Raw genomic sequence first — 576,716 nt, forward strand, 5'->3', positions numbered from 1 at the left:
ACAGCAATGGATGTTCGATTCATCCTGGGCTCCTGCATCGACATCGACGCTCTCCAGCTCGTCGACTACAAAAGACAGCGTACCGCCCCGTGGGCTCGGTGGCTGCGCCACGATACTGTCGTCTAACCCACTGGTTTTCGCCATGCAGATGATCGCCGCTGCCCTTTCGCAGGTGCTGCTGCCCGCACTGGCAGCTGCTTGTTCTAGAACTCCCTCGGAGCATGCGCCCTTTTGCCACCGTTGTTCGGATCAGCGAGGCGTCGCACATGACTGCGCCTTTCAAGTTACCTATGTACTGCCAGCACAGCAATGGATGTTCGATTCATCGTGGCCTCCTGCATCGACATCGGCGCTCTCCAGCTCGTCGACTATAAAGACAGCCTACCGCTCCGTGGGCTCGGTGGCTGCGCCGCGATAGTGTCGTCTAACCCACTGGTTTTCGCCATGCAGATGATCGCCACTGCCCTTTCGCAGATGCTGCTGCCCGCGCTGGCGGCTGCTTGTTCTAAGACTCCCCCGGAGCATGCGCCTTTCTGCCACCGGTTTTCGGATGAGCAAGGCGTCTCGCATGACTGCGCCTCTCCGGTTACCTATGTACTGCCAGCACAGCAATGAATGTTCAATTCATCCTGGGCTCCTGCATCGACATCGACGCTCTCCAGCTCGTCGACAATAAAGACAGCCTACCGCTCCGTGGGCTCGGTGGCTGCGCCACGATACTGTCGTCTAACCCACTGGTTTTCGCCATGCAGGTGATCGCCACTGCCCTTTCGCAGGTGCTGCTGCCCGCACTGGCGGCTGCTTGTTCTAGAACTCCCTCGGAGCATGCGCCTTTTTGCCACCGGTGTTCGGATCATCGGATCATCGAGGCGTCGCACATGACTGCGCCTTTCCGGTTGCCTATGTACTGCCAGCACAGCAATGAATGTTTGATTCATCCTGGGCTACTGCATCGACATCGACGCTCTCCAGCTCGTCGACTATAAAAGACAGCGTACCGCTCCGTTGGCTCAGTGGCTGCGCCACGATGCTGTCGTCTAACCCACTGGTTTTCGCCATGCGGATGATCGCCACTGCCCTTTCGCAGGTGCTGCTGCCCGCACTGGCGGCTGCTTGTTCTAGGACTCCCTCGGAGCATGCGCCTTTTTGCCACCGGTGTTCGGATCATCGGATCATCGAGGCGTCGCACATGACTGCGCCTTTCCGGTTGCCTATGTACTGCCAGCACAGCAATGAATGTTTGATTCATCCTGGGCTACTGCATCGACATCGACGCTATCCAGCTTGACGACTATAAAAGACAGCGTACGGCCCGTGGGCTCGGTGGCTGCGCCACGATACTGTCGTCTAACCCACTGGTTTTCGCCATGCAGATGATCGCCACTGCCCTTTCGCAGGTGCTGCTGCCCGCACTGGCGGCTGCTTGTTCTAGGACTCCCTCGGAGGATGCGCCATTTTGCCAGCGGTTTTCGGATCACCGAGGCGTCGCACATGACTGCGCCTTTCCGGTTACTTATGTACTGCCAGCACAGCAATGGATGTTCGATTCATCCTGGGCTCCTGCATCGACATCGGCGGTCTCGAGCTCGTCGACTATAAAGTACAGCCTACCGATCCGTGGGCTCGGTGGCTGCGCCACGATACTGTCGTCTAACCCACTGGTTTTCGCCATGCAGATGATCGCCGCTCTCGTTTCGCAGGTGCAGCTGCCCGCACTGGCGGCTGCTTGTTCTAGGACTCCCTCGGAGCATGCGCCCTTTTGCCACCGGTGTTCGTATCAGTGGGGCTTCGCACATGACTGCGCCTTTCCAGTTACCTATGTACTGCCAGCACAGCAATGGATGTTCGAATCATCGTGGGCTCCTGCATCGACATCGACGCTCTCCAGCTCGTCGATTATAAAAAACAGCCTACCGCTGCGTGGGCTCGGTGGCTGCGCCACGATACTGTCGTCTAACCCACTGGTTTTCGCCATGCAGATGATCGCCGCTGCCCTTTCGCAGGTGCTGCTGCCCGCACTGGCGGCTGCTTGTTCTAGGACTCCCTCGGAGCATGCGCCCTTTTGCCACCGGTGTTCGGATCAGCGAGGCGTCGCACATGACTGGGCCTTTCCGGTTACCTATGTACTGCCAGCACAGCAATGGATGTTCGATTCATCCTGGGCTCCGTCATCGACATCGACGCTCTCCAGCTCGTCGATTATAAAAAACAGCCTACCGCTGCGTGGGCTCGGTGGCTGCGCCACGATACTGTCGTCTAACCCACTGGTTTTCGCCATGCAGATGATCGCCGCAGCCCTTTCGCAGGTGCTGCTGCCCGCACTGGCGGCTGCTTGTTCTAGGACTCCCTCGGAGCATGCGCCCTTTTGCCACCGGTGTTCGGATCAGCGAGGCGTCGCACATGACTGGGCCTTTCCGGTTACCTATGTACTGCCAGCACAGCAATGGATGTTCGATTCATCCTGGGCTCCTGCATCGACATCGACGCTATCCAGCTTGACGACTATAAAAGACAGCGTACGGCACCGTGGGCTCGATAGCTGCGCCACGATACTGTCGTCTAACCCACTGGTTTTCGCCATGCAGATGATCGCCACTGACCATTCGCAGGTGCTGCTGCCCGCACTGGCGGCTGCTTGTTCTAGGACTCCCCCGGAGGATGCGCCATTTTGCCAGCGGTTTCCGGATCACCGAGGCGTCGCACATGACTGCGCCTTTCAGGTTACCTATGTACTGCCAGCGCAGCAATTGATGTTCGATTCATCGTGGCCTCCTGCATCGACATCGGCGCTCTCCAGCTCGTCGACTATAAAGACAGCCTACCGCTCCGTGGGCTCGGTGGCTGCGCCGCGATAGTGTCGTCTAACCCACTGGTTTTCGCCATGCAGATGATCGCCGCTGCCCTTTCGCACGTGCTGCTGCCCGCACTGGCGGCTGCTTGTTCTAAGATTCCCTCGGAGCATGCGCCCTTTTGCCACCGGTTTTCGGATGAGCCAGGCGTCGCACATGACTGCGCCTTTCCGTTTACCTATGTACTGCCAGCACAGCAATGGATGTTCAATTCATCCTGGGCTCCTGCATCGACATTGTGGGAGATACGGGGTACACCGCCGTACTCTTGGGACAAAGGAACGACAACACAGTGGTGCAAACAATCACAAGGGCATTTATTGCACCTTTCATAGATCAATGCCTGCTAGCCGAGTTGCTATCCCCAAAACATGCCGATGGGCGCGCGACAAATCTAGAAGTCCGACTTACCGCGACCGCATTGCGAGCGAATATGTTCGCCCCATGCTGGATCCCAACGCCTGGTCGTTCGCGTGTTCGGTCACGCGAACGGAGGCGCGCTCGAAGATAGCCACGCGAGGCGGTCTCGCAGAAGCATGGTCGCAGCGCGCGCGTCGGACGTCCACGCCGTGCGCCCGACCCACCGGGAAAGAGGGTCGCTCCACGCGCGGCACGGCACGTCCGTGCTGCTTGCTGTCTCGAACCCAAGAGACCCAAACGCCTGTCCCTCGGCGCCCGAGTAACCCCGCCGCGACGGTGGCGCCATCTCTCGCACCGCGCTTGTACCACTCCGACCGCCAGGCCACGCGAGCCGTGCGGGAAAACAGCATATCAGGGGATGCGCTATGCGGGAAAAACAGCAGGGGACGCGCGAGAGTCGCGCATCCCCACATCCCCCCAACCTTAAATCACTTCTTATTCCGGCGAAACATGTCGCACGGTCTAACATTAACCCGTGCTTCGCGAACAAGGTGGTACATGCAACAGTGGCCACGCCAGGGAAATGTCCACACGCTGTCCGTAACATGCGACCCGACTGTCCTTGGGGTATACCGCTGGCGTCCGCCGGTCACAGCAGCAGCTTTGCAGACTCGACGGCATCATTCCAGGCCAGGACTCCGGAAACGACGACGCAGTAGTCGGTACGAGCAAGTGTCGCTCGCGCCGACGCGCCCTGCTGGCAAGAGCCGCCGTAGCTGTCGGTGACCGCTGGCTCCTTTGTCCGCCGCCGAGGGTTGTGAGCTGGATGCAGGAGGCCGCCGAAGTCGCTGCGCCGAACTGGCCACAGCATCACCATCGCCCGGGGTGACTCGATCGTAGTCCGGGGCAGCAGCGCAGACGATGTGCAGATGACAGCAAGCCAGGGGTGACTCCAATCACGCTGCGTAAATTCAACACACTCAGCAAACACTACAGTAGTGCAAGGGAGAGGAATTCTGCATGCGCATCGCCCACGTGGTACGATGTTCAACTCGGCTAGCAAAAGATCGGGCGGCTACTCAGTTGCTAAGTTCACGTGAACGAAGCTCGCTTCCTTGAGTCGAACGAGTAATTTCAATTCGTGCGAGGCTAAATACAATGAGGGAAGCAAATTGCAACGTCTCAACGCCACGGTCCACCAGGTTGTGTCCCTCCACGTGCGACAGGCAGCTTCGTAAAGCCTTAGGCCTAAATCGTCGCTACCCTGACAACAACCGGCATCCAAAAACAACACCCAAAATGGGCGCAAAACAGGCAGCCGCGAGGAGACGTTAGCTCTGTGAGGTGGTCCTACTCCGCTCGGTGCACACAGCATCTGAGTTGACGGCGCCCACCGTCCCAGACGGTGTCGGAGCGCCCGGTGCCAGGCCGCAATACCAGTCAGTCCGTCGTGGCACCCGTGGCCCGCGGCCACCCGGCTCCCAGAGCCGCGACTTCATCCGAGTCAAAGAGATAGAAGAAGCTATTTACATAAGGAATTCGGACCACCCACGAGGCTTCCGTACTCACTCGCTTCAGGCTTGCCACTGCTCCGCGGGCGCTCAGCCTCGCCCTCCCAGGATGCAGACCACGTGGCTCTCGTACTGACGAATGTCATTAAAAAAAACACTAGCGAAAAGGCTTAGCATGTTGACATGTTCAAACACACTACAGCCACCGCCGCCTCGCTCAAGAAAGCACGCCGCCGACGCTAGCGATCAAAATCCACGCTAGGCCTACGCTTTGGTTCAAACAAAGGTCTTGAACGAAGCAACACTTAAAATTATCGTCCGATGCCCCAAGAGGCCCCACGTTGGGCGCCAGATGTGGGAGAGACGGGGTACACCGCCGTACTCTTGGGACAAAGGAACGACAACACAGTAGAGCAAACGATCACAAGGGCATTTATTGCACCTTTCATAGATCAATGCCTGCTAGCCGAGTTGCTATCCCCAAAACATGCCGATGGGCGCGCGACAAATCTAGAAGTCCGACTTACCGCGACCGCATTGCGAGCGAATATGTTCGCCCCATGCTGGATCCCAACGCCTGGTCGTTCGCGTGTTCGGTCACGCGAACGGAGGCGCGCTCGAAGGCCGCCACGCGAGGCGGTCTCTCAGAAGCATGGTCGCAGCGCGCGCGTGGGACGTCCACGCCGTGCGCCCGACCCGCCGGGAAAGAGGGTCGCTCCACGCGCGGCACGGCACGTCCGTACTGCTTGCTGTCTCGAACCCAAGAGACCCAAGCGCCTGTCCCTCGGCGCCCGAGTAACCCCGCCGCGACGGTGGCGCCATCTCTCGCACCGCGCTTGTACCACTCCGACCGCCAGGCCACGCGAGCCGTGCGGGAAAACAGCATATCAGGGGATGCGCTATGCGGGAAAAACATCAGGGGACGCGCGAGAGTCGCGCATCCCCACAACATCGACGCTCTCCAGCTCGTCGACTACAAAAGACAGCGTACAGCCTCGTGGGCTCGGTGGCTGCGCCACGATACTGTCGTCTAACCCACTGGTTTTCGCCATGCAGATGATCGCGGCTGCCCTTTCGCAGGTGCTGCTGCCCGCACTGGCGGCTGCTTGTTCTAGGACTCCCCCGGAGCATGCGCCATTTTGCCAGCGGTTTTGGGATCAGCGAGGCGTCGCACATGACTGCGCCTTTCCGGTTACCTATGTACTGCCAGCACAGCAATGGATGTTCGATTCATCCTGGGCTCCTGCATCGACCTCGGCGCTCTCCAGCTCGTCGACTATAAAGACAACCTACCGCTCCATGGGCTCGGTGGCTGCGCCACGATACTGTCGTCTAACCCACTGGTTTTCGCCATGCGGATGATCGCCACTGCCCTTTCGCAGGTGCTCCTGCCCGCACTGGCGGCTGCTTGTTCTAGGACTCCCCCGGAGGATGCGCCATTTTGCCTGCGGTGTTCGGATCAGCGAGGCGTCGCACATGACTGGGCCTTTCCGGTTACCTATGTACTGCCAGCACAGCAATGGATGTTCGATTCATCCTGGGTTCCTGCGTCGACATCGACCCTCTCCAGCTCGTCGACTATAAAAGACAGCGTACGGCCCGTGGGCTCGGTGGCTGCGCCACGATACTGTCGTCTAACCCACTGGTTTTCGCCATGCAGATGATCGCCGCTACCATTTCGCAGGTGCTGCTGCCCGAACTGGCGGGTCCTTGTTCTAGGACTCCCCCGGAGGATGCGCCATTTTGCCAGCGGTTTTCGGATCACCGAGGCGTCGCACATGACTGCGCCTTTCCGGTTACCTATGTACTGCCAGCATAGCAATGGATGTTCGATTCATCCTGGGCTTCTGCATCGACATCGACGCTCTCCAGCTCGTTGACTATAAAAGACAGCCTACCACTCCGTGGGCTCGGCGGCTGCGCCACGATATTGTCGTCTAACCCACTGGTTTTCGCCATGCAGATGATCGCTGCTGCCCTTTCGCAGGTGCTGCTGCCCGCACTGGCAGCTGCTTGTTCTAGAACCCCCTCGGAGCATGCGCCCTTTTGCCACCGGTGTTCGGATCAGCGAGGCGTCGCACATGACTGGGCCTTTTCGGTTACCTATGTACTGCCAGCACAGCAATGAATGTTCGATTCATCCTGGGCTCCTGCATCGACATCGACGCTCTCCAGCTCGTCGACTATAAAAAACAGCCTACCGCTGCGTGGGCTCGGTGGCTGCGCCACGATACTGTCGTCTAACCCACTGGTTTTCGCCATGCGGATGATCGCCACTGCCCTTTCGCAGGTGCTGCTGCCCGCACTGGCGGCTGCTTGTTCTAGGACTCCCCCGGAGGATGCGCCATTTTGCCAGCGGTTTTCGGATCACCGAGGCGTCGCACATGACTGCGCCTTTCCGGTTACCTATGTACTGCCAGCACAGCAATGGATGTTCGATTCATCCTGGGCTCCTGCATCGACATCGACGGTCTCCAGCTCGTCGACTATAAAAGACAGCGTACGGCCCGTGGGCTCGGTGGCTGCGCCAAGATACTGTCGTCTAACCCACTGGTTTTCGCCATGCAGATGATCGCCACTGCCCTTTCGCAGGTGCTGCTGCCCGCACTGGCGGCTGCTTGTTCTAGGACTCCCCCGGAGTATGCGCCATTTTGCAAGCGGTTTTGGATCAGCGAGGCGTCACACATGACTGCGCGGTTTGGTTATCTATGTACTACCAGCACAGCAATGGATGTTCGATTCATCCTGGGCTCCTGCATCTACATCGACGCTCTCCAGCTCGTCGACTATAATGTACAGCCTACCGCTCCGTGGGCTCGGTGGCTGCGCCACGATACTGTCCTCTAACCCACTGGTTTTCGCCATGCAGATGATCGCCGCTGCCCTTTCGCACGTGCTGCAGCCCGCACTGGCGGCTGCTTGTTCTAGGACTCCCTCGGAGCATGCGCCCTGTTACCACCGGTGTTCGGATCAGCGGGGCTTCGCATATGACTGCGCCTTTCCGGTTACCTATGTACTGCCAGCACAGCAATGGATGTTCGAATCATCGTGGGCTCCTGTATCGACATCAACGCTCTCCAGCTCGTCGACTATCAGAAACAGCCGACCGCTGCGTGGGCTCGGTGGCTGCGCCACGATACTGTCGTCTAACCCACTGGTTTTCGCCATGCAGATGATCGCCGCTGCCCTTTCGCAGGTGCTGCTACCCGCACTGGCGGCTGCTTGTTCTAGGACTCCCTCGGAGCATGCGCCTTTTTGACACCGGTGTTCGGATCAGCGAGGCGTCGCACATGACTGCGCCTTTCCGTTTACCTATGTACTGCCAGCACAGCAATGGATGTTCGATTCATCCTGGGCTCCTGCATCTACATCGACGCTCTCCAGCTCGTCGACTATAAAGTACAGCCTACTGCTCCGTGGGCTCGGTGGCTGCGCCACGATACTGTCGTCTAACCCACTGGTTTTCGCCATGCAGATGATCGCCGCTGCCCTTTCGCACGTGCTGCTGCCCGCACTGGCGGCTGCTTGTTCTAGGACTCCCTCGGAGCATGCGCCCTTTTACCACGGGTGTTCGGATCAGCGGGGCTTCGCACATGACTGCGCCTTTCCGGTTACTTATGTACTGCCAGCACAGCAATGGATGTTCGAATCATCGTGGGCTCCTGTATCGACATCAACGCTCTCCAGCTCGTCGACTATCAAAAACAGCCGACCGCTGCGTGGGCGCGGTGGCTGCGCCATGATACTGTCGTCTAACCCACTGGTTTTCGCCATGCGGATGATCGCCACTGCCTTTGCGCAGGTGCTGCTGCCCGCACTGGCGGCTGCTTGTTCTAGGACTTCCCCGGAGGATGCGCCATTTTGCCAGCGGTTTTCGGATCACCGAGGCGTCGCACATGACTGCGCCTTTCCGGTTACTTATGTACTGCCAGCACATCAATGGATGTTCGATTCATCCTGGGTTCCTGCATCGACATCGACCCTTTCCAGCTAGTCGACTATAAAAGACAGCGTACCGCCCCGTTGGCTCGGTGGCTGCGCCACGATACTGTCGTCTAACCCACTGGTTTTCGCCATGCAGATGATCGCCGCTGCCCTTTCGCAGGTGCTGCTGCCCGCACTGGCGGCTGCTTGTTCTAGGACTCCCTCGGAGCATGCGCCTTTTTGACACCGGTGTTCGGATCAGCGAGGCGTCGCACATGACTGCGCCTTTCCGTTTACCTATGTACTGCCAGCACAGCAATGGATGTTCGATTCATGCTGGGCTCCTGCATCGACATCGACGCTCTCCAGCTCGTCGACTACAAAAGACAGCGTACCGCCTCGTGGGCTCGGTGGCTGCGCCACGATACTGTCGTCTAACCCACTGGTTTTCGCCATGCAGATGATCGCGGCTGCCCTTTCGCAGGTGCTGCTGCCCGCACTGGCGTCTGCTTGTTCTAGGACTCCCCCGGAGCATGCGCCATTTTGCAAGCGGTTTTGAACAGCGAGGCGTCACACATGACTGCGCCGTTTCGGTTACCTATGTACTGCCAGCACAGCAATGGATGTTCGATTCATCCTGGGCTCCTCCATTTACATCGACGCTCTCCAGCTCGTCGACTATAAAGTACAGCCTACTGCTCCGTGGGCTCGGTGGCTGCGCCACGATACTGTCGTCTAACCCACTGGTTTTCGCCATGCAGATGATCGCGGCTGCCCTTTCGCAGGTGCTGCTGCCCGCACTGGCGGCTGCTTGTTCTAGGACTCCCCCGGAGGATGCGCCATTTTGCCAGCGGTTTTCGGATCACCGAGGCGTCGCACATGACTGCGTCTTTCCGGTTACTGATGTACTGCCAGCACAGCAATGGATGTTCGATTCATCCTGGGCTCCTGCATCGACATCGACGGTCTCCAGCTCGTCGACTATAAAAGACAGCGTACGGCCCGTGGGCTCGGTGGCTGCGCCACGATACTGTCGTCTAACCCACTGGTTTTCGCCATGCAGATGATCGCCACTGCCCTTTCGCAGGTGCTGCTGCCCGCACTGGCGGCTGCTTGTTCTAGGACTCCCCCGGAGCATGCGCCATTTTGCAAGCGGTTTTGGATCAGCGAGGCGTCACACATGACTGCGCGGTTTGGTTATCTATGTACTACCAGCACAGCAATGGATGTTCGATTCATCCTGGGCTCCTGCATCTACATCGACGCTCTCCAGCTCGTCGACTATAATGTACAGCCTACCGCTCCGTCGGCTCGGTGGCTGCGCCACGATACTGTCGTCTAACCCACTGGTTTTCGCCATGCAGATGATCGCCGCTGCCCTTTCGCACGTGCTGCTGCCCGCACTGGCGGCTGCTTGTTCTAGGACTCCCTCGGAGCATGCGCCCTTTTACCACCGGTGTTCGGATCAGCGGGGCTTCGCACATGACTGCGCCTTTCCGGTTACCTATGTACTGCCAGCACAGCAATGGATGTTCGAATCATCGTGGGCTCCTGTATCGGCATCAACGCTCTCCAGCTCGTCGACTATCAAAAACAGCCGACCGCTGCGTGGGCTCGGTGTCTGCGCCACGATACTGTCGTCTAACCCACTGGTTTTCGCCATGCAGATGATCGCCGCTGCCCTTTCGCAGGTGTTGCTGCCCGCACTGGCGGCTGCTTGTCCTAGGACTCCCTCGGAGCATGCGCCTTTTTGACACCGGTGTTCGGATCAGCCAGGCGTCGCACATGACTGCGCCTTTCCGTTTACCTATGTACTGCCAGCACAGCAATGGATGTTCGATTCATCCTGGGCTCCTGCATCTACATCGACGCTCTCCAGCTCGTCGACTATAAAGTACAGCCTACCGCTCCGTGGGCTCGGTGGCTGCGCCACGATACTGTCGTCTAACCCACTGGTTTTCGCCATGCAGATGATCGCCACTGCCCTTTCGCACGTGCTGCTGCCCGCACTGGCGGCTGCTTGTTCTAGGACTCCCTCGGAGCATGCGCCCTTTTACCACCGGTGTTCGGATCAGCGGGGCTTCGCACATGACTGCGCCTTTCCGGTTACCTATGTACTGCCAGCACAGCAATGGATGTTCGAATCATCGTGGGCTCCTGTATCGACATCAACGCTCTCCAGCTCGTCGACTATCAAAAACAGCCGACCGCTGCGTGGGCTCGGTGGCTGCGCCACGATACTGTCGTCTAACCCACTGGTTTTCGCCATGCGGATGATCGCCACTGCCTTTGCGCAGGTGCTGCTGCCCGCACTGGCGGCTGCTTGTTCTAGGACTCCCCCGGAGGATGCGCCATTTTGCCAGCGGTTTTCGGATCACCGAGGCGTCGCACATGACTGCGCCTTTCCGGTTACTTATGTACTGCCAGCACAGCTATGGATGTTCGATTCATCCTGGGTTCCTGCATCGACATCGACCCTCTCCAGCTCGTCGACTATAAAAGACAGCGTACCGCACCGTTGGCTCGGTGGCTGCGCCACGATACTGTCGTCTAACCCACTGGTTTTCGCCATGCAGATGATCGCCGCTGCCCTTTCGCAGGTGCTGCTGCCCGCACTGGCGGCTGCTTGTTCTAGGACTCCCTCGGAGCATGCGCCTTTTTGACACCGGTGTTCGGATCAGCGAGGCGTCGCACATGACTGCGCCTTTCCGTTTACCTATGTACTGCCAGCACAGCAATGGATGTTCGATTCATCCTGGGCTCCTGCATCGACATCGACGCTCTCCAGCTCGTCGACTACAAAAGACAGCGTACCGCCTCGTGGGCTCGGTGGCTGCGCCACGATACTGTCGTCTAACCCACTGGTTTTCGCCATGCAGATGATCGCGGCTGCCCTTTCGCAGGTGCTGCTGCCCGCACTGGCGGCTGCTTGTTCTAGGACTCCCCCGGAGCATGCGCCATTTTGCAAGCGGTTTTGATCAGCGAGGCGTCACACATGACTGCGCCGTTTCGGTTACCTATGTACTGCCAGCACAGCAATGGATGTTCGATTCATCCTGGGCTCCTGCATTTACATCGACGCTCTCCAGCTCGTCGACTATAAAGTACAGCCTACCGCTCCATGGGCTCGGTGGCTGCGCCACGATACTGTCGTCTAACCCACTGGTTTTCGCCATGCGGATGATCGCCACTGCCTTTGCGCAGGTGCTGCTGCCCGCACTGGCGGCTGCTTGTTCTAGGACTCCCCCGGAGGATGCGCCATTTTGCCAGCGGTTTTCGGATCACCGAGGCGTCGCACATGACTGCGCCTTTCCGGTTACCTATGTACTGCCAGCACAGCAATGGATGTTCGAATCATCGTGGGCTCCTGTATCGACATCAACGCTCTCCAGCTCGTCGACTATCAAAAACAGCCGACCGCTGCGTGGGCTCGGTGGCTGCGCCACGATACTCTCGTCTAACCCACTGGTTTTCGCCATGCGGATGATCGCCACTGCCCTTTCGCAGGTGCTGCTGCCCGCACTGGCGGCTGCTTGTTCTAGGACTCCCCCGGAGGATGCGCCATTTTGCCAGCGGTTTTCGGATCACCGAGGCGTCGCACATGACTGCGCCTTTCCGGTTACTTATGTACTGCCAGCACAGCAATGGATGTTGGATTCATCCTGGGTTCCTGCATCGACATCGACCCTCTCCAGCTCGTCGACTATAAAAGACAGCGTACCGCCCCGTTGGCTCGGTGGCTGCGCCACGATACTGTCGTCTAACCCACTGGTTTTCGCCATGCGGATGATCGCCACTGCCCTTTCGCAGGTGCTGCTGCCCGCACTGGCGGCTGCTTGTTCTAGGACTCCCCCGGAGCATGCGCCATTTTGCCAGCGGTTTTCGGATCAGCGAGGCGTCACACATGACTGCGCCGTTTCGGTTACCCATGTACTGCCAGCACAGCAATGGATGTTCGATTCATCCTGGGCTCCTGCATCGACATCGGCGCTCTCGAGCTCGTCGACTATAAAGTACAGCCTACCGATCCGTGGGCTCGGTGGCTGCGCCACGATACTGTCGTCTAACCCACTGGTTTTCTCCATGCAGATGATCGCCGCTGCCGTTTCGCAGGTGCAGCTGCCCGCACTGGCGGCTGCTTGTTCTAGGACTCCCTCGGAGCATGCGCCCTTTTGCCACCGGTGTTCGGATCAGCGAGGCGTCGCACATGACTGGGCCTTTCCGGTTACCTATGTACTGCCAGCACAGCAATGGATGTTCGATTCATCCTGGGCTCCTGCATCGACATCGACGCTCTCCAGCTCGTCGACTATAAAAAACAGCCTACCGCTGCGTGGGCTCGGTGGCTGCGCCACGATACTGTCGTCTAACCCACTGGTTTTCGCCATGCAGATGATCGCCGCTGCCCTTTCGCAGGTGCTGCTGCCCGCACTGGCGGCTGCTTGTTCTAGGACTCCCTCGGAGCATGCGCCCTTTTGCCACCGGTGCTCGGATCAGCGAGGCGTCGCACATGACCGGGCCTTTCCGGTTACCTATGTACTGCCAGCATAGCAATGGATGTTCGATTCATCCTGGGCTCCTGCATCGACATCGACGCTCTCCAGCTCGTTGACTATAAAAGACAGCCTACCACTCCGTGGGCTCGGCGGCTGCGCCACGATATTGTCGTCTAACCCACTGGTTTTCGCCATGCAGATGATCGCTGCTGCCCTTTCGCAGGTGCTGCTGCCCGCACTGGCAGCTGCTTGTTCTAGAACCCCCTCGGAGCATGCGCCCTTTTGCCACCGGTGTTCGGATCAGCGAGGCGTCGCACATGACTGGGCCTTTCCGGTTACCTATGTACTGCCAGCACAGCAATGGATGTTCGATTCATCCTGGGTTCCTGCGTCGACATCGACCCTCTCCAGCTCGTCGACTATAAAAGACAGCGTACGGCCCGTGGGCTCGGTGGCTGCGCCACGATACTGTCGTCTAACCCACTGGTTTTCGCCATGCAGATGATCGCCGCTACCATTTCGCAGGTGCTGCTGCCCGAACTGGCGGGTCCTTGTTCTAGGACTCCCCCGGAGGATGCGCCCTTTTGCCACCGGTGTTCGGATCAGCGAGGCGTCGCACATGACTGGGCCTTTCCGGTTACCTATGTACTGCCAGCACAGCAATGGATGTTCGATTCATCCTGGGCTCCTGCATCGACATCGACGCTCTCCAGCTCGTTGACTATAAAAGACAGCCTACCACTCCGTGGGCTCGGCGGCTGCGCCACGATACTGTCGTCTAACCCACTGGTTTTCGCCATGCGGATGATCGCCACTGCCCTTTCGCAGGTTCTGCTGCCCGCACTGGCGGCTGCTTGTTCTAGGACTCCCCCGGAGGATGCGCCATTTTGCCAGCGGTTTTCGGATCACCGAGGCGTCGCACATGACTGCGCCTTTCCGGTTACCTATGTACTGCCAGCACAGCAATGGATGTTCGATTCATCCTGGGCTCCTGCATCGACATCGACGGTCTCCAGCTCGTCGACTATAAAAGACAGCGTACGGCCCCTGGGCTCGGTGGCTGCGCCAAGATACTGTCGTCTAACCCACTGGTTTTCGCCATGCAGATGATCGCCACTGCCCTTTCGCAGGTGCTGCTGCCCGCACTGGCGGCTGCTTGTTCTACGACTCCCCCGGAGTATGCGCCATTTTGCAAGCGGTTTTGGATCAGCCAGGCGTCACACATGACTGCGCGGTTTGGTTATCTATGTACTACCAGCACAGCAATGGATGTTCGATTCATCCTGGGCTCCTGCATCTACATCGACGCTCTCCAGCTCGTCGACTATAAAGTACAGCCTACTGCTCCGTGGGCTCGGTGGCTGCGCCACGATACTGTCGTCTAACCCACTGGTTTTCGCCATGCAGATGATCGCCGCTGCCCTTTCGCACGTGCTGCGGCCCGCACTGGCGGCTGCTTGTTCTAGGACTCCCTCGGAGCATGCGCCCTTTTACCACGGGTGTTCCGATCAGCGGGGCTTCGCACATGACTGCGCCTTTCCGGTTACTTATGTACTGCCAGCACAGCAATGGATGTTCGAATCATCGTGGGCTCCTGTATCGACATCAACGCTCTCCAGCTCGTCGACTATCAAAAACAGCCGACCGCTGCGTGGGCTCGGTGGCTGCGCCATGATACTGTCGTCTAACCCACTGGTTTTCGCCATGCGGATGATCGCCACTGCCTTTGCGCAGGTGCTGCTGCCCGCACTGGCGGCTGCTTGTTCTAGGACTTCCCCGGAGGATGCGCCATTTTGCCAGCGGTTTTCGGATCACCGAGGCGTCGCACATGACTGCGCCTTTCCGGTTACTTATGTACTGCCAGCACATCAATGGATGTTCGATTCATCCTGGGTTCCTGCATCGACATCGACCCTCTCCAGCTAGTCGACTATAAAAGACAGCGTACCGCCCCGTTGGCTCGGTGGCTGCGCCACGATACTGTCGTCTAACCCACTGGTTTTCGCCATGCAGATGATCGCCGCTGCCCTTTCGCAGGTGCTGCTGCCCGCACTGGCGGCTGCTTGTTCTAGGACTCCCTCGGAGCATGCGCCTTTTTGACACCGGTGTTCGGATCAGCGAGGCGTCGTACATGACTGCGCCTTTCCGTTTACCTATGTACTGCCAGCACAGCAATGGATGTTCGATTCATCCTGGGCTCCTGCATCGACATCGACGCTCTCCAGCTCGTCGACTACAAAAGACAGCGTACCGCCTCGTGGGCTCGGTGGCTGCGCCACGATACTGTCGTCTAACCCACTGGTTTTCGCCATGCAGATGATCGCGGCTGCCCTTTCGCAGGTGCTGCTGCCCGCACTGGCGTCTGCTTGTTCTAGGACTCCCCCGGAGCATGCGCCATTTTGCAAGCGGTTTTGAACAGCGAGGCGTCACACATGACTGCGCCGTTTCGGTTACCTATGTACTGCCAGCACAGCAATGGATGTTCGATTCATCCTGGGCTCCTCCATTTACATCGACGCTCTCCAGCTCGTCGACTATAAAGTACAGCCTACTGCTCCGTGGGCTCGGTGGCTGCGCCACGATACTGTCGTCTAACCCACTGGTTTTCGCCATGCAGATGATCGCGGCTGCCCTTTCGCAGGTGCTGCTGCCCGCACTGGCGGCTGCTTGTTCTAGGACTCCCCCGGAGGATGCGCCATTTTGCCAGCGGTTTTCGGATCACCGAGGCGTCGCACATGACTGCGTCTCTCCGGTTACTGATGTACTGCCAGCACAGCAATGGATGTTCGATTCATCCTGGGCTCCTGCATCGACATCGACGGTCTCCAGCTCGTCGACTATAAAAGACAGCGTACGGCCCGTGGGCTCGGTGGCTGCGCCACGATACTGTCGTCTAACCCACTGGTTTTCGCCATGCAGATGATCGCCACTGCCCTTTCGCAGGTGCTGCTGCCCGCACTGGCGGCTGCTTGTTCTAGGACTCCCCCGGAGCATGCGCCATTTTGCAAGCGGTTTTGGATCAGCGAGGCGTCACACATGACTGCGCGGTTTGGTTATCTATGTACTACCAGCACAGCAATGGATGTTCGATTCATCCTGGGCTCCTGCATCTACATCGACGCTCTCCAGCTCGTCGACTATAATGTACAGCCTACCGCTCCGTGGGCTCGGTGGCTGCGCCACGATACTGTCGTCTAACCCACTGGTTTTCGCCATGCAGATGATCGCCGCTGCCCTTTCGCAGGTGCTGCTGCCCGCACTGGCGGCTGCTTGTCCTAGGACTCCCTCGGAGCATGCGCCTTTTTGACACCGGTGTTCGGATCAGCCAGGCGTCGCACATGACTGCGCCTTTCCGTTTACCTATGTACTGCCAGCACAGCAATGGATGTTCGATTCATCCTGGGCTCCTGCATCTACATCGACGCTCTCCAGCTCGTCGACTATAAAGTACAGCCTACCGCTCCGTGGGCTCGGTGGCTGCGCCACGATACTGTCGTCTAACCCACTGGTTTTCGCCATGCAGATGATCGCCACTGCCCTTTCGCACGTGCTGCTGCCCGCACTGGCGGCTGCTTGTTCTAGGACTCCCTCGGAGCATGCGCCCTTTTACCACCGGTGTTTGGATCAGCGGGGCTTCGCACATGACTGCGCCTTTCCGGTTACCTATGTACTGCCAGCACAGCAATGGATGTTCGAATCATCGTGGGCTCCTGTATCGACATCAACGCTCTCCAGCTCGTCGACTATCAAAAACAGCCGACCGCTGCGTGGGCTCGGTGGCTGCGCCACGATACTGTCGTCTAACCCACTGGTTTTCGCCATGCGGATGATCGCCACTGCCTTTGCGCAGGTGCTGCTGCCCGCACTGGCGGCTGCTTGTTGTAGGACTCCCCCGGAGGATGCGCCATTTTGCCAGCGGTTTTCGGATCACCGAGGCGTCGCACATGACTGCGCCTTTCCGGTTACTTATGTACTGCCAGCACAGCAATGGATGTTCGATTCATCCTGGGTTCCTGCATCGACATCGACCCTCTCCAGCTCGTCGACTATAAAAGACAGCGTACCGCACCGTTGGCTCGGTGGCTGCGCCACGATACTGTCGTCTAACCCACTGGTTTTCGCCATGCAGATGATCGCCGCTGCCCTTTCGCAGGTGCTGCTGCCCGCACTGGCGGCTGCTTGTTCTAGGACTCCCTCGGAGCATGCGCCTTTTTGACACCGGTGTTCGGATCAGCGAGGCGTCGCACATGACTGCGCCTTTCCGTTTACCTATGTACTGCCAGCACAGCAATGGATGTTCGATTCATCCTGGGCTCCTGCATCGACATCGACGCTCTCCAGCTCGTCGACTACAAAAGACAGCGTACCGCCTCGTGGGCTCGGTGGCTGCGCCACGATACTGTCGTCTAACCCACTGGTTTTCGCCATGCAGATGATCGCGGCTGCCCTTTCGCAGGTGCTGCTGCCCGCACTGGCGGCTGCTTGTTCTAGGACTCCCCCGGAGCATGCGCCATTTTGCAAGCGGTTTTGATCAGCGAGGCGTCACACATGACTGCGCCGTTTCGGTTACCTATGTACTGCCAGCACAGCAATGGATGTTCGATTCATCCTGGGCTCCTGCATTTACATCGACGCTCTCCAGCTCGTCGACTATAAAGTACAGCCTACCGCTCCATGGGCTCGGTGGCTGCGCCACGATACTGTCGTCTAACCCACTGGTTTTCACCATGCGGATGATCGCCACTGCCTTTGCGCAGGTGCTGCTGCCCGCACTGGCGGATGCTTGTTCTAGGACTCCCCCGGAGGATGCGCCATTTTGTCAGCGGTTTTCGGATCACCGAGGCGTCGCACATGACTGCGCCTTTCCGGTTACCTATGTACTGCCAGCACAGCAATGGATGTTCGAATCATCGTGGGCTCCTGTATCGACATCAACGCTCTCCAGCTCGTCGACTATCAAAAACAGCCGACCGCTGCGTGGGCTCGGTGGCTGCGCCACGATACTGTCGTCTAACCCACTGGTTTTCGCCATGCGGATGATCGCCACTGCCTTTGCGCAGGTGCTGCTGCCCGCACTGGCGGCTGCTTGTTCTAGGACTCCCCCGGAGGATGCGCCATTTTGCCAGCGGTTTTCGGATCACCGAGGCGTCGCACATGACTGCGCCTTTCCGGTTACTTATGTACTGCCAGCACAGCTATGGATGTTCGATTAATCCTGGGTTCCTGCATCGACATCGACCCTCTCCAGCTCGTCGACTATAAAAGACAGCGTACCGCACCGTTGGCTCGGTGGCTGCGCAACGATACTGTCGTCTAACCCACTGGTTTTCGCCATGCAGATGATCGCCGCTGCCCTTTCGCAGGTGCTGCTGCCCGCACTGGCGGCTGCTTGTTCTAGGACTCCCTCGGAGCATGCGCCTTTTTGACACCGGTGTTCGGATCAGCGAGGCGTCGCACATGACTGCGCCTTTCCGTTTACCTATGTACTGCCAGCACAGCAATGGATGTTCGATTCATCCTGGGCTCCTGCATCGACATCGACGCTCTCCAGCTCGTCGACTACAAAAGACAGCGTACCGCCTCGTGGGCTCGGTGGCTGCGCCACGATACTGTCGTCTAACCCACTGGTTTTCGCCATGCAGATGATCGCGGCTGCCCTTTCGCAGGTGCTGCTGCCCGCACTGGCGTCTGCTTGTTCTAGGACTCCCCCGGAGCATGCGCCATTTTGCAAGCGGTTTTGAACAGCGAGGCGTCACACATGACTGCGCCGTTTCGGTTACCTATGTACTGCCAGCACAGCAATGGATGTTCGATTCATCCTGGGCTCCTCCATTTACATCGACGCTCTCCAGCTCGTCGACTATAAAGTACAGCCTACTGCTCCGTGGGCTCGGTGGCTGCGCCACGATACTGTCGTCTAACCCACTGGTTTTCGCCATGCAGATGATCGCGGCTGCCCTTTCGCAGGTGCTGCTGCCCGCACTGGCGGCTGCTTGTTCTAGGACTCCCCCGGAGGATGCGCCATTTTGCCAGCGGTTTTCGGATCACCGAGGCGTCGCACATGACTGCGTCTCTCCGGTTACTGATGTACTGCCAGCACAGCAATGGATGTTCGATTCATCCTGGGCTCCTGCATCGACATCGACGGTCTCCAGCTCGTCGACTATAAAAGACAGCGTACGGCCCGTGGGCTCGGTGGCTGCGCCACGATACTGTCGTCTAACCCACTGGTTTTCGCCATGCAGATGATCGCCACTGCCCTTTCGCAGGTGCTGCTGCCCGCACTGGCGGCTGCTTGTTCTAGGACTCCCCCGGAGCATGCGCCATTTTGCAAGCGGTTTTGGATCAGCGAGGCGTCACACATGACTGCGCGGTTTGGTTATCTATGTACTACCAGCACAGCAATGGATGTTCGATTCATCCTGGGCTCCTGCATCTACATCGACGCTCTCCAGCTCGTCGACTATAATGTACAGCCTACCGCTCCGTGGGCTCGGTGGCTGCGCCACGATACTGTCGTCTAACCCACTGGTTTTCGCCATGCAGATGATCGCCGCTGCCCTTTCGCAGGTGCTGCTGCCCGCACTGGCGGCTGCTTGTCCTAGGACTCCCTCGGAGCATGCGCCTTTTTGACACCGGTGTTCGGATCAGCCAGGCGTCGCACATGACTGCGCCTTTCCGTTTACCTATGTACTGCCAGCACAGCAATGGATGTTCGATTCATCCTGGGCTCCTGCATCTACATCGACGCTCTCCAGCTCGTCGACTATAAAGTACAGCCTACCGCTCCGTGGGCTCGGTGGCTGCGCCACGATACTGTCGTCTAACCCACTGGTTTTCGCCATGCAGATGATCGCCACTGCCCTTTCGCACGTGCTGCTGCCCGCACTGGCGGCTGCTTGTTCTAGGACTCCCTCGGAGCATGCGCCCTTTTACCACCGGTGTTTGGATCAGCGGGGCTTCGCACATGACTGCGCCTTTCCGGTTACCTATGTACTGCCAGCACAGCAATGGATGTTCGAATCATCGTGGGCTCCTGTATCGACATCAACGCTCTCCAGCTCGTCGACTATCAAAAACAGCCGACCGCTGCGTGGGCTCGGTGGCTGCGCCACGATACTGTCGTCTAACCCACTGGTTTTCGCCATGCGGATGATCGCCACTGCCTTTGCGCAGGTGCTGCTGCCCGCACTGGCGGCTGCTTGTTGTAGGACTCCCCCGGAGGATGCGCCATTTTGCCAGCGGTTTTCGGATCACCGAGGCGTCGCACATGACTGCGCCTTTCCGGTTACTTATGTACTGCCAGCACAGCAATGGATGTTCGATTCATCCTGGGTTCCTGCATCGACATCGACCCTCTCCAGCTCGTCGACTATAAAAGACAGCGTACCGCACCGTTGGCTCGGTGGCTGCGCCACGATACTGTCGTCTAACCCACTGGTTTTCGCCATGCAGATGATCGCCGCTGCCCTTTCGCAGGTGCTGCTGCCCGCACTGGCGGCTGCTTGTTCTAGGACTCCCTCGGAGCATGCGCCTTTTTGACACCGGTGTTCGGATCAGCGAGGCGTCGCACATGACTGCGCCTTTCCGTTTACCTATGTACTGCCAGCACAGCAATGGATGTTCGATTCATCCTGGGCTCCTGCATCGACATCGACGCTCTCCAGCTCGTCGACTACAAAAGACAGCGTACCGCCTCGTGGGCTCGGTGGCTGCGCCACGATACTGTCGTCTAACCCACTGGTTTTCGCCATGCAGATGATCGCGGCTGCCCTTTCGCAGGTGCTGCTGCCCGCACTGGCGGCTGCTTGTTCTAGGACTCCCCCGGAGCATGCGCCATTTCGCAAGCGGTTTTGATCAGCGAGGCGTCACACATGACTGCGCCGTTTCGGTTACCTATGTACTGCCAGCACAGCAATGGATGTTCGATTCATCCTGGGCTCCTGCATTTACATCGACGCTCTCCAGCTCGTCGACTATAAAGTACAGCCTACCGCTCCATGGGCTCGGTGGCTGCGCCACGATACTGTCGTCTAACCCACTGGTTTTCACCATGCGGATGATCGCCACTGCCTTTGCGCAGGTGCTGCTGCCCGCACTGGCGGATGCTTGTTCTAGGACTCCCCCGGAGGATGCGCCATTTTGTCAGCGGTTTTCGGATCACCGAGGCGTCGCACATGACTGCGCCTTTCCGGTTACCTATGTACTGCCAGCACAGCAATGGATGTTCGAATCATCGTGGGCTCCTGTATCGACATCAACGCTCTCCAGCTCGTCGACTATCAAAAACAGCCGACCGCTGCGTGGGCTCGGTGGCTGCGCCACGATACTGTCGTCTAACCCACTGGTTTTCGCCATGCGGATGATCGCCACTGCCTTTGCGCAGGTGCTGCTGCCCGCACTGGCGGCTGCTTGTTCTAGGACTCCCCCGGAGGATGCGCCATTTTGCCAGCGGTTTTCGGATCACCGAGGCGTCGCACATGACTGCGCCTTTCCGGTTACTTATGTACTGCCAGCACAGCTATGGATGTTCGATTAATCCTGGGTTCCTGCATCGACATCGACCCTCTCCAGCTCGTCGACTATAAAAGACAGCGTACCGCACCGTTGGCTCGGTGGCTGCGCAACGATACTGTCGTCTAACCCACTGGTTTTCGCCATGCAGATGATCGCCGCTGCCCTTTCGCAGGTGCTGCTGCCCGCACTGGCGGCTGCTTGTTCTAGGACTCCCTCGGAGCATGCGCCTTTTTGACACCGGTGTTCGGATCAGCGAGGCGTCGCACATGACTGCGCCTTTCCGTTTACCTATGTACTGCCAGCACAGCAATGGATGTTCGATTCATCCTGGGCTCCTGCATCGACATCGACGCTCTCCAGCTCGTCGACTACAAAAGACAGCGTACCGCCTCGTGGGCTCGGTGGCTGCGCCACGATACTGTCGTCTAACCCACTGGTTTTCGCCATGCAGATGATCGCGGCTGCCCTTTCGCAGGTGCTGCTGCCCGCACTGGCGGCTGCTTGTTCTAGGACTCCCCCGGAGCATGCGCCATTTTGCAAGCGGTTTTGATCAGCGAGGCGTCACACATGACTGCGCCGTTTCGGTTACCTATGTACTGCCAGCACAGCAATGGATGTTCGATTCATCCTGGGCTCCTGCATTTACATCGACGCTCTCCAGCTCGTCGACTATAAAGTACAGCCTACCGCTCCATGGGCTCGGTGGCTGCGCCACGATACTGTCGTCTAACCCACTGGTTTTCGCCATGCGGATGATCGCCACTGCCTTTGCGCAGGTGCTGCTGCCCGCACTGGCGGCTGCTTGTTCTAGGACTCCCCCGGAGGATGCGCCATTTTGCCAGCGGTTTTCGGATCACCGAGGCGTCGCACATGACTGCGCCTTTCCGGTTACCTATGTACTGCCAGCACAGCAATGGATGTTCGAATCATCGTGGGCTCCTGTATCGACATCAACGCTCTCCAGCTCGTCGACTATCAAAAACAGCCGACCGCTGCGTGGGCTCGGTGGCTGCGCCACGATACTCTCGTCTAACCCACTGGTTTTCGCCATGCGGATGATCGCCACTGCCCTTTCGCAGGTGCTGCTGCCCGCACTGGCGGCTGCTTGTTCTAGGACTCCCCCGGAGGATGCGCCATTTTGCCAGCGGTTTTCGGATCACCGAGGCGTCGCACATGACTGCGCCTTTCCGGTTACTTATGTACTGCCAGCACAGCAATGGATGTTCGATTCATCCTGGGTTCCTGCATCGACATCGACCCTCTCCAGCTCGTCGACTATAAAAGACAGCGTACCGCACCGTTGGCTCGGTGGCTGCGCCACGATACTGTCGTCTAACCCACTGGTTTTCGCCATGCAGATGATCGCCGCTGCCCTTTCGCAGGTGCTGCTGCCCGCACTGGCGGCTGCTTGTTCTAGGACTCCCTCGGAGCATGCGCCTTTTTGACACCGGTGTTCGGATCAGCGAGGCGTCGCACATGACTGCGCCTTTCCGTTTACCTATGTACTGCCAGCACAGCAATGGATGTTCGATTCATCCTGGGCTCCTGCATCGACATCGACGCTCTCCAGCTCGTCGACTACAAAAGACAGCGTACCGCCTCGTGGGCTCGGTGGCTGCGCCACGATACTGTCGTCTAACCCACTGGTTTTCGCCATGCAGATGATCGCGGCTGCCCTTTCGCAGGTGCTGCTGCCCGCACTGGCGGCTGCTTGTTCTAGGACTCCCCCGGAGCATGCGCCATTTTGCAAGCGGTTTTGATCAGCGAGGCGTCACACATGACTGCGCCGTTTCGGTTACCTATGTACTGCCAGCACAGCAATGGATGTTCGATTCATCCTGGGCTCCTGCATTTACATCGACGCTCTCCAGCTCGTCGACTATAAAGTACAGCCTACCGCTCCATGGGCTCGGTGGCTGCGCCACGATACTGTCGTCTAACCCACTGGTTTTCACCATGCGGATGATCGCCACTGCCTTTGCGCAGGTGCTGCTGCCCGCACTGGCGGATGCTTGTTCTAGGACTCCCCCGGAGGATGCGCCATTTTGTCAGCGGTTTTCGGATCACCGAGGCGTCGAACATGACTGCGCCTTTCCGGTTACCTATGTACTGCCAGCACAGCAATGGATGTTCGAATCATCGTGGGCTCCTGTATCGACATCAACGCTCTCCAGCTCGTCGACTATCAAAAACAGCCGACCGCTGCGTGGGCTCGGTGGCTGCGCCACGATACTGTCGTCTAACCCACTGGTTTTCGCCATGCGGATGATCGCCACTGCCTTTGCGCAGGTGCTGCTGCCCGCACTGGCGGCTGCTTGTTCTAGGACTCCCCCGGAGGATGCGCCATTTTGCCAGCGGTTTTCGGATCACCGAGGCGTCGCACATGACTGCGCCTTTCCGGTTACTTATGTACTGCCAGCACAGCTATGGATGTTCGATTAATCCTGGGTTCCTGCATCGACATCGACCCTCTCCAGCTCGTCGACTATAAAAGACAGCGTACCGCACCGTTGGCTCGGTGGCTGCGCAACGATACTGTCGTCTAACCCACTGGTTTTCGCCATGCAGATGATCGCCGCTGCCCTTTCGCAGGTGCTGCTGCCCGCACTGGCGGCTGCTTGTTCTAGGACTCCCTCGGAGCATGCGCCTTTTTGACACCGGTGTTCGGATCAGCGAGGCGTCGCACATGACTGCGCCTTTCCGTTTACCTATGTACTGCCAGCACAGCAATGGATGTTCGATTCATCCTGGGCTCCTGCATCGACATCGACGCTCTCCAGCTCGTCGACTACAAAAGACAGCGTACCGCCTCGTGGGCTCGGTGGCTGCGCCACGATACTGTCGTCTAACCCACTGGTTTTCGCCATGCAGATGATCGCGGCTGCCCTTTCGCAGGTGCTGCTGCCCGCACTGGCGGCTGCTTGTTCTAGGACTCCCCCGGAGCATGCGCCATTTTGCAAGCGGTTTTGATCAGCGAGGCGTCACACATGACTGCGCCGTTTCGGTTACCTATGTACTGCCAGCACAGCAATGGATGTTCGATTCATCCTGGGCTCCTGCATTTACATCGACGCTCTCCAGCTCGTCGACTATAAAGTACAGCCTACCGCTCCATGGGCTCGGTGGCTGCGCCACGATACTGTCGTCTAACCCACTGGTTTTCGCCATGCGGATGATCGCCACTGCCTTTGCGCAGGTGCTGCTGCCCGCACTGGCGGCTGCTTGTTCTAGGACTCCCCCGGAGGATGCGCCATTTTGCCAGCGGTTTTCGGATCACCGAGGCGTCGCACATGACTGCGCCTTTCCGGTTACCTATGTACTGCCAGCACAGCAATGGATGTTCGAATCATCGTGGGCTCCTGTATCGACATCAACGCTCTCCAGCTCGTCGACTATCAAAAACAGCCGACCGCTGCGTGGGCTCGGTGGCTGCGCCACGATACTCTCGTCTAACCCACTGGTTTTCGCCATGCGGATGATCGCCACTGCCCTTTCGCAGGTGCTGCTGCCCGCACTGGCGGCTGCTTGTTCTAGGACTCCCCCGGAGGATGCGCCATTTTGCCAGCGGTTTTCGGATCACCGAGGCGTCGCACATGACTGCGCCTTTCCGGTTACTTATGTACTGCCAGCACAGCAATGGATGTTCGATTCATCCTGGGTTCCTGCATCGACATCGACCCTCTCCAGCTCGTCGACTATAAAAGACAGCGTACCGCCCCGTTGGCTCGGTGGCTGCGCCACGATACTGTCGTCTAACCCACTGGTTTTCGCCATGCGGATGATCGCCACTGCCCTTTCGCAGGTGCTGCTGCCCGCACTGGCGGCTGCTTGTTCTAGGACTCCCCCGGAGGATGCGCCATTTTGCCAGCGGTTTTCGGATCACCGAGGCGTCGCACATGACTGCGCCTTTCCGGTTACTTATGTACTGCCAGCACAGCTATGGATGTTCGATTAATCCTGGGTTCCTGCATCGACATCGACCCTCTCCAGCTCGTCGACTATAAAAGACAGCGTACCGCACCGTTGGCTCGGTGGCTGCGCAACGATACTGTCGTCTAACCCACTGGTTTTCGCCATGCAGATGATCGGCGCTGCCCTTTCTCAGGTGCTGCTGCCCGCACTGGCGGCTGCTTGTTCTAGGACTCCCTCGGAGCATGCGCCCTTTTGCCACCGCTGTTCGGATCAGCGAGGCGTCGCACATGACTGCGCCTTTCCGGTTACCTATGTACTGCCAGCACAGTAATGGATGTTCGATTCATCCTGGGTTCCTGCATCGACATCGACGCTCTCCAGCTCGTCGACTATAAAGTACAGCCTACTGCTCCGTGGGCTCGGTGGCTGCGCCACAATACTGTCGTCTAACCCACTGGTTTTCGCCATGCAGATGATCGCCGCTGCCCTTTCGCAGGTGCTGCTGCCCGCACTGGCGGCTGCTTGTTTTAAGACTCCCTCGGAGCATGCGCCCTTTTGCCACCGGTTTTCGGATGAGCCAGGCGTCGCACATGACTGCGCCTTTCCGGTTACCTATGTACTGCCAGCACAGCAATGGATGTTCGATTTATCCTGGGCTCCTGCATCGACATCGACGCTATCCAGCTCGTCGACTATAAAAGACAGCCTACGACTCCGTGGGCTCGGCGGCTGCGCCACGATACTGTCGTCTAACCCACTGGTTTTCGCCATGCAGATGATCGCCGCTGCCCTTTCGCAGGTGCTGCTGCCCGCACTGGCGACTGCTTGTTCTAGGACTCCCTCGGAGCATGCGCCCTTTTGCCACCGGTGTTCGGATCAGCGAGGCGTCGCACATGACTGCGCCTTTCAGATTACCTATGTACTGCCAGCACAGCAATGGATGTTCGATTCATCGTGGGCTCCTGCATCGCATCGGCGCTCTCCAGCTCGTCGACTATAAAGACAACCTACCGTACCGTGGGCTCGGTGGCTGCGCCACGATACTGTCCACTAACCCACTGGTTTTCGCCATGCAGATGATCGCGGCTGCCCTTTCGCAGGTGCTGCTGCCCGCACTGGCGTCTGCTTGTTCTAGGACTCCCCCGGAGCATGCGCCATTTTGCCAGCGGTTTTCGGATCACCGAGGCGTCGCACATGACTGCGCCTTTCCGGTTACTGATGTACTGCCAGCACAGCAATGGATGTTCGATTCATCCTGGGCTCCTGCATCGACATCGACGGTCTCCAGCTCGTCGACTATAAAAGACAGCGTACGGCCCGTGGGCTCGGTGGCTGCGCCACGATACTGTCGTCTAACCCACTGGTTTTCGCCATGCAGATGATCGCCACTGCCCTTTCGCAGGTGCTGCTGCCCGCACTGGCGGTTGCTTGTTCTAGGACTCCCCCGGAGCATGCGCCATTTTGCAAGCGGTTTTGGATCAGCGAGGCGTCACACATGACTGCGCGGTTTGGTTATCTATGTACTACCAGCACAGCAATGGATGTTCAATTCATCCTGGGCTCCTGCATCTACATCGACGCTCTCCAGCTCGTCGACTATAATGTACAGCCTACCGCTCCGTGGGCTCGGTGGCTGCGCCACGATACTGTCGTCTAACCCACTGGTTTTCGCCATGCAGATGATCGCCGCTGCCCTTTCGCACGTGCTGCTGCCCGCACTGGCGGCTGCTTGTTCTAGGACTCCCTCGGAGCATGCGCCCTTTTACCACCGGTGTTCGGATCAGCGGGGCTTCGCACATGACTGCGCCTTTCCGGTCACCTATGTACTGCCAGCACAGCAATGGATGTTCGAATCATCGTGGGCTCCTGTATCGGCATCAACGCTCTCCAGCTCGTCGACTATCAAAAACAGCCGACCGCTGCGTGGGCTCGGTGTCTGCGCCACGATACTGTCGTCTAACCCACTGGTTTTCGCCATGCAGATGATCGCCGCTGCCCTTTCGCAGGTGGTGCTGCCCGCACTGGCGGCTGCTTGTCCTAGGACTCCCTCGGAGCATGCGCCTTTTTGACACCGGTGTTCGGATCAGCCAGGCGTCGCACATGACTGCGCCTTTCCGTTTACCTATGTACTGCCAGCACAGCAATAGATGTTCGAATCATCGTGGGCTCCTGTATCGACATCAACGCTCTCCAGCTCGTCGACTATCAAAAACAGCCGACCGCTGCGTGGGCTCGGTGGCTGCGCCACGATACTGTCGTCTAACCCACTGGTTTTCGCCATGCGGATGATCGCCACTGCCTTTGCGCAGCTGCTGCTGCCCGCACTGGCGGCTGCTTGTTCTAGGACTCCCCCGGAGGATGCGCCATTTTGCCAGCGGTTTTCGGATCACCGAGGCGTCGCACATGACTGCGCCTTTCCGGTTACTTATGTACTGCCAGCACAGCAATGGATGTTCGATTCATCCTGGGTTCCTGCATCGACATCGACCCTCTCCAGCTCGTCGACTATAAAAGACAGCGTACCGCACCGTTGGCTCGGTGGCTGCGCCACGATACTGTCGTCTAACCCACTGGTTTTCGCCATGCAGATGATCGCCGCTGCCCTTTCGCAGATGCTGCAGCCCGCACTGGCGGCTGCTTGTTCTAGGACTCCCTCGGAGCATGCGCCTTTTTGACACCGGTGTTCGGAGCAGCGAGGCGTCGCACATGACTGCGCCTTTCCGTTTAACTATGTACTGCCAGCACAGGAATGGATGTTCGATTCATCCTGGGCTCCTGCATCGACATCGACGCTCTCCAGCTCGTCGACTACAAAAGACAGCGTACCGCCTCGTGGGCTCGGTGGCTGCGCCACGATACTGTCGTCTAACCCACTGGTTTTCGCCATGCAGATGATTGCGGCTGCCCTTTCGCAGCTGCTGCTGCCCGCACTGGCGGCTGCTTGTTCTAGGACTCCCCCGGAGCATGCGCCATTTTGCAAGCGGTTTTGATCAGCGAGGCGTCACACATGACTGCGCCGTTTCGGTTACCTATGTACTGCCAGCACAGCAATGGATGTTCGATTCATCCTGGGCTCCTGCATTTACATCGACGCTCTCCAGCTCGTCGACTATAAAGTACAGCCTACCGCTCCATGGGCTCGGTGGCTGCGCCACGATACTCTCGTCTAACCCACTGGTTTTCGCCATGCGGATGATCGCCACTGCCTTTGCGCAGGTGCTGCTGCCCGCACTGGCGGCTGCTTGTTCTAGGACTCCCCCGGAGGATGCGCCATTTTGCCAGCGGTTTTCGGATCACCGAGGCGTCGCACATGACTGCGCCTTTCCGGTTACCTATGTACTGCCAGCACAGCAATGGATGTTCGAATCATCGTGGGCTCCTGTATCGACATCAACGCTCTCCAGCTCGTCGACTATCAAAAACAGCCGACCGCGGCGTGGGCTCGGTGGCTGCGCCACGATACTGTCGTCTAACCCACTGGTTTTCGCCATGCGGATGATCGCCACTGCCTTTGCGCAGGTGCTGCTGCCCGCACTGGCGGCTGCTTGTTCTAGGACTCCCCCGGAGGATGCGCCATTTTGCCAGCGGTTTTCGGATCACCGAGGCGTCGCACATGACTGCGCCTTTCCGGTTACTTATGTACTGCCAGCACAGCAATGGATGTTCGATTCATCCTGGGTTCCTGCATCGACATCGACCCTCTCCAGCTCGTCGACTATAAAAGACAGCGTACCGCACCGTTGGCTCGGTGGCTGCGCCACGATACTGTCGTCTAACCCACTGGTTTTCGCCATGCAGATGATCGCCGCTGCCCTTTCGCAGGTGCTGCTGCCCGCACTGGCGGCTGCTTGTTCTAGGACTCCCTCGGAGCATGCGCCTTTTCGACACCGGTGTTCGGATCAGCGAGGCGTCGCACATGACTGCGCCTTTCCGTTTACCTATGTACTGCCAGCACAGCAATGGATGTTCGATTCATCCTGGGCTCCTGCATCGACATCGACGCTCTCCAGCTCGTCGACTACAAAAGACAGCGTACCGCCTCGTGGGCTCGGTGGCTGCGCCACGATACTGTCGTCTAACCCACTGGTTTTCGCCATGCAGATGATCGTGGCTGCCCTTTCGCAGGTGCTGCTGCCCGCACTGGCGGCTGCTTGTTCTAGGACTCCCCCGGAGCATGCGCCATTTTGCAAGCGGTTTTGATCAGCGAGGCGTCACACATGACTGCGCCGTTTCGGTTACCTATGTACTGCCAGCACAGCAATGGATGTTCGATTCATCCTGGGCTCCTGCATTTACATCGACGCTCTCCAGCTCGTCGACTATAAAGTACAGCCTACCGCTCCATGGGCTCGGTGGCTGCGCCACGATACTGTCGTCTAACCCACTGGTTTTCGCCATGCGGATGATCGCCACTGCCTTTGCGCAGGTGCTGCTGCCCGCACTGGCGGCTGCTTGTTCTAGGACTCCCCCGGAGGATGCGCCATTTTGCCAGCGGTTTTCGGATCACCGAGGCGTCGCACATGACTGCGCCTTTCCGGTTACTTATGTACTGCCAGCACAGCAATGGATGTTCGATTCATCCTGGGTTCCTGCATCGACATCGACCCTCTCCAGCTTGTCGACAATAAAAGACAGCGTACCGCCCCGTGGGCTCGGTGGCTGCGCCACGATACTGTCGTCTAACCCACTGGTTTTCGCCATGCAGATGATCGGCGCTGCCCTTTCTCAGGTGCTGCTGCCCGCACTGGCGGCTGCTTGTTCTAGGACTCCCTCGGAGCATGCGCCCTTTTGCCACCGCTGTTCGGATCAGCGAGGCTTCGCACATGACTGCGCCTTTCCGGTTACCTATGTACTGCCAGCACAGCAATGGATGTTCGAATCATCGTGGGCTCCTGTATCGACATCAACGCTCTCCAGCTCGTCGGCTACAAAAACAGCCGACCGCTGCGTGGGCTGCGTGGCTGCGCCACGATACTGTCGTCTAACCCACTGGTTTTCGCCATGCAGATGATCGCCGCTGCCCTTTCGCAGCTGCTGCTGCCCGCACTGGCGGCTGCTTGTGCTAGGACTCCCTCGGAGCATGCGCTCTTTTGACACCGGTGTTCGGATCAGCCAGGCGTCGCACATGACTGCGCCTTTCCGTTTACCTATGTACTGCCAGCACAGCAATGGATGTTCGATTCATCCTGGGCTCCTGCATCGACATCGACGCTCTCCAGCTCGTCGACTACAAAAGACAGCGTACCGCCTCGTGGGCTCGGTGGCTGCGCCACGATACTGTCGTCTAACCCACTGGTTTTCGCCATGCAGATGATCGCGGCTGCCTTTTCGCAGGTGCTGCTGCCCGCACTGGCGGCTGCTTGTTCTAGGACTCCCCCGGAGCATGCGCCATTTTGCCAGCGGTTTTGGGATCAGCGAGGCGTCGCACATGACTGCGCCTTTCCGGTTACCTATGTACTGCCAGCACAGCAATGGATGTTCGATTCATCCTGGGCTCCTGCATCGACCTCGGCGCTCTCCAGCTCGTCGACTATAAAGACAACCTACCGCTCCATGGGCTCGGTGGCTGCGCCACGATACTGCCGTATAACCCACTGGTTTTCGCCATGCAGATGATCGCCGCTGCGCTTTCGCACGTGCTGCTTCCCGCACTGGCGGCTGCTTGTTCTAAGACTCCCTCGGAGCATGCGCCCTTTTGCCACCGGTTTTCGGATGAGCGAGGCGTCGCACATGACTTCGCCTTTCCGGTTACCTATGTACTGCCAGCACAGCAATGGAGGTTCGATTCATCCTGTGCTCCTGCATCGACATCGACGCTCTCCAGCTCGTCGACTACAAAAGACAGCGTACCGCCTCGTGGGCTCGGTGGCTGCGCCACGATACTGCCGTATAACCCACTGGTTTTCGCCATGCAGATGATCGTCGCTGCGCTTTCGCACGTGCTGCTTCCCGCACTGGCGGCTGCTTGTTCTAGGACTCCCTCGGAGCATGCGCCCTTTTGCCACCGGTGTTCGGATCAGCGAGGCTATGCACATGACTGCGCCTTTCCGGTTACCTATGTACTGCCAGCACAGCAATGGATGTTCGAATCATCGTGGGCTCCTGTATCGGCATCAACGCTCTCCAGCTCGTCGACTATCAAAAACAGCCGACCGCTGCGTGGGCTCGGTGTCTGCGCCACGATACTGTCGTCTAACCCACTGGTTTTCGCCATGCAGATGATCGCCGCTGCCCTTTCGCAGGTGCTGCTGCCCGCACTGGCGGCTGCTTGTCCTAGGACTCCCTCGGAGCATGAGCCTTTTTGACACCGGTGTTCGGATCAGCCAGGCGTCGCACATGACTGCGCCTTTCCGGTTACCTATGTACTGCCAGCACAGCAATGGATGTTCGAATCATCGTGGGCTCCTGTATCGACATCAACGCTCTCCAGCTCGTCGACTATCAAAAACAGCCGACCGCTGCGTGGGCTCGGTGGCTGCGCCACGATACTGTCGTCTAACCCACTGGTTTTCGCCATGCGGATGATCGCCACTGCCTTTGCGCAGCTGCTGCTGCCCGCACTGGCGGCTGCTTGTTCTAGGACTCCCCCGGAGGATGCGCCATTTTGCCAGCGGTTTTCGGATCACCGAGGCGTCGCACATGACTGCGCCTTTCCGGTTACTTATGTACTGCCAGCACAACAATGGATGTTCGATTCATCCTGGGTTCCTGCATCGACATCGACCCTCTCCAGCTCGTCGACTATAAAAGACAGCGTACCGCACCGTTGGCTCGGTGGCTGCGCCACGATACTGTCGTCTAACCCACTGGTTTTCGCCATGCAGATGATCGCCGCTGCCCTTTCGCAGGTGCTGCTGCCCGCACTGGCGGCTGCTTGTTCTAGGACTCCCTCGGAGCATGCGCCTTTTTGACACCGGTGTTCGGAGCAGCGAGGCGTCGCACATGACTGCGCCTTTCCGTTTAACTATGTACTGCCAGCACAGCAATGGATGTTCGATTCATCCTGGGCTCCTGCATCGACATCGACGCTCTCCAGCTCGTCGACTACAAAAGACAGCGTACCGCCTCGTGGGCTCGGTGGCTGCGCCACGATACTGTCGTCTAACCCACTGGTTTTCGCCATGCAGATGATCGCGGCTGCCCTTTCGCAGCTGCTGCTGCCCGCACTGGCGGCTGCTTGTTCTAGGACTCCCCCGGAGCATGCGCCATTTTGCAAGCGGTTTTGATCAGCGAGGCGTCACACATGACTGCGCCGTTTCGGTTACCTATGTACTGCCAGCACAGCAATGGATGTTCGATTCATCCTGGGCTCCTGCATTTACATCGACGCTCTCCAGCTCGTCGACTATAAAGTACAGCCTACCGCTCCATGGGCTCGGTGGCTGCGCCACGATACTGTCGTCTAACCCACTGGTTTTCGCCATGCGGATGATCGCCACTGCCTTTGCGCAGGTGCTGCTGCCCGCACTGGCGGCTGCTTGTTCTAGGACTCCCCCGGAGGATGCGCCATTTTGCCAGCGGTTTTCGGATAACCGAGGCGTCGCACATGACTGCGCCTTTCCGGTTACCTATGTACTGCCAGCACAGCAATGGATGTTCGAATCATCGTGGGCTCCTGTATCGACATCAACGCTCTCCAGCTCGTCGACTATCAAAAACAGCCGACCGCGGCGTGGGCTCGGTGGCTGCGCCACGATACTGTCGTCTAACCCACTGGTTTTCGCCATGCGGATGATCGCCACTGCCTTTGCGCAGGTGCTGCTGCCCGCACTGGCGGCTGCTTGTTCTAGGACTCCCCCGGAGGATGCGCCATTTTGCCAGCGGTTTTCGGATCACCGAGGCGTCGCACATGACTGCGCCTTTCCGGTTACTTATGTACTGCCAGCACAGCAATGGATGTTCGATTCATCCTGGGTTCCTGCATCGACATCGACCCTCTCCAGCTCGTCGACTATAAAAGACAGCGTACCGCACCGTTGGCTCGGTGGCTGCGCCACGATACTGTCGTCTAACCCACTGGTTTTCGCCATGCAGATGATCGCCGCTGCCCTTTCGCAGGTGCTGCTGCCCGCACTGGCGGCTGCTTGTTCTAGGACTCCCTCGGAGCATGCGCCTTTTTGACACCGGTGTTCGGATCAGCGAGGCGTCGCACATGACTGCGCCTTTCCGTTTACCTATGTACTGCCAGCACAGCAATGGATGTTCGATTCATCCTGGGCTCCTGCATCGACATCGACGCTCTCCAGCTCGTCGACTACAAAAGACAGCGTACCGCCTCGTGGGCTCGGTGGCTGCGCCACGATACTGTCGTCTAACCCACTGGTTTTCGCCATGCAGATGATCGCGGCTGCCCTTTCGCAGGTGCTGCTGCCCGCACTGGCGGCTGCTTGTTCTAGGACTCCCCCGGAGCATGCGCCATTTTGCAAGCGGTTTTGATCAGCGAGGCGTCACACATGACTGCGCCGTTTCGGTTACCTATGTACTGCCAGCACAGCAATGGATGTTCGATTCATCCTGGGCTCCTGCATTTACATCGACGCTCTCCAGCTCGTCGACTATAAAGTACAGCCTACCGCTCCATGGGCTCGGTGGCTGCGCCACGATACTGTCGTCTAACCCACTGGTTTTCGCCATGCGGATGATCGCCACTGCCTTTGCGCAGGTGCTGCTGCCCGCACTGGCGGCTGCTTGTTCTAGGACTCCCCCGGAGGATGCGCCATTTTGCCAGCGGTTTTCGGATCACCGAGGCGTCGCACATGACTGCGCCTTTCCGGTTACCTATGTACTGCCAGCACAGCAATGGATGTTCGAATCATCGTGGGCTCCTGTATCGACATCAACGCTCTCCAGCTCGTCGACTATCAAAAACAGCCGAACGCTGCGTGGGCTCGGTGGCTGCGCCACGATACTGTCGTCTAACCCACTGGTTTTCGCCATGCGGATGATCGCCACTGCCCTTTCGCAGGTGCTGCTGCCCGCACTGGCGGCTGCTTGTTCTAGGACTCCCCCGGAGGATGCGCCATTTTGCCAGCGGTTTTCGGATCACCGAGGCGTCGCACATGACTGCGCCTTTCCGGTTACTTATGTACTGCCAGCACAGCAATGGATGTTCGATTCATCCTGGGTTCCTGCATCGACATCGACCCTCTCCAGCTCGTCGACTATAAAAGACAGCGTACCGCCCCGTTGGCTCGGTGGCTGCGCCACGATACTGTCGTCTAACCCACTGGTTTTCGCCATGCGGATGATCGCCACTGCCCTTTCGCAGGTGCTGCTGCCCGCACTGGCGGCTGCTTGTTCTAGGACTCCCCCGGAGGATGCGCCATTTTGCCAGCGGTTTTCGGATCACCGAGGCGTCGCACATGACTGCGCCTTTCCGGTTACTTATGTACTGCCAGCACAGCAATGGATGTTCGATTCATCCTGGGTTCCTGCATCGACATCGACCCTCTCCAGCTTGTCGACAATAAAAGACAGCGTACCGCCCCGTGGGCTCGGTGGCTGCGCCACGATACTGTCGTCTAACCCACTGGTTTTCGCCATGCAGATGATCGGCGCTGCCCTTTCTCAGGTGCTGCTGCCCGCACTGGCGGCTGCTTGTTCTAGGACTCCCTCGGAGCATGCGCCCTTTTGCCACCGCTGTTCGGATCAGCGAGGCTTCGCACATGACTGCGCCTTTCCGGTTACCTATGTACTGCCAGCACAGCAATGGATGTTCGAATCATCGTGGGCTCCTGTATCGACATCAACGCTCTCCAGCTCGTCGGCTACAAAAACAGCCGACCGCTGCGTGGGCTGGGTGGCTGCGCCACGATACTGTCGTCTAACCCACTGGTTTTCGCCATGCAGATGATCGCCGCTGCCCTTTCGCAGGTGCTGCTGCCCGCACTGGCGGCTGCTTGTGCTAGGACTCCCTCGGAGCATGCGCTCTTTTGACACCGGTGTTCGGATCAGCCAGGCGTCGGACATGACTGCGCCTTTCCGTTTACCTATGTACTGCCAGCACAGCAATGGATGTTCGATTCATCCTGGGCTCCTGCATCGACATCGACGCTCTCCAGCTCGTCGACTACAAAAGACAGCGTACCGCCTCGTGGGCTCGGTGGCTGCGCCACGATACTGTCGTCTAACCCACTGGTTTTCGCCATGCAGATGATCGCGGCTGCCTTTTCGCAGGTGCTGCTGCCCGCACTGGCGGCTGCTTGTTCTAGGACTCCCCCGGAGCATGCGCCATTTTGCCAGCGGTTTTGGGATCAGCGAGGCGTCGCACATGACTGCGCCTTTCCGGTTACCTATGTACTGCCAGCACAGCAATGGTTGTTCGATTCATCCTGGGCTCCTGCATCGACCTCGGCGCTCTCCAGCTCGTCGACTATAAAGACAACCTACCGCTCCATGGGCTCGGTGGCTGCGCCACGATACTGCCGTATAACCCACTGGTTTTCGCCATGCAGATGATCGCCGCTGCGCTTTCGCACGTGCTGCTTCCCGCACTGGCGGCTGCTTGTTCTAAGACTCCCTCGGAGCATGCGCCCTTTTGCCACCGGTTTTCGGATGAGCGAGGCGTCGCACATGACTTCGCCTTTCCGGTTACCTATGTACTGCCAGCACAGCAATGGAGGTTCGATTCATCCTGTGCTCCTGCATCGACATCGACGCTCTCCAGCTCGTCGACTACAAAAGACAGCGTACCGCCTCGTGGGCTCGGTGGCTGCGCCACGATACTGCCGTATAACCCACTGGTTTTCGCCATGCAGATGATCGCCGCTGCGCTTTCGCACGTGCTGCTTCCCGCACTGGCGGCTGCTTGTTCTAGGACTCCCTCGGAGCATGCGCCCTTTTGCCACCGGTGTTCGGATCAGCGAGGCGTCGCACATGACTGCGCCTTTCCGGTTTCCTATGTACTGCCAGCACAGCAATGGACGTTCGATTCATCCTGGGCTCCTGCATCGACATCGACGCTCTCCAGCTCGTCGACTATAAAGTACAGCCTACCGCTCCGTGGGCTCGGTGGCTGCGCCACGATACTGTCGTCTAACCCACTGGTTTTCTCCATGCACATGATCGCCGCTGCCCTTTCGCAGGTGCTGCTGCCCGCACTGGCGGCTGCTTGTTCTAGGACTCCTTTGGAGCATGCGCCCTTTTGCCACCGGTGTTCGGATGAGCGAGGCGTCGCACATAACTACGCCTTTCCTGTTACCTATGTACTGCCAGTACAGCAATGGATGTTCGATTCATCGTGGGCTCCTGCATCGACATCGGCGCTCTCCAGCTCGTCGACTATAAAGACAACCTACTGCTCCGTGGGCTCGGTGGCTGCGCCACGATACTGTCGTCTAACCCACTGGTTTTCGCCATGCAGATGATCGCCGCTACCATTTCGCAGGTGCTGCTGCCCGCACTGGGGGCTGCTTGTTCTAGGACTCCCTCGGAGCATGCGCCCTTTTGCAACCGGTTTTCGTATGAGCGAGGCGTCGCACATGACTGCGCCTTTCCGGTTACCTATGTACTGCCAGCACAGCAATGGATGTTCGATTCATCCTGGGTTCCTGCATCGACATCGACGCTCTCCAGCTCGTTGACTATAAAAGACAGCCTACGACTCCGTGGGCTCGGCGGCTGCGCCACGATACTGTCGTCTAACCCACTGGTTTTCGCCATGCAGATGATCGCCGCTGCCCTTTCGCACGTGCTGCTGCCCGCACTGGCGGCTGCTTGTTCTAAGACTCCCTCGGAGCATGCGCCCTTTTGCCACCGGTTTTCGGATGAGCGAGGCGTCGCACATGACTGCGCCTTTCCGGTTATCTATGTACTGCCAGCACAGCAATGGACATTCGATTCATTCTGGGCTCCTGCATCGACATCGACGCTCTCCAGCTCGTCGACTATAAAGTACAGCCTAAAGCTCCGTGGGCTCGGTGGCTGCGCCACGATACTGTCGTCTAACCCACTGGTTTTCTCCATGCAGAGGATCGCCGCTGCCCTTTCGCACGTGCTGCTGCCCGCAATGGCGGCTGCTTGTTCTAGGACTCCCTCGGAGCATGCGCCCTTTTACCACCGGTGTTCGGATCAGCGGGGCTTCGCACATGACTGCGCCTTTCCGGTTACCTATGTACTGCCAGCACAGCAATGGATGTTCGAATCATCGTGGGCTCCTGTATCGACATCAACGCTCTCCAGCTCGTCGACTACAAAAACAGCCGACCGCTGCGTGGGCTGGGTGGCTGCGCCACGATACTGTCGTCTAACCCACTGGTTTTCGCCATGCAGATGATCGCCGCTGCCCTTTCGCAGGTGCTGCTGCCCGCACTGGCGGCTGCTTGTGCTAGGACTCCCTCGGAGCATGCGCTCTTTTGACACCGGTGTTCGGATCAGCGAGGCGTCGCACATGACTGCGCCTTTCCGTTTACCTATGTACTGCCAGCACAGCAATGGATGTTCGAGTCATCCTGGGCTCCTGCATCGACATCGACGCTCTCCAGCTCGTCGACTACAAAAGACAGCGTACCGCCTCGTGGGCTCGGTGGCTGCGCCACGATACTGTCGTCTAACCCACTGGTTTTCGCCATGCAGATGATCGCGGCTGCCCTTTCGCAGGTGCTGCTGCCCGCACTGGCGGCTGCTTGTTCTAGGACTCCCCCGGAGCATGCGCCATTTTGCCAGCGGTTTTGGGATCAGCGAGGCGTCGCACATGACTGCGCCTTTCCGGTTACCTATGTACTGCCAGCACAGCAATGGATGTTCGATTCATCCTGGGCTCCTGCATCGACCTCGGCGCTCTCCAGCTCGTCGACTATAAAGACAACCTACCGCTCCATGGGCTCGGTGGCTGCGCCACGATACTGCCGTATAACCCACGGGTTTTCGCCATGCAGATGATCGCCGCTGCGCTTTCGCACGTGCTGCTTCCCGCACTGGCGGCTGCTTGTTCTAAGACTCCCTCGGAGCATGCGCCCTTTTGCCACCGGTTTTCGGATGAGCGAGGCGTCGCACATGACTTCGCCTTTCCGGTTACCTATGTACTGCCAGCACAGCAATGGAGGTTCGATTCATCCTGTGCTCCTGCATCGACATCGACGCTCTCCAGCTCGTCGACTACAAAAGACAGCGTACCGCCTCGTGGGCTCGGTGGCTGCGCCACGATACTGCCGTATAACCCACTGGATTTCGCCATGCAGATGATCGCCGCTGCGCTTTCGCACGTGCTGCTTCCCGCACTGGCGGCTGCTTGTTCTAGGACTCCCCCGGAGCATGCGCCATTTTGCCAGCGGTTTTGGGATCAGCGAGGCGTCGCACATGACTGCGCCTTTCCGGTTACCTATGTACTGCCAGCACAGCAATGGATGTTCGATTCATCCTGGGCTCCTGCATCGACCTCGGCGCTCTCCAGCTCGTCGACTATAAAGACAACCTACCGCTCTATGGGCTCGGTGGCTGCGCCACGATACTGCCGTATAACCCACTGGTTTTCGCCATGCAGATGATCGCGGCTGCCCTTTCGCAGGTGCTGCTGCCCGCACTGGCGGCTGCTTGTTCTAGGACTCCCTCGGAGCATGCGCCCTTTTGCCACCGGTTTTCGTATGAGCCAGGCGTCGCATATGACTACGCCTTTTCGGTTACCTATGTACTGCCAGCACAGCAATGGATGTTCGATTCTTCCTAGGTTCCTGCATCGACATCGACGCTCTCCAGCTCGTCGACTATAAAGAGAACCTACCGCTCCGTGGGCTCGGTGGCTGCGCCACGATACTGTCATCTAACCCACTGGTTTTCGCCATGCAGATGATCGCCGCTACCATTTCGCAGGTGCTGCTGCCCGCACTGGGGGCTGCTTGTTCTAGGACTCCCTCGGAGCATGCGCCCTTTTGCCACCGGTGTTCGGATCAGCGGGGCTTCGCACATGACTGCGCCTTTCCGGTTACCTATGTACTGCCAGCACAGCAATGGATGTTCGAATCATCGTGCGCTCCTGCATCGATATCAACGCTCTCCAGCTCGTCGACTATCAAAACCGCCTACCGCTGCGTGGGCTCGGTGGCTCCGCCACGATACTGTCGTCTAACCCACTGGTTTTCACCATGCAGACGATCGCCGCTGCCCTTTCGCAGGTGCTGCTGCCGGCACTGGCGGCTGCTTGTTCTAGGACTCCCTCGGAGCATGCGCCCTTTTGCCACCGGTGTTCGGATCAGCGAGGCGTCGCACATGACTGCGCCTTTCAGATTACCTATGTACTGCCAGCACAGCAATGGATGTTCGATTCACGCTGGGCTCCTGCATCGACATCGACGCTCTCCAGCTCGTCGACTATAAAAGACAGCGTGCCGCCCCATGGGCTCGGTGGCTGCGCCACGATACTGTCGTCTAACCCACTGGTTTTCGCCATGCAGATGATCGCCGCTGCCCTTTCGCACGTGCTGCTGCCCGCACTGGCTGCTGCTTGTTCTAGGACTCCCCCGGAGCATGCGCCATTTTGCCAGCGGTTTTGGGATCAGCGAGGCGTCGCACATGACTGCGCCTTTTCGGTTACCTATGTACTGCGAGCACTGCAATGGATGTTCGATTCATCCTGGGCTCCTGCATCGACATCGACGCTCTCTAGCTCGTCGACTATAGAGTACAGCCTACCGCTCCGTGGGCTCGGTAGCTGCGCCACGATACTGTCCTCTAACCCACTGGTTCTCGCCATGCAGATGATCGCCGCTGCCCTTTCGCAGGTGCTGCTGCCCGCACTGGTGGCTGCTTGTTCTAGGACTCCCCCGGAGCATGCGCCATTTTGCCAGCGGCTTTCGGATCAGCGAGGCGTCGCACATGACTGCGCCTTTCCGGTTACCTATGTACTGCCAGCACAGCAATGGATGTTCGATTCATCCTGGTCTCCTGCATCGACATCGACGCTCTCCAGCTCGTCGACAATAAAAGACAGCGTACCGCCCCGTGGGCTCGGTGGCTGCGCCACGATACTGTCGTCTAACCCACTGGTTTTCGCCATGCAGATGATTGCCGCTGGCATTTCGCAGGTGCTGCTGCCCGCACTGGCGGATGTTTGTTCTAGGACTCCCCCGGAGGATGCGCCATTTTGCCACCGGTTTTCGGATCAGCGAGGCGTCGCACATGACGGCGCCTTTCCGGTTACCTATGTGCTGCCAGCACAGCAATGGATGTTCGAATCATCGTGGGCTCCTGCATCGACATCAACGCTCTACAGCTCGTCGACTATAAAAAACAGCCTATTGCTGCGTGGGCTCGGTGGCTGCGCCACGATACTGTCGTCTAACCCACTGGTTTTCGCCATGCAGATGATCGCCGCTGCCCTTTCGCACGTGCTGCTGCCCGCACTGGCTGCTGCTTGTTCTAGGACTCCCCCGGAGCATGCGCCATTTTGCCAGCGGTTTTGGGATCAGCGAGCCTTCGCACATGACTGCGCCTTTCCGGTTACCTATGTACTGCCAGCACAGCAATGGATGTTCGATTAATCCTGGGCTCCTGCATCGACATCGACGCTCTCCAGCTCGTCGACTATAAAGTACAGCCTACTGCTCCGTGGGCTCGGTGGCTGCGCCACGATACTGTCGTCTAACCCACTGGTTTTCGCCATGCAGATGATCGCCGCTGCACTTTCACACGTGCTGCTGCCCGCACTGGCGGCTGCTTGTTCTAGGACTCCCCCGGAGCATGCGCCATTTTGCCAGCGGTTTTGGGATCAGCGAGGCGTCGCACATGACTGCGCCTTTCCGGTTACCTATGTACTGCCAGCACAGCAATGGTTGTTCGATTCATCCTGGGCTCCTGCATCGACCTCGGCGCTCTCCAGCTCGTCGACTATAAAGACAACCTACCGCTCCATGGGCTCGGTGGCTGCGCCACGATACTGCCGTATAACCCACTGGTTTTCGCCATGCAGATGATCGCCGCTGCGCTTTCGCACGTGCTGCTTCCCGCACTGGCGGCTGCTTGTTCTAAGACTCCCTCGGAGCATGCGCCCTTTTGCCACCGGTTTTAGGATGAGCGAGGCGTCGCACATGACTTCGCCTTTCCGGTTACCTATGTACTGCCAGCACAGCAATGGAGGTTCGATTCATCCTGTGCTCCTGCATCGACATCGACGCTCTCCAGCTCGTCGACTACAAAAGACAGCGTACCGCCTCGTGGGCTCGGTGGCTGCGCCACGATACTGCCGTATAACCCACTGGTTTTCGCCATGCAGATGATCGCCGCTGCGCTTTCGCACGTGCTGCTTCCCGCACTGGCGGCTGCTTGTTCTAGGACTCCCTCGGAGCATGCGCCCTTTTGCCACCGGTGTTCGGATCAGCGAGGCGTCGCACATGACTGCGCCTTTCCGGTTACCTATGTACTGCCAGCACAGCAATGGACGTTCGATTCATCCTGGGCTCCTGCATCGACATCGACGCTCTCCAGCTCGTCGACTATAAAGTACAGCCTACCGCTCCGTGGGCTCGGTGGCTGCGCCACGATACTGTCGTCTAACCCACTGGTTTTCTCCATGCACATGATCGCCGCTGCCCTTTCGCAGGTGCTGCTGCCCGCACTGGCGGCTGCTTGTTCTAGGACTCCTTTGGAGCATGCGCCCTTTTGCCACCGGTGTTCGGATGAGCGAGGCGTCGCACATAACTACGCCTTTCCTGTTACCTATGTACTGCCAGTACAGCAATGGATGTTCGATTCATCGTGGGCTCCTGCATCGACATCGGCGCTCTCCAGCTCGTCGACTATAAAGACAACCTACTGCTCCGTGGGCTCGGTGGCTGCGCCACGATACTGTCGTCTAACCCACTGGTTTTCGCCATGCAGATGATCGCCGCTACCATTTCGCAGGTGCTGCTGCCCGCACTGGGGGCTGCTTGTTCTAGGACTCCCTCGGAGCATGCGCCCTTTTGCAACCGGTTTTCGTATGAGCGAGGCGTCGCACATGACTGCGCCTTTCCGGTTACCTATGTACTGCCAGCACAGCAATGGATGTTCGATTCATCCTGGGTTCCTGCATCGACATCGACGCTCTCCAGCTCGTTGACTATAAAAGACAGCCTACGACTCCGTGGGCTCGGCGGCTGCGCCACGATACTGTCGTCTAACCCACTGGTTTTCGCCATGCAGATGATCGCCGCTGCCCTTTCGCACGTGCTGCTGCCCGCACTGGCGGCTGCTTGTTCTAAGACTCCCTCGGAGCATGCGCCCTTTTGCCACCGGTTTTCGGATGAGCGAGGCGTCGCACATGACTGCGCCTTTCCGGTTATCTATGTACTGCCAGCACAGCAATGGACATTCGATTCATTCTGGGCTCCTGCATCGACATCGACGCTCTCCAGCTCGTCGACTATAAAGTACAGCCTAAAGCTCCGTGGGCTCGGTGGCTGCGCCACGATACTGTCGTCTAACCCACTGGTTTTCTCCATGCAGAGGATCGCCGCTGCCCTTTCGCACGTGCTGCTGCCCGCAATGGCGGCTGCTTGTTCTAGGACTCCCTCGGAGCATGCGCCCTTTTACCACCGGTGTTCGGATCAGCGGGGCGTCGCACATGACTGCGCCTTTCCGTTTACCTATGTACTGCCAGCACAGCAATGGATGTTCGAGTCATCCTGGGCTCCTGCATCGACATCGACGCTCTCCAGCTCGTCGACTACAAAAGACAGCGTACCGCCTCGTGGGCTCGGTGGCTGCGCCACGATACTGTCGTCTAACCCACTGGTTTTCGCCATGCAGATGATCGCGGCTGCCCTTTCGCAGGTGCTGCTGCCCGCACTGGCGGCTGCTTGTTCTAGGACTCCCCCGGAGCATGCGCCATTTTGCCAGCGGTTTTGGGATCAGCGAGGCGTCGCACATGACTGCGCCTTTCCGGTTACCTATGTACTGCCAGCACAGCAATGGATGTTCGATTCATCCTGGGCTCCTGCATCGACCTCGGCGCTTTCCAGCTCGTCGACTATAAAGACAACCTACCGCTCCATGGGCTCGGTGGCTGCGCCACGATACTGCCGTATAACCCACTGGTTTTCGCCATGCAGATGATCGCCGCTGCGCTTTCGCACGTGCTGCTTCCCGCACTGGCGGCTGCTTGTTCTAAGACTCCCTCGGAGCATGCGCCCTTTTGCCAAAGGTTTTCGGATGAGCGAGGCGTCGCACATGACTTCGCCTTTCCGGTTACCTATGTACTGCCAGCACAGCAATGGAGGTTCGATTCATCCTGTGCTCCTGCATCGACATCGACGCTCTCCAGCTCGTCGACTACAAAAGACAGCGTACCGCCTCGTGGGCTCGGTGGCTGCGCCACGATACTGCCGTATAACCCACTGGTTTTCGCCATGCAGATGATCGCCGCTGCGCTTTCGCACGTGCTGCTTCCCGCACTGGCGGCTGCTTGTTCTAGGACTCCCCCGGAGCATGCGCCATTTTGCCAGCGGTTTTGGGATCAGCGAGGCGTCGCACATGACTGCGCCTTTCCGGTTACCTATGTACTGCCAGCACAGCAATGGATGTTCGATTCATCCTGGGCTCCTGCATCGACCTCGGCGCTCTCCAGCTCGTCGACTATAAAGACAACCTACCGCTCTATGGGCTCGGTGGCTGCGCCACGATACTGCCGTATAACCCACTGGTTTTCGCCATGCAGATGATCGCGGCTGCCCTTTCGCAGGTGCTGCTGCCCGCACTGGCGGCTGCTTGTTCTAGGACTCCCTCGGAGCATGCGCCCTTTTGCCACCGGTTTTCGTATGAGCCAGGCGTCGCATATGACTACGCCTTTTCGGTTACCTATGTACTGCCAGCACAGCAATGGATGTTCGATTCTTCCTAGGTTCCTGCATCGACATCGACGCTCTCCAGCTCGTCGACTATAAAGAGAACCTACCGCTCCGTGGGCTCGGTGGCTGCGCCACGATACTGTCATCTAACCCACTGGTTTTCGCCATGCAGATGATCGCCGCTACCATTTCGCAGGTGCTGCTGCCCGCACTGGGGGCTGCTTGTTCTAGGACTCCCTCGGAGCATGCGCCCTTTTGCCACCGGTGTTCGGATCAGCGGGGCTTCGCACATGACTGCGCCTTTCCGGTTACCTATGTACTGCCAGCACAGCAATGGATGTTCGAATCATCGTGCGCTCCTGCATCGACATCAACGCTCTCCAGCTCGTCGACTATCAAAACCGCCTACCGCTGCGTGGGCTCGGTGGCTCCGCCACGATACTGTCGTCTAACCCACTGGTTTTCACCATGCAGACGATCGCCGCTGCCCTTTCGCAGGTGCTGCTGCCGGCACTGGCGGCTGCTTGTTCTAGGACTCCCTCGGAGCATGCGCCCTTTTGCCACCGGTGTTCGGATCAGCGAGGCGTCGCACATGACTGTGCCTTTCAGATTACCTATGTACTGCCAGCACAGCAATGGATGTTCGATTCACGCTGGGCTCCTGCATCGACATCGACGCTCTCCAGCTCGTCGACTATAAAAGACAGCGTGCCGCCCCATGGGCTCGGTGGCTGCGCCACGATACTGTCGTCTAACCCACTGGTTTTCGCCATGCAGATGATCGCCGCTGCCCTTTCGCACGTGCTGCTGCCCGCACTGGCTGCTGCTTGTTCTAGGACTCCCCCGGAGCATGCGCCATTTTGCCAGCGGTTTTGGGATCAGCGAGGCGTCGCACATGACTGCGCCTTTTCGGTTACCTATGTACTGCGAGCACTGCAATGGATGTTCGATTCATCCTGGGCTCCTGCATCGACATCGACGCTCTCTAGCTCGTCGACTATAGAGTACAGCCTACCGCTCCGTGGGCTCGGTAGCTGCGCCACGATACTGTCCTCTAACCCACTGGTTCTCGCCATGCAGATGATCGCCGCTGCCCTTTCGCAGGTGCTGCTGCCCGCACTGGTGGCTGCTTGTTCTAGGACTCCCCCGGAGCATGCGCCATTTTGCCAGCGGCTTTCGGATCAGCGAGGCGTCGCACATGACTGCGCCTTTCCGGTTACCTATGTACTGCCAGCACAGCAATGGATGTTCGATTCATCCTGGTCTCCTGCATCGACATCGACGCTCTCCAGCTCGTCGACAATAAAAGACAGCGTACCGCCCCGTGGGCTCGGTGGCTGCGCCACGATACTGTCGTCTAACCCACTGGTTTTCGCCATGCAGATGATTGCCGCTGGCATTTCGCAGGTGCTGCTGCCCGCACTGGCGGATGTTTGTTCTAGGACTCCCCCGGAGGATGCGCCATTTTGCCACCGGTTTTCGGATCAGCGAGGCGTCGCACATGACGGCGCCTTTCCGGTTACCTATGTGCTGCCAGCACAGCAATGGATGTTCGAATCATCGTGGGCTCCTGCATCGACATCAACGCTCTACAGCTCGTCGACTATAAAAAACAGCCTATTGCTGCGTGGGCTCGGTGGCTGCGCCACGATACTGTCGTCTAACCCACTGGTTTTCGCCATGCAGATGATCGCCGCTGCCCTTTCGCACGTGCTGCTGCCCGCACTGGCTGCTGCTTGTTCTAGGACTCCCCCGGAGCATGCGCCATTTTGCCAGCGGTTTTGGGATCAGCGAGCCTTCGCACATGACTGCGCCTTTCCGGTTACCTATGTACTGCCAGCACAGCAATGGATGTTCGATTAATCCTGGGCTCCTGCATCGACATCGACGCTCTCCAGCTCGTCGACTATAAAGTACAGCCTACCGCTCCGTGGGCTCGGTGGCTGCGCCACGATACTGTCGTCTAACCCACTGGTTTTCGCCATGCAGATGATCGCCGCTGCACTTTCACACGTGCTGCTGCCCGCACTGGCGGCTGCTTGTTCTAGGACTCCCTCGGAGCATGCGCCCTTCTGCCACCGGTTTTCGGATGAGCCAGGCGTCGCACATGACTGCGCCTTTTCGGTTACCTATGTACTGCGAGCACTGCAATGGATGTTCGATTCATCCTGGGCTCCTGCATCGACATCGACGCTCTCTAGCTCGTCGACTATAGAGTACAGCCTACCGCTCCGTGGGCTCGGTAGCTGCGCCACGATACTGTCCTCTAACCCACTGGTTCTCGCCATGCAGATGATCGCCGCTGCCCTTTCGCAGGTGCTGCTGCCCGCACTGGTGGCTGCTTGTTCTAGGACTCCCCCGGAGCATGCGCCATTTTGCCAGCGGCTTTCGGATCAGCGAGGCGTCGCACATGACTGCGCCTTTCCGGTTACCTATGTACTGCCAGCACAGCAATGGATGTTCGATTCATCCTGGTCTCCTGCATCGACATCGACGCTCTCCAGCTCGTCGACAATAAAAGACAGCGTACCGCCCCGTGGGCTCGGTGGCTGCGCCACGATACTGTCGTCTAACCCACTGGTTTTCGCCATGCAGATGATTGCCGCTGGCATTTCGCAGGTGCTGCTGCCCGCACTGGCGGATGTTTGTTCTAGGACTCCCCCGGAGGATGCGCCATTTTGCCACCGGTTTTCGGATCAGCGAGGCGTCGCACATGACGGCGCCTTTCCGGTTACCTATGTGCTGCCAGCACAGCAATGGATGTTCGAATCATCGTGGGCTCCTGCATCGACATCAACGCTCTACAGCTCGTCGACTATAAAAAACAGCCTATTGCTGCGTGGGCTCGGTGGCTGCGCCACGATACTGTCGTCTAACCCACTGGTTTTCGCCATGCAGATGATCGCCGCTGCCCTTTCGCAGGTGCTGCTGCCCGCACTGGCGGCTGCTTGTTCTAGGACTCCCTCGGAGCATGCGCCCTTTTGCCACCGGTGTTCGGATCAGCGAGGCGTCGCACATGACGGCGCCTTTCCTGTTACCTATGTACTGCGAGCACAGCAATGGATGTTGGATTCATCGTGAGCTCCTGCATCGACGTCGGCGCTCTCCAGCTCGTCGACTATAAAGTACAGCCTACCGCTCCGTGGGCTCGGTGGCTGCGCCACGATACTGTCGTCTAACCCACTGGTTTTCGCCATGCAGATGATCGCCGCTGCCCTTTCGCACGTATTGCTGCCCGCACTGGCGGCTGCTTGTTCTAGGACTCCCTCGGAGCATGCGCCCTTTTGCCACCGGTTTTCGGATGAGCGAGGCGTCGCACATGACTGCGCCTTTCCGGTTACCTATGTACTGCCAGCACAGCGATGGATGTTCGATTCATCCTGGGCTCCTGCATCGACATCGACGCTCTCCAGCTCGTCGACTATAATGTACAGCCTACCGCTCCGTCGGCTCGGTGGCTGCGCCACGACACTGTCGTCTAACCCACTGGTTTTCGCCATGCAGATGATCGCCGCTGCCCTTTCGTACGTGCTGCTGCCCGCACTGGCGGCTGCTTGTTCTAGGACTCCGTCGAACCTTCGCCCTTTTGAATGCGCCCGTGAATAAAACAGTTGAAAGTTACCGCCTGTGCTGCTTACCTGTTCTCTCCCTCTGTCCCCGCCTTTATTTGCGGTTAATATGATAGGCAGTAAACACCAACTAGGCCAAAGTGAAGTTCTTCTGAATTTGATTGCTTGTAGTCGTGAATTATCCTGTACACCAAATATTATTTCTTCCACCTTAGAAATACTATGGCTTCTTATTCCCTCTTCCCCTCGATATGTCCTTCTAGGTGTGTTCTACAGGCCACCTACCAGTAATCGAAACTTCTCACCAGAACTTAACAGTACTTTATGCCAGATTAGAGCAAGCCATCCTAAAGCTCATATACTTCTGTTCGGTGATTTCAACTTTTCCATTATTGATTGGAACAACCTATCTTTCACAATAAACAACACAGAGGCGAAGGAATTCTTCGACATATGTTTGAATTTTAACTTAACAAAACTGATCTTAGAGCCGACACGCGTAAAGCGCGACTTCGGAAATATTTTGGACCTTATACTTACTGACCATCCACAGACATCGTCGGTTACCTACCTTCGTCCTATCTGCGACCACAGTGTAAATCATGCCACATTTGGCTTTGCCGCAGCACCGCGTGTTCTTTCCAGCAAAACGATCAACCTGTATGAAAATGCAAATTTCAAAGCTATAAATGAACTGTGCTCTTTTTTGTGGAGTCTTTGAAACATCATGCAATGAAAGATCTGTTCAAGACAACTGGGAACTGTTTAGAAATAAAATGAATGAACTAGCAAACAAGTATATTCCGAAACTAACATTCCGCGCGAATCATCAGAACCCCTGGTTCAGTAACAATTTAAAGAGGTTTGAAAATAGGAAAAGACTTTTTCGTAGTTCCAAGCAGAAACCAAGCCCAACTTCATGGGATAAATATTACGCCGCTGAGAGAGAATACTTACGTGCTGTCCGCAATGCCAAATGGTCTTTTTTCAATAATGACTAACCTAAACTCTTAACAGACAGCCCCAAGAAATTTTGGAAAGTTATCAACCCAAGTAACACATGCACTGTAACTCTTGAATTAGGAAGGAACAACGCCAACTCAAGTTCAAAATTCAGGTATGCACCATCTAGCCCAAATAAATGTTGTCCGGAACTGTAGCTCTTGTTGATTATATGGGTGAAATCATGCCTGAGACTGAGTGCGCACTCATATTTAACAACGCATTTTCGTCAGTATTTTCTAATGATAATAACGTTCCATTGTCTAATGTCCTCTGCAACTTAGCTTCTAGCATGCCGAGCGTGGTGTTTTATCCTGATGGTGTTTTGCGCCTAATTGCAAACCCTAAACCTTCGTCCTCCGCAGGTATAGATGGTATAAACTCTAAAGTGCTAAAAATACAAAATATATTTCTTCATCATTTTTGTGTCTTATATTCTCGCAGTCGCTTTCTACAGGTTCCATGCCTCACGACTGGAAGGTGGATAAGGTCGTTCCCATCTACAAGTCTGGTAATAAGAACACACCGCTAAATTATCGACCCATCTCTCTAACTAGCCTTCCGTTCAAAATCATGGAACACGTCATCTACTTCCTGATCATGAATCATGTGGACACGAATAAATGTTTTCATTCGGCACAGCATGGGTTCCGTAAGGGTTTCTCCACCGAAACGCAGCTAGCTCTGTTTCTGAACGACTTGCATATAAACCTTGACTCTAACCAACAACCTGACGCTATTTTTCTGGACTATGAAAAGGCCTTTGACAAAGTTTCTCACCGCCACTTACTACTAAAGCTTTCTTCCTTGAAATTACATAGTGACGTACTCAAATAGCTCGAAGCACTCCTGACTGATCGCTACCAATTCATTTCTGTAAATGACAAATCATGCACTCTTCTCCCTGTAACTTCTGGAGTCCCTCAGGGATTAGTTCTCGGTCCTCTTCTCTTTTTAATTTATAATAATGATTTACCCCAACACGTATGCTGTACGATACGAATTTTCGCCGATGACTGCGTGATTTACCATCACGGTTCTAGTGCTACTGACGAAAACACCTTACAACAAAGTCTTAAAAACGTGCCGCCTTGGAGTGAAGATTGGCTGATGACTCTTAATCCCAACAAATGTAAACATATATCTTTTACCCGTCGCCGTGACCCTTTCCTGTCCTCTTATACAATAGTGAACGTTCCCTTAGAATCATTTAAGTACTTGGGCGTCACACTTTCTCGTGATCTCAGTTGGGGTACGCATATTTCCAATATAGTTTCATCAGCTAACCGAAGTTTTGGCTTCTTGAGATGACACTTGCGTGACGCCCCGCAGAAGTAAAACTCCTAGTTTTAAATCCCTTATCAGACCGAAAGTTGAATACGCATCACCAATCTGGAATCCATATCAAGTCTATCCAGTTAACGAGCTCGAGTCCTTTCAAAACCACGTCGTCAGATACATCCATTCATCCTACTCATATGACGTAAGCGCATCATCCTTAAGTGCAAAATCTGATCTACCACCCCTTGCACGTTGCCGCGCTACTGCTAGCATTTGCCTCCTTCATAAGTTCTTTTACAGTTCCTTATTTCAGGAGCGATATATCGCACCACCCGCACGCATATCGCTCCGAACTGGGCACCCATTACAAGTCTTATGCCCACGCTCCCACACAACTACTTCTTCCTTGTCTTTTTTTCCCCGCACAGCATCAGATTGGAACGCCCTTCCCCACCAGGTCGCTGCAATCACTTTTTTTTATTGCGGTAAAGGTTTGCCCTTAAGGCATAATTCTTGGAGCGTATATGTGTATTACATGTGTGCTGTGAGGCCTGTGTTGTGTACGAATTGAAGCAGTGTTTTGTGGAATCTGTTGTCATGTATCCAGCGGTCATAGCTGGTTGCCACTCTAACGGAGGCCGGCTTGCAGTAGGAGACGCGAGCGTTCCGATTGTAAACCCGTACATGTCCATATTAGGTGGTATGCATCTGCTTCCACCACAGAAACGGAGCAGTATGGACACGTAGCACCCAGTGGTAAATGCGACCAGTTCCACCTTGAGACAACAACCGGTGTAAAGGGCACCCCGGCCCGAAGCCTCCTAAGCACAACTTCCTCCGCCCTAGTAAGGTGAAGGGGGAGGGAGCAGACACACGGTGGGATAAGAGCGCGTGTGTCCTGCCGGAGAACATTTTTACGGGCTCGCAGCGAGTTACGGGGTTGGGGTGGGAGGGGAATAGGTGGAGGATCAGGATTAGGAGGGCAGTGTGCCTGCTGGTCAGCAGCAATGTTGTGAGGGTTCGCTGAATGGCCTTGAATCCAGTGTACCTTGACGCAAGTAGCTGTTTTACTATTCATAGTGTGTATTGTCTCACAGATTTCCATCGCCTTATCAACCTTCTTGAGTTCCTGAATAGCCGCTAAAGAATCAGTGAAGATATCTAGTTGCTTGATGGTAGGCAGCTTAGATGTCGTATCTTGCACAGCGTCGTGGATGGCTTGAAGTTCCACTACTAGAGCGCTGGCTTCCATAGATAAATAGCGCTGGTGGCCGCTGATGAAATTATGCGTAGTACTCAGGAATGATGTCCTTCCGCCGTTTGGGAGAATGGCAGCATCCGTATAGACTTTGCAGATGTTAGCGCATGATGCATCGACGATGTTGTGTTTGTCAATAATACCTGTTGTATCGCTGCGTCGTAACTTCGTTGGCTTATTAGTTGTGATGCTGGTGAATTCCCAGGGAGGCATTGGATAGGGCTGATTGTCAATCCGAGAGCCGCGGTGAAAATGAGCATGCAACGCAGCGACAGCCGGAACAAGTTGCTTTTTTATTTCACGTTCTTTTTCACGTTGCAAAATTAGCTCTGCAGTTGTGTTGAGCTGGGCATATTCCTGTAAGGTTGGTATCGGTGTGATGTGGGGCAGTGCTGTGATTGTGCGCATAGCATCGTGATTAATCGTCTCCAACTGGACCAGCTGTGCCAAAGTCAGCCGTTGAAATTGTGCCTGATATAAAATTCGTGGCTGCAAGACTGCACGCACCAACCGTCGAGCTACGTCAGTACGAGCACCAGCTGCTTTTGCTGCAATGCGACGAATAAGGTGAAGGGTTTTTGTCGAACTCTGTCTGGTTTTACGGAGCCAGTTTGCACCACTGCCGGAGTGGTGAATATCGAGACCCAGTATGCGGACCTCAGAAGCCTCAGGGATTGTCACTGCGCCGAGTCTAAATGTAAAGGGGTGCTGCGTGATTCTTGTGCGTCCTTTCTTGTTGGCCACCACAACATAGCTTGATTTTTGGGCGGAAATGTCCAACCCTGCTTTCTGAGCGTAGTTGTTCAGAACATCAAGGGCTTCTTGAAGCTGTTGAGTTTGTCTAGATATATCTTCATGCACGGACCACAAAGTGACGTCATCCGCATAGATTAAGAACCTCACGTCTGGAATCCGATGCAGTTGCCAGGCTAGAGGTATTAGAGCAACGTTGAAGAGAAGAGGAGCCAAAACCGAACCTTGTGGGACTCCTCTGTTCGATGTGAATTATCTTTCTTGCCTTCCATCTACTCTAATCGCAAATGTGCGATTCTGAAGGAATGAGTAGATGAATCTTATCACCCGCGGTGGAAGTCCCAGGTCGATGAGGGTGGCTATAATGATTTCATGGTCTATATTGTCATAAGCTTTCGTTATGTCTGTTGCTACTACCGTGCGCACAGCGTGACTGTGTGGTGAAACTTGTAAAACATCGTCTGATAAGATAGAAAGTCCGTCTTCACTTCCCAAGTAAGAACGGAATCCAATTTGAGCAGGATGATATTTGTCGTGGCGTTCAAGCCACCAGGAAACATGTGTGGCCAGCATCTTTTCAGCGAGCTTGCAGACAGTTGAGGTTAGTGAAATTGGACGTAAAGACTGCAGGCTATTTGGAGAGTTTCCTGGTTTCGGAATCGCGACAACAATTGAATGCTTCCAATCAGGTGGAACGTTTCCAGTCTCCCATACTTTGTTAATAGCCTGAAGATGTGCGTTGAGAGCTGCTCCTTCCATGTTCTTGAAAACCTCATAAGGAATACCATCGGGACCAGGTGTTGTTCGTTGCTTCGAAGTTTCAATCGCCGCTATTAGTTCGGCCATGCTGAAAGGGCTGGATATTTCGGATTTGGAAGTTGTGTCAGATTCATGAATTTCGGGGCAGTTTATAGGTGACGCGTGATCGTATTTCGGGAAAAACGCTCTAGCAGCGTGTTCTGCAAATTGATGTGGCGAACTCTGCATCGCTAACGTAACGCTCGCTGCAGGGTCAGGTTGCTTATGACCGCGTTACATTGATCGGAAAGTACGCCAAAGCGCTCTGTTTCAAATGCCCGATCCAAGATTCTCGCACCACTCATACCATCGTCGTCGAGAAAGTTGCTTTTCGTGCCGACGCGCCTTCGCCGCTATATGGTTAGCACGTGCACGGCTACCTGGTGCATCGAGATTCCTCGACGCATACACTTCTGCCTGACGTCGCTTTGCCCAAAGTTTCAAAAGGGCGAGGTCCGGTTGAGGTTGTTGCTCGTCAACTGTGGTTACAGTGGTGTTCCTCCGTAGCAGTTCTTGCAAAGTGGGAAGAATTTCTGAAGGCTCTGAGGGTACTTTATCAATCGATAATTCCCGAAACTTATCCCAATGCGTGACTGTTACTCGTCGTCGAATTTTCTTTATGCACGTTCTGTGCAAACCAATCATTATTGGCATAAAATCACTGCCCCATGTATCTGGTTCCACCCGCCACTGCGGCATTCCAGGACCCAACCACCACGTGAGGTCTGGAGCGTCTGTTCTAGATACTGCGGGTACAGCACCGGTAGCCACAGCGTGATGGTTCAACAGTGCAAAAGTGGCATCGCTCATGATGTTTTTAACTTGGTATCCTCTTCGGGAGTTGTACTTGTACCCCCATTCTGTGTGCGGGGCATTGAAGTCTCCACCCACGAGAATAGGAATTCCCGGGTACGTAGACCGGAGATGGGCTATCCACCCCAAGTTCAAACGTGTGCGCTGTGGTCTGGCGTAGAATGACACTAGAATGACAGGAGTCTTCACTGGTCGTGTCAGGACCCCGACAGCTTCCTGATTACCACTACACCATGGCTCCAGATCAGTCACTGTGTGAGCAATATGCGATGATTTATAGACTGCAGCTTTTCCCGGAGCTGAAGCCATTGTAGTAGCACGTCTATCTCTAATAGATGGGTTATGATACCCATTAAAATTGGACAGGGAGCATAGCTTATTATGCTCTTGAATAAGTAGTGCCCATACATGTAGCTTATTGTATTGAAGCTTGGTTTTTATTTATCCTAACTTGGAGCTTAGGCCCCGACAATTCCACTGTAGAATTCCATCCTGTGACAGCTGCTGCAGACGATTAGCCATGATGCAGGCAATTCTGAATCGGCAACGTTAGTTGAGCAAGTAGATCTAAAACTGCTGTCCAAACAGCTTGGTTGACCTGTTGTGCCGGACGGGATCCAGGCGTAACGGTGGCATTCGCAGTGGTTGATGCGTCACGTGTTGGTCCTGTTTTCTGACGACGCAGAATTACCAATTCTTTATGTTTGCGTAGTCGCTCAATCTCTCTGGCCAGTGCGTATATCCGAGCGTCAATGTCATCATGGTCATCATCAGACTGATACAGAGGTTCCGGTAATTTCTGTTTCTTTGTCTGGGACTGCTTGCCACGTTTAAGAACAGAAGAATACAGTTGTGTTTCTGGTGATTTTGCGTCTTCTGCCAAGAGCGTCTCTGGCTCTTCTGCAAGAACCTCATAACGATTGTGTCTTGTTACTATAGTCGTTTTTGGTATAGCCTTTCGTATCCGTACTGTGGCCTTCTGTTTAGTCGGACAATTTATGCTTGTCATATCGTGCTCATCAGATTTACATAAGCCACATCGATATCTTGGTTGGCCTTCTGGTGTGAGCTTTTCTGGATCCATAGTACGCTGTGGGCAAAATACCTGCATGTGTCCACGTTGAAAGCAGCGGTAGCAGAATATTGCCCGAGGGAGGTAGGGTTTAGGTCGCAATATGCAACCATAGTAATAAAACCGTTCTGGAATACATTGAGGGCCCTGTACCGTCACTAAGCATGTACGGCTTTTGCCAATGAATCTAGGTGCGAGTACCCTGTGTGTCGTGGAGGTCAATTCACGACATATTATCTCAGGGGTGTCTGCCGGGTCAATGCCATAGACAATACACCTCTGTATATTTGGGCCCGATGCAAAGTAGCACTGCACAGGTAGGTGGTGATCTGACAGCGGGATAGATGTTAAAGTGCACATTTTCTGCACATCACTGAGAGATGCCAAGTGCACAGTGATCGAGTTGGTACATTTATATGCTGCAAACACTTTGTATTCAGTGGTTTCAAGATATTGGTCGATGACCCTTTGGATATATTTTGTGCCTACTGAAGTTATGTCGTAGCATGAAAGGGGGCGTATATGAACTCGATAGGATTGAGAAGGGGTGGGCGTTGGGCAAGACTGAGAGGGAGCGGGCGTAGGGGAGGCCGTGGAGGAATTGTCTGGGGTGGCCTTTACCTTTTTTGCCGGTTGCTCCGATGCGATGGCGTCTTGTTCAAGCACGTTGATAGGGGTACGTCGCTTGGCTGCATTCGTCGAACCGCCAGAGGGTTGAACGTCCATAGGGTCACCATTGTCCATCGGCACGATTGCGGATAGGTTCACATTCACATCACGAAGTGGACTGTCCTTCGGTGTTGCATCTTGGATATTCGAGCTATTGGTTGCACACTTCGGCTGCATGGTTGGCATGGATGTTGTCACGCGCAGCAGTCCAGCGGAAGGTACAGATGAGGAGCTCACATCACTTGCCCGACATCGCTTTTCGAAGATGTGTCTTTGTTGGCTAATCAATAACCTGCTTTTTCACGCGCTATTCTTTCTGTTTTTATGCACTTGCGAAAATGTAGCTTTCCTGTACCAATATTTCTGTATACCGGTGTTTATGTTTGCATTATCAACTGTACCCACCCCTTTTGTAATATCCCTTGCAAAGGGGTCTTTAAGGAAATAAAACTGAGCTGAACTGAAAGTATGTTGGAAATATGCGTACCACGACTGAGATCATGAGAAAGTGTGACGACAAACTACTCAAAAGATTCTACTGATTGTATGGGAACGTTTACTATTGTATAAGAGGACAGGAAGGTGTTAAGGTGGTGGGTAAAAGATATATGTTTCCATTTGTTCGGATTGAGTCATCAGCCAATGTTCACTCCAATACTGCATATTGTTAAGATTTTGTTGTAAGGTGTTTTAGTCAGTAGCATTAGAAACTGGATCAAGCAGTCGTCGGCGGAAATTCGTATCTTGCAAGATACGTGTTCGGGTGAATGATTAATATTAATAAAAAAAAGAGGAGCGACAAATGATTCCTGAGGGACATCAGAAGTTACAGGGAGAAGACTGAACGATTTGTCATTTGCAGAAACGAATAGGTAGCGATCAGTAAGGAATGCTTCCAGCCATTTTACAACTTCTCTCTGTAATTTCAAGGAAGAAAGCTTTAGTAGTAAGTGGCGGTGAGAAACTTTGTCAAAGACCTTTTCATAGCCGAGAAAAATAGCGTCAGTTTCTTGGTTAGAGTCAAGGTTTACATGCAAGGTCGTGCAGAAACAAAGCTAGTTGCGTTTTGGTAGAGAAACCCTTACGGAACCCATGCTGTGCCGAATGAAAAAATCGATTGGCGTCCAAATTATTCATGATTTTATTTATTTATTTATTTATTTATTTATTTATTTATTTATTTATACATACTGTAGCGCTGTTTTCGCTATAGCAGGAGTGGGTTAAGAAAAGGTACAGAAAATACATCGGAGTATACAACGGTAAACACAAGTGAACACTTTTAAAGAGAACTGATGAAAGAAAATGAAAGAAAAATACACAAGAAGTTATACAGTTATATATATGATCAGGGAGTAAATGACCTGTTCCGTGACTTTGCATGGAAGGCTAGTTACAGAAATGGGTCGATAATTCAGCGGTGTGTTCTTACTACCAGGCTTGTGGATGGGGACGACCTTACCAACCTTCCAGTCGTGAGGCATGGAACCTGTACAAAATGACTGGGAGAATATGCGACTCAATATTGATGAAGAAATATATTTTGTATTTTTTAGAAGTTTAGAGTTTATGCCATCTATAAGAGTTTAAGATGAAAGTTTAAGGTTTTCAGTTATGCGCAAAACATCATCAGGATAAAACACCACGCTCAGCATGCTAGAAGCTATGTTACAGGGGACATTAGACAATGGAAAGTTATTATCATTCGAAAATAATGAGGGAAATGTGTTGTTAAATATGAGTGCGCACTCAGCTTCAGGCATGATATCCCCCATATCATTAACAAGAGTTATAGTGCGTGTGTTACCTGGGTTGACAACTTTCCCAAATTTCTTGGGGTGGTCTGTTAACATTTTGCGTAATATCTTAGCGAGAATGCACGTGTTTTGTACAGCTCTCCTGGTATGCGTAGACAGTAATGCCGGAAAAAGTAAACGCAAATGTTGGTAGTGAGCGCCTGTCCAGTTTTCGTACAGCGAGGCTATATATGGCTAGCCGATTCTTTCATCCGTCGGTCATCTGTCACCTGTACGCCGAAAACTCCTCCGGCGCAATCCAGTGCGCATGTGCCAGAATAAAGGAGAGGGGCACGATTGGCTGCGCCAAGAGTGACGTCGTCGCTGTCCATCACAGCCGAACGCGCACGCAGCGGTTTCTCTGCGGCTCCGAAATGAGTAGGCCGTGCGTCATACATATTCCCTAGGAGTAGGCAGCTTTTGATCAGCAAAACCGCGAGCAGAACCGGGAAGAGCTAGTCTACGCCATGCCGATGCTGCAGCCCGTGCACTAGAGCAGGCCCGTGCAGCCGAGCATACGCAGCAACTGCGTACCCAGGGTTCCGCAGCCTACGAAGCCGTCCTTTATTGAAACACCGGGATTAACCCAGTGATAAACACCGGAACGGTACGTTTCAGCATCGGTGGTTATAACCATCTCTACAGAGGGCTTGGGCGGGGATTTTTTTTGTCACGTTATTTTTCTTGCTGTGGCTGTAATGAGACTTCTGCCGCCTAAGAATTATGGCAAAGTAGTTATGTGGAAATACACAGGGTGGATGAAGCTTCGTGAAAGGGAAAATTGTCATTGAGACGAGTGAAGAACGAAGCGACAAGAGTTGCAGCTTCGTGCTACTTAATGCAATCCATGCGCGTTGTCATAGGTGCCTATGGCCTCCGAGATCGCAACATCGCGCTGGTGCGATTTAGGTGGTTTCGTTGTAATGCGTAGGCAGCAGAAGTTATTGTGCACTTTTCTTTATGAAGTAACACAGCAAAGTAATAGTTGATAAATGTCAGTGGGAAAGGCCGGCGACGTCTAATATGTAGATCAATCATCATCCATAAAGGGACCGTTTAGATTTGTGGCACTTGCATATTTTACGTTATGGCACTGGACGTGCACTTCTTTTTTCTAATGGCGAATTGCAGGTTGAGCGTGCCTGAGACCATGACGTCACGTGCACATAGCGAGTAGACACCACCGTACCATTGAAGGCCTCCCGGAACTTCTTTTTCTAGCACACACAGTTTCTTTTCTGTCATGGCACGATGTGTGCTTGATCACCCGCCGTGGTTGCTTAGTGACTATGGTGTTGGGCTGCTAAGCACGAGGCCGCGGGATCGAATCCCGGCCACGGCGGCCGCATTTCGATGGCAGCGAAATGCGAAAACATCCGTGTACTTAGATTTAGGTGCACGTTAAAGCACCCCAGGTAGTCGAAATTTCCGGAGTCCCCCACTAAGGTGTGCCTCATAATCAGATCGCGTGCTGTAAAGTGACATCAGTCGCAATCAGACTGCCTTGCGAGCGGAACCGAGAAATACCGTGAACAGAGGCCGCAATTAGAACCCGCATGCATTAAACTGTCCTGTTATCGTGGAGGACTTTCAGTGTTAGGGAAATTGAGTATGTCAGTGTCCTACACCGACAAGGAGGTCAAGAGTTCCTTGATGGTCCTGAACTGTTCAGGTCCGAGCCAACACGGGCGAGATTTGATTTACAAGTTCAAAGACGCAGGATCCTCGGTGTTGAACGTATTAGTGCAACAAAGCTCTGGTCCAGGAAGCAGCCATACCCCCGCCATTCATGCCATCCTTTCAGAGTTCAAAGACGTCTTCAACCCGAGCTGGGTCAAATCGACGCACACCCGGTCCATCTGAAGCTCAAGGAAGGCGCCATGCCGAAATTTTGTACGGCCCGTTCCCTTCCATTTGCTTTACGCGACAAAGTTTCGAACGAGATTGATAGGCTCGTAACGCTTGGAGTACTATGACCTGTAACGCACGCTGAGTGGACTACTCCCATTGTGCCTGTAATGAAGGAAAACTGCGTGGTTAGAATCTGTGTTGACTTTAAGGTGACCTTGAATCCCGTCTGTGAGCTGGAGCAGTACCCGTTGCCAGCTATTGATGATATTTTCGCATGCCCTTAATGGTGGGGACTGCTTCAGCACGCTGGATTTAAGAGACGCGTATAACCAAGTCCCCCTCGATGAGGACACAAGGAAAATGTGCGTAATCAATACACACCGTGGTTTGTTTTGCTACAACCGACTGCCGTTCGGCATAGTTTCACTTCCTGCCATCTTCCAGCGGAAAATAGAAACAGTTCCGCAGGACCTGACAGGTGTTCAGGCTTACCTTGACGACGTTTTGGTATCAGAAAAACTTGGTAGCACCGACAGGTTACGACAAGTACTGCAGCGTTTTCGTGAGCATGGAGTGAAGCTCAGACTTGAGAAATGCATCTTTCGCTAAGAGGCAGTGACGTATCTGGGTCATAAAATTGATCGGGAAGGTCTGCATCAAATAGAGGAGCATGTTTAAGCAATCACGCGAGGCCCCAACCCACAAAATGTTCAGAAGTTGCGGTCCTTTCTGGGCATGATTACATTTTATTCGAAATTCGCGCCCAACATGCCTTCCGTACTTGCACCGCTGTATAAGTTTAATATCAAAGAACAGCACACGTTGGTTCTGGGGGCATGCGCAAGAAGCAGCTTTTCGTGAAGGAAAAAAAAAAGCAAATGCCTTCGGGAAGCGGCTGTGCTGGATCACTATGATTCTGAGAGACGCCTCAAGGTAGAGTGTGACGCTTTAGAGGACGGAATAGGGGCATTGCTTTTCCATACATTCGGAAAGATGAACAAATCTGTCGGGTTCCGTTCTAGAACGCTAACAAGGGCTGAGTAAAATTATTCCCAGCTTGAGAGCGAAGCCCTTGCTCATGTGTTTGGAGTGTCCAAATTCCGTGATTACCTCGTAGGCCGAGAATTCATATTGGTCATCGATCAGCAGCCCCTCGTGGCCCTGCTGAAGGCGGATCGACCAACTCCAGCATTGGCAGCCGCCAGAATACAGCGCTGGGGGCTGCACTTAGGCGGATTCCGCTATCAGCTTTAATACTCTCCTGGTAAACAACTGCTCAACGCTGACGCGCTTAGTAGACTGCTACAACGGACGTCTGAGACGAAGCCACCAGAAGCAGACTCACCAGACTATCTGCTGGCCTTGACTGTGTTCGATGAGGGAACTGTGTCAGTTGAGGTACTAAGGCAGTTAACTGCTGGTGACCTAGCTCTGAGTCAAGTTATGCGATTCACTAAAAACGGTTGGCCTCCCTGCGCGAATGGCTTGAACACGAGTGTCGCACCTTTTTTTGACATGAAATTGGAGCTTTCTTTGTCCCACTGGCTGTTATATTGGGTCAGGCGAGTAGTCGTTCCGATGGAGGCGCGACGTCGCATATTATACCTTTTGCATGAGACGCACCAAGGATCGTCCGCTATGAAGGCGGTTGCTAGATCGTCATTCTGGTGGCCAGGGTTAGATCGCGAAATAGAGGCAGTGACAGCGTCATGTCAGAGCTGTGTTCAAACCTGCCCATGCCAGCTACAACAACGCCAAAAAGCTGGCCCGCTACTGTTGAAAAATGGGCAAGGGTGCATATCGATTTTGCGGGTTCTATTGCAGGGAACATGATACTCGTGGTCGTGGACGCATACAGTAAGTGGATTGAAGCTGTGCCACTCCAACAACCAGACGCTTCATGCACAATCAACTGCCTGCGCGGTATCTTCTGCAGATTTTGCGTGCAACGAACCATCGTATCCGATAATGGAACGCAGTTTACCGCTGTCGGGATCGCTACTTTTGTCAAGAGGAACAACATAACGCATCTGCGCACAGCTGTATATCACCCTCAATCGAACGGTCTAGCAGAAAGGGCTGTCAGGACAATTAAGGACGGCCTCAAGAAGATTGGTGAGGGGCGGTTGGAAGATAAGAGAAAGAGGCTGCTTTTCAATTACAGAAGGACACCTAATAGCTCTGGAAAATCACCGTCAGAGCTGCTCATCGGATATAAAATTCGATCCAGTTTAGATACATGATTCCCTCCTGTACACGTAGGGCCAGCCAACGAAGCAGACGAGTGGCCACTGCCATTGCCTGAAGCTACCGTGTACGCCCGCAACTTCGGAACGGGTGAGAAATGGACTCCAGGAATTGTAGAGTCTACAACAGGCTCTCGGATGGTGAACATTCGAACACCGCCCAGATTAGTAAGACGACATGTTGACCAGGTGCGGAACCGGGAAGATGCGATGCCACCGTTAGGTACAGACCAAGAAGCGGCGAATCGAGAATCAGGAACAGGTACTCCTAGCGACTACCCACTGTCGCCGAGAACGTCAGCTCAACAAGGGGGCATAACAGAACCTGAGCATGAAGTTCAGCCGGAACTCGCAGGGAGCAACGCTGAACCCGTCAGACCACCCCAAGCCTCGCGGCGCTGTACACATCAAAGAAAACCAGTACAGCTGCTTCAGTATTAAGGAAGAAGAGATGTTGTGAAGTGACGTCAGCCGCAGTCAGACTGCCTTGCCAGCGCTGAAGGAGCGTGCGTTTATCGTTTGGTATCTTTCCCTTGTTCTCCCTTTCCCCTTCCCCCTCTTCGTTTCGTATATATACGCTCCGAGACGGAAGCAATAAACGTTCATGTTTCAACCTTCGAACTGCGAGCTGTTGTATACAGTAAAATATTCCAAAAGGACGTCTTCTTGGGCAACTTGGTGCGTAGATTTCCTAGGCATACATTGTGGCGCAAAATACACTTCTTGAAAAGGGACAGAAGAAAGGAAGACAGTGAAGCGCTTCACTGTCTTCCTTTCTTCTGTCCCTTTTCATAAAATGTATTTTGCGCCACAAGTACACCTAGTATACAGTAAGACACCGCATGTGTGTCGTAACCATGTAACATCGTGGTTTTCGCACGTAAAACCCCATAATTTCTTTTTAATGCGTGCTTGATCTTGCACTATCCAGCACATGTACACGGCGATCGCAACAGTACATTTATTCATATTCGCGATGTATCATGCGGCGTCGTTAGTTTCTGTTGACCCACCTGTAAACGTGATTTGCTCTCCTAGTCCTACGAAAAGAAAGAAATACTTCTGAGAAGGCTTTCATCTTTAATGTCTTTGATCTTCGAGGGTTTCACTTTTAAGCCACCCGGTCTCAGCGCCAAAAGACGACAATCACGTATGCGTGCACGGTAGCTGTGTTTAGAACGTCGCCATTAGAAATTCAACTTCAGCGTACACGTTACCAGATATTGTGAACAAATATTCGGAAGAAATTAGGAGCAATATTTTTTTCGGAACTCGTTTGGGCAATAAGTTGAATGTGTAATGCGGTCCTTTACTTTGCGTTGAAGCCATAGACAGCATATTCTTAAGTTTGGACTGGTTGCCCGGATGATGTTTTTCTCTAGCAACGATGCGCGCATGTTCTGATTTTCTTCTCGCCCCATTCTCGTCCAATTCTCGTCTGGAGTGCCCGGATAACGGCTCTCGATTTCGGTTCAAGGTCTCTTCAAGCTCTCCGACAACGGGAGCTAAAAGCATTTGATGCTTAAAACAAGAGGGTTCGAAGTTGGCCATTCGATCCTCGACCAGGAAAAAATTACAACAACGGGAATATTTTTTCAATTTCAGACAACAACGCACTAAAGGACGTAGTGTTTAAGGAAGACACGGACACAAGCGCTGTGGCCCTCTCTTCTTTCCGCCCTGCGTCCTTTAGTGCATAGTTGGCTGGAATAGCTTACCAGTGAATCCCATCACACACCTTGCTTCAATGTTTTTCCCCTCCAATTTTCAGCGAACCTGACGTTCGGCAGGAGCCGCAACATCTGCTCGGTGCTCGATTCCTATTGGATTAGGCTGAAGTGCAGTGCAACACATGGACACGGGCGGAAAGAACGACAAACACAACGTAAAACACAGACACAAAGTACATTCAGCAGGACTACAGTGCACAACGCAAACTGGTGGCCGTAATGCTCGCGGAACCTTGCTGCTGCACATGTTGAAAGTGTCACATCACGGACAGCTACTGGGAAGAGATCAAACTGACGCACGTCCTCTGTCGCCAACAGTAAATCTACATTCCAATTGACGTGCCTCCACTCTACCCTGACGCCATTCGGTGATTTGTGCCACGTTTCCTATGCCGCGACAGCGAGATTCGACCACCAAGGGCATCCAGGCCTGCAGTGAGGGTCACGGCGGCGACGCTATCAACTGCGGTAGCCGCCGCGGCGGCGCATCGCTCTGCTCAGCTTCGGCCACCGAGTACTGTTCGAGGCCTCCTGGCGGTGGATCCACCACAGTGCAACGCAGACCCGCATTGAAGTACACGTAGCGGCTGCTCCACAGCAGGGTCAGGTGCCACAGGCTGCACACACCGCCAAGCAGTGACACTGCGGCCATCGTGTAGAATAAGCCCTTGACGGTGCTGTGAACCTGCGAGCGTTGAAAGGGCGAGCAAATTAGTGGTGCCGCTCGAAGTGGTCTTTTCACAGTGGTGGTCTCGCCTGAACGCTTGTTCAGGGCGCCCACAGGCTACGACAGAGAATGAATACAGCAAAGGCCTTAGCTTAAGAAGAAGCACAATTAAATGTCCGGGATAGCACGCACACCTGTTTATATGATTGCACGGGGCGTTGGGTCAGGAGGCTTTTAAGTTAAATTGACTCGTTCTATGGAAAGACAGCGTAACACCTGACACTACATAATGACAAATGGGCAGATCATATCTATCACTGGATTTATTTTTCGATCTATTCGAGATTAGATAACGCTGACAATGGCCCACTTTCATAGCTGGCTTCGCTGCACCTCTAAGGTATCAAAGTTATGTGATTAACTCACACAAAATATGATACCAAAAGGTGAATTCCGGGGTTTTACGTGCCAAAACCACGACATTACTAGAGGGCACGCCATAGTCAGGGATTCCGGTAGTGGTGGTGGTGGTGGTGCAAACATCTTTATTTTCAAGTTTCAATACTGGCAATACTGCAGCTTCGAGGCCTAGGTCACTCTGGCAGCTCCTATATCAGGGAAGTAACGCCGGAAGAAGTAGAGAAAGCCTTAGGAGCTGTGCAAAGGGGAAAGGCAGCTGAGTAGGGTCAGGTAACAGCAGATTTGTTGAAGGATCGTGGGCAGATTCTACTAGAAGAAGTGGCCACCCGGTATACGCAATGCCTCATGACCTCTAGCGTACCGGAATCTTGCAAGAATGTGAACATATTCCTAAGCCATAAGAAAGGGGACGCCAGGGACTTGAAACATTATAGACTGATCATTTTACTGTCCGTTGTCTACAAAGTATTTACCAAGGTAATCGCAAATACAATCAGGAACACCCTAGACTTCTGTCAACCAAGGATCAGGCAGGATATCGCAAAGGCTACTCAACAATAGCCCATATCCACACTATCAATCAGGTGATAGAGAAATGTGCGGAATATAACCAACACTTATATATAGCTTTCATTGATTACGAGAAAGCGTTTGATTGAGTCGAAACCTCAGCAGTTATGGAGGCATTACGGAATCAGGGTGTAGATGAGCCGTGTATAAATATACTGAAAGATATCTATAGCGGCTGCATAGCCACCGTAGTCCTTCATAAAAAAGCAACAAAATGCCAATAAAGAAGGGCGTCAGGGAGGGAGTTACGATCTGTCTAATGCTATTCACAGCATGTTTACAGGAGGTATTCAGAGACCTGGAGTGGGAAGAATTGGGGATAAGAGTTAATGGAAAATACCTTAGTAAATTGCGATTCGCTGATAATATTGCCTTGCTTAGTAACTCAGGGGACCAATTGCAATTCATGGTGACTGACCTGGATAGGCAAAGCAGAAGGGTGGGTCTAAAAATAATCTGCACAAAACTAAAGTAATGTTAACCTGTCTCGGAAGAGAACCGCAGTTTACGGTGAGTAGCGAGGCACTGGAAGTCGTAAGGGAATACATCTACTTAGGAAAGGTAGTGACCGGGGATCCGGATCATGAGACTGAAATAATCAGAAGAATAAAAATGGGCTGGGGTGCGTTTCGCAGGCATTCTCAATCATGAACAGTAGGTTGCCTTTATCCCTGAAGAGAAAAGTGTAACAGCTGTGTCTTACCAGTACTCACCTACGGGGCAGATACCTGGAGGCTTACGAAAAGGGCTCTGCTTAAATTGAGGATGACGCAACGAGCTATGGAAAGAAGAATGATGGGTGTTAGCGGATAAGAATTATGGGTGTTAAAAGATGAGAAGAGAGCAGATTGGGTGAGGGAACAAACGCGAGTTAATTACATCGCAGTTGAAATCAAGAAAAAGAAACGGGCAGGGCATGTAGTGAGGTGGGAAGATAACCGGTGGTCATTGAGGGTTATGGACCGGATTCCAAGCGAAGCGGAGCGTAGCAGGGGGCGGCAGAAAGTTAGGTGTACGGATGAGATTAAGAAGTTTGCAGGAAAAACACGGCCACAATTAGGAGATGACTGGGGTAGTTGAAGTGTGGGAAAGGCCTTTGCCCTGCAGTGGGCGTAGCCAGGCTGATGATGATGATAATGATGATGATGATGATATCAGGGAGTCGAGGCTGGAATCCATGATATAGGAGAGGAGTCAATTAAAATATGCACAATGGAGCCACGCACGGAGGCTATCCGTATCAGTCGGTGACTCCTGGAGGAAGGAGCCTTTTTTGAATGTCTTCTGTGGCAGTGCAATTCTGAAGGCGATGTGCCACATCAACCGCTTCTCTGTTGCAGCACATTTGACAGAGTAGCCTAGCCTTTTGTTCCTCGTAGTACTGCGGACGCTGCCGCCAACGTTTCATGATGCATGGTGTGCGGGAGACTCCAAGTCCGTAAAATGACTTCCCCATTTCTCGCCAGGCGCAGCGCGATGGTGACCGTTGTGTTAGTAGCGCAAAACGTAGACGGGACACGAGACGAGAAGGCGATGCTACAAGGGCTGACTTTCAGCAACATTCATTTGAAAGAAACACAGCTTCTTATACCTTTGCCCACACATGTCACAGACACGTCATTGCACATCATGTGAAAAACACAATTTTTTGCATTCAAGATAATGATTGTAAGTGCAAAAGCTCAATTTATTATTTTTTTTGTTAGTCACAAGGGCGGCGTGCTAACACATTGGTCACGAAGTCTGGCCATCTCGGCCGCCTCAATGATCTCCCGAACCAGCTGGTCATTGTGATTTTTCCGCACTTCCGAGCGTCTGAATTCTGCGGCAAAAGTTTTAGAGGGGGCAATCCCTGACGTGGCTACCTAGATTCATGTTCACCGGCTCGACCTTAAGTTTATGCTCTTTTAGTCTTTCGATGCCCGCTAGATAAGAGGTACTCCCGGCGTGTTTTAATGCGCAAGCATTTTTGGTAGAGTACCGCTGCAAGATTTCCATCACGCGAAAAGTGTAATGCCTGGTATCTGCGCAAAAATGCGTAATTTGACAAGTTAAATTTCTCGTTATAGCAGTGCAAACGTAGATGATTGGTAGCTTTATAACCGATGTGCAACAATTAAAACAAATATTTACAGAGAGAATACCCATAGGGCTACTTACAGCTCCATAGAAAATCCATCGACAAGGGGTGAATTAACTTGAAATTTGGGGTGGGGCAACTGAAATCTGGCAGTGAGTCAACTTAAGTTTGACAGTGGGCCAACATAAAGTTTGGCCATGCGCGAACTTAAATCTGGGGGTGGGCCAAGTTATATTAGGGGGTGGGCTATCTTGGAATTTGGGGTTGGGCTAGCTTGAAATATGGGGGTGGACCAATTTTAAATTGAGGGGGGCTAACTTGATATTTGAGGGTGGGTCAAGCGAAATTTCAGGATGGGCAAAGTTAAATTTGTGGACGCGCCAACTGAAATTTGGGGGTATCCTTATTCGTATGCGTATTAAGACAACTCCAGCTGAGTGTGTTCGCCTACTTTTTTTGCAGTATGCAGCTATTGCCCCTCACTTCCTTGTAAAGCGTGAATAAACGTCACCTGATTGTGTGCAGTTTCCTTAGTGGAATTTTATTGCTTTCATTATGCAGGACTACGGTGTCTGTGTAGCCGCTATAGATATATTTCAATATATTTACATACGCCTCGTCTACACCCTGATTCCGTAATGCGTCCATGACTACTGAGGTTTCGACTGAATCAAAAGCTTTCGTAATCAATGAAAGCTCTATACAAGTGTTGGTTATATTCCGCACATTTCTCTGTCACCTAATTGATAGTGTGAATATGCTCTATTGTTGAGTATCCTTTACGGAATCCTTCCTGGTCCTTTGGTTGAGAAAAGGCTATGGTGTTCCTTATTCTATTTGCGATTACCTTAGTAAATACTTTGTAGGCAATGGAGTAAGCTGATCGGTCTATAATTTTTCAAGTCTTCGGCATCCCCTTTCTTATGGATTATGATTGTGTTAGCGTTCTTGCAAGATTTCGGTACGCTCGAAGTCATGAGGCATTGCGTATACAGGGTGGCCAGATTTTCTAGAACAATGTGCTCACCATCCTTCAACAAACCTGCTGTTACCTGATCCTCCCCAGTTGCCTTCCCCCTTGGCGTAGCTCCCAAGGCTTTCTTTATTTCTTCCGGCGCTACTTGTAGGATTTCAAATTGCTCTAGATTATTCTCTGTTCCATTATCGTCATGGGCGCCACTGGCAGTGTATAAACTTCTATAGAACTCCCGAGTCACTTGAACGATCTCATCGATATTAGTAATGATATTGCCGGCTTTGTCTCGTAACGCATCCATCTGAATCTTGCCTATTCCTAGTGTCTTCTTCACTGTTTTAGGCTTCCTCCGTTCCTGAGATCATGTTCAATTCTGTCCATATTGGCACGTGCACTTGCCTATCTTTATCGGGCGACCACGTTTCGCCACCTAACAAATGTTATCGCACAGCGCGGGACGCGCCTGCAGGTATCAGCAGTTTCTGGAATGTTGTCGATGCTTCTATCCGCTGTCAGTTGTCGCCGAACCATGTGTTATCTGATTTCATCGCGTGACGCGTATGGTGTAGAACTTTGTGGAAGACACGCGGGTCGCAGCGATTAGTCTGGAACGTTCGACGACTTCTGTATAAAAGCCGACGCGCTTGACCTGCTGCTCAGATTTTCGACGATAGCCGACTGTGTTCGCCGCTATCGTTGGGCTTTAAGTGTAGCCTGTCTTTGCGGGAACAGGTTCGCCCAATAGAAACTTGTTTTATCCTTCACAGTATTGCTACTGTGTTCTTTAACGTCACTACCACGTGATATGTGGTGGAGGTGCTAGTGCGTTGATGTACCGAACGCCCCCACAAAGCCGTGAGCCAAGCACCAAGCCCGAGGACAAAACCAACATCGCCCAAGACCAGCGTGCTAACGGCAGCTTGCAAGGATTGCCCCCAGAGGACGGACTTCCACCTGAGACGACAAAGAAGGTTGTGGTCAACACAACCCGAGTGGCTGCCCCAGCGTCCACCGTTATCCTTCAAAAACCTCGGGACCCACCGACCTTCCATGTAGCAGCGACTGAAGACCCGGAATCCTGGCTGGAGACCTACGAACGAATCGCGACTTTCAACAACTGGGACCCCGACGACAAGCTGCGGCATGTATACTTTGCCTTAGAAGACGCCGCCAGAACGTGGTTTGAGAACCGGTAGTCGACTTTGACAACATCGGACTGTTCCGGAGCGGCTTCCTGCGCAGATTTACGAGCGTCGTGCGCAAGGAAAAGGCCGAAGCCATGCTGGACGCCCGAATGCAGCTACCTAACGATAACGTTGCCATATTCACGGAACAAATGAACCGTCTGTTCCGCCACGCCGACCCGGATATGCCCGGATATGCCAGAGGAGAAGAAAGTCCGCCTCCTCATGCGGGGTGTGAAGGAAGAACTTTTCGGCGCAATGATACGAAGCCCACCGAAGACCGTAGAAGAGTTCCTTCGCGAGGCCACCAGCATCGAAAAGACACTCGAAATGCGGAACCGGCAATTCAACCGCCACACGACCTCTACCAATTACGCAGCAATTCAATCACTGGCCACCGACGATCTGGGCGAGGCTATTAGAGCGGTCGTATGGGAAGAGCTGCAGAGGTTGTGCCCCCGGTCGCAGCCTGAACTAGCCTCAATCGCCGAAATCGTCAAAGATGAGCTTGAGCGATTGCGTGGAGTTCCTGAGCTGCAACAGAATCACCGCAGCCCCCGCGGGAAGCAATGACCTACGCCGCCGTCGCCCGCCGTCAAGGCCCCCCTCCACGACCACGCCAGGGCCCTATAACGCCGCATTTCCGTCGTCCACCGCTGCCGCCACCAGCCAGCCCGACCGTTGCCCAGCGCCGCTACGCGAGGAAGACGGACTTTTGGGGCGCTCCTGACCACCGCCCGCTCTGTTACCACTGCGGAGAAGTGGGCCACGTCTACCGCCGATGCCCATACCGGGAGATGGGACTGCGAGGGTTCGCCGTGAACGCGCCGTGACCTCACCTTGGTGAACTACCTCGCGATAACGCCGACTACCTTGCCACCACTCAGTGGAACACTCGACGATGGTCCCGTTCGCCGTCACCAGGCCGCTACCTGTCGCCGCAGCGCTGACCATACACTGGCCCAACCCGGGGCCGGTCTGCGAGCCCATATCCGGAAAACTAAAAGCAGCAACCGATGGAGGTGAGGTTGCTGTTCGTCGAACTGACGAAGATCCTCCGCCGACGACGAAGACGCCAAAGAAAATTCCTTGGCGACATAACGACACGCCGCCGTCGCGACAAAGTCTGGAAGCAAATAATACGCCGAAAAAAGACGACCTGACGACGCCAAGTATCAGCTACAGACCAACGTGACGCAGCCGTGATCCGACGCCAAGACCTAACTGTAAATTAAGACAAAGAACCACCGACCTCGACGTGCTTCTCGACGGCCACGCAGTCACCGCCTTAGTAGGCACAGGAGCCGATTACTGTGTCATGAGTGGACCCATCGCCACCCAGTTGAATAAAGTTAAAACTTCATGGGAAGGCCCTGAAATTCGGACCGCTGGGGGACACCTCATCCTGCCGACTGGAATCTGCACGGCAACAATTACCGTTCATGGCCGGACTTACCCTGTCACCTTCGTTATCCTCCAACAGTGTCCATGAGACGTCATTCTCGGCATGAACTTCCTGAACCAACACGGCGCAATCATCGACTTGAAGTCGAAGTCGATAACGCTGTCGGAAGATCGCGCGATAGCGCCGGTGAGCTCTCGTAGTCACCATGCCTTAAGCGCGCTAGAAAGTGAAGTCAGCATCCCGCCTCGCTCCAGCATTGTAATTTCCATCGGCACGAAAACACCTGCCGACGTAGAAGGCGTCATCGAGGGTGACCAACGTCTACTGCTAGACCGTGAAATTTGCGTCGCAAGATGGATCGCTCGACTGCAGGGAGGGACAACTGAAGTGTTGCTGACAAACCTCAGCCAGGAGTTCAAACACATCAATAAGGGCACGACAATCGCGTACATCTAGGAAATTCTGGAAACCATTAATGCGTCTGTCCTTTCGGATTCCGCCGCATCTACCCCGACGACGATGGTTCCCGCACCAGACTACGACATTAATCCAAGTCTTCCCGTGATTAAGCAACAGCAGCTCAGAAGTCTGCTCCGACGATACAAAGGCTGCTTTTCGACGTCATCGAGGATTCGACCAACACCAGTCGCCATGCATCGCATAATCACCGAGGAGTGTGCTCGACCACTCCGCCAGAGCCCTCACCGAGTTTCGCCGCGAGAACGTGAAGCTATAAGATAACAAGTCGACGAAATGCTGCGCGACGACATCATCCAGCCGTCAAAAAGCGCTTGGGCATCCCCTGTTGTCTTGGTGAAGAAAAAGGACGGAACCTTACGTTTCTGCTTCGATTATCATCGACTGAACAAGATCACAAAAAAGGATGTATACCCCTACCACGGATGGACGACGCATTAGATCGGCTCTGCAACGCAAAATACTTCTCGTCGATGGATCTCAAGTCTGGCTACTGGTAAATATTGTCGACGAGAGAGATCGCGAAGAGACCGCCTTCATCACCCCAGACGGCGTCTACGAGTTCAAGGTGATGTCATTCGGACTGTGCTCGGCGCCTGCAACGTTCTAGCGCGTCATGAACACGGTGTTAACAGGATTGAAGTGGCAGACCTGTCTTGTTAACTTGGATGACGTCGTCGTCCTCGCTGGAAATTTCGACGATCACCTTAGGCGGCTTGCGACAGTACTAGAGGCCATCAAGTCATCAGGGCTCACTCTGACGCCAGAAAAGTGCCGCTTTGCTTACGATGAGCTTCTGTTCCCAGGTCACCTCATCAGCAAGTCTGGAGTCCGCCCCAACCGGCAGAAGACAGCTGCCATCGCAAAGTTCCCGCAGCCCATCGACAAGAAGTCAGCGCGTAGATTCTTGGCATGTGTGCCTACTACAGGCGCTTTGTCAAGGACTTTTCACATGTCGCTGAGCCGCTGACACAGCTAACTAAATGTGACCTCGAGTTCAAGTGGGAGACGCCGCAGGCCGACGCATTTCAAGAACTGAAACGACGCAGGCAGTCGCCGCCCGTACTTGCGCACTTCGACGAAGGCGCCGATACCGAAATACACACTGACGCCAGTAGCCTTGGCCTCGGTGCCATCCTAGTCCAGAGAATAGATGGACATGAAGACGTGATAGCTTTCGCTAGCCGGTCGTTCTCAAAAGCGGAAGGCAATTATTCTACCACCGAAAAGGAATGCCTCGCCATGCCGAATGCCTACAGCGAAATTTCGCCCTTACCTAAATGGCAGGGAATTCAAAGTCGTCAGCGACCATCACGCCTTGTGTTGGCAGCGAATTTAAAGGATCCTTCAGGACAGCTGGCGCGGTGGAGCCTAAGACTGGAAGAATATGGTATCACTATAACCTATAAGTCCGGACGAAAATACTCTGATGCCGATTGCTTATCACGCGCCCCCATTGATCGCTGCCGCAAGATGACGAAGATGACGACGCCTTCCTTGGAATTGGAAGCGCGGAAGACTTCGCTGAACAGCAGAGAGCAGACCCGGATCTGAAAAACCTCGTCGAGTATTTGGAAGGGCGCACCGACGTTGTCCCTAGGGCATTTAAGCGAGCATTGTCTCCGTTCTCGGTTCAAAACAACCTACTCGTAAAGAACTTCTTACCAGTGCATGCCAACTACCTTCTTGTTGTCCAGTCAGGACTGCATCCAGAAGTACTGCACGGCCTGCATGACGATCCGACCGCTGGACACCTCGGATTTTCCCGGACACTATGGAGGATACAGGAAAGGTTTTATTGGCCACGCCTGACCGCCGATGTCACCCGTTATGTCAGAACATGCCGAGACTGTCAGCGACGCAACACACCACGGGCAAGGCCAGCGGCATTACTACAGCAATCGAGCCTCCTTGCCGACCATTTTAGCAGATCGGGAAGGACTTGTTGGGACCCTTTCCGATGTCAACAACCGGAAATAAGTGGATCGTCGTGGCGACGGACTAACTCACCCGCTTCGCTGCAAATAAAGCACTGCCGAAAGGTAGCGCAGTCGAAGTGGCGAAATTCTTTGTCGAGAACATTCTGCTGCGACATGGTGCCCCAGAAGTCCTCATCGCGGACATAAGAACGGCCTTTACAGCAGAGCTCACCCAAGCCATTCTGGAATAACAGCCATACAAGGGACAGGGGGACAACGGCCTGCCACTTACAGACGAATGGTCTTACGGAGCGCCTGAATAAGACCCTCGCTGACATGCTAGCAATGTACGTCGACATCGAACACAAGACCTGGGATGCCGTCCCGCCGTATACGTAACATTCGCTTACAACGCGGCGGTGCAAGAAACAACACAGATCACGCCGTTTAAGCTGGTTAACGGCACGAACCCGACGACGACGCTCGACGCCATGCTGCCGTACGTCCCTGAAGAGGAGAATTTTGACGTCGCTACCTATCTCCAGCACGCTGAAGAGGCTCGACAGCTCGCCCGCCTACGGGTCAAGAACCAGCAGCGTACCGACAGCCGACACTGCAACCTGCGTCGACGCTTCGTCGAGTACCAGCCCGGCGACCGTGTTTGGGTTTGGACACCGATACGCCGACGAGGACTGAGTAAGAAACTATTGCGACGCTATTTCGGACCCTACAAGGTCATCTGACGTATTGGCGCGCTGGACTATGAGGTAGTGCCAACTGGCATTGCGCATTCCATGCGGCGCCGCGCACGATCTGATGTGGCCCACGTGGTGCGTCTTAAACCCTTTTACGGACGCTGACGAACTTCCTTATTTTGGTTGCTTTACTACGAGTGCTTTTCTTTATTACTTTCGTTTGTTTGCAGCATCGAGTCGATGCTTTTTAAGAGGTGGGTAATGAGACGTGTACTTATCTATATCGGGCGACTACGTTTCGCCGCCTAACAAATGTTATCGCACAGCGCGGGACGCGCCTGCATGTATCAGAAGTTTCTGGAATGTTGTCGATGCTCCTATCCACTGTCTGTTGTCGCCGAACCTTGTGTTATCTGATTTCATCGCGTGACGAGCATGGTGTAGAACTTTGTGGAAGGCAGGCGGGTCCCAGCGATCAGTATTGAACATTCGACGACTGCTCTATAAAAGCCGACGCGCTTGACCCACTGCTCAGATTTTCGACTATCGCCGACCATGTTCGCCGCTATCGTTGTGCTTTAAGTGTAGCCTGTCTTTGTGGGAACAGGTTCGCCCAATAAAAGCTAGTTTTGTCTTTCACAGTATTACTACTGTGTTCTTTAACGTCACTACCACGTGACAATATTATACTTCCTAATGTCAGCTGTCTTACGCTTGTTGATTAATTTCGAAAGTTCTGTAAGTTCTATTCTAGCGGTAGGGTTAGACGCTTTCATACATTGGCATTTCTTGATCAGGTCTTTCGTCTCCTGCGATAGCTTACTGGCATGCTGGCTAACACAGTTACCACCGACTTCTATTGCACATTCCTTAATGATGCCCATAAGATTGTCGTCCATATTTTCAACACTAAGGTCCTCTTCCTTAGTAAAAGCCGAATGCCTGTTCCGTAGCTTGATCCGGAATTCCGCTATTTTCCCTCTTACCGCTAAATCATTGATTGGCTCTTATGTACCAGTTTCTTCCGTTTCCTCCTCAAGTCGACGCTAACTCGAGTTCTTACCATCCTATGGTCACTGCAGCGCACCTTGCCGAGCACGTCCACATCTTGTATGATGCCAGGGTTAGCGCAGAGTATAAGGTCTATTTCATTTCTAGTCTCGCCATTTGGGCCCCTCCACGTTCACGTTCGGCTATCCCGCTTTTGGAAGAAGGTATTCATTATCCGCACATTATTCTGTTCTGCAAACTCTACTAATAACTCTCTCTTGCTATTCCTAGAGCCTACGCCATATTCCACCACTGACTTGTCTCCAGCCTGCTTCGTGCCTACCCTGGCATTGAAGTCGCCCATCAGTATAGTGTATTTTGTTTTGACTTTACCCATCGCCGATTCCACGTCTTCATAGAAGCTTTCGACTTCCTGGTCATCATGACTAGATGTAGGCGCGTAGACCAGTACGACTTTCAATTTGTACCTCTTATTAAGTTTCACAACAAGACCTGCCACCCTCTCGTTAATGCTAGAGAATTCGTGTGTGTTGCCAGCTATATCCTTATTAATCAGGAATCTGACTCCTAGTTCTTGTCTCTGTGCTAAGCCCGGGTAGCACAAGACGTGCCCGCTTTTTAGCACTGTATATGCTTCTTTTGTCCTCCTAACTTCACTGTGCCCTATTATATCCCATTTACTGCCCTCTAGTTCCTCCAATAGCACTGCTAGACTCGCCTCTCCTGATAACGTTCAGCGTTAAACGTTGCCAGGTTCAGATTCCAACGGCGGGCTGTCCGGAACCAGAGATTTTAGCACGCTCTGCAGCGTCGCAGGTCTGACCGCTGTCGTGGTCAATTGCTTCGCAGCTGCTGAGGACTGAGGTCCGGGGTTTGATTGTTGTGTTCATATACGAGGTTGTGGCCAAGTACTGCACCAGGGTGGCCAATCCTGCTCTGGTGAGGGAGTGCGTTACCCGTTCTGGTCACCGGGATCAGGCTACACGCCAGGCCTGTTTATGCAATTTTATCAAAACGCGCATTTTTTTTTAATCCGGTGGAAAATCGCTCGGCACCGGGACTCGAGCCACGGTCCTCTTGCACGCGGGGCGGATGTTCTACCTCTACGCCACCGCTGCACCCCTTGTTTGTTGGGTTAGTAATGCCCGTTAGTTGCGTTTACGTCACCTATTCATGACAGTAATGTCCATAGCAGTGAATTATTTATATCATGTATCGGGCGGTAAAGGCATTGTTGTAGTCACATGACAGCGCTCTTCAAGAAAGCTCTTCGGTTATTCTCGGTCGGCGAAAACATTTAGTAATTAATTTGAACATCCTAGAACTGCTGCACAAATGCATCTTTGGAATAAATTATTTGGCGCTCAGATTAAATCTGTGGTAGCTGAATTAAATTCACTGGCGCTTGGACTACAATAGTTGGCGCTAGAAAATCTAGTAGATCCGAATGTGCACATATCCGGTTAAGCGGCTATTTAAAATGGGTATCCTCAAAATCTGTTTCTTAAAGTGCTGATAACCGGACAACCGGTATTTGAAACCGGATTCACTTCCCTCCGCTTTAACCGGATAGCCGGTTATCACTACTAGGCAAACATTACTAGCTACTCGTTTCTATGGCGCACAATATGCATCGCAGCATTCATTGGCTTCTACTGTTCGTCCAGAAGACTTAGTAGTCGCCTCCAACAGGCATGCAGTGGCAACTCTTTTAGAGTGTCTTACTTTTTTATGGTGTCCAAAGTGGCAAGACTAAATAATTTCTCGCTACTTGTCTTCTCCAGCAAGTGTGCTCATTGTCAAAGACACTGCTCAAGTACAGACGTTGGACGTGGTCCTGAAGCAGTAGCTCGAAGTTAAACAGTAGCCCGTGGTGCTCGTTGCTAAACTTCCTAAGCGCCTCGACCTTTTCATTGTCGGTCAATTGGGCAGGAGGTAAACAAAAAAGAAAATCAGCCACGTGCTTGAAGCATCAGACCACGCGCCATTTCCACACGGCTCCTCCGTTTTTTGCTTTCGCGTGGCCACCAAGGGCTGCAGCGATTCGTGATCAAATACCATCGTTTTTCAGAAAAGTTGTCGCAATAAAGCAGACGTAGAGGGACTGCGAATATACGATTAGGAGGTCGATCAACATTTCCGAATTAGCGCCACGTGCGTTCCCAAATTCCACAACACCTGACGAGTCAGTAGCTTCTTCAGCTGCCCCGATAGCAAGTTCTTGTGGAATGTTGTAGAACATGTCCTACAGCATCGGGTCCGTAATTTTTTTTTAGAGCGCAGTTAGCCGACCGCTCCTGCGGCGAGCGTCCTCATAACTGAGCGAGTAAGCTTAGCGAAGGATGATGGACGCGGAGCTGAGCGGGGAATGAATGACGCGGGGAGGAAAGCGGAGGAGAAGGGCATGGTGAATGCATGTGAAAGTAAGCGTAGTGCGGCATCCAGACACGCGCAGCCTAGGTGACGCGTGTCTGCGGCGACTGCCACACGTCACCCAGGCCCTGCCTCTCGCGATCTCCAGATTAGCGAGCCAGACGCGCCACACATCGCTCCATGTGCACCGTGCCGCGCGAGACAGATTGCCGGCGCAAGCAAATGTCGTTACGGGGATGTTGAGAGTATAGACAGACTGCATTTACAATATGTGTTCAAGCAGAGTCAATGTAGTTAAGATGGCTGACAAGCAGCAACACGCAGCAGCTAGCACACGATCTTAATTTTCCTTTCCCTTCTTTTATCCTTCCGTAACAAGACCCCCGGGTGCTAAAGCGCCGCCTCGGCGCATGGTAGACGAAGAATTGCGAGCGAAGTATGGCTTCGGCCGCGAAACGTACACGATGTCAACAGGCACTGGACTTGATGATGGATCAAACTGTAACGGCGAAATCTCGTAATTGACGTCGTTTGCTTGACGTAGGACTTAGTAATGTCCTGTGTAGCAAGATAGAAGCTTCTGAGAGAGGCCGACCCGACGGCATGCTGACGTAAGGAGCACCCAAGCACCTGCGGCGAACTTAACATAGCTAGGGCAGCGGTCGTAACGATCTTTTTGTGTATGCTGCGAGACTAATAAACGAGATCGGGCGACTTGACCTGCCATGTGAGCGCGATCGGTGACTTCACGAGCGTACTGAGTTGCAGCACATGGCACAGAAGGGACGATGGTGCGAAAGGGCAATGTGGGGTCGCGACCATACAAAAAATAAACGGTCAATATCGTATGGTGTCATGTTGGGACGAGTTATATGCGAATGTCACGTAGGCCAGCGTGGTGTCCCAGTCGCGGTGATTGTTGGAGACCAACTACAGCGTCTCTGTGAGTGTTCGGTTGAGACGTTCCGTAAGAAGCGTTCGTTTGCGGGTGGTAGGCGGTGGAAAGCTTGTGCTCAGGGGCACAAGAGCGGAGGAGGTTGTCAACTGGAGACAAGAACAAGTGGCCGCGGTCTGTAAGTAATTGTCAATGTCCACCGTGGCGCCGAATGACGTCGTGGAGCAGAAAATCGGTGACGTCACTTGCGCAGCTAGTCGGCAACACCTTTGCTATCGCGTAGCGTGTCGCCTAATCAGTAGCGACAGCGATCCACATTTTCCTCTAGTTCTCGTCGGAAAAGGGCCAAGCTGATCGAGGCGTACGTGAAAGTAAAGAGTGAACTTCAATCGGATGGAGTGGTCCGACAGGTGCCAGGGAAGGTTTCTTCCGGCGCTGACACAATTTGCAAGTTGCTACATAACGACGCACAGAGTGGTAGAGACCCGGCCTGAAGAACCGGTGTCGTACGCGGTCGTATGTATGCAAAACTCCAAGGTGTCCCACCGTCGGTGCAACGAGAAGTTGTTCCAGAACGACGGATCGGAGATGACGAAGAAGGACAAGGAGCAACTCAGGGCCGTCAGGGTTGATATTGCGGCGGTAGAGGATGCCGTCGTGCAGCACGAACATGCGGCCCATGCCGTCGGTGCTGCCCGATTGCACTCCGGCGATGATGGCCTGTAAGGAATCGTCGCGTTGTTGTTCAGCGCGTATGTGGGTCATGTCAGTAAAAGCTATCATGCAGGTCACCGGATCATGCGCAGCAGGATCTGAAGGATCCACGCGGTTACGAGAGAGGCAGTCAGCGTCCTTGTGCAGACGTCCAGGCTTGTAGTTGGCAATAAATGAATTCTTGCAGCCGCAAAGCCCAACGACCAAGCCGTCCTGTCATCAGGTTCCGGAGGGAAGACAGCCAGCAGTGGGCGTGGTGGTCTGTAACGACCGAAAAGGTGCGGCCCTACAAATATGAGCGGAATTTGGCGACAGCCCAAACTAAATCCAAGCAATCCCGCTCTGTGACGGAGTAATTTCTCTCGGCAGGTGACAGCAGGCGGCTGGCGTAAGCTATTACGCACTCGGTACCCATTTGCTACTGGGCGAGAAGAATGCCGATGCCGTGGTCGCTTGCGTCAGTGTGGACTTCGGTCGGTGCGGACGGATTGAAGTGGGCAAGTATAGGAGGGTTGGTCAGACACCCGATGAGAGCGGCGAATGCGTGAGCCTGCTCTGGGCCCCATGAGAATGGCGTGTGCTTTAAATGATCTGTGAAAGGCCGCGCAACATCGGTGAAGTTCTTTAGGAAACAGCAGAAGTAAGAACGCAGGCCGAAGAAGCAGCGCACGTGAGAAGCAGAATGTGGCTCATGGAAACTGCGAACAGCGAGCACTTTTTGGGGATCTTGCTGTACGCCAGATATGTCTACAAGGTGCTCCAACACGGTTATCTGACGGCGCCCTAATTGACATTTCGTGGAGTTCAGTTGGAGGCCGGCTTTTCGGAAGACCGCAAGAATGGCAGCGAGTCTGGTAAAGTGGCTGCCGAACGTGGGAGAAAAAAACAATAACGTCATGAAGGTAACAAAGACAGGTGGTCCATTCATAGCGTCGCAGAGGAGAGTCCATTATTAGTTCCAATGTCGCAGGAGCATTGCACAGGCCAAAGGCCATGACTTTCAACTGATATAAACCATCCGGCGTAATGAATCATGTCTTCTCGTAGTCCATTTCCTGAACTGAAATCTGCGAGTAGCCGAACCGAAGATCGACGTACGAGTAGTATTTAACTCCGTGCAAGCAGTAAAAGGCGTCATCGATGCGTGGTAGTGGTTAGACTTCTTTTCGAGTGATCTTGTTTATGTGGCGATAATCAACGCGGAAATGCCAGGTACCATCTTTTTTTTTAACAAGGACGATAGGCGAAGCCCATGGCTTGCTGGTGGTTCAATGACCCGTTTGCGGAGAATTTTGTCCACTTCTGATTCGGTGACTATACGATCAGCATGCGGTACACGAAAGGGACGCCGACGGATAGATTTGTGTCTCCAGTGTTTATAGGGTGGTGAACAACAGATGTTTAAATGGCCTGTCGCCGAAATCAAAGACGTCACTCTGCGATTCGAGCAGGAGACGTATGTGCGTAGTGAGGTCAGCTGCAATCATTTCGGTGAAATCATCCGTTAACGAACCAGAGGTGTGAGCTGCAATTAACGCTAATAAACCACTCTCGGCATTCGAACTCTCAATGTCAAATTCGCAAGTACTAGAAACGCTGGCCAAGAACATGCCGGCCGGAAGCACTTGAGGGCATAGGCTGAAATTCAGAAGCGGTAGAACGACGTCGTTATTAGTAACCGTGACCATCGTATGCGGAACAGCAACATTCTGGTTCAAAAGCACGTCGACGATTCACCGTCAGGAACCTGTGGCTGGGCGGTCAAAGTGACTTAAGTAACTGCCTCCGGTGACACACGTACATCGTGAAGCGAGCACAAGTGCGGTGGGGCGGTGCTCGGAGCATCGGCGAGTTGAGGCAGTTCCAACTGAAGAATGCCGGCTGCATGGCCGATGAGAGCAGAAGGATTGGATAAAAAGTTCAATCTAAAGACAACCTTGTGAGGGCAGTTGTCGATCACAGCAAAGAGAACAGAAGTAGGGTGGCCGGCTATACCTAAACGCGCAGTACACATTCCATTCAGCACGCCGCTGTCGGCCACACAAAGCACTCGCGAAGCTGCTGGAGTGATGACCTTCTTTAAACGTCTACGTAGGACAGCACTCATCCTACGTATACGTTGGCTCCAGTCTCGACGAATGCTTAAACAGTTTGATCAGAGGACAGATTTGCTGCAGCATCACCTGCGAGAGCTGCATTTCTTAGTTTTCCGAAATGGTACAGGCAAAAGCCAAAGGGGACGAAAGGCGACGTGGCTGCGGCGAACGGGAAGATGGGCGACGTGTTTCCGGTGAAGGACACTGGCGTCTGCGCGGCGATGGAGAGCGACTGTACCACGTGTTTCTAGCAGAGTTGTCGGCACTGTTAGATTCCGCGGTGGGCAAAGCATTGCGGCCACTTATATCAAAAAGGTTCAGGTCGGTCTGCGTGTGAGGTGTTGAGGGCCACAAGTTGCGACAGTGTTGGGCGAAACATATCGGCTGGTCGTCTCACGTTCTCCACTCAGTCCGGCTGCGATAACGCGGAGAGAAGTGTGGGGGTGGAGAGAAAGTTGTACAAGGGCGTTCGTTGGCTCTGGGGTTGGCGACAGTACAGACAGAATGTAGAGCAATGTTTTAACGTTCCTGGCGAATGATGGCTTGTACCAGGGGAACTGAAAAAAGGGTAGCGTCAGGGCTACGTAAACAGAAAGCTGCGGGCGCCATCGCATCCAGTTCACGTGAAACGATTCGCACCCTGTCTTCTGATTGCGATGCATGCTACTGTGCGGGTTGATCTTCACACGTCAACGTCGCGGAAGTATTGGGAACTCTGGCGAATGGTTGCAGGACGTGTCGGTTTTTGGCCTGCTCGAACTGTCACCACTCTTTGATGATAGCATCAACCGTAGAGCAGTTTTCGCACATGAGCAGATTGAAGGCGTCGTCAGCAATTCCCTTGAACACGTGCCCGAGCTTCTCAGCTTCTGCCATGTCGAGATCGGCCCGGCAGGCCACTTCCTGCTTTGCGGCAATGTTACGGCCGGCTAGTTTGCCAAACAACTCTGTCACCTTCTCTTTATATTGGTGCCAGCTGGTTAGCTTCTCTTCGTGGTTTTCGTAACGCACCATTGCCGTGCATCTTATGTTGAACAACAGGTTAGGTGGGATAAGCGTTGAGTCCCATCTGTTGATTCCACCCACGCGTTCGTATATAGCCGCCTACTCTTCAACGTCGGCGCCATCGGTCCCACAGAATATTTTAGGATCCTTGGGTTGCACAACCACCACCGAAGGCGACAGCAACGTAGCTGGTGACGGTGACGTTGGAGCCGGCAACGACGTTGATCCCGCGTGCTCACCGTCATTCATGGTGGGGACGGTGATGCGGCGTCCATTGCGGAGCCCCGTTTTGAGCAGAGCGACCTGTCATCTACCACCAATACGTTACGGGTATGTTGGGAGTTTAGACAGACTGTATTTAGAATATATATAGAAGGAGAGTCAATGTAGTTAAGATGACTGAGCAACAACAACACGCAGCAGCAAGCGTCTCGCAATCTTCTTCTTTTCCCTTCTTTTATCCTTGCGTAACAATATATCGCGAAATGAATACGCGTATAGAGCTGCGCTCACATGTCGCATTATGGACTGTCGTAACCATCGGTGAATTTTTAGGTTTTGTTTTAGATTCATATTTTCTATGCTCTAACTCTGGTCGTAGTTTCTTTTATTAAAATAAAACCTTACTTTAAATCTTATTTGTCGGTGCGCGATTATCCATAGGCCTGTTCCTCCGGAGCGCCGAATGTAAAGACTGAATAATTGACCGCTTTTTTAGCTGGAGCAAAAGTATACCGTAAACGTGGGAAATGCCAGCAGCGCAGAATACGCCCGTTACCTGCAAGCAGGTTACACTGTCGTATCGGTAGACGCGTGCGGCGTCGAGAGCGCACAGGCACTGGCGGCGCATCGGGTCGTCGCGGCACTGCGTGTACCGGTCAATGTACAGCAGCACGTGCAGCACCAAGAAGGCAGCGGCCACCAAGCACAGCACGCCGCCGAGGCTGCTCAGTGCGAAGCTCACTATCTGCGGGGAGAAAAAGAGGGAGAACTTGTATGGAATCGAATTCATCGTGGAACTTGGATTTATTCGGAACTTCTAAAGCAAAGCCACTGGTCGCTGAAATTGACCGGAAGCGCCTACAAAAACTGACGAAAGCCTTCACCCTGTTTTACGCACAAGTGTTACCTCAGAATCCGTGTCTGAAGTAATTTTCTTCAATGCACGGGAGTGCAGTGTAGTGTAATGCGATAATAGGAATTTCACATTGACACATCTAAAGAAAAAAGACACACCACAAGAACACAAAAGATTTACGTGCTCTTCAAGAGAAGTATAACAATTAAACAAATTTTTAAACAGATGGTTCTAAACAAAAGAATACGTGGGTGTGGCGGCTGTAAAGAAAAAGTTGGAAAGAAGTATTCGATTACCACATTATGCTCCTGTTTTCACTGCTGAAGTTTATGCTATATGGACTCCAGCGAGAAAGATTATCACTGACAAGCAAAATATACAGTCATCTACACTGATTCGCTAAGTACACCGAAGGCTTTACATCTGAACTCCGAGTGTGAACCAATGCTAGCGCTGTCCTGCGTGTTCCTGTCTTTGGGCCGCCCCTTGAAGGTGCTCAGCTAGGGGATATATTAAACACGGTGGCTTCTAACAAATAGGGAAGATCAATTCGCTTCTGCTCGGTCCGTAGCGACGTTGTCATACTGGAGGAGAAGATAAATGCGCATCCATGGCGGCGTCCAAGGGCCTAACGAACGTCAAAATGGCAACAGGAATGGGGCTCTTGCGCAGACAAAAAGCTACATCTCACTAAACCCGTGCTTGGCAAGTGGAGGTCACGTAATCACCAAGAACTGCTTATTGAAGTAATCCTATAGTGACTACGAATAGGGCACACGCACCTTACACGCAACTGTTTCTTAAAAAAGAAGACCTACCAACATGCGTGAAGTGCCAAAAACCGCTAACAGTTACGCACATTTTACTGATATGTGTACATATTAAAATTCACAGGCAAAATGTTTTGCAAAGTTTATATAAGTTACACAGAACTTTACACATGCCTTAGTTTGGGAACTCACCCAGTAGTGCCGATGCCTGGCGTGCCTAAATTTTAAGACAACACCGGCTTTTGCACAAGCTATAGAACAACATATCTATTGTTCTTTTTAAATTTGATTTTATAACACCTTCTTGTTGGTGCAGCATAGCTTTAGCCGCTTTCGCGCCACTGATCCCAACTTGACTACAGAACATTAGTTCGTCCAGCACTCGAGTCTGCCCTAGGTGCCGTGCAACTCACACAAAACATCTCATATCGGCAAAACTGAGTTTGTCTGGAAGATGTAATTTCATTTATCGTCGCTACAACACGTATTTTTTACCTAATTGGCATCTTCGCAATCTTCAGCTTTTCCACCTCTCTTCCCCTTGTCACGTCGAATAGTTGAAATTTTTCCATACTCTGATTAACTCACCTCGACTTCCTCTGCTCAAGAGCTAAATCCCACTCGCTAGACCTACATCCACTAGACACCAGCATAATTTAAATGTCTCTGTTTCGTCACCGCACCGATGCGTCTGAATAGTGTCCTTGTCCACACTCTGTAACTGTGGAATGCTTCTCCCGGTCCCGTTCAATAATGAAATTTCTCAAGTAAATTCATTACTAATTTCTGTTATTCCTGCACTATTTTTTATTTCTTGCTTTATGCTTATTATGCTATCTGTATTTTCTTATCCCCACTCCTCCGATAGCCCATCTAGCTGCAGTATGTTGAAATAAATGAATAAATTACGTTCCCTGCAACGCAGTATATCGTGCGAAATAAAAGAAAATGATTTATCCTTCTTTCAAAAGAAGTAGTCGTCACTTGAAATGAAAAGTGCACGTATTCTAAGAAGGAATGGCAACTTCACGTTCATAGATACCAGTTCATAAATGTTCGCAGTCGATTATAAATTAGTTTGGCTCGAAGAACAAAGGGAACTCGTTTTCTCGGAAATAATTTTGCATAGTAGCAATGCTATGTATCGCATTGCAAGCAACGTATCGCAAGCAATGCAACGTATCGGACTACAAGCTGGATTACATTTACTGCTGCCTGCGCAATGCTGCCGGGGTCGGTCGAAACACAGCGGAGGAAGACAGCATATGCATAACCAGCAAGCAAGGTATAGTGGTGCTCAGCACGCCTTCCGAGGACCGGGCCAGCAAATATGGGGCTATCAATAAACTCCGCTATGGAGAACAAGAATTTGAAGAAAGTGCTAGCAGAACAGCTCCTGATAAGACATCCAGGGGTCTCATCTGAGATATATCCAAGGAGGAGAGTCCGTAGGACCTAGTGACATGTCTGGTAACGCCGCGAAATCCTGGAGTCTTGCATGCCAAGAGAACGGGTAGAAGATAACGTGATTGTTTTATTTGAAGGTCTTCACGTCCCAAGATATGTGAGATATGAAGCGATGCTTATCAAATGCTCGTTGTGTAGAATGCACATCGACGTATGCTGTGGATGTGGAAGAACAGGGCTCAGGTCTGACGTGTGCCCCAATCCTGAAGACAAAATTTTCCGGGGGTGTGGGTGCAAGAATGCACAGCAGGATCACAGCTTCGACGCGGAGTGCGAACTCTGCAGCAAAGACGACCTCACGGGAGACAAAAAGTGCAAGGCAAATACAAGATATCGTATCTGCTCAGGAGACGCCCCTGGGAGCGACGGAGGGGGGAAGAATAAAAGGTCGAAGAGGAAGGGTACTACTACCACAACTACAAAGAAACCACAGGGAGCAACAACAATAACCATGAGACTGTAGCGAGCAACTAGCCCTCAACCGACAAAGAAACAAGCAGGGAAAACTATGGAAGAGACCACTCCCTTTCCTTCCCGAGACTGCCCGGGGAAGCCTGTCGCGGACGCTACAGGTCACTGGCGCAGGGCCAGATCATGGACGAGATCAAGGTCGAGGTCCGGTTTGAGAACTAATCGATGGGAAGACGGGGATAAAGCACAGATAAGTTGGGCAAGCATGGTCTCCAGCACTGCTACTCAATCGCCTAAAGCTAAGGGGTCCGCCGGATGATTGCCGATGATTGTGTGCTCTTTAACGATATTGTTTCTCTCCATGATCAAACCAGTTTATGTTGCAGTTTAAATAATATTCTTGCATGGTGCGGGTGCTGAGGAATGACACTAAACACAGATAAAAGCGTACTACTGCGAATGACACATAAGAACTCACCCCTGCTTTATACATATAAGTTATGTCCATCACCTCTTCATGAAGTCACCAGCTATAATTACCTAGGAGTGACCCTTAACAATACACTATCATGGAATGATCACATAACTAACACTTGCGCTTCAGCCTTCAGAAAACTATGCCTGTTGAGAGACAAACTTAAGCCCCATCTAACGTTAAAATGCTAAGCTACATCTCCCTAATTAGACCTAAGCTGGAATATGCTTGCAGAGTTTGGGATCCATACACAAAAACTAATATTAATAGTCTTGAGAGAATGCAGAGAAAAGCGGTCAGATTTATATTTAAAAAAATTTTCCAGATCTGATTCCCCCACCGAACTTATGGAAATTAACAACCTTGAACCATTCGACCTTAGAAGAAAAAAAACAGAGACTTGAATTCCTTAAACTACTTCACACTAACAATTTATCCCTTGGTCCATCTGAACATTTATCGCAGCTATCAACCAGAACTACACGCCACCGCAGACATGATGCATTAACCCCTTACTTTGCAAGAACAAACACAGGGAAGCTTTCATTTTTTCCTCGAACTGTAACCGAATGCAATTGTATAAATTGAATCCACTTCATAATTTTGTTTTTCATTGTTCTGTTTGTTTCGTCAATCTGATTTCGTCAACCATATATCGCCCTCCCTGCTTGGACCACGTCTCCGCAGTATTCAATAAATAAAAAAATAAGAGCAGGAAATGACACAGACTAGAAACATGTTACAACAAATTGCCCGAGAGAATGCAACGCTTAAAGATGAGATCAAGCAGCTTAGGGCACAAAACACGAAGCTTCAGCAACAAAAAGCAATGGCAACACACCATCCGCCAGTACAATGTCGACGCCTACTCGAGCTCCAACACCTGTTCCCACACAAGCGAATGGTGAAGCACCACCCCACAAAAGGATGGAGCAAGAAACGGATTAGGAAATGAGCCTCTTTGCAACCAGCGAGGTTATGGAAACGCTTAAAGAAATGCTCGATGGGTTACAGCAACAGATTACAAACATGTATGCAGAGATTAAACAACGATTCGATGGATTAGAAAATAGAGTAGCGATACTAGAAAGCACACAAAAGGATATTCGCCCGGCAGGCACGGGACCGTTGAAAAGCAAACCGTATAGCAGAACGAATGCGCTAGAATATAGCAAGGCTACCGGAGAAGAACAGATAAATCAACATGGAGCCGCGTAACCAGCACGCAATATGGCAATGGAACTGCTGCGGGTATCGTCGCAAGCGAAGAAACCTTCATCAGGTCCAAAAGGACTTCTTCTTGAGCATGTTGGTGCTTATATTTCCTAGGTATACATTGGGGCGCAAAATACAGTGCTTCACTGTCTTCCTTTCTTCTGTCCCTTTTCAAGAAATCTATTTTGCGCCACAAGGTATGTCTAGGAAATCTTCAGCAGTTCGTCACAAGTAAGGCGACGCCAGATCTCATTGCCGTGCAGGAAACCGGGGGGACTGAAATATTATCGGGGTATAAATCTTACAGTGCTTCCGGCGAGAAGGCAACCGTCACGACGCTGAGACACAGAAAGCTCTCGGCTCTCGAGCACGATACCGATATGCGCAGCATAGACCACGTCCTGATTGAAATAATCTCCTCCCGTAAAGATGAGGGAAGTCTATTTATTCTTAACATATGCAGTCCATCCCGACACAAGCCCAAATTCGGCCCACTCTTCCGCAAAGCTTTGGGCGTAGCGGACAAAAAGGCGCTAGTCGTGGTCGGCGATTTTAACTCGCCACAGGCGGCTTGGGGATGCAGCATAGAGAACATTAGGGCCGAAGGCTATGAGCAGACGCTCAACACGAAGGACTAACGCTCATAACTGACCCTCAAGCACCAACCAGAATAAAAAACAGCATAACCAACGACACGGCTCGATCTCACATTTACGAAGAATGTAGCAGATTCTCAGTTCACAAACATGAAGGAAAGTTTAGATAGTGACCACTACATCGTCGTCACAACGGTACAAGCAGGCATAAGAAAAAAGAGGGGTCGAGAACTAAACCTTGTGGAATGGGACTCTTTCGGCAAAATTCGACAAGATGATGCGGAAGAAACTATAACGGACATCGAGAAATGGGCAAAGAAACTACAAGAAAGCATTAAACGAGCTACCAAAACTGTCCCAGAAGAGGCAGGGATAGAGGAGATGGATAGCAGATTATTGCACATGCAGGAAGCGAAAGGTAGTACGCTGAAAAGATGGAAAAGCAAAAACAGAATCGAAAAATAAGGAAGAGAATTATGTAATTCAACAAGGAAATCGAGATATATGCAAATAAGAGAACCCAACAAAAGTGGGAAGCCACGTGCGACTTGATGAAAAGAAAGATAAGAATACCCAAGACCTGGAACGTTCTCCGATATCTCTTGGACCCCGGCAGTACAAAAACAATCATCATCATCATCATCATCATCAGCCTGGTTACGCCCACTGCAGGGCAAAGGCCTCTCCCATACTTCTCCAACTGCCCCGGTCATGTACACATTGAGGCCATGTTGTCCCTGCAAACTTCTTTATCTCATCTGCCCACCTAACTTTCTGGCGCCCTCTGCTGCGCTTCCCTTCCCTTGGAATCCAGTCCGTAACCCTTAATGACCATCGGTTATCTTCCCTCCTCATTACTTGTCCTGCCCATGCCCATTTCTTTTTCTTGATTTCAACTAAGATGTCTTTACCTCGCGTTTGTTCCCGCACCCAATCTGCTCGTTTCTTATTCCTTAACGTTACACCCATCATTCATCTTTCCATAGCCCGTTGCGTCGTCCTCAGTTTAAGTAGAACCCTTTTCGTAAGTCTCCAGGTTTCTGCCCCGTACGTGAGTACTGGTAAGACACGGCTGTTATATACTTTTCTCTTGAGGGATAATGGCAACATGCTGTTCATGATCTGAGAATGCCTGCCAAACGCACCTCAGCCCATTCTTATTCTTCTGATTATTTCAGTCTCATGATCCGGATCCGCAGTCACTACCTCTCTTAAGTAGATGTATTGCGTTACCACTTCCAGTGCCTCGCTATCTATCGTAAACTGCTGTTCTCTTCCGAGACTGTTAAACATTACTTTAGTTTTCTGCAGATTAATTTTTAGACCCACCCTTCGCCTTAGCCTCTCCAGGTCAGTGAGCATGCATTGTAGTTGGTCCCCTGAGTTACTAAGCAAGACAATATTATCAGCGGATCGCAATTTACTAAGGTATTCTCTATTAACTCTTATCCACAATTCTTCCCTATCCAGGTCTCTGAATACCTCCTGTAAACACGCTGTGAATAGCATTGGAGAGATCGTATCTCTCTGCCTGACGCCTATCTTTATTATGATCTTTTTGCTTTCTTTATGGAGGACTACAGTGGCTGGGAAGCCACTATAGATATCTTTCAGTACTTTTACATACGGCTCGTCTAGACCCTGATTCCGTAATGCCTCCATGAGTGCTGAGGTTTCAACTGGATCAAACGCTTTCTCGTAATCAATGAAAGCTAGATATAAGGGTTGGTTATATTCCGCACATTTCTCTATCACCTGATTGATAGTGTGAATATGGTCTATTGTTGAGTAGCCTTTACGGAATTCTGCCTGGTCCTTTGGTTGACGCAAGTCTAAGGTGTTACTGATTCTATTTGCAATTACCTTAGTAAATACTTTGTAGGCAACGGACAGTAAGCTGATCGGTCTATATTTTTTCAAGTCTTTGGCGTCCCCTTTCTTATGGATTTCGATTATGTTAGCGTTTTTCCAAGATTCCGGTACACTCGAAGTTATGAGGCATTGCGTATACAGGGTGGCCCGTTTTTCTAGAACAATCTGCCCAACGTCCTTCAACAAATCTGCTGGGGGGAAACAAAGGGGGAACCCCTTTGCATAGCTCCCAAGTCTTTCTTTACTTCTTCCGGCGTTACTTGTGGCATTTCAAATTCCTCTAGGTTATTCTCTCTTCCATTATCGTCGTGGGTGCCACTGGTACAGCATAAATCTCTATAGAACTCCTCAGCCACTTGAACGATCCCATCCATATTAGTAATGATATTGCCGGATTTGTCTCTTAACGCATACATCTGATTCTTGCCTATTCCTAGTTTCTTTTTCACTGCTTTTAGGCTTCCTCCGTTCCTGAGAGCATGTTCAATTCTATCCATATTATACTTCCTTATGTCAGCTGTCTTACGCTTGTTGATTAACTTCTAAAGTTCTGCCAGTTCTCTTCTAGCTGTAGGGTTAGAGGCGTTCATACATTGGCGTTTCTTGATCAGATCTTTCGTGTCCTGCGATAGCTTACTGGTATCCTGTCTAACGGAGTTGCCACTAACTTCTATTGCAGACTCCTTAATGGCGCCCATAAGATTGTCGTTCATTGCTTCAACACTAAGGTGCTCTTCCCGTGTTAAAGCCGAATACCTCTTCTGTAGCTTGATCTGCTATTTCTCTATTTTCCCTCTTACTGCTAACTCATTGATCGGCTTCTTATGTACCAGTTTCTTCCGTTCCCTCCTCATGTCTAGGCTAATTCGAGGTCTTACCATGCTATGGTCACTGCAGCGCACCTTGCCGAGCATGTCCACATCTTGTATGATGCCAGGGTTAGCGCAGAGTATAAAGTCTTTCATTTCTAGTCTGGTCATTCGGGCTCCTCCACGTCCACTTTCGGCTATCCCGTTTGCGGAAGAAGGTATTCATTATCCGCATATTATTCTGTTCTGCAAAGTCTACTAATAACTCTCTCCTGCTATTCCTAGTGCCTATGCCATATTCCGCGACTGCCTTGTCTCCAGCCTGCTTTTTGCCTACTTTGGCATTGAAGTTGCCCATCAGTATAGTGTATTTTGTTTTGACTTTACCCATCGCCGATTCCACGTCTTCATAGAAGCTTTCGACTTCCTGGTCATCATGACTGGATGTAGGGGCGTAGACCTGTACGACCTTCAATTTGTACCTCTTATTAAGGTTTACAACAAGACCTGCCACCCTCTCGTTAACGCTATAGAATTCCTGTACGTTACCAGGTATATTCTTATTAATCAGGAATCCCACTCCTAGATCTCGCCTCTCCGCTAAGCCCCGGTAGCACAGGACGTGCCCGTTCTTTAGCACTGTATATGCTTCATTTGTCCTCCTAACTTCACTGAGCCCTATTATATCCCATTTACTGCCCTCTAATTCCTCTAATAGCACTGCTAGACTCGCCTCACTAGATAACGTTCTAGCGTTAAGCGTTGCCAGGTTGAGATTGTAATGGCGGCCTGTCCGGTGCAGCGGTGGCGTAGAGGTAGAGCATCCGCCTCACGTGCAAGAGGAACGTGGTTCGAATCCCGGTGCGGCGCAATTTTTCACCGGATTAAAAAAAATCCGCGTGTTGAGAAAATTGCATAAGCAGGCCTGGAGTGTGGCCTGATCCCGGTGACCAGAAGCGGTAACGCACTCCCTCACCAGAGCAGGATTGGCCACCCTGGTGCAGTACTTGTCCACAACCTCCCATATAGGCACAAGAACAATGCAGAGACACAATCTAGAGAAAGTTATACACATTGACGACGGCACAGAAGTAGAGCTCTTTCGAGAGCTCGAAAAACTGTGGATTGGAGATGCGGATAAAGAACGACTCCCGGATTACCTAGGTAACGAGTATCTTGACACCCCTATTACGGAGGTAGAAGACATATATGAACTTACCAGCCTCAACCCGAAATCTGCACCACGACCTGATGGGAGAAGCAGCAAAACACTCAGGAAGCTCGATGATGTATCCATCTGAGCTCTCACGGACTACATGATTAACTACTTGGAGCAAGGTGGCACTTTAAGTAAATGAAAATCAGCCCAAATCATTTTTATACCGAAGCCTGGAAAGAAACCATAGCATACGAATTTGAGGCCCATATTGCTAACATCCTGCGTCGGTAAAATCATGGAACATGTGATTCTCATACGCCTCACCAGATACATGGATGGTGGAGGACTTTACCCACATACCCAGGTTCTATTTCGACCCAAGTTATCGACGCAGGATATTTTGCTCAAACTAAAGCATTTCAGCGCTCAATCTGTCGTTTCGTACTTTTTCTTCCCAAGTCTTTATTTCCATTTTTGGCGCAATGTATTCATTACATCACATCATAGATGCGGGTGAGAAAACTCTAGACACCAATGTAATACTAGGTCTCGATCTGACTAAGGCATTTGACACTGTCACGCACAAAACGCACATATTGCGCAGAAACCTACAAAAAGATTTAGAAAGTGCAGTTGTCGCTCAAGAGAATTCCACTGCTGCTTGGGATATGCTTTTTTCTTGTCGTGCAAGGACTCATTGATCAGCTTCATTGTTAATGCGCAGCTTCAAATATTTTTCTAGCTTGCTTTGCAAAGCTGCGCATGAAACGGGTGCCCTGAAAGTCAGGCTTGTAGAAGCATCGCCTGCTGTGATCTGCCAAATGTTCACCCCCTGCCAGCGACTTAACGGCAGTGCGGTGCTCTCTCAAACTTTTATTGACGCATCGGCTGGTCTAGCTCGCATAACATTTTCCACATAAAAGTGGCATCCTGTGCACTACACCCAGTCTGTACTTCTCGAAACATCTAGTGTCCTTTGATGTGCAGTCTGCCTTGGCAGCACTATTCACGATATTGCACATGCGTAAAAGCTTACCAGGTGGGGAAAAATGACGAGGACGGCGCATTTCCCAGCCAATTTCTTGAGGCGTTGTGTCAGGTCATGAATGTATGGCACAACAGGCCATGCCTTTTCAGTTTAAAGCTGATTTTGGGATGTCTGGCTCTCTCATTTCACTTCTTGAATCAGGCGTCCTGTTATAGAAGCCCACAATTCTGCAGGAAAGCCAGCATTGTGCATGCGTAGCACTTGGAGCTGAAGGCTGCATGCAACCTTATCACAAAACTTTTTGAGAGTAGAGTGCGTGCACTATTTTGCAATAGCTCATTTCAAAATTTTGGAATGGGCTAAACTGTAGCTAATGACTGGCTTTTGGACCGTGGATGGTAAGAATAGCGCACCTGACCGTCATGAAAAACGATATTGATATAAACTGAAGGCACCCCTCTTCAGGGAACTCAGACGTGAATTTGAATCTTTTGCCACAAGATTCAAAAGCACCAAATACTTCGTTCACAAGACCTTCAGAATGCTCAGGCCGCACATCCTTTAGTATAACTCGGTAATCATCAACATATATGAAAATATGTAAAATTTTAGATGCCCATGCTGTGTCAAGACATGTGCAAATATGTTTGTAACAAAATAATAACAGATCACTCAAACAGGAGGAATACATTGATTCAATACAAATCGCCTCCTTTTGAAGGACGGGGCTGTGATTACAAGCGACTGCTGTAGAGCAAAGGTAAAATCTTAAACATTCCATAATGTTGTCAATGTTTAAACGAGTAGAATTTTGAAATGCAACAGGTCCAAAGCCATTGATATTTTCTTGGACAGCGCAAAAATGTTGGCTTTGCAGAATAGAATGAAAAAGACCCACTCCATCAGTAGAAACCGCTTAACATCACAGGGCAACTGAATAACAATCGTTATACTGAAAAGTTCGGTATTCTAAAGTTCATAGTACTGAAATGTTTTTACATTGAAACTATAAGAAGTCAGCAGGAGATTTCTGAAAAGGTTGTTAATGTGGCGGTAGTAGTAACGAAGTTTCACTGTACACAATGTTGCCTCCAAGTAGACATAGTTCGGCCTCGAGAAATGTCAGCCTCATGTTTGTTACTTGGAAGATAGTTAAAGCTTGATAATGGTTTAGTCTGAACCATGAAACTTGTCATTAGTACAAAAAGGGGCATATGGAGAGGCACAGATACTGCTGAGCACAAGCACTGAACTTCAAGCCTTTTATTCAAGCAGTAGACACTTTTGGAGATCAGCATGCTGATCTTACCTCCAGTTCTTGCATGGGACCTTGCACCTTTTAGAAATCTTTCACAGGGCATGGAAAGTCCTTGAATATCCTTTAATTTTTCTCTTCGAGACTTTGTACAAACCCTGGTTTAGTTATTTCAAACAATCTGGTGTTCCGACAATGGTGGAGGGCTCACGGATTGTGCACACTGAAACTTCCATTCAGCCAGCTTCATGGGGAGGGGGATTAGGGGCTGAGAATGGAGGATGCTTTCTTCTGCTGAGCAATGCAACTCTTAGCTTTAGCTGCACTTTGTAGTGTAGAAAAAAAAGGCGCGAGTATGAAATGTAGTGAAGAAGTGAGAAACAGTGGTGGCTTATCAGCAGTTTATCAAATGCCTTAACTTTTGCTATTACTGGAGCACCATATCAAAAAAATTCTCGCAGCTTACATTCATGTACACTACAGTTATCGCTTATAACAGTCCCACATGTAATGAATTATTGGTTAAAATCACCATATTTCATTGCATTAATTTACGATTTTCTAACCATGCTTGTCGAAACTGTGTCCACATTTAATGAACATATTGATTGGTGCTGTACTGTAACAACAAACCTTTCAAACCTGGTCGCGGTAAAAGGAAGGTGCACACCAAGTTCTGAAGTTTGAAGTGGCGACGGGACTTGGCGCATTCGTCGCTGCAGTTTAGTCATGACGAAAGTATAACTGCTGAGATGAGTTAGTGGTGCGAGAGGTTTTCGGAGGCCACAAAAGAATTCACTCGTTTTCAACCATGAAAGGGCAATTGTACTTTCAAGGCATGTCTCCAGTGTGCTTCAGAACAAGGCCATGTAGTGTATGATGCCGGTGGCCTTTGGAGACTGGCACGCGTAGGTTTCTAGGTCACGTGTGCGGCGCTGCTGTCCGTGTGGCACTACAATCCATGAGGCCTTGACGGCACTCGTTCTTGCACTGTTCTTTGCGTGGCGCTGTGCCTATTTGAATCAATTGTTTCGCTTTCTCCATCAATTTAATTATTTCAAGGTTAGACTGTCTGATATATTTGGACCCGGCACAGCGCTGTATTTGGACCCGGCGCAGCTAACCGGCTGGCAACATCTACGTGATACCGGGGCCGGGATCGCTATCTGCAAGGAGCACGCCCTATATAAGCTGCTGCCCACCGACTGCACGCTGGGGCACGACACCGCGACTAGAATGGAGCCTTTGCCATTTGTGTTCTACCAGGTTGGTTACCTTAAACGGTGTTCTTGCCTAAAAACGTCGAATCGCTGCCAGTTCATGGTGTCGTGCCGCTGCGACTTGTTAGACATGCTAGCAAGTGGAGAAAACTATGTTTTCTCTTGTCTCAGACACTTGTTGTAGATGCTTTCGGGTGATATTGAGTCCAACCCTGGCCCGGATAATGATGCTGTTTGGTCTACTGTATTAGCTACCGTCCAGAGAATTGAATCCGGACAAGTACACATTCGCAGCGAGCTTCCGGTTATGAACCAGTGGAGGGCGTCATTCGACGTTGAACTGAAGCAATTGTCAGCCAGGATTCGGGCCGTGGAAGTAGATATCGTTAACGTAAAAAGCGCCCATGCCTCTGCAGTCCCTCCACTGTCAATACCAGACAGCGTCGCACTACGGCTAAAGAAAATAGAATCGCGCTGCGACGACGCTGAAAACAGGCAACGCCGATCCAATTTACTTTTTTTGGCATCCCTCATGACCCTGCAGAGACATGGCCGACTTCCAAGAAAAATGTGATAGACTTGTGTTCCGAACTTCTGGGTATTACCATTGTTTACATCCCAGATTGAACGTGCTCACCGCCTCGGACGACATCAGCCAGATAAAATTAGGCCTATCATTGTATAGTTCACGCACATTAAAGACAAAGATAACGTTATCGGATTAGGTAAAAAATTGAAGGGCACTGACTAAGCTGTTCGGGAGGACTTTTTGCTCCAGACGCGTATCGCCAGGAAAACGTTGCGTGAGTACGGCAAGGCTTTAAATATTCCTTTCAAGCTTAATGTTGATATACTGCGCATGGGCGGCATATATTATGTGTATGACCCTGCGTCAGACACAGTCATGAGATCACCAAGATAGCTGAACCGTAGGCAGACTTCACGCACTACTCACAACTCCTGTCAAACTTACACCAGGAAGTCTCAGTTACCTTGAAGCGGTATGAGCCTTCGAATAGAAAATGAAGAAGCACGGGAACCGGGGGGACAGAGGAAGAGAAGAGAGAAGTGAGAAATAAATGTAGACGAGATGGACGCCGGTTCTGCAGCAATACGTTACGTCTACTGTGTCCATTAACTAGGAACGCTACAATATTTTGGCGCAGCCGACAACTGACTCCAACATGTGGGTGACATTTTTCCTCGAGGAGACCTCCGCAGAGAAGATCATCTTTTCCAGATACCAAGCTCAAGACGAACCAGCGGTGGAACTACCTCACAAACTCAACTCGGCAGAACTCGTGAACCTGGTTTTAGAGAAGGCTTCCATAGACATTGCTGAACTACGTCGGAAGGGTGCGGTGAAAGTGAACTTGCGTCTGGCGATCTTCGACGAATTAGTTCTTCAACCGATGCGTCGAAAGGACTCTGGATCACGGCCTTCGACAGAAGAGGTGAGCCTCGTTTTGAAAGCTCTTCAGCTACAACAAGAACAGATGGCGCAACAAAACCAACTGGTGACGTCACTTGTAAGCTCTCTAAACGCTGAGAAGCCGGCGACTAATTTTGTAGAACCCGATGCGTTCGACGGCATGTCTTCAAGCCCAGAAAGTTGGCTTGAATTCTGTGAATATGCCGCTGGGAAGAACAAATGGCACTCTAATGAGGACAAGATTACCAAGATGCGTAGTTATTTAAGAGGTGTTGCACGGAAGTGGTACGATCTGCACATTATTGAAGATGTTGGCAACTCTTGGAACCAGTGGAAGGAAAAATTCTTGACGACATTCCGAAGCAACCCAGTGCAAAGATGGGACGCCGCGCTTAATTTCAAATTCAAGCAGGGCTCCCCCGTCGAGTATTTCTTTGAAAAACGCCGCCTTTTAAAGCTGGCTGAGCCTATGCTTCTTCCTTCTGCCATTGTAGCTCTAATAATGCATGCATTGCCCGCGGAAGTCCTGAAGCTAGTGCAAGCGCGATCACCTAAAACTATAGACGGGCTCCTGGAGTGCCTTCCCGACATAGCATATAATTCAGAAGAAAATATAACCGCTGGCTCAAGCAGTCGCTTCAGACGGACCGGCGCGGATTGGTCAAGCCGTAATGCGCGAGAACCGAGCCGCCTTGCAGGCAGTACAGAGAACTTGGGTTTGCGTGCTCCCAGAGGTCGAGTGAATAACGTCGACAACGACCCTGTCCCCCTACTTTCAGACGCTCAAGAGTCTCCGACGACAAAAAACTAATAAACAAGGGTGATCAGTCCGACCCAATGACCACAACTTAGACTGTTTATTTAACTTGCTCTAGCCTACTTCACATTCCTGTCAAAGTGGGAAATAGACATATGATGGCTTTGGTTGACAGCGGTGCTTCTGTGTCTATAATGAATGCCAAGCTGGTAATTCAAGTCACCTGCATAGTGGAAGAGTACTACGGGTGCAAGGCTACGATGGAAAAGTGACAATGCATAATCAGTGGGCCTCAGTAAACATCGAGTTCCAAGGTCATGAAATAGAGAGTGAAGTACTGGTGATAACGGGGGTGACGTACGACTTTCTGCTATCCAGACCAGATATAAAGAAACTAAAGATCAACGTTTACTGGGACGATGCAGTTTTAGTGGAAGGACTATCAAGGGAAGAGACACAGCAAGATAGAAAAGATAACCTGCGAATCGTCAAGTGCGCGGAGGATATTGCAACGACCTACCCTGAACTGGTATGCATAGGAAGCTATCCACAAGCCATGAAGTCGCACAAGGTGCCTTTCGATCTAACTGACAAGAGCGTCATCCGAAAATCACCTTATAACATGTCAAGAGAACGCAAGATATGGTTGAAGAAATAATTGCAGGAGATGCTAGACGCCGATATATTCCGGCCTTCGGTGTCACCCTTCGCTTCTCCCATAACCATTGCGCCGAAGGAAGATGGAACTTTCAGACTGTGCACAGATTACAGGGTTCTCAATCGCCAGACAGAACTTATACCATTTCCCATGCCGAAGATAGACACGATTATAGATGAGACAGGTGGTTGCCGGAGTTTTTCACGCATTCATTTGTGCAAAGGTTTCTGGCAGATCCCGCTAACCAAAGGAACAAAAATGTACACTGCTTTTATCACGTCCTTCGAACTGTACGAGTATAACCGGCTTCCTTTCGGCTGAAAAAACTCGCCAGCATGGTTCCAGAAGATTATGAACGAAGTCCTGAAGCCTTTCCTTGGTGTCTTTTTTAACGTGTATATAGACGATATTATCGTCTTCTCCAAAACAGAGGCTGAACATCAGGAACACCTTTCTCAGGTATTAAATGCCTTTAGCTTGGCACAAGTAAAGGTTAATTTTATGAAAAGTGCATTCTTTCAAAGAAAAGTTGTGCTTCTTGGAAGAGTATTTGATGGGACTACCAAAAGCACGAAACAAGGGTCCGTCGAGAGAATATCCCAACTGGTGAAACCATATGACGTCCACTCATTCCGTGTGTTTTTGGGATTAACAGGACATTTCAGACCTTTCATAAAAGACTTTGCTATAAAAACAAGATGCCTCACGCGCCTAACGCAGAAAGAAGTTCCATTTGAGTGGGATGAGGAATGTGAGAGAGTCTACTGTGATCTGGAGCTCAGAATCTCTGCTGACCCTATTCTACGCATACCAGATTTCACTTTACCCTTTGAACTGAATACCGACGCCTCACATTATGGAACAGGTGCAGTCTTGTACCAGAAATGTCCAGAAGCATCCGGCCGAAAAAAGCGACATGTAGTAGGCTACTACAGCTACACCCTCAAGCCACCTGAAGTCAACTACACCTCTACTAAAAAGGAAGCTCTTGCTGTCCTTAAAGCAATTCAGTACTTCCGTACGTACCTAGAAGGTGCGAAGTTTACTTTGTTTACCGATCACCAGGCACTCACTCATCTCTTGATTATGACCCAACCTAAGGGACGTATCGCCAGATGGGTGAACTGATGCAGATGCATTGTCTAGACTGATGATACAGGCCAACAAAAGACAATCGGAAGAAATCAATGAAATAAAACTGTGGGAAGGCACTGAACAATTATTTTTATGGCAGGTCGCTATCAAGTCCCGCCAACGCTGGTTTCCAGGGTGCTTTATTTGTACCACGATAGCCCAGAATCTGGAGGACACGACGGATTTTGGCGCACCTACATCAAACTAATCAAGAGATTTACGTGGCTTCACATGAAAGAAGACGTCAATCAATACGTTCGTTCATGCCGCATTTGTCAAGTCAACAAAGTGAAATATAAGCAGCCTACGGACGCCATGATAATACCTTGCCACTCGAACGTGTCTTTTGAAGTTATACACCTGGATTTTGCCGAGCTAAATAAGAAACGAGAAGGAGTCCGAAAAACGCAAGCTTTTCTTCTGGCTATAGATGAGTGCACCAGGATGGTCGCGGCACGGGCAGGAAAAGAAAATGCGAATAGTGTCATCGCCCTCCTCCAACAGGATATATTTAGGACAACCAGGACGATCGTATGTGACAACGGTCCAGCGTTCAAGAGTGAAAGACTAGCAAGATGGGCTCGAGACCACCACATATCAATCAAATTCTGTGCGCCATACCATCCCAAGCGAATGGGCTTGCAGAGCGTGCTATACGAAATGTGAAACAATACATCAGGATGTACGATAGTTTCCCTGGTGGATGGAAATGCTCTTTAGAAGCAGCTTTAAGACATCACAATCGCTCCTACACCAGTGGCTTGGGATGCAGCCCGCAGTTCGCTTCTTCAGGAGGGACCCCTATTCTTCAAGCGGACCGTGAACTGGGGCTGTTAGAAAATCTCAAGATCGTCGAGGAGAGGAAACAAAAATCACAGGAGGAGAGGTACTGTAAACGAATGAAAAAAATTTTTGACAAGAGACATTGCTCAGATATCCCAGACATTCAAGTCACCGACCTCATTCTAGTTAGGAAAGGAGTAAGAGAATCCAGTGCCAAATTTCACGGTCCTTACTCTGCAACAAAGACAGCCACTCAGAAAGGAATATTGAAATCTGTGTGGTACATTGGTGAACGGGGCTCAGTTGAATGTGCTTCGATTGGAAACGTTTTCAAGTATTGCCCCAGGAGGGGGTAGCAAAATAAACCTGGAAGGGTGAAGCGGTATGAGCCTTCGAATAGAAGATGAAGACGCGCGGGAACCGGGAGGACAGAGGAAGAGAAGAGAGAAGTGAGAAATAAAGTGTAGACGAGATGGACGCCAGTTCCACAGCAATGCTTTACGTCTACTGTGTCCTTTAACTAGGAACGCTACAACCTCTTTCTTTATCTGTTTCATTTACAAGCATTAGAAGCTTGCTTCCGAAACGTGACCAACTTTGTTCTTTCTTTGATGAGAGTAACTGTGATATCGTTGTCCTAACCGAAACTTGGCTTACCCCTGAAATTAATGATACTGAAATATTTCCTCATAACAACTCTTACAATGTTTACCGCCATGATCGTAGAACTAAAAGGGGAGGAGGCGTTCTGCTAGGCACACAAAAAAAAGTTTCCTTATTTCTAATTCATTCGAAATCTTACCTTGAAATTGTTTGGTGTGCATGCTCATCATCATCGACTAAGGTACTTATAGGTGTGTGTTATCGACCAGCTGACTTTCGCCATTCCTTTGTGGATGAATTTCGCAATACTATAGCCACAGCTGTGGAGCTATTTCCTTCTGATTACGTGTACATTTTTGGAGATCTTATTTATCCCCTAATTGATTGGTCTTCCTTGTTTTCTCCCTGCCGTAAATCTATGACTTCATTAACTTAGCTTTAGATTTTAATTTATTTAATGTCATTAACGAACCCACTTGTGGTCAAAATTTGTTAGACTTAATGCTTACCTGTGCTCCTGATACAGTCGGACAAATACTCACCCTCGATGGATTCAGTGATCATAAATGACTACAAATACCTTATTACATACCACTTGAAGATGTCAGCTTTATATCCAAGAAAATAGGAAACTACAATAGGGGTAACTATAAAGATATGAGTTCCGATCTTTGGCAGCAGTGGCGGCGGAGCCGACACATTTACTTACGTTGATTGTTGTACACACAGGTTTTGCCTGCCTCGAGCCGCAACGACGTCGACTGCCACTTGAGGACTTCACTGCTGCGTCTGCGCGGGATTGTTCCCGTTTTGCCACATCATACCGTCTTCGGTTGGGTGGCATACGCGCTTACAGCTGACGTAGCTTTCCGAGTGAAATCAGCGCCCCCTGACCTTCGACTGGCACTGCCGCTGGTTATAAAGGACCTGCATCTTCTACCTGACCGGCACTTTTGCGGGCGGCATTTTTTCCGTGGTATATCGCCCACCGGGAGGGAATGTGGTTAATTTTCTTAAATACATCGACAACCTGCTATTCTGGGTTAACGATAACGACTACAGTTTAGTTTTGGGTGGTAATATTAATATTAACATGTTACACGATAGCCCACTTCACAGAGACACATTGCGGGTACTTGAATCAAATGCTTGCATTAATACAATTACTGCTCCTACTCGTGTTCAAGGTGACTGCCAAAGTTTACTCGATGTTTTCATTACGAATTTTGACACACAATACATTGAATCGGGCGTAATCACTGCTCACGTCAGTGACCACTCGCCTGTCTTTCTACTTGTTAATTCACCTGTGTTGCCCTCGCGTCTTTCGAAAGATCAACACTTCACATTTCAGGATATTAACCCATTCACACTTGAGAAATTTCGCAACGAAATATTGCGCATAAACTGGCAAGACGTGTAAAACGAAAAAGACTGTGACAAAGCGTACGAGTTGTTTTTATCATTTTTTCAGAGCGCTTACAGAAAGTCATTTAAACGCAAAACAAAAAAAGCCAAAAAAGCAAGGAAACCTTGGATTACTGAGAGTACGTTGAAGTTGATCAAACAAAAAGATGCTCTTTTCAAGCAATTCCTAGGCGCAAGGGATGCAACAGATTTAGCAGAGTTTAAAAATATCCGGAATAAAGTTAATGGTACTCCAAGGGCAGCAAAAGCGCAATATTTCGAGAAATTATTTTATCAAGAAACGATAATGCGAACCGATATCACCTGGAAAAAACTAAACAGTTTACTTCGTGTAAACAGTCAGCCAGAGAATGCAGAAGAGTTAGAAATAAATAATCAGCTGACATCAGGCACGGCATTGGCTGACGCCTTTAACAATCACTTTGTATCGCTGGTGAATAGTTCCTACGATCCTCGTTGCACAGAATGCGTAAAACCAAAAGTCGTCGAATGTGCATTCCTAAGCCCCACTAACACTCATGAAATCTACAGCACGTTTCTCAGCCTTCGAAATAGCAAAAGTTGCGATATCGATGATTTGCAGATTCGCCCAGCTAAGCGTGTTCTAGACTTAATCTCTCCTGTCTTGGAGCACATGTAGAATCTTTCATTGGCGAATGGTATATTTCCTCGGCGCATGCAAATAGCGCAGGTAACAGCACTGTTCAAATCTGGCGACAGAAACGAGCTCTCAAATTATAGGCTGATATCGATCCTGCCTATTTTTTCTGAATGTCTCGAGAAATTGATTAATACAATAGTAACCTCTTTTTGTAAAAAGCACAATGTAATTACAGATTACCAGTATGGTTTTAGAAAAGGTTGTTCAACAGAAATACCTTTACAGATGCAAAAAGAGACAATTTTGCGAGGCTTTGAAGACAATTTACTTGCTCTCAGTGTCTTTATTGATTTTTCGAAGGCATTTGACACCCTTAATCACGATACTCTACTAACAAAACTTCACATTTATGGCTTTAGGGAAACTTTCCTGAACTTAATTAGAAGTTATTTGCAGCACAGGTATCAGACCGTTGTCGTAGGTAACAACTGTTCAAAAAATTTTCCTATATTCGCTGGAGTTCCTCAAGGAAGCATAGTAGGACCATTATTGTTTTACCTGTATATAAATGACATAACTCATATCAATACCAACGCCCAATTTGTTATCTATGCCGACGACACTAGTTTGTTCATAACTTCTAAGGACGTGAAAGAATTGCTGTGTGTTGCTAATGATCATCATCATCATCATCATCAGCCTAGTTACGCCCACTGCAGGACAAAGGCCTCTCCCATATTTCTCCAACTACCCCGGTCATGTACTAATTGTGGCCATGTTGTCCCTGCAATCGTCTTAATGTCATCCGCCCACCTAACTTTCTGCCCCCCCCCCCTAATACGCTTCCCTTCCCTTGGAATCCAGTCCGTAACCCTTAATGACCATCGGTTATCTTCCCTCCTCATTACATGTCCGGCACACGCCCATTTCTTTTTCTTTATTTCAACTAAGATGTCATTTACCCGCGTTTGTTCCCTCACCCAATCTGCTCTTTTCTTATCTCTTAACGTTACACCTATCATTCTTCTTTCCATAGCTCGTTGCGTCGTCCTCAATTTCAGCAGAACCCCTTTCGTAAGCCTCCAGGTTTCTGCCCCGTAGGTGAGTACTGGTAAGACACAGCTGTTATACACTTTCCTCTTGAGGGATAGTGGCAACCTGCTGTTCATGATTTGAGAATGCCTGCCAAACGCACCCCAGCCCATTCTTATTCTTCTGGTTATTTCAGTCTCATGATCCGGATCCGTGGTCACTACCTGCCCTAAGTAGATGTATTCCCTTACCACTTCCAGTGCCTCGCTACCTATCGTAAACTGCTGTTCTCTTCCGAGACTGTTAAACATTACTTTAGTTTTCTGTCAATTAATTTTCAGACCCACCCTTCTGCTTTGCCTCTCCAGGTCAGTGAGCATGCATTGCAATTGGACTCCTGAGTTACTAAGCAAGACAATATCATCAGCGAATCGCAAGTTGCTAAGGTATTCTCCATCAACTTTTAACCCAATTCTTCCCACTCCAGGTCTCTGAATACCTCCTGTAAACATGCTGTCAATAGCATTGGAGATATCGTATCTCCCTGTCTGACGCCTTTCTTTATTGGGATTTTGTTGCTTTCTTTGTGGAGGATTACGGTGGCTGTGGAACCGCTATAGATATCTTCCAGTATCTTTACATATGGCTCACCTACACCCTGATTCCGTAGTGCCTTCATGACTGCTGAGGTTTCGACTGAATCAAATGCTTTTTCGTAATCAATGAAGGCTATATATAAGGGTTGGTTATATTCCGCACATTTCTCTATCACCTGATTGATAGTGTGAATATGGTCTATTGTTGAGTAGCCTTTACGGAATCCTGCCTGGTCCTTTGGTTGACAGAAGTCTAAGGTATTCTTTATTCTATTTGTGATTACCTTAGTAAATACCTTGTAGGCAACGGACAGTAAGCTGATCGGTCTATAATTTTTCAAGTCTTTGGCGTCCCCTTTCTTATGGATTAGGATTATCTTAGCGTTCTTCCAAGATTCCGGTACGTTCGAGGTCATGAGGCATTGTGTATATAGGGCGGCCAATCTTTCTAGGACAGTGTTCCCACCATCCTTCAACAAATCTGCTGTTACCTGATCCTCCCCAGCTGCCCTCCCCCTTTGCATAGCTCCCAAGGCGTTCTTTACCTCTTCCGGTGTTACCTGTAGGATTTCAAGTTCCTCTAGCCTATTCTCCCTCACCTTATCGTCGTGGGTGTTACTGGTACTGTATAAATCTCAATAAAACTCTTCAGCCACTTGAACTATCTCATCCATATTAGTAACGATATTGCCGGCTTTGTCTCTTAACGCACACATCTGATTTTCGCCTATTCCTAGTTTCTTCTTCACTGCTTTTAGGCTTCCTCCGTTCCTGAGAGCTTGTTCAATTCTATCCATATTATAGTTCCTTATGTCCGCTGTCTTACGCTTGTTGATTAACTTAGAAAGTTCTGCCAGTTCTATTCTAGCTGTAGGGTTAGAGACTTTCATACATTGGCGTTTCTTGATCAGATCTTTCGTCTCCTGCGATAGCTTACTGGTTTCCCGTTTAACGGCGGTACCACCGACTTCTATTGCGCACTCCTTAATAATGCCCATAAGATTGTCGTTCATTGCTTCAACACTATGGTCCTCTTCCTGGGTTAAAGCCGAATACCTGTTCTGTAGCTTGATCCAGAATTCCTCTAGTTTCCCTTTTACCGCTAACTCACTGATTGGATTCTTATGTACCAGTTTCTTCCGTTCCCTCCTCAAGTCAAGGCTAATTCGAGTTCTTACCAACCTATGGTCACTGCAGCGCACCTTGCCGAGCACGTCTACATCTTGTATGATGCCAGGGTTCGCGCAGAGTATGAAGTCGATTTCATTTCTAGTCTCACCATTCGGGCTCCTCCACGTCCTTTCGGCTAACCCACTTGCGGAAAAAGGTATTCATTATCCGCATATTATTCTGTTCTGCAAACTCTACTAATAACTCTCCTCTGCTATTCCCAGAGCCTATGCCATATTCCCCCACTGACTTGTCTCCGGCCTGCTTCTTGCCTACCCTGGCATTGAAATCGCCCATCAGTATACTGTATTTGGTTTTGACTTTACCCATCGCCGATTCCACGCCTTCATAGAAGCTTTCAACTTCCTGGTCATCATGACTAGATGTAGGGGCGTAGACCTGTACAACCTTCATTTTGTACCTCTTATTAAGTTTCACAACAAGACATGCCACCCTCTCGTTAATGCTATAGAATTCCTGTATGTTACCAGCTATGTTCTTATTAATCAGGAATCCGCCGCCTAGTTCTCGTCTCTCTGCTAAGCCCCGGTAGCACAGGACGTGCCCGCTTTTTAGCACTGTATATGCTTCTTTTGGCCTCCTAACTTCACTGAGCCCTATTATATCCCATTTAATGCCCTCTAATTCCTCCAATAGCACTGCTAGACTCGCCTCACTAGAGAACGTTCTAGCGTTAAACGTTGCCAGGTTCATATCCCAATGGCGGCCTGTCCGGAGCCAGGGATTCTTAGCACCCTCTGCAGCGTCGCAGGTCTGACCGCCGCCGTGGTCAGTTGCTTCGCAGCTGCTGGGGTCTGAGGGCCGGTGTTTGATTGTTGTGTTCATATAGGAGGTTGTGGCTGAGCACTGCACCAGGGTGGCCAATCCTGCTCTGGTGAGAGAGTGCGTTACCGGTTCTGGTCACCGGGATCAGGCCGCACTCCAGGCCTGTTTGTGCAATTTTCTCAACACAGGGTTTTTTTTTTATTTTCCGGTGGAGAATTGTGCGGCACCGGGATTTGAATCACGGTCCTCTTGCACGAGAGGCGGATGCTCTACCGTCCCCGCAGGAGTTAGATTAAAAATTAAATTATGGGGTTTTACGTGAGAAAACCACTTTCTGATTATGAGGCACGCCGTAGTGGAGGACTCCGGAAATTTCGACCACCTGGGGTTCTTTAACGTGCACCTAAATCTAAGTACACGGGTGTTTTCGCATTGAACCCGCCGCGGTTGCTCAGTGGCTATGGTGTTGGGCTGCTGAGCACAAGGTCGCGGGATCGAATCCCGGCCACGGCGGCCGCAGTTCGATGGGGGCGAAATGCGAAAACACCCGTGTGCTTAGATTCAGGTGCACGTTAAAGAACCCCAGGTAGTCGAAATTTCCGGAGTCCTCCACTACGGCGTGCCTCATAATCAGAAAGTGGTTTTGGCACGTAAAACCTTATAATTAATTAAAGTTTTCGCATTGAGCCCCCATCGAAATGCGGCCGCCGTGGTCGGGGTCCGATCCCGCGACCTCGTGCTCAGCAGTCTAACACCATAGCCACTGAGTAACCACGGCGGGTCCCGCAGGAGTTGTCCGCCTCATTTAACCTACAGTGGTGCCCTATTTGATCAGTCAAGGTGGACCAATCTCAGCTGGGTTATACCGCATGGATGGCACTCGGCTAGAGAACCTGGTATTTATGACCTGCCCATATGTGGCCATACACAATTGAAGATATATATCTTTCTTTTTTTTATTTTAGGAGGGTTCCCGTACAGTGATAAAGGCGAAAGACAGGAACATAACAGGTGATTTGAACTCGTGGCCCTTGGATGTTGCCCGGAAAGATAGCTCAGTCGGTTGGTTCGTCAGGCCCCAGGTTACTTTCAAGCGCCATAGCTCCTGCTCCGAGCCTCATACTTACGTGGAAAGGGAGTGATGTTGTCCGCGATAGTCGGTTTCTTACTTTCTTGGAAAACTTTCTTGGAAAACTTCATACTTTCTTGGAAAACTGGCCGCCCGAGGAGAAGAGCGAACTCGAGCGGCTTTAGAAACTAGGAAAACTGCCTTAAAATATTTACACTTGAGGGAAAGCTTCGTTAACAAACTATAACACGGCAATCAGCACTCGAATACGACGAGAGAAATTATTGAGACGTGGAAAATTCCCTTGAAATAAATGGTTTGCGAGACAAATGCTTGTAAGTATTGAACCTCTTAAAAGATGAGGGAGAATATGCGCTCACCGAGAGGGCATCGTCCGCACGAGACCACCACCAGGCAACTTACTGAGACGTGGATGGCTCTGCGGCCGGAACAAAGCCTCCTTTCTCCGTCGGCCAAGAGGGGAAAACGCGCTTTACGATCGCTCAAGGTTGCTAATGATACACTATCCCAAATAAACAAGTGGAGCTTATTCAACTCATTAACTATTAATACTACCAAAACAAAAGGCATGCTTTTCCAGCCAAAAAACAAAAAGCACAGTATTGACGGACATCTAAAAATAGGTACTTCTTTCATAGACATAGTACCATCCGTTAAAAGCTTAGGTGTCATATTCCAAGAGTATATGCTGTGGAATGACCATGTTAACATTATTGCTAACAAACTTGCACGAGTTATTGGAATACTAATAAGATTACGCTTCCTTTTACCATTAAGAGTGAAGCTCCTACTTTATAATTCTCTTTTATTATCTCATGTTAACTATTGTCATCTCGTATGGGGCAACACGACTAGCAGTAACATCAACATTCTACATTTATTGCAAAAGAAAGCCATCCGTGCAATTTCAAACTTCATTCGATGCGCATACTGATCCTCTTTTTTGTCAATTAGATATAGCGCCGATAGAATCAGTCTACAATACCATTTTGCTAAAACGCTTTTTAACAGAAAGAAAAAGAAGCACTAATTTTCTCGAGCACTTGTCAAGGCTAACATTAAATACAAGCAGTTTCAGTACACGTCACAGAGAAACTTGGCATATTCCGCACTCAAGAACTAACTACAGGAATCAAATGCTGCGCCATGAACTACCATCTCTACTTAACACTCTTCATTAATCGCCATACTTATTATCATTTCAATTAGGTGGCCAAACTTGCCACTCATATTGGCATTCACGTGAATGCTTAGTGTTTTTCTTTGTATTTTGTTCTGATGTATACGTATTCTAAGCTGTAATTGCACAGTGACTTATTTAGTTTTGTATTTCTGTGAATGTTACCCGCAAATGAAAAGGGATTCATAATGTCTGCATTTTTGTTGTTTTCCTGTTCCTGTTTTTCGTAACTTGTATGACAATACTATTTCTGCATTCATGTCAGATTTTTCACCGCAGTGCGAAGTAACTTTGTATAAATATTCCCATTTATCCACATATCGTTTATATTTTTATTGTTCTTCCAATACATCTGTTTATCTTGTACTTGTGCACGCATTGCTACGTGATGCCAAAGAAACCAATAAGGAACACAGACCTAGTCAAGCCGATTTTATGGCTTTTTGTCTGTGCCCCTGCTATCTGTACATTGTATAGATACAAATAAAGTTCAAAGTTCAAATGTTCTTCCACCAAGAATTTATGCCCTCTTTCTCTGTACGTCCCGTTGATGAAAACTGGACTCTTTTCAAAGACAAAATATCTTCGCTAATTGACAAGTATGTCCCATTGGTTACCATATCAAATAGCAGGACGAAACAACGGTTCATCAAGTACCTTCATAGGTTAAAAAATAGGAAAGAACGCTTATACCAGAAAGCCAAGCAAAACCCGACAGCTTCGGTTGAGTACAAAAGCTTTTTAAAACTTACTGCTCTGCTATATCTGCTGCCAAAGAAAAATATTACAACCATGATCTGCCCTCACTCCGAAAATCGGACCCAAAAAAGTTTTGGAAAACAATTTCACCGGACAATGGTTCAACTTGCATTTCCCTGCACGGAGCCAGCAGCATACCTCTAGCTGACCACGAGTGCCCTGTCGGTTTTAATAATTTTTTTTCATCAGTATTTACGACGGAGGATCAGTCCACTGTACCCCTTATCCCTGAACCCGACTACCCTTACATGGAACCTATTAACATCACCGTCGAAGGTATATCGCGTCTAATTACGAACCTCAAATTATCTACATCTGCCGGTATTGATAACATTAGCTCCAATATACTAAAAAACACTGTCTCCGTTTCCAACCAAATATTACTTCACACATTCCGACAATCATTATCATCCGGTCGCCTCCCTTTTGACTGGAAAATTGCTAAGGTAGTGCCTGTATTTAAGGCGGGAGACAGAAATTCGCCTGGTAACTACCGTCCTATCTCCTCAACTTGCATTTCTTGTAAATTACTTGAGCATATCATCGCTTCGCATGTATACAGCCACCTTGAGTCCAATAATTTTTTACTAACCAACATGGCTTCAGGAAAGGGTTTTCATGCGATTCACAGCTATACGAACTTACAACCGACCTACATTTTAGCATGAATAACAGCAAACAATCCGATTGTATTTTCCTTGATTACTCCAAAGTCTTTGACCGTGTCACTCATTGTCGTCTAATCTCGAAATTATCTTCACTCCGGCTAGATTCGGTAACTCCTTCTTGGCTACGGAATTTTTTGTTACTTCACCAGCAGTTCACAGTTGTTAGGAGTTCGTATTCGCCCCCTTGCTACGCCACTTCCGGTGTTCCACAAGGCAGCGTTTTATGACCCTTACTATTTCTAATATACATCAAGGACCTGCCTACTACCACATCTTCTTTCATCCGTCTTTTTGCTGACGATTGCATAATTTACCGCACCATTCATTTCGTCGGCTACCACCTCGCACTTCAATATGACCTCAAGAATGTTTCTGATTGGTGTAGTACCTGGCAAATGCATCTTAACAAATCTAAATGTAACGTTATCACTTTTAGCCGTAAGCATGTCAATTCTAAGTTCACCTACTTTCTTAACTACTCCCAGGTCTCGCAAGCATGTTCATATAAATATCTCGGAGTTCACCTTGCTCCTAACCTGTCCTGGGCATGCCACGTCACCGCCATTTGCGCCAAAGCCTCACGAACTTTGGGGTATTTACGAAGAAACTTAAAAAACGCCCCAACGAGCATCCGTAAGCTTGAATATGCAACATTTGTCCGGCCTCAACTAGAATTTGCAAGCCCTGTCTGGTCGCATCATCAAAAATATCTAATCAATATGCTAGAAGCCATACAGAAAAGATCAGCATGTTTTATTTCTTGCGATTATAACTATTCTCATAGCGTAATTGAAATTAAACAGAATCATGATATCATTTCACTTGAAACTGGCCGTTGCATCGCACTTCTCTGTTTGTTACACAATTGCGTTCATGCTAATAGGCTGTCTCCGCTACCTCTCGAAAGGCCTTCGCGCATGTCAAAACGCCTCCATAATAATTTCAGTTACTCGCGCGTCTTCGGTTACACATTAACCTTCAACAGCTCTGCACTTCCACGTGCCATTTCTCTGTGGAACAATTTGCCCGGTACTATCGCTTCCTTAACAAACCATGATTCCTTCCGCAACCAAGTCAGCAGTCATCTTTCAATAACACCCTTTTAATCTATCCACCAACTTATTGCTTTTCATTGTTATTTCTCAGTTGCATCGTGGTTTGTACTCCCCATCCATTACATTTTCAAAGTGCTGTATCTCTTGTGTTCGAATGCTTTATTGTAGAAATGCATAAGTGCCACTTGCTACATAATATGTTTACTAGCTCTTATAGTACTGTTTCTGTTTATACCCCCCCCCCCCCGTTACGTCATGCTACTACGGGATCCGTAAGGTCATTGTAAATAAATAAAAATAAAGAAAAAAATAAGATATTGCCACCCGGTGTTTTCAGCCAGCGTTGCGTGCCCAGCAAAAACGGCGAAGACGACGAAGTCAAAGATCACGCGCCAGCTGGAGAACCATCCTTCTTGTGTCTGACATTTACGTGTCTGGCTGCTGATACCGCTGCTTACTCTTGCCTTAGCGCGTGACAAACTGGTGGAGGTGCGGGGTAATCTAATCAATGCAGCAAACCCCTCCGAGCAGCAGGAGCTCCAGCCTCGTACCGGTGGTTACGCCTGTACACCGCGCCAGCAGAAGGATCCGTGGACTAGCCCCTGAGTTTGGACTGCTCCCAGAAAATATGGCAGCTCCGACCACCTCACCCGGTATGGAAGGCACTACGCCTATTCATTGTACGCTACTCCATCCGCGAACGCCGAATCCCTTCCACGGCGCCATACATGAGGATGTTGAAGATTGGCTGGTGCACTATGAACGTGTTGCCGCTTTCAACAAATGGGATGACGCAGACAAACTGAAAAACGTACATTTCAGCCTTAACGATGGCGCACGTGTTTGGTATGAGAACCGTGCAGATGCCCTAACTTCATGGGCGGAATTCAAACGCCGGATTCTTGAGACGTATGCGAGCCTTGATCGCCGAGAGCGAGCTGACCGTGATCTCCAGTCCCGTATACGAATGCCGAACGAGGGTGTCGCAATGCACGTCGAGGACATTACGCGGCTATTTCGACGAGCCGACACCACCATGTCGGAAGAAAAGAAGGTGCGGTACCTGATGCGCGGAGTGAAAGAGCAGCTGTTCGGCGGTCTCGTGCGCAGTGTTCCCAAGACTGTGTCAGAATTTCTTTCCGAGGCCGTCACCATGGAACAGGCTCTTCGGCAGCGGACACCATCATACGAACGCCAAGTGAACACTGCCTCACCTACGGTCTTCTTCGGAGCTCTCGGGGGCCACGTCGATTTCTTTCGAGAGCTCATTCGTTCCGTAATCCGCGAAGAACTCCAGAAACTGTCGGTACCATCACAGCCGACGCTCAGCTCCTTGTCCAGCGTTCTCCATGACGAAGTCCAGCATGCGCAAAGAGAACCACCCTTCAACACAGAAGCTCGGCCGCTAAGAAATGACAGCCCCCATATGTCATATTTGCAAGCTCTGAGGCAACCTGCCCCACCTCCCTCCCCGCTTCACACCGCGTGCCCGGCCATGCTAGAGCCCGTCCAAGCGGCTTCGTGTTACCAGGACCACCGACAGGCCTCAAAGAAATCAGATGTGTGGCGGGCTCCCGATCGCCGTTCCCTCTGCTTTCACTGTGGCGAAGCTGGGCATGTCTACCGACAGTGCTCCTATCGAGAGCTCGGGCTACGCGAATTCTCAGCAAACTCGCCGCGACCTAGGTTCGGCCAGCGTCATCCTGAAATCGAAGAATACGTTGCCCAGCAGCGGGGATCTCCATCAGCTCGACACCAGTCATGCTCCCCCTCGCCGCGGCGGCTTTCTTCGACTCGCCGTACGTATTCGAGCGTGGTGCAGGGCCGGTCGCCCAGCCCACGCCGGGAAAACTAACCACAGCGACCTTTGGGGGCGAGGCCGCTCAGTCTGGACGTGGTCAAGGACCCCCTACTGACGCGTACGCGGACCGACGATACATCGACGGCGACAGTACCTGCCGATTACGGAAGAATTTCTTTGGACATTCCTGTATTGCTCGACGGTCGTGAATTGACTGCTTTAGTGGACACTGGAGCAGAATATTCTATAATCAGCGAAAACCTGGCCACCCTTCTGAAGAAAGTGACCACGCCTTGGAACCAAACGCCAGTTTGTACAGCTGGCCGGCACATCGTCACACCACTGGGCATGTGCACGGCATGAATACAGATTCGCGGCTCTACGTTTGTTGCCAGTTTGAGCATTCTCCCTCAGTGTTCTCGAGACCTAATCATCGGCATGGACTTTCTCAGCGAGCACGGAGCTATCATCAACATTCGACAACGCCTCGTCACTTTCTCGACAAAGAGCGCCACAGCGACGACCAACACCATCCACCCTCGAGCATCTCTTCGTGTCATCGATGACGCTGTGACGTTACCACCGCGTGCAAGTGTCGTGGTTGAAGTGGCATGTGACAGGCTCGTACACGGTGAAGCGGTCGCAGAAAGCAATCGCTCTCGCCTGCTTTCTCATGGTGTTGGCGTAGCAAAACGCCTTGTCGATCTCCATGATGGCCACTGTGAGGTTCTTGTCACGAGCTTCAGCTACAAACACCGGCACCTTTTCCCCGGTACTGCCATCGCCTACGCCGACCCGATCGCCGATGTCACTGAGTGTTTTGTTTCCGAGGCAATCGGCACTGCTGAAGCACCTCTACGCAACGTCGACATTAGTCCAACGCTTCTTGAAGAGAACAAACAACCCTTGTGCGAGCTGTGGCTTGAGTTCCACTCTTTGTTTGCACGGTCGTCGAAGATACGTCAAACTTCGATTGCGAAATACCGTATTATCACCTATGACGACGTGCCCCCCATACGGCAACAGCCTTATCGTGTTTCCCCGACCGAACGACATGCGATTCAAGCGCAGGTGAAGGAAATGCTTCAAGACGGCGTAATCGAGCCTTCATGCAGTCCCTGGTCATCGCCAGTCGTTCTTGTTAAAAAGAAAAATGGCACGCTTCGATTTGTGTTGACTACCAGAAGCTAAACAACGCCACGAAGAAAGATGTGTACCCGTTGCCTCGTGTCGACGATTTTCTGGACAGGCTGAGGCGCGCGAAGTATTTCTCCTCTATCGATCTGAAAAGTGGCTACTGGCAAATTGAAGTAGATGAGTGTGACCACGAAAAAACTGCTTTCGTGACTCCGGACGGCCTTTAGCAATTTAGTGTACTCCCTTTCGGCCTCTGTTCCGCTCCAGCCACATTCCAGCGAATGATGGATACCGTTCTCGCTGACCTCAAATGCGAAAGCTGCCTCGTCTATCTCGATGATGTTGTTGTCTTCTCGGAAACTTTTGACGAGCACCTTCGACGCCTTCGGAATGTACTCGGAGCCATTCGATCGGCTGACCTTACACTCAAGCCAGAGAAATGCCATTTCGGTTACGAGGAACAGAAGTTCCTTGAACACGTCGTCACAGGTGTTCGGCCCGATCCCGAGAAGACTGCTGCCGTAGCAGCTTTTCCCGCTCCAACCGACAAGAAAAGTGTCCGACGAATTTTGGGTTTGTGTGCTTATTATCGACGCTTCATTCAAAATTTTTTGAAGATTGCAGAGCCGCTATTTCGCCTTACGCGTGACGACACGCCATTTCTCTGGACTGATGAAGAACAGACCGCCTTCGCGGAGCTACAGCGTCGATTGTCTTCTCCTCCCGTGCTTGGTGATCGTGATGAGGATGCTGACACAGAAGTACGCACTGACGCCAGCAATATCGGACTCGGAGCTATCCTAGTGCAACGGCAAGACGGGACTGAACGAGTTATCGCCTACGCGAGTCGCACTCTTTCACGCGCCGAATCCAATTATTCCACCACAGAGAAGGAGTGCCTCGCGGTTATTTGGACCACCACAAATTTAGGCCGTATCTCTACGGGAGGCCATTTGACGTTGTGACCGACCATCACGCTTTGTGCTGGTTGACGAACCTCCGAGACCCTTATGGACTATTGGCACGTTGGAGTCTGCGACTCCAGGAATTTAACATCACCATTGTAAACAAGTTAGGCCGAAAACACGAAGATGCTGACACGCTATCACGAGCACCTGTTGAATCTCAGAATCTTGACGAGGAAGACGACAGCGCCGTTCTGGGAGCCCTCAGTGGGCCGGATCTGCTCGCTAAATAGCGATAGGACGCTGAGTTAAGACCCATCATCGATCACTTAGAAGGCGGCATCGTGTCCATTCCTCGCCCCATTTCGCGACGGTTGTCGTCATTTTGCCTACGAGGGGGCATCTTATACAAAAGAAACAAAGGTGCCGGCGACAACCACATCTTCTAGTAGTACATCAAGCCCTTCGCGACGACATCCTGTTAGCCTGCCACGAAGAGCCGACATCTGGTCACTTGGGCTACTCAAGGACACTGGACAGGGTACGGCAACTGTACTACTGGCCTAGACTGACTGCTTGCGTCAAACGCTACGTGAAAGGATGCCGTGAATGCCAGCGCTGCATGTCACCACCCTTCAAGCCTTTCAAGCCTTCTACAACCCATTGACCCTCCGCGTACGCCGTTTGATCAAGTTGGAATGGACCGTCTTGGACCATTTCCCCTTTCTTCCTCCGGCAATAAGTGGATCATTTTCGCAACTGATTACTTGACGCATTACGCTGAGACGAAGGCACTAGCACGCAGGACAGCATCTGAAGTTTCCCAGCTTTTTATGCATCACATTGTACTTTGGCATGGCGCACCATCATTCATCATCACTGACAGAGGGACGTCATTTACGGCGAAGCTTCTGGACGACATCTTCAAGCTTAGTTACACGGGTCATCGAAAGACCACTGCATACCACCCTCAGACTAACGGCTTGACAGAAAGACTAAACAAAACACTGGCAGACATGATCTCTATGTACGTGGATGTGCAGCACAAAACATGGGACGAAATCCTGCCGTACTTAAACGTTTGCGTGCAACACTGCCACGCAGGAAACTACACGATTCACGCCATTCCGCCTCGTTTATGGTCGAGATGTCCAAACTATGCTAGACGCCATGATTCCGTATGAAGATACCGACCAGCTCGACCAGTTAGCTCCTGACGTCGAGAAATACATTCAGCGCGCCGAGGAGGCACGTCAACTGGCCCGTGTGCACATAAGACAGCAGCAGTGTGCAGATGCAATAAGGTACAATCTGCACCATCGACAAGTTACCTATGAGCCTGGTGACCAAGTTTGGGTTTGGACACCCATTAGACGGTGAGGCCTCAGCGAGAAACTCCTGAGCAAGTACTTCGGACAATACACAGTGCTAAGGCGTGTAAGCGACGTGAACTATGAAGTGATTCCAGACGGAGACCTGTCATCAGCCAAGCGCCGTTTACCATACATGTTGTCCGCCTCAAGCCGTATTTTACACGGTGATGTGAAGTGCACTAGTGAAACAACCTTGTTTTTTCTTTTTTTTTTTTTTGCTGCCGTCGCGTCGTCTTCCAAAGAACTGCAAAGCGTTTTTCTTGTTCCCGACCACAGAACACATTTTTCCGAATACATTTCTGCATGTGTGCTAGCGTGTTTCCCTTTTCTTGTCTTACCTAATTTGTGTACTTTCCGTGTACGTTTTGTGTTTGAGCATCGAGTCGATGCTCCATTGGGAGGGGGAATAATGCCACCTGGTGTTTTGAGCCAGCGTTGCGTGCCCAACAAAAACGGCGAAGAAGACGGCGAAGTCAAAGATCAAGCGCCAGCTGGAGAACGGTCCTTCTTGTGTCTGACATTTTCGTGTCTGGCTGGTGATACCGCTGCTTACTCTTGCATTAGCGCGTGACAATATGAGTGTTTGCTGCCCTTAAAATGGGAAAATTTTATTAGCTTAAGCCTTTATAAAAAGGTGAATTTCTTGGTAAGGTTGGCGTTAACCCCATTTTTTAAAACTTGTTCGAGGAGCAGAAATCGGAAGTTATAGGGTTGCATAAGAAATCGACAGGCCTAATTAAAATATATAATATTGTTTTATAGAAGTGCGTTTTAGTGTTAAGAGTACTGCTCAGGAAAAAAAACCATTTCATATCTTTTGCAGGTACAGACTGGTGTGGGATTTGTGATGCCACTCAGCATGTGGCATTACACATCCAAGTCTGCTTTCGACGCAAATTGCACATTAGATGTGGCATGACACCTGTGGACGCGAGTGCAAGCAGGTGAAAGTAGCCTGACTGGACCGGCCTGCCGGACAATGTGCCATGCATATGGGAAGCTTCAGGCAACACAGTAGAAAGTGGCTGCTTTGAAGAGTAAGTCACCAGTCACCTCATTCAAGAAACAGAATTGCATATCTACAAGTTTGTGAATGAGTTTGCATTGCATGATGTATACAGAACAAAAAGAAATTCCAAAGCAAGAACGAGGAAATAAATGCCTATATGTATATCTATTTCTTCTGCTGTATGTGCACTATTATTTCTAATCTATCTAAACGACTTGCCTACTAGCATACATTGTAAACTACGACTTTTCGCTGACAACTGCGTAGTTTACAACACTGTTAACTCCTCTGACGATGTTCTTTGTCTGCAGCGTGACCTCGATGCCATCTCGTCATGGTGCGAAAAATGGCACATGTCTTTCAACTTATCGAAATGCAAATCTATGTCTTTTACCCGAAAGCGCAGTCTCTTTCAGTCCACTTATCGCATTAGCTCTGTCAACATCAGCGCCACTTCATCTTAGAAGTGCCTGGGTCTTATTTTGACGTCATCACTCTCTTGGATAACACATATCGAAACAATACGTCGCAAAGCTGCGCGCTCACTCGGGTATCTACAAAGAAATCTAAAGAAGGCATCCCCAGAGATAAAGAAGTTAGCGTACGTGACATGTCCACAACTCGAATTTGCTTGTGCTGTCTGGCATCCATCTCAAGATTACCTAGCCACATCGTTGGAATCCGTTCAAAACCGAGCCGCCCGCTTCATCACATTATTCACGGTACACTAGTGTCACTTCTTTGAAGCAAACAATAGGTCTGCCAACACTGAAGTCTCGCCGCATCATATCACGTCTTTGGTTGCTGCACTCTTTTTTTTTTTTACAATGCACGCTCAAGGCACCAGCTTCTTATACAACCATTACGAACTTCCTCTCGCGTAAGTCACAGCTCTGCCATAGCACGTTTACCCGGCCGCTCATCTGCCATGACCACTTCCTTCTAACCTGATGCAATCGTTTATTGGAATCCGCTCCCTGACAACTTCGTTACCTGTACTGGTCGCAAAAAATTTCGTGAGTAGCTAACAAATCACTTGGAATAACTTTCTGTTCCCAGTGTACATCGTTCATGAACCCATCATAAACCACTCGGAATAGTCTAATCTTGTCAACCCTTCCACCTAGTCTTTTTCTTTTGTTTCTTTTATTGCGAATGTATTGCCTTGTTCCTTTTTTCAATTCGAATTTTTTCTTTGATTGGTTAAAGTCGTACAAAATCAGCAGCTTTTTTCTTTTTTTCGCTGTTTTGCACGAAACCACTCTTACATCTGTTTGTATTGCCCCCCCCCCCTTGTGTAATGCCTTCGGGCCTTCAAGGTGATAATAAATGAAATTAAATGAAATGTCGCGGCGCACAATTTAAGTGTTGCTGTGGGTATAAAAAGCAGGAAAAGATAATTTCGGGATATGGGTTTCCGACCAAAAACCGCCCACAATGTTTCTCCCATAATCAGTTTGAATGAAAAACAATTAAGAAAGTCGGGTGGCTACACGAGCGATTAATTTTGACAGGACCTTGGCCCCTTGCATTCGCCTCCTGCTTATTGTGTTAACAACAGAAGTAAACATTTAAGCACCTCATTGTCATTGAAAATTCTAATGCAGACTTGGCATGTGTCATTGTAGCTTTTCACGCTGCAGCTCTCATTTCTCTGTTTTTGAAATAATGCTTCTAAAGCAAATTGGGTTCCGACACAGCTTGGCAAATTGTATGGTCTCAAAGAAGCTTTTTAAACCACTGCCTTTCCAAAGTGTTCACTGTGGTCACCTTATTTGCCGCTTTACAATCTGCAGCGTTCACAGCCATGCAATTTCAAAACACTATTCTCATTATTGTGATGTAAAGGTAGTAAACAGGGATAAGGTGCCTCAGAAAGGCTGACCAACGCTTCGATGGGAAGACTATCTTCATCAAAGGCTGCCTCGTCATCCTCGGCATGTAAGTTTTAAAGGCTTAGCAGAGTGACGTCACGTGCGGTTATCGGTAGTGGCTGGTTGTAAAGGGAGAGACTTGAAAGAGAATGAGCGCTGTCACCTGATGTCTGTAAGCATGATTCCTAAGACGAGGGAACGAGGGCGGGAGTGGGGAGGCGGGGAGAAAAGGAGAAAAAGAAAAGACAGCAAGAAGAAAAGAAAAATAAGGGCATGGTAGGGTGTTGGGGAAGCGAGAGGTTAGGGAGCATTCAGGGGTGTCTTTGGCAGCATGTTGTTGCAGCTTTAAAAGAGCCGGTCAAGTAGTCAGTTCTCGAGTAACAAAAAATACCCAAAAAGACATTAGTTGAAAGAATGACTTGAGTAGCATAGCAGCAATGCGTCGGATAATTTGGAAGGAGTTAAGGTGAGGACAAGGAGTCGGGGATGCAGTGCGTGGGGTAGCTGGAAGGCAGTGTCATTGTCTTTTTTTTATTATTTTTTTATTTATTACATACTGCAGACCCTTGGGTCCAAGCAGGTAGGTGGTTTTAAAAAACAGTCATAATACGAAAAACGGCAGTAAAAAGTATTTGAAGAAACAACATATATAATAAAACACAAAATGTCAACAATGGAATCTGTTTAAAGATTAGTGTAATAGGATATAATACAACTGAGTACAAAACGACTACGGAATCTCTTTCTAGATTAGTGCAATAATAGTGCTACGATAACAGATGTGAAATGGTGCAACAGTGATACTTCGGTGTGGTACGAGAGACTAAGAAGATGTCTGGATTAATTCATTTTAATCTAAGACCGTGCGTGCGAAATAGAAATACTTATAAATGTCAGTTCCAGCAAAATAAGGTGATAAAGAGTTAGGCTGATGGTGCCTTGTGGGTCTGGTTAGTAAGGGTGATAGATACGGTGATGGATCTATCGCAAGTTTGTGGTTAAGAAGTAGTGAAAGGAAGTCGATTCGGAACTGTTTTCGACGCGTTTTAAGAAGGGGAATGTCATTGGCTATCATTATTTCGGGTGGAAAGTCAGTTCGTGAGAATTTGTTATAAATAAACCAGACTGCTTTCCTCTGTATTCTTTCAAGACACTTAAAGTTTATTTGATTATACGGGTCCCACACTGCACTGGCGTATTCTAATTTGGGTCTGATTAAGGAATAATAACGTTGTAGTTAAGCATTGCTTGGGGTGGTTCGAAGTTTATGTTTCAGGAAGCAGAGCTTTCGAAAGGCAGATGAACAAATATTGCTAACATGTATATTCCAGGATAAATTAGTTGGTAATGTAACACCTAAGTATTTGTAATTGTCGACTTTTTGAATGAAGACCGGCCAAGTCTCTAAGTAAAGACAGGTGTTTTTTACGTTTTATAGGGAGGAAAACAGTTTTGTCGGTGTTAACAACCATCCCCCAATCTTTGCACCACTTCAATATGTTATTCAGGTTGTTATTGAACTCAATCTGATCATCGGAACAAATCACCTTAGTTTCTTAAAAGCTGTTCTTGGGATGTTATTCCCAGTAGCTCAACGTAGGTGTCGTCACAGCGGTATACAGAAGTGGCGATACCCTGTGTGACTCAGGCACCGAAAAAGGTATCCCGGCGTCTGGGACTTTGGAATGTGTTGGTGAGGGTGCTTCAAAAAAATCTAATAAAAAACAGACAAAAATGGGGGCGAAACGAAATGGGAATAACAAATAAGAAGGTTAGATGAGAAAAAGCAGGCGGAAGCAGGCGTACATGAGAAAACATATTTATGCGAACATATTTATGGGGATTCTAGAAACAGATTTCCTATCGCGCTGCACTGACAAGCCCCACACATACCTACGATACATAGACGACATATTCATAATATGGGGACATGGTCAAGACAGCCTAGATAAATATGTAGGATTTCTAAATTATTTTCACCCAACAATAAAATTAACATCAGAATCTTCAATGGAGCGCATAAACTTTCTGGACACAACAATATACATTAACAATAGGACACTAGATACAACGCTCTATAGGAGACCTTTCGACAAACAACAGTACCTAGAATATATGAGCCACCATCCCAGACATTGAAAAAATTGCATCTTTAAAGGCCAAGCCACACGGCTACGTCGCATGTGCGTTGATAACTAAGACTACACCGATAGACTCGATCAGCTTAAAGAAACCCTATCAAACTGGAACCAGCCAAAGAGTGCCCTTCAGAAAGCCTCCACCGATGCAACCAAATTGGATTCAGCCGAGGTCCTCAAGCCCCGCCCTAGGATCACAAAAATACCAACGCCTCTTACTACTAAATTCTCAAACGCACTCCCAAACATGAACAACATCCTCAATAAATCCTACCCAATTCTCACCAGCAACCAGAAACATAAGATTTTTCCCGACCTGCCCAAGTAGTCTTGAGATGCAACACTAATATTAAGAATATTCTTGTACATGCCAGACTAAGGACAAAGACGAAGTTAGGAACCAGTCCCTGTGGCCGCCCTGGTGCTCTACATGCAAACACATTTAATCTACTACTACAGTAAAAAGTACAGCGTCAAACTACTCAAACAAGGTAACTTCGAGTTTCACCTGCACATCAAGCACCGTAGTCTACTGTCTAGAATGTGCCGCTTGTAGCAAATAATACACAGGTGAGACTGGACAACAAATTCATAAAAGACTCAACGGTCACCGCGCAGATACAAAACACAATTTACCTAAAGCAGTAGCCAGCCACTGCAATGAACATGGTCATATATGCGACAAAGCAAAGCTCTATATACTACAAACAAGTTTCCACGCACCTCGCTCGAGGAAATATACGAAATCATACCTCATACACAAGTTTAAATGCCTACACCCGACAGGAATTAATTTAACACATAGCAACTTAGTATATTAAAAGCTGTAAAGCTGTAACTTAAATCTGAAAGTCTCATGTCATCAACCAAGGCGCAAAACACATTGTGCCACCAGCTAAACTTAATTCTTAACCTCACCTATTCCACAATTTCCAATTTTCCCTGCCTACTACTCAATTTAATGTACTATTTTATGTTTTCACGTTTATATCAACTGCACGACCCCTTTTCCCATGTACACCTGCCTCCGCCCGCTTTTACTCGTGTCATTCTCCTATTTGTTATCCTGGTTTGAGTTCCTCCCCTTTTTTCGTCTGTTTTCTTTTATAATTTTTTGAACACCCTTACCAACACATTCCAATGTCTCATACACCAGGATACCTTTTTCTGCGCCTCAGCCACACCAGGGCATCACCAGTTCTGTATACCGCCGTGACGGCACCTACGTCGAGCTACTGAGGCTAACGTCCCTAAAAGACCATGCCGCTGCCTTCCAGCCACCATATGCATTGCATCCCAGACTGCTTGTCGCCCTCTTAACTCCTTGAAAATTACCTTACGCATTGCTGCTACGCTACTCAAGTCATTCTTTCAACTGATGTCTTTTTGGGTCTTTTTTGTTGCTCGCGCACTGACCTTCTGACCGGCTCTTCTAAAGCGGCAGAAACATGCCGCCAACGACACCCCTGAATGCTTCCTAACCCCTCACTTCCCCAACGCTCTTCCATGCCCTTCTTGTCTTGTTTTTTTTCCCTCTTGGCATCTTTTTTCCCCTTTTCTTTCGTTTGTTTTATTGCTGCCTTCCCACTCTCCCGCTCTTGTGCTCTCGTCTTAGGAACCATGCTTACAGACGTCAGACAACAGCGCTCATTCCCTTTAAAGTCTCTCCCTTTACAACCAGCTGCCACCGACAACAGCACGAGGCCGCTTTTGACGAAGACAGCTCCTCCTATCCAAACGTTGGCCAGCCTTTCTGAGGCAGCCCATCCCTTTTTATAACCTTAATACCACGGTGTACTATTCCATCTGTCAGCCCCTTTCTTGCTTTTGGATGTTCTCATTATTGAAATTTCTAAGATATGGCCTATCAGCACTTTCGGCATACTTTCAATGATCTCATTTTATTCAAGAGTAAGAATCAGGAATTAACTGCTACACAAAGAAAGCATCTCGTGCATTAGTCACATGAATAAAAGGGAAAATCAGACATCCACCCGATCATACATGTACGCTGTGACCTGTATAGCTGATCTTGTTCTACGCAAAGCATCCCGAAATTTTCATGCCTGTCGTCAGTGCCAAAAAAAGCAAGGTGCTGGGCATCATGCAGAGTTCCAGTGCTTTCCGCCAGCCTGAATTACAACGGACGACTATATAGTGTGGCTGTAATTGGCCTTCCTCTTCTGCTAAGATTCAATTGTTTTATGGGTCAAAGTACCGGTAACTCTTGTATTGGCATCAACACTCTGCCGCATATTGCATATTTTCTACATATTTCCTACAGAAATATGCTTTTTTAGAAACAGACGAGCATAAAAGATTGCTGTATATTATTTTAAGATGCTCCTTTAGGCATTTTTTTACATTGAAGATGTGGGTTAGTTGAGCAAAGTAGCAATATGGAGATTGAAAAGGAGAACACAAGAACATGGCAGGTCCCATGCACTGTGAGCATCGATGTTCACGATGCTTTGTACGCTGTTTGCTTTGAATAACAATAATTAACGGTGATGTTGGTGGCAAATCTGTAATTTCTTCAGCGTTTAGTCCAATACGAGGGTGGCGAGTTGATGTTAAGCATTACCTTGCGTGCACCACTTCTGTTTGTCTGCATAGTCCACAGAACACAGAGGGATACGTGTTTGCTAGAGGCCTTGTTGCGAGTCATTATCAATCTCTGAGAGGGAATTGGGCGTTGTCATTGCCTCACATGGCGCACCGCATCATGGCAGAAGTAGTAAACTTTAATTGAATTATGAGGCTGTGCATGCTCCCATTAGTTGTCATAATTGTATGTATACAATGTATACATAAGTTCGCGGTCTGCACTACATTTCACTGCGTTGTGAAGACTGTTCTGTCTGACGCTTCTTTCAGGCCTGGGTGTCCTCGACGTCGAGTGCACGCCTTGGAGCTATCTTGCTGGCGCGTGTTTACGGGCTCCTACATACATGGCCAACACACTGTTAGAATCCAGCTAAAAGCGCTTTCTTCAGGCTAAGGACGATTGTAATGTTTACGCTATCACAGCCCAGCATCTGCATTTTTGTTGCATAACAAGTACAGCCCGTGCAATACACACAAACTGTAAAATGCTGGCGCAGCAGCGCCGGTCAGGATGTGCAGAGGTGAGCACCATCTGGTGGTGTTGCAAGAAACGCAGCGGCAGGCACGGCAAGGCTGTAGCTGCAGCAGCGCCCGTAATGTTGGGAGAAGAGGCAAAGAAAGCTTCATATTAAAGCATTGGTTGCCAACGTTTGCAGCTAAATAAAGCTTGCAAGCCAGCCATCACTACAGCTTTTATATAATTTTTATGCCTATATGGCAAATGCTAAAGTTACGACCTGCTTCCTCACCAACTGCACGAGCAACAAGTAATGCTAACAAATGATAGAATGGGCAAACCAGACAGTTTGCACCTTGCAGCTCTCCTGCGTGCGTTAGAGACAGTGTAGCCAAATTGTGGCTATCCCAATCTGACAGGAATTTGGGTGGTCGAAGAGCAGACAAATTATGCAAAATAAGAAGCCAAAGATCCACCCCATAAGGCTTTGAATATAGCTGCCATGTGACTAAACTTTGCAGTTAAGCCAACCTCCCGATGAGAAGAGGCGTGGCTTAGGCAAAAAACATACAGTCCCATGTAAATCTGCAAAACAATGTTATCCATGTGTATGCATTCTCACTACAAATAAAGGTGTGCTGGCTTGCGCACTGGGTAGCATGTTTGTGTGTACCATTTGCTGCATTTTGTTATCTGAAACTTGTTGAATCGACCTTTCACTTGAAGTGATCGCCGCAGATTTCCTTCATTCACTTAATGCTACAAATCATTGCAAAAAGAATTTATTTTTGTATTTATTGCACTCTTCTTATAGACTGCCTGGAGAAATACATAAGTGACCATCCAATAGAGCCACCAGCACCACCTCCAGAGAACCACCTTGCTTCTCTACGGAAGCACCTTCGGAGCTTTTTTTACAGAAGCAGGTCGCCGGGGCAAGCGAGTGGAAAAGCAAATACAGCATAAGTCCAGTGATGTCTTTTTCAATAAAGTGTGATGATATGCAACATAGTATAGTGCTTTACAGATTGATTCTTTATGGCATGAAAATAGCCGCATACTTGGCCACATCTATATACAGACTGTACACTTCACAAGACTCAACATCACATGAAGATAGCCCGCCACGAGCTTCCAAATAGCAATGGCTGCTCCTTCAATTCATCACACAACTTGCCTTTGACATGCTGAGCCCCCGATACTGCGCCCAGTGCCCACTGTGCCAGCCAGCACCCACCGTGGCACCCAGCACCAACCGTGCTGCCCAGCAACCAGCACTCAGCATGCCACCCATCACCAGCATGCCATCCATTACCATAATCCACCATGTTGATGGATGATGGATTCCACTATGCCCAGCATCGGGCAAATTTTCAATAGGGCTGTTTACGCATAGGATGTAAGGAAACTGACAGATAGCTAAAGTCGTTATGAACTTGTTCAAACTATGTTTAAACGTGAAATGTTTGAAATGCCTTTACAATCAATCGCTCTTTCATTAGCAGTCATTACGTTAGACTTCTTCTATACGATTTCGGCGCATGGCTACAATCCCTAGGTGGTCCAAATTTATCTCGAGCCCCCCCACTACGGCGCCCCTCATCGCTTGTGTAGCGTCCGCGCGTTAAACCTCCTAATCAATAAATCGCCTTCAAAACAGGAGCATGCCAAAGCCTAGAGAGGCATGCATGCAAACGGAATCACACGCCCACTTGAACGTATTTACAATAAGAAATTGGAAGGCCATGTTGGAAACAGATTTCGTTCTTACAGAAAGAACGTATGCAAGCACACCACAATTCTCGAGTAGCTAACCGGGCGTTGTCAGGGCGCCAAATACGGGCTTGTTGATCGCACATCGTAGTGAACGTGCACTCGTCTGTAAAGATGATTCGCTTCCACCCTGCAGGTGTTCGTTGCGCATTCTCTCGGGAACACTGCAGCCGTTTTTCTTTGTTTTGGGCGCGAAGCTTCTGGGCTGCAATTCTGCTCTTGAGACCCGCTTCCCATAAGCGTCGCTTGACGGTTGTCATCGGTGCTCTCAAGTCAACCGTCTTTCTTATTTTCTGAGCAGAAAAGCCCGGTTTCATGGCTGCCGCCGCAAGAATGGAAAAATTATTTTCTTCGGTCGTAGCTCGAGACCTGGGGTGCTATGCAGGATGCGCCGAGTTTCTCGTTCACCCGAGTTTTAACCGAGTTTGCTCGACGGCAGTCAGTGAACGGAGATAGCGCGGAACGCGCCGAAGGTGCAGGCAAAAAATATATGTAGACAAAAAGCCGCGTATGACAACATGAGCGCACCCTGCGCGGCACGCTGCTTCCACGTTTCGAGCGCAGAAGGCTGCACAACGAAACGCGCCAGCGCCGCGTATTGTTATCAACGGATTATCGCAACTTAGCGATACCGTGACTGTCCCGCTGTCTGTCTGCACACTCGCCAGGAGCCGCTTGCCACGCCTTTCGTGGGCGCGTCAAGGGCGTGCCTCATCTTTTGGGCACTGTCTTTCTATCCTCCATCGAATGCGAACAGGGTACATGCGGCGCATTCTTGCACCTACACTTTCACTCAAACGAATACGTTAAAATACAACAAATAAAATAACGAACATTTTTATTTCTTTAGGTATCTGTTTTTCGTTTTCAACGCTAGAAATTTGTGATGACAAACGGAGATCGAGAAAATTATTAAATTTTGCACTTCTTGACGCGAGTGGTGACAGGGAGGCGAAAGCTTAGAAGCGGTACATTGCATAAAGCGGGTCGCACGCACGAGGGCGTTCATACGGTGATAAGTCGCCTAGGGGCGCTGCAGTGCTATTCTCAATAAAGTCGGTCATGATCCATGGAGAGTCATGGCCACTCTTTCTCTATCAGGGGAATAGAAACGCAGCGCCGCGGTACGGCTGTTCATCGCAGGCGCTTCACTAGGCTATTAAGGCCCCCGCTTTACCAGCTAAATACGACACAACAGCTGTCGCTGGAAAATGGCGGTATGTTATTTTAGAGTGCATAGTGACGCAGTTCAGTGAAAATGTACCAGTTTATCTTTGTGCGCGAAGCCTCTGCGATACATTGCGGAAAGTGCGTGCTTCCCCAGCGACACAATTCATCGCTTGTCATCGCTTGCCCAGTGAAGGCGCCTCTGAGCGCATGTAGGCACTATATCAGTGTGTTGTGCAGTCGAAGGTGCTTCCGGATTACCTCTGCTGGAGCCAGCAGCGATCGCAGATGGATATCGTAACGACACGGCAGCACTCGCATTTTGGCAGGTGAGGGCTCTTGTGTGCAGTTAGGAAATCAGATTTCGAACGGAGAGAGGTGTTGGAACTGTTGAGTGCGCAGTGCTTGTGATGAAGAAATGCCATGGCACTGGGTCTAGAAGAGCGAGCGATTCTCGGACGCTGATCGTGTTTACGACGCTGTGGCTCCGTTTCATCACCGATGACAGAGCAGCCATCTCAAACGACTGCTGCAATACGCACTCCTCAGCATCGTCGTCCCCCTCGACGCATCGACGCCTTGCAAGCAGCTACAGTGACGTGCCGATAATTATTTACTGTGCGCTACGCGCCACAATGCAGGCAATGAAACCGTGTTGTGCGGCCATCTCAGCCCGAGAAGATGTATGCATCAGCCAGCGACAGTCAACGCTTTGTTTTTGATAGTGGTGCTCAGTACATAACCGATGACGGTGCGTTGTGCGTGTTTTATGTCGGCGGTCAAGATTGTTGATGCCTCTAAGCTCGACACCGCGTCGCTGTTGCCGGAAGATAAGTTGGGCGTGGCCCAACTGTAGTGGGTGCGCGCGCAATAGTTACATGCCTCGCGGGGCGTGACCTCTGGTTTTGATTGACAGGCGAACTCGTGCTAAACTCGTACATCGCGAAACCCCCTCCGAGTTCAACTCGGGAACATGGCGGCGGCAGCAGCAGCCTGTTTCATTGCATCCAGCGGCAGCAAGCGTCAGTATGACCGTCCGGACCCGTTTACCTGCATGACCGACGGGGAGTTTCAGCGTCATTTTCGCCTGTCGAAGACATCAGTGTGCTGGCTGTCTGACGAGCTAGGTGAAGACTCTCGTCTGCGGAGACAGCGTGGCGGGCTTCATTCGCTCACCGTCGTAGAGCGAGTCATCTGTGCCCTCCGTTTCTACGGGACTGGGAGTTTTCAGGGAAGCGTCGGCGCCGAGCGTTACATTGGACGCCATCAAAGTACTGTTAGCAACTGTGTCAGAGATGTGTCTGACGCGCTTATCGATGCGGCAGTGCGTAAGCGGTGGCTAGCTTTCCAGAATACTGCGGCGGAGCGGGCGTATATAAAAGAATGTTTCCTACTTCGTGTGAACATTACGAACGTAGTCGGGTGTGTCGACGGAACGTACGTAGCTATTAAGGCGCCATCAATGTCAGAGTTACTGTGATTAACAGACTTTGTCGCTGGTTGATCACTTTTTGCCGATTGTTCTGCTTGTCTGTCAGGGTGCCTTCCAAATGGCTCACTTTCTTGGGAAAGAGGTTAATTAAGTATAAATAGATAAATGGATATCACAAATTGTGTGAAGTAACCTAAGAATCCTAATCTCATAAAGAACTTGGGGTTCTTCATTGGTGAAGTTACTAAGTATGCACAATGCTTAATTTTGGTCATGCGTAATCTATCGGCCGCACTATGAAACAGCGAGGCATTGCACAATTTGTTGCAGCGCAAGATGTGGATGTTGCGCCAAGCCGGTTGTGCCTATGCATTTGTGGCGAAATGAAAATGCATTGAGGAGCTTAGTGTTGGCTTGCACGGAGAAAATACTTCAGATTGTTTGCTCTGTTCACTGTCGATGCATGTGCCAGAGGTTCAGTGCATCTTCTTTTTTTTTTTGGGGGGGGGCGGCGTAACTGGATGGATAAATTGTATATTTTCGTCTCATAAAGCGGCTCTAATTAAGCAGTAGAACAATGCACATCCGATACTCTGCAGAACTCTGTACGTGAAGATGTCATGAACCACCAAGGCAAAATTACATATCGGGAGAAATGTGGTGCAGATGCCAATGAAAAGTGGGTCTTTAACCCACCATGATAAAAATAAAAATTGCAGAGCAAATAGACCATTTGTACAGCTTTAGAGCAATGATTACATAAAACGTGATATGCCCAAACGAGAAAACGCTTGCCGCAATGCCAAAGTAGGCTGAGCGACATGCAGCATATATTGGCATTGAACATGTCTCGTAACCGTTATTTTTATTGTAAGCCCTCGCTGTCACACCTTTCCCTCCAGCACTCCTTTACTGAAACGTGGCACTGTCTTCCCATTGGTGTCATGATGATAATAGTAACGGCAGCAGCAAGGCTGGTTAATGCTTGCCTCTTTGATTCCTGTGAGTTTAGTGGTAAAGAATATGGCACGTGCATACATACAGCTGTGCTGCAAAATTTAACGTTTGTGATTTTTTGGAGAGCTAATTTGTGTTGGGAAATTTCAAAGATGTGCACCATTGTGGCCTAATAACTAGAGCATTGGTGAGGTTGAAGACGGTGTATTGGTATAGAAGCTTGAAGTTTAATTGCACAACAATTCGACGGGACACAAAGAGAAATACACACAGCAGAATGCTTTGCTGTGTGTGTTACACTTCATTGTGTGCCGTTGAATTGTTGTGCGATCCAACTTCAAATAGAGCATTGGGCTTCTTTGGTGCAGGACCGAGAAAGTGTGAGCTATTCGACAACATGCCAGTGCCTTGCCACACAATTATGGAAGTCTGAAGGTTTGCAAACAAAGCTTTGCTTTCAAATCCACCTGCTCATGTAATACAAGCACTGATTGAAAGAACCATCATACAAAAATAATGGTGAAATCAATGGCCTGTGAAAAGTGTAATTTGTATATAGGCACTGTTGACATAATAGGTGCCATACCGGCCTCAAAATTGTACTGGACAGAGCAGTTTGTTTCCTATGTGAAGCACAACCTCCCATTACATGCTGTGCAAATAACCAAGCTCAGTTTGTTTTGACGTGCTACACAACAATCAGTGTAATCTGTTTTTGATTCTAAGGAAGTTCCAAACACCACCTCTTTTTCAAGGACGTCATGGGAATATTTGGCGAGACCTTTTTCAGCCCCTCATAATGGAAGTGTGGCCAGCCAGCTTTGCTTGGATGCCTTTATAGATTTCGGCTCCTGATCATTGTGTGCTATCAAGTTGCAGAAGTCTATGCAACTGGTGCAAGGCATTACGTGTTTCTGTAGTCGGATACAACTTTAGGAGGCTGCGGAATCTGCACTTTAAGACAGGTGAACACAAGCCTGCACAAATGGGCACGCACTCTAGACTGACATCGTGCCGCCGGACAGACTAATACCTGCTCGTTGGAGAGGGACTATTTTTTTAGACGTGTAGGCAATCGGCTGCTGCGCTTTGGTCATCTGCGTGGGGCCTCTCCTGTCTTCTGAAGTTTGATCCTACTGTAAAGGATGCTGCCTTTCATACAACACAAAAGGACAAAGTGTACAATTATTTGGCCTATGAAATGGATACATCAGAAGTGTGCTATGCAAGGGCTTAAAATGTGTGTAATATGGTACATGCAATTATAAGACAATGCTAAAGAATATGTGGTATCGAACATGCATGTAATGGCACATTTGAATCGGGGAGTGTTGCAGTCATATGCACAGTCTATAGGTGATAGCATTATTAAGCTCCTGCTGTTTCTTGTCTTCATTGTGAATTACACACACCGTTCATCCTGTGGCTAATCAACACGCACTGTATTCTTGCACATAGAAAGAACAAACAGCACGATGACGTGAATGCTGCATTAGTGTATTTTTTATTTACATGGTCCAAGAGTGGCACAGGTTGTCTTACGTTTTTGCCTATTTTGAAGGGACACCAAGTGCATGTTACAAGTCTCCTAATATGCACAGCACAATGTTTACTGCAACAATTTTATTCATGTTCTTGAATAATAAACAAAATATTAAACTGAAAGCTCCTTTATAAGGTGCCTTCTGTGGGCTCGACAGGAGAGCAGTGAGGGCACCGATACTACTGTTGCAGAGCAGCCCTCTGGACCTCTGCCACACTCTCAAGAGCACGTGCCTGGCGCTCGCCTACTGCCACGAGGCGGTTGGGTGCCTCCAGCAGCAGAATGTTTGGCTGCAAAAAAGCGTATTGGAATGAATCAGTCTCATACAAACCATTATTTACAAAGAAAAATGCTCGTTGCACTATTAGTACTAAGTGCCCTTAACTGTGGAAGCCTGTAATGTAGTATGCATAATAAAACAATGCGTTGGGACAACGGTGCGTTATTTTTCATAACTGGGGTTTTCTTTTTCAGAGCCAATTCTCATGTTGATTATTGTGCCAGCAGCTGAGGTGGCCCCGCACCTTCACGAGTCTCTACTGTCAGCACCACAAACCTATTTTTGTTCGCTGCAAAACAAATTCCTCACCCTACAATCCCGTCTTATAAGAGCTGATTGCATCCTATGCCTACGAACGTCATATTTTTGTCCCATTACGCAATTTTCTACCATCCTCGGCTGTAGTTCTCTCTCCTTGACATCGATTCTGTCATGCTTACGTAATCACCTGATATGAATTGGCATCAAGTGATGGCCTGCCTGCCGATTCCTTTCTTTTTTCTTAATCTCAACTAGCATATCAGTTGCCGTGGTTTACTACGCCACTGTCTTCCTGCCTTAATGCTTACTCCAACAATTTTTGTTACTTCGCTTTCTGCACAGCCCTTGACATCTCAAGTTTATTTGTTAACCTCCAGGTTTATGTCCCATATTGCATAACCGGTGGAATGCAATGATTCTAGACTTTTTTCAAGGATATCGGTAGCGTGGCGATCACGATTCGGTAATGCCTTCCATGTGCTGTTCAACCCATGAAATTTTTGTATAAGTTTCCTGCTTTATATCAGTACTTGCTATTGATATATCACTTGGATAAAGATACTCTTCCATAAATTTTGCTGGCTTAATGTCACTCATGAATTTCTGTTATCTCACCAAGTTAGTGAAGATTACCTTCATCTTTTCCATATTTTTGCGGGCCCACTTGCATGTAAAAGCACGAACAATCATTGGTTCTCACTGCCTTCTTTACACTGCTGGACATTCAGTTCGTTACTACGAAATTGACTTCATCCGTGCAGTCTTATTATGCTAAATATGAAACAGTAGAAATATACTTATCTGCAATTTGTCGATGTCTCCTTCACTGTGTTGGTAGCGAGATCCATCGTCGGTACCACCTCCTTGTCGCATCGTAGCTATAGAGGATGTCTGCCTTTTGCCCACACTAAGTAATGTTCGTGACGCTCGCAGTCACGCAGAGTGGAGGAACTCGGCGCACTCGCAGAAGCAGCACCGGACAAGTTGTTTCTTCAGCATTTCGCCGTGAACAGTAGGTGCGCGTTGCGATCTGTAAAATCGCGGAAGCTATTGGCAGTCTTACCGGGTGCACGGGAAGATTGCCCACGGAGGAACAGAACTATCCAAGAAATAGTGGCCATCGTCGAGCCTGATCACTACGTCGCGCACTGCAAGCTCGTTGTACGGGTTTGTTTACACTGGGCCTCTCTGATGCTTAGCCGCCATGCTTGCCCGGTGAATGGATGTGATGACGCCACTACAGCGTTCCCTCGTGGTATAATGCGAAGCGTACTAAATTGCAAATTAGTCTAAGACGCATTCAGTGCACATCTCGTAAGCTTCAAAATGCTTCTAAACCACGTTAAACTAACTAATAATATTGTACTAACTGCATTTGTATTATAACTCGCTTGTGCATGTAATGTACTCAGTGGAACGACAAACAAGTGAAAGAAGGCACGGCCATGCACCGACGGTGCATGGCCGTGCCTTCTAGCCGCCTGCTACAATCTACAATCTGCTAGCCGCCTGGTTAGCTTAGATTGTAGACCGGCTGAGCCGGAAACGCGGTGGTCCCGAAACAGGGGTGCTATGCAGGATGCGCCGAGTTTGGCGAAACTCGGGATCTTCACGAGCTCTGGCGACACCCCAAGATGAAAGCACAAATGGTACCGAGACTGTTTATCTTTCGACAAGCCTCCAGTTTCATTGGTTTATCTAGATTCACTGTGGGTGGCTATCATTCCTTGGGCGTTGCCTTCTGGGCGGTCGACAAACTGGGGCTCACGTGATCATACCGTCGGTGCATGGTCGTGCCTTCTTTCACTTGTTTGTCGTTCCACCGAGTGCATTACATAATGCATTTAGTACAATATTATTAGTTAGTTTAACGTGGTTTAAAAGCATTTTAAAGCTTACAAGATGTACACTGAATGTGTATTCGACTAATCTGTAATTTAGTACGCTTCGCATTATACCACGAGCGAACGCTGTGGTAGCGTCATCACATACATTCATCGGGCGAGCATGGCGGCTAAACATCAAATAGGCCCAGTGTAAACAAAATCATACAACGAGCTTGCAGTGCGCGACGTAGTGATCAGGCTCGACGATGACCACTAATTCTTGGATAGTTCTGTTCCTCCGTGAGCAATCTTTCCGTGCGCCCCGAAAGACTGCCAATAGCTTCAGCGATTTTACAGATCGCAACGCGCACCTACTGTTCACGGCACAATCCTGAACAAATAACTTATCCGGTGCTGCTTCTGTGAGTGCGCTGAGTTCCTCCACTCTGCGTGACTGCAAACGTCACGAATATTTCATAGTGTGTGCAAAAGAAAAACGGCCTATATAGCTACGATGCGACAAGGAGGTGGTGCCGGCGATGGATCTCGCAACCAACACAGTGAAGGAGACATCAACAAACTGCAGATAAGTATATTTCTGCTGTTTCATATTTAGCATAATAATAGTGCACAGATTAAGTCACTTTCGTAGTAACGAACTGAATGTCCAGCAGTTTAAAAAGGCATTGAGAACCAATGAGTGTTTGTGCCTTCACATGCACGTGGGCCCGCGAAAATATGGAAAAGATAAAGGCAACCTTCACTAACTTGGTGAGATAACAGAAATTCATCAGTGACATTCAGCCCACAGAATCTATGGAAGAGTATCTTTATCCAGGTGAAATATCAATAGCAGGTACTGATATAAAGCAGGAAACTTATACAAAAATTTCATGGGTTGAACAGCTCATGGGAGGCATTACCGAATCGTGATCGCCACGTTACCGATATCCTTGAAAATGTTTTGAATCATTGCATTCTACCGGTTATGCAATATGGGACATAAACCTGGAGGTCAACAGAGAAACTTGAGAAGTCGAGGACTGTGCAGAAAGCGAAGTAACAAAAATTGTTGGAGATAGCATTAAGGCAGGAAGACAGTGGCGTAGTAAACCGTGGCAACTGATATGCTAGTTGAGATTAAGAAAAAAAAATGAAATCGGCGGGTAGGCCATGCACGTCTTCAACCACTTGTTGCCAATTTATAACAGGTAATTACATAAGCGTGACAGAATGGATGTCAAGGTGAGAGAACTGCAGCCGAGGATGGGAGAAAATTGCGTAATGGGAGAAAAATATGATGTTTGTAGGCATAAGATGCAATCAGCTTGCATAAGACGGGATTGTAGGGAGCGGCATTTGTTTTGCAGTGAACAAAAACAGGTTTGTGGTGCTGACAGTAGAGACTCGTGAAGGTGTGAGGACACCTCAGCTGCTGGCACACTAATAAACATTACAATTGGCTCTGAAAAAAAAAAAACCCGTTATGAAAAATAAAGCAACGTTGTCCCGACAAATTGTTTTATTATGCATACACTAAAGGCTTCCACAGTTAAGGGCATTTAGTACCAATAGTGCAATGAGCATTTCTATTTGTAAATAATGGCTTATATGCGGTTGATTCATTCCAACAATTCACTTTTTTTGCAGCAAAACATTCTGCTGCTGGAGGCACTCAACCGCCTGGTGGCAGTAGGCGAGCGCCAGGCATGTGCTCTTGAGAGTGTGGCAGAGGTCCAGAGGGCTGCTCTGCAACAGGTAGCATCGGTGCCCTCACTGCTCTCCAGTCGAGCCCCCAGAACACACCTCATAAAGGAGCTTTCAGTTTATTATTTTGTTTATTTATCAAGAGCATGAATATAATTATTGCAGTAAACATTGTGCTGTGCATATTGGGACACTTGTAACGTGCACTTGATGTCTCTTCAAAATGGGCAAAAACGTAACACAACCTGTGCCACTCTTGGACCGTGTAAACGAAAAAGACACTAATGCAGCATATACGTCATTGTGCTGTTTGTTCTTTCTATGTGCCAGAATACAGTGGGTGTTGATTAGCCACAAGATGAACGGTGTGTGTATTTCACAATGAAAAGACAGGAAACGGCATGAGCTCAATAATGCTATCACCTATAGACTGTGCATATGAATGCAACACTCCCCGATTTAAACGTGCCATTACATGCATGTTCAATACCACATATTCTTTAACCATGTCATATATTTGCATGTACTAAATTTCACACAGCTTAAGCCCATGCATAGCTCACTTGTGATATATCCATTTCATAGGCCAAATAATTGTACACTTTGTCCTTTTGTGTCGTATGAAAAGCGGCATGCTCTAGTCGGATACAACTTCAGAAGACAGGAGAGGCCCCGCCCAGATGACCAAAGCGCAGCAGCCGATTGCCTCCACGTCTAAAGAGATAGTCCCTCTCCAATGAGCAGGTATTAGTGTTTCCAGCGGCACGGCGTCAGTGTAGAGTGTGTGCCCATTGGTGCAGGCTTCTGTTCACCTGCTGTTGAAGTGCAGATTCTGCGGCCTCCTAAAGTTTTATCCGACTGTAGAATCACGTAATCCCTTGCACTGGTTGCATAGACTTTAGAAACTTGATAGCACACAATGATCAGGAACAGAAATCTATTAAGGCACCCAAGCAAAGCTGGCTGGCCACACTTCCATTATGAGGGGCTGTAAAAAGATCTCGCCAAAATATTCCCATGACATCCTTGAAAAAGAGGCGGTGTTTGGCACTTCTTTAGAATCAAAAACAGATTACAGTGAATGTTGTGTACCACGTCAAAACAAGCTGAGCTTGGTTATCTGCAAAACATGTAATGGAAGCTTGTGCTTCACATGGGAAACAAACTGCTCTGTCCAGTACAATTTTGAGGCCAGTATGGCACCTATTATGTCAATAGAGTCAATATACAAATTACACTTTTCAAAGGCCATTCATTTCACCATTATTTTTGTATGACGGTTCTTTCAATCAGTGCTTGTATTACATGAGCAGGTGGATTTGAGAGCAAAGCTTTGTTTGCAAACCTTCAGACTTCCATAATTGTGTGGCAAGGCACTGGCATGGTGTCGAATAGCTCACACTTCCTCGGTCCTGCACCAAAGAGGCCCAATGCTCTATTTGAAGTTGGATCGCGCAACAATTCGACAGCACACACAGAAGAGTAACACACACAGCAGAGCGTTCTGCTGTGTGTATTTCTCTTCTTTGTGTCCGATCGAATCCTTGTGCAATTCTAATTGAAGCTTCTATACCAATACAACCAGTCTTCAACCTCACCAATGCTCTAGTTATTAAGCCACAATGGCGCACATCTTTGAAATGTCCCAACACAAATTAGCTCTCCAACAAATCACCACAAGCGTAAAATTTTGCTGCACATGTGTATGCACGTGCTATATTCTGTACCACTAAACTCGCAGGAATCAAAGGGGCAAGCATTAACCAGCCTTACTGCTGCCGTTACCATCATCATCATGACACCAATAGAAAGACAGTGCTGCGTTTCAGTAAAGGGAGTGCCGGAAAGAAAGGCGTAACAGCGAGGCTTACAATAAAAATAGCAGTTAGAAGACATGTTCAATGCCAAAATATGCTGCATATCGCTCATCCTACTTTGACATTGCGGCAAGCTTTTGCACGTTTTAGCATGTCACAGTTGGTGTAATCATTGCTCTAAAGCTGTTCAAAAGGTCTATTCGCTCTGAAATCTTTATTTTTATCATGGCGGGTTAAAGACTCACTTTTCATTAGCATCTGCACCACATTTCTCCCGATATGTAATTTTGCCTTGGTGGTTCATGACATCTTCACGCACACCGAGTTCTGCAAAGCATTGGATCTGCATTGTTCTACTGCTGAAGAATTAGAGCCCCATTATGAGACGAAAATATACGATTTGTCCATAGAGAATAACGCTGCCCCCCCCCCCCCCCCCCAAAGAAAATACACTGAACCACTGGCACATGCACCAACAGTGAACACAGCAAACACTCTGAAGTATTTTCTTCATGCAAACCAGCACACTAAGATTCTCAATGCATTTTCATTTCGCCATAAATGCATAGGCACAACCTGCTTGGCGCGACATCCGCATCTCGCACTGCAACGAATTGTGCAATGCCTTGCTGTTTCATAGTGCGGCCAATAGATGACGCATGGCCAAAATTCAGCATTATGCATACTAAATAACTTGTACCAAGTACTAAGTAATCTCCTAAAAAACCCCAAGTTCTTTGTGAGATTAGCATTCACAGGGTACTTCACACAATTTGTGATATCTATTTATACTTCATTAACCTCTTTCCCCAATAAGTGAGCCACTTGGAAGGCACCCTGATAGACAAGTAGAACAATCGGTAAAAAGTCAGCAACCAGCGAAAAAGTCTCTATCATAGGCTGCCGCATGTGTGATGTCGGTAACCCAAAATTTAAGTCGGCTACACAGAAGTGACAAATTTGGCAATATGGTGCGTCTAAGCATTGCTTAAATGCTAATCACAGTAACGCTGACATTGAAGGCACCTTAATTCCTACGTACCTTCCATCGACACACCCGATTACGTTCGTAATGTTTCCGCGAAGTAAGAAACGTTCTTTTATAAATGACCGCTCAGCCGCAGTCTTCGGGAAAGCCAGCCACCGCTTTCGCACTGCCGCGTCAATAGAGGCTCACAGTAGTTTGATGACGTCCAATGTAACGCTCGGCGCCGACGCTTCCCTGAAAACTCCCAGTCCCGTAGAAACGGAGGGCGCAGAGAACTTGCTCTTCGACGGTGAGCGAATGAAGCCCGCCACGCTGTCTCCACAGGCGAGAGTCTTCGCTTAGCTCGTCACACAGGAAGCGCACTGATGTTTTCGACAGGCGAAAATGACGCTGAAACTCCACGGCGGTCATGTAGGTGAACGGGTCCAGACGGTCATACTGACGCTTGCTGCCGGTGGATGCAATAACACAGGCTGCTGCTGCCGCCGCCATGCTCCCGAGTTGAACTCGGAGGGGGTTTCGCGATGTACGAGTTTAGCACGAGTTCGCCTGTCAATCAAAGCCAGAGGTCACGCCCCGCGCGAGGCATGTAACTTGTGCGCGCACCCACCACGGTTGGGCCACGCCCAACTTATCTTTCGGCAACAGCGACGCGGTGCCGAGCTGAGAGGCATGAACAATGTTCACCACCGACATAAAACACGCACAACGCACTGTCATCGGTGATGTACTGCGCACTACTCTCAAATACAAAGTGTTGACTGTCGCTGGCTTATGCATATATGTTCTCGGGCTGGGATGGCCCCACAGCACGGTTTCATTACCTACATTGTGGCGACGTAGCGCACAGTAAATCATTATCGGCACGTCACTGTAGCTGCTTGCAAGGCGTCGATGCGCTGAGGGGGACGACAATGCTGAGGTGTGCGTATCGCAGGAGTCGTTTGAGATGGCTGCTCTGTCATCGGTGATATATTGGAGCCAGAACGTCGTAAACACTATCATCGTCCGAGAATCGCTCGCTCTTCTAGACACAGTGCAATGGCATTTCTTCATCACAAGCACTGCGCACTCAACAGTTCCAACACCTTCCTCAGTTCGAAGTCTCATTTTATAACCGCACACAAGAGCCCTCACCTGCCAAAATGCGATTGCTGCGGTGTCGTTACGATATCCTTCTGCGATCGCTGCTGGCTCCAGCATAAGTATTCCGCAAGCACCTTGGTGTGCACAAAACACTCAAATACTGCGAACATGCGCTCAGAGGCACTTTCACTGGGCAAGCGATCACTGGGCAAGAGAAGGCGCTTCCTTGAACTTAAGGTCGGAGAACTTACCATCCCGGAGCGCCCCAGTATCAAAATATTGGGGCTAGACTTTCAGAACACGCTGCGCTGCGGGCTCATGTTAAAGAAACTCCAGAGGGCGACCAACTACACATTACAGCTCATTCGCCGGGTGGCTAATCGGCACCACGGCATGGGCGAGGGCGATCTGCTTCGGCTTGTGCAGGCATACATAACCAGCAGAACCATGTACTCGACACCATATGTCAAACTCGCAGCCACGGACTTAGCCAAATTAAACACCATGATCCGACGAAGCACAAAGGCAGCCTTGGGCCTTCCGGACCACGCGGCCACCGCAAGGCTAGAGGCCTTAGGCATGCATAACACGATCGAGGAGCTCTTAGACGCTCACCACACAGCCCAAATCCGTCGTCTCTCGCTAACCCCGGCTAGCCGCACAGTCCTCCGGAAGCTCAGTCTCGAGGCTATCCCCGAGGGGACAGAGTACATTACGATTCCGCGAAAGGTCAGGGGGCATATTTATGCCCCACCTCTACCCCGCAACATGGACCCCGAGTTCCATCAGGGCCGTCGGCAAGCACGCAGTGAAGCCATTTGGCGACGCTACGGCTCGCAAGATGGAGTGCTTTACACAGACGCAGCCAGACACCCTCGGGGTGACCTCATGACCGCGGTGGTAGCGGATCACAACGGAGGACTGATAGAATATACAACAATCACGGCTGGCCGAGTGGTGGAAGCGGAGGAAACCGCGATTGCCATGGCCATGCATGCGGAAGCGAATACCGTCATCAGCGACAGCAAGCAGGCCATCGGCAATTTCGTCCGTGGTAGAATTTGCAAACAGGCGTACCATGTCCTCACACGACACCCCCTAAGCGGCTTGAAAACCCTCGTGTGGACCCCCGCTCACGCGGCTGTGCCCGGCAACGCGTCGGCTCACAGTTTGGCTCGAGATCTCGCGCGCCGAGCCTCGTCCGCGGATGCGGACGGCGTGAATGAGGAGGAGAGACACGAGGAACCCTGCGAGACCTATCATGAAATAGCTCATCGGTATCGCTTGAGGCGTCGCGCGCTTCCACCACCGGCCAAGCAACTCGACAAAACGCAAGCGGTCGCGTTTCGGCGACTTCAGACAAATACATACCCACACCCAAAATACATTAACAAAATCACAGGGGGCAGGGAAAGCGACAAATGTAGGCTATGTTCAGAAACAGGAACACTAACACACATAATGTGGGAATGCACCTCGCTCCCGTTCTCTCATCCCCCCGTCAGCAGCGAGACTGACTGGACAGCCTGGCTCAGTTCCGGGGACGTCGACCGACAACTTGAACTGGTGGACTGGGCGGAAGAGGCCAAGCAGGCCCAGGGCCTTACTTGAGCCCTAACCCTCAGCCACGTCCCTCTTTACCCTTCCCCCTTTCAATAAAGTTTATCACCACCACCACCACAAGCGATGAATTGTGTCGCCGGGAAGCACGCACTTCTTCGCAATGCATCCCCGAGGCTTCGCGCACAACGATAAACTGGTACATTTTCACTGAACTGCGTCACTACGGGCACTACGGACCGCCATTTTGCAGCGACAGCCGTTGCTCCCGTATGTGTCGTTTTCAGTTGGTTAAGCGGGGGCCTGCGATGAACAGCCGTACCGCGGCGCTGCGTTTGTATTCCCCTAATAGAGAAAGAGCGGTGAATACTGACTTTATTGACAATAGCACTGTAGCGCCCCTAGGGGACTTCTCACCGTATGAACTGCCTTGTGCGTGCGATCCGGTTCAATGTATCCGCTTCTAAGCTTTCGCCTCACTGTCGCCACTCGCGGCAAGAAGTGCAAAATATAATAATTTGCTCGACCTCCGTTTGTCATCAGAAATTTCTAGCATTCAAAACGAAATACAGATACGCAAAGAAATAAAAATATTTGTTATTTTATTTGTTGTATTTTAACGCATTCGATTGAGCGAAAGTGTAGGTGCAAGAATGCGCCGCACGTTACCCCGTTCGCGTTCGACGGAGGATAGAAAGATAGTGCCCGAACGAGGAGGCACGCCCTTGACGCGCCCGTTAAAAGCGTGGCAAGCGGCTCACGGCAAGTGTGCAGACAGACAGCGGGACAGTCACGGTATTGCTAAGTTGCGATAATCCGTTGATAACAATACGCGGCGCTGGCGCGTTTCGTTGTGCAGCCGTCTGCGCTTGAAACGTGGAAGCAGCGTGCCGCGCAGGGTGCGCTCATGTTGCCATACGCGGCTTTTTGTCTGCGTATTTTCTTCTGCTTTTGTCTGCGTATCTCCGTTACTGACTGCCATCGAGCAAACTCGGGTAAAACTCGGGTGAACGAGAAACTCGGCGCATCCTGCATAGCACCCCTGGGCTTCCGCGAAGCATCCTTGATGCACCGACAAGATTTAAATGCTCTTACAGTGCTATTAACTGTCTAGAGCGATCTTCTTGCTGCATTGGAAATTTCTAGCTGCGGCAAATCCTTGAAATAGAGCTCCACGATTTCCTATCTCGGGTCCTCAGGAACTCTAGCCATACCCGAAGGTATTGCTTCGACGAAATGGAAGGCTAGAAACAGATGCACCCCCTTTCGAACTCGTACCGAACAGGGTTTTATCAAAAGTGGGCGTCACTTTGGTCGCCGGAATGCGCTATTTGATATTTGAAACAAAAAAAGACACTGTTAAGCTCGCGCCACCTGCTCTATCTTCTTTTGTATCCAAGTGAGATTCTAGCAGCAAACTTCATTTTATTTTACTGAAAGACGCATCTAGTCGCGCTTGCACACTCCTACGAAGCCTTTCGGTGCAGAAACTCATTCCCGTAGCGATCCAGATACGCGTATCGAGACTGCGGTGGCAGCAAGACGCGATAATTGTGAGATGAATGCGATGAAAACGAACGTCCGAAACTCGAAGCTGGATACTGGGTGCAGCATGAACGGCACACCCAGATAACTCAGTTCAAATACTTTCTTTCGAGCACCATGGCTAGAGTCTTTTGTATGAGAGCGCGTGCGACGAAGAGGGAGGCACCGCAGCAGACAACGCGCCGCTAACTCCGGCTCTGGCACTGATTGCGCTCGCGCCGCAATACTTCTCGTGGCGTCCGCTTGGCGGTCCGAGGAGCATGGCCACTCTGGCCTCGCCTGTACACGGCCCTGTGCATGCGTGTGCTCCATTAGTCTCCAGACGTCGTTGCGCCTTGATTGTGCTACACTTCCCTCTTATCACTAGAAAAAGCTGACATATACATGTTTCGCCTCATTGTCAACTGGTTTACGACTTTTGTTTTTCTTTGCCAAGTCTCATTCTGCAACTTCAGTAACTCTCCCAGCTTTCCATAGCGCTCTCAGCGCTTTTTCTGTGTCCCCGTTCTACAAAAGTACTAACAGCTGAAAAATTACTGTTTCTGTTTATGTATTATGTCAATAATTTTCGATGGGAAAACTGCGCGAACAATCTTCATGTGTAGACATGATACGCTTTTTTTTCTTGAGAGCATGAGCATCGCAAGCGTCCTATATGCAGATTTTTGCAGTTCATGTATATTGCACATACAGTAGATATGACGAACTGCTGGGCTAGTTAGTTGTCCGACATAATAAACGAGTTTTTCTCCAAAACCACAAACACAAACACAAGAAAGGAGACAACACGGGCGCTTTCTTGTTTGTGCGGTTTTGGCGCAAAACTCATTTATTATGTCGGACAACTAACTAACCCAGCAGTTCACTCTCCTCAAGTGACGTAATTTTACTGCTAAGCATTGCATTCGTGATGAAAGAAAAGTCGTGTTGTTGGCTTATTTCATCTGGTCCCTGATTGAGGAATAGGCATTTCTGCGAATGTTTTCTATGTGCTGCTGCAAAAACTGACTGCCTTCTGCTCCCCCTTGCCACCGTTACTCAAGTTGTGGCAAAGTGCAAAATAATGTGTGATTTCGCTTTTACTACAACGTTATTTTTGTCCTCCCATGTCCTTTTTATTTTCCCTTCCATATCTATTTCATTTTGTTCGGTAGTAATTATACTTTTGTGCAGGTATATAAGTTCTTGTTTCTTTTTTGTTATGGCTGTCAGTAAAACAATCTTAGCATTTTATTATGTTGTTGGGTTTTTTGCGTTTCATTCTTTTTGCCGTAACCACTGAATTTTCCTTTTATTTAGTTGTCATGACTATGTCATACGCGTCGTCCCGTTTTGCTCAATACTTCGGTGAGAATATCAAAAGCTCTCAGTGCGTATATCAAAAGCTCTTCTACACTTTGGTCTCTAGGGGGGCATTATTCCGTGACACAGCTTTTGCGTTTTCTTAAGGTTTATTTTTTGTTATTTCACTGTCTGCGAACTTTTCTGTTGTTTAGTAGTAATGTAAATATCATGCATCTTTTACTTTTGCTCATTTTCTGAGCGTGTAATATACCAAGTTATGCGAAAATCTTTGTTTTCTGAAACGGAAGTCGATGAAATGAGGCGAAAGATCTGCTGTGTTGGAAGAACTTAAATATGTTCTGGCATATGCTGGCCAAAGTATGGACAAGACTTGGTGCGTGTAAACACATAAATACCTGTGGACGTTTCTTATTATTGTGCAAAAAACAAGAAAACAAAAAAAAGAAACGCACACCACACCACGAGCGCAGTGCGCACGGCACTCGTGGTGTGGTGCGCGTTTCTTTCTTGTGTCTTCGTATATTCGCGCAGCTATAAGACGCATCTGAAGCTATGAGCCAACCAGCCCGCCAGAAATGCGCGGCGCCTCCTCAACCTGGCGTTCTTTTTTTTCTCTCTGTTATTATATAACGACCCACTCCACTCCCTTTCCAGCCTTCCCCATTCCCCGCGCACCTTTACTTTTGCCTACGTTTTGCCTGGCCGCGGCGCGTATCTTTTTTTTTTTTTCGCGCACGCGCCCTACCCCAGACATTGTTTGTGAGCTGGCACGTGGTGCGCCGTGGGTTCTTGGCGTTCTGGCGTTCTCATGCCAGAACGCAGTTGTACTTCTCACGCCCGAACGCAGTTTCGCGCCAGAAATAAAAGCAGTTGACTTAAACCGGCGGCAGGCACATGTCATGATTTCTCGGTGATCGAGCAGCAGCGAAACCTACACAGCCAAGAACTTCCTGGTTAGCGACTTTGCTGGTGTCGTTTCTCCGTGCCCATTCTGAAAGAGGTGCTTCAGGGGATGCTTCATAGTCTCCGGCGCATGCCACGGACATGCGCAATTGCCGATGCGTCGGATGCGTCCGATGCGCCGATGCGCATGTGGATTTGCCTCGGAAAACCAGTTGATTTCCAGCGGCTGCAGGCACATGGCATATATGATCGGTGGTTGAGCAGCAGCAAAACTTGTACACAAAAGAAGAGCTTCTTTGTTAACGGCATGGGTGCTGTCCTCTCGCCGTGCCGAGTGTTAGCTGCAGGGGATGCTTCATAGTCTCGGGCGAATGCCACGGACACGCGCAGCTGTTGATGCGTCGCAGCACCCACACCGATGGTTGGTGTTGACGTCCACGCATGTGGATCTTCCTCGGAATAGCAGTTCATTTCAGCAGCCCCAGGCACATGTCATCTTTAGTCGGCGATCGAGCAGCAGCGAAACCTGTAGAGCCAAGAAGCGCTTCCTCCTTAGCGATATTGGTGCTGTAGTTTCACGATGCCGACTGCAAAAGAAGTGCAGCAGGGCATGCTTTATGGTCGCGGATTGCATGACGCGGACATGCGCAACTGTCGATGCGTCGGAGCATCCTCACCGAAGGACGGTGTCGCCGTCCGCGCACCCAGATCTCCCACGGAAAAGCAGTTGATTTCAACCAGGTGCAGGCATGTGTCATCCTTGCAGATCTTGCAGCAGCGATACCTGTACAGCCAAGAACAGCTTCCTAGTTAGCGACATGGTTGCTGTCGTCTCGCCGTGCCCACTACCGCGGCATAACGTATCTCGTGAAAAAGTGTTCCCCTACTGAAAAGAGATCATTTCACGTATTGTCCCGCCGGGCATGTTTCTTTTAACATCTGTCGTTTGACAGCTTAAGCGCTGAACCGAGCAATTGGAGGTCAATCCAGACTCTTTGCTACGTGGCAAAATATCTTATATAAGCTGAAGCATAGCAAGAAAGAAAGCAATAGCGACTACTGCGTAATAAACAACGAAGGTTCTGGGTATTTGTGGAGGAAGAAATATACAAACAAACGGAACTTGCACGTATTTGTACATGTGCCTATTTTTTCGTCGGTGAAAAACAAGTGGTTTACAAAACATGTTCCAGATATCCTCGGCAAATTGCATAGACTGAAAAGAATTGGTCAGCGGGCCAAAGTAAAAGTTGTTTTTTTTTTTACTCCCCATAAACTGCAATCTTTGTGCAGTTTGACAAGTGCGTGTGCCCCAAAAAAGCCTGCTTGCAAAAAGAGACATCAGTGAAAATTCATTGACTGTTCAGAAGGAATAGTTCATTATCTGCCTTTGAATTGTGGGTGTAACTATGTTAGTCTCAGCGGACGATCCCTTAATGACAGGCTACGGGATCATCGGTACAATGCGATAAAAATGGGAGGGGGTTTTTGGATGCCCGCTGTAGAAATTGTACGGCTAATCAGGCAGATGCCACAATATGGTCACGTGCGTACCGGCGTATGGCGCATGCTCAATCGTCAGCAAAAATCGTAATCAGTTAACCTGAGAAATCATCGAAGCGGAATTAATTAACAGCTGTGGTGACACCTGTGAGTGAAAACCGTCCATCGCCATTTCCAGCAAGAAGCTATCCTTGTTGTATACGTATAGATATTCTCTGCGGGCGGCGCCGACGTGATGTGTCACAGGTTCTGGTATATATGTAGCCACTTGCATTAAAATGAAACAAAGTTGCAAGCCGGCTCTCCTGTGTCTCAGCCTCTTCTTTGTCCTCGTATTGTGTGCAAAAAGCTGTATTCATGTCCAGCCAACATTCCCTAACAGTCACCTCAGTGAACTCGCGCGCCAACGAGATGGACCTCACTCTGGTCACTGACAAGAATTTTCCTACGCGCATCGCCAACTCCGTCACCCGGGACTCGACACCCGACCTCGCCTTCGTGAGGAACGTCGAGGACGTGGGTTGGGAGAACACCGCCATGGAGTTCGGCAGCGACCACTACATTCTCGAGACCAACTTCAATGTGTCTCGGAGTAGGGTCAGGGAATTCACGTTCATCGATTGGGACCATTTTCGCGAGATTCGTGAAGAACCCGGGTGAGCCAGGGCACCCGCCACTATCGAAGAATGGTGCGAAGGCATCTGGAACGACGCTTCCGTGGCCAACAAGAAAGTGGAAGCAGATATCGATGTCGAGCGGATGGACAGCAGTCTCGCCTACCTGATCGAGGCCAAAACCGCCCTGCTCCGCCAATGGAAGGGTCAAAGGCTCAATCGCAGACTCCGAAAAAAGATTTCGGAACTCAACAAGGTCATCGGTGACCACTGCAAGGCGCTATGCCAGCAGCAGTGGGACGAGCTCTGCGAATCCATCGACGGACAGATGCGCAACGGCAAATCCTGGGGTATGCTGAAGCACCTTCTCGACGAAAGTGGCTCGAAGTAAAATCAAGGGCATACGTTGGCCCGGGCCCTTCACGAAGCCACCAGGTCTCACACGGTCGATGAACTCGTAGCAAAACTCATACAGAAGTACCTGCCTGTCCGTCGCGACGGAGATCCGTCCACCCAACTCCCGGACTACCGAGGCCCTCCACGCCCCGAGCTGGACGAAGACTTCTCCATTGCCGAGGTCAGACAGGCCATCTTCGCGCTCAACCGCAAGTCTGCGCCGGGTCCGGATGGAGTCACCAACAGAATGCTGAGAAACCTCGACGACACGTCGATTGTCTTTCTGACCGACAAGATAAACGAGTCCTGGAAGAGTGGAATTGTACCTGCAGAATGGAAGACGGCCTGCACGGGACTCATTCCCAAACCCGGCAAGGCCCCGAACATTGAAAACTTGAGGCCGATTTCTCTGACCTCCTGCGTCGGCAAGATCATGGAGCGCGTCGTCCTCAACAGGCTTAACGGGTACCTCGAAGACAACAAGGTGTACACGTACATGATCGGCTTCCGCGTCGGACTCCCAACGCAGGATGGCATATATATATATATATATATATATATATATATATATATATATATAAATGTAGGACAACGGTTACCTTTAATATCCCGAAACTGGTGTTATCCTGAGAATTCGTTGTAAGTGGATCCACTTCGCGAACTCCACAGCGAGACTTTGTATATTTCAATATGCGCCATCAACTACTTAATTAAATAGTTATTAGCGAGCTTTTATTCATTAGTCGAATATCCATTTAGATTATTTGCGCAAGTAATGTCCGTCTGTTCGAGTAGACCACCTCATGAAGCAGAATTGTGCTATCTGCCACAAGCAACCTGAAACAATTTTGAAAGTGTTCGTTGATACACCCAGTATATTACGTTAGGAGGCCAAAAGGATCATTGAGGCAGGTGATAAGTACGTAAGTCACTGCCACTATCACGCAAAGAACTGCTTTACCTGAACGCGAATGCGCACTGCGAAACTGTGATTGCGCTCCCTGTATAAAATAGTGGCGTTTTTTCTTTAGCAAACATTCTTGGAACTGAGCGTGCGTGTTCCTTCTTCGTCCACCGTCGTTGTCGCGCTCTCACTTCAGATCACCCAGTATATGTGCGTTATCTGTTACTTGAATGTACAAATGAATGTTATTCTAATGACAGCTTTAGGGGAAGGCTACGGGCACTGGCGTATGCCTCGTGAGAGTCGCAGCACGGCTTCAGAAGAACGTCAATGTTACGATTCCTATGAATACAGGATAGCTATAGTATGTTTCAACTACCGAAGTGTTATGTGCAGGCAAGCTTTCTGCGAAGTGATTTAAACCGCCGTTTGCAGCCTGCAGCGACGTTGATTCTTCATAAACTAACATAGCAGGAGGTCTCATGGGCGTTCCTTAGATCCAGCCAAGGACATCTCATGGATGTCCATGCAACGTATGCAGTTCACTGGGACCAATCTGTTCAATGGGGCTGGTTGGTTCATCTGTCCGTTCATGTGTGGACGGCGGTTTGTCCTGTGGTTTTTACTGATTGGTCCTGTGTTGCGCTGTTTTTATTATAAAGTTCACTGGTAAGAGGTCCAGAAAGATGGCAACCAGGCTCATCGTAATTGAAAGTGTAAAACAGCAAACCAGGAGTCATCGAAAAGAAAGTAGGAGAAGCAGAGATAGTGAATTAGATACGAAATATGGAAACGAAATTGACTACGGAGATTTACAAGAACGGGAACAAGTAGGAAGGGAAAAGCTGTACGAAAACACAAAGTGCAGTGCCTTGCTAATTGAGGCTTGAACTGGTTGCCTAAGGACAAAAACATACGGGAGCAAATATTTGCAACATGACGCGGCATGTGTATGGTGCAGCGAAAATACAGAGACTACTGAGCGAATCCTAATGGAATGTGAAGGTACTCGCCCAGTGAGAACCGTAGGTCACGTACGCCTTGCACAAGTGCTTGAGTTTAAAGTGGACGGAAGCGTCAACCGGTCAGCAGTGGAGATAAGCAAGAAACGTCTAGATTATTGGTGGAAAAAAGTCATTGACGATTAGGATACTAAGCAATGCGAAGCTTGTGCGCACCTCTATACGTGTTTCTATTTCGCGCTATATTGACGCATCGCACCGATCAACTCGCAGAGCCGCGACGTGCGGTGCTACACACAGCTCGGCCACACAGTTGCCGCTTCCCGGCAACTGCGGCTGATGCACACACAATCTTTGCCAGGAAACGGTGGCGGGGAACACTGAGCGGGGAGGCAAACTTTCCGGTGCTTTCTGCTGCATCATCACCGCGGCAGGCGCCCGTGCTGCCGCGGTGATGATGTTAATTTATTCGTAACCCCTTTTAAACGGGGCGGGGACGAATTGTGAGATAGCGTGCTTGAATTACTCAGGTATGCTATCAATAATTTTCCTGCTAGCAGTCTTGTATACCTGTCATTATTCTTTTTATCTATCACAGCTGCCTATACATATAATGAATCCGGCCACACCTGCTTTTTTCCCATCAACATTGTAAACGTCTCTAGTTTATGTCAGCTGCTGACCGATTCATACTTCCATCCACTTGACATCCAAGTGCTTCTGGATATTTCAGGTTACGCACTTGTCAGGCTGGGTGAATTCGTTCGCGTTCCACTAGGATGTGCTGAGTGGTCTCCAGATTTTTGCTGCAGCATACACATGACTACTCTAATTGCGAATATTTGGTCCAGCACGTTTTTCCTTAGGCATCCAGCTCGAGCTTCAAACAGCAAGGCACTTCCTTTCGTGTTCTCGTAGAGATTTTCCCTTGTAATTCTTTCTTTCTCGTTTTTCTAAATCTCCATGTTCTTTTTCGTTTCCATTCTTGCTACCCAAGTCGCTGTCGCTGTTTCTCTCACTTTGTTTTTTATTACTCATGGTTGTCTATCTGCACTTTCAATTACCCTGTAGTTGTATGGCAACTTTCTTCATCTCTTCCTCCATTATGTGTCCACGGTTTATAGATATAGATAGGTGGGCGCTTTAGCCGGCCTTTTACTTTAGCACATGTTTCTGAGTCATTTTTGAAAACTTATTTCAAGCTTACCCATATCCCCTTGCACTGCCTTATTTGTGGTTTTGTCATGGGCTCCAAAAGCAAGTGGCTCACTGAGCGTTGGTTCAAGACTGGACAATGTACCCAATTTCAGGCACAGAACGTCATTTGCGAACGTCAGCACGGGCACCATGACTCCTATCCAGATTCCGCGTTCCACGTAATACTTATTGTAGGCCCAAAGTGCCTTAAGTTTCGTTAATGCTGCATTCAGCCTGCCTTTTAGTTTCAGATTGTCTGACTGGGTTTGAGCAAGTCTTCCTTTCAATTATGTATATGCCGAGATTTCTTGGCTATGGGCATGACTTTCTATTGAATTGTTACCACGTAGTAACTCGACTCTTATTTGAAGATCGAAATTCCTGAATTCTCTGTGCTAAGCTTAACACGTAGATTTGGTGTTGCGTTACCACACATAATGGCCAGTGCCTGTAAATTTCCTGCGTTCTACGCTAGTAGCGCTAGGTCGTCCGCGCACATCAGTTGGGGGACCTCCTATTGAACGATCTGTTCATTGCGCGTCTACGACAATCAAATCCTAAAAGACTATTTTCCAGTGGACTTTCTATGCGCTTAACATAAACCGTGAACAACAAAGGAAACACAAGGCATCCTTGCTTCAGTGATTGGTGAATTTCAGCAGCTTCATTACAATTTCGATCTTTCCATACAATTTTTATTCGCTTGTCTCCACGTATATCTCTCAGCAGCTCCACGAGATCATATATACCTTGCTGCTTGAGAATATCCCATAACTCCCTGTCTACGTTGTTGTACGCTACCATAATATCTAGAAATCGTATCCATGAAGGTCTATTCTCAGCTACTGAAATCTCTATGCAGTGTGATGGAACGAAAATATCCTCTAAGCACCTGCCTGGTCTGGACCCATTATGTCTTAACCCGTCTGCCAGGTCTCAACCCATCCGCGTATGGATGTATGGATGGATGGATGGATGCTATGAGCGTGCCCTTTGGAACGGGGCGGTGGGCTGCGCCACCAAGCTCTTTCTATTATACTGCCTAACGACCTGCCTAGCTTAAACAATAGAAAAGAAAAAAAAAACGATGAACTCCCACAATCAAATTTTCTAATCCCGTATTGCAAACTGTGCTTTTGTACGTCTCCGTTTTTTGTTGTTTCCTTACTTTTCTTCCACCAATCCGCCAATCACCTCTTGCTAATACCTACTGCGGACATGTTTACTTTTCCACTGCTCTCGCTGAACCCAAGTGCTTCAAGGAGGCCAGTGGTGCCTAAATCGACCGCTGGGTACACGTCTTCGCATTATAATAAAACATGCTCCATAGTTTCCCTGGCTTTGCCGCAGCAAGCACGTGCTTTTTCGGCCTTCTTATATCTCGCTTTATAGGTGCGTGTTCTAAGGCATCCCGATCTCGCATCGAAAATTAATGAGTTGCCCTTTGACTTATCATAAATCGTTTCTTTCCTGATTTCGTTTTTCCCCTTAAGTAGTTACTCATCGCAAGTTTCTTTTCCATTGCCGCCACGCATGAGATTATTTCAGGCTCTCTGAATCCGCTTAACGTTCTTTGTAGCTGTGTTGCCCACCCTACAGGCCGTTTACTTGTTGTTAAGCTTCCTTGTTTTCTTCCTCCGCTGTGACTCAATGTTTTTCCTGTGCAAATACCTCAACACTCTCCCAACCCATTTGCTTTCTTCCATATTCCTCAGTCGTTTTTCACTCACTCAATTTTACTGCGAGCTTCCCTCACTTATGAAGTAGTCCAGCCCATATCACCCTGCACAGTTTCATTTGTAGTCTTCCCGTGAGCGCCCAATGCGAGGCAACCATATATCATTGTGGGTGGCGACGTTAATCTATCTAATCTCAACTGGAATGAACAGCCGACAGCCTCTGGAAGCTCCCCTAGCTTCAAATCTGAAATTGCCGATTTTATGAACCTCCTTTGATTAAGACAAACTGTGCTGAAACCTACGCGCGGAAGTCACATCCTAGATCTTTTTTTCACAAATATGCCAGAAATGGTCCAGAACACTGAAATATTGCCAGGGATAAGTGATCATGACGTCGTGCTAAGCGAAATAAATATGAAACATGTAAGCGTTTACAATGAGAAGAGTCGGTGCATGTACAATTACGCCAAGGCAATTATCCAAGCAATCAATACTTCACTGGAAGCATATTTCGTTGTGTTCGAAACACTCGCGGATGAGTATTTTGTGGAAAACCTATGCGTTCTATTTAAAGAAAAAATCTTTGAACTGCGCAACCGGTTTTTTCCGTCGTGGGTATTGACTAGAAGGCGTAATCGAAGTAAGCCATGGTACACTAAAGAACTGGATGTTTTAGTTAAGCGTAGGCAAATAATTTACCGTTCGTTCAAATGATACCCTTCTAACGAGAACTTATGTAAACTAAACCTGGCAACGCGGGAGGTGAACAACGCTACAATCCAAACAAAATCAGCCTACTTTAAAACAATAGAAAGTAAGATAAAGCAAAGTCCCAAGCAACTTTGGAAACATATCATCATCATCATCATCAGCCTGATTACGCCCACTGCAGGGCAAAGGCCTCTCCCATACTTCTCCAACTACCCCGGTCATGGGCTAATTGTGGCCATGTTGACCCTCCAAACTTCCTAATCTCATCTGCCCACCTAACTTTCTGTCGCCCCCTGCTACGCTTCCCTTCCCTCGGAATCCAGTCTGTAACCCTTAATGACCATCGGTTATCTTCCCTCCTCATTACATGTCCTGCCCATGCCCATTTCTTTTTCTTGATTTCAACTAAGATGTCATTAACGCGCGTTTGTTCCCTCACCCAATCTGCTCTTTTCTTATCCCTTAACGTTACACCTATCATTCTTCTTTCCATAGCTCGTTGCGTCGTCCTCAATTTAAGTAGAACCCTTTTCGTAAGCCTCCAGGTTTCTGCTCCGTACGTAAGTACTGGTAAGACACAGCTGTTATACACTTTTCTCTTGAGGGATAATGGCAACCTGCTGTTCATGATCTGCGAATGCCTGCCAAACGCACCCCAGCCCATTCTTATTCTTCTGATTATTTCACTCTCATGATCTGGATCAGCAGTCACTACCTGTCCTAAGTAGATATATTCTCTTACCATTTCCAGTGCCTCGCTACCTATCGTAAACTGCTGTTCCCTTCCGAGACTGTTAAACATTACTTTAGTTTTCTGCAGATTCATTTTTAGTCCCACCCTTCTGCTCTGCCTCTCCAGATCAGTGAGCATGCATTGCAGTTGGTCCCCTGAGTTACTAAGCAAGGCAATATCATCAGCGAAGCGCAAGTTACTAAGGTATTCTCCATTTATTCTTATCCCCAATTCTTCCCAATCCAGGTCTCTGAATACCTCCTGTAAACACGCTGTGAATAGCATTGGAGAGATCGTATCTCCCTGCCTGACGCCTTTCTTTATTGGGATTTTGTTGCTTTCTTTATGGAGGAGTACAGTGGCTGTGGAGCCGCTATAGATATCTTTCAGTATTTTTACATACGGCTCGTCTACACCCTGATTCCGCAATGCCTCCATGACTGCCGAGGTTTCGACTGAATCAAACGCTTTCTCGTAATCAATGAAAGCTATATATAATGGTTGGTTATATTCCGCACATTTCTCTATCACCTGATTGATAGTGTGAATGTGATCTATTGTTGAGTAGCCTTTACGGAATCCTGCCTGGTCCTTTGGTTGACGGAAGTCTAAGGTGTTCCGGATTCTATTTGCAATTACCTTAGTAAATACTTTGTAGGCAACGGACAGTAAGCTGATCGGTCTATAATTTTTCAAGTCTTTGGCGTCGCCTTTCTTATGGATTAGGATTATGTTAGCGTTCTTCCAAGATTCCGGTACGGTCGAGGTCTTGAGGCATTGTGTATACAGGGTGGCCAGTTTTTCTAGAACAATCTGCCCACCATCCTTCAGCAAATCTGCTGTTACCTGATCCTCCCCAGCTGCCTTCCCCCTTTGCATAGCTCCCAAGGCTTTCTTTACTTCTTCCGGCGTTACTTCTGGGATATCGAATTCTTCTAGATTATTCTCTCTTCCATTATCATCGTGGGTGCCACTCGTACTGTACAAATCTCTATAGAACTCCTCAGCCACTTGAACTATCTCATCCATATTAGTAATGATATTGCCGGCTTTGTCTCTTAACGCATACATCTGATTCTTGCCAATTCCTAGTTTCTTCTTCACTGCTTTTAGGCTTCCTCCGTTCCTGAGTGCTTGTTCAATTCTGTCCATGTTATACTTCCTTATGTCCGCTGTCTTACGCTTGTTGATTAACTTCGAAAGTTCTGCCAGTTCTATTCTAGCTGTAGGGTTAGAGGCTTTCATACATTGGCGTTTCTTGATCAGATCTTTCGTCTCCTGCGATAGCTTACTGGTATCCTGTCTAACGGAGTTACCACCGACTTCTATTGCACACTCCTTAATGATGCCCACAATATTGTCGTTCATTGCTTCAACACTAAGGTCCTCTTCGTGACTTAAAGCCGAATACCTGTTCGATAGCTTGATCTGGAATTCCTCTATTTTCCCTCTTAGCGCTAACTCATTGATGGGCTTCTTATGTACCAGTTTCCTCCGTTCCCTCCTCAGGTCTAGGCTAATTCGAGTTCTTACCATCCTGTGGTCACTGCAGCGCACTTTACCGAGCACGTCCACATCTTGTATGATGCCAGGGTTAGCGCAGAGTATGAAATCTATTTCATTTCTAGTCTCGCCGTTCGGGCTCCTCCATGTCCACTTTCGGTTATTCCGCTTGCGGAAGAAGGTATTCATTATCCTCATATTATTCTGTTCTGCAAACTCCACTAATAACTCGCCCCTGCTATTCCTAGTGCCTATGCCATATTCCCCCACTGCCTTGTCTCCAGCATGCTTCTTGCCTACCTTGGCATTGAAATCGCCCAAAACATATAAACCGAAATAAAAAAGACATTTCTATCCCCGCTTTGACCGATGGCGATGTTACAATTTGCGACGGCACAGAAAAGGCCAAGTTGTCCAATCTTTATTTTACATCAGTGTTCTCTGCCCCAACAGATTCGCGAAAATATCTGAAATTGTTGAAACACGAATCCACACCCATGCCTAAGATAGTGATCGAAGCTTGGGGCATTGAATTACTGCTTCGTGATTTAAATTGTGCAATAGCTGTGGGCCCTGACTGTTTACCCAATTTTATGTTGAAGTCTTACTCTCATATAATGTCAATGTACTTGCAAATTATTTTTGAGAAGTCCTTGGAACAAAGTTTACTTCCGGCTGATTGGAAAATGGCATCGGTTGCTCCTATACATAAAACTGGCCCGCGCAACGTTATTAATAACTACCGTCCCATTCACTAACTTCTGTGTGCAGTAAAGTTCTAGAGCATGTTTTATATACTGCAGTAGTCAAATATATAGATAGCAATTCTTTATTTAACTCAAATCAGCATGGATTTAGACGAGGATTATCATACGTCACACAACTGGTAGAGTTCACACATGTCTTAGCGGCTGCCCTGGATGACAAATCATCGGTCGAGTATATTTTTCTTGACTTTCAAAAAGCGTTTGACACCGTTTCACATTACCTGTTACTGCAACAACTAACCAGTTTTATTATTAATCCCCAAGTTATTGCGTGGATCGCCGAATATTTACGCGAGAGGCGACAATATGTAGTCGTAAACGGCGAACAATCTGCAATAACTAATGTTACGTCAGGGGTACCTCAGGGGTCAGTTCTGGGGCCCTTTCTCTTCCTACTTTATATCAATGACATTAATGAAAATATACAGTCCCATATTATGTTATTTGCCGATGACTGTATATTATACCGTAAAGTTACATCTGAAAGTGACTGCTTCGTAATTCAAAACGACTTATATGCCATACACGAGTGGTGTGAGCGATGGTAAATGAAACTGAATCTCGAGAAAACGGTGTGTATGTGGTTCTCCAGAAAAAAAAAAAATCCTGGAAAATTTGAATACACGATAAACTGCTCTCCAGTAAAAATGGCGTCTGAATATAAATACCTAGGCGTTTACTTTTGCCCTCTTTATCATGGAATCGGCACGTGGATTATACCGTAGGCAAAGCTTGTCGGAGCTTAGGATTGTTACGACGAAATACACGTGCGTTTCCACAACAAACCCGGGAGTTACTATATAAGTCATATGTAAGATCTGAGCTCGAATACGCATGCTCTGTGTGGGACCCTTCATCAATAACTAACAAAGAAAGACTAGAAAATGTTCAGTCCATGGCGGCAAGATATGTACTAGATATAGCAATGTATGACAGGCAGTTTAGTGCAACTAAATCTAAGGCAATGTTAAACTGGCAATCTCGCAGAGCGTCGTTTCGACTGAAGCTTTTACACAGCGTATATCACTCTCATACTCGAATTCCGCGTGACGTGTACATAAACCAGCCTCACTACACATCAGCACGCAAAGATCATGAACAGAAGATAAGAGAATACAAATGTAATACATCGGCCTTTAGCAGCTCTTTTTTCCCAAGAACCATCAGTTAGTGGAACCAACTTCCTTCCTCAGTTGTAGGAATGTCTTGTCCTAACAAGTTCTTTTCTGCATTAAAAGCAATAGAATCTTTTGATCCCTAAGGCTTGATAAATATTGCGTGTACGTCTAGCAATCATCATGGCCTGTAAGGAATCCCAGTTGCAAATGACATTTTCTTTTAGTGCCTCTTTCTTTACCTTGTCGCACTGTATCTTAATCGCCGCATTGTGTTTTTTTTTTTGAAACTTTTTATTCGCCTAGCTTTTTTTTGCTTTTTCATTATGAGTCTTTGTAATCATTGTGCTTTATGTACCCTTTTTGACATGCGACATGTGACATCTGCAACGTGCCTGTGTCCGTCGTGGCTGCGCGCAACTTGGTTGTGTGCTTTTTTTGTCGGCGTATAATAATGTGTTGTTGGCCTACACAAATTTATGCAAGCCTGCAATTTTTATGCTTCTTTCTTCATCATCGCCCGCTGTAATGCCTGAATGGGCACTGTGGGTACTAAATAAATAAATAAACCGACTGACCTTTGGTTCCCATCGAGTCCTGATGGTACCCCTGATTTAAAGCAAACAACCGCATTTCCAAAAGTAAGTCCTGGAACCATTACACCTTTCCACGTACCTCGGAGCACCTCGTACGTATTGTATCCCCATAGCGCTCTGTGCTTCATTATGGCAGCACTTCTCTTCCCCTTCAGCGTTTTTGTTTTTTCTTGTGTTTCCATATATCTATTGCCTTCGTTTATTCATATACCAAGGTATTTATATTCTGTTACCCAAGGTATTTCCTGGCCCTGTATCGCCACTGCATGCTCACTGTTTTCATTGAATACCATAACACCTGATTTTCTAACACTAAATTTCAAACCTAAATTGTTGTCTTCCTGTCCACAGATATTAGCCAAACGTTGCAAATCACTTTCCTTATTAGCTAGCAACACAATGTCGTCCGCATAAAACAAACCTGGAAGCTGCTGGTCTACTACTGTACCCGCCTTTTTGTATGAAAGATTAAATGCGATATTACTTCCTTCTTGCGCCCTCTCTATCCTCACCATGTACAGTCGCGGACAGAATATTATGGACCATGAAATCTAAGAAAAAGCGGAATATCTCCGCAACCTCACAACGCAATCTGGTATTTGCATTTTGGACCTCGATTAGAATATGCTAACAACGTTGTCGTGGGCAGTTTTACTGGTTACTGCTACAGGCTGCTCGGGAATTGAACGTTTTCGGAGATCCCGTGGTCCATTTTATTCTGTCCGCGACTGTACATCATAAACAGCAGTGGGGATAAAGGGCACCCCTGCCTCAGTCCCTTGTTAATATGAACTTTCTCCTCGCTCCTCATCCATTCCCATTAAACGCAAACGGTATTTTCTAGGTAAATCTATCTCAAAAGCTGTAGACAATCGTCACCTAAACCTTCCTCTTCCAGAATATCCCACAAAATGTTGCGGTCTACGCTGTCATAGCCTCCTGTCACGTCTAAAATGGCCACATATAACGGTCTGCTTTCTACTTTTGATATTTCAATACACTGAGTATGAACAAATAAGTTATAATCTAACCGCCTACCTATTCTGAAGTCATTCTGAAGTTCTCCCAAAGTGCCATTATTCGGTGCCCATGCTTGAAGCTTTAATTTGATTGCCTACATTGCTAGCCTGTATATTACCGATGTAATTGGTCAACGGTCTATACGAGTGAATTCTATCTTTCTCCCCCTTACCTTTATAAATTAAATTCATTATGTGTTGTCGCCAAATGTCTGGTATTCGTCTATCTTTTAATGTTTCTTCCGCTGCTTTCACCAGAGTTTCCTTACTTTTTGGTCCTAGTTTATTAATCAGGCTAACGGGAAGCTGCTCATGCCCTGTGGCTATGTGCTTAGGAATTTTCTCTTTGGCTTTCTTCCAGTTGAAATTTGTCAGCACCAGCTCCTTTTCCATCTAGGTCTCTTAATTCTCTTTTTTTCTTCAAACACAACCTCGCATTGCCTTGGAAAGACTCGGCTGTTATTTTTCGGATGTAATTTATTATTGCTTCTCCTTTCAGTCTGTTTTCATCTTCGTCTAGGATATGTTGTTGTATTGTTGTTGACTTCCTGCCTAATAATTTTGTGTGGTTCCAAAATATTCTAGGTGAGGCCTTCCTTTTCTTACGTATTTCTGGTAATCAACCTTCAATTTCACCTTTTAATTTTGCTTGCACCAGTATTTGAACCATATACTTTTTCTCCCGGTATATTTCCCATTTACTAGTTACTTCATCCTTTGACAACTGCGCCTTCTTTGCCTGCCTGTGCTCTCAAGATCCTTTCTGTCGTTCGGCGCTCGTTTCCCGTATCTCCCTGTTCCACCAGCTTTTCGGTTTCTTTTTTCCTTGCTAACGAATATGTTGTTTCTCTTTCCGTAGTTCTGTCGTTATTACACTTAGAAGCTCAGTATATTCCCACTCTTTATTTGGCCATTGACCAAGTTCTTCCGCGATTCTAGTGACTATATTTGTTTTTTGTTCAGCGTTCAAATTTGGACTGGCCATTTTGCACTCCTTCGTCTCTTTCCCAACTACATATCCCATTTTCAAAATGATGCGTTTATGGTCACTCCCTATGCTGCTATTCTCTTCCTCATCAATGACCATTTCTCTTAACTTATCATGAATTCCTTCTGTCATCAGACAGTAATCAATGGCTGATTGCCGACTTCTCACTTCCCACGTGATCTGCGCTTCACACTCAAGCCCTGCATTCAGGATAACGAGGTTATGTTGCCCATAAAGGTCTAGCATTGACTTCCAGTTGTTGTCGGTATAACCATCTAAATCCTTTATGTGAGCATTCATGTCACCTAATAGGATAATTTCAGCACCATTCTCAAAACCGTTAATATTTGCGCTTATGCATATATTAAGGTGCATTTATATGCATATATTAACCTAACTCTTTATTCTTCTCTGTGCAATTATTTCCGGTCCATAAATACGTAACCCACAGCCAAGTTTCTTTCCCATTCATTGTAACTGACAACCAAAGATGCTCTTAACATTTCGAATTTACTCTTTTTCATTTGGCTCCCTGATGGATGAGCATTCCGACTCTCCCTCCCTTTCTTTCCGACTTAATTCTGCTGCACCCCTCTGTCACAGAGTGCATGACCGCGCCCCTCTCAATATGGCCGCCATTGCCGCAGCAGCAGCAACGCCGCTTGAACGGCGATGGGGAAGAGAGCTTCCCATTGTCCCGAGCTCGCACGACCTGTTTGGTCACGTGTGTCGCCTGAGCGCGGCGGAGGGACGAGGCGGCTCGGCGAGCCGGCAGAGCAGCTTGGAGGACGAAGGAGCGGGGTCGTGCACCGGGAGACAGCTGAAGATGTGGTCGGCAGGCTGAAACCTCCAGGCCGAAGTCTTCGCCGTTCGACCGACAGACGGTGCAAGTCCGTCAGGATCTTCGGCAGCGAGGTACCAGCAGCCCGACGCTCTTCAGATCGGGATCTCGGCAAGCACGCCCCAGATAAGCCTCGTGTTCCAGGCCGCTCTCAGAACTTTCCGCCGGACTCTCCTTTCTAATCGCGTTTAATCTTTCATTTGTTTATCCATCGCGTGTTAATTTTTGTATGTTCTGTTAGTGTAGTGTTTGCCGTATTTATTGTCGCGTATGTTTTTCATTTCTGTCACGGATCTTTTGTTTTTTCGCGAGTGTTAATGGTTCCCACGTGGTGGGCTTAGTGTCGCGCGAGTGGCGTCAGGGCGTGTGTTGTGTGACCCGCACGCCTTCCGCGAGCTAGGACCCACTACTGGAAGTTTGCATGTTTTTTTCCCATTATGTCTCGGACATGATTTTATTTTATTAAATTGAATGTGTGTGTTTTACGTCGCCTCCCGTCTCATGCCTCTGGTTCACGGTCGATCAGGCGTGGACCTTATCGCCGGTCAGCAGTCGAACCCTCACTAAACGCACGCGGGGTAGGTTTGTTGTCGCCCCATCCCCTCCGGTTCGGAGAGTGCGATTACCTCACCATCAATTCTTGACAACTGGCGTCCGCACGACAGGACTTGCTGACCACGATCTTCCGTGACCACGAGGCATAGCGGGCGTAACAGACGCTTATCGCCGAGAGCGGGAGAAGGCCGAGATATGGCTGATGGACTCCTCGAGGAATTGGAGCGCATCGTGGCCGTCGGGAGGCAGATGGGCCTTGAGGGGCCAGCGCTCCGGGAGTTTGTGCGCGACATGCGCTCCAAAGAAGAGGCGGATCGTCGCGAGCGCAGGAAAGCGCGAGAGCTGCGACAACGCGAGGCGGAGGAGTGCGATGCGGCACGGTCTTCCCAGCGCGTCCTCGAGTTAGAGAGGGAAATTGCGCTGTTGCGCGCGAGGGAGGGCCGTGACGAGAGCATTCGGAACACAGAGTGCCTGCCGGGCTCGACCGTCGCCGCTGACCAACCTCATCCCTCTGGAGTGAGCCTTGCGCAGGTTCGTGCCCAGCCCGAATCCTACCTCGTGCCTCAGCCCTTGGGCGCCGGGGCCTTCGAAGCGAACGTGAGGCCGGTGCTCCGAGAATCAGGCGGTGTGGCGGGTAACGATGGTCAGAAGCCGACCACGAAAAACGTCAGCCGCCGCGCAGGCAAATTGTGCCATCGCAGGCCGAGAGAGGCGGCGAAGTGTGTGGCGCGGCGGAGGCTGGCGGGTTACCGCACACCGCGGAGGTACGAGGTACGGACCGCTAGCAGATTGCAGAGGGTGAGGAAGAGGCCACGCAAAATGGTGCAGAGGTCACGGAGGCGTCGACAGAGCTCGGGGGTCGCGGAGCGTTGCTCGTCGCCGCGAAAGAGAGCGCGAGCGATATATTCGCCGCGGCGGGTGCCGCTAAGCCGTGCACTTCGTGACACCCGGTTGGTCAGGCGCTGCGCGTGGGTGAGGACCCGGCAAGGTTCGGTGTACCCCAATCACCGAGCGAAAAGGAGGCAACCGGGGCGCGAGGTGATATGTCGCTGTGGAGCGGCTAGTGCGTCTCCCCACCTATGTGTCGGGAAAGCTCGGGGGACGGCAGGAATGCGACCCCAGCGAGCCCGTTTGAAGGGCAGGGGGTAGTGAGCAGGGCAGCCGGCACTATGTTGACATTTTAGATTTGTTGAAAGTGCCACGTAACTTTTTTTGTTTGATTGCATTTATTAGCGATTAACTTCTCGGCCCTTCAATTCACCGATCTGTTATTTTGTATGTTTTGTTTTGTGTGTGTGTGATAGGTGTTCCGTGTAGACTGCGCGTACCGGCTCTGCCGTGGTTTGCGCCAGTCAAGCGACCCAAGGGGAACAATACAGTATCACATCAATTTTTAGCAGCTGATTTTCAGTAATGTTGTTTTATCCGGCATTGTAGTTGTGTTGCGGAGTGCACTGACTGGCTGAGAGCGAGGCGGCGATGTGCGCGGCGAAGTGCCTTGTGCGGAGGACTTCACGAACCGTGACCCACACGACGACGTGATTGTGCGCGTGACCTTCGAGTGCGTGGGGAGTGCGGTCTCCTTAAGGTGCGCGTGCATGACTATGTGTTAGTTTGAATGTTATTAGAATAACATTCTTGTCGTCGGGGCGGTGTCACAGAGTGCATGACCGCGCCCCTCTCAATATGGCCGCCATTGCCGCAGCAGCAGCAACGCCGCTTGAACGGCGATGGGGAAGAGAGCTTCCCATTGTCCCGAGCTCGCACGACCTGTTTGGTCACGTGTGTCGCCTGAGCGCGGCGGAGGGACGAGGCGGCTCGGCGAGCCGGCAGAGCAGCTTGGAGGACGAAGGAGCGGGGTCGTGCACCGGGAGACAGCTGAAGATGTGGTCGGCAGGCTGAAACCTCCAGGCCGAAGTCTTCGCCGTTCGACCGACAGACGGTGCAAGTCCGTCAGGATCTTCGGCAGCGAGGTACCAGCAGCCCGACGCTCTTCAGATCGGGATCTCGGCAAGCACGCCCCAGATAAGGGCCTGTTTACGCTCGAGCCGCCCATCGCCGCAAGCCGCACCGCACGCGTGCGGTCGCACGAAAAATTGCACATATCGAACACTTGTGCACAAATTTCGGTTTACAATGTGTAAGGTATACACTGTGCACACAGTGTAAATGGTAATTTGGACACAAGTGCTGGATACGTGCAATTTTTCGCGCGACCGCAAGCGTGCGGTGCGGCTTGCGGCGATGGGCGGCTCGAGCGTAAGCCGGCCTTAAGCCTCGTGTTCCAGGCCGCTCTCAGAACTTTCCGCCGGACTCTCCTTTCTAATCGCGTTTAATCTTTCATTTGTTTATCCATCGCGTGTTAATTTTTGTATGTTCTGTTAGTGTAGTGTTTGCCGTATTTATTGTCGCGTATATTTTTCATTTGTGTCACGGATTTTTTGTTTTTTCGCGAGTGTTAATGGTTCCCACGTGGTGGGCTTAGTGTCGCGCGAGTGGCGTCAGGGCGTGTGTTGTGTGACCCGCACGCCTTCCGCGAGCTAGGACCCACTACTGGAAGTTTGCATGTTTTTTTCCCATTATGTCTCGGACATGATTTTATTTTATTAAATTGAATGTGTGTGTTTTACGTCGCCTCTCGTCTCATGCCTCTGGTTCACGGTCGATCAGGCGTGGACCTTATCGCCGGTCAGCAGTCGAACCCTCACTAAACGCACGCGGGGTGGGTTTGTTGTCGCCCCATCCCCTCCGGTTCGGAGAGTGCGATTACCTCACCATCAATAGCTTGACACCCTCCCAAACATAATTCTCAATCACTAGCGGCTCTTTCGAGTCTCCAATGTGCGTTTCTGTAACCGCATACACCCCTTTTTTCTCTATTTTTTCTGCTTCTCAATCTCTGCCCACTTTTCCTTTCTTCTGCCGCCCTGCTGGCTTATGTAGCCTATTGCATGGCAAGCTCTCTTTCATGCTTTCCTCCTTTTTCGGCGATGCTCTTCTAAGGTTCCCCTAAGGGACCGTCTTCATCACTGCCTACTCTGGCCTTCTAAGCGCCCGTGGGCCTCCTAAAACAGCGCGACCACCAAGTCACCAGCCCGCTTCTCGTGCCAGCCTGTAATTGAAGTGGATCCCGTTTCGTTTAAAACCACCACATCTTCTCACTTCCCTGGCTACTTCGACAACCTCGAAGCCTTTCTCTCAGCTCATTTTCCCTATCGCCTCATTAGCCGCCGCTCATTGTACGTGACTGTAACGTACAGGCACTTCCGGCCCCGTGCACGCCATGATGTACACCTCAGGCGATAGCTCGCGCAAGTCGTCCACCCCCTTCGCAAAACGCTAGGCTAGTCCTGTCTATTTGCTGTTTAGGACGTCATTTAGCCCATCTGCTACTTTGACAAGGTTGTGCACGTGGGCAGTTTCCGTGAGCTTTTCTTTTGCTCGCTCCATGACAGAACCCATTGTCCGCCCTGGAAATGTCCCTACCGCCACTCTTTTATCACCTTTCACCCTGCCCGCAATTGCTTCTGAGCACCTAGCCAGGTTTGAGTTGCCGGCGATAATCACCCTTTCACTCTCTCCTACCTCTCCCTGCTTCCCTTTGGCCTTTTCGGCGTGATTCGGACTCGACAATGGGCATTGTCCCCTGTTCTTCCGCGTGGCGGCCTTAAGGTAGGTGCCGCTCTTTCCAGCTAACCCTTCACGACCTTGCACGCATTCCACGCACTTTGCTAGCACTTCCTTTCCTGTTACGTCCGGGGACTGCGTTTCATTGTCAGGCCCATTCTCGTTCACAATGGCGACCCTGTTCAGCTTTTCGTCGGCTGCTTCAAGTCTTTTTTCAATTACGTTCCGTGCATTATGCTTACTGTTTAGCTCATTTTTGAGCTCTTCCACCTGTTTGACAAGCTCTTCCTGGAAAGCCCACATTTTCTTGAGCCTAGCGTCGACATCAACGTTTGTGCCAATTGACTTGGTTCCCCCTCCATTCTTATCCTCTCCATTTAGCTCATTTTTGAGCTCTTCAACCTGTTTGACAAGCTCTTCCTGGAAAGCCTCCATTTTCTTGAGCCTAGCATCGACATCACTGTGTGTGCCGATTGACTCGGTTCCCTCTCCATTCACATGCGTCCTCTGGTCTGCTTTCTTTCGCTGCTTTCGCCTGCTTTCTTGCCATGTATTGCACGGCTTTTTCTGATGCAAATACTATAATACTACAATAATGCAGATCACGTGCCTTTTATAAAACTGATACGCACATGATCCAAATCCTCACAATGTCGCAAAGCAACTCTCACCACTGTTTCAAAACCAATGAATGCCGCGGAAACCCAAGGTATGACACGCTCTCGCACACGCTCAACCACGCGGCCACGCTCACTTTCCTACCAAAACACGCACAGTAAAACCACTATTAGGTATTAATCCTTCTACTTTAAGCTACCATTTAGAGGCTACAAACACTCAACGTCCCACCGGGCTGCACGGGTTGAAGCACGTGCCGCGAAAGGACGCTCTAACCATACTGAAAACCAAATGTACACGAAACACACAGGCGCACACGAAATACGAGACTAAAAAAAAGAAAACCCCCCAGTTCTTAGGTAAAAGCAAAATAATCAGCAAATCAAAAACAGAAGCCAGCTCGAAGCATGCACAAAAACATGATTTCGTGGCCGCCACGGAGCCCCGAAAAGCACGTCCATTCGCCCGAAAAGCTCAAGTGGATGGATGGATGGAAGGTAGGAGCGTCCCCTTTAAAACAGGGTGATGGCAGTTGCCACTATGCCCAGCTTTTTATTTTGCCTTTTATTTTTGCTTACGTTTGTTGTGTGTTATTAAAATTCGCGATTTTCTTTAAATACGTGTTCCTACCCTTTTAACCTTGTCGCCTCTCTGCTTTTGAGCCACCAATCCTCCAACCGCCTTTTGCTAATTTCCACCGCATATTTATTTACATGACTATCGTTATCTGAACCCTAGGGCCTCAGGAAGCGTGACTGTGGCCTCATCGACATCGGGATTGATACCATCACATTTCAGTATGAGGTGTTCCAATGTTTCTACATATTTACCACACACAGTACATGTGTATTATTCGTTAAATTTCTTTTTATAGCTCCGCGTTCTCAGACATCCTGACCGAGCTTCAAAGAGTAGTGCGCTGCCTCCTGAGTTATCATAAAACGCTTCCTTCCTGATCTGCTGTTTCCAGTATCGACATAGTTCCGCACTATGCTTCTTTTCCATTTAATTTATCCAATTTTTTACCTTCCGCGTTTTTAACCTGTCGTTTATTGCTCTGTATTTCTTCGTCCTCGTGTCTGGCACACTTACTGGTTAGCTTCCTAGTTCTTTTCCGCCATTGTGAGTCAACGATATTTTTGTATAGGTATTTAAATACCTTAGTTGCCCACCTGTTATCCTCCAATTCCCTCAGACGTGTTTAGTATAGGATTTTACTCTGAGCTTCCCGTGCTTCGAACGATTCCCAGCCCATATCCCCCTGTACTGCTTCGTTTGTGGTTTTCATGTGGGCACCTAGTGCTAATCTTCCCACAGCTCTCTGATTTTTATGCTTACTTCAAGTATGCGCGGACATGAGCGCCATTTGATAGTGTTTCAAGATGGCTTATTCAGCTTTCCTCCTCACGCTCTCTTCGCTATCGCAGTCTTCTGTTTTTCTCCTCACACTTTCGACGTACTCTATTCAACTCCTTTCCACATCATGCTTTCACTGTACCCTTCGCCGCTTTCCTCACGCCATCTTCGCTGTCGCCTTCTTTCGTTCCCGCTTCTCTGTTACGCAGATGAGGCACGCTGACGCTCAACGCAGGAAGAGCTACCCTCCACAAAGTAGAGAAGATACGACTAAATCTGTTACAGGCATAGGGGGTGGTACAAGAATGAGAATTTTTAGGATGAGAAAATAGGTTAAAGAGATGTATGCAAAATACTCGAATGAAAAGCATGTATAGCATACCTGAGTAACTCAAGCAGGCTAGGTGACTATTTGTCACCTTTCCGTTTCAAAGAGGATGCCAATAAATTATCATCATGCCCTTTTTGATGCAGGCAGCAGTCGGCATTGTGGGCTTTTTACCCAGCTGCCTTGTCTCGAGTGTCCGCGTAATTCTATAGCAATAAACCGTCAACAGTGAGGGATCTCGAAACGCAACGCGTAAGACCGCTGCTTGAGAAATAATGAAGCGCCAACAGGCGAACCTGTGCAAAACAAGTGCATCAAAGAATAAAAAAAAGTATGTAGCTATGTACAAATGCGTGCCACAACACACCTTGAGTATGAAGATGGGCTTGCGATTGTTCTGGCTCTTGTAGTTTTTGTTGCTGTATACGGCGATGATGCCAATGATTCCTGCGCACAGCAACTGCGAGTGAGAAAAAAGAAGAACGTAAGCATCTATGAAAGATAGCGACAAGAGTAGGAACTGTTAACCCTCGAGGGCACCCGAATAATGTGACGCATGGGCATTTTATTAAAATTCACAGTACCCATCTAACGACGAGTGCCGACGGTAATGCGTTTAGCATGGAAGCAATATAGTAATACAATGCAATCCGATCTTCAAAACGAATTAATGATGAGGCGTGTACTGCAGCGGAAGTCGTCTTTCGCACTTCCCTAATAACACTTGACGCCATCTAGCGCCGCCGCCGTCAATCCTGCGCGTGGCCTCCAAGACGCATGGCGTGACGGTCAGTGAGAGCGCTTACAAACGTCTCAAGGCTGTTTCATGTGCTGGGACTCGAGCGAAATATCCCGCGTAGCAATGGTATATTTAGAGGGCTCATTTCACACGATTGAGATTTCAACAATGCGGCTGCTTGCTGCCAGATTTTGTGCCATATGCCGCATCATTTTTCAAATGTAATAAAAAAGCTTGTGCTTTATAATATTGTTACAAGAAGAGCACGACATTGAGGATGAAGACGACTACGTTAGGGACTTTCCTGCTCTGCCCGTCTGTTGTACATAACCTGTAAATGGATTTACCAGTTTCTTTAGAGGCACACCAAAGGCAAATACTAAGCCAAGCTAAAGTGATACATTAGTGCAGGAGAATCTCTAAGGAGACAATATTATAGCGAACAGAGCTGCTTTAATAATCGAGAAATCGAGGTAAATGCAGGATGCGATTAGAAACTCCTCTGGGACATTCAAGCACTTGCCGGATGACGAAAGCACTCATCAGTTAAATTTTGTCGCTTGTACTCAACTACTCATTGCAAAAAAACATCATCGTATTAGATTAAAACATGAAATAAAATGCTACCTATCCAGCCCCATTTCATGCTTAGAAAAAAGAACTCATTGAAATTAGCGTTGACAGCGACGCGGGCGGTCGAAAGGTTACGTTTTCATTTGACGCTGTGCCGCACCCGCTTTCGCGTTTGATTACTTTCTTGATCGCGCAGTGCTGCGCTTGTTCTGCTGGCTCGCGAAACTCGCACAAACTGCAAGTAGCGAAGAATTCAGATTCCATGTGATGTCGCGGAATGCCCGAAAGGTCTACGCCACTTGACACAAAAGCAGCTCCAGCGGCGAATCCGCCGCTCCCTGTTGGCTCGGTCTTTCGGGCGCCGTTTTACTCACCGGCGGCAGCAACGGGCCGTGATGGCATGTGCAACGTCACCACTCCCCCGGTTGAGTGGGGGGAGATTTCAATTCGGAAAAGGTATTCGGACCTTTCAGATACAAGTTTCTCGCAAACCTAATATTTTTTTTTGCACGAAACAAGCGTTGCGAGGTTTCTGGAAGGGTATTTAAACAGTCAACGTCGACTTAGTATTTGCCTGTAGTGTCCCTTTAAGCCTTGTGCCACATGGTTTGTGGAAGAGCGGGTACGTCTGATGCAAAACGGAGCTCCGAAGTGGACATAGCCTTGCCACTCCCACCATGCCGACTGATGAAGACGCTGCAACCACGGCGACCATAACTGTGACCACCATGCCAACGGTCATCGTGGCTCAGCCCGGCGAACCTAGTATGTTTATGGGTACGACAACCTTGACGGCGAAGATTGGCTCCAGATGTACGAGTGTGTCAGCGAAAATAACAGCTGTGATCAGAATTTTATGTTAGCAAACGTGATCTACTTGAAAGGCACGTGGAGCGTCTGTACTCAGACATGTGGTGAGGAGCTAACAAGTTGGGAGCAATGCAAGAAAAAGCTCTGCGACCTTTCGGGAGGTCAGCTGGACGATAGCGAGCCGCGAGAAAGTGACGTGGGACTCGCGCCCAGACGTCAAACCAGACATACGCGGCCTATATACTGGACATTCTTGCCCTCTGCCGCAAGGAGGACGACCGAATGGCGGCAGAAGAGAGGCTAAACCATCTACTAAATGGCTCAGCAGACGAAGTCTTTAACCATCTCGTTTACAAGACTTCACCAGCATCGACAGCACCATAAGTGAATGCCGGCTTTCTGAAGAAGCTGAAGACCTTTGAATTGTGAAGTATTACACCCATCTTCCGAATAAAGCCGCTACATCATCGTGCAAAGACAATACCGCACCGAAACCGACCACGCCCGAGAGTACTGCGCGCATCGTTCGCCAAAAGGTACAGGCCACATCGCAAGCTAGCTCCCTAAACTATGTCCCTGATGATTTTTGACCGGCGGTTTTCCTCACCCATTCCGTCCATGGCGAAGGGTTGGCGCTGCTCGGTGTTACCTCTGTTTGCTTCGTCCACAGATCCAACGCCTTTACTGCTGCCCCGCCTCCACGGAACAGTACTCCCCACGGCCCTTTCATATCTCCATGGAATGCAGGGGCGTAGCCAGGGGGGGGGGGGGGCTTATGGGGCTCCAGCCGCCCCCCCCCCCCGAAATGTTTTCGTGCTGTCCATGCGCCGCCGACCAAAGCAAACCGCGGCGCCGGAAATCATTCTGGATTTTGTCTAGAACGTCTTTTCACCATTTCCCCGCAAAAATTGAGAACTCGGGCTGGATTTCGCGGCAACGCCCATGCACCGGGAGTCACATAGCGCAAGCAGCCCCATCCGAGCACGAAGTTTCAAGGACGTTTTGATGGCGAACGGGCTCGCCGGGGCATCTCGCAGAGGCCGCGGCATCTACACTCTATCATGGAATCTACGGATCTACGGCGGGACAGTTTTCGTAGCTGCCGCCACATCTCCCTTGAGTTTTTCGGTCCATTCCTCAATTCCTTGTGTCGTGTCGTCGGCCTCCTCCCTCATTTCCCTGAATTTATCCCAGTCGAGAATCTTAAGTTGTCGACGCTTTGTCTTGCGCGGTCCTGCCCTTCCCGTTATTTCTAGTATATTGTGATCGTTCCCAAAGTCGTGTTGCGTATTTGTCTACTGCATGTACCGTATGTTCTTGGTGAATGGTAAATCTGGCGTAGTATCCGCGCAAACGCTGGTACCTATTCTTGTGGGAACCGATGGGTCAATCCCGAGGGTCAGGCCTTCCTGTTGCGCGTCTAGCCAGAGGTTCCTGACTTCGATTTTCGATTTGAGTTTCGATTTTGTAGCTCCATGTCCCGTGTTAGGCGTTAAAATCGCCTCCGATCACTACCGCTCGGTTGTGCGCTATGGCTAGGGTTGTTTAGAGAGCGTTCGAAATTTATGGTGTCTGCATTTTGGACTGGTATAAATATTTAATACAAAAAGACTGTCCGTCCTTTTCCGCATAGGTATGAGTTCTAGAAGAATGCGATCGATTGACCTAACCTCCGTGTCGTGTTGCTAGACCGAGTGATTTTGCTTTACGAACGTCGTTAGCGCCTTCGTCTCCCCTTTCGCAGTACCAAAGGACTTGTACCCCGACAATTTTGCCAGCCAGTGCGTTTCCTGCATCGTTATAATATCCCGGTTTTCTTTGTCTTGAAGGTGTTGTTGCAGAATGTATTGTTTTCGATCGTATCCTCTACAATTCCATTGCCGAATCGTACATCTATTTCGTCTGTCCATGGCGGCGTTACAGGTTTTCCAATCCTTCGGCAGGTACCAGGGGCCTGTACGGCTTGATAGACGTCCTAACCGCCCCCCCCCCCCCCCGCCCTGCTAGTTCGCGCTCCCCATACTGCTAGTTTCCCTTCGAAGTCAGCCATAATTTGTTGCATTTGCTGTAGTATCGCCTTTCCTAGCGCCTCTATCTTTGCCTCAAGCCTCACATTTAGTTGTTCTAGTTTAGTTTCAAATTTGGTTTCCCTCTGTTTTATGCTGGCTTCGATTTTCCGTTCAAATTCCTCTCGTCTTTCTTGGAACGTCGTGGCTGGCTTGGGTTTCTTTACTCCGGTTTCGATCGGAGCGTTCTCGGTTTTACGTTTAAGGGGGGTGAGTGCTACGTCTTCTTCCATTGTTGTGTCTTTTTCCTCCCTTATAACTCACGAGGTTTCCTTTCTGCGTGGCACTTTTCCGCTCCTCAAACAGTCGTTCTCTTCCCTGAATTTTCTCATTTCATCAATAAATGCAACATTGCTCTGCCTGATCTGCGCCAGCCTCTTAACTCTATTCTAAAAAGCAGCCTCTGCCTCCGCACCCGCCCCGGAAGCCGCGTCCACCAAGCTCACCTGCAAGGGTCACGCGCCGCCATTGACGTTGCTCTTTCCTTTCGGGCTCTGGGATCCTCTTTCCCCTGTGCTCTGAGAGATCCGGTCTTACTGGTCTTGGGTCTTGATCTCGATCTGGACCGCGATTTAGATCTGGTTCTGTTGTTGGACGTCACGCAGCCCCTTTCCCTAGCCTTGAGCTTGGCTCTTCCCGTCCGGATCCGTCCCTCATCCGATGTTGCGACCGTTTTCCAGTTCAGTTCAGTTTCACTTCAGTGTATTACCTGAAAAGTCCCCCGTAGGGGCATTACATAAGGGGTGGGTTTTTATAAGATAGCGAAAACATCGTGAGAAGTAATTATTCAAAAAATGGTTGGTTATAACTTATGTGAGCGAAAATGGACTAGTGGTATTAGCGATGTTGGTAAGACTTGGAGGCAGTGGCCGCAGGAAGTAATACTGCTAAATTGCGACTCTGCTTTTTGCAGCTTGGTCTACTCTGACGGATCGCTGCCTTCACTGAAACAGTCTGAGCGGTACCTGGGACCCATCTGCGCAGAATCATCACACCAAATCATTGTGCTGCCCCGATCCACCCGTGGCGCTTCAGGCCGACGACCGGCAAGATAAAAGGTGGACAGCGTGGACCATCCCACACTTGGCGGCAGCGGCGACAGGAAGGAACCACCCTAAACTGCGACTCTTCTTTTTGCAGCTTCGTCTATTCTGCCGCATCGCTGACTTCACTGAAAGTCTGAGCGGTACCTGGGACCCATCTGCGCAGAATCATCACACCAAATCATTGTGATGCCCCAATCCTCCCGTGGCGCTTCAGGCCGACGACCGGCAAGATAAAAGGTGGACACCGCGGACCATCCCACACTTGGCGGCAGCGGCGGCAGGAAGGAACCACCCTAAACTGCGACTCTTCTTTTTGCAGCTTCGTCTATTCTGCCGCATCGCTGACTTCACTGAAACAGTCTGAGCGGTACCTGGGACCCATCTGCGCAGAATCATCACACCAAACCATTGTGATGCCCCAATTCACCCGTGGCGCTTCAGGCCGACGGCCGGCAAGATAAAAGGTGGACAGCGCGGACCATCCCACACTTGGCGGCAGCGGCGGCAGGAAGGAACCACCCTAAACTGCGACTCTTCTTTTTGCAGCTTCGTCTATTCCGCCGCATGGCTACCTTCCCTGAAACAGTCTGAGCGGTACCTGGGACCAATCTGCGCAGAATCATCACACCAAATCATTGTGATGCCCCAATCCACCCGTGGCGCTTCAGGCCGACGACCGGCAAGATATAAGGTGGACAGCGCATTTCATCCCACACTTGGTGGCAGCGGCGACAGGAAGGAACCACCCTCAACTGCGACTCTTCTTTTTGCAGCTTCGTCTATTCCGCCGCATGGCTACCTTCCCTGAAACAGTCTGAGCGGTACCTGGGACCAATCTGCGCAGAACCATCAAACCAAATCATTGTGATGCCCCAATCCACCCGTGGCGCTTCACGCCGACGACCGGCAAGATAAAAGGTGGACAGCGCATTCCATCCCACACTTGGCGGCAGCGGCGACAGGAAGGAACCACCCTAAACTGCGACTCTTCTTTTTGCAGCTTCGTCTATTCTGCCGCATCGCTGACTTCACTGAAAGTCTGAGCGGTACCTGGGACCAATCTGCGCAGAATCATCACACCAAATCATTGTGATGCCCCAATCCACCCGTGGCGCTTCAGGCCGACGACCGGCAAGATAAAAGGTGGACAGCGCATTTCATCCCACACTTGGTGGCAGCGGCGACAGGAAGGAACCACCCTAAACTGCGACTCTTTTTTTTGCAGCTTCGTCTATTCTGCCGCATGGTTACCTTCCCTGAAACAGTCTGAGCGGTACCTGGGACCAATCTGCGCAGAATCATCACACCAAATCATTGTGATGCCCCAATCCACCCGTGGCGCTTCACGCCGACGACCGGCAAGATAAAAGGTGGACAGCGCATTTCATCCCACACTTGGCGGCAGCGGCGACAGGAAGGAACCACCCTAAACTGCGACTCTTCTTTTTGCAGCTTCGTCTATTCCGCCGCATGGCTACCTTCCCTGAAACAGTCTGAGCGGTACCTGGGACCAATCTGCGCAGAATCATCACACCAAATCATTGTGATGCCCCAATCCACCCGTGGCGCTTCAGGCCGACGACCGGCAAGATATAAGGTGGACAGCGCATTTCATCCCACACTTGGTGGCAGCGGCGACAGGAAGGAACCACCCTCAACTGCGACTCTTTTTTTTGCAGCTTCGTCTATTCTGCCGCATGGTTACCTTCCCTGAAACAGTCTGAGCGGTACCTGGGACCAATCTGCGCAGAATCATCACACCAAATCATTGTGATGTCCCAATCCACCCGTGGCGCTTCACGCCGACGACCGGCAAGATAAAAGGTGGACAGCGCATTTCATCCCACACTTGGCGGCAGCGGCGACAGGAAGGAACCACCCTAAACTGCGACTCTTCTTTTTGCAGCTTCGTCTATTCCGCCGCATGGCTACCTTCCCTGAAACAGTCTGAGCGGTACCTGGGACCAATCTGCGCAGAACCATCACACCAAATCATTGTGATGCCCCAATCCACCCGTGGCGCTTCACGCCGACGACCGGCAAGATAAAAGGTGGACAGCGCATTTCATCCCACACTTGGCGGCAGCGGCGACAGGAAGGAACCACCCTAAACTGCGACTCTTCTTTTTGCAGCTTCGTCTATTCCGCCGCATGGCTACCTTCCCTGAAACAGTCTGAGCGGTACCTGGGACCAATCTGCGCAGAACCATCACACCAAATCATTGTGATGCCCCAATCCACCCGTGGCGCTTCACGCCGACGACCGGCAAGATAAAAGGTGGACAGCGCATTCCATCCCACACTTGGCGGCAGCGGCGACAGGAAGGAACCACCCTAAACTGCGACTCTTCTTTTTGCAGCTTCGTCTATTCTGCCGCATGGCTACCTTCGCTGAAAGTCTGAGCGGTACCTGGGACCAATCTGCGCAGAATCATCACACCAAATCATTGTGATGCCCCAATCCACCCGTGGCGCTTCAGGCCGACGACCGGCAAGATAAAAGGTGGACAGCGCATTTCATCCCACACTTGGTGGCAGCGGCGACAGGAAGGAACCACCCTAAACTGCGACTCTTTTTTTTGCAGCTTCGTCTATTCTGCCGCATGGTTACCTTCCCTGAAACAGTCTGAGCGGTACCTGGGACCAATCTGCGCAGAATCATCACACCAAATCATTGTGATGCCCCAATCCACCCGTGGCGCTTCACGCCGACGACCGGCAAGATAAAAGGTGGACAGCGCATTTCATCCCACACTTGGCGGCAGCGGCGACAGGAAGGAACCACCCTAAACTGCGACTCTTCTTTTTGCAGCTTCGTCTATTCCGCCGCATGGCTACCTTCCCTGAAACAGTCTGAGCGGTACCTGGGACCAATCTGCGCAGAACCATCACACCAAATCATTGTGATGCCCCAATCCACCCGTGGCGCTTCACGCCGACGACCGGCAAGATAAAAGGTGGACAGCGCATTTCATCCCACACTTGGCGGCAGCGGCGACAGGAAGGAACCACCCTAAACTGCGACTCTTCTTTTTGCAGCTTCGTCTATTCCGCCGCATGGCTACCTTCCCTGAAACAGTCTGAGCGGTACCTGGGACCAATCTGCGCAGAACCATCAAACCAAATCATTGTGATGCCCCAATCCACCCGTGGCGCTTCACGCCGACGACCGGCAAGATAAAAGGTGGACAGCGCATTCCATCCCACACTTGGCGGCAGCGGCGACAGGAAGGAACCACCCTAAACTGCGACTCTTCTTTTTGCAGCTTCGTCTATTCTGCCGCATGGCTACCTTCGCTGAAAGTCTGAGCGGTACCTGGGACCAATCTGCGCAGAATCATCACACCAAATCATTGTGATGCCCCAATCCACCCGTGGCGCTTCAGGCCGACGACCGGCAAGATAAAAGGTGGACAGCGCGGACCATCCCACACTTGGCGGCAGTGGTGGCAGGAAGGAACCGTACTAAACTGCGACTCTGCTTTTTGCAGATTGGTGTTTCCTCTCGCGCTGGTTTTTAAACATGTGTTTGCTGCCGCTGCCGCCACCTCATATTCCTGTTGTGTGGGCTCTTTTTAAGTGCTTTGTTCTTTTAACCAAAGTACATTCCTGCTGTGTGCGTGCTTGTGCGTGACCGCAGATGTCTGCTTTTCCTGTAAGGATACGTTCGCGTGAGGTGAAAGTTTTGTATTATGTGATGACTGTAACCACCCATCCTATTTTGGGAAGTGTGCTGCGCTAACAGAGAAACAATAAAAAAGTTAGCAAAACAGAAATAGGCTTGCGCAACGTGGAACACTATGAAGCGCAAAGCAGAGAACCTGAAAGAAAAGATGGCTAATGAGGAGACAGCCGATATAAGGTCAATTTTAGTTAATATAAACGAAAAACTTGATGAATTGATGCCACTAAAAGAGTCTGTACCAAACAGAAAGATCGGTGCAGCTGATGTCAGAAAATATGATGACGTTCTAGAGCGACTCGCCACTCAAGAAAAGGACACAAAAGAAATGCGCAAGGGACTGGAGGCCCTTCAGTTAAAAGCACAGAGAACAGAAGCAGAAAATGAAAAAGCTGAAGTGAAATTAACGATCTTCAGTGGCGAGGCAGAAGGCTAATTCTTGAATTTCACGGAATTCAGGTATCCACTGATGAAGATCTGTTAAGCAAAGTGAATTCTGTGGCCGACGTGATCGGTGTGTCCAGGCTTGAAGATGCAGACATTGATGCTATTCACAGATTACTGTCCTAACTCGCCTCGCCAATTTTGTCCCCTCATCAAAATTACCTAATAAATATGACGGAAATGATGCAAAACAGAGCAGCCCGGTTCATATCCCGTAACTACAGTATAAACTCAAGCATTACACAAATTAAACTAGACCTACTGTTGCCGCCATTAGATATCCGCCGCTACATCGCTCTTCTGTAGTTATTCCACAAATATATTTACACTAATAAACGAACCCGGTTACAACTACAAATACCCCACTCTTTTTTACGCAGATTACATAATCAGTTCCGTTTCATGCACATATACGGTAAAACAAATGCATTTAATTCATCTGCACTACCACGTGCCATTCGTCTCTGGAATGACCTCCCTGATAACATAGCCTCCATATCTAATCCCGACACGTTCCGCTCTCAGTTACTCATGCTTTTCCCATTTAATACCGTTCACGAGTGACCAATCTAGTGTATGTTATCGTGCATTTTTGTCATGTTGTATATCGTTTTCATAAACGGTATTCCTTTGCTCTGTTAACAGTAACAAGTCTTCGTGTGCCTTCACATATTGCTTGGTATTCCTAGTGCCTTCAATATTGTGTAACACGGTAATCTTTTTATAGCACTGACCCTGTTGGAAATTTGTACTTTTTATACTTTCACCGTTTGATATGCCCCCCTTACTTCGCGCCCTGCCATAGGGCCTGTAAGGTTCTTTTGAATAAATAAATAAATCAATAAAAAAAAGAAAGGTCAAGACTGTGTTTGTGGCACTCCCACTAGGTTGTTTCAATCGGAGATAGATTTTTTTTTATAATTGGTTGCCCCGCTAGGCTGATGAGTGTTCTTGGTTGCTGCGTTCTGCGCATGTTCTATTTGTCTCTATATGCCCGTGGGTTGCCGTGAATAAACCAGTTGAACGTTACCGCCCGTGTCGTTCTTGTGTTCTCTTCCGCTGGTCCCGTCTTTATTTGCGGTCAATATGAAATGCATGAAACCTCAGCAATTCTTCTAATCTCGGTAAGGCCGATGATATCCAAAACAGCATATGATAATCCGTCAAAATGTCCTGCTAAGCTAGCCTCACTAGACCGAGTTCGGCAGTTAAAGTTTGCCAGGGTCAGTTTGCATTGGCGGCACGGCCTGATCCAGAGATTCTTAGTACCCTCTGCTGCGTTACAGGTCTGACCACCGCCTTGGTCAGTAGCTCCACAGCTGCTGGGGACTGAGGGCATAGGTTAATTCTAGGAATCATGAGGGAGGGGTTAGCCGAGCACTGAACCAGGGAGGCCAATTCTTGTACATGTGAAGGAGTGTCTTTGTTGAAGCTTAGTGGGCCTTTCTAATTTGATTGCACCTGGATTAGTATAGCCCCACTCACTCTTAGCATCCTTTGCCGGTGTCAGGCGTCATTCCAAGCCGGCAGATGCAGTGCACTAGAGGAGGTCGAGGTCATGCACACATTCGTTAGATGAAAAAAAAAAAAAAGATTCGAACGTTCGGGTATGGCAACCGAGCATTCGACGTAGCTCCGTCTGATAATCGCAGGCGGCGAGGCTACCTTATCGCTAAAAAGTACAGCCGAGAGTGCCCTACATGCCTAAGAGATCTGTCGATTTCTCCGTATTAGGTTTCCCGAAAACGTTTGCAAGATCTCTATCGGCTAGCATCTATGTATGTAGGCTTACAAAAACAGAATCACGGCATTTGAAGATGTTAGGAATTTGTCCGCGTTATATTTTTTTAGTGTTGTCACTACAAAGTATGGACCAGGTATGTCAGTAGTGTATTGCAAAGCCGTTTTTGTAAAGCTTTCATGCATAAAAGATCCGTTAATTTATCCGCCCTCAGCGGGTTTTGCTGATCGTCATAGGTTGCACGATATAGTATCAATTCACAGTGGTTCCAACATCGTGTTTCCCGAATCTCACGCACGCACGCGGCCTTAAACGCGCCTAGGTAACGATATATTTTCGGTGAACTTGAACAGCACTCAAAATTTGTGTGTAAACGTAAGAAAGGAAAAAGTTTTCCGCGCTTACCGAGAACGCCCGAGCCGCGTATCATCCGCTCATTGTCTTGTGTGCCTGCCCCTGCCGTCCGAAGTTTGAGCTCCCGGGTAATAATTAAAAGTAGCTAGACGAGCCGGACAGAGCAATGCGGCTACGACCCTCCCCGCACAACCGACGACCTTGTCAGTTCCTAGGCGATTTCGGAATTTTTATAGCTTTGGACAGGGCTTATACTGGACCTAATGAGAAGGAACAAATTGGGGGAAACTGGCCCCGTAGTTTTCCGGGAACTTTGCGGGCCCACACGCTAGGAGTCGGGAATCTTATGCCTTATTGAACCTACAATAGAGCCGTCCTTGGTCAGTCAGACATGGTTTGTACAATTCGCGGGTGGAAGCAATAGATGGCCCTGCTACCACAGCACTCACAATACAATTCCCGGGAATACATATATAAATAAGCTAGAAGGATAACTGCAAATGTAGACGAAAGGAATGGACGCAAATGCGATCGTGCTGACGTGATGAAATTCTGTGTTGACTTTGGTGGGTAGGAGGGCGCGCGTCGCTACTTGCTTTTTCCTTGTTCTTTGAATGAATACTGCAAAACCTTCTCGTCGCTCTTCTGTTCCTTTTGTGCGGAAATTTAGCATCATCAAAAAAGCCCGTTTTCACAACGCGCCTCGTAAATTCCTACGGGTAAGTTCTTGAACACTGTAGTGGTATGGAGTGTGCAGTGTTAACATCTATTCACGTATTAGGTTCCCCGAAAACGTTTACAAAATCTGTATCAGCTAGCTTCTATGTCTGTAGGCTTGCATAGAGAGAATCGCGGCATGTGCAGATGTTAGGAATTTGTTCGCAATAGGTTGCACGATAGAGTGTCAATTCACAACGGTCACAACATCGTGTTTCCCGAAGCTCACGCGGCCTTGAATGCGCCTATAGTACGCGATATATTTTCATTGAATTATAGCAGCACTAAAAACTTGTGTGTAAAAGTTAGAAAAGAAAACGTTTTCAGCTCTTACTGAAAAGCTCGGAGCAGCATATCATGGGCTCGCTGTCTTGTCTGGCTGCCTTCTATTTCGCGCCTAAAACCATTTCTAAAAGGGCCTGACAGCCACCAGAAGCCATTGCCACACTGCCCCTTGACGCATCACATCGGCAAATATATTCTTTGGCAGGTAGGATACCCGTCTTTGTGCCGCTTTAAAGGATATGTTCTTCATCTTCAGTGCAACGATTTCTTTTTCTTTTTTTCCAGGTAGGGCACGACGAGTATGCGCCGTTCTTTCCATCACAGTTTCCACAGTGTGGATTGTTCTCGCTAGTTTAAGATGGACGTTCATCTGCGCTGCAGTTTACACAGGCCACGCGACCTCGACAGTTCTGCGAACTATGGCCAAATCTTTGCCATTTGAAACAACTCTGAGGGTTTCGCACGTGTGGCCTTACGTGGATCTTCATATAACCTGGTTCGGTGGTTTCGGCACACACACTTGAGCCGAAGGTAAGAACAAGGTGCTTTGTCGGGATTTCTTTGCCGTCGCGCCTCAGCTTGATTCTCTTGACATTCTCTTCACAGTGTCAGTGAGTTCCAGCAAGTCATGTGCGAAATGACATCACGAGTGGTGTTAAATGAGTGGTAATAGTCAGTGGAATGTCTGCAAAGGAGACTAGATTTGACAGATTTTCGTGTGGCTTCTTATCACGGAGTCCAAAGAGTAGGTTACCGCGGGCCAATTTCGTAACTTATACCCTGGGCCTATAGCGTCTGTCAGACTCTCACTGTTCTTTCATGTTTTTCACTGCGAATCACATGGTAGTGGGGGAAAATCTCTGTTAAGCGTCCAAAAAAGTGAAAAACTTCGTTGCGCCCCCTTTTTTGCGGGCGCTCGGGTAACGCAAGGAAAGCACAAGCCATGAAAATAATAACCTGTCCGTAGGAAGGCCAGCGACCCACCATGCAGCCCAAAGGCACGCTGTAGGGCCTAGAAACGCAGGCCCTACAAATGCCAGCTGTACGTTCCCGCCATAACCAAATGCGTATAAGCAAGGTTGGTTATGACACACAAAGGTAACCCTTGCCGCCAGGAGTGCTGGAAGTAAATGGAAGAGAACAGAAGACAGGAAAGCTTAGAATTGAGAGAAAAAGAAGATTGAAGAGAAGGACAAGAAAAGGCGAACGCTGATTTCTTCCAGATGCGCCAGTCTAGAGGCACCGTGTAAGTGAAGCGGAGACCAAAGAGGTGTGTCACCTGCGCCGGGGGCCCTTAAAGGTCCGAACACCTGCCATCGTCTCAACCTCCAGCATCCCCCTTCCCCAGACCGGGCTAAGCCGCGCACGGCTACACGCGGCAGGGCCCAACCAACATGTGCTCGGGCATGTGGTGTAGAAACCCACCAAGTGCCAGCTGATACAGACGCCCCTGCCAGCTGCATGGAAATGAGAGGTTTTCTTCGTTTTCTAAGGTATTGTTTGGTATGAATCGGGCATTCTCTACGCCATGCATGTAAAAGCGAATTTATTTTGATTGTAACGAAGCCAATTCACCGCTTTCGCGCGTTTCACCTCTACACGCAGTATTTCTGTGAGGTCTAAATACAAAAATGACACATGTTTGTAATTTACGCTGTTTTTCCTCTGGTGCCGTCCGTTCGAGCATTGTATGGGAACTACTTGACTTTACCTGGTGCCACAACGTTGGATGAATGCACGAGACCCTTGGACGAGCATTTATATAGAGCAAAATAATCATTTTCGCATTTGACATGGCGTCCTGCGTGAACTTTAAGAAATGTTACGTGACACAGATTCGATGGAGGCTTCTAAAGCTCGTACGCAGTCATTTTTATCACCTAATGAAACTTTTGCGCGAAGACCGTGCGGGGTTGAGCAGTAGAAGCAAAAAAATAATAATCAAATGCAACGCCGTCCAGTGCGGCCGCCGTAACGCTTTCGAGCTAGCGTTCAAAACGCCCGCGCCCATAACCGAATTCGGAAGTGTGGTACACGTTTTAATGCCGACGGCTTGGTGCGCCACAATTTATTTATTTATTTATTTAAAATACTTTCAGGGCCCAAAGGCACTACAGAAAGGCGTGGGGAAGAAATGGCAAAGCGTGCAGCAAACAAACAAACAAAAATATTACAACGCGTCTTAACAACAGCTACACAATAAACAGCTATAACATCATTCACTGACAAAATAAAACATGCCCTTGACAACTCCCATATTGTTGGTTCAGTTTTCGTTGACTTCAGTAAAGCATTTGACACCATCTGTCATAACATCTTTTCTTACAAGTTGGAAGCTCTGGGCATTCGTGGCTCAGCTCTTAGGCTCATCCGCAGTTATTTGACTAACAGAACCCAAGTTGTAAATTTCGGAGGTTCACTTTCACGTACTAAATCAATCACTAAGGGTGTCCCACAAGGCTCACTTTTAGGCCCTTTACTTTTCCTGGTGTACATTAATGATCTACCTCACTGTTTAACCAGTACTTCATCTATTCTATATGCTGACGACACGACTATATTTACTAATAGCAAATGCATAAATACTGTAATAAAACGACTAAATTCTGACCTAAGAAACTTATCTGCGTGGTGCACAAGTAACAAACTTCACATCAACCCTTCGAAAACTCAGTTTATGCTTTTTCATACACATAAACGCGTCATCGCGCCCGCGCCACCGCTCGTCTTACAAACTCATGTTCTCTCACCTGCACATGAAGTTGTCTTCCTTGGCGTCAAACTTGACCCCCAACTTAAGTTTAACTTGCATGCTGACATGGTCCCAAAAAAATTGCCTTTGGAATAAGAGTACTAATCCTAACGCGCTCGTATTTTCCACAAAAGGTTAGAACTTCACTTTATTACGCATTTATTCATTGTCACTTTCAATACTGCATCTCAGTTTGGGGAAACACATATTGCTCGCACATAATACATCTACAACATTTACAAAATCAAGCCTTGAGGATCATTAATTTCTCTAGTTACATGTCACATGCAGTACCAGTTTTCAGTTCCTTAAAAATACTACCATTACGTTACATGCTGCAGCTAAAATTGGTTTTACTAATATACCGCACAATAAATCATGAAATAATTTTAGATGCATTTAATAACTCTGCTCTTACCAACACTAACAATAGGAGATTTTCCTCTAACAAAAATTTTTTACTCCCTCGAATAAACACTAATTATGGAATGTTTACTTCCCTTTTTACGGCCATTAAATACTGGAACAAACTACCACCCCATATTAAAGCCTGCCGCGCAACCTTAACATTCAGGAGAGATACGAAGAAATATTTACTAACGACACTACTGGCTACTGATTCATTACTATAAGTATGTATTGTGTACAAATCTGTCTCCCAGTTTTCAATGATTCTGTACTTACCTATTGTATCGACAGCTTTTATTTATTTGTTATTCTATATCTTCCTTTGTCTTCTTTTTTCTCCTTTCTTAGGCATTTTAAATTTTTGTCGCATAGTCTATATAACATTTGTACTTTGCGTATTGCAGGCATATATTTGTTTCTGTTACATCAAGCCCGTGTTGTTTGACACGTGTCATTCCCACGCTTCCATAACGTGTCACGCGTCTATTTATTCGTACGCCGTGCCGCTTTCATTTGCTTGTCTTTTGAACTTCAAATATTGTAAGCAACTTTTTGTATTTGTTTATTTTTTCATTAATTTCGTGTTTTCTGATGTCTGTCGCTGCTATGTTGCCATAATGTAATAATTCATGCAATGTTAAATTACTAATAGGAGTACTAATAGTCACAAGAACTGTCCCCCTGACAGTTCTTGTGACTCCGCGACCTCCTTCTGTACTAATGATAATGATGAAATAAAGATAAAGCGATCTTGAACTTGTAGTCATCAGCTATGCTGGCGATTGTGGAGGGTAGGTGGTTCCATGCGACACTTGTTCTAGGAACAAAGGAGTCATTACACAATTTTGTGCGACAAGAAGGTAGCCCCACCTTGAAGCAATGATCGGTCCTTGAAGATATGTAATGAGGTGGATGAAGCAAAACGTCCTTCATCTCGTTGTTATAATAATAGATTTTATGAAAAAGGCTAAGGCGAGATGACTTTCGACGCAACGAAAGGTCAGGCAAGTTTACGGTTTTCTTCATAGATGTGACACTGGAATGACGTGAATAATTAGACAAGGTGAAACGTGCGCCGCGATTCTGAATGGCTTCAAGAGTTTGAATGAGTGTAGTCCAAGTAGGATCCCATATGGCGCATGCGTACTCTAATTTAGAACGTACCAAGGTTTCGTAAAGTGTTAACTTCAGGGACGATGGGGCATCAAAAAAGTTTCGACGCAGATAACCAAGCATGTGATTGGCGTTGTTAGTTACATATTCTACACGCGTATTCCACGATAGATTAGAAGAAATGTGAACACTAAGGTATTTATAGCTGTCAACAGATGGTAATGGAATATTATTGAGGCAGTAAGTACGCGGACAATGATCAGTGCTGTGGCGAGAAACCTGCATACCTTTACATTTAGTTGTAGTAAGTGTCATGAGCCATTGACTGCACCATTAAAATACCCTATCTAGATCACGTTGCAGATTGAGATAATCGTCATGGTTAGTAATTTTCTGGTAAACCACGCAGTCATATGCAAACAGTCGGACCCTTGAGGAAGAAAGGCAATTAGGAAGATCATTAATGTAAATCAAGAAGAGCAGAGGGCCCAAAACGGACCCTTGCGGGACACCAGATGTTACGGCAGAATTAGGTGAAGAGAAGTCGTTAGCCGTCACATACTGACTGCGGTTAGAGGGAAATTCCTTAATCCATGCAAGTACATTGGGGTCTATGTTAAGTTGATTAAGCTTGAAAATAAGTAGATCGTGTGAAACGGAGTCAAATGCTTTAGAAAAATCTAAATATATGCAATCAGTATCAAATTCAAGATCTGCGTTAATAAACAAGTCTTTAGTAAAACATAGCAATTGCGTTTCGCACGAAACTGCTTTACGGAATCCATGCTGATAAATGCTGAAGAAGGAATTGGACTCAAGGAATTCAATGAGGTTCGAGTATATTATATGCTCTAGAATTTTTACTGGAATGAACGTTAATGATATGGGGCGGTAATTATTGGGGGAATGTACATCACCAGATTTATGCACAGGGACCACCTTCCCTATCTTCCAATCAGAGGGCAGTGTAGACATCTGTATTGACTGTTGAAAAAGCTTTGACAGTATCAGTGAAGACTAAACTTGTGTACACTTCAGCATTTTTGATGAAATACAATCTGGACCGGCCGACGAAGACAGTCTTAAGTTTCAATCAGCCTTTCGACACCAACTGCATCAATAGCGATATAATCCATTGAGAAGAAGTTGGTTTTTGGTATATGCGGAAATACTGTAGGAGCGCTCTTATGAAAATGAGTAACAAACACATTGTTCAGAACATTGCAGCATTCGCTTTGAATTACTGGGACATCAGATTGGAGAAACTGAATGTGTGTCCTTTTAGTACCGTTAATAATGCTCCAAAATTTACGGGGATTAGAAAGAAGTAGCAAAGGAAGGGTTTTATCAAAGAATTCCTTCTTGGCTTTTGAGAGCGCAGCACAGAATTCTCTGTTAAATTTTTGATAGCGAGACCAGTGGTGTATTCTGGCTGTGAATTTCGGGTGTCGAAATATCCGCTTCTTCTTGTTGCGCATGCACTTTAACGTGTTATTGAACCATGGTGAGCGAGTACATGATGAAACTTTCCTTTTAGGTACAAAACCATCAATAAGAGACAAGAGTTTGTTTTGCAAAGCAACCAGTTGTCGTCAACCGATCGCTGCTCAAAACCGGCGAAAAACCGATCAGCAAAGACCTGAAATTCCCCATTCATTCCAGTTACGTCTGCTTTACCGTAGTCTTGGATGACCCTAGTTTTTTTCTTGTTAGAAATCTTTGCCCGTAGAGTGAAGTGAATTATCGAGTGATCGCTAATTCCCGGTGAACGAGTTGAGCCGGTAGTTAGGTCTGGTGTATTGGTAAGTATTAGGTCTAGAATATTAGCGGAAGTGGAAGTTATGCGAGTGGGAAAGTGAACGAGCTGAGTTAAGTTGAAGTCATGACAAAAAGTAAAAAATTCTTTGCTTTCAGCTGAGTTGTGTTTTAAGGAAACCAAGTCTCGTTCGCATCTGATGTCAGGAAAATTGAAGCCGCCAAGTAAGAAAAGGGGCGATTTTGGGTATCTGACGAACAGCTGATTGACGACATCGTGCAGATCATTACAGAAGGACAACGATGCAGTTGGTGGCAGATAACAGACACAAAAAATTTTTTCGCGAGAATCAATGAGCAGGCGCGCACACACAAGCTCAAGCGAGTATACAATTGGAATAACATGGGAAGCAAGACTAACGGCAACCGCCAGCAGAACACCACCACCAGACCGGTAATCACGACCACATCGGTAAAATTCATTTTAACTTTTGCAGAAAGCCAAGTCTCCGTCAGACCAACAATATCAGCAGAGCAGGAATCAATAGCGGAAGACAATTCCACGCGTTTATTCAGAATACTCCGTATATCGGAAAGAAAAATAGAGGCGTCTTTTGCGTAGGATCTGGGCGGGCATAGCTGTGATGCACTAGAAGTGCCAGCACATGCAGATACAGTACCAGCGCTATCAAGCGTATCTACTGATCGTGCTGAAGCGATTTCGCGTACGCTGTCACTTACTGAGCAGTAAACGTATGTTTTTTTGTCTATGATCAGTTTATGAGTACGTCTTCCCGGCTACCTTTGCAAATTATACTAATTTCCTCCTTGAGTTTCGCGTAGCTCGGCAATAATCTTCGCTAGCTGATACACCAGTCCCCTTGAGCTTATATTCCTGCGCCCAGACTGCATCCCCGACTTTAGACAACGAAAACTTGATGATAATTGGCCGAGTCTTTTTATCTGTGTAGGATCCTAATCTGTTCGCTCGAGAAACTTCCTAGTCGGAAATTTGTATTTTAAGGTGACGAGACAAAACGTCTTGAACAAGGCCTTCTGACTGAGCCCATGTCTCAGTCGGGCAGTCCGGTATTCCAAAGAACAATAGGTTATCTTGTCTCGACCTGTCTTCAAGATCGTCCAGTCGAGAATTGAGTGCCTGGCCTTCCATTCTGATAGCTTCGGCGATTAGACGTGGTGCATCATTAAAAGCTGCAGAACCGTCGAATGATTCGACGAAGGATTCAACGGTGCATAATCTTACTGATAGGTTAGCGACGGTCTGTACTAAGGCCTCCTGCTTTGTCTTTAGGTCGTCGAGAGCTGCTTTGAGTTCAACGTGACGGTGGTCAAAGTTTTCAGAAAGTTTAGTGACAGCATCAAGTATTTCTTTGTTAGTAGGACCAGGGCTGAGTTCTACTTCACCGCAACACATCAAGAGCTTTGTAACAAATACTCATTCGCACAAGTACTGAAAGAGCACACTTGGGCAAGGCAGGAGCAGCAGGCAGACGTTGCTAGTCCGCTTACAATAGACAGAGGGGGGTTTACTAACCTGTACGAAAAGCAAGATCGGGTTTTTGAACGACTGCATGGCTGCAGCTCCACCGTGCCCACTGAAGGGGCGAACGATTTCTAGTGCTCTTATATCCTACTGCGTCGCTGCAGTCGCCAGTAGTGTTGTCGACCCGCTGACCATGGAAGGGATGTGCCCGGTAAAGCAGAACTGATGACATGAAGACGCATTATTGAAGATCGGCACCGTCAGCAACGCTGATGATGGACAGCCGGTGATCGCTGGATCCGAAGGTTGTAGCCACGTGCCAGACCGAGCGATAAACTGCACAAAAAGCAAGATAGCGTTTTTGAGCGACTGCATGGCTGCCGCTCCACCGTGCCCACGGAAGGGGCGTAGGATTTCCAGTGCTCCTATTTACTCCTGCGTCGCTGCAGTCGCCAGCAGTGTTGTCGACCCGCTGACCATGGAAGGGATGTGCTCGGTAAAGCAGAACTGATGACACGAAGGCGCATTATTGAAGATCGGGACCGTCCGCAACGCTGATGATGGACAGTCGGTGATCGCTGGATCCGAAGGTTGTAGCCACGTGCCAGACCGAGCGATAAACTGCACAAAAAGCAAGATCGGGTTTTTGAGCGACTGCATGGCTGCCGCTCCACCGTGCCCACTGAAGGGGCGTAGGATTTCCAGTGCTCCTAATCCTCCTGCGTCACTGCAGTCGCCAGCAGGGTTGTCGACCCGCTGACCATGGAAGGGATGTGCTCGGTAAAGCAGAACTGATGACATGAAGACGCATTATTGAAGATCGGGACCGTCAGCAACGCTGATGATGGACAGCCGGTGATCGCTGGATCCGAAGGTTGTAGCCACGTGCCAGACCGAGCGATAAACTGCACAAAAAGCAAGATAGGGTTTTTGAGCGACTGCATGGCGGCCGCTCCACCGTGCCCACTGAAGGGGCGTAGGATTTCCAGTGCCCCTATATCCTCCTGCGTCGCTGCAGTCGCCAGCAGTGTTGTCGACCCACTGACCATGGAAAGGATGTGACCGGTAAAGCAGAACTGATGACATGAAGACGCATTATTGAAGATCGGGACCGTCCGCAACGCTGATGATGGACAGCCGGTGATCGCTGTATCCGAAGGTTGTAGCCACGTGCCAGACCGAGCGATAAACTGCACAAAAAGCAAGATTGGGTTTTTGAGCGACTGCATGGCTGCCGCTCCACAGTGCCCACTGAAGGGGCGTAGGATTTCCAGTGCTCCTATATCCTCCTGCGTCGCTGCAGTGGCCAGCAGTGTTGTCGACCTGCTGACCATGGAAGGGATGTGCTCCGTAAAGCAGAACTGATGACATGAAGACGCATTATTGAAGATCGGGACCGTCAGCAACGCTGATGATGGACAGCCGGTGATCGCTGGATCTGAAGGTTGTAGCCACGTGCCAGACCGAGCGATAAACTGCACAAAAAGCAAGATCGAGTTTTTGAGCGACTGCATGGTTGCCGCTCCACCGTGCTCACTCTGCTGTTGACCCGGTCGCTGGGCTCTATTGGAGCGTCCGTTTTTGTTGAATGTCTTTCTCAATGCCACCGTTTCGACAGCGAGTGTTGTAAATGCAGTTCGTAAGCGAATGCTTCTAAGTCCATGCGGCCGATGAAACCACCATCCTTACTTCGTATAGCTGCCTATGAATTTGCTATCGCAATCTATTCTTCGGCTTTTGGGTGAAACTGCGATTTTGTCTTAAATATTGACACGTGGGCTTGTTTATCTATTTCGGGTTAGCGCTTTGCACAGCCTAACAAGTGTTATCGTTCAGCGCGGGACGCGCCTGCACATTTCTGGAATGTTATCGATTGTTTTATCCGCTGTCTGTTGTCACCGAACCTTGTTAATCTGATGGCATGTATGCGCGACGCGAATGGTGTAGAACTTTCTGGAAGACATGCGTGCCCAAGCGATTACTCAGGAACATTCCATGGCTCGTGTAGAAAAGCCGACGCGCATGACCGGTACATCAGACTTTCGCCGATCGCCGACTGTGTTCGCCGCTCTCGCTGTTCTTTGAATGCAACTTGCTTTTGAGGGCACGGGTTAGCCTAATAAAACCCTGCTTTCATCATTCACAGCTTTGCTGCCTTGTTCACCGTCACTACCACGTGATAATATGATGTTTTACCAGTGTTTCATTTATTCGACTACAAATTAAAGATAATGTTAAAATGCTTCCTTGGTTGGAACTAAAATGTCTCTCTCATTATTGAACTTGAAGAATCATCCGCGTATAAAAAATAGGAGGTCCAAAGAACCATGGGCTCTACCTACCTCCAGAGTATATGGCTATACACAGTCATTACGTATACGATGCCTGTACTAATAAATAAACTATTCAAGAAGGATTTTGACGTCTGTGCGCTTCAATTAAAGCCATTAGGTGTTTTTGTCGGGACAACCTGTCCTAGAATAGCAGTGTTCTCTTACTCTATTATTCGCATGCATGTTCTTTTTGTTTTCTATTTGTGCAAGCATCAATGTAAAACCATGTTGTTGCATGGATAATGAGTTTGATCAGTGTTCTAAGTATTTGTTATTTATAAACTATGTTCATTCTGTGCGACAGCTGTTATGCCAAATAATAGGAAGTTGGAAACGCTGTCAAGTAGCTGCTGCGACTTTTAGCCGTGTCAACTACTTTTTGATGAAGTAAAATAAAATGCAATAGAATCTGCAACGCCCAACCCTTCGAATGTCCCTCCTCCGTAACGGCACTTTGTATAGGCGCAGCATGCACCCGAGTGATCCTAAAATGCTGTTTGTCGTCCACCGTTATCTTCATGTCACAATCATATTAGTTATACGACCTATCCACTGCTGGTCAGCTTAGGGTTTCTCGCACGTGTGATCATTTCCGGCACCGCTTCTTTTCGCCCACTCTATATCGGTCCGTCGGCTGCTACATCGCTTCTTGCAAATTATGTCGGCGCCGGAAAAAGCCATCTTTATTCCCTGCTGGCTGCCTTTCACCTATTGACGTGTCTTCAGAACCATTTTTTCGCGTTGGGTTAAACCTGCTTGGACCTATTCCTATATCTTCTTCAGGCAACAAGTACATTGCTGTCGTTACCGATTACGCAACTCGGTATGCGATCAACAAAGCTCTTCCCACATGCTGCCCTACAGACGTCCCTGAGTTTCTTTTGCATATCATCCTTTATCACAGTGCTCCTCGTCAGCTTCTTACACACCGCCGCCAGTATTTCCTCTCCAGAGTTGTAGACGGCCTAGTCCGTTCCTGTGCCACCAAACACAAGCTCACTACTGTCCACCACCCGCAGGCGAACGGCCTTACTGAGCACCGTAATCGCACCATCAAGGGCATGCTTTCAATGTATGTTTGCTATGATCACCGTGACTTCAGTCAACCAAAAGAACAGAATGGCTTCAAGAAGGGATACACAAAACTGCATCATATCGATGCCATATATCAGGGAATTGAGAAATCTGCAGAGCACAATTTACGTTTCTGTGGGTCATAGATTATGAAAAGGTGTTTCATTCAGTAAAAATGCCAACAGTCATAGAGGCATTACCTAATCGAGGAATACCGGAGGCATACGTAAGTATCTCAGAAAATATCAACAAAGTTTTCACAGCTACGTTCACTCTCCTCAAGAAAAGTAGAAAGATACGCATAATTAAAGGGGTCAGGCAAGGATACAAAATCTCTCCAATGCTATTCACTGCATTCTTGGAAGAAGTATTCAAGCTGCTGAACTGGAAACGTTTCGGAGTGAGGATCAACGGCGAAAATCTCAGCAACCTTCGGTTTGCAGATGGCATTGTCCTGTCCAGCAACACTGGGGACAAATGGAAACAAATGATTGAGGACCCTAAAAGAGAAAGTTTAAGAGTGGGGTTGAAAATTACTATGCAGAAGACAAAGATAATGCTCAATAGACTGGCAAGAGAACATGAGTTGAGGATTGCCAGTCAGCCTCTAAAGTTTGTGGAGACGTAGGTTTACCTAGGTCAATGACTGACAGGGCACCCTGATTATCGGAAAGAAATTCACAGAAGGACAACAGTGTGTTGGTGTGTATACGGCAGACATCGCCAGATCCTGACTGGAAGCTTACCACTATCATGGAAGAGAAAGGTGTGCAATCGATGCATTTAACGGTGCTAACATATGGGACAGAAACTGGGAGGTTGACAAAGAAGCTCGATAACAAGTTAAGGGCTGCGAAAAGAGCAATGGAACTAAGAATGTTGGGCGTAACGTTAAGAGACAGGAAGAGAGCGGTGTGAATCGTAGAGCAGACGGAAATAGCCTATATTCTAATTGACATCAAGAGAAAAATATAGAGCTGGACAGGCCATGTAATGCCTATGGTAGATAACCAGTGTACCATTAGAGTTACAGAATGGGTGTCAAGGGAAGGGAAGCGCAGCCGAGGACGGTGGAAATATAGGTGGGGTGATGAACTTAGGAAATTCGCAGGCGCAAGTTGGAATCGGCTGGATAGGGTAACTGGAGATCGCAGGGAGAACCCTTTGTCCTGCAGTGGACGTAAAATAGGCTGGTGACGATGATGACGACAAACCTGCATCAAGAAGGTAAACTCAAAAGGCCGCGTTACGTAATGGGCAGCATAGCCCCACGGCAAAAATTAAAACCGTTGTTAGGAGAACATTTCATTGGTTAATAAAATAAATGGCACATGGATTTCGCATTCGTAGTGGCAAGCGTAAAGAAGGAATCTATCTGAACTATCGCCTGATAGTTCTATTTGACATGCGTGTGCTTCTACCTGCTTCAGCACATTATCTTAAAGTGGCGCTGAAAACCACAGATTACGAAAAACCTATGCAACTGGAACAGATGTTATGGTTCCTTCCCTGGAAATTCAAGTAAGCATCGCAATCTGTTAAGCTAGTCATGTGCTTAACCTGTAGTAGAACTATGTTAGAGCATGCTAATAGGAGCCTATCGAAATAGCACTAATGGAGCAAAATAAAAAAAGCGCCAAGACAGACTCAAAGTACAATCTAATCTGGCATTCCACATCGGTTTGTACTAGGTAAATTTTATGCCTGCTTAAATTGCCTGCATTAATGCAACGGACAAAACAGGGGAGATAGATACCTTTTCTTGCACTTGAAAAGCTGCTTGATTGTCAATAGCATACTGCATATTGGCTTAAGGGAACTTGTTAAGCATTGAAAAACTCTAAGTTTTATGTCAGCTTTCTTCGTGAAAAACTATTAAATAAACCTGTTTACCTTTGCAAGTTTCAGAATCCAAGCATTGCGAATTTTTTTAGTAGACCACAATATGTTTTAAAGATATAGATAATGAAAAGTGCGCCTAAGTACAAGTACAAACTGAACGACACGTGTGAGGCCGGCAGTGAACGACAACTGTGAAGGACGCTTTGCTGTCGTTTTGCAAGTTTCGGCTGCCGGTACAGTCTGGACAAAATCAAGATCGAGAAATTGAGCATCGCCACTGGGCATCATGCGATGCTCCTCGTTGTCCTGCGGTGACCAATGAACCTCCGGTGCCGTCCGGACGTGTCACACCCTACGAGCGCTTAAAAGCAACGACATCGCCAGATAGCCACAAACATTCGATAGATGTACCGGATTGATCCAAACATTCAGCAAAATATGGTATGTCCTATGGACACCTTTGCATGCGCATACATTTAAGGGACGTACAATGGCATAAAAGCTTTGGATGTCCGATGAAGATCCATTAAGTTCATTCATCAGACGTACAGCAGACAAAATTTTGGATGTCCATGGAAAGTCCATAAAGTTTGTACTTTAGACGTGCATTGTAGGCTCCCCAAAGCTCTTTTTCGCTAAAAGAGATGTTTTTTGCCGCAATTGAACACTCACAAAGGAAGAACTGTAACACCTGCAGTGATTCCTTATGTTCGTAAGGTTTCCCATAACCTCAAGAAGGTGGCAGGCCAGTATGGTGTGCCCATTACCTTTTCTGCCCCCGTCAAACTGGGTCGACTCTGTTCGAAAACCACACGCGAGGAGACCGGTTCGCAAGGCTGTGGCAAGAAGCATAGCACGTCCTACGGGAGATGCGCTACAGGCGTGGTGTATGAAATTTCCCTTGAGTGCAGCAAGTCCTATATAGGACAGACTGGACGCTGCATAAATGAACGAGCCAGGGAACACGAACTAAATCTAATGAAAGATGGCGTGGCACGTTTGCCTGCGCACTGCAAGGCCTGCATGTGCAAACCACGGTTTTCTGAAATTAGGATTATTGGCAGAAGTAGATTTCGAACAGCACGTGAGCTGACGGAAGACTACAATATAAAAAAGAAAGGTACAAATTGCATTAGTGATACCTCTATCGTGCTCTATAAATCGGAAACTAGATTGTTTGACCGCTGGGTTACGTAGATCTGTGAACAGCCAGCGCATGCATGTATGTATATACTTATTCTTGGGTCACAGTCCAAAATAAATCAGTTGGAAGTGCCGCCCGTGCTGTCTTTATGTGTCTTCCTTTTGCGAGTGTTCAAATGCGGCAAAAACGTCTTTTAGCAAGCACCAACTAGGCCAACAAGCAGTTGTGTTGCAACATCTCTCTTTTTCGCATTTGTCTACGCCCGCTTGTAAGATTTTGGCGCGGACGAAGCTGCGCTGTTGGAGCCTGCAGTTTGGTGCGATGATCGCGCGGTATCATCAGTGATCATGTAATGGATGCCTATAGACGTCCCATTTTTTTTTTTTCAAATAATTATTTTTTATTTCCGACTTTGGAAAAGTGATTGAAAAAACAAGGTACAGTATGTTTGTGAATGAACTCATATATATTGTAGAAGAAAACTGCATGAGAACTATATCAAGACACTCTACTTTTGTTGAGCACCATCAAACTTTTTTTTAACTGTGTCAAACTTCCCGTGTGGAAGTGATTGCGTGGCCTCCGGCACTTGACACTCGATCTCGGAGGCCATGTGCGTCGAAAGCATTCTCGGAAGCAAGGAACCGGAGGCACAACACAAACTTTGCACTAAATGAAAAATGGTGTTTAAAGACGTCAGAAAAGTTAAATGAGTTAATGAGATTTTACGCACCAATATTGTCCAATTATCAATTATTATCACAGTCACTTGCCTTTCATACGTCAGCATAAGCACCAGCCATTGCAATGGCGCAGCAAGCAAGCGTACGCAGACACGTGTGAGCTTGTGGTCCAATGCGGGCGCTGAGCTTTTTGTAGGGCTGAGCAGTGCTGCTCTATGCTGTGCTCCCTGAAGCGCTGCAAAAGATAGCGCCAACCTTTCCGTTCTTACAACGAACCACTTTTAGGTTGCGGTGCTGATGCTGTGACACTCCATTTCTTATTCTCGCCATTTGTGCAGTGGTGTCCGGTCATCAGCAGGCACATCAAAAATCAAATGATGAGGTGTTACGTGCCGAAACCACTTTCTGATTATGAAGCACGCCGTAGTGGAGGTCTCCGGAAATTTCGACCACCAGGGGTTCTTTAACGTGCACTTACGTACACGGGTGTTTTCGCATTTCGCCCCCATCGAAATGCGGCTGCCATGGCCGGGATTCGATCCCGCGACCTCGTGCTCAGCAGCCTAACACCATAGCCACTCAACAGGCACATGGTTTTCAAGGTATGGCGGTGGTTTGTTTTCGTACTTTCCTCTTCTTTTATGCCGGTAATGAGTGTTAGCATGCACCGGAAGAGCTGATGCACAACGCAAACGCCCAGCGGTTTCGGCAGTACCCTTCAATCAATCAATCAATCAATCAATCAATCAATCAATCAATCAATCAATCAATCAATCAATCAGTCAGTCAATCAATCAATCAATCAAATGGGAATTTTATTACACAATAATATGAAAAGTGCGTACAAAGGCACGTGTCCCATAGCCTAAAGCGGCTAGTGATGGGTTCCATACAAAAAAAATGTATGGCAATAATTAGCAGTCTCATACAAACAAAATAGCGAAAGTATTATACATAAGCGGTAAATACTATATATAATCACAGAACTGCGCTAAAAATAAACAAAGCAAAAACAAACCTCAAAAACGTGCTTGACAAAATAAGAAGTGGCATTTGCATGTAATGTGGAACACCACCGATTGCAATGCATGTCGGTGGTGTTATACTCTACTGCTTGCAAGGCATCTCGGTGGTGTTTCTTCTCGGAATAGTATTAAACTGAGCCCATTGGTGCATAGCTAAGACTAGTTTGAACCGCTGAACTGCAACCGGAAACAAATGGCGTTAGAGAAGAGACGTTCTTGTTTGTCTCCTTTGTCCCGTGTTTCAGTACTCGTCCTGGTGTCTTTCTTGTACTGTACGTGCTTCTCGCGTTCCGCAGGTTTTGTGCACAAGGGCACGATGGTTTCAGTGGTTCTGGCACACGTTTTCGATAGTGGTGCTCGATGTTGTGAGGTAGTCACCGTTCATGCAGTGCTTTGCACATCTTTTGTAATAAGAGCTGTCTGCAGAGCTACGTAATATTTTGCACGCTTTGTTGCTCCTCTTTACACTTACATAGCTCCTGTGTATAGCGTGCAGTATTACGTGCTTGTATCATTTGTAGGAACAAGCCATGTACTTTCACGTGCTCTTTAATAGTCGATCTTTTTGCACATTATATAAAGCTTTGCTGTGCTCTACTGTTTGCAAGGACAATTTTATTGTCAGTGGTACTATTTAAGCAGATGCTTTAGATCTGCCTCTGTAATAAAGATGCTATAGCTGTGGATTTATAGTCTGGCATTTTAACCTAATCAGTGAATTTAGAGAAGCTGAAAACCGGTTACTTTAGGCGTCTTAAGCTACCTTGTATGTCTTACCAACGCATTCAGAGATGTGCCTTAACTTGAAGCCCATGATTGATTTGGTCGAGATTAAGCCCGACGCGAACGCGCCCAAGGAGAGGCAGTGAGTGTCTTGGGCACGTTGGCACCTCTCGTTATAGTGGCAGTCAAGGATGGGCTTCAAGTAGTGTGAACATCGAAGTGCAGGGTAAGTAATAAGCGATGTGTTTGCATTGTTGTAAAGATTCTGTCCACTTTTTCAGGTTTAGGATGCTCAAGCCAGCCAGCAAGAGAGTGATCTTCCAAGTACGGTTCACCCTCCAACCCCACATAGCATCGTACCGTGTGCCTTTAAGAGTGCTGACAAATTTTGTTTCTCTTTTGAAACTGGTAGCGGTATAACTTGTAGTCATGGTAATGACTACAAGGCTATCACTATCTTCAGAGCCCAAAAATAATTTTCCCTTTGAAGTGGCAACCTTAAGATGAGCATTCACTGCAACATGTTTTCTTGGTAGTACTGCTGCGAGGGCCAATGCAATTAACCACTGCTGCTATGCTGAGCCCAGTGTATGAACACCAACCAGATACCGCTACAGAGATCTAGATGTAGCAGCCCGTCTCCAGCATAAGCTGAATCAATGCTTTGGCCTTTCGTGGCACCTGACTGCATTATAAGTAGTGCCGTATGTTTTCAAAAATGTGACAAATATAGAATCCTGTTACGTGATGTCAGGCTGAGTGTACGAAAAGTAGTGAGACAGTTTAAAAGGAAAGGGCTGATTTGATACTGCTACAAGTGGCTCAACACTCTCAGCATGGTATGGCCTGGTACCTCTCCATTTGGTGGATTAGTGTATGCCAAATGTGCTGTGGTATCATGTAACCACTAACTGCAACTAAATTCACATTGCTTATGATCCATGAATCTACACACAAAGTGGCTTTAGCCTCACTCGCATGGAAATCGGTATAATTATTCTACTTGAATAATTTATAGAGCGTACCATTTTGTACTTATACTGCAAGATTTCTTATTCGAAGAAAATGACTTCATCGTTATATCAGTCTTCATTTCTAAGAGTGAGAACAATATGTTAAAACTATTTTTTTATACAGTAGCTTTGTTCCGAATTTTATCCTTTATGGAGAAGCTAATTTGGCACCCTTTTGCTGCAGGGGGTTGCCTACTTTTCTCACAGAATTTATTATTGTGCTAACGTATTGGTGGTTTTCAGATTGTTCTTCCTATAGGGTATATGGCTCTTTTGGGGCTTCAGCTGTTGCTCTTCTTTACGTTTCACTACATTGTTTCTATTCTTTATTTAGCTGAATACAGGGCTAGTCAAAGAGGGCTTTGATGTTTCATATGTGAATTTTGTTTTGTCTCATGAGAATTAGGTCTGATAATGTGCCATTTGTGTTTTATTTTAGTGGATAGAGTTGAGCTAACACAGGCTCCATGTTGTCAGCATACCCACTTCTCTTCGATACCCATTACGTTATCAAATCAAGAAAATACCATTCACGCGTACTAACTACGGACGTCAGGATATAAACTATCAAATACCAAGGCTACTAAACATTGTTGAGCAAAAAATTGATTTCTGTGCGCCAAATTTTAAGCAATGTATAAAAAACCCACTCATACACTATCAAATTATTTACACATAAATTGCTCTCGCACTAAATTGTTTTTATGCACTATATATGTATTCCTTAATATGCGCGGTAATGTGATTGCACAAACAAAAATTGAAGCATAAATGTCTTTTTCACATAGTCATTGTATAATGTACACATTATCTTGTTTATTTGTATGTTCTACATCATGCTTGCTTGTTTCTTGTTATATTTGCTTTTTTAGTGCATGTGATCATCATGTAAGCCGAACGCACTTAGGAGCAAGAGCCAAATGGCCTGTCAGGCCAAATGGCCTTTAGCTCTTGCTTCCTCTTTCTGTAGTGAAGAAAGGAAATAAACTTCAAACAAACAAACTGTACTGTGAGAAGTATTCCTTTGCAAGCGTTGCTTTTAATGTCTCCTTTTATTTATCCTTTAGTATGTTTATGCTTAGCTGTTATGCATATGCGATATTTTTGTATTGGTTCGTGCGTTAAGTGCTCATTGTGCCTTTCAGAAACCAAGAGATGGCATTATGTTGTATTTTACTGTCCACTTTATTTTCATGAGACAGTCGCAATCTGCCATTGTATTCCACTGCAAATATTGTGTACATCATTACGTACTTGTCAAACGGTTGATAACAGCAAGAAGTTTGACAATAAAAATGCTGGTGGTGACAACTAAGTTTTTCTTCGCTTAGTAACAGTGGCACTTTGATTTGTTGTGCCAAACAGTCCAGGACTGTTTGAGAAGCTGCGTATACCAATAATCTCTGGCTGTAGTAGCGTCTCGAGCAGTCTGGGGCAGTCTGGGACAACAAATTGAAGAGGCCAAGTGCATGCATGCATGATGAATAAAACAGCCAAAAATAGTACAAGGCATATCCAGTGGATATGTATTAGATGTTGCAGAAACAGTCGTGTGTAGTACAATGGATGTCCTGTGGATGTTGTGGATATCTATTACATGTAATAAACATATCTACAGGATGTTGTGGATGTCTATTAGACGTTGCATATGTCCAGCCTTGACATTCCCACAACGTACCACTCACATGTTCTGGATGCACTTGCGATGATTCATAGTACATCTACAGTCGTATACAGTCTTTTCTGGATAAATATGGATGTCTAGTGGACGTAGTGAATGTCCCAGATGCACCATATTAGGCACATTTGATCGATGTATCTGGCTATCTGGGTTGCGGCGACCAGACGCAGACCAGCGCTGTAAGATGCGTATTACCGATACTTTTCTTTTCTTTTGCTAGAGGCAACAACTAAAATATTTCAAGTGTTTCTTCTACTGACATTCCGCTGGATTGCCAACCAAAATATCTCTTTAGACAACATTGCATGGATGAAGCGATTTTCGCCTGATGGAGGCAAACTGAATTGTGGTGACTGTAAGAATACCACACTGTTAGATTTTATGGACTTACGAAACCTGGTGCGAAGGGTATGCAACAGGACTATTTTGCAATATGGTAATCTGCTGCTTGTCGGGCACACAAAGAGACAGAAAACATCGAAGCTTACGTCCAGACACGAAAAAGGTGTTGCGACAATAGAAACTAGCAATGAGTCTGAAGTTCTAGCTGACGTAAAGAAGCTGATGGAGGCAATCGCTGCACTGGTATCAAAAGCTGAATCGATAGCGAAAAATGCGACCATGCAAACTTTAAGAGCTAAAGTAAATGAATCAAAGTTTGATGGTTGCATTAAAACCACAGATGAGATAGAAGCATCTATGACTCTTTGTGGACGAATATGATGAACTGTTGGGAAATGTTGATGGACAATATTAAAGAGTGGAGGAGATGCAAATAAGTGTCGACTCCTTCTAATCGATGTTAAATGACTGAGCAAAACTTATTTAAGTACTTTAGGTTGATGTAGACAGCGCCGACCAATATTACAGAAGAAATAATTTTGAAAAGCACGTAGTTCCTAAGCTACACAGTCAAGATCTTATTCAGAAGATCTAGGAGCTTGCTCAAACAGTAAACTTCCCTGCGGCGAAAAAAACAGAGGTCGAAGCAATATTTTTTATTTATAAATACTGCGATCTTAAACAAGGTCTTAGCACCATGGTACACGAGTAAGTTTACAAAACAAAATTAATAAAGAAATGGGGAACTGCACTCAAAGAATTCTTCACACAAGCGCAAAAAACAGGTGCAAAAACAAGCGCTTCAACGTTACTTCAGCGATCTTTCCCAATCATGCAGTCAAACAGTGCTATCCCTAACAATCTCAGCAAGTGCAAAAAAAATTTTTTTATTGAAGATATGTCTCGAAAAGTGATAATGAGTCCTGTGTTAGAGTTTTATCGGCCAGCTTATTCCAATCTACTATAGTTCTAGGAAAAAATGAATATTTGAAGCAGTTGACACGTGTTGTAAATGGAGTTACAGCTAGTGAGTGTCGCTGTCTGGTAGCGTAACCTGTTGTAAAGGTGATAATGTGAGACGTGTGGATATTGTAGTGACCATTTATTAGTTGGAAAAAGAATTTTAGACGACATACACGATTCCTATCACTTATAGAAGTCAAGCCGCTCCGAGATGAAAGGTTAGTAATAGAACTACGCCCATATGTATTGTAGATGAATTGAACTGCTTTTTTCTGTAAGCTTTCCAGCTTTCCACTATCGCTTATAGTGAACGGGTCCCATATAACTATAGCATATTATAAAACGGGGCGGACGAATGTTTTGTATACAGGCTGAAAGTACGAGATGGGAATGTTGCACCAATTTATGTCAAGTTCACGCACAGGATGACTAGAGAGAGCTGGATAGGGAAACGTAAAAAGCTGAGCTCACGTGACATTTACACAAGTGCGAATTTGACACTGAGAGTGAAAAAGCTTCCGTGGTTGACGAAGTCAACAGCAAAGGTGAAAGGTTTCAAGTTTTTTTGGACGAGGAATGGCACAATCATGCTCAGAAAGGCTGCCGGATCGTGCGTGATTCAGGTGATGGAGAAGGCGGACATCGATAAGATTTATTAAAATGTCTATGAACTTCCGTTCATTTGTTGATGGGGAGGTGCATTTGAATGACACTTTAAATAAAAACCTTGATCATTCAATTGACTTGAGTGTTACAGAGATTAATATTAGAAGTGCTATAAAACATTGAGAACCACTTAAATCATATCAAGTTGGCGCAGCAATCGTTCCGGCTATATAAGTTCTCCATGAAACAAGTTGGCAAGGTGTGGAATGTTGTCTTAATAACATCGATGATTATAAACAAGTTTTGCAGGAATGAGGCCAAGGGTGGAACAATTTTTTTAGGTTGTGTGCTAGAAATTTCTGAATCAGCAATAATATCATCTAATACTGACTCTGAGAGCGAGACCATCCGTGCATTTTGTGGACCTCCAAGTGTCAATCTAGAGCACTTTCTGAAAGAACTCAACAAAGTGCTTACAAAAATGCACAGTAGGAATCCAATTCTTGTTGGAGACATGAATATTGATGTCCTGAGTAGTTGTAAACCAAGCACATATAATTACACCTTCAAGCTGCTTACGGACTGTACAACGTGATTGAAGATTACACAAGAGAAGAGTGGCGAGGGGATAAATTTACACAAAGCTGTGTAGACCATGTCGTGACCCCAACAGTGAAACAAAACTTGTGGTCGGTGTAAAGAGGCAGAAAGTAGTCGATCATTATTTCGCCTGCGTAGCTCATTCGAAAGAGCAATCTGTACCACGCGTAAATTAAAAATTTAAACGATTCAAATAAGCACTGCATTAGTGGACAAACAACTAAAACAATATGACTTGGACGGTCCGATACACCAGAAGCATGTCTAAATATATCAGGAAGTTGTGAGCGTATTCTGTGACACATATTTGAAGGCAACTAAAGAAAGTGTAATAAAACGTAGGAACGAGAAATGTATGTACATAAATAAGGAACTATTGGAGATTTGTACTAAAAGACATTTCGAAACGATGCAGGAAAACACTCCTAAACCTTGGTGCTATAAGCAGGTTACAAAAAAATCTTAATTTAGTAAGCGCTAACGTAAGGTTGGCTAAAAGGTGCTTTTTTTCAGAACGCTCACATACAGTACACAAAACGTGAGAGCTACCTGGAGACTGTTGATGGGCTCATGTGCAGAAAAAGAAAGCAGGGCACTGATAACACAATTCAGGCGGACTTTAGACAAGTGATTTAAGAAAATCAGCTTCCAAATTTAATGACTACTTTGTAGATCTTATGCACTTAGAAGCACTTAGAAAAAGAAATAATGTTAAAGTGAAAAAAAACGATACAAATGCATCTTTCAAGTCTGCATATTTACCAACAATCACAGAAGACGATCTAGGCTATACCTTAAACAAAATTCAGATTGGTAAACCTCCTGGAATTGACGGTATAGAATCAGGATGAGTTTAGTCATGACAAAAATGGGGATAATTACATAAGTATATGTATACGGAGGTCCCGTAGTTAGAAATTGAAAATATTGGGACATCCTGTCGGTGATGACTAGAATTAATATGCAAACAACAATGGAAACATGTAAAGTTTACAATAAAAGTTGCTAGAAGACAAGGCATAAATGAACAGACAAGCAAACGATGAATGCATTATACAATAAGAAAGCTTTGGATTAGTCAACAAAGGTCAAACTACAAAGAGAGCTTAAGAAAAACAAAACAAATGCGGGTGACGAATATAGAAACAAAGTTAAAGTTAAAAATAAAACAAATACTACACTGAAATAGGAAAGTCGCAGGAAGCTAAAAGAACGTACTTAACTTCCGTATAAAATCTCTGAGCTTTGAGCAATTTTAAAGGAAATGGTAATGTGTTCAAGAGATATAAAGCTGAAGAGTATAATAATGACTGCTTAGAATAGTTGGTGAAGGGTAAAATAGTGTCACGTAGTAGTGACGGTGAAGAAGGCAGCAAGGCTGTGATGAAATGCGTCGGCCTGCAGCGTTTCCCACTTGAACTCGACATCACATTTGGTTACATGTGTTAGTGGCTCAGCGATGCGTGAGAAGTCCTTGACAAAGCGCCCGTAGTAGCCAGACATTCCAAGGAATCTACTCACTACCTTCTTGTCAATGGGCTGTGCGAACTTTGTGATGGCAGCTGTCTTCTGCGGGTCGGGGCGTACTCCGGAATTGCTCATGACGTGGCCTAGGAACAGAAGCACATCGCACGCGAAGTGGCACTTTTACGGCTTCAGAGTGAGAGACTTGATGGCCTCTAATGCTGTCGTAAGCCGCCTAAGGTGATACTCAAAATTTCCGGCGAAAACAACGACGTCATCCAAGTAAACAAGACACGTCTTCCACTTCAATATCGCTAACACCTTGTCCATTACGCACAGGAACGTTGCAGGCGCCGAGCACAGTCCAAAAGGCATAACCTAATTCGAACTCGTAGAGGCCGTCTGGCGTGATGAAGGTGGCCGTTTCGCGATCTCTTTCCTCGATTTCTATTTGCCAATGGCCGGACTTGAGGCCCATCGTCGAGAAGTATTTGGCGTTGCAGAGCCGATCCAATGCGTTGTCTATCCGTGGGAGGGGGTATACATCATTTTTCGTGATCTTGTTCAGACGACGATAATCGAAGCAGAAAGGAAGGGTTCCGTCATTTTTTCTTCAAAAGGACTACAGGAGATGCCCACGGGCTTTACGACAGCTGGATGATGTCGTCGGGCAACATTTCGTCGACTTGCTGCCTAATAGCTTCACGCTATCGCGTCGAAACTCGGTAAGGGCTCTGGCCGAGTGGTTGAACGCGCTCTTCGGTTATTATGCGATGCTTTGCAACTGGTGTTTGCCGAATCCTCGATGACGTCGAAAAGCAGTCTTTGTATCGTCGGAGAAGACTTCTGAGGTGTGGCTGCTTACTCATAGGGAGAACTGCATCTACGTCGAAGTCTCGTTCGGGAACTATGGTTGTCGGGGTAGATGTGGCAGAATCTGAGAGGACAAAGGCATTGCTGCTTTCCACGATTTCCTCGATGTACGCGATTGTTGTGCCCTTGCTGATGTGCTTGAACTCTTGGCTGAAGTTGGTTAGCATAACTTCTGCTTTCCCTCCGTGGAGTCGAACGATCCCTCTTGCGGCGCAAATTTCACGGTCGAGCAGTAAATGTTGGTCACCCTCGATGACGCCTTCTACGTCAGGCGGTGTTTCGTGCTGATGGAAATAATATTACTGGAGCACGGAGGGATGCTCACTTGATCATCGAGCACACTCAAGGCGTAGTGACTACGGGAGCTCTCCGGCGGTATTGCTTGATCCTCTGACAGCGTTGTCAATTTCGACTTCAGATCGATCATTGCGCCGTGTTGGTTCAGAACGTCCACGCCGAGAAAGACGTCTCGTGAACACTGTTGGAGGATAGCGAAGGTAGCAGGGTAAGACCGCTCATGAACGGTAATTCTTGCCGTGCAGATTCCAGTCGGCATGATGAGGTGTCCTCCATCGGTCCGACTTTGAGCGCCTTCCCATGCAGTTTTAACTTTCTTTATCTGGGCGGCGATGTGTCCACTTATTACGGAGTAATCGGCCCCTGTGTCCACTAAGGCGGTGACTGCGTGGCGGTCGAGAAGCACGTCGAGGTCGGTAGTTCTTTGTCTCGCGTTACAGTTAGGTATTGGCGTCGGATCACGGCTGCCTCGCGTTGACCTGCAGCTGGGATGTGGAGTCGTCAGGTCGTCTTTCGTCGGCGTATTCTTTGCTTCCATACTAGGTCGGGACGGCGGCCTCACGTTATGTCGTCGAGATGGTCTCTTCGGCGCCTTCGTCGGCGGTGGAGAATCTTCGTCACTTCGACGAGAAGAAACCACACCACCATCGGTTGCTGCTTTTAGTTTTCCGGATGTGGACTCGCAGACCGGCTCCGGGTTGGGCCAGTGTATGGTCGGCGCTGCGGAGAAAGGTAGCGGCCTGGGGACAGCGAACGAGACGGTCGTCGAAGGCTCTACTGAGTGGCGGCGAGGTAGTCGGCGATATCGCGAGGTCGTTCGCCAATCTGTGGTCGCGGCGCGTTAACGGCAAAACCTCGCAGTTCCATCTCCTGGTATGGGCATCGGCGGTAGACGTGGCCCGCTTCCCCGCAGTGGTAACAGAGCGGGCGGTGGTCGGTGGCACGTCAGACGTCTGTCTCGGTTGGGCATATTCGCTGGGCGACGGGTGGGTGAGCTAGCAGCGGCGGCGGAACTCCGTCGTTACAGCGCTCTGGCGCGGGCGCGGAGTGATACTTTGACGGCGGGCGACGGCGGCGTAGGTGATCGCTTCAGACTAGGTCTGTGGCGATTTGGGCTGGCCTTCGGGAAGTTCAAGTGACCGCTGGATTTCTTCTGTCATGATGTCCGCGTTCGACGCAACCTGAGGCTGGTATCTTCGGAACATCCTCTGAAGTTCCTCTCGCACGGCGGCTCTAATGGTCTCGCGTAGGTCGTCGGTGGCGAATGAATGAATTTCGGCGTAGATTGCTGGGCTGGCGTGGCGGTCGAATTGCCGGTTGCGCAGTTTCAGAGTTTTCTCGATGCTCGTGGCCTCGTCAAGAAACTATTCGACGGTTTACGGTGGATTTCGCATCATTCCGGCGAAAAGTTCTTGTTTGACGCTAGGCATGAGTAGGCGAAGCTTACATATGACCAAGAAGAACCAAGAAAAACGGGCTGGAAGACCCGAAAACTGTTCCTTGTGATCGTATTATACGTACACTTGTCGCTTACCGGCTAGAGAATGACTTGTTAATAAACCTGTGTACTTAACCTATTCGTAATTTTCATCCCATGACAAATTTCATCCCGGATAAGCAGAAAAACTAAACCTTTCTTCAGTTTGTATCCCAGTTGATTTTCAGTTTCAAACAGTCAGACGTTTCAACTTCCCTCCCGTTATTTTTTGTTTCGCTTCGGATCATGCTGGAGGCTTTCGTTAATTATAATATTTATGAAAGTTTCCAATTTGTTGCTTTCCTGCGATATTTCGGGCTGTGAGTCCTGTGTTTGCGATATTTGTTGATCTCGTGACTGCCTAATGTTTTGTGAATTGTGACATGCTTCGATCTTTCTCTTTTCATTTTTGGAGGGTCGAGCGTGAGGGAATAGACGAAAGATTTCTTTCAAGGAAGTAATCTTCGGTTTGATTATATTTCGGTCATTTTGTTTCTGTCTCTTCTGTCTGATTCTTTGCGCCATTGGTTTAATGAGCTGTAATGCAGACTTGATCGTTATTAAAGAAAAAAAAAACTATATATATATATATATATATATATATATATATATATATATATATATGCACAGTGAAGCAGACGCGCGTATGAAGCGGTTTCTTGACGTTTCGGCCGGGGTCCTGCCTTCATCAGAATACACTGCATGGTGTCAGTACAGTTAATATACATGACCCTATCAACCAAATGAAGATACGCCGGTTCCGGAGAAGACCGCGTTGAAGCACGCCTACTGGAAAAACCGCTTCATACGCGCGTCTGCTTCACTGTGAATATTTACCCGGACCCAGAACTGCTTATTTCCTGGTATATATATATATTGTCACGTGGTGGTGACGTTAAGAACACAGTGGCAATACTGTGAAAGGCAAAACTAGATTTTATTGGGCGAACCTGTGCCCACAAAACAGGCTACACTTATAGCACAACGAAAGCGGCGAACACGGTCGGCGATCGTCGAAAATCTGATCAGCGGGTCAAGCGCGTCGGCTTTTATACAGAATCGTCGAATGTTCCAGACTAATCGTTGGGACCCGCGTGCCTTCCACAAAGTTCTACACCATTCGCGTCAGGCGAATAAATCAGATAACACAAGGTTCCGCGACAACAGACTGCGGATAGAAGCATCGATAACTTTCCAGAAACTTCAGATACATGCAAGCGCGTCCCGCGCTGTGCGATAAGATTTGTTAGACGGCGAAACGTGGTCGCCCGATAAATATAAGTACACGTGTCAATACCCCCCTCTTAAGAAGCATCGTCCCGATGCTACAAATATAAGAGCGAAACACAAAAGGACACTTATTAAACATAATTAACAAAACAATGAAAATAAAGCAAGTCCAAAGGTCAGTTACGCGAAGTCCCAAAGTTCGTCAACGCTGGTGGTACGGCTTGAGTCGCACAACGTGGACGACTTCAGGTCGTGAGCGGCGTCGCTGTGACAGCGAAATGCCGTCTGGCACGACCTCATAGTCCAGTGCGCCAATACGTCGGATGATCTTGTACGGTCCGAAATAGCGACGCAAGAGCTTCTCGCTCAGTCCTCGTCGGCGTATAGGGGTCCAAACCCAAACGCGGTCACCGGGCTGGTACTCGACAAAGCGTCGTCGGAGGTTGTAGTGTCGGCTGTCGGTCCTCTGCTTGTTCTTGATCCGCAGGCGGGCGAGCTGTCGGGCTTCTTCGGCGCGCTGGAGATAGCTAGCGACGTCAAGATTTTCCTCGTCAGTGACGTCCGGCAGCATGGCGTCGAGCGTCGTCGTCGGATTCCTGCCGTAAACCAGCTTAAACGGCGTGATCTGTGTTGTTTCTTGCACCGCCGTGTTGTAAGCGAATGTTACGTACGGCAGGACGGCATCCCAGGTCTTGTGTTCGACGTCGACGTACATTGCTAGCATGTCGGCGAGGGTCTTGTTCAGGCGCTCCGTGAGACCATTCGTCTGCGGATGGTAGGCAGTTGTCCTCCTGTGACTTGTCTGGCTGTACTGCAGAATGGTTTGGGTGAGCTCTGCTGTAAAAGCCGTTCCTCTGTCGGTGATGAGGATTTCTGGGGCACCATGTCGCAGCAGGATGTTCTCGACGAAAAATTTCGCCACTTCGGCTGCGCTGCCTTTCGGTAGAGCTTTAGTTTCAGCAAAGCGGGTGAGATAGTCCGTCGCCACGACGATCCACTTATTCCCGGATGTTGACGTCGGAAACGGCCCCAACAAATCCATCCCAATCTGCTGGAATGGTCGACGAGGAGGTTCGATCGGCTGTAGTAACCCTGCTGGCCTTGTCGGTGGTGTCTTGCGCCGCTGACAGTCTCGGCATGTCTTGACGTAACGGGCGACGTCGGCGGTCAGACGCGGCCAGTAATACCTTTCCTGTATCCTCGACAGCGTCCGGGAGAATCCGAGGTGCCCAGCGGTTGGGTCGTCGTGTAGGGTGTGCAGTACTTCTGGACGCAGCGCTGACGGTACAACAAGAAGGTAGCTGGCGCGGACTGGTGAGAAGTTCTTCTTCACGAGCAGGTTGTTTTGTAGCGTGAACGAAGACAACCCGCGCTTAAATGCCCTAGGGACAACGTCGGTGTTCCCTTCCAAGTATTCGACGAGGCCTTTTAACTCCGGGTCTGCTCGCTGCTGTTTAGTGAAGTCTTCCGCGCTTATTATTCCAAGGAAGGCGTCGTCGTCCTCGTCGTCTTGCGCCGGGGGATCGATGGGGGCACGTGATAAGCAGTCGGCGTCGGAGTGTTTTCTTCCGGACTTGTATATTACCGTGACGTCATATTCTTGTAGTCTGAGGCTCCACCGGGCCAGCCGTCCTGAAGGGTCCTTTAAGTTAGCTAACCAACACAACGCGTGATGGTCGCTGACGACTTTGAATGGCCTGCCATAGAGGTAAGGGCGGAATTTTGCTGTAGCCCAAATGATGGCGAGGCATTCCTTTTCAGTCGTAGAATAATTGCCTTCCGCTTTTGACAACGACCGGCTAGCGTAAGCTATCACGTGTTCATGACCATCTTTTCTCTGGACTAGCACGGCACCGAGGCCTAGGCTACTGGCGTCAGTGTGGATTTCGGTATCGGCGTGCTCGTCGAAGTGCGCAAGTACGGGCGGCGACTGCATGCGTCGTTTGAGTTCTTGAAATGCGTCGGCCTGCGGCGTTTGCCACTTGAACTCGACGTCACATTTAGTTAGCTGTGTCAGTGGCTCAGCGATACGTGAAAAGTCCTTGACAAAGCGCCTATAGTAGGCACACATGCCAAGGAATCTGCGCACTGCCTTCTTGTCGATTGGCTGCGGGAACTTTGCGATGGCAGCTGTTTTCTGCGGGTCAGGGCGTACTCCAGATTTGCTGATGACGTGGCCTAGGAATAGAAGCTCATCGTAAGCGAAGCGACACTTTTCCGGCTTCAGAGTGAGCCCTGATGACTTGATGGCCTCTAATACCGTCGCGAGCCGCTTAAGGTGATCGTCGAAATGTCCGGCGAAGACAACGACGTCATCCAAGTAAACAAGACACGTCTGCCACTTCAATCCTGCTAACACCGTGTCCATCACGCGCTGGAAGGTTGCAGGCGCCGAGCACAGTCCAAATGGCATAACCTTGAATTCATAGAGGCCGTCTGGGGTGATGAAGGCGGTCTTTTCGCGATCCCTTTCGTCGACTTCTATTTGCCAGTAGCCAGACTTGAGGTCCATCGATGAGAAGTATTTAGCATTGCAGAGCCGATCCAATGCGTCGTCTATCCGTGGGAGGGGGTATACGTCTTTGTTCGTGATTTCGTTCAGTCGACGATAATCGACGCAGAAACGTAGGGTTCCGTCCTTTTTCTTCAGTAAAACAACTGGAGACGCCCACGGGCTTTTCGACGGCTGGATGATGTCGTCGCGCAGCATTTCGTCGACTTGTTGTCGTATAGCTTCGCGTTCTCGCGTCGAAACTCGGTAAGGGCTCTGGCGTAGTGGTCGAGCGCACTCTTCGGTTATTATGCGATGCTTTGCGACTGGTGTTTGTCGAATCCTCGATGACGTCGAAAAGCAGTCTTTGTATCGTCGAAGCAGACTTCTGAGCTGTTGCTGCTTAATCACGGGGAGACTTGGATTTATGTCGAAGTCTGGCTCGGGAACCACGGTCGTCGGGGTAGATGCAACAGAATCCGAGATGACAAAGGCATCGCTGGTTTCCTGAATTTCCTCGATGTATGCGATCGCCGTGCCCTTGTTGATGTGCTTGAACTCCTGGCTGAAGTTTGTCAGCAACACTTTCGTGTTTCCTCCGTGCAGGCGAGCGATCCCTCTTGCGACGCAAATTTCACGGTCGAGCAGCAAACGTTGGTCGCCTTCGATGACGCCTTCTACGTCAGTGGGTGTTTCGGTGCCGACCGAAATAACAATGCTGGAGCGAGGCGGGATGCTCACTTGATCTTCGAGCACACTCAAGGCGTGGTGACTACGAGGGCTCTCCGGCGGTATCGCTTGATCTTCCGACAGCGTTATTGACTTCGACTTCAGGTCGATGATTGCGCCGTGTTGGTTCAGGAAGTCCATGCCGAGAATGACGTCTCGTGAACACTGTTGCAGGATAACGAAGGTGGCAGGGTAAGTCCGGTCATGAATGGTAATTCTTGCCGTGCAGATTCCACTCGGCGTGATGAGGTGTCCTCCAGCGGTCCGAATTAACGGGCCTTCTCATGCAGTCTTAACTTTCTTCAATTGGGCTGCGATGGGTCCACTCATGACGGAGTAATCGGCTCCTGTGTCTACTAAGGCGGTAACTGCGTGGCCGTCGAGAAGCACGTCGAGGTCGGTGGTTCTTTGTCTTGCGTTACAGTTAGGCCTCAGCGTCGGATCACGGCTGCGTCGAGTTGACCTGTGGTTGGTACGTGGCGTCGTCAAGTGGTCTTTCGTCGGCGTGTGCTTTCCTGCCAGACTTCGTCGGGACGGCGGTGTGACGTCGTTGTTATGTCGTCGAGGTAGTCTTTTCGGCGTCTTCGTCGGCGGCGGAGGATCTTCGTCAGTTCGACGAACAGCAACCGCACCTCCATCGGTTGCTGCTTTTAGTTTTCCGGATATGGGCTGACGGACCGACCCCGGGCTGGGCCAGTGTATGGTCGGCGCTGTGGCGACAGGTAGCGGCCTGGTGACGGCGAACGGGACGGTCGTCGAGGGCTCCACTGAGTAGCGGCGAGGTAGTCGGCGATGTCACGAGGGCGTTGACCTTCCCGAGGGCGCGGTGCGTCGACGGCGAACCCTCGCAATCCCAGGTCGCGGTATGGGCATCGGCGGTACACATGGCCGGCTTCTCCGCAGTGAGAGCAGAGCGGGCGGTGGTCGGGGGCTCGCCAAATGTCCGTCTTCCTCGCGTAGGTACGCTGGGCGACGGGTGGGCGTGCTGGCGGCGGCGGCGGCGGACGACGGAATTGCGTCGTTGCAGGGCCCTGGCGTGATCGCGGAGGGGGACCTTGACGGCGTGCGACGGCGGCGTATGTCATCGCTTCTGGCTGGGGCTGCGGTAATTGTGGTTGCAGCTCGGGAACTCCAAGCGATCGGTGCACCTCTTCTTTGACGATGTCGGCGATCGAAGCCACTTGGGGCTGCGACGAAGGCAGGACCTTGCGCAGTTCTTCGCGCACAATGGCCCTGATGGTCTCCTGAAGGTCGCCGGAATCCAGTCCTTGGATGGCGTACTGCGGCGTGAGCCCCTGGCGGTTATATTGCCGGGTGCGCATCTCCAGAGTTTTCTCGATCGTCGATGCCTCTGCCGAAAACTCAGCTACGGTCTTCGGCGGGTTACGAATAAGTCCTGCGAAAAGTTCTTGCTTGACGCCCCGCATCAGGAAGCGGACTTTTTTCTCTTCTGACATTTCCGGGTCGGCGTGCCGGAAAAGACGGGCCATCTCTTCCGTGAAGATCGCGATCGTCTCGTTTGGCAGCTGCACTCTGGTTTCTAGTAGTGCTTGGGCTCGCTCTTTTCGCACGACGCTTGTAAACGTTTGCAAGAAGCCGCTTCGGAACAGGTCCCACGTCGTTAAGGTGGCTTCTCGATTCTCGAACCAGGTCCTGGCGGCGTCTTCCAGTGCGAAATAGACATGCCGCAGCTTGTCGTCGCTGTCCCAACTGTTAAACCTAGCGACCCTCTCATACGTCTCGAGCCAGGTTTCCGGGTCCTCAAATGTTGATCCGCGGAACGTCAGAGGTTCCCTGGGCTGCTGCAGCACGATGGGGGACGCTGGGGCTGCCATTGGGGTTGCCTTGTCCACAATCTTCTTGGTCTTCTCAGGTAGAAGTCCGTGCTCCGGGGGCAGCTGTTGAAGACGGCGGCTTGCTCGATGCTCCGGGACTACGTTGGTGTTCTCTTTGCGGTCCGGGCTTGGATCACGGCTTGTCGGGGGCGTCCGGTACATGAACGAAAAGCACCTCCACCAGATGTCACGTGGTGGTGACGTTAAGAACACAGTGGCAATACTGTGAAAGGCAAAACTAGATTTTATTGGGCGAACCTGTGCCCACAAAACAGGCTACACTTATAGCACAACGAAAGCGGCGAACACGGTCGGCGATCGTCGAAAATCTGATCAGCGGGTCAAGCGCGTCGGCTTTTATACAGAATCGTCGAATGTTCCAGACTAATCGTTGGGACCCGCGTGCCTTCCACAAAGTTCTACACCATTCGCGTCAGGCGAATAAATCAGATAACACAAGGTTCCGCGACAACAGACTGCGGATAGAAGCATCGATAACTTTCCAGAAACTTCAGATACATGCAAGCGCGTCCCGCGCTGTGCGATAAGATTTGTTAGACGGCGAAACGTGGTCGCCCGATAAATATAAGTACACGTGTCAATATATATAGCGTGTAGACATCTGCGCGTCGCAGGCCTTTGCCTACTCAAAGTCGAAAACTCCGGTAGGACCCACCTCATCATTATTGCCAACAATGATGTGATAAACATTAAAGCAAGCTTAAAACACGCCGTTTTCATGAATATACGTTAATTTAAGCTCTATAGTGTACATTCTCGCGCTTTGCATTGCTTCCGCTAAAGGCGATCCGGTCATATAGCAATATGAGTGGCCATCAGCTCATATTCGTATGGAACTCGCTTGCCTTCGTTTGGCCATGGACAGGACAGTATGGAGACCACTGTAAGGCGACAATGTAGTGATGACGATGCGTTGCCGCATAAGGAATGACGGCGATGGCACAATTAAGGCGGCGACGATGGCAGGAAGGAGACGACGATTCTGAATTGTGGCACAATGACGACAGCGGGAAGACGCTGACAATGGGATGACGACGACTGACGACAATGCTGTGATGATGATCGTATAAAACGAGAACCCAGTAACCAATCTAGGAGCCCTATAACGTAAAACTATTCCAATATGTTTTTATTACAATCTCCTGACGTCGAATTTGCAGTAAGTGCCGACGCAAGCATCGGGCGGTCACCAGCAGGGTTGTCTGAACAAACCAATGAAACGATCTCCTCGTTCATATGTGGTCACTTTTGTTGGCTTGAAAAACGAATAACATTGCTTACACTGAGCTGGTTGTCTTATCCAATTGGCTGAGAAAAGGCGAGGAGCACGCTCAAGTGGAAAGGGATTCGATGGGGCCGAGCTACTGCACTGAAAGCCGATAACCGGATAAAGAGGGTGGTGCCGGCGTCTGCGATCGGACCGCTTTCTTTCATTCAGCTTGCGGTGGCTGGTCGAAAATCACGGCGGCATGCAAACGAAGCTTAAAATGACGCTAAAACGGATCCTCAACAAGGAAGAGTTGGCAGAATGAACTCGTAAGCTTGCCGAAAGTGCTCGAAAACGTTACACGGCCACGCAATAAATATTATTATACGCAAGTAAACCGATGCTCGCCGGCAGGTGCGACTTGCGAGTAACTGAGCGATCGGTGGCAGCCATCTTCTATTCCTTTCGGAACGGGTCAGCCTGTGGCTATTGAGAAGAAAATTCAGTTTTGTTCGGCATATTAATACATCGTTAACGCGTACATGTCATTTTGACGCTGTGAGTTATTGCGGTTTTGTGACGTCGCGTGAGAGGCAGGTGAAATGGGCGTCACTCAAAAACATTTGACAAATAACCTAGGGCTAATGCTGACAAGGCATCGAACCAGAAATAGCTATCTTTCTTTTGTTCGGTCAACTCATGAATAATCAGTGTGCACTCGTCATATCAAATGGGGAGCTATCGCGGTTTTCGTGACGTCGTGTGACATTCAGGTGAAGTGGGGGTCGTCCAAAAACGTTTTTCACCAATCGCGGAGGGCTCATGGGGCTCTTGCATTGCCCAGGGGGCGCTGCGAAAAAGGTGCTAAAGAGCGCCATCTGTGCTAAAATGGGTCGTACCAAGCTCGGTCGTCTGCTTCGGAAAGCACGTTTACAATATGGACCCGCCACTTTCGGTTGTGTTGTTTCACGGCCTGCAGCGAATATCGGGCGCCGAAGATTTTTTCAGGGGTGGCACGCTGCGTAAAGGCAAGAAATTATGCAGTGCCGAATACGTGTACGCCGTTCAAGAATTAGGCGGCGAAGTTTTAGCACCGTGTCAATCGCAAGTGAAGCGAGTCGCGTACGAAGTGGAACTTCAGGCAAGGTTTGCACGCTAGCTGCTAGATTCAGGCGCACAAACGCGAGGAAATGCTTGCTATAAATGAATCCACAGCAGCGATAAGCAGGCATCATGTGTACGGAACTGCTCGAGCACACGACGGTACGCGCCGCGATGTACGAACTGCTCGAGCGCACGATCGTACGCGCCGCGACAGCAGCGGTCTTTCGACATGCCGCGAAACGGCGGGCCTCCTGCAATCTTTGTTGACTGCATGCCGCTAAACAAGTAGTTATGCCTGCGTTGTAGTAGCGGCCATCTGTCCCTTTTAGTAACTGGTAATAACTGATGCAATGCATATGAGCTCGCACGTACGTGCGAATCGCGCTGCAGCGCGAGCTCGTGCGCTGCTCGCTTGATGTAGCTTTTAATGACAGCGCTCGAACATCGATGTGCTGCAATCAATACTGCCTTGCTGCGCTGCCTCAACGTGCTGGCTTGAGATCAAGGATGAGCGCATTTAACTCTCTTAACCTGTGCTGCTCGTAGTGGAGTAGTGAATTGTCATCGAATGAGCCCGACCATTTGTGCTAATTTGCACACACCTGGTCACTTCACCACTTCGCATCGGTCGAATTGTTAATTGTCGCTGTGGCCGGGTCTCGAATCGTGATTTACCAGCCATGCCTGCTGCTATGTCGGTCTGCTGTCGGGACTGTAGGTGCAAAAACCGAACTTTAGAATGCAGATAATCAAGCAAGCTTCAGGACAGGCGAAGCAGTCAGCATGGCGCGAAGTTTCGCTTACTCAGCGCGACGAACTGCAGCTATGCAGCGCGCCCGACGCTCCACTTCGTGAGGCCTCGTAGGAAAACGGCAGAATCTGATGTTGGGATTCAGGCCTTCTTGTTCATGGCAGCCCACGACGCAGAAGTAATGACGGTAACGCCTTTTCGAGGCTGGGCTAGGTCTCTCCGGATCGGCGTCACCGATTCCTTCTGCTCCTAGCATTAGGTCCCACGGAACACGGAGAGTCCGTTTTCGTTAAACTATAGGCTGCGGCGAGCTCGCAGCGTGGTCTGTGAGAAGTGACGAGCCTTTTCGCACTCACAACAAGGCAGAAAAAAGTGCGAATCGACGCAGAACTCGGCCTAGAAACGTGCTTCGCCACAGCCAGGGTTCAATACGACCCAAGCTGGTACGACCCAGATGTCGTTGCCCGCGCCGCCACCAGGCGCCGCTACTATACCTCAAACTCCAGCGCAAGACGCCCATTGCAGAATTTCAACAGAAAAGTTTGGAATAGTTTTACGTTATAGCGCCCTAGAACGCTGACAATGAAAGAAGCGTGACAATGACGATGGTAAGACGACGACTGTCTCACGACGACGCAATATGACGGTGGCACAACAGCTGCATAATCACGATTGAATGGCGACAGCACGATGACAAAGTAATGACATCGACGGAACTGACGAAAACTGTATGCAGAAGACGGCATTACGTCAATGGCATGATGTTTATGAAGTGATGACGATGGTAGCACAGCGTGGCGAAGACCGCATGATGAAAACGGTATGGTGACGACTGTGACGGAAGCGTGAGGAGAGTTGAATTTTGAATACGGACGACGCTGGAACGGCCACGGAGGCATCACGACCGACCGGCTGTTTGACGACGACGCAATGACGAAAATAGCACGACGACGGTATGAATACGAAAACGACCTGGCGTTGCGCTAGTTGATGATCGTGAGAAATAAACATGTTCCGCAAAGAATGGGCACCACACGGAGAAGACAATCGCAGCAGAGCGCTCCGTTGCGTTCGTCTTCTCATGTGCGTGGTAGGAGGACAATGACATGGCGACGAGGCCACGACGACGATGCCGTTACGATGGCTGCATGACGTGGTCACGGCATGACGTAGCTAGCTCGTAGACAACTGCGCACTCTGTCGGCGTAAGAAGATAGATAGATAGATAGATAGATAGATAGATAGATAGATAGATAGATAGATAGATAGATAGATAGATAGATAGATAGATAGATAGAAATAGATAGATAGATAGATAGATAGATAGATAGATAGATAGATAGATAGATAGATAGATAGATAGATAGATAGATAGATAGATAGATAGATAGACAGACAGACAGACAGACAGACAGACAGACAGACAGACAGACAGACAGACAGACAGACAGACAGACAGACAGACAGATAGATAGATAGATAGATAGATAGATAGATAGATAGATAGATAGATAGATAGATAGATAGATAGATAGATAGATAGATAGATAGATAGATAGGTTCTAGGTGTTTGAAGTAGGCAAACAGTGCTAAATTATTTAATGCTATTGATAGAGATTTTTACTTATTGACAGTCGTTTAAATCCATACCACGTCTTTAAAGGTGGAAAGAGATTACTGTGGACCCTTATAGGTGATATCGTTAAGCAGCCAACACTTCATATCTCAAAGATGACGTCATAAAAGTTTCAGTGACACACTTAAAAAATACTTTATGTACCGTGAGCAAAACGAGAACAAGGTAAAACGTTTTGACAAGTGGACTTGTCTTTTCCAAGGCGACATATGCTTTCGTCGGCACAGTATATATATATGCAGGCTTCTTCGAAAGGGGAGAGTAGGTAAGACGGGTGGGTAAGGCAACGATCGAGATTGTGGCAGCGGCGAGGGCGTAGAATTGAAAAGAAAGGGGTGGCATTCAACGTCGGTGAGGGAATATGCGATGGCGCCGTGTGTCAGCCGACCATGTATTTCTTTTTGTGTGTGTGGAGGGGGTCAGGACGACGACGGGAGGGCATCTACTCCGCTGAAGGCCAGTGAGCTATCGTGTCTGTAAAAGACAGATTGAAATAAGCAGCAGAAAATGGTGCTCGTGGAAAAAAAAATCATAATTCACTCCAAATGGATTCAGTATATAAATAAAATAATGAATGGGAAAAAAAGAAGAAAGCGACAAAAAAAAAGAAAAAAGGAGAAAACACTAGGCAACCAATGAAAAATAACTAAGTGCTGTTGCCTATAGCTAACATGTCCTTAAAATTTCTGTTACGGCGATAGGTCACCCTTGGTGTCTCAGAAGGTCTTAAAATTAAGGTTAGATGTGCTCTCGGCTCTTTATCCTACAGGTCATTAATAAAGTGGAATGCTGTCCTCTTTCTTGGAAGAATACTGCCAGCAATAACTTACGATAATTATTAATCAGCTCGACAGCACAAATTTATCTGAACCTGAAAAAAAGGGAACTCGAATAATTCGTCGAAACAATGAAGGCAAACTTTCTAGGTCAATACCAGCACAAAGGTATTAGAGCTGCAGATCCACCCAAGAAAACTAAAGTGACCCCTATAGCATATAGGCCCACCGATAGTGCTACAAGCGAGCATCCAGAGCACTGCAGCAACATAGTAGATATGTCACAGAGTTTAAGTCCCAATGGAACTGAACTCCTGAAACGTGGTGTAACGCCTTGTCCCACGAACAACGCAATAAACCAATACGAACTTTACAAAGATACACCAGAGTTTTCAAGACGCATGTGCCCCAATAAATTTTTCTCGATTTACCAGACGAAGGAAAACGGAGTGGAGACTCTTTTAGACCACCTCGCAAGTCGACACCGGAAGCCGAACAGCTCGTAGACTTTGATTTATACATAAAGCTAACTTCGGAGGAAATTCTAGAGTGAGCGCGGCATTGCCACAAACGCAACAATTTGTTCCCCGCTCAGCACCAAAATTTTAAAGATCTCGCGGGCAAAAATGATATTGCAATAAAACCAGCAGACAAAGGCGGCAGTGTCGTAATCTGGCCTATAAAAAAGTACCAAAATGAGGCCTCCTAACAACTGAGCAACCACCCCCATTACAGAAAACCCAAATCTACCCTAACTTCAGACTACAGCAATCTTGTGCACCGCACAATAGCGGAGCTTCCGTCCAGGGAACTAATCAGGCAATCTGAACGTCGTTTTATGATGCCCAAGAGCAAAGAAGCAGGCCGCTTTTATCTTCTTACTAAAATACATAAGGATCCCCTGAAAACAGGCGGCAGGCGGGCGATGGAAATTCAAGATGATGAGCAAAACTAGACCAAGGTGAAAACAGGAGCGAGCAATTCGGCAACAGCGGTCGGAAAGGATTAGGTTGGCGTTGATGCCGTCGGTAATTCGAAAGTTGGGCACTGCTGACTGTGGTAGATAGGAATGCGTGGGGTAGAAGTATTATGCCTAACACTATGGTAACCTCGCGGCCGTGAAGCAAACGCAAAGGAGTAAATCCTGTGGTTTCTTGAACGGCGGTATTATAGGCGAAGGTTACGAAAGAAAGAACGCTGTCCCAGTTCTTGTGATCCATATTGGCATACATTGCAAGCATGTCAGCGATGGTCTTGCTGAGCCGTTTCGTTACGTCGTTAGGCTGTGGATGCTATGCAGTCGCCCGACGGTGAACTATGCCGGCGAGAGTCATCACATCTTCCAGTAGTTGCTCTGTGAAAGCAGTCCCTCTATCGGCAATGAGCACTGCTGGTGCACAATGACGGGGGATGATAGCATGGATGAAGAAATTGCGACGTCGGTAGCGCTATCTCGTTGAAGTGGTCTTGTTTCAGAGTAACGAGTGACATAATGTAATTTCTGTTCATCTCAGTATTGTTAGTATTGTTTTCTGCTTTTCATGCTTTAAAGTACACTTTTTTACACGATGTTTGAATATGTGTGCGAGCAATGTGCGGGATAAAATTTAACCGATGTTTGTTTACTACCGCCGCGGTGCATTTGTGACCATCTTTTGCGGCGAATATTTGTACTCATTTTTGCGTTATTCTGGTGTAAAACATTCTTACAGTGATGCCCCCTTACTCAATGCTCCTTGTACCTTGAAGGTACCTTGAAATAAATAAATAAATAAATAAATAAATAAATAAATAAATAAATAAATGATCTGTCGCAACTATTATCCATCAGTTGCTAGCCGAAAATTTCAGAAATGGTCCAAGAAAGTCCATTCCGACTTGTTCTGTCGGTCCTACAGTAGCTGAAAAATAGTAAAAGTAAGGACATTGGTGACCTCGAAATATCGCCAGTGAAGTACACATCCCACATACTTGCACCGATATTAGAATACATAATAAACTTGGCATTTTCCTCGGGAACGTTCCCGAAAAAGCTACAGGTTGCCAAGATTACCATAATTCTTAAAGGAAGAGACGAAAATAGTTTCTCCAACTACCGACCTATATCGATCTTGCCAGTTTTTTCGAAATGTTTTGAAAACCTTTTACATGTGCGCATTACAAGCTTTATTAACAAACACAAAGTCATATCAGCTTCCCAGTTTGGTCTTGTCGCAGGAAAATCAACAGAAACAGCATTATTAATCATGAAGGAAATTATATTAAAGTCATTTGAAGAAAAAGAACTAACTCTCAAAGTTTTCGTGGATTTTTCCAAAGCACTCGACTCCATAAATCACAAAATACTATCCCTTAAACTTGAGCACCATGGATTTTGCGGCACATTCCTTCAGCTTTTATTAACATATTTCGAGCACCCCCATCAACGGGTTGTAATTAACAATTCTTCATCGCACTTTAGATCCATTCATTCTGGCGTGCCGGAAGGCAGTATTCTTGGACCTACACTCTAACATATATATTAACGAGATTGTGAACATTGACGACAGCGCTAAATGTATAATGTATGCAGATGATGTCAGCATATATTTTAGGGCTAAAACACTTAATGACTTGACATTAAACGCTAATGAAACTCTGCGCAATTTGGTCGAACTGGGTATTCAATCTTTATTGAACTTTAACGCTACCAAAACTAAAGCTGTACTTTTAACCTAAGAAGAAACCACTAGAACATTTACCTACACTAATGCTTGGTTCTCAAAGCATCGAAATAGCGGAGTCAGAAAATGTCTAGGTGTGACACTGAAGTGCAGTCTTTCATGGGACATACACATCGACAATCTGGTTAAAAACTTGCAAAATGCACAGGCAAGTTATACAAAGTCCGCTCTTTAGTACCTCTGAGTGTTAAACATTTAGTTTATAATGCACTATTTCTATCTAACCTTTCATATTGTCCTCTGGTGTGGCGTACAACAACATGGTCAAATACATATAGGTTACAGAAAATACAGAAAAAGGTCATTTGTATCATTGCGAATGCCCCGTTTACTGCTCACACTCAATCTCTTTTCGCATCATTAAAAGTAACTCCAATTATAATCCTAGATACTTTATTGCTAAGTAAACGATATGAAAGAAAACGGCAAAAATCACGACGCATTCTTTGATGACACAGCTAACTTACGGCCCAAAGCTAATTACCACCCAACACGTGACAACGACATCTGGTATGTGCCATCCTTTCGTACCAGTTACGGTCGTCAAATGCTCCGACATATAATTCCAACTCTTTTTAATCGGCAAAATGAGCACTGAGGACCGAACGATACGCTTTTTTTACTGCAAGTTCGCGCCTCCTTTTTCTCTTTTTCTTTTCTTATTATTATTCTTCGTTTTGCATTCTTCAGTGTTCCTGAGCGTATCGTGTTAATTCTGCCGCCTTCACGTATTTGTTATTGCAAGAGGATGTTCCCAATTTTTTTTAATGAATACGATGTTTACTTATGCACTAAAGTCTTCTTTTCCATTGTTCTCTCCGTGTTCTGTTACTGCCGGTTTTCAAGTACGGGGGTGCGCCCCTCTGTCAAGCCAATGTTAGGCTTTTTGGGTGCACCTCGTACATCCCTGATGTTGAAACAATGGTATTTGTATTTGTAAGCTGGTTCGTCGTGGCAAGCATGCAGGATATCTTTTCGCATCGCAAATGGCACCACCTGAAGAGCGGTTGGAGAGCTCCAGTCAAAGCTTTGCTTGTACAAGACGTTGTTACGGAAAAAAACCCACGAAATTATGCGTCTGAATGCGCGTGGTGACTGCGTAAGTTGGCCCTCCGGATAACAAATGAGCGGGCGAAGCTCTAGGTGATTACGCTGTTGCTGCGCCAAGTCAGACGCGGTGACGGCGCAGAGGAAACTGTCATCGTTAGTTCAGGTGGAGTCCATTATAGATGAACGTGGGACAGCAATGCTCTCCTGTTATGTTTGCAGCGTCGGGACGATGCCTTTTGAGAGGGTGGAATTGACACGTGAACGCGTTTATCTTTTACGGGTGAGTGCTCTTACCGCCCACGAAATGTTATCGTTCAGCGCAGGACGCGTCTACATGTATCGGAAGTTTCTAGAATGTTATCGGTGCTTCTATCAGCTGTATGTTGTCGCCGAAGCTTGTGTAATCGTATTGCATGTATGCGCGACGCGAATGTCGTAGAGCTTTGTGGAAGGCATGCGGGTCCCAGCGATTACTTTGGAATATTCGACGACTGATCTATGAAAACCGACGCGCTTGACCCACTGATCAGATTTTCGACGATCACCGATTGTGTTCGCCGCTGTCGCCATTCTTTGAGTGTAGCCTGTTTTGAGGGTACAAGTTCGCCCAATAAAAGTTAGTTTCGTCTTTCACAGTATAGCTACTGTGTTCTTCATACGTCACTCCACGTGACAATATGCTCTCGATATCAAAAGACTGATTCAGTCACAGAAATGCTCCGTTTTTATAAACTGGAAATGCTAGAAACGCGTAGACAAAACAATCGATTGAAATTATTATTCGAAATACTCCAAAGCCAAATAAATATTACGAAGGAAACATTCATACTGGCACCTGGCAAACGGAGCGCCAGAACTAACCATAAGCGATCTATCCAAGCTTATACCGCTCACACTGATACATTCAGGTACTCCTTCTTCCCCAACGTAATTCAAATGTGGAACAAGTCAGCGATGTGTGTTGTGCAACATACTGATCTCTCTCAGTTCAAACAAATTCTGGGTGACTATCTGTGCGAGTACGCCGCTTAATTCCAATGCATTCTGTGTTTGTGATTATTCCACATGTTCCTTTCTTTTATATTTTTTCATAACCCTCTCTGTAAGGACCGTCGCAAGAGGGTTGAAAGTAATGTTAAATAAATAAATAAATAAATAAATAAAGGTATGCTTTCGCTACTTTCCTGTCCAGAATGTTATGTTACTCCAACAACGCGCATGCCGTTGGGGGCTGGAATTGCTGGGCGTGCAGTGTAAAACAAAAGCCAAGGTGGACTGCATGGATGACGATTATTGTTGTATGAAAAGATATCCCCAAAGGGTGCAAACTTTGTTAAGAGTGGATGGTGCTTAAATTTGTGTCGTTGTGTGAAGTGGTCTTTAGGAAATTTCGTGAGGTACTAGGTATGCGCCACCTGAATAACTTATTCGAGCCTATGAGAGGCCAGACGAATGCACAATGTTTCATTTCCTACATTCACACGCTCAGAGCAATTAAACCTAACGATAATGTTTTCGGGAAGTTTTGCCTCGTTCCGGCTCATCATTTACACTTGCAGTGATTGTACCAGCCCGATGAATCGAGGGGGATGGAATGTGGAAGTAAAATCGCCACAGGTGTAGATTGGGGGTGATCTGTTTTCATGTTTATGAAAAGCTATGTTGAGCTTCGCTTTCCCAATGCTCTCAAGCTTATGTTCATGGTCTCCTGTGACTTCAGGCAGGTTAACGCATTGGTGAGCTGCCTTAAACTACGTCTCGGTTTTCAGGTTGTCTTGGTGTCGCTTAGGTGTACTGATAGCGAAATAATTTGGCAATAAACGTTCCCTTTTATTTGGTGAGATTTGTCTCCATGTTTCTCTTTTTCATATTGCTGTGCTCATGGATACCGCATTAAATAATATAACGTAAGGCAAATGTGTTCTTCCGCAAACCATTGAGCCACTGTGGTTATATACAAGCGGAAAGTGTTATATATTGTATTATACTAAAGAAAAATGTACAAGCCGAACGAATGGGCCCATACTCTAGACCAGAGCGCTGCAATGGTGTTGTTCATTTATCAAAGCTCGTACTATGGGCCTTGCTTCTGCTTTTCACGAGGTAAACATTATGAATCATCTGGTTTCCTGTGCCAGAACTACGATCTAATTATTTGGCATAGTGAAGAACTTGGAATTAATTTGGACCACCTGGGCTTCTTTAACAAGCACCAACATCTAAGTACACGAGGGCTTTTGCAAGTGCCCTCATTTGGAAATTCAGCAGACGGGGCAGTGTTAAACTGCGACCTAGACCTTGAAGCTGCCACGTGCCATTCTGGCCTTTCACACGCATAACTTATATGTCGATGAATACAGTACATTCAGTTATTGTTAACGTTTAATAATTTATTCACCTCGTTTTAACCCGTTTCTTTCCGCATCATTACGCAAGTACACTCTAAAAACTAGGAGGGGTATCGCAGGAGTGAAGCTGCCGGTTCACTCTTCAAAGCGTCGTTTTACTCTCGCAAAATGTCGAGGAGAGTGAAATGCATTGTTCACTCTGTCACCAAGGAGAGAGTGAAATGTGCTTTTCACTCTCCCCTTCAGAGAGAGAGAGTGAAAAGACTCTTGCGACAATAGAAAAGAGAGACTCTTGCGGCAATAGAAAACAAAACGTAGCGTAATCTTCTGCTTCAACTGTAGGTGGCTGGCCCCGAACATGGCAATGTATCATTCGTGCACGCTGAGCAAAGAACACATCGTTTTGCTTCTAAGAGAACAGGCCGCCGCAGTTCAAAGGAACGCGTAGCGAGCGCTCTACTTTTTCACTCGGAGTGGCTCCACCGCGCGCGCGCGCGCTCAAGATCGCGGAACAACACAGCACCGAGAAAGTAGATCCATCCAGCGAGCAAAGGACAGCCGAGGGAGATCGTGTGGCAGCCATCTCGCGTCGCCACGAAAACACGACAGTCGTTCGTCATGCCTTGGATATAACAACAAATCCTCCACGGTAAGTGAATTCTAACTTAGATGCACATTCTCCGTATATGTCATGCTATCACCAGGAAGTTGTCGCTGCGCTTAGCCGACGCGATTGACAAAGGACTAGGCGTACGCGCTGTCTCTCGATGTCAATCGAAAAAGCCAGTCGTCGCGATAACTGCATGTGATTTTATCATTTTGCCGTTGTCAGTAAGAGCTTTAAAAATCGCAAACGCTGCCAGAACTATGGTATGTTCAATAAGACGCCAGGCGAGAGGACGCTTAAAATGGTTAGTTCACCAGGCCGTGATTCCGAGCCTATGCGGAGCGTGATTAGCGTGCGTTTTGCGTGTTTGAATTTATTCAGTTTGGCAGTCTACTATTTACGGAACGCTGTTGAACTAAGGAATCACATAACAGAAGCCGTCATTTTGCTGACAGCATGCTTTTTTTATATAAATAAACCGCGCGCTTGACGGTGTCTCGCGCAGGGGGAATCTGCGACCACTGAAGTTACGTGCAGCACCAGTGCTAGTTAGAAACTTTGCCGCAGGCATTCAGCTGCATGCTGCAAGAGGTCAGTTGGGCGCGTTATCTTGAACTTACTGAAAACGCATGAGGAATCCATGTTTTATGATGAAAAAAGTGTAAACCCCATATAAGCGATCTTGCGCGCGGCAGCTACAAGCGACGCGACGGAGATGGCTGTCGCGTTCGCTCGTCGCCTACAAGTCGTACTCCGTGCGAGAGACGATTTTGAGCGACGCCTCCCCGGTGTTGCCGGCATGAGGGCTGCAGTCACGCGTGACGCGTGCTTTAGTAATTGACGTTGATGTATTTTACTATAAAAAGTAGCATAAAATATTTCCGGAGGTCTTGCAGTACGTTCTTATCCTTGCACGTATAAAAATTGAATCATTTGCTCGTTCCGCGCGACAATCGGTAGTACTTGAGCGATGTATGTACATCCAGTTCCGGCTTCGCGCTATTGGCTAGTCGCTCATAGCACTTCTGGGCGACGAGCGACGATTTCTAGATTTCCAGAACCGAGCCATCTGTTCAAGCGACGGCCCGTTTTGTCGCTCGTCGCCGTCGCGCACTAAATCGCTCTCACAGTGTTTATCCCTAAGACTGAACTGTTTTTGCTCATGTTGAAATGGTGTGATTATAGGTCTGGTTTTGTCTCCTGTTGCGGTTTTCGTGCACGGTGCGAAACTGAAAGGATGCTTATGTCTACGAACTCGGTGAATTGTCGAGCAGCTAGTTACGCATCGGCATCGAATATAACGGCTGCTGTGTGGAATTACAATTGCAGGGGCGCTTTGCATACGCTTATTGTTTTGGACATGCCTGTGCATTTGCTAATATGAGTTGGCGTGTCAGAGTTATGTCATATGAACAGCTAAATCAGCCTTCCTCTGGGTGTTACAAGCGTAATGTGTGCATTTTGCTATAGCATGGCAGATTATGATGTGTTTATCGCTTGAATATTTTTAGTAGAGAAATAAAATATCAAAATAAAATGTTGCTTTAATTCCGTGTTACCATTCTGTCGTACACAGAACAATAGGATGGTGTAATAAACTAATAACTGCGGTTTAACTGCAACTTTTACATGCCTACAAGAATCTAAAATGCTAGATTTCAAACTGCAGCAGTAGTCGGGTCTGTCAAAAATTAACTCCACTGCGCACCTCATGCATGAAAATAAGTTCATGCCTTTTAGTAAGCTTAGATGCAGGCCGCAGTGAACTTGTTAGTATTGAAATGTGGGTAAGCTTGCCATAACAAGCCTTGTTGCCCTTTTTTATAGGCACATCCATATTTCCATTGAGCTGAAGGACAATATTTTCATCCCTACTGAGCATCATGTTTGCAGCTATAATCCTCAAATTATGGCTTCAGCAGTGGCACAACCAGGCATTGTGCGGGGTGGTGGGGGGGCACACTGGGCACGTGCTTAGGATGTGTCACAAGTGGTGTTTGCGATACACCAGACTCATGACAGACCTATGACGTCTGAAAATGACCAATATTCTATTCATTAGCAGGAGTATTCTAATATTCATGAAAAACAAGGATGAACTGTGGTTTGTTTTTTTGCTTAAATCTAAAAATTGAAGTTAGTTTAGCAGTTGACTGTTGCAGTCATTTGGATGTTTTGCATGCATTTCACTAGGAAGACTAAGAGCTAAGACTTTTTTATTGCCATTGCCTTGACTGTCTTGATGTTGTTTTGCACCATGTCCTTGTGTTGACTTTTGCATACGATATTTTTCAGGCACCCGCTTTATATAACGCAAGAAGGCAGCTGCAAGGACACGAGGATGTGAAAGAGCCAGTGCAGCGCGACTTCACGTAGTGTAGAGGAGCCAATGCCAAAAAATCAAAATACATTGGCATGTTATTTGGACAAGAAAACTAGTATGTGGGTATATTGGGTGTACCATTTGACCAAATGTCAACAAAATCAAGATACAGTATGTTACACGAAGATGAAAATTCTCACGTGCTCCAGGCAGTCATCTTAACATAGTATATTTATGTAATGTCTCTGATTGGAAAGTCAAATCAAGTATGCTCACTGGAGACAAACACATAGCAGCAAGTGTCATTGAAAAGTTAAAAATGTGTTTTAAGAAAGCTGATTAGTTCTGAGAAGTGACTGCTTTTTGTCTTGCCTCTCAACACATATATCCATGTGATAAAAAATAGTGGTACAATGAAATTGCATATTTGCTTAGCGACATGATACATACTTGCAATGAGCACGGTGCCTGTGTTTACTACAGAAAGCAACAGCCCATGCTTGGTTAGGTTAGGCCCACTGCAACATGCAGGCATGGGTGATTGGCGCTTTTTTTATTTCTGTATCGTGAGGTTTATTGACGTGCGTATAGGTGCAGTGGCACGCAGTATGGCTAGTACAAAAAAGGGGGGGGGGGGGCAGATATATGTAGCTCACTGTACACGATACAGGGCAGAGGAAATCCGTGTTCAGCAACTATGTTAAATGCCATGTACGTAAATTTTACAACGCTACTCGTTCGAAGCGCGCACAGGTGCATATTGAAGAAAAGTTTCCAGGGTAAATAATTTAGTTCGTAATTTACACTAATTTTGCTCTAACCACTAGACATAATAATTTGAATATACTGCACGGAAAAACCTAGAGCGAATTAAATTGTGTGTCAGCTTCGTGTGTATACATATAGTCTTCCCTATGCATTAGGTTTTTTGCGTAATGCATTAACAGTTGACAGCCTATCTTATGATGTGTACTCTGTTTACATTACAGTTGTTTATTAGTTTACTCGTTTGTTTTGCGACTGATGAAATGCCGGCATATATATATTTTCAACATTTGACATAACCCTGTATGTTTTGCAGGGACAACCCAGGACGTGCATTTCTCAGCACCCAGTCAACTGCCAAAAGTGACTCAAACACAGGCCACCAGTAAGTGGACATCAGTTGCAATTTCACATTATGCAGTTGGCAGCTGCCTTGTACGAAGGCTTTTTTTTTTTAATGAGATGGTGATGTCGTTCTAATGTACATTTTGACCACAAAGGTGCGATCATGTCTCACAGAGGCATATATGGTTGCTATTCTCTGCGAGGGACGTGTTGTCGTGTTCGTGAAGCATTTGTGTTTGGCAGTATTGTCGCCCAATGAGTCGGATATAAACACTAACTCGCCACTGCCGGCAAGTAGTTGCGAGAAACGCATTATGACGCTGTAAAGTTATTTCATTAATTCGAAGGAAAGTTTTGCAGCAGGAAAAAAGGTTGCTATTCCAGGTAAACATGTCTTTTTCTCACAGGTTATTTAGCCAAACTGTGGATGCATGAAATTCGTGACTTATGAATAGATTTTAATTTGTTCTTTAGTAATGCTTCTAAAAGAGACTAGAAATAGCATGTGACTACCTCTGCAATCAGCAGACCATACATTTACAGTCATAAGTGGCAGTTCCATGCAGTCTCACACTTTATATAACCTTTCCTTTCAGCACCATTGGAACTGGTGGCTGCGTTTTCAGAAGGAGAAGTGCACTTGACACTGTATATGTATGTGTGAATTCGGTTTTCTTTGTATGTGTCGGCTCACTGACAAACAGTGCAAAAATCTGTTGTACCACGAGCCTGACGACGCGTTCTGCTGCTAGAAATGCGGCACTTCGTATTTTATAGTACTGCATGACATTTAAATCAAAGCTACCACATAAAATGATCAAGAAAACTAACCGCTGTTATAGCTGTTTTCCTCAAAGAACGCTTGTCCTTTATGGGCTGTGTTAATCTGAGCTCTCCACCGATGTTTCAGTAATATTATCCCTTAGTGAGTGAGAGATTGGGGGCAATTAATCGTGTTAGTGTTTAAGTGGTGTCCTAATTATGTGCATTTGTTCCAACAAAGTTGTCTAGATTACTTTATTGTGTAGTGTAAAGCTTATGAAACCATCAGCAACTACTGAGTTGCTAACACGCATATGGATTTGTCACTATACAGGTGGAACTCGGCTGTACCACTGCAGTGCTGCGGAAATTGCCTTCACCAGCGGCTTTGCAACAGCTGTTTCGCAGCATGTCGGTATGTGTTAATTTATAATTATGTTGGGATGGGCTAGTATTATGGACCACTGCTACTCTGTATTGTGACAGATCCATATGATAAGGGATGTAATGGGCACAGCGAAAACCTTAGAATTTTTTACTATGGTACATAAACAGGCTCTCCTTTTTGTCACAGGAGCAGGAGAGAAGGGCATGCAGGCACTCCTGAATGTACATATATTTCAAAACATGAGAGAGAGACACACACACACACACACACACACACACACACACACACACACACACACACACACACACACACACACACACACACACACACACACACACACACACACACACACACACAATTAAACTAAAGGCAGGGACGTTCCATCTTTCATCTTGAATTGAATTGTGCAGCGCAAAAATACAACACAGACCACAGAGAAGCACACATGTTAACAGGTTTGATACACACGTTAGTTCAACAGATTTGATACTTCAAGTGTGCTATTTTACACAAGGGGGAAGGGAAAGGGCAGAAAATCTGAAAAAAAAGTGGAGTGGAAAAAAAGGAATCGTGCCAAAAAGCATGAGAAGCATCGCGCAGCCAGGATCACCAGCAGGACATCTAAAAAGCACTCTGATAAAATTACATACAGGACACCCTTACGTATAGTTTGTTTCAATCAACTCAGATCACATGCAGCCATTACTGCAATCAAGTTGTTTCCTTATGTCATATGAGGGAATGATGTGGGCCCAAAAAACTGTTTAGAGCTGAAGGATTATGTTCCATTCTAGCCTCATTGCCTGCTTTTTTATCATATTGTTATCAGCTGCTTATGTTAGGGACAAAAAGTAAGAGTACGAACTGTTTCCCGATTCGCCATTCCACACATGTCTTTCTGACTATATGTACATGCAGATGATCCATAGCCGAAAAAATATTCAGTACAGTAGAATCTCATTACAAGATGCACTTGGTTGTAAGAGACATCTGAAAATGGTTTGGTTGGTTTTCCGATGTTTGCCACGTTAACAATACTGTATACAAGAGACACCTTTGTTACTAAGGATGACTTTTTAAGTATTCACTACTTCGAAGGGACACAACCCACACACATTCACTTTGTGCACCTTGTGTGCTCCGAAGGGCGTAAAGATCACGCAATCCTTACACAAGTCAATCGCGCATGTCTCTTTTAGCATGAACCAGAAAAGGAGGGCAACGAGGACAGTGCAGGGCAGAAAGTGTCGGCAGTTGAAGCTGACGAGCGTCTAAGAGCACCTCAAAGGTACTGCGAGCAACAAGGCTTGCAAAGTGAAGTGTTTAAATTCCAGAAGTTGGGAAGGAAGCTAACACAATCTACAGTCACTAAAAAGCTGTGAATGTCTTCTTTAAAGGGCCCCTAAACCACCGAGGTTGAAATTTAGTTGCGGTGTTGCAGTTCTACACAATAAGGCAATGAACAGGTAGCCACAAGAATTTTTCGAAACGGTGCAGTAATAGTGGAGCTACGTGTGTTTGATTATCGAAAAGTAGTCCCCACTCATTTTACTCTTTCATCTGGTACACGCCATATGGACAGTATCGTCTTTTCCTTGCCTAGTATACCTCCAAATGTTACGGGACAGGCCAACACCAACGAGCTCTGTTGCTGCCGCGCTGGCCCGTCGTCCTGCGAGGGGTGGCGCTAATACAACGGAACTGTATGGTGACTCGCGTTGAAGAGCCTCATAGGGAGACCCTTCTGTTGGCGTTTCTCTTCTTTGCCCCCATTGGCTGCCCACAATGGCATCGCGCGCAACGCGACGAGGAAGGAGTGTGTGTATTTGCTTGCAGGCCTTGCCAGCAGTCGTACACTTTCGTTCGACCAATCGACAACACCGGAAACTGGTGACATCATCAGAGACAGCCTGGTGACGTCAGGACAAACTGGGGGGTGCAGGATAGGTCCAGAGAGGTGCACGGGGTTATTTTCTTCATATTGTGGTGCTCCGGCAGTGCTACGCACTCTGGCATTTGGCTTCGTCGATCGTGACGGCATTCCGATTTCGATACGCGTGTTTACTTAAAATGTTCAAAAAATGTCGAGAAGTGGTTTAGGAGCCCTTTAAGCCACCCTGAGCATTTATTCCTTCAGATATATCAAAACATACTTTAGTGATGATGCATAATAAAGTGATCTAGTCTGGCTCCTCAGTGTCTCAAAATTTTTGGTTTCGAGAGACATGTTTCCCGTGCCTCTTGAATATCTTCTGATGAGGCTTTACTGTAATATACACAAACAATTGTGTAACTCCTCCTGCAAGTATTATTCATTAAGCCCGGTCAATTATGTGCAAAGTTTGTGGTTAAGTCTTGATGTCCGTACTTTTTAGAGCTATGTTTATTAATTCATGCTGTTCTTATTGGTTCTTCGATGCAGGAGACAATGCCTACGAAATTATTGGCCCTGATCATGAGAGCCCTCAAGGGGCAAACAACATCTCTGTTGCAGAAGTGAGCCCGGTACCACTTGGAAGTTACCATGACAGATGACACGGCAGCAATAGATACAGAGACTGCCACGTCTACTGCAGCTGCAACAGTGTACGAGGCAAGCAGCAGCGCGTCAGCAGCAGTGTCAGAAGGAACCACACCAGGCCTGGTAGAGCAACATGTGTGCTATCACTGACTTTTTTTGTAGTGGATACAACTCATTTGCTCAACATACAAAAGCTTTTCACCACGACTGTGAGCCAGTGTTATTGTGCAGCAAGTGCAAGACTAAGTTAAGTGTTATAGCACAGTACAAGCATCACTTTAACATATGAAAACATATTACAGTTGTTGCCTCCCCAGCCAGCCCACATAGCCACAACAATGTTGAACACATGGTGGGACACACATCTTCTAAATTAGAAGATAGTAGAGACTGTCAGTGTTGTTGTTAGATTAACTGGTCTTTGTAGGCAACTAGGACAACACAGGTGTCATAAGATTGTTGTTGATGTTGTTGTTGAAGAGGTAAAAAAGAAGTTTGATGCAGCTGAAGTGCCAACTGATATTGAGCAATTCAAAAGCAACCACCTGAGAAAGCAACACTATCAAAATTTGGGTATCTATGTGCCGCCAACTCTGGTAAGAATGGCATAGGACAGAAGTGTGATGAAAATCACACAGACACTGCTGTTGCATCACTGGCCACAGTGAGCAGCGACTTGTAGGGCAAGAGAGTCAACTGAAACTAACATTATGATATAGTGTCATGCTCCCATGTGACCACTTTTCAAGTTATTTTGCAAGATACAGCTCAACCTCCAGAAACGAGACTGCAAGTTGTCTGTAAAAAAGCTTTCACAAAAAATTATTCATAACACCATTAACATAGCAGTATCTTTTTTTTTGTGTCGGTTCGAGGTTCCCGGCTGTCCATTAATGCAAAGATTGAGGAAAAAAAGAACATGTGTCGTACTTACACCTTTTTAACAAGTACGAGGGGGACAGAGCTTTTCTAGTCATGCATCTTCATCATACTATCAAGTTTTTAAATGCCTTTTATAATTATTATTACCAGTTATATCTGAGTGCATTGTATGCATGTAGCAGGTGTAAAATCAGGTCAGTTGGATCAGATGCCTTATCTGCAAGCGAGCCCTATATTCAAGAAATTTGAAATAAAATAGTTACGTTAGAGACGCAGTCTTTCAGCACTTTATTGCCTGTGGTTTAAGCATTGCTCAATACTTTTGTGGGTGGCAATTTCAACCGGCACAGCACTGCGCTTTGCCACAGTCACATTTGTCTTCAAAGCGGTGTTTACCATTTGTGTTGATCTGTTTGTGTATGCATGGAGCAAGTTTTTAATTTATATTTTTCTGCATTCTTGTGCTTGCACTAAGCTTGTATAAGGCAGTTACAAAATGTGTGGCACTATAACGAACTGTTCTGTTGAGCTTACACTTGCAAATAATCGTGTTCAGATGGCCGCACTTCTATGCGGGTGCACCGCTAGCTTTGTGTATGTTCTCATGTTTGTATAAAGCTTATATAAGCTAGTTAGAAAATGTATGTCACTAAGCATTGTGATATTCTTTAAAGAACTGCTTGGTTGGTTTTACACTTGTGAATTAGTATTGAGGCGGTGGTATTCCCATGTATGCCCACTGCTAGCTTTCTGTGTCCTCACGTGTTTGTATTAAGTTTCTACAAGGGAGTTACAGCATGTACGTCACTAAGCGCTGTGATATTTTTTAAAGAACTGCTTTGTTGGTTTTACACCTGTGAGTAATAGTACTCGTGTGGCACTAGTCATGTGTAGGTACACAGGGACCATTTGTATACATTATGCTCATATAAAGCAGTTACAAAGTGTATGTCACTAATTACTGTGATATTTGTTGAATTGCTGTGATGGTTTTACACATGTGAATAATAGTGGTCAGGACACAGTACTTGCGGTGTATAGTTGAATTTATACACTGCCGAGACATGGGCTGTATACGTACCAAAAGAAATGTATGTCATTATATTGTTGTGATTATTACTGTTTGGATTTTATTAAACTGTAATAAAATTGTTTCTTGTATCTATTGAGGTATGGCAATTTGTCATGCAACCAAACTGAGGACCTGCACTTGTGCATACAAATAAACAGCTAATTTAAGAGTATACTGCTCATATTCTGCTAAACCAGTTTAACAAATCTTCTACTACAATGCTGGAAAAATGACAGAGCTGACTCGGATGCACAGAAAAAGTTCTGCACTGGCTGAAGGACTGCCCCGCACTGGAGTTCGTAATGTTTCGTTTATTGGAGTAGAACAGAAAGTGCACTTCTATTAAAAATGCAACAGTCAGTGCAGAAACATAAGGCAGACGAGCGAATGTGGCACATTTTTTTCAGGGCCCTCCATGCCTACTACTGCATTTCTAGTCTTCCTGTGCTCTGCGTATAAGCCCCTGTTCAGCCAAGGTTTTTACTCCATGACAGTTGTTCTACTGGGTTCGTAGCAATATTGAAGAAAAAAATTAAATGGTTTTCAAGGACTTTCGAGGCCCCGACACAGTAACTTCAAGGACCTCGTGCAATGTGTGTAGTAGTTTGGACAGGCAATAACTTGTTCAAGAACACCGTTAACTTTAATGCAAACAAAAGAAAACAAAACAAATCGCATTTCAGTGATTTCAAGCATTTGAAAGACTGCTAATTTGCCTTTCACTGCCCGCCACTAAACGCACACAAGGAAGCATTTCAAGAAAGCGCTCAAAGTTTTTCTGCAATAGCACAATTAACTACTTGGACCTGCAACATTTGCAGTTCTTGAATACTGTTTGGTTTGACAGTGTATGTGATGTCATCTGTTGCCTCAGCTTTTTTCACCATCAAATAAGCAATAGTCATTTCTAATTTCTTTTTATTGTGTCTGTCGCTCTCAATTTACTCTTCACGGCTTCTCTTCGAATGCCTCAACTGTTGAGCTTCCTGCTTCTGCTCCTCCAAGCACATTTGTCGCCGGTTCCATGCGCATAAAACTGGTATCTGCAGCTCCTTTGTAATTTCAACTTTAAGGATGTCGCTTTCCTTCTATTACCTCCAGAGACAATTTTCTGTGACATGCGAAAGAGTGTCACAGAAGGGAAAAAAAGCGCTTGGCAATGTCTGCTAAGTCTAGCCAAGTGTACAAGTTTAAGGACTTTCCAGTACTTCTAAAAATTCAAGGGTTTTCAATGCCTTGAAAATGGCATTTTAGAAATAAAAGATTTTCAAGGATCGCTACAAACCCTGGATTCTAGCACCTAAATAATTTTACAAGCTTATTTTGGCATGGAGTTAGGAAATTCATGATTTCTAGCTAACGCTGCACTATCTCTGTACAGTGAAGCCACGAGAGCGCAACTATTTTGGAGTAAAGAAAAATACTGAAAGCTTTTAATACCACTCTTCTTTTTTTCTATGGAGCTTCGTATTGCCTAGTTAAGTTTACGAATGTGCCTGGCTTTGGCGGGCGTTTTTTCGACATTTTCTGGAAGAAGCAGATGTCTAGCCCCCGTATTCAGAAATGTATCTTAATACAAAGCTCATGCTTGACTTGATATAAAAGACGCCTGGTGCGAACGTCCCCCAAGACGCTCACTGCCTTTCTTTTGGTGCGTTCACGACTTGCGTCGTTTAGATCAAGTCAAGCATGGGCTTCAAGTTATGATGCATTTCTGCATATGGGGGTAAGCGTGCACAATTCCGGGCAACGCACTGTGCCATTGACACTGAGAGAAAACGGGGAAAACAGAGTTAACCACTTATGCTCCTAAACTTTCGCGTACCTGTGGTGTGCGTGTATCGTGGAAGAAGAAACAGCGCAAACACAAGGACGAAAAAAAGCATCAACCACACCAGCGCTTCGTGGTGTGGCATGTTTTTGCGTCGTCCTTGTGTTGCGCTGTTTCTTCTAAAATGCTCAACCAATTAGCCGGCAAGTCCATCCTGTGCATATATAAATTGAACACACGCATGAGTGTAGATGGTCTTAGAAGCTTTTAGAACGAGCACTGCCACAGGATACGAGCAGTGCACGCGTAACAAGTGGACACATTAGTCATTTAAACATGCGTGCCAATGCATTTGACGCGGCTATCGGCATAAGCAGTCTCCAAATGCTGGAATGCATGCGCTTCAAAACGCTAACGATCCGCTGCTAATGCAGGACAACAGCTCACAGCGGACTGAACCAAACTCTAAACTAATGCACTTGAAAAGAACGCCTACACGGCAGCGTGAGGCACGTCGAAATGCCTGGTACTGGCGCCGCAGTTGCTCACCAGTATACGCGCGAATTAAATTCACATACGTGGATGGTTGGCGCAATACTTTGTATCCGCGTATTTTGGAGAACATGTACTGGAGAAGCACTCGATCATGAGCTGAACGGCACATTTGTTATTTTCCTGCGGTGACGACAAGCCGTGAATAGTTCTCACGTTGTCGTCTACGTTGTCTTCCTTCGTTAGTCGTAGCAAGGAATGGAAATGATGCAAACGCACACGTATTCCAGTACACAACAGCACAGCACACTGCAGAGAAACCCCACCCACCACAGCCGATTCATCAAATACGTTTGGTATATATATAAGCTCTAAAAGAACACGACTGGGCGTGGCGGCGCTGTGGTGTAATTGTTATGATGTGTGTTTTGAATTGTACAAATGCGATTGTACGCGGGTTCGAATTCACATGATGTATAGAGCATTGTGATTCTTGATAATTATGTGATTCCCTTGAAAATTGTATTCTAATTAGATTGTGTCACTCCTGATTGTGAAATTTGCGAAGATATTTGCAGATTAAGTGTTAAATCGCTTTTTTTTTCTCCTTAGTGGCGTTCGTGACGCATACGCATCGGCCGCTTCAGAGCAGTCACGCCTCACGGTAGGCAGCCAATAGCCAGGAAAAAATGACTTCAAAATCCTGCATAACTTTGCTCACGCCTATTCTGAAGGCCGCTTGGAATCGGGCCAGTGTCTCTGAGGAGCCGCCTAGGGAACAGTATATCAGCGGCCCTAATTTGATCTGATTTCCTGCCTGCATGCGTGATCAGGACTTGGCTAAGAGGGTATTGGGAAGAGTACTAGCACTCTGTTCTGAAGGAGTACAAGCACTCTGTTTGGGGGAGTAGAAGAACTCGGTCTGGCGGTGTACTATTAACCCTGCGGGGAGTATTAGCATTCTGCGGAAGAGTACTAGCACTCCCTGTGGGAAGAGTATTATCACTCTGCGGAAGAGTACTAGCAATCCCTTGCGGTGGAGTAACAAAACTCTGTCAGGAGGAGTTGACCTACTCTCTCTCAAAGAGGGTCGATCTACTCTCGAAAAGAGAGTGAAATATGGGACAAGCAGCTACCCCCTCAAAGAGAGTGCCCGGCACTCCCTTAGTTTTTAGAGTGTATAGATAAGTGAACACGGCAACTCGGCCGTGACCATGTCGACTGACATACCGCTATTCGTGCAGGTGTTTTCCGCCTGTGTGCTCTTCACTGCAGCTCATCATCTACATCGCGCAGACCATGGCTCCTGCCCGCAGGAGTTTGCGTCAGTTCACGCACCGTGTTTCCCTGCTTTGGAAAGCGAAGACGGCGCATTCCTTCGGATGATGATATCTGTATGGGACCCCCCTTGCCGCACGTGTGCTTCAGGTACCGCGCAACAGTTGGGCGCACGATGACGTCAATGGATTCTGACGTGGGCACACGCCCGCCGCTTATAAAAGGAATTTCACCGGCCTCTTCCTTCCGTGGGCGCTGCAACTCGGCCGCGAATATGTCGACGGACATATCTTTGTTTGTGCAGGTCTTTTTGGCATGTGTGCTCTTCACTGCAGCTGATCATCTACACCAGCTAACCATGGCTCCTGCCCACAGGAGTTTGCGTCCGTCCATCCACCGTGTTTTCCTGCTTTGGAAAGCGAAGACGGCACATTACCTACCGGATCCTCATATCTGGATAGTACTGCCGCTGCCGCACGTGTACATCACATACCGCGCAACAATTTGGCGCACGATGACGTCTATGGACTCTGACGTGGGCACACGCCCACCGCTTATAAAAGGAACTTCACTGGCCTCTTCCTTCTGTGGACACGGCAACTCGGCCGTGACAATGTCGAATGACATTCCGTTGTTCGTGCAGGTCTTTTCGGCTCGCGCGCACTTCACTTCAGCTGATCATCTACATAGGATGGACCATGGCTCCCGCCCGCCGGAGTTTACGTGCGTTCATGCACCGTGTTTGCCTGCTTTGGAAAGCGAAGACGGCGCCTTCCGTCCGGATCCTGATATCTGGATGGTACCGCCGCTGCCGCACGTGTACATCAACTACCGCGCAACAGTTGGGCGCACCATGACGCCAATGTACTCTGATGTGGGCACACGACCGCGGCGCATAAAAGGAGCTTCATTTCATTTTATTTTGTTACCTTAAAAGCCCCTTAGGGGCATTACATAATGGGTGTGCGCACATATATTTATTATACATAAGTTTAGGAGTAACAGAGCATAAATTTTAAATACAACACACGTGAAAATTAGGTACAGAATTCCATCTAGTACACACGTAGATAGCATATACCGTACATTTTTTTTTTTTATTCTGAAAAATGGTCTGTTAGTTCTTGCATGAATGTAGGCGCACATGTTATGGCGGCAATATGGTGGGGCAGGTTGCTCCGATCTGTTGCTGCGCGAAAAAAGAATGAGCCTGAGAAATGGTAGTATGAGTGCGAGGGCGGCCAACTTGGGAGACGTGCCGAGTGCGATGTGATATACGGGCAGCAGGAATAATGTATGGTGGTTGATTAGTGAAGTATGATAAAACTTATGAAAAAGAGATAGAGTAGAGATGCGGCGGTGATCAGCGAGCGTAACCAATTCGGATTCGTTTCTCAGTGATGACATGCTGACATCATATGAATACGTTTAATGGTGAACCTTATGGCCCGGTTTTGCACCGATTCAAGTGCGTTGATTAGATATGCTTGATGATGGCTCCATACGGCACATGCATATTCCAGTTTAGGTCTGATTATGCTTTTGTAGGCTAGCAATTTCACATGCTTGTGTGCTTGCTTTAAGTTTCGTTTTAAGAAACCATGAGATTTATTGGAAGATGAGACGACGCTAGTAATATGTGTGCTCCAAGTCAAGTCATTAGTAAGGGTAAGGGTCAAGGGTCATCATTAGTAAGGGTCAAGTCATTAGTAAGACTGCGCAGTTTCTACGTCTACGTTATTTATTGTGTATGGATAAGCTAGTGGGTTACGTTGGCAGGAGAATACCACTCGTTAAAACAGACGTTTGGGCGAGTTGGTAAGACATGTTTGAAACAGAACAGCGCTCGTCCGTGTCGTTTCTCCGTGCTTGCCCCCATGAATACCGCGCTGTTCTATTTCAAAGAATACCACTACTTTACATTTATTTGGGTTAGGTGTCATTAACCAGAAATCGCACCATTGTTGCAAGCGGTTAATATCCTCCTGAAGAGAGATTTGGTCAGACATGTCAGTAATTGTCTGGCAAACGACGCAGTCATCTGCAAACATGCGAATTTTGCACGATACATGCAGAGGCAATTCATTAATATATATTAAGAAGAGGAGAGGCCGAGGAAAGATCCTTGTGGAACCCCAGAAGTTACCGGTAGGGAAACAGATGAGCTGTTGTTAATAAGGACAAACTGTGAGCCGTTACTCAGGAAAGCTTCAATCCATCGTAAGATATCGGGGTGCACCTCCAACAGAGATAGTTTTAGTAATACTCGTTGGTGTAGTACCTAATCGAATTCTTTCGCGAGGTCTAGGAATACTGCGTCTGTCTGCTGGTTGGTATCTAGATTAGTGCGAAGATCATGAAGAAAAAGTGCCAATTGCGTTACGCAGAAAAATCCCTTGCAAAATCCGTGCTGTGGAAAATGAAAAAAGTTTCCTGCTTCTAAAAATTTGATAATTTCTCTATAAATGACATGTTCCATGATTTTATCAAGGCATGCTTGATAGTGAGATAGGGCGATAGTTAAGTGGAGAGTTATTGTCACCTGATTTGTAGATGGGAACAACCCTCCCCACCTTCCAGTCATGTGGTATGATGCCAGTTGAGAGTGACTGCGAGAACAGCAAGCACAAATAAGTAGCACTGATGTCTTTAGTATTTTTTAACAGTTTTGAGTTTATGTTATCTACTCCGGCTGAGTATGTTAGCTTAAGATTCTCAAGTAGAGACAAAATACCATCGGCAAAGAAGGTTACTGATGGCACGACACTAGTTGAGTTGTTAGCTGTAGAGGCAAATGACAAGCTCGGTTCATAGGAGAAGACTCACACAAAAGCTGTATTAAAAAGATTAGCACAATCAACATAATCGACCGTTTCACCGTTCTCGTTGACGAACGCAATACTGCTTATTTCCCGAGGATTGATCACCTGCCAGAACTTTCTTGGATTAGCGGCCAGCATTTTTGATAGATCTTCGTGAAAAAAATACTGTTTTGCCTCCCGCATACCTGATAAATATGCGCGTTCCGCTGCGTAGTATTTATCCCAGGCGCATGTGTTTGTCCTGCCGTTTGCTGCACGGTACAAACGTATTTTTTATTAACAAGTCTCTTCAAAAAATTGGTGAACCATGGCTTCTGAAGTTGAGCTCGTAACGTTATCGTTGGAAGGAATTTGTCAGCTAGATAATTTATTTTTTCTTTGAACCTTTGCCAGTTGGTATGGATATCGTGTTTGTTAAAGGATGCCTCGAATGAAATAAAGAAGTCGTACAGATTATCGCGTAAAGCCTCGTAGTTGCCCTTGTTAAAAAGATGTATTGTCTTTTGAAGTTTCTGGCGTGGAATTGGCGCAAAGGGAAAGGAAGTGTGATTAACCTTACGGTCGCTAATTTCCTTCAGATAGGTAATTGACGATAAACTGTGTGGTCGACTTGTTAGTACTAGGTCTAATATGCTAGCTGTGTCTGGTGTGACGCGCGTTGGTTCAGATACAAGTTGAGCGAGATTAATATTAAAACAAACATCAAGGAAATTTCTTGCTTCTGTCTGGTTTACGAAAGACGGAGCTATATTGTGCCAATCGATATCTGCAGGGGCGCGAGTTTTGGCAAAAAGTAAATATCAAAAAGCTGGGGAAGTAATACAAGCTTTCTTTATCGGAAAGAAAGGAAGCATGTGCGTCAGCGACGCGTCAATATCTTTATATATGGCTGAAAAGAAATATTTAACCAGTTCGCTTCCATATCAATCTTGATGTGATTGAGGTCCTTGCGTCTAAGACGGGTATATAAGTATGTCGTGTGCCTACGAATAAAAGCAGTTGTAAGTGGCGCTCTGGCCCGTCTCCTTCCTTGTGTCGTGTGTGTTTTCGCGCCTAGTACCCAAGATGGATATCTGGAAAGTTAAAATCTCCGAAGAGGAGGAGGTCAGCTTTGGGGTACTGAAAAGTTATTTCGCAGAGTACATTGCTAAGTCGACAGGCAAAATCTGGGCTACTGCGAGGGGGTCTATAGCAAACGCCCAAAAGAACTGATTGTGGAGCGGCGTGACAATAAATGAAAAGGATTTCCAAGTCGGATGTGACGCTAACAACAGAACACGATAATTGTTGACTGACAACTATAAGGACGCCTCCTCCTCGTGTTGTCCCACGATCTTTCCGAAACACGTTAAAATTCGGTAAATCAGCCAGCACTTCCGAGGCTGGAATATGGCCACTAAGGCAGGTTTCCGTGAGTGCCATCACGTTGCTCTTAGACGTTAGTACAAGGTTAGACACGTGCTCGCGTTTTGCAATGAAGCTTCGTATGTTAGTAAAGATTACTGAGATAGAAGTGCCTGATACAACTGCTATTAGGGGGCGTCGATTTATTTTTTTGATTACGAAGTGGTTGCTATACTTCTTTAATCGTCTGCGAAGCTTCATCATATACGTAGCGCTTGGAATCTATGAATAGTGTTTTAAACCGTTGTTCGTGCAGGTCTTTTCGGCTTGCGTGCTCTTCACTGCAGCTGATCATCTACATCGCGCGGACCATGGCTCCTGCGCGCAGGAGTTTGCGTCCGTTCATGCACCGTATTTCTCTGCTTTGGAAAGCGAAGACGGCGCCTTCCGCCCTGATCCTGGATCCTGATATGTGGATGGTACCGCCACTCCTCCACGTGTACATCAGGTACCGCACAAAATTTGGGCGCACGATGATGTCAATGGAGTCAGATGTGGCCACACGCCCACCGCTTATAAAAGGAATTTCCGGGCCTCTTCCTTTCGTGGACACGGCAACACGGCCGTGACGATGTCCACTGACATACCATTGTTCGTGCAGGCCTTCTGGCATGCGTGCCCTTCACTGCAGCTGATAACCTACATGGCGAGGACCATGCTCTTAGGAACGGAGGAAGCCTAAAAGCAGTGAAGAAGAAACTAAGAATAGCCAAGAATCGGGTATATGCGTTAAGAGACAAAGCAGGCAATATCATGACTAATATAGATGAGATAGTTGAAGTGGCTAAGGAGTTCTGTAGAAATTTCTACAGTACCAGTGGCGCCCACGAAGACAATGGAAGAAAGAATAGCCTAGAGAAATTTTAAATCCCACTAGTAACGCCGGAAGAAGTAAAGAAAGCCTTGGGAGCTATACAAAAGGGAAAGGCAGCTGGGGAGGACAAGTTAACGCCAGATTTGTTGAAGGATGGTGGGCAGACTGTTCCAAAAAAACAGGCCTCCCTGTGTATGCAATGTCTCATGATTTCGAGCGTACCGGAATCTTGGAAGAACGCTAACATTATACTAATCTATAAGAAATGGGACGCCAAAGACTTGAAAAATTATAGACCGATCAGTTTACTGTCCGTTGTCTACAAAGTATTTACTAAGGTAATCGCAAATAGAATCAAAAACACCTCAGACTTCGGTCAATCAAACGACCAGGCAGGATTTCGTAAAGGCTACTCAACAATAGACTATATTCACACTCTCGATCAGGTGATAGAGAAATGTGCGGAATATAACCAACCCTTATATATACCTTTCATTGATTACGAGAAAGCGTTTGATTGAGTCGAAACCTCAGCAGTTATGGAGGCATTACGGAATCAGGGTGTAGATGAGCCGTGTATAAATATACTGAAAGATATCTATAGCGGCTCCATAGCCACCGTAGTTCTCCATAAAGAAAGCAACACGATCCCAATAAATAAAGGCGGCAGGCAGAGAGATACGATCTCTCCAATGCTATTCACGGCGCGTTTACAGGAGGTATTCAGAGACCTGGATTGGGAAGGATTGGGGATAAAAGTTAATGGAGAATGCCTTACTAACTTGCGATTCGCTGATGTTATTGCCTTGCTTGGTAACTCAGTGGACCAATTGCAATGCATGCTCACTAACCTGGAGAGGCATAGCAGGAGGGTGGGTCTAAACATTTATCTGCCGAAAACTAAAGTAATGCTTAACAGTCTCGGAAGGGAACAGCAATTTACGATAGTTAGCGAGGCACTGGCAGTGGTAAAGGAAGAAATCTACTTAGGACAGGTAGTGACCACGGATCCGGATTATGAGACAGAAACAATCAGTAGATTAATAACGGGCTGGGGTGCGTTTGGCAGGCAATCTCAGATCATGAACAGCAGGTTGCCATTGTACCTCAAGAGAAAAGTGTATAGCAGCTCTGTTTTACCAATACTCACGTACGGGGCAGAAGCTTGGAGGCTTCCGAGAAGAGTTCTACTTAAATTGAGGAAGACGGAACGAGCTATGGAAAGAACAATGATAGCTGTAACATTAAGGGATAAGAAAAGAGCAGATTGAGTGAGGGAACAAACGCGAGGTAATGACATCTTAGTTGAAATCAAGAAAAAAAATGGGCATGGGCAGGACATGTAATGAGGAGGGAGCATAATCGATGGTCATTAACTGTTACAGACTGGATTCCAAGAAAAGGGAAGCGTAGCAGGGGTCGGCTGAAAGTTAGGTGGGCGGATAAGATTAAGAAGTTTGCAGGGAGAACATGGCCACAATTAGTATATGACCGGGGCAGTTCGAGAAGTATGGGAGAGGCCTTAGCCCTGCAGTTAGCGTAAACAGGCTGATGATGATGGTGATGAAGCTGATGCACCATGGTTCCCTGCTTTAAAAAGCGAAGACGGTACCTTCCGTCCGGATACTGATATGTGGATGGTACCGCCGCTGCCGCACGTGTAGATCAACTACCGCGACACATTTGGGCTCACGATGTAGACAATGGACTCTGATGTGGGCACACGCCCGCCGCGTATGAAAGGAACTTCACTGGCCTCTTTCTTCAATGGACACAGCAACGCGGCCATGACCACGTAAAATGACATACCGTTGTTCGTGCAGGTCTTTTCGGCTTGCGTGCTCTTCACTGCAGCTGATCATCTACATCGCGCGGACTATTTCTCCTACCCGCAGGAGCTTGCGTCCATTCATGCACCGTGTTTCTCTTCTTTAAAAAGCGAAGACGGCGCCTTCCGCCCGCATCCGGTTATCTGGATAGTACCGCCGCTATTGCACGTCTACATAATGTACCGCGCAACATTTGGGTGCACGATGACATCAATGGACTCAGATGTGGGCACACGCCCACTTCTTAAAAAAGCAACTTCACTGGCCTCCTCCTTCTCTGGACACGGCAACACGGCCGTGACTAAGTCGACTGACATACCGTTGTTAGGGCAGGTCTTTTCGGCCTACGTGCTCTTCCCTGCAGCTGATCATGTGCATCGCGCGAACCATGGCTCCTGTCCACAGGTTTTTGCGTCCATTCCTCCACCGCGTTTCCCTGCTTTTGAATGCAAAACGGCGCCCTCCGTACGGATCCTGATATCTGGGTTGTACAGCGACTGCCGTAAGTTTACACCAGGTACCGCGCAACAGTTGGGCGCACAATGACATCAATGGACTCTGATCTGGCCACAGGCCCACCGCTTATAAGAGGAACTTCACTGGCCTCTTCCTTAAATGGACACGGCACCTTGGCCATCACTTTATCTACTGACATACCGTTGTTCGTGCAGGTCTTTTCGGCCTGCGTGCTCTTCACTGCAGCTGATCATTTACATCGCGCGAACCACACTCCAAGAAAAAAGAGAGTGAAATGTGAGTCACGGCAACTTGACTCTCTTTTTTCTTACGAAGACCCATTTTTGTGCGGGTAGAGTCACAAAGCAAGAGTCAACATTTGTGTATGGGTCGTTTGACTCTTAATAGCACGCGAAGAGTCGGCGTGAAAGATCGCGACTCCTCTGATATTCGAGATGAGTCAGGGGAGAGAAAGATTAACATGCAGGATAAAAAATACCAGATGACGTCTTCTGTTTTAGGCAGGCCCTCGGGTTCCTGCCCCTGTTGTAATGCGGTTCATGTTCTACAATTACATCGAGCTTTAAATATCGATTTTCCTTGAACATGTTTGTTAATATTGACAAGTGTACTTATCTTTATCGGGCGACCACGTTTCGCCGCCTAATAAATGTTATCGCACAGCGCGGGACGCGCCTGCATGTATCCGCAGTTTCTGGAAACTTATCGATGCTTCTATCCGCTTTCTGTTGCTGCCGAACCTTATGTTATCTGATTTCATCGCCTGACGCGAATGGTGTAGAACTTTGTGGAAGGCACGCGGGTCCCAACGATTAGTCTGGAACATTCGACAATTGATGTATAAAAGCCGACGCGCTTGACCCATTGATCAGATTTTCGACGATCGCCGACTGTGTTCGCCGCTCTCGTTGTGCTTTAAGTGTAGCCTGTTTTGTGGGCACAGGTTCGCCCAATAAAAGCTACTATTGCCTTCCACAGTATTGCTACTGTGTTCTTTGACGTCACGACCACGTGACATCTGGTGGAGGTGCTTTGCGTTCATGTACCGGACTCCCCCACGAAGCCGTGACCCAAGCCCTCACTCGGAAGACACCAACGCCGCCAAGAACCAGCGAGGTAGCCGCAGGCTGCTAGGACTGCCCCCGGAGCACGGACTTTTGCCTGAGACGACTAGGAAGATGGCCACCAAGTCCACCCCGATGGCAGCCCCAGCGTCACCCGTCGTGCTGCAGCAGGCCAGGGAGCCTCCGACGTTCTGCGGTTCAACTTTCGAGGACCCGGAAAGCTGGCTTGAGACGTGCGAGCGAGTCGCTACGTTTAACAACTGTAACAGCGACGACAAACTGCGATATGTCTTCTTCGCATTGGAAGACGCGGCCAGGACGTGGTTCGAGAACCGAGAAGCCACCCTAATGACCTGGGAACTTTTCCGTAGCGGCTTTAGAAGCGTCGCGCGAAAAGAGCGAGCCCGAGCTCTACTGGAGACCAGAGCGCAGCTGCCGAATGAGACGACTGCGATCTTCACTGAGGAAATGAGCCGTCTGTTCCGCCACGCCGACCCAGAAATGTCCGAGGAGAAGGAAGTCCGCCTGCTGATGCGTGGTGTGAAGGAGGAACTTCTTGCCGGAATGGTACGAAGCCCACCGAAGACCGTCGACGAGTTTCTTCGCGAGGCCACCAGCATCGAGAAGACACTCGAGATGCGAAACCGGCAATTCGACCGCCGCACGAACTCGACAAACTACGCCGGAGTTCAGTCACTAGCCAGCGACGACCTACGCGAGACTATCCGAGCTGTCGTGCAGGAGGAGCTACAAAAGCTGTTTCCATCATCACAGCCTCAAGTGGCTTCGATTGCCGACGCCGTGCGTGAGGAGCTCCAACAACTCCTTGGAGTAGCCCCTGAATCGCCGCAGCCTGAGCCGCAAGCGATGACCTACACCGCCGTCGCACGCCGTCAAGGTCGCCCTCCGCGACCGCGCCAGGGCCCTGTCACGCCGCAGCCAGCACGACCACCCGTCGCCCAGCGCACCTACGCGAGGAAGACGGACATTTGGCGCGCTCCTGACCACCGCCCGTTCTGCTACCAGTGCGGAGAAGCGGGTCACATCTACCGACGATGTCCATACCGGGAGGTGGGACTGCGAGGTTTCGCCGTGAACGCTTCGCGCCCGCAGCAAGGTGAACGCCCCCGCGATATCGCCGACTACCTCGCCGCTACTCAGTGGAGCTCTCGACGACCGTTGCGTTCGCCATCACCAGGCCGCTACCTGTCCCCGCAGCGCCGACCATACACTGGCCCAGCCCGGGGCCGGGCAGCGAGCCCATATCCGGAAAACTAAAAGCAGCAACCGATAGAGGTGCGGTTGCTGTTCGTCGAACTGACGAAGATCCTCCGCCGCCGACGAAGACGACAAAGAAACCATCTCGACGACCTAATGACGACACGCCGCCGTCCCGACGAAGTCAGGAAGCCAAGACTACACCGACGAAAGACGGCTTGACGACGCGACGTTCCAGCTTCAGTTCAACACGAAGCAGCCGTGATCCGACGCCAAGACCCAACTGCAACGCCAGACAAAGAACCACCGACCTCGACGTACTTCTTGACGGCCACGCAGTCACTGCCTTAGTCGACACAGGGGCCGATTACTCCGCAATGAGTGGACACATCGCCGCCCAGTTGAAGAAGGTTAAGACTGCATGGGAGGGCCCCCAAATTCGGACCGCTGGAGGACACCTCATTACGCCGGCTGGAATCTGCCCGGCAAGAATAACCGTTCATGACCGGACTTACCCTGCCACCTTCGTTATCCTCCAACAGTGTTCACGAGACGTCATTCTCGGCATGGACTTCCTGAACCAACACGGCGCAATCATAGACCTAAAGTCAAAATCGATAGCGCTGTCGGAAGATCAAGCGATACCGCCGGAGAGCTTTCGTAGTCACCACGCCTTGAGTGTTCTCGAAGATCAAGTGAGCATCCCACCTCGCTCGAGCATTGTTATTTCGGTCGGCACCGAAACACCCGCAAGCGTAGAAGGCGTCATTGAAGGCGACCAATGTCTACTGCTAGACCGTGAAATTTGCGTCGCAAGAGGGATCGCTCGACTGCATGGAGGGAAAACTGAAGTGTTGCTAACAAACTTCAGCCAAGAGTTTAAGCACATCAACAAGGGCACGACGATCACGTACATCGAGGAAATTCTGGAAACGAGTAATGCGTTCGTCCTCTCGGATTCCGCCGCATCTACTCCGACGACCATGGTTCCCGAACCAGACTACGACATTAATCCAAGTCTCCCCGTGATTAAGCAACAGCAGCTGAGAAGTCTGCTCCGACGATACAAAGGCTGCTTTTCGACGTCATCGAGGATTCGACACACACCAGTCGCCAAGCATCGCATAATCACCGAGGAGTGCGCTCGACCACTCCGCCAGAGCCCTTACCGAGTTTCGCCGTGAGAACGTAAAGCTATAAGAGAACAAGTCGACGAAATGCTGCGCAACGACATCATCCAGCCGTCGAAAAGCCCGTGGGCATCCGCTGTTGTCCTGGTAAAGAAAAAGGACCGAACCCTACGTTTCTGCGTCGATTATCGTCGTCTGAACAAGATCACGAAGAAGGACGTATACCCCCTCCCACGAATAGACGACGCACTGGGTCGGCTCTTCAACGCTAAATACTTCTCGTCAATGGACCTGAAGTCTGGCTATTGGCAAATAGAAGTCGACGAAAGAGACAGCGAAATGACGGCCTTCATCACCCCAGACGGCCTCTACGAGTTCAAGGTTATGCCATCCGGACTGTGCTCGGTGCCTGCAACGTTCCAGCGCGTCATGGACACGGTGTTAGCAGGACTGAAGTGGCAGACCTATTTGGATGACGTCGTCGTCTTCGCCGGAAATTTCGACGATCACCTTAAGCGGCTTGCAACAGTACTAGAGGCCATCAAGTCGTCAGGGCTTACTCTGAAGCCGGAAAAATGCCGCTTCGCTTACGATGAGCTTCTGTTTCTAGGCCACGTAATCAGCAAATCTGGTGTCCGTCCAGACCCGCAAAAGACAGCTGCCATCGCACAGTTCCTGCAACCCATCAACAAGAAGGCAGTGCGTAGATTCCTTGGCATGTGTGCCTACTACAGGCGCTTTGTCAAGGACTTTTCACGCATCGCCGAGCCTTTGACACGTCTAACTAAATGTGATGTTGAGTTCAAGTGGGAAGCGCCGCAGGCCAAGGCATTTCAAGAACTCAAACGACGCATGCAGTCGCCGCCGGTTCTTGCGCACTTCGACGAGTACGCCGATACAGATATCCATACTGATGCCTGTAGCCTAGGCCTCGGTGCTGTTCTAGTCCAGAGAAGAGACGGAGTCGAACAGGTGATAGCTTACGCTAGCCGGTCGCTGTCAAAAGCGGAAGGCAACTATTCTACGACCGAAAAGGAATGCCTTGCCATCGTTTGGGCTACAGCTAAATTTCGCCCTTATCTTTATGGCAGGCCATTCAAAGTCGTCAGTGACCATCACGCGTTGTGTTGGCTAGCGAATATATAGGATCCTTCAGGACGATTGGCGCGGTGGAGCCTCAACCTACAAGAATACATCACTGTAACCTACAAGTCCGGAAGAAAACACTCCGATGTCGATTGCCTATCACGCGCACCCATTGACCCGCCGCCGCAAGATGGCGAGAATGACGACGCCTTCCTTGGAATGATAAGCGCGGAAGACTTCACTGAACAGCAACGGGCAGACCCGGAGATAAAAGGCCTCGTCGAATATTTGGAAGGGCACACCGACGTTGTCCCCAGGGCATTTAAGCGCGGATTATCTTCCTTCATTCTTGAAAACAATCTACTCGTGAAGAACTTCTCACCAGTCCACGCCGACTACCTTCTTGTGGTCCCGTCAGGACTTCGTCCAGAAGTATTGCACGCCCAACATGACGATCCGACCACTGGACACCTCGGATTTTCCCGGACACTATCGAGGATACAAGAAAAGCATTATTGACCGCGCCTGAACGCCGACGTCGCCCGTTACGTCAAGACATGCCGAGACTGTCAGCGACGCAAGATACCGCCGACAAGGCCAGCCGGATTACTACAGCCAATCGAGCCTCCTTGCCGACCATTCCAGCAGATCGGGATGGACTTGCTGGGACCCTTTCCGACGTCAATAACCGGAAATAAGTGGATCGTCGTGGCGACGGACTACCTCACCCGCTTCGCTGAAACAAAAGCACTGCCGTAAAGTAGCGCAGCCAAAGTGGCGAAATTCTTTGTCGAAAACGTCCTGCTGCGACATGGCGCCCCAGAAGTTCTCATCACCGACCGAGGAACGGCCTTTACAGCGGAGCTCACCTAAGCCATTCTGAAATACTGTCAGACAAGGCACAAGAGGACAACGGCCTACCACCCGCAGACGAATGGTCTTACGGAGCGGCTGAATAAGACCCTCGCCGACATGCTAGCGATGTACGTCGACGTCGAACACAAGACCTGGGATACCGTCCTGCCGTACGTAACATTCGCTTACAACACGGCGGTACAAGAAACAACACAGATCACGCCGTTCAAGCTGGTCTACGGCAGGAACCCGACGACGACGCTCGACGCCATGCTGCCGCACGTCACTGACGAGGAGAACCTTGGCGTCACTACCTACCTCCAGAGCGCCGAAGAAGCCCGACAGCTCGCCCGCCTGCGGATCAAGAACCAGCAGAGGACCGACAGCCGACACTACAACCTCCGACGACGCTTCGTCGAGTACCAGCCCGGCGACTGTGTTTGGGTATGGACCCCGATACGCCGACGAGGACTCAGGGAGAAACTACTGCGACGCAATTTCGGACCCCACAAGGTCATCCGACGTATTGGCGCACTGGACTATCAGGTCGTGCCAGACGGCATTTCGCATTCACAGTGGCGCGGCGCACGATCTGAAGTGGTCCACGTGGTACGCCTTAAACCATTTTACGGACGGTGACGAGCTTCCTTATTTTGTTGTTTTCGTTCCTACGAGTGCTTTTCTTCATTACTTTCGTTTGTTTGCAGCATCGGGTCGATGCTTTTTAAGAGGGGGGTAATGACACGTGTACTTATCTTTATCGGGCGACCACGTTTCGCCGCTTAACAAATGTTATCGCACAGCGCGGAACGCGCCTGCATGTATCCGAAGTTTCTGGAAAGTTATCGATGCTTCTATCCGGCTAGTCTGGAACATTCGACGATTGATGTATAAAAGCCGACGCGCTTGACCCGTTGATCAGATTTTCGACGATCGCCGACTGTGTTCACCGCTCTCGTTGTGCTTTAAGTGTAGCCTGTTTTGTGGGCACAGGTTCGCCTAATAAAAGCTACTTTTGCCTTTCACAGTATTGCTACTGTGTTCTTTGACGTCACGACCACGTGACAATATCTCGCACGCTTAAGCGATAGCTGGCTTCCTATGCTAAGGAAGACCCGGATTTGTCACACTGGATTCTGACCATAAGTAAATCTAAAAAAACAAACATTGGCAACTAAAGAGAGCACAGCAACGATATAACAAGTTCAGTAGACGCACTCAACAGTGTCGATTGTACATGTAATTGCCCGACGTAAAACTAAATTTTGAGGATTTAGGTTCCAAAATAAAGATCTTGTTATGAGGCGCACGGTAATGGAAAACTGCAGGTTTATTTTCAGCAGCTCGGGTTATTTAACGTGCACGGAATGCACAGTATACGCGCGTTTTCGCATTCTGCCCACATTGGAATGCGACTGCTGCGGTTGTGATTGGACCCGTCACCTCGAGCTCAGCAGCGCAACACCAAAGCCAGTAGGCTACCGCAGTGCGTTGCGTTCCGCGACCAGAAGCAAACATTAGCGTACGCAGCATTGCTTTTGAACCCCCTAGAAATGTAAAAACAAAAATGTAGCAGTTTTCCCCCAATGCTGCATGTACCCCTGCACGAACAACTGCACGAACCAAGCTTCGTAGTTTCATCGCCTGAATAAACTGCAGTAAACAATAGCTTACACCTAAATTAGCAAGCACGGGGTCACGCGCTCAAGTGCAAACATGAACAGATCTCACTAAATGAGCGCGAACACTCGCTGTCACAGCGTCGGCGTGATGAAGGGCGCGAACAGAGCGGACAGAACGCTTCTGCTGCCTTGTCCTTCAAAGCGTCTCCGAAACTTGAAGTGGCGCTATAAAAGCGCCCTTCCGCTCTATGAGCCCCCCCCTCCCCCGCTGCATTGCACCCATCGGAAATTATCTCCAAGACCGAGCGAGAGTGGCGCCAGACCAGGCTAGAGAAAAGGCAAGAGGAGAAGCGTGCTAAACCATCGCCTCCTTTCCCCGGCTTGGGCGCGTTTTATCACGTGACCACCTATACATACTTGGGGCACCCATCCAGGCACAATACATCTTGGCTCACCCTCGTACTCTTCCTTTAACGTGCACAGCCAACGGCGCAGGATAGGATCTTATTGCATTTTATACGTAAGCTCACGCCAACACCGAGAGATATATTTCGGCGGTTGTGTCCATATAATTGCTATCGCAAAAATCGCAATAAATAGAAAATTTTACTAAGGACCAACCACGCTGCTTCTCCAGGTCGTGATAGAGCGGCGAACGATAGTTCTAGAAAATGTGTTGCTAAATCTCCGCCAAATGACTACGCTCGCATTTGGTGACAGCGGCACACAGTCGCAAGAACTTGTGGAGGAAATACCAGAGTTCTGGCAGCTTCAGGTGCACTAGATCATTCAGTAACGTCGGCGGCTTTGTAGTTCTACCTTACATCAGACCAAACTGCATTCGACAGAAATCAAAGGCAGCCGCACCGTTATAGCTAAGCAAATTAACGACAATTACGCCGTGTTTTCACACTTCGAGCACGCTCCGACAGCCCAACGATAGATATTTCATGCGCAACCACACTTGGACGAGCAAATTTTGCTTCTGCCAAGTGAACGTAGCGGGTATTTCAAGACGCGTGTTAAACTCATGGCTGTTCCATTCGTGAACATTACTTAAGTGACGTAAAATTATCAGTGAGCGAAACAGTTTTTATTTCAACGCGAGGAAACAAAACCGAAACTAGCGCAACTGTTTTGCTCAGTTGTGAAGATACAAAGTGGGCAGCGGTGGCGTAGAGGTAGAACACCCGCCTCGCGTGCAAGAGGTCCGTGGTTCGAATCCCGGTGCCGCGCAATCCTCCACCGGATTAAAAAAAAATCCGCGAGTTATAAAATTGCATAAACAGGCCTGGAGTGTGGCCTGATCCCGGTGACCAGAACCGGCAACGCACTCCCTCGCCAGAGCAGGATTGGCCACCCTGGTGCAGTACTTGGCCACTGTGATGACCCTAATATGGGGGCAAAAGGTTCGTGTACTCAATGTTTTAACGGTTCTCTTAGGCGGAGCCTCCGAGAACCGAATTGAGGACAAAGCCGTTTGTTTGAAGCACACACACAAAGACTTTTAATCAAACTAAAAGGCATAAAGCAAATAGAAAGAAACAGAAAGCATGCATAAAATAAACACTCAAGCGGACATTACGGTAAGGAACACACATAGGGCTTGCATGTGGTTAACGAGGGCGCGAGTCTGGACTTGCCACGAGGGCGGGGACACGTCGCAGTCTCGACACGGCCACGCGGCGACAAGCTGGCAGAAGGAGTGGCGCCGGTCTCACCAAAGGTCGCGGCGTAAGCTGACCGACCGGGCGCCGGGAGCGCGCCAGCTCTGGCTAGGCGAGGTAACGCTGGCGGCTGGGTGGCAGGAGCAGACGGCGTCGACGTTCTGGCCGGGCAGAGAGCTCGGGCCCGTTGCCCGACTGCTCCCCTCTCGCCCACGGAGCGGAAGCTCGAACGCCGGCCTCGGGCAGCAGGCGGCACGGCAAACGGGGGTGGCGTTCTGGCCGGGCAGCTGGCGTAGAACTCGGGCCCGAAGCCCGACTGTTCTCGTCCTGCCCACTGGCGCAAAAGCTCACCGGCCTTGAGGGGCTGACGGCACGCTCAGATAGACGGGCGACGCACAGGAACAAGTTGGCAGGAGGCCCCGGGCGGGTGAAGTCCTGGTGGGCTCGGGTCCGGAACCCGACGGCCCGTCTTCAACGCCCGCTCCGGTGGTTGACCTCCTCCTGCCGTCGTTTCCTGGGACTCTCCTGGCGTCTCCCCGGCGTCTCCCTGCGTGTCCTTTTGCGTGTCGCCCCGTTCTGCCAGCGCACCACGCTTTTTCTTTTGGTCTGGCCGATTTGGCATTTTCGGATTGGCTGCCCGACGCTCCGTGGTCTTTCTTGATTGGTTGCTTTTTTCTTTTTGTTGTCTTTCCTGCGCCGCGCGTTCTCGTGCCGGACGCTCTTCGGCGTCGTTGTTTTCCTTCTTCCACCTCAGCGCGCGTGCACTCAGTGTCGTCTGCTCTTGAACGTCGCAATCACCGAATCGTGTCGCGCACCACGCATCACAGCCACAACCTCCTATATGAACACAACAATCAAACTCCGGCCCTCAGTACCCAGCCGCTGCGAAGCAACTGATCACGGCGGCCGTCACACCTGCGACGCAGCAGAGGGTGCTAAGAATCCCTGGCTCCGGACAGGCCGCGATTGGAGTATGAGCCTGGCAACGTTTAACGCTAGAACGTTATCTAGTGAGGAGAGTCTAGCAGTGCTATTGGAAGAATTAGAGGGCAGTAAATGGGACATAATAAGGCTCAGAGAAGTGAGGAGGCCAAAAGAAGCATATACAGTGCTAAGAAGCGGGCACGTCCTGTGCTACCGGGGCTTAGCGGAGAGACGAGAACTAGGAGTCTGATTCCTGATTCATAAGAATATAGCTGGTAACATACAGGAATGCTATAGCATTAACAAGAGGGTCGCAGATCTTGTTGTGAAACTTAATAAGAGGTACAATATGAGGGCTGTGCAGGTCTACGCCCCTACATCCAGTCATGATGACCAGGAAGTCGAAAGCTTCTATGAAGACGTGGAATCGCCGAACGGTAGAGTGAAACAAAATACACTATACTGATGGGCGATTTCAATTCCATGGTAGGAAAGAAGCAGGCTGGAGACAAGGCAGTGGGGGAATATGGTATAGGCACTAGGAGTAGCAGTAGAGTTTGCGGAACAGAACAATATGCGGATAATGAATACCTTCTTCCGCAAGCGGGATAGCCGAAAGTGGACGTGGAGGAGCCCGAATGGCGAGACTAGAAATGAAATAGACTTTATACTCTGTGCTAACCCTTGCATCATACATGATGTGAACGTGCTCGGCAAAGTGCGCTGCAGTGACCATAGGATGGTAATAACTCGAATTAGCCTAGACCTCAGGAGGGAACGGAAGAAACTGGTACATAAGCCGATCAATGTGTTAGCGGCAAGAGGGAAAATAGAGGAATTCCAGATCAAGCTACAGAACACGTATTCGGCTTTAACTCAGGAAGAGGACCTTAGTGTTGAAGGAATGAACGACAATCTTGTGGGCTTCATTAAGGAGTGTGCAATAGAAGTCGGCGGTAACTCCGTTAGAGAGGATGCCAGTAAGCTATCGCAGGAGACGAAAGATCTGATCAAGAAACGTCAATGTATGAAAGCCGCTAACCCTACAGCTAGAATAGAACTGGCAGAATTTTCGAAGTTAATCAACAAGCGTAAGACAGCTGACATAAGGAAGTATAATATGGATAGCCTGAAAGCAGTGAAGAAGAAAGTAGGAAATGGCAAGAATGAGATGTATGCACTAAGAGACAAAGCCGGCAATATCATTACTAATATGGATGAGATAGTTCAAGTGGCTGAGGAGTTCTATAGAGATTTATACAGTACCAGTGGCACCCACGACGATAATGGAAGAGTGAATAGTCTAGAAGGATTCGAAATCCCACAGGTAACGCCGGAAGAAGTAAAGAAAGCTTTCAGAGCTATGCAAAGGGGGAAGGCAGCTGGGGAGGATCAGGTAACCGCAGATTTGTTGAAGGATGGTGGGCAGATCGTTCTAGAAAAACTGGCCACCCTGTATACACAATGCCTCATGACCTCGAGCGTACCGGAATCTTGGAAGAACGCTAACATAATCCTAATCCATAAGAAAGGGGACGTCAAAGACTAGAAAAATTATAGACCGATCAGCTTACTGTCCGTGGCCTACAAAGTATTTACTAAGGTAATTACAAATAGAATCAGGAACACCTTAGACTTCCGTCAACCAAAGCACCAGGCAGGATTGCGTAAAGGCTACTCAACAATAGATCATATTCACACTATCAATCAGGTGATAGAGAAATGTGCGGAATATAACCAACCATTATATACAGCTTTCATTGATTACGAGAAAGCGTTTGATTCAGTCGAAACCTCAGCAGTCATGGAGGCATTGCCGAATCAGGATGTAGACGAGCGGTATGTAAATATACTGAAAGATATCTATAGCGGCTCCACAGCCACTGTTTTCCTCCATAAAGAAAGGAACAAAATCCCAATAAAGAAAGGCGTCAGGCAAGGAGATACGATCTTTCCAATGGTATTCACCGCGTGTTTACAGGAGGTATTCAGAGACCTGGATTGGGAAGAATTGGGGATAAAAGTTGATGGAGAATACCTTAGCAACTTGCGATTCGCTGATGATATTGCCTTGCTTAGTAACTCAGGAGACCAATTGCAATGCATGCTCACTGACCTGGAGTGGCAAAGCAGAAGGGTGGGTCTGAAAATTAATCTGCAGGAAACTAAAGTACTGTTTAACAGTCTCGGAAGAGAACAGCAGTTTACGATAGGTAGCGAAACACTGGAAGTGGTAAGCGAATACATCTACTTAGGGCAGGTAGTGACCACGGATCCGGATCATGAGACTGAAATAACCAGAAGAATAAGAATGGGTTGGGGTGCGTTTGGCAGGCATTCTCAAATCATGAACAGTAGGTTGCCACTATCCCTCAAAAGGAAAGTGTACAACAGCTGTGTGTTACCAGTACTCACATATGGGGCAGAAACCTGGAGGCTTACGAAAAGGGTTCTGCTGAAATTGAGAACGACGCAACGAGCTATGGAAAGAAGAATGATGGGCGTAACGTTAAGGGATAAGAAAAGAGCAGATTGGGTGAGGCAACAAACGCGGGTAAACGACATCTTGGTTGAAATGAAGAAAAAGAAATGGGCATGGGCAGGACATGTAATGAGGAGGGAAGATAACCGATGGTCATTAAGGGTTACGGACTGGATTCCGAGGGAAGGGAAGAGTAGCAGGGGGCGACAGAAAGTTAGGTGGGGAGATGGGGTTAGGAAGTTTGGAGGGTCAACACGGCCACAATTAGTACATGACCGGGGTAGTTGGAGAAGTATGGGAGAGGCCTTTGCCCTGCAGTGGGCGTAACCAGGCTGATGATGATGATGATGATGAAAATGATCCAAAGCCGAAGCCGTCAATAGCATGACGCCATTTTGCAGTTGCGCTGTATCACGCGCGAGTACGTTGTCGTTGAGTGGTTCTGAAATCGCTGCGTTAGGGGCGACTGCAACCAGGCGTTGCGGAAAGTTATGGTGGGAGCTTCTGTCCGTGCTGTTTGATTGCGACGAGGAGCACCGCCGCCGGCAGCAGCGTGTCGTCGATTTCGTCTTTGCCGACATCGAGCAAGTGCAGCTCGCCGGACCCTCACACGCGCCCGAGGTGTTGCGGTTCACACTGCATCTTTCATTGTGATATGGGAGATCGCAACGGACAGAGACGGCCAGATGCATACGAAAGGCTACCAGCGGGGAGTGACCTGTGCCATATTTCTCTTAACGTCTCAGGTAAGCGTATCAGCTTTTCTTCCGAGTTTACAAACGGCGCGTACTTGGCCCTTCCGGTATGGCTACATTTCGCGCCACGTTTCTCTTGGCAGTTCACAGACGTTTCTTAGGCATGCGTGCGGTTATGTATGCGACAATACTACTGGCAGACGGAAGCCTCAGGAGAGCGTCTGAAATTACTGCAAAGCTGTACTGCCATAGATAAACACCGTTCTTAACGACTCTAGTGACGAGTGACCTGTCGCATCGAAAAATTCGTAGAATATCAAGTACTGCGTAACTTGAAGTGTAGATACAATACCAGCACCTGTGTGACTTTTGCTGGCGAAGACAGGTAGTCGAAAAGACAGCTTGTGTATTCTGAGATTTACTAGCGCTTTAGGTATATTACCGAGAAAAATAAAAGCGCTACAACGCTATATGGCAGTGTCAGGCGATAGGGCAGCACAGATATTTTAAGAGCGGCAAAGCGGCTGTATGCACACGCAAACAGACACAGCGCTTTAAAAGCGCTGAAACGGAACAAATTTTAAGCGCATTTGGCTGTAAGTAGAAAACATATCTCCCTGTCTGACTTTCTTTGTGGCGGACTACGGTGGCTGTGGAGCCGCTATAGATATCTTCCAGTATTTTTACATATGGCTCATCTACACCCTGATTCCGTAATGCCTCCATGACTGCTGAGGTTTCGACTGAATCAAACGCTTTCTCGTAATCAATGAAAGCTATATATAAGGGTTGGTTATATTCTGCACATTTCTCTATCACTTGATTGATAGTGTGAATATGGTCTATTGTTGAGTAGCCTTTACGGAATCCTGCCTGGTCCTTTGGTTCACAGAAGTCTAAGGTGTTCCTGATTCTATTTGCGATTACCTTAGTAAATACCTTGTAGGCAACGGACAGTAAGCCGATCGGTCTATAATTTTTCAAGTCTTTGGCGTCCCCTTTCTTATGGATTAGGATTATGTTAGCGTTCTTCCAAGATTCCGGTACGCTCGAGGTTATGAGGCATTGCGTATACAGGGTGGCCAGTTTCTCTAGAACAATCTGACCACCATCCTTCAACAAATCTGCAGTTACCTGATCCTCCCCAGCTGCCTTCCCCCTTTGCATAGCTCCTAAGGCTTTCTTTACTTCTTCTGGCGTTACCTGTGGGATTTCGAATTCCTCTAGGCTATTCTCTCTTCCACTATCATCGTGGGTGCCACTGGTACTGTATAAATCTCTATAGAACTCCTCAGCCACTTGAACTATCTCGTCCATATTAGTAACGATATTGCCGGCTTTGTCTCTTAACGCACACATCTGATTCTTGCCTATTCCTAGTTTCTTCTTCACTGTTTTTAGGCTTCCTCCGTTCCTGAGAGCCTGTTCAATTCTATCCATATTATAGTTCCTGATGTCCGCTGTCTTACGCTTGTTGATTAACTTAGAAAGTTCTGCCAGTTCTATTCTAGCTGTAGGATTAGAGGCTTTCATACATTGGCGTTTCTTGATCAGATCTTTCGTCTCCTGCGATAGCTTACTGGTTTCCTGTCTGACGGCGTTACCACCGACTTCTATTGCGCACTCCTTAATGATGCCCATGAGATTGTCGTTCATTGCTTCAACACTAAGGTCCTCTTCCTGAGTTAAAGCCGAATACCTGTTCTGTAGTTTGATCCGGAATTCCTCTAGTTTCCCTCTTACCGCTAACTCATTGATTGGCTTCTTGAGTACCAGTTTCTTTCGTTCCCTCCTCAAGTCTAGGCTAATTCGAGTTCTTACCATCCTGTGGTCACTGCAGCGTACCTTGGCGAGCACGTCTACATATTGAATGATGCCAGGGTTCGCGCAGAGTATGAAGTCGATTTCATTTCTAGTCTCGCCATTTGGGCTCCTCCACGTCCACTTTCGGCTAACCCGCTTGCGGAAAAAGGTATTCATTATACGCATATTATTCTCTTCTGCAAACTCTACTAATAATTCTCCTCTGCTATTCCTAGAGCCTATGCCATATTCCCCCACTGACTTGTCTCCAGCCTGCTTCTTGCCTACCCTGGCATTGAAGTCGCCCATCAGTATAGTGTATTTTGTTTTGACTTTACCCATCGCCGATTCTACGTCTTCATAAAAGCTTTCGACTTCCTGGTCATCATGACTAGATGTAGGAGCGTAGACCTGTACAACCTTCATTTTGTACCTCTTATTAAGTTTCACAAGACATGCCACCCTCTCGTTAATGCTATAGAATTCCTGTATGTTACCAGCTATTTCCTTATTAATCAGGAATCCGACTCCTAGTTCTCGTCTCTCCGCTAAGCCCCGGTAACACAGTACATGCCCGCTTTTTAGCACTGTATATGCTTCTTTTGTCCTCCTAACCTCACTGAGCCCTATTATATCCCATTTACTACCCTCTAATTCTTCCAATAACACTGCTAGACTCGCCTCACTAGATAGCGTTCTAACGTTAAACGTTGCCAGGTTCAGATTCCAATGGCGGCCTGTCCGGAGCCAGGTATTCTTAGCACCCTCTGCAGCGTCACAGATCTGACCGCCGCCGTGGTCAGTTGCTTCGCGGCTGCTGGGGACTGAGGGCCGGGGTTCGATTGTTGTATTCATATAGGAGGTTGTGGCCAAGTACTGCACCAGGGTGGCCAATCCTGCTCTGGTGAGAGAGTGCGTTACCGGTTCTGGTCACCGGGATCAGGCCGCACTCCAGGCCTGTTTGTGCAATTTTCTCAACACACGGTTTTTTTTTTTGTATTTTCCGGTGTAGAATAGCGCGGCACCGGGATTTGAATCACGGTCATCTTGCACTGGAGACGGATACTCTACCGTCCCTGTAGGAGTTAAATTAAAAATTAATTTATGGGGTTTTACGTGACAAAACCACTTTCTGATTATGCACGCCGTAGTGGAGGACTCCGAAAATTTCGACAACCTGGGGTTCTTTAACGTGCACCTAATTCTAAGTACACGGGTGTTTTCGCATTTCGCCCCCATCGAAATGCGGCCGCCGTGGTCGGGGTCCGATCCCGCGACCTCGTGCTCAGCAGTCTAACACCATAACCACTGAGCAACCACGGCGGGTCCCGCAGGAGTTGTACGCCTCATTTAACCTACAGTGGTGCCCTACTTGGTCAGTCAAGGTGGACCAATCTGAGCTCGGTTATACCGCATGGATGGCACTCGGCTAGAGAACCTGGTATTTATGACCTGCACATGTGAGTGTGAGGCCATACATATTTGAAGATATATATCTTTCTTTTTTTTTTTTTTTTAGGAGGGTTCCCGTACAGTGATAAAATAAAGGAAAAGACATTAAAAGAAAGAAAAAAAAGAAAGAAAAACGGGCGAAAAAAAAAAGGAACATAACAGGTGATTTGTACTCGTGAGCCTTCGATGTTGCCCGGGAAGATAGCTCAGTCAGTTGGTTCGTCAGGCACCAGGCTACTTTCAAGCGCCACAGCTCCTGCTCCGAGCCTCACACTTACGTGGAAAGAGACTCATGTTGTCCGCGATAGTCGTTTGGAAGGTAGTAGGAAGGGAGTTGGAAGGGAGATACGATATCCCCAATGCTATTCACAGCATGTTTACAGGAGGTATTCAGAGGCCTGGAGTGGGAAGAATTGGGGATAAAAGTTGATGGAGAATACCTTAGCAACTTGCGATTCGCTGATGATATTGCCTTGCTTAGTAACTCAGGAGACCAATTGCAATGCATGCTCACTGACCTGGAGTGGCAAAGCAGAAGGGTGGGTCTGAAAATTAATCTGCAGGAAACTAAAGTACTGTTTAACAGTCTCGGAAGAGAACAGCAGTTTACGATAGGTAGCGAAACACTGGAAGTGGTAAGCGAATACATCTACTTAGGGCAGGTAGTGACCACGGATCCGGATCATGAGACTGAAATAACCAGAAGAATAAGAATGGGTTGGGGTGCGTTTGGCAGGCATTCTCAAATCATGAACAGTAGGTTGCCACTATCCCTCAAAAGGAAAGTGTACAACAGCTGTGTGTTACCAGTACTCACATATGGGGCAGAAACCTGGAGGCTTACGAAAAGGGTTCTGCTGAAATTGAGAACGACGCAACGAGCTATGGAAAGAAGAATGATGGGCGTAACGTTAAGGGATAAGAAAAGAGCAGATTGGGTGAGGCAACAAACGCGGGTAAACGACATCTTAGTTGAAATCAAGAAAAAGAAATGGGCATGGGCCGGACATGTAATGAGGAGGGAAGATAACCGATGGTCACTAAGAGCTACGGACTGGATTCCAAGAGAAGGGAAGCGTAGCAGGGGGCGGCAGAAAGTTAGGTGGGCAGATGACATTAAGACGTTTGCAGGGACAACATGGCCACAATTAGTACATGACCGGGGTAGTTGGAGAAGTATGGGAGAGGCCTTTGCCCTGCAGTGGGCGTAACTAGGCTGATGATGATGATGATGAGAAAACATATTAGCCCACAATCTAAGCCTATATAAAATGTATCATTTTTACGTAATCTTTATTTTCACGGTTGTAAATATTTAAAAGCATGAATGTGCTGCAACATTTATATAGTAAATGTTACTAGGCTTGCAAAACCTGGCTGTGTTATGTGGTGAAATTGTAATATTGCTAATTGCTACTAGATTTTTTATATTGACTCCGGTGTTTTATGAAAAAAAAGGTCCTTTTATTTGTAGTTTTATGTTAGTGCGTATATTTGCCAAGCAGAAATGAGTTGATTGCAAAGTTGTACCTTCCAGTGAGCTGCATATGAACCCAAGTTTATCCTGTCTTGGCTATTGAAATGTGCATACAATTTTTAGTATATACAGCTGTAGTTAGCTTAGTCGCTGCAGCATATTTTGTAAAAGTAGAAGGCCATTTATTATTTTGCTGCTTCCATGCAGAAATTCCAATTTTCTTCTACCAAGAAATGCTGACAGTATTGAATGAAATGAAGTGTGGTGTATTTTTCTACAAACTTAATAAAGGAAATTTCGTCTGCCGTGTATCAGAGATTAGTTCACCTTCTTGTACTAAACAATGCGTTATGTCCTCGGCTACTGCTGTTGTCCTGTGTATTTTTATAATTTTGAAATGTATTTTATTTTAGGTATTCAAGAAATGGTAACAGCCAGAAGTCGCGATCTTATCCAGCAGGTTATGGGTGAGACAAATCGTAGCAGGCGCTTTCGCATATCTCATTAGCATATGATGCTATTTGTTGTAATTTTTGTGTCCACTTTCCTGTATATGTATTTTACTATTATTGTGCGAAGGGTAACAGTTTTACATTGAGACAGAGTAATCGCCCAAAGGGGAGACATGGCTGCAGGAGACAACACACACAAGCCTCCTTTGTCCGTATCTCTATGTTGCGCAGTTACTCTGTCGTTATCTACCAACAAGCCCAAGTTCCTCATCAGCTACATTTACTAATGATCCGTCATTAGAATTTAATTGACATAACATTGAAAGTACAGAGGTACACAGGAAGACAGAGACTTCAACTGATGAAGAGCCGTAGAACAAGGATCGCTGGAGCCAATATTTCGTCAAAGAGAAGGAGATTTTTCTTCTCAAAACGTTGGCTCCAATGAATTTTCTTGTTCCATCACTATTAACGGTTAAAAGAAAGCATTATTGCTCTTGCTGAAGTATTATGCATTTGGCATAAAAATTAGCAGGGTGAAATACCAGGAATGCCGAAATTCTTGTATATTCCAGTGCTAGAGCGAAAGCCAGGAAAACAAGATGTAGAGATCCACATTGCTCTTTTTCACTGCCCAGTTTGGCCAGCTTCATTCCGAGCTTGCACTTTGTTGCAATAACGACCACTGGAATTCGTTAATTGAATTAGCTTGGTGATTTACTTATATTAAGAGATTTTGAGGTGGCAGACGTTTTAAGACGTTTTAAGGTGGCAGGCTTGCAGTTGACTAGCAGATCACTTGATGGTATGAGCTCAGGTTTCAACCGAGCTTCCATGCACGAATCGGTCGCACATATTTTTTTTCATTGTTTGTATTTTCATAAACATAAGTACTGTTTCTCTTTGTCGGGCTTCTAGTTGTGTCGTAGGACCTAACTGTTTACCTTTATTTTTATTGATAGCCATGTTACACAGACAGCTCAATTTTTGTTGTAAATCGTGACATGGTAGGACTAAGGACATTTGTGCAAATTTGTTGCAGGTACACTCTGGCGGCTCCTACCCCTGCGTCCTTCCACCACCCTGTCCTGACTACGTCCACTAGGTAGTTGGGAGCCTTTGGCGGCTTCTGCCACTGCATCCAGCCGCCACCATGTCCCGACTACGCCCACTAGGGAGTTGGCAGCCTTAGCGATGATGCCAACAGGCTGACAGCCGACAGAAAGATTCAGGTAAATACCTGTAATTAAGCGGTGTCTTTTTGAGTGAAATGGCTTGTAGTCACTCAGCAATGAAAGCAGTAACTTCGAAGCAGTTTAGACTCCCTGCTATCTGTGCAGGGATGCTCAAGTCCATGCATTTTGTCTTAGCCGCCAAGAGGCTATGTGTATCAGACGAAATGCGATGAAAATTTTGAAACTACAAATAACCACTTGTACAGTTTTTTTCTTGCTTAACACAAAAACTACTTCGATAAAGCTTTACCAATTTAAAAACAATACAATGTACTCTCATACATGGTATTTGGCATAAATTTACTAGGGCTGCCTCAATGGTAAGTTGGCCGATAAACGTACACCAAAACTACTGACTTCTTTTCCAAGTTCATCCTCCTCTTTCTGCACTGCTGCATAACGTATCTTTCTGAAACCAGTTCTTGCACACAGCACAAGTCCTAAACACGAGGATTGCATGAATTTGCAGCTTTTACTGTAGGTCACTTCTGTGAAAATAAAGTTAATAAGCCATTTCGTGCATTTTTAATCAGCCATAATAAACTGAGCAGTGGCTATAAGCAGTTAAGTTTTTGGTGTAAGGCCTCTCTTCATTGTCGACAAAAATTTGGCCCTCTTAATGAAGGAACCAAATTTTTGGCTATGCCATTTTATCATGCATACTTCGGTGCGTTACACAAAACTTGACATCATGTTTACGCGAGTAAAATTTTTTTTTGCTTTAAGTATGGCGTGAAATTGAGAGTTGTATATTGAAGGGCCCTCAGTTTTCAAAAAGAAATTCCAAGTGGTTGTATGCCAGGTTGGAACAGCTGGCATGGAATAGCCTACTTACACAAATAGGGAGGGTCATGTACACTTGACTTTATGTTAAGATACTATTATTGATCCACAAAAGACAAAATGAAGGATTCCATCCTATAAGCAGCTCTTCACATTCATTTGCACTTTTGCACATTAATATACTATAATACCGAGACCGATCAAGTTGTCCAGCGCTGTTTATTCCAAAAAAGGCAACGCCCGCAGCTCACGCGCGAAGAAGTCGAAGAAGAGGGAAGATGATGATGGCTATGTACAAATGACGAAGTACGTTAATAGTGCTTACACTAACTTCCCCCGTCATGGAAGCGGCCAGCCTGGCCGCAGATTAGAGATTATCTAAACGGGGAGTGAAGGGCTTCATCCGCGACACGTGAACAATTTCGGCATTCCGGCGGCGCCGGTCAGTGACGGAGTGTACTGGGCGGACGAGATAGTTCACTGCAGATTTTTGCTGCACAACGGTGTATGGACCAATGTAGCGTGGAAGGAACTTCTCACAGAGGCCTGGGGTGCGGACTGGAGTCCAAAGCAGGACTTGGTCTCCTGGGTGAAAACGTAGGTCACGGCGTTTGTTGTCGCAGTAACGCTTGCGCTCAGCTTGGGTAGCTTCTGTGCTTTGCCGGGCGATTTGACGGCAATGTGCAACTCGGGCAGCAAAATCTTCTGGAAGCGACGCGTCAGGCGAAGAAGGTGCGAAAAATAGTTCTCTGTCGAATATGGTGGAAGGAGATCGTCCATATACAAGGAAGAAAGGGCTGTAGCCGGTAGTCCGTTGAATAGCAGTATTATATGCGAATGTCACAAAAGGAAGAATTTTATCCCAGTCAGTGTGGTCAGGACGGATGTACATGGCAATCATGTCAGACAGCGTACGGTGGAAGCGCTCAGTAAGGCCATTGGTTTGCGGATGATAAGTAGAAGTAGATTTGTGGACGGTATTAGTGGCTCGAAGAACTTCCTCGAGAACTTGTGAAATGAACGCCTTGCCACGGTCACTGAGAAGAACGCGAGGAGCCCCGTGGCGCAAGACGATGGCGCGCAAGAAAAAGTCGGCGACCTCAGAAGCGTTGCCGGATCGCAGAGGGGCAGTCTCGGCATATCTTGTTAAATGGTCGACCGAAGTGACAATCCAACGGTGACCGGAGGGTGTCAACGGCAAGGGACCATATAAATCAATGCCAACAAATTCAAAAGGTGCGTCCGGGCAAGGGAGAGGTTGTAGTAAACCGGCAGGAGGGGATGTCGAGCGTTTGCGGTGCTGACATGACGCACAAGAGGCAATGTATTTGGCCACCGTTGTGGATAGGCCAGGCCAGAAGCAGCGGGTCTTTATGCGGTCGTAAGTCTTGTGGAAGCCTAAGTGGCCAGCCGATACATCGTCGTGAAGTGCCTCTAATACCCGCAAGCGAAGGCAGCGAGGTAGAACTGGGACCCACCGGTGACCTGTTGGGTGGTAAACGTAGCGGTGTAGCACGCCACCTTGAAGGCGGAATTGTCGAAGTTGGCGTCGCAAGCGGCTGTTGGGTGGTTCGGTGAACCCACTAAGGCGATCCATGAGAGCTCGACAGTAGGAGTCGGCCCGCTGAAGCGAGACGAAATCAGAGCGTGATGAGAGCGTAACTTGGTCCAGGGGCGTTATCGAGAGCTGGTGGGAGGCAAGCGTAGCATCGGAACGACGTGGTTGGGAAGACGACGGCGCGTTACCGGGAGAGAGTGAGAGTGGGCAGCGAGACAATGCGTCTGCATCATGATGGCGTTTTCCAGACTTGTATGTTATAGTGAAGTCATATTCCTGCAATCGCAGTATCCAGCGTCCTAAGCGTCCTGACATGTTTTTCATTGATGACAGCCAACACAGAGCATGATGGTCGGTGACGATGGTGAAGTGGCGGCCGTAAAGGTATGGGCGAAATTTCTGAATCGACCAAACGATAGCCAGGCACTCTTGCTCTGTAATGGTGTAGTTCCGCTCAGCTGGAGAAAGTGTTCGGCTGGCATATGCTATGACTTGCTCTTTAGATTCTGTATTACGTTGCAGAAGTACTGCGCCAATACCTAGTGCGCTTGCGTCAGTATGGAGTATGGTGGGGGCACGATTATCGAAGTGGCGAAGCACTGGTCCAGAAGTAAGATGCCGCTTAAGAGCTTGAAAAGCCGACTCGCAGTCGCTAGTCCACGTGAAAGAGGCACCGGTAACCAGTAGCTTGTGTAGAGGAGCTGCTATTGCTGCGAAGTTGCGTATAAATCTACGAAAATATGACGCCAAGCCGAGGAAACTACGTAGATCTTTCTGTTGCTGGGGGCGAGGAAACTGAAGAACGGCACTAATCTTTTCGGGGTCAGGCTGGATGCCAGCTTTTGAGACGACGTGACCCAATACTTTTATTGTTTTGCTTGCAAATTTGCATTTTTTTGTATTGATTTGGAGACCAGCATTCGCAAGGCACTTCAGAACTTCGTCTAATCGATGAAGATGTTGGCTGAAGTCAGACGAAAAGATGACAATATCGTCCAGATAACAGAGGCATGTCTTCCATTTTAGACCACGAAGGACGTTGTCTATCATGCGCTCAAATGTGGCAGGAGCATTACAAAGGCCAAAAGGCATCACGTTAAATTCATAAAGGCCATCCGGTGTAGCGAATGCGGTCTTTTCTTTGTCAGTCTCGTTCATCGGAATTTGCCAATATCCCGACCGAAGATCAAGGCTGGAGAAATACTCCGCCCCTTGTAGTGTGTCCAAAGCGTCGTCAATTCGAGGTATTGGATATACGTCCTTGCGTGTGATCTTATTGAGCGCTCGATAATCCACGCAAAAGCGAACTGAGCCATCTTTTTTCTTTACCAGGACCACGGGAGACGCCCATGGGCTAGATGAAGGTCGTATTATCTTCCGCGCAAGCATGTCAGCAACCTGTTGTTCAATGACCTTTCGTTCGGACGGCGATACACGATAGGGGCGTCGTCGTATAATAGCGGAACCATCGGTTTCGGTGCGGTGTGCAGCCGCAGGAGTTTGGCTCAACACAGGGGAACAGCTATCGAAACAGGCTTTGTGTTTTGCCAAGACCACCATTAGGGCTTCGGACTGCGCGGCTGTTAGGTCAGAACCAAGAACGGCTGGAGGAGGGAAAGAATCATCCAAACCTGAGGTTGGGGCTGGCGATGAAGAAGGGCAAAGCGCGACTAGAGAGATAGGTTGAGTGTCGGCGAGGGTTGCCACAGTCATCCCTTTGGGCAGCATCACAGGATCTGGGGTCGTGTTGCAAGCAGACAGAAGGGCGCGGCCGCGTGAAAACCGGACGAGACAGGTGGCAATGAGAATTCCGCGAGAAGTACAGCGGGAAGAAGGGGCGACTAGGGCGTCTCCGTCGGCGATCTGACTGGATGTTACGGCTACAACGTCTTCGTGACCAGGACGCAGGACGTAGTCGGCAGCGATGGTCAAGTTCACGCATGAAAGTGAAGAGTCCGCAACAGGTTCAAGCTCTGTATCCGTGATGTGGACAACTTCCTCTCTACATGAAATGACGGCTGAAGCAGAATGTAGGAAGTCCCAACCCAGTATAAGTTCATGGATACACGTTGGAAGGATGATAAACTCGATGTGGTGGCGTATGCCGTCGATGAGAACACGAGCAGTACACTGTCCGTCAGGGTGAATGAATGCATTATTAGCACCACGCAAAATAGGTCCAAGATAAGGCGTTTTTACTTTACGGAGCCGCGAACACAGATCACTCCGAAGAACAGAAACGGCGGCACCGGTATCGATGAGAGCTGACGCGGGAACACCTTCGACAGTCACAGAAAGCATGTTGGCCGGGCGAACAGGAGGAATTTTTGAAGACCGATAAGAAGCAGTTTCCCCTCCAAAAACTGCAACAGTTAGTTTTCCGAGTGCTGGTCGACAAAATGGGAAGTGGGGCGAAGCGGTGATGTAGAGCGCCGGTAAGGGGATGGGGAACGACGTCTGGCCGAACGGGAACTATGAGGCAGATTGGGAGCAGCTGGTGGAGACGGAGAACGCTGTTGCGGGGACGAGTACGGTCCGGGATAGTAGTCGTCTGATCGGCGAGTGCGGTCTCTTTCGTGCTCAGCATAGCCTCGCCTTTCATCCTGCTGGCGCCGGCGACAGAAGCGAGATATATGGCCGCGTATACCGCAGTAAAAACAAACTGGACGAGGTGGACGCCACTGAGGGTACGATGGCGCAGCAAGTGCTCTGGTTCCCATCGAAGCCAAATGGTCATAGGAAGCGCCAGTAGGCACGGAAGGCACGGTAGGGGTGGGTAGCGAAACAACATCCGCGTAGGTAGGTGTGGAGCGCGCTACCGGAGCAAGATGCGTCATGGGTGTAGTCATCGCTGTCAACTCCTGCTTTACGACCTCGCGCAAGTCGAAGGCGGGGGTTGGGGCGCAGGCAGCAGGTGGACGCCTGAGGTCTTGTAGTTGAAGCTCTTCGCGGATGATGGTGCGGATAAGAGCACGTAGATCTGGAGAATGGGGAACCTGAGGATCGCTGCAGTCATGTGGAAGACGAATAGACTGCAGCTCGTCGAGGCGTTGACACGTTGAAGTGATGTCTTGGACGGAAGCCGGATTTTGCACGATTAAGGCGTTGAATGCGACCGGCCCAATGCCTTTTAAGATGTGGCGAACGCGTTCGGCTTCCGTCATGCTAGGATTCGCACGGCGGCACAGAGCCAAGACATCCTCTATGTATGAGGTGTAAGACTCTTGGGGAAGTTGGCGCCGTGTTCCCAGCTTCTGTTTGGCGACTTCTGCACGGCCAGACGAGGAAGCGAAGATTTGCCGCAGCTTCGAGGTAAACGTGGACCAATCCGCGATGTCGGATTCGTGGTTAAAATACCACGTCTTTGCAACACCGGTCAAGTAGAAGGCGACGTGCCTCAATTTCTGGGTGTCGTTCCACTTGTTGCAAGAACTCACGCGGTCGTAGTGGTCGATCCAATCGTCTACGTCATCACCGCGGAGTCCCGCGAAGACAGGGGGATCGCGCTGAGGGCTCGTCACAGTCCAAGAAGGCGCCGCAGGCGGGGTCGTCGGTGTGGTAGGGTTAGAGGCGCCGGAAGGGCCGGGGTTGGAAGTGTCCATTGTTGCAGGGGCAGCTGGGTGCAGGCGGCGACCGGAACGGAGCTCCAGGGAGGACGGGAACGCGAGAGGACGTCGGGATCTTGACGTACCTCCACCACTTTATAATACCGAGACCGATCAAGTTGTCCAGCGCTGTTTATTCCAAAAAAGGCAACGCCCGCAGCTCACGCGCGAAGAAGTCGAAGAAGAGGGAAGATGATGATGGCTATGTACAAATGACGAAGTACGTTAATAGTGCTTACAATACCTTGACTCTGGTGACTTGTGTCTTTCTTCATCATCTGCTTTGCGCAGATGGTAAACTTAATATTTGCCCTATGGTACAGAATATTTTGGTGCTTAAATATATGGATTTGTATTTTTCAGGTTGCCTCGAAATTTTACCCAAGCCATGCCCCACACTCGGGCCAGGCCTCTTGCGAATGACGTATAACCAGGCTCAACGCATCAGTGTCGAGTTAGTCCGGAGATCAAGGCAGCCTGCTGTGCGACCAGCGTGCAACCTTTGGTGACCCCTCTACATGGTCTACCTACTTCACAGCTGTGCCTCAACCCCCATCTATCCGGACAGCATCACCAGCTGTGATCACTTATCGAACCATGGATGAATTTTGGGGTGGAGTGATTTGAACAGACATTCTATTTGTCTCTTCAAATTCTTTGCAAATATTTCTGTTAATATAACTCATGTGTGTCTTTAGTACCTAGTTTTTAATAGTTCCTTTCTTTTAGAATTCTCACCATCAACTCCTGCTATTATAATGTATACCCGCCTTTAAGCGTCGTTTCTAGTAGTTCTTTTGTTCTTGTGGATGTAATTGATAGGTTCTTAATTATTGCTGTACAGAAGGCTAAAACGCGAAGTTACGGCATTTTTTCTTCCTTTGATAATCTACAGCACTGCAGTGTGTTCAAGAAATGTAACACGGGCTCTGGTGCAGGATAAATTTAAGAGCAATATAGGGTACTTATTTCAAGCACCCGTTATTTTGGAAAAACTCAAGGATGTAGGAGCACAAGAAAGAAAATATTGAACAAGAGAAACATGGGTTCCCCTCATAAGTCTGGTAATGATGTGACTTCCTATCACTGCAAAGATGCTGGTACTCCCATACAAGGTTTGAGACATGAAAGCTATGATGCCCTTGGCATTTCTCACTGCTTATTTGCCGCACTGACGAATGTCAAAGGCAGCATAGGTTTCATGCACCCATAGGTTGTATTACACCTTTTGAGTATTGAATTTCTCAAACACACAGGTTTGCAGCAGTGCTTTAAATAGCAGATGTATTTCCTAATTTTCAGAATTTGTTAGTGCAAGAGTAACGCTGCACATAATGTAAAAATTTTACAGACTATATGTCCATGGATGCATGCTTCTGCTGATGACGTAGCAGTGCCATGTGGTTGGGGGATGAATGTCTACTTCAGATTTAAATATTGGCTTCCAGGTCTGAGCTAGTCTCCTACACTGAGTATTCTAGGTCAGAGCCCAGTTACTAGAGGAAAGTGAATTAAATTAGGGATTATAAACATCAAAAGATCTTGTTCGGGACACTAATGTAACAATCAGCAAGGTTCTTTGTGCTTTCATTTCCAGATTTGCTAGATTATATTTGACTGGTTTCATTAATGCGAGAACAAATATTTGTTTATTCTCATGCTAGAGTTGGCTGCCCCCATTCGCACACAACCCCTTTACAGGCTAGAAATTCAGTGTATTAATAGGCTGTTTTTTGGTTTTGCGCCCTCAGTGTTACGGGATGCAAACGGTGACATACAACAGAATGCAGAAAAATGTCTAAGGAATGCAAGCAGGGCATGGGGCTTTTTAGGCAGATGCGTGCGTGCGCTATTTATAAAACTCCCTATGGTATACCTCAAGGCATTTTGTAACCCTTTGGTAGAAACACTGACACTCACTTATTAAGGGGATATGCTCCTCAAGACAACCTTCTTTTACCCGCCGCGGTTGCTCAGTGGCTATGGTGTTAGGCTGCTGAGCACGAGGTCGCGGGATCGAATCCCGGCCACGGCGGCCGCATTTCGATGGGGGCGAAATGCGAAAACACCCGTGTACTTAGATTTAGGTGCACGTTAAAGAACCCCAGGTGGTCGAAATTTCCGGAGTCCTCCACTACGGCGTGCCTCATAATCAGAAAGTGGTTTTGGCACGTAAAACCCCATAATTTAATTTTTTTTAACAACCTTCTTGTAATTATTTATACTAGAGATTTGAATGTACTGCCATTCATAGAGAGTTTTATGTAGATTTGAATTGTCATTGGTTTTTGTGTAGCTGGTGTTCTTTAGTTATGTCCTACATAGTGACAATATATTCTTATGGGCACTTTCTTGTGTATAAATGTTTCGCAAATAGTTTCATGCTGTATATTATTTAGCTAGTTGTATACTGCAAAGTGGCGATACCTATCCAAACAGCTTGTACAATTAATAGAACTATGCGAAAAATATTAGGCCACTGTAAATAATTTTTACAGATTGCAATTTCAATTAGATATCGGTATTCTGCATATCTTGAAGAGTATGTATGCCAAATTTCAATTGTATAGGACAATTATAAGTGCTCAAGGTCATTCTCATGTTATTGTGAGAAAAAATTATTCAAGTATTCTCAATAATTTTGTTTTCAGAGTACATGAGAGGTATGCAAGATTAGTAGGCAGGCCTGCCTGCCTTTCTACTAATCTTGCATACTTCTAGTAACTTTACATGCTGTTTGAATAGATATTGGCACTTTGCAGTCTACAGGGAGCTGAATTAGCTGCAGCACACTGCTTTTTGTAAAAATTTAATACACAAGAAAGTGCCCGCAAATATCACTATGTATTTTGCCATTGTGTAGGACATAACTCAAGAAGCAGCTAAACAAAAGCTAATGGTATATATGAAATCTGCATAAGGAACACTACAATTGGCTCTCTTTTCAAACCTCTAGTTAAAATAATTAAAATATTTCGAGTAATATTCAATCAGCAAAACGTTCCCCTTGCTACAGTGACCTACAACATAGCGACGCAAAGTTTAAGGCAAGTCATCTTGTCGAAGCGAATCTGGGCTGCCTTCCGAAGGGCTTCTGTTAAAGACGGTGAATTTTCCTGCATTTGCCAGGAGTGCAATACTAAAATGTTTGTGAATGTGCGATTGGTATTGGCACACTAACAGAAAAAAAGACAGTTCTGTGATTTATAGACTTGTTTCTAACTTTGTTGGGCATTTAAATTTTGACTGCAGATATTTATTTTGTTTTTGTACTGAGTGTTTCAGCGGTGATGGCCACTAATTATTAAACATAACTGCTTCATGACAGTGCGACAATTTTCACTAACAGAAATTTATAGCAGTGTCAGGCATTAGAATTACAGTACTCAATAACGTCTACTTTGTAAGAACTCAGACTAGCACCAGTTCTGAGATACACATACCCAAAAAGTAATGATCAAATAGATTTCTCTTCCACACAGAATTGTCCCACAAGGCCTACAAAATGCTTCTTAGCAAAGTAATATCTGAAAGAGCAAAGCATGTTCCACCAAGTATGGTGACAAATATTTCAGAGCTGCCAGTCTGAGGACTCCTACAAACTAACAATACCTTCCGCGCTGACTAGCTTCAATAAAGGGATGTCAGCATTTTGCTGAAATTAATGAAACTTCATTTATTGTGCTCTTGTTGAAGAAGACATTTGAAATCAACATACAGTTCTTATCTCTGTCACTTTTGTAAATATTTCCCAACTATTTTTTCAGGCTACAATTTTGGGTAATAATGGTATTCATTACAGAAAGAGCTAGTACATGGCATTTAATAAAAAAGGTACTCGTCATTGTAGATTTTCTGTCTTCAGCATTTGTTCTGTTCCACAGCTGTTTCTTGAAATCTGAAATGATGCACTCATCTCTTTGTTAGCGATAAACAGGGAAATCTGTCAGTATGTTTTGTTTAAAATGGAACTGATCCACCCAATTGTTGGCTATTTGCTAATTTTAAATTACAACAATAAAAGTACAGGACCATAAAAACAGATTGATGCTGAATAACAGCTGTGCCCAGCTACATCCACGCAGCTGTGCCACACAATGTGCATGTGTTCAGAAGAGCCAAATGCCCCAGAGAGAAAGCAACAGAAACTTATTGTTCGTCATCTTGTACAAGCGGAATATGCGCCAGATGTAATTTATGCTCAGTAAATACATAAATCAGTCATGTGAGGTGTCTCACTTTAGGTTGCAAGTTCGAACTTCTTGTAATCTTGCTTGTTTTTATTTTGTTTCCTTTGTGAGCATGAGTGACAGTTGCCTTGGCACATATTGTCAAAACTGTTTCTTCATCACTGGGAATCACAAAATTTCAATTGGACATAAAATTCTCAGTTACTGATATAGTAGACTTCGAGCTTAAGGAGGTATTCAGAGACCTGGATTGGGAAGAATTGGGGATAAAAGTTAATGGAGAATACCTTAGTAACTTGCGATTCGCTGATGAGATTGCCTTGCTTAGTAACTCAGGGGACCAATTGCAATGCATGCTCACTGACCTGGAGAGGCAAAGCAGAAGAGTGGGTCTAAAAATTAATCTGCAGAAAACTAAAGTAATGTTTAACAGTCTCGGAAGAGAACAGCAATTTACAATAGGCAGCGAGGCACTGGGAGTCGTAAGGGAATACATCTACTTAGGGCAGGTAGTGACGGCGGATCCGCATCATAAGACGGAAATAATCAGAAGAATAAGAATGGGCTGGGGTGCGTTTGGCAGGCATTCTCAGATTATGAACAGCAGGTTGCCATTATCCCTCGAGAGAAAAGTGTATAATAGCTGTGGCTTACCAGTACTCACCTACGGGGCAGAAACCTGGAGGCTTACGAAAAGGGTTCTACTCAAATTGAGGACGACGCAACGAGCTATGGAAAGAAGAATGATAGGTGTAACGTTAAGGGATAAGAAAGGAGCAGATTGGGTGAGGAAACAAACGCGAGTTAATGATATCTTTGTTGAAATCAAGAAAAAGAAATGGGCATGGGCAGGACATGTAATGAGGAGGGAAGATAACCGATGGGCATTAACGGTTACGGACTGGATCCCAAGGGAAGGGAAGCGTAGCAGGGGGCGGCAGAAAGTTAGGTGGGCGGATGAGATTAAGAAGTTTGCAGGGATGGCATGGCCACAATTAATACATGACCAGGGTTGTTGGAGAAGTATGGGAGAGGCCTTTGCCCTGCAGTGGGCGTAACCAGGCTGATGATGATGATGATGAGCTTAATTCTCTTATCTTTCATATATTTATCTACCAAGTAGTTTTATGATTAATTGAAACATCCATGCAATGCACAGTGGGAACCCAAATTATAAATACCTGTTCTTGCTTTCTACCCTGCTCTACAACATAATGAGGATACAAAGCAAAACTATAAGTTTGCAATTGTCCCCCATTACCAGTTTCGCTTAGAATTTGAAAGACAAAATTGACATTCTGCTATGGTGTGAGAGTTGCTTAGGGCGCCAAGTGAACTGCGTAGCACCTGTACTAGAGTACACAACAAAGCAGAAAATCGCACCAGATTGGAATGGCAGTGGTGAGTTAAGAACAGATGTTTTATTTCACGCACCATTAATGTGGCTTATCATCTGCTCCTGTTTTGTTTTGTGGGAACGCATACATTGGGAAGACAATTTTCTTGCACCAGTCTTACCTTAGCGGCACACCAGAGAAAGGTAGAAATAGAGAACAGGTATTCACACTTTGTTGCCCACAGTGTATTATCTGGATGTGTTTCACTCTACAAAAGACTACTGTGGTAGATAATGATAAAGACAATAACAAAATAATTAAGAGGTATGTGTCAGTCATCCTTCCATGACCTCCAGTGTTTATAGAAACACTTTCTGTATATGTGCCAAGCCGTAGGGAGGCTTTACGTAACTCAGCTATGCTTTCCAAGTTAAAAATCAGAATAAGGACAATCACAAGAACATCGTATGAGTGATTTGTAAATGTGGCAGCTAATGTAACTTATTTACGTATGTGCTGAGGGTAGATTACAGCCAGTGCATAATCTGCCCTTACAGGATAATTTGTGATGAGTGAAAGAAGCCTTCCTCACATCTTCCTCTTTGTTTCTTTTGGATCTTGGTGCACCATGTGTATTGTTACAGCTGCATGCATGCAGCTGGGTAGTTTGTTTATGTGTTCTGCTTCCTCCCTTGTCCTCATTATTCATGTGCTATCTTTGCCGTAGCAAAATACAGCTACCTGTGCTACATATTTTGTCAGCGTGTTTGCATTATGGCAAGTTTTGTATTAGGGGTTATTGCAATCTCTGAAATTGTCTGTGTCAGCTATTGTACTTCGTCTTGGAAAAGTATGTTTGTCAACATAAATAAACAATTAGTATAAATGTTGCTGTATTTATTTTTGTAATATTATCTGTTGTGAAGCTTTTATAGAGTGTTGCATGTTGTATGACAGAATAAAATTGCTGAACAATTTTTAATGTGGTATTTTTCAGATCAATTTTCAACTGACGCTAACACGCACAAGTTGTGGGGGAAAAGTGCCAACAAGAGTACCATAAGGTAAGACAGCTGTTTTTACTGTTAGATTGGATTATCAATTGCCAACGAGTTGTTTTCAGCAAGCATACTATAACGCATCGATTATGTAATCTAAGTTCGAATATTGTTTTTATTGCACTTGATTATCTGGGTCTCCTTTGTACATAAGTGCAGCCTGTTTTATTTGTTATGTGTAGCTTACTTGCTTAAAATGTTAAATCGTCTCCTCTAAATAAAAACACGTCTCGAAGAACAGTGAAATAGGTTTAACTTATAAATGTAGTGACATTAGAGACTTGTTCTGTGCTGAATTGAACTTCTACATGAGTTACATAATATTTTGGGGTCTCATTATGGTTCTGAGTTGCATTGCTGTGTCATGCATATGCACCTGCAGGCTACATATTGGATGTTTATTTAAGACTGTTTTGCTTGGTTGGCTATTGATTCGAGTTTAATAGTAATGAGAACTGTCTTGCTTTCATAGTGATTCTGTGCTGACTAATACATTTGTATTTCCCAGAAGAGAACAGAGGGTGATGAAATGTTTTTTTGTTGCTAACCTGCCATGTCTTTTTTGGCAAGTTTGCTATGGGTTCTTTCTTATATGTTGTCTTTTCACAGTAGTCATCTTGAGAACTAGCCGTAGCCGTGTGTACTTACAGCAAAAGTTGGTGACACATTGAAAAGCGGCTCGACGTTGCCATCCGAGAGTCAAACGACCTACATAAATTAGTTATTTCACTCTATTTGCAAGAGTCCTGCACCACGCACTAAGGGAAACTTGACACACACTGCTGGAGTCATCAGACTCATCAAGAATAGTAGCCCGAATCCTTCAGCAGTGGTCATGTGACCCTTTATCTTGAGTCGTCTGACTCATGCAGAATAGTTAACGACTCCCACAGCACTAGTCGTGTAACCCTTTTGAGAGGGTTAGGAGACTACTACAAGAGAGTGTGCATGACTATTGTATGTGGAGTCACGTAACCACCTTGTATCGAGCATAGATAGTCTCGGGACTCTTTGCCAAAAGAGAGGTCGAGTGTTTCCCACAAAGTGTGTCGTGTACGTGGCGAGTCCAGACTCTTGGAAAAGAGTAAGAGGTACCCTTTTTTTTCTTAGTGTGCATGGCTCCTTCCCGCAGGAGTTTGCATCCACTCATACACCGTGTTTCCCTGCTTTGCAAAGCGAAGACGGTGTCTTCGGTCCGCATCCTGATATTTGGATGGTACCAGCGTTGTCGCCCGTGTACATCAACTACCGCGCAACACATGGTCGCAAGATGGCGTCAATGGACTCTGATGTGGGCACACGCCCACCGTTTATAAAGGTAACTTCACTGGCCCCTTCCTTCACTGGAACAGGCAACTCGGCCATGACTATGTCGACTGACATACCGTTGTTCGTGCAGGTCTTTTCGGCCTGCGTGCTCTTCACTGCAGCTGATCATCTACATCGCGCGGACCATGGCTCCTGCCCGAAGCAGTTTGCGTCCGTTCATGCACCGGGTTTCTTTGCTTTGGAAAGCGAAGACGGTGCCCTCCGTCCGTATTCTGATAACGGGATGGAACCGCCGCTGCCGCACGTGTACATAAACTACCGCGCAACACTTGGTCGCACGATGGCGTCAATGTACTCTGATGTGGCCACACGCCCACCGTTTATAAAAGTAACTTCACTGGCCCCTTCCTTCACTGGAACAGGCAACTCAGCCATGACTATGTCGACTGACATACCGTTGTTCGTGCAGGTCTTTTCGCCCTGCGTGCTCTTCACTGCAGCTGGTCATCTGCACCGCGCGGGCCGTGGCTCCTGCCCGCAGGAGTTTGCGTCCGTTCATGCACCGGGTTTCTCTGCTTTGGAAAGCGAAGACGGCGCCTTCCGTCCGGATCCTGATATCTGGATGGTACCGCCGCTGCCGCACGTGTGCATCAACTACCACGCAACATTTGTGCGCGGTATTTTCGGGGCAACATTTTATTTCCCCGAAGGAGTGACGATTTCAATGAAAAGAATACGAAGCGTTGCTTTGGGTTATATGGCAGGTTCATATTCGGCGTTCCGTTCTCATTAACGCTACTGTTTTTTTTTCTTTGGAAAGCTGTCAACGGCAGGGATTATTTGGTGTTCTCTTATAGTGAGAGCAACGGTATGGAGACGCGTTCGTGTCGTCGTCGTGCAGTCCCGGTATCGACGACGGCGCATGCCGCTCTCGGGCGCGGAAGAGGGCTGTTCATAACGTGAAGTTCGCTTCGCTGCAAAACGACGCACCCAAGTGGACGCACCTTCGTCGCTCCGTTTAGATCGGCTCCTTCAAACGTTCTATTGTTGGCGTTGTGCGCACGGATACCGCACGAGCGTCCCTGCTGCTACGATGTGTGTGCGCTGCTCGGAGCGGAACAGGCAGTATACACCACACTCAGGCGACCTCAGGCGCTACGACGACCATGGCTGTCGCGTCCACTTAATGCCTCCAAGTCTAACTCCATGCGAGCGACGACTTTGGCACAACGCCTCCCCGCTGGTGCTGGTATGAGGCCAGTAAGTGCGCACTCAGTGTGGCGTGAGGCATGCTCTAGTAGTGTAAGTATTTTTGCCTTGCTATACTGAGCAGTATAAAATATTTCTGAAGGTGTCGCAGTAGGGTTCTTTTTTTTTATCCCTGCAGTATCAAAATTCGGTCGTTTGCTCGTTCCGTGCACGAACCGGTAGGATGTCACCGATGTACACCCGCTTCCTGCTTTGTGCTCTCAGTCAGTCGCTCATAGCACTTCCGGGCGATGAGTGACGAATTGTAGATTTCTCAGAACCGAGCGATCGAACGAGAAGAACGCGCGATCGGTTCACGCGATTGCCCGTTTCGTTTGATCGAAGCCGTCGCTGTCGCGCACAACATGGTTCACATTGTATTTGGGCTTAAACGTCGAGGTGCCAATATCGCGGCTTTTGCGTGGAGCCACATAACGACGACGCTCTCGCCTCGTGCACCGCTGAAGCGTCCACAACCACTGGCCGCAATCAAGCCGGCGTTGCGAGGCCAGCCCGCCTTGAGCTCAGCGGCAGCAGTTGCGCGGTGCGTCGCGCAAGCAACCGCCGTTTAGCACAATTGAAACACCGTCCGAGGGTTCCGAGCTAAACTTCGTTAGAGTTATCAGTGATTCGCGCTTCGGGCGATATTACCAATTCCTTTTGTGTGCGTGTTCCTTGTGAACCATTTGATGCTCTCCAATTTCTCTACTGCCTACTCTTCCACTCCCTTGGAATCTGTAATGGTTCATAGTATTCTAAAACAGACAATTAAATAAATAAATAAATAAATTGCCTGCAATCCCTCATTCATCTGCTCCTGTGCGTGGTCCACAAACTTCTCTCTAGCTTCTTTATTAAACTCCCACTTGCTTCCATTACCGTTAGACAGCAATAGTTGTAGCTAAACATGTTGACCTTCCATATCTGCAGACCTTTTTTCGCCCAATATAGAGCGCATAACCGTCCATAGGCGTAATCTTTATGGAAAAGCTGGATTTCTCACTGGAACTGCCATCATATTGTCCTCGCCCGATGAAAAGTGTGCGTGAAACAACGTGGTGAATGCACTCACCCAAATGCAAGAGCGTGCTTAGAATTTGTTAGCAATACCAAGGAGCAAGTTGTATGCAAAAGCGCCAATATAGAGCACGTAGACTTGTTAGTTCATTGTGGAGCAGTAACGCTCTTGTACACCAACGCAGTTAGCGGAAAACTGGACATTAGGTGAGTGACACGCAGATACGTTAAATGGTTTGCGATATATGCAAAACATAAAACGTAAAAAAAATAAAGTGTAAAGCATGGGCAAGAAACGATGGCTTGGGTGTATACTAGTTCTTTATTGTCTGAAATTCAGTGGTTTTCGCGCATAGAATATTGTGCTTCTAGCGCAAGTATGCCGCCTTTGTGTACGACATATAGTGACTCATCAGAGGGCGCCTTTAAAAGAAAATGGGTCAAATCTCGCACAGCAAAGCGTGCTGCGTGTGCGCACACATATGCTTAGATTACTTAGTTCCAGTAGGCCTGTTTATTTATGTTTTTTACACTAGTTCTTGTATTCAAAAAATCTACCATCCAAGTACGCAGCTTACGCATGGGAACCATTTTCTTCTCTCGCGATAAACGTGAACCATTGAAGTTGACGCCTAGGTGTTTCCAGCAACTACAGGGTTTCTTCTTGTGCAGAAGCAATTGGTGCCTGTTCTGTCTTTGCTCATGCCGCCTTTGTTCAGCGCCGTTTACTCGCGCGACAGCGGGCTCACAGTCGTGTGGGTTGCCGATGGTGTCCGCCGCCGTCCGTCGCACCCGTGTGAGAGAACAAATTCGAGTGAGCCACACTAATGCACCACCAGCGCTTACTAGCTTGTGGCGGAAAAGTCCTAGCACGCCAGGTGTGCTAATAAGTGCTTGCGCGCTGTTATCACGCATGAGTTGCATTACGCTGCGGCATCTTCGGTATCTGTGCCCACGGAAGGCATGGGGCGATGACACCATGGGGCTTACGTATACGGCTGGGAATAAAAGTCGGGGGCTCTTTTGCGTGCCTCGGTAACAGGGCGCGACCTGCGCGTTCTTTGATCGTCGATAGCTGGTCTGCTTAGTTGCCGTAGCACACGGCAACACACCACGAGAAGAGCGATGTGAAAGGCGCGCCGCTTAGTGACGGTACGTGCACACTTTGCATTGCAGTTTCATAATATTACACCAGATGGCAAGCCATGTCGCAGTTTATAGACCAGAACACGCTAGCCTCGCACCCAGGCTAATCGAACGCATACTCTCGCACCCGGATTGCCCGGTCGACCAGCGCCATTTTGTTCTGGGCTGCCAAAGCGTGTTCGCCGGCGACCAGCAGACATGGCTAGCGCTAGCTCTAGGACTCCAAAGTGCGGAAATGTGCCCGTTCACGCGAATCCAAAGTACAAGAAGTCATCTGGGCATCGTTGCGTCGTGTTTGGATGCCAAAATAACCAGCGGAAAAGGAGCAGGTTGCTTAGCGCTGTTTGCGAAGAGCACAATACACGTAGGGAATCGTGCCGGTGCGGTGTTTTCAGCCTGCACCGATTTCCATCCGCAACGAAGAATGACAAGCTGCGCCACCGGTGGATAGCTGCAGTGAATAGGAAGAACTACCAACCCAGTGAAAATGCACGAGTGAGTATTCGATCTGTGTATATTTTGGTGCCACGTTCAACTTTGCGCCCTACGAACGTAATATGTGTAACACGCAGGTTTGCTCCGAGCACTTTCTGGACAAGCCCACAGAGCAGAATCCCGCGCTGGTGCTTCGCCTTGGCTATAACGAGAAGGCAAGCCTTTTCGTGTTTTCATTCAGGCAGAGCTCCCGACGGTTAAGCGGAACAGTTGAGTTTGCGGTTAGCGATACTTGCAGCTGCTGCACGGCGTGACCATTAAGCGTGAACGACAAGTTGTAAACGATAGTATGTTGCCCTGCTGGTGAGCGTTATTGCTAATGAAAGTAAAACGAAGTCTGCTCGTCACGTAGCATGCGTCGACAAAAACGTAAACAACGAGTGCTCGTCGCCGAAGGCGTTCTTGCAGCGCGCCTGTCTTTACGAGCTGGTGTTGCAGGTGTCACTCGTAACGAATTCATTTGAGCATCCTGAGCTCTAAACTGCGTGCGGGCTGTTATGCAGGGCAAAGCGCAAAATTTTTCCGTTCATAAGGCGAGGAAAATAAGGTGCTTAATTATTGCTGTATTTTGTAACAAAATTTTGCTTGTTCTCACCAGTTTCTTTTACTGTTTTCTAAGGGAGCGCTAACAATCCGATATGGCCTCGCACAAGCGAAACAGGTCTGATACCAGGTAGCTGCAGTTGGTGGGGCTAATTTTTTGGAATGCAGGTGCGGTTGTTGTCTTGTACCAAAGGCTTCCCTAATGATGCAGCTTTAAGTAGGGATGGTAATTTTATGTGCCCTGTCATGGTTTGTGCAACTGTACAAAACCTGCATCCGTCATGCTCGCCCTGTTATATGGGCTTTGACTGCACATGTAGTTGAACATTATAACTACTGTAGTTCCTCATTTTCCAATGAGTGCAGGTTTAGCATCACATGCTGCTTGTTCGAGTACTGTAGGCTTGTGTTCTTAATGTTGTACTCTTGAGGGGTTGCACGATACAATTGGCCTGGTGCATTTTCTATTTCATTTTGATAGGACTTTGTCTTCGCAACAGTGATGGCATGGGAAAGAACTACAGCCCTTCTTACTATAACATATATATTGTTTTCAATGTGCAGGTGGTGAAGGGCAGGCGTCTGCTAATCAGGCAGTCAAACGACCTCGCCAGTTGGTTGCCAAACGCGGCCAACCCAGTAGTGACCATGACAAACAAGACCAAACTGAAAGTGCAGAGGACAATGTTCTGCGTGCTTTAATAAAATGTGGCACCAACACAGTGCTGTAAAATCCTTCACAGGTTACGTGCTTACGTGGTTACCCGATGTATTCGCTTCTGCAGTCTGCACATCACTCAGTGTGGCCATTGCGGACTTGCATGAGGTCTTGAAGTTTGATTGAATCGAGACAGCGAAAATGACAGGCTAGAAGAAACGCGAAACACGCCTTCCGCCCAGCTAAAAATCCCAAGTTTCGCTTTTGCGCCGGGTCGCATCTCCCGGCGTGGCAGCCCAGGCCTGCTACTTCGCGGCGCTTGGGATAGATGGCGCGACAGGCGCTCATCAATATGGCGGCGCGCTTTGAATTCACGGTGTTCTGGTGTATAGGTAGCGGTGCAAGGGAGATAGACAAGTCTTGAGGAAGAAAAATAAGATTAAAGACCTAGATGCATAAAAATTCCTAGAATCCCAGTTGAAAAACACAACAGGAAATTTTAACAGTCTGTCGTATTTTGGGACGTTGTTTCTGTAGTTCTTGATCAATATTTAATTAAAAATTGACAGAGACGTCCGTAAGGTTATGTAAATTTGTTAGTACAAAAAAGGAAAACATAAAAGTAAAAAAAAAAATTTAAAAAAAAAACGTCTTTGCCTAGGATTCGAACGTGCGACCTCCCGATTCCGAGCCCGGCATCTTACCACTGCATCACCCCTGACATGCTTTTCGATCGTACGTTTTGGCCATGTGAATAGTACGACGTGCTGATGCGCTGATGTTTACATCTGCATTTTGAGAGCCAAGATCCGCTATCACTCCACCGCGTCAAGTGCCGCATCTCTAGAAGAGCAAGTGTGTTCGTACCATCGACAGGTACATCGTGCAGTGCTAGAACATCGATTTTGATGTACGATATCCATATTAAATAAGGAATTCAGAAATAGACAACGTTGACTTTTAGGGTTATTACTGCTAGTTTCGACAGTTGTCTCTCGTTCTTTACACTTTTGAGCGCGCATATAATTCGTGTGTTCAATGCAAAATAGCTACATAAACATTCGTGGATAGGAGTTCTTTCTGACAGCATACTGGCTTCTCACGGCAGCACTGTACCAGATTAATGAGACCCGAGCGAGACAGCTTTTCACGCAACTTTGTGGAACAACCCAAATCTTCTTTTCCGCTTCGCATAAGCTTGTGAAATATTCCTGGGAAATTAACTAATGTGTCAGTGTAACAGCACATGTAAGTCCACAGGCCTGTGTGCCACATCTTACCAAAAAAAAAGAAACGGATACACAGCCATTCGCGCAGATGGTATGATTTTGATGAGCGGCCGATTTTGAGGAGGCCGGTAGGGCGTAGCTGGTGCCGCGTCGTCACGACACAATTATAACTATTCGCCACGTCGACTTTAATACCGGTGTCGGTGCCATCAGCATTGCCGGCTTCAGAGAAGCGCGATTAAAAGTGCCTCAAGAGGACAAGAGACTCTTCAGAGAAGCGGTGTCGTGCCACTTCCACTCTTTGTGGAGCTCACCTCACAAGCCATGTGTGACTAAGGGTCTCAAAAGAAACCAAGCCACTTTACTGCTCCGCATTCGCACGGGCTCTGCTCGTACCCCTGCGTGGATGTGTAAGACTGGCCTGGCGTTGTCACCATTATGTTCAACGTGTGGTGTGTGCGGTGACATAGAACATTACCTTATGTGCTGTACTCTGTATGACGCGGAAAGGAGCGTGTTATTCGGGTCCCTCAAGAGGACAGGAATTCCCCACAGTTCTATACAGGGGCCGTATTCTGTAGCGGTTCCTTTGGGAACCGGTTCCTTTGGGCTGTTGCCATTGGTCGGCGTTTCGTTGTCGTCATCCCTGGTGGGCGGGACGACAAATTTTGATGACGTCACACAGGTTGCCAATCTTCTGGAAAGGAACCGGTTCCCTGCTAGGAGAGGAACCGCGGAGAAGTGGTTCTCTCGAGGGTCGCGCGCGGGGGCGAGCATGATGTCGAGGGTTGCTAGGGCAACCGTGGCTGCCGGCTAACCTCGCGCCAGCTGACGAGCCGGCACCTAGACGAGACGAGACAGAGACGGCAATGGCGGCTCCTTTGGTTGTGTTGCAGGGGGGTGCCGAAAGACAACGACGCGACGAGAGGCAACGACGCGACGCGTTCGGCATGGCCGAAGAAGAGTTTCGAAGGCATTTTAGGCTCTCCAAAGACATAGTGTGACGTCTTTGCGATGAGCTGGAAGGACATCTCGGACCTCAAAGATTTCGTGGTGTCGAAATTACGATGAAAGTGCTGTGCGCGCTGCGGTTTTTTGCCACCGGGAGCTTTCAACAGTGCGTCGGGAATGAAGAAGTGATTGCACTGTCGCAGCCTTCGATCAGCCGGATCATTACAGCCGTCGCCAAGGCCATTACGGTTGTGGGCAAAGAAAAAGGATGGGTTAGATTCCCATCCACGGCGCAACAGAAAGCCGCCGTCAAGGAAGGCTTTCTTAGCCGTGGAAAAATTCCAGGAGTTCTAGGATGTGTGGACGGGAGTCTGATAGCCATCGTTCGCCCTAAGAAGCTCGGCCCCGGCGAAACGGAATCGTACTGGAGCCGTAAAGGGTATTACGCCCTCAACTGCATGGTCGTGAGTATTGTTCATTGACAAATATTTTCGATATGTGATTGCGCGAGTGCACGTTGTAAAAAACTTCGTTTCGTTATTTTTCATCAATTGCCGGTAATACTTGCGTTCCTATTCGAGAAAGTAGCGTTTGTGTTGTATGTGTAATGACGACTTTGATCTTGGCAATAGAACCCGGCCGCACTTTTTCAGTGCTCTCTAATCACAGTTGAATAGCCTTTTCGATGCTACAATGTAAACACATTACGCGCGAGTTAAACCGGAATAGACGCCGTAGCAGTGAAGGGAGTCTTCGTCTGCGAGCGATCCTAACAGAAGACGAGCCCTTGTGATTCTTATTCGACGTAAAACTAAAGCATTGTGGCCAACAGACTGTAAACGTGAAAAGGAGCATCCCATCAATGAAAATGGTGTGAGGGAGAATGAGAATGTGTGGACACCCATTTGCTCTAGCTGTTAATACGGCACATGCTGCCACTTCCGCGTTCTTTCGCTTGTAATAGGCACTTTGTCTGGAAAAACAAGAAATAAACACAGGTGGCACTCTCTAGCAGAATCTTGTACAATATGGACGGAAGAAACCAAAGGAATTATTTTGCACATTGTGTTGTGACCGCACGCCATACATGAGCACATGTACACATGCCAACATTGCATTTGTAGATAACATTGTTATCATGCTGATGATTAGTTCAACTGCCTACTGCGTATGTTGATATCTCCTTTTCTATAATTGTGTTGGCTGACTGTGATTGGCAAGTAGTGTTGTAAGCAAAAGTTTGTGCCAGATATTTGTTGCAGTGGCATTGACACCTTCTCTTTGCTTTCTCTTACGAGGTGTGTGATGCAAAGCTGAATATCCTGGCAATTGACCCACGGTTTCCGGGATCGTGCCACGATTATTTCGTTTGGAGGCATTCTGCATTTCGCCGCCGCCTCACTCGTGGCCTGTTACTTCATGGAGAAGTCTTGCTTGGTAAGTGCACCTAAAGTAGCAGTGCTTCTTCCACATGTAAAACATACACAGTCAAATAGTTTTGCATCCTAGCAAGCTTTAAGAAAGCGTGATTTGCTAGAAATGTGTTGTGAATGCAGCAGTACCTAATGAACCTGCAGCGACTATCGAGAGAAACATGTCTCTCTTAGAAGGCAGATATTTTTACCAGCATGTATACAACAGCTGACATGTTATTCTGTTTATTTACTTACTAATTTCAATACACTGAATGCCACGTGGAGCGTTACAGGCAGGGGTGTAATTCTACAGAACACGTCGAAATGGCAGTTTTCAAGTATGATGGAAAAGGGTTGGTGACAATGGACTTGGGTAGCTGGTTCCTGGTCACTGTCCTTGGAACGAAGGAATAAGCGTGTGCGTGAAACTTTCGGCATCGACGTTAGTGATCGGTGTAGTATATATTGTAGAATAGTGCAAGTTGCGCTATTTTTCTTTGTGTCACAATGTCTGCAATTTTTTTTGTTGCAGCGACATGTGGTGCTGGAGTGATTATAAAGGATCAAACGGGTAGCTCGAGTTCGGGTACCTTCACGAGAAGAGGTACGAAAAGTAGAGTAAGGATCCCAGATACTGGCAGCATATTCGAGAGTAGACCTTAGAAGTGTTTTATAAAATAACACTTCTGAAGAGAGAAGAGCTAATTAGTTTTAGTGGAGGATGTACATTTAGGGAGAAGCAAATGGGATGAGCGGAGCAGAAAACCACAAGTATGAAATAAATATTACATGTCCAACTTAACCCGAGAATGAGATTTGCAGCCGAGACAACAGGTGAAATTGGGCTTTTCTTTAAAATGAGTCGAACTTTCTTTACAACTTTCTGGGAAGGTCAATGTTCGATAGATATTGCAACAATAAATCCAAGACCCGCTGCTGTTGTAAAAGGGCCCTGGCGTAGACTGTGTTCTTGCATTGTGCCTTAATGTATCCACGTTCGTTCACTGACGTGCAACACTTTACAGGGGACTCTGGGTACCCGCTAGAGCCATGGATCATGACTCCTGTGCCTGGTCACCCAAATCGCCTCACGGCAGAGGGGCGCTATAATGAGGCACACGCATCAATGCGAAATGCCGTTGAGCGGTGCATAGGAGTCAAGAGCCGCTTCCGATGCCTGCAGAGGTATCGGGTGCTCCACTACTCGCCTCAGAAAGCAGCCACTATTGTTGCAGCTTGTGCAGCGCTGCATAACCTCTGCCTTGCAGCAGGCGTGCCTCTGCCAGACGACCCAGGTGACGACGGTGCACATGACGACAGCGCACAGGAGCCAGCCCAGGCACAAGTGCCGCTTCAAGTACAGGTGCCACCGCAGGCGCACCCTGTACAGCCTTCTCGAACTTTGTTTCAAAGAGGCCGTGCGGTGCGTGAATCCATAGTTGGTGTGTTTCGGCTGCCCAGAAATTTGCGCATTGCCTACCTGCAAAGTGTGCGCCGGCGCATTCGCTGGCAAATGAGGTGGAGACGTGCTGGTGTAACATGTTTTATTTTTATTATCATAAAAGTAAATAGGCCGTGCACTTCAACATAACACATTGCGTGTGCTCACATGTGGCTAATCATAGTATGCTGCATACTGCAGTAGTTTAAAGCACATGATTTGTCTATGTTGAGCATGACAGATACACATGCAGTGACAAATAACCATGTGCCATTATGTTACTCCTTTGCTTTGTTCACTGTGCTTTTGAATATTGTCTCGCCAGGGAATTTTCTTTAAATAAAGGTTATTTCCAAGGTGAATGGCAACCAATCTTGCATTGTTGAATATTGCTTTGCAATGCCTATTTTACTGTGCAGTATGCATTGTTCCAAAGCTGAAGATGTCTGTTCATGTGTGACACGCAAGAGCAGCATGAGTTACACAGCAACTGAAATGTCGTCAGCAATCTGTATAGCACATATTGAAACGTATAGCAACAAACGAGACATGTCAAGCACTTATTGGAGCAGGATTTCGTTAAATAGCAGACACTCATGCTTACTACTGCTTTGTTTAAACTCAAGAGTTGCTTCAACATTGCATTTCTTGCACACATGATTTCACATAATGCTCGTAATTGCTGCTTAACAAGGTGCAACAATATAAACAAAATCATGACAATGAAACATTTCTTTATTTATTCATTTTATTCATTGGGTACCTGCTTCGCCATTCAGGCATTACAGCAGGGAGGGTACAACTCATATAAATGAACACTCAGAATTACACTCGTAAAGCATGGAAGAAATCATCATTTGAACAAATACAGACAGTGTCAGGTGGTAGAGTATTCCAGTCTCTTATAGTACGAACATAGAAAGAGTAGCGGAAAGCGTCACTTTTAACCCTCTATTGCATGGCGTCCCATATTTGGCACATACCAGTTACCATTCTTTTTCGCATGTGTGAGATTCCCAGTTGAGAATGTGATACCGTCAGAGTAAATCTCGTAGTTATGCGCACTTATTATGGGCAAGTGCTTGCTTCTCTTGAGTGATACGCAAAACAGAGGTGAAGTAGATTTTGGGATGCGACGTGAAACTCGGAGGGGGCAAACACGAGCAATTGGTTTTTTTTTTCTCTGAAAAGTTCGACCGCAGAAACGTAGGAAAATTATTTTGGCATATTTTTTGGCCTCGCCAATTCAAGGCAGTTACTAGTTTTCTCAATTTTGCCTGCAACTACAGCAGAGAAACCGAAATCGGTGTGTGCCATATTTGGCACAGTATGAACTTGAAATACAACATATGGTAACGTGCTGCCATCTGTTCAATAGCCCGAAGCTGCAGGTCACTCTATCACAAGATGCAATTTTGACGATCGGTACGGTGAGGGCGAATTGTCTACCAAACAGCCGCCTGAAAAGTGAAAAGGAACTGAAATGTAAAGGAAGTGGTGCTTCAGAGGCACTCACAAGCGCGATAGATGACGTAGAGTTATCGTGTGTGCGTTGATACGACAACCGCGCCGTGACATTTCTGTCGAGCTTTGTTGGGAGAGATCCAGTCCAAAAGACTCAGCGCTGGTTTACCTCCGCCAAGGTGTTTCGCGAAATTGATTGCCCCAGCGTAGTAAAGGTCCATAACAGGCACATGGGTGGTGTCGACCTGCTGGACTCTCTGTTTGGACTTTACTGCATGCATATCAGATGTCGAAGAAATGGCACTTTCGAATTTTTACGCCTATGCTAGACTTATCGGTACTAACAGCATGGGTATTGTACAGGAGGGTGCAGGAGCAGCTTAGGAGGAGACAAGTACTACCGCTGGCTCAATTAAAAGCAGAAATTGCAGAATGCCTTACCTCGCATAACAAGTGCCTACCCAACTAGCGACCAGGAAGGACTTCTAGTCAGGACATCGAATTCCATGTTCAAGTCAAAAAAGCACAGGGACCAGCGGCTGCAAAGCGACCCAAAGACGACCGATCTGACCAAGTCAGCCACTGGCCAGAATTTGACGAGAAGAAACAAAGATGTAAGCGGCCACCTTGCACAAACAAGTCGTTGGTAAGATAGAAGAAGTGAAACATTCATCTGTGCCTGAACGCAGCAAACAACTGTTTCATTTCATTCCCCACATCACATTAAAAGGCCACCATCCGTGAAGCTTTGTTTTCCGCCCATGGCAGCAAGAGCGCTCAGCCATCTTCATGGTGTGCCATATTTGGCACAAAGCTTTATCTTTATTATTACAGTCATGTTTGTTCATTCAATCAATAATGAAAGCTGAAAAAATGACTTTCATAATTCATGCAATAGAGGGTCAAAAGGAATCTCACATATTTTTAATTTGTGATCTCGCCTTTTAGAAACATATGTGGGCGGCTGAAAATACAATTACCTGGCTATCCCCGTATTAGAGTGGTATATGTTATGAAGAAATTTTAATCTGAGATTTCGGCGACGGTGTTCAAGAAGATGCCAATTTAATGCTTTTTTTGCTTTCTGTCATGCTAAGCATCCTGTCATAATTGCCAAGGACAAACCGAACTGCCCTGTTCTGCACTTTTTCTAGTTTATCTACAAGTTCTGTAGCATATGGATCCCAGCAAACACACGCATACTCCAGTGTACTGCGCACATGTGTGAAATACAGTTGCTCCCTAAGTTTCTGTGGCAAGCTACTAAAGTTACGTTTCAAAAAATCTAATGCTCCGACAGCCTTGTTCCTAACATGAGTAACGTGTCTGTTCCACCTTAGATCAGCAGAAAAAAATACATCTAAGTATTTATATTCTGACACTTGTTCAAGAGTAGCATTATTTATAGTGTTACGATTGCTGTCGTATGAGCTCTTCCAGGTAAAGGTGACGTGGACACTCTTTTTCTCATTCAGTGACATTTTCCATTTTTCACACCATATGGCAATCAAATCCAAATCGTGTTGTAGTGCTTGTTGGTCAGATTCGCTGTTGATGACCCTATATACTATACAGTCATCTGCAAACATTGTAAATATTTATTTATTTATTTACATGTACCTTACAGGCCTTCGAGAAGGTATAGTGTAAATGGGGAAATACGGTAACATATTAGTATGGAATCGGGAAAGAAATAAACTGCAGCATAATGAAAGGAGTACGCACAGAACATGGAAAATTATTACATTAGCAAATACAATATGTAGAGCAATAACAATAAATGGTAAACAACAACATAATAGCATAATAACATTGTAAACATTTTTGCATGTTATACAGTAGTAAGTATTGTAAAGAAATTGGGACCACTGAAATTCTTTAACTTGTAGAAAAAATGCAAGAAAATTACAAAAGACATGACGTGTTTAGACGGTTGAAACGGCATATTGATCGTTTAGCAGATTGCGAAATGCAGTGTGTTTATATTGGCATGCAATGGTATCTGGTAGTGCGTTCCATAAACGGACCGCACGGGGCAAAGTTGAAAAATTAAAAGCGTGTGTGTTGCCATAAATCGCGACAGCGCGTCGACTTGGCGTTGACCTATTGAAACCCATGCGCTGATGTTCACCTCTTCGTCGGGCTCGAAGAACGGCGGGCAGACTCCGATGGCGCTCGCCCTTCCAACTAGGGAGAGGACGCGCCCTCGCGGTCCGGGCAGGCTGCCTCCTCCGGTTCCTCTGTGATTAACACGTTTGTTAGAATATGGTGCGCAAAAGCTCCGTCAACGAGTGTGCTTACCTGCTTTCGGCGTGCAAGGCGGCTGCATCACGGCGGGCGTTATACACATCTTTCTTCCACACGCCGCGCCATTGGGCTGCAGTTTTCACTGCCGGGCCCTCAGCATTCAGCAAGGCAGTCACTGGCTGCCAGAGCTCCTCCTTGCGCGCCGCCGTCAGCTGTTGACCCAGCACACACGACGCCTTCGCAAGGTAGGGGTGCTCTTCAACAAATGACACGAGTATATCGCGCGGCCTCGCTCAAACATGAGGACCCAGTTTCGGATTCGGCGCGCGAACTGGCAAGTCCAAAACGTAAACAAAGCGAGGCAACTTGTTTGCATAACGTATGGCACACCACCTAGCGACTAAATAAAAAAACAGCACAAATAAAATTACAACTCCCAGTAGCGGTCTGCGCCGCAAGCTCACATTTATTACTGAAAATATATTTGCAAGTGTTCTATACAAACCAATGTTTTTTTATCAAACCAGCAACATCCTTCAATTGCTATACCGTCCCCTAAGTACAAACAAAAATGATGACGTGATTTTCCGGCAGACCGCCGCTCGTTGATTGGTTCCCCTCACGCCGCCCCGTTCCACTCTTTCTCCGAGTGACGTAATCCAGACGTAACAGCCAAAGGGAACCGGTTCCCAAAGGAACCGCTACAGAATACGGCCCCAGGACATTGTTTTCCCGCGCGGGAACCGGTTAGATAGGAAGGAGGTTTCTCGCCTTCTTTTAAATTACCTGCAGGACACGGATTTGGCCTCCACATGGTGACCTTAGGTGTGACTATGTGTAGTGTAGTTGTGAGGTCTGTGTCTGATTTATATGATTTATGTATTTTAAGTGTCGCTACGGTGGAGCAATTGCCGGCAGCTACTGCAAGGCTAATCCCACCAGTAGCCTACAACCACTCAACTCAAGCGCGATTGAATACCGCGCAAGAGAAAAGTACAGTGTACACCACCGATGCGAAAACATACAATTTTAAAGGACCGCGACGGAAAGCGCTTCTGTTGCGACTTCGGAACTCTTGGCCGTCGTGACCGAATGTTTCTGTTGTGACGTCAGAATTGGTGTCGTAACGTCGGAGTCGCTGTCAGGATATAAAGCTGTTGTTCCGACTTCAGAACTCTTGTTGTCGCGACAGAATGCTTCTGTTGCGAAATCAGAATTTCTGTCGTAACGTCAGAAATGTCTCCCAATTACGAAATGTCAACAACTTCTGTCGTACAACAGAATTTCTGTAGTTGCGACAGGAATTCCTTTTGTCTTTTTCAACCGGGCACTACAGAAGCTTGTCGCATCACACAATTTCAGTGCACTTCTGTTGTCATCATTGGGTACATGCTGCGGCGATAGGTTTCCGTTGTGGAACAGTTCTCTGTAGTACAACAGAAGTTTGTCCATTACTTCAGGAACACTTCTGTTATGACAACTGGGGGCCTGTTGCAATGATAGGTTTCTGTCGTACAACAACATTTTTCTGTAGTACAACAGAAGTTGGTCGCATTACTTCAGGAACACTTCTGTAGTGACAATTGGGGGCCTCTTGCCACAATAGGTTTCTGTAGTATTTCAACAGCTCTCTGTAGCACTACAGAAGTTTTTCGGGTTACTTCAGGAACATTTCTGTTGGGACAACAGGGTGCCTGTAGTGATGACAAATTTTTCTGTAGTACTACAAAAATCTGTTGTGGAGCTTCAGCTTTCTGTTGTAACAACAGACATACAACAGACTGTACTTCTGTAGTAGCAACAACAAATGTCTGTTGTATATCAGAAAAGTCTGTCGCTCCATCAGGAATCTGTAGTTACTACAGAAAAATCCTGTTGTACAACAGAAATTTCTGTAGTACTGAACACAACCTCTGTTGTCATTTTCAACTGGGATGAAAAACATGAAGCGCATACCTGAGTAAATAAGGCAGGCCAGGTCACTGTTTGTCAGCGCCCCGCTTGAGAGGGGATGCCGTCATCATAACTGACATCGTATCGTGCCACATGTCACGCGATGTGAGACGCGCGCGGCGTTGCGTCGACATATGCACACTTGGCGCTGCAGTTGCATATTATTACAACAGGCGGTACGTCATGTAACAGTTCGTAGGTAGCGCTACAAGGTAGATGGACAAGGTTTGAGCAAGACGACTGAGGAGATGCATGAATACAATGCTGGAAAGAAAAATATACAGAAGATCTTGGATTGTAGCGCGATTGTTACCGTACCAACGATTGTATTTTCAAAACACGTGTGCTAATCTGAAATAGTGTCTTTTTGTTGTTTCCTTTTTTGACTTCCCTACTTCCTGATATGTTTAACTGATGTCTATGTCTATATGTCTAACTGATGTATATATATATATATAGTCGCCTTCAGCACAGGACGCTACAGGTCCCTCCCCGAAAGGTCGCCGCTACCAGTTCCGCAGAGCCCACACGAAAACAGTGGATGATGCACCGGCGAATTGACAAAAAGGCTGTGTCTCCGGGTAACAATATTTCTTACCTCTGCTCAAATGAATTTCTAAGGCTAAGGAAGGTTACAGAAAAATGAATTCATTCGCAATGCTCTACATGTAGATACGTTAAATACCTACCGAGCTGCGGCTGTTTCACCAAAGGGTCTCCGTATTATTGTAAAACCAGCTCTGTCGGACATGTCTGAGCGCAATATAGCTAGATGGGATAACATACTCACAAATGCTTCACTAGAACTCACCCGTGTCGTGCTAGATCACTATCGTTCTTCCAGTGAGAAATTCATGAACCAAGAAAGTCAAATTGCTGCGAGCTTAATCTTGTCCTCTAGCCAATCCGCCGCATTAGAGGCATTCGCAACCAAAAAACGGAATGAAATCTACGCATTGAAATCCAAGAAACTGTCCCGTGACGGTGTTGTGTGCCCTTCTTGAAGCCAGGACAAGGTATTCAACTCTGCCCCTTTTCAAACCAAACCACTAGAAGTCAGGCACGTACCCAGGATTTCTTTTCGGGGGGGGGGGGGACCCGCCACCTCCATCATCATCATCATCATCATCAGCCTGTTCTTTGTCCACTGCAGGACGAAGGCCTCTCCCTGCGATCTCCAATTACCCCTGTCCTGCGCCAACCGATTCCAACTAGCGCCCGCGAATTTCCTAATTTCATCGCTCCACCTAGTGTTTTGTCGTCCTCGATTGCGTTTCCCTTCTCTTGGTACCCATTCTGTAACCCTAATGGTCCAACGGTTATCTAACCGGCGCATTACATGACCTGCCCAGCTACATTTTTTCCTCTTGATGTCAATTAGAATATCGTCTATACCCGTTCGCTCTCTGATCCAAACCGCTCTCTTTCTCTCTCAACGTTATGCCTAGCAATCTTCGTTCGATCGCTCTTTGCGCGGTCCTTAACTTGCTCTGAAGTCTCTGCCCCATGTGCCAGCACTGGCAAAATGCACTGATTGCACACCTTACTTTTCAATAATAATGGTAAGCTTCCAGTCAGGAGCTGGCAATGTATGCCGTATGCGATCCAACCTATTTCTATTCTTCTGTGAATTTCCTTCTCATGATCAGGGTTCCCTGTGATTAATTGACCTAGGTAAACGTACTCCTTCAGTCTCTAGTGGCCGACTGGCGATCCTGATCTCTTGTTCCTTTGCCCGGCTATTTATCATTATCTTAATCTTCTGCATATTAATATTCAACCCCACTCTTACACTCTCTTTGTTAAGGTCGCCAATCATTTGTTGTAACTCGTCTGCATTGTTATTGAATAGAACAATGTCATCGGCAAACCGAAGGTTGCTGAGATATTTGCCGTCGATCTTCACTCCTAAGCCTTCCCAGTTTAATAGCTTGAATTCTAAGCACGCAGTGAATAGCTTTGGAGAAATTGTGTCTCCCTGTCTGACCCCTTTCTCTATAGCTATCTCCCTGCTTTTCTTGTGTAGAATTAAGGTAGCTGTAGAACCTCTGTATATATTCTTACGCGAAGGGCGAGTCAGTAAGACGAGACACTATTTACAGATTATATTTACAACAACGGTTGCAGCGCTGACCGGTTAGATTCACAGCGCGAGCCCAGTTCGTTCTTCCTCCTCTTTTCTGGAGTGATGGCGCCTACGCGCCTCGTTCAAACAAACAAATACCACACGCATGTAGCAATATTTTCCAAGCTTTTTACGTTTTTTACGTAAGCGTTCTGTACTCCTTGATTACGTAGTGCCTCTACGATTGCTGGTATCTCTACTGAATCAAATGCCTTTTTGTAGTCTATATGAGCCACATAGAGAGGCTTATTGTACTCTGCAGATTTCGCGATAACCTGATTGATGACATGGATGTGATCCATTGTAAAGTATCTCTTCCTGAAGCCAGCCTGTTCCCTTGGTTGACAAATTCCAGTGTTCCCCTTATTCTATTGGAGATTATTTTGGTAAATATTTTATATAATACTGGGAGCAAGCTAATGGTCCCATAATTTTTCGATTCTTTAACGTCTCCTTTTTTGTAGATTAATAGAATGTCTGCATTCTTCCAGTTTTCTGGGACCCTTGCAGTCGATAGACACTACGTATAAAGAGCCGCCAGTTTTCCAAGCATTATGTCTCCTCCATCTTTGATTAAATCGACTGTTATTCCACCTTCTCCTCGCGCTCTTCATCGTTTCATGTCTTGCAGGGCCCTTCTCAACTCATCGCTAGTTATAGGAGAGTTTCTGTATCCTGTTCATTACTGTGTCTAAGTGAGGTATCGTGACTCCTCTGGGTACTGTATACAGGTCAGCTTAGAATTTTTCCGCAGCTTTTACCATATCTTCGAGATTACTGATGATATTATCCTTCTTATCTTTTAGTACATACATCATGGTTTGTCCTATGCTAGGTTTCTTTTTTACTGATTTCAGGCTGCGTTCATTTTTTACGGCTTCTTCAGTCTTTCTCATGTTATAGTTTCGAATATCAGTTATTTTCGCCTTGTTGATCAGTTTTGACAGTTCCGCGAATTGCGTAACGCTGTGCGGCCGCCAGTCCCATACAACCGCGTAGAGCGCAGGACTCTGCGATTCTAGACGTACTGCGCTCACCGCGAAAGGTTAGAAAAACCCCCACGTAAGCACAGCAGAGAAGCGGCTACGTGAGGCGGTTCGACCGATAACTGTAGAAGCGTCATTCAAAACAAGCAATTGTTCTCCACTTCGGGCGGCGTTTTCTCTATTTCCTTTTTAAATAAAAAGATGTTGATCCATAAATATTCTCATAAACAACGGTTAACTTTTTTATTATTCGCTTTCGCTCGCAGTTTAGTTGTTGCCTTGGCTCTCTCCCTTAGTAGATCGCTTAATTTCTCAACTCCTTGCGATTCTTGTTTCCAGTTGCCAATTTTGCACGAAAAGTGCTATACAGTTAGGGAAAAACAGAAGAGCTAACGGGCGACAGTCATCTTGCTTATGGGTTTAAGGGTTATTGCAGGGTTTCATGATGGACGATCTTTCACATTATTTTATTTCCCACCTTATCTAACCCATATCACGTGTATATGGTTCCGGGCAGCGCTTCCGGCGCATCTGCCAGCGTCGCGGCGAGCCGTAACTCAAGGAAATAATGAAGCAAAGGGATAAGTTAAACGCAACTGGCGTTTTCTCCGGCCGCAACTCGTTCCATGAGAGTACAGACCAGCTGAGTAACAGCCGCATCCCTCTCCTGGTCCCAGGATCAGCCTAAACAAAGAAGGTTGAACTAACAAAAGCAACAGCTATGCGCGTGACGGTTGAATAGATGGTGACAACTGAACGCATCTCGAGTTAATCGCGCGGGTGCGGAATGTATGAGAAAACCGTCCTTCACATTACAAGAGATGCCGATAACTACCGCCATCTATAAGGAGTGAAAAAGGCAGCATAATGCTGACCGATGAACAGCTGCCAAGCTGCCAAGTCTGATCTGGCGGTGCTTTAGGAATGTGTGAGGAGTGGTGGCGTGGGTGGGGAGGGGGGGGGGGGGTATGCCACTTGATTTCGGGGGGGGGGGGGGGGGCCCGGGCCCCCCCGGGCCCCCCCTTGGGTACGTGCCTGCTAGAAGTACACTCCGGCACTTCTTCGTCATCCTCTGTTAGTAGGTTTGCCCATCAGGAGCAGAATAATATTGTTAATATTTCAGACATTCTGCTAACAGCTGAGGAGTGCAGTGTTCTACGTCGTGGTCTTAATTTTTGTCCAGCAACAGGTGGACATAATGAATTTCAACTACTGAAAGATTTGGATAATTTCGCCCGTAACTTACGCTTGCGCGAATACTTCCATGCCCGCTCCAATTCAAGCGGTTCGAAACACGCGTTACCCTCTGGCGAGCGCTGGGTCCCTCCTACACAGCGCGATATATTTTTGGACATGTATATCAGAGCAGTACAACGAGACGTTCTGCAATTATATCAAAAACAAGCACCCTTCCGCCGTAATTTTTCCGCCAGCGAAATGAATGTGCCCTGTCCTCTCGCAAAGACATCGTCATTAAGCCTGCTGACAAAGGTGGTGCCGTTGTCATAATGAACAAGTCCGATTACGCCGCAGAGGTCCACAGACAGCTAGCAGACGCGACGTTCTATAAACGCCTTGATCATGACCCCACTGAGCAATATAAATCTCTGATCAAAAGCACAGTGCTAGATCTCATCAAGAAGAAAAAGGTGCCTGACAATGATGTTCATTCTCTAATTCCACTAAGTCCTGTTGCTGGTCGTTTTTAACTTTTAACTAAAATACATAAGATAAACAACCCAGGTCGTCCCATCATTTCTGGTATAGGTACAGTCACAGAAAATTTGTCCAGCTACGTAGATTCCCTTATTAGTAATATCCCAGCTACGTTTGCCTCTTACGTAAGAGACACTACCCACTTCCTGTCGGATATAATCGATCTCATTATTCCTCAAGGTTCTCTTTTGGTCACACTTGATGTAGCGTCTTTGTATACTAACATTCCACATTCTGATGCCATCATGGCAGTCGTCCATTGCTACGAATGTGTATCACCCGAGAAACTCATCGATAGCGACACATTGGCAACTTTGCTAGCCCTTATTTTAGAACTAAATAACTTCGAAATTGAAGGACAGCGCTATGTGGAAGTTAGTGGGACGTCTATGGGTACGCGAATCGGCCCGAACTACGACAATATATTTATGGGTCAGCTAGAAGATAAATTTTTGCTAACCAGGACGTTAAAACCTTTTTATTACAAACGTTACATTGACGATGTTTTTCTGATTTGGCCTCATGGGGAACAGGAACTGCTTTCTTTCATATCTGACTTTAACAATGCCCATCCATCCATATCATTTTCTCACACGTATTCTGCATCTAATATTAACTTCCTTGACATCAGCGTTTCAGTGCTAAATGATAAACTATCTACTGCCCTATACAAAAAGCCGACAGATAGATGTCAACATTTGCACTTCGATAGCAGTCACGTTAAACATTGCAAGACTAGCATTCCTTAAAGCCAAGCCTTACATTTCAAAAGAATTTGTTCTGAGCAATCAGAGTTTCAAAATAATTGCGGTACCCTAAAAAACGCTTTAGCCAAACAAAATTACCCACCACAATTAATTGACGATGCAATAAAACGCGCGGACGTGCATGACCGAAGGACGCTTCTTTGCATTAAGAACAAACCGACTCCCTCACCCTAGACAAATCTTGTCCTAACCCACACTGCGTCAGTCTCAAGTGTTTCGCATGTATTAAAGAAATACCACAATATTCTAATGCAAAGTGAACGCCTGAAAAACATATTCTCTGATCCGCCTAAAGCAGTATATCGTAAAGCCAGAAATATTCGAGATATACTAGCATGCCATCCTTGTCGAAAACCGCGATGTAAAGTATGCCCCTACATGGTCACATCGCAACAGGTTACTAGTACGTCTTGAAACTTTTGTTTAAAAATCAAAGATGATTTCGACTGCGACACAAAAAACGTAATATACATGCTTGAATGTACGCTCTGCAAAAAACGGTACATCGGACAAACAGAAGGGCTTTTCAGATTCCGCTTTAACAATCATAAATCCCACGCTAACACGTTGCCCAACCTGCCCATCTCAAGACGCGTGCATCTTCCTGACCACTCATTTGATAAACTGAGCGTCACGTTGCTTGAATCTAGATTTCGTTCAAGTTATGATAGAGAAGCCCGCGAATCCTTCCTTATCTATAAGTTTGATACCGTCGCGTGTGGTATGAATGAATGTGTAGGAAAATTGAGTTGCCTGTCTTTGTAGCCCGTCACTTGTCCCTTCTACTAGCACGTCGCTATTCCCCTTTTTCTGTGTCTGTGTTTGCTTGATAACATAGCACATATTGAGCACATATTGACTTTTTGTTTTCACGTGGCGATTGGTTTTTACAATTCATTTCGGTGCGTTTTTATGCTTTGTATTTAAATGCTATGTTTGCAATCGCCATCGGTCTATACACGTGTCAGCTATCCTTTGAACGATTCAGATGCATTTTGTACGCCGATTTTATTCGTTTTTCATGTAAACGTATCTTCATTTGGTTGATAGGCACATGTATATTAACTGTACTGACACCATGCAATGTATTCTGATGAAGGCCCGACCCGGCCGAAACGTCAATAAACCGCTTCATACGCGCGTCGACGTCACTGTATATTATATATATATATATATATATATATATATATATATATATATATATCCAACTTGCTATCGTTTTGCAAATATGCAGATCTCACGCACTGGGGGATACATGTAAGCGAGGCTTTCCGTGCTGGATGCTTTGATTGACGATAATTACTGGTGATGTTGACGGCTTAATTTGTTCACGTTTAGGCTAACACGAGAGTGGTGAGTTGATGTTAAACGTTACTTTGCGTGCACCACTTTTGTTTGTCTTCGTAGTACATAGAACACACAGGGAGAGGTGCTTGCTTGAGGCGTTGTTGTGCGCCACATTTTATAACCTCTGAGAGGGTTATCATTTCCTCACATGGCACATCGCATTGTGGCAGAAGTATTAAACTTGATTTGGATTACGGGGATTACCAAAACCACACTCGGATTATGAGGCAAGCCGTAGTGGTGGACTACGGATTAATTTTAACACTGTGATGTTCTTTAACGTGTCCCAAAATTTAAGTGCACGTGCGTTTTCTATTTACCCCGTCGAAATGCGGCTGCCGCGATTGGTATCAAATTCATAACCTGCCATATAAGTGCCATAGCCTCAAAGCTTACGCGGCGGGCGCAGAAGTGTTGATTGACGGTCGACCGCTTCCGTAGTGTCTCCTGGACCCTGCGGTGCGCTTTACTTAATGCGTCTCCGTTTCCGCAAGCCCTGCGTAATTTGTCCGCTTCACATATTTGCATGGCACTTATTTTTCAGAAATAGCAGCAACGTACCTTGAACTTCAGCTTATCCTGTTTCCCCGCAACCGCTGTCGTATAGTAGTGGGGTTTCCTTGCCTTCTCACGTCACCTCCACCCCTGCCTTATATGGAAACTGCCTCTTGTCCTGCCTCTCCTTGTCCTCTTTCTCCTCTCTACAGTTCTATATGCGTCCCCTCTGGCCTCGCACGTTAGTAGAAAGGGAAGCAGCGAAGTTTCTGGAGTGCTTCTGAGGGGAGTCACGGATAATTGCAGCTGTCAAGCGGCTAATGTGGCGACTGCCAGAAGCTCCAGAGGGCATTGTGGACATTCGACGTGGTGGGGTGAAAACTAGTTTCGCCCGCCACCTTTCCTCTCTTACTCGTGCCTTTCATCTATATACACGCTCTGAACCACCCCCCGATGCGGTGTGCGCGACAGCAGCCCACAGCAGCAGCAGTGGGAAAGCAGAAGGAAGATGCAAAGAAAGCTTCACTTTAAAAACATGTATAGCATACTTGAATAAATCAAGCAGGCTAGGTGACTGTTTGTCACTGCCCCGTTTTAAAGGGGATGAAAATAAATCGTCATCATCATTAGGGCATCATATCGTGCCACATGTCACAACTAAAACCCCTAAATGATTGAAAAGTAACGACTTCCTGTGAACTTTGCCTCTTTCTCTCTCGCCTGCCATGCCTCCGCAGAGTCGACCCTCCTATCGGTCGCAGCGCCGTGGTCATGTGCTAGCGCACACTTTTTGGTCCGTAGCCGACGCCGGCGCCATTCCCGGGTATCGAAATCGCTCGTCGGTTGGTTTCTGGCGACGCAGTTTTGGCGGGCAGCGTTTCGCTAGCGCTGGCGCCGTTTACGTATTGCGGAGTTGCCTAGCCTATGTTGTGCTTATGGATGCAAAAACCGAGGAGGCTAGGGGAAAATACCTCTCGTAATTCCATCCGCAAGAAGCAACGCGGTTCTCCGAACGATTTGGATGCAGAGGGCTGGCCGGATAAACTTTGAAAATGGGCGGGACCCGCGTCAGGAAAGTTGCCGTTCATCAGAAGTCACTCGTATTTTGTCAGACGATTTGGTGAGAAGCACGAGCGTCTGCAGCCTGTCTTCGCGCTAAATAACGTTCGTCACGGTTGTAGTTGGAGACGTTCACTCGCTGCTGCGAAATCCGTGCTTCACGTTGTCTGAGCCTCGCGGTTCACGCTTTTTGGTTCGGCAGGCTACGTTACCATGTTGCGCGCATAGCTTGGCGCACTCGTTTCGTTGTAGTTGAAGCCATTACTAGGCTTAGACACAAAAGTTGCGCTTGATACGCTAGTTCGACCAGCCCTTCAATGACGCGTATTGCATAGTGAAGTGACGCGCAGTGCTATACGATTTTTTTTTTAGTTGGACTCCGCTGATGAACTCGAGACTAAAATGGCGGCTCTCATCGCTTGAGACCCGCTGTTCATGCTACCGAGGTGCAGGTTTAGCTTATGTAGCACGCATTGGTGCATGTATTTGCATTTCCGGGGTTGTTACCAAAGTCGGCAGTTACTGTGCCTAGGCACCGCAACGGCAGCTATACTTTGTGTGCGCCATATCTACGCACCACTGTTGCTGCCAAAGACAATATTATGTCATCCCGACGGCTGCTAGAATCGCTAATCATTCAATGGACGCCAGCTACGATGAACAGGACACCAGGAACTATGCCTGCCATTTACGCACGTTCGTTACGTCACGTACTGGCTACATAAGTGACGACGATTTCCTGTCCAACTCAATGAACAAGGAACCGATACGCGGTTCCGAAACGTCGGATTATACATCAGACTTGGTCAGTGACCCTGGTCCCCTTCATCTACGCGCATAATAAATGAGAACGCAGACATCTGCTAAACACAGTCGAAATTATATTGCGCTCAAGAATGTGCAAATCTAAGCTGGTGGAAACGTTTTTAACGCGGATAGGTTGGGTAAAAGAAACATCTAACAAAGGGGCGCGCATTGACCCAGATCATTTTCAACGTTCGACGTTTATAAATTTGTTACGGCTACGCACGCGGCGGGCTGACGTATCAAAAGTTCTTATTTTCGAAATTGTATATGAAATGTCACGGCTTATATCTCCCCCCCTCCCTTCCGTACCTTGTACCATTTCTCAAAAAGTTGTACCACCCCAAATCTTAGCTTATTAAGCTTAGGATTACTTCACCGAAGACCAATTTCAAAGCCAAATCCTTCGGAATTACGGCATCAAGAAATTAAGGCCTGATGCATAACAAAGCCTTTTTGTAGTACGAGCAAACACGCCTTTGACCGCTTATAGAAGTACTACACCGCCGTAGGTTCTTATAGAGCCTAGACCCCACGCCTGAGCTTTAAAAAAAGTAAAAGGTAAATATCCACATACAAAGCGTATGTTGTTCTAATTTCTCTTGGCGGTGTTGAAGTTCAAATGAAGCTGAACATAAGGCGCCGCTCGAGAAAAAACACTCTCTTAGCTCCCTTGAGCGCATCACCTCAACCGTTTACACCGCAGTCGAAGTGATCGCAGTGGAAGGACATTCGATAAAGCAGTGCAACGTGGATACCGGCAGCTATTGCAGTAACTCATTTATGAACCTGCCATAAACGGAGCAACCAAAGGCGCGCCAAAGGGCCGGACGTTGGGAGCGCCTGCTCGCTTGCCCGGCCGAGGTGCCGCCACCGTCGGCACCCGGGAGGAGCCGCGAGAAGGAGCGCCGGCATAGGAGATGTCGTGGCTTTCAGATCATTTAGGGGTTTTAGTCACAACTTGACCGTAGCGTAGCATCGATACTTGCGAATTTCGCATTGCATTTGTGTTGTATTCCGCCAAGTGTCCCGACATGTAGCAGCTGCATGTAGCAGTTGTATGCGGCATGGTCAACGCCAGCCGGCCAGGCGAGTATTTATCACCGCCTTGTTTCAAAGGGGATGCAAATAAATGAACATTATCAGCAGCAGCATCGTATCGTACCACGGGTCAAGTAATGTGACGTGTGCGGTGCGTAGTCTCGATGCCTACACTTGCACTTCGGTGCACGTTATGGCGCCTCCTCGCAAGGTATTGCGTGCTGCCGAAAATGGAGCTCCTGTGGAGGCACTGCTCCAGCTGCGCGGCGTGTGCCGCGAAGGACTTTGCATGCGCTGTCTCCATGTACTGCTTCCGGTGAGTAAGCAAGGAGTAACAAGCTTGGGCGCGCATGATTATTTTTATTTCGTGTATTTTATGTACCGAATCCATGATCTGATCCTGAGGCACGCCATAATGCAGGACGGATTTTGCTCAGATGGAGCTTTTGAAGTGAACGGTATACACGAGCGTCTCGGTATTATGCCCGCATGGAAATGCGACCGCAGGCGAGCCCGGGACTTTGTGCTTAGCAGCGCAACGCAATAGCAACTGAACTGCCGGATTGGGTCAAAAGTGCTCATCATTTCTCTGCCTAACTTACGTCCTATTTTATGCGCATGTCTTGTTTTCTGCTCAGGTACACGCCACAAAACCCTTGAGTGAACAACGGTGAATGAGTGTTATGTTATTACGATGAAGACTTAGTATTGTGATCAGCAACAACAGCAGGCAATTTAGCAAAAACAACGCTTGACAAAAACGCGTGATACAAATAATAGGCAAGATGGTCCCGCTCCCCTTAACTCTGCCATACAAATCCGCTGCCTAAAAATACCATATACTTGAGCTGAGTAGCTGCTCATTTATAGCCTGCGTAATATACTGAATATGTCAATAAAACAAAGAAGTAACAGACAAAAGATTGACAGTAAATGATGTATCCTTCTGTGATTCGAATGCGAAAGCATTACGACTTTTCCGCTTGATTTGCGGCGTCCATGATACGTGGAGGCATACATTGTCACGTGTCCTTCCCAACTATACCTTAATTCACTTTCGTGCAATTCGTACCTACCTTAACACATTATAATCCGCCTTAATTCATCTTAATCTACCTGAGTCCACCTTGTCTAGTTTGTACCAAACTTATTCAATCTTTATCCACAGTAGTCAACCTTGCTGTACCAAGCTTAGTCCACTTTCATCCTTCTTAATCCACTTCACCTTAATTCACTTTACTCAACCTTAAGTCGTCTTACTCTAACTTGTTCAGTCTAACAGTTCAAATTGCAATACGGTGGTGATGATGGTTGCGGGCAACGCGTGCTTTTCTGCCTCGCAACACCGGCTCGAGAGAAGCGCCATCGACGCGGGCCTCGCCGTTCGGGCCACCGCACCGACGCTAACACGCGTGCCACGCGTGTTAGCGTCGGGACGGCAGCGCCACGAACAGGCACATCTCCCGTGGGAATAACTGAGGGCAGTGTACTTCTGCAGTGCATTAGCGACTGCCGAAATTCTCGTTGTAGGTGAGCACGATGCACGGCACAATCCCGCAGCTCGTCTACACGCACGAGGAGATCGAAGAGAAGCAACTAAAAATGCGAATCACCCAACGGATATTTTCTCTTCCAAAGCGAGCTGTGAGCCTGAAAAGATCGCAGAAATAGTTATGCATAAATACTGTGTGAGCCGCGTATTGTCTCACTGACTTGCCTCACTCTAAACCGTCAACCGAGGAGTCGTTTTTAATCACCACAATTTAGGTCCATTGCTGTGCGAATGCCACATCCCTCATTCTCCTATCCGCCTTTCTTGTGCCATTCGGCTCTCTCCCATAAACGTACAGTTTCTAATATGACCGCGCAGCCTAACGGTCTTCATGCCTCACTTTTCAGCGCAGCAATTACGCAAGGACTGAAGGCAGACCACACGACAGCTGTGGTGTCGTGTGGTCTTCCTCATTTCCTTGCGTATTTTCACGCGGAAGAGGTAAATGCCAAAGCGCACCAACACGCTCAGTCTACACTATCCATGATAGCGCATAAATGGAAAAAGACGGGGAAAAGCAACGAGTTTGTATCTTCGTTTTGTCGTTCGCTACCATCACGGCTAATCTCCAATTCGGCCGATTCGCCATCCTTGTGCAGCTTACCATACTTCTAAGCCTAATCGTTTCCTGCCCTTCCTTGATGGAGTTTCCCTAATCACCAGTTTGTTTACTCCAGCAGAATATCGCTTATCTCATCTACGTCTTACGTGACCTGCTCAACTATTCTCCAGTCCACCTTTACTCCATAATCGGCGCTACCTTCTCGTACAATAACAGGCACACTATTTTTCTTTCAACCATTACTTGTATACTGCGTGGTATGTTATGTTTGCAGGGGCGAGGAAACGTAGCTTTAATTGTCAGCGTATTGGTTATTAACGTGATGTATCCGAATAACATGTGTGTACATATGTCTGAAGAAAAGATCTAATAATTTGGGTGCTTAAAAATTGTGTTGACTGTTTGTGCTTTCATACTATTACGACACGAGTTAACGGGCATAAGTGTGCTTATAGCCATCATTTAGAGGACGCCAACAGACATACTGAGCACGTAAGTCTTTAACACATATATGAAGTTCTGCACCGTAGTTGGCGAAGTAGTTGTCCGAAATTACATTTTCAGGTATGAACAAGAGTTATCTTCACCCAGCAAAATGGAAAATCGAGCAGTTGGTATAGCATCATGGCTGCAACAGCCCGATTGTACACATACTGAATCAAAAGGAGGGGCCCCTACATAGCGCGTACTATCAACAGAGGTTTATTTCAAGAAAACAACTAATATATAAAGCATAACAATCACATGATTGTAATCAAATATTACTATCCAAAACACAACCTTCACGTTAAAACTGCGCAACCTACGCAGGTGCTACGCCTCAAAAGGGTAACAAAGTGATAAGAAGACTATGTTCCCTATGACTTGACGAAGTCAAGACTCCTTGTTTACATCTTCCCGTGAGTCTCTAAATTGTTGTTCAGGTAAGTGGCGCAAGACAGTTCAGTGAGCACCAGTAATAACAATAAATTTATAATAGTGTGATGATACAGAATACTAGAGCGAAGGTTTATTTGATTGGTTGCGTGTGGTAGATAAAATAGAGCGTTGATTATAGATGTAGTCGCGCAAGCAAGAGGGAAGCTTAAGGTGAACAGATACTGAAAAACATAGTTGCTACCCTATTGCTGTCTTCTTAGAGTGCCCTATATAGTTTGCTCCTCCTCCGTATCCTCAGGTAATAGTGGCATTAGCCTTTCCGCATTGGTAATTAGAGAATAAGGAATATAAAAGATTAATTATACATTTAGATTCATCGAATGCATGAAATCTATATGAATGGAAGCGTTCGTGAAGCTGTTTGTTTTTTTTAAATGCTATCTGACGGAATCGGCATAGGTACTAATCTTTTTATTTTCTGTTTAACCACGGGAGTAACAGCTAATGTCGCGCAATGTTCATGCTTACCCACTGTACAGTTCATAAGCTACGCCACCCGCCGTGGTTGCTCAGTGGCTATGGTGTTGGGCTGCTGAGCACGAGGTCGCGGGATCGAATCCCGGCCACGGCGGCCGCATTTCGATGGGGGCGAAATGCGAGAACACCCGTGTACTTAGATTTAGGTGCACGTTAAGGAACCCCAGGTGGTCGAAATTTCCGTAGCCCTCCACTACGGCGTGCCTCATAATCCGAAAGTGGTTTTGGCACGTAAAACCCTATAATTTAATTAATAAGCTACACCAAAATGCGAAGAGCCGGTCAGGCACGCTGAGACGTCGACACAACGGTGCGACGAGGATCGAGACGATGCTTGTCGAGAGAACAGCGGCAAGCCCGAAGAGCACCACGCATATGCACTTTAGGTTTTATTTTGTCACAGTGGAATCACATGCGTACCTATTCTGGGGCCAACAATGCCCAGTTGTGTACATGCACGCTTCCGGAAGCGCCTGATGCAAGCAATAAATTCAGTTTTATAGCTATCGAGGCCAGGCGCTTACTTCTTCAAATGATTTACTGCTGAGTAAAAACACCTGGTGCAAGAAATTAGTGACACGAAAATCCATAATGTATACTATATAAATGCATGACACACCGTATCCCGCTTTTCTGGACACAAGGGTTTAGTTCGCGTGAGTGCCACCACGTGGCGTACTAACCCTAAACTTTTCAAACTTCCCGCGGTGACGCGTGATGACGTCAACCAAACAAAAATAAAAAAAGTATAAGCTATCCCTGCGCATTGAACTTAGCCACAATGCTTGTCCCGGCGGCGTTATCAATAGAGACTTTTAGCTCAGCGGGTTTACGTTTCGCTCCGCTCGCGGTCTCCACCGTTGCGCCAGCGGAGCGGCTCGCGAAAAAAGAATTTTAGCCCGGCGGATCGCTCACCCGCTCGAGCGGGGCTAAGAGCGGGGCGCTCTGCTGCCCCACCTAGTGGTCCGAATAGGAGTTACTGAGAAATGAATTTGAATTACGCTTGCTTTTATTATGCAAGAAATGTTGAATAAAGATATATTACATGCTCTCAGTACATTATTTGTTAATAATGTACTGAGTACTAATGTACGGGTCAGCGCCGCAGTCACCGTCGTCGATGCAGAACTGCCGGCGTTCATGTTCGCGGCTGCGATCTTGCATTTCCCATACACGCCCGCGCGCGCTTACGCACGCTCGCGCGCTGCGTATACCCTCCGCTGGGGAGTGCTTTCCAGCGGGCGTAAACGCTGCTCCGTAAAACCGCTGGCCGCCTCAGCGTGGTGCGCATGCGCAGTCGCGTCTCCGCTCGCCCGCTCCGCTCCGCTGGCCGTAAACCCGCTGGGCTAAAACTCTCTAGTGTTCTTGATCAAGCGTATTCGCTCGTCGCCTGGAAATTACTCGTCACCCAGCGTTTACTCGCGACGAGCAATTGTTGATTCTGGGCTTCTGATGCGGTTCATTTTTTTTTCTTCTCTTCTTTTCTTTTTCTTTTTTTCATTTTACAGGGTAAAGAAGCTAGCCTAACCGTCAGAAGCACTTCGGGACAGCCTTTCTTCAGTCGGCACACATTGTAAACGTCCGAACATCGCACAGCGCCTACTAGAGACGCCGTCGTGGACGGATTTTGATTTTCCCCTATCGAATTCGTTAAGGTGCACACAGTTATTTCACTAGCGACTTCGCAATGCGCACTCATGGGCTACCGCCGCAGCTGCAAACCTAGATGTGCGTAAGTATTAAGACACATACATGGATATGCTGGTTTTTCCCCTTGACACAAAAGTCACGAAACAAGAGTTTAGCAAACTGTCCGTGTGTCGTCGCAGGGTGTGAGACCGGGCTAGTAAATATTCCATGCTAAAGTAACTAGCGCAAGAGTGGACACGGGACACTAAAGAGGCGACAAGGATAAGCGCACACTTGCAACTGGGCGCTTGTCCTTGTAGCGTCTTTAGTGTCCCCTGTCCACTCTTGCGCTAGTCACTCCAGTCTGTGTCGTCATCCGTTAGCATGCTATGGCCGAAGCTGCTCGAAATATTTGGTCACATTTACTGGCCACCAGGCCAGGTACACCCTTGGGTACGACATATACAGTACTTGCAGTTAGTTTCCAAAGTAGTCTCCTATGGTGGTTATCCACGTGCATGCGTGAAGTAAGAACGCTATTTAAAATTATTGTGCAGTAATATATGCGGGATTTGTATGTTCTCCACATTCTCAACCATGTTGCCGTTCCGCCTTTATTATATAGCCGCAATGTAGACTAGCAGCTATCGAGCGCCACAAAGGCTATCCACATATTCAACCCTTAATAACCATCGGTTATCTTCCCTCCTCATTACATGTCCTGCCCATGCCCTTTTCTTTTTCTTGATTTGAACTAAGATGTCATTACCTCGCGTTTGTTCCCTCACCCAATCTGCTCTTTTCTTATCCCTTAACGTTACACCCATCATTCTTCTTTCAACAGCTCGTTGCGTCGTCCTCAATTTAAGTAGAATCCTTTTCGTAAGCCTCCAAATTTCTGCCCCGTAGGTGAGTACTGGTAAGACGCAGCTATTATACATGGACTGGATTCCAAGGGAAGGGAAGCTTAGCAGGGGGCGGCAGAAAGTTAGGTGGGCGGATGAGATTAAGAAATTCGCAGGGACGACATGGCCACAATTAGCAGATGACCGGGGTTGTAGGAGAAGTGTGGGAGAGGCCTTTGTCCTGCAGTGGACGTAACCAGGCTGATAATGATGATGATGACGACATATTCAAAGACCTCACGCGCAACTCCTGACACTTAATTGTATTCAAGAGTTATGCGACTGCCCAGGACATCCTTAACGAATGTTACATAACACATTATGAGGCTTTACTTGCCAAAACCACGATTTCATTATGAGGCACGCCGTAGTGGAGGATTCGGGAACAATTTAGACCACTTGTGATTTTTAACGTGTATGGATTCGATCCCGAGACCTCGTGATTAGCAGCCGAACCGAATAAAAGCTAAGCAACTACGGAGGGGAGGGAATGTTGGCAGTAGGAGGAAGGTGACAACCGGCACGTGATACAATTTGTTCCCATCCTCATTGCGCGAGAATGGGTACCATCTGTCGAAGAATGACGCCCTAGAATACACTGTATTCAATGTGATGGAGTCCGCGTCCTATATTTCAGACCCGAATCATACTGTAACGACTGACGACCAGGCATCTCGCTAACACGCAGGCACGTACCCAAGGGGGGGCCCCGGGGGGGCCCGGGCCCCCCCCCCCCCGAAATCAAGTGGCATACCCCCCCCCCCCTCCCCACCCACGCCACCACTCCTCACACATTCCTAAAGCACCGCCAGATCAGACTTGGCAGCTTGGCAGCTGTTCATCGGTCAGCATTATGCTGCCTTTTTCACTCCTTATAGATGGCGGTAGTTATCAGCATCTCTTGTAATGTGAAGGACGGTTTTCTCATACATTCCGCACCCGCGCGATTAACTCGAGATGCGTTCAGTTGTCACCATCTATTCAACCGTCACGCGCATAGCTGTTGCTTTTGTTAGTTCAACCTTCTTTGTTTAGGCTGATCCTGGGACCAGGAGAGGGATGCGGCTGTTACTCAGCTGGTCTGTACTCTCATGGAACGAGTTGCGGCCGGAGAAAACGCCAGTTGCGTTTAACTTATCCCTTTGCTTCATTATTTCCTTGAGTTACGGCTCGCCGCGACGCTGGCAGATGCGCCGGAAGCGCTGCCCGGAACCATATACACGTGATATGGGTTAGATAAGGTGGGAAATAAAATAATGTGAAAGAGCGTCCATCATGAAACCCTGCAATAACCCTTAAACCCACAAGCAAGATGACTGTCGCCCGTTACCTCTTCGGTTTTTCCCTAACTGTATAGCACTTTTCGTGCAAAATTGGCAACTGGAAACAAGAATCGCAAGGAGTTGAGAAATTAAGCGATCTACTAAGGGAGAGAGCCAAGGCAACAACTAAACTGCGAGCGAAAGCGATTAAAAAAAATGTTAACCGTTGTTTATGAGAATATTTATGGATCAACATCTTTTTATTTAAAAAGGAAATAGAGAAAACGCCGCCGGAAGTGGAGAACAATTGCTTGTTTTGAATGACGCTTCTACAGTTATCGGTCGAACCGCCTCACGTAGCCGCTTCTCTGCTGTGCTTACGTGGGGGTTTTTCTAACCTTTCGCGGTGAGCGCAGTACGTCTAGAATCGCAGAGTCCTGCGCTCTACGCGGTTGTATGGGACTGGCGGCCGCACAGCGTTACGCAATTCGCGGAACTGTCAAAACTGATCAACAAGGCGAAAATAACTGATATTCGAAACTATAACATGAGAAAGACTGAAGAAGCCGTAAAAAATGAACGCAGCCTGAAATCAGTAAAAAAGAAACCTGGCATAGGACAAACCATGATGTATGTACTAAAAGATAAGAAGGATAATATCATCAGTAATCTCGAAGATATGGTAAAAGCTGCGGAAAAATTCTAAGCTGACCTGTATACAGTACCCAGAGGAGTCACGATACCTCACTTAGACACAGTAATGAACAGGATACAGAAACTCTCCTATAACTAGCGATGAGTTCAGAAGGGCCCTGCAAGACATGAAACGATGAAGAGCGCGAGGAGAAGGTGGAATAACAGTCGATTTAATCAAAGATGGAGGAGACATAATGCTTGGAAAACTGGCGGCTCTTTATACGAAGTGTCTATCGACTGCAAGGGTCCCAGAAAACTGGAAGAATGCAGACATTCTATTAATCTACAAAAAAGGAGACGTTAAAGAATCGAAAAATTATGGGACCATTAGCTTGCTCCCAGTATTATATAAAATATTTACCAAAATAATCTCCAATAGAACAAGGGGAACACTGGAATTTGTCAACCAAGGGAACAGGCTGGCTTCAGGAAGAGATACTTTACAATGGATCACATCCATGTCATCAATCAGGTTATCGCGAAATCTGCAGAGTACAATAAGCCTCTCTATGTGGCTTATATAGACTACGAAAAGGCATTTGATTCAGTAGAGATACCAGCAATCGTAGAGGCACTACGTAATCAAGGAGTACAGAACGCTTACGTAAAAAACGTAAAAAGCTTGGAAAATATTGCTACATGCGTGTGGTATTTGTTTGTTTGAACGAGGCGCGTAGGCGCCATCACTCCAGAAAAGAGGAGGAAGAACGAACTGGGCTCGCGCTGTGAATCTAACCGGTCAGCGCTGCAACCGTTGTTGTAAATATAATCTGTAAATAGTGTCTCGTTTTACTGACTCGCCCTTCGCGTAAGAATATATACAGAGGTTCTACAGCTACCTTAATTCCACGCAAGAAAAGCAGGGAGATACCTATAGAGAAAGGGGTCAGACAGGGAGACACAATTTCTCCAAAGCTATTCACTGCGTGCTTAGAATTCAAGCTATTAAACTGGGAAGGCTTAGGAGTGAAGATCGACGGCAAATATCTCAGCAACCTTCGGTTTGCCGATGACATTGTTCTATTCAATAACAATGCAGACGAGTTACAACAAATGATTGGCGACCTTAACAAAGAGAGTGTAAGAGTGGGGTTGAATATTAATATGCAGAAGATTAAGATAATGATAAATAGCCGGGCAAAGGAACAAGGGATCAGGATCGCCAGTCGGCCACTAGAGACTGAAGGAGTACGTTTACCTAGGTCAATTAATCACAGGGAACCCTGATCATGAGAAGGAAATTCACAGAATAGAAATAGGTTGGATCGCATACGGCATACATTGCCAGCTCCTGACTGGAAGCTTACCATTAATATTGAAAAGTAAGGTGTGCAATCAGTGCATTTTGCCAGTGCTGGCATATGGGGCAGAGACTTCAGAGCAAGTTAAGGACCGCGCAAAGAGCGATCGAACGAAGATTGCTAGGCATAACGTTGAGAGAGAAAGAGAGCGGTTTGGATCAGAGAGCGAACGGGTATAGACGATATTCTAATTGACATCAAGAGGAAAAAATGTAGCTGGGCAGGTCATGTAATGCGCCGGTTAGATAACCGTTGGACCATTAGGGTTACAGAATGGGTACCAAGAGAAGGGAAACGCAATCGAGGACGACAAAACACTAGGTGGAGCGATGAAATTAGGAAATTCGCGGGCGCTAGTTGGAATCGGTTGGCGCAGGACAGGGGTAATTGGAGATCGCAGGGAGAGGCCTTCGTCCTGCAGTGGACAAAGAACAGGCTGATGATGATGATGATGATGATGGAGGTGGCGGGTCCCCCCCCCCCCCCCGAAAAGAAATCCTGGGTACGTGCCTGCTAACACGTGCAGTCGCTTGAGAGCTGCCGACCGCTGGCGTCGGCCACAGGACCTACTTGACCTTTGTTCAACTCTTGCCGACATTCTCGCCTTATTTCGCACCATTGCGTTCCAGCTGAACTGCTTCAACAGCCAATTTATTTTTGCCAAAATTTGGCCACCTTGTCAACGTTATGGTTTCTTATTTCTAAGTCATCTTTTATATTTAGACTACTGCTGTCCTGAAATTTCCAGCGGTTTGACCTTTCCCAAAATCGCCGCATTTTTGTCGGCCTCAGTTCCTATTTCGAAGGATCTTTATTAGACGTGGAAAACATTGCGTGGCCACCTGACCAAGCTGCTCAAAAAGTCATTTTATATCCCTGAGGTCTTGTGCAAGCTTCTGGCTTCTTGCTGTTCATCAACCTCCTGATTTCTCTGTCACCTGTATCCCATTTTGACGACTCCAATCCCACGGAAGTTGGCGACGATATAATGTCCATGGGATTAAAGCCATTTAAACCAATTCTACTGTGGATACGACAGCCGCTTTTGCTCACTATGAATGGAAATATTGCGTTAATGAGCGCCATTCTTAAGCATTTAAATTGACAGTAAAAAAATTATGTGGGTCCCATGTATGTGCGAATCGATGTAAGCAAAGCTTTCTGTGTTGGTTGTCATTGTCATGCGTAATCTCCACAGAGTAGACAGGCACTCTCTAATGAAATGCTGTCAATGTTTGCCTGATTACGCCTGCCATTGTGATGCAAATAAACGGAACTTCAACTCATTTTCTCAGAAATAAACGCTGAATGAAATGCTGACGTCATCCTAAACAAGATCAACAAGCGCCGTCGTGCTCGATCTTATGATGTCCCTATTCGTAAGCTTATATTCGTGATTATATTTTTTTTTGGGGGGGGGGGGGGCGATATGCTCTTGTACCCTAGAAATGTCCCTCGGACGTATCTGATGTGCTCGTTTTTATTCTCAAGTACCCAATGAAAACTCTCATCGTTGCAACTTTATGATGTCCTGGTGGCAAGCCACCATGGCGTGTCGCGCAAGTATGACTACGCTGATTCATTTGGGTTGACATATGCTATTTTGTGCGTCATACTTCGCCACATTCAATTTTCAAACTATGCCAGAGCTCGAAAAGGGCGGCCGACTCACTACGTCCCTTTCCTCTGTTTTCTTCCGCAAAGTGTGTGTTTATCGCTGTGGTTACCAAATACGCCCAGTGGTATGCTACCAATCAAGCCTTTCTGGCGGCTGAGTAACTAAAGTCTCAGGCTTTATTCAACATGGCGTCGACGTTCAATATGGCTATCCTCAATTACTTTTCGCGGACTTCTCTCACCGCCTTCTCTCCAGTGTCATCTCTTACACTACTCGCTCCTGCTAGACACAACACAAAGACGCAACGACCTTAATGAAGTATCAATTGCACGCCAGTTGACACGCTGTCGATGTATATTTCCGCTGAGTACCGGGATTGGACCGTGGTCCTGTCTATGGTGACATTATCCGTCTACAGCCTCGCTCAACAACACCGCTCGTTACTCATCACGTTTTTTTTTTTTTTTTTTTTTTTTTTGTCGACAAGAGCATAGTGTATTTCCTCTGAATGTGCTTTCGGCTTTAGGTGTGACCTTGCACGCCCGCTTATTCTGTTACGTTGACGGCGACCGTTGTCGTCAGGAAGCCGCCTCATTCTGAGCTTCGCAGTCACCAGAGAGCACAGAAAGCTGTCTTCACAAACAGACCACCGGGATTCGAGCCCATCTCCCAAATGCACCATCTTGCATTTGGGAGATGGGCACGCTAACCATTACGCTACCACCTGCCTACACCAGTTTCTGTTTATCTGCCTTCCCGCTTCACGTTTTTGCCGCAGACGCAGGCAGAACGGATGCGGAAACGAAAAAAAGTAAAGATCGCTTGAGCCGCCAGCTGACACATGACCTTAACTTTGGCAGGTTATTACCATTGGAGCGCATGTAGGCTTGCGGCTGTGTACAGATTGTGGGTCCCCTTCGCTTTATTGTAAATTTGCTTTCACCGACTCTTTTCAGCTAGAAGTGAAATGCCGGACAAAAATGAGACCTACCGTTGAATATTTTTTCTTGTTTTCTAGGCTTAAACCAAAAACGCTCATTTACACAAATATTGATTTTTTTAAAGAAATGGCATAAGGATACTATACTTTGAGGTCATGTCGTTGTGTCAATACGGGCCGGCACCACGTATCGACGAAAGGGCATCACACTGCCGATGCACGCGGCAGGTTACTCAATGAAGAAAACAGGAAACGAGTGTTTTTCAGTTCTCGCAACATATTGTACATAGATCAAAAGGCACCCACCACCATGAAATTTTATTTTTGTCAACAGCGACACACAGTGGCGGACTGATATACTTCCTAAAAGGGTTTCATTAGATTTTTTCATCGCAGAACCGCAAGCACAGGTTGCGTCGCGCGTATACCGCAGCCACGTACTGTGGGCACGCTCCTTTTTCTCTAACAATCTGGCCACCGGCGGCTTCACGCGCTCCCGTAGGTGGCAGATTGGACTGTCACTCCAGAAGTTTAAACACACAACCTCTGCGTAGAAACGACGGCATGATTGTTAACATATTGTTGGCTTTGATATGTTTGGAACGAGGCCAAGACCCTGTCTTTTAACGCGTTCTTATGTTTACGTTGGCGTCTCTGTCTTGAAGGGACGTGCATCTTAACATGCTGCAATGGTGCTTGCGTTGAGCATATGTATGGCAAAAAACACGGTTCTAAAATGTCTGTTCACTAACTTGTGCAGTAAACCATGTTTATAGTATTCGCGCAGTATAGTAGTAGTATAGTAAGAGTCACGAATATGGCATCCGTAACCGCGAGCGTCACGTTATGGTCGTGATCCACAGACCCTGCCACTAAGGAATACGTGGCAAGGCATGTCTGATGAATAAGTAATTGCGAATATTGGTTTTCAGTAAATGTTTGTTACCAAGAACGGCGGGGGCTTATACTGCCGCACAGGAAGGATGCTGGGCGGTGACTCAAATCATTTACCCGGAACATCACACATCTACACTGGAATACAACTGGTTTCGCCAACTCTTGCTTATATTCTCCCGCCCCTAAGCTGCGACTTTGCCTGCCACCCGGGCCCCAGATTTTCCTTTGTCCCCCGCTTTTTCCCAATCTGCTCAGACGTGCTTCCACTGATGCTTGCTCCTCCTTTGTCTCAATAAATGAAGGCATTCATTCATGCATTCCTAAGTTACTGCAGAAAATAGCGTGTCTTTATCTCCATAACCACCCTGTCCCTCACCTGGACTCTCCCATCGCAAAAAAATGTTGCTGTGTTGCAAATGGCTGGGCGTTACATATACAATTTTCTAGGAATGGCCAGTAGCACGGCGGGCAATTTTCGGTGGGTGACGAGACAGTATATAGAAAACCTTCGTTGCCATATCCACACGCAGTGCTCTGATTCGTGAGCTACTATTAGCCGCTACGACGCAGTACGAAATGAAAGAAACCTAGCTGGGCTGGTCGCAGGCAGCTCTTTTTGGATTCGTGATAGGTCGATTATATATATATATATATATATATATATATATATATATATATATATATATATATATATATTTCTTATCTAAGCCTAAATGACAGCGATATCGGCGAGGTGAGTTGAGTTACGGTAGCTCGTTGGCTTGGACTAACGTCGCTCTTCACGCAGCACTTTCGTCTCATGCGTGTTTGCGAACGGGAATGAAAGACAGGAGGGTAACACGCCTTCCTGAAATGAAACATTTGGAGTAACCCTTTGTTTGGCGGTTGGAAATATGTCGAGGGTCCCCGATACGAACCACCTGCAAGTCTGTATCACCTTGCAAAGGGGAACTCAGACGAAACGTTGTCAAACGGATAGGCTTTTGAATTATCATAAGTATATCTTTATTGAAATTCATTACCATGAGGTGAAAGCCGACTAATAAGCATTTAAATTTTCAGTGTTATTAAAACATCCTGTTAATAAAAGGTTGCTGTGCTTTACAGCCCCCTAAATTAAAAAGTAAGTTGTGAAAAATAAATTGGTGCGGTAAGTGTGTAAACACAGACGCAAGAAAAGGCCTAGTCCGTTTCCCAGTATTCACTCGATGAAGATGGAGCACCTGTACACTCTCACGTTGTAGTAATGTCAATAGCAAAACACTTCCAAAAGAGTCAGTCACGAATGTTACTCATTATAAGGTGAGCTTGCGCTGGAAAAGAAAATAACACTCAAACATCACGATGGCTGCGCGCAAAGTGCTTTCTCTGATTCCGATCTACAGGTCAAGGCGTCGGTTCGTCAGATTGGAATGCTCGTACATTGCAGCGCAATCTCGAGTCATCAAATGTGATGGAGAATGTACACCAGTATTCGCTTCACGCGCGCAATCTGATAAGATAACGCTCTTCGGCTATTGAATCCGTGACAACGTACTGGCTATCAGAAACACATGCAGGCGCATCTTGAGCTAACTGATAACTTTGGAACTGTGGTTAGACGCTAAAAAAAGCACCCCCCCCCCCCCCTAAAAAAAAAGAATACATTTGCTTTCAATATTAGCTGAAACATAGTGTTTGTGGTTTAAAAAGGGCCCCCAGCACTGCACAGCGGCGCCGACATACAGGAAATTCAAGAGCGAACCACTTTCCAATTACTGGTATTTATCAAACTAGCATATCGTGGTTTAATGTAGCCCTGTAGTCCAGAGGCAAGTTCCACCACGGGTACTGTGTCGGAGCTCATATTTCATGTCAGCATTAATTGTCACAAAATCACAGTATTTTTTTCTTTCGATCTTATTATTAGACAGCTAAAATACATCCAGCGAAACCCTCACCTTAATATTTCAGTACTTTTCGTTCTAACGTACATATCCGTGCTGATCCATATGTTACAAAGTATTGAAAATCTGCCCAATGCTTTCCTCTAGGAAGCTGTTTTTATTCCTTATGATGCCTGGAAACCGAGCCTGACGCCACCAACGCTCAGAAACCTAATCGGGAGCGCGCACAATGTTCTCGCACACCTTGTGGGATGTGCCGTAGCGCTGAGGTGCTTCTTGTATAATGTATGAGAATTGGTTGTAAAGACAGACGTGCAAGGTTGGGCCATGTGCTTAAGCTCATGAAGTTGATTTGTGCCAAGTTAAGCTGTCCAAGCTTTCACACTTACTTTATAAGAAGTCAACAGCACCATCAATGTGCCGGCTGCTTTTAACTGCACGAAACAAAACTATTGAAACTATACAAACAATGTTAACATCATTTTATCATTCGAGTGTTCAGATTGGTAACCACTAGATGCGGAGTAAGTTGAGAAGTTGTTCGCGTAATTAACAAAGCTACGTTAATTAAATTTTCTGTACTGGTTCTTCCGTGGCTAAAGAAAATGAGCAGTTTGGAGCCCGTCCTCAAGATTATGCAGCCAAGCGAAAAAAATTCGACTAAACATGCTTCTGTAAGAGCCATGCGAACTAAAATTGTCCAAGTAAACACTCTTGGAAGACGTAACTGACGCAGAAAAAGAACATCTGTAAAGTCACAGAAAGAACAGCAGTTCACGACGGGACACAAAGCTGGAACCACACACAAACTGCGCTAACAACTTCAAGCGCTGTTCTCTATGTGATAATGAAGCAAATAGACCGTCAGTCATTCCTTCCAAATCTTTAAAGTCAACATGACCACATCTAGCCTTTTGTGATGCTGTCATCAATAGTATGGCCCCGTGAACATGTTCCCCGTGGCCTTATAGTCGCGTTTCATTTTTATTCATGCTGCTTTCTCGAAGGCAAGCATTTTAAAGTTTTAGTGTCAATGCGGCAGTGTACGTGTGCCGCCGAAAGCTTGCTTGGTCGCAGAAGCGATGCATGACGGAATGATGGTGCAGATTTAGCGCGTCGCTGGCATCAAGACAATGCGCGGCCGCCAAAGGAAAGAAGATAACAAAAGTGAAAAGCTTGGTAGCTGCTCACGGAGCCGTGCCGATGGTGACGGTGCCATCATGACGAAATCTGAGGCGGCGATATTGATGGCTGCAGCGTTTTTTGTTTTTTTAATTCTTTTTTTACAGCGAAGTCGTTAAAAGGAAGCTTTAACACGGGCCCTACTCCAACTCGGCCTATTCGAATAGATGTAAAACGCCGAAACGCTTTTCTCAGATAACCCCTGGACCGGTTTTAATGAAATTTGTTGGATTCAGGAGAGAAAGGTAAATTCTAGTGACTATTGGAAGCGGAAATTCTATTTAGGGCCTGAATTTTGGTAAAAGATATTCAAAAATTGGAAAGTGCGAAAAGTACACAAGCACGAAGTTTACAAATTATTAACTCCGCATCAAGAACTGATATCACGGTCCTGTAAACAGCATCCATTAGACAATTCAAAGCGGACAAATCCAATATGCCGATTTATATCTTACGTGAAATCGTTACGTTGTGAACAAGGGTTGCGGAAAAGCTGTATTTCCATATTACTAAATTTTTTGAGATTCATGCGTAATATATCAATTTTGTCTGCTTTAGATGCGCTGTTAGATGCAATGTAAATAATTGTGATATCAGTTTTTATTGCCGAAAGAGAGTTGTAAACTTGATGGTTTCGTTTTCTTAAAATTTGCGATTTTTGACAATTTTGAATAAACAAATGATGACCTAAATCAAGAATTCGAAACCAACAGACACTAGATTTTAAGTTTTTGTTTTAACTGCAACAAACCTTCTCAAATTAGATGCAGTAGCTGTCGAGAAAAACGAATTCTCCCTTTACATTTATTTACATAGGACCACCAGAGCTAAAGCTTCTTCTTAAGGGCTACTTTCCCCACTATCGCGTCCGCGTTTAGAGCCAAATCCCGAAGATAGCGTAATACCGGCCCGACCCACAGCGGTGGTGAAGCATGCGTTTAGCGCTCCGCATACGTGGGCTGATCCCGAATGTAACGCCATGCCGGGGAGACCCGCGGCGTAGATGAAGCAGGCGTTAAGCACTCCCCATACGTGGCCCGATCCCGAAGACAGTGCAATGCGGGGCCGACATACGGTGGAGGTGCAGTTCGCCATTAAGGGGCCCATATACACAGCTTTGCAGGTCATGTTTCTTCACAGAGTGGAAGGGCACTAAGATTTTTTATTTATCCGCGTTTATCCTGCATGCGTCTGCGATGAAAACAAAAAGCAGGTATGCCTGGAAAATCTAAGGTGGTGGAAGCAGGTGATAGCGGAGAAGTTAGCATACCCAGCCCCTGCACGTACTTATATCTGCATTGACATGGGTTCGTGGTAGTGATAGCGACCAAAGCTCTACTTTTTCTGCGTACTCTAGTCATTGTGAAACTAAGGATGTGGTTAGCATGGCCAGCCACTGAATGCAAATTGCAGCAGTTACGAGTGGTGGAATCCCGCTGGGGCTGATTGTGAAGAAAGCTTCCTTTCTCTGTCCACTCTCGCGATGATGAAGCTAAAAATGAGGAGGAGGCCTGACGGACACAACGCTGATCGTCACCATAACACAATGGATGGACGACCTGTGGAAAGGACAAGGCACACCAAGTTTTTAGCACTTAACTTGTCCTACAGTAAAGCGCTACAATGGCTAGTATGCCCTCATGGGAATGGTAGACCGAACTGCTTCTCACTGCTAACACTGGACTGATACTAAGAAAATACTCCGTCCGCAAGCACCACGCTACACTGAAATTAGCCAAACAATGTCAGTTTATAAACTGATATTGCCAGTTATCTGGTGTCCTTGTGTGTGGAGGGCATAAAGGTCCTGGCAATCAAATGGTAGTATATTCGTTTTTGTTGCAGTTGCACACAAACAAAGTTCTTTGAAGTGATCGGACAGCGATCTACCGGCGGAGAAGACCAACCCACAAATTAAAAATTATTGCTGGTTTCAGATCTTCCAATGTACTTTGCGCTTAGATACCATCTGATATATATTTCTTTTTGTACTCTTATAAAGAAGAAAACTCCACATTACTACAATATCATCAACCGTACACAAAATAGACTGGCTTTGAAGCTGTGACCACGCACCGCACTTTCGTACATTTAGCACATGTAGTATTGGGGCAACATGTTTGAGCAAAATGATGAGGTTTTCGGTCAAAGCACTGTGACAGGCGGGAAAAACTTATTGTCATGCCCGGTCGAAACAATACCATCTGAAATCTTATTTACTTATATGTATTGTAGAAAAACCACTATAACCGTTTATACATTTGCTTCGTATGAGTTATATACTAGCTTGCCTCGTCAATCTCAAAAATGTATTCTCTTTTCGGGAGACGGCCTTCGTGAAAAACGACGCAACATGACAGTAAAACATCTAGCGACGTTCTATCCAATGATTGGCGAAATTGTGCACTGAGAGCGTGTCGACTAGCGTGCGAGTGAAAGTTTAATTATGATCGTTGTAAGCTTGTGTTGCCTCTAGTACGAGCGAGTAGTGTTAGCGATGACATTGGTGTGAAAATGGTCAGCTTGGTCTGCGATTTGCTCTTGTGATCTCCACGTTGAACGTCGCAGTTGTCACGATGAGAGTACTTCTGTAACATTATTAGCCCAGTGGGCTGGGGAGGCTCGAGTGGTAGCTCATCTTGAGGAGTATCAAGTGACACTTATTAATATGCGTACTTTGCGATGATGAAAAAGATGCAGAAACACCACTGGTGTTGTTTAACTATTCGTAAACAGGCCCCCAAATTTCAATTGGCCCACCCCGAAACATCAAATAGGCCCACCCCCAAATTTAAAGTTGGCACACCCTAGAATTTAAGTTGGCCCACCCCCAAATTTAAAGTTGGCCACGCCCGATTTTCTTTTCGCCCAGCCTTAAAGTTGAAGTTGGCCCAATCCCCAATTTCAATTGGGCCACCCCTAATTTTCAAGTTGGTCCACCCACGAATTTCCATAAATCGTCCCCCAAATTTCCAGTCAATTCACCCCAAAGTTTAGCTTGGCCCACCCCCATATCACCCCCAAGTTCAGATTGGCCGACCCCGTGATTGCCCCCACATTTATGTAGGACCAACCCCATATCACCCCCAAATACAGATTGGCCCACCTCCCCAACACCGCCAAATTTATATTGGCCCACTCCAATACCACCTGCAAATCCAGGTTGACCCACCCCCATATCAGCCCCAAACTAACTAACCCCTCGATCAACTCAAATTTAGGATGGATGGCCCAACGCAAATCATCCCCCAATATAGGTTAGTCCACCCATCACACCCCCCCCCCCCCCTATTCAGCTTGGCCCAGCCAAACATCACCCCCATGGTTAGGTTAGCCCGTCCCCATGTTACCTCCAAATTTAGGTCGGTCCACCCCCATATCATCCCCAAATCCAGGTTGGCCCACCCCCATATCAGCCCCAAACTTAGCCTGGCGCACCCCTCTATCACCTCAAATTTAGGATGCCCCACCGCAAATCACTCCCAAATTTAGGTTAGCCTTTCAGAAGAACGCAATAAGAATAGCTTTTTTTGTTCTCCCAGGTTCCACGCTACAAAGCACGAAAGTTTTTTTTTTGATAAGACAAAGCCATGTGCAAGCTTCTAGTTAGGATGTCCAATGAATAGTATCTTAATAAAAGCGATGACTTAACAAATGAACACGATTCTGCTACGTTTTATGAAAGAAAGATAGAAAGCATAATATTTCAAGAGCACCACTGGAAAACCAGAACCGAAAGCAAATCTTGAGTTTTGTGTTTCTGCCATTTGATAGGAGACTATAAAACTAAGTCTTATGCGGCTTTAAGAAAATGCGCTGCTGAAAAACTAAAACCGAAAGCAAATCTTGGGTCTTGTGATTCTGCCATCTAGTGAGAGACTACAAAACTAGGTCCTATGCGGCTTTAAAAAAAAAAGGCGAAGCGGAAATCGAACCGCGGCCACCGTGACGCGGGACTAAAGGTGCTCGCTATTCTACCACTCGGCCACGGTTACCGAGGCTTCGCCAAGCGGTACGCTTATGTTTTTATAGATACCACGTGAATTTTTACGACAGTGTTACAAAAATCGCTTTCGGGAACAGTCTTACGCCATGTGTGGAGAGTCGATATAGGTATCAATCGAAAGCTGAGTCTCCGGACTACATACGGCGCACTGGGTTTTACGATAGACGGGATAGTTTTATTACAGTCATCGTTCTTGCCTCAAAAATCGAGCACAAATTTTCGTCGTTTCCATAGGCTTCCATTGCTAAAATTTTAACCGCTGTGGGAACAAAATTCTTACGTGCCATAGAGTGATCAGTGCATTTGGCTCGTGTGGATTGTCTTCCAGAACACGTTTGTCACCTGCCTTTTTCAATAATCGGCCTGCAGCTTCTGTTATTCGCGAAACACCCGCTCGTTCCATTGAAAACGCGCTAGCTTCGTGCCGGGCCCGCTTGGGGCGCTAGTTGGTGCGTGTCCGGAAAAGCTGGATACGATTTTTAATGGTTGCTGGAGACTTACGTGGCAGCTACAGCTAGCATGCCAGCCCAGCTTGGAAAAGTGATACGTGAAATTAAATTCACTCATTTTACATAGGTACATAATTAGCACACGCAAAAACAATATGTAACAAGTAAGCGCAGTGTGTGGCATGGGTACTATCTGTCTTGGGGCAGTGTCACTGGGCTAAGAGCGCGTCCGTGGCTTGCAAAGCACTGCCAACGCTTATGCGAGGTACGCTTAAGGCATATTTCTGGCCCTTTTAAAATGTCCTAGTAGTGCAATTATCCTGCTCCCTTATACATTTCTTTCGCTGCGGAAATTAATAGATTGAATTCTTTGTTTTGCAGCCTTATAAATTTGGGCTACGAGGACATGTCCCACGTATCCATTACCTCCCGGTAAGCATCCATTGCAATAAGAGAGGGTGATTTATTAAACTTGGAAGAGTCAGGTCAGTTACAATGAATTAGTTAAGTTTTGTATTGATTCTCCACCAGTACAAATTGCTATGCCAAAGCTGTATGCTGGTTTAGTCGCCTTTTGCTCTTCTTTAGTAATAGTGGCTAAACATGTAAGCCTTATTCTGGAGCTAACGTTTCGACATAAAGTAATATTTCAAGGCCTTGATAAAGGCAAGCCGTAGCTTTCAAAACGTAGTCCCTACGTACGCTGGACACCTTTTACGTGTCATTTGTTGGCCAGTTCCCGTGTGCGTCGTTCTGTCAGCTTCCTGTCTTGTTAGATCATGAGTAACTCTTAGCATTCACATTTTTGTTTTGGAAAACATGAGATGATTGATTTAAAGGGTTTTCGGTCGTAAGGAAAATTCACTATTAAGCAGGTCGCGTTTGGTTTCGAAGCTGAGAGGTAAAATTAGTCGCATCGCTCACCGGTCCAGCGGCCCAGAGTGGACAGTCCCTAGTGGCTAGCGACGGCAGCTTGAGCATGGTGTGGATGGGAAGCACGGTCAGGCCCAAGCCAGCCACAAGCTGTGCTGCGGCGAGGCCCAAGGCTACGCTGGAGCACTTCATTGCGGTGTTCTACCTCTTAATGAAAGCAGTTCTCAGGTGACCACGTGGACGCTCCGCTCATGAGCCAGTCGCCGTCACTGCGAAGAGCCTGTGTACGAGAGTCCGGGCAGTCATGTCCTTCCGCTTCACTGACATTCGCTGACTAGACGAAGAGCGAGCTGGCATCGACAGGTGCCGCTTCCAGCCTGCCACTCAGTAATGGGCATGGACCGCACAATCTGATGCAAAGTATTGGTGTACTGCTGAAGCCGAGATCGACTCTCACACGCTCAGCTGGCGCCAATGGTCATCCTTGAGTTTCGTCTTGCGGTGGAACGTACTGAGACCTTCAGAGCGAATGAAGCCGACTGCAACACCGTGATCGCCAAGCGTCCTGCGTTGTTTGGTGGAAGAAATAAAACATTTCACCAAAGTGTGCGCAAGTGAGCCCCAGTAATGTTTTGCACTCAAGCTTACTTGCTGATCACCGCCTGCTTACATCTGACCAACAGCACTAGACACAGCAGGATGGTGCGCTAGTCCCTACGACCGCGTCTTGACAGAAGCAACTAATCCTGACTATGGTAAACAATTGAAACAAGCAGACAAAAATAAAGAACAGAAAAGGACGGCCGTACTCTTCACCGTGCATTGGGTGCCCGTTAAAAGGTGGTCAAAACTCATCCGGAGTCCCCTACTACGGCGTGCCTCATAATCATGTATGCTTTTTGGCACGTAACGCTCCGGAATTATTCTTTTGGGCCAAAGCGTCCAATGGCTCATGAGTGATAAAGCTGGCGTATGTAGTCTATAGCACAGAAATCGCATCTAAAGCGCAATTGGCTGCGATGCCCCATGACAAGCATGTCTCGACAAATTAGTATTGGCTGTAACATAACGCCACGAGCACACTTCGACGGAAAGCGAAAAGAAACAGCTGTTGTGGTGATACAGCGCCAGGTGTTGCGTTAGAGGAGAGGACATGGCCGCGACGCAAGGTCACTGACGCTCTCGAAAGCCTGCGTTATCCGCGCATTCCTTGTCCGCGCAACCTCTCGCCTGCCTTCTGGACGAGCCTCGCGACGGCCGAACCAAAACGCGCTCGCTTGCCTGCGAGGCGTTCGTAACACGAAGGACTGCTCAGCGGCGTTGAATTGGACATAACGACTTTCGCATTCACAACTCGTAAGAAACGCTTAGGTGTCCTCGGATTTTTTAATGTCTAGAGTAGACAAACTTTCTCGCAGACAGGGCAAAGCTGTTTAACACGATTTTTCAAATGAGCACGCATTCTCGTCAGTACAATCATTATGATGCTAATCACCTTAGAGCCATTGGCACTCAGGGGGATAGCCCAAGAAGTAGGTGGATTTTAGAAATCAGTTAGGGCATCAATTCAGACATCTTTTTAATGATAAATAGGCCAAACTGAGTCAATTACATCGTTACGGGGAAGAGAAAAGTTTTTTATTTTTATTTTTATTTTATTTTTATTTATTTATTTTATTGCACCCTCGAAGCGAGGGCGACCGAAGTATTACAGAGGAGAGTGGGTAAGAAACATATACATGAGTACTGAAGGCAGCAAAAAGATGGTTAGTTATTGCAGCAAAATTGATTAGGTAATTGTATCCGGGAGTGATGATGTCTGATAAGACGGAATGAAACTTTGAGTTGTCCTTCATTGCCACAACTGCGCCGGGAAGGTGGTTCCATTCCCGAGAGGTCCTAGGAATAAATGATTCGTGACAGGTTCTGGTGTGGCGTTGAATTATTCCAAGCTTATGGCTATGATCAATGCGAGAGGAAATGCAGGTAGGAGATGGTAGAAGATTATCGCGCAGGTAGGCATTGTGGAAATGTAACTTATGAAATAAAGCAAGGCGAAAGCACCTACGTCGTGATGAGGGAGGAGCAAGCAGCACAAAGTTTTTCATGGAAGCTACGCTTGATGTGCCGCTATAATGTCTATAAATGAAACGCGCAGCATTGTTTTGGTTTAGCTTAAGCGATTGAATAAGGGGGCGGCCCCCTGCTGAATGAGGCGCACTCCACTTTACTCCTAATAATAATAATAATAAATAATAATTTTGTATAAGATTAACTTTAATGATGCAGGAGCGGAAGAAAAATTTCGGCAAAGATAACCTAGCATCAGCACAATGCGTTGGCGGGATAGTTCGTGCGGATCCATAAATACTTTGTTTAGCACAATACAACGGACACAAGAAAGGCGACAATGTAAAACAATGCAAGGGGATCGCTCTAGATGTTTTTTTTCACTGCAAAAACGCACAAACCGGATGTGCCTTTCCGTACAACAGTGAGTGAAAACAACTGTTGGCAGGTTTTGGTTAGCCGCTTTTTGCAAAAACAGTTGAAGCATTTAACTTTTGACGATCCTTACGGCATAAAGGATTCTTTCGATGTTGTTTCCTTTCTGGAAGACAACCATTGAGTAGCCGACTTTTTTTCTGTTGACGCTGAAGATCTTTATTATTCAATACCACACGATGACCTATTTCGCAGTGTGATGATGTGCATCGAAGAAAATGGCGAGGTACCTTTTCGCAATGCGGCCGGGTTGTCCTCGGAAAATTTTGTCCTTTCTCGAATTTTATTTAAGTGCAACTTTTATCTGGTTCGAAAATAAGCTTTTTATTCAGAAAAATGGTGTGTGCATTGGTTCATGTGTGGCGCCTGCTCTTTGTAATATATTTTTATCGTTTGTCGACCGCGCTCTTGAGAGTGCCCCAAACAATGACTCATTTCAAATGTTTAGGTATGTTGACGATTTTCTTGTTGTGATAAAACAGACTAACAACGAATGCTCCGTTACGGTAGCTGACATTTTAGCTCTGTTCAGTGACAATGGCAAAGGTTTAACTTTTACACATGAGCTATCTAGGGACGGTAAACTCCATTTTTTAGATTTGCAGCTGTCCTTACAAGCAGGTCACGCCTGTTGGATGTACTTTCCACGTGCACGTAAGGAGCTTTTACCTTGCGCGTCTGCGCACTCAAAGATCATGAAACGTGGCATTGCTTTGATGTGTTTAGAATCTTCGCTAATGAAATCTTGTCATCACTCTGCGAACCAGAGCTTCATTGCACAGTTAAATAGGCTACAGGCTGCGGGATACCCAAGTGTGGTGGTGGCGTCAGTCTCAGAGGTATTGCTTCAGAAACTGAAAGGGAAGCGGCACAAAAGTAATTGTAGTACACAAAAGAGGCCTGAAGTTGTGCCGTATTGCCATAGAGTGGCTCACAATCTAAAGAATGTCGCCACTAGATACCAAATTCTGGTAGTGTTCTCTGCTCCTCAGAAGCTGTCAATGTTGTGCAGCCGTATTTCTAAAACAAGTAAGAAACAAGATTGTGAAAAGAACCACGCGAAGTTTGTAGATTGCAGCGTCGGTGTGGTTTATAAGATTCCGTTGTCATCTGGCAAAGTGTATGTAGGGCAGTCAGGCCGCTGTTTAACGAGCGCCTTAGAGAACATGAGCGATCCATACCAACAGGCACAGGTTCCCTTTGGCTCAGCATTGTAAGATATGCAAGTGTAAACCCTTGTTTCGTGATACCATGATTTTGAAAAAGAGTCGCGATACCACCACCCGAAAGTTATCGGAAGCATTCCTCATGCAGTCGTTAGGTTCACAGTGCATTAGTGTGCCTTCTTTAAACTTGTGCAGTGCTGAATATGATTTTTTAAATTCTGTCGCATGAGTGCGCTCTTGTGATCGGATGTTGGTGGTTCCTGCACATGGTGCTCACTGCGCATGTTCCTTTAGTTTCTGCTGTCTATAAAGGAGTGACGCAATAAAATGATGTCAGCTGAGAGTAGCGCCTTGTCCTGTCACCTTTCTTGTGTCCGATGTATTGCGCTAAACAAAGTATTTATGGATATAGCCTAGCATGCGGTTAGTATTGTTAATAACGTTATTGATGTGCAACGACCAAGAAAGTGAGGAGGTTATGTGGATGCGTAGGTATATATAGGAAATTACAACTTCTAGAGGAGTATCACTAAGGTAATAGTTCGGCGGAGGAATATTGCTGCGAGTTACACGCATACATTTACATTTAATTGCGTGAACTTGCATTAACCATACGTCACACCAGTTAGACATAGCGTTTATATCATATATTAAGAACGTTTTATCAGATTTGTTCAAGATTTCACGGAGGATAACGAAAAGGTAAATATAAAAACCATCATTGGGTAAATCGTTAAGGTAAATTAAGAAAGGAAGAGGGCCTATAACTGATCCTTGGGGCACACCAGATTCTAAGGGGAAAATGGGGACATGATTATTTGACACAACATAATGTGACTGGTTAAGGAGAAAATGTGCAAGCCATGCGAACAGGTTAGGGTCAAGATTAAGTTTATTACGTTTAAATAAAAGCAATTTATGACACATTTTTCCGAGTCTAGGAGAAATCTAAGAAAACAGTCTGCGAATTATTCTTTGTCGGGAATAAGGTGAAGGCATTGAGTAAAAGAAAGAAGATGAGTTTCGCAAGAGAAGACTTTTCAGAAACCATGTTGTGCTTTAATGACAACGAGTTATTGTCGAAGTGCTTAGCTAAATAAGAGTACAAAATATGTCCAAGGACCTTGTAAGAAATGCTGATGAGTGAAATCGGGTGGTAGTTTAGGGGCACATTTTTGATACTGGACCTGTGAGTGGGACCACTTTCCCGACTTTCCAAACTGCAGGTAGCTGATGGGTATCTAAAGATTGCTGAAATTTTTTTGAAAGCAGAGCAGATGAATAAGCAGTATATTTCAGATATTTCGCGTTTACGAAATCAGCACCAGGACTTCAAAACTTCAGATCTCTAAAAACATTTCCGACCCCCCGGATTCAGTGAAAATAAAATTCATAGGTTGGTAAGTGCAACGCCCAAGAGTTGTAAGCACGGGGTCACTACATGCAACAAAGTTGTTACAGAACACAGAATTAAGGACATAGGGACATACATCACCGGGTACCGGTGAACCACCAAAATCAATCAGCGTTTGCAAGCATTGTGGGCAAAGTGTTTACTTGGAATGCCTTTTTGACAACATTTAAAGCTGCTCTGTAAGTATTGTTCGCCTACTTATAAGCATCTCATTTCAATGCCAGTGCACTTTTATTCGCTATTCGATAGTCGTTTTTTTTCAGTTCGTAAGCCTTTTTAACTTAGAGTTCAACCAGGGTTTTTTTAACCTTGCAGGATATTATAATTGACGGAATAAACTTGTCGGTGAGCTCATGTATTTTATTTTTGAAAACGATCCAATACTCATCAACCGTGTGATCATCAAGTACGCTGAGGAAAGATCAAGAAAATTACCCAGATCAATATTAATAGCGTCGAAATTTGTGCTATCATAGTGGTAATTTTTTTTCGGCAACTCGTTTTAACGCAGAATATAATATTGTCACGTGGTGTTTTATTGGGCGAACTTGTGCCTTCAAAAACAGGCTCCACTCAAAGAACGGCGACAGCGGTGAACACAGTCGGCGATCGTCGAAAATCTGATCAGCGGGTCAAGCGCGTCGGCTTTTATACATAAGTCGTTAAATGTTCCAGAGTAGTCACTGGGACCCGCGTGCCTTCCAAAAAGTTCTATATTATTCGCGTCGCACACACAGGCAATCAGCTTACACAAGGTTGGGTCACAGACAGCGGATGGAAGCATCGATACCATTCCAAAAACTTTCGATGCATGCAGCCGCGCCCTACGCTGTGCGATAACATTTGTTAGGTGGTGAAACGTGTCGCCCGATAAAGACAAGCAAGTACACGTGGCAATACCTACATCGACCCGATACTGCAAACGAAATAAAGAAAAACACCCGTAGCAAAGAGAACAACAAAATAAGGAACTTCGTCAGCGTCCGTAAACTGGTTTAAGACGCACCACGTGGACCACTTCAGATCGTGCGCGGCGCCGCTGTGAATGCGAAATTCTGTCTGGGACGACCTCACAGTCCAGTGCACCAATGCGTCGAATGACCTTGTAGGGTCCGAAATAGCGTCGCAATAGTTTCTCACTGAGTCGTCGTCGGCGTGTCGGGGTCCAAACCCAAACACGGTCGCCGGGCTGGTGCTCGACGAAGCGTCGTCCGAGGTTGTAGTGTCGGCTGTCGAGTTTGTAGTGTAGTTTGTCGCTGCTGTTTCTTGATCCGTAGGCGGGCGAGCTGTTGGGCTTCTTCGGCGCGCTGGAGATAGCTAGCGTCGTCAACATTCTCCTCGTCAGTGACGTGCGGCAGCATGGCATCGAGCGTCGTCGTCTGGTTCCTGCCATAAACCAGCTTAAACGGCGTGATCTGTGTTGTTTCTTGCACCGCCGTGTCGTAAGCGAATGTTACGTACGGCAGGACGGAATTCCCAGGTCTTGTGTTCGACGTCGTCGTACATTGCTAGCATGTCGGCGAGGGTCTTATTCAGGCGCTCCGTAAGACCATTCGTCTGTGGATAGTAGGCAGTTGTCCTCCTGTGCCTTGTCTAACTGTACTGCAGAATGGCTTGAGTGAGCTCCGCTGTAAAGGCCGTTCTTCTGTCGGCGATGAGGACTTCTGTGGAGCCATGTCGCAGCAGGATGTTCTCGACAAAGAATTTCGCCACTTCGGCTGCGCTACCTTTCGGCAGTGCTTTCGTTTCAGCGAAGTGGGTGAGCTAGTCCGTCGCCACGACGATCCACTTATTTCCGGTTGTTGACATCGGAAAGAGTTCCAACAAGTCCTTCTCGATCTGTTAAAATGGTCACCAAGGAGGCTCGATTGGCTGTAGTTATCCCGCTGGCCTTGTCGGTGGTGTCTTGCGTCGCTGACAGTCTCGGCATGTCTTGACGTAACGGGCGACATCGGCGGTCAGGCGTGGCCAATAATACCTGCCCTGTATCTTCAATAGTGTCCGCGAGAATCCGAGGTGTCCAGCGGTCGGTCCAGTGGTAACTCTGGACCTTCTTGTTCTTCCCTCAGGGAACAACAAGAAGGTAGTTAGCGCGGAGTGGTGAGAAGTTCTACTTTACGAGTAGGGTGTTTTGAAGCGAGAACGAAAACAATGCCTTAGAGACAACGTTGGTGTGCCCTTCCAAATATTCGACGAGGTTTTTCAGCTCCGGGTATCTTCGTTGCTGTTCAGCGAAGTCTTCCGAGCCTAATATGCCAAGAAAGGCGTCGTCATCCTCGTTATCTTGCGGCGGCGAGTCAATGGGGGCGCGTGATAGGCAACCGGCCTCAGAGTGTTTCATCCAGACTTGTAGGTTACATTGATATCTTATTCTTGCAGTCTTACGCTTCACCACCCCAGCCGTCTTGATGGGTCCTTGGTAAATTCGCTAGCCAACACAAGGCGTGATGGTCGCTGACGACTTTGAACGGCCTGCTATATAGGTAAGGGCAAAATTTTTTTCTAGCCCAAACGATGGCGCGGCATTCCTTTTCGGTTGTAAGATAATTGCCTTCTGCTTTTGACAACGACCAGCCAGCGTAAGCCATCACGCGTTCAATTCCGTCTTTTCTCCGGACTAGGACGGCACCGAGGCCTAAACTACTGGCGTCAGTGTAGATTTCGTTATCGGCGTGCTCGTCGAAGTTCGCAAGTACTGCGGGCGACTGCATGCGTCGTTTGAGTTCTTCACATGCGTCGGCCTGCGGCGTTTCCCACTTGAACTCGACATAACATTAGTTAGATGTGTCAGCGGTTCAGCAATGCGTGAAAAGGCCTTGACAAAACGCCTGTAGTAGACACAGATGCCAAGGAATCGACGCACTGCCTTCTTGTCGATGGGCTGTGAGAACTTTGCGATGGCAGCAGTCTTCTTCGGGTCTGGGCGGACTCCAGACTTGCTAATGACGTGGCCTAGGAACAGAAGCTCATCGTAAGCGCTTCAGAGTAAGCCCCGATGACTTGATTGCCTCTAGCACTGTCGCGAGCCGCCTAAGGTGACCGTCGAAATTTCCGAGGACGTCATCCAACTAAACAAGACACATCTGCCACATCAATCCTGCTAACATCGTGTCCATGACGCGCTGCAACGTTACAGGCGCCGAGCACAGTGCGAATGGCATGACCTTGAACTCGTAGAGGCCGTCTGGCGTGATGAAGGCGGTCTTTTCGCGATCTCTCTCGTCGACTTCTATTTGCCAGTAGCCAGACTTGAGATCCATCGACGAGAAGTATTTTGCATTGCAGAGCCGATCTAATGCATCGTCTATCCGTGGGAGGGGGTATACATCCTTCATCGTGAGCTTGTTAAGTCGACGATAATCGACGCGGAAACGTAGGATTCCGTCCTTTCTCTTCACCAAGACTACTGGAGATGTCCACGGGCTTTCCGACGGCTGGATGATGTCGTCGCGAAGTATTTCGTCGACTTGTTGCCTAATAGCTTAATGTTCTCGCGTCCAAACTCGGCAAGGGCTCTGGCGGAGTGGTCGAGCGCACTCGTCGGTGATTATGCCATGCTTTGCGATTGGTGTTTGTCGAGTTCTCGATGACGTCGAAAAGCAGCCTTTGTATCGTTGGAGCGGACTTCTGAACGGTTGCTGTTTACTCAGGGGGAGACTGGATTTATGTCGAAGTGCGGTGCGGGAACTATGGTCGTCGGGGTAGATGCGGCAGAATCCGAGATGACAAACGCATTACTGGTTTCCAGAATTTCCTCGATGTACGCGATTGTAGTGCCCTTGTTGATATGTTTGAACTCCTGGCTGAAGTTTGTCAGCAACACTTTAGTTTTTCCTCCGTACAGTCGAGCGATCCCTATTGCGACGCAAATTTCACAGTCTAGCAATAGACGTTGGTCATCCTCGATGACACCTTCTACGTCGGCAGGTGTTTTGGTGACGACGGAAACGACAATGCTGGAGCGGGGTGGGATGCTGACTTGACTTTCAAGCACGCTTAAGGCGAGGTGACTACGAAAGCTCTCGGCGGTATCGCTCGATCTTCAAACAGCGTTATCGACTTCGACTTCAGGTCGATGATTGCGCCGTGTTCATTCAGGAAGTCCATGCCGAGAATGACGTCTCGTGAACACTGTTCGAGGATAACGAAGGCGGCAGGGTAAGTCCGGTCATGAACGGCAATTCTTGCCGTGCAGATTCCAGTCGGCGTGATGAGGTGCCCTCCAGCGGTCCGAATTTGAGGGCCTTCCCATGCACTCTTCACTTTCTGCAACTGGGCGGCGATGGATCCACTCATGACGGAGTAATCGGCTCCTGTGTCTACTAAGGCGGGGACTGCGTGGCCGTCGAGAAGCACGTCGAGGTCGGTGGTTCTCTGTCTTGCGTTACAGTTATGTCTTGGCGTCGGATCACGGCTGCGTCGCGTTGACCTGTCGCTCGTACGTGGCGTCGTCAGGTCGTCTTTCGCCGGCGTATTCTTTGCTTCCAAACTTCGTCGGGACGACGCCGTGTCATTATGTCGTAGAGGTAGTTTCTTCGGCGTCTTCGTCGGCGGCGGAGGATCTTCGTCAGTTCAACCAACACCAACCGCACCTCCATCGGTTGCTGCTTTTAGTTTTGCGGATATAGGCTCGCAGACCAGCCTTGGGCTGGGCCAGTGTATGGTTGGCACTGCGGCGACGAGTAGCGGCCTTGTGACGGCGAACGGGACTGTTGTCGAGGGCTCCACTGAGTGGTAGAGAGGTAGTGGGCGATATCTCGAGGTCGTTCGCCAATCTATGGTCGCGACGCATTAACGGTGAAACCTCGCAGTCCCATCTCCCGGTATGGGCATCGGCGGCACACATTGCCGGCATTTCCGCAGTGATAGCACAGTGGGTGGTCCCTCTGCTACCAGAGCCAGGTGGTCGTTTTAAGACTCAAGTGGTCGCTTAAGCCCGATAAGCACGAAACATTGGTAGCTATGTCAGTATGAGAGCATAGGATTAAGTAAAGGAGCTTAGCAGCGCTGTCTGAGATTCTAATTCGTTCCAATACTAATTTTGTTAGGGAAAACACATAGATCAAGAACGTCTTTGTGAAGAAAATGGATAAACGTGTGGAGTATGAGTAGTCCAGCATATGTTGGGGAAGTTGAAATCACCAAATAAATCCCTGTTTAGAAACTTTATACCACAGCGTGCTATTCCATCTGTCAGCCCCCTTCTTGAATTTGCACTTCCAAAAAAATAATGGGGTTTGAAGGATGCCGCAGAGTAAGGGTGTTAAGGCGATCATGAAAGTGGATGCGTAAGATGGAGTGCGGCAGCGAACAACGATAGTAATTTTACGGCAACCGATATCAGTGCAAGCGCACACAAGTTCCAGGTTACAGTGAATGTGGATTCGATGACATTGCAGGAGCTTTGCAATAGCGAGTAGTACGCCTCCGGCTTTGCGAGCAGAGCGATCGCAGCGGAAAATACAGAATCTAGACAAGTAAAAAATTTCGCAATGTTGCACATGAGGTTGTAGCCACGATTCCGTTATTGCAGTAATACCAGCATCACAGCTATCGATGAAAAATTCAAGTTCCTCGCGCTTGGGAAACACACTTCTAGCATTAGCAACAAGCACGGAGGTTTGTGTTGTGAAAGATACGCCATTGTCCCTCGCGCATTGCTATGTAGTAGGGTGATCACGCAGATTCTCAGGTACGCTTGCGTGATTTAAAACGCGAATTTTAACTCGCTTAACGCCGTCACTTGTTGGATCATACATGAAACACTGCTTATCAATGAAATGGTCGTTAAAACGTAGTTCAAATGAGGGGAAATTAGGCTGGCTTTTGCCAAATTCGAGAAGCTTTCTTCTAGCGAGCCTTGTCGCAGGCGAGATGTCCTCAGATACTGGAATGTAGCGGGTAGCAGAGTGACGGAGACGATCCAAGAGCACGTACCGCACTGTTTTGTTTCAGGGACAGCGAACTATATATATAGGCTGCTTGCCTATGACGTAACGTAAAAAGAACGAATCATGTTTGACACGTGTGGCACAGCACTTCATATCACTTCTCCCTTTCTTTTAAAACTGCAGTCTTTGCACGGGTTTTCGATGTCGGGTAGACCTCCGTAAGACCAGCGGACTTGGGGGACAGAGAGCCTCTTCGGCTGGGAGGGACGTTGGAGGTGTTGTCGAATGAACAGGCGCAGCGCCAGTTGGTTCTGGAGTGGCCAGGCTGCACCGGCCTTCTGGCGGTGACGTGGGCCGATTCTTGTTGTCCGGGCTGGGTTGAAGCGAGTCGGGAGCCTCCGCTTTTGGGGTCACGGGTAACACAGGCACGCGACGGAAAATTTGGTCGAAGTGACGTCTGGCAAGGCCATCGGGAGTGTCGACCGTTACAAGGCGTGAACCCTCTATGCTCTTGACGATGCCTGGACGCCAACGCTTCCCTTGGCCAAAGTTGCGCACCCACACCTGGTCGCCGGACTGGAATCAGGGAGGCTGCGAGTAACTTCGAGGTAGAGAAGGCACGCAAGTATCCAAGCGCGAACGAATTTGGTAGTTCAGCAGCATCTCTGAAGGAGACTTGCCGCACGGTAGTGGGGTACGTCGATAGCCTAGGAGCACTCGCGCTAGTTTTGTTTCGAGATCGTTCACCATCGAGTGCTTAAGAAGGCCATCCTTTTTTGTGCGGACCGCACGCTCTGCCAGACCATTAGATTGTGGGTGGTACGGCGCACTACGTAGATGAGTTATGTTGTTGACAGTCATGAACTGGGAAAACTGCTGACTTGCAAACTGAGGCCCGTTATCTGATACAACTGCTTGCGGCAAGCCAAAACGCGCAAGCAATTCTCGAAGCCTCGCGATTGTGACTTCGGTTGTCGCCGACTTGACGGGAAGTGCCTCAATCCATTTAGTATGCGAGTCGACGACTATCAACAACATGCGTCCCTCTATCGGTCCGGCATAATCAATGACCTTGACCATTTGGTTCCCGTTTCTGGCCAACAGATAGGAACCTCTCGATGGGGCATTGGCTGAGCTTGTACACATCAGATGCACGAACGTTCAAGGCTTTCAATCTCACCATCCAATCCAGGCCACCAGAACAGCGTCCGAGCCAGTCTTTTCATCGCAGATGCACCCTGGTGTGACCGATGTAGCTCGGCGAGCATGGAGACTCGCGCTTTGCGGGGTACGACGATGCGATGACACCAGTAGAGCAGGCCTTCTACACTTGACAGCTCCAGTCTTCTGCAAAAGTAAGGCTGAAGGTGATTGTGACACGGTGACAAGCGTTTAGGCCATCCATTCAGTACAAAGTGCTGCACAACGCTAAGGTTTTCATCTCCGTTCGTCAGCGCCCGTATAGCATCCGCTGGCACGAACGAGCTGTCAAGGGTCTCTGAAGACAACACGTATTCTGGTAAGGTGCCCGATCGACAAACGTCTGTTATCGGCACGGGCAAGCGGCTGAGTGCGCCCGCGTTGGCGTTTCCCTTGCCGGCCTTGTACTCTATGCGGTAGCTATATGGGCTGAATACGTGCCGACGCCACTGGGGGCACAGGTCGATCTTCTCGTAGAAGTCCCACTAGTGGTTGGTGGTCCGTGACCAATAAAACCTTGCGGCCCAGCAGGTAGTCTCGAAACTTTGTTACTCCGAATACCAGTGCGAGTGCTTCCTTCTAGAGCTGAGAATAATTCTTTTCGGCATGTGTTAACGTGCATGAACGGAAGGGAATGGGCTTATCCAATTTTCCAATTCGGTGCGAGATTACGGCACCTAAACCCGAAGGTGACGCATCGCATTCCAAGCGCACTGGTTGGTTGGGATCGAAATACGTCAGAACAGGCGAACTCAGAAGTGTTTGTTTAGCCTTGAGATATGAATTTTCCTGCGCCGTTCTCCAGTGCCATTTATGCTCTTGTTCAAGCAGGAGATACAGCGGGGCAGCATCGTTGACATGTGTGGCAAGAACCGCAGTGACAATAAGTCAACAGACCCAAAAACGAGCGCAGTTCGCTCACATTCGTAGGCCGTGGCGAGTCGCGTATTGCTGCTAGGTTCTTCTCAAGCGGATGCAAGCCGTTTTTGTCAATGCGATGGCCCAGGTAGAAGATTGAGTCCTTGCGAAAATGGCATTTTTCGGCCTTCAGCTTGATACCATTTCCGTGAAGCCTGCGCAAAACGTCCCGAAGCACAGCCATTATCGTCTAGACGTTCCGCTATCAATACATCGTCCAAATACACGTGCACGGCTGGAAGACCGGCCAGGACCGTTTCCATGCGCCGCTGAAAAATCGCGGGAGCCGAGGCAACTCCAAACGGAAGACGGTTATAGCAGAACAACCCCTTGTGAGTGTTTATCACGGCCAACTTCCTCGCCTCCTCATCCAATGGAAGTTGGTTATATGCATCCTTAAGGTCCAGTGTTGTGAAAAATGATCCCCCACGTATCGACCTGAAAATGTATTCAATGTTTGGTAAAGGGTACTGCTCAGTTATGCACGCCGCATTGATTGTGGTTTTGAAATCGCCGCAGATGCGAAGGGACCCGTCTTTCTTCAGTACTGGTACGATTGGCGCCGCCCACTGAGAATGTGCTATGGGCGATAATATGCCTTGCTCTACTAAACGGTCCAGCTCAGTTTTTTTCAAGCAGCGTCTGCTGCACCGCCCGATTTCGGATGCCACAAACAATGCGCTCCCGTAACATACGGTCCAAACTGGTGCCGAAGTGACAATTGTCCGCAAGCTTGCGTAGCTCAACAACATAGTCCCCGACAGATTCGCTTGCAGCCTGATCCGTTGTAAAGAACTTGTAACTTGCGGCAACCTCATTAATCTTCGGCGCATAGTGGTTATTTAGGATGGTAAGTGCGTCCTTGTAACTCAGGCCATTTACTTTCTGGGGGGCGCAGTGTCCAGCAAGAACGCCTACCGACTTCGTTGAGAGTGTCGAAACCAAGAGCGCCCTTTTCTTATCATCTGTCTTAATATCATTTGCTTCAAAAAATGCCTCCAGTCGAGTCAAGTAAATATCCCACTTATCTTGATTTTCGTCGAAACTTGGGGTACCGAGGCTCGTAGCCAGGGCCATGACCGCCGATGCTCCGTAGACTTGATTACTTTCAGTACCCAGCAGGACTCCCAGCGCTACCGAGACGCCACTGTTCGTGGCGGGGGCTCCGGGGGGTGGTCACCCTCGTCGCCACTGTTGTAGCGGGTGGCAGAGTGACGGAGACGATCCAAGAGCACGTACCGCACTGTTTTATTTCAGTGACAGCGAACCATATATATAGGCTGCTTGCCTATGACGTAACATAAAAAGAACGAATCATGTTTGACACGTGTGGCACAGCACTTCATATCAGTTACTGCCTTTAAGCTGGCTGGGCGACGAAAAGTATTCTCTCCTTAATTTTAAAGTTTGGTAGTTTCATTAAAACCGGACGACACTTCGTATTTGAAGAATTCCCGATTAGATGCACCCGTTCAACTGAGTTTGGTGGCAAGACATTTCCCATCGCTGAGGACAAGGCATACAGAGTTTTTTGTGAAATTTGCAGCCATGACTCAGGGGAATTGCGTACGCCGTAAAAAAACAAAAAAAAGACAAGTTATTGCGCTTTCCTCTGTCTTCCAATTAGTGTAAGCACGAGACTATGGTGCCCTGCTGCCTTTCCAACCACTCAGCGCTTTCTTGAATTATGGCGAAATCATTACAAAACGTGTCTAGTGCTCCTGATTTATTTTCATGTGATTCAAGGCGCCGGAAAATATCGGTTAGGTTGCCTTCAATTACTCTTTCGCTGGTTTTCACATCTTTCATATATAATTTCAACTCGGACTCACCTTTAGTAAGCTCGACCCTCCTCTTCTTTATGTTTTTAGGCATTAATAAGACGGCACTCGTTTGATCAGACAGAGATTCGGGAAGACTACTCGAGGCCGAGTATCTTTGAGCTGACTTCTGCAGCCTTGGAGACCCGAGTTTTCCTCGACATCACCGCATTACACAACAGCACCACGTCGAGACAATCGCACGCAGTAGCATATAAGACAAGTGGTCATGGGAGCAGCAAAAGTGAGTGATTATCGCTCCGTTAAGCATACAGGGTAAAATTGTTACGCACCTGGGGAGCGAAGAAATGTTGCGCATGAGGCATAGTGCAATGAGTACTGCTCGCATGCCCAGTGAAGGAGTAGCTAATGAGCGAGCTGCTTTTGAAAAGGCGGGGAAAGGACAGTAACTTAGCTGGTGCCGTCGTCCCAGAGGTGATGAGGTATCCGTCTAGTGGTACATTCAGGGAGGACGGAAGATCATGGAGACCACACATGCAGGTGACGGGCTCTTGACGATCTTCGACAGCATCAACACATAACCCTACGGTAGGGCAGGTGTGGATGAGCACAGAAAGTGAAGCAATGGCCAGCTTCAGCAAAATCTATGGAGCGAAGGAAAGTTGCGCATGAGGCATTGTGCAACGAGCGCTGCTCGCATGTCCACTAAATATATTGTTACGCGAACGAAAGATTAAGAACTAGACGATAGAAAGCTGAGCTAGTTGGTAAGGATTCATTATGCAAAAAAGAAGTGAGACGTGCAGACGGGACACAAGAGTAGAGAAGTGGACAAAACGAACGCCGACTGTCAACTGAAGGGAGCACTGAGGCGAAAAAAGAAAGAAGACACAAAACTTATCTGCGCATGCTCAGGAATGGTAACACTACGTGTCAGTAGGGTACGCGTGCCGGTCTACGTGAGAGATAACTGTTAAGGCACTTAATCTCTTCCTTATGTGATGTCATCGAAGGCTGACTCACGCACGCACTTCCACCATTATAGATATGCCATGCCTCTACCATAAGACGCGTATCTTCATTCTTATGCCTGTACAATATCGAGCATTCACGTAACTCTGGCGTGCAGTTACAATCTTGGTAATGTAGCGAAAGATTAGAAGGCGATCCACCAGTTAACGACCTTTTATGTTCCATTAGCCTCCGATTGATTTACCGTCATGTTTGCCCTACGTAGAACTGGCCACAGGTAGGGCGAATTTTATAAACCACACCCATACGACAGTCAGTAAAACTGTTGTTCTTATTGTGCTTCACTGGACAAATATCTGTTCGTGTCTTGCCTTTTACCCGTTCCTTTTTCCTCTGTCCGGCAGCGCATATCTTACCTAGCTTATTGGGAGCAGTGACAGCAACGTTAACATCATATCTACTTGCAACTTTTTTAAGCCTGTGCGACACTGAATGAATGTACGGAATAGCCACTACTCTTTTTTTGCTAGTACTGCTTTCTGTAATCACGTCCGTCCCTCTCGAATCCGACTTCTTTAGGCGCTCAGGCACAGTGGCCACTGCTAGACAATGATAACCTGCTTCTAATAGGCGCCGGACCTGCGCATTAAAACTGGCACTCATTTTGTGCATGCAGGATCTGGTGAGGGAAGACTTAAAGCACGACATGGCAATTTCGTTTTTTACTATTTTGGAATGCTTGGATTTGAAGTTTAGCAACGGCTTCGAAGATCTTGCAGAGTACTGCCAACAAACATGATTTTGTTCGAAGACCAAGGAAATGTCAAGAAACTGAATTACGCATCGCTGAGGAAATTCCTTGGTAAACTTTAATCCTCCTCCATAAAGTTTAAATTGCTCACTTACTGAGGTAGCAGCGGAATCGAATTCTTCCCTATTGCAGACAATCAGGTAATCATCAACGTAACGAAATATCTTGATAACGCTATCACCTAAGGCTTTCTCTAAGCAGCTGTCAACCTTACTCAGGTAAATATTGCTAAGAATAGGGGCACTCTTTGAGCCAATACAAATGCCTGATTTCTGCAGAAAAACGCTATTTCTCCACGCAATCGGCGTTGACTTCAAGTACATTAAAAAAATTTCTAGAAAAGGTCCCGTGGAAACACCGCATCTGTCAATAAAAGCCGACTTTTGCACTTGTTCCTTATTGCACTCATTTACGGAATTTAGCAATCCGTCATGCGGCAAGGAATAATACAGGTCTTCGATATCCATACTAAAAGAGAGGAAAATCACCAGGATTTTCCTCTCTCAAATACTGAACTAGGGCCTGAGAATTACGCAAGCAAAAGGGGTCTGAAAAAACCAGTGAAGCTAAGCAGTTCTGTAGGTAACTAGTGACACAGACCAGCCACGTCCCTTTCTCTGACACTATAGCACGAAAAGGAATTTCTTCCTTATGGGTCTTGGCCGAGAAAGAAAGTTCTAAGGTGAGGAATTTAGCTTTCTTGATATTACAGACAACCCTATCAAGATTATGTCTTGACAAGAGGCCAACCGCACGTTGCTTAACTACCGAAGGCTTGAGTTTTACTGGCTGCAAATTCTTTTCTATGGCTGAAATCGCTTTTTCAGAAAACATGTCATCTGGCATAATTACGAAATAACCTTCCTTGTCAGATATTACTGTTCTAAGTTTATGCTCCACAATGTAATCAGCTAACGGTCGGACAGGGTCAGACGTCTTAAAATGAGAATTTGATTGTTTAATGCTAGCAATGCAATCTGAAATACAGCGCGAGCGTTCTTCTTCCGGGGCGAACCTGGTTATGCAGCGCGGTATGCTTAAAACGTCGACGGGTTTTATGTTAAGCTTAAAACAGTGCTTAGGACCTAAAGAAAGGGTTCTTTTATGGTTATCACTTACGATGGCATCTCCAAGAACCAATATGTTATATGACGGTGAATTATTAGAAAGGTGTTTCCTCTTACTTTGTTGAAGCTACGGAAGTTTCATCCTCCACAGGAAGTCCGCGTGTTGCACGGCTAACCTGTTCCAATCGGCGTAGGGGCGGTTCCGATGGCGACCGTCTCCCAGGGCCGTGCAACAAACCTTTAGACACTCCTGATAGAACCTAACTTGGCGCCATGATTCAGCGGAAAGAATAGCTCCAATCCTCCTGGCATGCTCAGTTGATGATTGAAGGAAGCCGCACATCATTTGAACTTCCAATGGGGCGACACGATTACGACTAAACCACGACATGGTTCTAGCGTCGAACATACATATCGCAATTAAGGCAGCTGACGAAGCAGGATTGTGCAGATAAGTAGGGGAACAAGGAAAAGGGCTCAGAGTACTAGAAATGAAGCTGAGAACGACAGAAAGCTAAGCTAGTTGGTAAGGATCCATTATGCAAAAAAGAGGCCTAAGCACTGTTTTAAGCCTTACATAAAACCCGTTGACGTATTCAGCACACCGCGCTGCATAACCAGGTTCGTCCCGGAAGAAGAACGCTCGCACTGCATTGCTAGCATTAAACAATCAAATTCTCATTTAAAGACGTCTGACCCTGTACGACTGTTAGTTGATTACATTGTGGAGCATAAACTTATAATTATGGGGTTTTACGTGCCAAAACCACTTTCTGATTATGAGGCACGCCGAAGTGAGGGACTCCGGAAATTTCGACCACCTGGGGTTCTTTAACGTGCACCTAAATCTAAGTACACGGGTGTTTTCGCATTTCGCCCCCATCGAAATGCGGCCGCCGGGGCCGGGATTCGATCCCGCGACCTCGTGCTCAGCAGCCTAACACCATAGCCACTGAGCAAGCACGGCGGGTAGCATAAACTTAGACCAGTAATATCTGACAAGGAAGGTTATTTCGTAATTATGCCAGATGGCATGTTTTCTGAAAAAGCGATTTCAGCCATGGAAAAGACTTTACAGCTAGTAATACTCAAGCCTTCGGTAGTTAAGCAACGTGCGGTTGACCTCTTGTCAAGACATAATCTTTATAGGGTTGTCTGTAATGTCAAGAAAGCTAAATCCCTCACCTTATAACTGTTTTTCTCAGCCAAGACTCATAAGGAAGAAATTCCTTTTCGCGCTATAGTGTCAGAAAAAGGGACGTGGCAGGTCTGTGTCGCTAGTTACCTACAGAACTGCTTAGCTTCACTAGTTTGTTCAGACCCCTTTTACTTGCGTAATTCTCAGGCACTAGTTCAGTATTTGAGAGAGGAAAATCCTGGTGATTTTACACCTTTTAGTACGGAGATCGAAGACCTGTATTAGTCTTTGCCGCATGAGGGGTTGCTAAATTCCGTAAATGAGTGCATTAAAGAACAAGTGCAAGAGTCTGCTTTTATTGACAGATGCGGTGTTTTCACGGGACCTTTTCTAGAAATTCTTTCAATGTACTTGAAGTCGACGCTGACTGGGTGGAAAAATTGCGTTTTTCTGCAGAAATCAGGCATTTGCATTGGCTCAAAGGTTGCCCCTATTCTTAGCAATATTTACCTCAGTAAGGTTGACAACTGCTTAGAAAAAGCCTTAGGTGATAGCGTTATCAAGATATTTCGTTACGTTGATGATTACCTGATTTTCTGCAATAGGGAAGAATTCGATTCCGCTACTACCTCAGTAGGTGAGCAATTTAAACTTTATGGAGAAGGATTACAGTTTACCAAGGAATTTCCTCAGCGACGCGTAATTCAGTTTCTTGACATTTCCTTGGTCTTCGAACAAAATCATGTTTGTTGGCAGTACTCTCCAAGATCTTCGAAGCCGTTGCTAAACTTCAAATCCAAGCATTCCAAAGTAGTAAAAAACGGAATTGCCATGTCGTGCCTTATGTCTTCCCTCACCAGATCCTGCATGCACAAAATGAGTGCCAGTTTTAATGCGCAGGTTCGGCGCCTATTAGAAGCAGGTTATCATAGTGTAGCAGTGGCCACTGTGGCTCAGCGCCTAAAGAAGTCGCTTTCGAGAGGGACGGACGTGATTACAGAAAGCAGTAATAGCAAAAGAAGAGTAGTGGCTATTCCGTGTATTCATACATTGTCGCACAGGTTTAAAAAAGTTTATTTATTTATTTATTTATTTCAGATACCCTCATGGCCCACAGGGCATTACTGAGGTGAGTAGTACACACATTTCAATAAATTTGTACAAAAGGAGACAACGCATATATATAAAACACACACACACACATATATATATATACATACATATATATATATATACCGGAACAAATACATAATTCACAACCCGGAACCTGAAGTGAGTTCAAAATTATACAAATACCAAGAAACGCTAAATCACACACAGAAAAGTTGCAAATTGCAAAACGCCACCAATAGCACAAATAGGAACACAGCAAATCTGGGGGGAATATACATAAGGATGCGCATGATAACGACGAAAATGGAAATGGAACCAAAGCTATGGCAAGCAATAATGTGTTGATAATTTCTTCTTAAATTCATCAAAGTCTTTCGAAAGTGCAATATAACGTGGAAGCTGGTTCCAGTCCAACGATGTTTTTGAAATGGATGAATTACTCCACGATGTACGGCACTGTGAAACACCAACTATGCATGGATGATCTAAGCGGGATGAAACATATGTTGGCGGCGTGAGTAATGTATCTTTAAGGGTGGAATTCATGGAGTAAATTAAAAAAAAAAACAGACACAGGCGTGATATTTTTCTGCGCATTGCGAGAGAGGTTAGTGACGATGTGTTTTTCATTTCTGTGACGCTGGACTAACGATCATAGTTACGAAAGATGAAACGTGCTGCTCTGTTCTAAACGGCTTCGAGGGCGTCGATCAGAGAGTTAGTGAAAGGGTCCCATACTGAGCTAGCATATTCTAATTTGGAGCGGACAAGCGATTTGTACAGAAGAAGTTTAACAGGTGTCGGGGCTAAGGAAAAATTCCGTTTCAGATATTCAAGCATGCGGTTAGGGGACGCGATGATAGAAATGATATGTGCTTTCCAAACTAGGTTTGACGTTATAATGACACCGAGGTATTTGTAAGACGTTACCGGTGTTAGCAGGGAAGAACAAATAGTGTAGGGAGCGGGGCACGGATTGACGCGACGCGAAAAACGCATTATCTTGCATTTAGTATCGTTAAGTGTCATCTTCCATTGTGAACACCAGTTAGATACAGTAGCTAAGTCTTCCTGGAGTAGTACAGTGTCATTAGTATTTTTTATTTCCCGGTAAACCACACAGTCATCCGTAACAAGTCGCACTGTGGATGTTACATTGTTAGGCAAGTCATTAATATATACCAGAAAGAGCAAGGGACCGATAACAGAACGTTGTGGGACGCCTGAGGTCACAAGTTGCAAGTAGATATGATGTTAAAGTTGCTTCCACTGCTCCCAATAAGCTAGGTAAGATATGCGCTGCCGTACAGAGGAAAAAGGAGCGGGTAAAAGGCAACAAACGAACAGATATTTGTCCAGTGAAGCACTATAAGAACAACAGTTTTACTGACTGTCATATGGGTGTGGTTTATAAAATTCCCCTTAGCTGTGGCCAGTTCTACGTAGGGCAAACGGGATGGTGTATCAATCAGAGGCTAATGGAACATAAAAGGTCGTTAACCAGTGGATCGCCTTCTAATCTTTCGCTACATTGCCAAGATTGTAACTGCACGCCAGAGTTAGATGAATGCGCGATATTGTACAAGCATAAGAATGAAGATACGCGTCTTATGGTAGAGGCACGGCATATCTATAATGGTGGAAGTGCGTGCGTGAGTCAGCCTTCGATTACTTTACATAAGAAAGAGATTAAGTGCCTTAACAGTTATCTCTCACGTAGACCGACACCTGTACCCGACTGACACGTGGTGTTACCATTCCTGAGCATGCGCAGATGAGTTTTGTGTCTTCTTTCTTTTTTCGCCTGAGTGCTCCCTTCAGTTGATAGTCGGCGTTCGTGTTGTCCGCTTCTCTACTCTTGTGTCCCGTCGGCACGCCTCACTTATTTTTTGCATAAGAACTGGAGATAATTTACAAAGTATATTTGCAAAGAATAACTGCAGCGTTGGCCAGTTCGCCGACAGTTCGAGAGCCAAAGAGCGGTCGTCGTCTTCGTCGGGGCGCCCGCGTGCATCGTCCACAAGAAACACACAATATTCGTATATCATTATCCCCGGCGGCGGACGCCTCGTTCCTTGGCGTCTAAATAGCAGTGGGAACAGGAGAGTAGTATAACTTGAGGTGTGCGACGCGCACAACTTAAGTGGAATTCGGAGCAGATGAGGCACTGGTAATGACTGGGGCGATTTCGTACGTAAGTGGAGTCACGGCACGCAGCACTCGATATGGGCCTGTGCACCGAGACAGGAGGTTTTCTGGCAGGCCAACATGACCACTCGGGGACCACAGGAGTACCAGGGATCCGAGCGAAAAGTGGACGTCTCCGCGTTGGCGATCGTACAAACACCGCTGCTTCTCTTGGGAGGTCAGGAGGCGAGCGCCGGCCATTTCGCGTGCTTGGGCTGCCCTGATGGTGTCATCAAGTGCGTACTCGCTGGTCTCTGCTGAGGCGGATGGAAGGCCAGTGGCAATGCGGGTTCTAGGCCGAATAACAGAAAGAACAGGGAATAACCGGGAGTGTATGTGACGCGATGAATTATATTCAAAAGTGACATAGGGTAGGGCAATGTCCCAATCAGTATGGTCGAACGAGACATACTTTGCAAGCATGACTATTAGGGTGCGATTCAGTTGCTCCGTGATACCATTTTGCTGTGGATGGTAAGACGAAGTCAGCTTGTGCTTGGTTGAGCAGGACTGCAGGATGTCGGCAATGATTTCAGAAAGAAATGTCCGACCCGGGTAAGTGAGCAGTTGGTGTGGAGCACCATGCTGCAGAATCACGTCGCGTAAAAGAATATCGGCGACATCTGTGGCGCTGCTTGTTGGAAGCGCTCGGGTGATGGCGTAGCGCGTGGCGTAATCTGTCGCCACTGCGATCCACTTGTAGCCAGATGTGGATAGAAGAAAAGGGCCAAGTAAGTAAGTGAAGAATGGCTCGGATGGAATGTCGAGCGGTTGAAGGCATCCGGAAAGGAGCGTCGATGGTGTTTTTCGGCGCTGGCATTTATGACACGCCGTAACGTACTTCCGGACGAAGCCGGCAAGGCCTGGCCCGGTCGTAGGTGCGGGAGACGCCAAGATGACCTGCCGTTTGTAAATCATGAAGTTCTTGAAAAACAGCTGAGCTGAGACGCTTAGGAATGACGAGGAGTAGGGCAGGACCGTGGGGGCGTACATTGTGCCGGTATAATACACCATCCCTGATAACAAAGACGTGAAGGAACGAATCGGAAGGCGAAGATTCCAAGCTATCAATGATGGAGCGCAAGGAGGCATCACGGCGTTGCTCGTCGGCAACGTGCAGCAACTGAGAGACGGAGAAAATTCAAGCGTCGGCATTGCTTGGGTCGGCGGGTGGTTCATACACTGGATAGCGTGATAAACAGTCTTCGTCTTGATGTAATCGGGCCGATTTGAACACTACAGCATAGGTATATTCTTCCAGCCGCAGAACCCAGCGACCAAGGCAGTCGGTAGGATACTTGAGTGACGAAAGCCAGCGGAGCGCGCGGTGGTCCGTGATTACGGAGAAGTGTGTGCCACACAAGTACGGGCGCAATCTGGAAACCGCCTAGAGGAGAGCCAGGCATTCGCGATCAGTAATCGACTAGTTGCGTTCCGCCACTGTGATGAGGCGGCTAGCGTAGGCGTTAACGCGATCTTGACCTTGTTTGCGCTGGGCTAAGACGGCTCCACTACCGTGACCACAGGCATCGGTAGGCACCTCTGTAGGAGAGGACGGGTCAAAGTGGGCCAGTATAGGCGGCGTGGCGAGAAAGTTGGTGAGGTGGGCAAAGGCGGCAGTTGCAGCGGGGCCGCACGTAAGCGGCACGTCCTTCTTCAGAAGATGAGTAAGTGGTGGGGCAATCGCTGTGAAGTCTTGAAAGAAACGTCAGAAGTAGGAACAGAGTCCTAGAAAACTTCGGGCGTCATGAACAGACTGAGGTACAGGAAAAGACGTGACAGCACGAATTTTCTCCGGGTCTGGTTGAATACCGGAAGTGCCGACAAGGTGGCCCAGCACTGTAATCTGCCGGCAACCAAAGTGACACTTCGATGAATTTAGTTGGAGCCTAGCCTCGCGGAAGAGTTGAACAGCTGATACGCGTTCATGGTGTGTCTCAAATGTAGGCGAAAACACGAGAACGTCGTCTAGGTAGCAGAGGCATGTTGACCATTTGAAGCCTTGATGCAAAGAGTCTATCATGCGTTAGAACGTTGTTGGGGCGTTGCACAGACCGAACGGCATAACTTTGAATTGATAAAGACCATTAGCGGTGACGAACGTGGTGTTCTCTTGGTCTTTTTCATCTACAGAAATTTTTCAATAACCAGACCGAATGTCCTTTGATGAAAAGTAGTTGGCACCATGGAGACAATCGAGGACGTCGTCAATGTGAGGCAAGGGGTAGTCGTCTTTCTTGGTAATGCGGTTTAGATGACGACAATCTACGCAGAAACGCCATGTGCCATCTTTCTTTGTAACAACCACCACGGGCGACGCCCAAGGGCTAGACGAAGGTTGAACAATGCCTTTGGAAGCGTCTGGTTCAGTTCACCTTGAGTAACCTTACGTTATTAAGCAGAATCTCGATATGGCCGGCGTTGAATAGTACTGGCATCACCAGTATTTACGCGATGCTTAACAATGAAAGTCTGGCCCAATTGGTGATAACGGAGGTCGAAGATGTCGTGGTAGGAAACCAAAAGGCGACACAGAGCTGCTGCTTCTGCAGGCAATTGGTCCGCTGCAATCATGGGACGAAGGTTGCGTCAGGGAAAATAGCATCCCGTGGACATGGTGAAGAATCTGAGCACACGTCTACTGAAAACGTCATGACGTGGTCATCTGTTATTGCACGCCGCGTTGCAATCGATATGCCTTGGGGTAGAACTTACTTTGTCAGGCTAAAATTGACGACTGAAAGGCATGTCCGGTTATCGGCGACGGTGACGACGGATTGGGGCACGGTGACATTGCGCATCAAAAACATCAGGTACAGGTGTGGCGACGTAATCACCATCGGGCACAGGAAAAGATGATAGCAAATCGACGAAAGTGAAGGCTTTAGGCGGCAGGCGGTCGTACGAAAATTGTTCGGTAGTTTGGCACGAATATGCACGAATATGCACAAGTATTACTTATTTATCTTTATTTATTTTACAAGTACTGCCAGCCTTGTTACCAGGCCTTAGGCCAGAGTAGGCATTTGGAACAAAACAAAAAACAAGTATGAAGTAAGATCACGCAATACAGCAGACACTGAACAAGAATCTGCATCACAAACAACATATGAGAAACCTTTTCACACTCATGATTTGACTGGTAAAAACGAGGGATGAACGCTATGGTTTATTCACAAAGTGCAGACAGAAAGGATGAAACCGTTGGGCAGTCGACAGTTGCGGCAGGTAATGTGTTCCATTCGGAAATCGTGCGCGGGAAAAAAAGAATTTCTAAATGCGTTGGTCCTGCAGGAAGAATCTCTAACCTTTTTGTTGTGATAAGAGTGCGTACAGCGGTGGCTAGCCGATAGAATATATAATGTTTTATCTCTTCCTAATTGCCTGTTATACAGTAAGAAGAAACATTTCATTCTGTCGCGGTTACGCCTTATTGCAAAGTTTTCCGGTTCTGCAGCTTCAAGAAGAGATGATGCGGATGTGCGCCAGCTGTACGAATTGAAAATAAACCTGGCTGATTTTCTTTGGACTTTCTCAATTTTACTGATGTTGGTCTGTGTGTGCGGATCCCAAACAACCGCAGCGTATTCTAGAATGGGTCGGATGAATGTTTTATATGCTAAAGATTTTATTTCAGGTGAAGCGTTTCCTATTGATCGCCTTAAAAAGCGTAGCTTCTTCATTGCTTTATTATAAATGTATGTTACATGTTCATTCCACCTAAGGTCTGATGTTATTACTACTCCCAGGTATTTGAACGTAGACACGACTGATAAAGACTGGTTGTTAATGCTATAAGTAGGGTTAAGGGATTCTTTTTGCGAGTAATGGTCATTGCAACAGTCGTTTCGAGGTTAATAGTCATGTGCCATTTCGAGCCCCATTTTGATATTGTAGACAGCGAGGTGCTTAAAGCTTCCTGATCATTTGAATTGAATTGCGTATTTCGTTGTACAAAATGCAGTTCTCTGGAAAAAGCTTTATCTTGACGCGTATGCCACTGATAACGTCGTTGATAAAGATAAAAAAGAGGAGCGGCCCTAACAGTGATCGCTGGGGAATACCTGCGTCTACAGTTGCGGGTGTCGAAGCAGCATCGCTGGCCTGAACACTTTGTTTCCGTAATGAAAGGTATGCTTTAATCCAGTTAACTAAGGCGTCGTTCTTTAAAATGGGTTTTAGTTTAAGTAGTTCGGAGTGACAGACGTGGCCAAATGCTTTATTAAAATCGAGAAATATTAAGTCAATTTGGCCTTGTCCATCTTAAGCTGTCACTCAGTCGTGATCTGTTTCTACGAGCTGAGTTACGGTCAAAAAACCTCGCCGGAAACCATGTTGTTTTGCGTCAATTATTGCGTTGTCCTTAAGAAAGACAGAAATGTGCTTGAAAATGATGTGTTCGAGGGTTTTCGCGCATGTGCATAGCAAAGATATTGGCCTGTATGATGTGAGGTTAGACGAATTTGCTGTTTTTGATATGGGGATGACTTTCACGTACTTCCAGTCGGCGGGAATTTCCGCGCATGACAGTGATCTCTCGAATATTAAGGTTAAATATTTGAACACGATTTGGCGTGCCGGGAAAAAAACGCATTCGGGATTCCATCAGCGCCGGGCAATTTTCTTGCGTCGAGATTAAGCATAAGTACTAACACACCTTCCTCAATAGTACAGGAAGTTCGAGGCAAAGGGTAGCGGCAGAACAGTCGATCAAAGCTGAATGCGCCGTAAGAAAGTCGAGTCCGAGGATGAATCCGCGCCACGCCAGTATCTATATTATTTGGCGTTTGTTATAGACGCCCTCATTATAGCCCCGAAGTCCCCCGTAAACTGCACAACATTTTAAACGAACTTAAATCTAGACACCCTAAGGCACACATCTTTCTTCTTGGAGATTTAAACTATCCTGGCATAAATTGGTGTGCCCCTCATCGACCTATTTTTAGAGAGGATGAATCCCATGAATTTGTGGGCGTCTGCTTAAATTTTAACCTAGCCCAACTAGTAACCCAGCCTAAAGCCATCGCCGGAGATACTGCTAACATTCTCGACCTCATACTATCTAGCCACCCCGACAGCCTCAACTCTATTACTTATCTCCGTGAAATCAGCAATCATAAAGTCATTCATGCATGCATGCATGCAAGTCATTCATGCATGCTCCTAAAAAAACAATTTCTGTTTGCAACAAAGAAAACCATGGGGCCTTCCACACGGAATCGGAGGCCTTTTTTCCATCGTATCAGGAGTCATTTCACGAACAAGACATCCACACAAACTGGTTAATGTTTAAACATAAAATGAATGAATTGACTAATAGATATTTCCCCAAATGCAGCTTCCGCGCTAACTACCACAAGCCATGCTTCACTAAGACTCTGGTAAGATTAGAAAATAAAAAGAAACGTCTTTTCCATAGTGCTAAACTGAGCAGAACAGACTGCGCATGGGAAATATATTACGGTGCTGAAAAGGCGTATCCGGTCACAGTAAAAAACGCTAAACGTTCCTTTTATCACATCGACTTGCCGAACATACTTACAGATAACCCGACTAAATTCTGGCAGCTTTTAAACCCCCAATCTTCGCACGTCGTTACCGTGACTGACGATTATGGACGTGTCATTTCGGACGTCGAGTGCGCTAAAATATTTAATTCTGCCTTCGCATCTGTATTCACAAAAGAACGAAAACCACCACCCCTCATGACAGCCAGTGACCCCACAAATGCAATGCCAGCCGTTACGTTCTCAGAAACCGGCATATCCCTTCTTATAGATAAGTTAAAACTTTCTTCATCTACCGGCATTGATGAAATCAACACAAAAGTTTTGAAAAACGCTCGCCATACGTCTGCCAAGTTTATATGATTGCTATTCTCGCAGTCCATTTCTACAGGTATCATACCCCAGGACTAGAAAGTGGGGAAGGTAGTCCCATATCGCTTACCAGCATACCCTGCAAGCTCATGGAACACGTCATTTACCCTTTAACAATGCAGTTTCTGGACTCAAATAATTTTTTTCATTCATTACAGCATGGATTGTGTAAAGGTTGCTCCTGTGAAACTCAACTAGCCATTTTCGTTCACGGCCTGCATGCCAACCTTGACGCTAACCTCCAAACTGCCACAATATTCCTCGACTTTGCTAAGGCATTTGACAAGGTACCCCATAATCACCTACTTCTGAAACTTTCCGGCCTAAACTTGCCTTGAGACATACTAGCATGGATAAAAGAATTCTTGACACACCGCTCCCAATCAGTCGTCATTAATAAACAAATGTCTAACTTATTACCAATTTCCTCAGGGGTGCCCCAAGAATCTGTCCTAGGGCCTCTTTTGTTTATAATTTATATTAACGACCTAGCTCACAAATTAGATTGCCATATTCGGATGCTTGCCGACGATTGCGTTATTTACAAAACAGTTACTGACACCTTTAGCCAGCAATCGCTACAAGATAACCTAAATTTTGTACAAAACTGGTGCAACGACTGGCTAATTCCACTTAATATAAACAAATGCAAATATATATATATTTCCACCGTCACAGTAATCCTCTCCTGTTTCCTTACACTATATCTAACGTTCCTATCAACCCTGTCCAATCATATGAATATCTCGGTGTTCATCTTAGTCATGATCTTACGTGGAATAGCCACATCGCGAATATTATTTCATCTGCTAACAAAACGCTTGGCTTCTAAAAGCGTCATCTCTAGTCTGCCCCCCAGCATACTCGCACACAAATGACTAGCTCGATCAAAATTAGAATACGCATCACCCATCTGGTCTCCAAAACAAGTATACCTTGCTAATTCACTTGAATCAGTTCAAAACAGGGCAATTAGATTAATTCATTCCTCGTGCTCTTTTGATATCAGCATATCATATCTGAAATCGCAGTCCAACCTACCTACTCTTGCACTTCGTCGCTACATTGCTAGTTTATGCTTATTTCAGAAATTCTTTTATTCCAAGCTATCACAGGAACCCTACATCTGCCCTCCCCCACCACATTTCTCTCTTCGTACCGGACATCACCAGCGGGTATCTCGACCACGAACGCGCACAACCTTTTCTTCGCCATTATTTCCTCGGACTACTAGCGACTCGAACGGCCTTCCCCAAGAACTTGCTGCCATCACATGTCCATATATGTTCCCTAACCAAATTACGCGTGCGCTTCTATCACAATAATCATTTTTGTTTGTGTAACTCGTCCAAAAATTTTTCTATATTTTGTTGTTAACCTATATGTGTCCCACCCCTTATGTAATACACTCACACGAGGGTCTTTAAGGAAATAAAGTGAAGTGAAATGAAGGTCATGGGGACAAATGGTCAGCACTGCAAAAAGAACAGGAACGTGGCGGTCGGCGATACTTATACGGGAAGTACACATTCCAATGGCGGAAACAGTGCTGTCATTGGCCACGCGTACCGATCGTGTAGTAGCAGGTGCGAGAACCTTCCTTAGTCGACGACGAAAGTTACAACTCATTATGGACACCTGGGCTCCAGTATCTATAAACACCGTCAAAGGGACACCATCGACGTGAACATCAAGTAAGTTCTGGTTCGTTAGGAGCGTCAATGGAGGATTTCGACACGACGAAGATAATGCAGCACTTCCCCCAGGAGCTTCATGGACTAGTTTTCCGTTCTGGAGGGTCCATAATCTGTCGGCGACGAATAGCAGCGTGGTTTGGGTGACGGGGACCGGCGGCGCTAAGGAGACGTCGAGCGAGCAAGACGACTGTCATCGACGGATGCGTCCGTAGTAGCAGGCATACGGCAAGGCGAGTAACGACGCTGCTCGGCATATGGGCGAGGAGACGGGGAAAAGGAGCTCGAATACGGTGACGTCCTGAAGGTGCGGCCTTGGCGAGCGACGTGGCCAATGCAGAGGCAGCGGAAGCAAACGGGCTTGTCGTCCGGAGTTCTCCACTCGGCAGGGTTGGGGTATCTGGGAGGGGAATACAGATCGCTGTGAGGCGTAGCTGTCGGCACCGGTCAGACGTCAGGTCGGGAGAGCGAGCAGGCAGCTGGAAAACCGAGGTCTCAAAATTCTTGCTGCACAACTGCTGAATGAGAGGGATCGCTGGGGCTCGTTGGTCAATGGTGAGGTCAAGTTGGCGTGGATGGAATGGCGCAGGACTTGTAGCCTCCAGCTCACGGCGAACATTACGTGTGATGTGCTCATTTTCAGGCGGTGAAGCGGAAAGGTCGACGCAAGACTACGTCTCAGCCGTGTTAGGGAGCCGGGAGAACTATGGGATGACGCGGCGGCTTTAGGCGAGCCGAAAGCGACGGCATTCCTTGACAGTGACGTCGATGGTGCACACATTGTTGAAGACCAACAAGTTAAACGCGTCGTCCCTTTGAATATGTGGCCGACTTTGTCAACCTCGGCCATTGTTTCTTCTATTTTCCGGCAAAGAGCGAGCACGTCTTGTATGTACGAGACTTACGATTCAGTAGAAGACTGAACTCGGGTAGCGAGCTCTTTTCTGCTGCAGCCCGGTGGGATTTACGAAGAGGTCGCTGAGCTTCTCCTTGGAGGCATCCCAGCTGGACATCTCGTCCTCGTGTGTCCGGAACCAGACACGAGCTCCGCCCAAGTAGAAGAGGAGATTCGCTAGCATAATGTTAGGACCCTAGCGGTTGTTTCGGCTAACATGCTCATACACGGTGAGCCAGTCCTCAATGTCGACATTATCTTGGCCGGAGAAAATGCCAGGATCACGGGGATTGGTAACCGTAACGTACGTTGCTGTCGAAGACGCAGGAATAGAAGAAGATGAGGTGTCGTCACCGGGAGCGGTGGCGGAAAGCAGGACGGCGCGGCCGCTGCGCAGCTCCGTGGCGACGACGGCACCTTCCGCCAAAATGTTACACGAAGGATTAAGAACTGGAGACTATTTACAAAGTATATTTTGTTTAGTATATTCCACTTTTTGTTCGGGCCTCGTTCCAAATGTTCATTATAAAAATACACATGATTTGATTTCATATTTACAAAGGACAACTGCAGCGCAGGCAAGTTCATTCGACAGCTCGAGAGCCAGAGAGCGTTCGTCGTCTTCGTCGGGTCTCCCGCGTGCACCGTCCACAAGAAAAACGCAATATGCATGTATCAATATTTGCAGAATATATACAAAGACTGCAGCGTCTGACAAGTTGGTAGTTGTAAATGTAGATGTAGATTCTTGGGATATACTAGCACATACCCACTTTGGGGGAGCAGCCAATAATCGGATAGGTCAAAGTACAAAGTGAAATAAGATTGCAAACTTTTATACTGGCTGAATTACAATGCGATTGTAAATATGAAGATTATACCACAACCATAAATATAAAAATACTCAAATCAATTTGGGTGTTGGGCTGCTGAGCACGAGGTCGCGGGATCGAATTCCGGCCACGGCGGCCGCATTTCCATGGGGGCGACATACGAAAACGCCCGTGTACTTAGATTTAGGTGCACCTTAAAGAACCCCAGGTGGTCGACATTTCTGGAGTCCTCCACTACGGCGTGCCTCATAATCAGAAAGTGGTTCCGGCACGTTAAATCCAAAAATTTAATTTAATTTGGGTGGAACAAGGTTTAAAATTTTGTACTCAGAGTTTAAATATCGTTGGTCCTAGAAGGAAATTTTGGATGGCAGCGCTAACCTTCCTTTCGCTGTGTCCAAGTGTAGAGGCACCCAAAGATCATACATTCTGAACAGTTAAATCTAATGCTAGGGTTCGTATTCTTAAGCTAAGAAATCGTCGACAAAAAATTCAGAAATGTTCTTTGGTCCCACCTTCCCTACACACATTACAAGTCCGTGAGGGCGCAAGACCAGTCCAGTGTAGATAAAAATTTAAGTAGGTGTGCGACAGTGGAGCCTACTGGAACTTAGTTTTAGTTCACGTTTTCTCGAATAACTCAGATTACTTTTCCACGGGAACAATAAGAGTATAAACTCCGAGGAATTTGTTAAACATGGTACATAGAATTCACGCATCAGTTGCCGATTGCAGCGGAAAACTGCTACAACTCCGGCCATGGCGAGCTTCTCCGGAGCTTCAGTTTGGGTTAGTTGAGAGTCAACTCCGCGCAAGAGCCTCTTGGTGCATGCAAGATGTGGTGGTATAAGCGAACTCACGGGGACAGAGGCAACTGACAGCCATTCAGTAGATGCTATACGCAAGCCTGGTCTGGCGACCTTCAAACTATGCCAGCGCGACCGAACAGTCGGACATTGGTTATATTCTGGTAGTGAGGAGTCACAGCATGAAGATGCTCTTCAATTGCTTTCGGGTTATTCGGCGTGATAGAGCCCGAGGGCACAAGCGTGAGGGAGTGCTGGTCACGCCGCTGTGAAGAAAGTCCGCCAAACGTAATTTATCAGGTTTCAGAGAGGCTGTCCAGGCGGAACGGCCCTGCCCAGGGGAGTTCTTGGACATAAATGGGGCTTCATATGCATAGCAGCAAATAAAATTGATGCAAGCTCGAAGGGTAAAGAAATGAAAGCAGGAACTAAATTACGGAAGATTACCGGGTAATTATCCAAACCAGCGCGCAGTAAGGCCAAAACGAGGATGTCATTGACTTGCGAAGTCCAAGAGCATTGTCTTCTTTGGGTTAATATTAAACGTCATCTTCATCAGGCTTCCACATGACCTCCGGTGTTAAAGCACTGAGCCTCTGCTAGTTAGGAGGCGGTCGAATTTATACGGCTTATGACACGCAACGTGGACTATGTTTGAGCGAGGCCGAGCAACGGAAGGGTAAGGAGGGGCGATTTTGTATACGTGAGCTCGGTTGCTTCACGCAAGACACCGTTATGGCCTGAGCAGCGTGAAATAAACTTCTCCGAGGGGTCAACGTATCGCGGCGGTGACCAAAGGCGAACCAGGGAGCCCGCTGTGTAGTGCGTGTCAATATGGCGGGCGTCAAACAAATGCCGATGATTTTCCTGCGGGTCCTCAAGTCGATGTCAGGCAATATGGCGCGCCTCTTTTGCCAATGAGTATGGCGTCACGGGGTATTTCAATGTCGACTTCACGCTACCAGTCAGAACGATGTCGAAAGGTAGCGTAGAGTCACGGCCCAACAAGAGGAAGGATGGAGAGAAACCTTGCGGTACCGTGGCGAGAAGAAGTATAAACAAGGGCAACAAAGAGCAATGCAGCGTCCCAGTCGCGATGGTCAGCGGAGACACATGGAAAGCATGTCAGTAAGAGTTATATTGAGACGCTCGGTTAGGCCGTTTGCTTGTGGATGGTAAGCAGTAGTAACTTTGTGTGTAGTCGCGTACGAGTGTTGAATGCCATTTATAACTTTAGAAAGATAGTAGCGGCCTCGCTCGGCAAGAAGCTCTCGATTGGCAGCGTCTTGAAAGATAGCGTTCGCTAGGACAAAGTCGGCAACATCGGTTGCAAAGGTCGTCGGAAGAGCTCGTTTGATTGCGCATCGGTTTGCGTAGTCAGTTCCTACTGGAATTAACTTATTAGCCAAAGTAGACAAAGGAAGAGGGCCTAAAATATCACTAACTACATGGAAGAATGGCTCTGATGCTACGTCCATTGGTTGAAGGCGGTGAGCAGAAAGTGTGATCGGGTTTTTTTGTCATTGGTAAATGTCACAGTCAGCGATATAATGACAGACGTCATGGCAAAGACTACGCCAAAAGGAGCGCCGACGAACACGGTCATAAGTCCGTGACACGCCAAGGTGACCGGTAGTCGGCGCACCATGAAAATGGGCTAGAACTATCTGACGCAGATGAGCAGGAACAACAAAGAGCCGGTCAGGCCCGTTAGGCCGCGTGTTATAACTGTGGCATATGCTGCTTTGAAGTTCGAACATGCGAAAGGAAGGGCCGGGCGTCGTCGAAGCCAGCCGTACAATGCGGTCTGGTATGGAAGCGGCCCGGGATTGTTACGCGCCGATGTCGCGTAAAGCAGTAGGCAATTTAGTGGTGATGGCATGCCAGCCAGAAGCGTCAGGTGGGTCGATAGCATGGCGCGACAAGCAGTCTGCATCTTGATGTCACCGGCTGGTCTGTATGCAACTGAATAGTTGTGCTCTTTAAGGCGCCGGAAGAATAATTCGGGGACGAAACTCAACACACAACGTGGTAATTAGTGATGACTGAATTACCGGCAGTACAGTTAGGGGCAGAATTTACCCACTGCCCAAACAAGAGCCAGACAGTCACGTTCCGTAATAGAATACTTGCGCCTGCAGGGGAAAGAAGGTGACTGGCGTAAGCAATAATGCGTTATCGCTCTTGTTGTTTCTGCGCCACAACAGCTCCAATAGCGTGGCCACTGGCATCAGTATGTACTTCTTGTAATTGACGCATCAAAGTGAGCGAGCACTGCAGGGGACGTAAGCAGCTCGATCAGCTCGGCGAAAGGACTAGCTTACTCAGGGGCCTAGCTAAAGGGAACGTCTTTCTTGAGGAGCTGAGTGAGAGGGCGCGCAACGTCCGCAAAATCTCGTGCAGATCACGGAATTTAGGAACAGAGGCCCAAGATGCTGCAAACGTCCAAGGCGTAGGTAGGCACAGGAAAGTCTTTCATTGCCCATATTTTATCTTGGTCAGGGTAGGTACCGTAAGAATCGACATGTGCGAGCACAGAAATTTCACGGCGACCTAAGTTCTGATGAATTTAGTTGTAGCCCCGCCTGACGGAAAACAGATCGGATCATCAATACACCTCGGAGGTAGATTGCAAAAGTCTGAGAGAAATCGCTCACATCGTCCAGGTAGGAGAGGCAGATGGACCACTTGAAATCGTGTAGGAGGGCGTCCATCATTCATTCAAATGTGGCCGGGACTTTACATAGAGTGAAAATAGATTCTTTAAACTGATGAAGGCCCTCGAGAGAAATAAAGCCGTCTTCTCACGGTCGATGTCCTTGATGGTGATTTGCCAGCGATTGTCAATTCATTGTAGCGGATGGACGTCCCTTTTTATTAGTTTGTGGAGATACCAATAATCCACGCAAAATCAGCAACTGTTGCCCTTCTTCATAGCGAGTACAACAGCTCACGGGCTGCAAGAAGGCTCAAAAAGCATCTGTCAACTTCGGGCTGAATGATGTTTCGCTCAGTAGGCGAGACACGGTAAGGCCGCGGATGGATCGTTCTCGCATCGCCGGTGGTAATCCAACACACGTTTTTCCTAGAGGCCAATCTCCACGGTCGAATATCCCAGTAAGAAGCGAGGAGGCAACGTAGTGCATACGCACACTAGGGCGGAGGGTCGGGATGAATCTTTTTTGTTAAGGCGCTAAAGTCTGAAGGAACAGGACGCCAAGCAAGAGATGCACATGAGGAGCTGTGACGATTTAAAGCCGAACTGTGCTAGTCTTGTACCAGCAGGCGATATGTCGCGCGGCAGTACTTGAGCACAAGGTCCAAAGTTTGCAAGAGGAAGACAGGCCGTAATTCCCATAATGATAACGATGATTAGAGGAAACGAAAGGTTATGAGAGAGCAGGACATACGATGTAGTCGCCGTCTGGTGAAATGGGTGAAATACCTATTTAGGTAAGGTCAAGATGAGCGAGGCGAATACGCTGTGTAGAACATAGCCGGATTGGAGCACTATCGGTAGGATCAATAGCAACAGGTAGAGCTATTTGTAAAAGACCAGCAGAACAGTCTATCAATGCGGTATGTGCTGACAAAAAGTCAAGTCCTAGGATTAGGCATTGAGGGCAGTGTTGCAGGACATAAAATAAAACAGAAGTTTGATGTCCAGTGACACTCACGCGAGCTGGACGCATGCCAGTAAAGGCCGTTGTTCCACCGTCGACGACTCTGGCCACAGGCAACGGGGCAGCTGTTAGCACTTTCTTGAAACAAATGCGGGACCTACTATTCCTCAGGCAACGTGCGCGCCAGTGTCAGTGACATCCATAGCAGGTATATCATTCGCGTTCGCTTTGATGAGGTTCCGATTTGCGTGGAGCGTGAGAAGAGGATTTGGGCGTCGGGACACGCGAAGTGCTTTTTGGGTGCCGCGCTGATGTCCAGCAATGTGCCAACCAAATCGCTGTGCCTTTGTCAACAAACGTCCCTGCTGGTGAGATCCTCCTCCTGGTTCTTAAACCAGACGTACGCCGTGCCAGCGCGGTAAAATATGAAATTAGCTAGAATGATTGTCGGGGCACAATGGTAGAATGTGCTATCCCGCTCATGCAGTTGAGCGAATGCTCAACATCGGTGTTGTCAGTGACAGAAAAGGTTCCTAGGTCGTGCGGCTGTGCCAGAATGACGGAGGGCGTGGGAGGATACATGGCCTAAGCATCCTTGCCTTGAGCCGGCATTGGAGATGCAGGCAAAGTGCGCCCGCTGCGTAAATCCGTCTTGCACTCGAGCCCACACCTCCACCAAAATTGCTACGGGGAAAAAGGACGAAATATATTTACAGGATATTTAAAAAGACTGTAGTAGCTGACAAGTTGCTAGTTCCATAGCTTGCGAAGTTCAAGAGCGTCGTCGTCCTCGGACTAATCTTTATCAGCCTGCCAGATTAGAGATTATTTCGTAAACAGTAAATTTGATAGAACACACAAAAAAAAAGAAAGGAAAGAATGTCTTTTATACTTGCTTGTATACGTTATGCCGAAAAAATGACAAACATTTTTCAAAAATGGTACTGTATTTTGTGGACTGCGGAATTTATGCTGATTCGACGTCCGTTAGGGCATAAGATCTAATCACTCTACTCAACGCTAGGTTGATGCATGTCTGTGAGGTATTGTGCAGCTGCGCATGAGGTCGCGGATTCGATGAAAGCGGAAATGGGTAAGTACCGTGGTTTGCGCGCACCATGAATGACCCCAGGCAGGTAAGATTAATCGATAGGCCCCCACTCGATCTTGTGTTGAAGATAGTGTTTTTAGAATGCACACGTTAATCCCTGAAAGACGCTCACACTCAATTAGTCGTATTGACAACTTTGGCAGTTACCGGCATGTCAGCACTCCCAAAGAATCTTGTGCATCTCTTGTAATTGTAAAATACGGAAGGTGCATCAGGGGATTTATTACTGTTTACATCAAGCGGTTCTTTACAGCTGGCGTGTGACACCACAGTTAAATTTGCCCTATTTTGTTTGTTTGATGTCCTACGGGGCGCCAAGTATCCTTTATTTACAAATTTTGCTTATGAACACAGCGAAAACAAATCGTAACTTCATCACCTGTATCATACACGTATTCATATATGCACGGTTCGTTTTACATCTTTAAGTCGCACAAGACGATGGAGCGCAATACTGAGGTTCCACTAAGCGAGGAAGAATTTGCTGCGAGTTTCGCATACAAAAGTTTATTCACTCTCTTTTGAGCCTCACGCTACACAAAAAATAAAATAAAGAAAAACGTCCAGCGGCGGGAGTGAAACTTCGGCGCCAAGTGCATTTTCCCATTGCTGAAATCATTTGGCCACAAATTTTGTTTGCTGATTGCCTGATTTGTGATATTACCTCATAAAGCAACTAGCGATTGGCAAGACAAGATTGTATTTAAAATTCTTTCGTACCAGCGCCAACTAGCTCTTTAAGACCGCCGCGTGTTGACGATGATGATGATTTCCATGCAATGGCACTTCAACGGGGCATCGGTCAAGAAGGCTGTCCACGACTTGGACATGATGATGAGAATTCATATGTAATGTCACATCCTCACAACGGGGGTTGTCTCAGAATCTGGCGACACGTAACTGTAGCCAACTAGCTGTTTGAAGTGATAGCCGCGTGTCGATGATGATTACGAAGTCCATGTAATGGCACATTCTTACAACGGGGGCTGGCCTAGAATCGCCAAACCCCATCTGACTCTTTGAGGGCATTGCCGTGTGTTGAGGGCGAGTATCCGTTCTATACTATCCCCTCCATATACACAACAGAGAATTGGACAAGAAGCGGCCGGCACATTAAAGCAACTAAGAAATGAAAGCAATACCAGCCTACTTGACTTGGCAGCAGAGGCGGCGGGCAGAGTTGTCGCTAAGAATCTACTTGCATTCACAGGTTTGGGTGACCCTTGAAGCCATCTGTAGATCGGCAGCCGTGGACTGTGGAAAGCATTCAGGACCCGCACTGTAGCTGGCTGAGTGCATCCGCACCGACTACTGCAGCGAAAGACGCCCAGCCTACTTTCGGGACCGCGTGTGGCTCACGTCACCTGCTGGACCCGATAAAACAACGCTCCGGTCGCCTTTTCGGACACTTGGCCGCAGAGGCGGTGAGCAGAGCAGTCGCTAAGAATGTACTTGCATTCACAGGTTTGGTGAAACAATTCTATATTTTTTTACTCGTCTTCTTGCTGCCTCTGCTGCCATTTGCCATTTACCTTTTGCTGCTCTCATTTGCCGTTGTAAGCCTATATCGAGCTCTGGCCCTGACCAACTGCGGTGATGGGAGGCGACGTCGTTGACCTCAAATGAGAGATGGCTGATCTGAAACTTGAATTTTGGAAAGAGATAAGAGAGTTAACAGCTTGGAATTTGTCAGCAAGGAATATGAAAGCCTAAGGAAAGAGTGTGAAAACACAAGGAAACAAAATGCAGATCTCAAGGCCATGCCGGAGCCACTGAAACGTGAGCTTGACGCTCTACAAAAGCAAGCCCATGAAACAACATTGCAAATAGCGGCTCAGGACCAGTACTCCAGAAATAGAAACATAGAAATGAAAGGAATCCCATTGGCAAAGAATGAAAGTATTGTGAAAGTACTTGGTGGAAGTACGATTGGTGTATCGCTAAGCGAGCAGGACATTGAAGTATGTCACCGTACTCCGAACCGAAAGGACAATGCCAGCCAAAATATTGTTGTAGCTTTCAGTCGTCGAGCGAAGCGTGATCTAGTCGTTGAGAAGGCGCGAAAAACGAGGTTCACCACAGAAGATCTTGGATATAGCGTTAGTAAATCCGTGTTCTTGAACGAACACTTGTGTCCCCAGTTAAAGAAGCTGCTTGGGATGACTATTCCAAAAAAAGAAAGCACTGAACTGGAAATCCGCTTGGACGAAGGGAGGGAAGGTGTTCGCTAGAAAAACAGAGACGTCTCACGTGATTCGGATCACCTGCGAAAATGACTTGGACAAAATAGAGCCTATGTCAACACCGTCTGACGGCTTGCAATGACTGACCCAAAAGATGTAGTATGCCCTTTTGAACGCGATTATCTAGGTTTTCTACACTGTAATGCGCATTTCGCGGTAAACCAACATGACAACCTAACAGCGCTTATTTCTTCATTCTACGTAGATTTTCATGTGGGCATGATAACAGAAACTTGGTACGTTTCTGATATGGACGTGTTGCATTTACCTGGTTTTAACACGTTCTTTTTAAATAGAAGGCACCGTCGATGTGGGAGCATAGCGGAACTTCTATCCACTAAACTCAGTTCCACTGATCTCATCCACTGTTCAATTATTAGTGACTTTTCTAGCATTACTGATATTTATGAAACACTAGCCGTGCAATGCGGAAAACATCTTTTTGCAGTTGTCTACCGCCCTCCTAATGGAAAGATTGGGAGGTTTCTTGGTTTCCTAAAAAAACTGCTCGACTTTTCTTCTTCTAACGAGCTTGACTTGGTAATAGGCGGTGACTGTAATATCAATACTCTACAACCCCCATCTCATTCCCCTGAGTTACAACTGTTATTTACGTCGTTTGACTGCATGGACGTCATACCAGAACCCACGCGCATTTGCAGCGTTTCTGAAACCCTTTTGGACTTCTTTATAATAAATTACACAGACAGCAACATTGCGTCGGTAGTCATTGCCGCAGATGTGAATTATCACTTGCCCATATTTATGTTTTGCAAAGAAAATGAATTACAAAGCAACGGAACAGATTTCTTTTTTTATTTATTCATTTACTTTCAGGGCCCGGAGCCACTACAGAAAGGAGTGGGGTAAACATAACAAACAATTTGTGCAAGGAGCATTGGATTTAAACAAAGCATGTTGAATGGCGTTCTCGAAGTTAGTAGTGTCTGTGATGCCGGCGATGGCAGTGGGGAGATGGTTCCATTCCGTGCTTGTTCGAGGAATGAAATAATTACTGTAAAGATTAGTCTTACAAGACGGCACACCTACTTTAAAGCAATGGTCTGATCGAGATGAAACATAAAACGGCTGTTTGAGAAGCTGTTCCTTTAATACAGGGTTAAAGTGGAAAATTTTATGAAATAGCTAAAGGCGAGCGCATATTCTACGGGATGAAAGATCGGGTAAGTTTAGGGTATTTTTCATTGCTGTAACGCTGGAATGACGCGAGTAAGTTGATAAAATGAATCTAGCTGCACCATTTGGATTGATTCGAGGGCAATTGTTAGAGTGGTTTGAGCGGGATCCCATATGGCACATGCGTATTCGAGCTTTGATCGTACCAATGTTAGGTAAAGAATTACTTTAAGGGATGAAAGCGCCGATGAAAAATTACGACGCAGGTATCCAAGCATGCGGTTAGCATTACTACAGGCGTGCTTAATGTGAGTGTGCCATAGGAGGTTATCTGTGATATGAAGACCAAGATTCTTGTATGAGTAAACAGGTGTTAGCTGATTACTATTAGGAAGTATAGGCGCGTGTCCCTGCATTTTGAACGGCTTGAAATTTGCATAGCTTTATATTTGGTTACGTTAAGTTGCATTAGCCATTTACTGCACCAGAGTGACACATTATTTAGATCGTTGTGAAGTTTGCTTGCATCGGCTGGATTAGTAATTTTTATGGTAAAGGACACAGTCGTCAGCGAAGAGCTTAATAGAGGAAGAAGTAATACAGTCAGGGAGGTCGTTAATATAAACGAGGAAAAGCAATGGACCCCGCACCAATGCTTGCGGCAATCCCGATGTTACAGCAGAGGAAGGAGAAGAGTAATCATTTGCTGTTACATAGTGTGTTCTGTTAGTCAGGAAGTCTTTAATCCAAAATAAGACGTTAGTATCAATATTAAGTTTGCTGAGCTTAAGGATTAGTAAATTATGTGGGACCGTATCAAATGCCTTGGCAAAATCCAGGAAAATGCAGTCAGTATCAAAACCTAGGTCAGCATTAGAGACCAGGTCCTTGGTAAATGATAACAGCTGAGTTTTACATGAAAAGTGCTTCCGAAAGCCGTGCTGGCAAGGGTTAAAAATGAATTGGTTTCTAGGAAATTAAGTAGGTGTGAATATATGACATGTTCTAGAATTTTGCAAGGAATACTGGTTAATGAGATAGGGCGATAGTACTTGGGTGAATGCGTAGTACTTGTGAACAGGAACCACCTTCCATCTTTCCAATCGTCGGGTGGAATTGAGCACTGTAAGGACTGTTCGAAAATTTTAGAGAGAATAATAGTTGAATACACGGCAGTACATTTTAGAATTTTCGACGTGATTTCATCGGGTCCTGCAGATGAAAATATTTTTAAGCCGTTAATTAGATTGGTTACAGCGTCCCAAGCTATTACAATGGGATCCATAGGTGGGAAATTTCGAACCGCAAGCAAAGGGTTACAAACAGGTGACACTTTATGAAAAACTGATGAGAAAGCATTATTCAGCACAATGCAGCATTCATTGACAGGAACAGCGATGTTGGAATGTTCTAAATGTATTTGCCTGTTAGTTTTCCCGCCAACTATGCTCCAAAATTTACGAGGGTTACCGTGCAAGTACGAAGAAAGCGTAACGGTAAAGAAAACGTGTTTTCCTTCAGCAACCGCCCGAACATAAGCAGCGTTAGAAGCTTGATAATCTGACCAACGCATAACGTGGTTCGAACGTTTCGCGCATCGAAACAAGCGCTTCTTCTTGTTGCGTAGGTGGCGTAATGTTGTATTGAACCACGGGGAACGTTGGCCAGATTTAACAATTCTTTTGGGTACATAACGATCAATAAGGTACAGTAATTTGCTTTTATACATCTACCAGTTTTCATTGACTGAGCGCTAATCAAACTCAGCAATAAATTAATCACCAAAACGTTCCATTTCTACCGTCATAGCCTGAACATCGGCTCTCGAAAAATCACGGATATGCTTACACTTTTTTTTATACAAACACGAGCTTGGTTATCAAAATGCAACAATAAGTGATCACTTATTCCTCGCTGATAACTTATTGCAGGAACAAGGTCAGGTGAGGTAGTGAGGGTCAAATCTAGGGTGTTAGAGCAATTAGGAGTATTGCGTGTTTGTTGCTTGACGAGCTGAGTGAGGTCGAAATCAGAACATAGGTTTATGAATTGCGTACACTCAGACGAATTGTGCTCTAAAGAAACAAGTTGGGATTGCCATGTTATGTTCGGGAAGTTAAAATCACCCAGAAGGAAGAAAGGTGAATTTGGATATTTTACAAATAATGTGTTAAGGATATCGTGAAGATCGGAACAAAACAAGGGTGAGGCAGTAGGCGACCCCTTGTAGCATGCGCAAAAAATGAAGTCACGAGCGGAAAAATTTACGCCTACAAAAATCAGTTCCAAAGACGAGGCAACACTAATAACTGAAGAGTTGAGCGCATCGGCGATGCCAATTAAAACGCCTCAGCCCAAGCGAACGTCGCGATCATACCGATAAATGTTGTATGCTTTTTCACAACCGAATATTTCATTGTTATTTATTTTTGCTGACAACCACGTTTCAGTAAGAATGATAATATCTGTCCCGCAAGAATCAACGATAGAAGAAAGCTGAGCACGCTTGTTGAAGATACTACGTGTGTTTGTTCAAAGTACTGATAGAGTGCTGCAAGGGGGTCGAGCCGAAGATGGCTACAGCGTTGCTGGGGTTCCTCGGGGCGCACGCGGCTCTCCAACTGTCTCAAGTTCGCACACCGTATCAGTAGCTGCACAATAAATATACGTCTTTTTATTCAATAAAAGCTTATCCAAGCGTAAAGAAAACGATTGGTCTGCAGCTTTGCCAAACTCAATTAACTTTTTCCGCGATTGCCGTGTTTCTTAGCAAAAGTCTTCACTTATACAAACGCCTTCATTTTTTAGTTTTTTTCACTGCGATAAAATGCTTTCTCGTGTTTTATACGAAGCGAACTTGACAATTAGAGGACGAGGCTTGGAAGCCACAAACTGCCCCAGTCGGTGTGCTGTAGAAATGCTATGGCCAGAAATGTTTAATTGAAGGTGCCGTGAAACAAGTTCACAAATGTGAGCTTCTGACTCCTCCCATGTCTCGGCCGGCTTGTCGGGGATACCATAAAATATCAGGTTGTCCCCCCGTGACTGATTTTCAAGATTACCTAACCTTGATTTGAGCTCGGCGTTCTCCCATTGAACAGCCGCAGAAACCATGCTACTAATATCTCCCCAGGGCTGTGCACCCTCAAGAGAATCAACAATTGTCTCAAGAGTTTGTAATCTGGTTGATAGATCCGAAACATTTTGAGCAAGTTTGTCTTGACTTCGTTTAAGGTCACCAAATGCCTGCGTTACCTCAGCATGACGGGATTCAAATTTTAATGAAAGCGCGGTGATAGCAGCAAGCACTTTCCTTATCAGGCCCAGGGTTTAACTCAATGTCACCGCACATCAGTAACTGTTTAAACAAAAAAAAAACGCATAGTTGTAACGTGGCATAAATAACACTTGGGCACGGGAGGAGCAGCAAGCATGCATTACTAGAACGCTTAGCATAAAGGGATGGTACTTCACCAACCTGCACAAGGAAATCGGACGGTGGGATTAGCGGCCAGCGCATGTCTGCCGCTCTCCCGTGCCCACTGAAGGCAGCGTGGCGATGCCAGTCGCTTAAGTAGGCCGGTAATGGTGCTGTCGTTGTCGATGCGATTGGTTCGTCCGGAGAAAAACTGTAGATGGTGCCCGTGTTCCGTCGATAACGAAGGCACCACTCATCCACCATCGTCGCCGAGAGCTTCAGGTCCAGCCGCGACTGCAGAGTCGTCAAAGCGCCAGGTGTCGAGGAAGCCTTGTGCCAAGCAGATGAAACTGCACAAGGAAATCGTAAGGAGGGATTAACGGCCAGCACATGTCTGCCGCTCTTCCGTGCCCATTGAAAGCAACGTGGCGCTGCCAGTCGCTTAAGTAGGCCGGTATTGGTGCTGTCGTTGTCGATGCCGTTGGTTCGTCCGGAGAAAAACTGTAGATGGTGCCCGGATTCCGTCGATAACGAAGGCACCACTCATCGACCATGGGCGCCGAGAGCTTCAGGTTCAGTGGCGACTGCACAGTGGTCAAAGCGCCAGGTGTCGAAGGAAGCCATGTGCCAAGTAGAAGAAACTGCACAAGGAAATCGTAAGGAGGGAGTAGCGGCCAGCGCATGTCTGCCGCTCTCCCGTGCCCACTTAAGGCAACGTGGCGCTTCCACTCGTTTAAGTAGGCCGGTATTGGCGCTGTCGTTGTCGATGCCGTTGGTTCATCCGGAGAAAACCTGTAGATGGTGCCCGGATTCCGTCGATAACGAAGGCACCACTCATCGACCATGGGCGCCGAGAGCTTCAGGTTCAGTGGCGACTGCACAGTGGTCAAAGCGCCAGGTGTCGAAGGAAGCCATGTGCCAAGTAGAAGAAACTGCACAAGGAAATCGTAAGGAGGGAGTAGCGGCCAGCGCATGTCTGCCGCTCTCCCGTGCCCACTTAAGGCAACGTGGCGCTTCCACTCGTTTAAGTAGGCCGGTATTGGTGCTGTCGTTGTCGATGCCGTTGGTTCATCCGGAGAAAACCTGTAGATGGTGCCCAGATTCCGTCGATAACGAAGGCACCACTCATCGACCGTGGGCGCCGAGAGCTTCAGGTTCAGTGGCGACTGCGCAGTCGTCAAAGCACCAGGTGTCGAAAGAAGCCATGTGCCAAGCAGAAGAAACTGCACAAGGAAATCGTAAGGAGAGAATAGCGGCCAGCGCATGTCTGCCGCTCTCCCGTGCCGACTGAAGGCAACGTGACGCTGCCAGTCGCCTAAGTAGGCCGGAATTGGTGCTGTCGTTGTCGATGCCCTTGGTTCGTCTGGAGAAAAACTGTAGATGGTGCCCGGGTCCTGTCGATAACGAAGGCACGACTCATCCGCCATCGGCGCCGAGAGCTTCAGGTCCAGCGGCGGCTGCGCATTCGTCAAAGCGCCAGGTGATGAAGGAAGCCATGTGCCAAGCAGAACAATCTGCACAAGGAAATCGAATGGAGGGATTAGCGGCCAGCGCATGTCTACCGCTCTCCCTGCCGACTGAAGGCAACGTGACGCTGCCAGTCGCCTAAGTAGGCCGGAATTGGTGCTGTCGTTGTCGATGCCCTTGGTTAGTCTGGAGAAAAACTGTAGATGGTGCCCGGGTTCCGTCGATAACGAAGGCACCACTCATTTACCATCGGCGCGGAGAGCTTCAGGTCCAGCGGCGACTGCGCATTCGTCAAAGCGCCTGGTTTCGAAGGAAGTTATGTGCCAAGCAGAAGAAACTACAAAAGGAAATCGAATGGAGGGATTAGCGGCCAGCGCATGTCTACCGCTCTCCCTGCCGACTGAAGGCAACGTGACGCTGCCAGTCGCCTAAGTAGGCCGGAATTGGTGCTGTCGTTGTCGATGCCCTTGGTTCGTCTGGAGAAAAACTGTAGATGGTGCCCGGGTTCCGTCGATAACGAAGGCACCACTCATTTACCATCGGCGCGGAGAGCTTCAGGTCCAGCGGCGACTGCGCATTCGTCAAAGCGCCTGGTTTCGAAGGAAGTTATGTGTCAAGCAGAAGAAACTGCAAAAGGAAATCGAATGGAGGGATTAGCGGCCAGCGCATGTCTACCGCTCTCCCTGCCGACTGAAGGCAAGGTGACGCTGCCAGTCGCCTAAGTAGGCCGGAATTGGTGCTGTCGTTGTCGATGCCCTTGGTTCGTCTGGAGAAAAACTGTAGATGGTGCCCGGGTTCCGTCGATAACGAAGGCACCACTCATTTACCATCGGCGCGGAGAGCTTCAGGTCCAGCGGCGACTGCGCATTCGTCAAAGCGCCTGGTTTCGAAGGAAGTTATGTGCCAAGCAGAAGAAACTACAAAAGGAAATCGAATGGAGGGATTAGCGGCCAGCGCATGTCTACCGCTCTCCCTGCCGACTGAAGGCAACGTGACGCTGCCAGTCGCCTAAGTAGGCCGGAATTGGTGCTGTCGTTGTCGATGCCCTTGGTTCGTCTGGAGAAAAACTGTAGATGGTGCCCGGGTTCCGTCGATAACGAAGGCACCACTCATTTACCATCGGTGCGGAGAGCTTCAGGTCCAGCGGCGACTGCGCATTCGTCAAAGCGCCTGGTTTCGAAGGAAGTTATGTGTCAAGCAGAAGAAACTACAAAAGGAAATCGAATGGAGGGATTAGCGGCCAGCGCATGTCTACCGCTCTCCCTGCCGACTGAAGGCAACGTGACGCTGCCAGTCGCCTAAGTAGGCCGGAATTGGTGGTGTCGTTGTCGATGCCCTTGGTTCGTCTGGAGAAAAACTGTAGATGGTGCCCGGGTTCCGTCGATAACGAAGGCACCACTCATTTACCATCGGCGCGGAGAGCTTCAGGTCCAGCGGCGGCTGCGCATTCGTCAAAGCGCCTGGTTTCGAAGGAAGTTATGTGTCAAGCAGAAGAAACTGCAAAAGGAAATCGAATGGAGGGATTAGCGGCCAGCGCATGTCTAGCGCTCTCCCGTGCCGACTGAAGGCAACGTGACGCTGCCAGTCGCCTAAGTAGGCCGGAATTGGTGCTGTCGTTGTCGATGCCCTTGGTTCGTCTGGAGAAAAATTGTAGATGGTGCCCGGGTTCCGTCGATAACGAAGGCACCACTCATTTACCATCGGCGCGGAGAGCTTCAGGTCCAGCGGCGACTGCGCATTCGTCAAAGCGCCTGGTTTCGAAGGAAGTTATGTGTCAAGCAGAAGAAACTGCAAAAGGAAATCGAATGGAGGGATTAGCGGCCAGCGCATGTCTACCGCTCTCCCTGCCGACTGAAGGCAACGTGACGCTGCCAGTCGCCTAAGTAGGCCGGAATTGGTGCTGTCGTTGTCGATGCCCTTGGTTCGTCTGGAGAAAAACTGTAGATGGTGCCCGGGTTCCGTCGATAACGAAGGCACCACTCATTTACCATCGGCGCGGAGAGCTTCAGGTCCAGCGGCGACTGCGCATTCGTCAAAGCGCCTGGTTTCGAAGGAAGTTATGTGTCAAGCAGAAGAAACTGCAAAAGGAAATCGAATGGAGGGATTAGCGGCCAGCGCATGTCTACCGCTCTCCCGTGCCGACTGAAGGCAACGTGACGCTGCCAGTCGCCTAAGTAGGCCGGAATTGGTGCTGTCGTTGTCGATGCCCTTGGTTCGTCTGGAGAAAAACTGTAGATGGTGCCCGGGTCCTGTCGATAACGAAGGCACCACTCATCCGCCATCGGCGCCGAGAGCTTCAGGTCCAGCGGCGGCTGCGCATTCGTCAAAGCGCCAGGTGATGAAGGAAGCCATGTGCCAAGCAGAACAATCTGCACAAGGAAATCGAATGGAGGGATTAGCGGCCAGCGCATGTCTACCGCTCTCCCTGCCGACTGAAGGCAACGTGACGCTGCCAGTCGCCTAAGTAGGCCGGAATTGGTGCTGTCGTTGTCGATGCCCTTGGTTCGTCTGGAGAAAAACTGTAGATGGTGCCCGGGTTCCGTCGATAACGAAGGCACCACTCATTTACCATCGGCGCGGAGAGCTTCAGGTCCAGCGGCGACTGCGCATTCGTCAAAGCGCCTGGTTTCGAAGGAAGTTATGTGTCAAGCAGAAGAAACTGCAAAAGGAAATCGAATGGAGGGATTAGCGGCCAGCGCATGTCTACCGCTCTCCCTGCCGACTGAAGGCAACGTGACGCTGCCAGTCGCCTAAGTAGGCCGGAATTGGTGCTGTCGTTGTCGATGCCCTTGGTTCGTCTGGAGAAAAACTGTAGATGGTGCCCGGGTTCCGTCGATAACGAAGGCACCACTCATTTACCATCGGCGCGGAGAGCTTCAGGTCCAGCGGCGACTGCGCATTCGTCAAAGCGCCTGGTTTCGAAGGAAGTTATGTGCCAAGCAGAAGAAACTGCAAAAGGAAATCGAATGGAGGGATTAGCGGCCAGCGCATGTCTACCGCTCTCCCTGCCGACTGAAGGCAACGTGACGCTGCCAGTCGCCTAAGTAGGCCGGAATTGGTGCTGTCGTTGTCGATGCCCTTGGTTCGTCTGGAGAAAAACTGTAGATGGTGCCCGGGTTCCGTCGATAACGAAGGCACCACTCATTTACCATCGGCGCGGAGAGCTTCAGGTCCAGCGGCGACTGCGCATTCGGCAAAGCGCCTGGTTTCGAAGGAAGTTATGTGCCAAGCAGAAGAAACTGCAAAAGGAAATCGAATGGAGGGATTAGCGGCCAGCGCATGTCTACCGCTCTCCCTGCCGACTGAAGGCAACGTGACGCTGCCAGTCGCCTAAGTAGGCCGGAATTGGTGCTGTCGTTGTCGATGCCCTTGGTTCGTCTGGAGAAAAACTGTAGATGGTGCCCGGGTTCCGTCGATAACGAAGGCACCACTCATTTACCATCGGCGCGGAGAGCTTCAGGTCCAGCGGCGACTGCGCATTCGTCAAAGCGCCAGGTGATGAAGGAAGTTATGTGCCAAGCAGAAGAAACTGCAAAAGGAAATCGAACGGAGGGACTAGCGGCCAACGCATGTCGGCTGCTCTCCGTGCCCGATACATTTATTATTCAAGATATTGAGACGTGTACTTGTACTGTTGTCGCCGAACCTTATGCTATCTGATTTCATCGCCTGACGCGAATGGTGTAGAACTTTGTGGAAGGCACGCAGGTCCCAACGATTAGTCTGGAACATTCGACGATTGATGTATAAAAGCCGACGCGCTTGACTCGTTGATCAGATTTCGACGATCGCCGACCGTGTTCGCCGCTGTCGCTTGCTATATGTGTAGCCTGTTTTGTGGCGCAGGTTCGCCCAATAAATGTTAGTTTTGTCGTTCACAGTATTGCTACTGTGTTCTCCAACGTCGCCACCACGTGACAATAATAACACAAGAACACTGGATATGTTTCGTCATAAAATAGAAAACATAGTTGGACACCAGTACTTCAATGCACAGATGCTAACGAGGCATATTTATTTCTTGTGGAAATTTTTAAAGAAGCATATGACAACTCGTTTAGACATAGAACGATAAGTAAACCTAAGGAAGTCAGGAAGCCATGGCTTACACTTCAATGCATGGACTTAACACAAAAAAGAATGCAATGTATTCAAAGTTCGTGCATGCATGTGATCCTACTGACCTGGCCTCGTTTAAAAAAATAGAAATTATGTAACAAAATATTTGCGCAGTACAAAAAGTTCGTATTACGAAAACTTGTTTTTACAATGTGCCCGTCGAGGGCAAGCTTTATGGCGAGAACTTAAGAAGCTCTTGAATTGTAGTAGTAGGTTCAATGAACTACACAGTTTACATCCGATAATAGGCTTATGACGTGCCGGTAGGTAGCTGACCAATTTGATGCATACTTTACTAATTTAGTGTCAGGCGTCCACAACGATGCAGCTATGATCTTTTTAAATTAACCTAACATTCACTTTGCATTTTTTTCTCCGACTTCACCCGAGGAAATTTATTTCACATTCTCATGCCTAAAGAACAGTAAAGTTCGAGATATCGATGGTTTCAAATACGACCAATAAATATGTACTGGACTTTCTTGTCCATGTGCTTAACCACCAATATAACATTTCTCTTTCTACGGGCATTTTCTATGGAAAAATGCAGCACGCGAAAGTAACAGTTTCATACAAAAGTGGGGACAAAAACAATTTTTCAAATTATTGACCCGTTTCTGTTCTCCCAGTTTTTGCTAAGGGCTTGGAAAAGTAATTGGTAAAAGAATCACCTCGTTCTGCGAAAAACACTCTCTTAGATTACCGCAGCAGTTCGGCTTCCGCCAGCGCATGCCTACAGAACTCGCTTTGCTAACTTAGAAAGAAGTAATATTACAGGGTTCTGAAGAAAAAAAATTAACACTGGGCATCTTTGTGGACTTCTGTAAGGCTTTCGGCAGGATAACTCATCGAACCTTGTTTGCTAAATTTGAATATTATGGGTTTCGTGGCCTACCTCTTTCTCTGCTACAATCATACTTAAAGCATAGGAAACAAGCAGTAGCAATCACAAATCAGCTTTCCTCTTTAGAAGATATCGTTGCAGGGGAACCCCAGAGGAGCATATTCGGGCCGATCTTATTTAACCTATATATAAATGATATTGTAAAAGTTAGCAACAATGCGCAGCTCGTTATTTTTGCCGATGACTCAAGCATATTCGTCCAAGCACACGATGTTCAGGAGCGCTATTGCTTAGCAAACTCAACACTTCAAGAAATGCACACCTGGAGTATAGCAAATTTACTTGAAATTAATAGCAAAAGAAAACTAAATCAGTCTTATTCACACCTTGTCAAAAAACAGTTAACCATTGGCTTGATCTGTACCTAGGGATTGAAAAAATTGCTGTTGTGAGTGAGGTTAAAACACTGGGAGTTATCCTCGCCGAACACTTAAGCTGGGATGCTCATGTACAGCGTGTATGCACAATTCTATCACGAGCGTGCGGTGTGCTTTCTAGGCTTCGTCATGTTCTGACGGACAAGATTATACTATTGCTTTATAACGCTCTCTTTGCCACTCACATTAACTACTGCACGCTTATATGGGAAACGACTTCATGTAGGAACATTCAGAAAATGTGTACGCTACAGAAAAGGGCACTGCGTCATGTAGCGAATGTAGTACACGATGCGCATACAAAGGATCTGTTTCTAAAATATGGATTACTTCCATTTCAACTACTGTATGACTTTACTCTACTATTAAAATACAAGAAAAGTCTTAAGCAAAACGAAACCACATTTCATGCATTATGCGCTTTAACAAAACCATCCGACATACCCTATACACTCAGAAATAGAAGTATTAGGCTTACTCCATTTTCAAGAACATGTCACGGAAGAAAAAGGTAAAAATCGCGCATAGCTACCCTTTTAGGTGACCTGGAAAATTACAAAATCGACAAAGATAACTTAACCCACGAAAAATGAAAAACATTTCTGCTAAATCGCTGGTGATCTTAAATACATATAGACTGTTCGTTGATTTGTATGATTAGACAATTACATCGAATTGAAATATTTATGCTGTGCTCTTTTTTCAATTTCCTTGTAGAGAGGTTCCTCATTATTTTACGTCATGTGGTTAGCGTTTTCTGTAGACTGCAGTTATGTAGGCTACTGTTCATCATAGATTTTCAGTGACATATCACAACAGAGCAGTCGCTACAGATGATTGAGTATTTTATATGATGTGCTTTGTGTCTTTTTTCCCATTTTTCTTTTTTACGTGACCATTTGAAATCTGTAAATATTTCTTTTTTCACTCAAATGTATTTTTCTGTCTCTTGCTTCTGCCAAGTAATGGGGCAAGCACTCAGTCAAGCTGCAGCTTAGCAGCTTTCTGTGCTTGTCCTAGCATTCTTCTGTTCTTGTACAAAAAAGTACTGAAATAAATTGACTTGACATAAGACTGGCCACATTCCCTAGCACGGTTGCGCGAGAGCACATGCATGCGCCTGCTTGCTTTAGGCTAAAGATGCGGTAATGAAATGGGCAAACTTATGGCATTTCATTATAACAAAGACTGAAAAGATTCGAATGAATGCGTTGTATCCCTATAACTCTTTGTATTTCTATTCAATTTTAAGGCACTTTAGTACTTGCTTATAGGTGCAGTGTAGTAGCTGAAGGCACACTGCTTTTCACCTCGGCAGTTAGACCACGTTTAGCTTTGCCTACTTACTGCATCGCGTGTTCTAACATACGAGGCAGTAAGTTCGACGCAGTAAATCGGTGCACGAAAAGTTCCTGCGTTGTAACCCGGGCATGCACCGTACCCGAGCTACCCTGCCCTCTCATATATAAAACCCATTACGAACACCTACGCGAGCGCCTCTCACAGCTCGGTGCTTGCTACGCTAGCCTCAACAGGGAGAGTGGGTGCAGCCTCCCGAAATAGCGGCGCCGCCAGCTGGAATGGCAACGCGGTCAGCTGACTGATGGCAGCCCTGCCTGGGCGCTCGCCTACGCGTCAACGTGTCCGATCAACGGCCTCGAAAAGACGTCTCTGTGGTTGTTTGTGTTCACCACAGCCAATTTTTGAACGGACAGCGGTATACAACGGAGGTCAAAAAGACCTGATGACATGCATACATTCCTCAAAGTATTCGGTTTCGGAGCAAGTACCCTGCGGTTGGATTTCGTCTTAAAATGTGAGTCAACGTGCTTTTTCTTCCTTTTTTACAGCGAAGGTGCATATGGCTAGCCGATTCGTGCCTCCATCCGTCCGTCCGCCTGTCGGTCGCCTCTACGTCAAAAACTCCTCCAGCGCCATCCCATGCGCATGCGCGAAAAATTAAAGCGCGGAGAAAAAGAGGCGCGAGATTAGCCAACACCAACTAGACAACGCAAGGCATGTTTACGTCGATCCATGACGTCTCGCTACCTGGCCCGAAAGTTTCCTTAACAAGGCTCGCGTGATGAAAGTGGTGACGTCAAAATCGCTGTTGCCTACACGGGAGCATCCCCATTAAATTTTTATGGCAATTTTTGGCCAGCGTTGCTCGGGCAATGGCCAAGTACCCTCCGGATTTGTTGCGCACACTTAACCTGTGCCCCGCGTGCTCTGTCGTTAAAGCGCCTGCGTGTTTAACTGATGCACTACGTTCGCCCGCAACTAAGCTGGGTTTCACACACAACCAGAAATTGGTGATCGGTGAATTTGTTCTTGGGCTTCTTCGTGCACGTACTCCCAGCTATTCACGCGATTATCATTATTTACCTACTTCAGGCGTTCTGTCTGTCTGGCTGTCCTTCCGCCCTTCCTTCTGTCCGTCAGTTGGCCGGCCCAGTGGCCCAAGTTTTGTAATATCACGGGCCACTAGCAATGTGCTCGAGGTCGTGATGCCGTCGTGGTCGTTGCATCGCCGTCATTCCAGCTTCGCTTTGCAACTCTTCATGCCGTCGTCGACATGCCATCGTCGTCATGCCATCGACATGCCAATTCGTCAATATTCAGAGCGAAGGTCTATCGATGAAAAATAAGTGGGACCGTGGAGACAATTGACAGCCTCTTTAATGCGGGGAACTGCATATGCATCCTTCTCACTAATCGTGTTTAGATGACGATAGAGAACGCATAATCACCAGCTGTTATCCTTCTTTTTGACGAGAACAACAGAGGAAGGCCACGGGCTGGAAGGGTGTTCAATAATTCCTTTGGAAAGCATTTTGTCAACCTCGCTTTTTATAACTTGCCGCTCGGAGGGAGACATCCGGTATGGACGTCGGCGAACAGGTGCTGCGTCACGGGTACTTATACGATGCTTCATGACCATAGTTTGGCCCAAAGGGTGATCGTTGAGGTCTAAAATGTCGGAGTAGGACTCGACGAGGCCACGGAGTTCTCCGGCTTGTTGGATGGACAGGTCCGGTGCAATCATCTCTGTAAAGTCCTTGGGTGGGGCAGATGCAGAATGCGCAGAAAGAGCACTGGTCGATGATGGCACAACAGATAGAGCGGAAATGTGGCACTCGTGCGTCGATGACAATGTGCAAGGGCCCCGAGGAAGTACTTGTGGGAACTGTCCAAAATTAAGGATGGGAAGACATGTCTGATTGTCCGCTGCAGAAATGATGGTGTGTGGGAATGAGAGATTGTGAGAAAGCAGGGCTGAAGTCGAGGGAGTAAGGACATAGTCTCCGTCAGGTACAGTAGCGCAGGCTAAAACAGTGATGCAGGTTGCTGCTTAAGACGGGATGCGAATAAAATCCGCATAACCAAGCTGAGTTGCAGTAGGGTGTTTGCTTCGGCTAGTTGGTAATTCCTGCTAAACAATGACGTACAGCTCGAAGGACAAGGATTGTGAGAGACCACATCCACAGCGCTGACTTCCAACAATGTTTTATTGCGTTGCCACATTGAGTCTATATATACAAGAGGGAGCATGCGCAGAAAATGAGAGGCAGTCACAAGGTGTGTTCTAACAGCAAGTCACTGTACTAGGGACATTGTCACCTGAAAAAAAAAAAACGAACATTGCGATTTCCATATATTGAGATACGTGACCTAGCTAGGGGTCAGCGCGGTAGAGGGGGCACTGACGCGCACACTACTCAGTTTTTTGATAAAATCAGCTTCTATAATTTCCCGGGTGAGCTGTGTCTCGCTAAAACTTCCGTATCTTGAAATAGGGGCACGCCGCCGCAGACCCGGCAATGGATGCCCAAGTGGCCTTAAACAGTGTTATGGACGTTGTTACCGTGCTCTCTTAAACGATCGTTTAAGCCCCTGCCTGTCTGTCCAATATGTTTACTGCCTCAAGACAACAGAATTAGGTAAACCACAGTCGTTGCGCATGCCACAAGACGTTTTTTGTGCCCGACGGAGCAACAACTCTGACGCGATTTAGGCGCGTTTACACGCTTACAAAACCTTGCCAGTTTTTCCGGGGCTGAGAAAACGACTGGAATTCGTGCACGCTGGTCAATCTTGTTTAGCCTATGGGAGACATCATGCCCCATACGGTAGCACTGCAAACCTGCGTCTTTCAACCGGCTGGTTCCTTGACTGAGCGGGTTCATCACTTCAATAAATCTTGGTTCTGGGCTTGTTGGTGATGCATTCTTTAGAACTGATGGTAGCGCAAAATGGACGAACACACGGTGAAAAGACGACACGACGACGAGCTCGTCGACGTGTCGTCTTTTCATCGTGTGATGGTCCTTTTTAGCGCTACCATCAGTTTTAAAGGGTTCATCAGGTTTTGTGCGCCTCAGAAGCTGTTCTGCTATGGCTGAAATTAAGGCCAAAGGGTAGCCAACCCAAGAAAGGCGATCAACCTGTGCAGGAAGACTATGTTGAATCTCGTGTGACCGAAATTTATTGAGGTTGTTAACGAGGCATAACTTTAAAATACCTCGTTTAACGAGCTTTGAGTGTGCGGAGTTAAAGGGCAAGAGTGGTTTCTTGCTTCTCGGTTCTAAGCACCAGCACACATGTTTGTTAGCAAGGCACAGCCTGATATCTAGAAAGCGCAAGGAATCATCAATGGGGACCTCCTGCGTAAGTTCTAGAGGCTGCAGCTTTTTCTTAAAGATCCCCAAGACTTCCGAAACAGCAGGCTCGAAAGCGTGATCGGTGCAATCAATAAATACCAGGTAGTCATCCACAAACCTGCACACTTTAACAGCAGGGGACGCGTCTATGTGACCATGAATATTGCGATCATAATGAGCTAGACAAATATCACTTAGTGCCGGCCCCAGGCATGACCCTATACAAACACTATTCCTTTGTATGTAATTTCGGTCATTCCATGAGGTGAAAGTTGATTTCAAATAGAAGGCCAGCAATTCAGGAAAGTCGCTAACAGAAGCACCTGCAGCATTCTAAAAGCCAACTGATCCAAAGCCATCAATGCATTCTTCAACAAACAGTATCAACTTGTCATGAGTGACTTCAATTCGAAGGCCACCCTTGCCATTGATTCAGTTTTTAAACGTGATGACAGTGGTTCTCTTGCAAAACGTGAAATTGAAAGCAAGAAAACTATGAAAATCCCTTAGCCTTAACAAGCTACCAAAAGTGATAGAAGAAACTAGAAACTAAGCCTAGATATTTTCTTTTCAGCTAAGATGCCTAAGATTGACTGCCCTCTGCGGGTTATCGTAACTGAAGTAGCAACTTGTCAGACAGCTGTTGGCTTGTTTTCGCAAGATAAACTAAACCTTCTAATCATTGACGATCCTTTCCTTGTTAGAGATTCTGGTGAAGTTATTAGTTTTTTAAGGGAGAATGAAAAGGGACTGAAGATGTTCTCGATCGGCGTTAAAAATCTGTACTATTCACTTTCATATGACTAGTCGCTACCGTTTGTTGAGGAATCCATTGATGACTTTGGATCAGTTGGCTTTCAGAGTGCTGAAGATGTTTCTGTTGGCCGCTCTTTTGAATTGCTGACCTTCTATTTGAAATCAACTTTCATCTCATGGAATGAACGAAATTACATACAAAGGAATAGTGTTTGTATAGGGTCATGCCTGGGGCCGGCACTAAGTGATATTTGTCTAGCTCATTATGATCGCAATATTCATGGTCACATAGACGCGTCCCCTGCTGTTAAAGTGTGCAGGTTTGTGGATGACTACCTGGTATTTATTGATTGCACTGATCACGCTTTCGAGCCTGCTGTTTCGGAAGTCTTGGGGATCTTTAAGAAAAAGCTGCAGCCTCTAGAACTTACGCAGGAGGTCCCCATTGATGATTCCTTGCGCTTTCTAGATATCAGGCTGTGCCTTGCTAACAAACATGTGTGCTGGTGCTTCGAACCGAGAAGTAAGAACCCACTCTTGCGCTTTAACTCCACACGCTCAAAGCTCGTTAAACGAGGTACTATAAAGTTATGCGTCGACAACACACGAAGCAAAGGCAAGTGTTTGACGTAGTAGTTCTGCGGAAACCCGCAAGGTGGAGAGAAGTAATTAATAAAGGGAAAATCAGGCATCCACCCGTTCATAGCAATTGCTACAAAGGAAACCCATACGGGTTCCTCGAAAGAAAAGCCTCAGCGTTGAAGAAAAATTCGTCCTGGTCCGGGACGAATTCGTCCTGGTCCTTTGTAGCAATTGCTACGAAAGGGTGGATGTCTGATTTTCCCTTTATTAATTACTTCTCTCCACCTTGCGGGTTTCCGCAGAACTACTACGTCAAACACTTGCCTTTGCTTTGTGTGTTGTCGACAAATTCGACTTCGCCCTGCCATCTGCTAGCCGCCTGGTTAGCTCAGATGGTAGAGCGGCTGCCCCGGAAAGGCGGTGGTCCCGGGTTCGAGTCCCGGACCAGGACGAATTTTTCTTCAACTCTGAGGCTTTTCTTTCGAGGAACCCGTATGGGTTTCCTTTGTAGCAATTGCTACGAACGGGTGGATGTCTGATTTTCCCTTTATTAATTACTTCTCTCCACCTTGCGGGTTTCCGCAGAACTACTACGTCAAACACTTGCCTTTGCTTCGTGTGTTGTCGACAAATTCGACTTCGCCCTGCCATCTGCTAGCCGCCTGGTTAGCTCAGATGGTAGAGCGGCTGCCCCGGAAAGGCGGTGGTCCCGGGTTCGAGTCCCGGACCAGGACGAATTTTTCTTCAACTCTGAGGCTTTTCTTTCGAGGAACCCGTATGGGTTTCCTTTGTAGCAATTGCTACGAACGGGTGGATGTCTGATTTCCCCTTTATTAATTACTTCTCTCCACCTTGCGGGTTTCCGCAGAACTACTACGTCGAATATTAGGACGGCACGAGCGCTTCTCGGTACAACTTACCGACCCCAAACTCACCTCTTTCATACTTAGAGCCGCTACAGTGTTACTTAGAAGCAAACAAAAAGCGCCACTGCCGACTACTCCTCAGTGGTGACTTCAATTTACTTGCAATTAAATGGGACACATTCGCAACAGAATTGCGGGAAGAGACACATTGCGATTTGCTCCTTGACATTGCATTCACTCATGACCTTTCACAAATTGTTCGTCAAAGTACGCGAAATTCAGGGGAAAGTCCGTCTATCCTGGATCTGGTATTCCTTGACGGGCCCTTTGACCAGTTTAACGTGTCGGTTGAGGAGGGTATCGCAGACCATGAAGTTGTGTTCGTTCAGGTAGCACATAACGAGACAAAGTCAAAATATAAAGAGGCGGTTACATATCGTTACGTGTGGAAAGACACAGACGAAAGATGCCATTTACACGCTATTTAAACTGGAGCCAAGCAGCCAGGCTGACACTCGCTCGTGCCAAGGGCAACGACCAACTTCTTCGTCGTTCTCGCGGCGGCTCGTCTCTTGAGTATCGCTCGATGATATTGTAATATTACCCCGGGCGGCAAAAGCACCATCACGCTGCTGTTAAATATCGAAGCTGCATGGAGAGTTGTAGGGCTTGAGTCGGGCAACGTGGACAATGTCACTGGTTGTCACAGCGGAGGACGTATTGGGCCTGGCTAGAACGATTTCATAGGTGACATTGGTCACTTTGCGTATCACGCGATATGGCCCTGTGTAACAGGAAAGCAGTTTTTCACAAAGGCCGGCTTTACGCGATGGTGACCAAAGCAACACGAGGGCTCCGGGCACAAAATGGACATCACGGTGACGGAGGTCGTAGCGTTGTTTCTGCTTGTCTTGAGACACTTGTACACGAGCGCGCGCAAGTTGGCGAGCATGGTGAGCATGGGCAATTGCATCACGGGCATAATCGCTACTTGAAGCTGCGGCGGACGGAAGCACAGTGTCCCGTGGTTCGCGGCCATACAAGAGCTAAAACGGGGAAAAAGTCAGCAGTTTCGAGACGGGAAGAGCTGTATGCAAAATTAATGTAAGGTAAAGGTAGAGCCAGGTCCCAGTCACGGTGGTGGTCTGAAACGTATTTGGATAGCATGTCTGTAAGGGTGCGGTTCAAACGCTCAGTGAGGCCGCTCGTTTGAGGGTGGTAGGAGGTGGTAAATTTATGCTGCATTGAGCAGGCAAGCATAATGTCCTCAATGACTTTGGCCAAAAAGGTGCGGCCACGGTCTCTAAGCAATTGACTCGGAGCACCATGCATCAAAATAATATTGCTACGGGATAGTATTTCCAATGACGAAGAGCCGAGCAGTAAGAAGACGACAACGACGATTAGAAGCTAGCGCGGGCTGTTGCCGACGGGCCAAGCGCAGCGTATTTTCTTGTAAATATACTTATACATAGCTTTTCGTTTGCGTCTTCCTACGTAACATATCTGGTGGAGGTGGACGTTCCCTGTACCTCGTCACGGGGCTTCGCAGTGGACGGTACGTCGAGCCTTCCTTCATGGCTCCCGGCGACGACAACCCGACTCCGCCGGCTCCGACACCTGCTGCCACCTCGACGACCTACATCACTCTCCCCGCTCCCCATGATCCTGGCGTATTGTCGCGCAAAGATGGAGAAGACGTCGATGACTGGATCAGACTGTATGAATACGTCAGCCGCAATAACCGGTGGGACCCTACTATTATGCTCGCCAACGTAGTCTTTTACCTCGGTGGCACACCTAGAGTTTGGTACTGCACGCACTAACATGAGCTCACCAGTTGGGATTCACTTAAGACACAGTTTCGAGACTTGTTCGGCAACCCCTACGGTCACCAACTTGCCGCGCAGAAGGCGCTTTCCGGTCGTGTGCAGACGTCAACAGAGCCCTATGTCACGTACATTCAGGACCTCTTGGCTCTGTGCCGCAAAGTTGACACCCACATGACTGAGTCCGACTAGGTTGCCCACATCCTCAAAGGCATTGCCGATGACGCCTTCAACTTGCTCGTTTGCGACAACGTAGCGACGGTGGATGCTGTTATAAAAGAGTGCCGCCGCCTGGAACTCGCTAAAAGCCGACGTATCGACCAGCAGTTTGCCCGTCTGCCCAACAACCCAGCGACATCTTCCTGTGCCGACACTCCTCGTCCCAACAACACTGCCGATGTTACCAGGATCGTCCGGCGTGAGATCGAGGCCGCCTATCCGGCTGCCTTCGACTCCAGTCCCACCAACACATCTGCAGTCACGGTCTCACTGATCCAGGCAGTTGTCCGCCAAGACTTTGCAAACATGGGTCTTCACACCATCTGCTCGGCCCATCGTCCTGATACCCGCCCGGCTTCTTCGATTCCGCCCCGTCCCGCATCTTCTTAATCACCACGCTTGCGCAACCCATCTGAATGGCGCACTGCTGACGACAAGCCCATTTGTTTCCACTGCCATCGAATAAGGCACCTTTCTCGGCACTGTCGCATTCGCTGGAGTTCCCCGACCCGGCTTACTATACTGCCTACTCTCGCCCCCAAGGTGGCCCTTCTCGTCCCTATGCCGCACGCTCCCATAACGCCGCCGCTGATTCTCCTGCACCGAACCGCTCCTATTCTCGTTCGCCTTCGCCCCAACGACGACAATCTCGCTCTCCCACGCCCCGTCGCACCTATTCACCGATTCCCTTTGGACGCCGCTCCCAGCCGGAAAACTAGACGATGCAGCGCCTTGAGGTGACGCGGCATTGCTCCCTACGCCGCCAAATCCTCTATTGACGTTGCCCACTCGTCTGAACCTTCTTGACGTGCAAGTCGATGGTGTTTCTGTGTCTACACTCATAGACACAGGGGCGCATTTGTCCGTAATGAGCGCTGACCTTCGTAACCGGCTCAAGAAAATTATCACGCCCGCCACGACGCCTGTTGTCCGTGTCGCCGATTGCGGAACAGCCCCCGTAATTGGTATGTGTACCGCTCGCGTCTCCTTCGCCGATCGCTCAACAATCGTGCTATTAACAGTCATCGCTCACTGTCCCCACGACATCATCCTGGGCTTAGACTTCCTCTCCGCACATTCTGCTCTCATCGATTGCTCTGCCAGTACTCGCCGCCTCGACCTGCCTGTTCTGGATCCCGCTGAACAACACCCTACTCGCCTCAGTTCCGTCGACTTCGTTCGCTTGCCACCTTCGGCACTGACTTACGTTGACTTCGTGTCATCCCCACCAGTCCCCGACGGTCACTACATCGCGGCTCCTATGCAAGACGTCCTCATTACACACGGGATCACAGTACCTCATACAGTTTTATATATTACGGCGAATTGCGTCTGCCTGCCAGTGGTCAATTTTGGCTTGACGACACAAGTGCTGCCACGCGGGATGTCTCTGGCCCAACTTTGCTCATTCGAGGATCACTCTGTAGCATCGATTTCAGTAGACGACCATTCAGCCGATCCTCCTCTACCGTCGCAGTCGGCAACTTGTACCATCGCCAACTTACAGAAAATGACTGCACCCGATATTGCCGTCCGAGCACGCTCGTGCGCTCTACCGCGTTCTCATTTCCTACCAAGATATTTTTTACTTTAACGATCGTCCTTTGGCCTAAACAACAGCTGTCAAACATCGCATTAATACCGGCGATGCCCCTCCTATTCATCGCCGCCCGTATCGAGTATCACCGCCTGAGCCTCCAGTTATTCACACCGAAGTTTGCAAAATGCTTGCCAAGATCATCATTGAACCGTCATGCAGTTCATGGGCGTCACCTGTTGTGCTGGTAAAAAACGAGGATGGCTCATGGCGCTTTTGCATGGATTATCGGCACCTTAACAGGGTTACCAAAAATGACGTGTATCCCCTACATCGGATTGATGACGCCCTTGACTGCCTCCACGGTGCTCGCTATTTCTCCTCTATTGGCCTTCGCTCCGACTATTGGCAGATTGCCGTGGACGATCTCGACCGCGAGAAGACTGCCTTTGTAACACCCGACGGTCTTTATAAATTCAAAGTGATGCCCTTCGGTCTATGTAACGCTCCTGCCACTATTGAACGCATGATGGACTCCCTTCTTCACGGTTTCAAATGGTCCACGTGCCTGTGCTACTTGGACGACGTTATAGTATTCTCCCCAACGTTCGCTACGCACCTCGAGCGCCTCTCAGCAGTCCTGGACGTTTCTCGGCGAGCCGGTCTGCAACTCAATGCATCGAAGTGACAATTCGGCCGTCGCCAGATTACCGTCCTTGGACATCTCGTTGACGCGAATGGAGTGCAACCAGACCCAGGCAAGATCCATGCTGTTACGCACTTCCCTGTTCCAAAGTGTGTCAAGGATGTGCGCAGCTTCATCGGCCTTTGCTCGTACTTCCGCCGTTTCGCGAAAAAATTTTGCGGCCATTGCACGACCACTAACCAAGCTTTTGAAAAAACACACCCCTTTCCAGTGGGGCGATAACGAGGCCTCTGCATTCACGCTTCTAATCGACCTTCTTAGAATGCCTCCCGTTCTGGCCCATTTCGATCCTTCTGCGCCTACCGAAGTCCGTACTGATGCCAGCGGTCACGGAATTGGCGCAGTACTGGCACAACGCCAGCGTGGCCACGACCGTGTTATCGCTTACGCCAGAAGGCTCCTCTCGCCCGCGGAGCGCCACTATTCAATCACTGAGCGTGAGTGCCTGGCCCTAGTTTGGGCGGTTACGAAGTTCCGCCCATACTTATATGGCCGACCCTTTTCCGTTGTCACAGACCATCACGCATTTTGCTGCTTATGCTCATTGAAAGATCCTACAGGAAGACTTGGTCGCTGGGACTTACGCCTCCAAGAATATTCGTTCTCTGTCACCTACAAATCTGGCCGACTACACAAGGACGCTGACTGCCTGTCTCGCTACCCGGTAGACGAGCCTGACGACGCCGACAGTAGTACCGCCGACGGCATTTTCTCTGTGTCTGCCTTCGCTAACATCGCCGATGAGCAGTACCGAGACCTATCGCTGCGAGTACTCATCGAGCGCCTGCGCTCTACACCAACCGACGCATCCGCTCGCCGGTATGTCCTCCAGGGCGGCATTCTGCACCGAAGGATCTTCCTCCCTGATGGCCCTGATCTTCTTGTCGTGCCAAAACATCTACGACAGACTGTGCTCTTTGAGATGCATGACGCACCCACTGCAGGACATCTTGGGGTAACCCGCACGTACGACCGCGTCCGCCGCCGCTTCTATTGGCCTGGTCTCGCTCGCTCCGTCCGACGCTATGTTGGTGCCTGTGATCCCAGCCAGCGTCGGAATACACCTCAGGTGCTACCTTCCGGTCATCTACAGCCGATCACCGTCCCTGTGGAACCATTTTATCGTGTTGGATTAGACCTCCTTGGTCTCTTTCCCACGTCATCCTGTGGGAACGAATGGGTGGCCGTCGCAACTGATTACGCCACCCGATACGCTATCATGCCAGCTCTCCCTAGCAGTTGCGCCACTGACGTCACGGACTTTCTCTTGCGTGACATTATCTTAGTGCATGGCGCCCCGTGACAGCTGCTTACTGACCGTGGTCGTAACTACCTCTCGAAAGTTATCGCCGACATTGTGCGTTCCTGCTCTATTCAACACAAGCTGACTAACTCATACCATCCTCAAACCAATGGCCTGACAGAGCGGTAAAACCGTACTCTTACCAGACATGCTGCCCAAGTACGTTTCGAAGGACCACCACGACTGGGACGTTGCCCTTCCTTACCTCACATTTGCTTATAATTCTTCCCAGCACGACACCACCGGATTTTCTCCATTTTATCTACTCTACGGTCGCGAACCGACCTTGCCCCTTGACACGGTACTTCCTCCTGTTGCGATCTCAACAACCGAGTATGCGCGCGACGCCATCGCCCTCGCCGACCATGCACGCCAGCTTGCCCGTGCTCGACTGACGGACTCGCAAACCACGCAGCAGCGTCAGCACAACGCCCGCCACCGTGACGTACAGTTTTCCCCTGGTGCACTCGTGCTCCTGTGGTCGCCCTCTCGTCACGTCAGACTTTCAGAAAAGCTCCTTTCGCGATACACAGGGCCCTATCGCGTGCTGCGCCAGGTGACGCCTGTGCTCGACCTCGTCATCTACTCTGGCATCTAGTGATGTCATGCACGTCAGTAGGCTCAAGACCTACTACACTGCTTCAGACTCCGGCCTTTAGTAGCTCCGGGACGGCGCTTTTGCCGCCGGGGGTAGTGCTACGGGATAGTATTTCCAATGACGAAGAGCCGAGCAGTAAGAAGACGACGACGACGATTAGAAGCTAGCGCGGGCTGTTGCCGACGGGCCAAGCGCAGCGTATTTTCTTCTAAATATACTTGTACATAGCATTTCGTCGGCGTCTTCCTACGTAACAATATCACGTAGGAGAAAGTCCGCAACATCAGTTGCGCAACTGGTCGGAAGAGCATGGGTTACGGCGTAGCGGGTCGCGTAGTCCGCTGCGACTGCAACCCACTTGTTTCCCGATGTGGATTCCGGAAATGGGCCGAGAAGGTCCGAGTCGCCACGATGGAAGGGCTCGGCAGAGATGTCGATCAGCTGCAGATAACCAGCGGGGAGCTGGGAAGCCTTCTTGCGTCGTTGGCAAAGTTCGCAAGCGGCGACGTAACGTGGTACGGAACGGGCAATGCCCGGCCAGAAAAAACGGCGACGTACACGGTCATAGGTTCGAGATACGCCGAGGTGTCCTGCCGTTGGTGCTTCGTGAAGCTCTTCTAGAACGGTGAAGCGGGGGTGTTTAGGTATTACAAGCAGGAACTCAGAGCCGTCCGGATGACGGTTACGACGGCACAGAGTACCGTCGAGGAGGACGAAGAGGCGCAGAGTGGCGTCGGCCAGAGAGCGTTCAAAACGGTCGGTGAGTGTTCTGATGTAGGCGTCACGGCGTTGATCGTCGGCGAAATGAAGCAGCTGCGATACAGAGAATACGCAAGAAGCACTTGCAATATTGGAGGATTCAGAGTCGTCAACCGGGTAACGCGACAAACTGTCAGCGTCTTGGTGCAGGCGGCCAGACTTGTACACCACGGAATATGAAAATTCCTGTAGCCTCAACAGCAGAGAGCATGATGGTCAGTGACTACGGAAAAAGGGCGACCGTAAAGGTAAGGACGGAACTTCGCAACCGCCCAGACAACGCGTTCAAAAATGGTATAGTTGCACTCCGATGGTGCTAGGAGGCGGCTCGCATAAGCAATAACGCGATCCTTGCCACGCTGACGCTGGGCTAAGACGGCACCTACGCCATGACCGCTGGAATCTGTACGTAATTCTGTAGTGGCATCAGGGTCGAAGTGGGCGAGAATGGCTGGTGAGGTTAGAGGAGTAACGAGACAAGAGAAGGCGGCGGTTTCTGCAGTACCCCACGAGAATTCTACGCCTTGCTTCAAAAGTTTAGTTAGGGGCCTAGCAATTGTCGCAAAATCTCGAACAAAACGACGAAAGTACGAGCACAGCCCTACAAAACTTCGAACGTCTGCGGCTGTCTTCGGAACCGGAAACTCTCGGACAGCGCGAGTTTTGTCGGGATCAGGCTGTACTCCTGAAGCGTCAACGAGATAGCCCAGAAGAGTAATTTGTCGTTGGCCAAAATGACATTTGGACGAGTTAAGTTGCCGCTTTGCCTTTCGAAATACATCAAGTATAGTTGTGAGATGCTCAAGGTGAGTGCCGAACGTTGGCGAGAAGACGAATCGTCGAGGTAGCAGAGGCATGTGGACCATTTGAAAGCTTGGAGCAAGGAGTCCATCATGCGCTCAAAGGTGGCAGGGGCGTTGCATAATCGAAAGGGCATTACTTTAAATTGGTATAGGCCATCAGGTGGGATGAACGCGGTTTTTCTCTGTCCATATCGTCAACAGCAATCTGCCAATATCCCGAACGAAGATCAATAGACGAGAAATAGCTGGAACCGTGCAGGCAGTCAAAGGCGTCGTCTATACGTGGGCGCGGGTAGACGTCCTTCTTTGTATTGCTGTTCAAATGACGGTAGTCTACACAGAAGCGCCCCGTGCCGTCCTTCTTCTTAGCCAGCACCACAGGTGACGCCCAGGGACACGATGAAGGCTCAACGATGTTTTTATCGAGCATTTTGTTCACTTCATCTTGAATTACTCAGCGTTCCGATACATAAACCCGATACGGTCGTCGGTGAATAGGCGCAGCATCGCCAGTAAGAATCCGATGCTTGACCGCGAGTTTCTGGCCTAAAGGGTGATCGTCGAAGTCGAAAATATCGCGGTAGGACGATAATACTTCGCAAAGGTCTTCAGCCTGCATAGAGGACAGGTCCGTCGCAATCATTTTCTTTATGTTGGGATCAACGCCCGCGGCTCGCGCGAGGGACATGCTAAGCTCGCAAGAACCATCGGTCGATAACGCTGCCACGTATTGGTCGCCGAGACAATCAATGGTGGCAAGGCAAATACCTTGCGGTGGAATTTGCTTTGCCAATCCAAAGTTACAGACAGGCATGCGAGTGTGGTTCGCAGTAATAGTAAGTATACTGTGAGGCACGGCAACGTCACACTGTATTGGGATGTCGGGCAGAGGAGTGACGAGGTACTCACCATCAGGAACTGGTGGGAAAGACAACAGTTCAATGTACGCTATGGACTTTGGTGGCAGGCGAAGAAAGCCGGTGGAGCGTAAGCGGCAGTGGGGTGCGTCAGAAGGTTCTGCGAGCATTGGCAACTCAAGGCGAAGGGTACTGGAAGAGCAGTCAATAAGAGCAGAATGGCCGTAGAGATAATCGAAGCTGAGACTGAGGTCGTGGGGGAAATGAGCAATTACGGTGAAGAGGACAGGAGTGTGGCGGCCGGCGATGCTGACACGTGCCGTACACATGCCTATGATAGGCATAGTACCGCCATCCGCAACGCGGACGACGCGTGCCGACGCTGGGGTGAGGAGCTTGTTCAGTCGTCGTCGGAAGGCAGCACTCATAATAGAAAGATGTGCTCTTGTATCGATGAGTGCCGTGACAGGATAGCCGTCAACGTCAACGTCAAGAAGGTTTCGGTTAGTAGGTAACGTGAGCAGAGGATTTGAGGGCAGGGTCGACAACGCAGCTTCACGTCCAGAAGCTGCAGTGCCTAGTTCTCCGGCTGGGTCCGGGAGGCGATAGGCGGCGAAGAGAAGCGGCGGGGTTGGGGCGAACGAGACTGGTGGCGTCGAGGTGAGGGCGAGCGGCTGTGGCGAAGGTTCGGAGCAGGGGCATCAGCGGTAGAGGGTTCATGGCGGGTGGCATAGGGTACAGAAGGTCCAAAGGTGCGGGAATAAGTGGCGACGTAAGTCCGAGGAGGTAGTGGCCATCGGTTTCGGCAGTGACGGGCGACGTGGCCGATGCGACAGCAGTGGAGGCAGATCGGCCGGTCATCAGGGGTACGCCATTCGGACGGGTTGCGGCGAGATGTGGCAGAAACAGACTGCCGGGGACGAGGAAGGCCGCTAGATAACTGGGGAACGCTGGGTCGAGACGTGGAACACACGGTGTTCAGACCCATGTTTTCAAATTCCTGTCTGACGACAGCCTAAATCATCGCGATGGTGGTTGCTGGCGGATCGGGAAGCGTCGTGGAGAAGGCTGGCGAACAGGCGGCCTCGAGTTCACGGCGAACAATACGGGTGACGTCGTCACAGGTGGTCGTCTGAAGCGGTCGACCCTCACATGTCGACGTAGCAGCAGTGTTGGGTTGTCGCGCAATGTGGTGTGAGATACGGCGGATCTTAGCCTGTTCAAGGCAACGGCATTCTTTTATAATGGCGTCGATAGTCGAGACGTTGCCGAAAACAAGAAAATTGAAAGCGTCGTCAGCGATGCTTTTTAGCACATGTGCCACTTTATCTGCTTCGGACGTGTTATCGTCAGCTTTACGGCATAGAGCCAAGATGTCGAGGATGTAGGAAACGTATGGCTCTGTAGATGACTGAACACGAGACGCAAGAGCCTTTCTCGCGGCAGCCTTGCGCCCAATGGGGTCGCCGAACAGTTCCCGTAGCTTTTCTTTGAAACTGTCTCAACCGGTTATTTCGTCATCATGCATTTGGTGCCAGACGCGTGGGGTGCCGCCGAGATAAAAGATGACATTTGCGAGCATAATCGTTGGGCCACACCTGTTATTAGCACTGGCGTGTTCATACAGCTTGATCCAGTCGTCGACATCCTGTCCCTCCAGGCCAGAGAACACACCTGGGTCACGGTGTGGGGCAACCGTGACGATTGGAGCAGTCGGACAAGCCGAAGCCGTTGCAGAGGCGGGCTCGTCACTGGGAGGCATGGTGACAAGCTGGGTGTGCCGACCACTTCGGAGTTCCGTGGTGAGGACGGGGATTGCTGACCTCCACCAGAAATGTTACGTGTGGAAAGACACAAACGAAAGATGCTATTTACACGCTATTTACACTGGAGCCCGGCAGCCAGGCTGACACTCGCTCGTGCCAAGGGCACCGACCAACTTCTTCGTCATTCTCATGGCGGCTCGTCTCTTGAGCATCGCTCGATGATATTGTAATAATACGTTCCAACTTTTTTGGAAGCTGATGACGCAAGCATCATTGACTACTTGTGATTGGCACTGGACAATTTTGATTCTCAAAGTGATATCGATACCATGTGGCGATCGTTCAAGCATGTTATTTTCCATTGTATTAGCAAATTTGTGCCGGCTCATAAAAGAAAGAAAACTAAACAGAACCCTTGAATCAACAGAGAAATCATCTAACTAAAACGTCGAATAAGCCGCCATAGACAGAAAGTAACAAAAGACCCGCAAAAATATTTGAGTTGTCTGCACAACTGCGTTCTATGATCACTGAAGCCAAAAGTAAATATTACAAAGAAACATTGGCAGATTTCATGAGGTCGTCTCCGGATAAATTTTGGCGTCACATGTCGAAAAAAGACAACGAGTTGCATAGCATTGTAGTTCATAACACTGTAGTTACTGATGCTGCAGTGATTGCTTCTTCTTACAACGAGTTCTTCCAGTCTGTGTTTTCTGCTCCATCCCAATCCAGTACTGAATCCATACTCGCCCCATCGCTTCGCTCGGAAGAGATGTCAGACGTTGAAGTCTCGTATGAGGGAATTGTAGTTCTTCTACTAAACATTGACGTCAAAGAATCGGTAGGCCCCGATGACATACACAACGCATGTTGCGCAGGTACGCGGAATGGGTTGAGCATTATTTAAAAATTACGTTTGACGCGTCACTTGCGGACGGCCGAGTCCCTGATTGACTTACGGCAAAGGTTATACCTGTCCACAAATCTGGAGATAGACAGATAATTGAACATTATCGTCCAATATCGCTGACCTGCGTTTGCTGCAAGCTCCTAGAATATGTTGTAGCCAAGTCAATTTACACGTACATCGAAAATGCGAACTCATCCTTTCCCAAGCAACACGGATTCCGACAGCGCCTTTTCACAACAACACAGCTTCTTGGAACAATCCATGGCTTTGCCAGCGCATTAAATAATAAGAAACAGATAGATGCCATCTGTCTGGATCTGTCGAAAGCATTTGACAGAGTTGTACATGCAGAATTGATTGTGAAAGTGACTAATATGGTAATAAACGCGAAAATAGTAAAATGGATAACCGCGTACCTCCGGGGCAAAACCCAGTACGTAGAAGTGGAACACATTAAATCAAAGTTGTTGAACGTAACGTCTGGTGTCCCACAGGGGTCTGTGTTAGGTCCTGTCCTATTTTTAGTATATATTAATGACATTTCCTCTGCGAATGACGAAGGTATCATGGTGCGACTTTTCGCCAATGAGTGCTTACTCTACAAAGAAATTAATAGCACAGAAGATCAGAAATTACTCAGTGACGCTCTTAGGGCTATAGAAAAATGGTGTGACAAATGGAAAGTGAAAAGAAATGAGAGTAAAACTGTTGTATTGCGCATACAATGCCGCTGTTACTGGCCGCGGTTACTGGAATGGACAAAGTGCAATTCCTTACTTATTAATACCGCAAAAACAAAAGCAATACTCTTCAAACCAAAAAATAAGGTTGTAAACTTACCGCTGATTACACTTGGTCACATTGTGATTGAAATAGTAGAATGCATAAAAGTGCTGGGCGTATATTTTTCAAGTACTTTAACTTGGGATGACCTTATACGCGAAACTCATAAAAAATTGCGCAGGACTGCTGGTATGCTAAACAAATGTAGACATATCATACCTCAACGTATAAAACTACTACTATATAACTCGTTAGCCCTTTCTCAGTTATCCTACGCCCACCTAGTATGGGGCACAACAACAAAAACGAATCTAAACCGACTGTTCCTAATTCAAAAGAAGTTTATGCGAATAATTGCAAACGTCCCATATGATTTTCACACGCAGCAACTCTTTAAATAATTTAAGGCAATAAATGTCCATGATTTTTATAATTATCGTTTACTCCAGACATACTACTTGGCTACAAAAAAGAACAACTCTTTTTACAGCGAGATTTCAGAATTAAGCGAAAATATTGCCGTATACACTACACGTCACCACATGGGGATTCGCGGCCACGAGAGCATATTGGTGACTTGTGCACTTTGCTTTCTAGATACTCGTATTCTGCCGCGTACTTACCAAGACTGGGCACCGCGCAAGCTTCTCGCCATCGTCGCTTCACCCCATCGTATCATCGAGTGCCTTAACTGTCTACTGGTGCCTCCGTTGCGTGACACCGCGGAAAGGGACCCATCCTGTGACGTCATAAACGGAGACAGCGCCGCCTGGAGCAGACTCACCACCAGGGACGCCTATAAAGCCACCCTCCGGCTTCGCATTTCTGGGATTCGCGGCCACGAGAGCATATTGATGACTTGTGCACTTTGCTTTCTAGGTAGGCCTTTTTACTTATTGATCACTTTTTAGAATATTCCTGTGGCCGCGGATCCTAATTGCTGTGTTTCAATGGGTGTGGATTTGTGCACGTATCGCGTTCGCATCGGCTCATTTTCTTCCTGTCACGTACGTGTGTGTGAACAAGTCTATCCATTTAGACCGTGAACTTTGCCCGAGACCCACTTCATTCCTGCTTTCTACATGTCTGACCCTACTTTTGCTTTGTGCGGGACATGTCGAAGCAAACCCCGGACCAAAGGTTGATGAAGTGCTCGCATTGTTAAAAGAATGTCATGCTGAGACGTCAAACGCGCTAAAACAAATCAAACAGGACATAAACAACATCCAGGGCCGCGTTGCTGTGGTAGAGAAAAGTATGTCCGCTGTACTTGATATGAAGAAAAACTTCGACACCGTGTCTTCTTCTGTAGAAGACGTCAAGAAAAATATACGCAAAACAAACGATGAACTTACAGGTGTAGTCGAAGACATGAACAGCAGAATGAGAAGGAACAGCTTCATTATTAAAGGACTCGCTGAAGAAGAACACGAAGGTTATGCAGAAACAGAAAAAATAGTTAAGGACTTCTTTAGCGAGCACCTTAAGTTACAGTGTGGTGACATCGAACGTGCACATCGCCTTGGCCGGCCACGTTCTGATCAAGCTCGACCAATTATAGTTAAATTTCTGAACTTTAAATCTAAACTCGAAGCATTTCAAAATGCACATAAACTAATATATCTCACGGAACCAAAGGTTTGGCTAGACGAAGGCTTCTCCCAGAAGGTCCTCCAAGCACGGAAAAAGCTGCGCGACTTCGCGAAGGCCAATGTCAAAGAAAACGAGCGTTATTCTGTAAGATTTGATAAGCTTCACATAAAAAATTTTGTTTACCGGTATGATTCGGCAACAGATAGCGTGAAAAAACTTTTTTCTAGGCACTCGCCCCCCGAGAATTGACAGCCTACCCCAAAGAAAGCCAACCATAATAAAACCAAACCAATCTCCTTGGTCTTGGCAAACTTCCGCAGCATACATAACAAAGTAGACGCACTCAAAGCTATAGCACATACCTGCTCAGCTGATATCATCTTGGGTACGGAAACGTGGCTAACCGAAGACGTTGCATGTCACGACATCGCGCTTCCATCAACGTTCGTTTTATTTAGGAAAGATAGGGCTGATTCTCGACGAGGAGGAGGAGTGCTCATTGCGATTAACAAAGACTTTCATGCATCTCTTACCCCTATCGACTCTCCCTTAGAAATAGTCTGGGTTTCTGCTCAACTTGGTCATAAGTTTTGCATTATTGGCGCCTGTTATAAGCCACCAAGTAGCCAACCTGAATTCATTGATCTGTTAAATGACGCTATCGAGCAGATCCTTGTTAGGCACCCGAATTGCCTCCTATTTTTAGCTGGCGACTTTAATTTTCCCGGGATTAACTGGACGACGCTAACTGTTGGCTCCGATAATAACCGACAGGAGAACATTAACTTTCTTCATTTACTTCAATATCACCTGCTCACCCAAATTGTTCACGAGCCCACTCGCGGTAAACACATCCTGGACCTTATCCTAACAACCCATCCTGAGCTCTCAGACATCCACGTCTTGGAAAGAATAAGTGACCACAAAGTTGTGCACTGTTCTCTTCTACTTCCACGGGCCGAAAAAACAAAAACAAGCAAGCTTATCTACAACTACGCACGTGCGAATATTGAAAAAATGAACCTGTTTCTGGAAACTTTCACAAATTGCTTTCAGGCCAATTTTCATAACCGTACGACTAATGAAAATTGGAGGTTGTTTCGTGACAAACTAAAAGAAATTGAGGATTCCTGCGTGCCAAAACTAATGATAAGTACGCGTACCAACGATCCTTGGTTCACTACAAATGTCAACAGGGCACTAAATAGGCAAAAAAGAGAATTTAGTAAAGCGGTTCGAACAAAGGAAGCTACAGACTGGGAAAAGTATAAAGCATTTCCAAAATAGCTGAACAACTAATTTCTGAAGCCAAAAACAAATATTTTAATTTTACACATCCTAGTTTGATAAAAACCAACCCTAAGAAATTCTGGAACACTGTTAATCCTAAAACCGCTAGTACGGTTCCTGTTATTTTGGACGCCCACGGCAGCACTCTACCTATCGAACAGTGTGCAGAACAATTCAATAGCCACTTCTCACAAGTTTTTACGAACGAATTGCCCATTCACAATCCACTGCTGCTTCCTGAGGCTGATATACAGATTCCATTTTCACCCATTCACATATCTGCGCTTGGCATGGCTCGTGCAATTGAACGCCTACCTCACCACACTAGCCCAGGACCCGATGGTATCAACGCGAAACTCTTAAAAATATACCGGCCAACACACAGCTTTCCTGCTATCTCTCTTTTCCAACAGTCACTCGATACGACATGTGTGCCAGAAGATTGGAGATCCGCTTATGTAATGCCGGTATTTAAATCTGGTGACAGATCCGTTCCTAATAATTACAGGCCAATTTCACTAACATCGATATGTTGCAAGGTACTCGAACACATATTATACACTAACATTATGACTCATATTAACCAGAACAACTTGCTTCATAACAAGCAACATGGCTTCCGCAAACACTTATCGTGTCATACGCAGTCATTTGAGTTAATAACGGACCTTCATCAAGCAATCGACTCTTCCTTCTACATTGACTCCATCTTTATTGATTTCTCTAAAGCCTTTGATTGCGTGCCTCATAACCGCCTGATGATAAAGATACGCAACCTGCAGCTGGACCAACGTACTACGCAGTGGATCAACGCATTTCTAACAAACCGCTTTCAATCAGTTAAGTTAGGGAGCTTCTTATCAAGACGTACAGGTGTTGCTTCAGGAGTACCCCAGGGTTCGGTGCTGGGTCCACTGCTTTTCTTAATATATATTAATGACATCACGTCGAACATAACATCAATACGGCTATTTGCAGACGACTGCGTAATTTACCGAGTAATATCGAGCCCTTGTGACATCATTGCTCTCCAGACTGACCTTGATGAACTAACTCATTGGTGCGCCAGGTGGCAAATGGTTATTAACGCAGACAAAACTAAGCATCTCAAGTTTTCTTCCGCTGCTAACACAAGTCCTAATACCTACACAGTTAATAATACTATCATTGAAACTGCAGCGTCGGTAAAATACCTCGGTGTAAATCTTACCTCTAATTTATCCTGGAGCACTCATATTGAACTGATTACTACCAAAGCCTTAAAAAAACTTGGTCTTCTTAAACACCGACTACACCAAGCCAACCAGGATACAAAACTTCACGCATTCAACATGCTAATCAGGCCTGTGATAGAATACGCGTCAGTGATCTGGAACCCTCATTATACCTATCTTATTAACATGTTGGAATCTATACAAAACAAGGCTGCACGATTCATCCTTTCCCGTTACTCTCGGCATCAAAGTGTAACATCACTGAAAATATCGCTCCATCTCCCGCCTCTGGCCATGCGCAGAAAATTCAGCCGTTTATCCTTTTTCCACACTCTCTACCACAATAACACACCATCTGCAAGTTCACATTTTCTCCCGGCATCACACACATCGGCTCGTGTAGATCATATGAAGAAGACTAAACCCATTTTTGCTCGAAGAGAACGATTCAAATACTCACCTTTGGTCCTGGCTATCGAAGAGTAGAATTCGCTTCCTTCTAACATTGCGGCTATCGTTGAAACATCATTTCAAACAGCTCTCTGGTCATACTTAGAAAATTCCAACGTAAAATGATGTGCGTCTTTGTTTTTTCCTTTCTTTTTTTTTCCGTGCAGGCCGTATCGTTCCGTGAATGTTAGATGCCATGTTTTGCAACTTCTGAAGGTGCAGATTTTTTTTTTCTTTGTGGAATTTGCTACATGTGCAATTTTCCAGATCCTGCTCCTAGCCATTTTTTTCTCTTAATAACTTGTACCTGGCTTCTTAACTTGCTTATTTCTGTCTTCAGCCGTTTATAACCTGTGTTGTATATTTATAAGTTGTATATTGTAGTTGTATAAGTTGTATAGTAGTGTTGTATATTATAAGAATCCCCCCCCCCCCCCCCTATGTAATACCCGCATGTGCCTTTAGGGTATTGAAATAAATAAATAAATAAATAAATAAAATATTTGGCACATACCTAATCCTCAAAACAACTATGCGAAACAATCAATCGCTTTCACTCTTCCAGCTCTGTTCAATAATCTTGCCAACAAATCTGTAGATGTGTCACAGTTGTCCAAAAAAACAATGCGAGATCAGTTCCTGTGAACTATGATGCATTTATTTATCTATTTTCATATATGTTTCTCATTAATGTGAAGTTTTCCTTTGTATTTTGCAAAATGCTTATGTTTCCTTGTGCAATCATTGTCCGTGCATATGTATGAAAGCAGTCGTTTGTATGAAAATTGTCTCAGAACTACTGCTGCTGCTGCTGTGTAAAGGGGCAGCCACCTCGCCAAGCTACTAATCTCAGTAGATTTTGTGGCTACTCCTTCCTTGTGTATTTGTTCAAGGAGAATAAAAACTCAATTCAATTCAATTCAATAACGAATAAAATAAATCCTATTTTTTATTTTAATTACACAGTGAATTCTTCTGTGCTTTCCACGGTTGATGTGTTGAAATACTTAGGCATGCATATATCCGCGAATTTAGGCTGGCCGGACCATGTTACAAAAATATGCCAAACTGCGGAAAAGAAGCTTTGGTTCTTGCGACGGAAATTGCAGTTAGCCTCACAGTCAGTAAAACTAACAGCTTATTTAACGTACGTTCGACCCACGTTAGAATATGCCAGCATTATTTGGGACCCTTATAAGTCAGGGTTAATTGAGAGACTGGAAAGAGTTCAACGTCGAGCAGCAAGGTTTATTCTATCGCGTTATTCTCGCACAGATTCAGTCTCTGAAATGCTCGGTTTGCTGAACTTGCCTACGCTCGTTGAACGCAGGGGCGTAGCTAGGTTAAAGTTCTTTTTTCTTCTCACTAAAAACACATTCAACATCAATAGCAAACAGTATTTGATAGCACGAAAGGTAGAACACTACGGAAAAGCAAATATAATACTTTTCAAATACCGCAGATGCACATTACCGGTTACGCATTTTCCTTCTTCCAAAGAACCATTAAAGAATGGAATGAATTACCAGTGTTAACGCGGAAAGCATCAGTGCGGAAGAATTTGACAAAAACTTAAAGCAACATTGAAAGATGCCTGCACGTATACGTGCTTCTCTTTTGGGGGGGGTGGGGGGGGTGTGGACCTCGTTTACTAACACTGCATTTATAGTCATATTGATCGGAGTATCTGTAGAATATTTCTCTTATGTATCTTCCTTGTTCGCTTACGTTCACCTATTAAAACACTATTCATGTACTGCCTTCATGTACTGTACTAATTGCCGAAATACTGCTATTGACTTGTTTTATGTTTGTGCTATATGTATTATTGTAATACCATGTATTGTACTAATTGTTGAAGTGCTGCTTTGACCCGCCCTGTAACGGTCGACAAGCCAACAGTATGAGAAAGAAAAAAGAAAACGTCCATAACACTGTTCAAGGCCACTTGGGTTTCCATTGCCGGGACTGCGGCTGCGTGCCCCTATTTCAAGATACGGAAGTTTTAGCGAGACTCAGCTCACAGCTCACCCGGGAAATAATGGAAGCTGATTTCATCAGAAAACTTGGTAGTGTGTGCATTAGTGCCCCCTCTATCGCGCTGACCCCTAGTGAAGTCACGTATCTCAACAGATAGAAATCAGAATGTTCGTTTTTTTCAAGTGATCATGTTCTTAGCATAGTGACTTGCTGTTAGAACACCCCTTCTGACTGCCTTTCATTGTCTGCGCATGCCCCCTCTTGTATATATACACACGATGTGGCAACGCATTAAAATATTGTTGGAAGTCAGCGCTGTGTATGCCGTCTCTCGCAGTCCTTGTCCTTCGCGCTGTACGTCATGCTTTATCTAAGGTGGAGCTTAGGCAGGAGGGTCAACGGGAAGGGGTAGGTCAAGTTGTACAACACCGGCTGAACAGTCAATCAGAGCAGAATGGACGGTCAAAAAGTCGAGTCCGAGGACCACATCATGAGGGCAACGTTGTGTCACACTAAACAAATCGGACATGTGGTGGCCGGCCACACTAACATGTGCAGTACACATTCCAAGCACAGCCGCAGTTCCACCGTCGACGACGTGGAGCAGCCGAGTCGGAGCAGGAGTGAGTACTTTCTTCGAGCGCGTTCGAAGCTCCGCACTCAAGATCAAAATTTGAGCTCCAGTGTCGATGGGTGCTGTAACGGGCAAACAATCCACGTCCACGTCCACAAGGTTCCGATCAGTAGGCAGGGTCAGCAGAGGAATTTCAGGCTGGGGTGCTAGACCAGCGTCACATCCAGGAGCTGGCTTAGTTAGTTTCCCTTCGGAGAACAGCGACGGTAAGCTGGGGACGGGAATCGACGCAGGTGGGCCGAACGGGAGCCGCGACTGTGTGGTGATGACGAGCGGCTAGTCGCAGTGGCTCGAGCCTGAGTGGCTCAGGTGTGTCTTTAACCGCGGTGGAGAGTGCAGGTAGGTGAGGATTCACTGGGGAGCGACGGTAGGCGGGAGAGCTTGGTCAAGAGTGGGCTGGCCAGGAACATCGGCAGTTGTGAGAGATGTGGCCCACATGTCAACAATAAAAGCAGATGGGTCTATCATCATGTGCGCGCCGTTCGGCCGGGTTGAGATAGTTCGGATATGGGCCATATTGGCTCCGGTGAGCAGGGGCAGCAGGTGAAGCGAAGTCAGCATGGCTGCCGGAGCAGATGGACGGAAGACCCACATTGGCAAGTTCTTGGCGAATGACCGACTGAATGAGAGACAGGAACGGCCGCGAATCTTTAAACCACTTCGTCAGTGGCGCGGCAGGAGACGCTGCTTCGATTTCTCGCCGGACGATACGTACGACGTTCTCGGAGGAGGTGGGCTCACGCGGTAGACAACTGTCTTTATCAGTTGCCTTTATTTCCATAAACATAAAATTTATGGGGAATTTAAGGAAAAAGTTACTCGGGGAAACTTGAAGGGCCTTAAACTCGGTCTGAGGGCGGCAGCAGCAGCAGGCACACAGGCACTGATTCAGGACCGACAAAAACAATACACAAGCAAAAATATGACAACTTGGCTTAGACATTATGCCAGCAAACAGAAATGCAATGTAAAAAAACCATCACAAACTAGTACAAAAAGCAACGCAATCCGCAGTGTACACTAGAGTAACAAAATCAGTGATAGAACAATTAACCAAGTAAACATTGTAAGGAAAGAATAATACATGATTCAGCCGTTGACAAAGGCTAATATCAAACGGAGATGTGCAACGACAGTCTACCTCAGGAACAGTCACAAACAACAAATTAAGTCGTGTTAAAAAATCACTGAAATACTCATACAGACGTGATATAGGACCAGAAGTGACATCTATGTTACTACGTTTAGGCGTGTTTAACAGGCGTGGTAAGTGTTGGTGTAACATTTGAAGAGCATACTTAGTGTGAGGATGCGGCACATACCAATGCTCAGGTGACCGTGTGCTGTATTCTGTTGTTTCTAATTGATTGCGCTAACGACGTGATGTATGACTGGCTTTGTTTTACTTCTTTACGATAGGCTAGCAACAGCCTGAACTATAACAGAGAATGCAATGTGAGTAATTTCAACTGTTTGAATAGAGGTGCAGTGTGAGCGTCTACTGAAGCATTACAGATGCTACGTATTGCCTTCTTTCGAAGAAAGAATGACCGGTTTATGTTTGTAGCAGACGTCGTGCTCCACACGAGACAGCCGTAGTGTACGCGACTCAGGAAGAGAGCGTTGTACAAACTAAGTTTGATTATGTGGCAGTGGTCTTAAACTGAAGAGCACCCAAGCGACTTGCGCAAGTTTTCCTCCAAGGAAGTCGATGTGATCAGTCCATAACATAGGGCTGTCAAAAAACACACCTAGCGTCTTCGCTGACCGAACGAGCTCAATTCTTGAAGAACCTATTATAATGTCGGTTTCTAAGTGCACTGCTTTATTTTTTGGTTGAAATAAAATAGCTTTTGTTTCGTCAGTGTTAATTTTAAGCCATTATCCTGTGACCATTTCTGTATTTTTGCAAGAACAGTGTTTCCGGTTGAAACCAGGCTTACAATGAGGTTCGATGAAAAAAAGGACCGAAGTTTCATCTGCATAGATTGTGTATTTAGGTTCACTATCGACGAGAACAAGGTCATTTATGTATATATTGAAAAGAAGGGGGCCAAATATGCTCCCTTGGGGAACACCAACTGTTACTTGCTTGGATTGGGAGCAATGCCATTAACTTCAACGAGTTGATTCCGCTCATTTAAAAAGATTTAACTATATCCAAAGAAATACCACGAATACCGTAGTACTGTAGTTTCTTCAACAAAAGTTCGCGGTTAATAGAGTCAAACGCCTGACTGAAGTCGATAAGAACCCCGAGCATGAGCAACTTGTTTCAAAATTTCGCAATAGTAGTTCCTGTTGTGCTTGTAACGCGAGCTGGCCTGACCGTCCCTTTTGGAAAGCATATTGACAGTCAGTGAACAGGTTATGTTTTTCAAGGAAATCTGAAATACGTCGAAATATTATTTTTTCAAGTCCCTTTGAAAATACTGGAAGTATAGAAATGGGTCTGTTTATTGCCTTTTTTGAACAATGCAAGTACTTTAGCTGTCTACATTTTGGCAGCAAATACCCCAGATGTCAGGCAGAGGTTGTAAATGTATTCTAAAACAGGCGATGTAATATCTAAGACTTGCTTTACAGGTGTAATCTGTATGCCCGCACGTCGATGAAGCTGCGGTACTGGGTAGACGCGTAAACTGTTGCACTATGCGGCGGCTCTTCGTGTCTTCAAAGCAGCGACACTCGTTAATGATCTCATTGACCGTTGTTATGTTCTGGCAAACAAGCGCGTTAAACGCGTCATCCGCAAAGCCTTGTAAAACGTGGCCGACCTTGTCTGCCTCTGCCATATTGTTATCCACCTTGCGGCAAAGAGCGAGGACGTCCTGGATGCACGCCACGTAGGATTCAGCGTGGACGTCTGTGCACGGGTCCCAAGATCCTTCTTAGCAGCACGCTGGCGGCCGACGAGCTTGCCGAACAAATCTCTAAGCTTCTGCTTGCGCTGGTCCCAACTTGTAATCTCTTCTTCGTGTGTCTCGAACCAAACCCGTGCTGTTTTACCCGTTTTATCCGAACCAAACCCGTGGTTTAGGTAGAATATTATATAAGCCAGCATAAGCGTGTTATCCCACCTGTTGTGTTCGCTGACTCGTTCGTAATTTTGCAACCACTCATCAACGTCAACGTCGTCAATCCCGGAAAACATGCCAGGGTCGCGAGGCTGGGGCAGGATGACCGTCGTTGGGGTCGACGGGGCCGTTGTTGAGGACTCACCTTCGGATGACGTGGCGGCCAGCTTACGACCGCTGTGGAGCTTCGTCTTGCACAAGTGATTACCCCGCACCTACACCAATGATGTTACGGGAATGAAGAAGCGTACGGCTATTCGCAAATGGCTTTTAATGGCGGAGCCAACAAACGTAGACCAGCGAGAAAACCTTAATCTCTCCTTCGTCGTCTTCAAGGCCACCATTAACGTCCTCTTCTTCACACGCTACAGATTTTGACAATATTGACAATATTCTCGTAAACTTCAAGACGATATTATCAACGTTTTGTTATGGTGTAACAAGTGGTCTATGAAGCTTAACTTAAGCAAATGTAAATGCATGCGCGTATCACAGCGTACCAATACTACTCATCTGCATACATATTTCATCAATAATAACCCTCTCTTAGTTGTCTCAACGTACAAATACCTTGGACTAAGCATCAGCAGCAACCTTTCCTGGCACATTCATGTCAACATTATGTGTAGCAATGCCAATCGCATGTTGGGCTGTTTGCGCCGAAACTTCTCTTCTGCACCATCGTCACTGAGACTAACTCTCTACAAAACATTAGTTGGCCCCAAACGAGAATACTCATGCGCCATTTGGGACCAGGTTAACATTACACTCATAAACAGCGTAGAAACCATTCATAATCGTGCAGCGCGTTTCATCTTATCAAACTACTCCCGATATGCAAGCGTTACCTCAAAGAAAACAACACCAAACTTGCCAGAACTTTCTTTCCAGCGTAGATGCTTCCGCCTTCAGCTCTTCCATAAAATCTACCACCAGAACCCTTTCTCGAAACAGCACCTAATCACCCAACCGCCATACATATCATCTCGCTCTGACCATAGTTTCAAAATTCGTGTGCCGTCTTCACGTACTAAACTTTGTAGCAATGCATTCATCCCTAGCACAAGCAAAGATTGGAACCACCTTCCCGTAACCGGTGCAGCCATCCTGGATACCGACACCTTCAAAATCAGCATTCATGAAACCATGGTAGAGTGTATAAGCGTGACGGAACAAGGACGTAGAAAGAAACAGATACACAGACACAGCGCATTCATGAAACGTCACGTTGAATATGTCTTTGTATCTCGCACAATTTTTTTTTGCTATGTTCACCCACTCCTTTCTGTAATGCTTTCGGGAATTCAAAGTATACTAAATAAATAAATAAATGAGTTAATTAAAAAATAAATATAGCGCTCGGTTGGCCAGCTAGCTGCGAATCAAGCTAAAGGATGCACAACGTCTTTCATACCGCGGAAGCTTAGCGAAGAGCATTCTCTTTGTTCTGTGTTCTATTCTATGTTTACCAGAATCAAATGTCTTCTTGAAGATGCCTAAGGTATATAAATGCTTTTCTATATTAGACAGCAGTTTTCCTTAATATAAGGTAACGTCATTCCACTTAATTTGGCTTTCTGGAACCCGTACTGATGTCCTAATAGCGAAGTGCACGTATTGAGATAATTTTCAAATCTTGAATGGATCACCTTCTCTGCAATTTTTGAAAAGCACGATCGTATAGATAAAGAACTGTAATTATTGAAATCCTGATCTGAGCCTCCTGTTTGCAATTCGGTCATTCTAAGCAATTTACATGTCAGGAAATATTCCAAAAGATAGAATAGAATGAGTTATGTCGCATAACACTTGACATATTAAATCAGAAACTGCTTTGATTGGCAATACCTTAATAGCATCAAAACCGGCTGAACAGTTTTTCTTTAGATTTCAGACGTTGAGGTGCGGTAATTTATTCATTTCTCAAGACAGGTACACCGATGTACATGATGTGGAAAGGGAAGCAGGAGAAGGTTGAGACGCAGTTCAGACGCGGCTAGACAAGTGCGCGAATAGAGACTAAAATCAGGCTGGCCTGAGTCTCTTGAAAGTAGTGTAGTGTATTTATTAGGTTATACCTGTATACCCTGTCAGCTAAGCACGTTATCGCTGGCTCTGAAATATACACTGTCAACACCTATATAAACTTTGGTGTGAAGTTCTGTAATAAGGTCCGTTGAACCTCTCATATTTCCAGTATTAGAATCAACACCAATTGTGCCTTATACCATATATGCCACAGTCTACGTATCGTTGCCTCATTACTAAAATGGCTAAAACTTATCAACCCAGAATGGAGTACACATACGTAGTTCCGTACCTACGCCAATCTGAACATTTCAACAGCCCTGGAATCTATAGATTTGGACAGCAATGATTCACTCTGACTACACTTACCACACTAGTATCACTAAAGTTAAGTCAGAAAGTAAACACTGTGATCCTCGAAAAGTGCCGAAAGAACCACAGCATTACACTTTTTTATAAGTTTTGTAACTCACCGCTTCATGAGATTGACATCATCTATGCGCATCGCACTGTATCCCGTTATATATTTACCCGAACTCTATTTTATTCCTTCTTTGTTCACTGGAATCGTCTTGCTTCACAATTTATTTATTTATTACAAATGCTTTCAGAGCCCGAGGGCATTACAGAAAGGAGTGGGTAATACATATACAAGTGTGAAATAATACAATTTATGAAAATACAAGTTAACGAAATAAGTAATCTTCAATGGCACTTCTGAACTTAGCCGTGCGCCACTCCAGTCCTGCATCAAGGCATCCATCGAAAACGTTAGCCAATACCTACCTCACGTTTATCACCCCAGAAGGAGCATTTGACGAATGAACATGTTAGCAAAGCGCTGATTAGATGTGAAAACAGTATTTTCCCATTACCTTGTGGGTGCGTGTACCCGGTCAGCGGGTTTGGTTTTCAGTTCGTGCCCTTTTCTCTTCAGTTTCACTGATGGTAACCACAAGGATAACATCTGAATAAAATCTAATTTCTTTTCGCCGATTAAGTTCCTTAACGTAGCGGTTAGGAAGGTTACAATTTTCAAAACAGCGCAGCGTTCAGCTACTTGGTCATCTTTAAAAACGACCAATAATAAGCATGTGCGCGCAATGGTGACCACGATGAAGAAGATGGACACAACAGAGAGCTCGGTTGCGTTCGTTTTGTTATTTGTGGTGTCCATTACACGCAGCACATGTTTATTACAATTTTAATTTCAGCGTTAATTTGGCGCTATAAGCTGGAGGCTCCTGTGTGACGTCGCTCTTGGCTATGTCTAATTTAGCGCTGGAGCTTTTCGTAGTAGCGCAGATATCTCGGAATCAAACATCTTGGAACTAGCAAAATCGAGGCGGTATGGAGGCCGTGATTAGCCAAACACTCGAGTGTGCTGTCCGACAAGCACAAAGAGCACGAGCATGAACGTCGCTCACCACGGGTAGCGACGATGGCGAACGGGAGAATTCCGCGATCCCCAACAGCGAGGCCCCCGACGTCAAGGGTGCCGCTCTGCCGCCACGAGGAACTCGCACGCGAAGCGATCGCCGGCCGAGTCGCGGCCCGAGTCACCCGCTGTGTGGCGAGCGGTACTTTCCGCCTCAGGGCAGTTGGGAACAGGCAGACGAGCGCAGGCGTCAAATAGAAGCGGAGGCCGAGAGAAGCGCTGCCGTGGCGAGCGCCATCTCGCGCTGCTCGCAGGAAAGACGCTTCAAGACGCGCATCTGCTTCTCGAGCAGCATTCGGGAGCGTCGCGGGGCACGACGATGCCGAAGCAGGGGGGATACTGGCGCTCGCAGTGTAAAAATAGCAGGGGGAAGGGCGCGAACTAAAAACAAACACACGTAAAAAAAAAAATGCCTAAGACCCATAGCAATCGAGCGACGCGCCGCAGTCCCGGTGTTTTTTTCCGCGCGCGTGAACATACCATTGAATGCCATTTGATTGGCTCGTGTCTTGACTGGCTTAATCTTGCAATAGATAAAGAAATCACAAATCAAATAAAGGCACAGCAAGGAACACCGCATCATCGATGACACGCGGTTCGTTTACTAGCAGATTGCTCTGATTGCGCAGTACCTTATTTTACTCGATGAGTCTGAAACAAAGTCGCCTGGAAGAAGTTATTTCTGGCAGTACGCATGTGTCACTACATGAATTCATCCGGCCGCCATTGGAAAGACTGCCTCGTCGCTCTACGTCATCGTGCGCAGTGGATCTACAAGCGTCAGCACCGAGCGGACTGCTAGTTTATTATTATTATTGTTACTTTTTCGTACTCACAGAGGCACCAGGCATGTTGTCAAGTACATGTCTGGTTACGATGTGCAACTCTTCAAAGTGCAGGTAACGAGGCATTGCGGGAAATATTATCGTCCTGGTGGCCTTTTTATCCTGGTGCTGCCGTGCCCTGCATGGCTGTGCTTCGCTTTGTGGAACAACTTTCTTGCTCAAAAAATAATTGTTTCTTGGGGAGCGTGTCGAATCAAATCCTGCTCCACAACAGACGCCAACTGCTAAAGAAGCATAACGAAATTGCCTGATATATTCACAAGAAACCTACTCACGCCTCTTCCTTTTCAGCAGAGGGTTACAAACGTCAAGGTCAAGTCAACCTCGCAAAACAATTGCTGCAATCACTCGATCGCTTCAACACTCAATGATACAGAGAATCAAAGGAACGATTAAAACTGGTCATTTATGAACATCCAGAAAAAGAACAAAATAAATTCGCAGTGAGCCCTCCATAAATAAACGCAGTTTTTAGACATTCGTAGACATTACAACAGTGAAATAGAATACATTCATACAGTGTTGAGAATTGCTGCAATCGATTCCATTCCTACTTTCAATCTTTTTTGTTTGAATCTATCTGTTGTCATTTCCCGAAAAGGCAATTTCGGCGAAAACATGTGTTAATAGTCAAGAAATTTAGTAATCTTAGTCTGATGTTTCGTTTACAATGTTTATATAGTATGCTATGAGTAACAATGACAATGCTGGTAGTTTCGCATACTAGATGCATTCCTTTTATGTACTTTGTTCTTGCTATCTTTTTAATTTAATGGCTTGTTGCAGACTAGTTTTGGGCACATAGATGGATAGTTTAGTTAAGGAAAATGAAAATCAACGTACTTCCACTGACGGAATGCTCCTTGGAATGCTGAGAGTTGCACTTCCACTCCTCGAGTTGCCGAGCTGGTCCTTTCCATTCCTTCAATTCCAGTAAATGAAGTGCGGGCTCATTAATTGTTTACTACATGCGCCTGCTTGTCTAGCGACAAAAAATTCTACATTTTAAGTTTTCGCAACATACCATATAGTATTACGCACCAATTTTTCACACAGTTACAGGTACTACTTTCTGGCCTCTTATCTCCTCAGGGTGTTGTTTGTAAGTTATGTACCTATTAAGCATTCGAGTCAAACTACAAAATAACCTCACATGATGTCCCCCGTAGTGCGCGCGCGGTTATTTTGGGAAGAAGCATGCAAGTAACATTAGGATGGTCGCCTTCAAGGACAATGCTGCTGTTGCAGTAAAGAAAGTTTAGAGCCAACAAAATGACTAAACTCTGCTGCTTTTTCTTTTTTCACACCTACTGGCATACTAACACCTGTGCTTTTTTTCGGTGAACACCTCTCACCGAGTAAGAAATGCTAAACGCTATCCCTCAGTGCAAGACGCGCGTGCATGGTTTCACACTTACGACAATGTTATCGTTGACTCTATCTGCTATGTATGTTCTCGCGGAACCTTGTATAATCAGATTGCAAGGGCGACATGACTTATATAAGGTTGTTTCACATGGCGCGATTGGGGCGAAAAAAATTGTTCCGCCGCGCACGTCCCAGAGCGAGTTTCGCTGACAGCTTTCACATGCGTTTGTGGCAGCGCGATATCCGTCGCAGCGATGCGCAAGGTTGCCTGCTGCTCAAGAAGTATCCATGCCGGCATCGTTAAATAAAAACAGCATGGAAACTAGTCCAATGTTCAAATTTTCCTGTTTTTATTCGATAATAGAATAGGTGCACCATTTTTAACGTTCAAAAGCGATGAGACTTTACGACAGCTTCCAGATACGGCGAGTGAGGCGCTGCACACACCGCAAGTATGAGCGTGCGGCTTGTGCGGCATCGGTGGGGCGGTTCCGTTTAGTACACTGGTTTCGTTGTTACTATGGAAGCCACAACTTTTTTCCTGGATGAGTATTTAAGCTACTATTGCGTGTGCATGTATAAGCAGCTGGCGCAATTTGTAGCGATGAAGAGGTTGATGACGGTGGCGATCAAGTGCGTACGTGCCTTATGTTGAAGCAGCGTCCTTCTTCCCACCTGAATAGCGTCCAGCTTCTCCTTTCAAACGAATTATCTAAGCCGAAGAAAAGAAAAATGTTTATGGAGCTCCTAAGCCGCAGACGCTGGTGGGTACGCCCTAAACATAGCTAAAAATGGCGCGCGACATCGTTCCATAGAGCTACCAACGCGTGGTAAAACAGGAAAGCTCCTATTTTACTTAGTTTAGTCACACACATTGCCCCTCCCGCATCGCGCCGATCGCTGCGACTGAGCGACGCCGCGACCAATTTGTTGGAATCCAGTCGCGGGGAGCCCATGACGTCGCGGTGGTCGCTGAGCGACTGAATTCGCTGTGTCGCTGACTGAAAATCGCGCCATGTGAAACAGCCTGTAGTGGTTTCTGGAAACCACGCGGACACCAGCGATTGCACTGGAACCTTCAACGTGTCATGCACAGAAGCCGACGCGTTTGACCCACTGATAAGATTCTCGACGATCGCCAACATCGCTCGCCACTGTCGTATTCGAGTGTTGCTTGTTTTGCTTGGCAGAACTTCGCTCAATAAAGAGTTAAATTTGTAACTCACAAAGTGACAGTGCGATGAACAAAACGAGAACAAGGTGACAGCAGGAGCCAACGTTTCGACAAGTCCACTTGTCGAAACGTTGGCTCTTGCTTTTATTTGTGCTCGTCTTGCTCATCGTCTTGAATTTTCATCTCCCTCCTTCCAAAGTGATATTGCGTCGTTCTTCACCGTTACTATAACGAGACATCTGGTGAAGGTGCTTTGCTTCCCATGTACCGGACGCCCGATCCAACCGCAACCTTAGTCCAAAGCATGAAGAGGACGCCAACGCCGCTACGGACGATCGAGCTAGCCGCATGCTGCACAATTTGTCCCCGCAGCACGGACCCACCCGAGGCGTCCAGGAACAGCGTAGCCAAGTCAAATGCCACGATGACGGACCGAGTATCGCCTGCAACCATCGTACTGCAGAAGCCCAGGGAACTAACTATGTTCCGCGGAGCTTCGTCCGACGTCTCCGAAAGTTCCCTCGAGACATTAAAAAGTGGTTCAAACTTCATCACCTGAAACTCTGAGGAGAAGTTGCGCCATGTGTACTTCTCTTGGGCAGACGCCGCAATGACGTAGTTCGACAACCGGGACGCCACTCTAGCAAGGTGGGGCAAATTTAGAAGCAACATCCGGAAGACGTTTACGAGCATCGTTCAAAGAGAGAAAGGGCCATACCACTATCTGAATCCCGAGTGCAATTGTTGATTGATACCAGCGCTATCTTCACGGAAGAGATGACCCGTCCGGCATGCCAACTCCGAAATGTCTGAGAAGAAAAAGTCGCTTCTTGATGCTGGGCGTAAAGCAAGAACATTTCGCTGAACACATCCGTAATCCGCCGAGGAGTGTAGCTGAGTTTTTGACACAGGCAACGGCGTTTGAGAAAACTGTGGAGGTGCGCTCTAGGCAATATAGCCGTCAAGTGCTCAGCCGCAGTGGGAAATCCAAGTGCCGCGTTCCGATGACCTCCGAGAGATCATCAGGACCATTATACGGGAAGAACTGCGCAAGATGTTCCCTTCATTGAAGCTTCAGGTGGCCTCCGTCACTGAAATGGTCAAGGACGAACTTCTGCAGTCAATGGGAATTTTTTAAACGCAGCTCAAATCCCCGCCTCCACTGCCGGAGGGAGGTATACCCCCGCCCACGGATAGACAACGCATTGAATGGGCTCTGCAGTGCTAAATCCTTCTTTTCGGGATCGTATCCCGGCCACGGCGGCCGCATATCGATGGAGGCGAAATGCGAAAACACCCGTGTACTTAGAGTAGGTGCACGTTAAAGAACCCCAGGTGGTCGAAATTTCGGGAGTCCTCCACTACGGCGTGCCTCATAATCAGAATGTAGTTTTGGAACGTAAAACCCCATAATTTAAATCCTTCTGTTCGATGGATCTCTAGACTGGCTACTGGCAAATAGAAGCCAGTAGAAGAAGAAATAGAAGAAATAGAAATAAATAGGTAACGCATGCATCGTGCTTGATGCTTAGCTGGTTGACATCATGCTACGTGATTCTGCTACATATTCCTTTTTGTACATTTTTAACGTTGGGCCTGCGGGTAACGGCAGGGTTGGCGTCGTTGTCTTGTGCTTCGGCGTAGCACTGGCGAAGGTTCTGCCAAGTCTTCTGGAACTGGTTGATTGGCTGCACTGGCATCCAGGGAATCTGCAATACGGATGTGCTCTCTTGTCTCATGAACTTCTTGACCATCCAGGTTTGCAGAACCGCAGAGCTAGGTTCGTCAGCTGGCCAGCAGGTCAGCGTGAGCGTGTTGTACATAGGGACCTCCTGGCCACGCGAGATAGGCGGCAGGTTTCTGCTGCTACGGTTGTAGTGGATTCTCTGGTTGTGACGTACGTCGTGAAGTCGTCCATGGACTATGCTTCTAAGTACTGTCTGGAGTTTCAAGTGGGTTCTTGGTACGGGCAGCACGGTCCGGGTCTGGCGTCCCATCAGCCTCTGTACAGGTGACTTGAGCACATCATCCCGACGAGTGTTGCGCCACTCGAGCAAAGCTGTATGAAAGCCAGACACGTAAAAGGAGCACTTTTTTAAAGCTTCTTTCCTTCTTGGACAAATCTGTTATGCCATTCGAACGCGGATGACATTGGCTTTCCCAGATAGTACTCGAACTATGCGCTGCGATATGGTGGACCATACGACATGCTCGTCGTGCAATGCTTTAAAATGGAATGCGACAGTTTGATTTGCCAGAAACTCGATGCTGCTTCAACAGTGTACAAAAACTTCGTTCTAGCAACCTCGGCGCTACGTCTTAAAGAGTTGGCTTGGAGTAATTTTTGCGCAGTAGGACTTTGTTAAGTGCGGTTGGGTTGGCAGACAAGCGCTTTGAGGTTTTTTACGATCGTAACCATGTGACTGGACCGTTCAGTACGCTGCGTTCCTTACGTAATGACTCCTTGGTCTTCCATGCGACTTAATTCTTCTTTGACTGTTACTTAAAAGCCCACTGGTAGTGTCCTTGCCGGCACAACGACACCTACGGCTCCGAGCTTGAGTTGCATGGTGTACTCCATGCCTTTCAGCTGCCTCATTCCTGCGAAGACACCTATATATGACTGCACCACAGGGTACAGCAGTTCAGCCTGCACGTTATGTATGAGACAGGTAAAACCGAGACGCTCAGCCACTGATCCACTCACTGTCACTCACTGTTTCCAGCCACTGATCCACTCACTGTTTTGATCGACAATAAAAAATGGTTCCTCATGCACCCGTGAGCTTCCTGACAAACAGTGTCAGATTCGCGCTTTCGCAGAAGCCCTGCGGTCGAAGAAGGCCATCAAAATCCCATTGCATGCCTGCTGTGGCTTATGTGGTAGTTTCTGAACGTCGTGTTTATTTATTTATTTATTTATTACTGTATTTACATATTTTTAAGGCCCAAGGGTATTACAGAGAGGAATGCTAAGTACATGTGAAGTGGTTGGCAATCTTGAAATCAGTGCTGTCACGGAGGGCAGAGGTGGAGGCGGGAAAGTGGCGCCGGTCCCCGGCAGTGAGTCCTATAAATGATTGAAAGCAAGCGTTTGTGTTGCACGGTGGTACCGCCACCTTCATTTGGTGGTCGATGCGAGGTGGAATGTAGGGTGGGTGAAGAAATAAATCATATTTGAGAAGGGGATTATTGTAGTAAATCTTGTGAAAGAGGCATAAGCGCATGAACTTACCATGTACTGCAAGGTCTGGCAAGCCGGCCTCACGCAACAATTACGCAAGAGTTTGCGCCTGTATCAACCTTGCATGTGAATGATCGCCCTTCAGTAACAATCAGGGGCGTAGCCAGGGGGGGGAGGGGGGAGGGCTTATGGGGCTTCAGCCCTCCCCGAAATTTCTTCGTGCTGTCATGCACCGCCGACCACAAGAAGCCCCGGCGCCGAAAATTATTCTGAATTTTGTCTAGAATGTCATTTTCCCACTCGAAATGATATTTCGGTGCGAACATTGTGAACTCGGGCTAGATTTTGTGGCGACGCCCATGCACCGGGAGACACATAAGGCAAGAAGCCCGATCCGAGAACAAAGTTTCAAGGGCGTTTTCAAGGCGAGCGGCCTCGTCGCGGCATCTAGTGCAGGCCGCGGTATCTACGGAGCGCTAGATTTTCAATTCCGAATGTTTATGAGTATAACGTTTTCATAATCTTTCGATGCGAAAGGGCATAGACATTTCCAAAGTCATGCTTTATACTTTCAATTCCAGAACTTTTTGGGCTTAATCTTGTTATAAACATTGCACGCCCAAAGATGCATTGACTTTTCTAAAGTCGCAATAGGACCACACAACGAGACGAACCAAATCAACACACTCTCAGACAAAGCACGCAGCGAGGTCCGATGAGACGAAGCATTGTGATGCCGTCATGTCAGAGAAAACAATATCCATATTTCTTTTACCTGCTCCAGAAGAAAGGGGGTTAACCGAGGGGCCCGATTTTTATTAGTCATATGATGAGAACCCAACAAACACTGACGCCAAGGACACCATAGGGGAAATTACTTGTGCTTAATAAATGGAATGAAGAAACGATAAGTTAATGGAAATTAAAGTGGATGAAAAAACAACTTGACGCAGGTGGGAACCGAGCCCGCAACCTTCGCACGCGAAGGTTGCGGGTTCGGTTCCCACCTGCGGCAAGTTGTTTTTTCATCCACTTTAATTTCCATTAACTTATCGTTTCTTCATTCCATTTATGCGAAGGTTGCGGGTTCGGTTCCTACCTGCGGCAAGTTGTTTTTTCATCCACTTTAATTTCCATTAACTTATCGTTTCTTCATTCCATTTATTAAGCACAAGTAATTTCCCCTATGGTGTCCTTGGTGTCAGTGTTTTTTGGCTTCTCATCATTTACCTGCTCCAAGGCATTGATGTCTAGACACGAAAGCCAACAAAGATAACTACGTTCTCATTTATTTTCTACTTTGACTTTCATTCGCGACGACGCACTGAGCCTCTTCAATTTTGTTGTTCTCGCTAACCGCAGGCTGTCAGAGCCAGTCAGAGCGCATGCGTCTTTTTCATGTTGCCCCGACCACCGCGCGGCGCACTTCGGTGTGCATTCGTTTTTCTCTGGCCAAGTGGATTTGGCCTGGCAGAGTTTTGGACGCTTTCTGGCTAGCAGACGCGCAAAAGAAACAATGGTGGCTCGCCGTCATCACTGTGGCGACTTCACAGGCTGCAACGCGTTCGCTTGAGCGCAACCTCTCCGGCAAGCCTTGTGTCGCCTGTGTACAATACAGATACAGATACCGAATTGTTGCATGGTGAAAGTTCCATTTTCTTTCTTCGTTTGCGGAAAGTAATGGGCCACGGGATGTTTCAGCTGCCGGATACTCTTATTATATTATTGCGATTTCAATTATATGCACACTCCAGGCGCATTCCTGCCGTCGCCGTCGCCGTTGCCCTCATCCTCCGTATAATGTCCAAGGGCGATAACATCGTGACCGCGCGCCGCGTGCTGTATGTGCGGGTGATAGCGTAGGAGGGGGGGGGGGGAGGGTGGCATGATTGAGCATGATGGTGGCTCAGTTTTGTGTGCGAAAGGCAGAAAGCGAGGAGGAAGCGCGCCGCCTTCCGTCGCGCGCGATACACCAGGGGGAGTGGAGGGAGGGTATGGGGCGAGCCTCAGGATTCGGTGGTCTGTGAATCGGGTTGCGAAAAATTTTTTTGCCTTGTTTAACGTATTATACACAGTGACTTTTACATCACCAACATCATATCATCATCATCAACAACAACTACATCGGCCTATTTTATGTACACTGCAGGACGAAGGCCTCTCCCTGCGATCTCCAATTACCCCTGTCCTGCGCCAATCGATTCCAACTAGTACCCGCGAATTTCCTAATTTAATCGCCCCCCCCCCCCCTAGTCTTCTGCAGTGCGCGACTGCGCTTCCCTTCTCTTGGCACCCATTCTGTAACCCTAATGGTTCACCAGTTATCTAACTTAAGCATTACATGGTCTGCCCAGCTCCATTTTTGTTCTCTTAATGTCCATTAGAATATCAGCTATACCCGTTTGCTCGCTGATCCGAACCGCTCTATTTCTGTCTTTTAACGTTCTGCCTAGCATTCTTCGTTCCATCGGTGTTTGCGTGGTCCTTAACTTGTTGTCAAGCTTCTTTGTCTCAAAGTTCTTGCCCCATATGGCAGCACCAGTAAAATGGACTGATTGCACACGTTTCTTTTCAATGATAATGGTAAGCTTCCAGTGAAGAGCTGACAATGTCTGCCGTATGCGCTTCAACCCATTTTTATTCTTCTGTAAACTTCCTTCCCATAATTAGGGTTCCGTCTGAGCAATTGACCTAGGTAAACGTACTAATTCACGGACTCTAGAGGCTGACTGGTGATCCTGAATTTTTGTTCCCTTGCCAGGCTATTGATCATTACCTTTGTCTTCTGCACAATAATCTTCAACCCCACTCTTACGCTCTCTCTGTTAGGGTCCTCAATCATTTGTTGTAACTCGTCTCTAGTGTTGCTTAACAGGACAATGCCATTTGCAAACCAAAGGCTCCTCAGATATCCGCCGTTGATCCTTATTCCTAAGCCTTTCCAGTTTATAGGCCTGAATACTTCTTCCAAGCACACAGTGAATAGCATTGGAGAGATTGTGTCTCCTTGTCGGACCACTTTCCTTTAGGTATCTTCTTACTTGTTTAGAATTAACGTAGCTATGGAATCTCTGTAGATTCTTTCTAAAATATTTACGTAAGCAGCCTATACTCTTTGATTACATAAGGCCTCTCTGAAGGCTGGTATCTCTACTAATTCAAATGCCTTTTCATAATCTATGAAAGCTATAAGGAGAGGCTGTTTTTACTCTGCGGATATCTAGATTATCTGATTAGTGACATGGATGTGATCCATTGTAGAGTGTAGAACGCCAGCCTGAAGCCAGCCTGTTGCCTTGGCTAACTAAAGTACAGTGTAGCCCTTATTCTATTGGAAATTATCTTGGTGAATATTTTATGTAATACTCGGAGGAAGCTAAGGGTCCTATAATTTTTTATTCTTTAACGTCTGCCATTTTGTGGATTAGTATAATGTTTACATTCTTCCAGTTCTTTGGAACCCTTGAAGTCAATAGACACTTAGTATAGAGAGCCGCCAGTTTTTCAGGTATTATGTGTATTCCATGTTTGATTAAATTGAATGTTATTCCATCTTTCCTGCCACTTTTCTCCGTTTCGTGTCTTCTAAGGTCCTTCTAACCTCGTCGCTAATTATAGAAGGATTCTTTGCAACATGTTCATTAGAGCTTCGAATGGGGGTATCGTTGCGTGTCTGGGTTCTATACAGGTGAATATAGAATCCCTCCGCTGTTTTACTGTACCGTCGAGATTGCTGATAATATTACCCCGTTTATGTTTCAGTGCTTACATCTTGGTTGGTCTTATGCCAGGTTTCCTTCTCACTGATTTCATGCTGCGTCCATCTTATCTCTTGAGTTGTACACTTTAATTTTTTGTCGTTTCTTTATTAGGTCCTATGTTACGTCGGAGAGCTTGCCTACTGGTTGCCTTGGAGTCTCACCTACCACTCTAACTGCTGCATCTGAAGCTAGCCTAGTTACAGTTTCATCATTACTTTTATGTCATCTTCACCTCTCTGTTTTAAGGCTGCATATTTGTTTGAAAGTAGCAGCATGAATTGGTCTGCTTTTATCCTTACTACGCCTAGGTGGGCCTGTTTCTTCCTGACTAATTTTATTATTTATCTCTTCAAATTGAGGTGAATCCTGGACCTCACCAACTAAGTAATCAGTGCACTTTGCCTAACACATCAGCATCATTCAATATGCAGGGATCGGTAGAAAGTATAAAATCTATTTTATTTCTTGTTTCTGATGAAGTTCATTATTCGCAGCTTATCCCTTTTCGTGAGTTCTACAAGCGATCTCTCCTCTACCGTTGCTGGAATCGACGCCACAGTTGCCAATTGCTTAGATGCGTAGATTTATTGGAGACTCATGCGCATATTTAAATATCTTTTTAAGAGGCTTTGCGTATGCTTGCAGTAAACTTTTTTTCCAGCGACACAATTTTGCCTTTTATCAGGCTGTACCATCGCATTTGTATATTCCATTGTATCTTGGCATTTCTAATGTAGGAGGCTGAGTCAAATGAATGTGAGTCAATAATGTTCAGTTGATTATGTGCGAGGCATGCGCGTAGCACACAGTCATATCTCATTTACGGTGAACATTGCGCTTGATTGGCCACTGTGAAGTGTTGGAGCAAATGGTTCAAAGAAAGGCGTGAAAGTTGCAAAGACGATCTAACAACGGGCCACAGCCACCGTGCAATCACCTCCAACACAATTACAAAGGCTGATGAGTTGATTAGACAAGAACGGAGGAAAAGCATCGATGAACTGGCAAAGCGTGTGAACATCAGTAACGGTTCGGTTCGCTAAATCATATGATTTAGTGAACCGGGTTCACTAAATCGTATGATTTAGTGAACCCGTGTTGATAACAGCTAAAAAATTGCTTGACTCAAAGAAATTTGCAACGTGAGTGAAAATTATATGTTCAAAGATTTTGCAAGTTACCGATGTTGAGAAAATAGGTCTGTAATTCTGTGGATTTTGTGGGTTCCCCGATTTAAAAAGCGGGATTACCTTACCGGTTTTCCGGTCAATGGGTAGGGAACTTTCGTTAAATGATCTAGCAAAAATAAGGGTAAGTATGCTCGAGCTGTATTCTGCAGTGCTCTGAAAGAACTAGGAAATAATACAATCAATGCCCAACGACGATGACCGCTTTATCTTGGAAATTGTGATTAGGATGCCTGCTGGGGGGACGGTAATGGAATCCATCGCTAGAAAGTTTACGGACGGCAAAGGTGGATAGTCACTGATATTTGTCGTCTAGCCGCCCACGAAGCGTCGTGCTATCTTGCTGTACACGTTTTGATTTTTGACACCTGTCACTCATTCCTTGCTGTAATGTCTCGAAGCCAAGCTTCCGACATTGTAGAGCTTGCAGGCGGCCAATAATATAAATGATGCTGGCTGTGATGGACTGCTGTGAACGTTTAAGCTGTTCTATTGCCTGTTCCATACATGGTTAGTTTGTTACGATGCGAATACAACGGGCGTTTGTTTCTTTTACAGTTTTAAGCAGTTCAATATTGGAATGCATTATGTAACCGCGCAAACGACAACGGACGAAGAAGAAAACACACAGGACAAGCGCCTTCTTCGTCCGTTGTCGCTTGTGCAGTTACATAATGCATTCCAATATCGACCACCAACTAGCCCGCCACTCCCTGTTAAATTGAGCAGTTCAGCCTTACCTTTTTCATTGGGACCAGGGTGTTGCTCTATGTCGCCCGCCATCAACAAGAATAATTTGCAAAAAGGATCAAACAATGTTTCTGGGGAAGGAAGCACAATTATTAGGTGAAGCGGTATGAGCCTTCGAATAGAAGATGAAGAAGCACGGGAACCGGGGGGACAGAGGAAGAGAAGAGAGAAGTGAGAAATAAATGTAGACGAGATGGAAGCCTGTTCTACAGCAATGCTTTACGTCTACTGTGTCCTTTAACTAGGAACGCTACAATATTTTGGCGCAGTCGACAACTGACTCCAACATGTGGGTGACATTTTTCCTCGAGGAGACCTCCGCAGAGAAGATAATCTTTTCGAGATACCAAGCTCGAGACGAACCAGCGGTGGAACTACCTCGCGAACTCGGCAGAACTCGTGAACCTGGTTTTAGAGAAGGCTTCCATAGACATTGCTGAACTACGTCGGAAGGGTGCGGTGAAAGTGAACTTGCGTCTGGCGATCTTCGACGAATTAGTTCTTCAACCGATGCGTCGAAATGACTCTGGATCATGGTCTTCGACAGAAGAGGTAAGCCTCGTTTTGAAAGCTGTTCAGCTACAACAAGAACAGATGGCGCAACAAAACCAGCTGCTGACGTCACTTAAAAGCTCTAAACGCTGAGAAGCCGGCGACTAATTTTGTATAACCCGACGCGTTCGACGGCATGTCTTTAAGCCCAGAAAGTTGGCTTGAATTCTATGAATATGCCGCTGGGAAGAACAAATGGCACTCTAATAAGGACAAGATTACCAACATGCGTAGTTATTTAGTAGGTGTTGCACGGAAGTGGTACGATGTGCACATTATTGAAGATGTTGGCAACTCTTGAAACCAGTGGAAAGAAAAATTCTTGACCACATTCCGAAGCAACCCAGTGCAAACATGGGACGCCGCGCTTAATTTCAAATTCAAGCAGGGCTCCCCCGTCGAATACTTCTTTGAAAAACGCCGCCTTTTAAAGCTGGCCGAGCCTATGCTTCCTCCTTCTGCCATTGTAGCTCTAATAATGCACGGATCGCCCGCGGAAGTCCTGAAGCTAGTGCAAGCACGATCACCTAAAACCATCGACGGGCTCCTGGAGTGCCTTCCCGACATAGCATATACTTAAGAAAATATAACCACTGGCTCAAGCAGTCGCTTCAGACGGACCGGCGAGGATTGGTCAAGCCGTAATCCGCAAGAACCGTGCCGCCTTGCAGGCAGTACAGAGAACTTGGGTTTGCGTGCTCCCAGAGGTCGAGTGAATAACGTCGACAACGACCCTGTCCCCCTACTTTCAGACGCTCAAGAGTCTCCGACGACAAAAAACTAATAAACAAGGGTGATCAGTCCGACCCAATGACCACAACTGAGACTGTTTATTTAACTTGCTCTAGCCTACTTCACATTCCTGTCAAAGTGGGAAATAGACATATGATGGCTTTGGTTGACAACGGTGCTTCTGTGTCTATAATAAATGCCAAGATGGTAGATTCAAGTCACCTGCATAGTGGAAGAGTACTACGCGTGCAAGGGTACGATGGAAAATTGACAATGCACAATTAGTGGGCCTCAGTAAACATCGAGTTCCAAGGTCATGAAATAGAAAGTGAAGTACTGCTGATAACGGGGGTGACGTACGACTTTCTGCTATCCAGACCAGATATAAAGAAACTAAAGATCAACGTATACTGGGACGATGCAGTTTTAGTGGAAGGACTATCAAGGGAAGAGACACAGCAAGATAGAAAAGGTAACCTGCGAATCGTCAAGTGCGCGGAGGATATTGCAACGACCTACCCTGAACTGGTATGCATAGGAAGCTATCCACAAGCGATGAAGTCGCACAAGGTGCCTTTCGAACTAACTGACAAGAGCGTCATCCGAAAATCACCTTATAACATGTCAAGAGAACGCAAGATATTGTTGAAGAAAGAATTGCAGGGGATGCTAGACACCGATATAATCCGGCCTTCGGTGTCACCCTTCGTTTCTCCCATAACTATTGCGCCGAAGGAAGATGGAACTTTCAGACTGCGCACAGATTACAGGGTTCTCAATCGCCAGACAGAACTTATACCATTTTCCATGCCGAAGATAGACACGATTATAAATGAGACAGGTGGCTGCCGGAGTTTTTCACGCATTGACTTGTGCAAAGGTTTCTGGCGGATCCCGCTAACCGAAAAAACAAAAAATGTACACTGCTTTTATCACGCCTTTCGATCTGTACGAGTATGACCGGCTTCCTTTCGGCTGGAAAAACTCGCAAGCATGGTTCCAGAAGATTATGAACGAAGTCCTGAAGCCTTTCCTAGGTGTCTTTTGTAACGTGTATATAGACGATATTATCGTCTTCTCCAAAACAGAGGCTGAACATCAGGAACACCTTTCTCAGGTATTAAATGCCTTTAGCTTGGCACAAGTAAAGGTTAATTTTATGAAAAGTGCATTCTTTCAAAGAAAAGTTGTGCTTCTTGGAAGAGTATTTGATGGGACTACCAAAAGCACGAAACAAGGGTCCGTCGAGAGAATATCCCAACTGGTGAAACCATATGACGTCCACTCACTGCGTGTGTTTTTGGGATTAGCAGGACATTTCAGACCTTTCATAAAAGACTTTGCTATAAAAACGAGATGCCTCACGCGCCCAACGCAGAAAGAAGTTCCATTTGAGTGGGATGAAGAATGTGAGCGGGTCTACCCTGATCTGGTCCACAGAATCTCTGCTGACCCTATTCTACGCATACCAGATTTCGCTTTACCCTTTGAACTGAATACCGACGCCTCACATTATGGAACAGGTGCAGTCTTGTACCAGAAATGTCCAGAAGCATCCGGCCGAGAAAAGCGACATGTAGTAGGCTACTACAGCTACACCCTCAAGCCAGCTGAAGTCAACTACACCACTACTGAAAAGGAAGCTCTTGCTGTCCTTAAAACACTTCAGTACTTCCGTACGTACCTAGAAGCTGCGAAGTTTACTTTGTTCACGGATCACCAGGCGCTCACTCATCTCTTGAATATGACCCAACCTAAGGGACGTTTTGCCAGATGGGTGAACTACTTGCACCAGTTTGATTTCACCATCTTCCACAGACCTGGACCCCTTTTGACTGATGCAGATGCATTGTCTAGACTGATGATACAGGCCAACAAAGAACAATCGGAAGAAATCAATGAAGTAAAATTGTGGGAAGGCACTGAACAATTAATTTTTATGGCAGGTCGCTATCAAGTTCCGCCAACGCTGGTTCCCAGGGTGCTTTATTTGTACCACGATAGCCCAGAATCTGGAGGACACGACGGATTTTGGCGCACCTACAACAAACTAGTCAAGAGATTTACGTGGCCTCACATGAAAGAAGACGTCAATCAATACGTTCGTTCATGCCGCATTTGTCAAGTCAACAAAGTGAAATATAAGCAGCTTACGGACGCCATGATAATACCTTCCCACTCGAACATGTCTTTGGAAGTTATACACCGGGATTTTGCCGAGCTAAATAAGAAACGAGAAGGAGTCCGAGAAACGCAAGCTTTTCTCCTGGCCATAGATGAGTGCACCAGGATGGTCGCGGCACGGGCAGGAAAAGAAGATGCGAATAGTGTCATCGCCCTCCTCCAAAGGGATATCTTTAGGACAACCAGGAAGATCGTGTGTGACAACGGTCCAGCGTTCAAGAGTGAAAAACTAGCAAGATGGGCTCGAGACCACAATATATCAATCAAATTCTGTGCGCCATACCACCCCGCGGCGACTGGGCTTGCAGAGCGTGCTATACGAGATGTGAAACAATACATCAGAATGTACGATAGTTTCCCTGGTGAATGGAAATGCTCTTTAGAAGCAGCTTTAAGACATCACAATCGCTCCTACACCAGTGGCTTGGGATGCAGCCCGCAGTTCGCTTCTTCAGGAGGGACCCCTATTCTTCAAGCGGACCGTGAACTGGGGCTGTTAGAAAATCTGAAGATCGTGGAGGCGAGGAAACAAAAATCACAGGAGGAGAGGTAACGTAAACGAATGAAAAAAAATTTGGCTAGAGGCATTGCTCAGATATCCCAGACATTCAAGTCACCGACCTCATTCTAGTTAGGAAAGGAGTAAGAGAATCCAGTGCCAAATTTTATGGTCCTTACTCTGTGAAAAAGACAGCCACTCAGAAAGGAATATTGAAGACTGTATGGTACACTGGTGAACGGGGTTCAGTTGAATGTGCTTTGAGTGGAAACGTTTTCAAGTATTACCCCAGGAGGGGTTAGCAAAAGAAACTTGGAAGGGTGAAGCGGTAAGCGCCTTCGAATAGAAGATGAAGAAGCGCGGGAACCGGGGGGACAGAGGAAGAGAAGAGAGAAGTGAGAAATAAATGTAGACGAGATGGATGCCAGTTCCACAGCAATGCTTTACGTCTACTGTGTCCTTTAACTAGGAACGCTACACTAAGTAGTCTTGAGACCTTTGACATTCGGTAGGCAGCACAGAAAAACGATCAATGTGCACAAATACGAAGGTACGGCACGATGCTGTCATCCTACTTTTGCATCCATCCCTACTGGCGACGACAAGCCGGCTCTTATGCTTGGCAATTTCCGAAGTGTCGAAGTCATATTGCCCAGGTGACGGTTCTCGTAGTACTCACGAAAACCGTCGGATGCGCTCCGTGTGACAAAGCCAGGACGTTCGATAAGTGTGATTGCATCCCGCTGGTGCGCACGGAAATTGCATTCGTCGAAAACATGTTGGATCTGCTGAAAGCTGTTGAAAACATCGAACGAGGCTGCAGGACACCGACTGCAGCTCGTGAAAATGGCCAGGAACTGTGGCCAAGGCTGTGATCCTGCCTACGCTTCCAAAACCACTGGTGATGACATGGGAGAAGTCGGCTTTTATGCTTGGCGATATCAGCCAAGCATGTGCCGCTCTTCAAGGAAACTCCCACATCGACTGAAGTACCAGGTAATTGCAACTGCATACTTGCTGCTCTTCAATGAACGTCTTTAAGGACAATTTAGGTCACGAAATATAAAGCAATGAGCAAGCGCCGCTCTTCAATAAAGGTTTTTACCTAGACGTAAATCACTAGATATGCGTAACTGTGCATGTGCCGCTCTTCAGGTAACCTCTATTGCCCAATGAGTCAGTGCGTATGGGCCAATGGGTATGCGCCACTCTTCAAGGAGAGTGACTTGCCGACTGAAGCTACTAGGTATGTGCGACTGTGTACTTGCCGCACTTCAATGAACCTCGTTGAGGCCACTTTGGATCACTGGGCATGAACCACTGGGAAAGCGCGGCTCTCCAATAAAAGCCTTTCACTCCGATAGAAATAATTAGATATGTGCAACTCGGCATGCACCGCCCTTCAAGAAGCTCTTTGATGCCGATATGGGTGAGTGCCTATCGGACACTGGGTATGCGCCAATCTTCAAGGAATCTCACACACCGACTGAAGTCACTAGGTATGTGCAACTGTATACTTGCTGCTCTTCAATCAACCTTATTGAGTCTAATTTGGGACACGGCATATGAACCAATGGGTATGCGCCGTTCGTCAATAAATGCCTTTCACCCCGACTGAAATGATTACGTATGTGCAACTCTGCATGTGCCGCTCTTCAAGGAACCTCATTGACACGGATATGGGTCAGTGCGTGTCGGCCAGTGGCCATGCCCATATAAAGATGCTTCCTTAATTTCTTTAGAACATTTATCAACTCTCCATCAACCTTAGTAACATCCTATGGACAATTACTTTTTAGTAACGTTTGTCAAAAGAAAGTTCGTTACTCTCTTCCTAACTTCAAGCTAAACATTTAGACAGAATTGCCTGTCTGGTTGGGAAATTGATTTTCAGTATGTTGACTTCAATATGTTAAAAAAATCACAAGGATGTTGATACACAGTATTCTAACTTTTTAGAAACGCCATTCAATAGGAAGTCAATAAAAATATTTACGCTTTTTAACATACGTAACCCAATTTACAAAACATGCATGAAAATTATTAAATAAGCTTATAAGTATTCAGTAAACATGGCTGGTGCAAGACAGGCTTGTTTCATGCACACGTGTAAATTTACGTCATTTTCGATCAACTTTCTAGTAACACTGGTTATTAGAAAGTTTCTAAAGTTGATTTATTGAAAAATGAACGGATGACATAATGTTAATTATGAATGACTATGCAAAGACTGGCTGCGTTTAAACATTTTTTTTTGCACAGTAACTGTTTACCGAATTTTTAATCAACTTCCTAGTAACAGATGATAGTAGAATGTTCATAGAAAAAGTTTCTTCTAATACCGGACGCTAAGAAACAATACGGTCTCACCAATTCAAGATGAGGGCACATATTCTCGAAAACACGACAGCTAGCGCCATAAGAACCGTGTATATGACGGTGATAATGAATTTGTGCTCAGTAGGTGTCAAAGAAGCCCGTAGGCCATCCATCATTGCAAGCAGGCGCAGCTGCACGGAGAACGCGCTGATCGGCTCGTGCTCGCCAACTAAAGCGGGAGACACACGGTCCGATTCGGTGTCCGATCCGGCGTCCGACGCGCCGGAACGGCAGATGGAATCTGGGTGATTTGTCGTACCAGAGCGCCGGATCGGACGCCCGGCGTGCGACAAACGGGGCAGATTTTAACGCGAAAGCGTTAAGGAGCTCTTGTCGCAGAAAAGCCGGTGTCGTCGGCGTCGGCGGTGTTGGCGGTGAGCGATAAATCCCGGGAGGCACTTCATAAATAAAAAATGGCTGTGGCTTAGCTAAGGTTAAGCCCATGATGCGAAGCATACTAGCCTTTATTTTAGTTGTTGAACCACTGTTTAGCCTGGTGAACTGCTGTTGCTTGGCTATATTTGGTTCGGCTAGACGAAGAAACAACTCATGCGTTACTCTGCTTCGCCTTCAAAAGTGGAACACGACAGCGTTCCCGTCGACCCGCCAAGGGGTGTAAGACAATGGGCTACGGCGCAGCGACTACGCGCCGCGCATTGGACGCGGTGAGCGTCGAGCAACGCAGCGTTCGGCGCGGCAACGAAATGTGCGCCTTAGCAAGCGACGCACGCCTGAGCCTTAGAAACAGCTCGTTTCTAAGGCAACACCGCATTCACTAGAGGCGCTTTTGTACCGCTTTGAAGCATCGTACTCGTGGCTCAGTGGCAGCGTCTCCGTCTCACACTCCAGAGACCCTGGTTAGATTCCCACCCAGCCCATCTTGCAAGAGTTGAGCCAAAGTCACCTAGAAACAAGCGCAGCTGCTTATATACCGCCGCGACGCCGCGAGCGACGGCGCGAGTAGGAGCCCCGTTTCTCCTCTGTCGTGACGTCACGGTGTCACGTGGTATGGCATGGGGTCTGAGGTCATTGAAGGCGACACCGCCGCGCCTGAGGAGCTGGGTTGAGCTCTAGTAATATGCTTCGCATAAAGACAACTTACAACTGGCTGGGTGGGATTCGAACAAGGGTCTCCAGAGTGTGAGACGGAGACGCTACCACTCAGCTACGAGTTCGCCTTCAAACCGGTCCAAAAGCGCGTCTAGTGAATGCGGTGTTGCCTTAGAAACGTGCTGTAGAAATTTATACTGCGGGGTATATCGGTAATTATGAGCCTTTAACTTACAAAAGTCGCAATTACACGAGTAGCAAAGTATGTTTCGGCTGCATTTCTTCTCCGCTCTGCGCACACGCATAGCCATCTTGCTGCAAACACAAAAGACCCCCTTCTCGCAATGTGCGGCGCTGCCCCGACACGTGCGCGCCACTCACCCGCTTCTCCCCTTCGGGCCGTCCGGGGACCGGTGCGAGGATGCCCCACTACCCTTGCGTTTATTAAGTTTTCTTGCTCTCTCCCCTTCCAACTTCCAGCGCGCGTCACTCGAACTATCGTGTTTAGGCGACGCGGCTCCTCTTTCCGCTCACAGCGCGATTCTTAGGTGCAGCGTCTGATGCGGGACGCCTCTGACGTGATCGCTGCGCCGTAGCGCGTCTTGTGGGAAATCGTCCCGTGCGATGTGTGCCGAGCTGCTTCCGAGGAGTCATGCGTCTGCGTGGTGCTCCGAAGCGAGATAGAGGACGATCCCATCGAGGCGTCAGCCCCATGATCGCGTCGGCCTTCATGGCGCTTCGCGGCCCGGCTGTCCGTGCCGATCACGACGTTTTGCTGGCGTAGATCGTTTCTACCACCAAGACACCGAGTTCTTTGGTTCGTTCCGCTTGCTCAGGCGAACGTTTCGTTGCCGCACCGAACGCTGCGTTGCTCGGCGCTCACCGCGTGATTGGTGGGTACAAAGTCCAATGCGGGGCGCCTCGTAAGTGAGCGCTGCGCCATTGCGCATTGTCTTACAACCCTTGGCGGGTCGACGGGAACGCTCTCACGTAACACTCTTGAAGGCGAAGCTTAAGCGTCCTCCAATTTTTCATCGTCCGATGCGTCCGACAACCGCACCGTCGTTTGGCCGCAGCCAATGACAGTACGGCTAGCATGTGACGTTCTCTGACGTTCCCTCCATGGAAGCGGCGCTGGCGGGCCAGTTTCTCGCCGTCCTTCTTTTTTTTCTTGCCTGCTGCAGTTTCTTTCCGACACGAAATACTTACCAGTTCAGTAACATTATCTCGAACGTGCGCTTATTATGCAAACCAGCACATAGTACACTAGCACTAAGCTAATGGCGAAACCGGGAGCCGCGACGCGAGGGCATTTCGCAGGCAGACAGGACACACCAACCGTCTCAGCGAGGCTGCTCGCTTTGCTTTGACGTTTGCCCTTCGCAACAACTGCGTCGAGTAAAGCAATTCTATTTAATTACGGGCGACCTAAGTGTACAGTGTTAATCGCTTTGGCAAAAATAAGCGCTATTCGACGAGTGCTTGCTGGGTCGCAAGCGCCGTCGGCCGCAGCGTCCGCCTAGCTGGGCCTACCGGCTCTATTTCTGGCTGTTAGCGGAGCCGTCAGTGACAACGCGCCGTCGTGAAGTGTTCGGTCGCTCGTAGCTGCATAATTTTATTTACAGTGCCGCGTAACGCGAAGCAGTGTTGGGCAGAGTTGTTTATATTGCGTTTCTCGACGTGGATATGAACTCAAGCGGGGGGGCTGGATCTAGGCGTAGCTTACGCGCCGCTCGATCTTTCGGATGCACGCACCGTGTGCCCCGAATCGTCGTATGCCGGATGCCGGAGCATGCAGCGCCGCTCGTCGCATCGGACGCCGAATCGTACCGTGTGTCTCCTGCTTAAAGCTCGCTCACGGTTCGGCATAAGTCCCAGTATATGCTTTATAAATAAGGAAGCCTACCTAGGCACTGTAAACCCAACAATTGGGGCCTAAATGCCTGCCCTCCCAGCTGCGGCTTCCTTTGACTAACAAAGTCTGATCTCGAAGGCCGTGCTTTTTCAAAGTGCATGCGCCTGAAGTGGTTGCGAATCTTGAAGCCAAAATCCGCTTCGTTTTTTTTTATATACATTTCCTTAAACTTCGTATCACGAAGTACAAAGTACATATTTTTACAAAGTACACACTTTTGAACCCAATAAATTTCTTAAAGGGTACCTACCGATTGTTACTATGAAAAATCACGTCATTTTTTTATTTCAGATACACTTTTCTAAAAACCGCAGAGTAGCGCTACTGCAGTATTTGTTTGATCGGCACACCACGTTGGTTGTACTAAATGCTCCTTGCAGTAAGGCGGTAGGTAAATTATATTTTAGAAGTGCCTCGGCAAAATGTGCTCCTTCTCGTGTGCATTAACCATCGCAAACCCTCCGGGCTCGTGTAACGCCATTAGTTCACCGTGTGTTTCGTGCAATCCACCAATGTCGACAGCGAGTGTCCTACTACAGCGCCCGTCCGAGCTGCCTTTGTTCTGTCGAGCTGCCTGCCCGCGCTCTCGTGAAAAGTCTGGTACTGAGGCTTCGAATCGTAGTGTATGGAAGATTGTTGAAGGTTGTGCTTTTGTGGAGCTGGAATTCATCGGAAGTTCTACAGTGCTTGCCCCAGAAAAAACGTCGCTGCCTCGGTACGTGTGAGACGAAGGAGCGTTTGCCAAGTCTTGAAAGGTAAGGAAGTTTGGCGCTTGCGCGCATTCTTGACGCTTAGGATTTACGTAATCATCATTGTCTAACTAGCTGGAGCAAAGCGCTTTCTGATCGTAGGTTGGCCATGTTGATCTGCACATTTAGCAAGCAATTTCACGAAGGCTTCCTCTGATGTTGCGGCGTACTTGCATTCTGCTGTGAAATATATGCTACCCGCCTTGATTGCTATCCCTGACTGGGCACACAGTTATGAAAACACTGAAAGTTCCGGTTCGTTCGGTACTTTCCTGGCAAGAAGTTATTCATAATATAGGCATTCCCGCAAGTACAGTACATGTGTAATGTATACGTCGAAGTATCATGGGCTTCGCGCGTTGGCACACGATTACTATGTTTGACGCTTAAGCAGATAAGAGCTTGTATGTAAATTTTTGTATGTATACAGTTCGGTTTGGAGGCCCGCGTCACGAGAACCTGCGCGTAATGTTTATGTGCTTGAATGTCTTCATGTATTTGTCTTCTATGTTGCAGAGCGAATATAGGCCGATATTACAATAACGCGCTTATTTTAGTTTAGACATTTTAATCAGACGCCGGCCTTTAAAAAAGACATAGACCAACCAAATCTTAAGAACGGGATGTCAGCTCTGGCAATCATAGGTTACAGCAGTGCGTAATAAAGCAAGGACTGCTATTTTGTACCAATATTTACCCCTCGATTCTATACGACTCTTGCCACCCACCGCTAACGGCCGGCTGTTCTAGTACGTAGCAATGGCCGGGGCGTCGGTCAGACCACTAACAAATAGCGAAAAGGAATAGCATTGCTACAAAATAGCGGTTTAGCTTTCAGAATAATTTACATGCGCTCAGTATTTTTGTTAAATCCAATGCTCTATGTTTTACTACATCTTTGAGTTTTGTTGTTGATTGTCCTGGTACTCTGCTGTTGCTGCTGATTTCATTCCTTCCTGAAATCTCACTTGTTACAAAATAGCTATGTAACCTCCTGAGATATAACAAAGAGACATTTGTACAACCAGACGCAAATTCTTGTAGCTGGGTGTGTGAGGCTCTCTTTGCAATTCCACATGACACTGTTAAATCACAAATTTTCAGGTTCACAGCACAAACAAATTAGGCATTTCTTACTTTTGAAGGCTATGCGGATTCTGGAGGCATCCCTACTTCCTGCAGGAACCTGCTGCACTGCTGGAAGCTGAGCAGCACGACGATAAAGCATCTGATCTGTGTGCTTCCACAAAGGTGCCTACAAAACAGGCGCTGTATTTCGAGTTCTCAGATACATTTGTTGTAATATGCAATCATATTACTGTATTGCCATTTTAAGGATTTCTAGTGGCTGAGCACGAATTTTATGTTTTGGTGGAGTGCCCTCAGTTTAATGAATTTACATAAAGCAGCCTCCTCTGAGTTAAATATGGTTGGCGGCTTGAGTAATTATGCCTGATATACTCCATATAGACTCTATATTAATCTAGCCAAATAACGTTTTTGAGAACCACGAATTAAGGTTCCGTGCTGTGATTAATGGGCTCTACAGCGTCTAGAAAAATGTGTTCTGCCACCTAAAGACATGGTTTAGGTAAAAGTGCCTTAAACAATGCTTTCGCGCAAGAGTTGTATCATCAAGAGTTTCACGCAAGCCACACTGCGTGGTCGGTATGAAACATGACAAAGAAAGACGTAGACCAACCAAATAGAACATTAAAAGCAATACATTTGGGCTTCCGTATGGAAGACTTGTTCACAATGGGACAAAAAAAAGTAGAAGTGCATATTTAAGTACGTTTTAGCATAAGACGTGGGTGGGCTCTTTGGTTTCAGATGAGCGTGTGTCCTGTTGATTGCATCTCTAGGGAATCCGGGTACAGGCATGGCTTCCAATTTCTTTCCTGGCCGAATATGCTAGACACTATCCAGTCACTATTGTGGTTAGTCATTGCTGCACGCTCTGCCAAAGCATTTGATCCCCGTATTTTCTTATCAACATCGTTCTGATGTTGGCGTAGCCATTGTTTGTGTTGCCGATCGCCCTAATGTAGATAGCATTCATATACACATGTTTCAAAGGTCAGAATTCACGTCAGTAAAATTTTTGATACGGTTTGTTACTGAGATAGTTATCTCGTCGGTTTAGCATGGCTTGTCACTGGGATTGCTCTCTTGTTTGTTTAGCTGCTTGTCCGGTTCTTGTGGATTTGATTTTCTGTACAAGGAGATATTACAAACACTCCTTGCATAGACATGAAAAGAAGGTTTAGAACAGAAATACCATATATGCACGGGCACATATATGTGTCAATAAAATACTCGAGCCTCATTTTTGCCTGCAGAAAAGGAAGTTATTTCTCCTCGAGGGCATGGCTACTTGCAATAATGAGCCTCCAAGCGAAGGTTTTCTGTAATTCCTATTTTTAATATCTAAATGCTTATGCGGCATGTACAAACTACTTGCATCAATTTCTCATTGGGATGAGCTGTCTAAAATGTAATATTGCGCAATAATTGCAATAATTAACTCATTTCACCTGTCTTCTAGTGACTCTTAAATTCTATGTTTCTACGTTGCCAAAACTTTTATAAAATTAGTATCATGAGGGCTATATACAGGGTTTTCTAAATTTAAGGTATCAGTACCTATTAAAGACTATGCTATAAAAATGCGGCTTTGGTATGTCGTTTATTCACTTTGTCAGACAAAATCTTTACACCCAAGTGAGGTCAGTAAATTGAAAGCTGCATATCTGCAAGGGGAAGTCAGACAATTGTATTCGAAGACAATTGTATTCGGAGACAATTGCATCTTGTTTGATAGCTCTCGAGCACTTGTGCGTCACTAATAGAGCACAGCTTGACCTCCGGCCCAATACTCAATCAGGCTTGAAGCTTTCAATGTCTGCTAATAGCTAGAACAGCACCAGATCTCACTCTGTCAAGGAGTGGTACGGATTTGCTTAGATCTCGGCAAATGCATGCCTTTCTTTCGCATTGAACTTCCCAATACTTTCTAGTCTTAGGTGAAAGTACACAGCTCAGCACAAGGCACGTATGGTATACGTAAGGCTGCTTTGTTCTTTAAATCGAATCAACAAGAAGCAGCTACTTCCGTTTTTGCAAACCTTACCCTATTTCCTAACCATTCCTTGATCAAAAGTGTATAAAATGAATCTGTGCTTGTGCTATTGTTTCACAGGTAGACATTGATGACGGTGTATATGTTGAAAAGGGCCTGCTGAAGAGGGTGCGCCTGGATGCTAACAACTCAGGCTTTCAGTTCGCGGGGGTCTCCTTAAATATCTTTCAAAAAAAAAGAGGTTGAAGGGAGGTCCTTCTTTGGGTGGCCGTGAAATGCCTTCCACAAAAGGATCCGTTGGATTCCAAGAAGATCAATGCCATACTCGGTACGTGTGTGACAAAGAAGCATCTAAATATTGTTTGTGCAGTTTTCAACAAAACTCATTTCATGGCAATGTCAGTGCTATCTTAGGGTAGTGCTTTCTTTCCTGCTAAAATAGCTAATAACCTGATTATAACAGCGTATTTTATTGCAAGCTTTGCGACCATAACTAGAAAATTGTCCTTACTGTTGGCATATGTATTTTTGTGACAGAGGCCCTGACCATATGAATGCACTAATAATATAATATCTTGCCTTGTGGAAAGCTAACATGTTTAGTAACAAGCTCACTTTGACAATGTCTGCCTGCGCAGCAGAGACATTTTATAATCTTTCTGTAGAACGTCCATAATGCCTGTTTAACTGCTTACATGTTGCTTGTACCATTTCTTCGTTCTTAAGTGCCACACATAAATCAACTTGTCTAGTTACATGTGCCCAAGCAAAGCTGCAGCACAGTTTCGACTGGCACCTTGCCTTTCCTAAGATAATTCACACATGAAACTTCCACGTGGTAGTCACGATACACATACCGAAGTTCATCAAACTGAAGTTGATTTACAGCTTTTGTTTGCAGATGACAATTGGTATGATAGAGCTTATGTGTCGTGCATCTGTTTTTGTTACGCACATCCATCACGCTCCCAGCTCTAATGCACTAATTCAGCCATTTCATACATTTTAGGACTTTGCACAAAACAGATGGAGATGTTTAGAGCCCACAGGGTTGAAAACATGTGTTTTGTGCACTTCTTGTTTAAGAAACAGATGCATGGTATGTTGCAATGTCACACTAGCAAAACCAATATATTGCCTTTTTTTCTTCTCTTTTCTAGACTAGACAACGCAACATTTCAGCGTACTTCCAGGGGAGCTGAAGAACTCGTCCTCGTTACTAGCCCGGGGGTATTGAATGGATGTGTTCAAGAACAAATGTAAGCCTGTCTGTTTATGTTGCATGCCACACCTAGCCACTTGGCAACCACTATTCGCCACAGACAGATAATTGACAGGATGTTACTAGCAAGTTGTTAGGATGTATAAAGGTAGCTATTGAACAGTCGCTTCACAGTTTTTAGCAAGTACACAACAATTTTATTCAGAGATAAAGACAGGTTACTTTTGCAATATTTAATTGCAAAAGTAATTATCTCTGAATAAAATTTTTATGTACTTCCTAAAAACTGTGAAGCGACTATTTAATAACCGCCCTTATATATCCTAACAACTTCCTAGTAACATCCTGTCAACTATCTGCCTGTGGCGAATGGTCGACAGGAGGTTACTAGCAAATTATTAGGATGTATAAAGGTGGTTAATAAATAGTCGCTTCATAGCTGACACATTCTACCGACATAAGGTAGTAAGCAGACGGTAAGAATTCTATCGACATTTTATATCTACATATTCAATTCAATATCGCTGGCCAATAGTCGGCAGGAGGTTACTAGGAGGTTGTTACGGTGTCTAAAGACGGTTTATAGAATGTCGATAGGTTCTAGTAACATTTGTCTAAACACGGTTTATTCAATGTTACTACAAATTTTTGTAAGCGTGCGCTTCCCTTTTAGAAAAGTGACACGCCCGCTGAAGTCACCTGTTGTGTGCAACTAGATACCTCCCGCTCTCCAATGACCATTATTGATGCAACTTTCGCCCACTGGGTCACTAACGAATGGGTAAGCGCCGCTCTTGAATAAAAGCTTTTCCCCGACCTGAATGATGAGGTATGTGCATGCAACTGTGCGTGTACCCCTCTTCAAGGAACCTCTTTGACAGGGAAGAAATTTCGGCGTGTTGGGGCTCGTCACGTGTTCCTTCTTCGTCCTTGTGTCCTTCTTGCGCTATGTATCCCAGTTTGTATGAAACCTCTTTGACGCCGATATGAGTCAGCGCGTATGGTCCACTGGGCATGCGCCACTCATCAAACATACTTAGTGACTTGGTCATTACGTATGCGGAACTGTATACTTGCCTCTCTTCAATGCACCTCTTTTATGCCACATTTGGTAACTCGGTACAATAACTGGGTAAGCGCCGAAGTTTTATTAAAGTCTTTCACGTCGACTGAAATCACTAGATATGTGCATCTGTGTATCCGCCGCTCTTTAAGGAAGGTCTATGACGCTGATATGGGTCAGTGCATATGGGCCGCTCGGCATGCGCCGCTCTTCAAGGAAAGTGACACACCAACTGAAGTCACTGGGTAAGTGCTTCTGCATATTTGCTCATTTTCAATTAATCTCTTCCAGGCCAGTTGGGTCAAGGAATATGAACCACTGTGTAATCGCCACTCTTCAATAACAGCCTCTCATCCTACTGAAATGATCAGGCATGTGCAACTGTGCAGGAGTCACTCTTCAAGAAACTTCTTTGACGCAGATATGGGTCACTACATATAGGCCACTGGGTGTATGCCGCTTTTCAAGGAAGCTCATACGCCGACTAGATTCATTGGGTATGTGCAACTGTAAACTTGCTGGTCTTCAATGAACCTCTTTCACCCAATACACCTCTCTTTTGAGGTAAATATGGGTCACACGATCTGTACCACTGCGTAAGCGCCGCTCTTCAATAAAAGCCTTGCACCCCGATTGAAGTGGTTAGGTATGTGAAACTGTGCTTGTTTCGCTCTTCACTGAAGCTGTTTGATGCCAATATGGGTCAGCGTGCACGGGCCGCAGGGTATGCGCACCCCTTCAAGGAACGCCTTTGATGCCGATTTACGTCGCTGGGCATGAACGACTTGGTTCTCGCCGCTCTTGAAAACAAAACTTTCGCCCCGACAGAAATCGCTAGGAATGTGCAAATGTGCATGTGCCGCTCTTCAAGGAGCCTCTGAAGCTGATATTGGTCAGGGCATGTAGGCCGCTCGCCATGCGTGGCTCTTCAAGGAAAGTGAACCGAATGAAGTCACTGGGTAAGTGCCACTGTATACTTGCTCATTTTCAATGAATCTCTTTCATGCCAGTTTGTGTCAGGGAATATGAACCACTGGGTAATTGTCACTCTTCAATAAAAGCATTTCACCCTACTGAAATGATAAGCTATGTGCGACTGCGAAAGAGTGGCTCTTCAGGAAACTTCTGTGACGCCGATATGGCACAGTGCATATAGGCCACTAGATATGTGCTGCTCTTCAAGGAAATTCACATGCCGACTGAAGTCACTGGGTAAGTGCAACTGTATACTTGCTCATTTTCAATGAATCTCTTTCATGCCAGTTTGGGTCAGGGAATATGAGCCACTGGGTAATCGTCACTCTTCAATAAAAGCCTTTCACCCTACTGAAATGATCAGCTATGTGCAACTGTGCAAGAGTCGCTCTTCAGGGAACTTCTGTGACGCTGATATGGCACAGTGCATATAGGCCACTGGTTATGTGCTGTTCTTCAAGGAAATTTACATGCCGACTGAAGTCATTGGGTATGTGCAACCGTACACTTGATCATTTTCAATGAATCTCTCTCACGCCAGTTTGGGTAACGGAATATGAACCACTGCATAATCGTCACTCTTTAATAAAAGCCTTTAACCCTACTGAAATGATAAGCTATGTGCAAAAGTGCAAGAGTCGCTCTTCAGGGAACTGCCGTGACGCCGAAATGGCACAGTGCATGTAGGCCACTGGATATGTGCGGCTCATCAAGGAAACTCACACGCCGACTGAAGTCACTGGGTAAGTCTAACTTTATACTTGCTCATTTTCATTGAATCTCCTCCACGCCAATTAGGGTCATGGAATATGAACCACTGGGAAATCGTCACTCTTCAATGAAAGCCTTTCTCCCTACTGAAATGATCAGCTATGTGCAACTGTGCAAGAGTCGCTCTTCAGGGAACTTCTGTGACGCCGATATGGCACAGTGCATATAGGCCACTGGATATGTGCTGCTCTTCAAGGAAACTCACACGCCGACTGAAGTCACTGGGTACGTCTAACTTTATACTTGCTCATTTTCATTGAATCTCCTTCACGCCAATTAGGGTCACGGAATATGAACCACTGGGAAATCGTCACTCTTCAATGAAAGCATTTCTCCCTACTGAAATGATCAGCTATGTGCAACTGTGCAAGAGTCGCTCTTCAGGGAACTTCTGTGACGCCGATATGGCACAGTGCATATAGGCCACTGGTTATGTGCTGTTCTTCAAGGAAATTCACATGCCGACTGAAGTCACTGGGTAAGTGCAACTGTATACTTGCTCATTTTCAATGAGTCTCATTCACGCCAGTTTGGGTCACGGAATATGAACCACTGGGTAATAGTCACTCTTCAATAAAAGCCCTTCACTCTACTCAAATGATCAGCTATGCGCAACTGTGCAAGAGACACTCTTCAGGAAACTTCTGTGACGCTGATATGGCACAGTGCATATAGGCCACTGGATATGTGCTGCTCTTCAAGGAAACTCACACGCCGACTGAAGTCACTGGGTAAGTGTAACTTTATACTTGCTCATTTTCAATGAATCTCATTCACGCCAATTAGGGTCACGGAATATGAACCACTGGGTAGTCGTCACTCTTCAATAAAAGCCTTTCACCCTACTGAAGTGATCAGCTGTGTGCAACTGTGCAAGAGTCGCTCTTCAGGCAACTTCTGTGACGCCGAAATGGCACAGTGCATATAGGCCACTGGATATGTGCTGCTCTTCAAGGAAACTCACACGCCGACTGAAGTCACTGGGTAAGTGTAACTGTATACTTGCTCATTTTCAATGAATCTCTTCATGCCACTTTGGGGCACCGAATATGAACCACAGGGTAATCGTCACTCTTCAACAAAAGCCTTTCACCCAACTCAAATGATCAGCAAGGCGCAACAGTGCAAGAGTCGCTCTTCAGGGAACTTCCGTGACGCCGATATGGCACAGTGCATATAGGCCACTGGTTATGTGCTGCTCTTGAAGGAAATTCACGTGCCGACTGAAGTCACTGGGTAAGTGCAACTGTATACTTGCTCATTTTCAATAATTCTCTTTCATGCCAGTTTGGGTCAGGGAATATGAACCACTGGGTAATCGTCACTCTTTAATAAAAGCCTTTACCCTACTGAAATGATCAGCTATGTGCAACTCTGCAAGAGTCGCTCTTCAGGGAACTTCTGTGACGCCGATATTGCAGAGTGCATATAGGTCACTGGATATGTGCTGCTCTTCAAGGAAACTCCCACGCCGACTGAAGTCACTGGGTAAGTGTGAATGTATGCATGCCTATTTTCAATGAATCTGTTTCACGCCAGTTTGGGTCACGGAATATGAACCACTGGGTAATCGTCACTCTTCAATAAAAGCCTTTAACCCTACTGAAATGATCAGCTATGTGCAACTGTGCAAGAGTCGCTCTTAAGGGAACTTCTGTGACGCAGATATGGCACAGTGCATATAGGTCACTGGATATGTGCTGCTCTTCAAGGAAACTCACATGCAGACTGAAGTCGCTGGGTAAGTGTAACTGTATACTTGCTCATATTCAATGAATTTCTTTGCCGCTAGTTTGGGTCACGGAATATGAACCATTGGGTAATCGTCACTCTTCAATAAAAGCCTTTCACCCTACTGAAATGATCAGCTGTGTGCAACTGTGCAAGAGTCGCGCTTCAGGGAACTTCTGTGACGCCGATATGGCACAGTGCATATAGGCCACTGGATATGTGCTGCTCTTCAAGGAAACTCACACGCCGACTGAAGTCACTGGGCAAGTGTAACTGTATACTTGCTCATTTTCAATGAATCTCTTTCGCACCAGTTTCGGTCACCGAATATTAACCACTGGATAGTCGTCACTCTTTAATAAAACCCTTTAACCCTACTAGAATGATCAGCTATGTCCAACTGTGCAAGAGTCGCTCTTCAGGGAACTTCTGTGACGCCGATATGGCACAGTGCTAATAGGCCACTGAACATGTGCTGCTCTTCAAGGAAACTCCCACGCCGACTGAAGTCACTGGTTAAGTGTGAATGTATGCATGCCTATTTTCAATGAATCTGTTTCACGCCAGTTTGGGTCACGGAATATGAACCACTGGGTAATCATCACTCTTCAATAAAAGCCTTTAACCCTACTGAAATGATCAGCTATGTGCAACTGTGCAAGAGTCGCTCTTCAGAGAACTTTTGTGACGCCGATGTGGCACAGTGCATATAGGCGACTGTATATGTGCTGCTCTTCATGGAAAGTCGGACGCCGACCGAAGTCACTGGGTAAGTATAACTGTATACTTGCTCATTTTCAATGAATCTCTTTCACGCCAGTTTGGGTCACGGTATATGAACCACTGGGTAATCGTCACTCTTCAATAAAAGCCTTTCGCCCTACTGAAATGATCAGCTATGTGCAACTGTGCAAGAGTCGCTCTTCAGGGAGCCTCTGTTACACCGATATGGCACAGTGCATATAGGCCACTGGTTATGTGCTGCTCTTCAAGGAAATTTACATGCCGACTGAAGTCATTGGGTATGTGCAACTGTACACTTGATCATTTTCAATGAATCTCTCTCACGCCAGTTTGGGTCACGGAATATGAACCACTGGGTAATCATCACTCTTCAATAAAAGCCTTTAACCCTACTGAAATGATCAGCTATGTGCAACGGTGCAAGAGTCGCTCTTCAGGGAACTGCCGTGACGCCGAAATGGCACAGTGCATGTAGGCCACTGGATATGTGCGGCTCATCAAGGAAACTCACACGCCGACTGAAGTCACTGGGTAAGTCTAACTTTATACTTGCTCATTTTCATTGAATCTCCTTCAGGCCAATTAGGGTCATGGAATATGAACCACTGGGAAATCGTCACTCTTCAATGAAAGCCTTTCTCCCTACTGAAATGATCAGCTATTTGCAACTGTGCAAGAGTCGCTCTTCAGGGAACTTCTGTGACGCCGATATGGCACAGTGCATATAGGCCACTGGTTATGTGCTGCTCTTCAAGGAAATTCACATGCCGACTGAAGTCACTGGGTAAGTGTAACTGTATACTTGCTCATTTACAATGAATCTCTTTCACGCCACTTTGGGGCATGGAATATGAACCACTGCGTAATCGTCCCTTTTCAATAAATGCCTTACACCCTACTCAAATGATCAGCTAGGCGCAACAGTGCTAGATTCGCCTTTCAGGGAACTTCTGTGACGCCGATATAGCACAGTGCATATAGGTCACTGGATATATGCCGCTTTTCAAAGAAACTCACACGCCGACTGAAGTCGCTGGGTAAGTGTAACTGTATACTTGCTCATTTTCAATGAATCTCTTTCCCGCTAGTTTGGGTCACGGTATAGGAACCACTGGGTAATCGTCACTCTTCAATAAAAGCCTTTCACCCTACTGAAATGATCAGCTGTGTGCAACTGTGCAAGAGTCGCTCTTCAGGGATCTTCTGTGACGCCGATATGGCACAGTGCTTATAGGAGACTGTATATGGTCTGCTCTTCAAGGAAACTCAGACGCCGACTGAAGTCACTGGGTAAGTGTAAGTGTATACTTGCTCATTTTCAATGAACCTCTTTCACGCCAGTTTGGGCCACGTAAATGAACCACTGGGTAATCGTCACTCATCAATAAAAGCCTTTCACCCTTCTGAAATGATCAGCTATGTGCAACTGTGCAAGAGTCGCTCTTCAGGGGTCTTCTGTGGCGCCTATATGGCACAGTGCATATAGGCCACTGGATATGTGCCGCTCTTCAAGGACACTCACACGCCGACTGAAGTCGCTGGGTAAGTGTAACTGTATACTTGCTCATTTTCAATGAATCTCTTTCACGCCAGTTTGGGTCACGGAATATGAACCACTGGGTAATCGTCACTCTTCAATAAAGCCTTCACCCTACTGAAATGATCAGCTATGTGCAACTGTGCAAGAGTCGCTCTTAAGGGATCTTCTGTGACGCCGATATGGCACAGTGAAAATAGGCCACTGGATATGTGCTGCTCTTCAAGGAAACTCACACGCCGACTGATGTCACTGGGTAAGTGTGAATGTATGCTTGCTCTGTTTCAATGAATCTCTTTCACGCCAGTTTGAGTCACGGAATATGAACCAGCGGTTAATCGTCAGTCCTCAATAAAAGCCTTTCACCCTACTGAAATGATCAGCTATGCGCAACTGTGCAAGATTCGCTCTTCAGGGAACTTCTGTGACGCCGATATGGCACAGTACTTATAGCCGACTGTATATGTGCTGCTCTTCAACGAAACTCACACGCCGACTGAAGTCACTGGGTAAGTGTAACTGTATGCTTGCTCATTTTCAATGAATCTCTTTCACGCCAGTTTGGGTCACGGAATATGAACCAGTGGTTAATCGTCACTCCTCAATAAAAGTCTTTCACCCTACTGAAATGATCAGCTATGCGCAACAGTGCAAAAGTCGCTCTTCAGAGAACTTCTGTGACGCCGATATGGGACAGTGCATACAGGCCACTGGTTATGTGCTGCACTTCAAGGAAATTCACATACCGACTGAAGTCATTGGGTATGTCCAACTGGACATTTGCTCATTTTCAATGAATCTCTTTCACGCCAGTTTGGGTCACGGAATATGAACCACTGGGTAATCGTCACCCTTCAATAAAAGCCTTTCACCCTACTGAAATGATCAGCTATGTACAACTGTGCAAGAGTCGCTCTTCAGGGATCTTCTGTGACGCCGATATTGCACAGTGCATATAGGCCACTGGATATGTGCTGCTCTTCAAGGAAACTCACATGCCGACTGAAGTCACTGGGTAAGTGTGAATGTATACCTGCTCATTTTCAATGAATCTCTTTCACGCCAGTTTGGGTCACGGAATATGAACCACTGGGAAATCGTCACTCCTCAATAAAAGCCTTTCTCCCTACTGAAATGATCAGCTATGCGCAACTGTGCAAAAGTCGCTCTTCAGAGAACTTCTGTGACGCCGATATGGGACAGTGCATACAGGCCACTGGTTATGTGCTGCACTTCAAGGAAATTCACATACCGACTGAAGTCATTGGGTATGTCCAACTGGACATTTGCTCATTTTCAATGAATCTCTTTCACGCCAGTTTGGGTCACGGAATATGAACCACTGGGTAATCGTCACCCTTCAATAAAAGCCTTTCACCCTACTGAAATGATCAGCTATGTGCAACTGTGCAAGAGTCGCTCTTCAGGGATCTTCTGTGACGCCGATATGGCACAGTGCTTATAGGAGACTGTATATGGTCTGCTCTTCAAGGAAACTCAGACGCCAACGGAAGTCGCTGGGTAAGTGTAACTGTATACTTGCTCATTTTCAATGAATCTCTTTCACGTTAGTTTGGGTCACGCAATATGAACCACTGGGTAATCGTCACTCTTCAGTAAAAGCCTTTCACCCTACTGAAATGATCAGCTATATTCAACTGTGCAAGATTCGCTCTTCAGGGATCTTCTGTGACGCCGACAACGCACAGTGCTTATAGCCGATTGTATATGTGCTGCTCTTCAAGGAAACTACGACGCCGACTGAAGTCACTGCGTAAGTGGAACTGTATACTTGCTCATTTTCAATGAACCTCTTTCACGCCAGTTTGGGTCACGTAATATGAACCACTGGGTAATCGTCACTCTTTAATAAAAGCCTATCACCCTACTGAAATGATCAGCTATGTGCAACTGTGCAAGAGTCGCTCTTCAGGGATCTTCTGTGACGCCGATATGGCACAGTGCATATAGGCCACTGGATACGTGCCGCTCTTCAAGGAAACTCACACGCAGACTGAAGTCGCTGGGTAAGTGTAACTGTATACTTGCTCATTTTCAATGAATCTCTTTCCCGCTAGTTTGGGTCACGGAATATGAACCACTGGGGAAGCGTCACTCTTCAATAAAAGCATTTCACCCTACTGAAATGATCAGCTATGTGCAACTGTGCAAGAGTCGCCCTACACGCAGCTTCTGTGACGCCGATATTGCACAGTGCTTATAGGCGACTGTATATGTGCTGCTCTTCAAGCAAACTCAGACGCCGACTGAAGTCACTCGGTAAGTGTGAATGTATGCTTGCTCTGTTTCAATGAGTCTCTTTCACGCAAGTTTGGGTCACGGAATATGAACCACTGGGTAATCGTCACTCTTCAGTAAAAGCCTTTCACCCTACTGAAATTATCAGCTATGCGCAACTGTGCAAGATTCGCTCTTCAGGGAACTTCTGTGACACCGATATGGCACAGTGCTTATAGGCCACTAGGGGCGCGATCTTGTACGCGTTCCAAAATAGAACGGACCGCCTCCGTTCTAAACGTCACGAAATAGGCGGTTGGCAGTGTTCGCGAGAACGAGAGGAAGCAAACAGCCAATGAGCGAAGTGGAAGCCTGCGTCACGCTTTTGACGTCTGCTTGGGGACCGTATAATATATTGAGAAGCGTTTGCAACATGTTGAGAAATATTTTGCTATTATGAGTGAGTAGCAAAATGTGTTGGTGTTGCTTTTCAAAGATTCAATTTGGAATGGAAAACGACTGAAACAAAATATTGCGGTTAATGTCTTCAAATGGCGCTAGGTGGTGTCGCAGTTTTGCGAAACGTTTAGTGATGGCGCTAGCCACCACCCCGTTTCAAGCACACGGCGCGAATTTTGAAGCGGTTGGTTCAGTCGTTCAGTCGAGCACTGGAAGCCATGGCGCTAAACGTGACAGCACCGGTGAAGGGGCCACGTGTGTCGGAGGCGCAGAGAGAGACGGTGGTCGCCTTCATGGAAGCGCATCCCCAGCTGGCTATAAGATCCAGCGAGCTGGGGCCGCGCTTCACTGCTGGCGACCGCCGACGGCTGTGGCAGCAGCTAGCCGACCAGCTCAACACTCAAGGCCCCGTTGTGAAAACCACCGAGCAGTGGCAAGAGTGGTGGCGGAAGCAGGTGTTCGAGGCCCGCCGCAACGCTGCCGCACTTGCCCAAGAACAAAGGTGAGTGACCGTCCAATGGCCTGGGCGATTTGTCCTTCGACATTGGCGTGTATTTTCAGAAGCACAGGAGGGGGGCGGCTACATGGCTTTCATGGCCGAGTCCTGGAGCTCACCGGGACGGTCCGCCTCCACGGTGTGACCGACCTCCCCTACCAAGAGGTAAGCACACTGCCGCCGTAATATCATGGGTTCCTGAATGGTGCCGGTTTAGAGTTTGTCATTATCTGTAAGTGCTACCTTTAGCAGAACGCGACACCGTTGGTGAACAGGAAAATAGCGTAGGAGAGAACGGAAAAGCAGGTAGGTTAATCAACTAGAATCTCAGTTGGCTGCGTTTTCGGGAAATGGGGGGTTAAATGATTAACACAGAATTAAAATGCCTTCGCGGAAGTGCACGAGGACGGTAACACATGGGATCATTAAGCACTCAATAATTGCACAATATTTTCGCAAATTAGTACGAAAACTTGCAACGTAGGCATTGTAACAAATAGCCACGCTTATGACATTTTCCAGCAGGCTGACGTCCCCACCTGCGCGATGGAAGTCGTCGTCCAAGACGAGGCTGCGGGCGTGAGCACAGCGACACGTAAGCATCAGAGGAATGAGTGTTTTAATTATCGCCAATTGTGTGTGCAGTTCGTAAACATTAATGTGTTTACTCTACAGCGGCAGAGGATCCACCGCGCGGCGCGGCGCCTGCCGAAAGGGTGGCCGCTGCACCTGGTAAGTTATTGATCCTCAAGCTGTTAAATAAAATGAGCTCTTGTATTTTACTGAACTAGCCCAATAAGCCATAACATGGCCATAGCCACTTTTATTCGTACCATAAAATGCAGTGCAACTGTAGAAAATGCTGTATGTTTTCAGTGTTGCAGCAACCTGTTCGGCCACCACGTCGACAGCGACCGCGACGGGTGGATACCCTGACGACGATGTCGTCGCAGTGCGCCCGCAGCCTGGAACAGGGCGACGAGGTGCTGCAGGTTGGTAGGCCCTTTGGTGTCATTTTACATGAAGGACATAAATATTCTTTATGCTTTGTTATAAGTAAATCATGAATCTGAAAAACAAATCAGCTTGGGATGTAAACAAGAAATATGCGTTGTATAGAGGGCTCGGTAACGTGTCTTGCCAACGATCAGCCGCCGGACGAAAAGTTGGTTAGCCCTGAAAAGGGCTGTTTGATGGTGAGAGATGCATTAGAGTAGATGACGGAAGAGTAGTTCCAGCAGGTCTTTGTCTGTCCAAACGAAGAGGGCATAGCTTGTACTCGACGCTTGACACTGCCAAAGGATGCCATCAGGCCAGTGGCTCTTCAGCAGAGAGGGAATCGTTGTGCACGTTGCAATTCTTCACAACAGCAGCTTGCAGCCGTGAGCTGGTTGCGAGTAATCAGCAACTGATGCGAACAGTTCCACCATGATTATTCATTCCAGGTGCTGCGCAGAATCGAGGCCTCCACAACCCGCCTCGCTGTCGCGGCAGAGCGGACGGCAGCAGCCCAGGAGGGGATCCTGGAGCAGGTGCGCGCCATAGCGCAGGACATCACTGAGCACCTGCAGCAAGCGAGACATTAATTTATCATTTTATTCATTTGTTTCACCAGTTCCGTTTGTTTTGTTTATTTATTGTTTGAGTTTCCTTTGAGTAATAGAGGAGGATTTTTTGGTTGAGAGGTGCAATGCGCGCACCCATTTTTGTTCTGTTGTTTGAGTTTCCTTTGAGTAATAGAGGATTTTTTGGTTGAGAGGTGCAATGCGCGCACCCATTTTTGTTCTGTTGTTTGAGTTTCCTTTGAGTAATAGAGGATTTTTTGGTTGAGAGGTGCAATGCGCGCACCCATTTTTGTTCTGTTGTATTTGCCTCTTTCTATTTATGCTTATCCAGCTGCAATGCCAGCGTGCTTTTTTTATTTACACATTTCGAAGGCGCCTAGTCATTCACACTGGAATCGTTACAAATAGTTGTCTATTTCTGTGTATGGGTTTTGTAATGCGATATTTATATTGCTTCACTGTGTTGTAGCTTACTGCACTCATTATGAAGCGTTACCGCATAGTGTTTGCACTGTGATATTTTCATTTCGGCACAATGAGGCTAAGGTGCAACGACTACAATGTCTTTTTTTCAGAGCACCAAACTAGTCACTCTTTAAGTTGCATAGTTTCAAAATGAAAATGACCATCATTGCACCACACCAGTGATTGGTTTCCTCTAGTCTTCGTTCCAAGGGAGTCATTGCAAGAATAACTTTCACGCATGACACTTTCTGGGTGCTGTGAGATTGCAGAGCCAATTATTCATGTTTTATGTAACATGTTTCATCACAGCTGGCAAGTGCACTCAGCTTTTTACAATTATGATTCACCTGTTTATCATCGCACTACAATTGCTGCCGAGAAATGAATGCTTCTAGTCAGTGACTCATAACACTGACAAGGGAATGGACATACCTGGGATAGTCATACTTTCTTGCAAGGTCACGTAAATGTAATTGCAAGTTTTACATGCCGTGGTGAAAAAGAATTGTGTGATGCTGATGTTGCAATGTTGTCACATGCTTTGCTACCTGAAGCATGTTGTACTACAAGGTTTGTGATGTACTTGTCATCATAGAGTGTGATAAAGTTGACCTATCTATTTTTTGCACTTTTACGTTAATTTACATCTACCCATTTGGACATGATGTGACGAGTATAATGCTGTCACTACACTCGGCGTTACATTTTGTTTGTGTTTGAATCCGCATTCATTACGCGTTACTTGCTTGCCTCGCCTGCGTATTCATGCTTGCACAGAAGTTTTGATACACCTAGCACAAGAGATGGCTAGCAAGCATATTGCCTCACTCCTACCAACGTACACTGAGCGTCAAAATGCACAGGATGCGGCGGTTGCGTTCATTCTGATGTGCTTTATGAACATTTTTCGCACCTTTTGCTGATGGTGACCATGAGTACAGAGTGCCAATCATATGCATTGCTTCCATCAAGTCTGTCATGACTATGATGGGTCAAGGGATGTTTTTATTTCATATTTCATGTGATATTTAAAGAAAAGGCTGCACTTTCACGTTGCTACCGCGTTTCATGTTCCACTAGGAAAGAAGTACTTTGTGATGTGCATATTGCATAAGACAATGCTAGCTTGGGAGCAGCAGCGAATGCAGTTCTTCACAGATGAAGGGGCATGAAGCATTGCCTTACGACTGATTCGCGAGTACTACTGTTAATAAGTGGCAGCCTTGGAGACTCTTGCATAGTGGCGAGGGTACAATTGTTTCCACGGCCGTGGCATTCTATTTAAAGGATTCTTTGTATAAGTGTACTTCATCATCATCATCCTGGTTACGCCCACTGCAGGGCAAAGCCTCTCCCATACTTCTCCAACTACCCCGGTCATGTAGTCCCTGCAAACTTCTTAATCTCATCCGCCCACCTAACTTTCTGCCACCCCCTGCTACGCTTCCCTTCCCTTGGAATCCATTCCGTAACTCTTAATGACCATCGGTTATCTTCCCTCCTCATTACGTGTCCTGCCCATGCCCATTTGTTTTTCTTGATTTCAACTAAGATATCATTAACTCGTGGTTGTTCCCTCACCCAATCAGCTCTTTTATTATCCCTTAACGTTACACCTATCATTCTTCTTTCCATAGCTCGTTGCGTCGTCCTCAATTTAAATAGAACCCTTTTCGTAAGCCTCCAGGTTTCTGCCCCGTACGTGAGTACTGGTAAGACACAGCTCTCTTACACTTTTTGCTTGAGGGATAATGGCAACCTGCTGTTCATGATCTGCGAATGTCTGCCAAACGCACTCCAACCCATTCTTATTCTTCTGATTATTTCACTCTCATGATCCGGATCAGCAGTCACTACCTGTCCTAAGTAGATGTATTCCCTTACCACTTCCAGTGCCTCGCTACCTATCGTAAACTGCTGTTCCCTTCCGAGACTATTAAACATTACTTTAGTTTTCTGCAGATTAATTTTTAGTCCCACCCTTCTGCTCTGCCTCTCCAGATCAGTCAGCATGCATTGCAGTTGGTCCCCTGAGCTACTAAGCAAGGCAATATCATTAGCGAAGCGCAAGTTACTAAGGTATTCTCCATTTACTCTTATGCCCAATTCTTCCCAATCCAGGTCTCTGAATACCTCCTGTAAACACGCTGTGAATAGCATTAGAGAGATCGTATCTCCCTGCCTGACGCCTTTCTTTATTGGGATTTTGTTGCTTTCTTTATGGAGGACTACAGTGGCTGTGGAGCCGCTATAGATATTTTTCAGTATTTTTACATACGGCTCGTCTACACCCTGATTCCGCAATGCCTCCATGACTGCTGAGGTTTCGACTGAATCAAACGCTTTCTCGTAATCAATGAAAGCTATATATAATGGTTGGTTATATTCCGCACATTTCTCTATCACCTGATTGATAGTGTGAATATGGTCTATTGTTGAGTAGCCTTTACAGAATCCTGCCTGGTCCTTTGGTTGACGGAAGTCTAAGGTGTTCCTGATTCTATTTGCAATTACCTTAGTAAATACTTTGTAGGCAACGGACAGTAAGCTGATCGGTCTATAATTTTTCAAGTCTTTGGCGAAACGAAGTGTACTTCGTTTGTGTTTAAATTATCATCTGTCTGATGTGTGGATTGGGAACACTGACCATTCGTATGGAGGTGCACTTGTCGTGTATACAAATTTTTAAATATATTTTCCGCTGTACAAACACACCCCTGTGATAGCCTAAGGGCACTGCACTTTGTATAAATAAATTATGTATTATGAAAACTCACCATTCCTGTGTCCTTCAGAAAAGGTTGACAACTGCGCTGCGCTGCTGCCTTCCTCTGAGGAACACGTCTTGTGGTGCCAGCACCTGGATGTCTCCTGGCTCCTCTGGCTCCTCAGCTGGTGGCACTTCCCCACCATAGTCCTCCAATGTCCAGTCGCCCGCGTCCAAGGCAATGTTATGGAGAGCAACGCATGCATAAATGATTCGCGCTGCTCTATCGGGGCTGTACAGCAGTGTCCGAAAGCGCTGCAAGCAGCGGAACTTGCTTTTCAACACCCCGATGCATCTCTCCACAACATTGCGCATGGATGCGTGCTCCTGGTTGTAGTGGCCTTCAGAGCTGGTGCCGGCATGGCTGCCAGGTACTGGAACAAGCAGCCATGGCTCGAGAGGATATCCTGAGTCTCTTATTGCAGAAAGTGACAGCTGAGTGCTCTGCCCTAGTTAGGGGTACGCATTACGAATACTAACCAAGCAGATACTCGCCAGGCTGCAGTTGTGCGGCTAGGCGTGCACGCAGTGGGTTACGCTGCCACACCAAAGAGTCGTGGCACGAACCAGGGAACCGGGGGTCCACAACAAGAATGCGAAGTTCCGCGTTGCAAACCTGCAATGGGGAGCAATACAAAATAGCGCTGCAGATATGCTCAAAATCCGTTTTGCCATTCATATGCACAAAAGAATACACGTACGCTGGTACAAGTAGCAGACTGTTTCAGCCATAGGCGTGCACAGGGTCTTGCAATTGGGGGGGGGGGGGCAATGCGCCACCCCCCTTATGTGGACGCCTATGGTTCGCACTAATTGATAGCTAAATGAAAACTCGAGGCCCGATATTGCGCAAGAACCCCCATACGAGCCAAAGCCAGCCCATGCAATGGTTGTAAGTACTTCCGTGTTCAAAATGCTTCCATCGTGTCTTCCCTACAGTGTATCCATTTCTGCTACGACTGCTGCCCATTTAAAACACAATTTTGGAACGGCAGACTGATTATGCACAACACATGGCACTCATCATTACTCCCGACATGTCAGATTTCAACGAGCTCGTAAACAGTTCCCCGCATGTCCTCTTTTAATCGTTACATTACTTGTTATGCCAGCTTGGGCATTAAACCGAACAATTGCAACTATGGGCGAGTAAAAATGGCAACCACAGTTTGAAGTAAAACATTCCAACGGTATTTACGACCATGACGTTCAGGGCGTAATAACCCTTTCTCGACATGAAGCTCGCCGTGTCAGCCGGGCTGAGTCCTTCTGGCTTCATAATGGCGATCAATGTGCCATCGACGCACGCTAGCACGCCTGGAATGGCGCCGCGTCGCGCAAACGCCGCCTTTGCCTTATCCTTGGCAGCCGGTGTCAATGGAAAGTCCACCAACTTTCGCCGGGCAGACACGGAAATGATGGCCTCCGTCACCTCGTGAATGGTGCTGCTCACGGCCGACTGTGCCATGCCTACGTGTTCCTCGCGACCAACGCTCCTCTGGAAGCTCCCGGTGCCGAAGAATCGCAGCGCGCACAACACCTTCCTTTCTGTAGAAAGGCCACTGGCTCGCTGGCATCCAATGATAGGGTCAAGCTCGTCGCACAAGCTACGCACTGTTCGTTTGGACAGACGAAAATACTGCCGGAACTCTTCTTCCGTCAACTCTTCAAATGCATCATCTACCTCGGGTCGTCGTCTCTGCGCGACTGCAGCAGCCGCACAGGCGACACGAAAAGGCACGGCAGAGAAAAACGCCATGTTCTCCAACTGTTGGAACGCGGAATCGGATCGACCCGGATACGAAAGATGCTAACTGTTCCAAGCACTTACGTTCTAATCCAATCCAAGCCGTCTGGTAGCCGTTCTAATCCGTTCTATCGCTCCGGACGGACTCTCCGTCCGTTCCGTGGCGTTCGTCCGTTAGCAGACGACACGGAATAATTATGAGCAGCAAGACGTCACGGCTCACGTGACAATTGACGTCATGGCATTCGTCGCGGTTCAAATTGACCAATCGTGTGCGGCTCGATGGAACGGTCCGCCTCCGTTCTATTTTGGAACGCGTACAAGATCGCACCCTAGATATCTGCTGCTCTTCAAGGAAACTCAGACGCCGACTGAAGTCACTGGGTAAGTGTAATTGTATACTTGCTCATTTTCATTGAATCTCTTTCACGCCAGTTAGGGTCACGGAATATGAACCACTGCGTAATTGTCCCTCTTCAATAAAAGCCTTTCATCCTACTGAAATGATCAGCTATGTCCAACTGTGCAAGAGTCGCTCTTCAGGGAAGTTCTGTGACGCGGATATGGCACAGTGCTTATAGGCCACTAGATATGTGCTGCTCTTCAAGGAAACTCACACGCCGACTGAAGTCACTGGGTAAGTGTGAATGTACGCTTGCTCTGTTTGAATGAGTCTCTTTCACGCCAGTTTGGGTCACGGAATATGAACCACAGGGTAATCGTCAGTCTTCAATAAAAGCCTTTCATCCTACTGAAATGATCAGCTATGCGCAACTGTGCAAGAGTCGCTCTTCAGGGAACTTCTGTGACGCCGATATGGCACAGTGCTTATAGCCCACTGGATATGTGCTGCTCTTCAAGGAAACTCGCACGCCACCTGAAGTCACTGGGTAGGTGTGAATGTATACTTGCTCATTTTCAATGAATCTCTTTCACGCAAGTTTGGGTCACGGTATATGAACCAATGGGTAATCGTCACTCTTCAATAAAAGCCTTTCACCCTACTGAAATGATCAGCTATGCGCAACAGTGCAAGAGTCGCTCTTCAGGGAACTTCTGTGACGCCGATATGGCACAGTGCATATAGGCCACTGGATACGTGCCGCTCTTCAAGGAAACTCACACGCAGACTGAAGTCACTGGGTAAGTGTAACTGTATACTTGCTCATTTTCAATGAATCTCTTTCCCGCTAGTTTGGGTCACGGAATATGAACCACTGGGTAAGCGTCACTCTTCAATAAAAGCATTTCACCCTACTTAAATGATCAGCTATGTGCAACTGTGCAAGAGTCGCCCTACACGCAGCTTCTGTGACGCCGATATTGCACAGTGCTTATAGGCGACTGTATATGTGCTGCTCTTCAAGCAAACTCACACGCCGACTGAAGTCACTCGGTAAGTGTGAATGTATGCTTGCTCTGTTTCAATGAGTCTCTTTCACGCAAGTTTGGGTCACGGAATATGAACCACTGGGTAATCGTCACTCTTCAGTAAAAGCCTTTCACCCTACTGAAATTATCAGCTATGCGCAACTGTGCAAGATTCGCTCTTCAGGGAACTTCTGTGACACCGATATGGCACAGTGCTTATAGGCCACTAGATATCTGCTGCTCTTCAAGGAAACTCAGACGCCGACTGAAGTCACTGGGTAAGTGTAATTGTATACTTGCTCATTTTCATTGAATCTCTTTCACGCCAGTTAGGGTCACGGAATATGAACCACTGCGTAATTGTCCCTCTTCAATAAAAGCCTTTCATCCTACTGAAATGATCAGCTATGTCCAACTGTGCAAGAGTCGCTCTTCAGGGAAGTTCTGTGACGCGGATATGGCACAGTGCTTATAGGCCACTAGATATGTGCTGCTCTTCAAGGAAACTCACACGCCGACTGAAGTCACTGGGTAAGTGTGAATGTACGCTTGTTCTGTTTGAATGAGTCTCTTTCACGCCAGTTTGGGTCACGGAATATGAACCACAGGGTAATCGTCAGTCTTCAATAAAACCCTTTCATCCTACTGAAATGATCAGCTATGCGCAACTGTGCAAGAGTCGCTCTTCAGGGAACTTCTGTGACGCCGATATGGCACAGTGCTTATAGCCCACTGGATATGTGCTGCTCTTCAAGGAAACTCGCACGCCAACTGAAGTCACTGGGTAGGTGTGAATGTATACTTGCTCATTTTCAATGAATCTCTTTCACGCAAGTTTGGGTCACGGTATATGAACCAATGGGTAATCGTCACTCTTCAATAAAAGCCTTTCACCCTACTGAAATGATCAGCTATGCGCAACTGTGCAAGTGTCGCTCTTCAGGGAACTTCTGTGACGCCGATATGGCACAGTGCATATAGGCCACTGGATATGTGCTGCTCTTCAAGGAAACTCACAGGCCGACTGAAGTCGCTGGGTAAGTGTAACTGTGTACTTGCTCATTTTCAATGGATTTCTTTCCCGCTAGTTTGGGTCACGGAATATGGACCACTGGGTAATCGTCACTCTTCAATAAAAGCAGTTCACCCTACTGAAAGGATCAGCTATGTGCAACTGTGCAAGAGTCGCCCTACACGCAGCTTCTGTGACGCCGATATTGCACAGTGCTTATAGGCGACTGGATATGTGCTGCTCTTCAAGGAAACTCGCACGCCAATTGAAGTCACTGGGTAGGTGTGAATGTATACTTGCTCATTTTCAATGAATCTCTTTCACGCAAGTTTGGGTCACGGAATATGAACCACTGGGTAATCGTCACTCTTCAATAAAAACCTTTCACCCTACTGAAATGATCAGCTATGCGCAACAGTGCAAGAGTCGCTCTTCAGGGAACTTCTGTGACGCCGATATGGCACAATGCATATAGGCCACTGGATATGTGCTGCTCTTCAAGGAAACTCACACGCCAACTGAAGTCACTGGGTAAGTGTAACATTATACTTGCTCATTTTCAATGAATCTCTTTCAGGCCAGTTTGGGTCACGGAATATGAACCACTGGGTAATTGTCACTCTTCAATGAAAGCCTTTTACCCTACTGAAATGATCAGCTATGTGCAACTGTGCTAGAGTCGCTTTTCAGGGAACTTCTGTGACGCCGATATGGCACAGTGCATATAGGTCACTGGATATATGCCGCTTTTCAAGGAAATTCACATGCCGACTGAAGTCGCTGGGTAAGTGTAACTGTATACTTGCTCATTTTCAATGAATCTCTTTCCCGCTAGTTTTGGTCACGGTATAGGAACCACTGGGTAATCGTCACTCTTCAATAAAAGCCTTTCACCCTACTGAAATGATCAGCTATGTGGAACTGTGCAAGAGTCGCTCTCCAGGGATCTTCTGTGACGCCGATATGGCACAGTGCTTATAGGAGACTGTATATGGTCTGCTCTTCAAGGAAACTCAGACGCCAACTGAAGTCGCTGGGTAAGTGTAACTGTATACTTGCTCATTTTCAATGAATCTCTTTCACGTTAGTTTGGGTCACGCAATATGAACCACTGGGTAATCGTCACTCTTCAGTAAAAGCCTTTCACCCTACTGAAATGATCAGCTATATGCAACTGTGCAAGAGTCGCTCTTCAGGGAACTTCTGTGACGCCGATATGGCACAATGCATATAGGCCACTGGATATGTGCTGCTCTTCAAGGAAACCCACACGCCGACTGACGTCACTGGGTAAGTGTAACATTATACTTGCTCATTTTCAATGAATCTCTTTCACGCCAGTTTGGGTCACGGAATATGAACCACTGGGTAATTGTCACTCTTCAATGAAAGCCTTTTACCCTACTGAAATGATCAGCTATGTGCAACTGTGCTAGAGTCGCTTTTCAGGGAACTTCTGTGACGCCGATATGGCACAGTGCATATAGGTCACTGGATATATGCCGCTTTTCAAGGAAACTCACACGCCGACTGAAGTCGCTGGGTAAGTGTAACTGTATACTTGCTCATTTTCAATGAATCTCTTTCCCGCTAGTTTTGGTCACGGTATAGGAACCACTGGGTAATCGTCACTCTTCAATAAAAGCCTTTCACCCTACTGAAATGATCAGCTATGTGGAACTGTGCAAGAGTCGCTCTCCAGGGATCTTCTGTGACGCCGATATGGCACAGTGCTTATAGGAGACTGTATATGGTCTGCTCTTCAAGGAAACTCAGACGCCAACTGAAGTCGCTTGGTAAGTGTAGCTGTATACTTGCTCATTTTCAATGGATTTCTTTCCCGCTAGTTTGGGTCACGGAATATGAACCACTGCGTAATCGTCACTCCTCAATAAAAGCCTTTCGCCCTACTGAAATGATCAGCTATGCGCAACTGTGCAAAAGTCGCTCTTCAGGGAACTTCTGTGACGCCGATATGGGACAGTGCATATAGGCCACTGGTTATGTGCTGCTCTTCAAGGAAATTCACATGCCGACTGAAGTCATTGGGTATGTCCAACTGGACATTTGCTCATTTTCAATGAATCTCTTTCACGCCAGTTAGGGTCACGGAATATGAACCACTGGGTAATCGTCACTCTTCAATAAAAGCTTTTCACTCTACTGAAATGACTACCTGTGTGCAACTGTGCAAGAGTTGCTCTTCAAGGAACTTCTGTGACGCCGATATGGGACTGTGCATACAGGCCACTAGGTATGTGGTGCTCTTCAAGGAAAGTCGCACGCCCGCTGAAGTCATTGGGCATGCGCAACTGTATACGTGCTGCTCTTCAATGAACCTATTTGACCCAATGGATCTTTTCTTTGAGGTAAATATGGGTCACGCGATTTGAACCACTGGGTAAGCGCCTCTCTTGAATAAAAGCCTTTCATCCCGACTGGACTGATAAGGTATGTGCAACTGTGCTTGTGGCGCTCTTCAAAAAACCTCTTTGACGCCAATATGGGCAGTTCGTATGGGCCACAGGGTATTCGACGCTCTTCAAGGAAAGTCACACACAGACAAGTCAGCAGGTATGTGGAACTGATGATGTGCCGCTCTTCAGTGAACGTCTTTTATGCCACTTTCGGTCACTGGTATGATTCATTGTCTAAGAGCCACTCTTCAATAAAAGCTTTTCACGCCGGCTGAAATGACTAGATATGGGCGACTGTTAATGCACCGCTCTTGAAGGAACCTCTTTGACGCCGATATGGGTCAGTGGCTATGGGCCACTGGGTATGCGCCGCTCCTTATGGAAAGTCACATGCCGGCGGAAGTCACTAGGTATGTGCAGCTATATACTTGCTGCTCTTCAATGAACCCGTTTGATGCCGCTTTCGGTCACTGGCTATGATCCACTGAAAAAGTGCCGGTCTTCAAGAAAAGCCTTTCTCCCCGACTGAAATCGGTATGAGCAACTGTTCTTGTGCAGCTGCTCAAGAAACCTCTGAAGCCGTTGTGGGTCAGTGCTTATGGGCCACTGGGTCTGCGCCGCTGTTCATGGAAAGTGATACGCCGACTGAATTCACTAGGTATGTGGCCACATTGGGTCACTTGGTGTGAAGCGCTGTGTAAGCGCCGCTCTTCAATTAAGGCCTTTGACCCCGGCTGAATTTACTTTGTGAAACTATGCATGTGCCGCTCTTCAAGGAACCTGTTTGACGCCAATATGGGTCAGTGCATATGGGCCAATGTGTATGTGCCGCTCTTCACAGAAACTCACACGCCAACTGAAGTCACTGCGTATGTGCAACTGTATACTTGCTGCACTTCAATGCACCTATTTGAGGCGAATTTGGGTGACGGGGTATGAACCACTGGGTAAGCGCCGATTTTCAATAATTGCCTTTCACACTTACTGAAATCGCTAGGTATGTGCAACTATGCATGCGCCGCTTTTCAAAGAACCTCTTTGATCCCACTTTGCGCCAATGGGTATGAACTACTAGGTAAGCGCCGCTCTTGAATAAAAGTATTTCACCACGACTGAATGATTAGGCTTGTGCGACTATCCATGTGCGGCTCATCAATGACCCTCTTTCACACTGCTTTGAGTCCCTGGGGGGGAACCACTAGGTAAAGGCCGCTCTTCGATTAAAGCCTTTAACCCGGACTGAAATCACTAAGTGTGTACAACTTTGTATGTGCCGCTCTTCAATGAACCTCTTTGATGCCGATATGGATCAGTGGGTATGGGCCACTGAGTATATGGCGCTCTTTAAAAAAAAGATTATCACACTGAATGAAGTCACTGGCTATGTGCGATTGTATACTCGCCGCTCTTCAAGGAAAGCTTCGGGCCAACTGATGGCCCTAAGTGTGTGCAAAGGTTTACTTGCCGCTCTTTAATGAACCTCTCTGACGCCACTTTGGGTCACTGGGTAAGCGCTGCTCTTCGATAAAAGCCTTACCGAAAGCCTTACCTAAATCCTTACCTAAAGCCCTACCTAGTAACCCGTACCCACCTCACTAGGTATATTCAACTGTGAATGTGCCGCTCTTCAGGGAACCACTTTGACGCCGATATTTGCCATTGGGTATACGCCGCTGGGTATGCGCCGATCTTCAAGGAAAGTCACACTCCAATTGAAGTCACTAGGTATCAACAAGTGTATACTTGCTGCTCTTCGACGAACCTCTTAAACGTCACTTTGGGTCACTGCGTATGAACCAGTGGGTAAACGCCGCGCTTCAATAAAGCCTTTCACTCCGACTGACGTCTCGAGGTATGTCGAAGAGTGCATGTTGCGCTCTTAAATTTTTCTTCGATGTCAACTTCGTTCACAGGGGACAACTGGGTATGCGCCGCTCTTCATTGAAAGTCTTTTACGACAACTGAAATCCCTAAGAGGAGGAGATGGAACAGTTTTATTGAAGAGAAAAGAGGTCCGAAGTGGTATAACTCCGAAGTGGTATACTCCGAAGTGGTATAACGGGAAGTGGGAGATAGAGGGAAAGGTATGTGGCACTTAATTTTGATATGGTGCAATGAGCTACTATACACATGTCCAATATGCGGGGGCGTGCTTTAGACATACTGCACGCAGGAGTTATTTTTTTCACACAAAACGTTATCGCTCGAACGTATATTGTACCTTTGACGAAGTAGCCTTGCTGAAGCAGTCATCACTTAACCTAAATGCGTTTCGCTCGGCCGGATACTGTGGGCTAACGAAAATTGTGACATACTGTCTCGGGAGTGTCAGGATGCCCTTTCATCAAATTCGCGTTTTGGCCCAATTTTGTAAAGGTATCCGCGAGTGTACGCCACACCGACCCGTAATCACTGGATGACTGTTTCGTGGCCGCTCCGCTGCCAAAGGGTAACCAAGAATGGCAAACCACCGTGAAGTCGATGGAGGCGCCCTTGTCAATGTTCTGAAATGTCCTCTTGTCGAGCCCTAGAGGTTTTGATGGTGTTATGGAGCAACTGAAATCACTAGGTATGTGCAACTTTGCATGGGCTGCTCTTCAGTGAACCTCTTTAACGCCATATTGGCTAAATGAGTATGGGCCAGTGGGTGTTCGCCGCTCTTTATTGAATGTCTCTCACGATGACTCACAAGGTATGTGCCGTTCTTCAATGCGGAAAAATTATTTAAAATTTTCCTGTGGTTGTCTGAAGTTAAACCCGCGTCAACTACATTCAAACGCTTCCGTATGGATACACATTACCACATGCTCCACGCGCGGAATTTCGTGGCGGGGCCCGATGGGGAAGCGAGAGACAGGATCCAGGCTGGATACATTCCTGTGAAGTGATGCGTCTCCGCGGTCACAACATCGGTGTTCTTGCATTGCTTCAATGATAATCGCAATAATTTCGGCAATCATCATGAAGTGGGTTCTGGTGGAAATTCTTGTTCATCCTGCAAACTGTAATAAGTGACGCATGTCAAGTTTTAATCTCTAAGCCACAAACGATGGAGATGCAGCACATCACGAACCCTAAATAATTGCGCACAAGCTTTATGACATAATCCATGATCCCATTGACCCTAACTGGTTCAATAGTAACACCATTGTGCTCCAATTTAAAGGGTAAATTTAATGGATTAACTTCTTCCGCTCTGTATGCTCTTTGAAAAAACGACAACGAATGTTGTTGTTTTCTCAAACTACCTTTTTTCTTTCCCAGCCCGTGAACCATTACATGGATATTGTCCTAAATGAGGTAGCTTTCATGAAGTAATCTGTTTCATTATTGAACATATCCGAAAAATATATTAAAACTGCCTTTTAAAAGACTGATGGTGTTGCCGAAAGTGTTCATAATGACTGACGTAGTCGGAAACGTCTCGAGGAAGAGCACGAACATTTCATTACTACTTGACGTCCTCTGCTTTCTCTAACCACTTCAGGTACGACCTGACAATTTTTGCCCGCCGCTTGTTTGGACAGTCCTGTGGACTGGTTGACTGGAAGAAAAAGACATAGCGTGCATCAAACTTCGAATAAGGTGATACCCCTGCGTCTAAGCGTTGCACTCAGCGCATCAAGTACTGCTGCAAGACAACGCTACTTTGGGGGAGGCACGGCCTTGTTTTGACAGCATGTTTGATGCGCCAAATTCTTTAAGTAATGCTTTTACCATTCCTGTAATACATGTTTTTGTCGCAAGTTAAAACACACACAAAAGGAAGACACATAACGACAACACGGGTGGCACTTCCAACTGGTTTAATTTCGGCTGTGACCCATGAATATATATACACTTACACGCATGCGCAGGCTGTTCAGAAATCTACGTTACCCAGCGGTCAAACAATCTTGTTTCCGATTTGTAGAGCACGATAGATGTATCGCTAAAGCAATTTCAGCATTTCTTTTTGATATAGTAAGCTTCCATTAGCTCACATGCTGGTGCCAAAAAAGTGCACTCCCCAAGAATAAAATAAAATTAACGAGCCGACGTTTCGTGCCACGTACGGGTCCCTTAATCACAATGAAGATGTAAGCATCTAGACTAAAAATCTAGACTAGACTAGAACTAGACACACGATAAACAGGACGCGGGGTAATCTTCCCGAGATCTACACCCGAACACTGCGCCACCTCACCCATAAATAGCCGCGCGCTCGTGCTTACATATTCATTGCGATCAAGGGACCCGTACGGGGCCCGAAACCTCGGTTCTTTATTTTTATTTTATTCTTGGTGAGTGCACGTTTTTTGGCACCAATATGTTTCCTCGCCACACGAGTTCTCGTCGAACACTTGACTATGTGGATTTCAATTTCTTCCAAGAATCCTAAAAAAGCATGTCTTTTAGCAAGCACCAGCTAGGCCAACAAGCAGTTCTGCTGTAATACATGTAGACCATAGTAATCATGTGAATGTACTTTAGACTACCTGTTGAACTCTTTCTACGAAACATAGTGACACATCGACTGTATGATACCGCGATATGTAATTTCTCTACCATTATGAAAACTCTCTAGAAAATGCACAGGACTTATCCTACCGCCTTGTCTTTATTCGAATTGAATTTTTGGCACCTAAGGTGATAAGATGTGCGACTTTGACAGATTGATCGCCGATTGATTGATCCTTAACAAAAGGTGGCCAGTTCCAAACAAAGACAATCGCTTTCAGAGCACGTAGAAAAGTGCAATCGTACAATCCTAGGAATTGTTTGGAGAGCAAAATATGAGCCAGTATTCACAAAAAAGCTCTTCCGCTAGAATCGTGCGTCAGAAAATATCCCAGCCAATGCTTTACCTGGACATATTAATAGCGACATCGGCCAGTCATTGGCAAAGACAACTCACGAGTGAAAAACTTTGTGAATTCGGCCCCTGTTTCTGTTGAAGGAGTACACCATGAATATCACCCGAAAACCATCACACCTATCGCCGTAATACCAGGAAAAAAGATACACCACTATTTCATTCCACATGACACTTACCCGCGCGCCAAGATGACACAACTCGTTGGGCCCACTTTCGCTTGGAACTGCACGATTGTATAGAAGTTCTGCGTTAGTGGTGAAAAAGTATACTCTGTTATAGAGACTTCTCAGTTTTGCCGAGTGAGGAAAAAAAAAGCATTGATGTCTTGGATGCTCCGTGTGCTGGCACGCGACCACAACGGCGCCGCATTGAAGAAGTCGTGAGGAAAAGTAGGCGACGGATATTTAGGCCGCAGCAGCCTAACAATGACTGACCGGACACAGGCCGAACAGAAATGTTGCGCCAACAGGAGCGAGCTTTTTCAGTTACTTAGCGCCCTCTTTCTGAAGATCAAGGAACCGGCAGCTATTTTGATCTTTAGCGAATTCCAACATTGTTCACGTTCCAAAGCTTCGGCCTCAATTTGCCATCTTCGCGAACAAAACAACAAAACGGCCTCCGCTATCTCGGCAGGCTGACTGAGATGACGCGGTTTACCCTCAAAGGCCAGACTGACCCTGGATGAGCTCCAACTGTCCACGTTTGACGTTCATACAGTGTTGAAGCTACGCTAGCAATTAACTTGATGCCCGTACGAAAGCAAGCCTACTTGCGATACGATATGTGTTGCTACGTCACGCATGGAAAAGTGGAGCTCTGTTTCATTTGTAGACATGCTCCATGTGGAGGTAATGTCAAAAGTGTCGCCATGAAAACTGCAAAGGAACTTGGAGACTGAATCAGCTAATGGTGGTGGCTAAGCATTGTCGACAGTGATGATGGACAACACTGCTTGCGGCAATGTGCACGTTAGGAGGACAGCTGCCTTGTAGATAATGAAACCACGGATGAAGAGAATGCTCGTCTAAGAATTTCATATAGGCCAAATCAATATTCCCGCAACCGTAACTTCTGACAACTGCCTCGGTATCATTATAAGCCAAAAAATATTGTGTGCACTGCATGTAAATTATATCTACCATCTTGATCACCTTTTTGCACAGAAGCTTCTCACGCTCCGCCACTGCCACGAAGCTTCGACTTTAGAAAAACTTGGTCAGACACCCACTTGAGTATGCCTGCTTAGTTTATGGATCTAATCAGTTAACATTATGAAAGTTTTAAAACTCATACACAATTGGAGCACCTGATTTATTCTTTGTGCTTCATCACAGCCATTTATGCTTTTGCCTGAAATAAAATAAACTAGTGTCCTTATTCTGGCGTTGACTCAATATAACAAACGCTTGACCTACAATACCTCATTTTGCGGCAGAGCAGTTCTCACTGCATCCCTTTCGTTAAATATTTCATTTCAATCAAATCCCTAAAGACGAGTTACTTCATGGACGAGTGCACTTATCATCGCGTATTTCTCATTCAAAAGAAATTGGTGTAGCACCAATATTTACACAGGCTAATTTTGCATAAAACCTCAGAAGACTAGAACCACCTCCCTGCATCAATCACTGCCGCCGTTGGATGAATATTAAAAGAGCCGCTAATACTCATGTTTCGTCTTGCACCCCTCTATATCTTTCGCAAGATTGACAGTCTTAAGAAAAATAAAAGAATCTGAAGGTACCCAGGCACCTCTCATGATTTGTGAATCCGAAATCAACAAAGTTTATTTGGACGACGCCACTCCTTCAAGTTATGAACACCTCGCAGGGATCGAGCGCGTTCATAGGCTTGGCGCTTTTTTATTTGGCCTTACCGAGGATGAGTTCGAACGCAGGCGACGAGGAACGCGCCGATCACGCAGGCTACAGAGAGCGCCTGGCGCGCCACTACTTAGCAGGTGCTTCCTTCCGGCTGCTATACTCCGTCGAGGAGCGCTCGTGGCGTGGCATCGCATCCAGTGGCGATTCCGGTACTCCTACAGGTGCGGGACGCCAGCTTTTTTCGCTAAATGAGCCATTAGAGGCTTTCGCATAAATAAATAAATCATTATAGAATGAAGATGAGCGCAACCTGTCACTGCAGTTTCCTTCCTCTAACTCTCTACGTATTCTTTCCTGCGACAACGACTCTGCGAGATGGTTCAAAGTCTGCTTTAGGTAGCTAGGGGTTCTGCAGCCTTGTACAGATTGAGTTTCGTTGATGACACGCTGTTGAGCACGTTGGGCTTGATATTTGTGATGTGTTTCAGCTACCGTAAAATCGATGCCGGCTCTCGCCATCAGCACGAAGCAAACGCCGCCCGAAGCGCAAAGGTCTCTTGCAGCTTCTGTGTCATCTTCTGTTTACAGATGTGCGAAAGCCATACACCGAAGAATTATATTTCCCATTTTCTTCCGATGAGGATTTTTGAACATGCACATGTCGATGCCCAAAGTCCTGATAAGGTTATCTTTCTCCAAGATTATTTTCAGCGTCTGTGAATGTTACTTTGGATGTCTTGCCCAACGACGGAATCGAAAACATAAAATATCCTTCTGTCGGATGTAGGAGTTATATCTAGACCTAACCATTTCAACTTGCTTTCTGTTGTTGCACTGCCTAGGTCAGATGGATGCTTGATTTTTGCCATGGTGTTGAAATTATTTCTTATTTGTGTTCGTGCTAGAGTTTATTGTACAGCGAAGCTGTCTATGGCTAGAATGGGGGAAAAAAAATGTGTCCGAGGTGTTCAAAAAAACAAGTCGCGGCAGTCACTCTGAATGTTATCTTACTTCTATGCATAAAGTTTATGACCATTTATGCTAAATGTTATCAGTCGCAGTGGTCGCTCTGAACGTTATCATCTTTTCCACCATGTTATGACGCACGACTTTCATGACCCTGTATACAACGTAGGATGGATGACCTCCTTCGCTCCCATTGGAGGGTCATAAAGTATAATGAAATGCAATAGTGCACTCATCAATCGTCAACCTTAAGGGACCCTGAAACAATTTTGACGATATTGTACAAAAGTACTGAGTCAGTCGTTAGAGTAGATCCTTCTTATCATTAATTCAGGCATCTAAGTGCTACGCGTAAAACGCGTAATTTATTATAAGGTTTTAAAATTGTACATCGCTGCCGATCGCAGCACACTGCTCGGCGGAATTTTCAGCTGCCCCTACACATATGACATAAATCACCCAATTGACGTCAGTATGGCGAGCTATCTGATTGGCTGCCCAGGGTGCGGCATCAATAATTTTGCCACCTTTATGGCGAAGAAATTATCTTCGTAATAGTCGGAATGTTAGTTAATTTGTTTCTATAAAACGAAAACAGAAAGTGAATGCACGAGAACAATTTCTCACTACACTTAAGCACTTCCGGCACACAGCAAGCGTCGTCTGCTTGTGTTACAACGTGCTCCATTTTGACGAGAGCTCCACGGTCACAGTCGGTCTCAGTCTTTTCGCGAGCACTATGATTTGACTTTGTTGCGTTGTGCACTGCGAGCGTTGCGACTGGCAATATGTCAAGCTGCGACATCCTGTCCCTCAGCAGGGCAGCAGACGAGTGGACTGGCTGCAGCGCATTGGACTACCGCTATCCGATCGGCGCCAGGATTTGCGCATTTACGGACTTCCCTTTACACTGGAAGATTACTAACGCAATAGCGTTTCGCGAGTCTGGTATTAGGCTAAACGCAAGTGCATGGAAACAGGGCCTAGTAGACACCGTGCAGACCATTCGTATGGTCTTCAAAATCAACGTGTTACGTTGTTTTTGTAGATGTTTAAGATGTTTAACAGTTGGTTAGAGCAATATTAGCTCTTTGTTTGGGTGGGTATTCTCTGTGCCAAGGGGCGGCTGGACCATGGAGACCGATCGGGCAGCTCACGTACGTCTACGCTGAAGTTCCTTAATCAGCTTGAGTTTGTGCCTCCACCGTTCCGTCGAAATTCCCAGCTCGCCTGTGATTACCGGAGTACCAGACACGTTCGGCGCTGCGATAGAATGCTCGCAACGCACGCTGCTTCGATAGCTCTCTAGCAGGGGAGCAGTTTGGGCGTGTTGGTGAAATGCATACAAACAGAAATACATAGCGCAAGAATGACGCAAAGACGAAGCAGGAACACGGGACAAGCGCTAACTTTCAACAAGTGATTTACTGCAGCTGGTGAGCATATATATACTCACTGGGACGCCACTGCAACAGACAAACTGAAGGGAAAGAGGAAAAGCAGTCGTGTGAGTACTATGCCCAATAATTCAAGCTCTTTCTTTGATAAAAGAATAGACGGCGTGCTAACACAATCGTCATCTGCGCTAGCTATCTCAGCTGCTTCGACAATTTCCATCGTTATCTTATTCTTGTGGCGATAGACAACAACAGTTTGTTTTAAGAGAGGGAAGCATGGTGCCTTCCCGTCATATTTTCTACAATGGGCAGCCAGACGCCCATCTATTGCGATGCTCTCCACTTTATTACTATGCTCCGCCAGACGAACCTTTAAACATCTGCCCGTCTGGCCCACGTAGTACTTCCCACACGAAAGTGGAATCTTATACACCACGTTGCGAGTGCATGTAACAAAAGGATCCTTGTGCGCGGTAGCGCAACCTGGCTTTCCTTTTCTCATGGGACAGCTCAATGCACTCAACCTCAAGAGTTTGCTAGGTTCTGTAAAAACATCGCTTACATCAGACCGTTGCCCTACCTTTTTTAGGTTGCGGGAAACCTCATGAAAGTAGGGAATTACAACCACCTTTCATTTGTCCCTTTGTTCTTTCCTATCCCTTTCGTCATCCGCTCCCTGCTCATCCATCATGCTTGAAGTCAGCTTCCTTCGATAATGCAGGCTTTCAGCAACCGAGATAATGATATGTCTCGGATAGTTCGCTGCTTACAGACGAGTCACCTGCTTACTAAGGCCTTCATCCAGCAAGTGAGCACATGGCTTAGAAAAAGCGCATCACAAAAAGAACGTGTGATACTTCTTTTTATGGGTTTTGAGTGCGCAGAAATGTACCTCAAGGCGTATTATTAGCTCTGGGCTCATATACCCAACACACCTGGCTCTCGCTTGGGATCGACTGCCAAGCATCTCGCGGAGAGTTTGGAGAGGCTTCGCGCGCTCGCTCCTAGAGATATGGAAGTCGACGACACAACGTGCAATCCTGACGCAGAGGCAGTGAAGGCGGAACTTAGCCCCGATCACTCGGCGAACGAGTTGAGCAGAAAATGCATGACTATGGAGGAGGGTAACTTTTGTAATGATCCGTAGCTCTCTTAATGTGAGGCGTTTCCCACAAATTGTGGTGCGAATGATGAACTTTACCTGTACCCCACGCGTCTACAAAATTTGTCCGAACCATTTCAGGGGTCCCTTAAAGTCGACCTAGCGCGATCCGACGGCAAGTGAATTGTACCGTTCTTGTTGGAACAGTTTGGAATGCAGTGGTACACGGACGTTACTGACTATGCGTCACCGGTCGTGTATAGACTTAACCTTTGGCAAAAACATGTCTTTCATACCAGTATAATCAATCGCGGTGTATCACAGCAACCAAAAAGTTATGGTCACTGTGGTAACGAATGAGACAAAATGAAGACGAATAAGAACCACGAAGTGTATCTGTCTTTATTCAATCAAATAACAATAGCCTTATAAATCAAGATAATAACAGTATAGTCATCCCAGTATTGCTTCACTGGAGAGCTTTGTTCACAGGGTGGAAGGGCATTAAATTGTTCTTATAGCTCTCGCAATCCGGCATATGGTCCCCTGCAAACACTGACTGTGGCACACTTCACTTTTCCAGCTCTAAAAGTCGATATTGCGACTACCACTGAAGCCATTTGTAGCGATCGCATTTATATGGGCACTGCAGGCTCATTTCTGCCGTCGCCGTGATGTTCTGTATAAAGCCTAAGGGTGATAACATCGTCCCCGCACGCCGTATGCAGTATGCGCAAGTGACAGCGTACGCAGGTGAGCCGACGATGGTAACTCAAGCTCGCGCGCGCAAGGGATGAAAGCGGGAGGAAGCGCGTCATCTCCCGTTGGCCGCACCGAGGGGCTCGTTGTACGCCACCGGCTGCAGCGTATGGCGCGGGCCATATTTTCAGAGCGGTCTTCCGTCTACCGCAAGGCACCGCGTGTAGGGCAGCGATGGGACGGGCGTTCTACTCCGGCGGATGCTGCGTATGGCACGTCCTATGTTGAAAAGTATCTGTGCTGCCTACTATGTTTTCACCCCTTAGTTGGCATTGAAGCGAGAGGCCGTACGAAGGTCTATTCGCTCGCTGCTGCTGGCGCGCATCCTCACTCCAGCGCTTTGTCAACGAGTTTCCGCGGTCGTCAAGTGAGATGTGTTCTTGTTTGCGTGCATGAGCGTGACACACTACTTATTAATTGCGTTACTAAGCGAATGTTTACAATTTCATACGACCGATAAACCTACTATCCTTTTCGTATTGCTGTCACAATCGATGCTTCGGCTTTGGAGCAAAACTGCGACTTTTTTGCGCGCATGCTTACAATTGTGCTCAACACTGCTTTGTTGGTGGTCACATTTCAATCCGAGGTCGCATATACAAATCTGAATCATTCAGCTTGGCATAATTAAGCAAAAAATAAAATATTTCTGCATTGCAAACTTTACATCTTGAGCGAGCCACTATCTATGCTGCCTGCAGTAGCACCTGTTTACTCGTAACATTAGTATGAACGAACGTTCATAATAATGTTTGAACAAACTGGGCGCATGGCTACCTTATGCGTATTGCGGAATGAATAAATTAAAATAATTTAAAGTAAAAGACGGTAAATTTATTTCTTTAGGTATTTATGGTACCATCAGGGTCAACAGATATTACACAGGGGAGTGGTATAAAAACAGAAAAAACTAAAATATTTTATACACAAGAAGCAATGCAATGTTTCTAATTATGCAATAACACTTATGACGAGGCAGAATAGAACATTTTGCAAGAAAAAAAAAGCATTACATCAAAGAATCAGTCGAATGCTTATAGCTAATAATAATAGATATATCTCTCCTCGAATAAAATGTCACAAAGCATTGGTCAATAAAGACACAATTTTTTATGATCTGAAATTGTTAATGCCGATTTGGGAAAGCAATTCTAATAATGGCGTGTAGGAGTGTAGGAATGATTCGGTTTTACTTTATCAGCATGAGCCAGACGGTGCGAAACGCAATGGCGAGGCGCAGTTCGGTATGACGATACAGCTTGTGAAAAAGGCGTCGAGAAGCAAGCCTAGGTAGATTAAGGTTAGATTTCGTTACTGTGATGCTCGAGATTCGTTTTGTAATTAAACAGAATAAAACGGACCCATTTATTTTGCACTATTTTCATCGCATGTACAATTACTAAGATGGGGTTCCCAAACCAACGCGGCATATTCTTAAGGCGAATAAGTGTTTTATATAGCATTAGTGTGAAAGACCAAGGTGATTTTTCAATGTTACGACGAAGGCACTTGAGCATTCGATCAGCGTTGCAGATAAAAAGGTATGAGTATCCCATGTTAGATGGCTACTAATGTGAACTCCGAGGTACTTATACGAAGGTACGCTGTAGAGTTGTGTGTTATTTAAGTGATAAATGGGTTAACAGCTAGCCTTGTAGACACTCGCATGAATTTGCATTTTTATGTTTAGTTCCATAAGCCATGTATTACACCAGTCAAAGACGGCGTTGATGTCAGATTGCAGAAGAGCGGCGTTCTTCAGTCATGCTATTTCTCCGAAAATTACGCAATCATCGACAAACAAATGAACGGATGAGGAAACACAAGATGGTAAGTCTTTATGATAGGTGAGGAAAAGAAGAGGACGGAGGTCTGAGCTCTGCGGTATGCCAGATTGGATTGGGTATTCTTCAGAATTCGTGCCGTTAGGTGAGACAAATTGAGAGCGGTTAGCATGAAAACTTTCACTCCAGGTTGAAATATAAGGATCAACCTTCAGTACTTGTAATTTATAAATGAGCAGTTTGTGGCACACTTTGTCAAATGCTCTTGAAGATCAATAAAAATGCAGTCAGCCAAGGACCTGTTTGCAGGGTGTCTACCAACCGGGTAAACCCGGAAAACCGGATATTCTCAGAAATATTGAATAACCCGGAAGTACTCAGAGAAAACTATCTATAAAAAATTTGCTATAATTTTATTCAAAGGAAACGAAAGTCGTGTTAATGGTGGCTTCGAGTAACAGAGAGGGATCGTAACGAGTCGTCTTTGACGCCGTGTCGCCGGCTGGAGGAGTTGCTAGTGCACCGTCAACTACACATTTTCCGGACGCCCGATTTTTGAGACATGCGCACTAATTTGAACGGGTTCGCGGCAACACCGCTTACCCCATAGAGTCAAGTACAGAAACGTCTGAAATTTCGGACACAAGAACCCTTCCCCGTCCGACCATCAGTACTCATTGCTGTGACAGCAGGTTCGAAATGGCCTTAATCACAGTCACCAACGCCGCCATTTTATTTGGCCGCCTCAAAGCGGCGCTCACGCACGCAGATTCCCTGGCAGCCGTAGCCACCATCGCGGCACAGCTAGGCCTAGCTGCTTTGACGTTCGCTATTAAGCTTTGTGCCCCGCTCGGTGCTACGGTATTTATTGAAAGAATTCGCAGCTCTCAGAAATGGCACCGACTCCACCTTTGTAATCCTCGCGTGGCTTTGAAGTTCGGAAAGCACAACGTGTTGCATATTGACATTCCTTGAAAGTTAGCTTTGCCTTTTTACAGTATTGTGCCGCGGCGAAGCGTACGCAAAGCATTGCGATGAAGCTTAACAAGCGTGGAAAGGGGCCATTATCACTGGACAAAAAGTGTATTTCTTAATTTTACACGCGTGCACACGCCATCTTCTGTCAGGTTATGAGCTTCGATATGCATAATAAGTTTACTGGCAGGCCTTCAGACCTTTCTCAGAGGTGCATTTGGCGATTTGAGCCTCTTCCGAGAGTAAAAGGCAACCATTCATTCTTTCTGATTGCCCAATTTTTCAGACGTTTTTGTGGCTCCTAGGGAGCCCAAAACATCGGGCGTCGACTGTGAAACTGTCCAAGAGGATGCTTTATATGGTCCGTGGGGTTGGGGCGTGGCAGAATGAGGGCGATAATAGAAAAGCCCGACGCACTGAGGAATGAACGGGAAAGGAAGTGTGCCGCCGCTTCTTTGATGGAGCTTGAGCTCAAAAACAGCGTTGGCTGACGACGAGATGCACGTCTGCCTCGTACAAACCAAAATAAACTACATAAAGCACTGAAGCGCAACTCTAAGGCATTGTGTGCGGGCGGAGAATATGTAAGGACAGTTGACTACCCAGCTACTGAGAGAGAATCTCACTTGTGACAAAGGTCGGGCCTCATACCGATGAGCTTGCTATCAGTTAATAAAAGTAGCTCATATTCGAAAATATTTGCTTTTGTATGCGTCTCTTTTTGCTCCTATTTGAAAGCGTTTGACTCAATATGGAATGGGATTTGCCATTATTTTTTTTAGATATTTCCTTCGCTGTGCATTTTACTAAGCTCTCCCTTTTGTTCTCTATCTTCTTGAATAAAATAAACACTACTCCTTAATATTCCAACTGGATTAAGTCATTTTATTATTTTTTAATACGCTTAATAGAGAGTGACAGCATCGGGCAACAGGGTGTTACCCCGTCTTGATATAAAGCAAAGTTCTGTGTCCCTCAGAAAATTTTGCAAAGGCACCCATTGGAAATGTGGAAAACTCGGGGAATTTCGAAATGTCAACTTGGTAGAAACTCTGTATTGTCAAGAACGGTGCTTAGTTTGTATACAAAAAGGGGTTAATTGAATTTCACACGAGCGTGATTTGCGAAATCTATGCTTCGATAGTACAAAAAATGAATGCGACTCCAAGATATAGCTACGTGAGAAGCCAAGATATGCTCTAATATCTAACAAGGTATTCCAGTGAGCGAAATTGGTCTGCAATTTAAAGGCAAATACTTATTGCATAATTTATTAATTGCAATTACATTACCGACTTTCCACTCGGATGGAAGAACACCATCGTTCAGCGATTGCTTGAAAATTTTAATTAAGGTGATTGACGTCTTGCAACCTGTGCTTTGAAGGAACTTCACAATAATCTGATGTCTACCCAGCGCAGAGGATCCCGCGACCTAATGACACCGTCACAACTAGTAACGAGAGGAAGCATTTCATCATGGTCCTATTCTCACGTGGTAGTGACGGTAAGAAAGCAGCAATACTGTGAAAGACTAAACTAACTTTTATTAGGCGACCCTGTGCCCACAAAAACAGGCTACACTTACGGCACAACCATAGCGGCGAACGCAGTCGGCGATCGTCGAAGTCTGATATGCGGGTCAAGCGCGTCGGTTTATTTTAGTCATCGAAGGTTCCAGAGCGATCGCTGGTGCCCACGTGTATTCCAGAAAGTTCTACATCATTCGCGTCGCGCGATAAAATCATATTATACAAGCTTTGGTGACAAGAGACAGCGGATAGAACCATTGATAACTTTCGAGAAACTTCCGACAGATGCAGGCGCGTCCCGCGCTGCGCAATAGCATTTGATAGCGGTGAAAAGTGGTCAAGCGATAAACATGTACACGTGTAAATACCACACTCTTAAAAAGCATCGTTCCGATGTTACAAACTAAGAGAGCGAAACACAAAATGACAAAAAACAACAAAGAAACAAACTACAAAGTAATCCAGTTCATAAAATTAAGGTCCGTAGTTCAGCAATGCAACGTGCAAAAGTTCGTTAGCACTCGTAGAACGGCGTAAGTCAGACAGCATGGGCTATTTCAGGTCGTGAGTGGTGCCGCTGTGATAGGGAAACACAGTATAGTACGACCTCATAGTCGAGTGCACCAATGCGTCGGATTATCTTTTAGGGTCCGAAATAGCGGTGTAAAAGCTTCTGGCTAAGTGCTCCTCGACGTATTTGGGTCCAAACCCGAACACGGTCGCCGGGCTGGTACTCGACGTAGCGTCGTCGAAAGTTGTAGTGTTGGCTGTCGGTCCTTCGCTGGTTCTTGATCCGAAGGCGCGCGAGCTGTCGGGCGTCTTCGCCACGCTGGAGATAGGTGGCAACGTCAAGATTCTCTTCGTCGGTGACGTTCTGCAGCATGGCGTCGACACTCGTCGTCGGGTTCTTGCCGTAAACCAGTTTGAATGAAGTGATCTGTGTCGTTTCTAGCACCGCTGTGTTCTAAGCGAAGGTCACGTAAGGCAGGACGGCATCCAAGGTCTTGTGTTCGACGTCGACGTACATTGCTAGCATGTCGGCGAGGGTATTCAGGCACTCCGTAAGACCAATCGTCTGCGGGTGGTTGGCAGTTGTCCTCCTATCGCTTAGAACGACAGAAAGCTGAGCCAGTTGGTAAGGATTCATTATGCAGAATGGTGAGGCGTACAGACAATACACAAGAGAAGTGAACAAGTGTTGTTCACTTCTCTTCCCTTGTGGCCTGTGTGCACCCCTCACCTTTTAGCATAATGACTCCTAAGGCTTATCTGGTTGAATTGCAGAATGGCTTGGGTGAGCTCCGCTGTAAAGGCCGTTCCTCTGTCGGTGATGAGGACTTCTGGGGCGCCATCTTGCAGTAGGATGTTCTTGACGAAGAATTTCGCACCTTCGGCTGCGCTACCTTTCGGTAGAGCATTTCTTTCAGCGAAGTGGGTGAAGTAGTCGGTCACCACTATGATCCACTTATTTCCGGTTGTTGACATCGGAAAGGGCCCCAACAAGTCCTCCCCGATCTGCTGAAATGGTCGGCAAGGTGGATCGATTGGCTGTAATAATCCCGCTAGCCTCCTTGGCGGTGTCTTGCGTCGTTGGCTGTCACGACAGCTCTTGACATAACGCGTGACGTCGGCGGTATGCGCGGCCATGGATACGTCTCTTGTATCTTCGATAGCGTCCGGGACAATCCGAGATGTTCAGAGGTCAGATCGTCATGTATGGCATGTAGTACTTCTGGGTGCAGCGCAGAGGGAACAACAAGAAGGTAGTTCGCGCGAACGGGTGAGAAGTTCGTCTTTAGGAGTAGGTTGTTTTGTAGCGAGAACCAAGAAAATCCTTACTTGAATGTCCTAGGAACAACGCTAGTCTTCTCTCCCAAATATTCGACGAGCTTTTTTAGCTCTGGGTCTGCTCGTTGCTGTTCAGCGAAGTGTTCTGCGCTTAATATTCCAAGGAAGGCGTCGTCATTCTTGTCATTTAGCGGTGGCAGGTCAATGGGGGCGCGTGATAGGCAATGGTCATCAGGGTATTTTCGTCCAGAATTGTAGATCACAGTAATGTCGTATTCTTGCAGCCGTCCTGCAGGGTCCCTTAAGTTCGCAAGCCAAAACAACCCGTGATAGTAGCTGATGACTTTAATTTGCCTGCCATATAGGTAAGGGCGCAATCTCGCTGTAGACAAAGGATGGCGAGACATTCCTTTTCGGTCATAGAAATGTTGCCTTCCGTTTTTTGACAGCGACCGGCTAGCGTAAGCTGTGACTCGCTCAAGTCCATCTTTCCTCTGGAATAGGACGGCATCGAGGCCTTGGCTACTGGCGTCAGGGTGGATTTCGGTATCGGCGTCCTCGTCGAAGTGCGCAAGTACTGGGGGCGACTGCATGCGTCGTTTTACTTCTTGAAATGCGTCGGCCAGCGGCGTTACCCACTTGAACTCGACGCCACATTTAGTTAGTTGTGTCAGTGGCTCAGGGATGCGTGAAAAGTCCTTGACAAGGCGTCTGTAGTAGGCCCATATGCTGAGGAATCGACGCACTGCCTTCTTGTCGGTAGGCTGCGGTAACTTTGCGATGGAAGCTGTCTTCTGTGCGTCGGGGTGCCTCCAGATTTGTTGATTACGTCTCCTCGGAGCAGAAGCTCATCGTATGCAAAGCGGCACTTTTCCGGCTTCACATTGAGCCTTGATGACTTAATGGCTTGTAGTACTGGTCCAAGCCGCCTAAGGTGACCGTCGAAATTTCCGGCGAAGACGACGACGTCATCCAAGTAAACAAGACATGTCTGCCGCTTCAGTCCTGCTAACACCGTGTCCATGACGTGCTGGAGCGTTGCAGGGGCCAAGCAAAGCCCGAATAGCATTACCTTGAACTCGTAAATGCCTTCTGGTGTGATGAACGCGGTCTTTTCGCGATCTCTCTCGTCGACTTCTATTTGACAGTAGGAAGACTTCTGATCCATTGACGACAAGTATTTAGCATTGCAGAACCGATCCAATGCATCGTGCACCCGTAAGAGGGGGTATACGCCCTTCTTTGTCACCTTGTTCAGTTGACGATAATCCGCGCAGAAACTTTGGGTGCCGTCCTTCTTCTTCACCAAGACTACAGAAGATGCCCACGGGCTTTTCGACGGCTGGATGATGTCGTCCTGCACCTTTTCGTGGACTTGTTGTCTTATAGCTTTACGTTTTCGCGTCGAAGCTCGGTAAGGGCTCTGGCGGAGTGGTCGAACTAACTATTCTGTTATGACACGATGCTTTGCGGCTGGTGTTTGTCGAATCCTAGATGACGTAGAAAAGCAGTCGTTATGTCGTCGGAGAAGACTTCTGAGCTGCTGATGTTTACTCAGGGGCAGGCTTGGGTTTATGTCGAAGTCTGGTTCGGAAAGTATGGTCGTCAGGGTAGATGCTGCAGTATCCGGGAGGACAAACGCATTGCTGATTTCCACATTTCCCTCGGGATATGCGATCGTCGTGTCCTTGTTGAAGGGATTCGGAGTGATCCATCTTGCGATGCAGATTCGCGCTCGAGCAGTAGGTGCTGATCGCCCTCAATGACGCCTTCGACATGTGCGGATGTTTTGGTGCCGATGGAAATGACAATGCTGGAGCGAGGCCGGATGCTCACCTAATCTTCGAGCTCACTCAAGGTGTTGTGACAACGAAAGCTCTCCAGCGGTATCGCTTCATCTTCTGACAGTGTTACCGACTTCGACATAAGTTCGATGATTGCGCCGTGTTGGTTCAGGAAACCCACGCCGAGAATGACGTCTCGTGAACACTGTTGGAGGATAATGAAGGTGGCAGGGTGGGTTCGGTCATGAACGGTAATTCTTGCCGTGCAGATGCCAGTCGGCGTTATTAGGTGTCCTCGAGTGGTCCGAATTTGATGGCCTCCCCATGCATTCTCAACCTTCTTTAACTGGCCGGCGGTGGGTCTACTCATCACAGAGTGGCCGGCTCCTGTGTCCACTAAGGCGGTGACTGTGTGGCCGTTGAGAACCACGTCCAGATTGGTGGTTCTTTGTTTTGCGTTGCAATTAGGTCTTGGCGTCGGATCACGGTTGCATTGTGTTGAATGGAAACTGGAAAGTCGCGTCGTCCGATCCTTTCCCGCCGGCGTAGTCCTGACTTTCAAGCTTCGTCGGGATGGCGTGGTTTCGTTGACACGTCGGTGAAAAAGTCTTTTCGGCGTATTCGTCGGCGGCAGATGATCTTCGTCGATTCGATGAACAGCAGCCGCACTTCCATCGGTTGCTGCTTCTAGTTTTCCAGATATGGGCTTGCAGACCGGCCCCGAGCTGGGCCAGTGTACGGTCTGCGTTGCGGGGACATGTAGCGGCTTGGTGGCGGTGAATGGTATGGCCGTGGGGGGCCACAATGAGTATCGGCGAGGTAGTCGGCAATGTCTCTGGGCGTTAACCTTGCTGAGAGTACGGTGCGTTGACTGCAAACCCTCGCAATCCCATCTCGCGGTAAGGACAGCGGCGGTAGATGTGGCCGCCTTTTCTGCAATGATAGAAAAGCGGACGGTGGTCGGGTGCGTGTCAAACGTCAGTCTTCCTTAGAATGCTGCGCGGAGTGATGGGTTGGCGTGCTCGCGGCGGGTGTTGCGGACGACAGAACTGTGGCTTAAACGGGCCCTGCAGCAGGCGCAGAGGGCGAGCGTGTCGGCAGGCTACGGCGGCGGACGCCATTGCTTGCGGCTTCATCATCATCATCATCATCATCAGCGGGGTTACGCCCACTGCAGGGCAAAGGCCTCTCCCATATTTCTTCAACTACCCCGGTCATGTACTAATTGTGGCCGTGTCGTCCCTGCAAACTTCTTAGTCTCATCCGCCCACCTAACTATCTGCCGCCCCCTGCAACGCTTCCCTTCCCTTGGAATCCACTCCGTAACCCTTAATGACCCTCCGTTATCTTCCCTCCTCATTACATGTCCTACCCATGCCCATTTATGTTTCTTGATTTCAACTGCGATGTCATTAACTAGCGTTTGTTCCCTCATCCAATCTGCTCTTTTCTTATCCCTTAACGTTACAGCAATCATTCTTATTTCCATAGCTCGTTGCGTCGTCCTCAATTTAAATAGAACCCTTTTCGTAAGCCTCCAGGTTTCTGCCCCGTAGATGAGTAACACTTTTATCTTGAGGGATAATGGCAACCTGCTGTTCATGATCTGAGAGTGCCTGCCAAACGCACCCCAGCCCACGCTTATTCCTCTGATTATTTCCGTCTCATGATCCGGATCCGCGGTCACTGCCTGCCCTAAGTACATGTATTCCCTTACCACTTCCAGTACCTTGCTACCTATCGTAAATTGCTGTTCTCTTTGGAGAGTGTTAAACATTACTTTAGTTTTCTGCAGATTAATTCTTAGACCCACTCTTCTGCTTTGCCTCTCCAGGTCAGTGATCATGCATTGCAATTGCTCCCCTGAGTTACTAAGCAAAGCAATATCACCAGCTAATCGCAAACTACTAAGGTATTCTCCATTAACTCTTATCCCCAATTCTTCCCTATCTAGGTCTTTGAATACCTCCTGTAAACACGCTGTGAATAGCATTGCAGAGATCGTATCTCCCTGCCTGACACCTTTCTTTATTGGGATTTTGTTGCTTTCTTTATGGAGGACTACGGTGGCTGTGGAGCCGCTGTAGATATCTTTCAGTATTTTTACAGACGGCTGGTCTACACCCTGATTCCGCAATTCCTCCATGACTGCTGAGGTTTCGACAGAATCAAACGCTTTCTCGTAATCAATGAAAGCTATAAATAAGGGTTGGTAATATTCGGCACATTTCTCTATCCCCTGATTGATAGTGTGAATATGGTCCATTGTTGAGTAGCCTTTGCGGAATCCTGCCTAGTCCTTTGGTTGACAGAAGTCTAAGGTGTTCCTGATTCTATTTGCGCTTACCTTAGTAAACACTTTGTAGGCAAGGGACAGTAAGCTGATCGGTCTATAATTTTTCAAGTATTAGGCGTCTCCTTTCTTATGGAATAGAATTATGTTAGCGTTCTTCCATGATACCGGTACGCTTGTAGTCATGAGGCATTGCGTATACAGGTTGGCCAGTTTTTCTAAAATAATGTGCCCACCATCTTTCAACAAATCTGCTGTTACCTGATCCTCCCCAGCTGCCTTCTTCCTTTGCATAGCTCTCAAGGCGTTCTTTACTTCTTCCGGCGTTACTTCATCATCATCAGCAGCCTGGTTACGCCCACTGCAGGGCAAAGGCCTCTCCCATACTTCTCCAACAACCCCGGTCATGTACTAATTGCGGCCATGCCGTCCCTGCAAACTTCTTAATCTCATCCGCCCACCTAACTTTCTGCCGCCCCCTGCTACGCTTCCCTTCCCTTGGGATCCAGTCCGTAACCCTTAATGACCATCGGTTATCTTCCCTCCTCATTACATGTCCTGCCCATGCCCATTTCTTTTTCTTGATTTCAACTAAGATGTCATTAACTCGCGTTTGTTCCCTCACCCAATCTGCTCTTTTCTTATCCCTTAACGTTACACCTATCATTCTTCTTTCCATAGCTCGTTGCGTCGTCCTCAATTTGAGTAGAACCCTTTTCGTAAGCCTCCAGGTTTCTGCCCCGTAGGTGAGTACTGGTAAGACACAGCTATTATACACTTTTCTCTTGAGGGATAATGGCAACCTGCTGTTCATGATCTGAGAATGCCTGCCAAACGCACCCCAGCCCATTCTTATTCTTCTGATTATTTCCGTCTCATGATCCGGATCCGCCGTCACTACCTGCCCTAAGTAGATGTATTCCCTTACGACTTCCAGTGCCTCGCTGCCTATTGTAAATTGCTGTTCTCTTCCGAGACTGTTAAACATTACTTTAGTTTTCTGCAGATTAATTTTTAGACCCACTCTTCTGCTTTGCCTCTCCAGGTCAGTGAGCATGCATTGCAATTGGTCCCCTGAGTTACTAAGCAAGGCAATATCATCAGCGAATCGCAAGTTACTAAGGTATTCTCCATTAATTTTTATCCCCAATTCTTCCCAATCCAGGTCTCTGAATACCTCCTGTAAACACGCTGTGAATAGCATTGGAGAGATCGTATCTCCCTGCCTGACGCCTTTCTTTATTGGGATTTTGTTGCTTTCTTTATGGAGGACTACGGTGGCTGTGGAGCCGCTATAGATATTTTTCAGTATTTTTACATACGGCTCGTCTACACCCTGATTCCTTAATGCCTCCATGACTGCTGAGGTTTCGACAGAATCAAACGCTTTCTCATAATCAATGAAAGCTATATATAAGGGTTGGTTATATTCCGCACATTTCTCTATCACCTGATTGATAGTGTGAATATGATCTATTGTTGAGTAGCCTTTACGGAATCCTGCCTGGTCCTTTGCTTGACAGAAGTCTAAGGTGTTCCTGATTCTATTTGCGATTACCTTAGTAAATATTTTGTAGGCAACGGACAGTAAGCTGATCGGTCTATAATTTTTCAAGTCTTTTGCGTCCCCTTTCTTATGGATTAGGATTATGTTAGCGTTCTTCCAAGATTCCGGTACGCTCGACGTCATGAGGCATTGCGTATACAGGGTGGCCAGTTTCTCTAGAACAATCTGCCCACCATCCTTCAACAAATCTGCTGTTACCTGATCCTCCCCAGCTGCCTTCCCCCTTTGCATTTCTCCCAAGGCTTTTTTTACTTCTTCCGGCGTTACCTTTGGGACTTCGAATTCCTCTAGACTATTTTCTCTTCCATTATCGTCATGGGTGCCACTGGTACTGTATAAATCTCTATAGAACTCCTCAGCCACTTGAACTATCTCATCCATATTAGTAATGATATTGCCGGCTTTGTCTCTTAACGCATACATCTGATTCTTGCCAATTCCTAGTTTCTTCTTCACTGTTTTTAGGCTTCCGCCGTTCCTGAGAGCATGTTCAATTCTATCCATATTATACTTCCTTATGTCAGCTGTCTTACGCTTGTTGATTAACTTCGAAAGTTCTGCCAGTTCTATTCTAGCTGTAGGGTTAGAGGCTTTCATACATTGGCGTTTCATGATCAGATCTTTCGTCGCCTGCGATAGTTTACTGGTATCCTGCCTAATCGAGTTACCACCGACTTCCATTGCACACTTCTTAATGATGCCCACAAGATTGTCGTTCATTGCTTCAACACTAAGGTCCTCTTCCTGAGTTAAAGCCGAATACCTGTTCTGTAGCTTGATCTGGAATTCCTCTATTTTCCCTCTTACCGCTAACTCATTGATCGGCTTCTTATGTACCAGTTTCTTCTGTTGCCTCCTCAGGTCTAGGCTAATTCGAGTTATTACCATCCTGTGGTCACTGCAGCGCACTTTGCCGAGCACGTTCACATCATGTATGATGCAAGGGTTAGCGCAGAGTATGAAGTCTATTTCATTTCTAGTCTCGCCGTTCGGGCTCCTCCACGTCCACTTTCGGCTATCCCGCTTGCGGAAGAAGGTATTCAAGATCCGCACAATATTCTGTTCTGCAAAGTCTACTAATAGGTAAGCACAAGGAAACAAGAAGAAACAATGAAAAAATAGCATGAGGCAAAGAACTAATTAGTTAATGTTAGTAAAAGCATTCTTGAAAAGTTCATGGTCTGTAATTTCTGCAGTAGTGGTCCGACGAGCGACCCACGAGTTATTAACGACAGCTCAGCAAATACTACAGGACCAACGTCTCGGAAGAACGCAATACGCTCCCCCACACAAAGCTCTCAATAAACTCCAGGCAAGGGACTGACGCCGCCTACAAACTAACAAATACCCACACTTGTCTCGTCTACACGCAATCTCCCCAGACCGTTATACGCCCCGGACATGTTCCTGGTGTAGCAACCACACAAGCGACACTCGCGCATATAACACACGAATGTACCGACCGTCCGGGCGACGCAATTTCGCCACGAGTCACAACACACACACATACTCCGTGGTCTTGGGAGGCGAGACTCTCCGAACTGGACCTGGGAAGCCAACTGGCGACTCTCGACCAGGCCCGGTGAGCCGCGATCGCCAGTGGAGCCCTGTCAGAGGGAACCACGTAGGAATAAACCGCGCAACGGTTTCTCCAGTAATAATGTTCCTCCTCCTCCTCCTCCTCCTCCTCCTCCTCCTCCTCCTCCTCATCCACTCCTCCCAAGTCCTGGGAAAAAATGAATACTGAAAAGTAGAAGCCTACAAAATAGAACGGCTACTTTATGTCGGTGGTCAATGCGTGATAATTCTAAACTGGGGTGGAAAGATGAAATCATCATGTAGTCAACGATGGTGAAATATGCGGTGAAAAAGACACAAGCGATTAATCTTACGACGAGATGCTAGTGATGGTAGTTCAAGGCTCGATTTCATATTAGTCACACTTGCGCTCCGAGCATAATTATACATAATAAAACGTGCAGAGTTATATTGAACCATTTCGAGTGAGTAGATTACATTGTCATGGAAAGGGTCCCAAACAGAGGCGGCATATGCCACCTTTGAACGAATTAGTGTTTTATAAAGTAAAAGTTTTAAAGCCTCAGGAGCGCGTGAGAAATTTCGGCGAAAGTATGCAACTGTTTTGTTGGCGCTGGCGATTATGCATCGAATGTGATCATTCCAGGTTATCTTTGAGGATATAGTGACGCCAAGATACCTATATGACTATACTACTTCCAAAGGAACTTTATCAAGATGATATAAAACATTTGCATTAATATATCTAGTTACACGCATGACTTCGCATTTTTAGTGTTTAATTTCATTCACCAAGTATTACACCAATCGGACACAGCATCAAAGTCAGACTGTAGAATAGTAGTATCGCTAGGACTAGTTATTTCTCGAAATATTATACAGTCATCTGCAAACAAGTTGATATGGGAAGAGACGCAGGTAGGTAAGTCGTTAATGTAGATTAGAAAGAGGAGAGGGCCAAGCACCGATCCTTGTGGTACCCCTAAGGAAACAGGATTCGGAGGAGAGTCAGTGTTATTAACAGAGACAAACCGGGAACGATTTAGTAAAGAAACATTCAAGCCATGCAAGTATTTTGGAATCCAAATTTAGTAACTGTAACTTATATAAAAGGAGATTATGGCATACGTTATTGAAGGCTTTCGAAAAATCTAAAAATATACAGTCAGCTAAAGAGGAACGATCGAGGATAGCATGAAGACGTTGAGTGAAACATATGAGTCGAGTGTCACACGAGAATGTCTTGCGGAAACCATGTTGTGAAGGCGAAAAAAATGATTTCGATTCAAGAAAAGAAACAACATTTGAAAATAGAATATGCTCGAAAATTTTGCATGGAATACTAGTTAGAGAAATGGGGCGATTATTTAGAGGCGAGTGTTTATTGCCAGACAGGTGAAGCGGCACCACCCTCCCGATGTTCCAGTCAGTGGGCAGGGAACTGTTCTCTAGAGACTGTTGAAAAAGTTTTGTTAATATAATTGATGATTGACAATTGATAATGATTGTTAATATAATTTACAACTGTATTTATAAGAAATCTAGGATTAATGGAATCGTACCCAGGTGAGGAGGAGCCTTTTAAATTTTTTATAGCTTTGACCACGCCATTGTTGTCAATTATAATGGTAGACATTACTATAAATCCTAAAGGTTTAACATGTGGAAGCATTGTTTGAGTTTTTGTAGAGAAGTTGTGGACATAGACTTCACTTAACACACGGACACACTGCGCATCAGGTATAGTATTCCCTGCAGAATCAACAAAACTCATTGCGCTATCACTTTTAGGATGAAACACGCGCCATAACTTTTTGGGATCGGATGTGAGCATTGAAGGTAACGTGTCATTTAGAAAAGTATCTTTAGCATTCTTTATGACGGCTATGTACACGCCGGAAGCTTGTTCGTAGGCTGCCCAGCGGCCGTCATCTGGGGACTATTGCTGAGCGGTATGTGCGTTTCTTCTTATTCGACAACCATCTTATGTGGCGGTTGTACCATGGTGCATCAGCATTTGCAATTATCGTACGAGTAGGTATGTATTTATTTGTTAATTCTTGAACCTCAAATAAAAATAAATCCCAGTTTGATTGTACCCTTCGCTCTTCAAAACCGTCGAGAAAACCATAGAGAAAAGTGCAAAGTTCCTGGTTGATTAGTTCGAAGGCTTGTTTTTTGCCGCAATTGGACACACACAAAAGGAAGACACATAAAGACAACACGGGCGGAGTTCGAAATTCGCATTTTTATAATCTTTTATAACTTTCTTTCTGTTTTTGCATTTTAGACGTGAAATGTTAATGCGACATGATAGAATGGAGTGGTCATCTATTTTTCTTGTTTTTTAAACATAACACATCTATTCGAACCACGAACGACATTCCTTTGACTGTACGGGACATTAACGCACGTACTTTGAACGATTTTCGCAATGAAATATTGCTCGTCAACTGGTCACCTCTACTGCTTATTACAGACCCCGAGACAGCTTACGAGTATTTTCATGAAAAGTTTAAATCTACTTACGAGAAATGTTTCAGGTACAAGGTATTGAAACCTGCGCGTAAATGTAGAAAGCCATGGGTTACGAAACAGTATTTAAAAGAAATACGCACAAAAATATCTTATTTCATAACTTTATTTCAACACTGTCTGAAGAAAGCTTGCGTCAATTTAGGGTTCAAAGGAATAAAGTAAACTGTCTTCTGCGTCGCGAGAAAAGGATGTACTTACAAAATGTATTTAATGTTGACGTTATGAAAAAGACTGATATTGTTTGGAAGCATATTAACACAGTTCTTGGACGAAGCAATTGTAATGAGACTATTAGAGAAACTACAATTAATGGCAATGCAATATCAGAAAAGGAAGTAGCTGAATCTTTCAACAAGTGTTTTACAAATTTAGCAAAGAGTTCTCACGATCCAAATTGTTCGCAATATCTAACTACAAGAAGCACCCAATCTGCATTCTTGACTCCTACGACAGATAGGGAAATAATCGACACTTTCTTATCCATCAGAAATAGTAAATGTTGCGATGCCGATGGGTTTGAAATTGGGCCTGCTAAGTTCGTACTAGATGCAATCACTCCGGCGTTGACACACATTTATAACCTTGTTTTATCTGATGGTACTTTTCCAAAGCGCCTCAAGGTTGCTAAAGTTGTAGTGTTACACAAGGGCGGCGATAAAAACGATTTAACTAACTATAGACGAATGTCCGTCTTACCATTTTTTTCAGAACCTCCGGAAAAATTAATTCACAGCCGCATTACATCCTTTACAACTAAGCATAAATTAATAACAAACATGCAATTTGGATTTACGAGAGGTCAGTCTACTGAAACTGCCCTTCTAACACAAAAGGAAATTATATTTGATTCTTTCGAACGTCAGCTATGCACATTGGGTATTTTTGTCGACTACTCAAAGGCGTTCGACTGCATAAACCATGCTACCCTACTAGAAAAATTTAACTATTATGGTTTTCGAGGCGTTTTTTTTGTTGAAGTTAATAGAATCATATCTCCAACACCGCATGCAACACGTAGTTATAAACAGTTACGCGTCCGATTTGAAACCACTTATCGCAGGAGTACCACAGGGGAACATTTTGGGCCCCTTCTTTTTTTGTATCTATATTAATGATCTAGTAACTATTGACAAAGACGTAAAAGTTATTGCATATGCAGACGACATTACAATTCTTGTAGCCGAACAAAATGCTGAAGATCTGATAATTAAAGCCAACGAGGTGCTGTCAAAATTATCACCACGGAGTATCGCGAACTCGTTAACAATAAATGTTAATAAAACAAGGGCTGTACTTTATAGGCCAAAAATTTGAAATATTGACACTAGTACCCTTTAACAGCTTAACAACTCCATTTTGCCTATTGTTTCTTCTATTAAGTGTCTTGGAGTTATATTTGAGCAACATTGGTAGTGGAATGCTCACGTGGAAATGGATAATCGGTAAGCTATCTCGAGTGACTGGAATACTATGCAAGTTGCGTTTTTTTCTTACAGAAAGTATTAAACTTATTTTGTACAAATCACTCTTATTACGACATATAAACTATTGCCATCTTGTCTGGGGCACTACAACGCTGTCTAATATCAATGTAGTGCATAGAATACAGAAAAAGGCTATACGTTGTATACTCGATGTCCCTTACTTAGCACATACTAGTCCTCTATTTGGAAAGCTCAATTTGCTGTCAATGCCTAACATCTATGGAAACATGTTACTACGAAATTATATGACCAGTATTAAAAGAAACAACTACACCCTAAGACGTATTTCCAACTTAACAGCAAAACATCAGGCGGTCAGTACAAGGAGTTCTGCAATATGGGAACTACCAAGGGCTAGAACAAATTATACTTATCAAATGTTATGTTTTCGACTACCACTTAAACAAGGCAAACATAAAGTAATGCTTATTTCTGTGCTAGGATAAACATATATCTAGATGCGAATATGTACATAGATGTATGAATGTTCTGTGGACAGGTTCTATTCTTGTATAATCATTTTTTGTGGGTATCGAATCCTTCTGTATATGTTACTGTATGAAATATTTTCATATATTGTGTCGGAATAGAGATGTACATCGTGCTGCATTTGTTTTATTATCTCTTGTGCATTTTGTGATGTATTTCATGACTAGCTGTATTTATGACAATTACTCATCATGTATGCTTTACTTTTTTGTTGTACTTGCTCATAGTTATCATGATTAATGTTTTGCAGTTATTAGTGTGGAAATCCTGTTTTTCTGATTACTATTGCATTTAACCGCGCTAATCCTTTGTTGCATTTGTTTCTGCCTGTAAAACGGGGCCATGGACCACGTCAAGCCTTGAACTTTGAACTTTATTTGTATATATACAACGTGCAGATAGCAGGGGCACAGACAAAAAGCCATTAAATCGGCTTGACTAGGTCTGTGTCTCTTTTTGGTTTCTTTGGCATCACGTAGCAATGCGTGCACGAGTACAAGATGAACAGATGTATTGGAAGGACAATAAAAAATATAAACAATATGTGGATAAATGGGACTATTTATACAAAGTTACGTCGCACTGCGGCGAAAAAATTGACATGAATGCAGAAATAGCATTGTCATACAAGTTACGAAAACAGGAACAGGAAAACAACAAAATGCAGACATTATCAATCCCTTTTCATTTACGGGTAACCTTCACAGAAATACAAAACTAAATAAGTCACTGTGCAATTACAGCTTAGAATACGTATACATCAGTACAAAATACAAAGAAAAACACTAAGAATTCACGTGAACGCCAATATGAGTGGCATGTTTGGCCACCTAATTGAAATGATAATAAGTATGGCGATTAATGAAGAGAGTTAAGTAGAGATAGTAGTTCATGGCGCAGCATTTGATTCCCGTAGTGAGTTCTTGAGTGCGGAATATGCCAAGTTTCTCTCTGACGCGTGCTGAAACTGCTTGTATTTAATGTTAGCCTTGACAAGTGCACGAGAAAATGAGTGCTACCTTTTCTTTCTGTAAAAAAGCGCTTCAGCAAAATTGTATTGTAGACCGATTTTATCGGCGCTATACTAATTGACAAAAAAGAGGATCAGTATGCGCATCGAATGAAGAGTCTGAAATTGCACGGATGGCTTTCTTTTGCAATAAATGTAGAATGTTGATGTTACTGCTAGTCGTGTTGCCCCATACGAGGTGGCAATAGTTAACATGAGATAAGAAAAGAGAATTATAAAGTAGGAGCTTCACTCTTAATGGTAAAAGGAAGCGTAATCTTATTAGTATTCCAACAACTCGGCAAGTTTGTTAGCAATAATGTTAACATGGTGATTCCACAGCATATTCTCTTGGAATATGACACCTAAGCTTTTAACCGATGGTACTATGTCTATGAAAGAAGTACCTATATTTAGATGTCCGTCAATACTGTGCCGTTTGTTTTTTGGCTGGAAAAGCACGCCTTTTCTTTTGGTAGTATTAATAGTTATTGAGTTGAACAAGCTCCACTTATTTATTTGGGCTAGTGTATCATTAGCAACACATAGCACTTCTTTCACGTCCGTAGAAGTTATGAACAAACTACTGTCGTCGGCATAGATAACAAATTGGGCGTTGGTATTGATATTAATTAGGTCATTTATATACAGGTTAAACAATAGTGGTCCTAGTATGCTTCCTTGAGGAACTCCAGCGAATATAGGCAATTTTTTTGAACAGTTGTTACCTACGACAACGGTCTGATACCTGTACTGCAAATAACTTCTAATTAACTTCAGGAAAGTTCCCCTAAAGCCATAAATGTCAAGTTTTGTTAGTAGAATACCGTGATTAAGGGTGTCAAAAGCCTTCGAAAAATCAATAAAGACACCGAGAGTAAGTAAATTTTCTTCAAATCCTCGCAAAATTATGTCTTTTTCCATCAGTAAAGCTATTTCTGTTGAACAACCTTTTCTAAACCCATACTGGTAATCTGTAATTACATTGTGCTTTTTACAAAAAGAGGTTAACCCGCCGTGGTTGCTCAGTGGCTATGGTGTTAGGCTGCTGAGCACGAGGTCGCGGGACCGAATCCCGGCCACGGCGGCCGCATTTCGATGGGGGCGAAATGCGAAAACACCCGTGTACTTAGATTTAGGTGCACGTTAAAGAACCCCAGGTGGTCAAAATTTCCGGAGTCCTCCACTACGGCGTGCCTCATAATCAGAAAGTGGTTTTGGCACGTAAAACCCAATAATTTGATTTGAAAAAGAGGTTACTCTTGTATTGATCAATTTCTCGAGACATTCAGAAAAAATAGGCAGGATCGATATCGGCCTATAATTTGAGAGCTCGTTTTTTGTCGCCAGATTTGAAAAGTGCTGTTACCTGCGCTATTTGCATGCGCCGAGGAAATATACCATTCGCCAATGAAAGATTCTACACGTGCTCTATGACAGGACAGATTAGGTCTAGAACATGCTTAGCTGGGCGAATCTGCAAATCATCGATATCGCAACTTTTGCTATTTCGAAGGCTCAGAAACGTGCTGTAGATCTCATGAGTGTTAGTGGGGCTTAGGAATGCACTTTCGACGACTTTTGGTTTTACGTATTCTGTGCAACGAGGATCGTAGGAACTATTCACCAGCGATACAAAGTGATTGTTAAAGGCGTCAGCCAATGCCGTGCCTGATGTCAGCTGATTATTTATTTCTAACTCTTCTGCATTCTCTGGCTGATTGTTTACACGAAGTAAACTGTTTAGTTTTTTCCAGGTGATATCGGTTCGCATTATCGTTTTTTTATTACATAATTTCTCGAAATATTGCGCTTTTGCTGCCCTTAGAGTACCATTAACTTTATTCAGGAATTTTTTGAACTCTGCTAAATCTGTTGCATCCCTTGCACCTAGGAATTGCTTGAAAATAGCATCTTTTGTTTGATCAACTTCAACGTACTGTCAGTAATCCAAGGTTTCCTTGCTTTTTTTGCTTTTTTTGTTTTGCGTTGAAATGACTTTCTGTAAGCGCTCTAAAAAAATGATAAAAGCAACTCGTACGCTTTGTCACAGTCTTTTTCGTTTTACACGTCTTGCCAGTTTATGCGCAATATTTCGTTCCGAAATTTCTCAAGTGTGAATGGGTTAATATCCTGAAATATGAAGTGTTGATCTTTCGAATGACGCGAGGGCAACACAGGTGAATTAACAAGTAGAAAGATAGGCAAGTGGTCACTGACGTGAGAAGTGATTACGCCCGATTCAATGTTTTGTGTGTCAAAATTTGTAATGAAAATATCGAGTGAACTTTGGCAGTCACCTTGAACACGAGTAGGAGCAGTAATTGTATTAATGCAAGCATTTGATTCAAGTACCCGCAATGTGTCTCTGCGAAGTGGGCTATCGTGTAACATGTTAATAATAATATCACCACCCAAAACTAAACTGTAGTCGTTATCGTTAATCCAGGATAGCAGGTTATCGATGTATTTAAGAAAATTAACCACATTCCCTCCCGGTGGGCGATATACCACAGAAAAAATGCTGCGACCATGAAGAACAGTCAAAATTTCAAAGTCAGCAGTAATTTGAGTAAAGTCTTTCAACAATTCGGAATGCAAGTTAGTCCTTGTAAGCAACAGGACACCGCCGCCTTTTTTATTGCAGCGATTCAGATAACGAGAGACATAGTCTGATATTTGCAACACTTCTTCGTTGCGATACCATGTTTCGCACAGCATGACAATGTCAAATAAAAAACCAAAAGAAGACAGCAATGCGTTGAGATCATCGTCCTTATTGCGTGCAGATTGCGTGTTTAAATGTAAAAAGGACGTGCACTTACTTCTCTTAGAAACTATTTTACCAACGTCAGTTGGTGTGAACAGTCTTTTTGCCATGTTTAAGTGCTGCAGTAAGGACGACGTCCGATGCACACTAGCAAGTGCTTACTCCATTTTATCAAGGTCTTGAACTGCAGATATGCGTAGTGCCCGTGACGTGTCAGTTTTCCGCGCGAAAATTTTACCATCCCGAGTCCACGCGTACTTCCACTGTTTCCCGAGTCCACGCGCAACAACTTGCCCAAGAAGCTCCTTTAGTGTTGGGCACAGGTGCTCATTTACGAAAATAGAAGCATGACCAGACTAACCGAGTTCAGTGGCGGATATACGCTTTTTTCGCGCATTTTCAATGAACCCATCACGCTTTGAACGCGAACGAAACTGAACGACAATATTCGGACAGCCACCGTCTTTCCGGCGCACACGGTGACAAACATCGACGTCTGCGTCACAGATAGGCTCATTCCTGGTTTTTGTCCACGGTCCTCAGCATCACTTGTATGTTGAAATAAACTTGATTTGATTTGATTTGATATACCGGGCAGGTGAGTGGCGTTAGAAACGTATTCGGGTGCGTTGCTAGTACGAGACCAAGAATGCTTGCTGTTCATTCAGCGATACTAGTTGGTTTCGTTATCAATTGTGTTAAAGAAAATACAGCGCACATATCCAAAAATCTCTTGCGAGCAAAGAAGGCGGATTCAGCGCAGGTGGCTCACAGTCCCAGGAAACATTAAGAATGTCAAAATCCCCCATTAAGAAAACCGGTAACCTCGGGAATCGACAGACCACAGAATTAATGACATCGTGCAGTTCGTTAACGAAAATGGAATTGTGAGAAGGGGGGCGGTAACATACACCAATAATTATTTTTCGCTTGGGAAATTCAGCGACAACCCAAACGGTTTCCAACTCACTTGGAATGTGGATGCGGTACGATGGGAGTTCTTTCGAGATGGCAAGCAATACGCCTCCGCCTGTCCGCGACCCTCGATCACAGCGATATACAGAAAATTGATTAACTGACGAAAAAAGTTCATGATCCACTACCTCTGGCCGAAGCCAGGTTTCTGTTATTACGAGAATGCGTGCATTACAAGTATCAATAGCAGAGTTTGCAAGGTCACGCTTATTAGACAGACGTCGAACATTAGTAACGAGTACAGATGTGTGCAACTGATCTTGCCCACTGCCCCTCGCGCACCTCTAGATTGGCGCACCTTTAGTTGCGCTGACATTTGTACGGCGGTTATCAGATGAAGCAAATTGCTTACGTTCAGCGACGCTGTCTTTTCCTTCAGTGTGCACGTAGTGCCTTTTATTCATGGCAAGGGTTTTGTACCTATGATGATAGGGCTGCGTTTCCGATCAATTTTGGGCAAAATCAGCAAGTTTCGAGCGTACACGACACGTTCTGGGTGAAAAGTCTTCGCTCATAGTGGTGTTATTTTCTTTTACGTTTTTACGTGCACACGAAACTTTTTGTTTAACTTTATAGTTTGAAAACTTCACAACAATGGGGCGGCACTTGTTGGCGGCGAAAGGTCCGATACGATGCGCAAGATCGATAGCATTATCGGGCAAGTCATCCGCAACACAAAGAAGGGCACATTTGACACGTTCTTCAGACTGCACCCACGATTCAGGAGACTCAGGTATACCACGAAAAATGAAGTTGTCGCGACGCGAACTATCTTCCAAATCGTCTAGACGAGCTTGCGAAGAGTCACGCCTGGCGGTGGCGCCTTCCAGTGTATGGCGTACTCCGTTAAGTTCTTCAGACATATTGTCGAACGATTTAGGTTTTTCGTCGAGTTTATCCAATCTATCGTGAATGTTCCCAATCTTCGTTTCGATACTTTTCTGAGTGCTTTTTATGGCTTTTATGTCAGCGGACAGTGCGGCCTGACCTTTTGCTGATTGCACAGAACGAGTATGCAAATGTTTCAGTAAATGAAAAAGAACTGGCATTGATTCTGTGGGATCATTGGGCAAGTTTTCCAAGGAAAGCAATGATGCCGAACGAGGGTCAGGACCGGGTCGACAAGGTCGACTACCGGTTCTCAAACCACTTTCTCCTGGCGTCTTCTAAAGCGAAGTATACCTGCTTCAGCTGGTCGTCGGAGTCCAAGTTCTTGAAAGTCACGATGTGTTCGTAAGTCTACAGCCAGGATTCCGGGTCTTCAGTCGCTGATCCATGGAAGATTGGTGGATCCCGAGGTTGTTGCAGGAGAGTGGGGGGGTGGGGGGAGGCGCTGGGGCAGCCATCGTGGTTGCCTTGGCCACGCCCTTCTTGGTCGTCTCAGGTAGAAGTCCATGTTACGGGGGCCGCTAAATCGGCGGCTTGCTAAATGATCCGGGACGACGTTGGTTTTGTTTTTGCGCTCCGGGATTGGATTGCGGCTTGTTGGGGGCAGCCGGTACATGAACGAGCTAGCACTTCCACCATATGTGACGTGGTAGGGACGACGAATAAATCAGGAATGCTGTGAAAGACGAAAGTAACTTTTATTGGGTGAACTTGTGCCCACAAAAACAGGCTACACCTAAATCACAACGATAGGGGCGATCGTCGGCGATCGTCGAAATCCGATCAGCGGGTCAAGCGCGCCGGTTGTTATAGATCAGTCATCGAAGGTTCCAGAGTGATCGCTCGTGTCCGCGTGTCTTCCAGAAATTTGTACAGCATTCGCGTCGCACGATGAAATGAGATTACACAAGGTTCGGTTACAACAGACCGCGGATAGAACCATCAATAACTTCCGAGAAACTTCCGATAACGATACATGCAGGCGCGTCCTGCGCTCTGCAATAACATTTGTTAGCTGGCGAAACGCGGTCACTCGATAAAGATAAACAACTACACGTGAAAATATGGTGGTAAGGGTGGCATAATGGCATGCCTGCTTAACGAAAATTGTTTTGCGGTAACCTTATTTAGTATTCCGGGACACTAGTTGGCCAGTGTAGAGCAACCGCTGAGGTATTTGAGCGTTATTATATTATCGTCTTTAGAGTTAACCACGCGCCAAAATTTTTTAGGGTGAGTTTTAAGCATGGGAGGTAATGTGCTGCCTATAGGAAAGCAACCTTGGCATCTTTTTTGGGGTCTGCACGTTGTTCGTCGGAGCTCTCTTTGTAGGCTGAAGAAAAAGCATTAGCTGCTCTATTGCAATAACCAGCGTCTTGCAGTGCGCTCCAGTGTGGAACCAGCACGCTTTTTGACACTGTATCGCAATGGGGCATTGGTGTTCGCTGGGACTGGCTGCGACACCAGTGAAAACGCTGGATAAGAGCTCGGTCACACTGGACGAGATGTTGGTTCCACTGCAATGACGCTCGGGCGTCATTGCAGTGGAACCAGCTTTGTGCTTTATAGGTACTGGTTCTCCCTGCACTTCGCTGGTTCGCACTGGAAACTGCGCTCATTCTAATACGCAAAGAGGAGCATTGCTGAATATTAAATGTTTTATACAATTTCAGCGCTTGATACTGGTCCCTTGTCTTAAATAATTCTATATCTAAGGGTCATAAAACTCTTTCCTGTCACAACTTGGAATAAAGGGGCGTGAGCTGCCCTTGCACTTCTGACACTAAAGATCACGTTGTTTTTTGTATTTTTCCTTATGACTGGGTGGATAGCTAAATTCTTGAACGAAACCACGCAAACGTAGAGGACGCCCCATTCTTTAGTAGTTTGCACGTAACATATGACAGGGAGTTGTCGCCGTTGTCGCAGTGTCATGGAGTGGACATGAAATGCAGAAGTCGTTCAGACGCGCTCGAACGGACCGCGAATTCGAAGCCTACCGTCGATTGATATTATCGCGCGGATAACAAAGCTGATGCCATTCGTGCGCTTCCATTTTCGCTATTGTACTAAAAGAAGGTAGTGAGGCTCAAATACACAGATTTTAGCTTTCGCCAGCTACCCGCACCGAGATCGCTCCCCACCGAAGCTTAGGCCTGGCGTATTCGCCGAGTCCCTCTGCACGCTATCAGCGCACCTGGGCTCAGGAATCAACAAGTATCACAATAAACCACTGTATATTTCCGCTTTCGCATCGGTGCTCTTAAAGAAACAATTTTTTTCGTGTCTACAGAGCCACCGCAAGACGCGGTAAGCGCCGATGTGACGCGTCATAACACAGGTATATGTGTTATATGAGAAAGCCCTATTTACTTTCTTTCATATTTCTCAGTTGTTCTTCCTATCCAATTTTACTGCGAGCTTCCCTCACTTCAAAACTAGTCCAGCCCATATAACCCTGCAAATCTTCATTTGTAGTCTTCCCGTGATAGCCCAATGCGAGGCGACCCACGGACCTTTGGCTCGCATCGAGTCCTGATTGTACCCCTGATTTAGAGCAAACGACCGCAGTTACAAAAGTACGTCCTGGAAACATTACACCTTTCTACATATACCTCGGAGCACCTCGTACCTAATGTATCCCCAGAGCGCCCTGTGCTTCATTATGGGTACATTTCTCTTCCCCTTCACTGTTATTATTTCCTGTGTTTCTATATATCTATTGCTTTCGTTTATCCATATACCAAGGTATTTATACTCTGTCACCCGAGGTACTTCTTGGCCCTGTATCACCACTGTCTGTTCACTGTTTTCATTGAATACCATAACACCTTATCTTCTAACACTAAATTTCAAACCTAAATTGTTGCCTTCCTGTCCACAGATATTAGCCAGACGTTGCAAATCACTTTGCTTATTAGCTAGCAACACAATGTCGTCCGCATAAAATAAACCTGGAAGCTGCTGCTCTACTACTGTACCTGCCTGTTTGTATGAGAGATTAAACCCGATATTACTTCCTTCTAGTGCCCTCTCCATCTTCATCATGTACGTCATAAACATCAGTGGGGATAAAGGGCAGCCCTGCCTCAGCCCCTTGTTGATATGAACTTTCTGCTCGCTTCTCATCCCTTCCCATTCAACAGAAACGGTATTTTTAAGGTAAATCTCTCTGAAAAGCTGCAGACAATCGTCACCTAAGCCTTCCCCTTGCAGAATATCCCACAAAATGGGGCGGTCTACGTTGTCATAGGCTCCTGTAATGTCTAAAACGGCCACATATAACGGTCTGCTTTCTACTTTTGATATTTCAATACACTGAGTAAGAACAAATAAGTTATCATCTAAACGCCTACCTATTCTGAAGCCATTCTGAAGCTCTCCCAAAATTTCATTATACTCTACCCATGCTTGAAGCTTTAATTTGCTTGCCTGCATTGCTAGCCTGTATATTACCGATGTAATGGTCAACGGTTTATACGAGTGCATTCTATCTTTCTCCCTCTTACCTTTATAAATTAACTTCATTCTACTTTGTCGCCAAATGTCCGGTATTCGTCTAAATTTTAAAGTTTTTTCCACTGCTTTCACCACAGTTTCCTTACTTTTTGGCCCTAGTTCATTAATCAGCCTAACGGGAACCTCGTTTAGCCCTGTGGCTGTGCGCTTAGGAATTTTCTGTTCGGCTTTCTTCGAGTTGAAATTTGTCGGCACCAGCTCCTTTTCCACCTGGATCTCTTTCATGCTCTTTTTTTCATCAAATACAACCCCGGCATTGCCTTGAAAAGATTCGGCTGGTATTTTAGATCCAGTTTACAGCCGCTTCTTCTTCCAGTCTGTTTTCATCTTCATCTAGGATGTGTTGTATTGTTGTTTACTTCCTGCCTAATAATATTATGTGAGTTATATTCTACGTGCGGCCTTCTTTTTCTCACTCATTTCTGACAACCAACGTTCACTTTCGCCTTTTAATTTTGCTTGCACCAGCATTTGAACCATAGACTTTTTCTCCCGGTATATTTCCCATTTACTGGCTACATCATCCTGCGGCAACTGCGCCTTCTTTGCCTGCCTGTGCTCTCGAGATGCTTTCTGTCGTTCGGCGATCGCTTCTCGTAGCTCCGTGCTCCACCAGCTTTCCGGTTCTTTTTTTTTTTCCTTTCGAACGAACATGTTCTTTCTTTGTCCGTATTTCTGTCTTTATTACACTAAGAAGCTCACTATATTTCGACTCTTTATTTGGCCATTTGCCAAGTTCTTCCTCGACTCTACTGACGATATTTGTTATTTGTTGGGTGTTCAAATTCGTACTGGTCATTTTGCACTCCTTGCTTTCTTTCCCAGCTACATATCCCATTTTCAATATAATGCGTTTATGGTCAGTCCCTATGCTGCTATACCCTTCCTCATCAATGACCATTTCTCTCACCTTATCATTAATTCCTTCTGTCATCAATCAATGGTTGATTGCCGGTTTCGCACTTCCCACGTGATCTGCGCTTCACACTTAGGCCCTGTAGTCAAGATAACGAGGTTATGTTGCTCATAAAGGTCTAGCATTGACTTCCAGTTGTTGTCGGTATAGCGATCTAAATAATTTATGTGGGCATTCATGGCACCTAATAGGATAATTTCAGCACCATTCCCGAAACCCTTAATATATGCACTTATGCAAATATTAAGGTGCATATATATGCAAATATTAAGCTAACACTTTATTCTTCTCTGTGCAATTATTTCCGGTCCACAAATACGTAACCCCCCGCCAAGTTTTTTTCCCACTCATTGTAACTGATAACCAAAGATGCTCTAGTATTTAGAATTTACTCTTTTCCATTTGGCTCCCTGATGGATGAGCATTCCGACCAGGCACGTACCCAGGATATTTTTTCGGGGGGGGGGGGGGGCAACCCAAGGTAACTTCTATGCAAATGAAGGGGGGGGGGTACTTTACTAATAAAAATGTGAATAACGGCTAGCATTCGCCATAAAAAGCGTAAACCCACAAAAGAGAAATTAAATAAGGTGTATCTTACAGGTACGCCTGTGCGATACACCTCTCCTTTACTTGGCAAACAAGGAACTATGTCAAATGTACTTGCGCAGGAAGAAAACTGCCAAGAACAAGTAAAGAAGCGGAAGTGTAAAATAAAGATTACACTAGCAGAATACAACAGAAGAATAACAGCATTCGGCAACCAAGGTACACAAACCGCGCGGAAACCCGCCGTGGTTGCTCAGTGGCTATGGTGTTGGGCTGCTGAGCACGAGGTCGCAGGATCGAATCCCGGCCACGGCGGCCGCCTTTCGATGGGGACGAAATGCGAAAACACCCGTGTACTTACATTTAGGTACACCTTAAAGAACCCCAGGTGGTCAAAATTTCTGGAGTGCTCCACTACGGCGTGCCTCATAATCAGAAACTGGTTTTGGCACGTAAAACCCCATAATTTAATTTTTAACCGCGCGGCCTTGTGTTACTTCGCCAGCCACTCGCAGAAGCAAACAATATCGTCGTCATGCGGCCTTTTCAAAATGACGTCATACTTGATACCTCCGGAGTGTCGGCTGTTCTTGAAGAGTCTTTTCATCGGTGGAAGCAATGGGGATGTGCAACAGACATGAACAAAGTGTATGTATTCTGAGCATTCAACTCTTCAAATGTCTGCGGTGCCGTTCATTTCACTGCTGAACCCGTTTTGCTCACGAAACTTCACTGCCAACAGAAGTGAAAGTTGACAACAAATAGTTGCAGCAAAGCAAGCCTGTTAATTCCGTTCAATAAAGAATTAGGCTTTGGCCATTCCACTATAGTAGGCCAGGCAAAATGTATAAATTTACGCGCTAATAATTTTATTTTTGTGGTTACCGCCTTATTTGGGTAACAGGAAACGTTTCAAGTAGGAATTATTTGCAGGCTCCCGGAGGAAGAGTGGCTGGTGGTTATGTTTTCATTATGTTTTCTAACCTTGTCAACTTTCTTGAAGAAAATTATTTTTTTTTAAATTATGGGATTTTACGTGCCAAAACCACTTTCTGATTATGAGGCACGCCATAGTGGAGGACTCCGGAAATTTCGACCACCTGGGATTCTTTAACGTGCACCTAAATCTAAGAACACGGGTGTTCTCGCATTTCGCCAGAAAATTATTTTTTCCCCAACAGTCAACATGGCTTTTGCAAATTCTTTTCTTGTTAGACTCAGCTGGTAACTTTCACTAATGACTTACGTGCAACAAAAGGACTTCTTCTTGGGCTAGTTGGTGCTTAGATTTCCTAAGTATACTTTGTGGCGCAAAATACATTTCTTGAAAAGGGGCAGAAAAAAGGGAGACAGTGAAGCGCCAAACTACCAACTGTTTAATGACAGCCTGAACAAACGTATAGAAGAAAATACAACTTCCGCTCATACGCAGGGAGCCAAGGTGTGACAGAACAACATGGTCATGATAACATACTTTGGATGAAGCGCATTTCTGCGGAATATAATACAATAGATGTATCGCTGACACAATCAGACCCTTTCTTTTTAATATAAAACGCTTCCAACAACTCCCTTGCAGTTTGGTCCCTACTTTTGCCAAGAATCAATACTTGTTCAAAGCATGGCCTACAACGACAGGCTTTACAGTGCGCAGGAAGATGCGCGTTGTCACACTTGCCGATGCTATTGGCGTGCTCCCTCAGTCTGTCATTAATACAACGTCCCGTTTGTCCGACGTATGACTTGCCGCAATCTAGGGGTATCTCGTAGACCACCCCTTCAACGCAGTCCCTGAGATGTTTGGCGTGCTGCTTCTGGCAGCCCCGCGGCCCCTCGCGTGTGATCCGGGGGCACAATTGAGCTAACTTGTTGGGAGCGGAAAAGACAACCGGAATGCCATATCTGGTAGCCACCTTCTTGAGGTTATGGCTCACACGGTGCACATAAGGTACTTCTTCTGGTTTTACTCGCTCCCTTTCCTTCGAGTCCGCTTTCCCACTCGCAGCGGTAGTTTTCAGCTTCTGTGGGAGGGACTCGACCACGGCATTTAAGACAGACTGAGGGTAGCCTGCTTTCTGAAGTCTCTCAAGTTGATGAAAAAAAAAAACTCGCCTGCATTACATGCACACATGACTTGCGCAGAGCCGATTCCAGGCAAAGTAAGGCGATTCCACGCTTCACAGTCTTAGAGTGCGCCGAGTCATATTGTAGCAATTCTTTTTTACCTCGAGGAAGGTACGCACAGCAAACGTGATCACTCTTAAGTGTTAGGTTAAGGTCTAAAAACTGCAACGAACTGTCCTTCGGAAGCTCGTTAGTAAAAATAAGTCCTTTTGCGTTTGCTCTAAAAACATCTAAAAGCTGCTCAACCATTTCATGGCATGGCAAGGGGCATCTATTGTCAATAACAACTAAAAAATCGTCAACGTATCTAAAAACTTTAAGAACATTAGGATGAGATGAAGTGAAAACACATTGTAGTGCGTGGTCAAAGTAGGTTAAAAAGATGTCACATAAACTGGGTGCTACACGTGAACCAATGCAGATGCCCTCTTTCTGCAAAAATATGCCATGTTCAACAATTACAAAGGTGCGGTTGAGATAAGCTTCCAAGAGGGAAACAACCTCCGCTCCAATGGGAAAGCTCGCGAAGTGGCAGGCATTTAGCAAAGATGGCATTGGCGAGACGTAACTCAGTGAAACTAAAACGGCTTCTCGATCTTGACATGGCAAGTTATCCGCCGCGTCGAATTGTTGGCATGGCGTAGTGGTAGCGTACCGGGCTTGGGATCTGTAGGTGCGACGATCGGTTCCTGGTCGAAACATTTTACTTTTTTCACTTTCTAACCGACACGGGACTCCAGTGCTCCCCAAAGAAATCGGAGCTCCTTCTCTACAGCCCAACTAGAAAGGGCCGCAAGCCACAGAACTGGAAACCCCCCACTGAAATTGGCATTATTCTCTACACCAAGTGCGGAGATCCCATTCCCAAAGTCGCGTCCATTCAAATCTTGGGAATGACACTCGAAGGGGCGGGCACGAATAGCATCACCATTCACAAACTCCCAAAGAAGACGGATAGCGTCATCGATCTAATCAGGCGGGTAGCTAACAGAAGGAGAGGCTTGAGCGAAGAGAATCTGATAAGGCTAGTCCACGCTTTCTTGTTATGCCATTTCACGTACGTAGCGGCCATGCACGTCTGAAAGAGGGCCGAGCGAGACAAGCTAAATGCCATGATAAGGAGGGGGATCAAGGGCGTGCTCGAACAGAGATAAACCGACCACATAAAATGAAATTGCGCAGCACTTTTATCTCGAGACTTCCCCCTTCCACACAAGAAGTTAAATAGAGCGCAGGCATTGACACTCAGATGATTGCAAACAGGCTCGTATCCCAGCCCGGCTTTATTCCGCAAGCTTTATCCCGACACCTACGCCACTAGTTCTTGCAGGCACTGCAATGACATCGCTAGCCTAGACCATATGCTCTGGCGTTGCCCCTCTTTACGAGGCACAGAACAAATAAATGAGTACAAGTGGCTCTCCGCTATCAAGAGCCCCGATGCCGGGGCGCCACTATGGGCTATCCATAGATGCGGCGGTCGGGCATGGCCTGACTGTCCCAACGTGGGAGCGGCCCGCAGCGCGCCGAGTCGCCTACCTCAAGACCTTCATTAAAGTTTTCCATCCATCCATCCACCCATTGCACTAAAACGCTCGCTGTCGCTTTTCGTATTCAAAAAAATATATATGGTGGCCGGGCACCGCGTATTTCACGCGCTAGAGCTGCTTCTCGCACCAGTGCGCCGCCTCTGCCTAGCGCCTCAGCATTCAGCGCGCCATACGGAGCCCATAGTCGGGCGTGTCACTGGATACTGGGTTTTGCAATAGGGTGTGACTTCTTAGTTTACCTGATTAAAGGGACGTGTTTTGTTTTGTTAGACAGGCGTTTTAGCTGACAATTATGTCATGTTTTTCTTATAGCAGAGGTGATCCTGTAAACAAGGATGTGCTTATCTGTTAATTCATTAACTATATTAACAAAGATACACCAGTTTGACTGAACATTCCCGCAGTCAAATTCACCCAAGTATTCGTATAGAAACACTGCAAGGTCATTATAAGTTTAAAGAAAGTGAGCCTTGTCATTGTTTATATATTGATCTTTTTAATCGGTTTGGGTTGCTCGAGGCAAACATTTAATGAAAGTAGACAATGATCACTGTTGCCTGGCAGGCACTTCATTTCGGAAATAAGATCGGGTCGTGTAGCAAAAACGCGGTCAATGTATTGTAAACAAACGAGGTTATTCTTGAATTGTCGGTTTCTTAAAGGGCCCCTGACACGGTTCGGACAAATTTTGTAGACGCGTAGGGTACAACTAAAGTTCATCATTCGCACCACAATTTGTCTGAAACGTCTGATATTACCAGAGCTACGGACGATTACAAGTTACCCTCCTCCACAGCCATGCATTTTCTCCTCAACTCTCAACTCGTTTGCCGAGTGATTGGAGCTAACTTCCACCTTCACTGGCTCTGCGTCATATAATGGCACGTCGTGTCGTCGCCTTCCGGTTCTCTAGGAGCGAGCGCGCGAAGCCTCTCTAAACTCCCCGCCAGCTCCTTGACAGTCGACCCCAAGCGAGAGCTATCGAAGCAGCGGGCGTTGAGAGCATTCTGTCGCAGCGCCGAATGTGTATGGTATTCCGGTAACCACAGGCGAGCTGGGGATTTCGACCGAACGGTGGAGGCATAAACTCGACGAAGAAACAATAGCGTGGACGTACGTGAGCTCCATGGTCCAGCCACCCGTTGGCGCAGAGATTAACTAGCCAAACAAAGAGCTAGTATTGCTCTAACCAAGTGTAAAACATCTCAAACATTTTCAAAAACAACGTGTTAACGATTACACTCCTGCGAAAAATTTACACCAGCAGCAAAGAATAAATTTCGTTACTGCTACTGTGTGTGGTTGAGCCCTGTGCCACCAGGTGGCTGCACCGTGCAGACCATTCGCTTGGTCTGCACGGCGTCGGCCAGGCCCTGTTTCCTTGCACTTGCGTTTAGCCTAATACTAGACTCGCGAAACGCTATTGCGTTAGTAATCGTCCAGTGTAAAGGGAAGTCCGTAAACGCGCAAATCCTGGCGCCGATCGGATAGCGGTAGTCCAATGCGCTTAAGTCAGTCCACTTGTCTGCTGCCCTGCAGAGGGACACGATGTCGCAGCTTGACATATTGCCAGTCGCTACGCTTGCAGAACACAACGCAACAAAGTCGAATCATAGTGCTCGCGAAAAGACTGAGACCGACTGTGACCGCGGAGCTCTCGTCAAAATGGAGCACGTTGTAACAAGCAGACGACGCTTCCTGTGTGCCGGAAGTGCTTAAGTGTAGTGAGAAATTGTTCTCGTGCATTCTCTTTCTGTTTTCTTTTTATAGAAAGAAATTAACTAACATTCCGACTATTACGAAGATAATTTCTTCGCCATAAAGGTGGCAAAATCATCGATGACGCGCCCTGGGCAGCCAATCGGATAGCTCACAATACTGACGTCAATTGGGTGATTTACGTCATATGGTTAGGGGCAGCTGAAAATTCCGCCGAGTAGTGTGCTGCGATCGGCAGCGATATACATTTTTAAAACCTTATGATAATTTACATGCTTTACGCGGAGCACTTAGATGCGTCAATTAATCATCAGAAGGACCTGCTCTAACGACTCAGTACTTTTGTACAACATCTTCAAAATTGTTTCAGGGTCCCTTTAATGATTTTGGGTGAGCGAAAAGATGTTGCACAGTTCTAAGTAATCTTGCACCCTAGAGTAGTTAGTATACACGGTGGGGGGATCATTTTTCCTAGTAATATTTTACACATGAAGATCATCAAGCAAGAAAATTGGCACTGTGGCGTGACGGGAACAAACACTATGAGTTGCATCGTGCAAATTAGTCCCAAAATATGTTTTTGATAAGCTAGTTTGGCGACTACCCATACAATCTGCAAATTGGATGTAATTTCGATGCAATCTGAAGGCACAGTTTTATTTATCGCAAGCAGTACACCACCAGATTGGTGTGCGTCGCGGTCACAGCGCCAAATACAAAAATCGCACGAGTTCCTGAATAATTCATGGTCTCCAATTTGGGGATGAAACCATGTTTCGGTTAAATCGATTCCGCACGTGTCGATGGCGAATTCCGGTGCAACGCCTTCGTTGATAATGCTTCGGATGTTACCGAAAAGAAGTGACGTATTCGATAGGTTGGTGATCCCGTCGCGTCCCTATGTCACAGAGTGAGCAGAACACGTCGCCTGCCCGGTAACAGGTGCGCGCCCAGGCGCATGCTCTGTATTGTCTGTAGCTCAGCGTGTTCGTTACGACTCCCTTCTTGGACACGTTGTCTTATCGGGTTTTAGACTTGTTGCTTCTTGGTGGAGATTAAGTTTTTGTAATGCACTTGATAGGCCGGCGCGACAGGTTGATTTTTAGCAAAAGGGGATAATTTTTGCCTTGCTTTATGTATGGCTATACAAATGTCTTCAATACGCTTATGTTTTTCTCTTTCAGTATTTGTCTTATGGAAAGCACTTTTTTTTAATCTTAAGCCTGAAAAGTTAACGGTCTGGGGCGGCATTTGTTTTGCAAATGCGACCCTAAGCGATGTGCGCGCTCGATCGCGTTGTCCGCAGGGCGTCAAGCGCACCTGTTAAGATGGACCTTTTCTAGATACAGATTGTTTCCATGATTCGTGAGAATATGGATTGTCTCCACGAATTACGTTACTGCGCAGCGAACGGTCCTCCTGCTCGTTCAGATGTGATTCTAAGGGGCCAAGATGGGTGTTAACCGATTCTGTACCCGCCGTGGTTACTTAGAGGCTATGGTATTGGGTTGCTAAGCACGATGTCGCGAGATCGAATCCTGGCCGCGGCCTCCGTATTTTGATGGGGGCGAAATACGATTACACTCGTGTACATAGATTTAAGTGCTCGTTAAAGAACCCCAGGTGGTCCAAATTTCCGGAGTCCCCACTACGGCGTGCCTCATATGACATCGTGGTTTTTGCACGCAGAACTCCATAGTTTGATTTTTAACCGACTTCGTACTGTACATTGTCAACTCCTCAACTGATTTAGTTTTTGCTTCAAGCTCATCTAGCGCCTTCTGGATTGATGGACCTTGAGCTTCCATTTTCTTTTGGTCGTCCTTATATCATTGACCTCCGTTGCCAACTCGTCCTGGATCTTAGCGGATTGAGTCGAGCGCGTATGAAGGTCTTTAATGAGGGTAATTATGATTGTAATCTTTTCGGAGGAATCGTCAAGCATTGAATCCATATCGAGCAAGGCATTAGTTCGCCTGTAAGGGACCGGTTTAGCCTGCCTATCGCCACAACGAAGTAACAAAAAGACCATCTAAAAACAATCACAGGCAATCTCGGAAAGCATCATCATCAGCCTGGTTACGCCCACCGCAAGGCAAAGGCCTATCCCATACTTCTTCAAATGCCCCGGTCATGTAATAATTGTGGCCATGTTGTCCCTGCAAACTTCTTAATCTCATCCGCACCCCTAAATTTCTGCCGCCCTCTGCTACGCTTCCCTTCCCTTGGAAGCCATTCCGTAACATTTAATGACCATCGGTTATCTTCCCTCCTCATTACGTGTCCTGCCCATGCCGATTTTTTTTTTCTTGATTTCAACTAAGATATCATTAACTCGCGTTTGTTCCCTCACCCAATCTGCCCTTTTCTTATCCATTAACGTAACACCTATCAATCTTATTTCCATAGCTCGTTGCGTCGTCCTCAATTTAAGTAGAACCCTTTTCGTAAGCATCCAGGTTTCTGCCCCGTACGTGAGTATACTGGTAAGACACAGCTGTTATAAACCTTTTTCTTGAGGGATAATGGCAACATGCTGTTCATGATCTGAGAATTCCTGCCAAACGCACCCCAGCCCATTCTTCGGATTATTTCAGTCTCATTATCCGGATCCGCAGTAACTACATGTCCTAAGTAGGTGTATTCCCTTACCACTTCCAGTGCCTCACTACCTATTGTAAATTTCTGCTCTCTTCCGAGACTGTTAAACATTACTTTAGTTTTCTGCAGATTAATTTTTAGACCCATCCTTCGGCTTTGCCTCCCCATGTCAGTGAGCATGCATTGCAGTTGGTCCCCGGAGTTACTAAGCAAGGCAATATCATCAGCGAATCGCAAGTTACTAAGGTATTCTCCATTAACTCTTATCCCCAATCCTTCCCAATCTAGGTCTCTGATTACCGCCTGTAAACACGCTGTGAATAGCATTGGAGAGATCGTATCTCCCTGCCTGACGCCTTTCTTTATTGGGATTTTGTTGCTTTCTTTATGGAGGACTACGGTGGCTGTGGAGCCGCTATAAATATCTTTCAGTATTTTTACATACGGCTCTTCTACACCCTGATTCCGCAATGCCTCCATGACTGCTGAGGTTTCGACTGAATCGAACGCTTTCTCGTAATCAATGAAAGCTACATATAAAGGTTGGTTATATTCCGCACATTTTTCTATCACCTGATTGATTGCAAGCACTTTCGGGCAAGTAAGCAGGACGAAACAACGGTTATCATTTTTCTTGGCACACAAAGGGTATGGCGCCAGCTCGCAAGCAATGCGCGCGCTACGCAGCGCATTGGCATTGCTGGCAGCTGGCGAGTGGTGCGCCGTGGGCTATGCGCTGGCACGCACGCAGTCTTTCCCATACTTATGTTATACCAGCATATGCCGGGGCGTAAAAAACAATCCCACTTACAACACAACAGATGTTTAGTCTCGCTTTATTGACTTCGTTTCCGAAAACAGATTTTTCTGATAACGTGGTGTGATACACGCTCAAAAAATGAGCAAAAGGGAAAGGTGCATGACATATAAACGAGTACTAAACACAAAAATTCACAGGCGGTGAAACAACAAAAGAAAGCGCTAGAAAACGCGAAGGCCGTTTCATGTGCACAAACAAAAATAAACAAGATATTTATATAACGCCCTTAAGACTGAAATGTAGACGAGCTTCTGATATATGCACTAAGATATTGCACAAAATTGGACGACATGTATGACATATTCATGACAACTATAGAAAGGGAAAACTCAGTGGTAATGGCAAAACAATGACATGCAAAATACCTAAAAAATAGAATAAAATGCTAACATTGTTCGATTGAGAGCCCTACAAAAAAACAAGTGGCTACTTATAAATCTGCACTACAGTATATGAAATGCGTGACATGTTCATTACAGCTGAACAAATTGAAAAAGACATGGCAGAACAAAAATAACATTGTAGTAAAGACTGAAATACACATTATCACATTATTTTGCACTTGCCCACAACTTGAGTAACGGTGGCAAGGGGAACAGAAGGTAGTCGGCTTTTGCAGCAACACATAGAAAACATTTGCAGAAAGGCTTATTCCTCAATAAAAGTCGAGGTAAAATAAGCCAACTACACGACTTTTCTTTCAACCCGAATGCAATGCTTAGCCATCAAATTACGTCACTCAAGGCACTAAGTCCTACCTACAGGGCGCTCCTTTGTATAATAAACACGAACTGCAAAAGTCTGCATGAGCACTTGCAATGCTCATGCTTTCCAGAATAAAAAAAAGAAGCGTATCATGCCTACACATGAAGGTTGTTCGCGCGGTTTTCCCATCGGCGGTTACTGAGATAGTACACAAACACGAACAGCAATTTTCAGCTGTTAGTACGTTTGCAGAACGTGACACACAGAAAAAACACTGAGGGCGCTATGAAAAGCTGGGCGAGTTACTTAAGTTGCAGAATGACACTTGGCACAGAAGAACACTAGTCATAGACCAGGTGACAATGAGGAGGAACATCTATTTGTCAGCTTTCTCTACCGGGAAGACGCATGTGTAGCACCATCAAGGCGCAACGACGTCCGGAGCCTCATGGAGCACACACATGGACAGGGCTGCGTTCGTGTACATGCGCCTTCTGATGTCCTTGGGCCTGAGCACTCACCTGTTGTCTTTAGGCACCCGGAAAAACCTTGCAGGGCTTGTTTTTGAGGTATTTGTGAACCACTGCGCGATGTACGAGCGGTACGAGTCGTGAAACGGGTGAAACATCGCGGAACACAAGCACACAGCTACCGAGGACCACGAAACTAACGAAACTACCTACGGCTGTCAACGCACAGTAACGCACGCTTCACGATAAGAGCAGCTAACGAAACATGAAACGTCATGCAGCGGGCTGAGCTGGCGCCGGGCCGGCGGGGCCGCACGGCGTGCGCGGAGACAGTCAACGGTGAGGGAGTTGCGAGGGAGTTACGAGGGAGGCCGGTTGGAGAGGAGTTGGGGGGAAGGGCTCGACCACCTGGATCGCCGCGCGTGCGCGCGACGATCTACGAGGCCATGCAAGTAAAAGGGATTTTCAGGGTCGCCCAATACTGAGATGGCGCCAATTACCTCTGCCACCGAAACCGGGGAGTTTCCCCCCCACTGGCCGTGCCTCCGTGCCAAGTGAGGTGACCGTTGCACCGCCATCTATTCAACTCTGTTCCTGGCAATGACGTCATCGTGCAAGAGGACCATGCGCAGAAGGATGCGACGAGAGCGCTTGCATCTAGGCTTCATTACCTTTACAGTTGAAAGTCAGGCAGTTAGTAACTGCAGTTGCTGGATGGGAACAGCCATGCACGTGGTGGACATGGCGAGGCTTGCACCGACGACGCTTGCAGGATCAGAAAAGATGCCAGGTAAACCTGCGAAAGGCAGAAGTGTGGAAATTGAGGCATACTGCTCCTAGCCGTGCCTCCGACCCACACAATTGGATTGCATTATGCAAAAAAGAGGTGAGGCGTGCAGACAGGACACAAGAGTAGCGATGCGAACAACACGGACGCCGACTATCAACTGAAGGGAGCACTAAGGCGAAAAAAGAAAGACACAAAACTCATCGGCGGAGGCTCAGAAATGATGTCACCACGTGTGAGTCAGGTACATGTGCCGGTCTACGTGAGAGATAACTGTTAAAGCCCTTAATTTCTTCCTTATGTAAAGTATTCGAAGGCTGACTCACGGCACGCACTTCAACCATTATAGATATGCCATGCCTCTGCCATTAGACGCGTATCTTCATTCTTACGCCTGTACAATATCGCGGATTCATCTAACTCTGGCGTTCAGTTACAATCTTGGCAATGTAGGGAAAGATTAGAAGGCGATCCACCGGTTAACGACCTTTTATGGTCCATTAGCCTCTGATTGATACACCGTCCCGTTTGCCCTACGTAGAACTGGCCACAGCTAAGGGGAATATTACAAACCACGCGCACACGACAGTCAGTAAAACTGTTGTTCTTATTGTGCTTCACTGGAGAAATATCTGTTCATTTTCGGCCTTTTACCTGCTCCTTTTTATTCTGTACGGCAGTGCATATCTTACCTAGCGTATGGAAAGCAGTGAAAGCAACATTAACATCATATTGCCACGGCCTCGACACAGCTGACAGCCACTCGGTGCGATTCGGTGCCACATGCTAGGCATGTTGGGTGGCTCCGAGAAGAAGAGAACGACGAGGGTGCCAGGACAGCGACATATATAAAAAGATCTTTAGCGTCGACCGAAGTCTTTTGTGGCTTTGTCTGTGACAAATTGGTGGAGGTGCTGGGTACACGTCTATGTACTCTGACCCCCAGGAACAGAGCGCGGACAACCTACGCAAAAGCCGACGGCTTCAAAGACTGCCTCCGGAATACGGCCTCCAAGATCTGCCGAGGATGTCCACCACAACCGCAAGCCAGACACAGGAGACGTACGGTACGGGACAGCCTCCTGCGTCGCTGGTTCTCCACACCCCACGCTGGCCGCGGCCGTTCCATGGTGAGCCTTTTGAGGACGTGGAAGACTGGCTCGACGAATTCGATCGTGTGGCTGACGTCAATTATTGGGACGAGCAGAAAAAGTTAAGGAACGTGTACTTCGCCCTAGAGGACTCTGCCCGAACATGGTTGGCTAACCACGAGCCATCCATCACCACCTGGCAAGAATTTCAAAGGCAGATACGCGACACGTACAGCAGCCCCGCAAGAAAAGAGCGAGCAGAGCAAGACCTTCAGAATAGGGTTCAAAGGCCGAACGAAAGCGTAGCCATGTTCGTAGAAGACATGACGCGGCTTTTCAAGCGTGCTGACCCTGGCATGACAGAAGCGAAGAAAGTACGCCTACTGATGCGTGCAGTTAAAGAGCAGCTGTTTGCTGGACTGATGCGAAGGCCTCCAGCTACAGTAGCTGAGTTCGTCAGTGAGGCGACAACAATGGAGCGAGCCCTTCAACAACGCTCCTCGGTCTACGATCGCCAAATCAACCTGGGATCAGCATCTTCTGTCTCGTTACCCTATGACACCGATGCGCTTCGAGAGCTTGTGCGTAGTGTCGTGCGTGAGGAGCTCGACCGGCTACAGGGAGTGCGATTTCAACCGACCGTAACATCCCTCACAGATATCGTCCGCGAAGAAGTTCGCCAGGCAGCACAGCCATTCGTGCAAACCAGACCTGAAGCCGCCCCCGTACTGACTTATGCGCAAGCAGTGAGGCTACCTGCGCAACCCGGGAACCACCATAACCTGCCTTCTTCTGAAGAACCGCTGTGTCACTTCCAGGGCCAAGGTTCACGTACAAATATGTACGGGTCCACGAGCCCCCGAATCAATACGCGAAAGTCAGACGTGTGGCGCACACCTGACTACCAGCCACTCTGCTTCCACTGTGGCGAAGCGGGCCACGTGTACCGTGCCTGCTACTACCGAAGAATTGGACTTCAGGGCTATCACCCCGGCGCTCGTCGCCCACGTGAGGGAGAGCGCCCGAGAGAAATCCAGCAATATCTGGCCAGTCAACCTTCGTCGCCGTACGCGCAGTTCCCACCGGTTGAACAGTCCCTGCCAACGACCCGATCTCCGTCTCCGCAGAGGCGCCAGTCACGATCACCACCTCCTCGACGATCGGCGTCACCTAGCCGCTACACTACGTTCTCCGCTTCCGTGGGCAATCGGCCCACGAGCCCAAGTCGGGGAAACTGAGAACAGCGACCTCCGGAGGTGGGGCCGCTGTCCAACGCACTTCGAAAGATCCTCCGCTGCGACACCCCGACGACGACGATAACGACGACGACAACGACGACTGCGCACCTTCGACACCTTTCTTCGAAAACCCTGAACCTGTTTCAGCCGACATACTCGTTTCTGTAGATAATCACCCGGTCACCGCTCTTGTCGATACTGGCGCCGATTATTCTGTCATGAGCGGACAACTGGTTACGGCACTTCGCAAGGTGACGACACCGTGGCCAGGACCTAAGCTCCGTACAGCCGGCGGTCATGTTCTCACGCCGATCGGCAAATGCACTGCGAGGGTACAAATTCGCGAGGTCACATTTGTCGGCTCATTTATTATACTGGAAGAGTGCTCTAGGCAGGTCATACTCGGCATGGACTTTCTTCGGGAGTACGGCGCAATCATAAACCTTCGCGAGTTGCTTGTCACATTTTCCAGCGAACATGCAACTCATTCGGACGACTACCACCCACAGTCCACGGTGTTACGCGTTTCGGGTGACTGGGCTACTTTACCACCCCGGAGTACTGCGTTGATCACCGTAGAAACAGACGATGATCCTCCCCATCTCGGAATCGCTGAAGGCAATCTGTCAGTCTTGTTGGCTCGACAGGTTTGCGTAGCCCGCGGCATCTTGCAGCTGTCGTCACGGACTGCTCAGATTTTAGTGACCAATTTCAGTCGTGAATACCAGCACTTCGCCCCACGAACTGCCATCGCCTATTTGGAGCCAGTCAGTGATTTTCCCGCTTGTTTAACTGTAGGGCAAAATGATGAAGATTCTAACTGTGACGTACCAGCCAACAGCAATATTGATGTGAATTCTAAATTATCAGGTGAACAACAGGCTAGCATTCGAAGCCTTTTACAGTCTTTTGCGGACTGTTTCGCTTCAACATCGAAGGTCAACCAAACGCCTACTGCGAAACACAGAATTATTACAAATCCCAATGAAAGACCCGTGCGCCAACGTGCCTACCGTGTTTCTCGTAAAGAGCAAGACGCCATCCGGAATCAAGTCAAACAAATGCTTACCGACGATATCATACAGCCCTCCACCAGTCCATGGGCGTCACCTGTGGTTCTGGTGAAAAAGAAAGACGGCACACTGCGTTTTTGCGTTGACTATCGCAAGCTTAACAACGTTACGAAGAAGGACGTTTATCCCCTTTCCCGCATCGACGACTCTTTGGACCGCCTTCGAAATGCTCGATACTTCTCATCGATGGACCTTCGCAGCGGCTACTGGCAAATAGAGGTTGATGAGCGTGACCGTGAGAAAACGGCATTTATTACGCCTGACGGACTCTACGAATTCAAGGTCCTTCCTTTCGGATTGTGCTCTGCGCCTGCCACTTTTCAGCGCATGATGGACACGGTTCTATCAGGTCTCAAGTGGCAGTCATGCCTTGTCTATTTAGATGATATCGTTGTCTTTTCGGAAACTTTTGAGCAGCACCTCCAGCGCTTACAAGCAGTTCTTGACGCAATTCGTACTGCTGGCCTGTCTTTAAAGCCTGAAAAATGCCATTTCGGGTATGACGAACTCAAATTTTTAGGCCATGTCGTCAGCTACGAGGGCATTCGACCAGACCCCGACAAAACCATTGCTGTTGCTTCGTTTCCAACACCTTCGAACAAACACGAACTCCGCCGTTTTCTAGGGCTTTGCGCTTATTATCGACGCTTCGTGGCAAACTTTTCACGGATAGCCGAACCTTTGCAGCGGCTGACTAAAGATAATGTTCCGTTTGTCTGGGAGCAGGAACAACAAGAGGCCTTCTGTGAACTCCAGAATCGTCTGCGCACACCTCCTGTTCTAGGACACTTTGACGAAGACAGTGACACCGAGTTGCACACGGATGCCAGCAACGTTGGCCTTGGTGCCGTCCTCGTACAGTGGCAAGATGGAGCCGAACGCGTCATTGCGTACGCAAGCCGCACTTTGTCTCCAGCTGAAAGTAACTATTCCACTACGGAGAAGGAATGCTTGGCCGTTGTGTGGGCAATTGCTAAGTTCCGACCATATTTGTACGGCCGATCGTTTCGAGTTTTGACAGATCACCATTCATTGTGCTGGCTAGCCAATCTGAAGGATCCATCTGGCCGTCTTGCACGCTGGAGTCTTCGCTTGCAAGAATACGATATGACAATAGTGTTCAAGTCCGGGCGTAAACACACCGACGCCGACTGCCTGTCACGTGCTCCACTTCAACCGTCGCCATGCGAGTTTGATGAAGAGGACGCATTTATGTCCGTTATCTCAGTATCAGACATCAGCAAGCAACAGCGCGATGATTCAGAACTCCGGCCTCTCATCGACTACCTTGAGAACCGTCTACCGGAGCCGCCTCGTATGTTCATCCGCAAGTTCTCCTCGTTTTTTCTCCGCGATGGCGTTCTCTACAAATTGGGTTTTCACTCGACCGCAACCGCCTGCCTCCTTGTAGTGCCTTCTTCACTACGTGACGACATCCTGCGGGCATCTCACGACGATCCATCTTCGGGCCACTTGGGATTCGCACGGACGTTTTCACGCATACGCCAAAAGTACTTCTGGCCTAACCTTCGCCGTGACGTCAAGCAATACGTGAAGACATGCCGCGACTGCCAGAGACGCAAGACACCACCCGTGCGTCCCGCTGGTCTTCTCCATCCCGTGGATCCTCCGCAGATCCCTTTTCAGCAGGTTGGAATAGATTTGCTTGGACCATTCCCCACGTCGAGGGCTGGTAACCGTTGGATTGCTGTTGCCACAGACTACCTAACACGTTACATTGAAACCCGAGCTCTCCCACGAGGCACTGCAAATGATATTGCGACCTTCTTTGTACATGGTATCGTACTCCGCCACGGTGCTCCAAGAGTGGTTATAACCGACCGGGGCACAGCATTTACAGCGCAGCTCACAGAAGATATCATGCTTCTCAGTGGTACCGTTCACCGCAAAGCCACTGCTTACCATCCCCAGACGAACGGGCTCACAGAAAGACTAAACAAAACGATCGCTGATATGATTTCCATGTATGTTGACGTCGACCACAAAAACTGGGACGACGTTCTCCCATATGTTACGTTTGCATATAATACTGCCATTCAAGAAACTACCGGCTTCACCCCTTTTCGCTTGGTGCACGGCCGGGAAGCTGTCACAACGTTGGACGCAATGCTCTTACCCACCTACTGTTCTAATGTTGTCAATGATGCTGCCGAATTCGCTCGATGCGCCGAAGAGGCACGCCAGCTCGCACGAATGCGTATCCGCTACCAACAACACAACGACGCCGACCGATACAATCTTCGTCACCGCGACGTCACTTATCAACCCGGTGACAAAGTATGGGTGTGGACACCGATTCGCCAGCGTGGTCGGTCGGAGAAACTTTTGCGCCGCTACTTTGGACCTTATCGGATCGTTCAACGACTCAGCGACGTCACATACGAAGTGATTCCTGAAGGAGGAGGCACCGCTCGCCGTTCCCGACGCCCAAGCCTGTCCGATGTCGTTCACGTCTCTAGATTGAAGTTATACCACTCCCGCTGAACGCAAAGTCCCACGCCTCTCTCACCATCTACGTCCCTCTTAACAGCATCCCCGTGGCAATCTCCAGTGCCTCAATGTTCCGCATCGAGACGATGCTTCTAGGGAGGGGGGTAATGCCACGGCCTCGACACAGCTGACAGCCACTCGGTGCGATTCGGTGCCACATGCTAGGCATGTTGGGTGGCTCCGAGAAGAAGAGAACGACGAGGGTGCCAGGACAGCGACATATATAAAAAGATCTTTAGCGTCGACCGAAGTCTTTTGTGGCTTTGTCTGTGACAATATCTACTTGCAACTTTTTAAACCTGTGCGACACTGAATGAATGTACGGAATAGCCACTACTCGTTCTTTTTTTTTTTTGCTATTACGGCTTTTTGTAATCACGTCCGTCCCCCTCGAAACCGACTTCGTTAGGCGCTCAGCCACACTGGCCACTGCTACACTAGGGTAACCTGCTTCTAATAGGCACCGGACCTGCGCATTAAAGCTTGCGTTCATTTTGTGCATGCAGGATTTGGTGAGAGAAGGGTTAGGGCACGACATGGCAATTCCGTTTTTTACTACTTTGGAATGCTTGGATTGAAAGTTAGCAACGGCTCCGAAGATTATGGGGAGTACTGCCAACAGACGTGATTTCGTTCGAAGACCAAGGAAATGTCAAGAAACTGAATTACGCGTCACTGAGGAAATTCCTTGGTAAACTTTAATCCTCCTCCATAAAGTTCAATTTGCTCAGTTACTGAGGTAGCAGCAGAATCGAATTATTCCCTATTGCAGAAAATCAGGTAATCATCAACGTAACGAAATATCTTGATAACGCTACTACCTAAGGCTTTCTCTAAGCAGCTGTCAACCTTACTCAGGTAAATATTGCTAAGAATAGGGGCACTCTTTGAGCCAATACAAATGCCTGATTTCTGCAGAAAAACGCCATCTCTCCACCCAATCAGCGTCGACTTCAAGTACATAGAAAGAATTTCGAGAAAAGCTCCCGTGGAAACACCGCATCTGTCAACAAAAGCCGACTTTTGCACTTGTTCTTTAATGCACTCATTTACGGACTTTAGCAATCCGTCATGCGGCAAAGAATAATACAGGTCTTCAATATCCATACTAAAAGCTGTACAATCACCAAGATTTTCTCTCTCAAATACTGAACTAGTGCCTGCGAATTACGCAAGCAAAAGGGGTCTGAAAAAACTAGTGAAGCTAAGCAGTTCTGTAGGTAACTAGTGACACAGACCAGCCACGTCCCTTTCTCTGACACTATAGCACGAAAAGGAATTTCTTCCTAATGGGTCTTGGCCGAGAAAGAAAGTTCTACGGTGAGGAATTTAGCTTTCTTGACATTACAGACAACCCTATCAAGATTATGTCTTGACAAGAGGCCAACCGCACGTTGCTTAACTACCGAAGGCTTGAGTTTTACTGGCTACAAATTCTTTTCTATGGCTGAAATCGCTTTTTCAGAAAACATGTCATCTGGCATAATTACGAAATAACCTTCCTTGTGCGATATTACTGGTCCATGTTTATGCTCCACAAGGTAATTAACTAACGGTCGGACAGGGTCACGCGTCTTAAAACGAGAATTTTATTGTTTAATGCTAGCAATGCAATCTGAAATATAGCACGAGCTTTGTTCTTCAGGGACGAACGTGGTTATGCAGCGCGGTATGCTTAAAACGTCAACGGGTTTTATGTGAGGCTTAAAACAATGCTTAGGCCTCTTTTTTGCATAATGAATCCTTACCAACTAGCTCAGCTTTCTGTCGTGGATGGCATTGTTTTTTGTTTGTTTGTTTGTTTATGTATGTGTTCAAAGACCGCATAATAATATTCTTCTAATTTGACCACAATCAATAAAAAAATGAAAGGACATCACAAATGAGATGCATAAAAACATACAAAATGCACGAAATGCATATAAGATAAAGGAATGATTCTATATCAATTTTAAAAAGAAAGGCACCTCGTAAATTGCCAGCATTGTTGTTGTTACTTACTCCCACTGTTAGAAATCGCAAACTATGGGTCTCGGATTATTTATTTATTTATTTATTTATTTATTTATTTATTTATTAATACTGTCAACCCACTATTGGTCATTTCAGGAGCAGAAGTACAGAAAGAACATACAAAGTGTTACATTCCTTGGCAGGTAGTGGAGCATCATACATCAATGTTGATTTTCTAGGTACAAGAATATTCTTTCAGATGAAAACTAGGTATACAAGGTATAGAAGATCAAGAAAAGTGTGTTATACACAAAGGCACTCAAAGTGGCATACAAAGGTGATGCGTAAAAAGGCACACAATGAGTGGCCAGACCCTAGTAAAAGTAACATACGGTATGATCGGAACATTGCACTTCTAATACTGTCTGCATAGTTGAGCAAATATTCTAACGAACAAACACTTTCTGGAAGACGCACTATATAGGTGTACTCATCAACAAATGAAGGTCACAGGGGACAAATTATGTAAAATATGTGGACTTAACTCTTAACTTTTTCCTGAAATTCACCTATTGATGATAGTTTCAGTATAGTGTCTGGTAGCGCGTTCCATTCACTGATAGCTCTAGGGAAAAAACTAAATTTAAGAGAATCAATAAAGGCAGAGGGAGGGGGAATGTACACCCGTGAGCAAAAGTATGCGGACCACGGGAGCGCGTGCCAAACTGCATCGACGCGCCGTCTACCGACGCGGTGCCTGCTGTCGAGAGGGCCGCTAGAGCAGCGGTGCGCACGCGCGTCCCATCGTATCTGCTGGCCTGACATGTAGCTTTGCCTGTCGTGGTTACGGTGCTCGTAGACTAAACGTCCACTGGGCGTCGTTTTCGCTTCTCCGTCCTATCTGGGCCATTGTTTTACGCAGCGGCTGGTGTAAGATTCGTCGGACGGTCCTACCGCTGTCGGCCAGATGTAGGAGTCGTCGGACTATCTCGCCGCTGCCACCATTTGAAGGAGATGAAGGTCGTAGACAGGAACTCGGTGAACAGGATTTATTTACATATTAACAGTTTAAAGCAAGATACATTGGCAGTCTAGCGCGACTCCCATATGGAGCCCGCAAAACTAACATACAGCAAACAGTTTACGAGCACACAGCTCACTAGTACATTTCTAGTATGACAGAGCACTCAGCTCCCGACAACGAGCACAACACGAGCACACTCTAGCAGCCGGCAAACGCTGCTTATAAGCTCTCCGCTTGACGTCATAGTTCGACGTCATCGTTCGGCGGGGACGGAGCAGGAATGGTCGGGAAGGTTCGTCCAAGCATTGTAAACACTAATGCACACAAGTTCGAGCCCATACACATAAAGGCTCCGGAGTCAACGACCGAGGGCTTCGTAGAACTGTGCTCCGTCTCGGGTGGCGCAGCGGAGTACCACATTCCTGAGCTGACCGCGCGCCACGTGGCTGCCGGTCATCCGCAGTTCTCGGAAGGGCTCCCTGTCTGGTGGGCTTGGAACACGTGCAGCGGGCTGAAAGCTGGCACGTTGCCACCCCGTATGGCCATTCCTAACACTGGGCTGGCCCGCGCGTACGCCGCGCTTCGCTTCCATTCTTTCTTTGGGGGGATTATTGCGCGCCTCACTGCCTTCTCTGACGCCTTTAGATGACTCGCGCAAAATGGCTCTCTGCGGCGTTGTATTATCTCGAACTGTTCCAATGTTTGCTGCCGCAGGTAGAAGCAAGGTTTTGCAATCGGTGTCCGCCGTCGCGTTAAGAAGTAGAACTGAGTTGGAGGCGCTACTATGCTCCGCAAGCAACAGGATACTAAACGGAGAAATTATCGGCACCGTACGGCCTTTATTTCTTCAAACCCTTCAACAAGCCTTGAACAAGAAATGCATGCGAGGGTGTTGCTACAGACAGCTGCGGAAACGCTGACACATGCGCGAGAATATAAAATCAGGTGCGGCTGTGCGGTGCACGCTGCTGTGAAGTTCCAATTACAGTTGCACCCTTACGAATCGGGTCGGCGTGACCGACCTGAATCACTGGTAGGGGTCTCCTATGTCATCGCGTTACGAGTGGATACCACGGCACCTCCGAGGCGTCATCGCCGCCTCTGGAAAATTGACAGCGTAGTGAAATCATGCATACAGTTGTGAAAATTATAATCTCCGAAAATAACAGCAGCACGTTGGCTTGTCGTAAGTGCCCTCAAGACAGGAGTCTGTCGGTGGTCACCCCGACCAGTGATTCAAGTCGGTCACCCCTACCCGATTCGTAAGGGTGCAACTGTAATTGGAACTTCACAGCAGCATGCACCGCACAGCCACACCTGATTTTATATTCTCGCGCATGTGTCAGCGTTTCCGCAGCTGTCTGTAGCAACACCCTCGCATGCATTTCTTGTTCAAGGCTTGTTGAAGGGTTTGAAGAAATAAAGGCCGTACGGTGCCGATAATTTCTCCGTTTAGTATCCTGTTGCTTGCGGAGCATAGTAGCGCCTGCAACTCAGTTCTACTTCTTAACGCGACGGCGGACACCGATTGCAAAACCTTGCTTCTACCTGCGGCAGCAAACATTGGAACAGTTTGAGATAATACAACGCCGCAGAGAGCCATTTTGCGCGAGTCATCTAAAGGCGTCAGAGAAGGCAGTGAGGCGCGCAATAATCCCCCCAAAGAAAGAATGGAAGCGAAGCGCGGCGTACGCGCGGGCCAGCCCAGCCGCTGCGTAAAACAATGGCCCAGATAAGACGGAGAAGAGAAAACGACGCCCAGTGGCCGTTTAGTCTACGAGCACCATAACCACGACAGGCAAAGCTACATGTCAGGCCAGCAGATACGATGGGACGCGCGTGCGCACCGCTGCTCTAGCGGCCCTCTCGACAGCAGGCACCGCGTCGGTAGACGGCGCGTCGATGCAGTTTGGCACGCGCTCCCGTGGTCCGCATACTTTTGCTCACGGGTGTACATACTGTCTCTGTGCCTAAAATAGGTGTCTGGTTGGATGATAAAGTAATCGTTTTTATTTATGCTAACGAGATCATGAATAACAAGAAAAAAAAATTTTAGTCTTTCGAGTGAAGTTCTAGATTCTAGAGAGGGTAGATTGGCAATTTTATTAAGTTCTGAGGGGAAGTCATGCCGCCGATACTTATTGTAAAAAAACATTAAAGCGAGGCGTTGAATTGCATCAAGTTTAGATTTATTCGTTACCGTGTAAGGGTCCCATATTAATTTGGTGTAGTCCAGGATTCGTCTAAATAAAGTTTTTTATGCCAGAATTTTTATTTCAGGAGTTGAGTGAATGCGTCTTCTTAAGCACCATAGTGCATTGCGTGACTTGGTACACACGTCATCTATGTGAACATTCCATCTTAATTCGGACGCAATAGTAACACCAAGGTATTTATGAGCGGAAACCCTTGTTAAGGAAGTGTTCTCAATGGAGTACGTATAAAACAGAGGTTTCTTTTTTCTCGTAACCGTCATGACAACAGTTTTATTTGTGTATAATACCATTTGCCATGTGTCAAACCAGGTTTTAATCTTTTGCAGGTTTAATTCAAGAAGAGTCTGGTCATCGGGTTTTTCTACCTTATTATACAAGACACAATCGCCTGCTATCAGCAGAATGGGTACTGTAATATTATTAGGCATATCATTAATGAATATTTAAAAAAGTAGCGGAGCTAAAACGCTGCCCTGGAGTACACCGAATAGTACCCCTGAGGGATCGGAGCGATAGTTTTCAAGCATAACGTACTGTTCTCTGTTGGAGAGATAGGATAAAAACCATTTAGTGACCATCGGATTTTTGAAAATTTGCCAATCTTTAGGAGCAGTTTAGGGTGGGAAACTTTATCAAAAGCTTTGGCAAAGTCAAGGAATATTATGTGTACTTGTTTGCCTTCGTTCAAGGCACTTGCGAGATCATGTGTTAATTCAACCAACTGAGTTACTGTCGAGTGCTGCTTACGGAAACCATGTTGGCAGGGATTTAGGATATTGAAATCAGCGAGGTATATGGATAATTGTTTGGAGACAATATGTTCTAGTATTTTGGCACACGTACTAATTAATGAAATAGGTCTATAGTTATTAACATTAGTTATTAACATCCAATTTATTACCACTTTTATGAATCGGAACAATTTTCGCACACTTCTAAGCAGACGGAAAGCAACCAGTAGAAATAAAATTACAAATTTTATTAGCTCTAAATATGTGGTTCCGCCGAAATTGCCTTTTTTGAAAGTTTAAACAAATATATTACCTCAAAAATGAGATGCCTTCTAGCTCTGAATGAATCTCTGGATGATGATGACTTAGGGTTTTTATGGCGTGCAGCCGTGCAGGCTACAATGCGCCAAGCACAAGCTTTTCAGATTAGCTTACTTGTTCAAATGCGGGAAAATGGTGTAAATGGACAAGTAAAAATATAATACATGAAATCTGCTAGAGTTCTTGTAGAAGTCCTGTGACGTTGAAAACGTTAAAGTTATCTTCATATGGCACGAGTGAATCATCGCTCAATAAGAACATGGGATGGAAAGGGATTCTTTTTAGTAAAAAAATCTTAAAACATTTTTGCCTCCCTTCAAGCACCACGATAAGGTGCTTGAATGCATAGCACTGGAGCAGTTTTTCTTCCGGAAGGAGTTAGACTTTGGCTGCAGGACTGGGGAGTCAGGGGAGCCTCTCGGTAGACCTAGGGAAGGCAGCGCAGCTCGTGGAGCAATATTACAGGCGCCGAAACTTCCAAGGAAAAGCGATTCAGGAAGATGGGCTAGAAAGAAAGAACTATTCTGGAAAGCGGTTTTCCCCTCGCAACTCAGTTTCGCTGAATAAGAAATTATCCACAAGCGATGACTTCAGCAACGGTGCATCGACTAAGGCTGAGGTGGCGAGGGCAGTGCTAGCAGAGACCGCCCAGTCGATAGGGGCTCCTCAAGCTAAGGCAGAGCGCGCGTTCGAGGCCCGGAGACCAATTGTCCGCTTCCGTTGCTGAAAGGAAGGCCATATATCCTCAAATTGCAAGGAGTAAATCGTGTTCGCCAGCATTAGCCAGTCGGACGGTAATCTGAGGCTGCTCGAGCCATATATACAGGATGTTGTGGTAAACAAAAAAAGGTGCTGGGCACTTCGCGATTCTGCCGCCACCACGGATGTTACTCATGCGTCCGGTGTTTCTCCTGGAGACTATTGGCACGTGGAGTCACGTATGAAGAACACAGTAGCAATGCTGTCAAAGACGAGACTAACTTTTATTGGGCCAACCTGTGCCCTCAAAAAACAGGCTACACTTAAAGAACGGCGACAACGGCGAACACAGTCGGCGATCGTCAAAATATGATCAGCGGGTCACGCGCGTGAGCTATTATATATCAGTCGTCGAATGTTCCAGAATAGCCGCTGGGACCCGCGTGCCTTCCACAAAGTTCTACACCATTCGCGTCGAGCATGCATGCAATCAGATTACACAAGGTTCGGCGACAACACACAGTGGATAGAAGCATCGATAACATTTTAGAAACTTCCGATACATGTAGACGAGTCCTGCGCTGAGCTATAAAATTTCTTAGACGTTAAGAGCGCTCACCTGTAAAAGACAAACGAGTTCACGTGTCAATTCCCCCCTCTCAAAAGGCATCGTCCCGATGCTACAAGCATAACAGGAGAGTGAAACACAAAAGGTTACTTGTTAAAGAAAGTAACAAAACAACAAAAAACAAAGCCCAAGGTGACACAATCCCAAAAAAGTCCAAAGTTCAGCTATGCGACGTCCCCAAAGTTCATTAGCGCTGGTGGAACGGCTTAAGTCGCACAACATTAACTACTTCAGGTCGTGAGCGGCGCCGCTGTGATAGCGAAATGCTGTCTGGCCTCATAGTCGAGTGCGCCAATGCGTCGGAAGATCTTGTATGGCCCGAAATAGCGGAGTAAGAGCTTCTCGCTCAGTCCTCGTCGGCGTATAGGGGTGCAAACCCAAACACGGTCGCCGGGCTGGTACTCGACGTAGCGTCTTCGAAGGTTGTAATGTCGGCTGTCAGTCCTCTGTTGGTTGTTTATCCGCAGGCGCGCGAGCTGTCGGGCTTCTTCGGCACGGTGGAGATAGGTGGCGACGTCAAGATTTCTTCGTCGCAGACGTGCGGCAGCATGGCGTTAAGAGTAGTTGTCGGATTCCGGCCGTAAACCAGCTTAAACGTTGTGATCTGTGTTGTTTCTTGCATCGGCGTCTTGTAAGCAAAGGTTACGTACGGCAGGACCGCGTCCCACGTGTTGTGCTCGACGTCGACGTACATTGCTAGCATGTCGGCGAGGGTTATGTTCAGGCGCTCCGTGAGAACATTCTTCTGCGGGTGGTAGGCACTTGTCCTCCTGTGGATTGTCTGGCTGCATTTCAGAATGGCTTGGGTGAGCTCTGCTGTAAAGGCCGTTCCTCTGTTGGTGATGAGGACTTCTGACTTCTGGGGTACCATGTCCCAGCAGGATGTTCTCAGCGAAAAATTTCGCCACGTTGGCTGCGCTTCTTTTCGGTAGAGCTTTAGTTTAAGCCACACGGGTGAGATAGTCCGTCGCCACGACGATCCATGTATTTCTGGATGTTGACGCCGGAAACGGTCCCAAAATCCATCCCGATCTGCTGAAATGGTCAGCAAGGAGGATCGATCGGCTGTAGTAGTCCTGCTGGCCTTGTCGGTGGTGTCTTGCGTCGCTGACAGTCTCGGCATGTCTTGGCGTAACGGGCGACGTCGGTGGTCAGACGCGGCCAGTAATACATTTCCTGTATCGTCTACAGCGTCCGGGAGAATCCGAGATGCCAAGCGGTTGGATCGTCATGTAGGGCGTGCAGTAATTCTGCACGCAGCGCTAACGGAACAACGAGAATGTAGTTGGCGCGGGCTAGGGGGAAGTTCTTTTTCCCGAGCAGGTTGTTTTGTAGCGTGAACGAAGACAATCCCCGCTTAAATGCCCTAGGGACTACGTCGGTGTTCCCATCCAAATACTCGACGAGGCCTTTTAGCTCCAGGTCTGCTCGTTGCTGTCTAGTGAAATCTTCCGCGCTTATTATTCCAAGGAATGCGTCGTCGTCCTCGCCGTCTTCGTCGTCTTGCGGTGGGGGATCGATGGGGGCGCGTGATAAGCAGTCGGCGTCAGAGTGTTTTCTTCCGGACTTGTATATTACGGTGACGTCATATTGTTGCCGTCTGAGGCTCCACCGCACCAGCCGTCCTGAAGGGTCCTTTAAGTTAGCTAGCCAACACAACGCGTCATGGTCGCTCACGACTTTGAATGACCTGCCATAGAGGTAAGGGTGGAATTTTGTCATAGCCCAAATGATGGCGAGGCATTCCTTTTCAGTCGTAGAATAATTGCCTTCCGCTTTGCACAGCGACTGACTGGCATAAGATATCACCCGTTCAAGTCCGTCTTTCCTCTGGACTAGGACAGCAACGAGGCCTAGGCTACTGGCGTCAGTGCGGATTTCGGTATCGGCGTTCTCATGGAAGTGTGCAAGTACCGGCGGCGACTGCATGCGTCGTTTGAGTTTTTTTAAATGCGTCGGCGTGCGGCGTTTCCCACTTGAACTCGACATCACATCTGGTTAGATGTGTTAGCGGCTCCGCGATGCGTGAAAATGTCTTTGACAAAGCACCTATAGTAAGCACACATGCCAAGGAATCTACGCACTGCCTTCTTGTCGATGGGCTGCGGGGACTTTGTGATAGCAGCTGTCTTCTGCGGGTCGCGGCGTACTCCCGATTTGCTGATGACGTGGCCTAGAAACAGAAGCTCATCGTAAGCAAAGCGGCACTTTTCCGGCTTCAGAGAAAGCCCTGATGACTTGATGGCCTCTAGTACTGTCGCAAGCCACCTAAGGTGATCGTCGAAATTTCCGGCGAAGACGACGATGTCATCCAAGTAAACAAGACAGGTCTGCAGCTTCAATCCTGCTAACACCGTGTCCATGACGCGATGGAACGTTGCAGGCGCCCAGCACAGTCCGAATGGCATAACCTTGAACTCATAAAGGCCGTCTAGCGTGATGAAGGCGGTCTTTTCGCGATGCCTTTCGTCGACTTCTATTTGCCAGTAGCCGGACTTGAGGTCCATGGATGAGAAGTATTTAGCGTTGCAGAGCCGATCCAATGCGTCGTGTATCCGAGGAAAGGGGCATACGTCCTTCTTCGTGATCTTGTTCGGTCGGCGATAATCGATGCAGAAACGTAGGGCTCCGCCCTTTTTCTTCACTAAGACAACAGGAGACGCCCACTGGCTTTTCGACGCCTGGATGATGTCGTCGCGCAGCATTTCGTCGACTTGTCCTGTAGCTTCGCCTTCTCGCGTCGAAACTCAGTAAGGGCTCTGGCGGAGTGGTCGAGCGTACTATTCGGTTAATATGCGATGCTTTGCGACTGGTATTTGTCGAATTCTTGATGACGTCGAAACGCAGTCTTTGTATCGTCGAAGCAGACTTCTGAACTGTTGCTGCTGAATCCCGGGGAGACTTGGATTTATGCCGAGCGGCGAGGCTCGGGAACTACGGTCGTCGGGGTAGATGGGGCAGAATCCGAGAGGACAAACGCATTCCTGGTCTCCAGAATTTCCTGGATGTATGCGATCGCCGTGCCTTTGTTGATCTACATGAACTCCTGGCTGGAGTTTGTCAGCAACTATTTCGTGTTTCCTCCGCGCAGTCAAGCGATCCCTCTTGCGATGCAAATTTTACGGTCGAGCAGTAGACGTTGGTCGCCTTCGATGACGCCTTCTACGTCAGCGGGTGTTTAGGTGCCGACCGAAATAACAATGCTGGAGCGAGGCGGGATGATCACTTGATCTTCGAGCACACTTAAGGCATGGTGACTTCGAGGGCTCTCCGGCGGTATAGCTTGATCTTCCGACAGCGTTATTTTCCTCGACTTCAGGTCGATGATTGCGCCGTGTTCATTCAGGAAGTCCATGCCGAGAATGACGTCTCGTGAACACTGTTAGAGGATAACGAAGGTGGCAGGGTAAGTCCGGTCATGAATGGTTATTCTTGCCGTGCAGATTCCAGTCGGCGTGATGAGGTATCCTCCAGCGGTCCGAATTTGAGGGCCTTCCCATGCGGTCTTAGCTTTCTTCAACTGGGGGGCGATGGGTCCACTCATTACGGAGTAATCGGCTCCTGGTTCTACTGAGGCGGTGACTGCGTGGCCGTCGAGAAGCCCGTCAAGGTCAGTGGTTCTTTGTCTTGCGGTACAGTTAGGCCTTGGCGTAGGATCACGGCTGCGTCGCGTTGACCTGTCGCTGGTACGTGGCGTCGTCAGGTGATCTTTCGTCTGCATATTCTTTGCTTCCAGACTTCGTCGGGACGGCGGCGTGTCCTTATGTCGTCGAGGTAGTTTCTTCGTAGTCTTCGTAGGCGGCGAAGAACCTTGTCAGTTCGACGAACAGCAACCGCACCTTCATCGGTTTCTGATTTTAGTTTTCCGGATACGGGCTCACGGACCGGCTCCGGGCTGGGCGAGTGTATGGATGGCGCTGCGGCGAGAGATAGCGGTGTGGTGACGGCAAACGGGACGGTCGTCGAGGGCTCCACTGAGTAGCGGCGAGGAAGTCGGCGATGTCATGAGGGCGTTCACCTCCCCTCGGGCGCGCTGTGTTGAAGGCGAAGCCTCGCAATCCCACGTCGCGGTATGGGCATCGGCGGTACACATGGCCGGCTTCGCCGCAGTGGTAGCAGAGCGGGCGGTGGTTTGGGGCGCGCCAGAAGTCCGTTTTCCTCGCGTAGGCGTGCTGGCCGCCGCGGCGGACAACGGAATTGGGGCGTTACAGGGCCCTGGCGCGGTCGCAGAGCGACGGCGTGTGACCTTGACGGCGTGCGACGGCGGCGTAGGTCGTCGCTTCTGGCTGGCGCTGAGGTAATTGAGGTTGCACCTAAGGAACTGCAAGCGATCGCTGAACCTCATCTTTCACGATGTCAACGATCGAGGCCACTTGAGGCTGCGACAAAGGCAAGACCTTGAGCAGTTCTTCGCGCACAATGGCCCTGATGGTCTCTTGGAGATCACCGGAGGCAAGTGCTTGGTTGGCGCACTGAGAAGTGAGCACTTGGCGGTTATATTGCCTAGTGCGCATTCCTAAAGTTTTCTCAATCTTCATTGCCTCTGTCATGAACTCGGCTACGGTCTTCGGTGGGTTTCGTGTCAGTCCGGCGAAAATTTCTGCTTTACGCCTCGCATCAAGAAACGCACTTTTTTCTATTCGGGCATTCCCGGGTCAGCGTGCAGGAAAAGACGGGTCATCTCTTCCGTGAAGATGGCAATGGTCTCATTGGGCAGTTGGCCTCGGGTTTCCAGCAGAACTTCGGCCCTTTCTTTACGGACAACGCTCGCGAACGTCATCAGCAAGTTACTACTGCTACCTTACTGCTACCTGCGCACTATCATCCACTATCTGTAAATATTGTATAAAGCTTTTCGGTTCTTCTTCGTCTGCGGAATGAGTCCGTCTTTCGTCCTCCACCCCGAATTCACAACACCGAGCAGAGCCTGAAATGCAGCAGACGACAGGTGCTAATCCGTGCCCTGACGTCACGCGAGCGCCGCTCGCAGCGTCTCTCAAGGTCATTCTCGGGGCTCTGCCCCCACCGCCCTCGAGATAGAGCGGCGCGACCGCGCGCGACATGCAGCCGGAGTAGAACGCCGCCCGGTTCGCTCGCGACGTTGGGTGCCCCTCGCGCACGAGGGCTCTGCCCGCTTTCCCGCGGGTGGCATTGAGCCACGATCGTCAGCTCCCCTCGCCCGCCTTCACTCGCACATACAGCCTAGCGCGCGTGGTGACAGTGTTATAGCCCTTGGACGTTATACGGAACTTCATGGCCACGGTGACGCCGACGGCGGAAATTCGCTTGGAATGTCCATGTCATCGCAATAAAACAAATATAGCAAGGCTTTGCATGACTCTGGTCGCGTAGCGACAACAGGGCCTGGAATGTCGGATACCCCACACCCTGTTTAACAACGCGATAACTAATCATAAGAATGCCATTAGTGTCAAAATTAACGCGAACAATGCTTAAGATGTCGCCCGCTGCATCAACAAATAGTTTATAACTTAGGACAAGAATGAAACAAATGGGACTAGGGCATCTGCCTTTAAGTTCCCGAGTTCCAGTGCAGACATAGGGTGTTTGGTTCTACAATTTACATCGAGCACAAATAAAATCGAGAAGCTAAAGGAATCGATGTTTCCCGTCATTAGGAACTGCGGCAAATGAACTCACTTGGTCAACAAAAATCTGAGTAGGTATGATAGGAGCGAAATAACAGCATTCAACCTTTCTATTCTGTTTTTTGCTTGACTGGATTTATACCCACACGCTTTGAGCACGCATTTCATGGGCACAGTGACTACTTACTTTGTAGGTATCCTAAATAGCCATCAGTTCGCCACCAAACATTGCACCCAAAGTGTCATCTACACGGAAAACAGCATAGTTTGTGGAACGTTTTCACTTGCAACTGAAACGTTCTTTATATCCAGTTTCTGTAAGACATATGTCGTCAAAATCGTTAATAGCCACATTAAAAGCAATTCATTAGCTTTCTTTTTCAAAGGTACGGACCATTTTGGTAGTAAACACTACAAATTATTTCTCGTAGTGCAGTGGTTCGTTATCCTCCTTCGGCTTCAGTGCACCAAAAAAAAAAAAAATGTCGGTGAGGTCGATCCAAACTGTCCTATACAAATAAGACCGCGCTTTAGTTATATATGCATTCTGACCACCGCATAGGCTAAGGAACTACACAAAATTTACTTCAAGTGTAGTTTGAGGCGATATCTTTGATAAACTTCTTGGAGCATTATTGAGCATAGGTACACTTGTTTGTCTCCAATTTCGGCAGCCACAAGGCAGTTGAACTAAACTTGGTCGAGCAATTGTCACATGTGTACTTCTCCATTCATATATACTCAGTATGTATCCATAAAACGCGAATCTCGTACCTTGTTATTTCGTATTGCCATTTATCGCAGATTGTAAGCAACATTTTTTGCAACGACCCATATCGCGTGGCTCCAAAATGTTATATAGTCAAAGGGATCTGTGACGTTGACGATTAGCCGCCGTGGTTGCTTAGTAGCTATTGCGCGGCGTTCCTAAGCACAGTGGCTACTTACTTTGTAGGTATCCTACATAGCCATCAGTTCAGCACCAAACATTGCACCCAAAGTGCAACACACGGAAAACGGCATAGTTTCCAGGAACGTTTTCACTTGCAACTGAAACGGTCACAAGATCAGATCCCTGGCGCGGCGGCCACATTTCAATGGGGCTGGGAGGGTGACGAAATGAAGAAACGCTGTGTACCATGTTGTGGGCGCACCCTATTTGAACAATTTTTTCTGGAGTCCTACACAACGGCGTGCCTCATAATCATATCGTGGTTTTAGCACGTAGTACCCCAGTATGTATTTTATTGAAGTAACACGACTGGATAACCGAATAAGGCGACGACGCACTGCTCACATTGCACGACCATCCACTAACTAGGTCATAATGCTATTATGTGACCATACCAGTAGGTTTTTTTGAAAAAGTTACATCATGGCAGCGAAATTTTCATTCTCTCCATAATATGCGTTGTTTAATTCTATGCGTTACTTGCTATCGTGCTCCATTTTCGCGATAATCAGCTTATTACAAAGCAACGACAAAGTGTGCAGCCTTATCCAAGTCAAGGGACTTGGGTCGCACTTTCGCGGTAGACGTGACCAATTGCAGTCAAATGTCGAAGTGGAAGACCAAACTTACAGGTTCACCTTATCTTAATCAGTGAATACAAAGTGCCAAGTGCCGATGGCAATTGCTTAGGTCGACACATTTGTTTATTTCGGTTATTTGTGAACACGTTTGTGTACGTTGCGAGTGCGACACAGTGAGTTCTTTATTTGCAGGGCTCACCTCACAGCCACTTATTTCATTCCCTGGAAATAAGCTTTCGTAATAATTGATTGCCTAGCTATGATCTGTAAATCCATCAAGATCCGGCCTTTGTGAGTAGAGACACCTGCACGCTAGACCCAGGCGCTCTCTCCGAGCAGTCCAAGCAAACTCCCCGTTCGAAATGACGCGAGAAGCTTATTTTGGATGAGTTCCACGTTTCACTCCGTCACGAATTCGTATTTTGACGCCGGTCACTGAATAAGCTGTCGAGGGATCTGGGCGGCTAAGAAGGCAAACATATTCCTCCCCCTCAACCTCTTGTGTTGTTCAAGTCTCTGCCCGTAGCCCAGGTTGCATAATCACCGCGCTCTGGCCGCGCTGCACCGCTGCCAAGTATTTCGGCCGCGGCTCATAAAACATTTTGTCGCGAAGCTTCTAAGTTGAAGGTATATACGCAAGGTGCTTGCAATGAAGCAGTCTCCAGGGAAAGCGCGACATGCCCGACAAGTCTACCGTTTAACGAAAGCATACGTCTTCGCAGCAGTGGCTGTCGCGTTCCGTTGAAGGGCCCGAGCTCGAGGACGCCACTGCCGATGAAGGCGGCAGCATTCCAGCAGTGAGTGTAATGCAAGAATGCTCGAACTGTGGTCATTTGGGTGCACGTTGAAAAACTTGAGGAGGTCAAGAAGGAAAGACAGAAGAAAGAGTAAAGGCAGGAAGGCTTCTATTTATTTATTTATTTGTTCTTGATACTGTTATATTTGATACGGCCGATCCCGTTCCTCGGCTCACTGCAGGCAGGCTCATATGTCAAACATACATGGTACGCATTATTCTTAAATAAAGCATTATACCCTTTGTACCATACAAGTTCACTGACACCATTGATAATGAACAACACAGAAAACAGAGAAAAACAAGTAATGAAGAAGAGTTATTATACAAAGAAAAGTCAACGAATAAATGCTCGTACCAGAATTCAGTATACATCACCACAAATGCGTGAGCTCTACCCTCCACCATACAAATCTCTTAGCAATCGACAAGCAGCCCTTTGGTGCCAATTACAAACGCACTCTCCCTCCTCTTCTCTCACTCTTTGCAACTGTCACCCGTTTTTCCTCACTGCAGCCTGTACTCTCTGTCCTAAACCTCACGCTTCTGCTCTCCATCTCCTTTCTTAGTGCCCGGCGGATCCTACCCTGTGGAGCCTAGACCACCTGAAGACTTGGGCGGACTGGGACACCCTGCTGCGCTCCAGAGACCATGGTCGTGCAGACCATGGCTACTGACCGTGCTGCCCCCTATATGAACCGTAGGAACACAAACTCTTGAGTACAGGGTGGGGAGGGGGGAGGTCGTGCGGGGGCCAGGCAGCCTGCGTGCTTCAAACCCCTAAGCATCAATAAAATTTTCACGATGACGAAGATCATCACAAAAAAGTGTTCCGTATTTTCAAAATCAGCAGGTATTCATTGCTCACAACTGGGTTGTTCACAATGATAGCGGCGAACAAATTCGTCGATCGTCGAAAGTTTCAACAACGGGTGATGTCGGTGGTCTTCTATACATGACCCGTGGAAAGTTAGTGCATAAGCGCTGGTGCCACGTAGGGACGCGGCACCAGCGCTTAAGCAGTCAGAAAGCAGTCGCTGCTTTCCGCCGAAAGCAGTGAAAGAGAATCAAGCAAGAAAGAGAAACAATACATGCGTTAATGCCCTCCTTTTAAACAGCATCGTCCGGATGCTGCGAACTGAATACTGAAAATGTTTTCGTGGAGACACGAGACAAGGAGGAGCGCTAACGGTAACGAGCGTTAGCGCTCGTCCATGTCTTGCCTCGCCTTGTCCTCGTGTCTCCACGCAAACTTTTTCAGCCTGCATTTGAACCAACTAGGCCAACTCTCTGCTCCCCTACAAACTAAAACACAAAATCAAAAAGCAAGAATACCCGCAGTAAAGCAAAAAAGTAACAATGCAAATAAGAATCAAAGTCCCAAAACTCTTGAGCGGGTGTAGAAAGGTTTAAGACGCACCACGTGAACGACCTCATGGGGTGCGCGGCGCCACTGAGATCGCGAAATGCCGTTTGGCACAACTTCCTAGTCAGCTGCTCCAAAATGTCTGATGATAGAGGAGGAGGGGGTCCGAAATAGCGTAGCTAAAGTTCATCACTAAGTCCTTGTCGGTGTATCTGGGTCCAAACCGAAACACACTCGCCGGGCTGGTATTCCACGTGGCGTCGCCGCACATTCTAGTGCCGGCTGTCGTTTCTCTACTGATTCTTCATGCGCAGGCGGGTGAGATTCGTGCTTCTTCGGGGCGCTGCAGGTAGACGTCGACGTCGAGATTCTCTTTGCCGGGAACCTGGTGCAGCTTGGCATCGAGAGTCGTCGTCGGGTTCCTAATTCCGTAAACCAGCTTGAACGGCGTGATCTGCGTTGTTTCTTGCACTGCCGTGTTGTAAGAGAAAGTTACGCACGCAAGGACGGCGTCTCATGTCTTGTGCTCGACGTCGACGTACATTCATAAGATGTCGGTGAAGATCTTGTTCAGTCATTCCTGAAGAACATTTATATGCAGGTGGTAGCACTTGCCCTCCTATGGCTTGCTTGGCTGTACTGCAGGATTGCTTGCATAAGGTCCGCCGCAAAAGCCGTTCCTCGATCGGTCATACGGATTTCTTCGGCACCATGTCGTAGTACAATTTTCTATACGACGAATTTCGCCACTTCGGCTGCGCTACCTTTCGGTAGAGTTTTCGTTTGAACTAAGCCCGTAAGGTAGTGCATTGCCACGATGATCCAAAGCCCGATGCTGACGTCGGAAAGCGCCAGTATAAGTCCATTCCAATCAGCTGGAACGGCCTGAAAAGAGGCTCAATTGGCTGTAGTAATCCCGCTGGCCTTGTCGGTGATGTCTTGCGTCGCTGTCAGTCTCGACAAGCCTTGACGTAGCGAGCGACGTCGGTGGTGGTGAGGCGCGGCCAGTAGTACTTCTCGTGTTTCCTCGAGATTGCGCGGGGCAGCCCGAGGAGCCCAGGGGGGGAGGAGGGATCCAGGGATTGCAGAACCTCAGACCGCAGTGGCATTGATACAAAGAGAAGATAGTTGTTGCGGACTGGGGAAAAGCTCTTCTTCACCAGGAAGTCGTTACGCAAGGAAAACGAAGAGAATCCAAGCCTAAATGCCCTCGCGACAAAGTTGGTCTTGCCTTCAAAGTACTCAGCAAGGCTTCTTAGCTCTGGGTCGGCTTGCTGCTGCTCGGCGAAGTAAACTTCGCTTATTGTTCCTAAAAAGGCATCCTATTCCTGGTCATCTTGGGGCGGAGGGTCCATAGGACCGCGAGAGAGGCCCTCGGCATCAGAGTGTTTTCATCCCAACTTGTAAATCACGATGTCTGAGGCTCGACCGTGCCTGGTATCCTAAAGGGCCTATTTTTCGATAGCCAAGACAACGAGCGATGGTTGCTTACGACGTTCAAATTCCTGCTGCACAAGTAAGGGCGGAATTTCGCAGTAGTCATACTATGGAAAAACACTCCTTTTCCGTCGTTGAACAATTGCCTTCCGCTTTCGATAGCGATCGGCTAGCTATGACCCATTCTAGTCCGTCTTACCTATGGTAGGATGGCGCAGAGACGTAAGCTACTTGCGTCAATGTGTATTTTGGTATTGTGTTGGGCTGCTGAGCACGAGGTCGAGGGATCGAATCCCGGCCACGGCGGCCGCATTTCGATGTGGGCGAAATGCGAAAACACCCATGTGCTTAGATTTAGGTGCACGTTAAAGAAACCTAGGTGGTCCATATTTCCGGCGTCCTCCACTACGGCGTGCCTCATAATCAGACAGTGGTTTTGGCACGTAAATCCCCATAATTTAGTTTTTTTTTTATTTTGGTAAAGGCGTCTTCATCGAAATGCGGAAATAACGGTGACTACTACTGGCGTCGTTTGAGTTCCTGAAATGATTCGCCCTGCTGCACTTGTCACTTTAACTCAACGTCTGCTTTCGGTAGATATGTCAGCGGCTCGGCGATGAGTGAAAAGTCATTGACAAAGCTCCTGCAATACCTACGCACGCCAAGGAATCTGCGCACTGCCTTCTTGTCGATGGCTTGCTGGAACTTTGCGATGGCAGCTAGCTTGTGTGAGTCAGGACGGATTCCAGAGTTGCTGATCACGTGGCCCAGGAACAGTAGCGGTTCGTGAGCAAGGCGAATCTTTTATAGTTTCAAAGTGAGTCCGAAGGACTTCGATTGCCTCTAGTACTGTCACAAGGGGTCTGAACTGGTCGTCGAAACTTGCGGAAAAAACGAGGACTTCGTCCAAAAAGACGCGGCAGGTGTGCAAATTCAGCCCTGCCAACACGGTGTCCCTCAAACGCTGGCACATCACGAGTGCCAAGCAAAGGCCAAATTGCATGCTCTTGAATGCATCTTGTCGACTTCGATTTACCAATAACCCGTCTTCAGATCCATCGACCAAAAGTACTCTACTTTGCAGAGCTGGCCCCGTGCATAGTGTATCCCTGGGACCGGGTATACGTCCTTGTTTGGGGGGTGATTTTGTTGAGGCGATGGCAATTGACGCATAAACGCGCAGTTCACTCCTTGTTTTTCACCAAGACAACTGAAGATTCCCATGGGCTATTCGACGGCGGGATGATTTCGTCGCGTAGCATTTTGTCGACTTGTTGCTTTAAGGCTGCCCGCCCTCTTGTCGAAACTCGGGACGGGCTTTGGCTGAGTGGTAGGATCGCTTCTTCTGTTATTACGCTATGCTTAGCAACTGGTGTTTGCGGAATGCGTGATAACGACCAAAAGCAGTCATTGTATTGCTAGAGCATGCCCTTGAGCAGTTCCTGTTTATGCCTTCGAATACTCGGATTGCTGTTGAAGGCTGCTTCGGAAACTAAGGCCGTCTAGGTAGATGCGTCAGAATCCGAAAGGACAAAGGCATTGGATATGTCTACAACTTCCTCGATGTATGCGATCGTCGAGCCTTTGTTGAGGTGATTGTGCTCCTGGCTGAAGTTTGTCAGCATCACATTCACTTTTTTTTTCGTTCAGTTGAGCAATGCCTCTTCCGAAGCAAATGTCGCCGTTTAGCAGCACATTCCGGTCGCACTCGACCTCACCGTCTACGCCTGTGGATGTTGCGATGGCGGCAGAAATGATAACGCTTGAGCGAGGTAGGATGCTGACTTGGTCTTCGATCACATTGAAATCACGGTAACCGGGGGCCCTATTGTGCGGTATCACTCTGTCCGTCGACAGCGTTATCGAATTGGATTTGCGTTGATCAATGCGCCTCGTTGGTTCAGAAAGTTGATGCCGAGCATTACGTCCCGTGAGCATTGCTGCAGGGCAGAGTATGTCTGGTTATGAAATCTAATACCCCTGACACACGGTCAAAAGTAAAGCCCTTTGCAGTAAACCTGTTTTGTTACTCTGAAGGACCTTTTGCACAAAGGAGTTGCGTCGATGACACACGGCTCCGCACTAACTTGCTTTGGTGGTTCCTCAGATGAACGACGCAAGAAAAATGGCGCTGCTTGCTAAAGCAGCAAGAGAGAAAACATATTTAAAAATCTGCGTATTTAGATTGCAATTAGCTGCTGCAGAACCTAAAAAACTATCTTTTTCGTTGTTGACGACTTATAATGTGCATATTCGTTCATTTTATTCGCGTTCTTGCGCTCTTAGCAGCAATTTAAATTGGTCCAGGAACTATGCACAGTCGGGGTATTGCCGCACCAGGCATACGTAAGAAATGAACAAGAATCTGTACAAAATCGTGCCACTAGGTTTATCCATTCTTCATATTCATACGAAATAACCATATCATCCCTAAAACGTAAAACTGATCTTGCTAATCTTTCTGTGAGTCGCCGCATCGCCAGTCTTTGTTTCACAAATTATTTCACAGTCCGCTCAATCAAGCACCGTATATCATCCCACCGGCGCGCATATCCCCTCGTACGTCCCATCCTTACTCAATCGCACGCGCACGTGCTCGCACCACTACTTTTGCAGCCTCATTTTTTCTTCGCACAGCAGTGGACTGGAATGGCCTTCCCCGTGACATTGCAGCCATCACGTGTTCATCAACTTTTGCGGAAAACCTAACTACATTTGTTTCTCATGAAGATCGCTCTCTGTAACCTTGATTTGTAAACCCACCCCTTATGTAATACGCCCTAACCGGGGTCTTTAAGGTAATAAAGTGATGTGATGTGATGATGTTTGGTGTGCATTCTGTTTATTCTCGTGCTGCCCAGGTTTTTGTTCTCCCTTCCTTCGTGCGTGCAGGGGTAACGCATTTTATTCAATGTATTATTCACACAATTGTGATAGCGTGACAGAACTGCGCAGTTGCATCATAGCTCAGCAAAACGCTAGTGATGAAGCAAGAGTTGAGGTCACTCTGACGCTTGTCGCTCTCGGTCATCTTGAATATGAGACAAACGCAGCCAAGGAGAAAGTGTAAAGCATCAAATTTCAACTCATCATGAACATCTCCATCTTGGCTGCTTCGGCACTGTACCCTCGAACCACCAACCACGGAAGGTGGGCCTACGTGCTCAATGAACGATGGTTTGACAATGCAGCAAATGACACTGCCGGAATTCAACATGGCGGCACTAGCGACGTGATGCGAGCATTTCAGAGTATAGCTAGAGTAAATCTTCACTGTTCGACAAATCAGATTACCACTAAATATTAAAACATTTTCGCAAAGTAAACAAAAAATATACTTATGGCGCACCGTAGTTGTGCGGCAGGTTTCCTTCTTTTGAAGAGTTGTGCATGCTGCGTGCGAGAGTAACGCCTTTTCCGCTCGGAAAATAGATGCGCGATTTCCCTTCCCGCAAGGAAAGAGAAAAGCAGAAGGCAGGGAGGTTAACCAGAGTAACGTCCCGTTGGCTGCCCTACACCGCGGAAATGGGAAAGGGGAAAGCAATGATGACAGGGAGAGAGAGGAGGGAAGGAAAGAAGGAAGTACCTTTCCCGCAAAGGTACTTCAGCGGGAGGGACATACTCCTTTGTCGTGTGCACTGCATTTGAACTCTTTTCCACTAGATGTCCACTTACCTAAAGGACGTTAGTTTGCCCGTGTGTCAGGGGTATAACTCTTCCTCTGCAGATTACCGTAGGTGTCATTAGGTATCCTCCAGCTGTCCGGATTTGAGGCCCGTCCATGCAGACTTGACTTTCTTCGACTTGGTGGCGATCGATCCACTTATGACGGAGTAGTAGTTCGCGTCCACTAGTGAGGTGACTTCATGGCCGTCGAGAAGCCGACGAGGGTAGTTCTGCTTGCACTGCGGTGAGACCGTAGGGTCGAATCACGGTTGCGTCGAGTTGCCCGGCGCTGTGACGCTGCATCGTCGGGCTTTCTTGAGCCGGTGTCTGCGTGGCTTCGGCGTGTCATCTGGATGGTGGCGTTTCGTTGCGGCATCGTCGAGATGGTTCTTGCAACATCGTCGTCGGCCGCGGAGAATATTCAGCACTTCTACGAAGAGCAAGCACACCTCCATTGGCTGCGGCTTTTAGTTTCCCGGATATGGGCTGAGGGACTGGGCACCGGCTGGGCCAGTGTTTCGTCGACGTTGCGGCGACAGATAGCGTCCTGGGGACAGCGAAAGGGAAATCGTCGGGGTCTCAACTGCGTTGCGGCGAAGTAGTCGATGTTCTCACGTGGTCGTTCGTCGTATCCTGGTTCATCGTAGCCATTCGTCGTAGCCTTGACGGAAAACACTCGGAAGGCCATCTCGCGCTATGGGCATCGGTGGCAGATGTAGCCCGCTTGACCGCAGTGATGGCACAGTGCGATGTGGTCAGAGGCTCACCACATATCCGTCCTCTCCGCGCGCACTGTCGGTCTGGCGGGGGCTGTGGTGGCAGCGTCTGGCGGCGGAAATGGGGCGGAGCCTGACGTGGGCGCGGAGGGTGGATGCGACGGCGGGCAGCAGCGGCGTAGCTCGGCGCTGCTGGCTTAGGTTGCGGTGGTGTCAGGGCATCCCAGTGATTGCTTGATCTCCTCGCGCACGTTCTCGGTAATCGAAGTCACTTGAGGCTGCGATGAAGGGAGCGTCTGAAGCCCTTCCCGCACGATTCCTCTGATGACCTCACACAGGTCGTTGGCGCCGAGTGACTGAACTTGGGCGTAGTTTCTTTTCCGTGTGCAGCGGTTGTATCGTCTGTTTCGCATTCCGGGCGTTTTGTTGTTAATGGGGGCCTTACAAAGAAACTCTTCAACGGTCTTCGGTGGGTTTCGTGTCAGGTGGGCTCGGTTGCTGTACCACAATGCAGACAACTAACCCGTTGCTCTTTCGCTACGCAGGTTCTCGTAGCTACCGTCACCCACGAGCAGCTGTCATCACAGATACCTCCGGTTATCGAGACGCCAGTTGAATGTGCACTGCTTCCCCTCATCAATGAAACTGGTCACCTTGTACGCCATCTGGCGCCTACGCCATTGGAATCGACTGTGCATTCAAAGTAATATATTTAGCGCGCACAACTGACAAGGATACAGTGAAGGGGGACACACGAGCGCTTACTCACAACTATTTTATTTTGTCACAACCATGCGACACCTGGATGCTGGATTCCCTGGGGAAGGCCCCATCGGCACTGACACTAGGGCTCCCGCCAAGTACAAAGCAGCCGCGATTGTACGGATTGTAACATAGATACAAAAGAAATTGAACGAGCACATCGTCTCGGGAGGCATACCACTGCGTGGCGTCGCCCTATAATTGTTAAATTTACGTGCTCTAAGGCAAAAGCGACTGTCCTATCAAATGGCCGTAAGTTCAAAGGCACTGAACACAGTGTGGGTGAAGATTTTTCTAAGGCTGTGCAGAACGCCCGCAGGCACCTTGTTGCTTTTGCGAAAGCAAAATCTGCTCGCTTTTCATTGCGTTACAAAACATTGCACATAGGTACTAGACGCCACATATTTGACGAGACATCACAGGCCGTCAAAGAAACAGCATATCAATTGCATTATCCCACGAATATAAGAACTCGCCCTCCCATTCCACGTAATAATCTGTCTTTTTCAGTAATTTTCACGAACACACGCAGCTTTCTGCCAAAGTGTGAACACGTATCAAATCTTATGATATCATCCGCCAGTAACGTACTGATACTAACAGAAACGTGGCTTACAAAAGACATCAGTGACGCAGAAGTCCTGGCCGATCTTCCCAACTTCGACGTTTATCGATGCGATCGGAGTGACGCACGTGGCGGAGGTGTTCTGATTGCCGTGAACCAACAATTGCCGTGCACACGAATTAACATTGGCAGCCACTTGGAAACACTGTGGTTAAAATGTCAATGTTCCCCACAAACAGTACTGCTAGGCGCTTGTTATCAACCCCCTCACCATCAACCGGACTTTTCTAGTTTCTTAAATAACATATCAAATAAAATTACTTCAAAGCATCCCTATGCTATTATTCTCGCTTTTGGAGGACCTTAATTTTCCCGACATTAACTGGCGCAATGGCCCTGCTTTACAAACAAATCAAACTGAAGCGAGCGACTTTACAGAAACGTGTTTCAATTACAATTTAACACAGCTAGTACTGGAGCCAACCCATGTGTCGGCGACATCTGCCAATATTTTATATCTTATACTAACCAGTCATCCTGAAAGCTTAACATCCCTTACATATCTTCGTAAGATTAGTGACCACAAAGTTATGTATGCTGCCTTCACTTTCGCTCCCCCATCCGGCGACATGCATGAGAGGACAATTTGTTTATACGACAAAGGTAACTATGAGGCTATAAATACTGAATTAAACGCATTCTTTTCTACCTTTGCACATGAATTTAGCAACGATTCAATTTATGATAACTGGCTGTTGTTTAAAAACAAGCTGTGTGAACAAAATAACCAATCTATTCCCAAGATAACCATTCGATCCAATCGACAAAAACCATAGTTTACGAGATCCTTAAAACGACCAGAAAATAAAAAAGCGCCTTTATCGCCACGCTAAAGTTAAGGCAAGCTCAGTTGCGTGGGAGAAATATTACGCTGCTGAAGCTGCGTACTTAATCGGAATTCGCGGTGCCAAGCGAACCTTTTCTCACTGCGACCTGCCAAACATTTTACTTATTAATCCAAGAAAATTCTGGCAGGTGATAAACTGCAAAGAAGCGCGTATCAATAATTTTACTAACGAGCTGGGTGAATCGGTGACATATTTAACCTGCGCTAATATTTTCAGCAACGCATTTTCTTCAGTCTTCACTAATGAAATGGACACACTTTCTCCCCCACTAACCACAAATACACAATACAACGTGTCGACCATCACATTCACAGTAAGCGAGCTCTCATCTGTGATATAAAATAAGTTGTGTTCATCATCTGGCATCGATGACATTTAACTCTAAACTACTAAAAATACGAAACACATTTCTGCAGAGTTTCTCTATTTATTATTTTCACAGTGGCTTTCCACAGGCACCATGCCAGACGAGTGGAAGTTGGGGAAGGTTACTCCAGTCTACATATCGGGCAACAAACATTCTCCCCTAATTACCGCCCCATCTCATTGACAAGTGTTTCCTGCAAAATCATGGAGCATGTAATCTACTCTCATATTATTAACTTTCTAGACGCTAACAACTTCTTTCACCCTTCACAGCACGGGTTCCGCAGGAGCCGTTCTTGCCAGACCCAGCTTGCACTATTTCTTCATGACGTTCATGTTAATCTTGACTGTAACATACAAAGAGACGCCATATTTTTGCATTACGTGAAAACGTTTGACAAAATAGCTCATCAACGCCTATTACTAAAACTTTCTCGTTTGAATTTGCATCCTGATATCCTAAAATGGCTTGAGCAATTGTCTCACAGTATGTCTCATTTAGTAACCACGCTTCAAACATTACACTCGTCACATCAGGCGTACCACAGGGGTCCGTCCTTGGCCCCATTCTTTTCTTAATTTACATTGACGACTTACTCTTGCATGTGTCCTGCCATATCCATATGTTTGCCGGTGACTGCGTTATCTACCGCGCAATCAATACCATCACGGACCAAATAACTCATCAATCTGACCTTAACCACTGTTTAGCCAAATGTTTGGCTGGTAACTCTCAACTCTAATAAATCCAAACTTGTCTCATTTACCCGTCGCCATCATCCTTTTCACTTTTCTTATCGGATTGGTGAGGTCACCGTCGAATCAGTTCAATCCTACAAATACCTAGGTATCACCTTAACTGATGATCTAACCTGGAATGCGCATGTTGCTAATGTTATTTCATCGGCTAACGAAACATTGGGATTTCTAGGACGTCACCTTCTCCTCGCTCCACTGCATGTAAAACTGTTAGCCTATAGATCATCGGTAAGAACAAAACTCCAATACGCACCTGCCATCTGAGATCCGCATCAAGCATATCTCGCGAATGCCCTCGAGGCAGTTCAAAATCGCGCCACCAGGTATATTCATTCCGCATGATCTTACAACGTCAGCATATCATCTTTAAAAAAAGAATCTTCCTTATCGCTTCTATAGCTTCGATGACGCATTGCCACCCTTTCCCTCTTCCACACACGGGAGCAGTGCGGTGGCGCAGATGTCGAGATGTGGAACAGATTAGAACGCTTGCTATGATGCCAAGGTTATTGCACTATATAAGCAGGAGAGGTATCGGCCATAAAAACAGCTGTGTTATCGATGGAGCGTAAAGCCGAAGAACAACATGCGTACGAGGAGCCCCGGAGGGAACAGCAACGAGAATCTCAAAGGCGCCGGGGCGTAACGACCACCGACGAAGAACGCTCCCGCGATGCTGAACGAAGACGACAATCGTGAACCCGGGCACCTCCGAACAGCAACGACGCCAGACTCGCAACGCGAGAAAAAGACAGCCACCATTCCACTCCGTGAAGAAGGAATGGCAGCGAAAGCACTTTGCTTTTCGTTTGAGAGCTTTGACTGTTGTCAGCTTTCGCTGCCGTTCTATCTTCACAGAGTGGAGCGATTGTCTTTTCACCAAGCTCAAGAGGTGTCTCAGGACCCCATTAAAAGTGCGTGGCATCTTCTGTGCGATGCCAATGGCCGAGTAACTTTAAGTCACACTGATCTGAACGCCACAGACTCCTTTCGTAGGCTGAACAGTTTTATTTATTTATAGTGCTTCGGAACAATATGTGCGATCACGAAAAGGCGAGCAGTGTGAAGACGACGACGACGATGAGAAGCTAGCGCGGGCTGTTGCCTCTTGGCCAAGAGGCAACAGCCCGCGCTAGCTTCTCATCGTCGTTGTCGTCGTCCTCACACTGCTCGCCTTTTCGTGATCGCACATATTGTTCCGTAGCACTACCCCGGCTCTAAGAACAATTAATTAATTAATTAATTAATTAATTAATTAATTTATCTAGCATACCTCCAAGGCCTGAAAACATTACAAGAAGGAGTTGTAAATAACAAATGTTTGCACAGTAAATGAGAAGAAACACAGTTCTAGCAAGGAAAGAAAACATGCAAAGCACGTTTAGCGCCAGCAAGCACGGACAGAAGGGAGACGACACCATAATGCGCTAACTTCAAGAACCTGATTTTCAGGAAACACCCACCTATTTCACCGATGCGCCGTGGCGCCACCTCATCCAAATCTCAACCATCCAAAAAAGCCGTCTCCTTCTCTAACAAGTCGACCAAAGTTTTTTGTCGTGTCCCTACTTTTCTTCCACCAATCTTCTAATCTCCTCTTACTAATTTCTATTCCGGACATGCTTATTTTTTCCCTGCTTTCGCTGAACCCAATGGCTTCAAGGAAGCCAGCGGTGATAAATCGACCGGTTGGCAGATATCTTCACAATCCAATAAAACATGCTCCATCGTTTTCCTAGCTTTACCATAGCAAGCACATGCTTCTTCTTTCTTATATCTCGCCTTTAGATGCGTGTTCTAAGCAATGCCGATCTCGCTTCGAAAAGTAAAGAGCTTCCCTTTGACTTATGATAAATTCTATCTTTCCTGATTATGTTTTTTCCTCTCAAGTAGTTACTCATGGCAGGTTTCTTTTCCATTGCCGCCACCCATGAGATTATTTCAGCCTTTCTGACTTACCGCTTGAAGTTCTTTCTTCCTGTGTTGCTCACCCTACAGACCGCATACTTGCTGGTATGCGATGGATGGTGTTATGAGCGTCCACTTAAGAACGGAGCGCTGGGTTGCGCCACCAAGCTCTTGCTATTATACTGCCTAATGTCCTACCTACGTTAAACAATAAAAAAACACTTTGAATTCCCACAACCAAATTTTCTGATCCCCTATTGCGAACTCTGCTTTTGCCGTTTTTTGTCGTTCCCCTAGTTTTCTTCCACCAGTCCTTCAATCGCCTCTTACTAATGTCTATTACGGACATGTTTGCTTTACCACTGCTCCCTCTGAACCCGAGGACTTCAAGGAGGCCAGTTGTGCCTAAATCGACCGCTGGGTAGACGTCTTCACATTCTAATAAAACATGCTCCATAGTTTCCCTAGCTTTACCGCAGCAAGCACATGCTTCTTCTACCTTCTTGTATCTTGCTTTATAGGTGCGTGTTCTAAGGCATCCCGATCTCGCTTTCATTTCATTTCATTTCATTTTATTACCTTAAAGACCCCTTGATAGGGGTATTACATAAGGGGTGGGAATACATTAGTACATAATTTGCATAATAGATAACTGACAACGGAAACAACAACAAAACACTGCATGTGCTAAAGTGTTACATACGTCAGCGTAAATACATAGACCTAAGTAATACAAACTAAAGTTGCACGAGCATATAAGTCTGGTAACACAAGTCATTTTGATTGTAAAAAGTTCGCAGTGACACTCTCCATGAACGTACAAGGTCAAATGATGGCAGAGATTTGGTGGGGCAGATTGTTCCAATCTGTAGCGGCATGGCAAAAGAATGAGGCGGAAAAGGTAACAGTGCGCATGCGAGGGCGGCCCACTTGAAAAGTGCGGCGTGTACGATGAGATGTTCGAGCTGCGGGGAGGATGTAGGGTGGTTGATTAAGCGAGCTGTGATAAAACTTATGGAAAAGTGAAAGGGTTCCAGTGCGCCGGCGCGTACAAAGGGAAAGTAAATTCAATTCTTTCTTTAAGTAAGATATGCTCACGTCATATGAATAATTAGAATGGATGAACCTTGCGGCGCGGTTTTGAACGGCTTCGAGTGCGTTAATGAGATATGTTTGGTGCAGATTCCATATGGCGGATGCATACTCCAGTTTCGGTCGGACTATTGACTGGTAGGCCAGTAGTTTAACAGGTTTGGGGGCGCGTTTTAGATGACGCTTGAGAAAACCCAGCGATTTGTTGGCAGATGAAATGATGTTACTGACGTGTATTCGCCAGGATAAGTCGTTAGATATAGTAACACCTAGGTACTTGTAAGACTGCGCAGCACACACGGGAATGTTATTAATTGTGTATTGGTAAGGAAATGGGTCGCGCCGACGAGAAAATACCATCAAGTTGCATTACTTAGGATTAAGTTCCATTAACCACCGGTCGCACCATTGCTGTAACTAGTTAATGTCCTCCTCAAGTAAGTCTTGATTAGATGTGCTAGTTCGATAAGTGACGCAGTCGTCTGCGAACAAACGAACGTTGCAAGACACGTGCAGGGGTAGGTCATTAATGTATATTAAGAAGAGTAGGGGTCCAAGAACAGATCCTTGCGGTACACCGGAAGTCACTGGTAGGTGGTTAGATGCGCGTAACGAACTGAGATCGGTTTGTCAAGAACGCTTCAATCCATCGCAAAATGTCGGGGTGAAGGTTCGCAAGAGAAAGTTTTAGTAGTAGTCGTTGGTGTGGTACCTTGACAAACGCTTTTGCAAAATCTAGAAATATCGCGTCTGTTTGGAGGTTAGAATCTAAATTAGTGTGAATATCATGCAGGAAAATGGCTAGTTGTGTTTCGCAGGAAAAGCCTTTGCGGAACCCATGCTGTGAAGAATGAAACTATTTGTTCGAGTCAAGAAATTTCATTATTTCTGTGTATATGACGTGTTCCATGAGCTTACAGGGCACACTCGTTAATGAAATGGGGCGATAATTAAGCGGGCAATTCCTGTCACCTGATTTGTGGATGGGAAACACCCTCCCCACCTTCCAGCCATGTGGTATTTCACCAGTTGAAAGTGACTGCGAAAACAGCAAACACAGAAACACTGCGGTGACATGTTTAGTATTCTTTCGTACAGTTTCGTATTAATGTTATCCACGCCGGCTGACGATGTGAGTTCAAGGTTGTCAATTAACGATGACATACCATCTGGGGAAAATGTAATGGTTGGCATAACGCTTGTTTCATTAGTACGCGAAGAAAAAGGTGACGTGGTAGGTTCTTCTGTAAATACAGAGACAAAAGCTGCATTAAAAAGGTTCGCGCACTCTACATCGTCGACCATTTCACCACCTTCATTGGTAAGTGTTACACTGTGCCTTTCTTGAGGGTTTATCACCTGCCAGAATTTTCTCGTGTTATTGATTAAAAGTTTCCGAAGGTCATCACCGAAGAATGCATCTTTCGCTTTGCGAATCGCTGGTAGGTGTGCGCGTTCAGCAGTGTAGTATTTTTCCCATGCACACGTGTTCATCCTGCACTTTGCGGCACGATACATGCGTTTCTTTTTCTTTTCTAGTCTTTTTAACGAATTGTTAAACCATGGTTTTTGTTCATGTGTTCGAAAGGTGATTTTGGGTATGAACGGCTTCGCTAAGGTCTTCATTTTTTGTTTGAATATCAGCCAAGTTTCATGAATGCTGCAGTTATGACACATATCTTGGAAGGAAGTTAGAAAATTCTGTAAATGTTCACATATTGCATCCTAATTTCCTTTGTCGTATAAGTGTATAGTTTTCTCCCGCTTGTCCCGCAGAGCTGGAGCAAAGCGAAAAGAAGCGTGGATGACCTTGTGATCACTAATTTCTCTAAGATAGGTGATAGACGACAAACTGTCTGGACGGTTGACCAGTAGTAAATCTAATACGTTTGCAGTGTCTTGAGTGACGCGCGTTGGCTCTAATATGAGTTGTGTCAGATTGAAGTTGAGGCAAACGCCGAGAAAATCTCTCGATTCGGTTTGGCTTACCAGAGAGGGTACTGTGTTGTGCCAATCAATGTCTGGTAAGTTAAAGTCTCCAAAAAGAAGAACGTCGGCATTAGGATAGCGAGAGCAAACCACATTTAGTGCATTGTTTAGATTACGAGCGAAGTCGGCGCTATTGCGAGGGGGCCTGTAACATACACCTAAAATTATAGACTGTGGGGCGGCGTGGCATAGAATAAACAGTATTTCTAATTCTGGTCTAATGTTAATGGCAGAGCACGATAACTTTTGACTAACGGCAATAAGCACACCTCCTCCTCTAGTCCCGGCACGATCTTTTCGAAAGACGCTGAAGTCTGGCAAATCAGCCAACACTTCCGAGTCATAGATTTCGTTACAAAGCCACGTTTCCGTGAGTACAAGAACGTTGCTGTTGGACGACAGCACGAGGTTAGACACGTGTTCTCGTTTTGGAATGAAGCTTCGTATGTTAGTATAAATTATTGAAAGGGAAACATGCGCTATACTTTTCGTTCGAGGAGGATGGCTTGTTTTTTGATGATGCGATGACTGCTATATTTCTTTCACTGTTTGCGATGCGTCATCGTACACGTAGCCAATTAACACCAATGAAAACCAATGAAAAGTGTTTTAAAGCGCAAAGAAAATGGCACAGATTTGGCTTTCGCAAACGAAACAAGTTTCCTGCGGGCGTCCCTAACTGCCGGGGAAAAATCCTCACCCATGCGGAGATCAGTGCCCTTAAGTTTGCGCCCATTTGAGAGCACCATTTCTTTTTTCTTATAATGATTAAACATAAAAATTAGTAGGCGCGGGTGATTAGCAGAATAGGGACAAACACGATGCGCTCGCTCTATGTCTTGAGGCTCAAGTGGCACGTTCAGGTGGTCTGAGCATAGACGAAAAATTTTTTTCTTCAGACGCGCCCGACGTTTCTGATGCTGCTGTATCACGAAGGCCGTAAAACACAAGATTATTTCGCCTTGAGCGATTCTCTGCATCGTCAAAGCAGGCATTATGATCCTTACGGTCTGTATTTCTACTTGCATTGCTAGTAGTTTCTGATAATGGCCCTCTAGATCCGCTAACCTCTTGCTTAAGTCGACGAGTGCGGCACTTGTAGCTGTGCATTGGCTTTTAAGGCCCTGCATGTCGGCTATTATTGTGGTTTGGTCAGCGGACAGTTTTTTCAGTTCGGCAGGCACAGCATCAGTACCAGGACCATGGTTCATTTCAATATCCCCAGACTGTAACAAAATAGATCTAATCACCCTGAGACACTCACAAACAATATCAAAGCAGCACTGCGGGCTCGGAAGCGGCACCAAAAAGTAATTGCTAGTTCTCTTAGTATAAAAGTAGTCTGGTTCACAAACCTGCATGATGAATAGAAGTGGGTTACTGGTGCGTGTTGTGGCACAGCCACCGAGCCCACAGAGCGCGGATGATGGCAGTGGTTCCTTTATAGCTGGCTCTGCAATTTTTGTCGATGACAGCGCGGCTCTCGGTAATTGCTCAAGCATCCAGTTTTGAGGTGGTGGCGCATTTGGAGAGGCAGAATCACTGTCGACACGTATGCGCAAATTAATCACATCAATCCCGGTGCGCAGATCTGGCGGTTCCCTCACGACGCTCGCTGACATCACCATCGAGGGCAGCAGCACGCGTACGACAGCAGAAAGGAAAGCCTGCATGATGAATAGAAGTGAGTTACTGGTGCGTGTTCTGGCACAGCCACCAAGCCCACCTTCCTGCCGCTTCGAAAAGTGATGAGCTTCCCTTTGAGTTATCATAAACATTTTATTTTCTGATTTCGTATTTTTCCTCTTAAGTAGTTACTGATGGCAGGTTTCTTTTCCACTGCCGCCGCCCATGAGACAAATTCAGCCTCTCTGACTTTCCGCTTGACCTTCTTTGTTGCTGTGTTGCTGGTAAGCTTCCTAGTTCTTTTCTTCCCCTGTAAATCAATGTTTTTCCTGTACAGATACCTGAACACTGTCCCAGCCCATTTACTTTGTCCCATATTCCTCAGCCGTTCTTCCTACTCAATTTTACAGCGAGCCTCACTCACTTCAAAACTAGTCCAGCCCGTATCACCCTGCACAGCTTCATTTGTAGTCTTCCCGTGAGCGCCCACTGCGAGGCGGCCCATTGACCTTCGGTTCCCGTCGAGTCCTGATTGTACTCCTGATTTATAGCAAACAACCGCATTTCCAAAAGTAAGTCCTGGAACCATTACACCTTTCTACATACCTCGGAGGACCTCGTACCTATTGTATCCCCAGAGCGCCCTGTGCTTCATAATGGCTGGATTTCTCTTCCCCTTTACTGTTATGGTTTTTCCTGTGCTTCCATATATCCATTGCCTTCGTTTATCCATATACCAAGGTATTTATATTCTGTTACCCGAGGTATTTCTTGGCGCTTTATCTCCACTGTCTGTTCATTCTTTTCATTGAATACCATAACACCTGATTTTCTAACAGTAAATTTCAAACCTAAATTGTTGCCTTCCTGTCCACAGATATTAGCCAGACGTTGCAAATCCCTTTGCTTGTTAGCTAGCAACACAATGTCGTCCGCATAAAATAAACCTAGGAGTTGCTGCTCTATTACTATACCCGCCTGTTTGTATGAGAGATTAAACCCGATATTACTTCCTTCTGACGCCCTCTCCAACCTCACCATGTACCTCATAAACAGCAGCGGGGATAAAGGGCACCCCTGCCTCAGTCCCTTGGTGATATGAGCTTTCTCCTCGCTCCTCATCCCTTCCCATTCAACGCAAACGGTATTTTCTAGATTAATCTCTCTCAAAAGCTGTAGACAATCGTTACCTAAGCCTTCCCCTTCCAGAATATCCCACAAAATGTTGCGGTCTACGTTGTCGTAGGCTCCTGTAATGTCTAAAAAGGTCACATACAACGGTCTGCTTTCTGCTTCTGATATTTCAATACACTGAGTAAGAAGAAACAAGTTATCATCCAAACGCCTACCTATTCTAAAGCCATTCTGAAGCTCTTCCAAAACGCCATTATTCTCTGCCCATGCTTGAAGCTTTATTTTGATTGCCTGCATTGCTAGCCTGTATATTACCGATGTTATGGTCAACGGTCTATACGAGCGAATTCTGTCTTTCTCCCCCTTACCTTTATAAATTAAATTCACTCTTCTTCGTCGCCAACTGTCTGGTATTCGCCTATCTTTTAAAGTTTTTTTCACTGCTTTCAACAGAGCTTCCTTACTTTTTGGTCCTAGTTCATTTATCAGCCTAACGGGAACCTCGTCTAGCCTTGTTGCTGTGCGCTTAGGAATTTTCTCTTCCGCTTTCTTCCATTTTAAATTTGTCAGCACCAGCTCCTCTTCCACTTGGGTCTCTTTCATGATCTTTTTTTCTTCAAATACAACCTCGTCATTGCCTTGGAAAGATTCGGCTGTTACTTTTTGGATGTAATTTATTGACGCTTCTCCTAGCAGTCTGTTTTCATCTTCGTCTAGGATATGTTGTTGTATGGTTGTGGACTTCCTGCCTAATAATTTTTTGTGATTCCAAAATATTCTAGGTGTGGCCTTCTTTTTCTCACGTATTTCTGACAACCAACGTTGACCTTCACCTTTTAATTTTGCTTGCACCAATATTTGAACCATAGACTTTTTCTCCCGGTATATTTCCCATTAATGGTTACTTCATCCTGTGGCAACAGCGCCCTCTTTGCCTGCCTGTGCTCTCAAGATGCTTTCTGTCGTTCGGCGATCGCTTCACGTGTCTCCTTGTTCCACCAGCTTTACGATTTTTTTTTCCTTTCCAACGAACGTGTTGTTTCTCTTTCCGTATTTCTGTCGTTATTACACTGAGAAGCTCACCATATTCCCACTCTTTACTTGGCCATTTGCCAAGTTCTTCCTCAACTCTAGTGACTTTATTTGCTATGTGTTCAGCGTTCATATATGGACTGGCCATATTGCTCTCCTTGCTCTCTTTCCCAACTACATATCCCATTTTCAAAATGATACGTTTATGGTCACTCCCTATGCTGCTAAACCCTTCCTCATCGATGACCATTTCTCTCCACTTATCATGAGTTCCTTCTGTCATCAGACAGTAATCAATGGTCGATTACCGGTTTCTCACTTCCCACGTGATCTGTCCTTCACACTTAGGCCCTGTATTCACGATCACGAGGTTATGTTGCTCACAAAGGTCCAGCATTGACTTCCCGTTATTGTCGGTATAGCCATCGAAATCCTGTATGTGGGAATTCATGTAACCTAATAGGACAATTACAGCACCATTCCCGTAACTCTTAATATCAGCGCTTATGCATTCCACTAACTCTTTATTCTTCTCTGTGCAATTTTTTTCCGGTCCACAAATACGTAACGCCCAGGCAAGTTTCTTTCTTACTCATTGTACCTGATAACCAAAGATGCTCTTGACCTTGTGAATTTACTCTTTTCCATTTGGCTCCCTGATGGATGAGTGTTCCGACTCCCCCTCGCTTTCTTTCCGACTTAGTTCTCTTGCACCCTTCCCGAAAATAATTCTCAATAACTGGCCGCTCTTTTGAGTCTCTAAGGTGCGTTTCTGTAACTGCATACACCCCTATTTGTTCTCTGTGTAACTGCTCCTCAATCTCTGCCCACGTTTCCTTTCTTCTGCTGCCCTGCATGTTTATGTAGCCTATTGCATGGCGAGCACTTTTTCTTGCTTTCGTCCTTTTTCTGTTATCGACCGCGATGCTCTTCTGATGTTCCCCTAGGGAGGCTTCTTCATTACTATCTACTCTGACCTCATGAGCGCCCGCGGGGCCCCTAAAGAAGCAACAGCGCGACCACGAAGTCGCCAGCCCACTTCTCGTGCTAGCCTGTAATTGAAGTGGATCCCGTCTCGCTTAAAACAACCACAACTTCTCACTTCCCTGTTTACTTCGACAGCCTCGAAGCCTTTCTCTCGGCTCATTTTCCATATTGCCTCGTTAGCAGCGACTACGGCTCTTTGTACGTGACTGTCACGCACAGGCACCTCCGGCACCGTGCGCACCACGATCTGCACCTGAGGGGATAGCTCACGCAAGTCGTCCACCCCCTTCGCCAAGCGCTGGGCTACTCCTGGCCCTTTCCTGTTTAGGACGTCTTTTAGCCCACCTGCTACTATGACGAGGTTGCGCACGTGGGCATTTTCCGCGAGCTTTTCTTTTGCTCGCTCCATGACAGAACCCAGTGTGTTCCTTGAAAAAATCCCTACCGCCACTCTTTTGTCGCCTTTCACCCTCTCCACAATTGCCAGGTTTGAGTCGCCAGCGATAATCACCCTTTCACTCTTTCCTACCTCTCCCTGCTTCCTTTTGTCCTTTTCCAAGTGATTCGAACTCGACAAGGGGCATTGTCCCCTGACCTCCACTTTTTCAGTGTAGCGGCCTCAAGGTAGGTGCTTCTCTTTCCAGCTAACCCTTCATCACCCTGCCTGCATTCCACGTATTTCGCCAAAGCTCCCTTGCCTGTCGCGTCGGGGTCAGCGTTCCATTGTCACGCACATTCTTGGTCACAATGGCGGCTCTGTTCAGCTTTTCCTAGGCTGCTTCAAGTCTCTTTTTTTATTTATTAAATACTGCCAGCCGCCATTTGGTAGCCATGGCCGGAGTGGAACAAGCATACATCGCTGTACAACGCGATGCAACAAAGCGAGCGCACGCATAATATAAAATCCATCACAGGAGCAAAAACAAATATTTTGCGTTTATCAAAAAATGCAAAAATATAATAGCGTGAACAAATCAACTGCGTCTATAACAGAGACACGACAGCAGATCAGAAGGAATATTGGTTTGTCAAGCAGACGACGTCACGCGGAAGCCCGTTCCATTTTGATATTGTTTTTGGAAAGAAAGAAAACTGGTAAGCTTTAGTTCGGCATCGTGGCACTACTATTGTCGAGTTGTGTTTGCCGCGTGTTGAGCGAGAAGTGTTATATTCCGTGTAAGAGTCAAAATAATGTTTGTTAAATTATTAATAATACCATGCAACAGTTTCAAACGGTGTAACTTGCGGTGGGATTGAAGCGTCTTGAGTTCAGATTGCCTTAGTAGATTAGTGACAGACACATGTCTACCATATGCGTTGTGGATGAATCTTAGTGCTTTATTTTGAACACCTTCGATGCGATTTACATCTACTTGGGTGTGCGGATCCCAAAGAACGTCTGCATATTCCAGCAATGGGCGTACTAATGCAGTGTGGGCTGTTAATTTTGTTGTAGTTGTGCAGTGCTTTAGGCAGTTTCTTAACAGCCAAAGCGTGTTGGACGCCTTTGAAACCAAATGCCCGATATGCGAGCTCCAGCTTAAGTTACTGCTAAATACAACTCCCAGGTATTTGTATTCATTTACATGAGAAATGGCTGTGCCGTTAATTTTGTATGTGTAATTATGAACATGCTTCTGGCATGTAATTGTCATTTTCGCACACTTTGAGATATTTAAAGACATTTCCCAGGACAGACACCGCTTCAAAACCTCTGACAGGTAATCGTTTGGTATACTATGATCCTCAGCATTTTGAATGGGTAGGTATACAACGCAGTCGTCTGCGAAAAAACGGCATCGCACTGGGGAATCGAAACTCAAGTCATTTAAATAAATAAGGAACAGAAGTGGACCAAGCACGGAGCCCTGGGGGACTCCCGAAAAAACTGAAGCTGGTGGAGAATTGGAGCCAGAGATCTGGACGTACTGGTGCCGTTCAGAAAGAGGAATCAAGCCACTGAACAAGACGCTCATTTCGCAGTAGATGTCGGAGTTTTACCATCAGCTTACGGTGCGAAACATGATCGAAGGCCTTCGCGAAATCTAGAAATATTGCGTCTATTTGCCCACCGTTCTCAAGGCATGCCAAGAATTTATTGGTTGTGTGAATTAGTTGTGTTACAGTGGATAGGCCACGCCGAAACCCATGTTGGCTACTAGAAAAGAAGTTGCTCCTTTCTAAAAAAGAACCCAAGTGCTTGAAGATGAAATGCTCCAAAATCTTACCCGAAGTACATAATAGTGAAACTGGCCTGTAGTTACATACACAAAGCTTGTCACCGGATATACGAATGGGGACGACCTTCGCAACCTTCCAGTCAGTTGGAACTTCCGAAATTAAAAGGCTTTCAATGTAAATGACCACAAGGTATCTAGCACACCATTCTTCGTAGCGGGAGAGAAACGTATTTGGGATGGCGTCTGGTCCAGGAGACTTTCTTGCGTTTAAATTAAGCAGGGCAGCTACTTCTTCGACAGATATTAGTAAGTCTGGCAAGATAAGGCACGGAGACTGAAATTCTGGGGCGTACGTACTATCCGTTGTAAACACTGAAGAAAAGTAATCATTAAAAGTTGATGCAGTGCAATTAGGATCATCAATTTCCCTGTGATCCGAACGAATTTTACTGACTCGATCCTTGTTGTGTGTTAAGTGTGTCCAAAATTTTGCGGGGTCTGTAGTCGGAAACTTATGCATTTTAACATTAAGAAAGTTATACTTCGACTGCTTTATTTTCATGCGCAGCTCTATGCGAAGGGACTGCAAAGAAACGTGACCTGTTCTAAATCGTGTGGATCCTAGGCGCCTGATGCGACGTTTAAGCTGGATCACTTCACGCGTAATCCATGGACTAGTGCGATTCATTTTACTATGTTTCTTCGGCTCGTATTTTGCGATACATTCATGTACAATAGTCTTGAAGTGCACCCATAGGTCATTGACATTCATGAGACCAGCGGCGTGTTTTTCGATGAATTGATCGTAGTCTTGCACCAATAAATCTAAAATGTTTTCGTCTAGGGCATTGTTAAACTCCAAATACGGTTTTCTTAACTCAAGGGCAGGCGGCCGCACCATGTTGCTTTTGAACAGCACTGCTTCGTGGCCAGAATTACCTGGGATGATGTCCATAGAGAAACCGAGTATCTCAGTGGCATCGCTAATAAACGCAAGATCAACAAGTGAGCTTGCTCCTGATGCAATACGTGTCGGCCCCTGTGCTCCCTGCTTTAAATTGAATGCAAAGGCAATGTCGAGCAAAAGATTGGCATGTTGAAATGAAGTTACTCCCGCCAGAAGCTCCAAATTAATTCTTGGCAAGTTAAAGTCTCCACACATCATTGTGTGAGCATAACGTCTACGATGCTCTTCCATAAAATCGTACAATCGTTCAAGAACCGAAATGTAAGCATCGGGGGGCCTGTACACAGAACCTATAAAATGTTCAGATGACAAAACAAAATCCAAACCATTTCGATGCCTGTGTTATGGGGAATAACTGTCCAATATAATTCCTTTTTTATCGCTATAGCTACGCCCCCTCCCCTTGTGCTGCGATCATGCCGCACTATCTCGTGGGTGTTTGGTATCACATCTGTATCAGGAATTGATTCTTTCAGCCACGTTTCAGTTATGGTTGTGACGTCTGGGTCACGTGTTATAAGGAGAGCGTCTAGGTCATCGCATTTATTTCCAATACTTCTGGCATTGATATTCAACAAAGAAAAAGAAAGAGGGCCTGCAGTGGGGTGGACATCTAGTCGTTGACTGGGTAATCCCCCAGTCTGCGCATGTCTGCCATATATACGAGAAACCTGACAGGCTTGTTATTCACCACTTACAGGCACCCTCTCCTCACGAGTTTTGGCCCATTTGAACAGCTTTCCGTTTATCTTTGTCTTGTCAAAAAACAACCCGACCTTTTCACCGTTTGCTTTCTGCTTTTGGGCGCTGACCCAAAGCTTCTTGCGTATCGACTGAACCCGTGGCGAAAAGTCCTCAGAGATGCTGTATTCAGTGTTTTTCAGTTTTCTGCAGTTTTGAAGAATCCTGCCCGTGTCCCTTCCGTCCAACAACTTAAAGATTATTTGGCGGCATTTCTTTTCAGCGGGCCTTCTAATTCTGTGGATTGGCTCGATCCTTCCAATTTTGTGGATTGACTCGATGGATACATTAGAAACCTGCAGTATGTCACTCAATTTTTTTTTGACACAAATGCTTCTAGGTCTTGGTGTAGCTCTTCATTTTTTTTCTTTCACTCCATCAAGAATAAGATTGTTTCTCCTACTCCTGTTTTCAAAGTGGTCAACTTTCCGGAGCAAAGTTTCGACAGTGTTTTGCCGTTCATCGACTTTCTGGGAATAATCAGTGACAATTGAGGCGAGTCCGTCCAGTTTCCTTTCGATAGACGCTATCCTCTCATTTGTTTCACCTATTTGTTGACTTACAGACTGTATGGTTTCTTTCAGTTTACTCAGTTCATGAATAATTTGTTTAAGTCTATCTTCAGCAGTATTAGCGCCAGGATTAGGTTCACATCACCACAAGAACAGAGCAAGTCTACGAAACAATGGTAAGTTGCAAGCAGCACTCCGATCACGGGCCATGGGCACGGCAGAAGCAAAAGACAGACATCGTCACTATGGTAAGCATCAACAGGATGGTTGTCCCTTGCCTTAATGAAAAACAAGAAGGGGCTTGTGAGAAGCATAATCCTTGAGCTTTCGCCGTGCCCACTGACTGCACAGCACGGGAGGTCCATCTATATAGGCATCGGAGCTGATGACGTAGACGATGGCGGCTCGCGATAATCAGGAAGCTGAAGTTTCCAAGTGCGCAGGTCTGGATTTTCTGTTCCGCAGGTGTTGTCCATTGACATGCTGGCACAGGGTACGTGTTGCTCGGCCGTTTCGACAGGAAAACCGAAGCATGTTTCGGCTGGTGAACGCTTTGCAGCGATGATGTGCACGGCCAAAATGAAAAACAAGAAGGGGCTTGTGAGACGCATAATACTTGTGCTTTCCCCATGCCCATTGAGAGGTGCCCACTTTTCAACTGCCTTCCGTGCCTCACGCTCCCTGTTTAGCTAATTTTTGAGCTCTTGCACCTGTTTGAGAAGCTCTTCCTGGAAAGCCTCCATTTTCTGCAGCCTAGTACTGACATCACATTGTGTCCCGGTTCATTCGACGCCCTCTCCATTCTCATCGCTCTCCTCATCTGCCTTGAGGCCCCCCCCCCCCGTACTGCCTGCTTTGCCGGCTTTCTCGCCATGTATTGCACGGCTTTTTGCAAATACTACAATACTGTATCACTGCAGAGCACGTGCCTTTTAGCAAAAACCGATACGCACAGGATCCAAATCCTCAAAGTGCCGCAAAGCAACACTCAGCACTGTTTCAAGAACAATCAATGCCGCGGAGACCGAAGGTATCACACACTCTGGCACGCGCTCAACCACGCAGCCACGCTCTCACTTTTCTACCAAACATGCACAGTAAAACCACTAATAGCTTTTTGTCTTGCCACTTCCAAGCTACCATTTAAAGACTACAAACACTCAACGTCCAACCCGGCTGCACGTGTTGGAACACGTGGCACGAAAGGACGCTCTAATCATCTTGCAAAACAAATGCACACGAAGCACACCCGCGCACCCGGAATACGAGAGATAAGCAAAAGGAAAGAAGGAGAAAAACCCCCAATTACTATTTAAATGCCTAAAATCAGCAAATAAAAAAACAGAAGCAAGCTCCAAGCATGCACAAAAACTTATGATTTCGTCGTCGCCACGGAGCCCCGAAAAGCACGTCCATTCGCCACAAAATCCAAACACCCCTTATATGGATGGATGGATGGATATTATGAGCGTCCCCTTTGGAACGGGGCGGTGGGTTGCGCCACCAAGCTCTTGCTACTATACTGCCTAATATCCTACCTAGGTTAAACAATGAAAAAAGAAAAAAAAAACACTCTGAACTACCACGCCCAAATTTTCTGATCCCCTATTGCGAACTGTGCCTTTGTACGTGTCCGTCTTTTGTCGTTTCCCTACTTTTCTTCCACCAATCCTCCAGTCGCCTCTTACTACTGTCTATTGCGGACATGTTTGCTTTACCACTGCTCCCTCTGAACCCAAGGGCTTCAAGGAGGCCAGTGGTGCCTAAATCGACCGCTGGGTAGACGTCTTCACATTCTAATAAAACATGCTCCGTAGTTTCCCTAGCTTTACCGCAGCAAGCACATGCTTCTTCTTCCTTCTTATATCTCGCTTTATAGGTGCGTGTTCTAAGGCATCCCGATCTCGCTTCGAAAAGTAATGAGCTTCCCTTTGAGTTACCATAAATGTTTTTTTTTCCTGATTTCGTTTTTTCCTCTTAAGTAGTTACTCATGGCAGGTTTCTTTTCCGTTGCCGCCACCCATGAGATTAATTCCGCCTTTCTGACTTTCCGCTTGACCTTCTTTGTTGCTGTGTTGTCCACCCTACAGGCCGCATACTTGCTGGTAAGCTCCGTAGTTCTCTTCCTCCACTGTGAATCAATGTTTTTCCTGTACAGATACCTGAACACTCTCCCAGCCCATTCACTTTCTTCCATATTCCTCAGCCGTTCTTCATACTCAATTTTACTGCGAGGTTCCCTCACTTCAAAACTAGCCCAGCCCACATCACCCTGCACAGCTTCATTTGTTGTCTTCCCATGAGCGCCCAATGCGATGCGGTAGAGGCGAGCGCCTTCTGGAGGTATTACAAGAAACCAGGTGCGCCGCTCTGTGGCCCCCGAAATACTCACGCACCGGTGCGGGCAAATGGCGGACGGCGTGGTCGATCTATACTCAATTTCATACATCAGGTGCAACGCTGAGGAGGCTAGAGATACTTCTTGCAGCGGCTGCTTTCGCACTTAGAAAGAGTTCGGTATCGTGGAAGGATTTTTGTGAAAATTTTATGAGCAGTAAACAGCGCTAAACAACCGGGCAAGGAGAGGGACACAAACAACAGCGCTGACTAACAAGCAAGTGTCTTTATTCTTTAAGTCGGCATATATATACTCTGCCGCTATCTCAAAGCACACAATCAACAAAATTCAGCATGCGCAGAGGAAAAAAAATGCAATTAATGCGATAGGAAGGCAATCTCCTTTGGAAAGAGAGAAATAGAGGGAATGCTTACACATGCTTCGCCGCTAACATGAATGTGGAAAGCTTCGCAAATAAGACGTGCGCGGTCATCGCGGTATTTTGACAGGTAGGTAACATCTTTAGAGCCGCATTTATTGCAATGCAGTGATAACTGACTATCTCTACTTCGTTTTTGAACTTTGAGTGTTCGCGCACGCGGACATTGATGCACCGCCCCATTTGACCGATATAATAACGCTTGCGTGACGGAGGCAGGACAGGTGTTAGGTTGGGTGTCAGCAGGGCAGGCGTCAGGTTGCTGTTCACTGCCACAAACAAGTTAGGTAGCCCGTGCCATCAAGTCAATCGGGTAACCGACAACAACAAGAAAAGTTGTAAAAAGCAGCACAGGGAGAGGTTTGCTGGTGACTGTTGTGAATGTGTGGTTTATAAGATTCCTCTTTCATGCAAGCCTTTTTATATCAGTCAAACGGAGCGGTGTGTCAATCACCGCATGCGCGAACACTCAAAGTTCAAAGACGAGCCAGAGATCATCAAAATTTATTTACCCTTAAGGGCATGGGGCACAAAATAAGTGTAGGAGGGGGGGGGGGTAACAAATGATAACCACTGGTCACAAAGATAAAACACATTAATACAGATTGCAAGAACTGGTAAACACATAAAAATAAAATACGCAGATAAAAGGGCTTACTACTGTGGCTGTGGACAAAACTGGTGTAATAATAACAGTTTAAATTCTACAGAATCCGTTTCACTGACGATAGCGTCAGGAAGTACATTCCAATCCGATATGGCAGCCGGCAGAAACGATTTATTGAAAGCGTTAGTTGAACCATGAATGCGTTGAACACTGTGTCAATTAAACAGACGTCGTGATGATCTCATGGGCGGCAGAATTAGGCTCTCGCGCAAATTAGGAAAATGATAATAAAGCTTATGAAAAAGGCAGACACTTGCTATCTTTCGACGGGATGCCAGGGCGGTTAGACCAATCGAAGCTTTGATGTTAGTAACGCTCAACCGAGAATCATATTTGGATATTATAAAACGAGCAGGTCGATATTGTATTGCCTCTAACGCCTGGATTAGGCACTCTTGATGGGGGTTCCAGATAGGGGATGCGTATTCAAGTTTTGTACGCATGAAAGTTTCGTATGTGGTTAGTCTAACCGTGGGCGAAGCAAACGTGAGTATCTTCTAATGAAACCTAGTGATTTGGAAACGCCTGCAGAGAGCGACGTGATGTGCTTTGACCAGCTTAGATTACTTGTTATTTCTAGGCCTAGATACCTATAAGATTCGACTTGTGATAGCGCGGTAGCGTTTAGCGTGTACGATAAGTGTAGGTTAGATCTTTTACGAGACACATGCATAAACTTGCATTTTGATACATTTAACTGCATGAGCTACGTCGAACACAAATTTTGGATTCAGGTTAAAACATCCTGCCGCAATGACTGATCGTTAATAGTAGAGATAGGTCGGTAGAGAACGCTATCATCCTCAAACAGATGAATGGATGATGAAATTTCAGCAGGAAGGTCATTGATAAAGATTAGGAACAGAAGCAGGCCCAGAACTGAGCCCTGAGGGACTCCGGAGATAGCGTTAGTAGGGGCAGAAGGATGACTTTCGATGACGGTGCACTGCGAACAAATAGTTAAAAAGCAGTGAATCTATGAAGTATCAGCGGGTCCAGAGAAAGGCAAGAAAGTTTAGCCATAAGACGCTGGTGAGGAACAAGTCAAAAGCCTTATAAAAATCAAGGTAAATGATGTCAGTTTGAAAAGATGAGTCTAGGTTTAGGTGCAGGTTAGTCGTGAATTCAAAAAGTTGAGATTGGCACGAAAAGCCAGACCGAAATCGGTGTTGGTTTGAGAGAAAAATGAATTATTATCCAGGTGCTTTGCCACGTGGGAGTAAATTATATGTTCAATAACTTTGCATGCAATGCATGTTAACGAAATAGGACGATATTTTGACGGATCGGAGCGGTTTCCTGCCTTAAAAACCGGTGACACTCTGCTTACCTTCCACTCAGACGGAATTTCGCCACTGGAAATAGACTGCGTGAAAATGACTTGTAGTACGCGACTGGATATAAGTTTTGTGCCTTGAGGGTTTTTAGGAGATATGTTGTCAGGATCAGGGGCACTGGATATCTTTAAATTATCAATTATTTTACAGATTCCTTCTGCCGAGATACTAACTGGTGGCGTTTGAAAGAAATTTGGGCTGAGTAATATAGGAACATTAGCAGCTGGTTCCTGGGTCAAAACGGATGTGAAGTACGCATTCAAAACGTGAGAACAAAGCTCCTTCGGAACGACAGAACCATCCTGATATAATAAAGAGATGCTATGTGAGCCAGTACGGTTGGTGGTTAGCAAAGTCCAAAACATTTTTGGGTTATTTCGGAAGATGTCAAGTCCTTGTTGTAGAAGTGTCGTTTCGTGCTCCTCAGTAACTTCGTATTATTATGCAGATACTCTAATTAGTTTTCCTATTTTAGTGCTGAATTGAAGCTCTTGGCTTCCCCGAATCGCTTTTTCTTGTTACATATTTTTTAAATAATTTGAAAACCACGGTTTCCCGGCATCACCGCGAATGAAAAGGAGGAGTACATGAGATTCTGTTAGAGAAATGATTTTTTCTTTATAAGAAGACCCGTTTTAATCAATAGGCCTATTAGGAGCTGATTGTTCAAAGCGTTGGAGAAATTCCACCACTTCCTCACAATGCAGCTCGGCCACCTCCTAAGAGGAAACATTAGGTCGGATGCTCCTATTCAAATACATGTAGAAGGAAAATTCGTTTTTCTCGGCAACCACTTCACCAAATTTGATGAGGTTTGTTGAATTTAAAAAAAAATCTTAAATTCTAGTGATTCATTGTTTCCAATTTTCGATTTAGGTCGTCAATATTTTATTAAAAGGTGGCAAACACAAAAAAAAATCAGAAAACGATAGAATGAAGCTTACAACTCTGTAAATCAGCAACGAAAATTGATATCACAATTCTGTAAATTGCACATAATAGTACATCTACAGCGGACAAAATTGATGTTACACATGAGTCTCAAAAAATTAGGTATTATGGAAATAAGGCTTTTGCAGAACCCTTGTACATAACATAACCAATTCAAATAGACATATCGAATTTGTCCGCTTTGAATGGTGTAATGGATGCCTTTTACAGAACCACAATATCTGTTCTTGATGAAGAGCTATTAAATTGTAAACTTCGTGCTTCTACTTTTTTTTCGGAGTTTCGAATTTTTCAAAATATTTTAAACAAAGTTCTGGCCCTAAATCGAAATTCCGCTTCCAACAGACACTAGAATTTAACTTACTCTCTCAAATGCAACAAATTTCATTAAAATCGATTCAAGAGTTATCTCAGAAAAGCGTTTCTGCGTTTTACATGTATCTGAATAGGCCGCGTCGGAGTTGGGCCCGAGGTAAAGCTTCCTCTTAAACAATTTGCATAGGGATCAAATACATGAATAATAACTCTATTGTCATTACCAAAGATGCTGCAAACGAATTCTTGAACGCTACGCACTGTCAATACAAGCAAAATATGCATTTTTCATAGATTATACTCGTATGTGCCAAAAATTGTGCCCAACATAACTGATGTCAATGCTTCCATGTTTTTGTCTATTTAGTAATTAAAGAAAATATCACACGAACTTTACAACTACATCAGTTCGAAACCAGCAAAGCAGTGCATGCCGCTGATATGAAAAATGTAAAGGCCATGACATGAACAAGTTGAGGACAAATATGTTGATGAAACTTTGTCATTCAAGATCCTTGTTTACATTCTTGTACATATGCAAGGGCCAGTGAAAAATCTCAACGACGCTGTCATTTGTTCCAATGTGTTACGCAGGAGCAGCTGTCACCGGTCATGTATCGTGAGTAATTGCAACGAAATTATAGTCGCAACAGAGAGCACGTATAAAAAACAGGAGTTCTGTAGAATATACGAGGGCCAGTCAGATAAAAGTGAGCCAATGCGAATATACGACAGACGGGGTACTTTATTTAAGAGTAGCCTCCATGAGCATTTAGACATTTGTCCCATTGACTAACGAGTCGCGTAATTCCCGTCACACAAAGCGCCTTGGGTTGTTGCATCAAAACGTCTGCAACTGACTTTCACGTCATCGTCCGAGAGGAATCGGTTCCCTTGAGCTGTTTTTTCGGTTGCCCCAAAATGTGGAAGTCGCAAGGCGACAGGTCTGAGCTGTATGGCGGATGTTGCAGCGTTTCCCGCTTGAACTTTGCCAGTTTTGCGTTAACCACATCAGCGACGTGTGGACGGGCATTGTCGTGCAACAAGATGACCCCATTCGTCAATTTTTCACGTAGTTTGTTCTTGATTGCAACACGCAGCCGATCCGGCCTTTCACAATATCGGAAACAATTGATAGTCTCTCAAGCTTTAGCAAATTCTATCAATAATGGCCCATGACAATCGAAAAATAAAAGTCAGCAACATCTTTCCGGCGGAAATGACGGCATTTGCTTTCTTTGCGGGTGGGGAATTCGAATGTTTCTATTGTAAGCTTTGCCGTCGTGTTTCAGGCTCGTAGTAGTGGCATGATGGTTCGTCGCCGATCACAATTGCAGACAAGCAATCGTCACCCTTATTGTGATACCGGATCAGAGAGTAAAAGCAGCGCCGAACTTCTCCGTACTCTGGCGGTGGTTCAAAATCGTGGGCATCCATAGCGCACATAAGAGCCCATAACCGAGATGTTCATGAATTATGGCGTGAACGGTGACGGTGAACCGAACCGTGACTGATGTTCACACGCTCTGCCAGTTCATCGATGCTTATCCACCGTTCTTGTGTCATCAGCTCATCAACCTTTGCAATTTTGTTAGGAGTGATTGCACGATGGCTTTGGTGCGGTTTGGGATCGTCTTTGCAACTTTCACGTCCTTCTTTGAACCGTTTCTTCTAACACTTGACAGTGGCCAATGAAACGCAATGTTCAATGTTCAATAGGACTTAGTCAAGCTGCTGACGCAGCTTTCTTCCTCAAGACCAGTTCATATTCAAATGTATATTGTATATGGGAAAAAAAGCACTTACTTACTTTACTTACTTTCTTTACTTACTTACTTTACTTACTTGCTTGCTTGCAATGTACCAGGCAGCCATACGGTCACTAATTTCTTTTTGGGAGACACCTTCTGCTGTCAAAAACATCACGGCACCACGCTGCTCAACTTCTGGAGCGTCCGTTACCTCTCGCAACCATGTTCAACCCAGTGTATGTGCGCATTAAAGAACATTTATCTTCACACCTGCGTGTCACTTTTGTAAATAAGAGATGCCTGTGTGCAACGCGCAGGCCTTGCAGATAATTAACAGAACCATAATTGCGCAGGATGGGTGGGCTCACTTTCATTTCACTCGCCTTTGTACAATAGAAACACAAAGATAGGATGGAATATACAAGTGCCAAGATACAGCTTGATAAAGGGCAAAAAAGTGCCACTGGAAACAAAGTTCACTGCACGCATGCACAAAACCTGGCAACAAGATATCTAAACGTACGTATAAGTCTCCAATAAATCTACGTATCTAAGAAAAAGTCACGGTATATAATGGGTCAAACAAGGCAAATAAACATGTTGCGCATTCACAGATTCACAGAATCCTAGGTCCCTCGCCCATTCCATCCACTCCCCCCGATGTATCGCGCGCGACGGAAAGCGGCGCGCTTGCTCCTCACTTTTGTCCCTTGCGCACACAAGACTGAGCCACCATCGTCGTCTCACCCATTGCACCCCCCGCTCCCCCTCCATACGTGAATCGCACATACAGCATGCGGTGCGCGGTTATGATGTTAGCGCGCTTGGAGGTTATGCGGAACATGAGGGCGACGGCAATGGCAGGAATGCGCCTAGAGTGTCCATATAATTGCTATCGCAATAATATAATAAGAGTATCCGGCAGCTGAAGCGTCCCATGGCCCATTACTTTCCGCAAAAGAAGAAGCAACAAAATCGAACTTTCACCATGCGACAATTCGCTGTGCTACAACAACGTCCTTTTCCTTTTGTGGGGCGGGGGCACCGAAATGCAGAAACGCAAAGGAAAGTATCTCCACAATCGAGTGCCTACTTTGGGCACCTAATTTGGCTACCGAAAGAATATCGAAGAAATCGTGAGACGTTTGGTCCACCGAGAACCATACGCATACTGCTCGGTATCCTACACCGGCTAGACAAGACTTTCTGGAGAGGTGGCGCTCAGGCAAACGCGGTGCAATCCATCGAGTCCCCACAGTGATGGCGGCGAGCGACCATTCTTTCTTTTTCTTGTCTGCTAGCTAGAAAGTGTCCAAAACTCGGCCAGGCGAAAATGCACTCGGCCAGACAAAACCGCGCGGTGGTCGGGGCAACGCGAAATAAACGTATGCGCTCTGGCTGGCTCTGGCAGCCCGCGGATAGGGAAGCGAGAATAAAAAAAATTGAAGAGGCTCAATGTGTCCTCGCGATTAAAAGTCAAAGTTGCAAAAATTAATAAGAACGCAGTTACCTTGGCTGGCTTTAGTGTCTTCACTGGATGCTTTGGCGCAGGTGGAAAAAAATTTTAATATTTTTTTAGGTGACATGACGGAACGAATGAACCACCACAACGCTTCGTCTCATCGGGCCTCGCTGCGGGCTTTGTCAACTTGTCTGATAGTGTGTTGATTTGGCTTGTCTCGTTGTATGGCCCGATGTACGACTTTGGAAAAGTTAATGAACCTTTGGCGTCAAATATTTGTGGGAACATTAAACTTACAAAGTTCCGCAATTGAAAATCTAAAGCACACGCTTGGAAATGTCAATTCACCTTCCACATCAAAAGTTTATGAGAACTTTACACCCATAAAGTTTCGGAATTGACATCCACGCGCTCCGTAGATTCCATGATAGAGTGTAGATTCCGCGGTGTGGTATAGTGTCTCCCCCTGCCAAATCTCCGTGTTATCATACATTTATGTTGCGTAGTAGTCTAGCTAGATGGCGCACCCCCCTTCTGTCATGTGACGAGCTTGGACCAATCAGGAGGTGTCATCTGGCTTGTGAAATCCTTTTTGGTAATAAACGGCCGCGAGCCGGCCCAGTCCTTGTCCGGTTTTTAAGAGCAGTTGGCTCCGCGTCTCCCTCTCTGCGTCGGGGCTCGCCGCGCTATCGCTGGTCGCGGGCCCCCGCTTGCCTGCCGAGCCGACACAACATCTTATGGCGACGAGGATGGGATTCCTGCAGCGGTTCCGACCGAAGCCCCGGGAAACCAACGAGCTTCGTAAGTGAAGCGACCCTTCCTGTGTCTGCACGGCATGCAAACGCCGCCGACGCACTTGGCGTCGCGAGGCTTCCGAGCCTAGGCCTTCTCGCCCCCCTTGTTCTTCCTTGCCCCATTCCTGCTGCGAGCTCCGGCTTGTCTCCTGCACTGTCTCCTGCACGCTACCTGGCCTGGCTTCTTTTACGGCGAACCTTCCCGTTTTTCTTGAATTGCCCGGGCCACCGTTAATTCCATGGTATCGATGGAAAAAAACTTTTTCAGGCCCACCTCGATGCGGCCGGCGGTGGCGACTGGACGGACGCGCGACGAGCGTCCGCGCTCGTCAGCGCTCTCGGGCCTGAGGGGCAATGAAAGTACTTTGCAGACGAGGAGCAGGAAGCAGCAAGGCAGTTAACCGGTGCAGCGTCAGCGTAAAGCGAAGCAGCAAAGCACTCGACTGGCGCAGCGTCAACGTCAAGCGATACGGTCCCGCCAGCGTCAGAGTTCCAGAAACTCTTGCAACGGCTTGACCGGCTGTTCGCCGCGTCATCAAATGTTCTGGCGGACAGGCACGAATCGACCAGTCGAAGGCAGTTCGAGAGAGGATTCCTGGAATTCGTGACCGCATTGAAAGAGAAGGCTGTACAGTGCAACTTCGGCACAACCTACAATGAGCGCGTCCGAGACCAAATAATACATGGGGTAGCGAACGCCAGCGTTCGCGAAAAGTTATTTGCTCATGGCGAAAACCTGTCCCTGGACAAGGCAGAAGAAATTGGACGCTCTTTAGAAGCCTTGCATCGAGCGAACCGCGCGTTCGGCTCCGAAAATGTACGACGAATCGAGGCACCTCAACTTAGCGTTCCGTCGACGGGCCAAGATCACAGACTTCTTCCGGGAAGCTGCCAAGATGGCCGACTTAGTCCGGCAGGCCATGAAGATGGCCGACTTCTTCCGAGAAGCCGCCAAGATGACCGACTTCTTCAGTGAAACCGCCAAGATGACCGACTTCTTCCAAGAAGCCGCCAAGATGACCGACTTCTTCCGTGAAGCCGCCAAGAGGGCCGACTTTTTCCGAGAAACCGCCAAGATGGTCGACATTTTGCACATGGCTCCTCCGGGAACCGTGGTGCATGCGATCGGTGTGGCAGCAGGAATCATATCGCGTCTTACAGGAATTGTCCAGCAAGAAATCGGCGATGCAACGCCTGCCACACGTTGGGCCATTTCGCTTCGGTATGTCGAAAGACCCGAACAGCGGTGCAACAAATCTCTTCCGCAGAGACGCTGTCTTCGTCAACTTCCGCAGGACAGCTGTCCGCGTCTGTCTTGACGGTAAGTGCTTTTGCAACTAAAAAGATTTGGAAGTTCCGCTCGTAGTTAACGGCGTCTCCATGCGACTTCTGGTGGATACGGGAGCGTCTGTGTCATTCATGACGGCCGAAGATTTTAGAAATCACTTTGGTCGACAGCACGGGCTGTCACAAGCAACAGTGGACTTGAGAAATTTCTCCAAGCAACGCATCGACATTCAAGGCCTTTTTCAAGCGACTGTCCAGTTTTTCCAAAGGTCATGCTCCGTCACGTTCCACGCGACGACTACAGGAACATCACTGCTGGGTCTAGACGCCATCCAACGCTTGGGCATACAGATCGACGGTACGTCGCTGACATGTCGTCTACCATCGCTTCCTTCAGTAGAGAGCCCCACAGGTGTGCCTCCGGGTTCTGATCACCTCTTCAGTGACGAGTTGAATCTCGTCAACGACTTAGTGCACCGAACTCATCGGCAGCAAGATGCGAAACCAGTATCTTCAAGGTTGCGCCGACTACCCCTGGCTCTCCGTGACGAGGTCACAAATGAATTGCCACGTCTTGAGGACTGCGACGTCATCGAGCGCGTCGAGGCTTCTGAGTGGGTGTCTCCACTCGTGGTGGTGCGCAAGAAGGATGGAACCATGCGGCTCTGTGTAGATCTACGGGAACAGGACAGTCTTGTGCCTCAAGTTCAAGAAAGGGTCTTGCAGAAACAGTGGCAGACTGAACAGTACGTAGACAAATGTAGAGGTGCTCAGGCAACTCGTGTCAAGGTGGAAAACACCGTCAGAATTAGATTTAACAGGAAAGTATTTTTTAAGTACAGTAAACCTTGTACAGTTAAGGCCCAGATAGGACAATCTACTTTTCTACTCAGTGATGGGAAGACGTGGCATGTGTCTACGTTAACCCTAGTGATAAAGGATCCAGCAGACAAGTGATATTGTGTACAAGTGATAGAGACTTTTCGTACTCATATTCAAACTTGGATAGTTATTCCGATGACTCGTCTGTAGTGACATCGTCTTCTCATAGTTATAAGCATCAGGTAAGTAGTTCGTCTCACTGTATCACTTCCGAGTCTACACAGTCAGCAGTCGTCTCTGATTCCGTGGGGGAATCGGTAGCCTCCCAGGACTTGTTGGGACGTCGAGAGGAGCTTCCTGGGCAACCCTCTCCAGCTTTGAGCGACACCCACATTCAATTGTCTAACCAGGGGGAGGGAAATGCCACGGCTAGGGGCCTCGCTGTGACATTTAGGAGACAGTTCACATGTTTCGTTAACACAGGTATAAAATGTGTTCCTTGTTGCGGTGCAGCGAGTCTTGTGCCGTGTTCCTTGTCGGATTTTGTCTTGAGTGACTGCCTGTGTTTTGGTGCCCCAAGTCTGGTGCGCGTGTGTGTGAACTTGGGCGGGGACGGACTGAATTTGTTGTGGACTTAAGTGCGTGCCTTGTGTGCGACAGGTGCGCGTGTGTGTGAACGTGGGGGGGGGGGGACGAACTGAGTTTGTCTTTGGACTTAAGTGCGCGTCTTGTGTGCGCGTTTCACTATATGCTTACTTTGTTTCCAGGGGGGGATGATGTGGTATAGTGTCTCCCCCTGCCAGATCTCTGTGTTATCATACATTTATGTTTCGTAGTAGTCTAGCTAGATGGCGCACCCCCCTTCTGTCATGTGACGAGCTTGGACCAATCAGGAGGTGTCATCTGGCGTGTGAAGTCCTTTTTGGTAATAAACGGCCGTGAGCCGGCCCAGTCCTTGTCCGGTTTTCATCAGGAGCAGTTGGCTCCGCGTCTCCCTCTCTGCGTCGGGCGCTCGCCGTGCGTTCGCTGGTCGCGGGCCCCCGCTTGCCCGCCGCTGTCGACACAACACGCAGCCTCTGCGAGATTCCCCGGCGAGCCCGTTCACCATCAAAACGTCCTTGAAACTTTGTGCTCGGATGGGGCTGCTTGTGCTATGTGACTCCCGGTGCATGGGCGTTGCCGTTAAAATCCAGCCCGAGTTCGCAATTTTCGCGGTGAAATGGCTTGTCGAGCGTGAAAAAGACGTTCTAGACAAAATCGAGAATGATTTCCGGCGCCTGGGTTTGCTTTGGCCGGCGGTGCATGGACAGCACGAAAAGATTTCGGGGGGTGGGGGCTGATGGCCCATAAGCCCCCCCCTAGCTACGCCCCTGACCACTTCCTCATTGATTTTGGAAACATCTGCTTTGCTGTAGTCACGAATGCACTTTACTGAAGATTGGCGCGATGGAATTGAAATATTGAGGTTGAACAACACTAACATATTATTGCTATGACCATTGATGGATGACAATGACTGAATTAGCTCAGGATTTGACACAAAGACAAGATCAAGGGTGTTAGTACCACGAGTTGGTATTCCGACAGCTTGAGTGAGGTTTAAAGAAAGAATAAGATAAAAAAATTTCTGGAATGACGTGGAGATGCAGTTAGGTTGTCCCAATCAATGTCTGGAAAGTTAAAATCACCGCAAATCATGGAGTACTTAGGTCGTGAATGAAGGAGGGATCAGAATCAGGTGGCCGGTAGCAAATAATATCAGATAACAGTGTCGCGATGACCCAATGAAAAGTTCACACACAGGATTTCGCTTTTACTAATTGATTGCAACAGGAGAAGAAACAACGGTGCACTTAACAAGACCTATCACGCCACCTCCCCGGCGACCACATAAGTCACACCGGAAAAAAAAAACAAGACTGCTGATCGTTCATCATTCTGTATCAGGTGTGAGCCACATTTCGGTAAATATGGCGATATTGGTGCTGTTGTCACCCAATAAAGCTTCGACAGCGTCTTTCTTCGGGAAATAGCTTCGGACATTGGTTAGTAAAAATGACACACATTTGTTTCTTGGGGCAGGGTTAGCGCGCTTGGGAGTTCCCAAAGGGTGGTGCATCAAAGGTGCATGCGGCGATCGCTATGAACTTCGCTCTACCACAGGATCTGTTCCAGCATTGTACACAAACTGTTTGTTGTTCATAATAACCTTATCAAAACGAATTTTGAAAAAAAGCAGTAGTTTGCTGACCATACGAAAAACGCTTCTTCCTTGCTAAGGGCACATACGCAGAATAATCTTCACGGACGGAAAACGTCGAGTTTTTTACCTTTGAACTGGCAGACAGAATTTCCCCTTTGTCTTAGAATCTCATGAACCTGACAGTTATCGGGCGGTTCTTTCCAGGCTGGAAGCGACCATGTCTGTGGGCACGTTCAATATTGCTACGGGATAGTATTTCCAATGACGAAGAGCCGAGCAGTAAGAAGACGACGACGACGATTGGAAGCAAGCGCGGGCTGTTGCCTCTTGGCCAACTGCGGCATATTGCCTTGTAAATATACTTGTAAATAGATTTTCGTCGGTGTCTTCCTACGTAACATATCTGGTGGAGGTGGACGTTCCCTGTACCTTGTCACGGAGCATCGCAGTGGACGGTACGTCCAGCTGTCCTTCATGGCTCCCGGCGACGACAACTCGACTCCGCTGGCTCCGACACCTGCTGCCACTCCGACGACCTATATGACTCTGCCTGCTCCCCGTGATCCTGGCGTATTCTCGGGAAAAGATGGGGAAGACGTCGAGGACTGGATCAGCCTGTACGAACACGTCAGCCGCAATAACCGGTGGGACCCTACTATCATGCTCGCCAACGTAGTCTTTTACCTCGGTGGCACACCTCGAATTTGCTATCGGACGCACGAAGATGAGCTCACCAGTTGGGATTCACTTAAGACACAGCTTCGGGACTTTTTGGCAACCCCTACGGTCACCAACTTGGCGCGCAGAAGGCGCTTTGCGGTCGTGTGCAGGCGTCAACGGAGCCCTACGTCACGTACATTCAGAACGTCTTGGCTGTGTGCCGCAAAGTTGAAGCACACATGACTGAGTCCGACAAGACTTTCACATCCTCAAAGGCATTGCCGATGACGCCTTCAACTTGCTCGTATTTAACAACGTGGCGACGGTTGATGCAGTTATAAAAGAGTGCCGCCGCCTGGAACTCGCTAAAAGCCGACGTATCGACAAACAGTTTGCCCGTCTGCCCAACACCCCAGCGACATCTTCCTGTGCCGACGCTCCTCGTCCCAACAACACTGGCGATGTTACCAGGATTGTCCGGCGTGAGATCGAGGCCGCCTATCCAGCTGCCTTCGACTCCAGCCCCTCCAATGCACCTGCAGTCACTGTTTCCCTAATCCAGGCAGTTGTCCGCCAGGAGTTCGCCAACATGGGTATTCACACCATCTGCTCGGCCCATCGCCCTGATACCCACCCGGCTTCTTCGATTCCGCCCCGTCCCGCACCTTCTTACCCACGACGTTTCCACAACCCCTCTGAATGGCGCACTGCAGACGACAAGTCAATTTGTTTTCACTGCCATTGAATTGGGCACATTTCTCGGCACTGTCGCAGTCGCTGGAGTTCCCCGAACCAGTCTACATATACTGCCTACTCTCACCCCCCAGGTGGCCTTTCTCATCCCTATGCTGCCCGCTCACATAATGGCGCCACCGACTCTCCTGCGCCGACCCGCCCCTATTCTCGTTCGCCTTCGCCCCAAGGACGACAATCTCGCTCCCCCCAGCACCGTCGCTCTTATTCACCAGCTCCCTTCGGACGCCGCTCCCAGCCGGAAAACTAGACGATGCAGCGCCTAGAGGTGACGCTGCATTACTCCCTACGCCGCCAAATCCTCTCCTGACGTTGCCCACTCATCTGAACCTTCTTGACGTGCAAGTCGACGGTGTTCCTGTATCTGCTCTCATAGACACAGGGGCGCATTTGTCGGTAATGAGCGCTGACCTTCGTAACCGGCTGAGGAAAATAATCACGCCCGCCACGACGCCTGTTATCCGTGTCGCCGATGGCGGAACAGCCCCTGTAAATGGTATGTGTGCCGCCCGCGTCTCCTTCGCCGATCGCTCCACTACCGTGCTATTCACAGTCATCGCTCACTGTCCCCACGACATCATCCTCGGCTTAGACTTCCTCTCCGCACATTCTGCTTTCATCGATTGCTCCGCCATTACTCTCCGGCTCGACCTGCCTGTTCTGGATCCCGCTGAACCACACCCCAGTCGCCTCAGTTCCGTCGACTTCGTTCGCTTGCCACCTTCGGCACTGACTTACGTTGACTTCGTGTCATCCCCACCAGTCCCCGACGGTCACTACACCGCGGCTCCTATACATGACGTCCTCCTTACATACGGGATCACAGTACCTCACACAGTTTTATCTATTACGGCGAATTGCGTCTGCCTGCCAGTGGTCAATCTTGGCTTGACGACACAAGTGCTGCCACGCGGGATGTCTCTGGCCCAACTTTGCTCATTTGAGAATCACTCTGTAGCATCGATTTCAGTAGACGACAATTCAGCCGATCCTCCTCTACCGTCGCAGTCGGCAACTTGTACCATCGCCAATTTACAGAAAATGATTGCACCCGACATGCCTTCAGAGCATGCTCGTGCGCTCTACCAAGATATTTTTTACTTTAACGATCGTCCTTTGGCCTAAACAACAGCTGTCAAACAACGCATTAATACCGGCGATGCCCCTCCTATTCATCGCCGCCCATATCGAGTATCACCGGCTGACCGTCAAGTTATTCACACCGAAGTTCGCAAAATGCTTGCCAAGAACATTATTGAACCATCTTGTAGTCCATGGGCGTCACCTGTTGTGCTGGTAAAAAAGAAAGATGGCTCATGGCGCTATTGCGTGGATTATCGGCACCTTAACAGTGTTACCAAAAAGGACGTGTATCCCTTACCTCGGATTGATGACGCCCTTGACTGCCTCCACGGTGCTCGCTATTTCTCCTCTATTGACCTTCGCTCCGGCTATTGGCAGATTGCCGTGGACGATCTCGACCGCGAGAAGACTGCTTTTGTAACACCCGACGGTCTTTATCAATTCGAAGTGATGCCGTTCGGTCTATGTAACGCTCCTGCCACTTTTGAACGCATGACGGACTCCGTTCTTCACGGTTTGAAATGGTCCACGTGCCTGTGCTACTTGGACGACGTTATAGTATTCTCCCTAACATTCGCTACGCACCTCGAGCGCCTCTGAGCAGTCCTGGACGTTTTTCGGCCAGCCGGTCTGCAACTCAACGCATCGAAGTGCCAATTCGGCCGTCGTCAGATTACCGTCCTTGGACATCGCGTTGACGCGAACGGAGTGCAACCGGACCCAGGCAAGATCCATGCTCTTACGCACTTCCCTGTTCCAAAGTGTGTCAAGGATGTGCGCAGCTTCATCGGCCATTGCTCGTACTTCCGCCGTTTCGTGAAAAATTTCGCGGCCATAGCACGACCACTAACCGAGCTTTTGAATAAAGACGCGCCTTTCCAGTGGGGCGATAACGAGGCCTCTGCATTCTCGCTTCGAATCGACCTTCTCACAAGGCCTCCCGTTCTGGCCCATTTCGATCCTTCTGCGCCTACCGAAGTCCGAACTGATGCCAGCGGTCACGCAATCGGCGCAGTACTGGCACAACGCCAGCGTGGCCACGACCGTGTTATCGCTTACGCCAGCAGGCTCCTCTCGCCCGCCGAGCGGAACTATTCCATCACTGAGCGTGAGTGTCTGGCCCTAGTTTGGGCGGTTGCGAAGTTCCGCCCATACTTATATGGCCGACGCTTTTCCGTTGTCACAGACCATCACGCGCTTTGCTGGTTATGCTCATTGAAAGACCCTACAGGAAGACTTGGTCGCTGGGCCTTACGCCTCCAAAAATATTCGTTCTCATCATCATCATCATCATCAGCCTGGTTATGCCCACTGCAGGGCAAAGGCCTCTCCCATACTTCTCCAACTACCCCGGTCATGTACTAATTGTGGCCATGTTGTCCCTGCAAACTTCTTAATCTCCTCCGCCCACCTAACTTTCTGCCGCCCTCTGCTACGCTTTCCTTCCCTTGGAATCCATTCCGTAACTCTTAATGACCATCGGTCATCTTCCCTCCTCATTACGTGTCCTGCCCGTGCCCATTTCTTTTTCTTGATTTCAACTAAGATATCATTAACCCACGTTTGTTCCCTCACCCAATCTGCTCTTTTCTTATCCCTTAACGTTATACCAATCATTCTTCTTTCCATAGCTCGTTGCGTCGTCCTCAATTTAAGTAGAACGCTTTTCGTAAGCCTCCAGGTTTCTGCCCCGTACGTGAGTACTGGTAAGACACAGCTGTTATAAACTTCTCTCTTGAGGGTTAATGGCAACCTGCTGTTCATGATCTGAGAATGCCTGCCAAACGCACTCAGGCCCATTCTTATTCTTTTGATTATTTCAGTCTCATAATCCGGATCCGCAGTCACTACCTGTCCTAAGTAGATGTATTACCTTACCACTTCCAGTGCCTCACTACCTATTGTAAACTGCTGCTCCCTTACGAAACTGTTAAACATTACTTTAGTTTTCTGCAGATTCATTTTTAGACCCACCCTTCGGCTTTGCCTCTCCAGGTCAGTGAGCATGCATTGCAGTTGGTTCCCTGAGTTACTAAGCAAGGCAATATCATCAGCGAATCGCAAGTTACTAAGGTATTCTCCATTAATTTTTATCCCCAATTCTTCCCAATCCAGGTCTCTGAATACCTCCTGCAAACACGCTTTGAATAGCATCGGAGAGATCGTATCTCCCTGGCTGACGCATTTCTTTATTGGGATTTTGTTGCTTTCTTCATGGAGGACTACGGTGGCTGTGGAGCCGCTATAGATATCTTTCTGTATTTTTACATACGGCTCGTCTACACCCTGATTACGCAATGCCTCCATGACTGTTGAGGTTTCGACTGAATCAAATGCTTTTTCGTAATCAATGAAAGCTATATATAAAGGTTGGTTATACTCCGCACATTTTTCTATCACCTGATTGATAGTGTGAATATGGTCTATTGTTGAGTAGCCTTTAGGGAATCCTGCCTGGTCCTTTGCTTGACGGAAGTCTAAGGTGTTCATGATTCTATTTGCAATTACATTAGTAAATACTTTGTATGCAACGGACAGTAAACTGATCGGTCTATAATTTTTCAAGTCTTTGGCGGACCCTTTCTTATGGATTAGGATTATGTTAGCATTTTTCCAGGATTCCGGTACACTCGAAGTCATGAGGCATTGCGTATACAGGGTGGCCAATTTCTCTAGAACAATCTGGCCACCATCCTCCAACAAATCTGCTGTTACCTGGTCCTCCCCAGCTGCCTTCCCCCTTTGCATAGCTCCCAAGGCTTTCTTTACTTCTTCCGGTGTTACCTGTGGGATTTCGAATTCCTCTAGACTATTCTCTCTTCCATTATCGTCGTGGGTGCCATTGGTACTGTATAAATCTCTATAGAACTCCTCAGCCACTTGAACTATCTCATCCATATTAGTAATTATATTGCCGGCTTTGTCTCTTAATGCATACATCTGATTCTTGCCAATTCCTAGTTTCTTCTTCACTGCTTTTAGGCTTCCTCCGTTCCTGAGAGCATGTTCAATTCTATCCATATTATACTTCCTTATGTCAGCTGTCTTACGCTTGTTGATTAACTTCGAAAGTTCTGCCAGTTCTATTCTAGCTGTAGGGTTAGAGGCTTTCATACATTCGCGTTTCTTGATCAGATCTTTCATCTCCTGCGATAGCTTACTGGTATCCTGTCTAACGGAGTTACCACCGACTTCTATTGCACACTTCTTAATGATGCCCACAAGATTGCCATTCATTGCTTCAACACTAAGGTCCTCTTCCTGAGTTAAAGCCGAATACCTGTTCTGTAGCTTGATCTGGACTTCATCTATTTTCCCTCTTACCGCTAACTCATTGATCGACTTCTTATGTACCAGTTGCTTCCGTTCCCTCCTCAGGTATAGGCTAATTCGAGTTCTTACCATCCTATGGTCACTGCAGCGCACCTTGCTGAGCACGTCCACATCTTGTATGATGCCAGGGTTAGGGCAGAGTATGAAGTCTATTTCATTTCTAGTCTCGCCATTCGGGCTCCTCCACGTCCACTTTCGGCTATCTCGCTTGTGGAAGAAGGTATTCATTCTCCGCGTATTATTCTGTTCCGCAAACTCTACTAATAACTCTCCCCTGCTATTCCTAGTGCCTATGCCATATTCCCCCACTGCCTTGTCTCCAGCCTGCTTCTTGCCTACCTTGGCATTCAAGTCGTCCATCAGTATACTGTATGTTCTCTGTCATATTCGTTCTCTGTCACCTACAAATCTGGCCGACTACACAAGGACGCTGACTGCCTGTCTCGCTACCCGGCAGACGAGCCTGACGACGCCGACAGTAGTACCACCGACGGCATTTTCTCTGTGTCTGCCTTCGCTAACCTCGCCGATGAGCAGTACCGAGACCTATCGCTGCGAGTACTCATCAAGCGTCTGCGCTCAACACCTACCGACGCATCCGTTCGCCGATATGTTCTCCAGGGTGGCATTCTGTACCGAAGGAACTTTCTCCCTGATGGTCCTGATCTTCTTCTTGTCGTGCCAAAACATCTACGACATACTGTGCTCTTTGAGATGCATGACGCACCCACTGCAGGACATCTTGGGGTATCCCGCACGTACGACCGCGTCCGCCGCCGCTTCTACTGGCCTGGTCTCGCTCGCTCCATCCCACGCTATGTTGCTTCCTGTGATCCCTGCCAGCGTCGGAAAACACCTCAGGTGCTACCTTCCGGTCATCTCCAGCCGATCACCGCCATGTTATCAACAGCACAACATGGCTTTTTGCGAGGTAAATCTACCGAATCAGCTTTATTGTCTCAAAAAGAAATTATTCTTAACGCTTTTGAAAATAAAGAATTGTGCATCGGCATCTTCATAGATTTCTCAAAGGCTTTCGGTCACCTTAATCATAATACCTTACTTAAAAAATTAGACCTTTATTTCATACGTGGCACTCCACTTGAACTACTGAAATCGTACTTGCGTCATCGTGTACAATGCGTTAAAATAGGGCCACATATATCTTCATTTCAAACTATTACTGCTGGTGTCCCACAGGGTAGTATTTTAGAACCTCTACTTTTCATATTATATATAAATGACCTTATTTTGACTGTTAGCCAGCCGAAATTTGTAATTTATGCTGACGATGCAAGTTTATTTTTCACAGGTAGTTCCATACAATCTCTGGTTTCTGTTACTAATAATGCTCTTGATAAACTTAAGGAATGGTCTGAAGCAAACTCTTTACTCATAAACACGAAAAAAACTAAAGCGGTTCTATTCAGTACAAGACAGTTTCCCACTCAACCCAATATACATATATACATAGGCGATTCACGTGTCCAGTTTGTAGACACTGTCAAGATTTTGGGGGTAATTTTTAGCAAGACCATGAGCTGGGACACTGAAGTTCAGTTCATTATGAGTAAACTGGCAACGTGCACCGGAATTCTCGCAAAATTTCGGCATTTTCTGCCCGAACGCATAAAATTAATTATTTACAATGCGCTGTTTCTATCGCACCTAAATTATTGTTTCTTGGTTTGAGGTACTACCACTAAAACAAATATTAAGAAAATATACATGCTTCAAAAGAAAGCTGTACGCAACATTGCGAACGTAGACTACCTTGCTCACACTCAGGAACTGTTTGCTCGTTACCAAATTTTGTCGATTAATACCGTGTACGAATATTGCTTAGCATTAAAATATAAGCGTTGTATCCAAAATAACCAGCTTAGTTTTCTTGAATTACCCTGTCTCAGTCAAAATCTTTCAGAATACTCCTTTCGCAGAAAAGAAATTTGGCACATTCCCTTCTCCCGTACAATGTACGGGCAACAGATGCTCCGATATAGCCTGCCCACTGTCTTGAATAAATTATTGTCAAGGGGTATAATTCCTGAAACATGTTCACTAATTCACTAATATCTTCTTTTTGAAAGCCGCGTTCATGTATTTTTTTTTTCGTATCTTGCTGCGATGTATCCTGTGTAATTTTATCTTGCTGCTATGCATGTCTGTGGGTTTTTTTTTCCTTCTTGCTATTATGCTGTGTTTTTTCTGTTTATGCTTTGTCCACAAACTCATGCATATACGAGATATTTTTGCCGTTGTTAAATAGCCAGAGTGTTACTATGACTTTTACACTTTACGTTTTCGCTGTATGCCTTGTACAGGGGAGCTCGGGCGTCCCTCAAGTGATTGTGTTCACTTTTTGCCCGGGCCTTCCCGCATCGTTGATTTTTTGGCGGTGTAAATAAACTTCAACTTCAACTTTGGAACCGTTCTTTCGTGTTGGATTAGACCTCCTCGGTCCCTTTCCCACCTCCTCCTCTGGGAACAAATGGGTAGCCGTCGCAACCGATTACGCCAACCGATACGCTATCACGCGGGCTCTCCCCACCAGTTGCGCCACTGACGTCGTGGACTTTCTCTTGCGTGACATTATCTGAGTGCGCCAGCTGCTTACTGACCGTGGTCATAACTTCCTCTCGAATGTTATCGCCGACATTGTGCGTTCCTGCTCTATTCAACACAAGCTGACTACCTCATACCATCCTCAAACCAATGGCCTGACAGAGCGGTTAAACCGTACTCTCACCGACATGCTGTCCAAGTACGTTTCGAAGGACCACCACGACTAGGACGTTGCCCTTCCTTACGTCACATTTGCTTATAATTCTTCCCGGCACGACACCGCCGGATTTTCTCCATTTTATCTACTCTACGGTCGCGAACCGACCTTGCCCCTTGACACGGTACTTCATCCTGCCGCGATTTCAACAACCGAGTATGCGCGCGGCGCCATCGCCCTCGCCGACCATGCACGCCAGCTTGCCCGTGCTCGACTGACGGACTCGCAAACCACGCAGCAGCGTCAGTACAACGCCCGCCACCGTGACGTACAGTTCTCGCCTGGTGCGCTCGTGCTCTTGTGGTCGCCCTCTCGTCACGTCGGACTTTCAGAAAAGCTCCTTTCGCCCTACCGCGTGCTGCGCCAGGTGACGCCTGTGACGTACGAAATTGCTCCTGTGAGCTCAACCTCGTCATCTACTCTGGCATCTAGTGATGTCGTGCACGTCAGTAGGCTCAAGGAGTACTACACTGCTTCAGAGTCCGGCCTTTAGTCGCTCCGGGACGGCGCTTTTGCCGCCGGGGGTAGTGCTACGGGATAGTATTTCCAATGATGAAGAGCCGAGCAGTAAGAAGACGAGGACGACGATTTGAAGCTAGCGCGGGCTGTTGCCTCTTGGCCAACTACGGCATATTGCCTTGTAAATATACTTGTAAATAGCTTTTCGTCGGTGTCTTCCTACGTAACAATATTATGGCTACTAATGGTGATACCGAGCGCCTGGGGGCAAAATGAAATGATATGTGATTCAGACAGGGACCACCTTTCATTTTGCTTATCGGTGATCCCAAAAAACATTACGTTTGAGCGGCGCAGACGATCCTTGGCGTCATCGCATTTGTTCGAAAATAGTTTAACATCTGAGGAACGTTTGGCCATATCAGGATCGGCTGCAGAGCTTGCGCAACTTAAGTTATTTGTTTCCGCAATATTTTCTAAATTAAATTATGGGGTTTTACGTGCCAAAACCACTTTCTGATTATGAGGCGCGCCGTAGTGGAGGACTCCGGAAATTTCGACCACCTGGGGTTATTTACCGTGCACCTAAATCTAAATACACGGGTGTTTTTGCATTTCGCCCCCACCGAAATGCGGCCGCCGTGGCCGGGATTCGATCCCGCGACCTCGTGCTCAGCAGCCTAACACCATAGCCACTGAGCAACCACGGCGGGTTGCGATTTTTTCTAAGGCGTCGACTCGCGAGGAAAGGCCAGAAATTGAATCCTCCACCTTCGACTGAGCAGCGCGAATCAGCGCTAGTTCACTTAACACAGTATTCTGGGAGCATTCAATGCGGGATATGACCATAGCGATGGATCCAAGAGACGGCTGAGGATTACTATTCCCATCAGGTCCTGGGTTTAATTCGATGTCCACAACCAACACATATAGAAGGCATACGACGTAGGCGTTGTTACATTGGTGACATGATAGGAACAATGTTTTTCGAAAGCAATCAATGGCGTAAGCGGGGCACGACACCGCAAGCAGAAATGCATTATCAGAGCGAATGCAATTAGTATTCGTCAAGTAACCAACCTGCATGAAAAAGGGCAGTCTTGTGACCAGCATAGTTGCGGTTGCGTGCCCCAAGTGATTGCAGCATGGTGGTGGTATTTGTAGTCCATCGCAAGTGGCTGCGCAGAGCGTAGCACTTGATTGCCAGATGTGGAAAAGGTCGGAGGCCGCGGGTACGGCCCGGCGTAGCTTGCGTTGTCTGTGCTGTTGGTTTGTCGCCAAACGTCCCAGTAATAGTCCTGGGGTGCGATTTTGTAGGAATTCTATTACTTTTTCTATGCCTTTTGCCGCCATCACTGCGCAGCCATTGGTCGAAAATGACCGGGCCGCGCCCATTTTGTCTGTGAATCACGCGACATCAGGAACCCGCAAAAACTGTAATCGTCATAGTGATGTTGACGCACTCATTATGCGGAGCAAAAGGCACGGATTTTTGGCACGGCCAGAGGCAGGGTCGTTTCCGAAGGCATAAAAAAATGGCCGTCCCTCTGATCGCTATGACCGTGGCTCTTCGCCGTCGCCGACGTGAACACGGAGAGCCAGACGACGCGTTTGACATGCCGGATGACCATTTTCAACGGCGTTTTCGCCTCTCGAAGGGAACGGTGCGGTTGTTGTGCGAGGAACTGGCGGGGGAACTAGAAGCTGAGCGAGCGACGGGACTGTCGGTGGAGCGGAAAGTGTTGTGTGCGCTGCGCTTCTTTGCTACCGGGAGCTTCCAAGCGTCCGTTGGGAGCGAGGAGACGATGCGTGTGTCGCAGTCGACGGTGAGCGAGTGCGTGCGACGTGTGGCAGAGGCTGTCGTGAACGCAGGGGCCCGCAACAAGTGGGTCCATTTTCCAAAGACAGCCGAGGAAAAGGCAGCCATGAAGGAGGGTTTCCTTCGGCGCGGCGTTATCCCCGCCGTCATCGGATGCGTAGACGGCAGCCTCATAGCCATTATCGCACTCAAGGGTGAGCGCAAGGCTGTGTTCATGTGCCGCAAGGGATACTACGCCCTCAACTGCATGTTCGTAAGTAAAACTCACGTTTTCTGCGATCCTTCTTGAAAGTTACGTTGTTCTCGACAACGGGCACTTTCTCTGTACGCTTTACCTCAGATCTGCGACGCGGACATGAAAATCTTGGCCTTGGACCCTCTGCGACCGGGGTCGGACCACGACGCTTTCGTCTGGCGGACGACATGGTTGCGCCGGCGGTTCCAAGCGGGGCGCATCGTGAATGCCGGGGAATACCTCCTCGGTAAGAAAAAAGACAATTTCTTTTTCTTTTGGCGCAGTCACGCTTCAGCAGCGCAGAACGCCGTGTCCGCTCCAACCCAAACTTCTAACCAAACCACAAGAACATGAGTAAGTCCGGAGTAAAAAAAGAAAATTAAGACATTGACTGCCACCATTGGCAATGTTCGAAGTGTTAAGTTACAAGCACATTATGTGTCGACGAGGAGCTGACGAAAGCAACACGTATTAGTGCTTTCTGCACCCAGTGACTGCCAGAAGCAGAAGAAATGAACATACATTACTGCTACTACTGTCACTGATAGCACCAACGAGTGTTGATTTCTTGTTTGTGGCAGGCACCGAGTAGTGCACTTGTAAATTGGTTAAGAGTTTGTGTCGGGTATGGACATGCTCAACTTATGCTTTTACTTGGGACTTGCAACCCTGAAGTATACCTTTG

General features: G+C 47.5%; 4 protein-coding genes and 2 long non-coding RNA genes across 11 annotated transcripts; 2 read left to right on the forward strand and 4 right to left on the reverse strand.

Moving 5' to 3' along the window:
- Positions 1-63,318: 63,318 nt before the first annotated feature.
- On the reverse strand, positions 63,319-406,482 carry LOC126535593 (sarcospan-like). 2 transcript variants are annotated; one of them, XM_050182413.2, is made up of 5 exons: positions 406,325-406,482; positions 323,076-323,589; positions 166,527-166,619; positions 82,428-82,616; positions 63,319-63,847 (listed from the first exon to the last, which is right to left on the reverse strand). In XM_050182413.2, the coding sequence occupies exons 2-5, from the start codon at positions 323,214-323,216 to the stop codon at positions 63,605-63,607; spliced, it is 666 nt and encodes a 221-aa protein (XP_050038370.1). In that variant the 5' UTR covers positions 323,217-323,589; positions 406,325-406,482; the 3' UTR covers positions 63,319-63,604. The 2 variants fall into 2 exon arrangements, 1 of the variants encoding a protein (XP_050038370.1); XR_011895599.1 differs by lacking the exons at positions 82,428-82,616; positions 323,076-323,589 and adding an exon at positions 338,350-338,543 and having other exon boundaries at positions 63,759-63,847.
- LOC126535598 (uncharacterized) lies at positions 222,751-230,278 on the forward strand. Of its 4 annotated transcripts, none has more exons than XR_011895597.1 (6): positions 222,751-222,838; positions 225,092-225,234; positions 226,201-226,269; positions 226,826-226,883; positions 227,326-227,406; positions 229,802-230,278. XR_011895597.1 is itself a non-coding variant. In XM_055073239.2 (6 exons), exons 2-6 carry the CDS (start codon positions 225,186-225,188, stop codon positions 229,877-229,879), a joined length of 339 nt encoding a protein of 112 aa, XP_054929214.1. In that variant the 5' UTR covers positions 222,751-222,838; positions 225,092-225,185; the 3' UTR covers positions 229,880-230,278. The 4 variants fall into 4 exon arrangements, 2 of the variants coding, with proteins under 2 accessions (XP_054929214.1, XP_054929216.1); XM_055073239.2 differs by having other exon boundaries at positions 225,092-225,238; XM_055073241.2 differs by lacking the exon at positions 226,826-226,883.
- On the forward strand, positions 282,610-286,218 carry LOC129386025 (putative nuclease HARBI1). 2 transcript variants are annotated; one of them, XM_055073235.1, is made up of 4 exons: positions 282,610-283,454; positions 284,289-284,427; positions 284,938-285,009; positions 285,431-286,218. In XM_055073235.1, the coding sequence occupies exons 1-4, from the start codon at positions 283,107-283,109 to the stop codon at positions 285,994-285,996; spliced, it is 1,125 nt and encodes a 374-aa protein (XP_054929210.1). In that variant the 5' UTR covers positions 282,610-283,106; the 3' UTR covers positions 285,997-286,218. The 2 variants fall into 2 exon arrangements, with proteins under 2 accessions (XP_054929210.1, XP_054929211.1); XM_055073236.1 differs by lacking the exon at positions 284,938-285,009.
- Positions 286,577-290,272, reverse strand: LOC140219376 (uncharacterized). Its single transcript, XR_011895598.1, has 2 exons — positions 289,612-290,272; positions 286,577-289,550 (listed from the first exon to the last, which is right to left on the reverse strand). It is a non-coding gene; the product is annotated as an uncharacterized lncRNA (long non-coding RNA).
- Positions 406,483-443,584: 37,102 nt separating the features above from the next.
- On the reverse strand, positions 443,585-448,187 carry LOC129385976 (uncharacterized). The gene is made up of 2 exons (XR_008613452.2): positions 447,790-448,187; positions 443,585-444,547 (listed from the first exon to the last, which is right to left on the reverse strand). It is a non-coding gene; the product is annotated as an uncharacterized lncRNA (long non-coding RNA).
- Positions 448,188-448,254: 67 nt separating this feature from the next.
- On the reverse strand, positions 448,255-449,538 carry LOC140219502 (putative nuclease HARBI1). The gene is made up of 2 exons (XM_072289321.1): positions 448,978-449,538; positions 448,255-448,395 (listed from the first exon to the last, which is right to left on the reverse strand). Exons 1-2 carry the CDS (start codon positions 449,536-449,538, stop codon positions 448,255-448,257), a joined length of 702 nt encoding a protein of 233 aa, XP_072145422.1.
- Positions 449,539-576,716: the final 127,178 nt, after the last annotated feature.

This window comes from Dermacentor andersoni, chromosome 7 (genome assembly GCF_023375885.2).
Source record: "Dermacentor andersoni chromosome 7, qqDerAnde1_hic_scaffold, whole genome shotgun sequence".
Lineage (NCBI taxonomy): Eukaryota > Metazoa > Arthropoda > Arachnida > Ixodida > Ixodidae > Dermacentor > Dermacentor andersoni.

Coding starts and splice junctions, on each gene's coding strand:
- LOC129386025 (XM_055073235.1), top strand. CDS start 283,107: ATGAAAGTGCTGTGCGCGCTGCGGTTTTTTGCCACCGGGAGCTTTCAA. Junction 283,455..284,288: donor ACGCCCTCAACTGCATGGTC/GTGAGTATTGTT, acceptor TTCTCTTACGAG/GTGTGTGATGCAAAGCTGAA. Junction 284,428..284,937: donor TCATGGAGAAGTCTTGCTTG/GTAAGTGCACCT, acceptor TTTTTGTTGCAG/CGACATGTGGTGCTGGAGTG.
- LOC140219502 (XM_072289321.1), bottom strand. CDS start 449,538: ATGGCGTTTTTCTCTGCCGTGCCTTTTCGTGTCGCCTGTGCGGCTGCT. Junction 448,396..448,977: donor ACGCCCTGAACGTCATGGTC/GTAAATACCGTT, acceptor TCCCCATTGCAG/GTTTGCAACGCGGAACTTCG.
- LOC126535593 (XM_050182413.2), bottom strand. CDS start 323,216: ATGAAGTGCTCCAGCGTAGCCTTGGGCCTCGCCGCAGCACAGCTTGTG. Junction 166,620..323,075: donor CACTCTGGGCCGCTGGACCG/GTGAGCGATGCG, acceptor TCTCACTCGCAG/TTGCTGTGCGCAGGAATCAT. Junction 82,617..166,526: donor AGCCCATCTTCATACTCAAG/GTGTGTTGTGGC, acceptor TTCTCCCCGCAG/ATAGTGAGCTTCGCACTGAG.
- LOC126535598 (XM_055073239.2), top strand. CDS start 225,186: ATGCCAAAAAATCAAAATACATTGGCATGTTATTTGGACAAGAAAACT. Junction 226,270..226,825: donor GACTCAAACACAGGCCACCA/GTAAGTGGACAT, acceptor CTTTCCTTTCAG/CACCATTGGAACTGGTGGCT. Junction 227,407..229,801: donor AGCTGTTTCGCAGCATGTCG/GTATGTGTTAAT, acceptor TCTTCGATGCAG/GAGACAATGCCTACGAAATT.